Source organism: Lynx canadensis, chromosome F2, assembly GCF_007474595.2.
Source record: "Lynx canadensis isolate LIC74 chromosome F2, mLynCan4.pri.v2, whole genome shotgun sequence".
Classification (NCBI taxonomy): domain Eukaryota; kingdom Metazoa; phylum Chordata; class Mammalia; order Carnivora; family Felidae; genus Lynx; species Lynx canadensis.
Window position 1 is genome coordinate 4,696,475 of NC_044320.2, and position 576,716 is coordinate 5,273,190.

At 47.0% G+C, this 576,716-nt stretch overlaps 1 protein-coding gene across 1 annotated transcript; it reads left to right on the plus strand.

The window, feature by feature from the left end:
• Positions 1–27,611: 27,611 nt before the first annotated feature.
• Positions 27,612–310,264, plus strand: FAM135B (family with sequence similarity 135 member B). The gene is given in 23 exon segments (XM_030304415.1): positions 27,612–27,654; positions 127,293–127,388; positions 171,404–171,483; positions 211,596–211,735; positions 220,306–220,376; positions 225,115–225,288; positions 230,124–230,250; positions 267,160–267,313; positions 269,855–269,904; positions 279,637–279,792; positions 280,569–280,642; positions 287,402–287,556; positions 292,639–293,893; positions 293,895–293,987; positions 293,989–294,612; positions 296,468–296,559; positions 296,562–296,633; positions 301,002–301,093; positions 303,062–303,159; positions 304,458–304,609; positions 306,849–306,959; positions 308,375–308,488; positions 309,127–310,264. Coding segments are annotated over 22 exon segments (4,167 nt in total). The 5' UTR covers positions 27,612–27,654; positions 127,293–127,311; the 3' UTR covers positions 309,333–310,264.
• The last annotated feature ends 266,452 nt before the right edge of the window (positions 310,265–576,716 follow it).

Genomic DNA, 576,716 nt, shown 5'->3' on the forward strand with positions numbered 1-576,716 from the left:
TGCCGTCTGAACCTCCAAGCTCCTCAGACCTACAATGGTAGGAAGTGCCTGCCAACACTGGGCGAACGTAATGGCTGATAAGATGTTGTCTACAATCTAGAATCAGCTTTCATCCAGGAGAGCAAGATCTCTTCCCTGCTGAATCCCTAGTAGAGCCATGCCTCGCATATGGTACACAGTCAATATCTCCCAAATGATAGAGTAAAATGAACCAGCTTTGCAAACAACAAAATGCTGACCAAATACAAAAGACTTTCTAAAGTTTGAAAGAAAACTTTACGTGCAACAACGTTCACTCAATAAAAAGTGGAAGCGAGCTAATGGCGATAAGTAAAACAGACCCATACACTTGGGGTATTTTGCAGGCAATGATAATTGTGTTCACCAGCCCAAGAAAAGATGGAGAAAATGTTTATCTTATAAAGACAAGTGGGCAAAATATAAAATGCTCAATCTTAGATATGATATTTTCACTGCTGGGTACAAAAAATAAATTCCGCAGTTTCTTGTTAAAAACCTATAAAGAGGAAAATCAAAGCATAAAGGGAAACATATTACTCTGTTAACAGAGTATGTCTCTGGCTGGTAGGTGAGTAATTTTGTTTTCTTCTTCCTGCCTCAATATCATTTCCCGATCCTTTCAAATGAGTATATATTACTTTTGGAATGGAACAAATCATAAGCCCGTTAAAGTCCCGGCCATATTTCTTATGAGGATGTGTATAGTGAATATTCTCTTCGTGGTCACTAACTTGGTGTTCCTATGCTGGCTCATTGAGGATGGCACCTCCTCTACCAGGAAAACAAATCGGTTCTGTGTCACAGACTCATTGCTGCTCAGAACCGGGATCCTGGTCACTGCCGTCACTGCACGTTATCTTATTTGAGTCACGGTATCCCTGGGGTTAGCCTTACTTTAATACCATCATAACTACCCTATTGTGAGTCTTTCTCATGTCCCAGACCCTGGCTAAGCATTAGCAACCATGTGCATGGGGAACAGAGCCAGGGCTCACAGAAGTTAGGTGACAAAGTCACTAAGGTAATTGGAAGCTACAGAACCATGATTTGAATCCTAACTTTTGTCTTACTTTACTTATTTATCCTTCATTCATTTATTCATCTGTCATTCTCTCCTATGTAACTAATGTACTTCCCCTGTTTTAAAGGGTCGGGTGCTTAGCATATTGACAGCTGTGTGAATCGTGTGACATGCTCCAGGGCAAGTGCTCCGGGAAGTGTAAACCACTAGGGATGGGAGACTCTTGCTGGTGACACAGACCTCCAGGGACACAGGCTGTGACTCGTGACTCATGCCTTCCTTGAGTAGAAGGGCAGGGCTCTACTGAATAGCACAGTGGGAAAGCAAGTAAAGTCACTCATTCTGAAGCCCTTCCCTTCCCCCTTCCTCCCTTCCCTCCTCCCTCCCTTCCCTCCTCACTTCCTCCCTCCCTCCTTTCCTTTCTCCTTCCCTCCTTCCCTTCTACCCTCCCTTCCTTCCCTCCCTCCCTCTTTCCCTCCTCCCTTCCTCCCTCCCTTCCTGCCTCCCTCCCTCTTCCCTTCCTTCTTCCCTCCTTCCCTTCCTTTATTCCTCCCTTTCTCCCTTCCTTCCTTCCTTCCTTCTACTCTTGGACAAGTATTTATAGAACACCATAAATTGAGTGCTGCTGTAGGCATTCCAGAATAATGATGAACAAGATAGAAAAGATCCATATTCTCATGGAGCTGCCTCCCAGGAGTCCCAAGAGCTAAGTCATTTCATTTCTCTGCCCCTCATAGAGTGTTGTCTCTATTTCATTTGTTCATTCATTCATTCATGATTTTTTTTTATTTTATTTTCTCTTCTTTTTGAAAAAAAAAATTGTTTCCTGTTTTAAAATTGCTTTGCCCTCTCACCTGGGTTTGGTTCTAACTCACTGTGCTCTTCAAGGCTCATCTCTTTATCCTTCTTGGCCACACTTTCTGTACCTGTGATCTTTATAAAAAATAAACCAATGTCATTCACCTGCTTAATATCTTCCAAGGACTTCCCATCATCACAGCAGGAATAAAATCCCAAATCTCACAGCATGACCTATAAATGCAATGCAGTGTTGGGCTAGCACAGTGTCTGGTACATAATAGATGCTCACTAAATACCCTGGGGCAGGGACTGTTTGCTGCCCATTTTTGCACCCCTAGAGCCTAGCACAGTGTTGACGTTAATTCCAAAATGGCCGTGCAGGGTCACGGGGGTCAAACACTCCCTGGCTCCAAGAGCACCACTCATGATTACAGGCCACGGGAAAGGTGCCCTCGGAGCTGCGCAAGTCACAACCTCTGCCGCTGCACACGGCGTCCCGAGTCGACGGTAGGTCCCGTTGGGGTCCTATTGTTGCTATCAACTGTGGACACTGCCTCCAGTGTTGAGGCTGCTGCTAAGCTAGGACTTGGGTGTGGCTGGGGTGTCAGTGCTGATGACCTGCTCCGCTGTGACCTTGGCCAGTGTTGCCCTTTACTTAATTGGATCTGGGATAAGCGGACCTTTCCTGGCAGCATGACAGAGTGTCTCCTGCCCACCTTCATGGCCTCTTGCTAAGAGGAGTGTGTGGGCATATGTATTCGTTTCCTATTGCTGCCGTAACAAATTACCCCAAACCCAGTGGCTTAAAGCAACCCAAATAACTCCTTCTCTTGCAGTTCTGGAAGTCAAGAGTCCAAACTGGGTCAGCAGAGCGGTGCTTCCTTTAGAGTCTCCAGGGGAGAAGTTACTTCCTTGCCTTTTGCAGTTTCTAAAGACCATCTGCATTTTTTAGCTCATGATCCCACATTAGCCTGACCTCTGTTTCCATCAGGATACCTCTGCCTCTGACCGTCCTGTCCCCTTCGTATAGTAAGCCTTGTAATTACCCCGGACCCACTCAGATTGCCCAGAATGGTCTCCCCATCCTTAATTTAATCACATTTGCAATGCCCTTTTACCATATGTGGCAACCCGATCCCAGGTTCTGGGAACGAGGGTGTGGACATCTTAGGGCCGTGGGAGCGGGGGGCACTGTTTTGTCGACCACGGTGCGTGCGTCCCAAAGGAAATTCCCACTCACCCTCTGATTCAATCCAGAAGGCTCCATGTTGTCGGTTCCCTGTAGTCTATCCTCCGATTAGATCCATTGGAAGAAATGGTTCTGCAAAGGAAACAAGTAAGCTTGTTTGAAATGTCGGTTGTCCAGGCTCTGAGATGACCTTAGACCTGTAGATCTGAGGTGATGAGGAGCCCTGTTATGCTGAGACTCAAGATTCTCTCTTCCATGAAGTCTTCCATCGACTGAGCATCCCCTCGGCCCCAGGCCGCTCCCCTGGAGAATCTGACTCCGGGGTCTGGGCTGGTGCATTCTCATTCACACTTCTCACTCCTACTCAAAGGGTTTCTTAGCAGCAGAAGGGTTTGGAGAACCCCTCTCCCACACTGCGAATCCATACCCTGCCCTCTCTGATCCCCACCCTCTAGCTCAAGACCCACCCGGAAGAAGGGCAGGGATGTGAGGACGCATTTACTGGGAACCTGCTGGATGTTGGACCCTGGGCCACATGTAAACAATTTCATCTAATTTCCATGATAACCTGGAGTGTCGGCATCGTAATCTCCATTTGGCAGAGCAGGGAGAGGAGTCACAGAGACGGGTACCAGTGCCCAAGCTGGTAAGGTGTGGGGCTGGCATTACGGCTGCATTTGTTCAAACTAAGCTTCATTCTCTTTCGCTCCGCAGAAAATGTAGCAACGACTTCACCGGACTGTCTTCCTGAGCAAATAGACATTGAACCGACTCACATGTCATATACAATAAAATCTCTGACTACGGAGCCCACTAGAGAGAATCCATAAAATAAGTCATTAGGAGGAAGAGTGTGGCTAATGAAGACAGCCCATCTGTAGGGTGTCTGCTGAAGCGTGTCTTACTTTCCACTCATTTATTGTTTTCCTTTTAGCCCAAATCATTGGAATAATTGTGTCAATTTTCCACTTTACTCATTGTGTTTAAACACAGCCACGGCTTGCTTTCACTCTCACAGGAAAATCGGACAACAAACAACCCAGCAGTGACTGGACCAGTCATTATTAAGAGAAATAGAGGGGCTGGTAAATGATGTCATTTCAGCCAAACCTTGGGCCTCAATTTCCATTCATGGAGCGAAGGAGCTTAATTGAAAAGCATTATTTGCAAATGGATAAAGAGGGAGTAATATGTAGGAGCCTGATTAAAAATAATGGCTGGGAGTTGAGTTTCCTAACCACATATTCTAAATGTACTGTGTTTTCTTAGAAAGTTAAGGGAACAAATGGCAGAATAATGTACCTTTAAAGCCAACAGTTGCAACCTTGTGGATGGGTTTCACAAGAAGTCCTATGGTAATATAACCCTGTCAATTCAAGTTCATCCAAACCAGTGACTGCTGACAACACAGAGCCCACTTTGGATCCTCTGTCTCCTTCTGTCTGCCCCTACCCTGCTCGCTCTTGCTCTCTCTCTCTCAAAAAATAAATAAAACATTCATAAAAAAAAAAAAAAGAAAGAAAGAAAAAAAGAAAGAAAGCAAGCTTCTCTGGGCACCTGGGTGGCTTAGTCAGTTAAGCATCTGACTTCAGCTCAGGTCATGATCTCACAGTTCATGAGTTCAAGCCCCGCATCAGGCTCTGTGCTGACAGCTCAGAGCCTGGAGGCTGCTTCGGATTCTGTGTCTCCCTCTCTCTGACCCTCCCCTGCTCACACTGTTTGTCTGTCTATCTCTCTCTCAAAAATAAATAAATGTTAAAAAATTAAAAATAAAAGCATTCTTTGTAGTATTAGAATGAACTAGTAAAAGTAGATAAAGGCCACTAACAGATTAGTACATCTTATTCTACACTGAATAATTTTGTCTATCGTTACCTTTATTGTTCTTAGACACATCTGTTGTAACCTTATGTTTGGTTAGAAAAATATGCCCAGCACAGGAAAATAAGGCCAAGAGAGTACAGCAAATCCTTACAAAGTCATCATAGGTCATTGTTTAACCAGCGCACCCAAGGATCATTTAATTATCTAGAGGAATTTACCATCATTTCATTTTGAAACTTGACAGTCCTGTGTGGTATTTCCCGATTACTTGTCAGCTTTCTCTAGTAATGAGGCAGATAATCTCTGTCCAGTAATAAAAGATAACCTTGAAGGCTGTGGTTTTAGTACATTGTAGAACACTAGCTCGTTTTGTTGCTATTGTAGACCATTTATTTCAGGCTGGACTTCCTGGGGACTATTTTGCCCACCACATGTGGAAAGTTTCTCTGATGAATGTGGTCAAGTAGCAACAAACAGAACCAGACCAGATTTAAGTTTTATCTGCGATCCGCTTGATCATGGGCCTTCTCAGTTACCTGGGCCAATACGTTCCAATTTATTTCTTTGCATTATTATTTTAAAAATTTTCTTCCGTTATTTTACGTTGGGCGCTTACTTGCAATCATGACTTTTGACTCTTACAGAGGGCGCTAAGTATAGCAGAAAGTTTTATTGTTTTCCTTTTTTTTTTTTTTTTGTAATTTTGGAGATTGGAATTTTGTTTACGGGCAACTCTGAATTTTCCTGGATGCCCTGAGGGATGAGATTTAGGAGGAACCTATTGTTTTGCTTTTTAAGCAAGATAAGTCATCAGCTACTTCTCAACCACAGTCGGAAAAACCACCTTGAATCACATCTTCACTGATGTGCAAAGAACCACTTGAGGAGTCTCTTTTAGTCACGCAAATGCAAATGAGTGAGTGTCCTTTGGTGCCCGAGGAAGAATATGCAAAGCTGGTCACTAGAAAGGAAGCAGAAGGGTAGGATTACCTGTGGAAGAACAGGTCGATCAAGGCCCCAATCAAGGGCAATGGAGGCAAGTGAAGTAAAAATTAAAGCATCTACCAGTATTTTACTGAGGAGAGCAGCCAGAATTAGTGCTTTTCTCTTAGAAATGGATTATTAGGTTTTCCAACATGTCACCTGACCTCAGAGAATTTAGCACCTCGGAGAATTCAGACCGTCATGAGGTTGTTTAACACGCAGGTACATTGTGTATTAAATTTGTCCAAGGGGGTGCCCTCCAGACTGCTGTCTTATGACCTCAACTTACATCCCCTTGATGGGGTCTTGGAGTGGTCTTGATCATGGGGCTTGATCATGGGTCATGAGACCCCTCACATAGGGTCTGGAGCTGACGGCCAAGAAAGAATTCTTGAGACGTCTTTGGTGCAAAGAGGTGATTTTATTAAAGCATGGGGATAGGTGCACTGGGGTTGTGAGGAGGGACTAGTTTTATCCTCTGGAGTCAGGGGAGGTAGAGACAAAAGGAAGGCCTCCAGAAGGACTTTCATATGCTAAAGAGGACTCTTAAGATACCAGAGGCCTTGTTATTGTCAAGCTAAGGTTTTCCCTCTAGTAAGGCATTAACTTGGAAGAGTTGGGAGTTTCTGGAGAAATGTTACACCCTGTATTTGCCTCACATATTTGTCAATGGGCTGCAGGTTATAAATAAATTGAATTTTACCTGCCATTTCCTTCTGGCCTTTGTTCCCCACATAACTACAGAGGGGAAGTGATATTAGGGCTCTAAGAAACTGAGTCCATAGGTTTCTGGAGATTAGGCGATTGATAAAATTGCCTTTTCTTGTAATTTACTAAGATATTTGTGAACTGATGGAGACTCCTGTCCTGAATGACTGTGGGCTCTATCAGTTAACCATTGGTTTTCCTTTGTTCTTGGGCAGCCAGGAGTGCCCGAGGAATATCACACACACCACACCCGGTGGGGGGTGGGGGGGTGCGGGTAGGTGCTAGCTTGTGGTGGCCCTCCGCCCACCTCATGCTCCAACATCACCACTGCGCATCAACATTCACCCCACACGTTTCCATACTTGCATACTTTTGGTCTCATAAAAGTAGTCACTGCCGGGATCGCATAAAGCCAGGCACACACTCCACACTTAGGACGGACATTGCTGATGACATCACAAATTGCTATTTGTCAATGTACCTGTCGAGTATATATTAAGGTTAAAACAATTCATCGGTTGGGGCTCCTGGGTGGCGCAGTCGGTTAAGCGTCCAACTTCAGCCAGGTCACGATCTCGCGGTCCGTGAGTTCGAGCCCCGCGTCAGGCTCTGGGCTGATGGCTCAGAGCCTGGAGCCTGTTTCCGATTCTGTGTCTCCCTCTCTCTCTGCCCCTCCCCCGTTCATGCTCTGTCTCTCTCTGTCCCAAAAATAAATAAATGTTGAAAAAAAAAATTTTTAAAAAAAAACAATTCATCGGACCTTTAGTAACATATTACTGGTCTGTTTGTTAATAAATTACACAAAACGGTTGACTTCTGCTTACTTTATATTTGTATGAGAGCTGGGATTTTACCTTCCTAAAATAACATCCTATAAAAATATCCTTTTGCAGTTTTGAAAACCATTCGCCGAGATGCCCTATGGATCCACCTAACAAGCTGGGCAAACACTGATGATTGAGGATGGAAGGGGGATAGTGTTCCACAGGAGGGACCCTGGGCAGATTTAAATTCTAAAAGCCCTATGTCTAGCACACCTTATTCCTTCTTCAGGACGCGGGTGAATGTCCCCTTCCTTTAAGAGCTTGCTCTTTCTTCTGGGCTCCTGAAACATGACATCATTTGTTTACAACGTTGTGATTCTGAGACCATCCTCTTTCTCCACGAATGGAATTTGAGAATGGTGTCCTAGAGGGGCAACTAGCTTTGGGTGAGTGTTATTCTGTGCTTATTTAAATGAATTTAAATGAATTCTCATTTAATGAATCCTTAAACCAGCCTTGCATGGATGCACTATTATGCCCACTTTCCAGATGGGGACACCGAGCATCAGTGAAAGATCTGACAGCTTGTAAGTGGCAAAGCCAGCTTTTGAAACCCAGTGCACAAGGCTGCCTGTTGGGTACCAGAGCTGACTCATCTTCACAAGTGAAGTTCACAGTGTCTGGCACGTCCTAGGAAGTCGATAAGTATTTGTTGAATGGGAGGAAGGGAGGACAAGCGGAAGTGGGTTTTCCCTTTCCAGAGTCTTGGTGTCTGTGCCCCTTCTCTGAATACATCTCAAGCAATTACGTGGCATTTGGGTCCCTTTATTGAATCCCGCTGTTGTCTACACCTGCCTTCTTATTTACTCCTCATGGGTCCATGGCAGGCACTCAGATTCTGAGCCCTTATAGATTGGGCAAACTGGCTGTTAGGTGCTCTGTCTTGGGGTCAGTGCAGCCCCCCATGTCCCCTGATGCGGACTAAGCCAGCTGTAGGTCACGTTGGCTTGTGCTGACACAGTGCTCAGGGCCATTCTGTAGGAAAATCGACCGGGGCACTTTGAGTTTATGTCTTTCTGGGTAGAATTAACAGATGAGACGCAGGATGCCCAGCTAAATTAGAATTTCAGACACCTTTTTAGGAGAGTGTTTCCCATGCACTCTTTGAGGCATACTCATACTGAAAACGCTTTGTTGTTTACGTGAAAATCAAATTTAACTGGCATCCTTACTTTTATTTGCTGTAACTGGGCAACCTTACTCCGACAAGGAGGCAGATCCTAGCTTTTTTCAGAGTGCCTTTGACCCCTTCCTTTTCTTTAACTGTCTCCCCCCACATCCAGCCAACTGCTGAGCCCTGTAATTTTCCCTGAGATAACGGAACTCAGGCTCCTTTGTCCCTACTCTGGGTCTGGCCCTTACCAGCTTTTGTGTCCTAGAGTGACCCCACCTGCCTGGGGGCCTCCTGCCCCCAGCGTCTGCCGAGCTCCCTCTCCCCCAGAGCCAGCAGGTGTGCGAGCTCAGAGCGCCCCGCTTCGTGGTGGTGGGGAGTTTCTCCCTGAAGGTTGTAAGCTGGGCAAGTCTCTCCTTGTACACAGCAGGTGCTAAATAAGTAATAGACAATCTGAATTGGATACTTGTTTGTACCCTCAGCTGAATAGCAGGCTTCCTGCTTTCTAAAAGACGCTCTGGAACAATTGGTCACGTGGTTTTGAGTCTGTTCCGCGCACTCTAGGGGAAGCGCAGTAATGTGTCAATTAACTGGTTGATTATGCAACGAATATATAATTTTCATATTCATAAAGCAATCATCTCTTATTAAGATTTCTTCTCCATTTAAATGGAAAGGATCCTTTATGTAGGATGGTCGTACATTACTTTTATATCAGAAGACATGCTATGCGTTTTCTCTCAAACATCAAAATCTTTTTTTTTTTTTTAATTTTTTTTTTCAACGTTTATTTATTTTTGGGACAGAGAGAGACAGAGCATGAACGGGGGAGGGGCAGAGAGAGAGGGAGACACAGAATCGGAAACAGGCTCCAGGCTCTGAGCCATCAGCCCAGAGCCCGACGCGGGGCTCGAACTCACGGACCGCGAGATCGTGACCTGGCTGAAGTCGGACGCTTAACCGACTGCGCCACCCAGGCACCCCAAACATCAAAATCTTAATTGGAGCGTTTACAGGTTCCAGAGATGCACTTATGTGACGACCGAAGTTTGTGGGGTGGTTTGGGTTCCTGCAAAACGATGTGGGCAAGCATGACGCCTGCTTGCATGGTGAAAGTCACGGTCACACACATAGGAAGTGGAAGCTTGGAGTGGGCTTTCGTGTCTTAGTCCTTTTGTTCCTTGAAAGAACCCTGGAAGGAGGCGATGCTGAGGTCATTGTCCTCATAGATGTTGTGACTGAGGACAGGGTTGAGCAACTCCCTGTAGGTCACAAAGCCACTGAGTGGACCTCAGTGTCAGTGGGGTCCTAGGGAGAGAGGGGAGGATGGGGTTCCTCATAGGGCTCAGCCTCCCAGTGTCTTGGGGTGCCTGGTCACCCTGAACTTCATTTCTCCCCTCTCCCTGTGTAGACAAGAGGGTCGCACAGGACTGGCAAGCCCAGGGGTCTCTTACTTACAAAGGGCTCGACACGTTAGTTATCGCTATTGCAACCAACCCCTACCTCTGAGACCCTCGCCTAGCAAATTCAGTGTTTTCTGAATCTCAGCACAGCCTGACTCAGAAGTCACCTTTGCCCTTGACCCATGTGCACATCCTGCCTCTCCTGGTCTGCTCTTGGCTGCATCCGCCCAGCCTGCTCGGAACCGAGGAGAAGCTCCTGGTTTGTTTTGTGATGTGCACTTCGATCTCAATGTAAAGCAGAGCAAGCTATGAAGGAAGGGCCACTCCATGGTCCCATACCAACAGATTTCCACTCATCCCTCTGCCTTTGGTTATACCCCAGGGACTTGAGGGAGGGAGGCCAAAGTGTGGATGGACGGATGGACAGGTGGATGGATGTGTCAGGAGGAAAGATGGATGGATGGCTGACTATTAAAATACACAAAAGTCTGAAGTGCAAAATTTTAGGTTGTTTGAATTTCTGGGGAGCAAGAATCTCCCGTCCCCTCAAGGTCCTTCCAGCAGGACTAAGAATATAGGAGACAGACTAACAGAAGAAAATACGATTCAGTTCGCACGGTATGGGAAATCTACGCAGACATGGAAATTCCAAAGCCAGTCAGGCCAAATGAGGCATATATGTCACTCTGAACTAAGGAGAAGGGAGTAGGGGTCTGGGACTTCAAAGGGAAGGAATGCAATTCACAGGAAGATGAAACACAGTCAACGTTTGGGAAACCAATGTGCTGGGCCCCCTGGGGAGCAGCAAGACATAAGGGGCTTGATCCAACAGGCCCGTGAGTTCCTGGCCATCCTCCATACTCGGTTACTACCACAATGTAGTTCAGTGTGGTCGCTCTCTTCCTGGAGCAGGCCTTCTACCTAAATCCTTTTCGGGCTGTAGAGGGGGAGGTAAAGTGCTTTTCTTGAATCTGCTGGGTTTTGATTGCCTTTTTAAAAACACTTTTTTTAAATGTTTATTTATTTTTGAGAGAGAGAGAGAGAGAGAGAGAGAGAAAATGAGTGGGGGAGGAGCAGAGAGAGAGGGAGATACAGAATCAGAAGCAGGCTCCAGGCTCTGAGCCATCAGCACAGAGCCCGACGCGGGGCTCCAACTCACAAATGGCGAGATCATGACCTGAGCCAAAGTTGGATGCTTAACCGACGGAGCCACCCAGGCACCCCTTGATTGCCTTTTTTTTTTTTTAATGTTTATTTATTTTTGAGAGAGAGACAGAGTGCGAGCCGGGGAAGCGCAGAAAAAGAGGGAGACATAGAACCTGAAGCAGGCATCAGGCTCTGAGCTGTCAGTGCAGAGCCCGATGGCTGGATGTGAGACTTGAGCTCGAGAACTGTAAGATCATGACCTGAGCCGAAGTCAGACACTTAAGCTACTGAGCTACCCAGACGCTCCCCCCTTGATTGCCTTTTAACTACAAATCATCTTCATGGCAAAGTGCACCATATTGGGGTGGCCTGCTCTTGGCCCCTATAGGATCAAGGTGATATAAAAAATATATTAAACCACACTTATTTTTGCCTGGTGACCTAAAGAACGGTTTCGGTATGATATTTAGAAAATGCGGCAACAGTGGAGAGAATTAAAAGCATCTCCCAACTCCCAGAACCCATCTTGGTTTTGTATACTTTCAGGTGCTACTTTTTATCCATTTGTTTTATATTTTAAAAGAAAGGAATCACACCATAAATCTCTTATAAAATTGATTTCCCATTTAACAGAACATGTTCCTTTATTCTTAAATACATTGAAAGCACCCATTGATAGCTGATTAATGGCTTGCCACCTTTTATTGTATTCAACCGGTGTCCTCTCTGCGGCACAGGAAAGCATTCTCAGCAAGTCTGTGTCACTGCAGAAAATGCAAGGGTGGTCACCCTGGCATGGCAGGACAAAGGCTATCTCCAAGCCCACTGCTCTGCGCTCCACTCTGAGGATGTGCAGGTTGGGTCAGGAACGGACCTCAGCTCTTTCACACCCACTGGGTTATCAGAATCAGGGGGCGTCTTGAGAAGGAGGCTGAAGGTTGTTTCATGCATTTGGTCTTTTCTGATTTATCTTGAGATCAAACGATTTGCCCAGCAGAGAACAGCTGCCGGTGCCTCGTCTAGGTCTGTGTGTGCCCAGGTGTGTGTGTGTGTGTGTGTGTGTGTACGTGTGTGTGTACACGCATGTGTGCGGGGGATGTCATGGCAGTCTAATTCTGATAAATAAGCCAAACAGCAGGCAGGAGGGGAGCCGAGGCACCCACGCATGACAAGATGTAGGAGGTTTGAGAAAGCTCGAGCTGTGTGTCTGGAGCACCGGCTGCCTCCCAGAGGTGGCATCCCGCGAGCCAGGGTGCCAGCTGCCAGGGTTCCATCCTGCTCGGTACTTTGAGCTTTATCCTGCCTGAGAGCACGCTCCCTCCCAATAATAATTAGCATTTGTAATGCGATTCACAGTTCTTGGAGTGCTTTCTTAACTCCCCGGTTCTCCCAGCTGTGCTGAGTGATGGGCTCATCAGGGGTCCCACGGCCAAGACGTGTCCAAAGCCCTTCTTCGGAAGCCTCTTCAGTTGTCCCCACGCTGAGTGAGCTGCCCTCGGTGGGCTTCCCATCGTCTTCCGTGATCCGTTCACGGACTGGTGAGCCCTGCAGGTTGCTGAGGGCTCCCGTGCTCCCAGAGCCAACCACGGTGCAGGGGCCGTAGCGCACCCTCTGTCTGGTACAGGAAGAAACAAACACGTGGACATGGTATTTCCTTCTGCATTCTTTAGGCTGAAACCTACTCCCACCCACACGCTCACGGAAATCAACCTGTCAAATCTGTCTCCATCCATCATTCCCGGCCTCTCTTCCTGCAGGGGCAGAGATGTGAGCTGCCTTCTGAGGCTCTGGGTCTGCTGTAGTGTGAGGGGAGAAGGGAGGGCCAGGGGTGCACACACCCCCGAGGTAGGCTCCGTATATCGCATCACAGATCTTCAGAGCCAGGGAAGACCTGAATGTATATCCCATGCCATCCTCGTTCACAGGACGCCCAGTGTCACAAAGTCACTGGTCCTGGAAGGGGACCAGAGATGCTCAGGTCCTGGACAGCACTGAGTCCATTACCTGAAGACGGGACGAGAGACATGTAATTCTATCCTCCCCACCTGCCTTATAGATAAGGAGGGCGTTCTGTGGGAAGGAAGTATGGTTGGCCTTGGGAAGAACGGGGTGGGGAAAGATCTTGGAAACTGGCCGAGAGGATTAAAAGAATCCTGTGTCTAAGGATTGTGCATTATAAACTCAAGAATGGATACCTAAAGAAAGGTGTTTCAGAGTCTTTGTTCTTCACATGGAAAGGGTGTAGAAATCAAACTCAAATCTCCTTTGTTCATCCAGAATTCCTGGACACCCAACTGTATTCCTTGTATCATAGGCTGGAGGCCCACCCCACCTCACAGACAGAGGGGGTCAGTGCCCACAGTCCCATCTCTGGCTGCATATGCCCCTACACCCATGTGTAATTCACTCTGTGCTCATGGCTTGAGCCAAAGCAACTCTATGCGGAGAAAGGCACGTGGGTTCTCTTTCCCCAGAAGGTTCCTGTGGGCACAGTCTGCTCCTGGAACCGTGTGACCTCCTCTCTGGGGCACGTGCAAAGGGCCGAGTTTGAGGGGCTTCTGCTGTGGATGTTAGACATTTTCAATATGGGGATTTCATCAAACTGCAGACATAAGGCACAGTTGTAACTGTGCTGTGACAGCAAGAGTTAATATTTTCTGAGCATCCTCTCTGTGTCAGAATCTGTAGCAGGCATTGAGTATGGGTTGACCTGTGTCCCTCCAAAATCCATATGCAGGAGCTCTAACCCCAGCCACCTTGGGATGTGACTGTATTTGGAGATTATGTCTTTGAAGAGGGAATTAAGTTCAAATGAGATCACTAGCATGGGCCCTACTCCAACATGGCTGGTATTCTTACAAGAGGAGATTTGGACACCCTCACATAAGGAGGGAAGGCAGTGTGAAGGTGCAGGGGGAAGACACCATCTATAAGCGAAGCAGAGACTTCTGAAGGTCCTGCCTTCACGGTTGTCAGAAGAACCAATCTTGCTGATGCCTCGATCCAGGACTTCTGGGCTCCAGAACTGAGAGAATACACTTCTGTTGTTGAAGTTCCCAGTCTGGTCCCAGTCTTATGGTGGCCTGAGCTGACTGGAACCACACTTTACCAATATTGCCCCAACACATCCTCATAAAGAAAGAAGAATGCTGAGGTAAGCAACAACAACAAAAAACAAAACAAAACAAAACAAAACCCCCCAAAACAGAATTGTGGCTTCTGGCTCAGTGGGGGGACTTGGAAATTCTCTTGATTTCTCTTGGCCTCACTTTTTACATCTGTTTAAGTAACAATAACGATGATTACCATTATTATTATAAGTGGCAATGGCAGCATGCTTACGTGTGAGGAACACATACCACGATAACCCTGTACAGTAGGAATATCTCTATGAATGTTGGAAAATGAAGATGTGAAGGTATAGAGGGGCTCAGAGCCTCCTTAAGAGCACACTGAACAGGAACTCAACCCCAGGCAGTCCAATGCCAGGCCTGAGCTAGCCGGTCAACATCTGGGGTAAGGGGCCCAGACACTCATACCCCTGACCTGGGCCCTGACTTCTGCCAGCCCCTGTGGTATTCCCCGAGTTCTTCCTTACAGACAAGGTGGTTCAGGACACGGGGAGCCCTGGAGAATATGGAGCTTAACGAAGTCTTCAGGGAGCCCTGAGCCAAAGTGATGAAATGAGCAGGGTTGGCCTGACATTCAAGCCTGGAGATTGGTCCTTTGTCAGTGGTTCTGGAGGAAGCACCCTCAGGCAAAGGTCACAGGAGAGCAAAACTGGGGTCCCAGCTCCAGCATTTACTGGTGATGAGGCTTGAATCAAGGAGCACCACTTCTGTGCCCACAGGGTAACAGAACTTGTGTCTTCCAGGAGGCTTTGGGGAGAACATCAAGAGAAGGTCATGGCAGTTGCCCGGGATATTTGTTCCTCGCCAGATCTCTTCATCTCTGTGCTTAAGTTTTGCTTCGTGTAAGCTGGGGATGATGGTATCTAACTCACAGGTAGCCATGGGGATCAAAAAGGATGCTAACGGTAAAATCCCTCACTCAGTTTTTGCCAATATTGGATAAATATATCAAGAATCGGGAGCAGGAGGCCTGTTTTTTGGAGGGATGGAGACAAGGGACAAAGAAGGAAGGCTCCCCTTGTGCACATGCAATGTGCCAGATGAGATGACCTCTGTGACTGCAAGTGTTACAGTGTCCCTATATACCACAAACCTGCAGGAACGCCCATTTTCAAAGAATCCACCTTACATGGACCCATGAGAAGACACAGCCCCAGGAATTCTTGAATCTGCAGCATCTGTGTTTCCCATGTCCCACTTCTCCCTGTGGCACGTGCCGGCTCCAAGCTCTCTCTTCCCCAAAGTCCTGGGGTAGGGGGTGGATTCCATGTCCTGGGAGTGACTCCTCAACTTCGCGGTCTCCCTGGCAGTGCTGGGTACTGATGACATGTAATGACTTTGGGATCAGAAAGACCTAGATTGAAATCCCGCCCGAGGAACGTCCTTGCTGAACGTGGCGTTCCACCTATCCAAGCATCAGCGATTCATCTGTAAATTGGGGAGAACGTTGGGACCTGTGTCATCGTCCTGAGGTGAGGATTAAATTGCATAATGTGCGTAACACCACGTGGGACGGAAGGTTAGAGCCTCGCACCTCCGGGTCTCCTCGTGTCCTTGCCCGTGATGTTACCAGGACTGAGCCTAACCTTGACCCAGCCCCACACACCCCCACACCTGTTCTTTCTGGTCACGGGTGTGTTTTCAGCTCCCTCCCTCCCTCCCTTTCCTACAAATATTTATACTTGAGCTTCACAGATCTCTCCAGTTCCGAGCTCTGTCACTCCCTTCCAGTCTGTCATGACCTATCTCTTCATCCACCATCAGGCAATCACCCTACTTCGTAGACCCCTGAGCTTCTCCGTTCCTGCTACCTTCCCTTGGAACCCAAGCGCAGTCCAGTGACCTGCTTCTATTCCAGCACATCAAACCAGCCCTATTTTCCTTCTCCTCCTCAGATCCACGTTTTCTGTTTTCCTCAAGCCTTAATTCCAACCCTTCCTCTCCGGGCAGGCAAGCCTGCTTTCTACTTCCCAAAGAAGAGACAGCCCATCAGGAAACAGTTTCTTCTGCTTCAGCTCTCCACCATCTTTCAAGACATGCCACTGTCTCGTATTTCCATCCTGCCTCTGAAGAACAGAGCTGTCTCCACAGGTCCGTCTAGCCCCCACCAGGCAGTGGAACCTCCTCCTCTCGCCCCTGCAGGGACCTCCTCTCCTTCCCTCCCCTTCTCTCCTGTCTCTGCAGTCCCCCCTTTACGGTTCCTTCCTCTCAGTTTATAGACAAGCTCAATCTTGAAAACAATCCCTCCTCCGTCCTTGGGGCTCTGCTAGTGATTCTATGCTTTCATTTCCCAATGAACACTCTTCCCCCAATGATTTTATAGTCCAGTTAAATGTTCAAGAAACAGACTACGGTTCATATTATATAAAGTATTTCAAGGAAGTAAAGATGGGAGATGCTACACCTTACTTTTTTTGTTTATGAGGTTCCCTTTTTATTTTTATATTCTTTCATCATAAGTATACTCTCCAATCCCCATTACCTGTTTCCCTTATCCTCCCACCTCCCTTCCCCCTGGTGACCCTGTTTGTTTTCTATAATTTAGAGTCTGCTTCTTGGCTTGTCTTTCTTTTTCTTTTTTTTTTTCTACTTGCTCATTTGTTTTATTTCTTAAATTCCACATATGAGTGAGAGCATATGGTACTTGTCTTTCTCTGACTGACTTTTTTTACTTAGCATTAGACCCCAGCTCCATCCATGTGGTTGCAAACAGCAAGATTTCATTTCTTTTAATGGCGGAATAATATTCCGTGGCACAATTGACTTTAAAACGGTCGTATAACCTTGATTCTACAGCCAAACAAGGTCTACAGCCAAATAAAGGAAAATCTTATTGAAATCTTATTAATGAGCACAATGAGACAATTTAAGTAAAACATTGGCTGTCTGAAGAGGACAGTATATGCAAACAGATGGTACATTGTGACCTATTGGGGTTTATTCCAGGAATGCAAATTTACATCAATATTATGGAGCACATTAAGGCAACCTACTCTATTAACAGAAGTGAAAAGAAAAATCACATCTTTATCTTAACAGAGAAAAGAATATTTCCTAACATTTCAATTACCATTTGTTATTTTTAAAGTTGAATAATACAAGAGTAGAAGAAAACCCAGTAAACCGGTAACTTATGAGTTACACTTAAAATAATGGAAGGAAGTATGCAATACTGAATTGTTCAAAAACAGTCTCTTTAAAAAAAGGTTAAGGCAAGACTTCTCACAGTCATTCCTGTGGCCTATGTTCTGCAGGAGAGCCTTGCCAGGAAAGAGGAATAACTGTATAAAACAGGAAAAGGGGGGCGCCTGGGTGGCTCTGTCGGTTAAGCGTCCTACTTCAACTCAGGTCACGATCTCACGGTCTGTGAGTTTGAGCCCCGCACCGGGCTCTGGGCTGATGGCTCAGAGCCTGGAGCCTGTTTCGGATTCTGTGTCTCCCGCTCTCTCTGCCCCTCCCCCATTCATACACTGTCTCTCTCTGTCTCAAAAATAAATAAACGTTAAAAAAATTTAAAAAAAACAGGAAAAGGAAGAATCATAACTATAATTATTCACAGATTACATGACTTTCTTTTAAAAAATTTTTTTAATGTTTATTTATTTGACAGAGAGAGATAGAGAGAGAGAGAGGAAGAGCACTAGCAGGGGAGGGGCAGAGAGAGGGAGACACAGAATCCGAAGGCAACTCCAGGCTCTGAGCTGTCAGCACAGAACCCGATGCGGGGCTCAAACTCAAACTGTGAGATCATGACCTGAGTCGAAGTCTGATGTTTAACTGACTGAACCACCCAGGCACCCCTACACGACTTTTGACATAAGAAACTAAAAGAATATATAGACAAATTATTAGAATTAGTAAGAGAATAGAGATATCTGGCCAATAAAAAACAAGACTACAGTCAATTGCATTTCTGTCTACTGATAGTGAGAAAATGGGGTTTTTTAAAGGGATAAATTTAACTCAGAAACAGAGAGGGGCACCTGAGTGTCTTAGTCATTTGAGCATCCAATTCTTGATTTCAGCTCAGGTTATGATCCCAGAGTTGTAGGATCGAGTCCTGCATTGGGCTCTGTGCTAGACATGGACCTTGCTTAAGATTTTCTCTCTCTCACTCTCCATCCTTCCCCTGCTCTCTCTCTCTTTCTCTAAAAGAAAAATTTTAAAAAAGTAGATAAATTAGTAACAGACACACAAATGGTACCTAGGTCTAAATCTAACAAAATATTCAAGTGACTTAATAAGAAATTATAAAGTTTTATTGCAATAGAAGACTAACATAAATGTATAGTTGTTTTCATAAATACGTCGGTTACTCCAAATTGCTCTGTGGATTTAATGCAATTCCAATAAAAAAAAAAAACTAAATGGCCTCATTATGAAACTTAACAACACCTAAACTTTAAATGAAGAAAGAAATTTTGGTCCCATTTCTTCCAGACCCCTACAATCTGTGTTGTCATGAATAGTTGCTACATTCCTGAAGAAGAATCAGGCGCCCAACGTTCCTACTAGATCAAAAGTTCAGTGCAAAACTGCAGTATTATAAAGGGTTGCATAGTCTTGTTAAGAGGGAAAGAAAACTATATCAATGGCGTATATGGACTGCCCAGAGCCAATCCCCCTGCAGATGCAAGTTCATGCACCACGGAGTTGGCCTGGCAGATTACTATGGGGGTAGGGTGGGGACAGGGGCTAGATGAGGAACAGTGTTAGGTAAGTGGATGGAAAGCTTAAATGTAAAAACCAAAGACATACCATTTAAGAATTAATAGTATAGCAGAGGGTTTTAATGGCCTCAAGAGTGAAGAGTGTGCCCAGAGAGGGTCAAAAAAGAGCAAAGATAAAGAAAAAAGGGTAAATTGGGCATGAGTAACACTATGGAATGTGGATAGATAGGCAAGAACCACAGGTTGTGAGAGCTGCTGATGTCATAAGAATTCCTACAAACCCGTTAAGAAAAAGATAAATGATCCAATAATAATAATCAGCAAATTACAGGCATTTAATTAATTTATTTTTTAATTAAAATTTGTTTTAATGCTTATTTTTGAGACACGGAGAGAGAGAGATAGAGAGAGAGCACAAACGAGAGACCTGCAGAGGAGCAGAGAGAGAAGGAGAGAGAATTCCCAAGCAGGCTCCATGCTGTCAGCACAGAGTCCAATGCGGGGCTCAACTCACAAACCGTGAGGTCATGACCTAAGCTGAAATCAAGAGTCAGAGGCTTAACTGAGCCACATGGGCACCCCAAAATAACAAGCATTTTAGATAAATGGTCAGTAAGCATCTATAAAGATCTGAACATCATCAGTCATCAGAAATGCGCAAATTAAACCCAGTTCTGAAGGAGATGCCATTTCGAGATCCATCCGATTGGCAAAATCACAGCCTGACCTTACCAGGTGTTGAAAAGATGGGCCGCCGTGGGAACGAGTGTTCCCTGCTGATATAAGCGTAAAATGATGCGCTCACTTTGGAAAACAAGGTGCTACGACTCAGTTAATTGGACTCTGTAACTCAGCAACTGTCTTAAATATAGAGAAAAACTGGCAGGGGTATACCAGGAGATGCACCTGAATGTTCGTGAATATTCCTGTTTATCTGAATATTCATAACATCCTTATTGGAAAGAGTGCACACACACATACACAGGGGAAATGACCCAAGTGTCCCTCAGCAGTAGAATGTCTTCATCCCTTAGTGGAAACCTGTCCTTAAAGAAAGTCTTATGTAGCAATGAGGACATATGAATTCAGCTACCTGGGCCAATATGATTGACTCTCAGAAGCCTGTGAAGGAGGAAAAATAGGTCTCAGAATACATATAACTTCATTCCTGTAACGAAAATAACTACACCATGCCCTTTAAGAGCTATATAGGTAGTAACATGTAGAGAAAGCATGGGACTTACTACACAGAATTCAGAGTAACATCTGGTGGGGGAAAGCAAGGGCACGGGATTGGGATTGGGGTCAGGAAAGGACATACGGTATGAGTAATGTTCTTTTCCTCAACTGGATTGGCTACACCCACTTCAAATTATTATCTTTTAATGAACATGTGTGTTCCCACCTTATGTACATGCATAATATATATGTATATATTTTTATCTGCTCAATATGAAAAAAAAACCCCTTAAAACAAATAAGAACTACACTCAATCGAGGGAGAAAACACTGGGATCACATAAGAGTCATATATTGAGCTGAGCTTCATGTTGAACTTGCCCTTTTTCATCAAGGCAGCAAAGGCAAGGAGGGGATGGGATGCAGGTCTGGTGGCCCATGAACTGCCCACATCAGAGGGGGTCTTTGTGGTTTTCTTGGAAATCTTGTCCATTACAGAGAGGAGAAGACTGAGGCTCAGAGAGTCAGAGTGGTTTTCCCAAGGTCACAGAGCTACCTACTTGCAGAGTCGGTGTTAGAAGCAAGGTTTGTGGCTCCCTGACTATATTATTGTAAGCAGGTTATCACCTGGTCACTGAGCCTTTTGTAAACACCCCCTAACAGAAATGAGAAGGAAGGTGAGCCACCAGTCACTCGTGTCTAAGGAGCCAACAGAAGACTGTAGGAGTCTGGCAGGAATGGGTCTAAGGTGTACTGGGTGTCCGGTAGGGGCCGGGTCTGTGCTGGGCACGTGCGCACACTGGTTACTGAATGTCTTAGAAGATCCCACAGGGGCAGCGTTCACATCCTATTACACAGAGGAGGAAATGAGTCTCTGAGAAAAAGGGATAGAATGTGCTCAAGATAAATTCTTCTCCTTTATCATTCGCCAAGGGAAGGTCTTGCTGGAACGGGGCCTGGAGTTTCTGCAGACACGAGCGATACTGAAGTCCCAAACTCTTCGACTAAGACAAGTGAGAACACCCTGGCCAACTCCCAAGGCTGTGTCCTTTATAAAAGGGAGAATTTGTCCCCAAAGTACTAGTGTAGTCATTTAATTTAATGGCTCACCAACTTAAAATGATGGAGATTAATTTTATATATGTAGGGATATCCTTTCTTGCGACGAAGAGTGGTATCATTATTGTCCAACTTAGTAAGGGTGTCGTTAAGCTCACTCTCCACTCAATGATCCCCCCCCTTTTTTTCAAAGTTGCCGATGTTCTAGAAACACAAATGATTTATTTGTTACCAACTAACTTCTTTTCTCGGTAGTGATTCTAGCTTTTCTCAGCAGTAAAGTAATGAGCCTCATTAAGTGTGATAAGTAAACATAAATCCTGCACCCAGAACTGCATCAGCCACTCGTTAAACAGACGTTCCTTACAAGTCCTCAGAGTAGGCTGGAGGAGGTCATGGGGAGGAGGTGACCCCAGGTTGACCCGAGAGCTGGCCCCAGGCAGTCGGAGGCCTGTCCCCCTCCCCTGTGCTGAGAATGTATCTTCTACCCTGTTTCTACCGGGAAGCCGTTTTCAAGGCCTTGAGAAACAATGTGGTGTTGCCAACCTTGGAAGACGTAGTGAATGACCCTCTTAGAGCTTCTCTATAAACTCTGAAGATCCTGGTGGCTGGGGACAGAGATCCCCTGGTCTTTTGGCCAAGACAAGCCTTGCAAGTAAGTCCCCCTGTTATCCAACCTGCCACCTGCCCATCTGGCATTTAGTGGGAAGGGACAGGGATGCTGTTGAACATTCTACAAAGCATAGGGAAGCCCTCATGACGAATCATCTGGTCCCAAATGTCAATAAAGCCGAGGCTGAGAAATATCGTATTAGATGTCGATAGTGAGATCCCTATATGATGTGAAAACATAAGCCACACAGATAACAGAAGCCATGTTACTGAGCAGTAGTATTTCCTAGTGGCCAAGATCAGGGACTGACCGTTCACATCTAGGCTTGGCCCCTTATAGCTGTGTCTTTTAGTCAAGGTCTGCCACCTGGCCTCCGTCTCCTCCCAAGAGGGCTCTCGTCGGGTTGATGTAAAGAGGAAATGGGCCACTCTATGAAGTGTGAAGGAGCTATAAGAGCTCAGTTGTGCGTCTGCTGCTCTCACCGTTGCACGAGCTACAAATAAAGCAACAAGAGCAGAATGTGATAAAACAAAAATGTGAAGGACTGGGCTGATGTGCTCATGTGCTGCTAAGGTATCTCCCTCCAAGACCTATCCCAAAGGTGTAACAGAGTCAGCCTCCCCCCGACGCCCCTGCTCACCCCCGTGCCAACCAAACTGACCTCAGTTGGTCAAATTGAACGCGGTAACCAAGTACCTGTCACAAGTGCAAAGATGGTTAAAGCAAACTTCTGCTTTTTGGTGGCCAGGACAAGACAACTACACGAGAGGAAAATCACATCAAAATCTATTCAAGTGAAGTTTTAAAGTGTAGTGAGCACCATCTATATATTCCAGACAGTATGACAGGGGTTGGGTAAAGAAAGATAAAAAGACTCAGGCTCTTCTGTAAATTTCCTTCAGAGTCCTCAGTCTAGCGTGGGAAATCCATTTTTATATAAGTAATTATACGACGAGGCTCTGAGGGCATTATCCAAGTGAGCGTCAGAGGCTCAGTGGAGGAGGTATGAACGTTAAGGTAGATCTGGGAAGGTTCCATGAGGGGAGGAATACGTAGACACAGGTTTGAAGCATGAGCAGGAATTCGTGGATGTGCCAGACAGCCTGGGGCTTTCTGGAAAGTACAGGCGGTTTCGTATTGCTGGACCAAACAGAGCAGGAATCAGATGTCAGCTGGCTAGGAATGGTAGGCCACAAAGCTTAGAGCTTATTCTGAAAGTCTGGAGTCACTCCTCAACAGTCTTCAGAGTCAGTGATAGCACCAGAGTTACCTTTTTTTAAAATTTATTCATTTATTTAAGTAATCTCTACACCCAACGTGGGGCTTGAACTCACAACCCTGAGATCAAGAGTCATATGCTCTTCTGACTGAGCCAGTGGGACACCCACAAAGTTAATTTTTAAAAGATCAATAGGATGGGGGCTCCTGGGTGGCTCAGGCCGTTGAGCGCCCAACTCTTGATTTCCGTTGAGGTCAGGATCCTAGGGTCGTGGGGTTGAGCCCTGTGTCGGGCTCCACGCTGAGCATGGAGTCAGCTTAAGATTCTCTCTCTAGGGGCGCTTGGGTGGCTCAGTTGGTGGAGCATCTGACTCTGGCTCAGGTTATGATCTCACAGTTGGTGGGTTCGGGCTCTGTGCCGACCGCTCTTCGGATTCTGTGTCTCTCTCTCTCTCTCTCTCTCTCTCTCTGCCCCTCCCCTGCTCACACTCTGTCTCTCTCCCTCTCTCTCAAAACCAAATAAATGTTTAAAAAAAATTAAAAAAAAAGATTCTGTCTCCCCCCCACTCAAGCTTGCTCTCTCTCTTACTCTAAAAAGAAAAAAAACATCAGTAGGATGTGTGTGGCAGACGGGTTACTGGGGACATCGGAATTAGGGGGATCAGCTGGGAAATAACTGAGGTATTTCAGATAAGAAATTGGGTGGTCCCAGGCCAAGGTGGTGGCACAGGGGTGGACAGAAAGTGTGACGGATAATCCAGCATCTCAAGCACCTCCTCTATTTCATCAACTTGTTCCAACATTTAAAAAATAACAGCTCAGGGATATGCATACATAGCCCCTACTCCACAAGAGGTCCGATGTTAGGTTTTAATCCATTTAATCTTCATAGTAAGTCTGTGACATGTATTGTGTTATCATCCTTGTTTTCCGGAAGGGGACCTTGAGATACAATTAGCTTAAGCTGTATTGTAAAGGGTTCATAGCAAGGGAATAGCAAAGCCAGATTTCAAGGCCAGGCAAGCTGCCCCCGTCTGTGTTCTACTGGCAGGAAGCGAAGTTTCCCTCTCTTGGGGATCTCTCTCCTCTCAAGTTGTTGTAAAACAGTGGGGGCTTACACAGTCCCCGTGGGAGGTTACTCCAACATACTCCCGTCCTGTGGAGCTCCCTGAGTCTGATGAGTATTTCGTGACAGTTGCTTCTTGTTACCACAGGATGTCACCATTGAAAACCTGTCTTCTAAGACAGTGTGAGAAAATGCTGGTCCCTCTGCTGTGATTCTTTACTCATCCTGAATGGGCTCCAGCCCTTGTGAGGGAGAGCAAGCTCAATCCTATAGAATCAAACTCGGCCAGGAGGATCCCATGCTTCTTAGCTGTCTGTCTCAATGCTCAGCTCTTTCAAATGGGGTGTCACCTTCCGGCTGCACCGGAAGCCTGGGCTTACATCAGGCACTGCGTCTGTCCCAGAATCCCTGTCCTCGAGTCCGATCTGCCGCTGCTCATCTCAGAACATAAGACTAAGATTCTACCCATTTCCTTAGACACCATCACTCACAGAGTCCTGTTGAAGAAGATTAAAAAAAAAAACAAACACAAAACTGTCCCAGAGTCCTGTTATAGATGACTCTGAGAGCTATTTACGTGGCGGAATTGACAGAAGTTGGTATTTAATTAGATGTGTGGGAGATGAGGTGGGTAGAGAGAATGAGACAGGGGACCAGGGAGCCCAGGATGACGTTGAGTTTCTGGCTCGTTTCTGGCTGGTGGGTCGTTCCCTGAGAGGGAGGGGGACGGCAGTGGAGGGCTATTTCCTGGGCTCGCCATGGGGATTTCCCTTCCAAACCTCCAGTGGCCCCCTAGTTGCCGAGAGCCTCACACTGTGGGTCTGAGAATGTACCAGTTTGGAGTGAGGCACTGCACGGAGCTTGTCCATGAGGGGGGCACTGGTGAGGGACTCTCTGGGCCCAGAGGGCATCACTCCAGCTAGACAATTGATGGGTGTCATGTTGGCCACCATGGCCCATGGCCACCATCACTGTCATCGTGGGGAAGACCCTGGGGCCTGACACATAGCTAACATCCTTACAGCGCCCTAGTCCTGGCACTGGTGACCGTGGGCTTCTGGAGACCTCATATCCTGTCTCTGTGCCCTCCTCTCTCCTCACCTCCAGTCCATGAGCATAGCAGGACTGAAGAGCCAGGCGTAATGGCAATAAGTCATCATACTATTGTGCCCAATAGGAATTGGGGCAGTGGGAGGAGTGGGCCTGGGGCCACGTCCGTTTGGGACATGTTGCACACTGCATCTGAAGTCCTCTCCAGGTTCATTAAGCTTCTAGATACAGATGGTAACACATCATGCATGTGTGTAATTTATTTTTGGTTCAAAAATTTAAGTTTCATAAAAGCGCAATTGAAAGTCTTTCTCTCACCCAGACTTTGCGGGGTTCTCCACCCACCCCAGCCCCACAGCTAATAAGGTCTACTTTACACGTTTCTTACATAACCTTCTGACGTATTTTTTTTTAACGTTTATTTATTTTTGAGACAGAGAGAGACAGAGCATGAATGGGGGGAGGGTCAGAGAGAGGGAGACACAGAATCGGAAGCAGGCTCCAGGCTCTGAGCTGTCAGCACAGAGCCCGACGCGGGCTCGAACTCGTGAACCACGAGATCATGACCTGAGTTGAAGTCGGACACTTAACGGACTGAGCCACCCAGGCCCCCCCTTCTGACGTATTTTTATGCCCAAACAAGCAAATTCAAATATGCATTTGTGTCCCCCGCCCCCCCCCCCCCGCTTCTTTCCCAAGAGTTTTCTTATTCCAAACACTGTTCCACACTTTGCTTTTTCGTGTAATAATAATATATCCTGGAGATCTTTTATTGGGGCAATTGAAACACATCAGGCTACAAGCCAACCTTGTGCTGCAGGCATATCTGCGCTGCTGGGGACCAGCAAATGCAGAGCGAAACGCTGGGGACTTGTACTCACATTCAAAAATAAGGCTGCATAACAATGCAATGTTTATGGCAAAATAAATGGCACATTATTTTGATCACATTTTAAAGGCAAAAAAATCCTGAGAGAAAAGAATCCATATTCTCCTTGGAGAGAGATATATTCATTTATTTGCCATTCGGCAAACGTTTACTGAGCACATATGTTGTCCAAGGCTCGGGTGGGTGCTGCGGGACAGAAGGCGGCCTTCCTCTGAAGGCCCTCTGGCCTCTGGCCAGGGCGGCAGGGCCCTCTCGGTGATACCCACCTCACCCTCACCGCACGCTCTTCAACCAAGGGTGACTTTCCCAAATTGGGGACCCAGCCTTTCTCCTGCTTAAGCTCCTTCAATGGCTCCTTGTGGTCATCAGGGTCGAATTCCAGCCCCCTCACTTGGCTCTCAAGGCCCCCGACGTGCAGCCCTGAACCTCCCCTGGCCAGCTCTGCTCCCGCTGTCCTGGATCGCGAGTGTGGATAAAAACCGGTGCCGGCTGGCTTGCCTCCAGGCCTTCGCACGCTCGGGTCCTCTCCTCCTGGACGGAGCGTCCCCAGACTTCACTTTCCCCTGCTTCCTCTTGTCCCTTCTCGCAGGCATTTTGTCCCGTCTTGCAGGCATTACCGCCCTCCAACCCGCAACGGGAGGAGCCGCGAGTCACCGCGGCTGCTGGGTTTACAAACTGTGGTCCCTGCTGGGACATGAGCCGGCGCAGCCCACTCTGCGGGACTGCGCCGTCCCCCCGTCGGGGGCCGGTGCCTCCTGTGTACAACGCGAGGGCCACGAGGCCTTGCTAACAGGGCGGGCGAGAACTGGGGGCCTCCGGGTGTGCAGCACCTGGCGAGGGGTGCTCGGTACATGGCAGCTGGTCCAAACCTCCTCCTGCCACTCCTCCTCCTCCTCCGGCCCCGGGGGCCAAGTCTCACGGAGGTCTGAACCCCCGACGGCCAGCAGGGCGCAGGTGGGCAGCACCCCTGGGCTCGTCGGTGGGTCGATGGCCCCGCTGACCTTGGGGGGGTGGGAGGCAGAGCTCGCTCTGGGCTCTAGCCCCTCCCGGGCCGCTCCCCCGGGACCGCTCCTCCCCGTGGAACGGGCGACCCCCCCCCCCCGGGGGTTCCGGGAAGGGCCCGGCCACGCGGGAGGGCGCCTCCCGAGCGCTCACGATCATGCTCGGCCCGCGGCGGCGGGTGGTCGCCGTCGAGGTACGGGCGCCCCTCCACAGTCCGGCGGTCGGCGAGCCCCGGCGCCCGGCTCGCGCGCCGGGGGCCCGGGGCGGAGGCGCGGGGTCGGTGCGAAGTCGGGCTGGGGGCTGGGCGCGGTGTCGCTGTTGTCGAGGCGGGCGGGTGCGGGGCGGGACTGCGGCGACCGCTGAGAGCCGGAGCCGCCGGCGCCAGCTCGCCGCCCGGTCGTCCCTCCTCCGCAGTGTTGGCGGCCGGCCCGCACCCGGCCCGGTGCCGCAGCCTCGCCGCCCCGGGCCGGCTCGCGGGGTCTGCCCTAGGGCCGCGGCCGGGCACAGCTTTTTCGCCGCGAAGGGGTCATCTGTGCGGAGTTCCATACCAAGCAACCGCATCAGCACCGCGGCGGCGGCGCGGGCAGCAGCGCTCGCTCCTCCTCCAGGCAGCCTCGCCGCGGGCACCGGAGACCCAGCTCGCGGCCGCCCGGACCCCGCGGAGCGCCCACCGCCGCTGCGGAGAGCCGGCAGGGAGCGAGCCGGCGCGGCCCGGAGCCGAGGGGAGCCCTGCAGCGGGAGACAGGTAGGTGAGCGCGCTCGGGGTCGGCGGCTGCAAACTCTCTCCTCGGTGGCAGTGACGTTTCTGGAAGCGTGGTCGCTAGTTGGATGGCTTTCTGTTACTTAACAGGGATTCCGCCGCGAAATGTGGTTTGCCTCCTTCGGTCTCCCCCTCGGTCGGACCGTCCTCTGGTCTCCAGGCACATCTGGGCAGGTCTGAGAGGGCAGGAGGGGAGATGTGGGGTGACAGGCGGGGAGATCCGCTGGGTCAGTGAGGGGGTCCCCGCGGAAGTCCCACACGGAGGCTGAGGGAGCACATCCAGACCCTGGTGCAGGCAGGTCCTCTGAGCCCGTGAACCGCCCCCCCTCTACCCCCCCCCCCCCGCCCCCGGGGCAGGTTCGGGAGAAGCCCGTGTTGGGGTGAAGCGGGCAGTGGTAGCGATGCCCTGTGATCCGGGCTGACCCAGAGACCTCTTCTCCCTGTGGCTTGGCTGGGGACAGGGGTGTGGGGGGTGGGGGGGGGCACTGCAGCTCGGCTATGACATGGAAAGGGACCAGAGCGCACACCAGCTCCTGATCTGTAAAGTCGCCTTCAAGCCCAGCAACCGGAGGGGACATTTGGACAAGGGAAGTAGTAACTATTATTGTTTCGGGACCCAGGGGTGTCCCTGGAGTTCATCATGTTATTGCCTTTGACTGTTGGGGGTGGGGGGGGCTAGATAGAAAATTATAAGTGAGCAATCAAAATGCCCCCTCCCTGCCTCCTCACCTCATTTCTATCCCCCACCTCCACCCACCCCCACTATTGTCAGCAAAACAAAGCTGACATCGAGGATAATAACACTCTTTGTCCCCTTGGCCACCCAGGGCTCTAGCCATTGGCAGACCATCCCACTTGGAGACAGAGAATTTTGCTTCAGTTCTCTGTTTGAACTAGGGAAGCATTGGTTTTTCTTCAGGTTCTGATGCTCCTGCTATTAAGAGATGTGCCAGAGCTGAGAAGCACCTGTCCACATGGAGGGATGGACTGTTAACCACATGTGCGGGCTAGAGAGAGGGGCAGAGGTTTGTGCAAAGATTCCAGACCCAGTTCCGTGGGGGCCAGGACCCCAGAAGAACACAGAGAAGGGAGATAAAGTTAGGTGAATAATTTGGATCTACAGGCTCTTGCATATGGGTAAGTGGGTCTCTGGGTAATTTCCAGGATGGACAGCCACTGACTTTTGTAGGGCTTTCTCTTTTTATCCTAGCCTCAGGGGACAGTGGTAAGTCCCAGTTAAAAGGCCATGTTCTTTAATTGGGCTTTTAATTTATGCTGTAGTTATGTTGCCTGAGGGGATGTGATTTGACCAGCATTTCAGCTGGGACTCATGTCGTAATGAGGATGGGATTATTGTATTCCAGGCAGATGGTAAGGTGTAGAGAAAAGAGGACAAGATCTGGAGTCAGAAGACATGGTTTTGAGCTCTCATTCCACCATACACTCGCTGTGTGACCTTGAGGTGCTCCTCTCTCTCATCTGTAGAATGGGGATACTAAATTCTTGCACCTTGCCAGGCTCTTGTGACCATTGAGTGGGGTGATGGAAGGGATGGGTGGAGAAAGGCTTTTCGAAACCTAACATGCCATGAAAATAAAAGGATCGTCATCATCTTCTGAAGAAACTCCCTTGTTCAGATCAGCAAATCATTAAACGTGAAATGGGGGTAGAAATATTGGTCAGTGGCTCACAGTTGAAATGCTGTAGTGTGGTCCAGGATACACTCAGGGAGATACAAAGAGGGTTTTATCAGGGTCAGCACAGCATGTGATCCCTGTTTACAAATGTTGAAAGTCAAGAGCTTTGCCATCCAGTGCAGTACGCTCGTTTGGGAACACCGAGGTCTGCTCACCTCAGAGTTGGACGAAGCGTTCCCACAGTGTAAACAGGGATTTGCACATAATAGGGACTCATTTAAATGCCGGTTGGATGGATACGTTGGGCAGAGCTCCTCATGGGCAAGATCTAACCTTCACACAACTCTGCTCCATAATGGCACATATTTACCGAATGTTTGTCCAATTTGAATGCTTTCTGCTTGATGTCATTGGTGAGGGAACCATAATTTTCTGGAAGGAGCCAGGACTGCCTTCTATTCTCTGCTCTTTTAAACCCCTCCTTTTGGTCACGCTGGCCTGTCTGCCTGGAATGACCATTTCCCACTTCGTCTTCCCTCTGCGACCCAATTCCAATGCCCTTCTTGATGGGAAGCCTTCCTGCTCTCTTCTCTGCGCCCCCACGGCACTTTGGGCCTGCTCTCTGTCAGCCTGTGCTGTGTCACATGGTCATTACTTGCCCATATGTCTGCCGTCTCTAGAGTTCATGCTTCCTGAGGGTGGGGACCTTGCCTTATTCCACCATGGTTGGGGCCCCAGCACCTGGCATACAACTGCCCCGGTGAGCAGTTGAGTAAGTGAAGGAGCCTTACCTTCAACATGACCACATGCCCAGGAAGAGACTTGCACCAAGGCTGCCCCGGCCACATTCTCCCCGTCTCAGTATGTGCAGCAAGCCTGAAGGATGCTTGCTGGGTTGTTGTGCATTATTAGGGTCAGCCCACTGAAGCACAGTGAAGGAGAACAGAAACACATATTTTGCCTTAAAATGCTCATTTTTTTTTTTCAAGTGGGTACTTTAGAATAACTGTAATCTAGTGTTGAATGGCCTTCATATAACATTTGCTGAAAACATCTGATGGAATATTTTAAACTCAAAATGTATTTGTCTCCTTTCAATTTCTTTCCTTGATTTCTAGTGTTATGGAAAAGGACATAGACTGGATCAAGAAAGGCTAGATTTGAATCTGGTTGTAAGGGACCCAGACGTAGGACACTTGATCTCCTCATGCCTCAGTTTCCTCACTTGTAAAATGAGGATGATATTACCCATCTAACAGGGATGCTGAGAGTTTGGAGTGAATGGATAGGTGTGCGGTAAAAGCAGTTCACAAACTATAAAATACTATACTCAATACATTATTTATCTTCCTTAAATTTTGTTGTTGTTGTTGTTCTGGGAAATGAGCAAAATCTCTATGTCTGATTACATAGCACCAGACAAGATGGGCTGGAAATTGTGGCTCTTCCACTTGTGAGCTCTGTGTGACCTTCAGTAAGTCGTTTTGTCCCCATCAGCCCTTTGCCGTATCTGCATAGCATTATAATAACGGCTACCTTTCAAGATGGATCGGGAAGATGTACAGTAAGGGAAGTGCCATGATATCTGTAATTTTCAAATGATAGATATAATTGCCAATAATAGAAGGTTTCAGAATTTTTTGAAATGCCCCGATGCATTTCCTCCTTGTATTTTGCCTACCTTTCTTACAGAGAGAGAAAGGGAAGGAGAGAGGGAGGGAGAGAGGGAGAGGGAGAAGGAGAGAGAGAGAGAGAGAGAGAGAGAGAGAGAGAGAGAGAGAGAGAGAATACTAATATACCCAGAGCTGTGTTTTTCATGCAAGATACCATGGGGGAATAGAATAAGCTAAAGATTTAGATTTGCAGACTGAGCCCTCGTTCTAGCTCTGATACTAACGGCATATGGACCGTCGCTCTGTGCCTCACCTCAGTTTCTGGGCCTCAGTTTCTTCATCTGTAAATGGACTGGATGATTTCCATGGCTCCATCTGGCTCTGCTTTTTCAGTGTTTCCATATCCTAGTCTACGTTTCTCTTCACCAAAGCCACATCTGTGGCTCTTGGCTGTCCTTTTGGTCAAGACTCATTACCTGTCCAGACTCTACATTTTAATTCACCATAACCACCGTATTTCCCTTCTTTTAGAATTCTCCCCAGTCTAGAAGGCCAGTGTCCCTCAAGAGGACCCTGGGACTTAGGACGTGCATGCCACCCATCTTTGTCCCAGCCCAGTTCTTATCCAGCCCCAGGCAAGATGCTCTGCTTCTCAGTCCACGCTGAAAGATCACCTTCATTCAAAATACAAGAAACTGTGTGGATAAAGCCCGATCTTACTGGGTGAGCTGGAGGAGATTTGTAGACATCTCTAATATTTGCTGAGCTTCCCAGGCTCTGGGTACTTAGCAGCATGAAATGTTTGTGCTCAGACATGAATCACTTCTAGGTAGTTGCACCCACCTCAGGAGTGATTCCTGAGGGAGATTCCGGCACCACAAAGGAAACTGATGCCATGGGCCACCACCCTTTCCTGTGGCTTTCCACCTCTGGTGTGGATGGACAGGCGCTGTGGGGTGCCCAGTACAGGAGATCTGAATCAGTAGAATGCTGCGTGCCACTCGGCATGCCAGGCCCTGAGGGCCAACTGCGAACGAGCCAGGGATCTGCCCCATGTAGCCCGGGGGAGACTGGAGGGAAGGGCCATCAGAAGGAGGAAGTGACGTGGAAATCCCTGGAAGCAAGAGGTAGCAAAGGAATGAAACAGATGCGTAGGACTGGAACACAAGGAATGGAATGGTGTCCCTTGAGGCTGGGGAGGTAGTGAGGGGCTACATCTCTGAGAGTTTCAGGAGCCGCATTAAGGGGCTTGTGCTCTAAACTTAAGGTCAGCAGAGCCATGGAAAGGTTTGGAGTTGGGCAGAACGCTCTCCCTCTAGCTGCAGAGTAGAGGTTGGATTCGAGAAGATGGGTCAGCTGAGAAATATGGTGGCATCTTAGGACACTTGGCAGATAAAACATGACTGAATTCAGGCAGTGAGAGTTGGGATGACTCTTCCTGTCTGCATGATGGACAGAAAGTAGTGAAAGAAGGAACGCTGAGGAGGGAAAGAGGGAGAAGCATCAGATAAATGAACATACGTATCATTTGTCAGAGAGATATCAGTGGACCACTTTCGACCATTGGTGCAGGTCAAGGGGAGGGAGGGCTCATGGGTGACGCTAAGGGCTTTCTTTCTATCCCCACAGCAACCACTCTGGTTCCAGCCCTTTCTCTCTCACCTGGACTAATACACCAGGCTCTGAACTGACCCCCTACCCATCTACTCTGTACGTGGCAACTAGAAGGCTCTTTGTAAAATTAAAATCAGACGTGATGAGACCACTTAGCAAATTTCAAGTATACAGTACAGTACGGTTAGCTGTCGTCACCATGCCGTGCGTTGGATCTCCAAATCTTGTTTATCTTGCATAACTGACACTTTGTACGCCTCGACCAGCCCCAGCCTCTGATAACCACCGTTCTACCCTCTGCTTCTGTGAGTTTGACTGTTTTAGATTCTACACTTAAGTGAGATCAGATAGTATTTGTCTTTCTGAGCCTGTTTTATTTCACATGGCATGATGTCAGGTCTATTCATATTGTCACAAATAGCAGGACTTCCTTATTTTTTTTTTTAAGACTAATAGACCATTTTATGTATAGACCACTTATCCTTTACTTATGTAGACACCAATGGACATTTAGTTTGTTTCTGTATCTTGGCTACTCTGAATAATGCTATGGTGAGTGTAGGTATATCTTAGAGATCCTGATTGAAATTCCTTTGGGCATATAGTGAGAAGTGAGATTGCTGAGGGTGATTCCATTTTTAATCTTTTGAGAAGCCTTCATGCTGTTTTCCATAATGACTATACCAATTTACTTTCCCACCAACAGTGCTCCAAAGTTCCTGTTTCTTTACCTCTTCATCAAACTCTTACCTTAATTTTTTTTTAAATAATAGTCATTTTAACAGGTGTGAAGTGATATCTCATTATAGTTTTGACTTGCATTTCCCTGATGATGAGTGATGTTGGACACTTTTTCATGTATCCCCTGAAGACAGTCGAGAAGACATACAAATGGACCTTCTTTGAAAATACATTGATTCAAGTCCTTTGCCTATTTTTTTTAATGTTTATTTATTCTTGAGACAGAGACAGAGTGTGAACAGGGGAGGGTCAGAGAGAGAGGGAGACACAGAATCTGAAACAGGCTCCAGGTTCTGAGCTGTCAGCACAGAGCCCAACGCGGGACTCAAACCCACGAACTGTGAGATCATGACCTGAGCCAAAGTCGGATGCTTAACTGACTGAGCCACCCAGGCGTCCCTGCCTATTTTTTTTATTGGGTTCTTTGTTTTTTTAAGTTTATTTTTATTTATTTTGAGATAGAGAGAGAAAGAGAGAGAAGGACAGAGAGAGAGGGAGAAAGAGAGAATCCTCAACTGACAGCCCAGAGCCTGATGTGGGGCCAGAACTCATGAACCATGAGATCATGACCTGAGCTAAAATCAAGAGCCAGATGCTTAACTGACTGAGCCAGCCAGTGCCCCATGATTGGGTTATTTGGGTATTTTTTGCTATTGAGTTGTATGAGTCCCATATATATTTTGGATATTAGCCATCTATCAGAGCTATACCCTCCCTTTCTGTAGGTTGCCTTTCCATTCTGTGGACTGTTTCCTTTGTGATGCAGATGACTGTTAATTTGATGTAATCCCACTTGTTTATTTTTGCTTTGGTTGCCTGCACTTTTAGTATCATATCCAAAAAACTCATTGCCAAGACCGGTGTCCAGAGCTTTTTCCCTATTTATTATTTTAGGAGTTTTTCGGTTCCGGGTGTATGTGCAAGTCCAATCCATTTTGCTTTTTGTGCATAGTGTAAGATGAAGGTTCAGTTTTACTCTTTTCACGCGAATATCAAGTTTCATGAACACTATTGATTGAAGAGACTATTCTTTCCTCACTGTGCCTTCTTGACACCCTTGTGAAAGATAAGTTAAACATACATGTGTGGGTTTATTTCTGGGCTCTCTACTCTGTTCTATGGGCACGTGTGTCTGTTTTTATGTCAGTACCATATTGTTTTGATTACAACAGCTTCGTCATATAATTTGAAATCAGGAAGCGTGATGCCTCCAGCTTTGTTCAGCAGTGAAAGGATTTATCCTGGGAATCCAGGATACCATTGGACAGGTACCCATGGGCATTTTGGATTCAGGCTACAGTATAGAGAGTACATTGGAGGGGCATAAGATGGGAAGCATAGAAACTTGGTGGGAAGTGATGGCAGGAAATCCAGGGTGTATGGAAGCAATGATGGCTGCAGCCAACGTTAAGGTAATAGGAGGAAGAGAGAACAAACTGGAGAGATATTAAGGCAGTAGAATGTTAGGAAGTATGGGACCACCCGGGATATGGTGTCTAACAGTGGAGAGGCATCAGGGATGACACTCAGTCTTCTGACCTGGTCTGATGGAATGGCCTTGTTGCTGTCCGCTGGCCTGGGGACGCAGGCGAAATAACAGATCTTGAGGGGGAAATGATGAGTTCTGTTTTGAATTAATAGACTTTTAGGTCTCTGAGGACATCTATGTACATTTTCGGCAATTAGAGATATCAGGCAAGCTCAGAATAGAGTTCTTGGCTGAATATAGACTTGGGGAATCATCAGCACATGGACGCTAATTGAGAGCATGGGAGTCGAAGTGATCACCCAGGGGAGGTGTATAGAATGAGGAGATGAAGACGTCCTTTTATCACCAGCTCTGTCTCCCACTGCCCTCGCAAAAATAAAACACAAAACACAAATGCACACTCGATAGCTTCCTCGTGCCTTCAGGGCTTCTCAACTCTGTTCCCACATTGCTGGCTAGGACAGATCTCCATCTGACATTTCCATGGCTCCTTCAAACCGTCGTCTAAGACTTTCCTTTTAGGGGTCTTCCTGGACCACCACGGCCAAACAGCTGCCTCTAGTCTCCAGCCACGGAACTTGCTGTGTTTTTCTCCATAGCATTCATCCCTGCATAAGCGTTGGCGTTATTATTACAGACGTATTTGTTTGCCTTTCTTATTGACTCTCTCCTCTGTAAGATGGTGAGCTCCGCGGTTGCAGGGACTTCGCCCTGTTTACAGCTGCACCAAACACTTAGAACATTTCCTGGCACTCAGTGAGCCTGCGGCCAATATTTCTCAAAGCACATATAGAAGAAAAAAAAATACCAGGAATCTTCAATAATGGAATGACGCCTTTTCCGTTTAAAAACAAATAACCATAGCCTTGTGCAAGTCGCATTTAGAACTCCTGGTCCGATGGTGGCCTTCCAGTTCAGGGTTACCCTGACCCATCTAGTCTCCTTTTTCCTGGGACTGACTGTTCTGGTTTGAAAACTGCACATTTTGCCTGCTGGGAACGCCCACCCCCAGTCCTGGACAAACCAGCCCGGTTGGTTTCCCTGGTTCTGACATGTGTTAGCCACCTGACCCTGGACGGGTACTCAGCCTCAAGGGATAGTCCTAGCTTAGATCTTGAGATGTAGACCTACCGCCTACATCCTTAACATAGAGCCTGAAGTGCCTCCTGGACAGGTGCTTGATTGAAGGGTGCTCTCGGATGAAAGGAGAGCTGGATAGGGAAGAAGACGGGCAGAGACGTCCATGCAGTCCTATCAGCTCTCCCAGCTCACACAGGGAGCTCTGGGGCACACGTGGTCCTACAGCATTTTCCACCTGGAGGCAAGGTCATTTCCATGGATCCGATTCCGGGAAACATATCCACCAAGGTATTCCTGGGCAAAGCAGCCTGGATCAGCTGAGGAAAATTCTTGGGAGAACAGAGCAACGGTGGGTTGTTAACAGCTAACACAGCAGCTGGGGGATGGGTGTCCCAGCCTGATAGAAGGCGTCAGGTGGGGCACTGGTTACGTCCGCTACATTCTAATTGATATTTCCACTACAGCCCTCCACCCCGAGTCTTTAAGACAAAGATGCTGCTTTGGGGCTTATGACATTCAGTCATAACACTCTGTGATCCTCATAGGATGTCTGTGCCCTAAGGAAGTCATGAAAACATACTATAAAAAAAAATCTCCCTGAACTTTGTACTGCTGGGAACCCAAAGAACCCTGCTGTGGATTCCCTTCCTGATTTAGCGGTACCTTCTCCTGCTCATCTCTCTCTCTCTCTCTCTTTTTTTTTTTTTTTAACGTTTTTTCATCTTTGAGAGACAGAGAGAGATAGAGCATGAGCGGGGAAGGGGCAGAGATAGGGAGACATAGAATCCGAAGCAGGCTCCAGGCTCTGAGCCGTCAGCACAGAGCCCGACGTGGGGCTCGAACTCACAGACCATGAGATCATGACCTGAGCCAAAGTCAGATGCTTAACTGACTGAGCCACCCAGGTGCCCCTGCTGCTCATCTCTTAAAAGCATCATTGGGGGCGCCTGGGTGGCGCAGTCGGTTAAGCGTCCGACTTCAGCCAGGTCACGATCTCGCGGTCCGTGAGTTCGAGCCCCGCGTCAGGCTCTGGGCTGATGGCTCAGAGCCTGGAGCCTGTTTCCGATTCTGTGTCTCCCTCTCTCTCTGCCCCTCCCCCGTTCATGCTCTGTCTCTCTCTGTTCCAAAGATAAATAAACGTTGAAAAAAATTAAAAAAAAAAAAAAAAGCATCATTGGTCAGGGCAAATTGCTGTAGGGTCCCAGCTACACAGGTACCTACCAGCCCAACCAGTCATGCACTGGCCTTTTGCTCACACCCTGCTCTCCAGTCACTGAACATTCTGGTACCTGGACCATGGTTTTCCTCACCACCCTGAGTATCTTGAATGCCTTCCAAGTCCAGCTCAATGACTCTTGTAGCACCTTGGCCTTCACCTTCTCAGCTTAGATAGCTTTTCCTGCCCTCCACTCAGCCATACCTTCATTCATACATCACACTTGTTATATATACCAAATCATTTGTTGAACATCACCTTCTCTCTTAGCTTTGCTTGCTGAATTCTTCCACTAATGCCATTTTTTATTTCATAGAAATCTCTGGCCAGTGATCTGTCCTCTTTTAATTCATTAACCCTCTTTTTCTATAACCCCTCCTTACTCCACTTGGGGGGGTCTTTGGTGTGCAGCTTCCACAATACTCTTTCCAATAACCCGCTAATAATTCCAGCTTTTCTCTGGGATATTGTGTGCTACTTTATCTGTAGTGACCTTAGTTTCTTTAAAACAATGATAATAGGCAGCCTATAAGGATTTTTTAAATGTTTATGTATTTATTTTTGGGAGAGAGAGAGCGAGCGAGCACAATTGCACAAGCGGGAGAGGGGCAGAGAGAGAGAGAGAGAGAGAGAGAGAGAGAGAGAGAGAATCCCAAGCAGGCTCTGCACTGTCAGCCCAGAGCCCCACATGGAGCTCGATTCCACAACTCTGAGATCAGGACCTGAGATGAAATCAGGAGTTGGACGCTCACTGACTGAGCCACCCAGGCACCCACCATAAGGAATTTTTAATGAAAATTAAGTGAAAAAATAAAAATAAGTAAACTAAGCTAAATCAAATCTGTTACAGTACTTGGCACCCAGTAGGTGATTAATCAGTATTCTGATTAAAGGCTAATGTGTCTACTGCAATGTCAACTAAATGGTGGTCAGATTGACCTTCTGCTATGGAAAGTGAGGAGGCTGGATGAGACTCTTCCTTGAGTGGAACATGTCCATGGCTCCGTGGGGTTAACCATGGGGTATCCATGCTGTAACTTCAGAGATGTTCATGCTGTAGGGGTCTTCGAGGGCATCAGATGCTAAGTGATAAGCCATCACTTATGTTTTCAGAAGTGTGACAATGAGTCATCAAGGAAAAACTAAATCACAGTCTGTAAACTCTGCTGAAATAAGGCAGGGGAGTCTACTTTCTAAAATGAGTTGCATCAGAAATTGCTAAAATTAAATAGCAAAGTATTTAGTGTTAAAGGAGTTGGTATCAGTTTTCTGGAAAATTAATTTCTGGGCACATATCATCATAGCTGAGATGTTACTGTAGGAAAGGAGCAGAGAACCAAACTGGTGGTTTTTGGGAAAATTTGTTGATCTTAAATCAGAACATAAAATATGCTGAAGAATAAATTGGCTTTTTTTTTTTTTTAGTTTGTTTAAAGGAAGTGTTTAAAGATAAGATTATCCTTGGCATCTTGTGCCCAAGGTAGAATTCATCAAGCTCGGTATTTTAACATGCTGACTTGTGTTGGCCTTTTGGGAGAATAAAATGAATATTAATTTAATTGCTTCTGAATAATAGAATAGATTTCCTTGGTTTTCTTTCTTTCCCCTTCTTCCCAAGAGCATGGAGATGCCGGAGACAAAAATGATCATAAATCATCTTTAAGTGACAGGTCAGAATCAGATTACGTGGTGGTGCAGATGGGAGGGAAAGGAAGCTCATTCTAAGGACCTACAACATGCTGGTGACTGTAGTTAAGTACGTTCCCTGGTGCTACTTGTATTTGATCTCCATACAGGAGCTAGTACCAGACCTCTTTAGGGCTGAGGAGGCCCCGGCACAGAGAGGGGCAGTAACTTGCTCACAGACCCACAGCTAGCAGGAGACAAAGCCTGGAGAGGTTCTCTCAAGTCCATCTGACCCCAAGGCGTGTCCCTTTTCAGCCACCCTGCAGGTGTCCCTTGTGAAGGGCATTTAAAAGTCAGCTCTAGATCATAAAAAGCAAAACAAAGCAAAAAACGCAGAACAAAACTCAAGAACTGTTCAAAGTATTTGGCTTTTAAGCACTCAGCTGTGTGTGAATTTGGGGAAGCGGGGCAGTTTTTGTTTGACTTGGAATGTGAAGAAGGTGAGGAGGGGATTTGCTTGACGATCCCTAATATCAGGTCTGCTTCCAAAGTCGTTTGATGCTGGACTGTGCATGAAAACTGCAAGCATGTTTATTTCGAAGGGCTCTTTAGAGAATTAGGAGCCTGCTTAGGTTAAAAAAAAACAAAAAACAAAAAACAAGAAGTAATTCAGGGCTGTCTGTGTTCTCCCTAGTTGTTTAGGTAAGTGGTCAAAATTCTAGGTGTTTACCTTTTCGCGTTTATACTTTATTGACTATGTCAGACCAAAAAGAGAAAAAAAAAAAAAACATTTACTGGGATTACAGATCTGTCATTTCTCCTTTGTGTGGTTTAACTGAGTGTCTCCTGGATATTTTCATTCAGAATTCAGTGATTAATGTATGTGTCAAAACTCTTGGTCTGTTGATGTAATAGATTATATACATTAAACTTAAAATCAATATATTACATTTATTTAAAAAATTTTTTTAAATGTTTTATTTATTTTTGAGACAGAGAGAGACAGAGCTTGAGCAGGGGAGCGGCAGAGAGAGAGGGAGACACAGAATCCAAAGCAGGCTCCAGGCTCCGAGCTGTCAGCACAGAGCCCGACACAGAGCTTGAACTCACAAACCGCGAGATCATGACCTGAGCCAAAGTCGGACGCTTAACCAACTGAGTCACCCAGGCGCCCCAGTATATTACTTTTAATCAGTATTTCACCTTAAGTTAAAAGTCAGGCTGGGTTGCCTGTATTGCGAGTCACACAGGAAGGCGGTGTGCACTGGGCCAGAAGCTTCCTTTGCATGTAAACATGGGGTCCTGATTACAGCTGCCAGGGAAACGGAGAGTGAGGGGTCCTCGAACAGGGGGCTGGTTGATCTGTTTATAATTTCAGCACAATGTGTTTTTGCCCCTCACACACACACCACACACACACACACACACACAGAGGCACACACACACACACACACACACATACATGCACACCCCCACACCTTCATCTGGGCAACCTCTTTACTGATTCAGATTCAACTCGGTTGTCATCTCTTTGGAAAAGCCTTTCCCTGTTGCTCTGATGGTTGTTTCCATCCGTTCCTTCTGGCCTCCCACAGCAGCTGGGCTTAGCTTGACCACAGCATCATCCTGTGAGAGGCTGTTGGGTGTGATGGTCATTCTCTGCTCCCAGCCTGTCCCTGTTCCTATTCGCTCAGCCCCACTCCCGGCCCTGATGCACCCAGCAGCGATGTGCAAACACATTTATCTGAAGGTTACAAGGAGAGCATTTGGGTTCACAAAGTCCTGGCCGTGTTCCAACTTTGCCACCAGCTCCGACTTGGAAAATTATTGAACTTCTCTGAATCTGTTTCTTCATCTGTAAGACAAGGATAATAAGGCCACTTTTCTCCTAGGTGGCCTGGACGATGAAATGATATGCCTACTGTATGTATGCAAAATATTTAGCAAAATGCCTGATACGTGGCAAAAGACTAGAGAAAGAATGGCTAATCTGTTAGTAAAGGAAGTTTGATAAAGTACATATTATATGCCACACATCATGCTGCAGGCTGGGGTTGCTGTTGAGAACAGGACAGACTTGGTCCCTCTCTCCTGGAACTTGTGTTTTTCTAGTGGGTTGAGTTGGGAGAAGCCAGAAATAACACTCAGTCATTTCTTTTTTCTTTCTCTGCCAGACAGTGCTCTTAAACATTCATTCATTCGTGCATGCATGCATTCATTCAACAAATATGTGAACACTTTCCCTGGTTCAGACACTTAACGTGGATTTTCTCATGTAATCTTCATAGCAGATTTATGAGACAAAAAACATCCTTACCTGTCCCTTTTCAGAAATGAAGACGCTGAAGCTTGGGGAGATTGGGTGGCTTGCCAGAAATTTCATAGAAGATCAATCTCAGAGCCCAAACTCCAAATCAGAGCCATTTTTTAAAGGTTTATTTTAATTTTTTATTTTTCATTTGAATACAAGTTAACATATATGTAATAATCATTTCAAGAATAGAATTTAGTGGTTCATCATTTGTATATAACACCTAGTGCTCATCCCAACAAGTTTCCTCCTTAATACCCATCACCCATTCGGCCCATTCCTGCCCCCCTACCTCCTGCCAGCAGCCCTCGGTTTGTTCTCTGTATTTAAGAGTCTCTTACGGTTTGTCTCCCTCCCTGTTTTTATCTTATTTTTCCTTCTCTACCCCTATGTTCTTCTGTTTTGTTTCTTAAATTCCACTTATGAATGAAATCATAGAATATTTGTCTTTCTCTTGACTTATTTTGCTTAGCATAATACCCTCTAGTTCCAACCACGTTGTTGCAAATGGCAAGATTTCATTCTTTTTGATCACCGAGTAATATTCCATTGTGTGTATATGTGTGTGTGTGTGTGTGTGTGTGTGTGTGTGTGTGTGTGTGTATCACATCTTCCTTAAAAGATTTTTTTTAACGTTTATTTATTTTTGAGAGACGGAGACAGAGAATGAGGAGGGGAGGAACAGAGAGAGAGGGAGACACGGAATCCGAAGCAGGCTCCAGGCTCCGAGCTGTCAGCACAGAGCCCGACGTGGGGCTCGAGCCCTCGAACCGTGAGATCATGACCTGAGCTGAAGTCAGGTGCTTAACCAGCTGAGCCACCCAGGCGCCCCATATATCACATCTTCTTTATCCATTTGTCAGTGGATGGACATTTAGGCTCTTTCCCTAATTTGGCTATTATTGATAGCGCTGCTATAAACACTGGGGTGCATGTGTCCCTTCAAAACAGCATACCTGTATCCCTTGGGTAAATACCTAGTAGTGTAATTGCTGGGTCATAGGGTAGTTCTATTTTTAACTTTTTGAGGAACCTCCATACTGTTTTCCAGAGTGGCTGCACCAGTTTGCATTCCCACCAGCAGTGCAAGAGGGTTCCCGTTTCTCCACATCCTCGCCCATATCTGCTGTTTCCTGTCAACCCAGGGCCATTTGATTTCAAAGCTATTCTCTGAGGCTATGTTATTCAACGGAGACACTCAGAGTGCTCGGAGGGCAGTGCACACTGGTGCTGGGATGAGTGGTCCTGCTTCTTTTAGGCTCAGTTCCCCCATTTTTAAAATGAAACGGCTTGAAGAGATCATTCCTAGTGTCCTTTCTGCTGGGCTTCCTTCCACTTAGAAATCATTCCTCTTCCCTTTGAATTTGCTCCTTCTTGGAGCCCGTCTCATGCCTACGTCCCCTCATATATGCTAGCTTGCCTTCTCTCTTTTAGCAGCTGCGTACACATGCGTGCACGTGGGGTCTTCCCTAGGAGGCGGTGTGAAATTGAAGGTAGAACGTACTTCACAGTCTCTCTTTGTCTACACTGCTTTCCTACCACAGTTGTACACTAAACATTTGTGTCATTTAATTGCTCAGATGGGATTTTCCTGTACAATGTGAGCGCACCAGCCCACAGAAGTGGGGCAATCCCAGTACATCAAAGTGCAGGTGTTATGGAACCGGTGGATCAGAACAGCTGAGGCAGGCTGAGAGCTGCTCCCCATACCAGGTCCCCCTGAGCTGACAATGGCTGAGAGTGGCTGTTGCTTCACTCCAGCCTTCTCATTTCCCAGAGAGTCCCTGTGGAAGCTGCATGAGAAGATTAAATTTTCAGGAATGATAGATCCAGAGCTCAACTCCCCAGGGTCCGTGGGCGTCCAGACTCAGCCAACGTCCGCATTGTTTAGCCTTGTTTATTATTAGCCCAGTCCAGCCTGTGTGGTTGGTCCCCAGGAGAACCTCTCTGGAAAGTTCCCGCCTCAGGGTCTCACTCGCTCAGAAGGAGGCATTGAGCTTGCTAGTGGGGGTAAGCTCCAGGGAATAAACATCAGGAGTTACTTTGGTGGAAAAATTGGGTACCCAGGGATACCATTTGATTCTGTGTCTTTTTGAGCAGAGACTTCAAGGTGCTTTATAACTTAGAACCAAGACCTGGATTTTATTTCATTTATTCATCCAGGAACTGTTACTGAGCACCTGTCTTGGCCCGGGTCTAGTGCTGAGGATACAAACAAAGGTATAATCATCATCATTATCTTCCTCATCATCCCAATAGCAAAGGTTATTGAACTTATTTTAGAAAGGCATTATGTTAAGCACTTTGCATGCATTTAAGTCTTTAATCTGTAAAGTGCACAACTCCAGGAATGCAATTCACATTTTATTCTACACACACCTGAGGGTAGGGCACAATATCCCTTAGAGTTGTGTTACCTGGTGGCCCTAGGGATGTCTCTGTTTTACAGATAAATAATTTAGAAAGGTAAAGGTCACAGCTTTAGTAGGTAGAGGTCATGGATTTAGAAGTACCTTTAAACATATTTTGAGTGCCTGATAAGGCAAGAGCACCGTTCTACAGGTTTCAAGTTATGGATGAGAAGGCAGATGACGAAGACAAGGGATCTAAAAGGAATTCATTAATTGCTACAGCAAGAACAGCCATGGAGTGGTCTCTGGAAGGTCAGGGGAGAGAGAGGAACTAGAGAATCAAGGAAGGTGCTGTGGAGGAGGTGATGTCTACCTTGGTTTGGATAGGCCACTTGTACCTCTACAGGCTGGGGCTGGTGGGGAAGAGCCATTCTGAGGCAGAAGAATGCCGCCACATGGGGTTTCCAGGGGACTGGTTCTTAGACCGGCTGGAATGACGAGGGCTCCCAGAGCATGTGGTGACGAGGAAGTGGTAGGAGGTGGGGGCGATAAGGTTTGCAGGCATCGGAATGGAAAGAGGTGTCATGGCAATGGGTTGAGGTCGTGTCTTGCGGGAGAAGTGTGTGTGGTTGTGCATCACTCAGAACTGGGTTCCTCTGTAGCAACAGAAAGACCGTGGCAAATCCAAATAGAGTTGTTTTTTTCTCATGTAACAATAGGTCGGCTTGTATAGTTTCTTGTGGGAAATCATTAAGGACCCTGGCTTCCTCCTGCCATTTTTAGCATGTAGCTTTTTCAGATGCAGGCTTATGAGACCTCTTCTCTACTATCAGGCATGGTGCCCATATTCCAGATACGTAGGGGGCAGGAAAGGCCAAGAGAAGAGGCATGTGTCAGCCATGTTCATCTCTTTAGGTCAAGAAAACAATAGCTTTTTCCTAAACCCATCCAGGAGATTTTCACTAATATCTCCTTGGTCTGAACTAGGTCTCGTGGCCACCACTGACCAAAGAGACATCTGAAGAGGTGCTTATCTGGGCATGTGGTTGTGTCAGAAAAAAACAAAAAAAAAAAATCAGGGTTCTGTTTAGCGAGGATAAATATTGGATAAGAAACTGGCAGTGCCCACCATCGCGAGTGACGTGATCAGCTCAGGTTTACAAAAATGGCTTTGGGAACCACCAAGGGGCAGATCTTAACAGCCATCAAGGTGGGGGACTCATAGTGAACAAGCGGATAAATAAACAGATGATGATAATATAGGGCAGGGAAGATCAGTGGTGAAGTGGGAGCCAAGTGAAGGGGTTCTTCACCTGGTGTGGGGCATGGTGTGGATGGGAGTCCCCAGGGGAGGTAACCATGGGGCTGAGTGTAGGAAGAGTGTGGGAAGGTGACAACAAAGAAGTGAGGACACTCAGGAGGGTTTGGAGGAAAGAGATCACGTGACACTTGCTGGCAAATGTAAATAATTCATCCTACTGAGCAGGGTAGAAAGGGAGAGGGTGTGAGGATTGAAAGAGAGGCAAGGGCCAGCCGTAGGGTCTTCTTAGCCTCAAGCAGACATTCAGAGTTACGGGGCAGCCGTAGACCGCCCTTGGCACCTGCCATCTCGGGAGACACAGGTGTTCCTCTTCAGAGGAGCCTTGGCAGCAGCCATACAGCAGACAGTTGAGGTGCCAAGAGGAACAACCCACACTGGATGGTGCACGTTCCCCCCGGCTTAAAGAGCCTCATGCCTTTCAGGAGCCATTTATCTCTTGTAAAAACTCCATAGGCATCACTTGTAAAATCCCTGAAGTCACATGCTCGGCCCACACATTAACATATTTTGGGAATAGAAAGTAAGGCACCCTACCAAGTATCCATAGTTCACCCAGTCCAGATGCAAAATCTGCCCAACTGGGGTCATTTTACAGTAGGCAGTATAGTTTAGTGCTACAGTTGACATGAACTATCACTCTGTTTCTGGGAAAGCTAACCCTTTGTCCAGAACGCTTTAATTTGAAAAGTTTTGGTGTCGAGTTACCCTGATTAGGTTTTTTGCATAGGAATCATTCTTAGGCTCTGTGGCAGATTGTTAGATAGGGCCATCATAGGGCCACATAGCTAGATGGGAGGCTATTTTGTTTCTTGTTTATTTTTAAGAGACTTCACTTTTTAGAGCATTTTTACATTCACAGCAAAATTGAGCAGAAACTACAGAGAGTTTTCATGTATCCCCTGACCCCCCCCCGCCACTGCCACATGCACAACATTTTCCACCATCAACATCCTGTACCCCAGTGATACATCTGTTACAGTTGATGAACTTACACGACAACATCATTAGCACTGAAAGTCCGTAGCTTACATCAGGGTTGTCTCTTGGTGGCGTATATTCTATGGGTTTGGACAAATTTGTAATGGCCTGTATCCACCACTTTAGGACCACACAGAATAGTTTCCCTGCCCTAAAAGTTCTCCATGCTCTGCCTATTCATCTGTTTCTCCTTCATCCCCTGGCAACCACTAATTCCTTAACTATCTCCATGGTTTTGCCTTTTTCAGGATGTCGTATAGTTGGAATCATACAGTCTGTGGCCTCCTCAGGTGGGTTTCTTTCACTTAGTGATTTGCATTTAAGTTTCCAACATGCATTTTATGACTTGATAGCTCATCCCTTTTTAGTGCTGAATAATATTTCATTATCCAGACGGTCCAGTTTCTCCGTTCGCCTAGTGGAGGAATCTTGGTTGATTCCCAAGTTCTGGCAGTTATGAAGTAAGCTGCTATAAATGTCATTGTGCAGGTTTTCATGGGGACATGTTTTCAACTCATTTGGTAAATACCAAGGGGCATCGTTCTGGATCACAGGGTAAGAGTATATCTAGTCTTGTAAGGAACCTCCAATCTGTCTTCCCTAGGGACTGTGCCATTTTTCATTCCCGTCAGCAGCGAGTGAGAGTTCTGTTGCTCCACATCCTCTCCAGCATCTTGTGTTGTCAGTGTTTTGTTTTCCAGGGAAGACCTGATAGGGCCTGCAGATGGAGTGAGCAAATTCTAGAACTGTTGTGGGTTTAGGATGGACAAATCTTGGTGATGGATTCGCTTTGGGTGTTAAGGGAGCATGTTGAATCTGGATGACCCTGATTCCTTTTGGGGTGACGGGATGGATAATGATGCTACTTGCAAACACAGGGGAATAGAGGGGGGAAGGGCTAAGCTTTTAGAGCTGTAGTATGGTGTCTCTTCAGGAGACTGGGTTTTGGGAAGGGTCTGGGTTGAGGATAGAAGTACAGGTGTTATTGGCATGAAGGTTGTAGTTGAATGCATGAGATCTGATGTGACTCCTCAGTTAGAGAATGTGGATATTTTGCTGCAGAAACATAAAAGAAGAGATGAGGAGGAAGAACAGATATAAAACTCACGTAAGAAGAGGGAGCTATGACTGAGTCCCTGTTAGGCACTGTCCTCTGTACTTACCACTTGACCTTTTCTCATTTGTCCCTATAGTTGTGTGACATAGGTAGGTTTCTTATTCTCAATTTGCAGCAGAGGAACTGAGACTTAGAGAATAAATAATTTGCCTAAGGCCACACAGTTAAGGAATGACAGGCTGGCATGTTATTTGGAGTCGGTTTGGCTTCAAAGTGCTCACTCTTTGCTCAGCCATTTACACCATCCTCCACAAACGGTGCAGGCAACACTGTCCACTGTATTCCATGGGCGCATTTGAGCTCTCCATGCTGGACAGAAGGAACCAAGGGTATGTTTACTTCCTGTTGACTGGCTGACTCCGTACAATAGTTTTGCAGCCCTCAGATAGAATCACTGAATCTGTTTAAAGTTTCCCCCCCTAAAAAGTTGATAAAGTCAAATAAAACGTGAAATACTGATCTTTATGTAATGTGCATAACAAATCCATCCCAAGGCACTCTTTATAGAACTGTGATCCCCAGGGGTGGCTTGTGTTTATAGTTTATGTACAATTTACATAACGCTTGGACTGAGTTAAAACAGTAAAATTACGACTGAATAGACCATCTCTCTCTGTCTCTCTCTCTCTCTGATATTCGTAAGTAAAAAAGAAATAATCCAGAAATAACTACCGGTTGGTCAAGGACAATTCCGTTCTTGTTTGTTTTCACGATTGTTTTTTAATCGTCCTGATGATGGCTGATCTCTTGGTTGTATGCTAGTGAATTACTAGTGCATTATTCTCTTTGGCAGCAAATAGCTGCCTCCAGTATCCAGAGAGTCTTTAGGAAATTGCTTTAAAAGACATTAGGCTGAATTGGCTTGGAGCAATGGCTTTCGTTCCTTAGAGTATTGTTCCCATTCCCATTTCAAGAATGACCATCTCCTAGCAGTTAGAAAGGAAATGGTTATAAGAGTGTGGAGCTCCCTGAGGTGTGTATGTATGTGTGTGTGTATATATATATATATACATATATATATATATATATATACATATATATATATATATATTTCTAGTAGAATATAGGCTCTGTGGTGGGAAGCAGCAGGACAAAAGCCTGGGGAAGTAGCAGGGACTCTATCTTAAACTGTGTAAAGTATACTAAGGATGCTGCGCGTCATCCTGTAGGCACCCAACAAGATTTGTAAGCAAGGGAATGACATGAAAAGACCTGATATTCTTTTTATGGGAGTGTTCTGTGACCATGAGGGTGTGTGGCTATCGGTTGGGTCAAGTTGGATACAGGGCAGTACTTTTTATTCTTAACACTTAGTTTCAGATTCTCCTATTGGATCCTCCACTCATTTTCCTCAGCCAGAAGCAGAAGTCCCTCTTCTCATATATGCCTCTGTTAACCTTAAAAATAAAACTGTCAGCTGTTCTGCAAGCAAAATGGGTTTATTCAAAAATAGCAGAGGATGGCCAACTGGGGACATGCAAGCCACAGAGCAAAGGCGCAGGATGCTCTTTTATAGAGGAAAGGGGGAGTTGGGAGGGCTGTTTGTAAGCTAAAAGCCCACTGGAGTAGACTGGGAGAGTGCAGTCTAGTGGCTTCTCATTGGCTGAGCTGTGACAGTCTCTCATTGGCTGGGCTGTTGCCGGGGCAAGAGAGAGCCTGTCTCCCTCCTCCTAGGGTAGTGGAGTAGTATGGGCTTGACTTGCAAGGTAGGACTTGCAAGATGCATCTCTTCCTGTCGGGTGTAGTGGTAGAACCTGAGAGCACCCTTGCTGGCGGCCCCAGTCACCTTCCGTGAGGTTTCGCTTGATTAATTTTCACACCTCTCACTGGCCCATTTCCAGGCCATCTCTGTCCTCTGAATCTTCGTCCATTTCCGTCTTCCCCATCATGACCCTGGTGAAGCCACCATCATCTCAGCTCATTTGCAGGGATGGTCTCTTGGCTGATTTCCCCACATCCACCAGCGCCCCCCCACCTCCCCCCCGATTCTGTGGTCCTTTGCAATTTCTCAACATGCAGATCTGCTTCTGTACCTCCCACCTCTCACTTGGAATCCCTCAGAGGCTTGCAGGTGCCATGAAGAGAACTTGCTTCAGTATGACAGATTGCTCCCTCTCAGCCCCACATTCTCCCTACTCTCTGCTCTTTTGTTTCCCAAAGCAGTGGTTTCTGGAGTTAGAGGCACACATTCCGGGGATTGCTTAAGAGGGTTCTTTGGAGCCCAGACAGAAAATGCTAACAATTTTATGTACATTGGTTTTGTAATTATACAGTAAGAAATTGGGCTTTTTAATATTTAATATCTTGCACGATATTGGTACCCTCACCTGTCTACCTGTCAGGTGGTCATGTGCACTGTGACAAGTGTCCTGAAGGAAATGGGGGTATTCCTACCTAGTCAGGTTGGAGTGGTGTCCTTACTTGTCCATTCAGATTCAGTTTATTTTAACAATATGTGTCATTTCCAGGGCCCAGTTATGTACATTGTGGGTTATCACATTTCATTTTATTAAATGGCCTTTACAAAATAAACTGTAAAATGTTCCTGCAAGGAAACCACAGATTGAAGACAATGCTGATAATTAAAATATGAATGAAATCAAATAGGAGGTTCGTCTAGCTGCATTACATGTTAAAAAAACAAAGGGATCTAATTAAATAATATAATAAATTAAAAATAGTATCCAGAAGACCATTTGAAGTAGAGATTTATGCTTATCCACATTCACTCTGAGCTCTGGCTTCTAAATATACTGATACTTGAGCTATTATTTAATGTGTGAATATAAAATGAACACAGAATATGATATCTGTGTGCCTGTGTGTCTGTATGGTTTTTATTATCTGCTTGTAGTGTGTATTCCAGAACATTTAGAAAACTTACTGAAGCTAGGTGTTTTCTTCTGTCTTAGGGACTCTGCCTGAGATACAGCTGGCTTCTTCCCATATATGTCTTTCAGATTTCAGCTCAACTATTATATCATTCATAGCAGTGATCCTTATCTTTAAATTTACAATTACGTCTGCAGTTATCTTATTATCTTCCTTATTAGCCTGCGTGCTTCATGTGGGAGAGAGCGTGTCTGCTTTTGCTAACCTCTGGAGCTGCAGCCCCTGGCCTGCTGGCCACCACATTCTAGGTGCTGATTAAGAACTGGTGAATAAATGGATCAATGAATACATGTCAGGTGTTGTGCTGGTTGCATTATACCTGTTACTATGTTTTCCCAATCAACGCTGCTACTTGTAGAATATGCTTAGAGCTGTGTGTTAGGAATTGTCACCCAAGCCTGTTAAAAAATAATTAAGAAACAAAACAGATGAACATAGAGGAAGGGAAGGAAAAATAAGGTAAAAACCGAGGAGGAGGCAAACCATATTAAGTACAGAGAACAAACGGAGGGTTGCTGGAGGGGAGGTGGTTGGTGGGGGGGATGGGCTAAATGGGTGACAGACATTAAGGAGGACACTTGTTGGGATGAGCACTGGGTGTCATATGTAAGAGATGAATCACTGGGTTCTACTCCAGAAACTAATACCACGCTGTATGTTAACTAACTTGAATTTAAGTAAATAAGTTAAAAAAACAACAACAGTGGTTGAAACTGCCACCCCTACTTCCCTTGGTGATATTAGGTAGCGTTAGCATGAAGATTCAGAGAGGTTATATCTGCTCGTTCTCACCCTGTGTTCGTTCTGCCATGCCACGTTGCTTCAAGGCAATTTAGGTTAATGATTAATCGAGGAATCTCTGACACCTGGATTTCAAGGGCAGAGGGCTTTCCATCCATCTCTTGGTATCGTATGTCCATTGTCTGTTTGTAATGGGTGGGCTTAATGCTCTGGTTTCCCTGGCCCGTCTCTCCCTACTTGCTTTCTCTAGTCCTCAAATGTGCAGGGTTATGTTCACACAGATGCACGTTCCCTTCTCAGACTCCCCGATTAGCTTTTTGTGTTACATTAGCTGCCACCTAAGCTACTTGGGACTGTACAGAGAAGTGCCTGGTTACCGACTGCCTTATAAAAAGTCCCACTTCCCCTTTCCTTGGCCAGACCACGCCCGCTCCTTTTAAACCCTTTATCCTCGAATGCATTCATTCCAGGAGCTGGATTACTTTTGTTTTCCTCTGCTCTTCCCACCATGGGGAAACTCTTCTAATTTTCAATTATTTTCTTACAATTTTTTTTTTATTTCAAATTTTGGAGTTTAAGAGGATGCTTTCTTGTCTGAGCTGGCTGAATCAAAAGTGAGTTGTGATGGGTGCAGGCGGAACAAAGTGCCTGGTATTTAATGGGTACGCTTATATTGCATGTAAATTTCAGCACGCTTTCAAACAGAGGAAGGAAGACTAGACAGAGGAGAATAAAGGAAGCAGTTGAAGTGGGATCATGATAGAATTGATTGGTTGGGGACTGGGAAGAGTATATGAAAATTTCATGTTAGTGAAACGCACAGGCTTTCTTCTGTCCATGGATAATGAGTCATGAAAAGTGAAAAGCTGATGAGTCAGAAGGCACAATAAAGTTATTCTCTCATTTGATCTCCTTGACACACGTAAATAAAATCGTGTTCGAGGAATGGAAGTGTTCCATTATGAGGTAAGAAAAGCAAAAAGGACTTTCAAATACAAACTGCCTTAGAGTTTTGACACATGTCAGGTTCTGTAAATTCCTTAGGGAGGTGGTTTCACAAAAATTTTATTACTAAAATTTGCTGTCACACAGAAAAGTTGAAGAAAGGAGCAGTGAATACCCACAATTCCTATACCTGGATTTAACAGTTGTTAATGTTTTGGAATATTTGCTCTATCTGCATATGAATATATGCATATTTTCCTAGATCGTTTGAAAATAAGTTGTAGGTTCCAAGACCATACAACCCAAGTACTTCAGCATGCTTTACAAAAAGATATTCTTTATTCCGACTCCAGTGACATTATCACACTGAAGAAAACTGACGATTTCAAAATACCATTCAGTGTATATTCTACATTCATATTTCCCCAGTTCCAGAAAGTTGCCTGTAGCTATTTTTTTTAAAGCAGAATCCAATCAAAGTATATGTATTTGTTTCTTTTTAAATGTTTTATTTTTTGCTTTTATTTTATTTTAAAAATTAATTTATTTATTTTGAGAGAGAGGCAGAGAGAAAGAGAGAGAGAGAGAGAATCCCAAGCAGGCTCTGCACTGTCAGCGTGGAGCCTGACATGAGGCTCGAACTCACAAACCTTGAGATCATGACCTGAGCTGAAATCAAGAGTCGGATGCTCAACCTACTGAGCCACCCAGGCACCCCTAAAAAATGCTTTTAATAGACTTTTTTTTTATGCTGTTTTAGGTTCACGTCAAAATTAAGAGAAGATGCAGAGATTTCTTATATACCTTCTGCCTCTGACATGCTTAGCCTCTTGTATTATCAATATCCTCCACCAGACTGGTATGTTTGTTACAATTGATGAACCTCCATTGACATGTCATAATCACCTGCAGTCCATCGTTTACATTAAGGTTCACTTTTGTTGCTGACATACTGTGCATTTGCACAAATTTATAATGACATGTATCTACCGTTATAGTATTGCACAGAATATTCTTCCTGCCCTGAAAATCCCTGTACCTATTCATCCCTTCCTTTCATCTAACCCCTGCCAACCACTGATCTTTTTACTGGTTCCATAGGTTTGCCCCTTTCAGAACGTCATGCAGTTGAAATTATACAGCATGATTGACTTACTTCACTTAGTAGTATGTATTTAAGGTTCTTCTATGTCATATCAGGGTTTGATAGCTCAGTTTTCTTTAGCATTGAATAGTATTACGTCGGCTATACCACATTTTATTCACCCATTAACCTATTGAGGGACATCTTGGTTGCTTCTAAGTTTTGGAAATAATGAGCAAAGCTGCTGTAAACATCCATGTACAGGTTTTCATGGGACCATAAGTGTTTGGCTTCTTTGGGCAAATGCCAGGGAGGACGATTGTGGGATCATATGAGCATGTTTAGCTTCAGGAGAAACCACCCAACTGTCTAACAAAATGGCTGTGCCTTTTTGCATTCCTGCCAGCCACGAGTGAGAGTTCCTGTTGCTCCATATCGTCACCAGAATTTGGTGTTGTCAGGGTTCTGGTGTTACACGTGTACGGTGGTATTGCATAGTTGTTTTATTTATTTAATTTTTGTTAATGTTTGTTCATTTTTTGGGAGACAGAGAGAGACAGACATGAGTGGGGGAGGGGCAGAAAGAGGGAGACACAGAATCTGAAGCAGGCTCCAGGCTCTGAGCTGTCAGCACAGAGCCCGATGCAGGGCTCGAACTCACAAACCACGACGAGATCATTAACTGAGCCGAAGTTGGCTACTTAACTGACTGAGCCACCCAGGCACCCTGCATAGTTGTTTTAATTTGTATTTTCCTGACAACCTATGATGTGGTTTCATATTATAATTTGCCATCTGTATATTTTCTTTGGTTAGGTCTTTGACCCATTTTTTAATTGGGTTGTCTTCTTATTGTTGAGTTTTGGGAGATCTTTGTATATTTTGGATAGCTATCTTTTATCAGGTATGTCTTTTGCAAATATTTTTCCTGGTCTGTGGCTGTCTTTTCATTCTCTTGACAATGTCTTTTGCAGAGCCAAATATTTTAATTTTAACGAAGTCCAACTTACCAATTCTTTCTTTCATGGATCATATCTTCAAGGTGTGATCTAAAAAGGCATCACAAAATCCATGACCATCTTGATTTTTTTCCTGTGTTATCTTCTAGGAGTTTTACCATTTTCATTTGCTGAGTTTTTATCGGGAATGGTGTTAGATTTTGTCAATGCTTTTTCTGCATCTATAGATATATTCATGTGATTTTTCTTCTTTAACGTGGTGATATGAGGGATTACATTTTTGAATGTTGAACCAATCTGGCATACTTGGGATAAATCCCAGTTGGTTGTGGTGTATAATACTGTTTATACATTGTTGGATTCACTTTGCTAATGTCTTGTTGAGGATTTTTACATCTATATTTATGAAAGGTATTGGTCTGTAGTTTCTTGTTATGTCTTTTTCTGTTTTGGTTTTAGGGTAATGCAGGCTTCATTGACTCAATTAGGAAGTAGTCCCTCTGTTTCTATCTTCTGAAAGATAGTGTAGGAAATTGGTAAAATTTCTTCATTAAATACTTGTTAGAATTGGCCATTGAACCTATCTGGGCCCAGTGCTTTTTATTTTGGAAGGTTATTGATTATTGATTCAATTTATTCATAGATATAGGCCTATTCAAATTGTTTTATTTTGTGTGAGTTTTGGCACATGGTATCTTTCAAGGAATTGGTCTGTTTCATCTAGGTTATCAAATTTGTGGGCATGGAATTATACATAGAAATCCTATATTATCCTTTAATGTCCATGGGATCTGTAGTGATGTCTTCTCTTTCATTTCTCATATTGGTAATTTGTGTCCTCTGTTTTTTTTCTTAGTTAGCCTGGCTAGATGCTTATTGACTGTATTGATCTTTTCAAACAACCGGCTTTGATTTCATTGATTTACTCTACTGATTTCCTGTTTCCAATGTTACTGATTTCTGTTCCTTACATATTGTGTTTTTCGGTTGACAGGAGTAAGGCTCAGTCTGGTCTTCTAATTTTCTTGACTAAGAATCTGGAGAAAACAGTCTATGAGATGATCTGTATATAAGCTTACGAAATTCTCTAGGGGATCAACAGAATATTTTATTGATACAGACTCTGAATCTGTAACTTTCTACAATATCGCCATTTCCTCTATTTTAACTCTTTACCTATTAGTTATATAATCTGCAACAATAAATTACCAGTACGTCATAGATTTTTAAATTATTTTCTTTGACCTCAGAATTATGCATATAATCAATTCACTTACTTCCAATATGCATCCAAACCAGGCTGAAGAGATCTGGTTTACTTCATGTTCTCTCCATGTTTGTCTTAATTGCATTATAGCTGATAATGAGAATATTTTTTTCTCCATTTTCCCTCTATTTTATGCAGTGCAGGAAAATGAGATGAAGCACTCAAATGGACCTCCAAACAAATACCATTATGATACAAAGATCGTTGTTTTATGGAAAGTGAACAAATTGACTAGTAGGTGGAAATGAATGGCAATGCTTGGTATTTAGTTGCTGGATACAAGTCTAAATTTGAAATAAGAAGAGTGGTTTAAGTGTAGCAGAGTAAAAGTTGAGGTCCCACAAGACAACAGATGTGTGCTAGAAATAGCCTGCCTGGCTGTTTTGGTTAGAGAATAAAGTCTTAAGTAGCCTGGCTGTTGAAAAAAGAAAAACTACACACACATGCACATACACCAGTTAGTGGAGCTTATTCTGAGCTCACAGAGTGCCACGTCTTGCTGGATATTGGCAAGCTACCCCACATTGTTTGATTCTGAATTTTGCACAGCTACATGACATGGTCCAGCACGATCCTTCAACTTTCTCTTCCCAGCCCTCCACTCATAACATTAACAGTTGGAGAGTGTTGGCCAGTTGTCTTATAAAAATTCCCACATGATGGAGTTGTCGGTTTGTTTTCTTATAATGTCATTTATCTTGTTCTCTGTCCCCAGTATTTCAGAAACAATAAAACTTCGGTCTAAGGCAATACTGTCCAATATAACTTTCTGTGATGATGGAAATGTTCTATATACATTGTCCAGTAGGGTAACCATTAGCCACATGTGACGATTGAGCACTTGAAATGTGGTTAGTACAAGCAAGGGAATGGGTTTTTTGTTTTACTTAATTAATTTACGTTCCGCTATATTGGATAGCACAGATCTAGAGGCTTGAGAACATTCAGGTTCAGTATTTCAGCAAGAATGCTGTTTTTAAGAAGATGTTTTTAATTTGTTTTGCATTTCTAGAGAAAGGTTTTAGTTCTTTTCACCCTGAAGTGAACACTAGGGTTAAATTGGTCAACCATGAATAAAAAGTAGCATGTAGTGAACCACAGACTATGGTTTTCGATTTATAGCATAGGTTTATAGCATCGGCCAGGCACAATCTTCTGATCAATATTTGGGGAAGACAAATATTACACAGAACTTTTGACTCACTCGGAGTTTGCCTTTTGAGTGAAGAGGTGAGTTCCTGGAATACAACCAGGAAGCATACGTTTCACCATCTTTGGTTCTGGGAGCTGCTTTCATTCTTCCCACTCTGTCACGCCTCCTTAATACACATTTCCATGTGGTAATAGGCAGCATTTCACTGATGACACAGTTGCCTGATCCTGAATCATCAAAGCAAGGCTTATATAAATTCGCCACACCACATTTATTAAGGAAAGGAAAACACTTTAACAACAGAAATTGATGCAAACATGACACTCTCCCATCTCCTGAACTACACCAAGTAAATTAAACAGAACATCCCCATACTCTTTATAGTTAACCAGGAGCTTGGAAGGTGGAGAGGCTTCTGATAACATATTCGAGTTGCACTGGCATGGATGTATCATCTCGCATTACCTCTCATCCCGTAAGATACATCATTCATGTTTCAGTGTTTTTAATTCACTTGTTCCATCATTCATTCCTTGAGCAAACGGGAGTGAACGACTTCTAGTGCCAGACATCGGCTCTTCCATTGGGCATCGTCCAGTGGGCACTCTGGTGGCTGCCCCCCCCTTGATTCTTTTTAAAAGATTTTTTATTTGTTTCTTGATTTATCTTGAGACGGAAAGAGAGAGCACAAGCAGGGGAGGGGCAGAGAGAGCTGTGGGGCTCAATCTCACGAACTCTTGAGATCATGACCTGAGCTGAAAGCAAGAGTTGGATGCTTAACCCAGGCGTCCCCCCACCCTCCACTCCTTGATTCTTGTACAAACCCTAGATGTTCCTGCCCACTTGATCACTTCGCCTCTTCTTACGCCCTGGTTCCTGTTCTCACCTCCTCACACAGCTTTTCCAGGCTTATCTGCGGGCTTCCTTCCCTCTCAGCCTGACACTGACCTATTTCCTACTTCTGAGTGAGATTCTGACCCACTCTCTTTAACTGGGTCGCAGTGCAGCTGTCTTGCTCACATTGACCTGTCGGTAGTTGCTTTGCTAACAAAGAGGTGTGTCAAGAGCAGTGGCTGCTTTTCTCCATGACTTGTAGGGGCCTTGCTTTCCACCAACCAGGTGAACAGAAGGGCTGTGCGGGCAGCGAGGTGCAAGGCAGACTGACAGGACAGCAGAGAGGTGTTGGCTGTTTGCAGTGCTGGGCTCCTGGAGCTTTCACTGACTGCACGTGGCTTCCAGAAGTGAAGAATGCATTGGGGGGAGACGGGGGGCTTGAGTGACGGCACCCAGAGGGGCCTCAGAATGGAGATGGCATTTGTTGGCAGGAAGAATGGACCCGCATGCACGAAAGAGGATTCCAGAGAGGGAGCTCGACACCAATTAAGAACAAGGTCTCAGAATGAAGAGAAGAAGGCATCTGGAACTCGGACAGTCCTGAGTGCCTGTAAGGAAGCCGGCCCGTTACTTACCTTGTGATCTGAAGACAAAGTCATTGGCCTTCGTAGCCCCCAGCACGTCAGCTGTGATTTGGGGGATATGACTTTCCCCTCCCAGGAAGGTGGAGATTACTTGAGATGATGTGTCTGAGAGGGCTTTGTGCAGGTCACTTCCTATGCACCCACCGGGAAAGGATCCAAGAAGGGTGATGGAGCCATGTCAGCTGGGGCGTGAAGTCCAGCAAGTGAACTTGGGTAAATGCGGCTCGTTCCTTTCCCTCACTCAGGACCACCCACATTGTGTCCCAATATTTAATTGGAAGCCACGAGAGCCCGGCTCAGTTTGTGTATCCTTTTCTCTTCCTGCTTTCAACTTGACAGTTTGTCTCCTGTAGCTGCAGCCTTTAATTTTCTTAATTGCAAAATTGCCCTCAAGCCGATGATTCCGGCTGGCTGCTGTTTCCTCATTAATTGTTCTTTAAACAATGAGTACAGCCCATAGTTTGTCCCAGCCTCGAATGCATTCTTCTGCCCTTGCTGAAGCATGATCGTAAGGCAGGTACATTCTACATGCCAGGGTACAGAAGGACATGGCTTCTGTCACTGTAACTGCCCCATTCCAGGGCCCTGGGTGGGCTGTCCTGTGTTCTAGGCACCTGATGCAGTGTTCCAGAATGTGCGGATGCCTTTTCCACGAGAATAGGCTCTGGCTTGTTTTTCTAGCGATCCGGGCAGCAGGCCCACTGCCTTCCAGCCCCAAGGATCTCTGTTGGGATGATGGCAGAGAATCCTGAAACCCTTCCATCCTGGTTTTTTCCATCTCAGAATCACACTGCAGCAAACCTCCTGTCTGCCTTGCCTCCTTACTCAGAACATTCTCTTCATCCTGAATTCTAAGGCTAAAGAAGACAGTGAAAGAGACCCCAATCTGTGAGTGTCCCTCAGGCTAAGGGGCTCAGAGGTGCACACGGCACTCTTGCTCCCAGGGCATACGTGTTATGTTCTCTGCTGGTGTCGCGCACCCCATGGGGAAGACTTTGAGAAGTCCTTCTCTGGAGGTCTGGAGGTCCCCCTCTGAGAGGGGGATTATTGGTTGAGACCCAGCTTGAACTGAACATGGCAGACCAAGGACATGCCTCTTTCCATCTCTGGAGGTAGTGAAGAACCCATCCTGGGCATCAGGTCCACCTCCCAATATCTGCTTGGTTGACCTTTGCTTACTGACGTCTTAGCCATTTGACTGTCCTTCATGCTAGACCACAGCCTTCTTGAAGTCAAGGAGGGTGCCCACCTTACGCCTCCATTTTTATTATCTACTGGTGGCTGGCCCACGGTTTTGACAGTCAAATAATATCTGATGCAGAATGAGTGCTCTCTGAGCCTGTCTTCTTGCCTGAAAAATAGGTGGCAGGTACTTACCTCATAAAATTGTAGAGCAAATTAAGTTAGATAGTACAGTTTAAGCATGTAGTACAAAACTTGCTGTATTTAAATGCCCAGTAAATGTTGGATCTTGTTGTTATTATTACTATTATCTGCTGTTATTATCAAGATTACGACTATTTTCTGTCTTAATCTAGACCCTCTTCCAGACCTTGAACCGCCTTGCTTCTTTGTATCTCAGGCTGGTCCTTGATAGATGGATAACTCCTCAGCATTTTCTTTACCTTTTCTTATAAAAAGGCACCAACTCCGTGTTTTCAAATTAAATCGAACAAAAACTCCCTATATTGAAAGACAGAAAGAAACACCACTTGGATTGAATCATGGGTTGGGGGTGGTTCCAGAGCCTCACTCCTTGCCGTGGCTTTCACCCAGTCCACCTCTCCCCTGTGCCCTGGGGCACCCATTCTAGCCCAAGGGCTCTCAGGAGGACGGTTAGGGACCCTCAGCTCTATAGTTCTTTCCTGACTCATTGCAAATATGTGCTCAGCAGTAAGACTGCCTCTCTTGGAGATGACTTAGTTTATGGCAGAACACTGGGGCCTTAATCCCCACCCTCTTGAATCCTTGAAAGAACTTGGATGTGACTTGCTCTACCAAATAGGAAAGCATTCTGCAGAGCTCCAGGAACAAAAATAAATGCAAAGAGCCATGGAACAAAATGTGCTGTCCCCAAACGACCTTCAGGATGTGATAAAGTGGAGATCAGCGGAGGGGAAAGAAGAGAATTAAAGTATATGTACATTTGTTCCTTGAAGTAGTTGCATTGGATGGGTGGAGATATTTAGTAATCATTATTGTTATTTTTTGTACCTATCAAGCCAACCATGAAGTTGACTCACGTTTCTGAGATGAGACCCGCAGCTTGATAATGGTATCAGTGTCATTTGAGAAGAATGGTGGCCACGTGAGTCACGCTGCTCTAGGTGGGTGGCTATGAGCGACTTTTTCCCCCACACTGGTGGGTTGAATACAATGGAGGAAGAACATCATTTTTGAGTATGTGCTAGTTTTGAGAAGAATCAGGGGACAGGGTCACTGTGACCATGGCCATAGAGGGAGTTTAGATCCCAACATAGTTGCAGTGGGCTGTGAGGCCCTGGAGTGACTTAGACATTTGAGAACTGAGCTTTATCTTTTGTTCAGTAGAGTAATCCTACTAATTCCATAGGGTTATCATCAGGAAGAACTGAGGTATGTGCTAGAAACCTTGTAAGGATCTCAAATACTGTAACCTGGTAGAAATGGGATACTTGTTAACGCTTCATTTGTATGCCTTAAGTTGAATTCTGAAACCAAGAGTGAGTCACATGTCAGTCCTGAGGCCATCTTTAACTGTTTTTTTTTTTTTTTCTGGTAATTTCTTATGTGCATACTCTGCCTTTATCATGTCACACTACTACTCAAATCCTTTTCAGTAGTTCCTTCTTACCAAAGGGCATGAAATTTCCAGACTGAAACAGACCTTTTTGGACTTCTGGTTTTATTTCCTTTTTTACGAACGAGACCTGATATCCCAAAGGGTGAGTGTGTCCTTGAGGAGCAACGACCTGTTCCCTGCACCTGGACCACTTCCTGGTTCATGGTAAATACTTAATACCCCTGTAGCTCTGAGCTGCCTTGGAGTGTCAGCCAAGATGACTGTCATCTCTAAGTACAAGTTTTGACTCATGGTGGCTTCAACTGTTATTTATTTAACAAGCCTGGAGGTGATCAGTTCCTGACCTTTTTTTCCAATACTTGTAAAAAAGGATCCACTCTGTTTTCCAAATTAAGTTCTTCTTTACAATCCTTAGCTATTTGACTTGTTGCCTCTTAGTTACGATATGATGACCACAGCTCCAAACATCACATCTCCATTCAAGGAAGAAGGAGAGGGGGTTGCAGCCACAGGCATTCTCTTCCCTGTGTGTCTCTTTTTAACAATGACCAAAAAATCTTGCCAGAAGCCTCCCAGAATATTTCTCCTTTTATTTCATGAGCCAAAGCAGGATTATGTGGCTATTTTAACAAGAGGGAATGTCTTCTCTTCCCCTACCCTTTATAGTCAGAGACCAGCAAGAGAGGAGGAGACCGGAATGAGTAGCTCTTGGTTTGGACAGCCCATAGCATCTGCCGTGTTGGTGTAATGGGCTAATACTCTGTTGGGATAATACCCTGTTGGTGTGAACAGCTCCAGGACTTTAGCTATGTTTTTTGCTCTCCTCCACATCCAGGGGGCTGTGTTTTACCTTCTAGACTTTGTATTTCAGGCTTGGAAGGAAGGTTTCAGCTCCTGGGACTGTGGATGTCTTGGGGATATCAATATGGCACTGGGTTATCAAACGCATGGGCTTCAAAGCCAGACAGTCCACGGAATCTCCTATTCCTGGCTCCACTGCTTACTAGTTGCGTGCCTCTGAACAAGTCATGTCCCTTATCTGCACCTCAGTGTCCTCACCTGAGAAATGTAGGGGGCGCCTCTGCGTCAGAGAGTGCTGTCAGCAGTGTGTGTAATAATACAGGAGAGGGCTTAGCACACTGCCCCACTCGTGGTGGGCTTTGCCTACAGGTGAAGCGATACTTACTCATAGGGCGCTTACTCTGAGCCCAGCTCATTCAAAGTGTTTTTGCATCTATTAAATCAGTAAATCCTCATAACAAACTCAGGAGGGAGGTGCTGTTATTATATTCATTTTACAGCTGAAGGAACTAGCCCTGGGATATGAAGTAACTCCCTTAGGTCACCTGGGATCGAATCCAAGGCGCCCTGGACCCATGCTTATATCCAGTCATGATGCTTACATGACTCTTACAGACTTTTGGGAAAGAAAGTCTGGTGATTAGTTCTCCAGTTCCCTTCGCAGTAGGCTGGGAAAGGAGACAGGAAAACCTGAACTTTGTGCATATTAGAGCTTTGGCTGGAGGATGCTGGGAGCCCCTCTGCAGGATCTGAGCCCTACTCAGTCGGGATATGAGTCCGAGTCTGTGCAGAGCTGAGGTTCAAGATGGGGTTGTCCTTGAAGAGGATGGGATAGGGTAAGCCTGGCTATATATCACTGTTTCCTACATTTGAATATTATATTAACACAGTCTGTTTTCTCAGGATCACCCCAGTCCTTAAGGAGATGGTTTATCAGGCATTAACGGTCTTCATGGTTGTTGATAATCTGAGGTTAGCACTTTCTGGCTGCAGACAGGGCAAGAAATTGGAAGATTTTCTGAAGTGCTTTTCAACTTTCTGATTTCCTGATCCTGCAGTCTTGGAGGTTTACAACTGTCCCCATCCTTGTGCCTCCCTTCTTGCCAGCTCCCCACTGCTGTTTCTACCTTGTTTATCTGGCTTTTTCCCCTTACAGCATTTTGGCAGTTGTGAGAAGTAGCTCTGGAACAAAACCAACAAATTCCCTTAATGCCCCGAAATGAGTACTTTTGGATCCTGCTGATGTTGATGGCAAAAAGCTCGAGAGCTGTAAGGTCTTCCTGTGTTTGTTCCATCGGCTACTCTTTCTGCCGAGTCCCTGTCATTGTTCATCACAGAACCTCAGAGCCACTGTGGCCATACCTTTCCCCATTTCCTTCTGCTCTCAGCAGATTTCTGGGGGACTGGGTAGATCAGAAGCCAAGACTTCCTTGTATTTGCCTGGGCTTATCTGTGTAAGGGATTTCTGCACTCATGTGCTTGTGACCACCAGTACGTGCTGGCAGTTTTGCAAGTCAGAAATCCCACATTTCACTTTTTCTCTCCTTAAATTAGCCATGTGCTGGCAGGAAAATCATTCGCTACTCTCTCTGAACTCCGTGTAATTCCTAAGACAGCAGCGAATTAAAAGAGCCCCTAAGTCAGGGGTCAGCAAACATTTTCTGTAAATGGCTAGACAGTAAATATTGTAGGTTTCCCAGGCCATATGGTCTCTGTTGCAACTACTCAACTCTGCTCTTGTAACGAGAAAGCGACCGTAGACAATATCTAAATGAATGGCTGTGATTGTGTTCCAATAAAGTTTTATTTACACAGATAGGAGGTAGGCCAGATTTGTATTAGGTTTGTTGCCAGGAAGGAAGCATGAAATTCTCTGGGCATGTCTACCCTCTCCCATATCCAGGAAACTTTTCCAGAGTCTTTTGATTCTCTTCCTCCCCTCCCCCACCCCCTGCCACTGACCTTGACCATTATAGTTCAGGCCATCATCCCCTCATGTGGATTATCTTATCTAAGATTCTGCTATCTTGCCTCAGATCTCCATCCTCCCTCCTCCAATCTGCCTCTCCGACTCCCGTCCCCCTGCATCCACTTGTGCATCCCTTCATGTATTCATGCAGTAAATCTTAGGTTCCTCCATGTGATAGGCTGCCACGGTGCTAACTGCCGAGTTTTCAAAGGTAAACAGAAAAAGGCATGGGCTCCACAGTCACTGAGCTTACAGTTCTGTGTGGAATCCTATAATAAGAAAGCCATAATATGCTCATGAGAATGTATAATTGGCCATTGTTGTGAACACTGTAAAGCACGATGGATGATGAAGGTCTTCATAAAAGGAGAAATGAGTATCAGATCCCTGCTTCACACTCTTTGCTGGCCCCCGGGCACTTGGGGGAAGGTCCCTGAGTTAGTTTGAGAGTCACCTGGGGCCTGGGTGGTACTAGGGCTGGTTTTGCCTTCTGCCGTGTTGACTCGAGGCCCCATGTATTAGTTTCCTAGAGAAGTCATAACAAAATCCCACACCAGGTGGTTTCAATGACAGGCATTTATTTTCTTGCAGTTCTGGAAGATAAAGTCCAAGTTCGGTTGTCAGCAGGGTTGGTTTCTTCCAAGGCTTCCTGACTTGTAGGTGGTCGCCTTCTTCCTGGGTGTTCATGTGGTCTTTCCTCTGTGTACTGTAGTCCTTGTATTTCTTTGTGCATCCACATTTCTTCTTTTTATAAGGACACCCATCAGATTGGATTAGGGCACACCCTAATGGCCTCATTTTCACTTAATCGCCTGTTTGGAGGCTCTATCTCCAATTACTTTGCAGTACTGGAGGTTAAGGCTTTAACATGAATCTAAGGGGTCTAAGTCAGAGGGGTCAAAATGCCATCAACAAGAGAAATTTATTTCTCACAGTTCTGGAGGCCGGAAGTCCAAGGTCATGGTGTCAGTGTGGTCAGGTTCTGGAGGGAGTCATCTTCTGAATTGCATGTGGCTGACTCCTCATTGTACCCTCCATGGAGAAGGAACTGTGGGTTCTTCATCCTATTAAAAGGGCATGCATCCCATCTTGGGGACTCCACCCCTATGACCTCATCCAAACCAAGGCTCTCCCAAAGGCCCCACCTGCAAATACCATCATCACATTGGGATTAAGTTTCAACATATGCATTTTGGGGGGGGGGGCGCACAAACATTCATTCCATAGCAGGGGGACACAACTCAGCCCTTAACACATTGGAAAGGGCTTAGGATCTGAATTTTCAATGACTGTCTCCGGGTGTTGCTGAGGAAGTTGGTTGATGCATCATACTTCGAGAACATCTGGCCTGGATGATGGTATGCTAAGAGCCTGGTGTGGCACGCAGTGCGGACCATCGTCTGCTTAGATGCTGTAGCCTTCTGCATCCCATGGCTGTCTTGTGCACCATGATGGACGTGCCTCTGGCTTCTCACCGTTCGCCTGCCTCCCTCCTATTTGCACACACATACCCTGTGCCTTTTCTCTTTTATCTGGCTCCTGGCCAGTCTTCCAAGATCTAGTGCGACCCTTGGTTGCAATCCCCTCTCTTTTCTGGAGACATTTTGGCTACTCTTTTATTACTCTGCATTTTACATTCTACATTAAAGTTTTCTTAGTGTTCCTTTTATTTTTCTCTTTACATCTTCTTTGTGTCCCAGTTTCATTCTCCCCAAAGTTCCCCGGAATGAGTTTCCTGGCCATTCATTTGTTTCATCTTTCCGTGTAGGCGATAAGAGAAATAGGGGATGATTTGAGGAAGGGAGTGTGGCTGGGCTACACCACTCAGCTCCCCTTCATGTCACTAAGTACTGATCTATGTGGGGCATAACCTGGGTTCTTTGCTTTTACTCTTACAACATGAACATCCTTTTCATCTTCCCTTTGATGGGGAAGAATGTGCTTCTAAAGAGCTTCAAGAGAATGTGGGGAAGCCATCTTTTGGTGTATATTCTAGTGAAGATGAAGGCTATGAAAACTTTAAAATGATTTGCCTTTTCCAACCGGGTGCCTAATTCTTACATAGGAGGTGGTGGGACTGCTCATAAGAGATCCAGATAAACCCACCTCTCAAAAGTCCCATGACCTTGAGGGCAGGCTTCCCATGGAAGCGCTGTCCAATGCCTTCTCCCTAGGCTGGGTGCAGGGGTTAAATGAAGGAATAGACACAAAGAAGCAAACACCTGTCCCAATCTCGTAGTCTCTCCATGAAAATGCTTTCTCCCAGCTCCCTTTACCCGCTTTAGAAATGGACTTGTTTTTGGCAAAGTGTAAATCTGCAGTTCAAAGACACAAAGGATTAGGAAGATTACCTGGCATGGTGGATCTCAATTAGCAGTTAGTTTATTCTGATGACTCGAATGTGAGAGAAGCCAAAGCATTTTGACTACATGTCCAATGATATGCATGAGGGTTTAAAATATAAATCTGGAGATTTTCACGGTGTTGTAGCATTTGGGGGATTTTGTAGCTCAAACCATAACATAAGGGAGACCCACAGAATCCTGGCTTTAATTCAGATCCCTATCATGTGTGGGATGCCATCATGTTGTTGACTCATCTATTTATTCTTTCAGTATACCTTTACAGAGCACCTACCACGTGCCCGCATGATATTTGATCCTTACATGCTCTTCTGAGTAGATCATTCATTCCCCCCATTTCGTAGGGGTAAGAATTGAGGCTCAGAGAAGTCACGCTAAGGGCAAACAGCCTGGAAGTTGTGGAGCCTGCATACGGATGGGTGTATCTGAATTCATAACCACTATTCTTGGCCTCGGCATCAATTCCAGCATGACTCAGCCTACACAACAGTTATCCACTCTGTGAATGATGGATCAACTTGGATACCATAGCAGTGACACTGTCTTGTTGTCTCTTGTCTCTTTCCATTCTTTTATTCACCCATCCATACATCTATCCACCCACCCACCCATCCACCCACCCATTCATCCACCCATCCACACATCTACCCATCTACCCACCCAACCATGCACCCATGTACCCACTCATCCATCCACCCATCCACTCACCCATTCATCCACCCATCCACTCACATAGCCATCTGCCTATCTACCCACCTACCCATCCATTCGCAGGGAGAATAATGCCAGTCAAGACAGAAGCAGAGTCAGAATTTAGAAGTAGTGGGTATGTCGGACTTAAATATTTCTCTCTTCCTCAGTTTCCTCATCTGTAAAATGGGGGAATTATTATAGCAATGATGACAACCTACCTTTTAGTTTTGGTGTGAGGATTAAATAAGATGATACACTTAAAGCTCTTAGAACTGTAAAGCTCTGGCACTTAGTAATCATTATTATGCCATTGTTATTTTTATTATCATTTCAACCTTATATTTTGATAATTTATTATTTCAGCTATATGTTATACTTAATTTCACATAGCTGGCTGAAACTTATTAAGAGATGCAGTCAGCTCAACTACTTGGAATTTATAGAATATGACAACCTGATTACTCTGGACATCAGTGACTTTGAAGTCTGTGATAGCCGTGTGGACTGAGGCACCATGGCTGTTTACATGTCTCCATCTGTGGTCAGAGAATTTGCTGAGCAAACAGACAGAACCAGCATAACTGCCTGGGGACAGAGTTAACCTCCATGGCACTTCAAAAGGACCTGTGTACCAACAACTGTGTTTTCTGGATTCAAAGCAATACTTCTGCATTAAAGTAGAGCCACCAAAGACTTCCTTTCTGAAGGTCACACACACTTACTCCTAGTTCCCACATTGGCACCCTGAATGGATTGGGCAAATCATTCGGTGAAGTTAGGGCTCCACTCTCTCATTTATATAACTCAGGACCCATCTGGTTCCTTAAGGTTCAAGTGAGATCATCCCTTTACTCAACATGTTGGTTGAATGCCTACCACGTGCCAAGCCCTGGGCTGAGGGCTGATAATACTAAGGTGAGGAATGGTGGACAGAGTTCTTGTTTTCAGGGAAACTTCAGTCTTGTGGAGAACACAAATATGGTGCATGTAGCTGAGTACCTCGCACACAGTAGGTCCACGCAATGAGCTTTCCCCACCCCTGCTGATCCCCAGCATCAGAGTGAGCTTAAACTAAATCTATGGCTACGAGGATCCTTCCGCCTCCCTTTTTTATTGTTAAGTGTTGACTGACGAAGGAAGAAGGCGAGTAGTCGGACCCTAGTATTTGTCTGAGTTCTGCACTATTTGCTTTGTAAATTCAAGACAGTTTTATAATATGTTTGACCTTAGTTTCTTCCTCTGTTTAATGAGGTAGTTCAGAGGGATAAACTCCCTAGTCCTGTTCAGGGGAAGATGCTAGAATTTGACCACCGTTTTGTAACCCCTGTCAGTGGCACTAAGACTATAAATCCCTAAAAAGCCACCATTCCAGGGAGGCACTGAGGACAGTTATTTTCCACGTGATGGATGAAGGGAAAGGTGGACACAGACATGGCTGTCTTCCAGTGATCCACTTGACCGTAGCTCAGCCCATTTCCTGGCTGGAAGAATGGGCCCTTGAAGAGAACCTTGCCCAACTCAGTGACTTAAACACTCAGGCCACTTGTCACAAAGGCTTTCTCAAAAGCATTATTTTCCATCTTCAAAGCTGTGGACTTAAAAGGAGCTCTCCTGCGATCACCTTCCTTTCTGTTGCCTGAGTGGACTTGTTCTCTTCCGCCACCTGTTTGGATGAGCTCAGCAGTCACCCCGGGCCATGGAGTCAGGACACAGGAGTTCCAGGCATAGCTCTGCTTTCTTACTTGCCTTAGAAAAAAACACTTGCCCTCTCAGGAATCAGATTCTTCTGTAGTGAAATGAGGAGAGTGTAAGGTTGTCAGGAGTGCAGGGAAGATCCTCGCACTTTAAGTAGATGTAAAGGATTTCCATCCGGAAGATGAGGGCTAATGTTACCTGTCTCTTGGCAGTGGTCACATTTAACCTCCCTGGTCTCTCATTCCTTCTCTGTAATCTGCAGCCTGCAGCGGTCATCTCCAGAAGTGGACTGGGCGGACGAAGTAAGAAATTGCGGGTTGTAGTACGATAGAATTCATTTTGTTTTTGTGAGTTTCATGCCTACAAAGTGATAATCTCTTTTAAAAATAGCACCACCTTTTCTGTTTAAATGCAGTTTTAATTTTTCTTATATGTTTATTTATTTTTGAGACACTGAGAGAGAGACAGAGCATGAGCAGAGAAGGGGTAGAGAGAGAGAGGGAGACACAGAATCCATCACGGCCTCCAGGCTCCGAGCTGTCAGAGCAGAGCCCGACGCGGGGCTCGAACTCACGAGCCGCGAGATCATGACCTGAGCCGAAGTCGGACGCTTAACTGACTGAGCCACCCAGGCGCCCCGTAAATGCAGTTTATATTCCAGCCTGAATCAGGTCAGCCATGGGCCCTTCCTGTCACTGGGATCACACCCACTATCCCAGCAAGGTACCCTCAGCCGCTGTGCTTGGCCTTCACCCCAGTCAGTACAGCCCAGCGCAGTGGTTTTTCCTATGAAGAGCCTGTGAATGCTTCTCACCATCAGACTGAATTTTTGTTCAGCCGAAGTCCTCAATGGTTGGCATGTAGCAGACACTCAGGTAGCAGTTTTGTCCTGTGAGTTAACTGGGGCCTCATGTGGTCTCCAATGCATTTACAGTAAACAGATTGCTTTTGGAAAGAAACAGGACGATACCAACAACAAAATGGAAGAAATTGAAATATGAGACAAGCTCTCCAAACAAAAATGGGTGTTGGGAAAAGGGTTCTCTCTGGTAGAACAGAAAGTCATCTGTAAAACCCTCATGTCTGGGGTGCCTGGGTGACTCAATCGGTTAAGCGTCCAAATCTTGATTTCGGCTCAGGTCTTGATCTTGATGAGGTTCACGCGATGGTGGGGTTCACGGGTTTTGGAGCTGACGGCCAAGAAAGAATTCTTGAAGACATCTTTGGTGCAGAAAGGTGATTTTATTAAAGCACAGGAACAGGACCCCTGGGCAGGAAGAGCTGCCCTGGGGTTGTGGAGTGTAACTGGCTATATACTGTGGACTTGGGGGAGGTAAAGTCAAAAGGGAAGTTGCCAAGGAGACTTTCATATGCTAAAGAAGACTCCCAGGATACTGAAGGCCTAGCTATTGTCAGGCTAAGGTTGTTTTTCCCTCTAGGAGGAGCATTAAGGTTAAGAGTCCAGGGAGTTCCTGGACTTTAGGCTATTGATGGCATTGCCTTTTTCTTGTAAACTGGTAGAGACTCTTCTATGTTTTTTTGTCCTTTCCTGTTTTGGGGTAGCTGGGAGTGACCAAGGAATATCATACACGTCCCACCTGGGAGGGAGTGGGTGCTAGCTTGTACTTTGCCCTCAGCTTGCCTCACGCTCCCTCATTAATCTCGTGGTTTATCAGTTGGATCCCTGCATCAGGCTCTGTGCTGACAGCTCGGAGTCTGGAGGCTGCTTCGGGTTCTGTGCCTCCCTCTCTCTCTGCCCCTCCCCTGCTCACGCCTTGTCTCTCTCCTGGAAATAAATAAATAAGATCCTCACGTTCTTGGGGCACCTGCCTGGCTCAGCCAGTAGAGCATGAGACTCTTCATCTCTGGGTTGTGAGTTCAAGCCTCACGTTGTGTTTGTGGCTTACTTAAATAAAAAGTCCTCACCTCCTCTCTCTGCCCATCTCTGGAATCCCCATGCCGACAGTATGGTCTCCTAAGCACCTTCTCTCTGAGTCCTGCTTCCTTCCCCAAACCATCCTGACACCCACCCCCAGGAGTTTTCGTCCTCTGTTCTCCTTCAGGAGTGCTGCTGTTAATTCTGTAGTTTCCCTGCTTCTGATTTCACCCTTAGATTAGCTCTACCCTGATCAGCTCAATAAAGCGGATTCTTGGAGGGGACATGATTAGCAGATAGGGGTAGGATGATGGGAGGGACACCCAGGGACCACCCTCACGTATGGTACTGAGTGCTCGCCCGTGAATACGGACACCTAGCACACTGTCCCCTTGCCCTGTGTCTTCAGGTCACCTGGATATCATGTGACAGGTGGCACATGTCCTCGTTGCTGTCCTTTGATTGCTGTTGCTGTCTCATCCCCCAACAGAGGGTTTCAGGTTATCTGTATCACTTGTGTCCAGCTTTCTGTCCTCAGTGCCTCGAGCCCTGCTTCTCCCAAAGTCAGTGCTTAGTAAATGCTTGCCGACTGAATTAATGTGATAAATGACAGTTTTGAAAATGAAGATGTCTTGCATTGACTAATTAGAAGCTTAATTTGTTTGAGTTCTGCCTTCCAGGTTCGACGTGAGATTTTAGAAGACCACACGATGTCTCTTTGTTTGCTTATTTCCTGTTTTTGTTCCTTGCAGCGAAAGGCCCAGACACTTCAGTGCACACATACAGCTGACTTAATGAAGTGAATTCACATTTCCTGGCTCGTTTTGGAGAACTTCTTTGGAACCAGTAGGACCTAGTTAAAAAACAAACAAGTTTATTAGAGTTAGATAGACTAGATTTTAAATTCGGTCAAATCACTTACTAGTTTGGGAACATTAGTTTCCTGTTCTGTTATTTGGGGTCGGAGACCCCCTTCACACAGATGCCATGAGAAATGAGCCTTTCACTACCGGCATTGAAATCGATCATGGCCCCTGTGTCCCCACCTCACACACCTCCACAAACACAGTTGTGTCTGGGGGTAGGACCTCATGGAGTTGTTACATTCGGCCTCATGCAAGCCTTAGGATGGGTCTGGCCTCATCAGAAGCTGCCATCCGGCTGCAATCCACTAACTTAATTAAAGGTAAACTGTCCTCCAGGTAAACCATGAGGTGATGCAGGCATGCTCTCCCGAGAATCATTGTCTAGTCCTTTCTGATCCGTCAGGGGCATTGCATTAAAATCGATCCATTTCCCAAACTCCATTGCTGTTCTTTTCTAATCGAGTTACAGACCCAGCTATAGAGCACCAGCCCTTCCCCCGGGAGCAGGAACTCCCCTGCACAGCAAGGCTCTTTGACACAATATGGTTTGCCTGGAATTCATCACTCAGGGGACTTGGTGAATTGAAGATCTATTACTTTTTTACATTCTGCGTTCTGTGGAGTGCCTGGCATAATGTTCTGGCCACCTTCCAGAATTATTTTCATTGCTTTTCTTCCTCCCTCTCCCTCTCCCTCTCCCTCTCCCTCTCCCTCTCTCCTTTGGCTTTGTTTTATTTTGCTTCGTGTTTGGTGGTGGAGGTTATTTGGAGATAATGTAGTAAAAAATATATCAGTTTTAGGTCTGAAAGGTAGAACCCAAGTCCCAGATACATAGAGTCATTTGACATTAAAAATAATATTTATTTAATTTCAGAGACAGAGAAAAGGAGGGGCAGAGAGAGAGGGACAGAGAGAATCCCAAGCAGGCTCCACACTGTCAACGTAGAGCCTGACATGGGGCTCCTGAGCAGAAATCAAGAGTCAGATGCTTAATCTGCTGAGCCACCCAGGCGCCCCATGGTCATTTGACATTTAAAAACCTGTTGAAAGGCGATAATAAATAGCATCTACCTGAGGGATGTTGTGTGTGCCTGGCATATAGTAAGTGCTCCACAAATATATGTTAAGCAAATTAAATCTTAAACACAGAAATACACACACGCACACACACACACACACACGCACACACACACACACACACACAGGCGTGCGGGTGCGCACACACAGTGATCTATAAAGAGATGTCAGCTGTCAACCGTTATCATAATTTCCATCTTCTTCATATTAAACTTGATTATTTTTAAAGTCGAGACTAGACTCAGATTCAGAAAACCTGAATTCTAATCTTGCTTGTGCAGTGCACCTTGGACAAGTCCTATAATATTTTGAGCCATCTACTTTCTCATCTGTAGAATGGTAGGGAGGAGACAGCTAAGCACTCTTTTCCATCCTTTGCCTACTGCATACACACTCATTTATCCAACTTCATATGCAAAATCTTCAACTAACTGTCTCCAGTCTATACCTCTGTGTATAAATATATACAATTCTTCAGCACTCTCCTTTTCTACCCTCTTACTGCCCCCTACCTCCCAGGTTTCTTGTATCTCTCTCTTTTGTTCAATAATTGTTTATTCAGTGTCTGTTCTGTGAAGACATTGGTTTAGGTAATGAATAAAGCAACAAATAGACAAAAAATCCCTTGCTCCCATGAAGTTTGTTTGCTAGTGGGGGAAAGTATAAAAAAGCAATAAGCAGGGGTCCCTGGGTGGCTCAGTTGGTTGAGCATCTGGCTTCAGCTCAGGTCAGAATCTTGTGGTTTGTGAGTTTGAGCCCCACGTCATGCTCTCTGCCGTCAGCCCGTCAGCCCAGAGCCCACTTCAGATCCTGTCCCCTCTCTCTCTCTCTCTGTCCCTCCCTCACTTGTGCTCTCCCAAGAAATAAATACATATTTTAAAAAAAAGCAATAAGCATATGGTGTGTCGGGCTGTGTTAAGTGCAATGTCTTATGTTCTTTACATAATCACAGTACCGATGGTGAAGGAGTGAAGATTCCCACTTTGGTCTGAACCCAACCTAGTGCCCCCATTCGAGGTGTCAGTGTCCCCCTCCTTCCCAGTTAATGGCCTGACCTTCACAGAAGAGACTGGGTGAGTGTGCAGCTTCAACTTCACTCGTAATTGTGCAACCTGCATAAATAAGACGGGGTTTTGATTTGTAGCCTTGTCTGTTCTGTGGCTTCTCTTAAAGCTGCCACAGAAACAGTCTTGTTCTCTGATGGGTAGAGTTGACATGGCCGATTGAAGCCCAGGTCTTGCTTTCTCCTTGTTGTCACTCCAGCGCGGTGAGAAGTGTCCATCCCACCCAGTGTCCTTAACTCTAGCCGCGTTCAGCAGCCACGTGGTCCTCAAGCCCCTTGCTGGAACAGGCGCTGCCTCCCAAGAAGGCAATAAACGAATTAATCGTCATACCACTTGGTGTGATCATTAGTGTCCCATTACCATGGGTTATTAGTGTCCCAGTTTTCACCAACATGGAGCTCAGCACTTATTCAACTCCAGAGGCACAAGCAAACCCATCTTTGCGGGTGTGTTTTCTTGGATGACTTCTACCAAGGAAAGTGGTTCTTGAGGCCGCATTAGAAAAGCAGAGTCATCAGTAGTGTTTTCAAGCAGAGCTTTTTGGCATAGGGAGTTGATTGTGTCAGCATTGGAAGGTCAGCAGAGCAAGAAGATTGGGCTGACTCCGTGATTAATCACGAATAATTACGATTATTGATGACATATTGATTAACGATGTCACAAGAGGCAATAATTGCCAAGGCGGGGGGACCCAAAGGAGGAATTGGAGCCACCAGAATTTAAGAGCTGAGACCTCCAGGGAAAGCAGCGGCCTTTAAGGAGGGCCTGCTGCAAAGCTGTAGCTCGGTCCTCTGGGGTGGGCTCACTGGAGGTGATACTTTGAGTGACAGGGAAACACAATCCACGTTGGCGGTGGCTCCGAAGGGAAGGAGTGAGGGGTGCCAGAGGAAATCGATGTCTGAGGCGGAGCCGTGCACCGTGGCTAGGGCTGCACGGACTGGAATTGAAAACATGAACGAAGGCCATCTCCCCTCTTTGCTGCTGTCCATTTGCCCTCTGGCACTTTCCTTTGGCAGCATCCGATGGGAGGTCAGCCTACGCGTGAGGCAGGGTAATGTGGTTTGCAGATTCCCAGCTCCAGCTAACGGAGCACAAAGAGGTGGGCTTGGAGCTGTGAGAGGAAAGGGACATAACCCACACCAGAGCCTGGAAAGGCCAAGCCAAAACCAGTGGGCTCTACAGCCTACCTCCTAGAGCTATTAAATTATCCAGAGTGTCTGCTGAGTCCTGGCGCTAGGTGGACCCATCCCATAGTAGTGACGATGGTCATGGTGGGGGTCAGGACTGACAGCTGCTGTTCAGGGAGGGGCCTTATGTGCAGGTGCTTAGCACGCCTGCCTCATCCACACAGGATGGCTCTTTGAATTTCGTGTCCTTCACTCCCTACCTGCAGCTAGTTTTACCAAGTCTTGCAAGGTTTTACCTCCTGCATATTAATCCATTTCTTGGTTCCCTCAAGTATGATAGTTTCAGGCTTGTACCCCTTTTTTGTTTCATTACTACAGGATTTACCTGACCTCCTTCCTTCTCTGTGTTTCCCTCTCATCCTTCCTTCGCACTGCTAGCAGATAATCTTTCTTCTAAAAAAAACAAAAAACAGAAACCAAATTGTATCGCTCCTCCAGTTAAACCATTTCAGTGGCTCACCATGGTGCACAGGATGAATCCAAACCTCCTAACGTGGGCTCAACGGGGCATTGATGATGGAGCTGAGTTTCTTCTCGTGTGTCACGTGCTCTCATGCCTCCTCGCTGCCGTCCATGTTCTGCCTCCACCTGTGATTCTGTCTGCCCCTTGTCCATCTGTGCATAGTCTCTGTGTACATCAATGCTTCCTCCCTCGTCGCCTCTTCTCTGAAGCCCTTTCTCATCTCTCACCTTTCAAACCAACGTGTACGTGTGTGTGTGTGTGTGTGTGTGTGTGTGTGTGTGTGTGATCGCAAAGCTATTTGTATCTCCATCACACTTTTTTATTATCACTGAGTTTTAGGCAGAAGTGGAAGGGAAAGAGCATAGATTTTGGAGGTAGACAGTCTTGAAGTTGAATCATAGGCCTGACACGGAAGTGCTAGGTGAATTTGTCCAAGTGACTTGCCTTCCTTGAATCTCACCTGCTGCATCTGAAAAGTGGGCTCTACGGCCCACTTTAGAGAACTGTTAAATTAATGAAACTGCATCATTAATTTCCTCCCACAATGTGTGGCAGGCAGTGGGCTTTTTATTTTTTTAAAAAAAATTTTTTTTCAACGTTTATTTTTATTTTTGGGACAGAGAGAGACAGAGCATGAACGGGGGAGGGGCAGAGAGAGAGGGAGACACAGAATCGGAAACAGGCTCCAGGCTCTGAGCCATCAGCCCAGAGCCCGACGCGGGGCTCGAACTCACGGACCGCGAGATCGTGACCTGGCTGAAGTCGGACGCTTAACCGACTGCGCCACCCAGGCGCCCCTCCAGTGGGCTTTTTAAATAACTGCTAGTTCCTTTCTTTGACCCAAGTATGGCTGGTCACCCCACTACAGTCTAAGCTGCATGAAGTCAGGATCAAGTTTCTAGTTCCGTTCCCACAGATCCTGGAACAATGTGTGGCACGTAGCAGACAATCGTGCATACAGGGTTTCCGGAGAGGTCCTGTCTCCCCTTCAGCTGGTGTGCTTGGGGGTCCATGCCATTCTTTGGGAAGCACTACGGCCGGGCACAGTAATGTGCACTTGGGCAAGGATGAAATCAGAGAGTGGCTGTGCAGTACCTGGACAGTCTCTGCACTAGAGAGCTTGAACCAAAAAACAGGTTCTCTCTCTTTTTGGCAACGTGCGTCACCCTCCTCACAGAATCTGAAGGACCTCTTGATAACCTGCAGTCAAAGGGAAGCTCGGAGTGCTCCCTCTCTCCATGTGATGCCTCCCTTTAATGGTACCTGGGTTTGTGTGCAGCATTTCCTTTAGGGCTCAAGGTGAGACTGTTGCCTGTGATGTGCTGAGGACCATGGACACCACACAGTGTAGAGGAGCGAGCATAGGCTTTGGGCTCATCCCTGATGGCATCATGTGTAATTAGTTACTTAACCCCAAAGCTTCATTTATTGCTCTGTGTGCTGTAGAGTTCCCTCATACTGACCACACGGGACCATTATGAAATGACAATTGGGCATTCACGTGGAGGAACTTTGTGACCTGGAAGAATACCGTCTTTGTGCTGGCCCTCAACAAAGATTTCCACAGATACATGCTCTGGAAACTTTGCTTGGTAAAGCTCCCTGTGGATAAATGAAGGCCTTCAAATGGGCAGGAGTAATTTAATTTCCATGAAAGTTAATTGAGATCTGTGTTTTCTGAAGGCTAATGGTCTGGTGAGAGATGTCCTGAGTCAAGATAATGTGATGACCTACTTGTTTTTTCAGGTACCGGTTATTGAACAGAAGTCACATCTGTCACTGTTAACCTGTTTGCACAGTGACCTCTCCTGTCTCACCCACCTAGTCTCCCTGGCTATTATAGGGGAAGAAGGTCATCCCACTGAAAGACATGAAATGCCAAGGAGTAAAATACAGCCCCCAGGAAGCTTGGTTTTTGTAGTTGCTACATTTCCTTAAGCAGCCAGACCAGTATTTGCATAGGGCTACTCTGTGCCAGGCACAGGCTAGACATAAGGTCCAGGAAGAAAAGCCATGACCTCAGTGCTCAGAGGCTTTCCTTTTTATTGGCGGTGGGAAGAAGATTCAAAAGAAAGTGAAAATGTCATGGAATTTTAGAGCAGCCATGATTCTATGTAAAAAATGCACAAGGTGAGGATGTTCCATCACTTAGGGCAGTTGCTGCTACTTTAGTGACTTTAATGATTCCTAACAGCCCAAGATAAAATACAAATCCCATATTGTAGAATCATAGAAGGAGATAAGAAAATCAGCCACCCCTTACCCCAGGCATTCTGTCTTCTGTTTTATTTATTATATTCAGGCCACTTACCATGATTCAGAATTTTACTATTTTTTTCTATCTCTCTGTATGCACACACGCACATATAAATCGGCACGTGCACATAGGCACACACACATGCACAGTGCACACGGGGAGGCATCCTCTGGATACTTAGATCAATGAGTGAGGGCTTCGAGGAGCAGGTAGGACGGGATGCGTGACATAAGGTTTGAAAGACCCACACGAAATAGTTTCAGTTGTCAATTATATGATGTGAACTAATTATCTCACACAAAACAATGATAATCTTGGTAAATATAGAACAGAAGTTTCAAGAAAGCTGGGAACTTGTTAGAACCCGTTCTAGAAGTATTCCTGGATGGAACCTGCATGTGTGCAGTAATTATCTGCTGAGTTAATTAATTGATGAATTAATTAGTTATTATACTGAGTCCCCAACCTCCTGCAGCTAATCTGTCTATACTTTGTTCTGAGATATTTCAAAAGCTAATATCTTTGTGAGACATAAACTGTCCAACCTTTTAGGATTCTTTACTTTTTTTTTTTCACTTCAAGTAGGGGACATGCAAGACTCATTTTCTTTTCTTTTCTTTTTTTTAGGATTTCTTTCTTTTTTTAAAATGTAATTTATTGTCAAATTGGTTTCCATACAACACCCCGTGCCCATCCCAACAGGTGCCCTCCTCAATGTCCATCACCCATTTCCCCCTCTTTCCCACCCCCCGTCAGCCCTCAATTTGTTCTCAGTATTTAAGAGTCTCTTATGGTTTGCCTCCTTCCCTCTCTGTAACTTTTTTTTCCTTCCCCTCCCCCATGGTCTTCTGTTAAGTTTCTCAAGATCCACATTATGAGTGAAACATATGGTATCTGTCTTTCTCTGTGTGACTTATTTCACTTAGCATAACACTCTCCAGTACCATCAGTGTTGCTACAAATGGCCAGATTTCATTCTTTCTCATTGCCAAGTAGTATTCATTTTCATACATAGCTAATTTTCATTGATTGCGAGCATATTTTCCTTTATGTCATTGAGTTTAGTCATAATGTTTGCTAATTCCGGTATCTGTGTCATCTTGGGGTCAGTCTCCATTGATTATCCTTTTTTTTTTTAAGAATAGGTCACATTTTCCTGTTTGTTGTCCTGTTAAACTCACTTTGGACTCTTTCCTGGATATTGTGAATGTTGTGCTGTGGAGACTCAAGATTCTATAATTTTCTTCCGATGAGTGTTGTGTTCCTGTCGTCACTTGTTGCCTTCTTTGTTGTAGTGGGCAGTTAACTTGCTTAAACTCAGATTGCAATCTCTGCCTTTTGGGCAGGAGTTCAAATCTTGGGTAGTTATTTTATCTTTAGTTAGGCTTCTTGGAGTCTGCTCTATGCAGGCGTATTTTGAGGTTCAGCCTGGGATTTGGACAGAAAATATGTACAGACTGTGTGGTTCCCTTCTCTGTTTCTTTCCCTCGTAGATTTCTGCCTCACTTCACAGACGTTGACGTTGTCCTGAATTCTGTCCTCTGGTCTTTTGGGCCAAAAGAGTATAGTCTTTTATAGGCATGGCCCCCTGCCTTCATGGTAAAAGCCATATAAATAGGAAACAGTGAGTCAATAAAAGGAGTGCAAAGTGAACTTGAACTTGACTTAGCTGATATTCGAAGGCACTCAAATTCCCTTTCTTTTTCCTGTCTTCCGCTATATTTTCCAGCTTTACTCCACATTCTTGCTAAGGAAGCAGAGGGAGTCCACAGGACCCTGGCCCTCAACTAGATGGTGTAGTGCTGTCGCCTAAGTGAGAGACTGGGAATTTTAGGAATGCCTTTTCACTTGAGAGCCCCTTGAGTAATAATCATAAAAAGATGTTATAGTAAAACTTTGCATTTAAATTGCCTCTTATTCTTAGGATGTCAAAGTGCTTAGCAAACACGAATTGCTAGAAACCTTTTAGATTAATTAAAATGAGCAGATTTCCCAGACAAAGAAGATGACTTTTTGTACTTGCGATGTTTTTCACAGGTGAGCGGACTGACACACAAATACGTTCTTTTGTCAAATCAAGAGGTTCTGAGAACAGGTGAATTCAGCCTGAGCACAGCAACCGTACTGCCCAGTTTCATTGCTTTTCAGAATAATACTGATGACAATATCAGGGATTCATGAGTACCGTGCTTGTGTGAGAGTATTTGGGCTGATAAGTCAGGCATGCTGGCTGGCACTTGGGGTGCAGGAGGGCATTGTTTCCTCCCGGTGCCCTGGGAGGCAGATCTTCCCTTCGGCTTAGGCTGCTGTGTGGTGGGTCTTATTTTTGCTTTATAGCCCAGGAAATGGAGGCAGTTCCACTTGCTGTGGGTCCTCCAGCTAGGAAGTGTCAGAGCTGGGAGTTTTAAAAAAATGTTTATTTTATTTATTTTTGAGAGAGAGAGAGAGGGAGAGAGAGATTGATTGATTGATTATGAGCTAGGGGGCAAAAAGAGAGGGAAACACAGAATCCAAAGCAGGCTCCAGGCTCTGAGCTGTCAGCCCAGAGCCTGACATGGGGCTCGAACCCACAAACCATGAGTTCATGACCTGAGCTGAAGTCAGATACTTAACTGACTCAGCCACCCAGGCGCCCGCAAGAGCTGGGATTTTGACTCAAGTTTGTCAGATTCCTATATTCTTCTCTGTATTTTCTGTATTCCTATAGATATTCTTATATTCTCTACCAATATCATTACTAAATATTACCCTTCTCCCCATTTCTAAACTCCTGGGAAACATACACATTCTCGTCAGAAGTAGCAGCTCATCACAGACCCACTGGGAATGGGGGCTCAGTATTGGCCATTAGAGGACACGAGAGCAGAGGTTAGTTGAGGTCAGATGGGAGGCCATGCAAAAGAGAGCCAAGGCACTTGGACTTTCTTCCACTCTATATCGTCCCATTTGCCAGTGCTGATATTCAGCACTCAGCTGTCCAAAGGCAAAGGGAAGGAGACTGCCATTCTCTCGAGCAGCTGCAGTGAGCAGACACCATGGCAGACATGTGGCCAAATGGTATTCTCACGAAAACCCTATGAGCAGGTTCCCATCTCTATTTCACAGAGCAAGAAACTAAGACTTGAAAGATTAAAGGAATTTTCCAAGGTTGCCTAGCCCTTAAAAATTGTCAGCAGCTTGTTTAACTTCAAGACAGTTCCCTGCCCTTCTCACAATGCTTAAAAAAGTCACATTCTATTCAGATCTGATGGCCAAATCAGTCTGAATGGAATATGCCCACCTAGGTTGACATGCTACGTAAGGATTTTCTGTTCACGGTGGACACATGGTTGCCAGGTTTCCATTTGGAGACTGCTGTGGTTTTCCAACCTGGTGGTACCAGCAAAATACAAGAGCATAGTCCCATTGTGCCCATCCCAGCCTGGGCATGCTCACCTTTACAGACGGCCTCGCCCAGAGATAAGCCCAGTGGTGTGCCTTTGCGTTCTCGTTGCCACTTTGTTCGTAGAATTGTTTATGAAGCCCAGATCCGCTCCTGTGCCTCGGTCTTTGACGCAGGGGGATGTTCTGGGAACACAGACCGAACTGCCCTGTATTTCACAGAAGGCCGGACTCAGGTGTGGTGTTCACTGGCAGAACCGGCAGGCACTTTAATCCCTGCTGTCCAGCTCAGGATACATTTCCACCAGCGTTTGTGTGGAGTGAGCCATTTCTCCACGACACGCTGCCGAGGCTCCCCTGATTTCACCCTGACCACGCGTGGCGGGAAGGACAGTGCGGGGGGGTTTTCCAGGGAAATGGCAAAAGTGCCCAGAGGTAGATACATGTTCCTGCCACATTGCGCCCCATGGACTTCTCTTCTTGTGAATCCAGGTTTTCTCATCATCAAATCACCGGGGACACTGCTTAGTTCCATGGTGACCCTCTCCAGGGCCCAACTGTCACATCTAGGATAAGCCTGGAAGTAAATGCTCCGTGTGCAAAGGTGGAGGGCTCTGGATGTACCCTTTAGTGGCACTTTAATGGTTGTTTCATAGTGGGACCACTCCAGCCCCACCCCCCGCAGGCCAGTAGGGCACATAGATTGTCACAGATGCTGTGGCCCCAAGGCCAGGGAATGCAGGATATTAGGAGGTTGAGATAGCTCTGGGCAGCATGGCAGAGCTAACGAGGTGGTTTTGAAATATCTGCTGAATCCAGAGCCCCGGCCTGCAGCTGATGACTGGAGTGGCTTACTCCAGTTCCACTGGGGATCAGATTTGAAGTCTCCCCTTGTTTTTTTTTTTTTTTTTTTAATGTTTATTTATTTTTGAGAGAGATAGAGAAAGAGAGAGCAAGCAGAGGAAGTGCAGAGAGAGAGAGGGAGACACAGAATCTGAAACAGGCTCCAGGCTCTGAGCTGTCAGCCCAGAGCCCAACGCGGGGCTCGAACTCACGGACAGTGAGATCGTGACCTGAGCCGAAGTCGGATGCTTAACCAACTGAGCCACCCAGGCGCCCCTAGAAACTTTGTTTTTAAACAAAGGAGTGACAGTGCAATTTAGAAAGATTGTTTTGAGAGCAGACCAGAGGGCAGTTGGTGGCCTTCAAATATGTGTTTTGGTTCATTTGTGGGATTTATTTATTTAATTCTCAGGGAAACTTGACACAGTATAGTTGAAAATACGTGAAAACTTCCAAAACTTTATACATGAACTATTTTTGGATATTGTTACTGTATTTTATAAATAGTATTTACTATTTGTTCTTGCATTTAATAAGTAATATAATAGTATTGTTATGGTATTTGAATATAGCGCTGACACCACGTAGTAAAACAGCACACCTCATCCAATGAAGGTAATACTCTAAGCTTGCCAAGTGGTTAAGAGGCGTCAGTGGGATGCCGAGTGTGGACCCTGGCGCCTGGCTTCAGACTGGGAAGATCAGAAGCTCCAGGGGGAAGAGCGGGATGTGCTGCCCCAGCCTTGTGGTTGGAGGCAGGCAGTGAGACTGCTTGGGGCTTGTCCTGGAGCTGAGAGGGCCCCAGTCTGGTGCCACCGTTCAGTGGTTCCAGTTTACAGGTGTAGACCCCCCACTTACTTGAACCATGCATTTCATATTACCTAAGAACCAGGTTTGGTTGGTGTCCCCAGTTCATACCGAGTTGACAGGTTCAGAGATAATTAGCCTCCTAACTGCTAAGACAGTGTCCTAAGATGATGGTAGACAGCAAATGTTATAGCCACGGTGCGGACAGTTTTGAATGTTCAAAAAGGAACCGTAACGTGGAGTCACTCTGATACCATTTTTTCATGCTTTCACCTGTAAGACAGGGAGGGAGCATCAGAAACATGAGATTTGGCATCTAACTCACCTTAATTGGAGCCCCAAGGTTCTCTTTGTTACTAGCTGTGTTATCCAGGGCCAATAGATTGCTTATGTAAGTTTCAGGTTCCTCATCCATGAAATGGGAACACTCACATCTACCTTGACTTTGAAAAGCATAGAGCAGAGTCATGGGCAGGGCAGACACTCCATATGTCGCCTCTCTTTTTTTTAAGCTTTCCTGATTATTTTTACTCCCAAAGAAAACGAAGGCTCAGAATTGAATAAATCCAAGAGCTTCAGAAACAACATTAGATTCATATTTAGACAGCAATTAATTTTTTTCCTTGGGTAAGAAAAATTGTACATTTGCTTCTAAAATATGAAGAGCGGTGATTATGATTCATGCACACATGATTCATAGTGAGAGCTGGAGCTGAAACACAGCTAAACTAATAATATTTCGTCCTTGTGACTAAAGCTTATCTAAGCTTAGAATGTGTGCCCGCAGTTAGAGCAAAGAGTCCCAAGGGCGGCTTTGCTGATACTTTGATTTGGTGACGGGGTACAAGCAGAGAAGGTATTGTCTCCTCATAGCCCACTTCCCCAAGGGGGTGCCTTTGCATCGTCTGCACCTGTTCCCCTCTCTGCACCTGCTTCGTTTCCAGGTATGGTTGATTTCTGGTAACAGTGCCTAGAGCCAGACTTCATCCTTTCTGCCATGGATTATTGCAACAGCTCATAATGGGCGTCCCAACCTAATATCTCTTCCTCTCCAGCAGACATATTCTCTCTCTTCTTGCTGAAGTGAATTCTTAAAGCACTGGTCAACTGTGTGGCTGAGAGGAAAGGTCACCCGCTTGGGCATTTGCCATTTTCTCACCATGTGACTCTCTGCCACCTCACCTTGCTGGGCATGAATTTCATCATCTATGAAATAGAGATTCCTGCTATATAACAGTCTTTTTTTGATGAGGATTAAGTGTATATGAAGTAGCTTACACAATTCCTGAAATAAAATAGGTAGACAGCAAATTGTGTTTGTTCTTCATTGGCCCTTCATCACTGGAAAAATCATACCTAATTTTATTGTGGCATATTCTGTGTGCACCCACGAAGACACATGCCCCGCGTGTGCCCTCCGCCCTTTGCTGTCCACATACAGCACACTATTTCCTGTCTCTTGCCTCACTGTTCTCACTTTGTACTTCTCCCCATCAGAGTCTCCCAGGAACTGATGCTCGGATGGATACCATTCTGTTGTTTTTCTCTTCTCTGTGCCTTTTGATAGGGTACCTGGACTGTTTCAAGGAAGTTAAGTCTTCGGGGGGCCCTTCGTCCCCAGTAGACTAAAACAAGCAGAACCACAGATCTGTCCTCGGGTGTCTGATTCAGTGGATGTTCACCAAGAATGTACTGTGCGCTCTTCCTGGGTAGTATGGGTCTGAATCGGTCACTGACCTTAAGGATTCACACCCTAAGAGGAGACGAGAAGGCAAAACGGATCCACCCCTGAGTGCATACCGAGGAGAATGAGAAAATTACCAAGATTGGCGGGGGAGAAGGGCTAAACAGGAGGTCACTCAGGTTTGTGGGATATGATCAAAGACTGAGGAAGACCATGGGATGAGAGGCTGTAACTGAAGAAAAGCAGTTTCTGCAGACAACTTGGAGCAGTGGAGACCACGCAGGCTTTGGACCTGGCTTAAGAAGGATTTTGAGAGAAGGATTTTGAATAAGGACAATTCCCTGTACCTGGAAGTTCTTTCACAAGATCTTTCCAAGCCCTGCTCCCCGTCGTGCTCAGGGCTGTGTTTGGAGGTCATGTCCTATGAGTCCTTCTCTGAATACTCTTTCTAAAGGTACCTATGACCCTTGTGCTGACCACAGTCACTCTTCACATCAGACATCACTGGTGTCTAACGTCCTCTCCCCTGCCTGTGCCCCCAGGTTTTAAGTGCGTACCCCTCCAAAAATGATTTAGGGGAGAGGAATCCCACTCCCAGCCCTAGGGATTGTTGCCATTGATGTTAGTCCAGTATATTGGTCCCCTTCCCGTTCCAGTGCCTGATTCAGAGAGGACAAGGAGACTCTGTTTTGGAAGGTGAGCCACTGAGGGACATTTTGGGGATCTCAGGGAAGGATTGCTTTTTTTCCTCCCAAGAGAGGCACTCTTAAGACTGGTGTCTTCTCTTTCTGATGTTGTGGACTATGTGGAGCCTCCCTGAAAACCTAAGGGGATCTCGTCTTGGATAAAGCTGTAACTTCGAAGCCCGAGAATGGGAAGTTGGGAGGAGCCCAAGAGCATCATGACAAAAGTGACCGGGACACATGATGCCCTCTTCCTCTGAATCTTCAGTGACAGTGAAGGGATGGTAATGCATTTCTTACATGGCTGCATTGCTTAAGCCAGAGATGGGCAAATTTTTTCTCTAAAGGTCTCGATAGGAAATATTTTATGATTTGCAGGCCATGTGACCTGTGGCCAGCGCCTCATGCTTAAAAGCAGCCATAAAAGAATATGTAAATGAACAGGTGCGGCTGTCTTTCAGTGACACATTTTTATCAGGACAGGCAGACACCAGCCCAGGCCCCTGGGTCACAGTCTGTGGACCACTGATTTCAGCCATTGAGGAAGAATTATCTGTTTCAGGTACAGCTGTGCCCACTAGTGCATTTTCTCCTCCTTTACCCTGGTTCACCTGATGAAGAGCCACATTACAGGAAACTACTTACCTGTTTGATGATGTAGTTTCTCTGTTACTGGAGTGTAAGTTTCAACATGGCAGGGACACATTTTCTCTTATTCGGCGCCTGGCATGGAGGAGCTCCCCAGATGTGTGAGGGAGCGTGTGAGTGAGTGAATGAACTTGGGGGAGCTCATTAATCTCTTCTCATTTCGGTTTGAGTTGATTTTGGCTATTTTTATTTTATTTTATTTTTTTTTAATTTTTTTTTTCAACGTTTTTATTTATTTTTGGAACAGAGAGAGACAGAACATGAACGGGGGAGGGGCAGAGAGAGAGGGAGACACAGGATCGGAAACAGGATCCAGGCTCCGAGCCATCAGCCCAGAGCCTGACGCGGGGCTCGAACTCCCGGACCGTGAGATCGTGACCTGGCTGAAGTCGGACGCTTAACCGACTGCGCCACCCAGGCGCCCCTATTTTGGCTATTTTTAAAGATTGACGGTGATAGTAGCTGGAGGTGCATATAAATCCCGTGTGTACCTGTTGTGTCCACATAATTACACAAAGCAGCCCCTCCCTCTTTCACTCTCAAAAGTGTCCTGAATTGGATGATAAATTATAAGATCACTCTAAAAACAGCAACTGTTTGTAGAGATTTGTTGTGTGGGGGACATGACGTGAAGCTCATTTTAGGCATTATTTTATTTATTCCCTTACGAAAGCTGATGAGGCAGATGCTATTATTCCCATTTTAGAGGTGAGGAATGTGAGACTCAGAGAGGTGGGCTTTGTCCATGGACGCACAGCCGATGGTGGAACCAAGATGTCTGATTGCAGAGAACACGGTTCTAACTGTTACACTCCAAAGATGCCTGTAATGATACCTCCCATCCCACACTGCCTTTTGCAAGGTGTTTCTACCAGCGGCATCTCTTTCGCGTCCCTTGGAATCTGGGCCAGCCCTCTCACTGACCTGACAAACAGGATGTGGTTGAAATGCTGCTGTTGATCTTCCAAGCCTGAAGAGATCCGCAGCTTCCATTCTCACCTTCTAGAACGTTCTCTCTTGGAGACCGGCACCAACTTGAACCCTGACCACCCAGCAGGAGAGAGACGCCATGTCCAGAGAGGCCAGGCACCATTTTGCATCTTCCAACCCCAACTGAGAACTCCCTGGCTGGGTGTGGAGTCAAAGCTGGGCTCTGCTCTAATGCCTGATCCATTGAATGGGAAGCAAATAAAATCGTCGCTTTTAAGTCAGCGGGTTCCAAGGTGATCTCGTTATGCATCAGTAGGTATCCAACACACATGCCACACGTCCTTGTGGAGTGCTTCTGAGCATTCCGGGTGGTGTGTGTGCAGGTGTCTGAGTGGGTGTGGCTTGCAGGTGATCAGCAAGTGGCGACTGCTCTTATCAGTGCCGATGGAAATGGAAACCAGGGCAGCACAGGGCAGAGGGGGCACAGCAAAGGCGCTGGAGGGACTGAATGCAGTAGTGAAAACTTTACACGAAATCTGCAGTCCATGTGAGCCTTCCTCTCTAGGAAGTGCTACTTTAGCTGGAATTGCATGCTTCCTGCGCCGCGGCTGTATAAAGTTTCAGTTACGTAAGAGGAATACATTCTGGAGATCTACTGCACGATGTTGTGCCTGTAGTTAATGATGTGTATTGTGCACTTAGACGTTTGTCAAGAGGGTTGGTCTCATGTTCAGTGTTCTTAGCCACAACTTAAAAAAAAATGTACGCAGGGGCGCCTGGGTGGCTCAGTCCGTTGATCGTCCAACTTCGGCTCAGGTCACGATCTCGCGGTCCGTGAGTTCGAGCCCCGCGTCGGGCTCTGTGCTGACGGCTCGGAGCCTGGAGCCTGCTTCCGATTCTGTGTCTCCCTCTCTCTCTGCCCCTCCCCTGCTCATGCTCTGTCTCTCTCACTCTCAAAAATGAATAAATGTTTTAAAAAATTAAAAAAAAAAATGTACGCAATAAGTCTACAAAGTACTAGGAGAAAAAAATGATGCAAGAACTGGGCATAGTGAGAGGACTGTTGCATCTAAAACCTGCAGAGCTGGGGCCCAGGAGTCAGTTTTGTCCCTTGCTTGCTCTTGGTCCTGAATTGATCTTCCCAGACCTCAATCAGTTTCTTTGTCGTTTGCGCTGATTGGAGAGGATTTCTGAAAGGAGCCTTCCAGATGTAAAATATCCATCTCTGAAAGTCGAAGTACCTACGAGCAGATTCTCTCTGGTGCCAAGATGGCATCTTTGATCTCTGCTCTGGGCTGGATGACACCTCTGCGTCCACACCCGCCTCGCAAGCTGATGTTTTAGCCAGGCTTAATGCAAACCACAATCACGGCGTGGGGCTTGTGGATAGTCATTATCAGAAAGCTGCTGCTGCTCCAAGCTTGTGAAAGAGGCTGGGGAGGAGGTACCGAGAGCAAATTAGCCTCCCGGAGAAGTGGGAGCTAGTCGGCTTTCCCGTTCCTTTGCCATCAACAAGGTGCTGTTTTCTTTCTTTAGGTGCCAAGAAGGTGCCCTTGAGTAGAGGTTATCACACGGGGCTTCCACTCACTCACACGCTCCCTGCATTTTTCTCCACTGACGGTGGTGGCCACAAGGGTAGCAGCTGTACTGCTGAGGATGACAGAGATCCCTTAGCCACCTACAATGGGCCACCCAAGGCTTCTAGGACATGGGCTTGGGGCCTGAATGAGACATGGTACTGTCCTTGCGTTACTCACAGACTATTGTGGAAACACTTAGGGGGGTTATTACAGTGCAGCCAAGTAAGTACAGGTCATACCAGAATATCAACTCTGCCTGAGGATGTCTTCCCTGACCTCCGAGACTAGATCCAGTGCCCCACAATCTGGTTTGAAAGCCCCCTGTACTTTTCGCTCATAGCACTTACTGCAGTTGGAAATTGCATTTGAGAGCCATGCGTGCGAGCCCGCCCTTAAAAACATAAGCACTGGAAGAACAGGGAGGTGGCTTTTTATGCACCATCGAAGCCTCTGTACCTTGGCTACCGACACTTACATTGTAGGCCTTTGGGGACAGTTTTTTGAAGGAAATAAGGGAGTACAAGATCTGAGAAGACTTCTGAGAGAATGAGATATTTGAATTAGGTTTTGAAGGTTAAATGGAAGCCTGTATTCGAAACAGCAGGAACAAAAGTAAACCTAAAAATATTGACAATCTAAAAGAAAAGCGTGACCCCATTAGCCCTTTGTTATGGAACTGGCAGAGATCCCTGCTAGGACTCACTGACATCTGAATCTTTAGGAAGGTGGGTTTGTGCGGGAGAGAGCCTGACATAAAATCGTTAAGGTTGATGGTTCTAAGCCCAGGTCCCACTGCTGCACAGCCACTCTGAGCCCCCGTTAACACATCTTTAAATTGAGGAGAACATTCTCTGCCCTCTTAAGATAAAGTAAGTAACACCGGTGGATTGTTTGGCTGCTACAAATGACACTGCATACGTACAACTCCAGTTTTATGATTCCTCTATCGCGTAAAGCATGATAACAAAGACCTAGGCACTGAAATAGACCTCCACCTCAGTTTCCCTGACTGTAAATGGACAAATCATGATTGGGTTATCATGAGAGACAGCCTTATGTCTGGACTCTCTATGCTGAAAATCTGTCAGTCAGTCTTCAGTGACAGGCTGAGCTAGTTTGGGATAGAACATTTGGTGTGGCAACCCACCAGACCTGGTTTGAACCCCAGCTCCTCTTGCTCCCAGTTTTGTAAGAAAGATGTATTACTTACTCACCTGGAGCCTCTGTGTCCTCATTTAAAAACTGGGATAATGATGCCTAATTTCCTTGGTCCTTGCTAATTTGTTTCATAATTTGTTTATTTTAAAACTATTCAATGATGTATCCATATTGTTTAAGGGATAGATTGGATTATAAGTTAATGTATATAAGGCATGTGTCCCAGAGCGTGACACATGATTGATACCCAATAAATGACAACTGAGGATGATAGTAATGCTGTTACTGTTTTTGGAGGAGCAAAGTATGGGAGTTAAAAAGTGGGAGAGGACTTTAAGGAGGTTGCTTGTGGTGTGTGTGTGGACATTAACGGGTTGATGAGCTGGGAATTGCAAGAAAACAGAACACCTAAGTCGAGACCAGTTGCAGCAACATAATGGGTTGAGTTTGGGATGCATAAGGGGTTTATTATAGCAAGAATGAGAAGTGCATCAAGGCAATAGAGATTGAAAGATGGGAAATTACCAGGGAATGGTATAAAACCTGTCGAAACATTCTACATTGTACAACTAGATTGGCATAGCTGTGTTACAGGATCTTCGTAAGTCCAGTTTTAGTAGATACTGCTACCTAGTTTTCTAAACTATGGAGCCCATTGAAGTAATAGCATTGATAGGATGCACTCACTCAATGCAAGCATTTCCTGTGCCTGTAACTTGTTGGTGCATGTTTCCCAATTTAATTATCATATCCCCTTTTGAAGGTAAATGTTACAATTCTTGTCTCATGGGTCAAGGCTTTGAAATGTAGTTTTTGTTTCAGGATAAAACATATGACTTTTGGAAAAATCAAGGTAAAAGACATATCTCAACACATCAGTGTCATGGAAGAAACTTAAAGAAAAATCTAATTGAAACACACATTTGTATAATCTCAATGGAGTTTCTCAAAGTCAAAAATCTAGTTTCACCAGTACCCAAATCAAGAAACAAGATCATCCACATTCCTATGAATACGCTTTGTGGCTTTTCCAATTACTACCCACCACCACTGCCAAGTATAGTTACTTGTCCTGACTTCTTGAACTTTATAGACATGGGGTCATACAGTGTATGACTCTTGTGTTTCATTTCTTTTACTCAAACATCATTATGCAACTCATCCATCTTTCTGTATGTAGCGGTATCTCATTCTTGTTACCGTACAGTGTCCAAAGTATGAATATACCACAATTCAGTCACCCATTCTACTAAGATCTGTATAATCTCCACTGTTGGAGCATTACAAGAAGTGGTACAGACATTCTTACATCTGTTTAATTAATATATATATATGTATATATATATATATATATATATATATATATATATACATACACACACACGTATATATATATATATGTGCATTTCTATTGGGTATATTATTGAGAATTCATAGCTTTGTTACAGGGTGCCTGCATATTCAGTTTTAGTAGATACTGTACATAGTTTTCCAAAGTGGTCATATCAGACTTACTGCAGTAGTATATAGCAATTTCAGTTATATTGTACCTCCCCACACACTTGGTATTGCCTGCCTTTTTCACCTTGGCCATTCTGGTGTGAAGTAGTATCATCTTATGATTTTAGTTTGCATTTATAAGATTGTAAATGAAATTGAGTAATTTTTCATATGATTATTGGTCTTTTGGCATAGTATTTTGTTGTATGATTTGAGACTTAAGTTCCTTCTTGCTGAGCTTACCATATTGTACTAAACTTATCTAGTTCCTATGAATTCTTTGATGGCATAAACTGAGCCTCATGTGTGGTTTCAGCACCTGGGACAGTGTCTCAAATAATTTGTTGGCTAAAGCTCAGGTGAAGAAAGCTCAGGGTCCACGTTGAGTGAGAAGTGAAGCCAGGATGGAAAGCCAAGCCTGGCAGATGCTAATCCTGTGTTCTGACTACTCTAAAGAGGGTGAATAAGACTTGGTTCATCTTTCCTCCTCCATTGCCTCAGAGCAATTCTAAATGGAATGTCGATGGATCCAACGAGTGGAGTCTTCATGAACAATGGAGATTCTAATATGGCCACTGTAGACAGTACACCTGCAAGGGGTGAGACTGCATTCTCTCTGAACAGTTTTGTGAATTTAAGAATGGGATCTATGCCAACTCTCTCCACAACCACATCTTATTGATGGGGCCTTGCTCAGAGTGATATTTGTCTTCTCAATGACTACATTTGATGTTTGCAAGTAAGTGCTTGTAGGTGAAATACAGTGCCTAAGAGTATGTGCTTTGGAATCTAGTTTTGCTTCTCATTTATTCTCTTTGAACTTGGGTTGAATCATTTGTCTTCTCTTGAGTCTTTTTCAAACCTAATTTTCAGGTAATCTCACCCACTTCCAAGGTCATTGTAAGGACCAACTTGTCCATGAGTGTAAACTACTCTGGAGAGCTCTTGGAAACTTAATAATCACTCACTAGCTGCTAGATCTTATTATTAATGGTAATACTTGGAGTGTTAAAAAAGATAGTGGTGACCATGTGGTCAGCCCAACATGGCTTCGGGATGCATTTGTGACAGAACTCTTTTGAATTAAGAGGCAAATCAGTGGAGTAGACTATGGCTACCTGGCATTGCAAAGGTTTCATGGTAGCAATGCATAGAAAGTATATTTTGAAAAGCCACCTGAGAAAGAATATTTATAAAATGCAATGGCTCAGAAATGTATGGCTCAGAAAATATTGTGGCCAAGGGAAGGAAGAGGTTCCCTGGAAGACTTGGGTGGGAAATGAGGCTAAGAAAGTACACTGAGGCCAAAACAGAGAGTCTTGCGTGTTGTGCCAAAAAAGGGGGACCACACGTTCCAGAACCAGTGGAGGCACTTGATAGAGTAAGTAGATGAAGCCATTGTTCAGGAGATGGACCTACGGGGAGCTGAAGGGTTAGAGTAAGTTACTGTATCACTGTCATTAATTCTTGGACTCTGGAGAGCAGTTGGATTGCCCCTGGGGCCATATCACCTTAATTAGCTTTTTGCACTAATTAACTGCCTCTTGTCCTGTCTTCAGACACTTAGATCACTTATGATCTCCTGCAAAGTCATCTTTGGCTCTGCTCTTTGGGAAGCATCATGAGAAGTGGAAGGAGGTCGGCATAAATTTGAGAGACCTGGGTCCCCAGCCCTGTCACTGATGCTACCTTGCTGTGCCCTGGCCTCCCTGGGATTTCCAAACTCTATATTGAGAGAGCTGGCCTGGAAAGTTACCCACTGTGCAAAGATTCTGTGATTAAATCCTTTGTAATCGTCACGACAGATAGCTAAATTGGGAGCCGTGGAGCATTGCGTGAAGGTCAGGGAGGGAACTGCTACTTATTGGACACCTGCTCTGGGCCAGAAACTGGGTGAGGCCCTTTCCTTATGGTGACCTAGCTCACCAATTCAGGTTTTCCAAAAAGGTAGCTGTTTTTCTGTAGTGGAACCTCATTTCTATGTTAGCTTCCTGGCCATAGATAACAACAAAATCCAGAATCTCTCTGCACTCTTCAATGAGATTGAATTTTTGGACTTGCAGAAAGCCACAGAGGTGGAGATGGGGCCTGAGGGTGGGAGACTGGGTGGTTTGCCCTTGACCATCAGCTATCCTCACCAGCATTCTTAGAGTTTATGTCTTCCCATGGGATCCTCAGTCATCAGCCTCTTGTCCCTTACCCCAGGGCTTCCACTCTTGGCTCTCTGAGCCTTTGAGGTCCTTCTGACAGGACACCAGTTGGTGCCTGAGGAACTCTGTGAACCTGCTGCATCACCAAGCTCAACCCAGGGATGAGGACATAGGTACTTTCTGCACGGAGGTTCCTCCAGGTCATCTGGAAATTCTCACTTTTTCTTTATATTAAGAGCGCTCAGCTGGGTTTGAGGGTGGAGGAGCTTGGGGACTCTTAGCAGGGAATGAACCGGGGGTGCAGTCATTTCTGCTTCCCCTTCCAGTCTCTCTCAAATTGCTCTCATCCCATCAGACTTTATCTGGTTTCTAGGTTGGGGAGAGGGAAAAATGATTACATTCTGAACTTCTTGTAATTCCTAGACTTTTGAAAGTCCAAAATCTTTTCTGCCAAATGACAGTCTTTCCCATTAAATTCAAAAGTCTGTTTCAAAACTTACAACCAGGGACTGGCTTTTCTTGTTTTATGTCTGCAGTTCCAAGGTGCCCGCCCTCTTCTGGAGGTGGGGAATGCAGAATGCCCAGGTACCCCGAGTGGAAGGTGGTGCAGGGAAAGCCGTCTATACTGGAAGAAACAATCTCTTTAGAGTCGCAGTTTTGCTCTGTCAATGTTATTTCCTGAAATCATCATTGCTGTCCATTGTGTGAGGCTGTGCAGGCCCATTATGGTTTCTATTTTATGGATGTAGAAACTGAGACTCAGTGGCTGGGTGACTTTGTCCCAGTTTACGTATCCTCGGAAAGGAAATATCACATGTCCTCTCTATTTATTACCTAGCTGGAAACTAAATGAGCTGTCTTGGGTGGTTGTGATCTTCCCATCTTTGGGGTGTGTGTGTGTGTGTGTGTGTGTGTGTGTGTGCACGCGCGCAATGGGTTTAAAGCATATTCAGTCATTAAATTATCTCAGTAGTCCCCAAGTATTTAAAAGTCCCTGATCTGTAGATACATTGCTCAGATCATAGAGCTTTGGATGTTCTATGTGCTCACTCTTGAAAATAAAGCCCTTATTGGAGGTGGGTTGTTGGGAGGTGAGGGTGGCTGGCCTAGCCAAGGAAAAGGGAGGGATGTGAAAAATGCTTGCCACCCTCTCCCCAGATTTGCTCTGCATGTTTACCTGGTGATTTCACAAGCTCTCAGATGCACAAGGAGTAGGGCCAGATTGTTGGCTTTGCTGAACTGAGCCAATGGTGTGTGTACCCAACTGTCATCTGAATATAGAAATGGTAGAAGAGTATGTGTTTTTATTCCATTTTTTCTTTTCCAACATAGGAGTGAACAGCTTTCAGATTTATGTTGAAATTGTCAGCAAAAAATGTTCAAGGGAAAATTAGTTTTTGCCATTCTTCTTCCATTATCCAACACATCCATTCATTCGATAAAAAGTGATGAAGCACCTAGGGTACTAGATGAAAGAGTGTTCATCCCAGTCATAGTTCAGTTTCCAGTGTTTTCTAAGAAAAATGAATAATGTAAGCAGACATATACTCGAAATACTTCTGAAATCTCAGAGAAGCAATGTGTAGGCCAAATGGGGTGTCTTGGGGGAAGATGTCCTAAGTTACTGGATAGAATGACCCTTAAAGTATGTTATTAAGAATACTTAAGAATTAACTGGAAGATAGGAGACTCATCAAAACAGAGAGAGCAGATGAGCAAAGGCTTGGAAATTTGAGACAGATGGTGAGGTGGAGCACATCTAAGCTGGAGAGTGTCAACAAGGCATGAAGGACAAGAAGGGGGAGGGGGAGACTTTATGGATGCTGGAGAGAGGGAGCTGGGAGGGACTCTTCCTCGGTGTAATTTAGACCCTGCTCATTGTAGGGCTTGTGTCTTCCATTTTGCTGTGTGCTCTGGTGAAGGTAAGAGGCTGTGCATACAATGGAAAAATTGTTGGAATTGTAAAACTTTCAAACTAAAAGGGAAACAGTTGGGGTCTCCCAGCCGCAGAGAGAGAAGGCTTGATCATTCCCAAGGATTGGGCATCTCTGTTGTGTTAGACACTGTTCATCCTGGCCTAGCTGAGTCAGAAAGAAGAGCTGGGGGCAAGGGTTGTGTGCACACAGTACTAGGTTGTGATCCTAGGTTGGAGGAGAGAGGGTCAGGGAAGCAAAGCATGGAAGGAGAGAGAGCCACTGGGGGCGCCAGCCAGGTGGCCATCTTTACAGTTCTGGTTTTGTATTCCCGCAGGTGCCAAGGGCAGTGCCTGAGAAGCAGTGTAAAATGTATCTCAGGCTGTCCATCCTGGCTGCCGGGAGAGAGGAAATCATGTGTTTGTTGTTCTGGACAGAAGTTTGTTCCAGATGGGGTTAATATCCCAGGGGTGCGAGAGAGTGTGTTGTGAGGCTCAGGCAAGGCGGGATCAGATTCTACTCCACTCACTGGAGGTTACTGGAGCCCCAGCAGAACCGGTCATCCCTGAGATGATTTGGATCAGAGTCAGTGAGGCCAAGATGTGAAATAGAACCTGAGAAGCTTCCAGAGGCACACTGCATGAGTTACCTATTACCCCGAAGGTCAGCAGCTTAAAACAACAACATTAATGATCTCACAGGGTTGCGAATCTGCCTGTGTGCTTAAGCTCTGGGTGATCCGGCTCAGGACTCTGCGTGGTACAATGAAGCTGTTGCCTGGGGCTACATCCTCTTAAGGGTGATCCCCTTTCAAGTTCACTGAAATGGTGGTCTGCAGGATTCAGTTCTCAGAGGGTCCTCTGTTGGCTGGGGATCCCTCAGGCCCTTGCCATGGGGCCCTCTTCCTGGGGCAGCAAGCCCTTATCAGAGAGAGCAAGAGAGGGCAGGCAGAGTGGGAGCCAGAATCTTTGTGATCTTGGGGGAGGGTGACACAAGGTCATAGATACCAGGAGATAAGGCCTAGGGGGGCCCCTTTAGAGGCTTCCTGCCACACAGAATATCGCATTTTACGTTCACAGGAGTCCCAAGGGCATGATCCTCTTATGCCACGAGGAAGTCAACTCAGAAGTTTGACATTCTCTCCTCCTGGAGCCCTTCCTGGTAATGTCAGCCCCACTGCTGGGGTGTCTGCTCTTCCTGGGTCTCCCTTGCCCACGTGCAGCACCCTGTGACGTCCCCAGTCCGACCCTGGCCTCGGTTCTCAGGTCTGTGCTGTGGCTCTGTCTCGCTCCCGCTGCCAGCACAGAATACAGGCAGTATCTTGGGACAACAGTTTCAGCTGTCGGCCCTGAAACTGGACTTTTGGGTCTAAGTCCCAGCCCTGTAGCCCTCGAACAATGAGAGTAGCCTCGCGGGCTTCCGTTCCCTCCTCTTCCACGGAATGGGAATACCACCAGGCTCACAGTCTCTTTTGAAGATCGCTTAGTTAAAGACACGAAACACACTCAGAACAGTGCAGGGTTTTTCTTGGTATTTAATGGTCTCTGTGCACCTCGTGCCTGAGATTCTCACCCTCGACAGGATTGCCGTGGGAGGGACTGTCCCGCATGTGGTAGGTCATGTGCCCACATCTCTGGTCTCCCCCCACTGACTGCCTGTGACCCTCTCCAGTTGTGAAAACCCCAAATGCCTCAGGGCCTTGCTGGCGGAACTGCCCCCCAGTTGAGAACCTCTGCCCTGTACCCATCAGAAGGTCAGGGAAACGTTCTGAATGAATGACTGGGTGGGTGCCGAGGGGGCCCTGTCTTTGTGATGAGGAGAACAAAGGCAAGGGAAATGTAGCTCAGCTTGAATCTCCTTACAGCTTGTGGCCCACTGAATAAATAAATCCCTGAGACACGCAGAGCGTTCCTCAAGGAAGTCATGGTGGCCCTAATGCTGATGCCTTGCTGGAGACTGAAAGCAACCTTCCCTTGAGAATAGCCAGACCTCCCAGGATCCTATAACTCTTCTTTCGCTTGCAGAAGTCCCTTTAGAGACTTAGCTTGTCTCTCCCCCACCCCCTCAAACTTAAAAGTATATAATTAGTCCCTCCTCACAATCACAACGCAGCCCTTTCTGCCCACGGATCCTGTCCCCGTGCTATAATAAAAGCACCCTTTTGCACCGAGGCTGTCGCAAGAATTCTTTCTCGACTGCTGCACAGCAGGGCCCCACATCATTTGGAGAGGGGACGGCGCAGACTGGAGAGCCAGAGGAGGGAAACGAAGGTGCTGAAGGGGCCGAATTTTAAGGTCACTGTGCCCTGAGCTCAAGGTCAAGGTCAAGGCCCAGCCCACTGTCCTTTGGAGCCAGGAGCCGCTTCATCTCTGTGGCATTGTTTTCTTGTCCGTAGAAGAGAGATAAAAATCCCTACTTTCAGGATTGCTATGAGAACTAAATCAAACAATGTCTGCACAACAGTGTGGGACACCTCAGCTGCCACAGCACCAGACTCCCTTTTAGCCGTGGAGCTCCATGTTACTGGGTCAACAGTTTGGTGCACTGCTTGAAAAAATCCTCCTGAGAAACCGGCCTGCAGATCACGAGTGGTTCCTGGGCCACTTTCCAAGGTGGTCGTGGTGGCTTCTGACAAGTGGGGCGTGTGAGTGGAGGGTGAGGGGCTTTGCCTGGGCATTGGAAAGGTTGAGCAGAAGGGACCCAAGAGGCTTCCTTCCAGAGAAGAGTATGTGGTTGAGGGGTTGTCTTCTGGGATCAGCACTGAGTTTTCCTGTGCAGTGAGTGGGGGCAGTATTTTCTCATTTGTCCACAAACTGCAGTTATCTATCTATCTATCTATCTATCTATCTATCTATCTATCTATCTATCTTCTCTTTCTTTTTTTGATATAATTTATCGTCAAATTGGTTTCCATACAACACCCAGTGCTCCCTCATCACATCAGGGAAATACAAATCAAAACCACACTGAGATACCACCTCACGCCGGTCAGAGTGGCTAAAATGAACAAATCAGGAGACTACAGATGCTGGCGAGGATGTGGACAAATGGGAACCTTCTTGCACTGTTGATGGGAATGCAAACTGGTGCAGTTCATTTATTGATTTTTAAGTTTATTTATTTGAGAGAGAGAGAGAGAAGGAGAAAGAGAATCCCAAGCAGGTTCTGTACCGTCATCGTGGAGCCCGATGCAGGACTCGAACTCACTAACCATGAGATCATAACATGACCCCAAATGAAGAGTTGGATGCTTATTCACCTGAACTACCCTGCCCCTCTGCAAACTTCAGTTTAATCTGCATTATTTACCTTTGCACTGGGAGCAGACACTCAAAGCTATGTGGCGTGGTGGCTGAGAGCAGCAACTCGGGAGGCAGACCAGAGTGGTGGGTCCCAGCCTTGTTCTGGCTGTTGGTCCTTGGACAGGTGACCCGCTCTTCCGTGCCCTTGTCTCCCCTTCAGGAGAGAGCACCCACCCCCTCGGGTGGAGGTGTCAGACGATCAGCATCTGGCCCATGGTGAGTGTTTTGTGCACGTGACAGAGCTGTGGGTCCCGCCTGAGGTGGGACATGGTAGAAGAGAGGCTGTCTGGTCCTCTCGGACCTGGCTCAAGAATGTCCAGGGCTGAGTACAGTGTTGGACGTGAGAGTTCTTCTCTGCTTATTTAGGCGTGTGCTTGTGTGTGTGTGTGTGTGTGTGTGTGTGTGTGTGTTAGCATTCTGACTTATTTACTTAGGAACACTGTCCCTCGTGAAGGTTTTTTTCGAGCTGTGTTATCGAAGGATGATTGACCTGGGAAAAAGCATACCTATTTAATATATTTAACTCCATGAGTTTGGGCTGATCAGTACATACCTGTGAAACCATCACCACCATCATGGCCATGCATATCCATCATCTTCTACAGTTTCCTCCTGTGCTCTTTCCTTTTCGTATTCTAATTTTATTCTTTTTTTTTTGTGGTAAGAACATTGAATATAAGATCTACCCTCTTCGCAAGTTTTAAACTTACAACATTGCATTGTTAGCCGCAGGTGCGATGCTGTGTCCTGAACGTGCTTGTCTTGCGTAGCTGAAACTCGGTGCCCTCGGACCATCATCTCCTCGTCTCCCTCACCTCCTTACCCCTGGCACAGCTACTTCTCTACTGTTTACTTCTATGAGCTTGACTTTTTACAATCCCACATATAAGTGAGACGGTACAGTATTTGTCTTTCTGTCTGTGGCTCATTTCACTTAGCCTGATTGATGCCCTCCAGGTCTATCCATGCTGTTGCAAATGGTGGGATCTTTCTTTTTTGAGGCTGAATAATAGTCCGTTGTATGTATGTACAACATGTCCTTTATCCATTCATCCATCATTGAACCATGGAGTCATTTCCATTTCTTGGCTATTGTGAATAATGCGGCAATGAAGATCCTGGTTTCAGGTTTGTTTATTAAATTTTTTTCAATGTTTTATTCATTTATTTTTGAGAGAGAGAGAGAGAGTGAGAGAGAGAGAATGAGTGGGGGAAGGGTAGAAAGAGAGGGAGACACAGAATCTGAAGCAGGCTCCAGGCTTCAAGTTGTCAGCACAGAGCCTGATGTAGGGCTCGAACTCATGGACCGTGGTGAGATCATGATGTGAGCCAAAGTCAGATGCTTAACCAACTGAGCCACCCAGGTGCCCCAAAGATCCTGGTTTCATGTCCTTTGGATAAATGCCCAGAACTGGGTCTGTTGGATTATATGTTGGTTCTGTTTTTAATTATTTGAGGAGCCTCCATACTCTTTTCCATAAAGGCTGCACCAGTTTTATATTTCTCGTCCTGTGTCTTGAAAGTGCATTCTGTTTGCCAAGCAAGTAAGAAGTCCCTTATCTGACTTTGTGGGACCTACCATAATACTAGAGATGCCCTGTGTGTGCCACACCTATGGGAGGGGTTGATGCTGTCTGGGAGAAAATCTTCTAAGCACTCCTGAATCTGCAGGTTTCTAAGACCCCAGGGAATTCAGAGTTCACCTTGCACTGCCTTTTCTTCTGGTTTGCTTTCTACGAGAGCCCTATTGTTTGGAAGGCTTCTGCAGCAATCTCTCTCTCCATCTCTCTCCCTCCCTCCCTCCCTCCCTTTCCCTCTCTCTCTCTCTCTCTCACACACACACACACACACACACACACACACACACACACACATGCACACACACACACTCATGTGCACACACACGCACACCAGGGACAGACACGTAGCAGCCACTCAGGAACTACTTGTAGCCACCTGACCAGCAAGTGAACAGTACAGCTATCCATGGAGGGCAGGACTTGTCCAGGTAAACATGCCTAAGTTCCCAGGATGTTGGTCCTTTCTATGAAGAACCACTTAAGCCAGATGGTGCTCAGAAATGATCATGTGAGTTTTCTGTCATAGCTTTACCCTGTAATGTATCACCCAGGATGATGTGACTGGTCCATCAGTCACATCCGTCACCCGGCTCTTAAGAAAGGCAACGCAATTGGTTGTTATTGCTATAGGAAAAGATTACATTAGATAGAACAACTGTCATCCTTGGCCTTCCCAGGTCCCATTGCTGTGTCAGCTGGGGTTAAGAGGCCATTTTTCTTTCTTTTTGCTGAAGCCTGGGAAAATAGATGTGAAACGTCCCTGGAACCAACATTTGGCTCAGAGCCCAGGCAGGTAACAGATGGATTCCTTCCAAGCCTGTGGCTGCCGCTCAGGGAAGAAAGACAACATGAGCTCTGTGTGTCTCCTGTGTGCTTCCTCATCATGGTTTTCCGTTGCACCACTTCTGGTTCTGTGGGATGGGGATTGCAAAAGGGGCAACCAGAGTTCAGAACGTTTCAGCAGTTTGCTCAGGTTTACAGAGCTGGGAGAGTTTCCTTGTCTTTCATAGGGGGGCATTTGGTTAGGTTACGTTTTCTGAAAGAGTATATACTATCATCTATCAGTCCAGGTGAGAACCCACAAAGTAAGAATTCCATAATCAGGGAAGGTAGAGAGATACTCTGTACTTTTTGGAGTGGCATAGAGGGAATAATTATATCAAAGGCTCTGAGAATTCCTGCAGTCTTGACATCTGCTTAACCCACTTTCTTCCAAGTTTCATTGAGCATGGAAACCACTTTTCATGTAACACCAACTGATATTTCATATAAGAGTGTCCACGTAGGGGTGCCTGGGTGGCTCTTTGGTTGAGCACCTAACTCTTGATTTCGGCTCGGATCATGATCCCAGAGTTGTTAGATAGAGCCCCACGTTGACTCTGCACTGAGTGTGGAGCCTGCTTAAGAGCCTCTCTCTTTCTCTTTTTCTCTTTCTCTTTCTCTTTCTCTTTCTTTCTCTCTTTCTCTTTCTCCCTCTCTCTCTCCCTCTCCCTCTCCCTCTCCCCCCTCTAAAATAAAAAAAAAAGAGAGTCCAGGTTCATAATTTTGTAAGTAAATGCCCAATTACAAGATCCCTAAGGGCTCTCCCTTTGGGCACCAAGCATTCTGTGAGTTTCCTGAATTTCCAAGTTGCTTGTTAAACACACTGCACAGTGAAATTCTATCAGAGGTATTGAAATGATTGCTGGTTTATTATGCAAAGTCACCAAACTTTAGACAATAGATTGCAGATAGTTAACCAGTGTTTCAACCCTTCATCTAAGACAATATTTCTCATACTTTTCAGTCCCATGTTTGGAGTACATTATAGTTTAGGATTTGGAGGGGTCACTTCCCATAGGAGTAGAGTGAGGGTCTGCATGGACCAAGGAGAAAAAAGATGTTGGCAGCCTTGGAAGGTAGTAGGTGCCCTTCTTGCATGGGTTTAAGCAAGGGCTGAGCCACAGCGTGCTAAGGAATTAGGGGGTTCCTCAGGTTGCACCAGGCATCTCCTTCCACATTTGGGGTTCTGCTGGTGAGTAGGCGTCTGACCTACTTTTCCTGACTCATCTTTTCCAGTCCTCCTCCTCCTCCTCCTCCTCCTCCTCCTCCTCCTCCTCCTCCTCCTCCTCTTCTTCCCTTCCTCCTGCTTCCATCCAAAGGTGGTGGTCGGAGGCTAAGACGAGAGAAGTCAGGGAGACACTGGGACCTTAGCTTTACAGCATGGCCAGGCTTCTGGTCTACCACCCAGTCTCTGACTGCTGGCTCTGTACCCTACCCCCCAGCCATCCAAAACCTGAGAGTTGACATGCTGCCATTCTGGACGAGGCCCTGGGTGAGTGGTGCAGTGAATTGCCTTATGTCTCCTGGTCTGGGACATTTGTATCCACCCTGAGTGAGCTGGGGTATCTGAGGAGTGCGTCTGGCTCCAGCATTAGCCAGCCTTCCTTTTGACATCGGGCAGAATCCCGGCCAAGCATTGCCATGCTTCCAAAACACCCAAAGCCCAGGTTCTAGAGAGATCCAGCACGGGAGATTCCTTGACCCTGAGCGTCCCTTCACCCATCTGATATTTATTGGATCTTTACACAGTGCCAAGTACTCACAGGAACCCTGGGGAATAGATACAAACGAGACCTAAATCCTAGGGCTTCTGGAATGAAAGGAAAGACAAGTGAATAAGAAATTGTCTATGTGCTGGGTAAGCATAATGGACGCAAAACAGGCATCAGGAGGCCATAGAGTATGCGTGCTAATTAAAGGCTGGCTTTAAGGGAAAATTCAAAGTATGTGGTTTGCTAGATAATTTCAACAGATGATGATATATATTCATGGTTTCTCTCTATAACCTTGCCAAAGGTATGCTTTTTACCTGCAAGGCCAAGTGAGCTCAAGGCTTCCTTCTGTTTTAAGACTTTTTGTTGTATTTCCATCTTGTGTCCTGTGAAGAGAGGTCAGTCATTCTGACATGAGTATTTCGGTAGTGAATTTTGCTGTGAATATAACCGGTCACTGGGAGGTCTACGTCAGTCATGTTCAAAGTAGCTGTCAGCTGGGGTGCCTGGGTGGCTCAGTCGGTTAAGCATTGGGTCTTGATTTTGGCTCAGGTCATGATCTCAGGTTCATGAGTTCGAGCCCTGCATCAGGCTCTGTGCTGATAGCGCGAAACCTGCTTGGGATTCGTTCTCTCCCTCTCTCTCTCTCTGTCTCTCTCTCTGTCTCTCTCTCTCTCAAAACTTAAAACAAAAAACAAAAAACAAAGTAGTTGTTTAGCCTGGGAAGTTATTAGGTAATGACTATACTTCATTCAGTCATTTATTTTGAAGCATTTACTGGGACCCAGCATTGTTCTAGGTACTGGTGATTCAGAAATAATCATTTGTTCAGTTTTTTCAATACTAGATCCCCCCCCCCCAATGCCGCCAAGGAACTCTTGCAGAGACCTTCCAACCCCCTTTGTAAAGTAGAAGGGGTTTGGTCTGCCCATGGTGGGGGTGGTGGGGCCCCTGAGCCCCATTCTGTCTCTAAGTTCCCTTGTGGATCCTAAGGAATGCCTCTCCCTGCTCAGGGGTTAAGGGGTACTATCCGAAAACCACTCATTTAGAGAGGAAATGTTCGGGTTGAGATTAGAGCTCAGCCTCTATTTGAGACCAAATTTGAATCCTGGTCTGCCACGTAGGTAACATAGTCTGTGCAAGCCCCCATAGCTTCACTTGCAAAGGGGCCGCAGTAAGAAGGCATACCTTAGGGTGTTGCTGTGGGTACGGTGATCATACATGGTCTCGTTCATATGCAGCCACTTCTGAGCCCTGATGGTGATGCTATTAATAAGTACTGGGACACTAGACGTTGACAGGACATTCCCGGAAAATAAGGACACACAGGTTAATTAAGATGATGCTATGAAATGACAGCCTTAATTTGGTGTTTTAAAAAAGTTATTATTTCCATTATTCTTTGATTAATGAGGAGACAGACTAAGTATCCATAACAAGGTGTTGCGGTAGAATGATCTCTGTTCCAGCGTCTGGGGGTGGGGGATATGCGGTCATGTCCTCGTAACAGGTGTTTATTATTGTCCTAGTCAGACTTCGAGAAAGCGTCTGTCAGATAATTTACTGTGTTGTGTGTTCAGGGGAGTCGAGGCTGGCGGCAGGGCCGGGCCGGGGTGGGGACTGAGCAGGCATCGAACACAAGGCATTTTGACGGCTTTCTCTTGGGCTTTGACCGCTGACATCTCAATAGTAGTTCTGGCTGCTTCCCACGGCTTTTCAGCATTTACATCCTTTTACAACCGTCGCACCGACATGCTGCGTTATGATTACTTACTGAAAGGTCTCCGCTTTGAGAGGATGTCCCCCACCCACACCCTGCTCCCTGCACCGCCTCTCCCGGCCCCAACCCCCCTGTAGGAGCTCCTGATGTCCCCTGAACAAGCCTCTCCACGCCCCGGTGGTGGGTCTGCAGGTTGGTCAGCCGGACTCCTTTCTCCACGGACTCTGAACTTGGCCGGTTTTTCTTAAAACCTGTGGCTCACTCTTCCACGTGCTGTGAGCATCTGTCCCGGGTTACCTGAGGCTAGCAGGGGCGGGGAAGGGAGGTAGGAAGGTTCTGACATGGAAGTCGGGCAGATTTAATGTGAAATCATCCATAGAAGAAATGCTATTTTTAGCAGCATCCTTTTGGCTACAGATGCATCCTCCTATCCTTGAAAAACCAGTCATTGCCTCCTTTCTCCCCTGGGCCTCTCCACCTGCACGGACCCCCTGGGAGCACCCTACCCCCAAGTGGGTATATGCCTACTCTTGGCCCCCATTGGCACTGCGTCGTGGCATTGTCCCCATTTTACAGAAGGTACGAAGCGGCTCAGCCAGTGTCACACGGGCCCTAAGAGCTGGCTGCGGAACCGTGGCCGCCCCTGAGTCTGCATAGTCTGGGGGCTGGGAGGGAGGGGCAGAACAGATTGCCTGTTGAGGTTTAAGTCCAGGGAGCTCCAACACCCAAGGGGAGGATGCGCAAGGGCACCAGAGGCCGGGGCACACTTGCTCATGTTGGGAGAATGGAGGCAGTGCCCACGGGATGGGGGCGGTCGCCCCAGCTTGGCGGGCCGTGAGCCTCCTCGCAGGCGGGCCAGGGCCGCTATGGGCAAGCGATGGCCACGCCTCTTTCGTCTCTGAGGCCGAAAGCCCCAAGTGTGTCTGGTCTTCAGAGGAAGATGTTCTGGGGACGTGAGCCCCGAGATCAAACTTCCGGAGCTCTTGTCCTGTGGGAGATGGAGATTTAGTCCGGGCACATCTTAACCAAGAAGTGGAGCCCGAGGAGGGACGGGCAGCCTTGAAGACAGAGAAGAGACAGAATGATATCATAGTTAAGTTTTTTTCAGAGTGAAAGAATTAATTTTTACCGAGCTATTGCATGCAAGAGTAGCATAATACAAGCATGTGTCGTATTGGGGATTGTATGTTTTCACTGAAGTGAGGCTGACATAACATAAAAGTTAGGATTTGAAGGGTTTATTCAGCATGTTCCCGAGCTGTGCGGCATCACCTTGGTCCAGTTGCAGAACGGTTTCATCCCCGCAGAAGGAGAGGCTGGATCCGTGTGGCAGCCGCCACTCCTGCCTCTCGCCACGTCGTGGAAACCACAAACTGCTGTCTTTAAGGATTGACCTGTTCCGAACATCTTATGGGAGTGGAATTGGATGACCCGTGACCCGTGTCTGGCTTTTCTCGTTTCGCATAATGTTTTTGAGATGCGCCCATGTTGTGGGGCTGGGCTTTGCACGCTGGCCCAGTTTTTCCAGCGCTCTTGGACACGCGTAGCAGGGCCCCGTGCAGGCTCACAGATGCTCATGGAGTCCGGTCGAACCGAAGCAGTGCTCTGATCTCGGGCAGCACAGGATCGGGACCCATCACCCGGTCAGGTGGCTAACTGCTCCGCTCTCCCACCTGGGTGACTGCACAGCCCAGCTCAGCACATGTTGGCTGGGGTCTCAGGCAGGTTGGTCAAGGAAGCCTCTTTTTCCACACCTTTAGCTTGTCTCCTGGGCCTGTCTGGCCGCGTGACTGAATGAGCCACGTGTGCCCCGTGGATAAATGTGAGGGCCACGTGTGTGCTTCGTGGCCCATGGAATGAGCCACGTGTGCCCGCGTGTGTCCTCTGCAGAGGAAGCAGGTGCTGCCTCGGGAGCAGCTCCGGGGAGAGGGCAGCCAGGGGCTCACCGCACAGTGGCAGGCAGGGACACAGGGTGAGCCGAGTAGGTGGCCCCGAGGCTCCGGACGAGGATGAGGTTTCTCCGAGCGTGGGAGGGTGGATGGTGGGGGAGCAGGTGGGGCGACACAGGCCGTGGGTCTCCACATCCCTACCACTAGGAATTGTTACACACAAAGTTGCCCTGAGCCTTAAGTAAATAAATGAATGCATCCATCCACTAATATTTACTGAACCTTCACTAACAGTGTGTAGGGGCTGGTGGTGTTGGATGCTGGGAAGACAGGACAGGCGACCAGCTCATGGTCTAGCCCCCTCTTCATCCTCCCCACCGCGTCCCTGTGTCCTGGGAACTCAGGAGATTAGGTGGCACCTGAATACAGTCAGACAATGAGTTTATACTCGGGCACCTGGCTGGCTTAGTTAGTAGAGTCTGTGACTTTGGATCATGGGGTTGTGAGCTCGAGCCCCACACTGGGCATAGAGATTACTTGATGAAACCATTTGGGGCGCCCGGGGGGCTCACTCGGTTAAGCGTCCGACTCAGTTTCAGCTCAGGTCACGATCTCACGGTCCGTGAGTTCAAGCCCTGCATCGGGCTTTGTGCTGACAGTGCAGAGCCTGCTTGGGATTCTCTCTCTCTCTCTCTCTCTCTCTCTCTCTCCTCCCTCTGCCCCTCTCGTGTGGCATGCTCTCTCTCTCTCTCTCTCTCAAACAATAAGTAAATCAACTTAAAAAAAGAGAAGAGGATGGGTTTATGCTATTTCACGTGGCCTACACAGCACAGCTGCCACTGTCCACACTCTGTCCCTTTTCTTCCTTATCCTGAGCCTCACACACTAACCCCTGTGCTTCCCTGATGGACGGCGCCCAGTCAGGGGCATGCACAGGGCTCACACTTGTTGGTGGGAGGGCACCAGCTGGAGGAGCCCTCCCGGGTTCCGCAGCCCAGGTCGCTGCGCCAGGAAGGGGCAGGGCCAACTCCTGCTGCGCATCTGGCCCCAGGGCTGCCCTTTCATTGCACGGATGGGTAGACTCAGGTCCGTAAACAGAAAGACTAAAGGACACGAACGTACAGCAGGGAAGCCGGTATTGCAGCCCTGAGGCCCCGAGTCCTGTTGTTGGGACGTCCGCAGAATAACTGTAGTGCTCTGTGGAGCCCGGGCTGGAACCCGGAGACCGTGGTGGGGATTTCGCGTGCGTTGTTTTAATCCTTCCGCACGTGAAAAGGGGATTTCTGTTCTCACCTTGCCGATAATGAGAATGAGGTGCCACTAAAGTCATCTCTTTGTTAAGTGGCAGTGTGGTTAAAATCAAGATCTTCGTGAGTCCAGAATTTCTCTGCTCTCTGCCCCCAAAGCACCGTGATCAACAGTTCTCTGTCACGTTCAAATGTCCAGTGCCGAGCACATGATTTGGCGCATAATGTGCTCAGTAAACGTTTGCTGTGTAAATGAGACCTGCTTCCAAGGACACCCACCTAGGACCCAGTAGAAAGATGAGATCCCTCCTCACACCTGCCCACACCCAAACCCTAGAATCTGGTGGGGCCGAATCTTGAGGAGGTCGGGGGTCCGCAGCAAGGTCACCCAGCTGATAAGTGGCAGGGCACGAGTGCAGAGTCAGCCGTGTCTGGCCCTCCGAGGGCCCCTTTGGTTTCCGCGGCCCTCCTCACTCGGAGCAGAGCGCATCTGCTCTGCCAAGTAGGGGCCAAGCTTCCGACGGGGAGAGGAGCACCGCCTCTCCGCCGGGCTCCTTCTGTTTCGGGGCTGGTGGTTCTGCAGGGGAATTCCTCAGAAGACCGGAGACCGTGAGGGGGGCTGGGGGGCAGAGGTAACGGCAGGGCTGTGCAGGCAAATTTATGTACAAGTGGAGACATTTAAGTGTAATTAATGTCACCGCAGCCTTATTAGATGAATGGCACTTGGGGTTGGGACGTGTTTTTCTGGAAGGCGTGGGCGGCATAGAGAAAGCAGAGGGATGAACTCCCCGCATCAGGAGCATCCCGCTGGGTCAGTGGGGGCGCTGTGCGCACGTGTGTGCACGCGTGTGTGTGCGCGTCTGGGTGCAGCAGGTGGGGAAGGGCAGAGATACAGAGGCAAACAAAAGTCTTGAGAAGCGACACGGTGACCCAGCTGTGCCCAGACCCATTGAGTGGTTTACCTTACGTGGCCGTGTGCACCCCCATCTCTCAGGAAATTAGGTGAAGCGTGTACAGGGGTAGCCTCACTCCAGCCCCGCTGTTTCCCACCGCACAGACCCGAGTTAGGATCTGTCTCCACCAGTCAGTGGCGCCAGGACCCGGGCCATCGTGGCCAGACTGAACCTCAGCGAACTCCTCAGGAAGACGGCAACACTGACCATCGCGGGGCTGCTGTGGGGTCCAGGGAGAGCCCGCACCAAGGACGGGGACCACGGACGGGTTCCGTGGGCGTCTGCCTTCCACAGAAGGAGGGCTTTCCAGGTCACCTCCTCCGACTCCATTCTCTGGTGACGGAGAAGTTCCTTGGCCTCCCTGAACCTCTACTCCCTTATCTGTGAAATGGGGATAATAGTAGCCGTGCCCAGAGTTGATGGGAGGTGGAGCGAGTGGATGTGATGGCGCTCATAGCCCGATTCTTGGCCTTTGGCTTGTTCTTATCCTGTCCCCAGCTCCTGAGCTGTGGGCCCCTGGGATGAACACGGTCCGCAGATGGGTTTTGTTTGTCCTGCAGATGGTTTTGAGAACCACTGAGTCATTTCCAACAGTTGATATCAGGAGATTGCACGCAGTAAATTCCGTGTCTGTCTTCTGTTGGAGAACAGATGTGGCAGCCCCAGGCCTTCTTTGCCAAAGGGCCACGGTCCCTGGGGCTCCGGGGCGCTGTCCTCCGGCCCATCACCTGGCCCAACTCCCCATGTCATAAAGGAGACCAAGCCTCAGAGGGTGCACGGCTGGGTCACAGGAGTGTGGTGTGCCCACGGAAGATACGGCTTCCAAACATGGGTGTTATAAATCCTTGGTTGGAACTTTGGCTCTTACGTCATTCCATCTGTCCATCTGTCCATCTGTCCGTCCACCTCTTGATCCCTCCGTCCATCCATCCAACAGTATTATGTGGGTGTTTATCTCCCAAGGACACCAGAGTCTCTAGAGACACCCAAAGAGATACCGCAGGGGAGAAAAGCGTGAGAGTGGGAGAGGGGGTGCTCAGCGGGTGCTGGAGAGTCAACTGCCCGACGGTGAAGCTGGGGACACCCACTGAGGCTCTCCTCCATGCAGAGGACCTCACACCAAAATCAAAATAATCCTTTCAGGCAAAAGGCGATTTTCTGCTAGTACCTCTGCCCCTCCAGCAGGTAAGCTAAGTTTTAGCAAGTAAGTTCATTGTTTATAGACAACCCTGTTCTTGGCACATAGCACACTCTCCAAATACTTGTTTTGGACTAAATCACCGTCAGAGAGAGTATTCCCACCTTGGAGATTGACACTAAATACTGCTATGTTACATACTGCTTCAAGTCTCTGAGAAGTCCTGCAGGGTCAGGAGTTAACCTTGTTTATTAGTCTGGTGATGAAGAAACACTTAATAAGGAATACATTCAGAGCACAGTCTGGGAGGTAGTTTCTAATTCCTTCCAAGAGGCCTGGGGAAGGGAAGAAGGGGGGTAGAGCAGTTGGCATGAGGAAGAGACTCCTCGTGGGGAGTCTCTGGGGTTGGCTCTGTGTCTTCGAGAAGGTGCGAGAGAGGGACTGGCTGATGAGGAATGTTCTGGTGAAATATCAGGCTCACGCAATGAATCTGTGTGGCTCCTGCCTTAAAATGCATTTCCCTCCCTGCTCCTGCCACCTGTTGGCTTCATTCACACGTTAGTGAGAATTACTCTAATTAGCTAATGTTTTCACACACAGCAAAGTGCTACTTAGTGTTCTGGCCTAGGGAGCTCCGTGAAGCAGGTCCTACCTAGGTCCACACCACTTGGGAGCGGGAGCTAAGTTTGGGTGCGGGGGCTCCTGGGCCAGAGGCCACATTGAAGAGTAGTTTGCAAAGACAGTTTGAAAATCAGGAAGGCAAACATTTATTCAAATGAGATGATAAAATCCCAAGCCTATTTGAATGTGTGGCAGTCGATATGCAAAGTGTTTTCCATATGTTACGTAGTTCTATCCAATTAATCAATTAATATGCAGTCCTATTCACCAGGCCCCCTGTCCCTCGTGCTCCCTCCTGGGCTAGGCGGTAGGGCTGGTGAGACAGGTGCACTTCCTCCCTCCCTGAGCCCTGCCTACTGGAGGCACAGGCTTAGCAGGGTCGCTGAGAGGAGCTGGGACCACCACCACACTGCCTCGGTTATAATCTGGGCTTTACTGCTTACTTAGCTGTGTGACCCTCAGGCAAGTTACTTAACCTGTCTGTGCCTCATGTGCAAAATAGGGATCATTATAGTAGTACTTACTGCCGGGGCTTTTTGGGAAGATTGCGTTGATTGTGGGGCCTGACACACAGGGAGACTCCGCTCAGCAGATATTAGCTAATGTGATTGTTAGTAACAACCATAGTGAGCAGGCGGTGATCCGGCTGAAGCAGGGAGGGGACTGAGGGCCTCCTAGCTAGCCTGCTTGGTTTCAGAAGCAGCTGGCAGGTGAGTCCTTCTGGAAGGAAAGCGGGAGGTTGCTGGGTTGATGAGGTTAGATCCAGGCAGAGGGATAGTCTACACAAAGCTAGGCTGGAGGAAATTATGAAACAGCTTGAATATTCTGGAAGCCAGTAGGGTCTCTGTGATGCTGGCAGGTAGAGAGGTTGACGGGGTGGAGAAGGGGGCTGGTGCTGGAGGTGGGGCTTGGGAGGGGCCAGTCTTGCATGGGGGGCGGGTGGTTCAGAGCACTAGATCCTTACCCACAAGATGGGAATAATGACAACCACAGTCCAGGAGACATTCGCTGCAAGGGATCGGGACAACCAGCATTTCCTCAAATCCTGTGGCTCCGAGACGAGAGAGAAGGAGGTCAGCTAGGCGAGAACAGGGTTGCCCGCTTGCAGGGGGTGGTGGGAGGGGCGGGGGCGGGGGGGTGGCCTTGCAGCTTGGGAACAAGTGCTCTTTGGTTTTGGAGTGGTCTTCTGCATCCCCTTTCTCCCTTGCTCATCCCATCTTCTAAAATCCTGCTGGACAGTCTGGATCCTGGGAAGGTCCCTCTTCGGGTGACTCCCCTTCTCTGCCTGCCCAGGTGGCCCCGACCCTGTCATCACTGTTCCTTCCCTGGCTTCCCCTTCCAGGTGCAGATTTCTGAAGGTTCCACATCACTTATTTGCTGTCCCCAGTGCCACACCTACTGCTGTGGGGGGGCCGGGACGGAAAGGGAAGGGGGCAGATCCAGATACGGCCACCTCGCCACCTTCCTGTCCTCATTCTGCCTTCTGTGCACCCTGGAGTATTATAGTGATCGGCACGCACATGCGCAGTGACTGAATTCCTCATTCGTGAGCACAGGGTAGCGGACTAGGAATTATGTCTTCATTCAGATTTTCACAAATATTTCCTCTTCACCGGGGTATACCTGTGAGATAGGGCTGCCAGATGAAATATAGGAAGCCCCGTTAAATCTGAATTTCAGATAAACAAAGAAATAGTCCATCTTTTTTTTTTTTTTTTTTTTTTTAGTGCAAGTACGTCCCTCATTTTGCCTTACTTGTCTTCTTAATTGCTGTGTCTGGCCGTGCCAAATGGAGAACAAGGTAGACCAGGGTTATTGCAGTGGGCGCGTGCACACGTTAAGGAAATGACTAAATAAGACGATAGAAATAGAGTGAAAGGTGCAATGTGGAGCATTACAATAGGGCATCCTTGTCTTAGCTGGCTACATTCTGGGGTCCTCTACTGGATTTGGGGCTAAATTGTTCAAGGAGAGAAGGTTCAGAAGAGAATGAAGGAGAAGGATTTGGTCCCCCCTGCCTTTTTTTTTTTTCTTTGTGGTAAAATACACAGAACGTACAATTCACCGTGTTTTTCCATCTCAAAGTATAGAATTCAGGGGCGTTCAGCACGTCCACGGTATTGTGCAGAGACTGCTACTGTCTTGTCCCAGAACATTTTATTGCCGCAAAGGGAAATCCTACACCCATTAGCGCTCCTTCCCCATTCCCCTCTCCAGTCCTTGGAGATCACTGATCTGCTCTCTGTTTCTATGGCTTTGCCTATTCTGGACGCTTCTTATAAATTATGTCTATAAAACATGGGCCTTTTGTGTTGGCTTGTTCACTTAGCATAGCATTAAAGGTTTGTTTTTCATGGCTGAGTAGTATTCCACAGTATGGAAAGACCATATTTGTTTGTCTTTTCATCAGTTGAGAGAAATTTAATTCATTTCTACCTTTTAAAAAAAATTTTAAGTTTATTTATTTATGAGAGAGCACGAGCAGGGAGGGGCAGAGAGAGAGGGAGACACAGAATCCGAAGCAGGCTCCAGGCTCTGAGCTGTCAGCTGTCAGAACCCAACGTGGGGCTTGAACTCACGAACCACGAGATCATGACCCGAGCTGAAGTCGGACGCTTAACCAACTGAGCCACCCTGGTGCCCCTCTACCTTTTGATTATTGTGAATAATTCTGCTGTGAACATTTAGGAATCAAATTTTATTTGAATGCTCATTTCAGTTTTCGGGGCTCCATAGCCAGGAGTGGAATTTTTGGGTCCGGTAGTCGTTCCGGGTCATCTCCTGAAGGAGCTGCGAGCTGTTTCCCCAGTGACTGTTGTCATTCCCACAGCGACGTGCAGGGGCTCCCGTTTGTCCACGTTATTGCCAGTACTTGTTTTCGCTTATTTGCTTGTTGTTTATAGCCAGCCTAGTGCAGGTGACCTCATTGCGATTTCAATTGGCATTTCTCTAGTGACCAGTGACGTTGACCCTCTTTTCATGTGCTTGTCGGGCATTTGTACATCTTTAGAGGGACTTGATTTTGCTGAAAGGTGAAAGGGAAACCGATGGGCTTTTACAGCAGGGGATTCTAGGAGTAGATTTTTATGTGAACAGACCTTCTGGTTTCTGGGTGGAGAATGGAGGAAGCAGACAGATCACTTGGGGAGGTATTTTAGGAGTCTGGGGGAAGAAAACGGGGGCTTGGGTGATGGTGGTTCACAAGCCGGTCGCTGACTCTGATACTGGATAAGTCACATCACCCCTGATCTTCAGTTACCCCCCCAATGGAATAGGGGTATAATAGCACTGACCTCACAGGGCATGTTAGGATTCAGTGGGGTTGTGCTGCGTAGAGCCCACTGTGGGCCTGGCTCCAAGAGGCAGAACAGCTGGGCCACCTGGGCGGCTCAGTCGGTTAGCCATCTGACTCTTGATTTCGGCTCTGGTCATGGTCTCACCGTTCGTGAGTTCAAGCCCCAAGTTGGACTCTGCTGACAGCATGGAGTCTGCTTGGGATTCTTTCTCTCCCTCTCTCTCTCTCTCTGATCCTCCCATACTCTCTCTCTCTCTCTTTCTCTCTAAAAATAAACAAACATAAAAAAAATTATCAGGAACAGCTTTCTTGGCCGCAGCTTGAGGGTGTGGCCTGGCTGAAGTCTGATGGGGACCTCGAGGACCTGGTCCCTTGGCATCCAAGGGACCGTTTCGTCTCTGCCTTGTTACTGTTGGTTTTGGGGGACAGCAGGGAAAAGGAGAAGAGAAAGGAAGGTGGGATAGAGAGGTAGATATATCTCAGACTGCATTTTCTTTTCTCTGTCTGTCACTCTCTCTCCAAAGTTCCATCTGTGGACAGACTCACTTGGCCCCGGCCCACAGAGCATAAGGAAGCCGGAGGCTCCGGGCTCTGTGCAGGGCTGGTGGCAGGGGCCACGGGAGGCTGGGCGGAGAGGAACAGAGGTACAGATCCTGTGAAGCCTGGGCCCCACCTCCCTTGGAAAGTCTGGTTCTGTTTCCACCTCTGTTGTCACTTCTGTGCTCCCCACTCAGCCTCCCCTATGATGCTCGGCTTGTCTATGCAACCGTATGTAATGTTCATGGAACTGTGTACCGTGCGTCCTTAATTCCTGAATGTCAAATAACACTTTGTATATGCCAAAATATGTCAGGTTGAGTGGGGGATGAGCACCACGGGGTGCATTTCATACTTGCTCAGCCTTTATGGGTCCTGTAAGGCAGTCTCCTCTCCCCGACTAGTCACCAGGCACAGAAGTGATTGGACCACCCCACGGCCCTGGGGCAGGCTTCCTGTGCAGTCACCTTAGAGTCCTCGCTGTAGTGTATAATGATTCCCTGGTGTCTCCTTTCCCTTCCTTCAACTCCTGCTTTGTGCATCTTTGCCTCCCTGGTGTCCAGTGACACCCTTGAGTTAATACGAATAATTGCTGAATGGTTGAATGAACCAGTGGGCTCCTCGTGACCAGGGAGGTGGCCCGAGCACCTTTTGCTGAGACATTTATAAAGGGAAGATTGTTTTTAAAATTTAAAAAGCATTAGTTCATGATTAATTCATGCCACCAAAACAGGCCGTTCATTGTCATCTTATAAAGATTAATGTCCAAGCCAGTACGAAGGTTTGTACTTGAAGTTCGTTCTGTATCACACTTGAAGGTAACTGACAAAATCCCGAACATGGCTGGGTCTTCTGCTGTCCTTTTCTTCCAGGGCCTTCTTTCCAGCCTCCCCCCACCCCTCCTCAGATGCGCCACAGGACCCTGGGTCTGTTTTCTGGGATGTTTATCATCCTTCTTGCGGCTGAAGTCCCGTAGCCCAGCCCATGCTGCTGTTGTGGGGCCGTCCTGACACTTAGTAGCTGTGGGGCCACCCCTTGGCTTCAGTTTCCTCCCACAAAACATGGGCGTTTTTACAATGATCTGTTAGATTGGGTTTTGAAGATTAAGTGGAGGGGCGCCTGGGTGGCTGAGTCCGTTGAGCGTCTGACTTCGGCTCAGGTCACGATCTCGGGTTTCGTGAGTTCGAGCCTCTCATCAGGCTCGCTGATGTCCCCCTCTCTCTGCCCCTCCCCCACTTGTGCTCTGTCAATAAATAAACATACAAAAAGGAAAATTTAAGTGGGATAAAATGATCAAGTATCCAGTCTCATAGCTTTTGCAAAAGTTCTGCTCCCCTCCCCCCAGACCTCCCCTGTCCCCTTTGCTGTAAGCGTGCCTTTTCTCGGCCCTCAGTTCCCAAATCCTGTACTTTCTTCAAGACTGCTCGATTTTGACCTTTGGTTCATTCAGTAGAGATGTATGCAGGGCTGTCTCCTGGTCAAGCCCTCTGCTGCCCCTGGGGACACAGCAGCCCCTGGGAGTCGATGAGAGCCTGCCCTCCTGGAGGGAGGGAGGGGTCCTGCGGTGAGGGGTGCTGCTTCACATACAATAAAAGACGGTGACGTGCTATCGAGGAACTGGGAGGCAGTGAAAGGCTCCTTGTGAAAATGACATTTGAGCTGAGACTAGGAGGAAGGGTGAGGGCCAGCCCCTGGCAGGCTTCAGAGAGAACCTTTGAGGCAGTCCTCACGTGGACCCCAGCTCAGTGGCTTTGCAGAACAGTGAGGGGCCTGTGTGCAAGGGCATCTTAAGGAAAGTGAATTACTCAAGGTAGAGCCAGGAGGCAGGGCGCATGGGGCGTGCTGGCCATGGCTTTGATGAGGAGCTGAGAGGCCACCGGAGGGTGACGTGAGGGGGCTGACTTCTTAGAAAGACCCCCATCCCTCATGCTGCTGAGAAGAGAAGGGACACTGGGGGCAGGGACCAAGAAGAGAAGCAGGGACACCAGTGTGGAGGCTTGTGTCCACCAGGCGAGTGTCCAGGGAGGCGATGGCGGAGGAGGGGACCAGTGGCCAGCCTCTGCACAGAAGGTGTCTTGAAATGGCAGGGCTTTCCAAAGTAAATGTTGGGGCATCCAGGACCATGGTGTTCTCGCCGCCTTCCTTCCCCCTGCCTCCGTGCTCTAATACAGCCATTCTCATGTGTTTTCAAGTAAATAATAGGGATCCCTGGGAAAATAGAAACACAGAATGCTTGACAGCCCGCCCACCCGTACATCGGCTGGCTCGAATACCTCCTGTGTGTGGATCGCACTTATGGCCCTCAGTTTCCGGTCCCCTAAGAGACACGCGTGCTTTCTGCAGATGAGGAAAACTGAGGCCCTACTACGTTCAGCCACTGGCCTTGGCTTTACAGAGAAATACACACTGGTTGGGATTTGCAAACACAGCGAGTCTGGCTTTCCAGACCCTGAGTCCAAGTAGCAGCATAGACTCTGGGTTCCTCTGGGCTTCCGGGCTCCTGGATCTGAATCATTGATACTGGAGCTGAGGGAGAGCATCAGCCTCATTGATGTTTGGATCAATAGACAACGAAGGTGCCCAAGGGGGCGTTTCTGTGGTTGGGAGGGATGAGGATACTCTTTGTGGTCGTTCAAGGTCACGAACTTTGCCGGTCCTGGGATTCCATCTGGCCCTCGAGAGTAGACACGTCCAGACTGATGCCTGCACCTGCCCTGTTCCCACACTCTCCATCCGTGGGAATCCCTCTTGGACTCCTCTCTACCGTCCTGGGACACCTTCTCTCTAGATCATGCCTGCAGGGCAAGTTTTCAAGGAAATGTTGAATATGAAGTGAAACCCCTCCATTCATTTTAAGGGAGACTGTTTCTTTTTTTTTTAATGTTTTATTTATTTTTGAGAGAGAGAGAGAGCGAGAGCGCATGAGTGGGGAGGGGCAGAGAGAGAGGGAGACACAGAATCGGAAGCAGGATCCAGGCTCTGAGCAGTCAGCACAGAGCCCGACGTGGGGCTTGAACCCACGAACCGTGAGACATGACCTGAGTCGAAGTAGGGCGCTTAATGGACTGAGCCACCCATGCACCCCGGGAAGACTATTTCTAACCTTGAACAGAAGAGTTCTTGTTTCTCTGAATTACTCTCTTTGGGGTGCTTTTTGTCGCCCTGAAAATAACGTTAAACATAGTAGCAGCTACTTTGAGTGTTTTCTGTATGCCAGGTACCGTAGTGATAAGTTCTTCACTTTCTCACACTAGCCCTGCGAGGAAAGGCTTATTAGTCCTATTCCTAGATGAGAAAATCGAGGACCAAAAAAACAAAGGGACCGGCACCAGGAGCTCATAAAGCATGGGCGTTGTGGCAGTCACAGCTCGGGCCCCGGCTTTGCTACTCCCCTGCCAAGGAGCGTCTTCTCCGTACCCTGCGTGGCCTGAGTTTTCTCTTTTGTTAAGAGGAGGAGTCGGGCTCACTGCCCCGTGAGGCTCCTCCAGCTCTGTGGGTCTGAAGCCACCAGGGGTTTTCCCCAGTGGGATCCGCGTCCCCGGCGGTACCTGCAGCCCCGCAGGGGGAGGAGGGACGAGCAGCACCTGACTGGCTCACGGAGCGCAGGGCAGACTGAGTGTCCCCTTGCTCTTGGTGCCAGGAGCCTCGGAAACACGGCTTCACACTGCTTCTCGGGCCCTCCTTCTCCTGTCCCTGCTCGGCTTCCTATTTTGGCTGGGAGGGTGGCTGGAGGAGGGCACCCACGCGTGTGTGAGAAAGTCGAGAAGGCTTGCAGATCTTGTGGGTGGTCAGTGAGAACACAGACGTGGGCTGAGTCACCACCGCACTTGGGAAGCTAAGGACGGGCACCGGCGAAGCCGGAGGCCCAAGTGCGGCGGCCGCGCCTGAAATGCCAGCCTTGACTCATTCGGCGGGGGCCCGGAGGCTTGCAGTCACCTCCTCTCCTGTTTATGCTGAGGCTTCAGGGAGGGTAAATAGAGCACTCCTCTGCAGTAGGGGTGGGGGGGGTGCGGTCTCCTCACTGCAGCCCTCCCCCCTGCAGGCTCTTCTGTGGGACCCACCCAGGCCCGATGGCCGTCCCTTCCTTTAAAGGGCTCAGAGTCTAACCTGAAGGAGAGTTGTGCCTCTAGACCATCACGGGCCGCTACGACCTGCACACAGCCAGCTGGGGCTTGTGTTGCAGGCAGTGGCGGGGGGGGGGGGGTAGTCATGGCCGTTCAGGAGGGGCTTCCTGGAGCTGCTGCTTGGACCTGTAAGCCTAGGAGCTCATCAGGTGGAGGTGACAGGTGGGCCGTCCGGGAGCACACATGCACGCACGAGTACGCACCCACTCAGGGGTCCGCGAAGGTGGAGGGAGAGGCGAGCCTCCGTCCACTGTGGCCACACACTCCGCTCCTGGGTGAGCGCCCCAGGACCTGCCCCCAAGGGCCTGGAGCTTCACACGGTTTGGGGTATTGGTCCTTCCTTATGTTTGGTGTTTGGGGGCCTCTGCCCGAGTTTGCCTGTTAGCCTTTTACGAGGTTGTGAAACCTTGTATGCCATCACGCCTGCGTTCTCAGATGCTGCTAAAGAGGGGCACAGAACCTTGAGGATAACAGGAACTCAGCATTGCGTGGGGTGTTTCTATTTGCACTGTCTTGACACATGAAAAAAATAAACACGTACGGTCCATTTTGGTTTCCACACTGAAGGGAAGAAAATGCTTTTAAACATCAGGCGGCCAGCTGGCTGGGGCTGCATTTGCTTTGATGCGTGAGTCAGAGGTGGGGCGTCTGGCCTTCCCTCTGCCTCCTGGAGGCTGGGAGACCCTGGAGAAGCTCACAGCCTTGCACTCATCAGTGCAAGGGGCTCATCCTTTCTCTCCTGCCATGTCCACGGCATTTTTAAAGGGTTTCTTCCTTATCATAATAGCTTGTACTTACTAAACATCATAGGCCAGGCTCCAAAGCAATTTCCATTTGGGGAAATTGAGGCACAGCGAGATTAAGGTCTTGCCTGAGGCTGTAAGCTGCTGAGGGTTGAGCTCTGAGTCCTTTGATCTGGCCAGGTCCAGACAGGCTGCCCGTGTGGGTCATAGACTTCTCTGTGCATCTTTACATCATGGCACTTATCCTCGTGAACCCGTTGTGACCTGGTTTTCTCCTTTCTGAGCTGTGTCTTCTGAGGGCCTAAGGGCCATGGCTCAGTTGTCTCTGTGTCCCTGGTGCCTTGAGTAGTTCTGTGTACTTGATCCCAGTGTGTTGAAAGAATGCACATCTCTCTGAGATGGTCCTCCTTTGTTCCTAAGCAACAGCTCTGAAAAGACCCTGTGGGCCCATCTTCCGGATGTGAACACTCAGGCTCAGAGATTTCACGTGACTTGTCTAAGTTCCCATGCAGAGGTAAGGCCCCGGGGTGGGGAGCTCATGCCAGTGAGATACTCTCACAGCAAGACAGAAGCCTGCCTCCTGGGTGACCCTCCCTGTTTGCCGAAGAAATGCCGATTTTCATGCTTAATGGGATCATTTTTCTGGAACATGTAGCAGGGATCATGCCAGGCTGAAAACTGGAGTTCTTACCTCAGCAGAACGTCTGCCTGGATTAAATTGCCTGGGGATGGGCATCTGGTGGGGGATGGGCATCTGGTGGGGGATGGGCATCTGGTGGGGGATGGGCGGCTACAGGTGACTCAGAAAGATTTCCACGGCACGCTCCTTGTCTCAGACCCCAGGGCAGGCCGCGCGTCTGATGGGATGCTCGCCCACTTTCTGGGTCATGCTCTGGCTATCCCTTCTCTGCCCTCACCGTTCTTTGTAGCATGAGATGCCCCCTTCCTGGACCACGCTGTAATTTACAATTATAAAAGATATAAAAAGATTCATAATCTTTGCAGCAGCATCAGCTTTTCATGCCCTTTTCATAAAGTGTGTGCTAACGCATGTGAAGATCAACGCACTTTTTTTTTCATTTAATCTTTTCAAAGGCCACACATGTGGAAGACTGACGTTTTAAAAGGAAAAAAAAAATACGTCCTAAAGGAAGATGTGTTTGTAAAAGGATTTGCCTCTAACCAGTATCTAATGAGGCCCTGAAATCCTGGTGTCTCTCCAGATCACAGTTGTATATACCCTTCTTAGCAGCGGATCTGTCCCGAGACACCCAGTGGATGCCTGAGTCCATCGGTAGCACAAACCCTGTGTGCACTGTGTTTTTCCCTGTGCGTCCGTACCGCTGATAAAATTTAATTTATAAAACAGGCACAGTGTGAGACTCACAACAATAATAACAAAATGAAACAATTATAACAATACCGTAATGAAAGTTAGGGAATGTGTTCTTTCAAAACATCCTATGGCACTCACCTTCTTGTGACGATGGGAGATGATCAAAGGCCTACGTCACGAGATGTAGCAAGGAGGCTGACACGGGCACTGTGACAGAGAGTTAGGGCTACTGCGGGGATCATGTTTCCACCCCGCGGTTGACCGCAGGTGATGGAAACCACAGAAAGCAAAACCGTGGATAACGGTCGGGGGAGGCATGGTAGTCTTAATATTTTTAACAAATTTCCTCAGAGGCAACTGAGAATGGTCTAAAACGTGTGAGGAAAAATGCGAACCACTGATGAAACATTTTAGAAATATCGCAAAGAGAAGCACAGTTACTCAATGTTAGTTGATGTGGAGGCCGGGCCTCCAGGGCCCCTGGAACTTCTAAAATAGAGGAGGGTGGCCTCATGCTTTGGGGCTGGACTCTGTGAGCGGCCTTTTGAGTTTCTGCCAGCGGCGTTGAAAGCAGAAATAAGATAAGAACTGCTGGCTGGTGACTGATTGCCAACCGCCAGGAAATGGTCAAGGTTCCTTAGTAGACACGTGACGCTCTCCGGTGCTCGGCACCTGATGCACTGGCATGCTCCCCGCGTCCCTGGAGAGACAGCGTCCTCACAGGGTCTCATGCAAGGACTCAGGCTCAGCTATGACACCAGAGGGGGAGGGGGGAATAGTCCCGGCAAGAGGGTGGTGACCAGGACAGCAGGGTGATGGCTTTGGAGATGGAGGGAAGGGGACGGATTTGAGAAGCTAACAATGGTCAGAGTTGACAACAGGTGTCTCTGGGGGTGTCTTAGACCATTCCAGTGGGCTAGAACAAAATACCAGCCTGGGTAGCTTATGAATCACAGAAGTGTGTTTCTTGGGGCTCCTGGGTGGCTCAGTTGGTTAAGTGCCTGACTCTTGGTTTTGGCTCAGGTCGCGATCTCACGGGTTCATGGGGTCAAGCCCCACATCGGGGCTTGGGATTCTCTCTCTCTCTCCCTCTCTATCTGCTCTTCCCCCGGCTTGCTCTCTTGCTCACTCTCAAAATAAATAAATAAACTTTAACAAAATTAAAAAAAGAAAGAAATACGTTTCCCATGGTTCAGGAGGCTGGAAGCCAGAGGCCAGGGGGGGAGCATGGCCTGATGAGGGCCCTGATCTCGTCGCAGAGCCCTTGTGCCCTCACGTGGCAGAAGGGGAAGGCAGCCGTCTGGGGTCACTAATATAAGGGCACTGATGTCATTCCTGGTGGCTCCACCCTCCATGACCTACTCGCCTCCCAGAGGCCCACCTTCTAACAAGTTCACTTTGGGGATTAGGTTTCAACATATGGATTTGGGGGGACACATTCATACCCGGCAGGGGGTAAGGGGAAGAGAGGACTGAAATCCAACATTGGTCAGCACCAGACAACTGGGTGGGTGGTGGGCACCCTTCTACAGCCTTGGGGTCACTCCTCACACCTCCAGCATAAGGAGTGGAGAGCCCTCTATCTCCTGGCCCTGTGACCAGGGCAGAGGGCCGCAGGCCACGGTTTTGGAAGAGAGAACCAGGAGTCTCTCCCACCCAAACCATGAGTTTTGCATGTCTTTGAATAGACCGTTCTGTGTGGTAGTGGTTTACAACTGAAGGAAAGCAAACACAGAAAGAAAAATCTCAATGAAACCTGATAATGAAAGGAAAAGCAAATTCGAAACGCAGCATTCATACAGTTATTAACAGTTATTCTTGGTGAAGTCAGCTTTAGGTGTCCCTGGAGGGCTGGGAGTCACATCTGTTTTCAACCCTCTGTGTTACCCCTGGGGGGGTAAAGCTTTATTAAATATATATATATTTATTATTTATTAATATATATACATACATATAATACATATATTTATTAAATATATATATATATATACACACTTAAAGTTTATTTATTTTTAGAGAGAGTGTGTGCAAGCGGGGAAGGGATAGAGAGAGGGGTAGAGAGAGAATCCGAATCCCAAGCAGGCTCTGCACTGTCAGTGCCGGGTTCAAACTCCCAAACTGCGAGATCGTGACCTGAGCCAAAGTCAAGAGTCGGACACTTAACTGAGCCACTCAGGTGCCCCTGGGGGGTAAAGATTTATTATCTCTGTCTCTCTCTCTCTCTCTCTCTCTCTCACGTACATACATGCACACACGCTGCCATGAAGACCTTGTTCCAGATGCCACGCAGAATTCCTGCTTTCTATGTGGCAGTTTACGTATCCAGACCACTTTCTGAAGCTTTGTAAGAAGTGGGGCTTGATTCTTGAAAGAGAAGCATCCAGTATTTGCTCCCAGAGGTGCTTTCTTGCCCTCCTTAGGTCACACGGATGGACAGCAGGTGTAGTCCTCCGGTCTCTGGTTCCGGAATTGGCTGCGTGGGTCGTTTTCCCATCAGACCTGGTGTGAGAGGCGGGTGTGTTGGGGTCCACACTTCAGCACGAGTGTTCCCACATCCCATTCTGAGCCTCGTTAGGAAGTCTGGGTGTAGGACCCAAGAATCTGCTTTTGTGTGCTTCCTACGTGTTGTGTGTTGTGTCAGCGACGCTCCTTGCCCCGAATGTTGAGGAAAGCTGGACCACCCACAGTGTGGTCCCAGCCGTGCTGTGGTTGGGGAGATTTAGGATAACGTCCTGCCCTCGTCCCCGACGTGTTCCTCCCTGCCGCTTCACGCTGCACGGGTCATGCCTCGTTCTCCGCACCTGGTGCCGTCCACAGTGCCGGACGTTTCTGGAAGGGCTCACCTGGCCGGCCTCGTTAGGTTTCTCTAACCACAAGCAACATGTTCTCTCCCCCCGTAATTGATGCCTGTGCTCACACTTGTTCGTGGTACAGGTCCTGTCCTGGGTGGCTTTGCTCTTCCTTGTTGAATTCTGCCCCCCTTCCGTGGTCACACTCTGGCTGCAGCTCTGTTTTCTGATGCTGTCCCTCTGTTCGTTAGTTCCACATGTACTTGTGAACCTCTACTGTGAACCGGCCACCGGGTGAGCTGTGGAGTCTTCAGAAAGCCGTAAATAGACAGGACTCCTATTTCCAAGGGCCCTGAGTTTCTCTACCCTCAAGGAAGAATGAGTAACGTGCTTGATTTTCCAAAATCGTGTTTCCTCATTACTTTAATAAGACCCTACTGGCAATGAAAACAGTTTAATACTTCACAAAAATCCGTTTCTTTAGTTACCATTGCACATCACTCTCTTGTTTGGCTTTTCCTTGAAGTACAGAAATCCAGGCTGTGAGAGGCAGTGTAACGTGCATTGTGGGTAACTCAGCAGCAGGTGGAGATCGTTCCAAGATGGGGCTCCCTGACACAGCAGCTCTGTTCTCTGAATCTCATAGCTTGTTCTTGTTAATCTGAGCTAAACATGGTCTGCCTGGGGATTACTGGGTCCTAGAACATTGTGGCTGAGAGGGAATTCAACTGTCGCTTAAAAACAACACAGGGGCTGGGGATCCCTGAGCAGTAGGGCCCCCTCTTTTGCCTGGACACTCTCTGTGATGGGAGGTTCATTGCTTCCCAAGGTGTGAAGGTGTGCTTCGCGAGATGGGCCCATCCCTAGCTGGGCAGATATGGGGTTCCAAGTCTCCCGGAAAGGGCAGGACTGTGGGTGATGCTCAATAAAGATCGTTCTGAATGAATGCAAACCTGAGGCAACAGTAAGTTCACCACATTCTGTTTCCACTCTCTCCCCTGGCTGTGCCTTCTGTAATAAAGTTGACAATAGGGGCGCCCTGGTGTCTCAGGTGGTTAAGCATCCGACTTCGGCTCAGGTCACGGTCTCACAGTTTGTGGGTTCGAGCCCCGCGTCAGGCTCTGTGCTGACAGCTCGGAGCCTGGAGCCTGCTTCGGATTCTGTGTCTCCCTCTGTCTCTTCCCCTTTCCCTCTTGTGCTCTGTCTCCCTCTCTCTTAAAAATAAGTAAACATTAAAAAAAATTTTTTAAGTAGCTAACAATAGCCAGCATTTATCAGGGTTCATTCTGTGCTGGGTTCTGAATGCCTTATATGTGTTAACATTTTTTAATTTAACAACCCCATGAAGAAAGTATTATTATGGCTCCCATTTTACAGAGGAGGATGGTGAGGCCCAGGTGAGCAGGACCCAGCCGGCTGCGCTCCACAGACCGACCCCGCTCTCTCCCCCACCCGCAAGGAAGGCCACTCTGAAGCGTGTGTCACATCGTCTCTGCCAGATGCAGCAGGGGTCCTTGGCCTACCCTCACCGTTCTCTCAGGTGCCCGTGCCCCAATCACGCTCGCCAGGTGCCAGCTGCCCCCACACAGGTGCCAGCCTCCCACCCACCTCCCCTCTGGAGACCATCAGGCTGTCCTTTACAGCGAAGAGTCTGGTTCTTGGTTTCTCTCTTTTTTCCCCTTTCTTTGCCTGTTGGTTTTGTTTCCTAAATTCCACGTACGAGTGGGACCATATGGTATTTGTCTTTCTCTGACCTGTTTCACTTAGTGTTGTGCTCGGTAGCTGCATCCGTGTTGTTGCAAATGACAAGGTTTCGTTCTTTTTTACGACTAATATTCCATTCTCTCTATATATATTTGTATTTATATTTTTATGTTTGTATTTATACTTACACACAGCACATCTTCTTCATCCAGTCGTCAGTCGGTAGACCCTGGGGCTGTTTCCATAACTGGGCTGTTGCAGACCATGCTGCTGCAAACATCAGGGTGCACGTATCCCTTCTCCTCACTTTGACCTCCATGACCTTGGACCAGGCACGGCCTCATCGCTCAGAAGTCTGCCTTCCCAGGGCCATCTTCCCCGAGCACCCAGGACTCCTTCTTATAGTCCTCAATCACCCTCCCTGTGACTGTCACCTGATTGCCCGTCCCAGTCTTTTTATGTTTTAATGTTTATTTATTTTTGAGAGAGAGAGAGAGCAAGAGCAAGCAGGGAAGGGGAAGAAAGAGAGGGAGACACAGAATCCCAAGCAGGCTCCAGGCTCCGAGCTGTCAGCACAGAGCCCGACGCGGGGCCCAAACTCACGAACTGTGATATCATGACCTGAGCCGAAGTCGGACGCTTAACTGACTGAGCCCCCCAGGTGCCCCTGCCCTGCCCAGGTCTTGGGCATTGTGAGGACAAGTCAGCTTTTCCACTTAGTAGGCGTAGTACCTGGATGTGCAGGAGGCCTTCAGGGAATGCACGTTGGGAGTTGAGCATCTCAGGGCCACACCAAATGTGGTCGAATGGTTGTTGCTTGCGTGGATGTGGCGGTGGTTGTGGTAGGGAGTTAGTGTGGAGATGTCTGTGGATGTGCCATCTGGTGTGTATTGTGGGTCGGGTGTGTTGGTGTGTATGTATTATGTGTGTATGGTAGGTGTGTGTGTGAGGGGCGCCTGGGTGGCTCAGTCGGTTGAGCGTCCGACTTCGGCTCAGGTCATGATCTCGTGGTCTGTGAGTTCCAGCCCCGCGTCGGGCTCTGTGCTGACAGCTCGGAGCCTGGAGCCTGCTTCCCATTCTGTGTCTCCCTCTCTTCTCTGCCCGTCCCCTGCTAGTGCTCTGTGTCTCTCTGAAAAAATAAGTAAAAATATTTTAAAAAATTAAAAACAAATCGGTGTGTGTGTGTGTGTGTGTGTGCATGCTTGTGTCTGAGTGTGTCCTGGGTGTATGGGTGTCATGTGAATGTGGGGCGTTTTGAGTGTGTGCCACATGGGTGCTGTGTGCACCTGTAAGCTCTGGCTCATTTGTTACGCAGCAGTAGCTACACCCACTAAGAATCCATACACCTTCTACTTGGAGAAGTCAGTCAGTTCTACTGTGTGGGCAATGAAGGTATTGCAGTGACCGCTCTCTGAGCCATTCGTATATTTACGAACACTGTTGTTGTTGTGGCTTATTCTCCCGTAGAGCTGGCATCTTCTTGCCCAATGTGAAATTTTTAAAATGAAATGTGACTTATATTTTATTTTTTTAAATATTTTTTCCAAGTTTTTTTATTTTTATTTTTTTTGAGAGACAGACCAAGAGAGTGAGCGAGAGAGGGGCAGAGAGGGAAGCAGAGAGGATGCTAAGCAGGCTCCTCACTGTCCGCTCGAAGCCAGACGTGGGGCTCGAACTCATGAACCGTGAGATCATGACCTGAGCTGAAACCGAGAGTCGGAAGCTTAACTGCCTGAATCACCCAGATGCCCCTAAAACTGGTCTTTTAAATGTGAGCCCACCTTCCTCATGGACTAACTGGGTATTTGGTTATAATGAATCACATGGTCTTAAAAAGGAGCACGCAGCTTTCCACCAATAAGCTGTGTTTGCATTTACTAACAAGTTCTAGCTTATTAGTCCTGACTAGTGGGACGGGAGGGTGCATCTTCCCAGGGGAAAGCAACATTTTATGTGGTATCCTCCATACATTAATTTTTTTTTTTTTGGTATAAATATCAATTCCCCAGGAAAACACTGCCCCAGCCATTCCGCCAGCAAAGGCCTGAGGTGGAAAACTACCACGTTCAGGCTCCTGGCTCAGTGCTATTCTTGTGCACGGCCGTGCCACCCCCTGGGTGCGCCGGGGCCAACGCTGCCCGCCGCAGAGACCTCTGGCGGAACGCACGATAGAAGCGTGCGGTTTGGCATGTGGCTTGAATGTTAGTCGCTGTTGCTCTCCCTCTGCTCCGTACTGTGTAGCATCCTCCCAGAGTCAGGGATCAGGGAGGGTCAGGAATTATTGACCCTGGTAACCCCAAGCAGGAGTCGGATGTCTTTGCTGGCTCTGCAGTGTTTGAAGGATTGAGAGCAGCGTAGGACGAGGAAGCGGGGATGATGGAACTGCCCCTATGTTTCGTGTGATAATGAAACCAAGTGCAGAGTGGCCTCCTTTGCTGGCCGTCTCTCCGACTCTTACTGGAAATGCCTTGACCTTAAAATTGAGTGGTGGGACGCTGACCTCGGCTAGGTCAGGTGCGCACCCCGAGGGCTCTCCCTTTAGGGAGATGGGTTTTCAGCACACTTTGTGAGCCAGGCCTTTCAAGCTGGGCTCGTCAGCTTGAAATTCCATCTTGCAGGATTTATAGAGGTTGTGTTCTCAGATCTGCCGCATTTCAATTGGGTAAGTGGAATTCTGCATCTTCAGAAACGGTTCCCTGCGTGGCACCTTTGCCAGAGCTGAGATACAGAGTTAAGAGCATGTTAGTGTCTTAGGCTCTTATTCTTGGGAGCTGGCCTGGCGTGACCCCACTGGCTACAGCGAGGTCGGGCTCCGAACCACAGCAATGGTGGTCTGGTCATTGAGGCATCTGGGGAGCTGAAGGAAGAGGGGCTTTGAAAGGAGACCTAGGTGTCAGCTAAGAGAGACCCTCTTAGCTTCTCTCCTTCCTCTCACTCACTGTCCTGTCCCCAGGATCACGTCAGCTCCCACCCAGTGACCACCTGCTGCTTCCCCCAAGAACCTGCTCTTTGCAAGTGATTACCTCCCGTCCTCTGCAGACTCCTCCAGGTAGCTCGTATCACCCCATTATGCATGGTGGCAAACTGAGGCTTGGGAAAAGTGAGGGCACCTTCTAAGGTACACACCGCTTGAGCAAAAGCTAGATGAAGAAGACGGCTCCAGATTAGAGCCTCTCGGATCCCCTTTCTTATCTGTGTTATGCGGCAAGAAGCTTGGTCACAAATTTCTTCTTGGACAAAATCAGGCAACTTACATAAAATACTCTATGCAGCAGCAAGAATATAGTGGGTGCTCCATAAAAGTCACTTCCTTTCCCTTCCTCCAAATCACTGGTATCTAGATGGTTTCATATCCTCAGAAAACTCAGCCTACCTTGAGTTGACCTTGAGTTTTCCTATGGCAAACCAAGACTTGGACTATTTTAATTTCCCACCCAACCCTCTTGTGGTTGGCCCTGCGGTCTCCTAGCTTGGAAAATTAGCATTCTGTCAAGTTGGGCTCAGCATCTGCTTGGCAACGGCACCTGCTCCCTCTGCCTACCGTGCTTGGTAGAAAACACATCTGTCCTTGCCACCCCGGGCACCTCAGCACTGTAGAGGTGGTATTTATGCTAACAACGATAACGTCGTTTTCAGTTACTGTTATTAATCATTACGCATGTCAGGACATGAGCAAAGTGCTCCGTGTGGTAGACTCATTTAATCTGTCCATTAGCTATGAGTTTTGTGCCGTTATGAGGGCTCACGTTACAGATAAGGAGACATTAAGCGACACAGGTAGAAAGCAGAAAAGCAGGGATTGTAGCCCCGTTGGCTGTGAGGCACATGCTCATCACTGGGACGCTGTTGCCTCCATGGCACCGACAGATAAGCAAGGCGGTAGACTAACCCGCCTTAGGATTAGGATAACTGGGTTCAAGTCCCGTCCTTCCGGTGTGGGCCGAGTGACATTAAGTGTGTCTTCCTCTCTGTGTGTCTTTTCCTTTAAAGGAAACTCTGAGTGATGACATCCAGTGGGCACACTGTGGTCCTCATTGGTCAGATACTTGGGTCCCCCTCGTGGAAGCCCAGGCTCTCTGTGTTTGGCTGACGTGATCTCAAGCTGTTAATTTCTCTCTTGTTTTTCAGGTAATGAACCAAAAAGATCATGTCTGAAGTACAAGGAACGGTTGAGTTTTCTGTAGAGCTACATAAATTTTATAATGTGGATCTCTTTCAGAGAGGGTAAGTATGCGTCACTGTTTCTATTTGTGTGTGTGTGTGTGTGTGTGTGTGTACATATACAGTTGACCCCTGAACCACACGTGTTTAAACTGTGCAGGTCCACAGTACATGGATTTTTAAATACAATATAGTATTGCGAATGTCACTTCTCTAACATTTTCTTAATAACATATTCTTTTCTCTAGCTTACTTTCGTGTAAGAATATAGTATGTAATATAACATACAAAATATGTGTAGTTGACTGTGTTGTCAGTTATCAGTAAGGCTTCTGGTCAACAGTAGACTGTTAGTAGTTAAGTTTTTGGAGAGGCAAAAGTCCTTCGTGATTTTTGACTGCGTGGAGGTGGGTGGGTGCCCTGGACCTCATTGTTGTTCAGGGTCATGTGTGTGTGTGTGTGTGTGTGTGTGTGTGTGTGTGTTTAATTTTTTTTAACATTTATTCATTTTTGAGAGATAAGAGAGAGAGAGAGAGAGAAAGAGCGTGATTAAGAGAGGGGCAAAGAGAGGGAGACACGGAATCCAAAGCAGGCTCCAGGCTCTGAGCTGTCAGCACAGAGCCTGACGTGGGGCTTGAACCCACGAACCATGAGATCATGACCTGAGCTGAAGTCAGACGCTTAATCTAGTGAGCCACTCAGGCGCCCCATGGGGTGTTTGTGTGTATTTTTCCTGGCAGGGAGTGGAGATGATAAGGGCAGGTTGTAGGGCATTTGGATTCATGAGGAAAGGATTTTCATTATTTTTCCTGTCAAGTGTAAAATCCAAATGTTTAGTGCAGTTGAAAATCACCCATATATTGACAGACACTTGAGAACGCGAATCTCTCCCCTCCCTCCTGCCCTTTTCGTCTATCTTCTCTCCTCCGAGTTGCTATTTCCATTGCATACAGTAGTCAGTTTGAGGGGGAAGTGAATTTGTGGGACATGAGGCTTGCTTGGGTAGCTCTGATGATAAAAGGTGTCTGCACGACCAGCATGTGTGGGGCCATCTCCCAAAGTTGCGCATCGTAAAACCTGTGCCTCCATTTCTCACAGACTGAAAATGTATGATGTCCTCTGTAAGTACAGAAGTAGAACGTAGTCGCTTGCAGTGTTTGAGGACATACTCTGATTTTGGCGTTTCACACGCATGATCGCATTAGGTCGTCACGATAGACTTACCTCTCAGGGTCACTGCAAATAATAATAAGGTGAAATGCTTACGTAAAGCATCCAGACCCGGACCAGGGCCGTGTACTCACAGTGACTGCTACTACTTTCCTTGTGTTGCAGACCAGGGGGCCTAAGTTCATAGTAACTGAGTTTGTGATGTGTTCAGGTTAACAGAGCCAAACAGGAGGCATCTATGTTGTGGAAAACCACCTCCGTGCTTCGGAGCCAAAATATAACTCGAAGACAGCGTTTGGGTTAAAGAGGAACAATAGCTTTATTGCTTTGCTGGGAAAAGGAGGCTGAAGCAGGCTATGGCCTTCAAAAACTTGCAAGTCTTCCCAGAGGACGGGGCTGGAGTGTTTTATAGGGACATACAGGATCTAGCCGCTTTCGATAGGAATGGAGTATGTGCTGCCAGCCTCCTTAGTCCTTGGTCTTTTTCAGGGATGGTACCACGTTCCTGAAACCAAAGAAGGGAGGAGGGGAGGCTTGTGGAAAAAAGGAAAAGGTTACTTTAAAAATCAAGATTTGCCCAAGCATTAGTGCAGCCGTTGTGATTTTTGTTCAACTTTATGTTTTTAAGCGGTTCCATCTAAACGTTTGTTTTTGCTCTGTAACCAACCACCTTAAACCTTAGTGGCTTAAAACAACAGCTTTCGATGTAGCTCATGTATCTCAGGGAGGGCAGGCGATGGGAGCCGGGCTCCAGTCGGGAAGGTTCTACCAAGCTGGAGCAGGTTGTAGGGTATTCTGGATTAATGAGGAAAGGATTTTCATTATTTGTCTCACCAAGTGGAAAATCCAAATGCTGGAGGCAGCAGGTGAGCCGGGCTTGTCTACCTGGCAGGTAAGTCCTCTGAGCAGGAGTGGAAAGACACACAGCCTCCTGCCAGCTGTCCTCAGGCTTGCACGGGGTGGTTTCTACCCTGCACAGGTGGCCTTCTGCTGGCCAAAGCCAAGTGCGAGAACAGTCTGGGTTCAGGGTAGAGAAACAGAGACAGTCTCTTGATGGAAGGGGACCAATCTGTGACACTTTGACAATCTTGCCACCCAAGGTTAGTCTCCAGGTTCAAAAGGAGGCTGAAATTAATGCTTCAAGTGCCTCTTATATGTTACGGCCCCTTCTTACATAAGGTAAAATTCGGTGGCCGACCCGTTTTGGTGGGCAACCTGAATCAGATGGTGAGGGGAAAAGGAAACGATCCTGGGACCAGTTCTGTTCCAGGGACAGGGGCGCCTAGGAGTTCTGGAGCTGGATTTTTGAGGGAGCAAAACTCTGCCTCCTCTGGAAACCCGTCACCGTGGGTCAAGCTCATCGCCCTCCTCACTTGGTCAGAAGTTGTATGGTGGAGTGAGAAGGGTCTGGGCTTGGGGCCGGACCTCCCGAGTCCCGGCTTGGTTACTGCTTCTTGGAGCTCCTCTGGCGTGTCCTTCCACTCTGCCTTTCAGATTCTACATTTACGAGAAGGGAAGCATTTCTGATAATGTCATGTGTCTATCATAGTGTGAGGCACTTCTATTCAATATCTCCTAAATCCTCATAACCAACCAGAGAATGAGTGATATTATCTTTATTTTGACCGACAGGTAACTGGGATCAGGGCAGTGAAATGCTACACACCTGTAACGTAGCAGAGTGGGGCTCTGGGGCTGAATTGCTCGGGGTCTGATAAATGAGCCTGGTCTCCAAAGTGGGCTGCCTTCTCCCCAGGGCTGCACAAAATATCCACCAAGATGTGGGCAGAAAATACTAACACTTCTGCTTACGATGGTTTTAATCAAAACTAAGAGAGAAATCAAGCTTCGCTAATAATTAGAATCCACACTGATCCTGGAAACCTTGTTGTGTCCACACGGCACACAGTGATGAATCCCACTTAGTAGCTCCAGCATCAAATAAAAGAGGGCTGTCCCACAGCACACATGAGCTGACGACCTCACCCTCGCAGCGCAAAATACTGCAGTTTGTGACTGGGCAGTTACCCGCACCTGTAAATTGTTTTCTACCTTTAACTGCACCAACCGTCACAGACTAGCAAGTGGCTTCAGAACAGATACCAAAAGGCCGTCATGAATTGAAGGTGGCATTAATAATTAAAGCATAGCAAACAGCAGGAATGACAGAACCACACTGGTCCTCTCTTGCACAAGCCTGGTCACACACACGCGGAGATGGAGTGACAGGCTGATCAGATGCCCAAATTAGCAGACTGAGAGATTTGAACTCATTTAAAACAACGATCTGATATGTGGCTTTGTCACCATAATTATTCATAACGCACCTTGTCCTGATTGTATTCTGGGCCTTCAGGCATTGACGAGGTCTTGTATGAGATCATATCCATTAGCAAGACATTTCTAGGGACACATCCAGAACTCAAAGAGGGCCCCGTGCCGTTGGTTAAGGGGGTTACAAGACGAGCGTGGAAACCATGACTCTCTCAGCAAGCCTAAGATCCTCTAGATCCGTGTGTTTTGGGGAGTCATTTTGCATAACCCTGCGCTCACCACCAAAGTCTGATATTTAATCAGGCTAAATTAAAATCCGAACATTGAATCACTGCACTGTGTATATTTTTAGAAAGAGCAAAAAGGTTATGTGTTCCTTTAATATAAAAGTAATTGATTTTTAAAACATGGATTATTACATTCCTTCTGTGATCTTTGCAAAGACCTTTTTCTATACTTATAATGCACATCGCATAGGAGTATACAACTGTACGTGCATGTGATTATAAATAAATGTACATATAGTGGGGTTGCACGCTTGAAGACGTTTCTACTTTATGAAATCATTGGCACTTGGTGGCCACTGGTCTAGTGGGACAAGGGATCTCACAGATTTCCTCCAGCTCCTCATGCTAGACTCTGTGGTGTTGGATGTTGATGTGGATGAGGGTATTATCTTGTGACTGAACATGCTTGAGGGTGGGCTTCATAGCAGCTATGGCCGTGGACAGGTTGGGACGTCCATGGATGGCCGTGGACAGGCTGGGACGTCATTGGGTGAAGCAGTCAGACCTCTTACAGGGATGGAGTGGGTTCTAAGATCTCTAGGGCCCCATCAGCAATAAGACCTTGACATTAAGAGCCCCCAGTCCCCTAAGCCCAGTCTGCAGGGAGTCGCGGACGGGCTAGGCATGGTGCCAGCCAGGATTCTGCATCTGCCAGAGGGGATCCTGACAGGCGCAGTCTGTGGTGCTCAATCACTAAGGATTTTCCTGCCCTGAATCCTGCAGGAGCCGTGCTCACAGTGAGATGTAGTTACCTTACCAGCAAGCACTCCATGGTGGAGTGATGACCGCCATCCAAGCCTAGTGGGCAAGTTGCTCACCGCATGAAAGAAAACGGAGGATTTCCACAGGCCGTTCAAGGAAAAGAAGGCAGCATCTGGGGAGGCTGGCCCATTTTGGGGGTGTGAGGATGTGCCTCAAGACTCTCCAGGAGGTAGAAATTAGAGTTGGGGGTTGCAGAAGAAGGAGTGTGCCCTTAGACTGAATTTGACTGTGGCCGTCCAAGTTACAACTGTTTCTCCAGTTGATGAGAAATGCCCCTTGTACCTCCATCCGACGTCCCAGAGCATCACTGCCCGTTGTGAGATGCTGGACCAGAACCACGTGGATGCAGAACTGAGCATATTGCTCGAGATTTTGCCCCGACCGGGGATTATTTGCTTCTAGCACATTTACATTTGTGGATGGTTTTTCTAGTCCCAGAATGCATGTTGCCTTTGGGTGATGTTTGCTTTGAGCAAACAGTCAACTTGCATTTATCCAAAGTCTACATTGACTGAAGACAATTCCCAAAGGAAAAGCCTCTCCTGAAACTGGTCAACAGACATTGGTGAATTGTCAACCCGTGCTCGGCAGCAAGACTCGTCCTGACAAAAAGGCAGGGAGGCCTGGGGAGCCTGGCCTGGGGGTCAGACCTGAACGTGAAGCCAGACTCTGACACTTGTAAGCTCTGAGGGCGTGAAAATATCCTTTCAGAATGCAGAGAGCCACCGTTTTGTCACCTGTGAAGTGTCTATGACACAGTCTCATGGGGTCATCAGAAGTCTTATGGTATTAGTTGCACTAATTAATACACGCAGAGCACCTAGCGTGGTGCCTGGTATCTCCCAGGTACTGTCTACGTTGTCATTCCTACTAATGAATCCTTGCCCCCTGCTTGTCCTTAATGTGATTAATGGAGTCACCATCCGAAAGGGTTGGTGTGCCGGCCGTGCCTTCCTGGGTACAGCCCTCCAGCTTGCTCGCGCTCCCACCCCTCACACCCCGAATGGTTTGACCTTAAATTTCTGTGCCTTATTGTCTGTGCTCAGGTCAGTCTTGACCCTTGTCCTTCTAATACCTACCTCGAAAATTCTACCCTACCAAGCTCCACCTTAAATATAACCTCCTGTGCAAACTATTTCTGTACATTGATATTTACCTACTGCATTCAGCCCAGTTTTTATGAACACCTCGTTCCCATATTCTTAAAGCCTGTCTGTCTTGTTTTACTCTGCCGTCCACTCACACAGTCATTGCTATAGACGCTAATGAGCATACACTATTGTAATAGGCTCTAGAAACGTGGAGATGGGAGACATGTGCCCTCAGAGTGTTTACCGGCTGACGAGGGAGGCAGACACACACATAGGAAATGGCCACGATGTGCAATAAGTTATGTGACAAAGACAGGCTTGGGGTGCTGTGCAGAGAAACAGCAGAGGAACGCCAGCCTGTGGGCAGAGTCAGAGGAGGGGCCCTGGCAGTGGATCACACAGAGCTGCCGCTTGAAAGGTGGGTGGCAGTCAGCCGTGCAGAGGACCTGGAAGGGCAGGACCACAGAATGGCCCGCTGGTGTCGGGAAGCGGAGCCTACCCAGAAGGCCACGGTGAAGTGAACAGAAAGAAAGAAAGGGGGGAGGGGGATCACAGAACTTAAGAGAGCCAGTCCCTCCTTCGACTGGCCACTATAGTGATGTTAATGTCACAGACATGCTGAGATAACAGTGGTTGTCCTTTCTGGCTTTGTTCTCTTGTCAAATGGCCTTAGGCTCCTTAAGGGTAAAGACCCAATCCTATGTGACTTTATATGGCCAGTGCCCAGCCCAGTATGGGGCCTGGTGCCTCCTAGGAGATCAATGACAGCTTGTGTTTGCCTGGGTCGAACTTTCTGCTGCTTTCAGAACTTCCTGCAACTCAGGTGGGGTCACGTGGATCTTTATTAAATGATATTAATCATGAGAAAACAGTTCCTAATTCCTAATATGCTATTTATTTTTTTTAAAGTTTTTTTATTTTTGAGAGAGAAAGAAAGAGAGTGTATGCACGTGGTGGGGAGCGGCGGAGAGATAGTTGGATGGAGGATCCGAAGCAGGCTCCGTGCCGACAGCACAGAGCCTGATGTAGGGCTCGATCCCACAAACCATGAGATCATGACCTGAACCAAAGTCGGACGCTCAACCGATTGAGCCACCCAGGCGCCTACCCCCACCCCCCAATGTACTATTTAAATCGATGCACCTCAAAGTGTGGCTAGTCACCATTCTGCTGCTGTTAGAGATGCAGAGTTTTGGTCCTGGCTCAGATATAACCAAGTCAGGATGGCTGGTTGTGAGGCTCAGAAAACCATGTTTTCACGTGTTTTCCAGGTGAGTCTGGTTGAACAGCGCAGGACGTTTCTATGACAGTGTCGGACTAGGCCATGTGCTAGAATCATCGGCAGAACCCAAAAATCTACCCTGCAGACTAATTAAATAAATAATCTCTAGGGCGGGACCCCAGGCATCAGCACTTGTCAAGTTTCCCTGTAGGAGACCAGACCTTGCCTCCCTTTGCACATACAAGCCCTTTGTTCACGAACCCATGGAGAGCCCGTGTTGGCTTTCCAGTGTGGATTCTGGAAGCCAGAGTGGAGGGTTTTATTTTATTTACAACTATTTTCTCGTAAGGAAATACGTAAGTGGACAACTAAGCGTAAACCCATTATGTGGATGTCCTAAGTCATCAATTTCTTATATCTCATTTGTGCCTATATATGAGGTTGTGAACCTTCATTCCTACTACTGTTCGCCGAAAAGGGAGCTAGCATTTGTCCTTGAAAACGTATTCATATTTGACTTTAAATCTTAAGTCAGACAAAGCTCTACATCAAACTGACTTTCTTTCAGAGTGCAGGTTTTCCCCGACGGTCAGATTCATCTCCTGGCCTTTCCTCCACACCTCCTCTTCAATATCACTTAGAAGATTTTCTGCCCCGGAGGTTGTAGATGATTACAGATAAATTCTGTCGTCCCCACACAAGAGTTGCACGAAACGGCCCGCAATCAGTATTATCAGATCTGATGTCTAAGGTCAGACACCCATGGAACTATTAGGATTGAAAACCACTTTGAACGAACTCACACGCCTTTTCTCTACCAGAGTGAACATGGTTGAGCCATAAGTCAAGGGCCTCCTGGAAGAAAATGCCATCTTGTGTTTATGCCTCGACATCCCCACCAGAGCCTAATGGCCAGCGACAGCCAGCTCCCTGTGAAATGAGTTAACCAGCCCTGATGTGCCTTAATAGACTCAGAAATACAATTATCTTTACTCGCCAGAGATCAATTAATTGATTTGTCTGGTTCTGTCAGAAACAATCCTTTCCTTCACTTCTCTTATTAAAATATGTTGCGATCCTTCCCATTCATTCCCTCACTTTTGAAAGGGAGCAGGGATTATAAACGGTTGCGAGCCCCATTGGACATGCAGCTTTGCTGGGTAGAGGAGCGCCCCAGCTATGGCCCAGGGAGTTCGGGGTGCATGTGAACCCACCGGGTGAGCGTCTCCAGGGCTTTGGCTTTGACCAGGGCACATTTGCTGCAGAGACAGGGCGAGCGCCCTGATGAGCGGTCAGTGGGTAAGAGGCCATGGGTCTAATAATACACCAGTTCAGTCCTGTGACTCTCCACATGTGCAAACCCACAGACGCCCTTTGTGTGCAAGTCAGTGTGATTTAGGATTTCTATCACTCAGAGTCAAGGGCTCCATCTAGCAGGGGGAATGTGGGTAGGCTCCAGAGTCTCTAAGAATAAAATTCCTTATTATTGTTTTAATAAGAATTTGATCTCCCTGTAAACAGTCATCGTTAGAAGTTTTCCTGTGACGGTGGCTCAAGTACTGATGTGTAAGTTGGACATTCTGGATTATTTTTCCAGAAAGTCCACATTCCTGTCAACAATTGCCCTGTCTCATTTTTCTCTTCTTTTGCCTTTGAATCTGTGACTTCCTGAGCCTGCTGCTTTAAGCCTTTTATCCTCTTAACCCCTGGCTGAGGACATGCTCAGCAGGCCTGTGAAGAAGAGACCCTTCCAGGGGGCTGAGTGTGGCCTGTAGAGGTGAACATGCCTCTGGTGAGCTGCCCACAGGCCTGTGTGCCCCCTGGGGGCATCACAGAAGAGGCAGAAGCCCCTGGGCAGTGTGGCCCTTTCTAGTTTTGAACTCAAAGTGGTTACAAGAACACAAGGCAGGCCCCTCAGGGGAGCGAAAGGCATCTGGTCCTGAAGGCGATAGAAGGAATGAGCACAGACACATCTTGATTTGGATTCTGTGTCTTCTGTTATCAGCCGGCTGCCCACAGGCAAGTTGCTAACCTCTGGTCTCTGTTCCTTCCGTGGTTTTGCAGGATCGTTGTTGGAAGCCAGCGAGGTCGTATTTGTAAAGCTCCTCGGTAGATAGAGGTCTGGGCCCTGCAGTGCTCGCCGAGATGGCCTGAAAGGGGCCGCTGATCTGGCCAGAGTCTGAACTGGGCCTTCCTTCCTATGTTTTAATTAGGTGCTTTTTTTTTTAAGTTTATTTATTTTGAGAGAGAGAGAGAGAGCATGAGAAAGGGAAGGGTAGAGACAGGGAGAGAGAGAATCCCAAGCAGGCTCTGCACTGCCAGTGTGGAGCCCACACAGGGCTTGAACCCATGAACCCTGAGATCACGACCTGAGCTGAAATCAAGAGTCAGACGCTCAACCGACGGAGCCACCCAGGCGCCCCTGAGCAGATGCTGTATAGTCACGACCACTAATCCCCCAGGAAGGGGTAAAGTCTTCTTGGTTTTACTTTTTTGTTTTTTGTTTTTAAAGTTTCCAGTGGAAAATCTAAATGGACTCCATGCTGATTCGTATGGGCCTCCGTGGGAGAGACTCTGCTTCCTGTTCTTCGCCCCATATTTGAGGTCTCCAAAGTGAAAAAGCCACATTTATTTTTGTTCCCAGCCTTAATGGGATATAACTGACCTATAATGTTAAGTAAGTTTAAGGTGTATGTGTGCTGATTCCACACGCATGTATATTGTGGAAGGTCACAGTATCTTTTAGCAACTTCCAAGTGCACAACACGTTTCTGAAGTATTGCTTTGGGAACTCCCGTAAAATGTCCGTAGAGCTCTAGTAAACCGCAGATGTTTCTTCTCTAGAAGGTTCTGTGAATGGATCTTGGGTCAGAGGAGAAGGTGTAAGGGAGTGAGGTCCTTGAGGGCTCCTGTTTGATTTTTCTTCTTGTCCAATATTGCTCAAAACGCTATTTTATATACACATGTGTTTTCCTTTACAAAATGTAATAGACCAGTTTGTTCTCTATTTTTTTCCCTTGCCCTGCTTTTTGTTTTTTAACTTGGAGACGTTTCACTCTTGATAATATGAACCATTTATCCTGAAAATGACTAAATTTGGCTGCTTCTTGTGCTTCAAAGTCACTGGTAATGTTGGTAGAGATTAATACTGTATTTGAGCAAGCACTTTTATCATCCGACACGGTGAGGAAGGACATGACGTTCAGCCCAAGAGTCCTCACTCCCAAGTCTGTATCCCACCTCCTCCTGAACCCCTGTGGGAGGCGCAGTGTGAAGCTCTGAGGATTGAGCTCTCTCTCAGGGACTCTGTGGCATCGGGCAGTGGATCTCCACCCGCTCAGTGGGAGGAGCTTTTATGAATCACAGGAGTCTGGAAATGCGTGTAGCCGAAGCTGGGACCCTCCACGGCTCCAGCGGTCCCACAAGCTGACGTTTAGGTCTCTGAAGTGACTGTTTGGGAACTTCTGGGAAAAGGGGAGTCACCAGTAGAAGGCTGAGCCTTTCCTGCTCTTCCTAAAAATAGGTGAATGTTTGTGTTCATCAACACGCTCTGTGTTTCCCCCAAAGGGTAACATTTTAGGCTTTCTTAGAACAATTCTCTGTAGTTTCATTTGATGAAACCATCTCCTGAATTCTGTCTCAACTCACTAGACTCCACCAGAATTTAACTGGGGAAGAAAATTTTAAAATTCTGGATCACTACAAAATTGATAATTTTGTAACCCCATAATTTGACAGGGAGTGTTATCCCTAAATTGCAGAGGACGCGGGGGCTAACGTGGGTTCGGTGTCTGCCCAGGTATGCATGTGTGGCCAGTGGCCAGAGGGAGAGGTTCTCGGACCCAGAGTCGGGCATTCTGTCTCTACCCTACCAGGCATGTTTGTTTCCCTTGGGTCAGGATGGATGTTCGGATGCTGTGATGTCTTTTTCATCCCTTCTGTAAACACTCTGTACTTCTGCAAACAACAAAACTACCGAGTGCCACACTCAAGGGGAAATCAGACTCAGACTTCCTTTCCTTGCTGCCCTGCACATGCCTGGATATCCTTGCATTGCGAGAGGATGACGTACGGGGAATTGAATCCTCCCAGCCGGTGACTGGCAGGCAAGGGAGGCACTTTCTCAACCAGATGTATCCACGCCTCCATGACACAAGTCCTTCCCCTAAATAGAACCCTCAACGATGAGCATTTGCTCCCCCTTTCTCTTACCCATTAGAACTTTCCTGAATGTCATCCTCCTCAAGAGGGAACATGTGGCGTCCCTCCCATAGAATTCCCATACACAGCGCCCCTGGTAAAGCAGATCAGCCTTATTTCCTGTTCCTCTGTTTATGCATTTATAAACTTGTTGATTTACTCACTTGGGGGACATTGGGCTCTGTGCTACCCTAGGATTTCTGGGCAGAACAATGAGAAAGACAGAGTCCTGAACTCAAGTCATCCACAGCCGACTGTGGGAGTCAGGGATGCAAGTCAAGAAATCGATGTCCCAAACAGGACAGCAAAGCAGGGACAAGGACTGCCCTCCCCCCGACCCCGGAGGCATTGGGACAGGTTGCCTGTGAGAGGGGGCTCTCTCATCAGATAAAGGCTGGGAGGGAGTCCCAGGCATTGAGAACCGCATGTGCAATGGCCTGGAAACGAAAAAGCATGGCCTCTCCTGGGAAGTGCCACGGTGCTCAGGTGCTCAGGACAGCTGCGTGAGGGGGGTCTTTTCCCTAGCATGGGCGGGGTGGGGCTAGCCCTGGTCATGGTGAAGGGCTGATGTGTTGTGTCCCGTGCCTGGGATGGCGCTTGTAGATAAAGAGATAAAGGAGGCCTACGGGACAGTCTAAGTAAGGGAGTTAGTGATTGCGGGCATGGTAGAAATGGCTCTTTGGAAGGATACTTAGGGTCTTAGGGTGGGGAAAACGAGGAGGGCAGTGAGGATGGCTCGGAGGGAGAAGACCTGGGAAATGCTGATGCAGAGGAATCAGAAGAACTGGTGCCTTTACGTAGTATGGGGGGAGAGAGGAGTTGCAGTCAAAATCAGCTGTTGGCTTGAAGGAGCAGATAAAGCCGAGGCAGAGGAGGACCAGGCAGCTGGGGTAGGCGATGTGTGTCCACCAGTCTGGAGGCAACACGGGAGCTGAGTCCAGAGGACAGGCAGGAATCTGGGCTGGGATTCGTCGGCTCGTGGGTGTACTTGAGCCTGGCTCAAGCCCTTCAGGGACCGGTGACCCTTTGGGAGCTCAGACTGTGTGCCAGGACCTTTGGTACGTCAGCTCACTCGGCGCTATTGACAGCCCTGTGAGCCAGGCAAACGGGCCAGCTCATCTTCCAGGTGGGTAAACTGAGGCCCGGAGATACCTGGCTGTATCTGCAGCAGAGTCAGGGTTTGAATTCATGGCTGGCGGTCCTCAAAGCCAGGACTATCGACACTGTTCTTTATTCTGTTGGCAAGACAGACCCCAAGAGAAAAATCACAATTTAAATACATTTGGAGGTGAAGAAACACACGAAAGTGTCTGAGCTAAAGCTGTTGGGGAGGTGTCAGAAGCACCAGAAGAGAGGAGAAATGGCAGAAGTGAAGAAACGCAGAAACGTGAGAGCCTGAAGGAGGGAGCATCCCCGGGGTCACATCCTGCAGAAAGATCAAAGGGTATGGGGACCCAGAGTGTCTTGAATTCGGCCTCCGGTGGTCAAGGCCAGCTTTTGTCAGAGCAGTTTGTCTGTAGATGGGAGCTTGGAGCCAGAGAGCCTGGTGTGCAGAGGCTGGAAGCTGGCCCTGCGGAGGGAAATCTCACCTGCCTCCTGAACTGAGCTGTGCTGTTCCCTGTGATCAAGCCAAGTAGAGCTGATGGGCGTGGCCATGGCCCACTTGCCGCCTCTCTGAACTGATGCTGAAGGGGTGGGAGAGGAGTCCCCAGAGGGCCCCTGGGGGAGGCAAAGTGCATACCAAGGAGTTGGAGCTCTTGCTTGAGGAGTCGGTGCAGGAGGGCTGAGTATGGGATGTTTTAAGCAGGGGGATGATCAGATTTGGACTGGAATGTCATTTAGCCGAAGCGTAGAGCAGAGATTGGAGCAGAGAGGAGCAGTGCCTGCCTGGAAGGGGATCAGCACACGTATGTTTGAATTCATATATACTGGGTGAGGGTACTCACGGGAACAGGGTAGCAATGATGCAGGAGACCTTTACTGAGCTACGTGACAAAGAGGTTTCTTACTGCGTTCCAAATCCTATTGATTAGCAATTTCTAAGCTTTGTATAAAGCACAAATCCCACCACTGATCTCTGTCTTCCCATGACTTAGTGAGCAGTGGAGCCATAAGGAACAGTGATGAAATGGAACCAGTGTGCTTTATTTATAGCTGGGAAGGTTCCTAATACTCTCCCCTCACAGGGTATTGAGAAAACAGATCGGGCAATGAGGATTAGGCATAGGCGCGAAGGCCAGACTGGGATTTCTTCCCGTCTCTCCCTACTCCCAATGGAGATAAATCTTTAGACTCAAGTGTTTAGAGGCAGCGGGGAGGGAGAGGAAGAGGAGAGACGATGAATGGATGTTTGCGTCCCAGGAGGGGCCTGGGGCCCATCGGCTGAGCCATAGTTTCTGAATACAAGGAATAGGTTGCAGGTTGAAGACCACTGCACATGGTTGTTGGGATTAAGGCAAAGTAACCTTGCCCTTTATTAAAACGCATCCATCCCGTTCAACATCACAGGCTTTAACCAATCAAATTGGCAATGTCCCTCTCTGGACATTCACTTCCTGGGTCACCCGGTCCCCTGCATTTAAATACCATTCCTGTGCCACTGGCTTCCCGGTCAATGTCATCAGCCCCTTCCCTCTTCCAGATTTCAGACTTGCCCAGCACAAGTTTGACCGATTATCATCTTGTCTACGTGACACAGAGACCAAACACCCATCTTCCACCTTCCCTCCCAAACCTCTTCCATCAGTCACCCCCCCACCCTTGGTTAATGGCAACTCCGTTCCCTGGTTGTCGAGACCGACCACTTCTTGACTTCTCTCTGTCTCCCTCCTCATGTCACTGCAGCCAGAAATCGTGTTGGCTGTCTCTTCAAAATGCATCCTGAAGATGACATTTCTCACCCCCTCCTGCTAATGCCCTGGTTCAAGCCACCATCTGTCCCATCTGGATTTATACTATCGTCTCCCCTGTCTGATCTCTCTGATGTCACCCTCGGCCATCCCTAATCCATCACAACGTAGAAGCCCGATGGTCCTTCTAAAGAGATGCTTCTGTGTTCCAGCTCTCCAAGAGTCCTTCAGTTTGCTGTGAACAAAGCCAGAGGCCCCGTGATGATGCTGTTCTTCCCTCCTTCATGTCCCTCCTGCCACAGAGGTCTCTTTAGTGCTCCTTGATTGTGCCAGACATGATCCCGCAGTAGAGCCTTTGTGCTGATCTCCCCTTGACTCTTCCAGGTCACTGCTGGAGGCCCTCTCCTGTGGTGGGTGCTGCGATGTTCTGGCCAGGGGCTCCAGCTGGGAGCGGCTGGGCTCCCACATCTGGGTCCTTCCCGGGGGGGGGGGGTGGTTTCCTAGCTAGGAGGTCTCCACCTTGCCCAAAGTTGCATGCGCCCCTTCCCTCCACTCCAGGGCTGCTGACATCCAGTGACTGGTTGATGGGTGCCACAAAAGCCTGTTCCCCTTGCCCCCATCAGGGGCATCTGTGACGGACCATCCCAGGTTCTGAGTTCCCCATGGACTGGCCGAATCTCCTGTTGCAGTTATATCTCCGTCCATCCGTCTCTCCCGCCCTCCAGTTCTCTCTCTCCCATGGCAGGTGTTCCTGAGATCACTCCCCAATACATGTTTGCACACAGATTTCCAACTCAGAGACTCTGTATCAGGAAATCCAACTTGAAACACCTGCCCTGACCAACCCTCTAAAGCTGCAGTCCCCTCACCCCCACCTACCCTGCTGGTTCTCCGGCCCCACAAACACCGGTAACCTTGCTCCATTTCCATGTTTTTGGTTGGTATCTGCCTTCCCTCACACCGACCGTAGGCTGTAAGCTCCTGGAAGAGGGGACGCCTGGTGTGTTCCCTGATGTCACTCGGATGTCTGTAACTGGGCCTGGCTCATCATAGTTGCTCATCAAGTGTTAACTGAATGGAAGGAATCGAGAGGTAAAGGTTGTGGTTGACACGCACAGGACCGGTGGCGGGCACCTTGAGTGTGATGTCCAGGAGTCTGGGGTCCCTTCCAGGACCAGCAGGAAAGCACATCAAAGGTAACTGTTGTAAGCGTCAGGACTTGGTGGTGTGTCGGTTTCCCAGGGCTGCATAATGGAGGGCCAAACACTGGGCGGCTTACCCAAGGCAGTGTCCTTGTCTCACAGGCCTGGAGTCTAAAAGTCTGAGATCAAGGTGCTGGCAGAGTCGGTCCCTTCTGAGGCTCAGCGGGAGAATCTGCTCCAGGACTCTGTCCTGGCTTCTGGTGGTCATGTGGTGGTCTCTGATGGTCTTTGCTCTGCTGACACATCCCTCCTGTCTCTGCCTCCATCTTTACGTGGTGCCCCCCGTGTGTCTTTAAACATCACCTTCCCTTGTGCGTGTCTGTCTCAGTGTCCACGTTTCCCCTTTCTCTAAGGACAGTGGTCATTGGATTAGGGCCCAGCCTAATGGCCTCATTGGAACTGAAAAACCTCTGTAAAGATCCTCTTTCCAAATCAGGTCACATTCTGAGGTACTGGGATTAGGATTTGAGCATCTCTTTTTTTTGGGGGGGGGGCACAATTCAACCCCTAACAGGTGCTATCTCCCAGTTTGTGTAGAGGGAACGGGATTTGGAAACACATGCCAAGGCCTGACCTGTAGGCGGAATGGGGATTTTGTGTAGATTCCGCCCAGATTTGCTCAGCACCGAGAGGGCTCCAGGGCTGCAGGACTTCTGGTGTTAAACCTGTGGATTCCCCGGGCCAACTGCAGTGAGCCGCCCGCCCCAGGTGAGGCAGGGCACGGGCTGAGTGATGACCCTGGGGAGGTAAGTAGGTCACATTGCAAGGACGTGGGATGTCGAGACCATGGATATTATCCCATGGAGAGTGGGCACCATAAGGTGACCAAAGTGTATGGGCCTGAGGTCCGGCAGTCCTGGAAAGAAGCTTGGGTGTCACGCAGGTCAGTTGACTGAATATGTGAATAAGAGAGCTGGGCACATTGGAGGGGACTTTGCCTGGTCAGTCCTTAGACAGCTGGGTGGTGGAAGAACCCTCTCAGAATGTCCCATTTCCTGATTCCTCATGGAGGCCTTTTCTCTCTCATAACCAGAATACCCCAAAGTGTGTTCAGGGGAACACTGATCCCACGTGGGCAGCCTGCTATAAACTTCTGGGATTTTCTCTGCCTCCTGCATCACGTTGCGTGTGCACGTGTGCGGATGCGTGCACACACGTGGGGTGGGAGGCGTGATGCTGGTGTTCCAAAGCGTATCTCTTGGAGAATGAATCACTCTTTCCCCCAAGTTGCCTCGTTCCCATCCATCGAAAGGGTGGGTCCGCAGACTTGTTCTGAGTTGGATTCGATTAGCAAGTGGGAATAGTGCAGCGCTTGGAGTTCAGGTTGTCCAGCAGCCTTCTTTTGTGTAAGGAGGATGTGGGTGAAGCAAGGGGGATGGCATTTATATTCATATTAAGTACTTCGTGTAGGATGGTTTCATTTACATCTTTGACATATCATATAATGAGGATACTTCTCAGTCAGATGAGGACCCAAGAGGCTCAGAGATTTTTCCAGTGGCCAGGATTTGGGCTTGGATGTCGGAGCACCTGGGTTTAAGTCCTGGCCCCAAGACCTCAGAATAAATGTCATCGCAGACAGGTTAGTCTATCTCCCTGCATCCAAAAAATATAGATAATGAGAGTTCCTGCCTCCTAGGGTTATTGCAAACAAAAAATTATGTGTGCTTACTGTTCCCGATAAATTTTCGCTCTGTTTATTATTAATCATCATCATCATTGTGGTTATTGCGCAGATTGCCCAAGGGATCGCTACTGCTGGTTGGTGGCACGTCCAGAATTTACACCTGCACCTGGATCAGTGCAATGCTTGTGCATTCCTGCACAGCTGACCCTTGAACAAGGCGGGTTCGGAGTGCACGTTCCACTGGTACACGGATTTTGTACAGTGCAGCACCGTGAATGTATTCCCTCTTCTTAAGGGTGTTCTTAGTACCATTTTCTTCGCTCTAGCTTGCTTTATTGTCAGAATACAGTATACAGTACATACAACGTGCAAAGTATGTGTTCATTCTTACTATCAGTAAGGCTTCCAGGTAGCAGTGGGTTCTTAGCTATTTTATAGGAAGTCAGAAGTTTCAGGAGGATTTTTGACTGCACAGGGGTCAGAGCATCCCCCCCCCCCCAATTCCCATGTTCAAGGGTCAGCTGTACATGCTGTGCATTGCTGAGTATCTTAGCACTTTGAGTATCTTGGCTTGCAGAAAGGATTGTTTGTATGGGACCACAAAATACCTCTACTGAGTTCGTCCATCCATCTATCCACAGATTTGTTCATTAATGCATTCTTTCATTCATTCGTTCTTCCTCTCATCATACATATATCAAATAGGCAATAGGAAAAGAAAATGAACCAGCTTGGGCTTAGCCCCTGCTATATCCCAGGGACTGAGCCAGGCGTTTACCTACATCATTTCACTTAATTATCCTGCAGGAGCAGATATTATCTTTCCTGTTTTACACATGAGCAAACAGTCTGCCATAAAGAATAAAGCAAAATATCGTACCCGAAGTCATGCAGGCTTCTCAGTCTCTGAGCTCTGCACCTGCCCCTCCCCTGCTTGGAGCATCCGTCCACCTGCCACATTCTCCCTGGAGCCCCTTCTCAGATTTTCTGGTCTTTTCTCAGCTGCCACCTGTCTCAGGAGGCCATTGGATGGCTTAGCCTGGGTCAGGAGCCCCTTCCATGCCGTCCTTTGTTCTTCCACTTCTGCTAACCACCTCCCTGGCTTGTACTGCACGGTCCCATCAATTCCTACTCCCCAGGCTTGCCACCCAGGGCTGGCGCAGCGTGGTTCTCAGCTAAAGTTTGTTGATAAGGAGGTGATTTGGGTTGACATATTTTGACCGTCCTCGCCGGTTTTTTGAACCACAAAGTGGTATTTATTGAGGGTCTACTGTGTAGTTGAGACAGGTCCGGATGCCACTTTCATGGGAGTGACCCAGGCCGAGCAGTCCCTGCTCTCACGGAGTGTCGGTCCGGCGGGAGAGCCAGCCATCAAACCTAAGCTCCCTTTTCTCAGCGGGTAATTCAGTTTGGAATGCACGCTGTGATATAAAGTGCAGGTGGCCGTAGAGGTATGCCAGGAGACACCTCATTTCGATTGAGGGCTCAGGAGAGGCTCTTAGAGGAAGTAGCATTTGAGAAGAGACTTGAAGGTTAATTAAAAAATAGCTGAATTTGAGCGAGAGGAAAGAGGCCACGGGAGGGACAGGCAGAAGGAGGGAGGCCCCGGGCAGGAACACCTTAGTCCAGAAAACACACTGAAGTCCCCACGGCCGCTGGAAGGTGAGCCAGGGCCAGGTTCTGTGTGGCCTCCATGCCCTAGGGAACATCTCCCCTGTGTCACCTTGAGCAGCCTGCCTTTGAGAGTTACAGGCAGCCGCACAGGACTGAACCTCAGAGCCATTCTTAACCCTTCTCCTTCTCTTGTGTCTCTCCTGATCCTTCTTATCCTTCAAAGGAAGTGCCTCATACTTACCTGCACCAGCCTCACTGCTGCCATCCCAATCCAGGCCATGTCACCTCCCACAGAGCCTGTCACTGCCTCCTCCCGGTGTCCCTGGGCCCTCCCCGCCCCCACTCTCCCTGTGTTGGCAGTACGGCAGCCAGAGGGCCCTTTTAGAAGGGGAGCCAGGGAGTGTCTCTTCTCTGCACCAAACTTCCCACGTCCCTCTGAACAGAAGCCCAAGTCCTGGCTGTGTCCTCTGAGGCCCTTCGTGACCCTCTGGCCACTCCAAGCCACGGTCCTGTTCTGCCTGCACAGACCCCTGGGGCCTATGGGACACACCTGGGACATTCTTACCAGTATGTGTGCACAGCACAGTGTCTCATCTCCCGTTAAGTCTTTGCTCACGTGACCTTCTCCCGTCACGTTTCATACCTGCAGCTTCCTGCCAACCCCCCTCCCCGCAGCAAACCACACAGGTAGCTCATCTGTGGTGTTTGTATTCGTTTGATCCTCCTGCCGAGATGAAGGCTGCCCAAGGACTGGAGTTTATCTGTTCTCCTCACTGGTGGATCTCAGCACTTAGGGTACTGTGGACAGGGAGCAAGTGAGCAGCCACTGTGTGCTTAATACATGGAAGGAATAGCATGGGGAGGGAAATGGTTCACCTGGCATTTTATTTTAAAAAATTCTGTATTTATTTTGAGAGATAGAAAGTGTGTGTGTGTGTGTGGGGGGGCAGTCATGTGCCCGAGATCAAGCAGGGGAGGGGCAGAGAGAGAGGGAGAGAAAGAATCCCAAGCAGGCTGCATGTTAGTACAGAGCCCAATGCACGGCTCGAACCCACAAACCGGGAGATCATGACCCGAGCCAAAATCAAGAGTCAGATGCTTAACTGACTGAGCCACCCAGGTGCCCTGTCATTTTATTTTTTTGAAGTTTTCTTTATTTTTTAAAAAATATGCTCTACCCCCAACACGGGGCTTGAACTCACAATCTCAAGATCAAGAGTTGCCTCCTCTTCTGACGGAACCAGCTAGGCTCCCATCTCACAGCCAGAGGGACCTCGTAAAATGCCAAACGAACCAGAAAAGAGCTCACTTGGCATTTTAGAAGGTCCCTCTGACCTCTAGATGGGACCCGTGCCACTCCCCCCAAGTGAAAACGCACCCCCTCCTTCCGCACCCAGCCTCTTTCCTTCCCTCCCTTGAGGCAGAGCAGGGGTCTGGCTTCTGTGTGAAGCCGGTGAGTAGGGATTAGAGAGTACGACCCTGTCAGTGTGGTCGCTTATTGAACGAGCGAAGGAGGCAGAGGGTTGTGGTCCGGGAAGGAATGCGGGCACTAGTGCTCTGGGTATTGAGTAGTTTATGTGATTAGAAGGACCAGAATGTGACAGAATTGTAGAGATGGGATGGACAAGAGGTGGTCTCTAGGGATAAGGAACTCAGGTCCAGGGGATCCAATAACCCAACCCGGAGCAGGAGAATGTCCGTGGACGAGAGTGACATGGGCAGGGCAGGCGCGGGGGGACGGTGAGGTCCACGGACAGCAGGGGAAGGTGGAGTGAGGAGGGATGGCTAAGTCGCACCAGCTTACCGTTCGCGCTGGACGAGGGGCTGGGGTCCCAGTGGTCTGGAAGTGGCCACGGGAGCCACTCCGCCTGTGAGTCCAGCTGAGGTTGTGAAGAAACCGACGCCTAAGGAAGAGGGCTTCAGGGAGCTGGTGCTCAGGGAACACGGTGGTTTCGGTCACGACAAGGAGACACTTGAGGACAAGGAGGGAGCGTTTGAGGGCTTTTGCTGATTATGACATGAGCGCTCCAGGGTTCACGGTGGTCAGGGTCGGGAGGCAGCAGCAAGATCAGGGCTCGGTCAAGGGCAGGGAGGAGCAGAACATTATGGGATGCTGGTGTAGTAGAAGATAACCAGGCAGGGCTGCAGTCTTACCCTTTGGACTTTGGCTGTGAAAACAGAGTCGGTCTCGTAGTGGAGGCTGGTCCTGGACTAATCTCCCCTTGGATGCTCAGGCTCAGTGTGGGAGGCGGGGACAGTTCCTCCAGTTTGGGGTCAGCCCTGGTGCCCATAAACGGAAAGCAGAGGTGGGATGAGCCCCGAGGCCCTTCTACCGTGGTTGAGGAAGGAACTCCTGCCACGTGCTCCTTCCTGCCTGTGCATCCCAAGAGGCAGAAAACCCAAAGCTTCTTGAAAACCGGTTCCCTCTGCAGGTTCCCTCTCCCTCTACTTTCCAGCCCTCCGTCCCAGGTTTCTCCTTTGAACCTTATCAGGATGCAACCTGTGCTTTATAGGACAGACTCTCAAAGGAGAAACAGGCAGGTGTACTTCAGGAGTCCAAACATTTCTACTGCGGCATGAACTTAAGGGAGAAAATGGCACAGGTCTCTGAGCGTATAGAGTTCATCGTGGTCGGTCTGAAGATCGTGCACATGTCTTTGGGCGTGTGTGGCTGTGTGTGCCCATGTGCATGTCTGTGGGCGTGCGTGGCTGTGTGCAGGCATGTTTGTGGGTGCACATGGCTGTGTGCAGGTGTGCTTGTGGGTACACACATGCATGCTTGATTAAACAAATGGCCAAACAGACCTATGTGAACCCTGTCCCCCAGAACTGGGGACTCTGGGCTTCGAGGAGGGACCCTGTTATTTTCTTGTGTTCCTTCCCCCAAGGGATTTTTTTTTTTTGTTTAATGTTTATTTATTTTTGACAGAGAGAGAGAGAGAGAGAGAGAGAGAGAGACAGAGCATGAGCAGGGGAGGGGCAGAGAGTGAGGGAGACACAGAATCGGAAGCAGGCTCCAGGCTCTGAGCTGTCAGCACGGAGCCCGACGTGGGGCTGGAACTCACAAACCGCGAGATCATGACCTGAGCCAAAGTCGGACGCTCAACCGACTGAGCCACCCAGGCGCCCCCGCCAAGTGATTCTTTGATTATTCACCTCATTGTGCTAAGAATGAAGTCTTTCTGAGTGTCATGGTCTCCTGCTCATCCAGCTGCTCAGACGCCCCCCTCTGTCCCAGGGGTCCCCAGGGGTCCACATGGCTGTGTTCTAAGAATAGTTTGAGTACCAATGTCCCTTTGGAATCACCTGGAGGGCTCTTTGTTATAAGGCCAGGTTAAAGCACCATCGCCCTTCTCGGATCTGAAAGGAGGCTGTGCCTTTTGCTACCTTGTCACCGGCCATGCTAATTTAGAGGTCAAAGCAGGGACGGATATTCCTGCTAACAATGAGCTGACGAGCTTCTGGGCAGATGCCTGGTGGTGCCCGGAGAGTCACTTCACTTCTCTGGCTCCCAATTCCCGATCTGTCACTCAAGCCTGGATCCACGTGCTCCCAGGTGCTCCGGGATTGACTGGGGCCCTGCTTCCTTGGAACCTGGGTTCCTACTGTCATCTCTCCGAGCTCAGTCCACATGTTTTCTCTGTCGCGTAACCTACCTCACCGTGTTCTTGTGGGGATCATAGGTGAGGAGATACGGAGAGCTTAGCACAGTGCCTGACACACACTAGCCAGGCAAAGTGCTTGTCACATCTGCTGGTTTGGGGACACCAAGAGCATCTGAAATAAGTGTGCGCAGCAGGAAGTTGGTAAAGGTTTGCCAGACAGAGTGAGAGGGTGTTTTCGCAGCACCCCGTCCCTGCCCTTGCTTGGAGAGCTTGATCTCCTCCCTGCAGAGAGAGGCCTTAAGTTTTTGCTTTTGGGACAGGAGGGGTTGTGATGGCAGGAGGTCATGTGTGAGGGCAGTGGAGCCATATCAGGAGAGGTTGCATTTTCTCCCATTTCAAACAAATTATGGTAAATACACGTTAAAAAAATATATATATAGGGGCACCTGGGTGGCTCAGTCGGTTGAGCCTCCAACTTCAGCTCAGCTCATGATCTCACGGTCCGTGGGTTCAAGCCCCATGCCAGGCTCTGTGCTGACAGCTCAGAGCCTGGAGCCTGCTTCCGATTCTGTGTCTCCCTCTCTCTCTGCCCCTCTCCTGCTCCCACTCTGTCTCTCTGTCTCTCTCTTAAAAATAAATAAAAACTTAAAAAAAAATTTTTAATGAAAAAAAAGAAATATATGTAAGTGAAGAATCGCTAAATTCTCCTAAAATTATTATTATACTATACATTAACTAAGCTGGATTTAAATACAATTTTAAAATTAAAATGTCAATACAATATTTATATTTAAAAACTAAAATTTATAAATATATAAAATATAATTTTTAAAAAAAATTAAAAAATAAAAAATAAAGTGTATAAAAAAAGAAATGTACCATTTTACCCCTAAGCGTGCAGTTTTGTGGCTTTATGCATATTCCCGTTGTTGTGTAACCATCCCCACCAACCATCTCCAGGACTTTCTCATCTTCCTGGCTGAAACTCCACACTCATTAAATGCAAGCTCCCCGCCCCCTCCCCCAGGCCCTCACACCACCGTCCACCTTCTGTCTCCATGAACTTGGTGCCTGAGGGACCTCATACGTGTTTGCTCTCTTGTGACTGGCTCATTTCAATCAGCACGTCCTCAGCACTCATCCATATGTTGTAGCAGGTGTCAGAATTTCCTTCCTTTTTCAGGCTGAGTGATATTCCATTGTATGAATGGATCACATTGTGTGTATCCGTCCATCCGTTGATGGATGCTTGGGTCGCTCCCACCTTTTGGCTACTGAGGCTAATGCTGCCACGGCCGTAGGGTGCCAGGATCTGTTCAAGGCCCCGCTTGCACTTTCTTTGGGCACACACAGTGCCAAGCCCCTTTTGAGTACTTTGTGCCAGGGTCTCTCCTAGCTGCCGGGAACAAAGGAGAATTTAGAATTTAGAAATTTAGTCCCTGTCCTGGGGAAGCGCTTGGGCTTGTGGGACTGTGTAGCCCAGGGGGGCAGGGCTGATACGGTGACCAAGAGATCCTAAGAGGGCATGGCCGTCAGACGGGGCCTTGAAGCCGCCTTCCAGGGTGAGTGGATGTAAAATGGTGCAGTGACGTTTGGGTAGAGCAAGCCGCCTGGGCCTGGGGCTGGAACATTCCAGGATGCGGGAGACATGGCTTGCCGAAGGTGAGGAGGGGATATGCGTGGAAGGGCCAGCTCACAAGGAACCTTGTGTGCCAGTCACAGGGCTGTGGGTGCTATCCGGTCAGGAGGCTCTCTGAAAGCAGAGAAGCATCATGGTCAGGAACTCGGTTACAGATACGAGCAGTGAGTAGGTGCATGGATCCCGGAGTCAGGCCGCCCTGGTTTGCTCGCTAGCGGTGTGACCGCACCACGTCACCCACCCTGGAGCTGTGTCAGCATCCTGTTTGCGGGTGACAAGACGGATCATAGCTTGGACACGGCGATATGGGTAACATGGAGACAGTGGTATGTACGTCGATAGGGCTCTTGTAAGATTTAGGGAGTCACCAAGATGCTCATCACAGAGCTGGAGGCAAGTGCCCCATGACTGTCACTGTCCTGTTGTCTTTCCCTTTGTTCTGGCTTCATGTCAGAAGAGGCTCCCTGGCGGTGGCAGTGTGGGGGGCTGCTGCCTGCACGGGGGTGGGGGGCAGAGGCGCTTTGCTTTGAGTGCTGGACTGTCCTTGCTGCATGAGCACCCCGTGGCCTGCTGTCCATGGGCAGATGGTCAGGGTCCCAGGGAGGGGCTGCAGGGGGTAGAAAAGGAATTCTTGCAGCTTCTTGCCCATCCCCAAATGATGAGTTGGGCCTGACTCCCAGAGATCACTGGTTAGATGTGAAGAAATTAAATCCTAGAGCAGTGCCTACAGGCAGCAGGTCAGGCTGGAAGGGGCGGGGACAAGGCCCCACCTCCTCCCTTCCCTCCTCCGGCCCCGCCGACCCCACATTCTGCTGGACTGGAAGCCAAGGACCCCTTTCCTTGGAGGCCAGCCCTGCCCAGGGCACCAGGGGGCCTAACTGAAGGATGTGGGGTGGGAGGGGTGAGTGGGGGAGGCTCTCCTGTAACACGGAGCAGAGAGGGATTGCCTTTAGATTTTCGTAGTGTTTTAACCTTGATGCGGCAGCACTTAGCTGACGGAATGCTCTCATCGCCCTCTAAACGCAGACAGGGCCCCGATTTGTCAAAGCTCACTGCACTTGCCTGGTCTCCGCAGTCCCTTCCCCTGTTTCCTGACATCCTGGAAGCATGGTGGAGACGTTAGGGGTTCCTGACTCTAGCCCACCCCTGACCTCCTGGATTCAGGGTAGCAAAGAGGTAAATGGAGGTGGTAGGGGTGGCCAGTGGTCTACATTGTTTAGCCGTAAAATATGTTTAGTTAGTTGTTAAAACATGATGCATTTGGCTTATAAAATGTGAATTAATGCCACATCGCTAGCTAGCATTCTTATGATTGTTGAGAGTTTTTAAAAATACACACAACAAACACATTGCACATTGCTTTGATTTGTATACAAAAACAGTAGGAGTTGGAATTTGGACGCTAGGGGAGAAATTTAAAATAGTAAGTGTGGCTGGAGTATTACCTAACCTCCACTGAGTTCTGGTGGCCCCTAGGTTGTCTGTCACCCTGCCCTGGGGCCCCGTGGACGCCTCACAGTGGCTCCGTGACAGGGCATTTTCACCACAAGGACCGGTCCGTAAACTGGAGCTCAGAAGACCACGCTGAGCCCCTAAGTCCCGTCTAGTGCTTTGTGGGGAACTTCCCAAGGTCCATATTACGTTGAAGACATTTATCCTGTTGCACAAAATGCATATTCATTTATGCAAAGTAGAAAGTGCCAAGTAACAAAAATCCTATTTCTCAAAACCATTGCTGAGCTTTTAGAAAGCTTATAGCCCTCTCTGCATGAATATAGATATGTGTACATACTGTCAGCATTTTAAACCAAAATAAGGATTCTATTATGTACGTCGAACACTGAATTTTTTCTAATTGTTTACCGAAAGCTGAGTGAATGAATATTTTCTAAGGAGATCTACAGCCGTTTGCTGTAGACCAAAACTCTGAGTGATGTGAAAATACACAGGTATTGCCAGAGCAATACGGCCAGAGTGAGGCGGAGGTTAGGATCAGGAAATCGGTGGTCAGATTTCGGCCACCAGAGTGGCTCAGGATTAAGTCGAGTACTCATTCCTCAAATAAACAGGTTGAGGAAGCAGTTTGTAGAAATCAGTAAGGCACACGTTCTGGCAAGGAGCTCACAGCCAGGAGCTCAGGTTGAACAGATGAAATGCACGTGTCAATCCTTTCCTGATCCCTGCGGAGGCACAGGGAGGCTGGGTGCCTGGCACCGCACTGGGAGAAACAGGAAGGGGCGTAAAGATAGGATTCTTCTGGGGACAGGCTGCTGGGGAGGTGGTGAGGCAGAGTCCCCGGCACAAAGTAGTAGCGGCCCCAGGCCCTTTGGGAGTAGAGGATGGGGGCGGGTGGTACCGAAGGCAGCTGTCAGCGAGGGAGCCTTTGAGTTGAGTCCTGGCAAGGAGGACAATTCCCAGGATGTTTGAGGCTGGCGTTCCCAAGGAGGGGGAGGCATGTGCAGAGGTGTGGCAGTGTGTGAGGGCAGGAGGCGTGTGCAAAACAGCGGCACGTTTTAGCAGGTGCAGAGGCTGCCCCCTGAGGCACCTCGTGGGTGTGGCTGCAGCTCCCAAAACAAAGCCACGTAACTGGCCAGGCTTTTCTGCACTGTTGCTGATCTCTTTACCAGGGATGGGAAGGAAATCGCTCTTTTTGTCATTGGCGCCTTTCTTTCTGAGTTCCTACTTCCCTTTACATATTTTTTTATTTTAATGTTTATTCTTTATTTTTGAGAGAGAGAGGGGGGGAGAGAGAGAACGAGTGGGGGAGGGCAGAGAGAGGGAGACACAGAATCTGAAACAGGCTCCAGGCTCCCAGCTGTCAGCACAGAGCCCGATACAGGACTCGAGCCCACGAACCGCGAGATCGTGACCTCAGCTGAAGTTGGACGCTTAGCCGACTGAACCACCAAGTGCCCCTGAACTACTTCCCTTTAAAGGTGAATTCACATATCCCTGGTTTCCTGAGAGCCAGGTTGAAGGAATGGGTTGTAGTAAATACAGTCGTGATGGTCCTTACCAGACAGAAGGGCCCATATGAGCCCCTGACTGTGGCCACATCGTTCAAAACCTGGAGGCAGGGGAGCGCTCGGGTGGCTCCCAAGTCACTGGGAGTTAGACACTCCCAGTCAGTTGAGTGTCTAACTTCGGCTCAGGTCATGATCTCATGGTTCGTGAGTTTGAGCCCCGCATCAAGCCTCTCTGCTGTCAGTGCAGAGCCCGCTTCAGATCCTCTGTCTCCCTCTCTGTGTCCCTCCCTGGCTTGTGCTGTCTCTCAAAAATAAATAAACATTTCAAATGGAAAGCTGGAAAAATAAATAAATAAAATAGAAAGCTGGAAGCAGAGAGAATTGCGGGCCATAGGAATTGGCTCACAGATGTACCTTTTCCTTGTGGACAAAAGAGGGCAATCTTGAACTAGTGGAGGGGGTCACCTGGGCTCCAGGGAGTGTGGACCACGAGCCTTGGACTATGAGCCAGGCATCCCAAGTGCAAAGCCGAGCTTGGCTACCTCCCCGTCGAGAGCATCATTAATCAGAAGGCCGGTGGACAGTCTCTTATTTGCACCTGTCCTTTTTACTTTTTCTTGCAAAGAAGCATGGAAACATGGCTGGCTGTCTCACTGGGAATTTGGAGTTTGGTTCTCCTGCGTCAGTCTCCTGGAAAGACTCCTGGGTCAACTTGGAACAGGAGTCAAGTCTGGGTTTCAGGACTTCGGAGTTCAGTCTCCTGATTTTCAACATCCAGACAGAGGGGCCTGGGGGACATTGGGGGACTTGCCAGAGACTGGAGTCGGGGGCAGCAGTGCCTCTAGGACTTGTGACTTTCCTCTCTTGAGGAATCCCGTGGCCACACAGCAGGAAAGCTATGCGTGCTGGAAACCATCTCAGAGTTCTGTGGGGCTCTGCCCAAATTCTGCTAGGTTTCTTTCAGCGCAGCTTTAACCCAGCCTACTGTGTGTGAAAGACTGGAAACCCAACCAGTAAGACAAAGAAAACCTGGGGCTGGGGTGCCCGGTGACTCAGTCGGTTAAGTGTCCGACTGGCTCAGGTCATGATCTCATGGTTCATGAGTTCGAGCCCCGCGTCGGGCTCTGTGCTGACAGCTCAGAGCCTGGAGCCGCCTTCAGATTCTATGTCTCGCTCTCTCTCTCTCTGCCCCCACACCCTACTTGTTCTCTGTCCCTGTCTCTCTGTCTCTCTGTCTCTGTCTCTGTCTCTCTCTCTCCCTCCCTCCCTCAAAAATAAGTAAACATTAAAAAAGAAAACTTGGGACTTTGGGAAAGTGACGGGTCACTTGAAAGTAAGTAGGGGCTTTTTTCAAATCTCCACTAATCTGTTATTAGTGTGAGGTTACTAAGGGCTGACTGTATTGTCCCATCTTTGGAAGAGCTTTCAAAAATCCCAGCTCCCTTGAATCTTTGCTCTGTGACCTTGGGTAAGTGAATCAATCTCTCCGAACCTCTTTTCTCATATGTATTCTGGAATAATGCCTACTTTCAGACCTACTTTTAAAAAGAAATGACACTATTTTCTATCATCCTAAAGATAGTAGAGGCATTTTATTTCTTCACAACTTACATCATAATAGCAACCATTCGGGGTTTGCACATTAGTGATTAAAATGCCCCAAAGACCCTCCGGTAGTACCTGGTATGCCTGAGTCAGGCGACAAAATATATGCCCAAGGAGGCAAAGTGTATGTCTTTCTTCAAATAATGCATTTATGATTGGAGCCTTGCATTACTCAGCAGTTTGTGTTTTGGGGTCTCTGGGTTAAGTCAGAGAACATTTCTAGCACCGACTATGCATGGCGTGCTAAGGACACAGGAGTGAAAATGACAGATTTATTGAGAGAGGCTGACAGCTCACCAAGGAGATGATTAATTGCCTGAAACTTCCAGAATATAAGTCCTGCTAAGAAAACGTGGGGTGGGGAGGCAATGAGAGGGCACAAGCTTTGAGGATGGACAGGACTGCTCTGAATGCCCCCTCTGCTAATTGTTAGCAGCCGAGCCTTGGGAAAGCCACTTCACCTCATGGACCTGTTTCTTTCATTAATAAAATGAAGGTGATTGTACTTGGGTGGTTCACTGAAGCCCACAGAAGAGGTGTCCTCCTGGCCCGAACTGTGGTATGTGGCAGGATTCAGTGCCTGGTAGCTAGTAGTTGTACTAATTTTATTTTATTTTATTTGAAAAGGGCAGTGCCCTTGACATTGCCACGGGGCAGCGAGGGTTCTCTGTGCACCTGCCGTGGGGCTGCGGGATGAGGGGTCTGCGGCTGCCCCGGGTTTGCTCTCGCAGGCTTTGCTTGGCTGTTTGCTCTGCCCCGTCCTCCAGGACAAGCAGAATACAGAGAAGTGCTGGACTGCTGTCCACCGGAGGGACGTTGCTCTGAACTGTGTAAACCAGCAGCCGGAGCTTTGAACTCATAGCACAGGGAAGGGAAAAACCTAAGAAGAGGCCACTGATGGTAAAAATGAGTAGCTGCGGAACAGCGGATGCGCTAGTTTTATAGAGATAGGTGTGTGTGTGTGTGTGTGTGTGTGTGTGTGTGTGTGTGTGTGTGTCAGAGACAGAGAACGAGAGACAGGGAGACAAAGAGGAATAGAGACAGCGAGCTTGAAGAGACTGGCTGGGGGGAGGCAGCCCATCAAAGAGCAGGCTGTGTACCAGATTCAAACTGGCTCTCCCGGGTTCAGTCCAGTAGAGCCTTGTTACTCGGTCCCTGACTCTTAAGCTTTGGGAATGTTTTCCCTCTTCCTTCTGGTCAACTCATTTCACATTTAGATAGTGCCATCGATGTATCCAGCTTCCTGACCCAGGTCTTCTCGGCATGGAATCGGGCTTTTTCAGGCATGATAATAAAGTCTGTACCGCTATCCACAGGCATGGCCAGAGCGCAGCCCATTGGCCGGCCGTGGGTGGTCCTGTGTCCTCTCTGTCTCTAGAGCTTGCAGCCATGCTGTGGGGCGCACCTGCTCCTTGCCACGTCCAGCCGAGTCCGGGGTCCCTCCCGCTACCCGGCTCCACACGTCCACCGGCCAGCAGTTCTGCAACGGCAGTATGCCTCATTCCACAAACTCTTGCTTTAAACACCGCCCCCCCCCCCACTGTAATTACAGAGCACATCTCTTAGTCAGATGGAGCTAAGGGACTTCTTTGTTGTTCTGTCTGAGCAGTTTTGCAGAAATAAATTTGACTGATGAGGATATGGGAAATTTTTACACAGGCGAGGAAATCCCTTGAAATCTCCAGCCTGGCTGCAAATCCTGGCCGTTTTCATATGAAAAGGCAATTAAGAGACAGGGAACCCAGGGAAGAAGACTAACCAGAGTTGTGACAGTTTCTTCTCCATAGAAACACATTCTGATGGAAGGGGCTGGAAATCGGTCAGGGATTTTTCCTCCGAGAGAACAGCTCTGGCAGATTTGTCTGTCTGTCTGTGCGTCTATCAGTCATCCAGCTGCTGTCATTCAGGCTTTCGTGGCCTGCTTTATCTGTCCTCACAGCCCGTACATGAAATATGGCTCCCACCGGATTGCCTGAGACAGGAGGGGAGGTAGACGGTAATCATCCACAGGGATGCTGGAAGCATCTTGCATTTCCTGAGTATAGGCATGTGCAGGCCCCTCTTGTAATGCTGTCTCACGTACTCCTTCTAGCCGACCTACCAGATGGGCATTCTTATCCCTCTTTGACACATAAAGAAACTGAGGCTCAGAGAGCTGAAATGATTTTCCTAACGTCACACACCTGGAAGGTGGCAAAGCCAGGATTCAAACCCAGGTTTCAGTCTGAAGACTGTACCTCCTTCCATGAAGACTTTCCTTATTTGAATACTAATGGTAGTAAGTACATTAATCAGCTAATGATTATTGGAGACTTACTCTGTGCTGTGCTGAACGTTTTTTTTTGTTTTTTGTTTTTTTTTTTGTCAACCTCACTCAGCCTGGTGAGTTGGGTCTGATTGTTTATCTGCATGTTACAAAGGAGGAAATGGTAGCTCAGAGAGGTTAAGTAACTTTTCTCAGGTCACACATCTGGGAGGGGAAGAGTCTGGAGCAGAACAAAATTTTGTTCGATTTCACAGTTGGTGCGTTTAACCACTGCACTTAATTCTCCGTGAAGGGTGGTGAGGCCATCTGTTTACACAGTAGCAGATATTAGGGTAAATATTTGGGAAAGAAAGATCTATGCGTAGTCCCTCATTCCCCATCCTGTACTCCAGCCAAACTCAGCTCCCCACTATCCCTATGCTCTGGGAACCACCCCTCTGTATTTTTCCAAGTTTCCCTTCCACCTCAGATGTTGTTCCTTCTTTCCCGGCATGGCCTAGACCTACCCATTCTTCAGGGGTGAGCCAAGATGGCATGTAAGCTCCATCAGTACTAATGTACATTTATGAAATGGGTCAAACCCGGGAGAAGTCAGGTGAAGTCAGGCGTAGCAATTTGTAGCATGCACAAAATTCCATTACAGAGCACCTCTGTCTCCCAGGATCTCAGTCATGGTCGGGGTCAAAGCCTGCATCTAATACTGAAGAAGGGCACTGTAGGTCTCTGGGCAGTATGGATCTGTGGAACACAGTCCCAGCCTCGTTTCCTGAGCCCAGCATCGCCCCTGCCGTGAAGGGGTGTCATCAGAGATACCGCCTTCTGCCCTAGCCACTCTGCTGTCATTACTGGCCTTGAACTCCTGGCTCACACTCCTATTTCTTGACACGAGATATCTCTCCTACACACTCTATCTTTCTGGGACCAGTTTTAGTTCATCACTGCCTCCCACTGAGTATCATCCTACTCCGAGCTAACCTTGCCCTTAATTTCATTCTCTTGGAAACTCCACGAACCTCCTTATGATTATAAAAACTGGCTGTGAAGTTAGTTTTTTCTCTGCTGGGCTGTAAGATCCTTGAGGCCAGGGTCACTCTTCCGGGTCCTCAGGCCCTGTCATGGCACCTTGTACCCACATTGGTCAGTTTATAGTTGACCACGACTAAGTAGCAAGAATATGAAGTGGACAGAAAGCTCATGGTGGCATTTTCCATCCCTGTCACTGGCATGACTTTTTAATGTTTGAACTCTCCATGCTATTATGACCCATCACTGTCCCCTGGTCACATTTGCTGGTGTCCAGTATGCATGAGTTGACCCCGATTTGAAGAATATTTTTGTTATCTTTGGGCTTTCATAGCCCCAAGCTTGCATACCACTTCGTCTTATGCTCTATAAATCTATGAGTGAGGTACGTTTTTTGAGCTTCAGATTCCACACAGGAAGAAGAGAGAAGATAATGAGCATCTTTCATGGATATTGTCTAGGTAGAATGTGACATCACATGTAAAACCTGGTGTGGTGACTCACTCAGGATTGGTTTGCAGGGATGGATGGCTTCCTTCACTCTTGCTCTGATGTTGTGGTTATTATTGTAAATATTTATGGGGTATCCAAAAGCAACAATAAGGTAATTTATTCATCTACTTGTAGAATGTCTTTTCTTATCACTTAATATCAATATATATCCTAGAATTAAATTATATCCGAATGTATTGGTATAATGGGTTGGATGATGGGCTGAAATGAGCAGTCGTGTGTTCCTTCATGGCCTCCATAAACTAGCTTGGTGGACATAGGGATCTTCTTCCCCCTTTTATGTCTACTTCCCATTAGCAACATCCGGATAGATCATAATTATAAGAATAATTACAACAATAGGGACGCCTGGGTGGCTCAGTCAGTTAAATGTCTGACTGAAGCTCAGGTCATGATCTCATGGTTCGTGAGTTTGAGCCCCACGTCAGGCTCCAGGCCGTGGAGACTGCTTTGGATTCTGTGTCTCCCTCTCTCTCTGCCCCTTCCCTGCTCGCTGTCTCTCTCTCTTTCTCTCTCTCTCTGTCTCTCTCTCTCAGAAAATGAATAAAACATTTAAAAAATTTAAAAATAATTACAACAATATTTTAGAAGGAATTGGTGCTTACAGGGTCTCATGAACTATGCCAGGCACTCTGCCTGTAGTATCCCATTTGTTCCTCACAACGACTCATTTTTAAGACGAGAAAACCCGTGTACAGAGAGGTGAATGGATTACTGAAGGTCACACGTCACTCCTAAGTGACGAATCCGGTATTTAATACCTGGTCTGTCTGAGGCGAAAGCCAGAGCCCTTGGGTTCCCCAGGGTGTCTTCATGATCCCTCTACATGAGAGACCTGTCCCCACCCTCTGCCTTCTTGGAACTGGATGTTGAATCTGGTCTTGCCAATTAGAAAAATTCTCTCTGCCGAGCCCCTGGTCACAGTGTGATATTGCACAGCAGATTTTCCGGTCTGAGGTTTTAAATTACCCATGTCGTTTCAAGCTGTGCAAGAAACTTGAAAGCGGGCTTCTACCTAACCTCATTTAATCAAGCAACACAAATGCCAAGAAAATCAAGTGTTACCTCAAATCAAAAGGGAAGAGAAGTGGCACCTGTTTGGTATGCGCTATGTTCCGGACATCTTGTGATGAAATCCCACTCCATATTGGCTCTCAGGAAGGGGTCTTCATTTTACCTGCAAATGGTTCTTTTCTGGGTGATGTGGAGACTGACACCCGCGAGTTTGCTGAGAGCAACATCGACACATGGCCACTCATGCAAATTAGAAACCCTGTCTGTGTTGACTCATTAGGTGGGAACAACAGGTTCACCAGTGAGTGTGAATGAAAACAGCAGAGGGAGATGCAGGGATGGCGAGGCGCTGTCCAGCGTTCTAGACCCTCTGAGATCCCATTTCTTACCTATGGTGTCTCCAACTAGGCTCCTGGGTTGCTGCTTTGAATTCCTTAAGAGGCTTCTTGTGAATAGGGATGGTTGTTCGCAAACAAATCAGGATATGTACAAGTAACAGTAGCAAAAAGAATACCCATCATTTCTTAAAGCCCAGTATTCCTCTACACATTGATTCTGATTTCTGTCTGTATCAACTCCAGAAGGTAACTGACCATCCCCATCTGCAAATGAACAACTGAAGCCAGGAGAATTTAAGTTGTCTTAAGCGGCACAAAAAGCATCATGATTATTGTTATGCCTACTGTGGTTTGACTTTGGTTTTATTTTTTTAATTTATTTTATTTCATTTATTTTGTTAAAATTTTTGTTTATTTTTTAGTTAGTTAATTTCAGGAGTAGAATTTAATGATTCATCACTTTTGTTTTGCTTTTACTGTAAGAAGAGGGGAAAGAGGTAGAGCTACATTGATAAGACTTTGGAATCTATACTCAGAGCGCACACCTTAAGGTTATTCTCCCCTCTGACTCATAGGAGAATTATCCCAGGAGTGAAAAGAGTGTAAACTTCATTCGATGAGGTGTCTTGGAGCAATAAATAGATTTTTCCTGAAGGCTCAATAGTTGGAGTCCCTCCTAACTGTGGCTTTCTTAGAACTGTTCCAAACTGCCCCCTTTTTAATCTGTGTGGGCTCCATGTTTCCTTTGGTTAAAAGAATAGAAGGGTGGTCCTGAGGGGGAGCTGTAGGGTGCTGAGAAATGTTAAAAAACTGGCTCAAAAAAAAACAAAACACGTTTGTCAATTTCCATGGTGTAAATACTTCTGCCATGGCCAGTGTCAAGCTACCAACTTGAGGTCAAAAAACATGAAGTTGTGCACTGTTGATAGACCAGTGCATGGTCAGGAAGCACCATGAAAAATGCAGTAACCATTTTTTTAATTTTTTAAGTTTATTTATTTTGAGAGAGAGAGAGAGAGAGAGCACAAGTAGGGTAGGTGCAGAGAGAGAGAGAGAGAGAGAGAGAGAGAGAAGAAAGAGAGAGAGAGAGAGAGAGGGAGAGAGAGAATCCCAAGTAGGCTCTGTGCTGTCAGCACAGAGCCCATTGTGGGGCTTGAACTCATGAACCATGAGATCATGACCTGAGCCGAAATCAAGAGTCAGATGCTTAACCGACTGAGCCACCCAGGAGCCTCAACTGTGTATGGGTTTTTATAGACATTTAATTCAAAAACAATTTGATTGAACAAATATTTATTAAGTGCCTGCAACTCAAAGCTGTTATTATGAGAGGCAGAGAGAGAGAGAGAGAGAGAGAGAGAGAGAGAGAGAGAGCGCTCTAGGTATGTGCAGAAGGTTAGCCTGAGGTCTCTGGCTGAGTCCTGACCTGTACATTTGTGTGAGGAAACTACACAAGACTGAGGGGATTTTGAAAAATCTTATTTCCGTACCTGTAAGTTGGAATGCAATATACAATTCTAAGAGTTTTCATGAAAAATTATTGTGGTTTCTGTCGGCATGAATGTCACATGCTGCTAGACACAAAGGAGAGGAATAAGGGCAGAGGAGGTGCCTAGTTCACAGCTGGAAAGGACACAGGAGTTGGCAATTTTAACCTTTGACCACCCACATCCCTGAAATTTTCAGGACAGACACATACATTCACAGCATATTCATACAGTTCAGCTAAAAGTGCTTTATTGTCACCTGGGGCTTTAGCCCTAAACCCTGTTGGAGAGTGCCAAGACTTAGGTCCAGCTTTATGGAGAGGACCCTTCTCCCACACTAAGGACTTTAAACTCTAGTGGACAAAAAGACCTGCTTTGTTTCTACCCCAGAATTCTAATCTAGATTCTTAGATTTTAATGCCTCTACTGCAAGGAAAAGCTCAGCTTTCCACTGTCCAGAGAAAAGACAGTAAGAGAAGTCAGATTGCCTGTGTCACGTCTTCTAAGTTTCCGCTTAGAGAAAATATGGCTCTGGTAAAGTCTGGAATCAGATTCTATCTGTAAGGATTGTGTTTGGCTTCAAATGATCAAACATGTGACTGATCCTGGCTTAAAAATTATAAGATGTCACAAGAAGTCCAGATGTGGACAGCACTACCATGTCAACAAGGATATGAAGGACTCAGACTTCTGTCTTTCTGCACACCATCCTTTCCATGTGGCTTTTATCCTCATGGCCAAAAGATGGATGTTCTAGTGCCCACTGGTATTTTCTTTCTGTATCAAGTCAGGAGACAAAGTCAGAGAAGGGACAGACAGCCCAAGGATCATGAAACCAAGACTTCTCCTTTAAAAGTGCTGTTCTCTGGGGTGCCTGGGTGGCTCAGTCGGTTAAGTGTCCGACTTTGTCTCAGGTCATGATCTCACGGTTCGTGGGTTTGAGCCCCACATTGGGCTCTCAGAGCCTGGAGCCTGCTTCGGATTCTGTGTCTCCCTCTCTCTCTGTCCCTTCCCCGCTCACACTCTGTCTCTGTCTCTCTCAAAAATAAAAAAAGAAAAAAAAACATAAAAAAATTTTTTTTTAAGTGCTTCTCTTTGCTCCATTGGGAAATGTATCCTTTTCTCTCATTAGCCGGGAGAAGATCAAAAGATCTCTCCTAGCTGCAAGGGAGTCAGGAGGGGTGAGTGTTTTTAGGTAGGCATATTTCCTTCTCTGGCAAAATCTGGTTTTTGTTTTGTAGGGAAGGAGGGGATTATGGATATTGGGCAGACAGTTCATGTGTGAGAATCACATAGACCCTTCTGGATCAGCAAGGAGATAGGAATAAGGAAAGAGAAGGGCCATCGCGGTAGACATCAGTGGAATCTGAATTACTGTAATCATTATGTTTTGGCCATATCAAAGTATCTAGGCAAAGTATCTAGGCAAGAGTGGATTTTTCTTGAAAAAGCATCTCATTATTTGCTGTTGAGGCCAATAAAATCCAGCAGAGTGGTTTGTAGTCCTGTTGTAGGTGGATACTGTCAGAACAGATGAGTCAGTCTATGAATGTACAGTAAAGGTGTATTGGTCATTTCATGGGTCTTTTTTTTTTTTTTTTTAGTTAATTTTTTTAGACTACCAAGGCCTCTCTTACTGGTCTGACTTCCCTGGCTTCCCTTTTAGGCCCAGAGAGTTTTCCCCAGGGACCTGTGGGTCTTGCACTGACCTGTTAGGTCACACAGCCAGTCGGGGCAGAGATCCAGAGTTCACACTCTTACCCACGATGCTACATAGCCTCAGAAGACTCCAAGAGGAGGACTTTTTCTTAGCCATGTGGACACAGCTGTGTCGTAGCAGAGCATCACATCTTAATGCCCACCGTTTTGTATCATCAAGTACCACATGCCACAGGTATCTCTCAACCTGTCCCACCAAGGCCATCACCTCTCCCCCTGCTTCACCCCAGCCATGAGGTTGGAGGATAGATTGGGATCACGGCTGGGGGAGGATGTGTATATAACACACGCCTCAGGTAATTGCAGCAACAATATTTTCTCTTTAATGAAATATTAAAGGTTGAGCATCACACCAAGGGCTTTACATGCACGTCCTGTTTACATCGCATGACATTTCTGTGAGGCTGTACAGATATCATCACCTGTGAGGAAAGAGTTTCAGAGAAGGAAAGTGATTATGTGAAGACTGCCTGCTTTGGGACCTACTCCAGAGTCTCGGTTTGACCCTTTTGCAAACACAGTGATTTGTACTTTGGGTCATGTTGACTGCCTCTGGGTCAGAGTGGTTATTTCATATCATCCCTGATATGAAAGTGATTGCAACAAAATGTCACAGATCTCTGTATTCCCATTATAGAATGTCATTTCTAGTTTTGCGAGTTTTATAAAAATTGCATGTGGATTCTTAGTCACTCGCAGAGTTGTATATGTTGGGAGTGGATTGTATAACCCCATGGTTTTTGAAGGAATCTGTTATTGGATTCTTTCTTCCGTTCTTCCCTTCCTTCCGTCGTTCCTTCCTTCTGTCCGTCTGTTCGTTCGTTTGTTCGTTCATTCCTCCCTCCCTCCCTCCCTCTGCCTTCCTTTCTCCTCCCCCCCCTCCCCGCCCCTCCCCCCCCCTCCCCTCCCATCTCCTCCCCTCCCCCCCTCTCCTCTCCTCCCTCTCCCTCCTTCCTCTCCTCCTCTCCTTCCTCTCCTCCTTCCACCGCCAGGCCTGTTCTTTTTCCTTCCTTCCTTCCTTCCTTCCTTCCTTCCTTCCTTCCCGCTCTCTCCCTCTGCCTTCCTTTCTTCTCTCCTCTCCTCCTTCCCTCTCCATTTCTTTCCTTTTCTTTTTCTCCTTCCTTCCTTCCTTCCTTCCTTCCTGAAGGCTCGCCTCTCTTCCTTCCTTTCCTGCTTCTCTCTTCCTTCCTTCCCTCTCCATTTCTTTCCTTTTCTTTTTTCCTTCCTTCCTTCCTTCCTTCCTTCCTTCCTTCCTTCCTTCCTTCTTTCCTTCCTTCCCCCTCTCTCCCTCTGCCTTCCTTTCTTCTCTCCTCTCCTCTCCCCTCCTCCCCTCTCCTCTCCCCTCCTCCTCTCTCCTCTCCTCCTTCCCTCTCCCTTTCTTTCCTTTTCTTTTTCTCCTTCCTTCCTTCCTTCCTTCCTTCCTTCCTTCCTTCCCTCCCACCCCATTCCTTCCTCCCTTCCTCCCCCCCTTCCTTCCTCCCTTCCTTTCTTCCTCCCTTCCTTCCTTCCCTCTGACACCGAATGCCAACTATGTGCAAGCACCATGTTAGTTGCTGGAAATACAGAGATGAATAAGAACAGCTGGTGGTTAGTGGATATTTCTATAATCAACCAAGAACAAATGTTTATTAGATGATTTTCTCTTCTTATACAGTGCTAAGAGCTCTAAGGAGGAATACAAAAGAAGCAAAAGATAGCATTCTTATTCTAAAGGTGCTTTTGGGAAAACAAAGGGAAATGCATTAGCGATCAGAGGGAGAATGTGATTGGACTCCTGGTGGTAATAGTGATGGGGAAGTTAAGGGGAGGCTAATGAAGTTTAAAGCACCTGTGTTTGCCTCCCCAGATAAGAGCTTGGTTTTAATCAAATGGCCCTATGTTTTAATCCCTAAACTTTCCATTACGTAGCCGTGCGACTAGGGGAAAATTACCTAACCTCTCTGAGTCACAGTTTGTATATTGTTAACATGGGGGTAATCATTCCTTTCCTTTCGTTTCGTCATGATGAAGAAATTTGAAAACCTATATACATTAGTTTACTACAGTTGCTGCAATAAATTGCCACAAATTAAATGGCTCAAAACAACATACATTTATAATCTGACAATTCTGGAGGTCAGAAGTTTGAAATGGATCTCACTAGGCTAAAATCTGGATGTTGGAAGGACTGTATCCATTTTGGAGGGTACTAGGGAAGAATTTGTTTCCTTGTCTTTCCCAGCTCATATAGACTGCCTGCCTTTCTTAGCTGATGGCACCTTCCACCTTGGCTGATGGCAGCAGTGGCTGGTAGGGTCTTTCTCACATTGGTTTACCCTGTCACTCTCCGTCTTCTAACTCCTTCCATTTGGGAGGACCCTTGTGGTTACCTTGGGTGTACCCAGGTAATAAAGAATAATCTAATTTCAAGGCCAGGTGGTTGGCAACCTTCCTTCCATCTGCAATCTTAACTGTCTTTTATTGGTTCTGGAGATTAGGACGTGACCGCCTTGGGAAGGGGCATTATTCTGCTACCACATTATGTAAAGGACATAGTTTATGCCACTCTTATAGATGGAAGCCAATAAAGTAAAAGATGACTAGATTTATTTATTTCCCAAAAGGAGTTCTCTACAAGTCTACACCACTGGAGCATGCTAGCATACCGTCTGGAAGTTTCTATCTCCTGGTCTTAGCTTCTTTCTTCCTTCTGACTGGAACTTGCTCTCCCATCACTTGCGTATCCTCCAAGGACTTAAACTACCTCCTCCCTCCTTCACAGTGTCTTCCTTGAACGACCCCAGCCAGAAGAAGGTGGCTCTAAGACGGTTAAGGGAAATCCATGTGGGAAATAATCAGGTCATTCCTGGAGATGTGCTAACATTACTTACTGAATGTGTGAGCTTGGACAAATCCCTTCATCTCCAGAGGGTAGTTTGCTCATCTTTAAGATGGAAATCACAGTAAGCATATCAAAGATTTCCTGCAGGGATGAAATGATATAATGTATGTCATGTTTGACACATGGTTTATGGATTTATGACCTGGCAGAAATTCGTGTCAGATTGAAGAGAATTATTAAAGGGGTTTAAGCATTCTGTTTAATCAGAGCAGAGCCCAATTGAGCCAGTCTCATTGAAACTTATTTCTTTCAATAAGTGCCTGTAAAGCATCTGAAGTTCAAAATGATGACTGATTCCTTGAAGTAAGATTCAGCAACACCAAATGATTTTAAGGAATAAGAACTCAGATAGTGCTTTGGAATTAGTTATAAAAGGTTTTAATTTATGCAGTAAAATGTGAGGGGTGGCAGGCTAAAAATAAAAAAAAAATACATTTCATCTCTGGCAAGGAATGCTGGTTGCCCTTTGCTAGCATTACTACTTTGGGTCGGTAGCTGGGTGTTTCCAGTGGCCCAGTGTCCGCTCTGGTTAGCAGCTGGGATGGTCCTTTCTCTCACAGAGGATTTGTAGAGGGCCCAACAAGATTGCGTACATCGGGGCTCCTGATGCATAACTGCTCCAAGCACAGCCTGACAGAGTCGTGATGCGTAGCCTCTGGCGATGATTGACCCATTTCTTGTTCAGAGAAGAAGACATTAGAATATCAAAACTGGAGGTAGTGCATGGGATTTGCCTCTCTTCTTTTGATGATGAAATTACGGAAATGCGTAGGTCTTTTATTAAAGAAACACTAGAAGTAACATTTTGTATTTGTGTAAATCAGAGTTTGCCGATTGGTGACGCCAGGGGAGTTAGCCTGCAAATGTGTCAACACAGCGCTTGATTGTGAACGCGGTGGCCGTGGTTGCTGCCTCCAATGGTTTCGCTCTTGCTGTTGTCACTGTCATTAATTTATGAAGCAACGGTTAACATTTGAAAGATGTTTTATCAAAAATCCCAATTTCGATCTTCCCTGGAAAACCTGAAAGATCTAACAGTACACAATCAGCATCTTTGCACAGTGGTAATTAGCAACTGCTGAGGACCAGCTGTCTGCTACCGACAGGGCAGGGACTTTCTTCTCTGGCTTAGTCTCCTTCACCCAGATGAGTGAGGTTACTTGTTATTGTGCCCCTCTGGGGATCCCACAATGGTAGTAAACTGCCTCTGTGTGATGAGCCATTGCTCCTCAAGGAAATATAGAGCTGGGTGTTGGGGGCCTCTGGTCACAACTTGTTTGTCAACTGATCAATACCTAACCTTGTTTTAGGTGTGTTTCTGTTTAAGGCAGTGTTTGCTATCTGTTTATTATCTGTCTACCATCTATCTATCTATCATCTAACTGTCCATCCATCTGTCATTTGTCTATTATCTATCAATCAATCTATCTGTCTGTCTATCCATCCATCCATCATCTACCTATCCATCCATCATCTGTCATCTACCTATCATCTATCTATCCATCATCTATCCATCCATCCATCCATCCATCCATCCATCATCTGTCTACCCATCTATCATCTATCTATCTATCTATCTATCCATCCATTATCTATCTATCTATATCTATCTATCTATCAATCATCTATCTATCTAGTTTTGATTCACTAACCTTGAACTCATGGCCAATAGCACTGTGACTAAGGCCTGAACGAAGTTCATGTAATACACTGTTGTCTCTGCAAGGCACATCACAGCCTTCTTGCAGTTAGGGACATTGGATGGCACTACAGTGTGTTAGACGAGCTTCATTCAGGCCTGAGTTACACTGCTAGGGGTCATTTTAAATAGCAGAGTCACCCACAAAAAGCACAAAAATACAAAATAAAAAGTGGCACCAAGTAGACTGTAAACAAAATTTGTTTACACCTTGAGAACTGAAAAAAGAAGGTAGTATTGCCTTAGCTCGATCTCAGGTGGAAACATGCGCGTGAGGTGAGTCAGACCTTTCTCCCCAGGAGCATGTCTGGGTGACCACAGAGGCCGTGAGTATTGAGTGCGAAGTTACAGATGAACTTTAACAAATGGCAGATCCACAGATACAGAATCCATAAGTAATGATGGCCAACGGCATGTGATTTGCAAATATTTTCTCTCACATGTAGCTTGTCATAATATAACCCTCTCAATAGCACATTTTGCGGAACAAAAGTTTTTAACTTTGATGAAGTCGAGTTTATCAATTTGTGTGTGTGTGTGTGTGTGTGTGTGTGTGTGTGTGTGTGAATCATGCTTTTGGGGTCAAGTTTAAGAACTCTTATCCCTAGATTTTATTTTTTAATTTATTAAACATTTTGTAATGTTTATTTATTTATTTATTTATTTATTTATTTATTTATTTATTTTTTAATTTTTTTTCAACGTTTTTATTTATTTTTGGGACAGAGAGAGACAGAGCATGAACGGGGGAGGGGCAGAGAGAGAGGGAGACACAGAATCGGAAACAGGCTCCAGGCTCCGAGCCATCAGCCCAGAGCCTGACGCGGGGCTCGAACTCACAGACCGTGAGATCGTGACCTGGCTGAAGTCGGACGCTTAACCGACTGCGCCACCCAGGCGCCCCATTTATTTTTTGAGACAGAGTGAGACAGCACACGAGCAGGGGAGGGGCAGAGAGAGAGGGAGACACAGAATCAGAAGCAGGCTTGAGGCTCTGAGCTGTCAGCACAGAGCCTGACGCAGGGCTCTAACTCATGAACCGTGAGATCATGACCTGAGCCGAAGTCTGATGCTTAACCCACTGACCCACCCAGGTGCCCTTGTCCCTAGGTTTTAAAGTTTTCTTTTATTTTCTTTCCTAAAGGTTTAATAGTTTTACATTTTTTCCTATAAGTGTATGATCCACTTTGAATTAATAAACTTTTGCGTAAGGTGTGAAATTTAAGTGGAGCTTTTTGTTTGGTTTTGGTTTGGTTTCTGCCTACGGATGTCCAGTTGCTTCAGGACCATTGACTGAGAAGGTCACCTTTTCTCCATTGAATTGCTTTTGAAACTTTGTCAGAAATCCTTTGAGCAAATTTGTGCCCTTGTTACTGCAGAGGGAGGAGGGTAGAAACTCAGGCCCCCCACATGGTCTGTACTTAAACCAGGGTTGTTGAGGTTCTCCTTACCATCCATTAGTAGTGAAAATCTGGCCCCCTTCTCAAAGACCTTCTCTTGCTGGGCGAGGAAGGTGCCTTGTTAAAGCTTTGGTAGGAGTGGACCTCGAGGCTCCCACTGGCCTTTGCCGGGATGGACGGAGGTGAGACCACAGTTTCTGTGTGTAGTGTGGCTGGAGTACAACTACTATTGGCTAAAAGTTTTCTGTCGTGCTCGGCTGCCCCCTTTCTGGTTTTTTGTCTAGAGGAAGCAGGCATTTTTGTTGGGGATTTTCTTTTTCTTTCTTTCTTTTTTTTTTTTTTTTGTCTGCAGCCATTAGAATCTCTGGATAGCTGGCTTCTCTCTGGGACATGTGAGGCAAAAAGAAAATGTGGAGAACTCACCACCCTGTCTCTCTTTGGTACTTGAGGTCCTTAGACTGTTTGATTCCTTCTTCTGCAAAAATCTTTTGTTCACCTATATTGTCTAGAGGTTTTAGTCGTATGTGGTGGGAAAATTATATCCACTCCATCTTTCCTGGAAGCAGATGTCATGGCAGATATTTTTTTTTTTAAGTCATCCTTTTACAGACTCAGAAACAAGTTCAGAGAAGCTGTGTGGTATCTTCGAAGTCACACAGCTCACAGGTGAGGTCACCCAAACTCCAGCTGTGACTCTGGTCCCAGTGCTCTGTGTTCCGCATCTCCTCCGCTCTCCACACACACATAAAACGAACACAAGACCATCAACAGAACCTCCTGGGGGGATATTCAGCACGCAGCATCACCCCCGGCCACAAGCTCAGTGAGCCATCAGAGATGGATGTGTTCATGGTCCATTTTACCTCTGTTTCACTTGGTTTTATGCACATTCTGTTTCACAATGAGCTTGAAATTGGTGGAAGGGGAGAACAATTATGACGCCAGAAATGTTCCTAAGAGCTTGCGAGCAAAAGGGCCATTAATTGCAAGGCACGGAATTGCAAAAGATGCTTCTGCACCTGTGGAGGCAGGGGACAGATCAGAGGCTTTGCTGATGGCGTGGGAACCCGCACGGTGTCCTGAAATGATGGGATTTGGAAATGGGAGTGACATGTTAAAAATAAGGGCACAGAAATGCACTGGGAACAGCGTTTGGCCGTACCCCCAGGATCGACAGCTCAGCTGTTGTGTTTCTAAAGGAAGTATTTGTCTGTGTTGTAACAGGATAGCAACTCAGTTTGTGTATGGATTCTGCCCCACGCATTAAAGCTTCCATTTTCCCTTAGAATGTACTTTTCTGACTAAAGAAAAACCATGCCCCTTAATGTACCTGTGCCCTATGACCAACCCACCTATTCCTTTCCATGTCCCTTCTGCCACCAACCTTGCATGTGTCTTGTACAATCTCCTGTGAACTCAACTTCCTGTTTCCATCTTGGCCCCGTCCCATCCCTCTCCCACTGTGGTGACAGAATGAATCCCTCTTTGGTGCCAAATGATCATACATGCTGCCTAGAAACTTCCACGGTTCTCTGTGGCATTTAGGACTAAGTCTAGTTACTTTTGGAAGAAGCCAACAGTAAGGGGTCTGATCTTCATCAGCCTGTCCTCTGTTCCTTCCATAGGTATTACCAGATCCGAGTGACCTTGAAGGTGTCCTCAAGGATCCCCCACAGACTGAGCGCCTCCGTCGTCGGGCAGACAGGTGAGCAGCGGGATGGGAGTGGGGTGCTTATTCTCCACCAGTAAACCGTCATTTCTCACTACATGCCAGGGCGTGGCAGGGTGCAACGACATGGTAGCATCAGTAAGTCATGTTGCGTGTCTGATGCGTGCATTTTTGAAATGGAGACCCACTGTTGGCGTGGCCATGTGTGCATGATGTTGCCAGGGGAGCCCGGCTGAAGGAGAACACCCTCTCCCAGGGATAACCTGGCTGTGAGGGGTTGGCCAGGGTCAAGTCAGGGAGAAAAAGGACGGCAACTGGCCTCCAGCAAGTGGGTAGGAAGAATCCTGTTGTCAATCCTGAGAATCAGACCGAGTAAGCTGGCAGGTTAATGGTTCTTCTCAGACACAAGGCGGGAGTCAAGATCAACACTCCAGCTTTGGGAGAGGGAGTACCAAGGACAGCCCAGTTTCTAGCTTTGAGAAGGCTGGGTATTAGGGGGCATCCGGGGCTCCCTGCTGGTGCTCAGTGTGATAGGGTATTGAGTCCAAAATATGGAGCTTCTTACACAAGAAATGAGGATCAGCGCCAAGATGAAATACGTTAGTCAATTTGGGAGGATGTGTGGATCAATCATATTTCTAGAAGGAGAAAGATGTTGGGGTGGAGTAGAGAGAAAGTAAGGAGATAGGAAGACGGAATTATGGAAAGTTGGCTGAACTTTAAAGATACAAATAAAGGTAGTAAAGATTATTGCGGACATTGGATCTGGTAGAGTCAAAAGCTCTGGTCATTGGTATCCTTCAAAAAATTCCTTTTGGAATTTCCCTGGTATTTGGGCCTCTTCATTATTGGCAATGATACTCTGGTGAATAGAATTGCATTCAGCCCGGGCGCCTGGGTGGCTCAGTCGGTTGAGGGTCCAACTTTGGCTCAGGTCATGATCTCGTGGTTTGTGAGTTCGAGCCCCGTGTCGGGCTCTGTGCTGACAGCTCGGAGCCTGGAGCCTGCTTCGGATTCTGTGTCTCCCTCTCTCTCTGCCCCTCCCCTGCTTGTTCTTCCTCTCTCTCTCTCTCTCTCTAAAAAAAAAAAAAAAAGAATCGAATGCAGTTAAATACCCACAGATTGGCGTGTACTGGGAGTGTAGACCAGCCAGCAGGGTCAGCTTAGCTCCACCCTGGGGGAGGCGGGGGAGGGGCAGGGCAGAGCAGGCTGCTCAGGCCACCCAAGAGGACATCACAGATTGCCGCTGGTTTATGGGCTGAGCCTGTGGGCTAGAAACGGAAAGATACCGGAGACCCCCTGCTCCTCCTCCGGCCCTGGGCAGAGTCCAGCATTAAGTAATAAGTCATCGCACCGCCATGGCGTTCCGTGTCTTCCACTCTGCTCCTCTCTCTGGCGAAGAAATCAGGCAGCTGAGACCAAGTCTCCCGTGCCCCGTGAGCATTCAGGAAGCCTGTGGTGCCCTGCTTGGCGAGCGCCGTCTCCATCCCAAGTTCTGCCAGACGAGGGTCACTGGAATTGGCTGAGAGAGTAGGAACCTGACGTTGCATGAACTTGTGTGTAACCCCAGGAGTTGGCAACTTGGACTTCATTTCTTTAGCTGAATAACAAGGATAGGGGTACCTGAGTGGCTTAGTTGGTTAAGCATCCGACTCTTGGTCTTGGGTTCAGATCACGGTTCATGGGTTCGAGCCCCACGTCAGGCTCTGCACTGACAGTGCAAGTCTGCTGAGATTCATTCTCTCTCTCTCTGTGTCTCTCTGTCTCTCTGTCTCTCTCTCCCCCTTCCCCATGTTCTCTCTCTCTCTCTTCCCATCAAAATAAATAAATAAACAATTAAAAGAAAAGGACGAGGATAAAAATCCATCCTCTGTAGTGTTCTTGTCTTAGAGACGATAAAGGAGGACTTTTCACATCCACAGAGATTATAAATGTCAATTGCCAGGATAGGAACTGGCACAAAGGAAGTGCCCAGTCAGTCTGACCTGTGAGTGGCTACACGATCTGGGGCATGAGGCCAGGTCTGTTCTCAGGACGAGGCTGGGACGCAGGAATCTGGTGGGGCTGGCACCCCAGCCCCCCTGCCGACAGCCATCCCCAGGTAGCCGACGAGGACGCCGTTCCTCCCCTGTGACTCTAGAGCCTGAGCTCAACTCCTTGTCACCAGTGGAGCCTTCTCTTGGGGCTGGCAGTCCCCACCAGCAGGCCGCTTGGAGAGAGGAGGACTTGAACCACAGAAACAGAGAAGAGAAAAATGAAATGCAGTTTGGGGGAGGAAAAAAAGGTTGCTGTTTCTTCTTTGGTCTTGTTGGACGCGGGGATAATTAGGGTACGCTTGCTGTGCCCTTGGGTTTTACAGGAGCATAATATTTAGATCAGACTGCTAACAGAGAGGCCAGCGACAGTCACAACAAGGATTCCTGCATGAGGAAGAGACAGCATGTGTGGTTGCTTACTCAAGGTGAATTTCCGATTGTATCATGTTTAGTTAGATATGGCAGTGGCACCAAGAACACCAAAACTTTGCGGTTTAGGATGATGATTTATTCTTGATGTTTTCAGTCGGCTGGGTTCAGCCAGGTCACACATGTGCTGCCCTGAGCTGAGATTTCTGCAGAGAGGTTGGATTGTTGACGTCTTCATTCACATGTCTGATCCCTTGGTTGGGATGCTCGACTGCCCAAGGCAACAGCTGAGGTCCCGTCTCCAGCTGAGTGGTCTATCTTCTTATACGGTAGCTCAGTTCAGAGAGAGAGAGAGAGAGAGAGAGAGAACAGAGAGAGAGAGAGAGAGAGAGAGAGAGAGAGGAGATTCTAGGTCTCTAAAGGGCTGGGCTGGTAACTGCCAAGGGGTCCCTTCCCCAAAGTGCAAGACCAGCCCACCTTCCAGGGGAGGAGGAGTATACTCCACCCCAGGTAGGGCACCCTCTGCAGGTACAACAATGAAGGAAGTTTTAACAGTGCTGTTTGCATACAATCATCCAGACCTAATTTCCATCACCTGCACGTAGTTCTAAGGAAGCAAAAAGAAAGAAAAATGTATGTTTAGACAATGAAGTAGGATATACTGAAAAAAGAATCAGAAGGAGTCAAAACACATGGGACCTAATGATGTCTTTGATTTTTACATTAGTGGAGTGGTCTTGCGGGGACAAATGATTTCATTTGGCTTTTCTGTTCCATTTATCTCTAAAACAGAAATGGAAAAAGCATGCCATGTCCAGAGAAGCAGAGCTGAGTAGTGGTGAGAGCCATAGGCTCTGAGTTTTGCAGGTTCAAATCCTACGTCCGACACCTGCCAGCTGTGTGGGTTTAGAAAAGTTGTTTAGCCAGTTTGAATTTCGGGTTCCTCACGTATAAAGTGGGGCTGGTAAGAGGTACCTACCTCTTGAGTTTGTGTTGAGGATCGAATGAATTTTGCAAAGAAATGTCTGAGAGTGGTGCCTGGAGTGCACAGCGAGCTCACGGCACCTGTTAGCTGGAGTAAGTGTCCCTTCTGTGCGGACAGTGGTCCTTTCTGAGCAGCACTGTGGCCCATGCTGGTCCCTGGGACACATTGCTGGGGATGGGCGTCTGCCTTGCTGCTGTGGGGGAGCTCAGAGTCCCCTGAGGGAGGCAGAGAAGTGTCTCCCGAGTCCAGCAGAGATGGACCTTGAGATGGGGTCCCAGGTGAGGTCTTGAATAGGAGCGGAAGCTGGCCCTGCAGACAAGGGTGGAGAAGGATGATCTGGGCGCATGCAGCAAAATGACGGGCCTGAGTGGTGCAAGGCGTGCACAGGACACTTGTGGGGTGGCGGGGGGGCCAAGGGGAGGAGAGAAAGTACTGCAGGTGGGGCTGGGGGCCACGTTGTGCCCGACCGAGCCCCCCAACTTCTTTTCATCAGGTTGGCCCCAGGAGATGCGCGCACTCAGAAGACTTATAAACCCAGGCTGTTCAAACGCAAGAGGTTGTCTCGCAGATTAAGGGGCAGAATTTTACATTTTTGTTCTCTTTTTAAACATACCCGTTCTCTGGCAGCCACAGTCTGCGGAAACGGTTTCGCAGATGATTTAGATACTGCTTCTCTGGATGTGAAACAGTTTCTCATTGAGTTTTCCAAGCTCGACGTTTATGGTTAGAGTCTGTGAATAAGAAAAAATAATAATTCCCCGCGTGAAATGCAGCCATTGCCTGTGCACTGTCCTGTTTCCTTCTTTCAATATGTGCTTAACAGGTGACTTGGGGAAGGTTTCTCTGGGAAACCGATGGTTTCTTCTCTTGGACTACACTGCGAGGGGCTCTGAGCTCCCGCCAGCCAGGAGCAACTGTGTCCCTGGGCATTCTAGAAAGATCCCAGCATTACAGAACAGACGCACGTGCCATCACCTGTGATGGATGGCGGTCTGCCCCTGGAACTGAGGGCAGGGCACAGAGGGGGCCACTTCTCTGTGGATGTGGGTGCAGTGGGGGTGGGGGGCGGTGTTTGGCCCTGGTGAATCTGAGGTCCACGGCATCTCGGTCATTACTGAAAACAGAGAAGTATCAATTATAGGTGGTCGTGTGATGATTTACTGAGGCCAGGAAGTCTCTCCGCTGTTCCAGAACTTTTCAGAAGCCTCCTACAAGCCAAAGCACTGCGACCTGAGAGAGAGACAGAGGTGAATTTTGACCACTTAACATGTGAGGCTTGAGGTGTAACAGGGAGAGAAGCCAGAAGTGAGACATTTTAAAATGCGGTTTTGGGGAGCCTGGGTGGCTCAGTCGGTTAAGTGTCCGACTTTGGCTCAGGCCGTGATCTTGCTGCTCGTGAGTTCAGGCCCTGTGTCGGGCTCTGTGCTGACAGCTTGGAGCCTGGAGCCTGCTTTGGATTCTGTGTCTCCCTCTCTCTCCCTCCCCCACTCATGCTCTGTCTCTCTCTCTCAAAAATGAATAAACTTAAAAAAAAATTTTTAATGCGGTTTGGCTCGATTCAAAGCCTTGCTTACCTTTTTTGGGTCTCATAGAATTGTTTCCTCTCTTCTCCTGGGGTCAGGGCCGTGGGTAAGTGGCAGGTTCGTACCTGTGAATAAATGTTAAGTATACTGAATTGTGACCCTTTCCTTTCACCAGAGCGGTGCTATTGAATAGATTTTGCAGTCTCTTCCTTCCCAGAGGTGTTAACAAATTTTCCCCTTGGGGGGATGGCCGCTGAGGTCAGTCTGTGGGTCTGGGAACTTCAGATCTTTGAGGCTGTGTGGGGTGATTAGGCACAAACAGGCATCTGCTAGTCATGGCTCATGAAGGCCAGAGAAAAATAGCTCGGTAAATTGTGGAAACGTGTGAAAATTACCATGATTAGTTTTAGTAATGTTTTGAGAGGTGATTTCCGTTTCCATTAAGTGGAAGCAGTTAAGAGTTTCATTGTGTAGGGGGCGGGGTGACATTTATTCTTTAAGGGAATCCATCTCATTTCTTTTCAGGGTCCATTAAAGTGCACCTAAATATCAAATACGCCTGTTTTCATGGCGAACGCTAAGCAGGTAAAACACTCGAACTCCGGGGCTCTGAGTACCCACCTGGGGCCGTCAGGAAGGGTGTCTCTGGATTAACCGAGACGTTAATGGAATTTCTCCCACCTGCTCAGTTTCTGGGCAGCAGTCAGCTCAGAAACACTGAAGCCCGGGTCCCTCATTGTCGACCCTGTGGGCAGGCCAGGAGTCTGCTTTGCCGGCTGGCCCCGTGACCCAGCTGCCACTGGGGCCGAGCCACTCGTCCCTCGCCCTTTGAGCTCGCCGTGGCATCCTTCAGCCTGCTTGACCTGCAAGTCCCTCCCGGGAAGCTCTCTCCAATCTGCTGCACCATCCTTCTTGCGTCTCTGCCTCTGCCCTTGCTGTTCCTTCCACTTTGCATGCCTGTCCCTCCCACCCGCCCCTTCGGATCCACGAGATTGGCAGAAAGAGCCGATGCCGGTTCTCTGAGGGCGACGTCCCGCCCCGGGAAAGTGGCCAGTTCCCCGTCGGAGCATCTCACAGCTACGTGCTCACAGCATGCACCCTCCCCATTTCCGCGCTTCTCCCGCACCGCGCAGCGTGCTCTCATTCACGGGCACCTGGGAGCTGGCTTTGGAGGATCACCCCAGGCTGCTGGGAACAAGCACTTTGTTCAGGATTTGAACTTGCCTGAGGCTTTGAGTCCCATCGTCCCCCGTTACCACCCCCGACCCCTGCCTCGCACCCGTGATTGTTAGTGCAGGGATGGGGAAGCCCAGCCTCTTGTCTCCGGATGGGGCAGGCTGAGATGTAACTCATGTTCCAGAGTCCCCTGTGGGATCAGGCTGGTTCCCTGAAATGCACTGTGTGTGCCTCCCCCCTTCCCCTGCCCTGGGTTCCCCAGGCTTCTCCCACTGGAGCACATCCATAAGAGGTCACCAGCACACAAGCCCTCATCTCTGGGCCCGCTGCCTTATCATCCGCCTCCAGAAACCACTAGAAGCTGTATAGCAGTTAGTTGTGTTATAGGAAGTAGAGTGTGAAGTTAGCCAGACCCGAGTTCACCCGGGTTCCTCGTGACCCTGTGCCCGGAGCCTCTGTTTAGCTCCCTCTGTAAATGGGACACCAGTGGTAGAGACAGTAGGGCTGTTTTGGGGATCAGGTAAGGTAACGTGTGTGGGTACGTTGGGAGCCCCCATACGCACACGCACAAGGTCACGGCCTCCTTGCTTCAGCGCCCGCCACGTTTGGCAGGAACAGTCTCCAAAGCCACCCCACGTTTAGTGTAGCTTCTGTGGAGGTTCTCCGCATCAAACCCCAGTTTCTGAAAGTCGGCTGTGTGTGAGGTGCAGTTGAAGCAGGGGCGCCTGGGGGACTCAGTCAGTAGGCGTCTGACTCTTGGTTTCCGCCTAGGTCATGATCTCACGGTTCGTGAGTTGGAGCCCTGCGTTGGGCTCTGCGCTGTGAGCGCAAACCTACCCGGGATCCTCTCTTTCCCTCTGTCACTGCTTGTGTTCTCTCTCTTTCTCTCTCAAAATAAATAAATAAACTTAAAAAAATTATTGAAGCAGAGCTTGATGGCAGACCCTGCTGTCTCAGAGCTCAGACACGGTGGTGGGGGCCCAAGAGGCCTAGTGACAAAGGCAAGGAGAGTGACCAGGGCCCAGGAGGGGGAAGGCCAGGTGCTCAGGGCTCGGGCAGCATCCCTGGGAGGGCCTGAGTGCTGTTTCCCCGGGTCTGACTCTGCCAGGCACACCTGACCTCCAGGTGTCCTGACTTCTGGCCTGGGGGCGTCAGGGCAAATCTCTGTCCAGAGACCAAGGAGAGCCCCCCAGCAGGTCCTCCCAGCCTCAGCCCAGCTGGCGTGGGCACATCTGACCTCAGCCTACCTGGAGCGGGCATACCTGGGGTGGGCACATTGGCAGGGTCACACCTGGCCTCAGCCTACTTGGCTTGGGCACACCTAGAGTGGACACCCTGGCCTGCTATTCCCCCCACACTGGCAAGGTTGCTCCCAGGCAGTGGCACTGCCAGCCTGCACCTGTGTGGGGGCAGCTGGCACCTGCTGAGCATGATTGAGGCACGGGCACCTGAGAGAAAGGTGAGGGTAGGCCAAGGACCCCTGCTGCATCTGGCAGAGACGATGCAATGCACGCTTCAGAGTGGCCTTCCTTGCGGGTGGGGGAGAGAGCGGGGTCTGTCTGTGGAGTGCAGCCGGCTGGGTCCCACTCCTGCTGGGTGACCCGGGACTTGCTGCTACCCTCCCCGGGCCTCATTGTCCTCCTCCCTTCTTCATGGCATCCTGAGAATTGAAAATGTTAATATTATGAAAGCACTGAGAAGGGAGATTGACATCCTAGGCCCTCAATAAACTTTGGCTATTTTTAGTTTTATGGGAGGAGCCAGAATCCGCAGACATGCATGAAATTTACATGGGCTGAACCGGTAACCCTGGTGGGTTTTGTTTATTCTGTAAATGTTTCTTGAGTGCCTCCTGTGTGGCTCGAGCTGTTTCCAGAGCTCTCTGAAGTCCTGGATGCCCTGTGGATGTTGACTTCCTGGTGAACTTTCCATTACTGGAGGTTCCTAGCAGGGGTTTCCTGAGAGACCCTGGCAATGAAAAGGACATCCTAAGTAGCCTACCTTGCTCAGAGTCCTCCTAGTCTTATTAAAATGAGGTCACTTTTTGACGGTTTGTGTGTTTGTTTGTTTGTTTGTTTGTTTTGATACTTAGGGATATAAGTAAACCCTCCATGTGGAAGATGAGACTTAAAGCCCCGGAGCCATGTTGTCATATTCAGTTCTTGCTTTGGGAGCCTGCCAAGCGCCTGGAACATAGTTGGCGTTCCCTGTATGTTTGTCCAGCGGTGAATGGAAGACCAGGGAACACAACTTGGACCAAAGAGAGAAAGAAAAGAGGCTGAGGGGCGCCCGGGTGATTCAGTCGGTTGAGCGTCCAACTCTTGATTTTGGCTCAGGTCATGATGCCAGGGGCGTGGGATTGAGCCCCAAGTTAGGCTCCATGCTGAGTGTGGAGCCTGCTTGAGATTCTCTCTCTCCCCCTCTCTTTCTCCCTCTGCCACTCTCCTCCACTCATGCTCTCTCTCTGTTCTCTCTCAAGTGAAAGAAGGAAAGGAAGGAAGGGAGGGAGGGAGGGAGAAAGAAAGAAAGAAGAAAAGAGGCAGAATTTCATGCAATTAAACAAACATAATGAGCTCTTGAGGGCTCAGCGACCCAGGGAGGAAGCATCTCAATGAGAAAGCATGCTGTTTCTGGGGCTTTCAATTAATAGTCATTAAAATGTTGTTCAAAAAAACGATTATTTAAAAAAAAAAACAACAAAGAGTCAAGACAGCCTCTTTCTGATTTGGCCAAGTGGGCTCTGAAAGTCTAAGAATGAAATAGATGCATGGAATTGGGAGTATCAGGGGGAGAGATGTCTGCCAAGGGAGGGGCCCCCTCAGGCCTCCACGTGCAGGGGTGTCAGAGGATCCCCTCCCTGTAGGGTCCCCTGTAGTGTCTAGATCCGCACTCCCACCCCTCCTAAGTCAGCTCTAGAAGTGAGATGAGAGGGTAAGCAGAGAAAATACTGAAGAGGAAACTCATGTGGGGACGCACAATGAACTTGCTGTTGAGAACCTGGAAATTATGTAATTGTCGCTAGTAAGTTGGTACTAATGGCAGATATTTGGATGGTTGCCTCTTCTCGGCTCAGTGGCTTAGTTACGTGAAGAAATTCTCGAGTCTTATCGCCGTAACATAAAGGACGGGTCCCTGAGAGTAGACGGGGCAGAGGGTCCTCATTCTTGACCTGCTCACAGGCGCATTTTCATCTGGTGCCGATGGAAAGAGTGTCACCACGAAAAGAACTATTTGTTTCCGAGCTAGAGGAGGTGGTTGAGCGCACGAAATAGTGACTGCTATAAAGGGCAGAAAGCCTGTCTCTGTGTGTCCAGTGCTGCTGGGTATGTGCCCTGGCTAGGCCAGGGGCTCTCTTTCAACCGCGAGGAGTGATAAGGTCTGTTTTGTCCAGGATTTTCCACATTTAAAATGAGGGAGTCTGCACCCCCACTGCATGTGGGGATCAGGGATGGGGAGAGGGAGGAGGAACATTCTCAAGGGCAAAATTCCTGCTGATGGAGATCCTCCCCCCGCCCCCCTGCCCGCCCCCCCCCCCCCCACCACACTGAGTCCCTAGAACTCATTCAGGACCTCCATTCGACCCCAGGCACTCCTACTTTTGATGACCCCACTCCACTTTCTAGGAGCTGTACTAAAATGTAGCAATTTCCCACATCCAATGCACATTTTTTTTTTCTGTAAAATTTTTAAAATTAATTAGCTCCAGGGGTGCCTGAGTGGCTCAGTCGGTCAAGCGTCTGACTTGAGCTCAGGTCGTGATCTTCTGGTTCATGGGTTCGAGCCCTGCGTCGGGCTCTGTGCTGACAGCTCACAGCCTAGAGCCTGCTTTGTGGATTCTGTCTCCCTGTCTCTCCTTCCCTCCCCTGCTCATACTCTGTTTCTGTCTCTCTGTCTCAAAAATAAATAAAACACTAAAAAAATTTTTTTAGTTAATTAACTCCAAATGACTCTTTATTTGTGAACAGTTGTGATTTTTCTGCATGCTTGGAAAATGTTGCAAGTGAGGCAATCTACCTATAAGATCTTTGCAAACGCAGTGTAATATTTGTAAAGACTACATGTGACCAGTATATTATTTCGAGGAGATTTAATGAAGCATTTACTAATTTGACCTTGCAGGGTTATGTTTCTCTTGAATCTCATCATTTTGTTTTCAGCTCAACCATTTAGGCCCCCGGGCAGCCTATAGACTGCAGGCATTCTGACTGTGGTGGCCAAGGGACAGAACAGTGCCTGCTGATGGCCAGTGTCCTACATATTGGGGCCCAGTCCAGAATTGCTTGACAAGTTGAGTCAGTGGCCGTTTCAATAATAAAAAAGTGAATTTTATATTTCTGCATTTATTTTAAGAACTAAGTTTCATCATAGGCAATGGGACAAATTGGGCATTGGGCCAGGGACAGAATAGTCCGGGTTCCAGAGGCTTTGAAGGCAGAGAAAGCTGGACTGTCAACGTGGCTTAGTCTCTTACAGGCTCTGTGCCTTTGGGAAAGTCACTTGGTCTTCCTGAATTTCAGGTCTTTTATCTGTACGATAAGGATCATAATTTGTATCTCACAGCGTGCTTGAGAGCTTAAATCGGCATTTCCCACGGTGTGGTGTTAACACCAATATTGGTTAATAATTATATGGGATTGTGAGTGATGCAGACATGACATAGAGGGGCTTAAGCCAGACAAAAGATGATTTTTCACCCGCCTTAAACTCCAGATGTGAGCAGACCACATTGGTGTGGTGTCCCTGTGGCCTTCAGACCCCAAGTCCCAGCCGTCTTTCTGCTCCTTCGTCCTGAAGTACAGCTTCCACTTTCAAGACCCCCTCTGGGTCCAGGCTGACTTTTGAAGCTTTGGCCACGGCCTGGATGGAGCCACAGGCTGGACGGAGAGTAAAGTAGAGCGAGGAGGAACAGTGCCTTCTTTTTTGGGGGGGGGGACGGGGAGCAGTGGCAGGTGGGCGATGCTCCTACATCTCATTTGGTGGGATTTATTTGTCTGAATGCACCTGCGAAACAGAGACGCTGAAAAGAGCAGCCTGTGAAGGGGGTACAATTCTAGGTTTGTCTCCAGGAAAGAGCCCGTGATTTGATGGTGGCCACTAGCAGCCTTCGTTCTGTGGTGGCTGGGAATAATGAAGATGCATTTGGGGGCCTATGAAATACTGCTCCGGAATAGCCATCCCAATGGAAAACTGTCTTCATTTTCAACCTTCTTTCAAGGCTTGTGTTTAATTCAAGAAAGAAATGGGGGCGCCTGGGTGGCTCAGTCGGTTAAGCGTCCGACTTCAGCTCAGGTCATGATCTCGCGGTCCGTGAGTTCGAGCCCCGCGTCGGGCTCTGGGCTGATGGCTCGGAGCCTGGAGCCTGTTTCCGATTCTGTGTCTCCCTCTCTCTCTGCCCCTCCCTCGTTCATGCTCTGTCTCTCTCTGTCTCAAAAATAAATAAAACGTTAAAAAAAAAAAAGAAAGAAATGTATTTTAGGATAATAAATTTATATAATTAACCTTTGCTAATCTCCTTTTTTTTTTTTTTTTTTTAAGCAAGGAGAACAGGGACGGGATCACCTCCATTATCTGTCAAGAGTATCTGGCTAGACTTTAATAACACTCATCTGTTTTCCCAAACAAGCGAAGTCACACTGCAAAATCAATGTATGCCTTTATTTGGGGTCTCAGGGACTGCAATCCGGGAGACACAGAGACCCCGAAATGGGGCGTGCTCCAAGCTGGAGGCAAGAGTTAGGGTTACAAAGGCAAAAGGACTTCCATAAGGCATTGGAAAGAATTATCATAGGCGCTGACAACATTTAGACGGAGCGTCTGATCCCTGATTGGCTATTTAGTTACCAGTGTTGCATCGTCTCTGTTTCAGTCCCAAGTGTGAGGATGTTTTCCAGGATGGAGCTAGGCTGTGGTTGTCCAAAATCCGAAGTCCATTTTCCACACGGTGTGGACATGTCTGGGTTCCACCCCCCTGGGGCCCCCCCACTCCCCACTGTAAACAGACTCCTGAGTCACCCTTATTCTTCTTTGAATCTTTCATACTTTCGACCAATATCTCCTACGTATGGAAAGCAACACTGGTTTAGTTTTTATAAGAGAATGATGCCAATTCCCCTTTAAATTGAATTTTGAAGCAGAACAAATTATTGCAAACAAATATTAAGCAATGCCAGTAGAGATAGTCAGGAGATACAGTAAAAATCATCCAAGTTTTATGTAAATAACTGAAGTTGGGTAAAAGGTTACATAAAATCCATTAGTAGACATAAAGCTCTCAGCTCAGTGTCTGAGCAGTTATATTATACTGCTAGCCATTTTTATTTCCTAAAATAGCGAGACTCAAAAGCCCTCTCGGTTTTATAGAGTGTCTTTGATTCATTGCCCTATTTGTGTGTGCCCAGTAAAAAAATTAGGAAAATATTACTTGGGACAATGATACAGAACAAAATTCCCCCATAGAGGCCAACAATTTGAACAAGATACATTTTAAACCAGAGCAGGGTTGTCCTGGAGAGTGGGGTTACCAGGTCAGGCTTTCCCACAAATTGGCTTTCAGTCCATCCGTCCAATGTCCCTTCTTTCCAATGACAGCCAGAGATAAGAGGACGGATTTATGTTAAAAATTTTCTCAGGCAGGAAAATTAACAGAAAATGCCCCTGTTACTTTTTTCCATATCTGTGTTGTATTTGGACAGTTGCAGAAAAGGCATTTCTCATTTTGTCTTGTTAGCTCATTGGGACTATCTCCAGGAGAGGCTGTGAGGAATGTATTATCTCTGAAGTCTGGCTTTTACTCAGAATGCTCTGGAAGGAAGAGTCTGAGAGTTTTGTTTTATTTTTCTGTATTACTTTCTCCCCCCCCCCCCACCCTTTTTTAAAATAGCATATTCGCTTTAGGTAGGCAGTAGGTTGTTTTTTTTTTTTTTTTTTTTTTTTTTTTTTTTTTTTTGTAGGCAGTAGGTTTTAAAGACTGCTTAGCTTGACCCGGCACATACATATTCTTGGGGAAATGTTGAAATCTACATGCACAGAAACATCAGCCTAAGAAGTCTGCTTCTTCCGTCTGTGTGCGACGCACTGATCTGGCGCTCTCGAGTCGGCCGACCTTTATAACCTGCTCGCAGAAGCCAGAGTGCTACTTTGTACTTGCAGATAATTCAGATTATGTTGCTTCCCAGCTCAGAATCCACAGATGATAGTGGTGATGAGGGTGGTGGTGATGGTGGTGAACAGCCGCGGCCACCAATGCTTCGTAACATTTAATCTGCCCCGGGTGCCGTTCCCACTCTTTGCAAATATTCCTCACGGCAACTCTGGAGAGTAGGTACTATTACCATCCCCATTTTACAGATGAGGATACTGGAGGACACATCTAGGAAGAGCTGGGGTCAGGATCCCATGCCAGGCAGTCTGGCTCTTAGCCACAACATTGCATCGCCTTTTGTTTACCTTGGAGCAAAACCTGAACTCCTTGGCAGGTGCTGGTTGGCCCCGTGTGATCGGATCCTGGACATCCCCCTCACACTCATCTACTGCCCCCCTACCCCCTTGCCCCTCACACTCATCCACTGCCCCCCTACCCCCTTCCCCTTCACACTCATCTACTTCCCCCCTACCCCTTTTCCCCTCACCCTCATCTGCTGCCCCCCTACCCCCTTGCCCCTCACACTCATCCACTGCCCCCCTACCCCCTTCCCCTTCACACTCATCTACTGCCCCCCCACCCCCTTCCCCTTCACACTCATCCACTGCCCCCCTACCCCCTTCCCCTTCACACTCATCTACTGCCCCCCCACCCCCTTGCCCCTCACCCTCATCTACTTCCCCCCTACCCCCTTTCCCCTCACACTCATCCGCTGCCCCCCTACCCCCTTTCCCCTCACACTCATCCACTGCCCCCCTACCCCCTTCCCCTTCACACTCATCCACTGCCCCCCTACCCCCTTCCCCTTCACACTCATCCACTGCCCCCCTACCCCCTTCCCCTTCACACTCATCCACTGCCCCCCTACCCCCTTCCCCTTCACACTCTACTGCCCCCCCACCCCCTTGCCCCTCACCCTCATCTGCTGCCCCCGCTACCCCCCTGCCCCTCACACTCATCTACTGCCCCTCCACTCACCCTCCCCTTCACACTCATCTACTGCCCCCCTACCCCCTCCCTCTTACTTTTCCTTGGATGCACCAAGCTTATTCCCAACTCAGATCTCCTGGACTTGTGGATCCCTCCACCTGGAGCCTCCACGTTCTGCCTCAGTTATTCAGGTGTCTGTTCAATGTCACCTCCTCAGAGGGGCTCCTTGCCTTACTTTTTTAAAAATAGAGTTCCCATTGTCACTCGGTTCCTGACTGTGCTCTGGTTTTCTTCAGACAACTCCAACAGGTGTTATTATATCCTCATCTATTGCCCGCACCACCTCTAAAATTTAATAATTACGCTTTCAGTGAATCATGACTGAGTGCTCTCTATGTGCTAGGAAATAGACTATTTCAAGTGTTTTGTGTATGGGAAGGTACTTAAGTCATTGCACCTTCTATAGGTGATAGGTCCCCTTTTGCAGAAGGGGAAATTTGGGCCTCTGGATGCCCACGGGCTTCCTCAAGGTCCCCCAGACACTGAGTTGTCCAGCCCGGTAAGTCTGGCTCCAGAGTCTGGCAGGTCCTGCGTGTCCCCTGCTCCACCCGCAGTGCTGAGAACGGGACCTGTGATAAGCATCCGCTGAAGGGGAGAATAAGTGACGTTGATGAATGGCCCTGCCACCCAGCTGGTCCCACAAGAGCCACCCGCACTTCACCCTGAATCCCTTCCCCGCCCTCTCTCCACACTGAGTCAATTTCCAAGTCCCATCAGTTGGGACGTTCTCCTCCTCAGCTCTCTTGGACCCCTCCATGCCTCCTGACCTGGCTATGGCTCAGCCTCGCCTCATCCTTCCCTGGGCTCAGCCTCCTCGCTGCACCTGTTCCTTGTGTGCCCCCAGTGTTTGTCAGCCATTCGCACGAACACCGTCAGTGGAGTGACAAACCAGACCGGCAGGGGCTGCGCAGCCCGTGTTCCATGGAAGGGCTTAACAGGGACTGCATGTGTCATCCCAGTTTTGCTGTTTAAATATTTAAACTCCTATGAAAGGTGCAGTGAATGAAATATTTGTATTATCTCAGTGAATGTTGACACACTGAGGACCTACTTAAGAGCTCACCTTCTGCAGCCTGCCTGGGTTCGCATCCTAGCCGCACCTCTTTGAAACAGTGAAACAAGTGCCCGGTGCCTCAGTTTCTCCGTGCAGAATCAATAGCTAGGGCAGAACCTTCCTTGCGAGGTCATGTTGAAGATTCAGTTAGGTAATGCGGGTCCCCAAGGAGTAGGACGTCAGCCTCTGTCGTCCTCCTCATCCCCATCATCAACCCAAGCTGGACTTTCTGTTCAGCTGTGCATCACTGTGGGAGAATGCGGCAGGTGTACAAGTCTGATCACATGACCTGGTGCCAGCAGCCCACCCCCCGCCCCCACTCCCGCTGTGGCTCCCACACTTGAGGGGCCCGGCTGCTGCAGCTGCTCAGCACAGATTGGCACTACGGTGTGACCATGTGACAACAGACGGCATCCCAGGTCATGATGATATTGTGTCACACGCAATGTCCGCACGTGCTCTGAGCTCCCCTCGCTTCGTATTTGACTTTAATATTCATGAGGAATAGCGTGAGCATTTGTTAGATATAATTAGAGACAGAACTTTCCAACAGAAATTGATGACAAACCTTTGTTTTCCCATCAGTTTCAGGGCTCTTGAAATATCAAGGCCAACAGTGATCTTGGGAGTTAAAATGAAAAACAGAACCAAAACCAGTGTTGGGGGGTGGGATGAGAACAATCAGGCATTTATCACACTGACGCTTATAAACAGTAGTTACTGTAAGTGTTCAATACACTGTGTTTCGTGCAGTCAGGGGGGAAAAGCAGAGCTTATCTGTGCCTCCTTAGCTGTTGACTTCAAGCTTGCCTGTCAATCAGAATGGCTTCTAGGTTTCGTTGATTTTCTTTAGCAAATGTGATACATTTGCAATATATGAACTAAATGACGTTAATAAAACCATGCTTCCACGTCTTATGGATTTGACTTCCACGTAAGACTGAGTTGGAGGGAGGAGAAGAGACTCCCCTGCTTAAAAATAATTCGGTATGACAATGTGCACAAACACCCCAGTGCAGGGAAGTCCGTGCTGGCTCCAGGGAATATCCGAGCTACAGTTAATTTGTGCAGTCACAAGCAAACACCCAGGGGCTCAAGCCCGTGGTGAAGACAAGTTTACACGTGGTTTCTGGGGCTGGTTGAACATCCAGGGGTGGGCAGATGAAAAGAAGCTCATGAAGATGCTGGAGGAGGAACTAAGAGAAACTGACCAGGGAGGGATTGGATTTCAGAGAGAAGGGCTCAGTCTCAGAGCCAGAGTCAGAGAGAGGTTCTGATATGGGGCAGAAAGCATGCATTCCCAGTGAATTCCTAAGTTGTATCTTCAAGGTCTTTGAAATAAAGCTTAACCAAGTTATCCCTTGACACGTGTCCTGGTTTGGGCCGGACCACTTCCTGTTCCCCTTGCTCTCTCCGTGGCACGCCCCTGCGTGCATATCCCTCTCTGTGTTTTCTTGGTCACGTCCTGCTGGATCATCAGATTTCCTCTTCCCACTTCCACAGAGCCTCTGGGCAGGAGTAATCTCACCTCTTAGAATCATTCCCTAATGTTTTATCTGAACGTCCTGTATGATTCCGTTCCTCACCATGTGTTTGTGTAGCGTGTGGATTAGCACTCCCTCTAATGTGGGGGTGCTAGAATGTAGGATATTTGCATATATCACCCTCTGTCTCCCCTGCCCTTTGCCCCTTTACTTGTACTCGGCCTTCAGAATTTTGCCCACTGGCCATTTGCCTCTGGAAGTCTCCCCTGGCCTGGCTGAGTGTCAGGTGCCTTCGCTCTGTGGCATTCAACACTGCCATCATGTATTTGTATGAAAATACTGGACTCTTCCATTGGCTTCTATAGCTTCAAGCTGAGTGACGGCAGGAACCATGTTGTTTTTACTCCTCTTCATTCTCAGCACGTGACCCATCGCCCCATGCTTGGTTTCCCTCAGGGCCAGCAATGGTATTCTAGAGATAAGGGGACTAGTCTCCTCTCTAAAGTTGTAGCTCCTGAGTCCATGTCAAAGCCGCCATCTGGGTTCTCAGACTAGTGCCCTTCTTAACAGGCTAGACTGTTCCTCTCACCTAGGAACATATTCTGAGAAATCCATGCCCTGAGCTGGATTATTGCACTGGCTATCAGCCCTCCTTAGGAGGGACTGTGAGGGACCAGGGCAAAGGGATTGCTAACCAAAGGAATGAAGCAGCAATGGTGGAGTTTTAGAGTTGAATCAGGAGTGTGTGAGGAACGATCATGGTCTAACTCTTCTTTCTGGTTAGTTTACATTCATGTAGAAAAGATTCTGAAGACCATGGCCTTGAAGTCTTAGACATAGGAACCAGAGGAGATAAGAAACGGGAAAATAAATGGCCATTAAATGGGAAATTCAACATAGCTTTAGGGCCAGAAGGGACTCCAAAAATTCAGTGGAAACTTTGAAGTCCCAGAGTCATTAAACGGATTGGCCAAGGTCACTAGTCAGTGGAAAAGCTGGTATTTTAAATTCAGGGACTGGAGATCTAAATGGATATTTTTGCCTTCATTAAAATTTTTGTTCCATTATGAAAAGGCCCTCCACTTGCCGTTTGAGTAGTGAGGAATTTATTTAAAGTTCCCGAGTTTTAATTTCCCCGGGGGATGAAGAGGCCTCGTTTTGTTGTGCAACCAAATGGATCAAGCATCACGAAGCTTCCAGCATAGCACATGGCACTTTCATGGCAGTTGGCCCCTTGGATTCTATGCTCCCTTTTCTACCAACAGTACCCTGCCATTGCCTAGGGAAACGTCCATCTTCCTTTTCCTCAGCCATGTGGCTTACTGATTTAATTCCCAGCTGCAGGCCTGGCTCTGATTAGCTTTTACCAATCAACATATCCTTTGGTCTTGGTCCAGGGAGGGACCTGACTTCTCTCTCTATTCTTCTGGATATTGAGGCGCTGGGATATAAGTTCTAATGCTGCTATGTCCATTTCTCTATCATAGAAAGAGCGATGGGCTGTCCATGCAGTAATCGGAGGGGGGCTAGAGAAAGGAAAAACAGAAAGGACATCAGAGTTTTGAGTTTCATCCCTAAGCCAGCGAATTAAGCCATCCTTGAAGCTTGAACTGCCTTTGGGTTATGATTGGGTTTTCTTTCTTGTTGAAGACAGTCTGAGTTGAACTTCCTGGCCCCTGAAACCGCTTTCTCATGGATACAGGGGTTTCAAAAAGACTTTTCTTAACTTCCCCTTAATTTTAAAGTAAATGTCTCGAGAGATTGAAGAATAGATAGCATGACATTTCAAGGTCCACCTTACTTTGAGAACTCTGATTTGAGTGTTACAAGGACCTGCCAGACATCCTTGAAGCCAAATTTGTTGAAGAGGACTGTGACGTTGCTGGTGTCACATTAACAGGCTTGTATCCAGCCACCCCCTTCCACCTCCCCCGGGGCCAGGTCAACGGGCTTTGTAGGAGTCCTTGGTCCACAGCTCTGTGCCTGAAATCCTCCTCCAGGGCTGAGTTATAGCTTTTCTGCATCTCTGCTCCCCTTTCTCCCATGAGGCGGGTTGATTTTTCAGACGGGTTTCTTCTCATTGCAAAATGCACGCATGTTCATTGAGAATATATTTAAAACCAAAATACAATGCAGGAATACAAATAACCCCATAATACCACCATCTCGGTCTCATATAAGCACAGCATTTGGTGAGTTATCTTCTCTTTTCAAGTTGTTTTCTCTTTCCCTGTCTTTTTTTCCCAGCCCCGTTTCCCCTTCTCTCTCTGTCTCTCTTTCTTCCCTCTTTCCATTCTAAAACACCTCTCTTTCCAGTCCCTCTCTGTGTATATGGAAACAAAACTGAGTTAGTTCCACGGCGTTTAGCTTTTACTTTTGTGTATTGCAAATGCCGTCATTTCAGGAAGTATGCCATCAGGTAAGTCTTTTTAATTTTCTCATAATTTTCCATTTATTGGGTGGAGTGTGATGTATTTAACAGCTCCGTTATGTGGTGTGATTTGATTTCAGTGTCGTTTCTTGTAAATGATGACGTGATGAGCATTTTATGCCCCAAATCTGCCAGTGTCTTTGTTGCCTTAGAACAATCTTACAGTAGCCCAGTGCCTGGTTAATGAGCATGCATACAGATGACCTCGTAAGGCCCCAGTCTTTCAGGAAGACCTGCTCGTCTCCCGGTCTAAATATAGCTACCTTGATCCAGCCACTTTTCAGCCAAATTGTTTGTTCAGATTCAGCTGGCTCTGCATGTGGCATGTTGTGAAAAGTTCCACATACCAAACAGCCAATGTTTGATATGTGTTGCAGATCACAGGAACACAGAGCAGGGAATGGGGGGTGGGCAGAGAATCCCCCCACCCCGTCCCGCCACCTGCTACAGGCAGAAGAGCAGAGCACGGCTTGCGGTTGGAGGCGGCGAAGCGAGTTTGCATCTTGGCCCAGCCTCAGGGGTTGGTTTTTTGCTCCTACAGTTTTGATGTCGGGCTCCAGAAAACCAAAGGCTGGCAGGATCGTAGGTCACTTTCCATCTGTCAGCCTTAGTTTTCTCAGCTGTACAATAGGAGAGCTTACGAGCAGTGCTCCCTGATGAAATTGAAGTAGGGTTCATGAGCAAACGGGTAAGAAAGAATTCTTGAGACGTTTTTGGGGCATCAACGTGATTTTATTATAAAATTTATTTATTTTATTGTAGCACTCTGAGGAGTGACTATGTGCTTTCTAATTAGTGGGGATCAGGGAGAGTATAAGTTTCTTGTTAATGTTTATTTATTTTTGAGAGAGAGACAGAGTGTGAGCAGGGGAAGGGCAGAGAGAGAGGGAGACACAGAATCTGAAACAGGCTACAGGCTCTGAGCTGTCAGCACAGAGCCTGATGCGGGGCTCGAACTCACGGACCGCGAGATCATGACCTGAGCTGAAGTCAGCTGCTTAACCGACTGAGCCACCCAGGCGCCCCAAATGTTTATTTATTTTTGAGAGAGAGACAGAGTGTGAGCAGGGGAGGGGCAGAGAGAGAGGGAGACACAGAATCTGAAGCAGGCTCCGGGCTCTGAGCTGTCAGCACAGGGCCCGTTGCGGGGTTTGAACCCATGAACCATGAGATCATGATCAGGATCTGAGCGAGCCATCCAGGCATCCCCGGAGAGTGTAAGTTTCTAAGGAATTTGGAAGCAAGGCTTTCAGGGCCTTGAGGGGCAAGGTGCTGTTAGGGTAAGGTTACTTTTCGTCTTTAATGGAACATAAACGTTAAGGCACTAAGGCAGCCATGAGTTCCTTGAGGAAGGTCACGCTCTGCATGCTCTGGGTGTCTATCAGTGGACTGCAAACTGTAAGGAGATTTAATTTAAGCTATATTTTCTTGCTTTGCTTCCCTCATCCCTCACGGTATCGCCCAAAGGGCTAAGTGAGTGTTGGGAAGGAAATGGGGAGCGTTAGCCTCTAAGAGAGCCCCTTCCAACAATAAATAGCACTACCCGCTTCTCTGACCGGATCTTGCTGTAAGATGTTTTTATCAGTAGCTCCTTAGCTCCGATTCAGGCACGGCGGTTGCCAAGGAGGAGAGGAGGCCGTGTGGAGCGCAGGATGCTGGTCGAGCCCTGCCCTTCCTTGTCAGGAGCTGCGTCCCTGTCCACAGCGGCCAAAGGGCAGAGACAAAAGGAGAGTAAAAGAAAGCACAATTTTGCAGTTTCGACTTTCCCAAGCGGGGGAGCCCTGCCAGCCTTGCAGGTGCCGTTTCTGTGGCAGAGCGAGGATGGAAACCCGTGCCCAGGATTGTGTTCCGCCTCCGCCCTGCGCGCCGTGACCTCGATCGTGTCACGCAGCCTCTCCCCGGCTCACTTGACGGTTCTGTATGGTGGCGCCCACGAACACACCTCACCTGGTTGTGAGGAGGACTAGGCAAAATCGCAAACACCCCAGAAAGTGCATGGTGCACACGGCACATGTTCGGTGAGTGTGAAATCCCCAGAGCAAGGCGGACGGAGCAAAGGGGAGTCTAAGCAGAGGCCCCGGGGCGGGGGGGGGGGCATTAGTTGTGCCCCAACCACATTCTCTGACACCAGAGGTACTTAGAAAGTGGAGGTCGCCAAGGGATGGCACCTTGCTCCGCAGTTAGGGCCGTTGGGCAAGAAATGTGTGTTTGCCTCCTAGACTACCTGAGCCTTGATGGTGATTAGAGCAGATGCATGGATAGACCCTGGGGCAAGGGGAGTCAAGCCAACTGTAGGGAAGGGATATCTAAGCACTTCAGACAGTAAAAATTGTAACAGAGTTGCTGCATTAAATTAAAACAACAGGGACGTCTGGGTGAGAGAGATGGGAGGAAGGAAGGAAGGAAGGAAGGAAGGAAGGAAGGAAGGAAGGACAAGGAAGGAAGGGGTTTTCATCTACAAAAAACTGGACATATGGCCAAGGAAATGAGGATTCAAATTGACAGTGAGTAATGGGAGGGATACCTGTGTTTACAGAAAAAAATCAGTGTCAGGACCTCTGTTTTAGGTAGACGTCCAGCCTGTAGAGGCAAGCCCTGAAACAGGAAGGAGACCCGTGTTTCCTGCAGACCTACTGTGTGACATTGCCTCTCCCAGGCTCCGCAGGGTCAGTAATCTTGGACACATTGTTGTAGAAAAGGTTTGAGGGAGATTTTGTCATCTGGTGATTTGCCGTGGAGGAATTTTAGGTTTTTGTTTGCTTCTGTCACAAAAGTACTTTGATTACCAACCTGGCCCCGGCCTCGAGGCTTCCTGGGTGCTGGCCCTCCCGCCTGCCTGGTATCAGCCCTTGCCACCGCCTGTTTGTCCGCCAAGTTCCAGCCCTAGCGGCTTCTTCCACCCCCCACATCCCTGGCTCTCTCTTCCCCACATCGGCCCTCTCTTCCCCGCGTGCTTTGACATGATCTTTCCCCTTGGTGTCCTGGCTTCTTCTCCCTCCGCGCTTCCCTCCGCCTACCCAACCTTCCTTCCTCCAGATCCTTCGGACGTTGTACCCACCTGCAGACTTACCTCCCGGCATCCCAGATCCCGCCAGTGTCACACCTACTACGTGCCTCTTTTCTCCCTTTCTCAACAAGGTTTGCAGCCTTGGATCGTGGAAATTGCTCTTTAAGGGAACGTCTCTTTCTCCATTAGACGATTAATAAGCTCCCCCAGGTGGGGGAATTCCATGTCCATCTTGCTCACCGTATTTTACTGGAGAACTGAGAATGAAGTAGGCACTCAGTAACAATTTATTTCATGCTTGCATGAACAGACTTGATTTGTCCCCCCACCCCGGTGTGCACAGCAATGGTAGGAGGGAGCTTAGCAGAGGAATCAGCATCCACTGGCAATTCCATTAATTTGTTGCACAAAGAATACAACTATGTTACTTCAATGTTCGCAGTATTAATTTTGTTGCATAAGTGATCTGGGACTGAAGTCTACTTTAGCACATCGTAAAAAAAAAGGCTAAAGATACCTTTGACTACTATCTAAAGGCACGACCCCACCCCTTCCCACACAATCCATTATTAACTTGTTGGTATATATTCTTTGCATTTCTTTCCACGTTCTGCGCGCCACGAGGTAATATGGCAATGTTGGGTTTTCTTGCTTTTTCAAAATCTCTTCACGTGTAGTATTGGGGGACATAGCAGCCACAGTCAGCTGACACTGGCTCATGAGAGCTGGCTTTGCTCATCTCTCCCCGGATTTAGAGACTTCTCCTTGGCAGTTTGAAATGGGCCATGGGTGGGACTGGTTGCAACAAGAAATCTGCAAATGGGACAAACCTGGTCTGTTTGGAAGGGCGGTTGTTAAACACGTTTGGGGGACTTCTGCAAATGGTGATGAGTAGTGAGCATTTCTGTGCATGCTGTGTGGGGAGCTTCTCAGGGGCGGTGACAAGAAGCTGCACTGCTAAATCCGTCATCGGGTGCGCAGATGTAATGTTTTAAAACAGCGACTGCCCAAAATGCCTTTCACAGGGCCCGTTTAAACTGCCATCGGCAGCTTGTGCAAAGACTAGTTCTCCACACAAATCTAGAGGGGTAAAATCTAGTGGCTTGGGTTAGTTTGCATTTTCCTGAGGAGGACCCACAGTTTTATGTGTGCATTAGCTATTTTTATTTCCCCTTTCGTGAATTTCCCCTGTACAACTTTTGGGTTTTTTTCTCTGGGTAATTTGCTCCTTTGTGATACAGTTTAGCTTCCTGCCTCCTGCCAAACCCGTCTTCCCCCGGGCCAGTCTTTGATCTATCAGGTGGAAAACCTCTTCTCCTGACTGGTGGCTTGCCCTTTAACTTTGCAGGTAATTTTTGTCATGAAGAACATTCAACCTTTGAAGTCTGAAGTATCAAAGAGTCTGCCTCTTTGCCTGTTCACACGGTTATGATTTCTTCTTCCCAACAGTCTGAGCTTGTAACTAACACTCGCATTTGCAGGAGGAGAAGCTGAGGCTCAGGGAGGTAGAGGGTGGGTCAGGATCTGTCCCTGGGTCTGTTTGGTCTCCTTATCGCTTTGCCTTTGGGCCATGGCTCCGCTTGGCTACCGTGGTACGCCCCCAGGGCCCCAGGAAGCCCCTTCCAGTCCCTCCTGCTGACTCCGCCTTCCCCACTTGTCCTCTCCCTGGGCTTGTTTTAGCCACAGACGTTCCCTGCTGGGGTCTTCTTGTCCTGCCAGGTGGTCCCCTTGGGTGAGCCTTGAAACAGCACCGGGCCAGCTCTCCAGTCCATGTGCCCCAGCTCTGGTGCATAAATAATGCCTCCTTTCTCTCAACAAATTCCAGATGTCTAAGCTTATCCTAATACATCAGCCTCTATCCTGCTGACCTTCACCTTCTGAGACATGACACGTGAACTGGCCCTCTGGTCCCCAGACTGTGGGGATCTGTATCAGGCTCCTAGAGTAGGCCTTCCATGCTTGGAGGAAGGGAGATGATACCTCTTTTCTCTCCTCCATTGGAGGAGGTAAAAATAGAGGCGGACTTCACAGCCACGGCTCTCTCCAAACATCTGCATACACGCTCTCTCCCAAATCCTTTCTTCCCTCTCCCTGACCTAAGGGAGGAGGGTCTGGAGCCGCGGTTCCCAACCGCTGCCTCCTGGGCTCTGCTTTTGGGTCTGGCCTCCCACATTTGTACACAGGGTTGGTTGTGGCCTCTGTTAAACTTCAATTTTAATAACCCATAAGAATGGTTGTTTTTGCATTTTAACTAACTGGAATTTAAATAAAAAAGACACAAAAAATTTTCCAAATCTAAGAAGAAAAGAAAGAAAGAAAACCCATGACATAGATTTTAATCGTTTAAATTTCTTTTAATTTTTTGTAACATTTATTTATTTTTGAGAGACAGAGACAGAGAGCGAGCAAGGGAGAAGCAGAGAGAAAGAGGGAGACACAGAATCCAAAGCAGGCTCCAGGCTCCAAGCTTTCCGCACAGAGCCCGATGCGGGGCTTGAACTCATGAACTGTGAGATTATGACCTGGGCCGAAGTTGGATGCCTAACAGACTGAGCCACCCAGGTGCCTATGAATCCTTTTAAACAGGGGCACCTGGCTGGCTCAGTTGGAAAAACATGCAACTCTTGATCTCAAGGTCACGACTTTGAGCCCCACACGAGGCATAGAGATTACTTAAATAAATGAGACTTCAAAAAAATAAATCATTTTAAACAATTCATGATAAAAATGAGGGAATTTGTTATATGTGTGAAAATTGATTGTTATGATCAAAGATCCATAATGTCAATTATATGAAGAGTTTTATTGAAAGAATTCTGTGTTGCTGTTAAGGAAAATGATTGTTTTCACCTTTAGACCATGAGCTCTCCCACTCCAAATTAAGTGTGTCATGTTTCCCTTAGTCTGTATTTTTGCAGCATTAGGACATTATAACTGAAGGATTACTAGAATTTTTTTGGTTTTTCCCTTTCAGGTAAGTCCCAGGAGGACAGACCCTCTCCCTTCCTTGCTGCCATGGCTCAAGTGCCAGGGTTATGTCCTCCTTACTTGGGGCTTCATGCTGAGTCATGGATGGATGGTGGATGGAGGGATGGGTCTGTGGATGGATGGCGGATGGAGGGATGAGTCATGGATGGATGGCGGATGGAGGGATGGGTCGGTGGATGGATGGCAGATGGAGGGGCGAGCATGAACAACAATACTTTCCCATCATTCCAAGACCTCATTGAAAGAACCCTTTCCGTCTCACCTCCCTCTGTTTCAGAGCTTCACCTGGGCACACATTCTCCAGTATTGATTGCTTTGCTTTAGAGCAGTTCAGGTCGATATTGTTAAAGTTTAAAGCACAATAAAAGTCATGACTCCTGACAATGAATGTTCTTGTTTATCTTCCTTGAAGTAAATGTACTTCATCTCGGCTTGCTGAAATATGTGTTGCTGGCCGACCCATATTTTTATGGACGGGCACCAACGACACTTAATAAATCTCTGTTGATTGTGCAACTGAATATACCAGGCACTGTGCTTGGCATTTTGTAAATATTATTTTATAAATCCTCAGAACAATCTTTGGAGTAGTTCTGTTCCTATTTTCAAAGGAGGAAACGGAATCTCAGAGTTTATAAATGAGCAGAGTCAAGGAGTTGGGTGTTTCGGAGTTATTGCTGTGGCTTGGTCGTTAATTTTATTTCCTCAGGCAGATAACTTGACTTCTATTTTTATGATCTTTTTTTGTAATGGTCAGATGATAAGGAAATGACTTTATTAAATTAAAAAGGTCACTGAGTTAATAGCTTTATACTTTTTACAAAACTAATAGTACGTATATTTTAATTCCACCTTCGACAAATATCTACCAAGCAGCTGCCGAACCTGCTCTCCAGGTTTTAGGTCTGTTTGAGCAGAAAGAACCTAGTGTGCACGGAGCACTTAGTCTAGTACAGGAGGTGGTCATTTGCACTCTAGCTAATGTCACGATGCTCAGAGAGGTACAGTGTGTAATGAGAGCCCGTAATCACACATTTGACCCTACGAGGGAGATCAGAGAACACCTCTGGGGAAAGAGACGCCTGAACTGAGGGCTGGCGAGTGAGCGGGGGTCAGCTGGGTCCTCAGAGAAGGGAGGTGCCAAGTGGGTGGAGGGTGCAGGTGATATGCTGACGAGGAGGCAACTGCCGGCCAGTGTGGCTGCAGAGAAGTGGGGCGCGGGAGCCAAGGGTGAGGAGAGGATGGACGGGTGGGAAGGTCAAATGGGCTTCGAGGACTCCATTGGAGTATTTTCCTTCATCCTAAGAGGTGTGGAAAGCTTTGGAAGCATTCTGATCAGGGGAACAGCTTTGTCCTATTTGCATGTTGGAAACATTCTTCTCTGGAGATATGGTGGGGGGGTCATTGTGCATGAGGGGCAGGTGGCACTGAATGAACCCCCTCGTGGTCCAGGTGAGGGCAGGGGTAGCAAGTGGGCGAGTCCGTTGGTGGCTGAGACGGAGCAAAGCCGGAGCGTCGGCCGGGGGCTTACATTTGGGAGGTGACGGAGGTTACGTCGAAGGTGGCTCTCCTTTTCCTGGCTTCTATGCAAGGCTGGATCATAGAACCACTTACCAAAGTAAGGAACCTTGGAAGAGAAACTAGCTTTTTAGCTTTTTTTTTTTTTTCTTTTTCTTTTCTTTCCTAGTGGTGATATGGAAAAGTTACTTTTCAACAGGTTACAAATGTGCGGTACCTTCGAAAATCCAAGCGGAAGATTTCAGTAATCAACTGGACGGACAGGTCCTGAACTGAGAGGACGAGTCTGGGGTAGGGACGTAAGTTCTGTTGAGTGGCCATGTGCTACATTCCATTTTATGTAGCAGACTCGGAATCCACAAACAGGCAGATTTATTGCTGGCATAGGGCTTACATCCTGGTTGCAAGGAAATAAGTGCTGTGGAGTAAAATAAACCACTGGAAGGGAAGCAGGAGGCACCACCGGGGTGTGGAGGGACCGTGACTTTCAGAGAGGTGACTCCCAAAGGGAGTCAGAGAAACGCTACCAGAGTCAAGAAAAAAACGAGTGGAGCCTTATTTCTCAGAGGCTGAGGGAAGAACATCTTTCCAGGAGGAGGAATTGACCGACATTGTGGGCCCCTGCTGAGAATCGAGCATGATGTGGGCGAAAACTGTCCTTAAAATCTGAGCAGTGCGTAGGGTGCTCCCTTGGTGGTGATAAGGGACCAGAAAGAAACCAGGTGGGGCTTTTTTGGGGGGAGGGGGGAGTTTTGAAGAGCGCGTGGGGCAAGGAAGAAATCGGGGCTTCGAGTTCTGAGTTTTGTATGCCCTTTATTTCTGACGAGGGAAAGTTGACTGCATTTAGAATCCATGTGGAAGGAGCTAGTTGAGGAGAAGCTGAATATGTAACATGAAGAAGAGAAAATAATCGAAACGGCCATTAAACGTTTACTTTTCCTCCAGCCCCATGCTACATGCTATGGCTGCCGAGGTGAACCGCAGCACGACTGAGTCCCAAGAAACTCACCCAGACGTGTAGACCGGCAGAGCCAAGATGTTGGGTGGCCCCGAGGAGTGTGGAGCGCGGTGTGTATGGTAGCCCCGCGTTGGGTGGGGCTGGCCGCCCCGGGGCGTCCAGCCGCCCCCGTCCCCTGACCCCGACGGCTTACCCTGGCTGACGGATGGTGGCTGTGGTGCATTAAACAGCAAGCTTTGCAGGATTGCCTCTGCGCCAGGGTGGAGCTGTGAAGACAAATGAGCATGACTTAACGGGCCATCTGGTAATTGAATCTAAAGCTGCAATAATTGATTCCGAGGACGTAGGCCTAGGCGTGCATTGATTTCGAAGCCAACTGGCTAAGCGTTGGCTGACACCCAGGCAGGTGCTGCTGTGACTTTGAGAAGCTGGTTATAGACTTTGCTGAGACACAAAGGCTTTGAGAGATGCTTGGGAAGAGTCCTTCTGGGCCCCGGCGAGCATCCAGGCAGGGCCAGGGAGGGCCAGGAGGCAGGGTCCTGGGAGAGGAGGCTGGATTCTGGAGTCTGCTGTTTATTCTACTCTTGGGCTGGATCCTCCATCTCCCAAAGCCTCCCAGTTCTTATCTGTGAAATGGGTTTATAGATGTGTGTGATTTTCTTTGTGCTGCCAGCCCCCATGTCGGATGTGTGGATTCTCAGACTTAGGACGGTGGCTCAGGGATGAAAAACGAAAAGCTGTCTTTCCTAGTGACGACTCAGCCTTCCTTTCGGGGTAACCCTACCCTTATTTTTGCTGGACTCCTGCTGAGCATTTAGTTTATTCAAGTACTCACCTCGGTCACCGGAAAGACCCAAATGACTGGCTTATCGTCTATGCCTTCACATACCGAAGCTGGGAGTATGCGGGTTGGTGGAAGGTGATGCCAAGATGAACGACTGGAAAGTGGACCATGTGGCACAACAAAAGTATAAGGACACTTATAGTGGAAGAGGTGGCATTTTTGGTAACAATGGCTATGCCAGTCATTGTCTTATCACCACAATGACCCTGTAGAAGAAGAGGGTCTCACGATTAGTTTACACATGAAGAACATTAGGCTCAGAAGGGTTAACTAACTTACAGGTGAATGGAGAGTCTGAACTTGAATACAGGTCAGATTTCAGAGCCTGTGCTGTTTGCAGCTACACTGACCGGGAACATCTCCATAAAGAGGTGACGTTTGAAAGGTCATCGAGACAGAGGCAGGATTCTGGAGTGAAGATGAGTCTATCGATTCATCAAAAAGTACTAATTGTGTGGATTTTATGCCAAGCACCTTGCTAGAAGCCAAGAGCACAGTGGTGAATGATGTACTCTGCAAGCTTAGAGCCACCTTTGGTCTGGTGACAGGCACAGTGAACTATATCGCTACACAACAGGTGTTCTTGGCAAGCAGGTGCAAAATGTTCTGGGGACAGAGGAGGGGTGATTATCCTTGCTGGGGCACTGAGGGACAAACTCCCGATGAAGGGGCAACACAAGCAGAATCTTGATGGATGAGAAGCAGAAAGCTTAGTGGGGAAAAATGTCAGAGGAAAAAGACTATTCAAAGAGTGCATACAGATTGCCCCCTTGGTGCAGGTGCTCTCTGCTAGACCCTCTGAGAATTATCAGTAAACAAACGGGGCTAATTGGAAAGAACTTGTATTTGGCATGGTGGAGGTTCCTAGAAGGTAATACCTCCTGACCAAAAAGAATAATTAAGAAAGCGATCAGAACCTTGAACAATGGTGTTCATTTATCGTGAACCGTAGACACCCATTTCTTCCATCTCCTGGCTTGATGCTCATGACAACTCTGTAATTAGAGATCATACTTCCATTTTATGGAAAGCAAATTGATTAAAAGGGCATCATGGCCTTGTACTAAGGAAAAACGTAGACCCTCACCCAAGCCTTTCAGTGCCCACACCCTGCCATGTCCCAGTGGCCTAAAGAAGCTCTGGAATGTTCCTTGCAGCTTCTTGACATATCTGTGTAATTGACCAAAGGTACTGTATTGATCACCTCTGATGGGTCAGAAGTGCAAGATTCAACAGGTGATGCTACTGAGCAAATTGTAACATTTATTCAAAGAAACACAATGAGAGTGGTCCCTTGTTAAGAACAAGGGTTATCTTGAGTCTAAGTCCTACACGGGCCCTGGATTCTGAATATTTCTGGTGCGTGGTGTGTGTGTGTGTGTGTGTGTGTGTGTGTGTGTGTGTGTGTGTGTATTGGGGGAAGTGGATAGAGGGGGTAGCATCTTCTGTGTGCTAAGTGGTGTTGAGGAGTAAATGCGTGGGGTTCCCAGGTGAGGACATTCACTCTAGGCTGCAGCAGTCAGAGAAAGCTTGCTCACAGTGAGAGCCTTAGAAATAGGCCAGTGAGATGGGGAGGAATCAGCTCCTGCACCAGGACCTCAAGCTCTAGTTCCTGAAGTGTCTGTGTCAAATAAGCAGGTGGCTGTTCTAACTCCAGCTGCACCTGAGACTGGCCCAGCTGTGGGCTGGAGCTAGGGGCCAGGTGCAGAAGTGCAGAGGAGGGAGTATCCCAGAGCTGGGTCAGGGTAGCAACCCCTTCTGTCCTGCGTTTGCTGTGGGTGGAGTTGAAGGTCAGTTTCCAGGCTCAGCCAGGGCCAGGTCTGAGTCAGGGTGACCCATCGGAATCCGGTTGCACAGGACTCTAAGGGAGAGCCTGGGGACATCGAGAGATGGAGGAGGTTTGAGTTGGAGAGGGGAGCATTGGCCCTGGAATAATTCCCAAGTTCATGTGCAGACGGACGATCCTTCTGTGGCATTTGGCACGGACGTACAGCAGCAGGAGAAGGAGCTGTTGGAGGGGAGGAGGGTGTGCAGGAGCCTCCGTGTCCCAGAGGACCAGCTGAGGCCATCCAGGCCACCCTGGGGTTTAGAAGGAGGGGCGTGGGGTGAAAGATTTGGAGCTGAGCACACGAACCCTGGCCACAAGGGCAGGTCTCAGCAAGGAAGGCTGGGCTGACCTGTGTGTGCCGTGAACATGCCTAGCTCATTGGAACCGGGGGCAGCATTCGGCCAGTGCCTCTGGTGTGTGCAGTTGTCATAGTAGCCATTGCCCTAAACTTTCTGAGTGCCCCCCCGCATTGGCTAGTTGGCCTGGCCCCTCCCCCAGATGCTCATATTCCCTGTGATCCTTAAATCAAGGAGTTATGCCTGGCACAGCGCATGGCCTGCAGGACCCTGCTCATCACTCTGCCTGGCATTATTCTGATTGGCGGGTGCCTGCACTAACCAGTTTGGGATATTCTGTCCCCTTTCCCAAGTATAGGTATGGCCCAGGTGTGTGCCCTAAGGAACAGGACGGAGGAGTCCAATAGGGGAAAGGTGAGGCATAGGAGGGCAGGGTCCAGGTGAGAATGTCCTGTGATTGAAAAGAACTTCCTGGCTTGGGGAGGGGAAGGGTTGGATGTAGCCCTTGGAGCGAGAAGAGGGCTGAGGCTGCTGGTCTTTCTGGACTGGTCAGTCCTGGCACAGCCCCGGGCAGTGGGGCTAGCCCTCCCTCCAGAGGGACATTCTGTTTCTGTGGAAGGAAAAGACAGTGACCACCTGTTCTCACCTACTGGGCACTGACTGTGGGCACTCCCTGCCATTGTAGGAGCAAGTCACGACTGTCCCCCACATCCTGTGGTTTCCCAGTCAGGCCACGGTCACCGTGGGCCGGAGAGTGGCTCTGTGTTCCTCGGAACGTATTGGGGACTGTGACTGGCCCTGGGCGTGGCCACTGCTGCTCCCACAAATATTTGATTAGCTGCAATCACTGCTTTTCTTGGTTCTCCTTGCATATGAAGCATATGGCTGAGGCAGATGGCCCTGGAAAGTCTGAACCACATAAACAGGGCTCTTCGCCTCCCGTTTTCTGTCTCCTAATGACTTACCAGCACAATAGGTTTCGGGATTAGGAGACAAAGCCTTACACCCCAGAAAACCCCATAGTGTGCCCCTTTAGGCGCATTTAGTGCCTGCTGTTTGCCGGGGAGCGTAGATCGGTGTGGGTGCTGGCCCATCGTGAGGACGTAGCAGGAGACAGAGCCAGCCTCATGAGCTAGCTCTCGAGCTGAGATCCAGCTCACTTCCTCAAATGTTTATTAAACACCGCTGCCAAATTCTCAGGGATTAGGTCACTTGGAGCTTTGGGCAGCCAGACATTCTATAAATATTTGTCCGGCCCGGACAACCGCCCAGAACACCGGCTCTGTGCTAAGCCCTCACCTTACTGCAGCGTCCACACTGATGATTTAGGCCCAGCGATAACATCGTAGAGAATTTAGATTTTATTCTAAGTGCCATCAGGGGTGATGACGTCCGGTTTATATTTCATATGAATAGATGCAAGAGTGGAAATAATAAAAGCATGTTTCAACATTGAGAGAAAATCCTGAAAGGACACGGAAAGGATTTGATTAATCAGAACCACATTTTGAATGTGAATTTGCAGGATTCGCAGATGATTGATCAGGGGGTGAGGGGGAAGAGGAATCAGAGATGGCCAGGAGGCATGGTACGACTATGGGTAAGAGACGGCAGGAGAAACACATTTGGGAAACAAAATCAGAGGTTCTGCCTTGGATGTGTGAGTTTATGGTGCGTATCCAACATCGAAGGAATAATGTCTCGGGGCTGAGGGATCGCGCGCACCCACGCGGGAGAGATGGGACTCTTGTCACACATTTGAGAGCTCTTAGCTTCTAAGTGGTGTATAAAGTGCTGGAAGTGGCTAGGGTCCCCTGCGGAGACCGTGGGAGGAGAGAAGAGCTCATAGGAGAGAAAAGACGTGGGTCGAACACCCTGATGGAAGTCTACAGTGCAGAGAGGTGGGAGGTGCAGGAGGAGACACCCCATGGGATTGAGGCAGAAGCAAGGTGGCCAGGAATAAGGAGCCATCTCGCTGCCCCCTGGAGTCATATTGTTATTGTCATTTTTGCTCAGAATTGAGGTGGAGGGAGTTAAATCTCACCCCACGTCTCCCAGCTGGAAAGCAAGGAGATTCTGCGTGCTTCTCCGTCCTTGCAGGCAGTGCCCCTGCCCTGGTCAAGACAGCTCTTGACAGCTCCCCAGAGCTGGAGGGCAGCTGAGGCTTCCCCTTGCATTTTCCCTGAGAGTTTTCTAGTAGCCAGTAGAATTCTGCTGTGAGTAATTTTTTTTAAGTTTATTTATTTATTGTGTGTGTGTGAGTGTGTGTGTGTGTGTGTGTGTGTGTGAGAGAGAGAGAGAGAGAGAGAGAGAGAGAGAGAGAGAGAGATATTGAAGCTCAGTGCAGGGCTCAAACTCATGAACTGTGAGATCATGACCTGAGCTGAAACCAAGAGTCAGATGCTTAACTGACTGAGTCAGCCCGGAGCCCCTGTTGTGAGTACTTTTTAATAGTCACATCAGCTACACACTCCTGTCCATGTGGCAGTACACGCATGGCTGTTTCTCTGAGCACCTGTTACAGGTTAGTCCCTAAAGCAGGTGCTGTCACAGGTTGTCTTGCTCCACCCTGGCAACCCTCGAACAGGAATGCTCTCTCCCATCCCCATTTCACAGGGGAGGAAACTGAGGCTCAGACCGGGGTAAGTTCCTTGTTCACAGGAACACAGTGTACAAGTGGAGAACCCAGGGCAAATCCGTGGCTTTTCACTCAAATCTGTGTCTTCTCCTTGCAAAAGCAGGAGGCCATGTACTGCACTCTGCAGTTGAAATGCAGATGGAAACACCTGAGTTGGCCGGGTGGTTAGGTCCCATCTAAAGGAGGCCAGGTGGGTGAGCCGTTGGGTCACTGGAGTCTGTTAGAGGCGACGCGCTGGCCTTTCACATTTGAGATGAGATAGCAGTGCACGTCATGGGCTGACAGAATAGGTATCCAGTGCTGGCCTGGCTGGGCCCCTCTGACAGGTGGGTTGCAGTGGTGATAATTAAGTAATTAAGCCCGCTCGGTGTAGACGGGACAGGGCTCGCTGCTAAATTGCACCTGCAGCCATGTTCCCTTTCAGTAGGTTCAATGATGGTTTTTCTGCGTGCTTTGGATTAGTTTCTGTAAGCAGGAATTTCTGCGAGGCCACGGTATCTCTGTAACTTGAGTCTTCGTGCGGAGTAGGCTGAGTGCCGGGACCGCTGGGATTCAGAAACTTGGGAGTGTCGCCTCCTTCACCCTGCACTCACTAATGATGGAGTCATGGGTTGAGTCCATGTGTACCCGAGTGACCACAGTATGCATAGCCCACGGTTACATCATTCCAGGACTTTGGCTGGTATTCTGTAAGACGCAAGTGATGGAGTAGTGTGAGTCCAGTGAGGAGAGAACAAAGTTGGGAAACGTTGGACTAAATACTGAAGACTCTTCCTTGTCGTTGTTGTGCTATCACCAGTGACTGGCATTATGTCTAACATACTGCCTGTGTGGTTGTTGGGTTCCATAACACATATGTGAGGAAACAAGCTTAGGGATGAATGGGTGCAAAAAAGTACAAGATGTGGCATCCCCGATGTACTACCTTTGACGCTGAGGACGTAACTTAACCGCTGTGGTCCTGAGCTTCTTCATGAGGATACAATGAAGACTCTCATACCCAAGGTCAAGTGAGACAAGGGATCTGAAGTACCTAGAACTCAGACCAATCCCAGGCTAGCTTCTGTAGAGCGATTTGCAGTGGGTGATCAGTTTTGCATGTAGTACACCTTACAGAGAAGAGACATTTGCAAGTCATGTGGTTAATACATAATGACGTCTAGACTGCAACCCAGGGCTTGCCACCTCAACCCAAACTGGTTAGGTGGGCCATACAAGATGATGCAAATGATGCGATGTGTCTGGAGAGATGAGAAACTCATTCAGACAAGGAGGTGTCTGTGGAGATGAGCAGCTCAGGGATTACCCATTCCCTATCCACGGACAGCTGTGTGGGACAGATACACCCCACGGGGAGCTCTGATCGTTCAGTTCCAAATTCCAGTGTCTTGCACAGGACCTGACATGTAGCAGGTGATTAACAAGGAGTTAATGAATAAATGAATATGTTTTATAGTAAAGAAAAAAGCCCACAGAAACATATTCACTTGGGATTATGGATAAGGCATAAACTCATATCCTTGTTCATTAAAGCACATTATTTTCAATATTCCAGGGACATCATATTTTAGGTAGAAAGCAAGAAAAATGTCTGTTAGGGGAGTTTAGATGGGTGGTGCAGTCGGTTAAGCATCCGACTCTGGATTCAGCTCAGGTCATGATGTCACGGTTCATGAAATCGAGCCCTGCTTTGGGCTCTGTGCTGACAGCATGGAGCCTGCTTGGGATTCTCTCTCTTTCTCTCTTTGCCCCTCCCCTGCTCTCTCTTTCTCTCTCAAATAAATAAACATGGTGTTGTAGGTAAGCGATGAATCATGGGAATCTACCCCCCAAACTAAGAGCACACTGTATATGCTGTGGTTAGCCAACCTGACAATAAATTATATTAAAAAAACAATAAAATAAAACAAAAAAATGTTTTTAGTTTTTTCAAATAGCTATACAAATGACAATATGATGTGCTTCAAAAATTGAAGGTACAAGTCCATTCACATCTCTGCAGATATCTCACCAAAGTGCTTTTTTTTATCTAAGTGCTCTGTTAGCAAAATGCTAACCTGCTTCCCTCATCTCACAGGGGCTGAGAAGACCTGGGCTTATAAAATGAAATGGGATCCTTTTTAAGAAAATTTTTTTAAATGTTTATTTATTTTTTGAGAGAGAGAGACAGACAGCAATCAGGGGAGGGGCAGAGAGAGAGGCAGACCCAGAATCCAAAGCAGGCTCCAGGCTCCAAGCTGACAACACAGAACCCAACTGTGGGGCTCAAACTCATGAGCTGTGAGATCATGACCTGAGCCGAAGTCGGACATTTAACTGACCGAGCCTCCCAGGCGCCCCAAAATGGGCTCCTTTTTTGAAAGCCAGGTTGGGAAAGAACTGGGTCTGATCCTTCTCAGGCTACTAGGGCTTTTCATGGCCACACGGATGTTCTGTTGAAGGTGGTTCTTTAGAACTCCAAGAAGCTCGTAGCCTCAACGATGAGCTTGCTTGTTCAGCCATCTGCATAGGACTTGGGGGCCCTGCCTCAGGACTTCAGGTCATTACTTTTCAGGTGACATTTATATGTTCAGTCATTGCTATTCAAAGCACAACCTTTGTGCCAGGTTAGATGGATGCACAGAACTTTCCAGCTCATGATATAACCAAACCAACCTTCTACTCGTGAACCCTGGAGCCATTGTGAACATCCAGAGCCATCATAGTGGGCTCCAGCTTTCCTCAAGCTACTTTTATTTCCAGGAAACAGTATTCCATGCTTTATCCATACAGGATGTTGACACCTCTTTGGTTGGGGCAAGTCTGTCCTAATCCGGTGGGTCTCCCCACTTCCATACTTCAGAAAAAGTCATCAACACCTTGGCTGTTTGCTCCCAGGGGATTCTTCTCTCCCTGTGTGGATTGTTTTATTTGGGGACAGAGTCTCCAAGAAAAGAAGCAGCTTTGATGGAGTCACAGAAGGTCATGTCCTACCTCTCTAACTTGGCAACGAGTGTTCCCCGGCCCTACCAGCCATAAAACACTTAGACAATATGGGACTTTGCTCTGGTCATTCTCTGGAGAAACAGTGAACACCTGCTTCAAGGTGGTTTTCTTTTCTGCCTGTTCTTTGAAACTGGTAGAAAAAAAAATAATAACGTTTGGCTTCAAGGTAACCTTCTGTCCTTCCTGTTCCTGGAAATAGCCAGAAAATCACCTGGCATAAAGATCATCATCATTATCATCTTTATCTTACTAGGGAGTCTGGCTGGGTTTGGGGAATTTTATAGTTAAACATACCCCTTTATTTCTCATCTCGTCTGAGTCTTAGATTCACTATGGAAATCAGGCAGGGCATGATTCTTGCCTTATTTGCACTCCGATTTCATGGCCCGCCCAAGACCAATGGTGAGAAAATGGTGGGGCAAGTTTAGAAAGCAAGTCGGCCTTACTGCGGATGTCCTGTTCTTTAGAACGGGATAAGAAAGCTGAGGTCTTGACTTTGAGTCGCTCTTACTCCAACTGTTAGAGGATTCTCACGTGTGAATATGGCCTGGGTTTGAAGACATTCGCTGGTAGCTTCTCAGCATCTTCATTTGCCAACAGCCCAAGCCTCCCCTGGCTGTCCTCAGGCCTGGAGGGTTGGAAGAGAATCTCCCGGAGTTTTGACCATTTAGCACACACTTGGTTCTCTGGGCGGCTCTGCTGTGCAGGCAGAACCATGGCCATGTTCTTGGAATTGGGGTGGGGTTCCTTGCACAAGTAAATGTGCCACCAGAGGGCTGCAGGCCTGGATTCTGGGGCACCGGGTACACATGCGATGAACAGCACCTACACTCTGTAATCTGCACTCACGGAGGCCCTGGGGCGGGTGGGGGCGCCCGGCAGAGGGAAGGTCATCATTCGAGCTATAGACATGTGGAGACACTGCCGAAATGCAGATTGTTGATATCACTCATTTTTGTGGGGGAAAACCCCCCCAAAAAAGTCTTTTTACTCTGGCCTTCTGGCCTGAAACTCCAGATTGAGCTGTTTGAAACTCATCCCTTGAACAGTGGGCGCCATTAAGGAGTTCCTCTGCCTCTGCGCTATTCTCTTTTCCCTGCTCTTCTCCTCTCCTTTTCCTTTCTATTCCTTTTTCTTCCTCCTCCTACCTTCTTTCCTCTGCCTATTTCCACTTCCTTATTTCCTTTTTTTTTTTTTTTTAAGCACACTCCACGCTCGGTGCAGAGAGCCTGACATGGGACTTGAACTCACGATCCTGAGATCAAGACCTGAGCTGAGATCAAGAGACGGACGCTCAATCTTCTGAGCCACCCAGGCATCTACCTTGTTTCCTCTTGAAGTTCTAACTGTCCTTTCAGATTCTTATGCATGGTACCGACCCTGCCACGCACAACAGCAGACAGATATTTGGGGAGACGCTAATCTCCGCCTTCTCACTGGGTCACTTGAGTAGAATCTGCTCACCCGACAAGTAAAAACATTCTAAAGAGAGATGTGGCTCTTTACTCCCCAGCCAGGAAAGGGCAGCCTCCCAAAGTATCCCAGGGTCTTTGAGGGTGGAGAGAACACACATTTTCTTCATCTCTGGGCGGCCAGTGCCTGGGATCTTTGGGTGCGTAGAAGGAGGGGGAGCTGGAACAAGAACCTTCCGTCTGCCCATGGGGGCTGCATAAAATAAGCTGGAGAGCCAGTCCTAGAAATTCTAGGAAGAGGCCTTGTGGAGGAGAAGAAAGTAGCATTTCCTTCAGAGTGCAGGAGGAGGGAGCCAAGATGATGGGTAAGGTGTCCAAGTGTGGGTTGTCCTTACTGAGGGGAGGAGGAAAGCACCATATCAGTGGTGCCCACAATCCCAAACGGTGTCCGTGATTGACGAGCCTTCCCTTACAAGGAGACACCTGTTGATGTCCTACTTGATAGTAACGAGAAGATGACACAGGAAGTCCCATCAGGCGTAAGAAATGCCTCATCCTGGGCTTAATGGGGCCGTTTGGGATTTGGTGATCTCTAGATACCATGGAGTCTTGTGGTCTAGATTGACAGTCTGCTCAAAAATCAGAGAAGTTTAATTTCTCATAGAAATGCGACCAGTGGAATTGTCTTCGACAGAAAGCGCCCAGACCTTTCTCTGAGCATAAAGTGTCATCTTACTGCGTATTGCACACCCAGTATGTGCCTGGTCTTAGGATCTTGATTTATTTTATGCTCTTTATGTCTATATGGATCCCAGGTCAGGGTGGATATGCCCGTTTTTCACATGGAAAGCTGCTGTTACAAGGGGTGATGTCACCTGCCCAAGAAGGCTGGGTGATTGAACTGTTTTGCTGGCTGTCCCTCCTGGTACTGGACGCCTCAGTGCTGCTCTGACCTTCAGAGTCTTTACCCCATCCATCCTCTGCCGTGCTGTCGGGCCGGCTGATAGATCAACTAGGCCTTGACAGTGATAGAGAAAGGGCTGGTGTAGCAAATAAAAACAGAAAGGCATTTGCACACAAGGATCACTTCTATTTAAAGGCCGCATCAATTTGAATCCAACGGGTCTAAATAGGGCTGCATTAGCCCAGTAATTTTATTTCCTTCATGACGAAGTGCAAATTAGAGCAGGCACATCTGAGCAGTCTTGGTAATGACCTGGGATTTTACGTGTTTTTGTTCCTTCCTCTGAAGCTACAAGACAGGTCTTGGTTTGTGTGTCACTGTGCCCTGGTGGGGGCGGGCAGTGACCCTTTGTCCCTGTTTCCAGGGGACTCTTCAGGCCATCTGAGGACAATGCACAAGGCAGTTGAGCTGTTTTTCTCTGCTGGTTGCACTGATTTTTCTTATCTTCTGGGCTCTCTTTGCAAACATGCTATTTATTTTTTTCTGTAGTGATTTATAGAGGACCTGCCTTTGGCTAGGCGACAGGTGCATTTTATTCATTCACCCGAGACTTCTTTCCTTGGTTGCTAAACAGATGGGTGTGAGGATAAATCCAAGCAATACCTCGTCACATGGCAGACACCAAGATGCCTGCCTCTTTTCCTTTGAGCCACGGTCTCTCCATCCGTAGTAAAATCTTCTCTAGCAAGTTCCTACGAGGATTAGGGAAGAGTAGCAAACGTGAAAGCTTGTTGGAAGCTATAAAGTGCCACGTGGTTGGTCATTATCATGAACAGGTAATCATTGCTTTGTTTTGTGTAAATATTAGCATTACTTATTTGAGAATATTTTGATATTGTCCCTGGTGTGCGCTTTATGTGTTAAGTGGTTCTGAGAAGTTCCCCCACTTGCTTTCCATACCTCTGGCCGGTGCGTGCAGTAAAGTCTCCTGTCATCATCAGACAGGTGAGTCTTCCTGAACTTGAGTTTGATTCACAGACAGTGCTTAGGAATTGGAGTTTCTTTGGAATGCTTTGGAAGACACAGAGTTCCTTTGAAACCTTGATGTCTAATACAATGAGGATTAGCACACGTACCTAAAACTCAAGACAGAGTGTTCTCCATATCATACATGATGTGAACAACATTTTCAGGAGGGAGATTCTAGGGGCACTGGGGAGTTCTTGGAGGAGGAAGAGGTTTCTGTCCGTATCTTCTCTGTTCTTCTCTTCTTCCCTGATTTCAGGAGAGGAGGATTACGGAAGGCTTCATAGAGGTGAGTAGGTGAGGAATTTAGCAGCCACTGATTTCCAGCCTCGGAGCACTGCACGACAAGATCATAGGGTGTGTAAGGGATTAGTAAGGTTCTTCTGAGATGCCAGCCCAGTTCACTTGACAGGAGTCCTTCTGTGATTTTAATCTTTGGACATCGCAATGCGTTTGGGGGCCATTACTTTCTTTGGGCTGGACTGACCCCTGAGGACCCTGCGGGTGTAGGACGGCACTGGAACTCACGGGCTCTTACTGGGATTTGTTTTGCAGACGGCAACAGCCTGCACTCTGCCTGCGCCCACGAGAACGCCGTGCACAGCCGGATCTTTCAGATCTTATACAGGAATGAAGAGGTGCCCATCAATGACGCCGTGATCTTCCGAGCTCATCTGCTCTTAGACGGAGAAAGGGTAAGTGGTAGAATCTGCCGCCAGCCACGAGGTGCTGTCCCCTCCTCCCGCCTTTTGTCGCCATTCCCAGGTGATGGTAAGTGATGGAGAAGCTGTGGATTTGCCCTAAAGTCTGACAGGGATTCATGGCTTTAGAGAACTCATGCATGTATTTGTTCTTTCCGGTACTCATTCTTTCACTCATGTACTTTCTCCATCCATGTCCCACACAGTTTCCACTAACTGACTTACTGAGGCTTTGATTCCTTCTTCCCTTGCCTGTTTGTTCATCTGTTTGGGCAGGCATTCTGTCACGGTCAGCATGCACCGACTGTCTGCTCCGTGCAGGGCTCTGGGCAGGGCCCTTGGATGAGGGACAAAGCTGGAGAAAGTGGCAGGAACTCTGCCCTCGAGGGCTTGGTAATCGAGTAGGAGAACAGGTATAGAAGCCAGCACCCTGGCAGGTGATGTGCACTCTGCTGGCTGTAGGCACAGATAAACGAAGGCGCCCCGAGGCTGGAGAGATGAGCTCTGTGGGAGGCATCGATGCTTCCACCAAGGGGCTGGCTTTGAGATGCACCAACTAAGAGTCCCTCAGACTAGGACAAATAGAAAGGGCACTCCGTGCAGGGGCAACAGCATGAGGTGAAGCCCACTGACCTTGGGGGGTCTCATTCCGTTTGTTGGAAGCTTGATTGTAAAATCTCTATTCCGGGACACCTGGGCAGCTCAGTCGGTTAAGCATCTGACTTTGGCTCAGGTCATGATCTTGTGATCTCACGAGATGGAGCCCCACGTCAGGCCCTGTGCTGACAGCTCAGAGCCTGGAGCCTGTTTTGGATTCTCTGTCTCCCTCTCTCTCTGCCCCTCCCCTGCTCATGCTCTGTCTCTCTCTGTCTGTCTCTCTCTCTCTCTAAAATAAATAAACCTTAAGAAAAAAAAAGAAAACTGTCTATTCCTCAGGTTAGCATGTTTCGAGGGAATATTCGGAGTCTAAGGCATTGCGCGCACTTCCCCAGTCCCGCCTCTGATTCCCATTGTCGCACTCCAGCTGCTCGTTTCCTGCTGGAATGCCTTTAACGGTATGGCAGTATATTCCCATTTTAGGAAGGTCCTTTGGCAGCAGGTCCCCCCACTCACATTCCCCACTTGGTGTGCAGAGCGCCTCCTGCTGGCCAGGTGCTCTCTTCCTCCTGTCAGGCCCTCCTTTCCGTCCAAGTCCTTATGGTCCACGCAGTGACCAGGTTCCACCGTGTGGCTACAGGTGAAAAACTGTGGCTCATGTTTCCTTCCTCCATCCATCCATCCATCCATCCATGCAAGATTTACTGAGTACCACCGATGAGCACCTACGAGGGGCTAACGATAAAATAGTGACCAAGAAAATACCCCTGGTGTCTCGGGACTTATATTTTACTGGCAGATCAATACATTTCAGTGTAGTCAAATAAATAAGTCACGGACTTCCTATCCCTGAGCTTCCCGTGGCGACATGCTCAGCCCACTTGTGGTGAGATGCACTTGCAAGGGCAGGAAGGGGGGGCCTGGCACCCTATCGGGGGTCCTGCAAAGCCATCACTGGTCCCAAAGTGGAGGAGGTCTAACTCCGGGAGACGACTTCTCTTCACGGTTGCCCAGCGCTCAGCTCCTGCACAGCCTCCACACGGGGTGGAGGTTACTCCCTGAGGACAAGGGACAGTCAGGAGAGGCCTCCCTGAAAAGCCTACACTGAGCTGGGGTCCACGTGCCCAGGAACCAGGCATGCCAGGAGCTCGGGAAGACAGCATCCCTGGAGGAGGGCACAGCAAGGGCAAAGGCCCTGAGGTAGCATGTGTCCCAGCTAATGCCATAAGGCCGAGATGTCTTGCGCAGTGAGTGGAGGGAAGGGGCAGGAGGTGAAGTTAGAGAGGTGGTGGGGGAGGGCAGCCTTAGGCTGTGGGTGACCGGAGGGAAGGGGGAGGTTATGATTGGGTGACGGCGAGCCATTGATTTCGTCAGAAGGGCGCGGTGTTTGTCTTAGATTTTGTCCCCCGTCTTCCCATCTGTGAGCTTCTCCGGGGCCAGAGTCTCCCGTCTGTCTTTGCAACACCAGCGTCTGCCATGGGACTCTGTCCGAGTTGCCCAGCAGATGCGAGCAGGTGACTTGGTTGGTGTAGTGAACAAACTGAACTTGAAATTCCTCCTTTTAGGAGGGGCCCCCTTCCTTCCAAACAGGAATGAGTATCTCTAGTGTTGCCTGTTAGCCTTCAGTGACCCTGGTCCACTTCTTCCTTATGCCCTCACAGTGCCCACGAACACTTTATCTGTCATTGAAATCAAAAAGACCAAAACCACCCTCCACGAGCTGGGCGTGTCGTTTGACTACTGGAGCGTCTGCCCTCTGCCCTCCCCACCTGCTCTGGACCCCGGGGCTGACCGCATGCACCACTCAGCCGCATCCTCCTCTTTTGGGTTCTGTTTGGGTCTAGCCTGGCAGTGATTGGAGGAAGGGAGGGGAGTGGGGCCAGAGAGTACATTCCCCAGGCTCCCATTGGGCCAGAGAGGGCTGCTTGTCCACTGGCGTGCTGGGGCTAGCTGTTATTCTGGGGCTAGCTCGTGTGCTGGGGCTAGCTTGAGTGACCCAAAGGTACACATGCTTTGCCAGCTCCCCATTCACCCACTCAGTGATGTCACATTGGTGGCCAGCAATCAGTTGTGGTGGAAAGATTTATACCAGAGAACTCGGCAATGCTGCCCATCAGGGTTTTTAGTTTTCCTTCTGAGAATTGGTTGTGAAACATTTACCCAAGGTCTCAGCTCAGGTCAGGGGGCTCGCTCCATGGAGCTTTCCCTCCAGTTCTGATAACTCGCTTGGCCCACCTCTCTTGGTCCAGGGCATCAAGGACATCCTGCAGTGACCAGTCCTGACACACTGGCCATCATCCGTGGCTTTCCATAAACCCTCCCTGCACCCTTGTGAGTCATCTCTTTGCTGAACGGCATGGATTCCTCATTTTGAGTATATCATCAGCTTCCTTCCTGGACCCAGTTTCGGAAGAGACCCCTGAGATTGTTTTGAGTTTTAAGGAACCCCAAACCAGGCTGCGTGTTCACACTTGGCTCGCCCAGGTTCTGGCAGGCGAACATTACTGTATCTCTTGTTGACCATCATCCTTTGCTGTGTTGACCTCAAAGGCCTTCTGGGCAGAAGTTGCGTTGGGAGGCTGGGTTCGGACAATGTTCAGGTGTCTCAGTCATCTTCCATCTGAATTCCACCACTTGCTCCCACCCCAGCATTTGTAGGCTTTCCCAACACCCAAGTTAAGCTCAGGTCAGGTTGTAACAAACCTCTGTTCTGAGGTTGAACAGGGAGTCTGTGTGGCTTCCTTTTTATACCAAATCATTCATTGCTACAAGCTAATAATTTGTGTTGGAGTAATCCATACAGCAGCAAAGAATGCTACAGTTAATCATTATATCCAGATCAGTGACAATTAAAATTAATTGGGTATGTCCATAAACGTTTCATATCGAGAATGGTTCCATTAGCTCTTTTCCAGTGAGTGTCTGTCTGCTTTGGACGACAAAAACACTGCTTATTGCCAGGTGTCCGGAGTTCATGTTCCGGCATGCGCACAGCCATCATTGTGAACAACAGACACTTATATGGTGGCTATACATCAAGCATACCATTGCGCATGCTATGAGAAATGCAGATGTGAAGATGCCTTCCACCCTGGGAGGGAACAGGTCAGTGCAAGACATGGCCGTGGACAGAAGCAGTCACCGCTTAAGGCATAAGATGGGATGTTTGCATGACGGTTGCAAAGAGTGAGTGTCCAAGTAGGGTGGCTGTTTAATTTATATACACTGTGTAATCCCTCAGAGGATTTGGAAAGGCTGACGAAATGCATAGAACAGTAAAAGGAAAAACAACAATAACAACAGACTGAGCCAGAGTCAAGGAAAATCACAAAAAGGGGGCGGGGAAGCCTGGAAGCCTAAATGTAAATAGGGCTAAATGTAACAGACCGAAATGCATGAACATGGCACTAGGCGTTGCTAATGGAAGCTCGCATATTCAGCACCAAGTTTCCCAGGAGCCAAAGCAAAAAGGATAGTTACTAACCACAAGATGCTTGGTGCCCTGAGGAGGATGAGGGGCAGATTACATCAAAAAGTCTTTGTCAACAAGGCTGCGTGTTTATAGGCTTAAAAAAGAAAAGCATTTCTCAAAGCGTGATTCCTTGTTGTACCCACATCACGGTCTCCTGACATTACTTGTTCAAAATGCAGATTCTTGAGCCCATCACAGACCTAGTGAGTCAGGCAGAGGGTTTTCTTTTGAGGGGGCAGGGAGTTGATTAAAAGTGTTGAATTGTTACGGAATGGGTGGAATGAATTTCTGCAGGAGGCTGTGAACAGCTCTTGAGACCAAGGGTGGAGAGGGCAGGGGAAAAGCAGTGAAGTAGACCTCCCATCTGGGGAAGAAAGCATCATTTCCAGAAGGATGGTGCAGGGGCGAGAGTGGACGGGAGAGTTGAAGACACAGCAGTTAGCACCATGAAGGCCCTGCCGGACACCGTATGTTTACCTGTTGTGAAAGCGGGGGGCGCCCTCAGGAATCAGGAGGAGGAGAGTTGGGATTTGGAAAGGTCCATCCGACAAAAGTACGGAAAGTAGGGCCCAAAGCCCCAGGACATGGAGGCAGTGCTAGAGTCCACGCGGGTGTTGGGGAGCATGACAGCAGAGGCAGCAACGGTGAGGATGTGTGGAAAGAGGGAGCTGTGTTTCAGCCCAGGGCCTGTGGACCTGGGCTCAAGTGTGGGGGGTGTAGCACATCGCATAGTCAAGAAAGTTCAGTGGGAGTTGACCGTAAGGTTTGGCCACAAAATGGGCTTGGGGTCCATTGACGGTCCAGGGTAGCTGGGAGAAGATCACTTTTGGGAAGTGATAGAAATGCAGGCTGAGTTATAGTAATAACCACAGGATCTTAACACTAATACCACCTTGTATGTATTCGACGTGTGTGGTGTGGTGGGTGTTGCACTGAGTGCTTTGCTTGGAAGGTCTCAGCAGCCCATCACTACGGTATTGTGGTATGTTTTGCAACACTTGCTTTATGGAGGAGGACACAGCGATGTAGAGAAGTGATTTGTCCAAAGTCACCTACCAAAGTGGTAGAGTGGCGATTTGAACCCCGGCAGTTTGACCACAAAAGCCTGGGTTTCTGACCAGTATGTGGACCCACCATGTGGAGTTGGTGTAGGAAGGGTCCTCTGGTGGCCAGGTCCATAGGAATTTGGAAATAACAATAATAACTAATATTTATAAGAATGGTCTTTGGAGACGCCCAAGTGGCTCAGTTGGTTGGTTTCGGCTCAAGTCATGGTCTCATGGTTCGTGGGATTGAGTCAGTTGCACTACAACATGGAGCTTGCTTGGGATTCTCTCTCTTCCTCTCTCTCTGCCCCCCCCCCCCCCACACACACACTGTCTCTCTCTCTCTCTCCCTCTCTTTCTCTCCCTCAAAAAATAATAATAAAAAAGAATGGTCTTGGCTCACATGTTGTGTTAAGCCCTTTGGGTGTATTTTCTTAGTCACACAATAGCAGTGCTCTCTAAGGAGGAAGTAATATTTAACCTCATCTACAGCTGAGAAAACCAGTTTAGAGGGGCTGATTGGTGCAGGCTACAGCCAAGAATTGCACACATGTAGCTCGATGTCCGAAGCTGCCTCCTCCCCCACTGGCTGTGATGCAGCTCAGGAGAGAAGCTAAGAATGGAGAAGAGTCAGCATCATGAGCGGAGTCGAAAGCAACCAGGGAGGGAAGGCATACCCACAACACAGAGGGGATCACACACCAAGGCCAAAGAAGCTTTGGACCCTTGACTGGATCTGGGCTGTGGGACTCACCCGCCAGCTGACCTTGGGGAGGTTGAACTGGGAATTCACTCCTACATGGAGCCTCAATGTTCTCATTTGTGAATGAGGGACAATAGTCTTGAATTCTCCGTTTTATCCACATTGGAGAAGACAGAATGGGCAGTCAGCTGCTGCATAGGAACTCTTCTGCGGATACTAGGCTACTGGTTTTATGTTCAGTGTTACACCACGCTGCTTCCTGCTGCTCAACAATGACTCTCTCTTTTCTTTCATGTTTATTTATTTTTAAGAGAGAGAGAGAGAGAGAGAGAGAGCGAGCAGGGGTGGGGCAGAGAGAGGGAGACACAGAATCCGAAGCAGGCTCCAGGCTCTGAGCTGGCAGCACCGAGCCCAGCGAGGGGCTGGAACTCATGAGCCCTGAGATCATGACCTGAGCCGAAGTCAGACGCTTAACCGACTGAGCCACCCAGGCGCCCCTAAACAATGACTCTTAAAGGGAGGTGATGTCTTAAACCAAGTGATATGCATCAGTGGCTGGGCGTGCACGTGTGCACATACAGACGTGCACAGGTGTGTGCACCTTTCCACACGTGCCCATGTACGAGGGTGTGTATTTTGAGGGAGGGGAAGGCAGCCAACTGCCAATGATTAATTGAATGGTTAGAGAAGCCAGTGACTTTATCCTGGAGCATCTTGGAATTCAAGATTTATTGAGACATCAGTAAACCCATAGCCAGGCTCAACCCTGGCCCGGGATTCCACTCCTAGTTCCAAAGGAATTGCAGCAAGTTTAAAACTGGGGCTTACAGTGAGTTTTTCTCGCCAGCACGCTCGGGAGGAGGTTAGGCGGGTTTCCTTTGCCAGTCCCACTTCCGAGGAACGGGCGGCAGGAGGCTCAGCTGCCTGGGTTGTGTGTACGAAGCAAGGTTTGTGATTATGCAAAACAAAGCTAGCAGAGGAAGTTATTCATAGCACTTGGATCCAGCAAAATGTTAACTTTTAAATGCTTTTTTTTTTCTCCAACACATTTTAAAACCCTGGGGACCTAAAGATAAATTCCATCCATATGTCTGTGCCTGAGTTCTGCTTAACCAGGAACGTGTTTCCAAAGATGCCTTTGGGTAAGAGATTTCCATCCCTGAAGGATGAGGACATTTTGCAAAGAAACAAAAACCAACAGGAGAGGGGGTGGAGAAGAGCTTTATTTATTCCTCAGGACACATGAATACTTTCTATGTGGCAGGCTCTATTCCTAGAGCTGGGGATCCAGAATGAATTGAGACTACTCTCTCCCTTAATGATGACTGATTGCTGTGGACACTGTGGCGGGGCGGGGGGGGGGGGGTGGGATTTAGCCACAGGCCAGATGGGGATTGTCAGTGAACAGCGTGAGCCTGATCCAAGTGAAGTTTGCAAATGCCAGGCCTGCATTGCAGGGTCCAGGGATTTTTTTTTTTTTAACAGAAGCTGGAAACTTGCAATAGAAATGTGAGGTTGCCTGATTTTTGAATGTTTGCGATTTGTAAGGTGCAACTTGCAGCTTGGCGAGGACTAGACAGAAACAATTTGGGTCCCGGGCTTCCCGGTTATGAACCGGAAACAATTACAATAGGAAGCATTGAATGCCAAGATAGAAATTAGATACCAGGGTTTTGTGGGTTACAGGGTAGAAGGGCTCCGTCCAGCCTGGGTGTGGGGAGGAACTCATGCCCTGCCCCAAGTGTGCAGTGCTCACCTAGGTTTCCCCGCTGAGCAGCGGCAGCGGAAGGATCTGGTGTTGAGCAGGCATCCTTCCTGAAGGTGGGATGGTGTTGGGAGTGGGAAAAGAGGAGCAGAGGGTACCATCTTTTAGATGTAGGTGAGAAGCCAGCAGGTAGAACAAATAGATTCCTTTGATAATTGAGGAAAATAGGAAAGTGAAGAATGAAAGCAGCTGTGGATAGGACAGGAAATGCCAACGTGTCTCAAAGTGTGAACGGTTGAATGAAATGGACCTCAAGCCAAAAATGAAAGATCTGGGGGCGGCCAGGTGGGTCAGTCAGTTAAGTATCTGACTCTGGTCTTTGGCTCCATGAGTTCGAGCCCCACATCTGTCAGTGCGGAGCCTGCTTGGGATCCTCTCTGTCTCTCTCCCGAATAAGCTTAAGAAAAAAAAGAAAGATCTGCTTTCTTATGAAGCTGAGCCCTCTTGGGGGATGACCCCCACTTTCCTGGGTGTCAGCATCCCCCGCTTACACATGGACAGCAGTGCCCACCTGGCGAGGGTGCCCGAGGGCAGAGATGATGTCACCTCCAGCATTTTCCCATCGCTAGCCAAAGGGGGCTTCTTCCGGGCAAGTTCACAGCCCCCTTTCCCAGAGCGGGTGCTACAGAACACTTCCCTCCTGCCGAAAAGGATTCCAGATCAAATCTGTTTGGGAAGTAAGGGGCTCAAAAGGCCTGCGCTATAGAAAACTTGCCTAACATTTTTTTTTTTTTTTTTGCAAATTGGCTTTTTCCCCCATTTGACTCCATAAATCCCTTCCTTCTGATTTCCTCATAATGCTCACAGATCTCCCCTCCAACCAGAGTTCTATGGACTCTGCATGGGAATTCTGCTTTATGAGTAAATGACATTAACGTTGCAGTGAGGTTCTTTTCCTAAACTTTGGGAATTAGGCCAGCTACATTTTTCATCTGGGCCAGGTATGACTGCTAAATCCCTTCCACTTTGTTTCTCTTGCAGGTGGAAGAGGCACTAAGTGAAGTCGATTTTCAGCTCAAGGTGGATCTCCACTTTACAGACAGTGAACAGCAGTGAGTGTCCCTGAAGTCTCCAAATCCTAGTTTCCTTCCTCCAACCCTTCCTCGTCCCTGGGGCACCTCCTGGCCTTGAACCTCAGAACATTTCCCAGATGCCTGGCTCCCAGCAGCGAGGCTGGGAGCGTCTGCACGGTCACTGTAGACTGCGTGCCTTTCTGGTAGATAGCTCAAGTGCTGGGTGCACAGACAACTCCTGACTGCTTGCCTTTAGTATCTGGCACCTTCTCATACCTGACACCTCCATTCGTTTCCGGTGCGGTATTAATTAGGTCTTCAGATTGATGACCCTATGAGGCTGCAATCCTCAAGGCCCCTTCTGAATCAGAGGAGAGCCTGCCTGGATCCCACGTCTTTGTCCCAAGTATCTGCTCCTGTGCTTCAACTCTCTGAAAATTGAAGACCCGTTGACTTGTGACATGCCGATTCAACAGGCAGGAGACAACGCTCCTCCTTCCTATAACTGCTTCCTCTCAGCCTGATCAATGGCATCCCGCTCCTGCTACTCTGGGCAGGCTGTCAGCTGTAGATTCCGTCAGGTCATAAATAAATGGTCCCTGTTTCAGGTATCAGGAAGGCCACTCGAGGGTATTACCAAAACTCTAACCTCTCATCCAGTTTATGACCTCTTCACTGCCCCCCTCCCCTGCCTGCTTCTGCCACCCCCCCAGCTTCAGGCTTGTTGAGGTCAGGAAACTCCCAGGGCAGGAGCAGGGCGGTGGGAGGCCTCCTCTTTGTTCCTGCCTTCTTCCCTGCAGGGGCGTGTGGGTCTCACAAGGTCACGCTCAGTCAGGAGTTAAGGGATTACAGAGGAGCAGAGGTCATATAGGACAGGTTCAATTGCAGGCAAGGCTCAGTAGAGTTTGAATCACTGCGCCCTTTGCTCTTGGGGTATCCCTATGCATTCTTTGGGGATAATCCCACTAATTAGGCAAGCTTGCTCACTCCCCCACTGTAGTTCTTTGATGTAGATACCTCTTGTGCCTGGGCCATTCACTCCTTGCTGGAAGCTCTTTTGGCATATTCTTCTTGAAAAAACCCATATCTGGTCCTTGGGAAATGAACAAAGGCACTTTAATCCCTCAGGGGTGGGGAACCCTCTCCCCCTGCAATCCTGCTCACTCTTCCTTTGGCCAATCCGGCCACCCTCTCAGCCTCTCCCCTGAGGACATATGCAAGATGATTCAGGTACCAGGACCTATGTTCCCCCAATTGTAGGGGACAAAGGGCAAACACACTTGAAGATCCCTCTCACTAGGCTTACAGTTATGGGGCAGATACTCCTTTTCCCTCTGTTCTGTTAGCAGAACCGCAGAGAATTATCCTGACCACTCTTCACAAGCTAATCTGCACTTCTGGTCTCTACAACCTTTTCAGCAGAAACATCACATCCTCCTATGGAAAATAGAAAACCAGGTGGCCAATGGTCTAATGCTGTCAGAACGACCTCCCAATCCCTTCGGAGTTCAGACGCCCTTTTAGAACTTTCTCCCCCTTCTCAAGGACCGTCCCATCCCTGAGATGTGTCTGGTTATTACAGAGTTTCCATAATGTGAGGAGTTGGATCACGTGGGGTCCTCTGAGATGTCAGTGACCCGATGTGTCTGCGCATTGAGAATGGACATCTGATATGCCGATGGTCATGTGTAATGTTTGGGTTGTCAGAGGCATCTGTCCATGGTCCTGCCATGGTGTCTGGGCTCAATATCACAGATTCCTCATTCTTGTCTGGCCCCCAAGGCCCTCAGGCCACTTGCTTCCCTCATCACTGCTTCTTACCTCTTTGTGAGATGGTGGACGCTTGGGAAACCTTATTTTCCTCAGGATTTGTTCTTCCAGCACCATATTGAGCTTAGAGCCCCCGCAAGAAGCTGGCTTTCTTCCTAACCTATAAACTCAGAAGTTAAGCCTCTGCCTCTGTTCCCATATGCCCCCTCAACCATCTGCGATTCCGATCATCTGCCCGTTTCTTTAACCCACCCTGCCTTATCTTCCTGTACCTGCTTCCTCAAAGACATTCATCCATTACTCCACGATAGACATTTCCAAGCAGTCAGAGAACCCTGCAAATGATTCCATGCTCGGCCTAGAAGTCATTCTCCATCCCGCCTGCCTGGCAGTCTGAATGATAAGTCATGGCAGACCCAGGAGATGAGACCATCTTGCCATCAAGATGGGAGTTCATGGAGATGGGACCAAAGTGTAGGACATTCAGCAGCCCAGGCTGTGTGCTCAGCCGCCACGAGATGCTGGTCGAATCCCTGAATTGTTCCTACATCTCAACAGCCTCATTTTTAAAGTGGACATTATTATAGAACCCATGTCTCACAAGTCTGTTATGAAGATTAAGAGAGACAGTATCTCAAGTGTGTGGTCTGCCGAATCAATGTCTTCTTCCTCTCTGTGGCTTCCTAGATGCCTGTTGGACCGGGCTTCCACGTGTCACTTCCTGTCTGTAATACAGAGCACTTAATAACAATCAGAGCAGGGGATTTTCATGGAGTACAAGATTAGCTAAGGGGAACAGGAAGCCAGGGACTGGGGAAGAATTCAAAATACCATATTTTTTCATTTTCCTAAATTGGGTTTAAGGATGATGCAGTGTCTGTAGCACATCCTGGGGATACGCATTAGGCTTTGAAACGTGACCCAGGCAGATGGCTTCTTTAGAACCATGTAGGCCCGAGTGGAGACCAAATAGGGAAGCATGGCATTGAATATCAGGGATTTGGAAGGGCCAAAGTCAAGATCACCCTGCTCCAGTTGGCCCTCTCACACTTGCACTTGCTACTTTGCAAAGGCCCACGAGCACATGCCTGCATAGGGACGGGAAGCTCACTCCTTCCCATCAGATCCCCTTCTGTCCCTGGACAGTTCTGCCTATGAGGAAATTCTTCTTTATTTAAGGAACAAGTCCTTTTTGTGTGCCTTTCTTCGGTTGCCCTTGATTTTAATCCTTGCAACCACTTAGGAAAATTCTCAGTCTGGATGACCCTTTAAGATCAGATAAACAAGACTCTTCAATAAAGTCATCTCTTCATCTCCAATTAAATATCAGGATTCTTTCTCTGTGTTTTGTGTTTGATCTCTTTTTGGTTCCTTTATAGGAACTCAGTGCTCAGGGTGACCTTCATCGTTTCTAAATTGAGACCCCCACGAATTGAGTTTTATCTCCATCGATTGGTTCTATCCATTATTGAACACAAAGCAGCTATCACCTCCTTTAATCTGAGTTCTTTACTCCTATTGATGTGGCTTAAATTCTTTTAACATTTTTGACACCTTTGCTCCCCTGACGTGTGCTTCACCTCCTCTTGTTCTAGCCTAAGAATATGTCTGTGATTCCCACAAGCTTGTGTCTGAATGGATTCCAAGTGACGAAGTCCAGTAGCACAGAAGGGACTGTGTGGTCAGATGAACGTGGGTCTAGCATTTCAGTTTTGTCTCGTGACTTGGAACAAGTCACTTAACCCATGCTGGCTTTGATTCCTTATGTGAAAATGGAATAATACTAGTAAAGACCTCATATGACGGTCATAAGGATTAAGGGAAAAGCACTGGATTCCGTTCATTGTAAGGCCTCAGTAAATTATTGTCAGAATTAAAGTGAATGTAAATGCTAATGGCTTTCTGAGACTCGGGAGGTACCCCCTTTCCCCATCCCCATCAGGTTTCTGCCTGGTAAGAGAGGAGGCTGTTGTTTGTGGTCTGTTTACGGAGTCACCCTGGGCTGCAATGATTTACTTGCCAATTTGCACACAAGCCAAGCGACAGGATTCCAGGGGGATTCCAGCCCATTGAGCTGGGTCTTGGGAGTCCGCTCCCTTCCCTTCCTCTCCCTGTGTCTCATTTCCATCTACGGAGGAAGGAGAAGTTTGTCCTCCGAATACTCTCTGAGCTCTGGGCTCTACCCATGGAAGATGCCCCATCCATGCTTCCCAAGTGCTCTGCTTCAGAGAGACTTAGAGAGCCGGAGTGATTGGCTTCCAGAACTTGAGGTTAGCACTGGAAGAGTTTTATTTAGAGAAGAATCAGCCCCTTTTTTATAACCAACGGCTCTGTTGGGCCTTGCCTACCAGCTAGTTCATCTCTTAGGAATCAGACACACCCCAGTGACAGAATGCTAGAGCAAAGGTGCAGGAATCCTTCTCGAAACTCGTCAGACTGTTCAGCCATTATGCTTTGGGACTCATTTATTCCTTTGGTCAGCCACTTCTTCTTTTCCATAAGCAAACATTTGGCCAACGTCTACAGTTTGCCAGATACAATGGGAGGTATTGAGACAGAAGGATGAATTAGTTGAATTTCCTGGCCATAAGACGTAGGACTCTGGCAGAAAACCCAGACTCACGAGGCAGTGCTGTGCTGGACGTTGGTGGAGGGAGATGAGCAGCGTGGGCGGGAGGGAGGCCCAGGGCTTCAGGGTTGACGTGAGCCCTGAAAAGGGGTCTGAGCATCTTTCCGTCACTGGCCTGACAGGGGAGGGGGTGCTTGGTATCAGTGACAGCAAAGCACGAGCCCCGGGGCTGCTGAGAAGTAACCGTGTGATGCCTCCTGAGTTCTCTTCCTTCTCGGAGCCTCAGGGATTTCAAACCAGACAGGGTGATTGTAGGGGACGGATCAGATGATGCGTGCGTGGTGGCTGGCCCGGGGCGGGGCCATCACGCAGACCTGCCTGGGTGACAGCAGGGATAGCTTGCCATCACTCACCTGGGCTCACTCGCTTGCCTTCCAGGCTGAGGGACGTGGCGGGGGCACCCCTGATTAGCAGCCGCACGCTCGGCCTGCACTTCCACCCCCGAAGAGGCCTGCACCACCAGGTCCCCGTCATGTTCGACTATTTCCACCTGTCGGTGATCTCGGTGACCATCCACGCGGCCCTGGTGGCTCTGCAGCAGCCCCTGATCAGGTATGAAATTACGCACATGAACGCGGAGGCGTGGGGCGCTGCCCTGGATTTCTCGTCATACTCCTTCCACGGCGCAGCTGAGGGGGGCCGGGCTGGCCGGGATTGATGGGCGCAGACCAGAGGGGCTTCTCCCAGGAGGAGGGTCTAGGCTCTGGGCCTCCCTCGGGGGCAGGGGAGAGGTGGGCGGTGGGCGGCGTGGAGAGGGCATCAGGAGTCCAGGGCGCGTGGGCAGGGAGTCAAGGGGCTGAATCTGCCAACAACGGATTAGACCTGGCAAGAGTAGATTCGGACCGGACCTGGGCCCTGCACCCGGCTTTGCCTTTTCTAACCGTGCCTTATCTGAGAAGTCACCACGTGTCCCTGAGAGGCACAGTCTTCCTCTCTAAACCAGGAGCACTCGTGTCCCGTGCACAGATCTTAGTGGCTCTCAAACAAGGGTAGTGGCTAAGCGTGGGACAGGGACTCTGTTTTCTGCGCCCCTCCCCAGGTTGCCATGTGTTCAAATGCAAGGCCACCCATATGTCCCTGTGTTCACCCTGTCAGTGAAGCCCTGTGATGCACCGAGGCTTAATGCATCCTCAAGAGGGGGCTACAGAGCTGGCAACGGTGAGCATGTTCCTCGTGTGCCTGGCATGGCCTGCTTTGTGCACCAGGTCACTTCCTAACCTTGCCCGTGCACGCGGGTATGAGGTGGTCATGCGTGCAAAGGGACAGTCAGGGATAGAATCTTGTGATGTGGAGTCTCGGGAAGGAACTAACGTTCCAGTGCCCCTTTTAAGGAGAACTTCTCACTGCTGGTGGTTAATATGCATGAGACTCCAGTCCCCACTGATGGTTGGGTAAGAGCTTGGCTGCGATCACCTGCTGGGGTCAGCGACTAGGAAAGGAGCCGGGATCCTGGCCGGCTGACGGGGCCCGCAGATGCTGTTCTTGGAGGCCTTTACCCAGTCCCCGTGCCCCTCAGCCGAGCCCCACCCCAGGCTCTGCTTGCTGTGGGGGCTAATTCAGACACTGATCTGAATGGTGGACAGGATGGATATATGTCCAATCAACCATAATCCCCAAACTGAGAAGTGTCGTCCAGAGATAAAGACTAAGTGGGCTAAGGAGCATGGTGAGAAGTTTCTGAAAGAAAGGGTGCATTGCATACGCTGGGCCTTGAGCAGTGTAGGGTTTTGATGTAGGGAGAGCCCTTGGGGAGTTAGCTCAGAGCCCAAGAAAGGAGCCAAGGGCACTGAGGGTGGAGGGGGCTGGCATCATGGGCTGTGAGTGTGCCGTGCCTGGCCTACAGCGCTCCGCTGGCAATGTGGACATTCTCCTGCCCGTCTAGGGTCGAGCTCCTCCAAACTGGGCCCTGAAAAAGGAGACACCCCTGTAAGGAAGACCATGGGAATATTCATTGTTCTTTCTCAATCGCTATATCGAGGGCCTGCTGTGCCCCAGGACCAGTGTTAGGGTATGCACAGTATATCCCACTGGGGCAGCTAAGGAGATGCTGCGATAGACTTCCTTGTCTGCATTTATGGTGTTATTATACGCCAAGTGCTGCTCAGAGTTTGGCAGAAAATATTAACAGCAATCATAGGTATAATCAAAGGAAAGCAGACCTGAATTTGGGAAATTGCAGGAAAAATAGAATCCAGAAAGGGGGGGCGGGCATGAGGATCCTGCAGAGATATTCCCTGGCTGTGTGCTCGCTCTGAGACTTGGCAAAAAAGTGTCCTTGATGCAGACTTCAGGACACAGTCTGCCGTCAGTGACACGGGACTGATGGCGGGAGGTGGTGTCCTATGAGTGGCTGGCTGTCACCTGCTGGAAGTGAGGTGATAGCCACGCCCTCCCCCCTCCCCCATCCCCCGCCCCGGGCCCCCCAGCCCTGGGCCCAGGGTAGGAAAGAGGAGTGCCCTGCCGGTGGTTCTGGGGCTTGAGACTGAGCTGTTGTGCCTCAGCTGGAGTCAGGCCCGTCCTGTTGTCTGCAGCCACCAGGTAATTCCTGGGGGTCCTCGGAGTGATGTGTAACCGCTCTAGACATCTGTTTCAACATTGAAGTAAGAAGGAAGGAGAAGGAAGGGAGGGAGGGAGGGAGGGAACTTACGAAATGGGCAGTGATAGTAATCCAGCAGAGATGAACAGAGTGCAGTGAGATGAAGTTCATCGTCTATGCTGCACATGGTGACCATGTGCTTGCTTAGTGGTGGGTGGCCTAAGCTTGACCCATTTCTGGAAAGGCCAAGCCAGGAAGCTCTGGGATGAGCAGATCAGATCTGGGACCTTAAGAGGCTTAGAGTTTGGCAGGGCAGAAACATACGTAAGTAACTCTAGTTCAGCAAGCGAACCATCCTGGGAGTGGGAATGTGATGGAGGGTGGGGTTGAACTGTTGGCTTTGGGGTCAGAGGGATCTATTCTGAGCCCCCTGCTGAGTGAACGCGTTAGCTCCAGCACATGACTTAAGCTCCCCGAGTTTCTGTTGCAGTTTGTGCGGGAAGGTTATTAGAAGGAGTAAATGAGATAGCACACGTAAACCCTTGGCCATGCATTCTGTTGATTAATATTTATGCAGCGCCCGCCATGTGCACATCTCAGGGTCCGATCTCGGCCTCATGTCTAGCACAGTGAGAAATAAATTTGGAAGGATAAAGGTCTCATTTAGCAGTGTAACTAATGACACATTGAGGAATTGAAAATCCATTCATTGTTTAAGAAGGGGGCATTGAAGGACATGAGCAGAAGAATCACCCAGTAAGACCTGTGTTTTGTAAAGATCCCTCCTGTGGCCAGAGTCGGCTGGGCTGGAAGCGATATCAGGGTGGAGACGAGAGCCAGGGTCCAGCTAGGAGCTAAGTGTCCATGTTGCCCAAGATGGCTGTGAAAAGCCATCTTCCTGCTGCTGGGAGCCCTGATACCCTCTAACGAGGATTTGGGACCTGGAAACTCCTCGTAGAAAACTTAACCTTCTGATGGAAACAGCTCCTTGCAAATCGAATGGAGCACACAGAGACATTCAGCGTCAGAGCCTGGCTTCTCCAGGGATGGAAGTTAAAATAGAACTGTCTTTTGTTCTCTGGGTTTTATTAGGAAGGATTTCTGTTAGTTACCTCACAGTGGCTGGGAACAAAGGCAACCCTTTAAAATGATGGGAAACACCTGTCAAATGGGGCAAGTTCTGGTTTTTCCAGAAAAGTGAGTTTCCCAGCATTCCTCAAGTCCAATCAGGAAGAAGCAGGTGAGAAATTAAAATTTAACCTCAAAAGACCTTCCGCCTTTCCTGAAACACCCTCAAGAAGAGACTCCAGTGTTTCAGCCTTAAATGGGGCAGGTGGATTCCACTGGGGGGATTCAGATCCTCTGGAAGAGTCAGTCAAGGCCACAGTTCAGGAAAATAGCTAGTGATTCCAGTTACTAACTTGCGGTCTGCCCCCGAATGTGCCGTGAGCATCGCTGCTCATGCACATGTTCTGTGTTTTCCTGCAATGTTCCTTTGATCCAGTTGTAGCCAAACTGTACCCTTGCTTTAAATTGCAGCTCTGGCTCAGTCGGTTAAGCGTCCGACTTCGGCTCAGGTCGTGACCTCATGGTTCGTGAGTTCGAGGCCCGCGTCGGGCTCTGTGCTGACAGCTCGGAGCCTGGAACCCGTTTCGGATTCTGTGTCTCCCTCTCTCTCTGCCCCTCCCCTGCTCACACTCTGTCTCTGTTTCTCTGTCTCTCTCAAAAATAAATAAAGGTCAAAAAATTAAAAAAAAATCGCAGTAAACAAATCAGAGTAATGACTGTATTCTATTCGATTAGGTGTGTGTTATTAGCAGCGGTGGCTACATAAAGATAATAATGATCGTGTAAGGTTTTGTTGTATTTGTGGTGTCATCGACATCAGCTGGAGCCTTTATCGAATGACTGCTGTTTGTCTGACGCTGCACTTGAAGCCACGTTGGGCCAGTCTCACAGAATCCTCAGAGGCCCCAGTGAAGGTGCTGGTGTCAGCTTGCCCGGCATAAAATCTGTCCCCTCCCCATGTCGTGGAGCTTATGGGCACTGTCACCGGGCTCCCAGTCTGGACAGACCAGCCTGGATGGCGGCCCCTGACCCCTGGGCCGTGCTCTATCAGTGACCCCTCGACTATCCCTCCTCCCCCCTGGTTTGCTTTATAAACTGCTCTCCAGTGCGCCCTGTTCTGAGTTCACCTTCGTGGTATCCCCTCTACCTCCCTCTCTAGACAAAATGTCTTTACAGAGAGGGGGCTGGGCCTCCATCGTCTTACCACCTGCCACCTGACTCACTGCCAGGCCTGTGGCGCTCACCGGATACATGTTTGAATACATGAATTAAAAGTATCATATTAACTTTATTTCCCGTCAGGGTGTTAAGCAGGGATGTGGGCCGCTTGGACTGGATCCTTCCAGGGAGATTCCTTGAGCACCTGTGATGCTCACGCTCTTCTACAGGACAAATGGAGGCTCAGGGAGGGGAAGGGTTGAAGGAGCTCACCCCAGACTGTGCCCCGAAGGGAGCAGACACGGACTCAGACAGTAGCGGGTGGAGCCCCCGTCCTTCTGTCCCTCTGGTCCTGGGGCCTTGGAGCTGTGCCTCGCTGTCTTTCGGCAGGTGCACAGTTGGCCTTTCCGGGCATGTTCGTGTTCACAGAGCAGGCTGTGTGCTGTCTTCGCTTCCAGGATCGCGTGCCGGGTGCACCCCTTGTCAGGCCGGCATCCTGAGGGGCAAACTGCTCCTTCTAAGTGGCTTATCTCGCCGTGTCCCACTGACAGCCCGGAGGGGCAGAGCCAACAGCACCATCGCTTTCTTCACACTGTTTCTCCCTCTTCAATCCCCCGCCTTTCAGTTTTACCCGTCCGGGAAGAGGGTCCTGGCTTGGTAAAGGCGGCCCAGACGCGGGACCGGAGCAGTCCAGCCTCTCTCTGGAGAACCTGGTCTTCGGAGCTGGGTACTGCAAGCCGACTTCCTCGGAGGTAAGGTCCACACGGGACGTGGCCCCGGGGCCAGATGCAGCTTCGCAGGGGTGCGTGTGGGCCCCTTCCTCTCACGCGTCCGTCCGTTCCTTCCTTTCTGTGAAACATATTCCTCATGCCGGACCCTGGGGTGGATGCTGTAGGGTCCTCTTCTGGGCGGTCCCTTGCGAGGGCATGCGGTGAGCGGCTTCCCCCGGACCACATGGTAACCTGGACAGCCCGTCGGCCGTGAGCCCCTGTCAACGCCCACCTCCGTCTCCCACTTGCTCACTTCTCTGAGCCTCAGTTTCCCCCCTTGAAGAGTGAACTCACAAAGATTCGGTAATCTTCTGGGGTTGTGTGTGGAGCCATCGGTGCGATGAGTGTGAAGGTCCTAGTCCAGTGCTGGTATTCAGTAGGCGCTCAATAAATACGCACATCCTGACCGTTCCCTTCTTCCTTCTTCCCAGCCAACTCCCGTCATTACCTCTCTGTGAGGCGCAGGGCTTTGGCCACACTCAGGGTCGCTGTGCCCGGACTTCTCCTGAGCCAACACGTCATTACGTTTGTTAGGGACTTGCTCAGAAATAACCAGCCTGCATTAGAGACGGATAGATGGAGGGGCAGATGATAGTATTTCCAACTAGCGGTGACATATTTATGTAGACACGATATATATAAAGAGATCTGTTGAAAAGAATTGGCTCACGTGATGATGGAGGCTGAGGCATCCCCATGACCCATCCCTGCAAGCCGAGGACCCGGGAGAGAGCCGGTGGGGGGCTCCGGTCTGAGCTCAAGTGGGCAGGCAGGAGAACACGGGTGTCCCAGCTGGAAGGCAGGCAGGGAAAGGACATTCTCTCACTGTCCCCTTTTGTTCTGCATTTTCTTAGCCGGTCAGCTGATGCCGCCCACCTCGGGAGGGCGATCGGCATGAACTCGGTCCGCTGACTCAAGTCAGTCTCTTCCAGAAACCCTCACAGAGACAGCCGGGATAAAGTTTTACATGGTGTCTGGGCACCCGGTAGCCCGTCGGGTTGACCCAGTGAGCCGTCACACAGTCCACAGTAGAAGCGTGGAAGTCTGCCTACCCAGACACGAAAGAGGCACCCCCTTGTCCCGTGCAGCCCTGCCCCCTCCTCACATATCCGGCTCTGCTGGCTCTCCTGTGACATCACCTCTCCCTGCCTGTGGCCCAGCCAGGAGGCTTGGCCGCAAAGGTGGCTGAGCCATGCGTGTCTCCATCTGGTGCCAACCGCGGTGTCTCGTGTTCTCGCGATGCAAGGAGCTGAGGAGAGAGCTTCTGAGACCCTCCTGAGGGGCAGGGGACCCGGACCCGGGGCAGGGTTCTGTGCCCAGGAACGAGCAGCCTTTAAGGCCAGATAGAACTTCCTCGGAGGTGGGCTACAAACACTTGTAGATGCCACCGAGCCTCGAGGCACCAGTGCCCTCAGCGTTGACACTGGACCCAGCAGATAGTAGCAAGGGGGTGGGAGTTCGGGACTTCCTGCTCCCTCTGCGTATCCCCAAGGCCAGGCCCTGACCCTCCATCGTTAGTGGGCGCTGTAGACCAAGGCCTTCGTTGTGACCACGTCACAGGGCCGGGGCCGCTTCCCCCTCAGCCGACTTCTCACTCGCCCGCATGTGCCTCCCCAGAGGATCTACCTGAAAATCTCCAGCTCAGACCATTTCCCAGGTAATGTGGCGTAGGACGTTAGGGAATGTCAGAGATCGGTTCAAAACATTTTTGACACGTTCCAAGACAAGGGCCTTTTCTAGGTCCACGGGAACATGTGGGGATGATTATGCTACAGCATCTCCCAGAGGGAACTCTTATGCACATCCTCTGATGCCTCGTTCAGATGCCACCACCTCTGAGAAGCACTCTCTGATTTCCTAGGAAGAAGTTCTCTCTCCCAAATGTTCCCTCCGTGGTTGGCTCTAGGCATCTCTGTCTCTCCTCCGCCTGATTCCGAGCGGCTGCGGATAGAGGCCAACGCACTCAGCAGCACATCCCTGGGCCCAGCACCGTGTGGGGCTGCCCCTGGAGACTGTTCAGAACCCAGGAACTGGGACGGGCTGGGGCGGGGGACACGGACTCTGCCGCATCCGAGAAGCCGAGCATGACCCAGCCAGATCTCTGCCTTTGACACGGTGTGACATGGGGGAGGGAAGATTATGGTGTTAGACACCTGCCACACTCCCCAACGCCATGTGACTTGAGGGCGTTCATTCACCCTTGCAAACTCAGGTTCTCAACTTGAGAAAGGGATAATACCTGCTTTTAGAGAGGATTTCAGGAGTTAATATGTATAAAGACTACAAAAATAGACTCATAGCAGGAACATGATACAGTATAGTTTTTTCTTCCCCTTTCCGTTTCTTTTCTTGGCTATTTTTGGGGATGTGTGTCAAAGAAGACATCCCTGTCTTGTACAAGAGTCAGATAAAATAGCTTATTTGTGGGTACTCAGCAGTGAACTTGCTCATGGAGCCTAGCTCAATGGGTTATTTTCGGGACCTGATTCTTTCCCTGTGTATTTTCCATTTGGGTCCCATCCAATTATGCGGGCTCAGTGCTGCGCACCCACCCTGTGCCTTCCCACCAGGCAAGGGCTGCTGAGCAGAGAACAAAATCCACTCCCCCTGCCTCCCCTAGGAACGGTGCATCCAAATCCCCAGGAAGCCCAGTGCATTAGCAAATAACATGGGGATCCGTGCAGATTGCAGCATCAGCTGAAAGGATTAGAGACCAGGTGTTGCCTTCAAAATAAGCCTTTCTGTGCAGAGACGTTTGCAGAAGCTAGAGCGTCATAGCAGAATGAGTTGACCGCATGAAACATCATGGGTCCCTTTCCCAACAGCCGGGCCCCTCCCTCCCTCCCTCCCTGTGTGCATCCCGGCTCTTTCCTCTTTCCCAGCTCGCGGCTGGGGCTTCAGATTAGAGTTGGAGCTCCCGTCCCCTCCCCGTCAAGAGCCGGCAAGCTCTGCCCGAGGGGAATTATTTTGCCTCTCTGATTTGCGGCTTATCTGTCAAAAAGGGACACTAATGCCTGCCTTGCAGGGTTGCTGAGAAGATTAAATGAAATAAGCATGTAAGAGCCTGGAGCGTAAAGCCCAGCACAAAATGCTCAGTAAAACCCTCTGTTGGATTATTTTTCTTTTAGTTTATCCACATAATTAAATCGAACATTCCTCCAAGAGCCCCAGTGTGGTCTTGTGGGTAGGACATTGAACGAAGGGTCTTAGGTGTGGTTTTGTTCTTGGCTTTGGCACTAACCTGCTGTGTGACCTTGAGTCAGATCATTGCCCTCTCTGGGTCTCAGTTTCCTCATGTGTAAGGACAAGATGATGCTGGAGGTCCCCTTTAGTCCTTTCTCTGCTATTTTCCCTGTGATATCCCTGTCACTGCCTGGTGCAGTTGGGGACGTTTGACACATACTTGACTTATTAGTCCAGATTCTCCAGAGAAACGGAACCAGTAGGATGTGTGTATGTGTACACACACACACACACACACACACACACACACACACATGCACAGATCGATGCTAAGGGAGTGTTTCATGCTTTTCTGGAGGCTGTCAAATCTGAAATCTGCAGGTTAGTTCAGCAGTCTGGAGACACGATAGGAGTTGCAGTTTGAGCCCAAAGGCAGTCTGCTGACCAAATGACCAAATCCTTTCTTCTTGGTGGCAGGGGGTGGTCAGTCTTTCTTTTAAGACCGTCAACTGATGAGGTGAGGCCCACCCACGCCATGGAGGAAAATCTGCTTTGCTCGGAGTCTAATGACTTAAATGCTCACCTCATCTAAAACATACCTTCACAGAAACACCTAGGATAATGCTTGGCTGAGGAGCTGGGTACTGTGGCCTGGCAAGATTGGCACGTAAGATCTGCGGTCACACTTTTTTAATAAAGTGCTCAGGATCAGGAATCCAATTCTCGAAACCAGGATACTCCCTTTCTCCCGCCAGGGATGCCGCGCACTCCCAGCGTCGCTGAGATCAGTGGTGGTGTTCCACTGCCCGGGGAGAGGATGGCAGCCTGGTGGATGAGCACAGGCCGTAGGGTGTCCTGGTCCTCAGAGCTCAGCCTCCGTGGGCAGGAGCATCCGTACATCGCGTGCTCATCCATCCACGTGCTTAGTCTCGACTAGGTGCCGCCCCCCCTGGTGTGCCGCAGGGGCCCAAGTGGATGCACCTTGGCCTCTCCCTCGGTGGGTCGTGGGATCTAGTGCATGAGGCAAAGCAGTAATCGAAGCTTTAAAAATTCCGCAATAGCGTGTAAAGTATGAGGCCGATCATTTCGCATTGAGTTTTTGAACACCTGTTCCGTGAAGCCGTGGACGCCCAAGGGCTCCGTCAGTGTCACCAGCCACCGTGTGGGATTTCCTTTTGCAGGTGAAGAAGCCGAGACACAGGTTTAGTTGTGTGTCGACAGTCATAGGACTGGGCAGCCTCTTGCCACGGCCCCGCCCGGTCAGTCTGCTGCTCCTCAGGGCTGGGCGTGGTCTTTCTGTGCCCACGGCGTGTGCCTGATACAGCGCGTGTGCTCCGGAGACCTTTGTTGAACGAGCACCTGTCGGAAACCGTGGAATCCGAGAACATCTGAATGCGAGAGGACAAAAGCCTTTGCGAGTAGACGTGAGGCATTTAACTTTCCAACAGATGGGTTCCACCCGATGCTTTGAGCCTCCCTGGCCCCCGGCTCACCTGTGGAAATCACAGAAGGCGTGCTGGGGAGGGGGGGACTCGTGCTCTGCCGGAGCAGATGAACGCGTCTGAGACGAATGTGTTGGCCACCAAAGTGAAATCCCTCCGTGCTCATGTGACGTAGAACATACTTTCCAGACCCAGGAGTGTGTCATTGAGAGAATATTCCAGACTGTGGCTCTGGGGCCACTTTCCTGCTAAGTCAGGTGGCAGAGGGTTGTAAACCAGCATCTTCCTGGAAAGGAGTGATGCTCCCAAAGCACACGTATACAAAGTGCTGAGCTTTACAAAGCCTTACACGCCGAGCCTTGTGGCATGACAGCCCCTCGCTGGAGGCAGGCATGTGTCTGCAAGGGCTGGGTGGGGTGGAAACCGAGGCACAGGGCTGATCTCCAGGCAAAAGTCTCCCACCTCCTATATATGCCCTTCTTCCTACTCTTCTGCTTCCACTTTTACTGGGCGCTTTGTACTTCACCCTTGCTTTAAATTCACCCTTGTTACTGTAAACATCCTCGTATCCCTTTTGCGAGCATCTGGAGTCCCACGGCTAAGGCACGGACGTTCACTATTGCTGTTAATGCACCATCATATTGCCTGTCGACTGCGATGCGTCTCCATGAGCAGAGATGCTGCCGTCAGTCTATTCACTCATCAGATATTTATCAAGCACCTACCATGTCTCAGAGACCGGGCAAGGGGTTGGGGACACCACGCTAATGGGAATGTCAGCCTCAGCCCCCACCTGGTGGGGCATCTTCCTTTCTGTAGCCCCCGGCACCCATTCGAGGTGCTGGTCACTGCAGGTGCTCAGTTAGTGTTGGATGTAGGTGAGGTAAGCTGGTGCACCGTGAGGTTCTTGGTTGCATATGAGGGGTGACCACAGCCGACGTAGCCCTCAGACACAGTAGGTCCAGTACCCAGGACCCAGGGCCCACAATACTTTGGGGGCCAATGGAATGTTTTAATGTCTTGTAAAATCAAAACATATATATGCATACACACACATATGCATCTACCTGTGTCTACATATGTGCATGTATATATGTAATTATGTCGTTCCAAGCCTGAAAATAAAATTTTAAATATATTTGCTATTTTCTAACAGATGAAAAGTCCCAGGCCCCAGCAAAGGCATAATCTGGCGCTGGGGACAATTACTATTAGCTTAGCTTTCATTTTTACTTCCTGATTACAGACACAAGAAAGCACAGCCCGGTAAACCCAGATGTTCTCCCCGAGGTGGACAGGTGCACACTTAGCACTGACCTTTCTGTTTAGCCCCGTGCTTTGTCAAAGCTCATCACACCAGTGTGATGCCCGCCTGGGGAGTGGGCTGTACGAGCATTTGTGCGGACGAGCACAGACGACTTTGCAGTCCGTGGACGCCACGTTCTAAGGTTAACTACCTGGGGACGAATCCGACGTCATCAGGAAAACACAGTCGTTATCGAAAGAAAAACATGTTTCACAGTTTTAAAAATTGTGTTGAATGATGTCTGCCATTTCGGGAATTAAGATGCCAAGCACTGTTGTACTCGCCCTCTGTGCTAAAATTAAATAGTTTATAACGTTGCAAAACAAATAGTAAATTGCTATCTGGTGCACAGCCGTGATGGGCTTTGACTCTCTGGTGGGTTGCATTCATCTGTGTATGAATCCAGCGAAAATTCCATGGGTCATTTCCACAAAAGAATATAAATCCGTGAAAGTGGACTTTTCGTGCAAAAGTCTACACTATTGCTTATTTATGCACAACGCTTTTCATTGGCGAAAACCACCGTTTTTCCTCGTCTCCTGCCTTCGGAGGCCTTCCTCCTCTCCCAAGTCTCTAGGCACGGTGGGAGGTCACGTGGCAAGGATGAGGCAGAGCAGTGTTCTCAGCATCCAGCGTGACAGGCACCCAGTCAGCACACGCTGACTGATTACGAGGCCAGGGGGCAGCACGGCGCACAGGCGAGAACACTGGATTTGAGACGGACCCCTGGCAGGGCTAAGGTCAGGTGCATCCGTGGATTACCTGTGAGAGCTTGGCAGGTCGTTTGACCACTCTGAGCCTCTGTTTCTTCTTCTTTTCTTTTTTTTTTTTTTTTAAATTTTTTTTTTCAACGTTTATTTATTTTTGGGACAGAGAGAGACAGAGCATGAACGGGGGAGGGGCAGAGAGAGAGGGAGACACAGAATCGGAAACAGGCTCCAGGCTCCGAGCCATCAGCCCAGAGCCTGACGCGGGGCTCGAACTCACGGACCGCGAGATCGTGACCTGGCTGAAGTCGGACGCTTAACCGACTGCGCCACCCAGGCGCCCCTCTTCTTCTTTTCTTAAAGGGGAGAGTGAAATGTGTTCACCCTGTAAGGTTTGCTTGGGACTCAGGAGGGGAAAGATATTTCCCCCTTTGAGCATCCCTGTCTCCCCTCCTGTTCTTCCTCCTACCCAGGGACGGTGTCATGGTGTCACCAAACGTCACATTCACCTTCTAATGTAATTATGTCAGTGAGATGTGCTGAGCACTTACTCATGTTAGGCTCTGTGCTGAGCATTTTTACTGTGCTTCCTCGTGGCTCCTGGAATAGACTCGTATTATAGAGGTAAGGAAACTAAAGGTCTAGTAACTTCATAGTTGCCCAACACTGGGCAACTGGTCCCCGGTGGGGCCGGGATACATGCCCAGGTCCTACTGCATCCAGCTAAATTACTCCCACTTGCCGTCTCCTAGAACCCTCCCAGTAGGTGGACGGCCGTGTTCCCCACCTTCACCACCTAGTGCCGGGCAGGTGGCAACAGCTGTCTCTGTAACCAGTGCCTCTATGATGTTTCCTCCTTTTCGTGGTTGAGGATCCTGAGTCTAAGCCATGCCTTGTCTTCTCATTAAGGCAGCGGTCATGTAGGAGCACCCGGGTGGCTCAGTCGGTTAAGTGTCTGACTCTTGATCTCAGCTCAGGGCTTGATCTCAGGGTTGTGAGTTCAAGCCCTGCATTGGGCTCCATGGTGGATGTGAAGCCTACTTAGGAAAAAAAAAAAAGCGGTTATATTTAACATTGAGGTGGGCAGAGTGGAGCGATGGTCAACAAATCAGCCCCAATTCTATCCTCGTGGAATTTGCAATTTAGGCAGAAAAAGGAAGGAGATTGAAAAAGTAATCTCATAGGAGATAGACGCTAAGAAAGAATTCATCTGCAGTGCTCTAGCTGGCTGGAGCACACAAGAGAGGGGCCCACCCCCCAGGGTGATTGACAGAGGGCTTCCCAGAGAGAGGGACTTTAAGCAGGGAACAGGACGCAGGACTCTGAATCTAGATCCGTCTCTTGCCACGGACTAGTAGTTTCCTAAATCCTCTGTCTTCCGAAAGCAGACATTAGTAGGGGCCTTCCAAATCATTTGGCCCATCATTTTTTAGAGAGAGTCGTTTCCTTGAAACTTCACTTATTGCTTCATTTACCATGTGTTCGCAGGGTACTTATTTTGGTTGTGCTCATGTTGGAGTGGACGGACACGGCCCAGAGAGACATGTGGACTCTAGACAGGAGCTCCCGGTGCAGGGAATCAGGCCTCATGCTGGTTGGTCTGCTAGTGAAGCACAAAACAGGGCCGGGTGCTCGAGACTGGGACACAGTCCGGAAGCACTTCCCAGAGTGAAAGAGCTCTCGTCTGAATCAAAATGAGTGATTGTCAGCTGTGGAATGTCAAGGGGTGGGGAAAGGTGAGGAAAAGTAGCATCGAGGCCCAGGGCAGTGAGGGAAAGGGTGTGGCACATCTGGGGACTCCAGGGAGGCAGGGTGGCCAGACCTGGGGCTGGGAAGGTCACCAGTGGCCCGATCACTGGGGACTCTGTAAACCTGGTTAGTCATGACAGTACCACATGCGGGGGATCCGCATGATGGGATGAGTTGTCATTCTCACCGCTCTGGACGGGATTGATGGGAGGAGATAGGGCTGGGGCAGAATCTGCAAGAGCCTGGAGTGGAGGCCTGGACCATGTAGAGGTGAGGTGAGCAGAGTAGAGAGATGATGGATGTCATAGCTGCAACTGAGGTAGAATGGAAGGAACTTGAAGAATCGACCTATTTGGTAGCTGTGTGTCATGGGTCATAAAGGGCTCTGCTGTGAGCTAGCTTCCTAGTAAGGAGATTTGGCACACTTGATTCACGCTAAAGTGTCAGTGGCTGAAATCATCCATTGTGGGTGACCTTGATTTAGGCATTTGCATTTTTTAATTTATTTTTGAGAGACGAGAGAGAGAGAGAGCATGAGCACAAGTGAGGGAGGGGCAGAGAGAGAGAGAGAGAGGGAGACATAGAATCCAAAGTAGGCTCCAGGCTCCGACCTGGCATTGCAGAGTCAACGCAGGGCTCGAACCCATGAACTGTGAGATGATGTTGAGGCCGGATGTGTGTTCTGTATTTGAGCCTTCATTTGATAAACATCTTATTGCGTATCTAACCTGCACTTCATGCAAGACTCTGGGAGTTTAGCTAGGAGCAAGGTTTACGTGCAAGAAAACGCACCAATCTCTACTTAATCATAGTGTCTTGGATGCAAAGGAGCTGCTCTTATGGGGCCCCTGACCTGGTCTGTGATATGGGGGAGCTTCCTTGAGCAAGGGGAATTCAGGCTGTGACGTGAAGGATGAGACATAGCCGGAAGTGAGGGGGGGGGGACGTAGGGCTGCCATGTACAGTTGTGTACGTTGTATGCTCTACAAAGGCCCCTGGTGGAGGAGGTGGGTTGGGACTGAAATCCCGCCCACTTTCCACTTGCCAAGCCAAGCATCAGTAGGGCAAGGGAGCTTCCCTCCCTCCCATTGATCCACCAGCAGGGAAACTCATTCTGGTTAGCACAGAGGCAACCCATGGACAAAGAGTGGCGAGAAAGAGGAAGAACATTTGAGCTGCGTGTACTGTGGCAAAGACCCTGGGCCGGGAAAAGGTGTGATGATGCTGTTGCAGTCCCTGGGCTGGCACCCAGTGACTGAGGGGGGGATGGATATGAGTGAGGCTCCGGGGGGGGAGCTGTCACCTGCAGGAACCTGCAGCCTGTGTGCTGAGGGTAGCAGGGCTGACGTCCCAGCACGACTGTGATGAGCAAGTATGGCACGGATGTGAGGCACCCAGACGGTGTTCTGCAGCCCCCCAGCAGCCTCACCTGCAGCACCCGCTCTCTGCGCAGGGTCGCTGGGCTCCAGCCACCACCATACCATGAACGCACCTTTCCTAGGAAGGGATTGCTCCGGGAGGGAACAGAAGGAGAATCGCAAAGGCCTTGGCAGGTGTTGGATCTGACTCTTGCCCAGTGTTGTGTGTGAATTTGAAAACCAGGTCCGAACATAAACACTGCCCTCTGAATGTGTGTCCAGAATCTCTGAACCAGTTCCCGCTGAATGGCAAGAGCCCATAACTGACTGTACCTAGAATATCGGTAATTCGTTTGGTTCTTTCTTGCTGTCTAGCTGGGTGGGTATCTACCAGTGGATGTCTTGATGTCGTGGAGAATGCCTTTCCTAGTTAATGGAGTCTTGATGGAAGGGACGCTGACGTGGGAGCCAGGATTTCGAGACTCTAGGACCATTTCCCCCCAGAGTGTGCACTGTGACCCCGGCAGACACACCCCGAGCATTTGGCTTGACTCAGGAGATGCAGAGCACTGGCGTGTGGGTGGAGAGAGTGTGAAGTCATTGAGGAACCGTCCCCATGTGCCCTGAACACCCACAGTTAATTAAACTGTAAGGCTAGGCTTTGGGGCGCCTGAGTGGCTCAGTCAGTTAAGCGTCCCGCTCTTGATTGCGGCTCAGGTCATGATCTCACGGTTCATGGGATCGAACCTCACATCGGGCTCTGCACTGACAGAGCACAACCTGCTTGGGATTCTCTCCTCCTCTCTCTCCACCCCTCTCCCACTCATGCTTTTTCAAAAATAAGTGAACTTTAAGAAGGAAACCATGAGGCTCTAGTCAATGATGTAGGGATGTAGGTGATATAAGCCTCTTCTCCTTACTCTCCAAGCATCTTGCTTGATGCTCTGGGCTTCCTTTCTTCTGTGGTGACCTGGGGAGTCATGTGTTTGGGACGGCAGTGGCACAGAACAAAAGAACCAGGATAGGGAGACATCGTTTGGAGGAGAGCCACACAGGAGATCCGCTGACCTGTATCAGACTTTGGAAAGACAAACAAACAAACTTAAAAATGTTAAGTATCTGAGATTTATGGATTGCTTGTCGCAGCAGTTAGTGTTACTTAAGAAAAAATGTTTCTTTCGATGGTCTAGCCTTATCAGAAAGCTAAGAGCATGGCCTTGATCTTAGCAATCAGGGATCTGGAAATGGAGACTCAGCTATCAGAGGATGGGCACACGAGGACCTGTGTTACTCAGAGGCAGGACATTTGGTAAACTGTCACCTCTGAGGACTTGGAAGGGAGACTGAAGGCCGTCTGAGCTGTGTCTGGGGCAGGTCCTCAGCCTCGGCACTGTTGACATTTTGGGACATTTAGGGAAAGTCCATGCAGAAATTTGGGGCCCGGCAGAGTTGGAAAAGCCTATTTCTTTTGGAACAAAAACACTGAAGTTATTTTAAAAATAAAAAAACAAACACAAGAAAACTTTGACAGAGCCCAAGAAAACTTCTCTGTTGAATAAAGTGGCTTGAGGCAAACAGCAGATTAATGCATCAATTCTCCTACATATCGACCCAGAAAACTTCAAGGCAGCTTCTATTTACTTTCTATAGAGACCTGGGGGGAGAAAATAAAGAAATGCAGCTGACATAAGGGCACGGGGAAGAGACTGGAAACAAATAGATTGACAGCCTACTAAATTTTGAAGAAAATGGTGTTGTAGAAGAAACCACAGACTTAGACTGGAAGACTGATTGGCTATTTGGGGCTAATGTCAACCCGTGGGCCTCCTTCCCAGGGTGCTGGAAAGCAAGAGGTAGGCTTTGAATGCTGTCTGTCCCCCAGGGACCGTGCTCCCCTCCACCAGCCTCCCGGGAGGCGGACCCAGGGACCGCGAGCTGCATGGACCCGGGGAGATGGACCAAGGAGTTCTACCAGTAGTGAAATTTGTGCCTCATCACGAAACCTACAGACCTATGTCTGCGGTGGTTTCCCCACTCTTCTCCATCCCTAATGGGAATGTCCATGTCAGTTTCTCCTTCCCACTCCTACCGTTGCCCGTTGTGAAGGGCAGTTCATTTATATTCTTAGGTCTTTGGTTGTTAGACCAGTAAGAACCATATCAGACCCAGCGTCCACACTGCCTCCCCCCCCCCCAAAATCCGACAGCTGGAAGGCGGGGCAGTGAACCCCTGTGACCAGGGCTGCCCCCCTTGCACGAGGGTGTGGCAGGTGTAGGAAGAAGAGGGGAGCAGGGTTGGTGATCAGAATAACAGTGGTGGCCGACTGGCTGTACCTCCCCGGTCCCATTTCATTTAATATGCACGTGTGAAGATGTTTTGCCAGGCCTCCCTTGCGGTTAGTTGAGGGCCGTATGCCTGGGTTAGAGCCAGCGGAATCCCTGAGTATTTTCCCTTAAAAATATTGTGTGATGCTCGAGGCTATCCGTTCATTCTGTGGTGCCTCTGAAGAGTGTATGTCAAAGTTGGGAGTGGCACAAGATGGGAGGACCCTGGATCCCTGAGTCTCTGCTTCTAGGAACACTGCCCACAGCACTGCTAACCCACAGTGGCCTTTGTGTGAGTGATAACTCACTGAGAGCTCAGGGTTATTTGTTATTGCAGCGCTATACCAAAGACGAGAAGTCTGATGCACAGAACCTGTTTAGAGACTGTAGTGTGGTCTTGAGATCCAGGATGCTTGATGGGGTTTAGTGGAAGATGGGCCTGATCACGGGAGGTCTCCAACGTCTGGTTCAGACGTCCTCAGTGATTCCTTTAGACCCAGTTTCTAGCAGGCCCGGTGCCTAGGCTACCAAAGGAGGGACACACAGCAGGTGTAATGCAGGAAGAGAGCACACAGGATGTGAACTCAGTGACCCTCTTAAGTGATTTCCCCCAGTGATGAGAACACCCGGCAGTGGACCGACTGGCTATTCGGCGACAGCGTTGCCGAGGTCTGGGCGAGTGTGCTGTGCACGTGGATACACATGGGAGCACTTACACGGGCACAGGCAGGTATGTTTGCAGGAGAAATGAAGCAGTTTCCACAAAAGTAGCTGTGTTCTGTCTTGAACGCGGCAAGCAGAGGACCAGGATAGTGCACACCTGTTTCTCCTTCCTCGGTCTAAGCCGCTAGCTGGCCCAGGCAGGGCAGATGGGCTGCCCGATGGCCGGATGGAGTCCTGGGGACCGGGGGGTCACCAGGGCCCCTCCGTACAATGCAGGAAGCACCCGCAGGTCTAGCTACTCTCTCCCCTCCTTCCTCCTTTTCCCAGTCTCTCCCTGGACTGAAGATGAGCTTGCAGTTTTAAGAGGAGGAGAGAGAAATGGAGAGAGGCAGCCTCAAGGCTGACATGTATGTCACTCCCCTCTCCCCAGGAAGCTGGCTCAGGGGGGCGTGTTGTCCAGCTCAGCCTGTCAAACCTACCTTGTCGAACCCCGGCCTGTCCACCACCAACATGTGTCTTCAAGCTTCACAGCTTCGCTGCTCTCAGAGTACATGTCAACACAGGCATAGACTCAGAAGTCCAACACATGGACTTTTGGTAGCTCACGGGTGGTAAACAGCCTTGCACGTGGTACCAGGCTGCCTGCAGAGAGAGCCTTTCCCCGTGGCTTTCCCTGCAGTTGGGGACAGTGCACAGCAGAATCTCCTGGGGAGACTTTTAAAAATATTATGCAAATCTGAGCTCTACTCCCAGGATTCTGAATCAGCCCAGCTAGGCTGGGGTTTAGACCGCAGTGTTTTAAAAATCTCCCCAGGTGAGTCTGAGGCATCATCCAGCCGAGGTCTCCTGGAGTGGACCAACAGGTACAGACTTGGAGTTGGACATGCTTGGGTTCCAACCCAGGGTCTGTCACGCTGGTCGTCCAGCTCATCACCTCTGAGCTAGAGATGATGCACCGATTGGGTGCTCGACGTGGAGTCAGAGCTCCATAACGTCCCTGACTCAACTGGGGATTTGTGTCGTGTCTGTGAAGAAGGCACAGGAAGCTCCACCGTTTATCCTTCTGCATATTCTCCTCCGTCTTGTTGATTGCATCGTCCTTTTCTCCAAACACCTCCCAGTCCTACCCTCTCCCCTGGCCCCAGGCTGGGTTAGGAGGCCCCTCTCTGGGCCCCAAGTAACTTCTTGCCCACTCTTGCCTTTATGACCTTTGCATTTCATTGGCATTGCCTGTTTTCTAGCCAGTCCCCTGCTAGACCACACGTGTTGGGGGCAGTAACTGTTCCTCCAGAACAACAGGTGTGTCAGAGATGGACCTTCAGTGAGTAGCTATAGATGCTGTCTCTGTGCTTCATCCTTCTTAATGCCTGTGATAACCCTCTGAGCGAAACCTCACCACCTACATTTTGGACACAAGGAAACTGAGGCTCAGAGAGAGGAACTAACTTGTCTCAGGTTACACAAATAGAAGGCTGCAGAGGAGAACTCAGTGTGGCAGACTCTGTGTATCATGTGTGCGCATAACCTTTGAGTCCGCATGTGGAAGGACCTAGTCTCCAGTGTAAAGAACCTCCTCTCTCTCTTTTAATATTTTTTTCATGTTTATTTATTTATTTTGAGAAAGAGGTTGAGCACAAGCAGGGAAGAGGCAGAGAGAGAGGGAGAGGGAGAGGGAGAGACAGAGAGAGAGAGAGAGAGAGAGATTGGGAATGAGATTGAATCCCAAGCAGACTCTGGGCTGTCAGCACAGAGCCTGATGTGGGACTTGATATTGTGAACCATGAGATCATGACCTGAGCCGAAATCAAGAGCTGGACGCTTAACTGACTGAACCACTCAGATGGCCCAAGAACTTCCTCTCTTTGACAGCAGCCTCCCAGGCTGCCATGCACTGTCCCTCCATTGCCTTGCCCTCACCAACAGCTTGTACAGAATGTTTCCTTCCCCTAAATATAGCAGAAATGCTCTCTGAGCCTCTTTGTACTCACAACTGTTCCATCTGAAAAAATACAAATTATAATTGGATCATAACTATTCATTGAGGAGTTAAAGATTTGGCACGAGTTACCAAAAGGAATGATTTTATTTTCTGGCCTGTAGGAATGCCTGGACTTGGAACAAAGAACTCCATATTTAATGGGACTGCCATTACTAGCTTTTGTCCTTGAGTAAGTAACTGACCCTTCTAGACTCAGTCTCCCCTGGTCAGTAAGGTAACAGTGATACTTGCCCCCTCTCTTTGACATATTCAGCAACTTGGCCACCTCACTGTATTCTGGGGCTGTGTTCATATTTGGTAAAACTGCAGTGAGTAAGACACACGCTATCCTGGCCTCACGAACAAGCAGGGTACTGCTGGGGGCGTATATATGGCGTATATATATTAAATACGTAATTACATCAATAGGTCACAAATTATTGTGATAAAGGTTATATAGAAGTGGAGCAGGTGATGTGCTTCCCCCTTCTTTCTGTCATTACATTTGTGTCTTTTCTTATCACCTCCTGGTCCTGCCCCTAATTCTGTCCTGCCCTCTTTCCAGGCATCTCTGCCCTCCTCTATGCTCTCTTCTCTTCCCTTGTTTAGATGGCTTGCTTCTCTGACCCCCTTTCCTCTCTGCTTCTGCCTCCTTCTCAGCTCCCTCCACCCCAGTCTTTCCTCTCCTCCATGTCTCCACCTCCCATTCTCTACCTCATCCCTTTTTCTTCACTATAACTCCCTTTGCTGAGAACTTCTCTGTCATCTGTGCCATTTTTGTATCAGTTTCTACTGTTTGATTTTTCTCCTCATTATGTGTTGTCTTTTCCTGACTCTTTGTATGCCTGGTAATTTTCGATTCAATGTCAGGCATTGTGTTTACCTTTTCATTTTCAGTGCTAGATTTATGTGTATTTATTTATATATACATGAAATAAAAATATGAACATGGATTTATATTAACTAATACATCGAAAAACAAATACGTATATATCATTATATATACACAGAGAGAGAGCTTTGTTATGGGATGCGTTTAACTGATTCCAAACTGGGAATCAGTTTGATCCTTCCAGGGCTTGCTTTTAAAGGTTTGCTAGGAGAGACCAGAGAAGTCTTTTGTCTAGGGATAGTTTAGCTGCTGAGACAATGCTCCTCTGAGCTCTGCCCATTGACCCATGAATTGTGAGGTCTCCCACTCTGACTTTTGGATGCCCCCATCATTCCCTGGGAATTGTTTCCTATGCTCTCATCTCTGGTGCTCTGTCCTGTGAACTCTGGGCCCTTGGCCTCCTGAACTCTCAGCGCTGTCTCCTTGGCTCAGGGAGGCTGCCCTGGCAGCCTTAGTTCCACCTTCCTGGATCATGTCCTGGAAACTCCCTATAGGCAGTAAGTAGTAGGACTCACTTCACTTGTGGTCTATGCAGCCTGATGGCCAATGTCTGAAAACTGACGCTTCATATTTATATGTGGGTTATTTTGTTTTTTGTTTTTTTTTTCCCAGTGAGAGTGTAAACTTGATTTCTGTTACTCATTGTTGGCTCAAGCAATCACCCCTCCTTCCAACACCACTTTCGGTGGAACCTTTAAATTTAAACATCAATATACTTGCAGATGTTGTTGTTGATATTATTCTATTTCCTGCTTCCTTGTAAACCACGAGCTGAAATCCATGGTAGCTATTTGAATACAGGTCTTGCATATTAATTTTCCTAGATGTCTTTTGTGGGGTAGACGTATATACACATGGCTTGTTTTTATCCTCCTCACCACCACCGTCGTCGTCTTCATGGACGTGTCAAATACACTTCTAAGCTCTTTACATTGATTTACTCATTTAATTATAATGACAGCCTCTGAGCCAGGTTATTATTAGTGTCAACTTTTTTTTTAAGTTTGTTTGTTTATTTCTTTAGAGAGAATGCACATGGACACGGGGCAGAGAGAGAAGGAGAGAGAGAATCTTAAGCCGGCTTCATGCTCAGTGAGGAGCCTGATGTGTGGCTCAATCCCACAACCATGAGATCATGAGAGTCAATATCGAGTTGGACATTTAACTGACTGAGCCACCCAGGACCCCCTGTGTCACTTTTGAAATGAGGAGACAAATGTACAGAAAGCTCAAGGAACCAGCTAGCCAGCAGCATCTAGAATACAGATGTAGGCAGGGTAGCTCCAGCATCTCCAGCCTCCACAACTAGGCTATTTGCTTCTTATTAGCAGCTGAACACAGCAGGGCCTTTCCAGGTGCCCCGGAGGGAGGACCAGCATCGCAGCTGCTGACCCAAGTGACATTTGAACTGCCTTTGAAGGAGCTAGGGTCTGGAGGGAACAGTAGGTCGTATCTGGATTCCAGGCTAGAAGGATGATCCAGCCATGAGCCAGGAGGTTCCTGTTGGAACATCGTCATCTTTGGGCAACCCAAGCATTTAAAACCCCAGTTATATACCCGCTGGAGTGCCTGTAGTTTCCACCACGGACTCTGGATCCACATTGCTATGTTCTGTTCTCGACTCTATGGTTTCCCATGTGTGAGCATGTGTGTGAGAGTGCATGTGAGGCCGGGCAAGGTGCTTATTCTCTCTATACCTGAGGCAAACTCATCTGTGTGATACAAAAATATTACTGTGGAAAACTCCTAGGTTTGGGGTGAGAAGTCAATGAGTTAATTTATTAAAACATGTAAGATGGCACGAGGAACAGGCTGGCCTCCCATATGCTGTTACACAGATTACGGTTTCTGGTGACTGCTAGGCCCCCGCCCATGGGTGCTTCCATCTCTCACCCAGGTAGCCCCCAGAGGAAGGGAGCAGAGCTGGCTGGAGGCCCTTGCAACCATCCAGGCAAGAACCGGACCCAGGCAATGAAAGCAGGAGGTGGGGGCAGGGTAAAGAGTGGGAGGCATTTTAGTGGGAGGATACATAGGTCCAGGTGAAGGAGAAAATCCAAGGGCAACTCCTTCTGTTTTTGATGACTTGGAGAATGGCATGGGCTTTCCCACATTACCTTGAACTGCTCTTTCGACATTTTCTCAGTCTCCAGCTCACATATTTAATCAGATTTGATATTCTTTATTGATGATTGCTGAGTGGTCTCCCTGCATTGATTAGGGCTCTGGGCATTCACTGGTCCCTGGTGGGCATTTGTAAAATGACTGAAGGCAGGAAGTCCGTTCTCTGTGATGAAAGCTTCCCTCTGTAGGTTCCAGGCTTGGCGATTCTAGGAGTCACAGGAGGACCTGACATTGTGGTCTTTTCTCCCAAATATCAGCCTGTTCTCCCAATCAGTGTCATCTTCTCTTCCTGAAAATGAGTGGGACCAAAGGAATATTCCAGACCCCACACTTTGTATCTCCGATGTTATGCATAATTGAATGTGTTTGATAGTTTCTATCATCTTGAAAAATCACTCTTCAAATACTGAAATAATAAAAGATCCATCAAAGAACAGTGGTGTAATGTTACCTTCTGTTCCCATGGAGACCAAATTGCTGGTGTTCAGCTGTGGGATTATTAACGGCATTTGCCCATATAATGTGTGTTGGCTTAACCTGGTAAGCAGCCCATGATATTTATCATCACCTGCAATGTGTTCAACTAATTTCAACTTACGTTTATTGTGGGGGTTTTAGGAATGGTTTTATTTGCCATTTTGATTCAATTCAATTTTCCTGAAGGCTAGATTGCCAATGCCAGGTAAGGAGTTTCTTGGCTGTGTTGCTTAGTCTGATGGGGAACGTTCTGTTCATACGTGGTGTGTATGTGTGTTTAGGGGAGATGGGTCATTGAACAGGATCCCTGGAGTGTAGACGCAGTGGCTATAGCACACATTGGGAGGCACTATGTTATATGTTAACTGGGAGGGCTCAGTTTCTGCAAACATGATCTCTTTGGAGTCTTCTAACATCCACCAACACATCTAAGAATGAGACCCATTCTAAAGGTGAGGAAACCAAAGACCTGAGAGGCCAGGCATCTATCCTAAGGGCAGTTATTTGAGCTGAAATTCTAACCCACCTCTGTATAATTCTGAGTGATTGTGCTGTGCATTTGGTATACTAGGCTAACTTACTTAGTAGTTCTGAACAGCACATAAAGCTAGCCGCCTGGGTTGTTCTCAAGGTTAATGTATTTACAGTGATTGGCACATGGCGAATATTGAGTAAGCAGTAGCTCTTGTCTCCTGTTTTCCTTCTCTTGTTTGTATTTTTTTCTTGTTTTTGCACAGCTACAATTAGAAGTCAAAGATGTTGAATTACTACTATTTTTGCTCATGTGCACAAAAGATTTTTGGTTAACGCAAGAGCTGCATTTACATGGATTCAGTTTTTGTTTTCTGCCAAAGTGTCATTGCTCACATATTTGGAAGTAATCTGAGTTAACCGCATTTCCATAAACACTAAATTTGCACCCATTAGACTCTACTGATTATACTTGGTATGAAGGGATATAGATTAAACGTGCATCCCATTGATAGCCTCGCTGTTGCTTGGAAGAAAGAGATTGTTTTTGTTATAGAAACAAGAACTCTCTCAATTTAAAAATCTGTCCAGAAGAAACCCTTACATTTCTTGCCTTCTTCCCATGGTTATATTGTAGTGACCTTGTACATCTTATCTTGTCCCCCAGTTTGTCCCCTTCACTCTACAAGCTCTGAGGAAGGGACCATGTCTTTCTTGAACACTGCTGTAGCCAGTGCCTCGGAGATGGGAGGACTCACTCCATATTTGTGTGGAAATCACTGATGAGGGAAGAGGTGACTAACCCTGTGAGGGAAGGAAGCAGCAGGCTGATTTTTCCCATCTTCTGGAGGAGGATGTTGAGATTCCAAAATCAGTTCTTCTAACACTTAAGCTAAGAGCTCCTTCAACCCTACCCTGTTGCTGTCCAGATATGAGTATCTGGAGATCTATGGATAGTTCTAGCCAGAAGGCACGTTTTCCATTAGTTACTACTTATGTAAACATAGGTCGTGGAAACACTTTCCAGACTCGACATCAGCGGGCACGCTGGCCAGATGCTATGTGGCGATGGTGACTTTGGTGACAGTGTGAATGACAGCCAAGGTTTACATCAGTTATCTCACTGAGCCCTCACGACAACGATGAGGCTACGTTGTAGCTATGGCGTCATCAGGAAACGGGCACCGAATGGTCGTGTTACTTGTCCAAAGTCACTTAGCAGCTGCTAAGTGAAGAGGTTTCGTGGGCTGTGCAGCCGAGAGCCTGAGTGAACTCCGCAGACCACTAGCTATGTGGGCTCATACCTCGGTTTCCCCCCTTACAAAATGGGGAGCCTTGCGGCTCTCTTCCACAGACACGGTTTATGCTACGTGAATGTGCTTTATGCGGTGTCCTCCAGGACAAAGGTTGCCGTGGATAAACCAGACTTCGGGGAGAGGATTCTCACTCTCCAGTCGCCTCCGTCACCAGCTGATCAGGTGCTCCGTTTAGAGGCAGCCATGGCTTCCAAGTGCCATCTTGTTTGCAAACATAACAGAGGACTGACCGCATATATTCCCCTAATGAGTGAGAAAGGCAGCATGTGAGAGTTTTCTTTTTCTCAGATTTACCCCTGGCCCACATTTCAGCATCCAGAATGAACATTCCTTTCCCGAGGATGCTCTGCCCGACCACCCAGACTGGCTACAGACCTCATGGCTCTCACGTTGCCTGCTTGGTGCAGCGCCCACCTCACTGGAGACGGTTGTCTGTGTTCCCTACCAGACCGAAGGCCCAGGACCGAAGGCAGACCGTGGCCTCCTTCACCCACGGCCCCCCTCGGGTGGGCGAGCACCTGCACGCTGTAGATACCATATGCATGAGGGCTCGTAAAGTGTAACGAAGTCCCATCCCTGAGTAGATTTGTCCTCTTATTCAACCTCCCCCCACAATTGTTGTAAATTGTGTTGATAGTGGCTTCATAGCCAGTTTTATTGGAGTCACTTATATTTTTATTGCTGGTCAACAACCCACTGCCAGCACCCACTCAGGACCTCCTATTCCTAAGGAGGGCACAACAGTGACGCGCTCTCGGAATCCTGTCCCCAGACCATTCCGAGTACAGACAGGGCGCTGATCTGCAGGCTCCGAGCTGTGCTGACTGTCCCTTTCGCTGTGGCACCGTCTGCCGTAGTGTTTATTATTGGAAACGAATCTCATCCCTCCCTGACTTCAGCCATTCTCTCTGCTTCACTGGCCGCTTTCTCTGGGTAGCAGAGAATCCCGTTCCGTATTGATCTCATTCACTTTCCCAGGAGAACCTTGGACAAAACTGATGCTTGCTCATGGCTGCCAGAAAGGCCGCCGGTGGCCTCAGGAAATGCTCTAACCTTTGCTCAGCCTTGCCCACGGGGTCTCAGCCCTCACGGGTGGAGACATCACGGGGAGCGTGCACAGCGCCCACCGCCCCGGGTGCCTGAGCTGCACTTTCTTGGGAGTCGGTGCTGACGCATCAAGTAATGGCAACACGATCCTTGAGTTCCACTGTGCTCTCTGCCCCGAAGGCCTTTTACCTGGTTGTTTCTATCAGTATTCATCGCAGCCCTGGGACGTGCTAACCCCAGGGGTGGAAGTAACTCGCCCGGGACTGTCCACATGACCATGTCGTCAGAGCTGGATTGCAGTATCCAAATCCAAGTGTTCGGTTTGCTACACGACAGGTGTCTCCAGTGATCACAGCCATGAATTCACAGAGACATAAGGGATGTGGTTCCACGGCCAACTTCCAGACCACGCTCTGTGCTTCCAGTCAATTAATAGAATAATATTAGCCAAACTAACGCTGAGTTCTTACCCTTTTCCAGCCTGTCTTAAGCCTGTGTACATATTCCATGATTTACTCTTTACTCGAACCCAGTGAAGAAGTGATTAGTAGTTCCCCCATTTTACAGATAAGGAAACTGAGGCCCAAGGCCAGGAGGGTTGTGAGTGATGGTGCCGGGATTCCAGCCCCAGTGGTGGGACCCTGGAGATGTCGTCTTGGCCAATACATCTCCCCAGCTGGCGCTCTCCTCCTGGGACCCAGGCCCTTGCTGTGTGTGTTGCTAATTTGAGTGAGGTTCCAGGGACCTCGTTCATCCTCGGCCCCTTCCTGTCTCGTGCACTGATGCCCTCATTGCTTCCTGCCGGACAACAAACAACTTCCAGACTTGCCTCCTTTCTTCCGAATCTCTTCCCTCTGTTCCATTTCCCCTCGGCCCCTGTGAGATGGTGAACCGTGAAATTATCCTAGTGACAAGGAAGAGAGACCCTCCCGCCTCAAAACCCACACCCGTCTTCATTCAGCCTCGTCCCCGCGTGTCCACGCTGCTGACATCATCTCAGTTTTATTTTTACTTCTGCAAAAGGTTTTCCTTCACACTCGGTTTTCCTCCTCCTTGTATCTTCTGATTTCTTTTAAATTATTAGGTCATTTCTTATGTGGCATTTCCCTTACTGGCCCAAGAAGAATGCACACGCTTTATTTTGTGCTGCAGTGGCATCGTGTGGAAACTTGATCCTAGCACTCACCAACCTGTCCTGAAGCCCTTCACCTGTGTGCTGCCACACACACCAGATCACACAGGCTTTAAACCCAGTAATCCTCTTTATTCCCTAGCCAAGCCCAGAAACAACACCCACAAAATGGTCCTTGAATAGATGTGTCCAGGAGTAACTTGGGCACCGCGTAAACATGTCATATACTCTACTTAATTCTTCTTTTTTTAACATTTATTTATTTTTGAGAGTGAGAGAGAGCGTGAACGTGGGGAGGGGCAGAGAGAAGAGGAAAAAGAGAGAGAGAGAGAGAGAGTCCAAAGCAGGTTCCGCACTGTCAGCGCAGAGCCTGATGAGGGGCTCGAACCCGTGAGATCATGACCTGAGCCGAAGGCGGACACTCAGCCAACTGAGCCAGCCAGGTGCCCCAAGTATTTTATTTAATTCTAAAATATGGTTGTTTGTAATAACACTAACCATAATCAGGGTTAAAAGCATCCAAAACTCTTTTCAAAAGAGATTTCTCTGCTTCGGTGTGGAAGTCATACTAGCAGTAACATTTGAGTAGCGGAAAGGACAAGGTAGCTAACGCGCAACAGTCTCCTTTACAAGGAGAAACGGTGTGGGGCCCTGCCTGGCCGTCTGAGACACGGGTTTGGTGAGGTGAGGGCACCGAACCCGGAGGCAGGCAGCCTGGGGCGGGAGACCAGTGGCAGGGTCAGAGCAGGCTGGTGTTGGGCAGTTAAAGCCGGGCAAGGAGAAGCCACAGGCATAGGGGCCGGCTTTGGTCTCTGGAGCAGGGCCTCTGTAAGGGAGCAGGGCCACCAGTGGAGTCACCGCGTGGGGCTGAGGCCAGACGGGCGGCCGCAGTCCCCAGGGTGGATGGGGTGCTCACGTCCACTAGCCCCTGCCTTCTCTCTCCTCCTCGGCAAATCCACGGCCCCGCGGTCTTACGTGGCCTGCCACTCCTCTGCTGTTTCTTTCACGCCTCGAACCTGCCCTTCTCTTGCTTAAATCCACCAGAAGCAACTTGCCAGGGAGATAAGCATCCTCAGTATCAGATCCTCGACAAGCTAAAATCCTCTCCCCAAAGGACGTTTCTGCCGGATCAGAGAGCCAAGTGGTAAAGATTTGAAGACCTCACGTAACATAAAAGGGAATCACGCGATGTTGAAAACAATGCATGGAATGTAACCACCCTCTGCCCACCTCCTGTAACTCGTGAGCCTGGTCTGATGAGGAAACACGAAATGCCACTCTATTACACCATAATGGTATTAATAAGAATAAGAGAATTAACTATAATGCTAATAACAAGGATTATCATTTTGTTCATTAGGTCTACTCTTTGTGGAATAACCAAATAATGCACTTAATATCCACCAGGCATTTGGTTTGCTCTATAGCTAGTCCTGTCAACAATCTTATAGATGGCATCTCATCCCAAAATTGTTTTTATTTTTTATTTTTATTTTTTTAATTTTTTTAACATTTATTTATTTTTGAGACAGAGAGAGACAGAGCATGAACGGGGGAGGGGCAGAGAGAGAGAGAGACACAGAATCGGAAGCAGGCTCCAGGCTCTGAGCCGTCAGCCCAGAGCCCGACGTGGGGCTCGAACTCACGGACCGCGAGGTCGTGACCTGAGCTGAAGTCGGACGCTTAACCGACTGAGCCACCCAGGCGCCCCCCAAAATTGTTTTTAATAGACAGACTGAGCATGTGCACATGTGGAGCCTGGAGGAGGTTACAGGTTGCAAAGCCAGTGTTTGGGTTCAGATCGACTCTGATGATGGAGTGCACACTCATTTCGCAAAACACACCATCTTTCATGACTGGTGATTTCTTTTAAAATTTTTTTTTAATGTTTATTTTTGAAGGAGAGAGAGACAGAGCATGAGACGGGGAGGGGCAGAGAGAGAGGGAGACACAGACTCCAAAGCAGGCTCCAGGCTCCAGGCTCCGAGGTGTCAGCACAGAGCCTGACGTAGGGCTCAAAGTCGCAAACCTTGAGATCATGACCTGAGTCAAAGTCAGATGCTCAACTGACTGAGCACTCAGGTGCCCCGTGACTGGTGATTTTTAAGAGACACTGATACATCTAATAGAGTTGGAGAATGGTATTTTTCTTCTTTAAGTCAGAGCCCTCCTCCAGCTAGACTGTAAAAATACATTCAGCAGAAAGGTGTTTGGGGTTTTACGATGGGCTGACAGCTGAACTGCTCATTCGGTGTGAGTTGTGCGATGTTGTTCTCAATTAGATTAAATGTTAAGAATCCCATTTGCCAACTGCTAACAAAAACTGTTGAACGTCGCACACGGTTTGGGGAATTGCTTGCAGAGAAGAAAAACTGGAGATAAAGCACCAGTGAATCAAAGTGCCAAAGCCATCCGGGTTTCGACAGATAGAGGCGGTACTTTTAGACGTGTGGCATTAGGTGTTTTCGACACCGGAGTGCTGTTTTGACCGCGGTCACCTTAGTTAAAGAATTTACTGTCTGCGGAGCCCTTGTTAGTAAACACAGTGGTGAAGTGGCCTGTTCACGCCGTTCGGAGGCTCTGTGCACAATACTAAAAAGCGAAGGGCCAGAAGGTCCCCAGTGTTTGGGAGGCCGCAGGGAAGCAGGCTCCGGTCCCCTCTTTCGTCCCCTTTCTATGCTTCCATCTCCTCAGCTCCGCAGAAAGGGAGGCAGTGTTTGCACAGTGCGGATGCTGGAATCATGGCCGGCGTCCTCACTGCCTGCGGGCCTCTGGCTTGTCCTGTCTGCTCTTGGGGACTCTGTCACATCTCCTCCCAACCCTGCAGACTGGCTCGCATGCGCCTCTCTTGTGTTCCCAGAATGCAATGATCTGTTCTTTGTCAGGTGCTCATTCTTTGCCAGATACGCTTCTAAGTACCTCCTTCCACTACCTGTCTTAGTCGCTCATCACCACAGTGCTTGGAAATAATTACCTTTGTTATGGGAGAGGCAGTGAATGATCACAAATACACAACAGGCTCGGGGCGCCTTGGGGGCGGGGGCTTGGTCTGTTGAGCATCTGACGTTGGTTCAGGTCACCATCGCACGGTTCGTGGGTTCGAGCTCCGCGTCAGGCTCTGCACTGACAGTGCGGAACCTGCTTGGGATTCTCTCTCTCCCTCCCTCTGCCCCTCCTCCGCTCGCTCTGTCTGTCTGTCTCTCAAAATAAATAAATAAGCTTAAAAAGTGTTTTAAAAACGCATGGTGGGCTCAAGACCACATAGAAGGTACACACGATATTCAGCAGAGCACCACCATGTGACAAGCAGTCACTAGATGTAGACCAGCACGGGAAACAGGTCAAATGCCGTGGCCTCAATTAAGAAGGGTCGCGGTGGGGGCGCCTGGGTGGCGCAGTCGGTTAAGCGTCCGACTTCAGCCAGGTCACCATCTCGCGGTCCGTGAGTTCGAGCCCCGCGTCAGGCTCTGGGCTGATGGCTCAGAGCCTGGAGCCTGTTTCCGATTCTGTGTCTCCCTCTCTCTGCCCCTCCCCCGTTCATGCTCTCTCTCTGTCCCAAAAATAAATAAACGTTGAAAAAAAAAATTTAAAAAAAAAAAAAAAAAAAAGAAGGGTCGTAGTGCAGGGCCAGCCCTATCACTTTGGTGCCCATACGTCTAGTAGCTTCGTGTTGGACCTGAAGCAAGTGCAAGTAATAACACCGCACAGCAATATTTGATTGCAACGTGGCCCTAGATGTGATCAGAATTTTACTTAAAATGTGCTCAGGTTATTTTTGGTCTGTTAATTTTGACAATTTTTTTTTCATAAGAAACTCTCAATTCCTGACACTGTCTGACAGATCCGTCACTCTGCTTCCTCATCCATAGATGAGGCTGATGTTGACCGGTACCTTACAAGGTTGATTTAAAAGCCCTGGATACACTACGATCTATTATGCAGATACTCTTGTTTTGGTTTCTACGATTGCCATGATCGTTCCGATGAAAGCCATACAAGCTTTGAGCTGATTTCCTATAAAAGTAAACATCCTCATATGATAGCATCCATGCGGTAGCCTCCCATTTGTCTCGATGGCCTCTCAGAGCAGCCCGATCTGTTTTCAACGGGGGCCGAGAAAGGGCTCACATTCACTGAGCATCGTCTCCGAGGAGTCGGGAATTGGCAGTCGTCAGGTGTGTGGGCTCTGGGATCAGGCTCACCTCATTCAAGCGACAGCCATACCCTGTTCTGATCATCTACCTTTGGGACGGGCCGTTACCGTGGCTCTGGCCACCTTGCTCTCAGACATGAGTCTGGGTACCCCATGCATCTCAGGTAAGGAGGCTTATGAGGAGACACATGGCTGTTTGGAAGTTTGCTATCAGAATGTAGAATCCATGTTCAGTGCTGATCTGCTCTGGTCTAGTTCCCAGGTTCCCTACAGAATGAGCCATGTAGAAAGAACGCACCAGAGGTACCAGGAGGAGAGACAAGGACCGAATCTGCATGACAGACTTCATAGCTCGCAGTAGGAGAGTGATTACGGTTGCTGGGTCGATATCTGCCCCAGTGTCGGCTGAAGGAATTTAATACCTTTCATAATTAAAATCACAAAAGCATAGAATTTTACACCTTTAAGAGACCATAGTGCACATCTCGAGTTTCCAAAACAGAAACAGTTTCAACAGTCACAGTATCCCCCTGAGACTGGGGATACCTCATTCTGCAGGTACGTCAGAGTTTGTGGTCTTGGAACCAGCCTCTTGGAGATGGTCAGGTACATCAGAGTTTGTGGTCTTGGAACCAGCCTCTTGGAGATGGTCAGGTACATCAGAGTTTGTGGTCTTGGAACCAGACTCTTGGGGATGGCAGTAATAATTACTCCACACTTCACGTGCTGCGTGATTAATCCAGCACTTCTGGGTGGCCATTATCCCTGTCCTCACTGCCTTGCCCTTGTTTGGGAAGACTTTGATTCTGGTGAATTCGGAATAGTGCCCTGTGGGATGAAACAGTGTGGCTATGCAGTTTTGGAACCCTGGATTTATCCCTTAGTAGTTCTGGAACCCAGGGCCATTTGTTTTTAATGGGACCCAGGGCCATTTACTTAATCTCTCTGGGCCCGTTCCACTTTTGTAAGTTTACATTATGATTTCAACTTTCCCGGAAGGTTTGGAGGACCGAATGCAGCAACTAGTGAGAAGGCAGAGTCGGAGAACAGAGCCTCAGCACGTGCCTACCCATCTCCCCTTGCCCGGTTCACTGGCACACATTTTGTACCTGTCGTACGTGTCTCTGGGTTCCTGGGAACTGAGTTCTGATGAACACGATGTGCCTGACCCTCCACGACCACGTCCCACCTGCGTCCTGGACTCGTGCGCCTCAGTAGGGTGGCAGGGGTTGTAGTTCCCTGCATTTTATTCATTTGCTCACCCGCGTCTTTGCTTATGGCGGTTTCTGTGCTTGCTCTCATCCCTTTTCTGCCTAACCATTCGAGATTCGGCTGCAGCATCACCTTTTTCTAGGGCGCCTCCCCTGCTCGCATCCTTCCGCACACTCAGCATCGTACAGTTTCTCCTGGTGTGAGACCTTCCTGCAGTTAGGGGTCTGTGCCCCTGGTTCCTCCAGCCAGAGGGTATTTTCCTCCAGGTGGGCCTCCGGTGTATTCTCATCTCTGGAGCTTAAGTGTTTATAGCATGGCGGTGGGCACCCCAGAGGCACCAAATAGAGAATAACTGGGGTCATGATGATGCACTGACCCCATTGACTTGGTGAAGAAAAAGAGAAACCCAATGGGACTCTCTATCATAATGCTTGCCATGTGTAAGTATCCTTCTAGTCAAATAGATCAACAGTATATAGGCATTCACCCAAAATGCATCACAGCCATTAAGGTAACTTGTAAGATGGTGATGGATTATTCAGGGTCAGTATATCAAGTTATTTCATTGCTAACGAATTATTGCCTTTTGAAGTTCTAAACATGTCAACAATCTCTTGGTCAAAAGCATAAGAGACTCTTAAAAACTGAGAACAAACTGAGGGTTGATGGGGGTGGGAGGGAGGAGAAGGTGGGTGATGGGTATTGAAGAGGGCATCTTTTGGGATGAGCACTGGGTGTTGTACGGAAACCAATTTGACAATAAATTTCATATATTAAAAAAAAAGAAAAAAATCTTTTGGTCAAACAGTAATTGACCAGTTTACTAAAGAAAATGCCACTAAGTACATTAGTGGGAAGGATTTGTATGGAATTCTTACCTGTAAAATCATTAGACTAACATTGTGTGTGTGTTGTGCTCTGTGGAAGGTAAGGAACTTTCCCTTTTACCCCTAGTCTTGACCCATGAGGGCAGCTTAGTCCCTGTCTGAGGTGTTAGAGCTGGAGAGTAACAAGGGTCAGACTTGACCCCTTGACCCCAGGTCATCCTGTAATGCTAAGCCCACTGAATGTTTATGGGTCTGTGGCTTTGCCCCACAAGATACAAGTAAAAGAAAATGCATGTCACAGTGATTTGGGGGCAAGCTGAATCAAAACCGTGCCTTTCAAAAAGTGCTGTTTAAAACAGGCTTATAAACAGGAGAGAAAGCAATATTTAGGAATCAGGAATGAAAACGATGACCACTGGTCTCCTCTGGCCCTCTACCCAACACTGACCAACTGTCCCACTTGCTTCCTGTGGCCCTGAGCACCCAGGCGATTGAGGCTGCCACAGCGAGGCAGCATTAACGCAGTGACTGTCACCAGAGGAGATCAGATCCGCTGTCGGGTGTGAGGGCGACTGGGACGTAATACCTTCTTCTCTCCAACTGAGTGCTGAGCCAGTCAGAAAGACAAAGTAATAAGACACGTTGGAGATGAAACTGAAGTAGGAGATCATAGGGCCACTTGGGTGGTTCTGTCGGTTGAACCTTTGACTGTGGATGTCGGCTCAGGGCATGAGTTTCATGAATTTGAGCCCCACATCGGGCTCTGAACTGGCAGCATGGAGCCTGCTTGGGATTCTTTCTCTCCTTCTGTCTCTTTCTGCTCCTCCCCTGCTCAAACTTTCTGTGTCTCAGAATAAATAAACTAAACCAAAGTAAACTAAACTAGGAGATCATTTGGCTTCCATCATTGACCGAGGGGACTCCCGGATATTGAACTCTAGAGTGAACTGCTTCCCTGCTCAGGTGTAGCAGTGCTGGACGGATGCAGGCCCCCCGCTGAGCACATCCTCTGCCAGGCCTTCCCCGGGACCGAGGGGGATGGAGATAAGCGCCTCCAAGGGAGGACTTGCTCCCAAGAAAAAAGACCAGGAAGCTCCCAGTTTCTTGTCCCAAACTCACCATTTGCCCAATAAATGGGCAGAGAGGATCTGGGGGTGTCACGCAAAGGGGTGTCCCTCCACATACAAGACGCATCGAGAGCGGAGAAGCCATGTTCTCGCCCACAACGTGTGCCTCTAGATCCACTCCGTGGGACCTTGTGCGCGACGCCCCCCACGATGACCCTTCAGAGAGCTCAAGGCAGCTCTTCTGCTTCACCGCGGCCCCCCCTCTTTTCCAGCTCTCGCTTCGGTCAGCCAGGTGGCTGGATTGCCCACAGGGCGGCAGTAGCTGGGAGTCAACGCACACTATCCCGTCCCTGATTCCAAGAGCAGGCGTGTGTACAACAGAGGGAGAGAAACACCAAGCGAAGTTTACTTCTTTTATGGCCGGAGCCACACAGATCTCTCTGTGGTCACTCAGCGGTCGCGTGGGGGATCCTTTGGCGCTGGAGCGATGTGCGGGTGGAGGGCAGCGAGCATATACGTGTAGAATGGAGAGACGCCTAGGCGGGAATGTAACCTAGACTGGGGACTGTCAGGTGCCTCGCTGACCCCCGTGCCTGACCTGCTTTCCTCTCTCCTGCTCAAGGAGCCGTGTGGGATGTCAGTAAGAGGACACTAGGGGCAACGTAGATCAAGTCGTGCTGATGCGAAGTCATCTGTGATTTCTAGATTTCAGCCACTTGTAGTAAGAGGTTCTTATAGTCCAGCCCACAGCTGGTTCCTGCAGTCTTGTGTGTTGGGGCACAAAATTGGGGACTGCTCACCCAGATAGCGGCCGTCTGTTGCTGACCAGATGAAAGAACAGATAGACAAAGGTGTTTTCCGGGATTCTGGATAGTTGGTTGCAAAGCAAAGACTAGCCCCAAGGGGTTTTGATTCTCTTCGGAATTTACAGAGCTGGGTACCTTTTTAAACCCGGGCTCTAACGGGAATTAGAGGCTCCACTCTTCAGAGCACCAGGGTGGCTCCGTCCGTTAAGCGTCCAACTCTAGATTCTATCTCAGGTCGTGATCTCGTGGTCCGTGAGTTCGAGCCCCACATCAGGCTCCACGCTGGCAGAGCCTGCTTGGGCTTATCCCTCTCTACCTCTCTCTGCCCCTCCCCAGCACCCGATTGCTCTCTCTCTCTCAAAATAAATAAACTTAAAAAGCAAATACTGGTACATTATTAACTAAAATCCCTACTGTATTTAAAAAAAAAAAAAAAAGGAAGAGGTTTGACTCTCCTGCATCCCGAAGGTGGGGACACAGGCTGACTCTATAAACCTCCCGCATCTCAGTTCCAAGAGTAAGGTCAGCATCGCGAGGCTTTCGGCGCCGGCCCGTGTCTGAACTGCTAATCCGCCACTTCCTTGCCGTGAGGCTTGTAGACAGGCTGTTTCCACACTGGGGTTCGGTTTCCCAGTCTACAAGATGGGGGCCAATAATTGCACTAATTTTGCAGGCTTGGCACAAGAATGGAATGACTAACACACATAGAACACATAATGCGTGACGCGTACTAGGGCCAAATAATAAACGTTAGTGCACTAATGCTATCGTAGTTTGCTCCTTGGTTAAAAATAAGATAATAATGAAAAATCCCCTGAATTACCAAGAAGAGGAATCCAGGGACCGAAAACTGGTATGAGGCACACAGCAGGCATCTGATGAACAGTAGCTACTATTAATAGAATTCTAGATTGTGAGGTCTGATGGAGCTTTTGCGTTCCTGTTTCAAATAAGCATCCAGAATATTAAAACCCCATTCCGTTTATGCCTTCTCCCGCAACTGCAACACAGAAGATGTACTGATATTTCTGTACAAAAACGTGCCTCACTTTCATGGGCGTGTTTGAATTAAATGAAAAGTTATCCGTGTTTACCCCGTGCCGAAAGAATATCAGATTGTGTGTGCATCTCACGTAAAGTGTAAGTTGAGTGTGTTTCTATAGGACATAGAGATCTAGAGCATGATTTTTGCGGTAGGGTAGCAAACCCAAATTCCAGTATCAATTCCAGAATTGTGTGAAAACCTATGGTTCTATTTACTTTTAAAGAAGATGTGGTATGTTTATTTATTTTGAGAGAGAGACAGAGAGAGAGAGAGAAAGTGAGCACGGGAGGGGCAGAGAGAGACGTAGAGAGAGAGAATCCCGGGCAGGCTCTGTACCTTCAGTGCAGAGCCCGATGTGGGGGTCGAACTCAGAAACGATAAGATCATGACCTGAGCCGAAATGAAGCATCGGGCGCTTAACCAGCTGAACCACCCAGGTGCCCCAAAACCTACGGTTGTAAGGAAGGGGGAGGTGAGGGTGATTTGCACCTTCAATCCAGGGCCGTGTTGCCTTGTCAAGACCCCCAGCAGATGCAACAGCCCTTTTCTCTTTTTCTTTTCTTTTCCTTTTTGTTTTCTTTTTTCTTTTGTTTTCTTTCTTTTCTTTTTTCTTTTCTTTTTTCTTTTTTTTCTTTTCCTTTTCGTTTTCTTTTCTTGTTGCTTTTCTTTTTTCTTTTCCTTTTCTCTTTTTTCTTTGCCCCCTCTTCCTTCCTTCCTTCCTTCCTTCCTTCCTTCCTTCCTTCCTTCCTTCCTTCATCCCTCCCTCCCCCCTCTTCCTCTGCCCTCCTCCCTCCCTGTCTCTTTCCCTGTCTCTTTCTCTCTCTCTCTCTCTCTCTCTCTTTCGTCATTGAATTTCTCTCTGCTGTTTCAGGTTCAAAGACAAATGACAAACCGCTTGTACCCTCAGGGGATTCAGGTAGGGTGGTGGGGGGGATCATTGTGGTCTAAGGAGGTGTGTGCAGGACCCTGGCAGAGGAGGAGCCCGGAGAAGCTTCACAGAGAGAGGACATTTGACCCAAGTCTTGGTGGTGAGTTTCAGGCAGCCAGAGGACAGGCCCTTAAAAGGAGAAAAGCAAAGAGAGCTGTGTTGTGCAACAAGAGGCAGCAGATGAGCTGGAAATGTGGTCGGGGCTTGAAGGCTGTGAGTGCCGTAGTCAGGAATTTGAACTTGATCTTGTAGACAGTGGGTAAAGCTGTGAACGAACTCGCACACACCAGTGCCACAGGAGGAAGGTAAGACCAGAGGGGTGAGGCCCATGAGGAGGGTGGTTTAATAATTAAAGCAAGCAGCATAGACTCAAACCAGGGCTGATGTGAGAGCGTGGTAGAGACAGAACCTTCGAGACTTTCTTACAGGTTCTAAGGTGAGAAAGAGATCTGGAGTCTGGGCGAATGCAAGGCTTTTGTGAATGTTGGGCCAAATGGGTCCACTAAAGATGCCCAAAGGGAAGAGAAGGATTGAGGGGGGACAGCAGGTTGCTCCTTTTAAGCTGCCTCTTTGACAACAGGCCGCCTATCCAACCGAAGCCTGGAATGGCGATCTAGAGCCCAGGGCAGGATTAGACCTGGTCACGTAAACGGGAGAGGCGTTAATAGGAAGGTCAGAGGTGATGGCAAGCTTGGCTCTCTGTTGGGGAATGAAGGAAGTACAAAGCAAAAAAACTTCCTGACGAACACCTCTTAAGTGCTGACTGTAAATCAGGCTCTCAGGTGAGCGCCGAGGCTTTCTTACTATCCCCACCTCTCATCTGAAACGATTGCTTCAGAAGGGAGGGGGCTAGCCCGTCACGCCATTAGCGAGTGGCTGACCGACGAGCAAGGCACAGGCCCGTTGGACTCCAGATTCTGTGTTCTCATCAAACCATGGTTCAGCAGGGACTCCAGTTGAGTTAAAATCCATTTTTAGGGGGGCACCTGTGTGGCTCAGTCAGTTAGCTTCTGACTTCAGCTCAGGTCATGATCTTGCGGTTTGTGGGTTCGAGCCCCGCGTCGGGCTCAGTGCTGACAGCTCGGAGCCTGGATCCTGCTTCGGATTCTGTGTCTCCCTCTCTCTCTCTCTGCCCCTCCCCCACTTGCATTCTGTCTTTCTCTCTCTCCTAAAAATAAATAAACACTAAAAAATCCATTTTTAGGTTTCTGAGAGGATCACTGTTGATGTCTAAGCTGCATAATCCGTAGGCGTATCCCTGGGGACCACCGGTGCATCCTGAGGGAGCCGAAGGTCCTTTTCACGCCCGCTGACCTTACCCTGGGACGTGGCTCGCGTCCGGATTCTACCGCGATAGTCTTGTTTGATCCTTAACAGCCGCTCGGAGAGGCCGCGTCATGACCGTCCGCTCTTCACCTGCTTTGTGCCTGTGGTGGGGTGGACCCTGGCCCGGAGCTCTCCATCGTGAGTTCACATGCAGCCTGATGTTCGGCTGGCCCTGCGTGAGGCCTGTGTGTCTTTCCAGACTGTTGGAGAGGACGGTGCTCGAGTGTCCTTTCTTCGTGTGGGGACACTGTGCCGTTCAGCCGCGCTCCGTGCACCGTCAGTGGAGGTGCACAGGCTCTCCCGCGCCGGCTCTGCAGGCCCGGGGGGGCGGCTAGTGGGGCCTTCTGCGTCAGCCCACTCACTTTCTGAGCCTTGTGCCGTTGGCTGTTTTACAGGGGACAAGATTTGTTTTGTTCATAATCGTCTCAGGCCGTGTATTTTATTTCTCTTTGGATTACCATTTTGACTTTATATTATCTGTCATCATATTGAATCAGCCTTCTGAAGATTCCCCAAAGATTACCCAATGTGTCTTTTGAAAAATCCTCATGAGATTGGTACGTAGTTTTAAAAGTCAAAGTCAATATCGGACTTCGAAGATCCCTTGCCTTCAGTAGGTCCTGAAGCATTTTCAAAAGGAGGCATCGGTGATAAGGAAATTCGTTGGCAAACAGGTGTCAGGACCAGAAAACGGGATGCTCGGGGCTGCTGGAAGCAAGCAGACTGGGGGCTCATAGCTTCCTGGATCTGATGCCTTTGTTAATCCCCTGTCCGCTTTCATTTCTGCTTAGTCACAGCCACTGCAGGCAGGACTTAAATTAATGCCTCAGTCAAAGCAAGCAGGCCTGATGGAACATCTGTCCTCTGCGAGGCACGGTCTCCAGGACGCATGTGGCACACTGAGAAAGGACTCCCCCCACTTAGCACCTGGCCTTGAGAATCATTTCTTCTGCGGGAAGAGTGGGGTGACCTTGAACAAATCATTTGATTCTTTGACCCACAATCTTTTATCTATGAAACAGAAATTGAAGTTCCTACCACTTATTATTTGATCTAATCAGAAAGAGCTTTGAGGCACGGTAAGTGATAAAAGCAAGGAATAGAGAACCGCCCAGAGCCTTTTCCCACGTGTGAGTGTGTCTGCGTGTGCTTCCAGGACGTGCATACATAACACACATGTGCACATGTATGTACGGAAGTCTTCTAGGAAGACCCACAAGAAATTACTGGACTCTGGGGAATGAGGCACTTTAGACTGTTTCTGGAAACACTGAGATTTTTTACCATATGTATATTCTAATTTTGAAAATCAGAATTAGAGCATCTGCTTTGTATGGTGTTTGCCAAAGACCAAATGAGGTCAAGATCAGGGGAATACCTAGATGCCTTGCGAACGGCGGATTCCTTCTTGCTCCTTGGGTCTGGGGGTCCGACACGTGCACTCTGCTACCCACAGGCTCTGCTTGTCTTTCTATAACTGCCCCGACTTCTGAGCCTTACCGAATAAGGATGAGAAATGGGGATAATGTGGATTACCTGAGGGCCTAGCTGACTGAATTCTCTGCTTATGAAATGGAAGAGTCTTTTGGTTCCAAACCTCACTGAATGTGTCTCGTAAGTTCAAATCCAAAGGGACCTGGCGGCCTCGTAATGCAAAGCCAGGTTTCAGTCGAGGCCCTGGGGAGGGTTCACGGAAGGCCTCTCCAGCGGGTCCTGTGGCACGCTGCCCACATCCCTCCTCGGGCCTGAGTCACTGCTTCTTCACACTGCCAGGGATGTCGGGAGCCTCAACCAAGCCCCTCTCTGGAGGGGCCAGTTGGCCAAGCCCCTCTCTGGAGACCGCTGTGTCTGAGAGAGCTGCTGACCCAGGCCCCACCTCCTCCGCAGGGTCACCCACACTCGATAATGGTCAGTGCATGGGTGCAGTCGTGCAATGCACGGCCCCTACTCTGAGGCCGACGGCCCTGCAGCTCCAGAGCCCCCCGTGGGATGGACTGAGGTCTCCGTTGTCCTGCACGACTCTCTCTGCCCAATCCTACTCTCCCGCAGCGTTGCCCCCCGACAGCACACCCAGCACCTCCTGCAGGCACCACTCTGTCTCAGTCTTTTTGCTAGGGACCTGACTTGCAGCCATCTCAGAGCCAAGTGACAGAAGCTGACCGGACGCCTCCATCCCGGTTTCCTGATTTGTAGCACCTTGTGTGACTCACTCATCGTGATGCTGTGATTAGACCCAGTACAATACACCTGTGATCGCCTGCCTTCGTGGCACCATTGAGAGTGCAGATGAGTGCCGATGGCCACGGACCCCTATCACACCTGTCCCGTCCCCATGGACCAACTCAGTCCTCCCCGATGGCAGCAAGGAAGGAGACCAAACGAGGCAGGAGGCTGCCACATCACCCGCTCACAAGAGCCTGAAGGGTGGGATTCTACCAACTCGCCGTCTGGAGTTTCTTGCAGCAGGACGGACAGGCGGCAGGGGATCATACAGAGCCATTTGTGTCCTTTCGTGGCCCCTTGAGCAGTAGATGGACAGGAAGGTCCCACATCCATGGAACTCTCCAGCCCAGTACTCAGCGCCTTCCTCCTCTGTGGACCAAGGTCCTCCCTGGGGCTTCCTTTCTCTGTGTCCAAAGCAAATCCCTTCTGAAATTCGCCCCAAGACACCCTTCTCTCTTGAGTTTGTGCCCAAGTCAGAACTGGCCTGTGTCCTCTCTTCTGTCGTGTCTGGGTCTCCAGGTACATCGTGACTTGGCCACCTTGTCCTCATCGCACAAACCATAGTTGGGTCATTATACCCGTTTAAGGCTCCCTACGTCTGTGAGCAGATGGCAACGTACGGAGCCTCTGAGGCCGACTTAGGTTCAGTCTCTCACCAAACGCACCTGCCATGTTGTGTATCTAAACCCACAACTACACCCCATCTCACAGCAGTGCATTTTTCTCTCTCTTGGACCACTCTCCCATCCACCAGGAGGGTCTCTACAAATTCCTCATCTCCCTGCGAGAGGAGACCCTTCTGTCTGTCCCCGTCTGCTATGAAGTGCTGTGCAGTGGCCGAGGAACACAGGAACTTGTGAGTGGGTCCCATTAGGTTATCCCAAACCTTGCAGGTCAGGGCCCTCCTCCTCCTCCTCATTCGTTGTTACTATTACTATTATTATTGCCATTATTATTATTATCGTTGTTGTTTTAATATGAATGCACAAGACAGAGGCTCGGCAGCTCTCCGTGTCTTTCCTGCACAGAGAGGCAGGGACTCAAACTCTCCTTTCCCTGGAACCGTGAGCCCCTCCTCGGTCGTTCTCCGAGCCAGCCGCGTGGTGGCCCCCAGCTTCTGTGTCTGTCCCGCCCGCAGGGGAGTTTCTATGTGCCCTCGGAGAACTGCATGCAGCACGCACACAAGTGGCACCGAGAGCTGTGCTTCCTGCTCCTGCACGCCTACCGGGGGCTCCGCGCCTACTTCCTGGTCATCATGAGGGACGTCCCCGAGCTGCCGCACACGGAGCTGGGTAAGGGGCCGGGCGCGGGGCACCGCAAGCCGCGGCCGACCTGCCCCTCTTGGGCCGGGCTTGAGAGAGCGGCATGTTTTGTGAGTGTCACGGTGGCAGATATGCTCCAGGTATGTGTCGTGTATGTTACCTTGTTCTGGGAGGAGGGAGTCTGGGACATGCACCTGCAGGAAGTCGAGGCAGGAGCCCCCCTCGGTTCACCCACAGGGCACTTACTGAACACCTGCTACGTCCACCGGGCACCGCTGACACCATGTTGACTCGCTTCCTAAGGGAAAATGCCAGTTTATAGCCTTTCTTTTTTAATGAGGCTGCAGTTACAGGATTGCAACTTACAAGAGGGGAAAACAACCCCCCAAATAATACATGTATTGTTATATATTATATACATATATAAATATATACATATATATAATGTACCTATTATATTATATACATATATAAATATATTTTTATATAACATATAATTTTAATATATATTATATTATTATATACATATATTTATATACATATATTATGTACATAAACATATTTTATATATAACATAATTTTAATAATAATTTTAATGTTTTACATATATTACATAAAATGTAATACCTGTTTCATATTTTCTATTTTAATAATTTTAGTATGTTTTTATAATCATATATAAAATATATAACATATTTTATATATAATATATTTTCTATATTTTGATGTATAACAATATATTTATGTATACTTTATAATATAGATATCTAAATATTTGCATATTTGTATATAAATATATGTTATATATGTTTTTAATCTGGATGATTATGGAAACGTCTCAGTAGCCATCATCTTTGGTTTTCTGGGGATGGATTGCTCCGTGCACTTCATCAGACATCATGGACATCACTGGGCCTGAATCCCTCTTTGTTGCCAGATGGTGGAACTGAGATCAGAGAGGTGCAGTGACTGCTCAGGGTCACACACAGCAGTGCACGGCAGGACTAAGACAAGAGCTCCTGCAGTGGCTCCTGGGGCAGGGTCCCTTCTATCATCCCTCTCATTGACAGCAGGTGACACAGTGTGATTCTGCTGTCAGTCCTCTGCTGAGGACCCTTTGCTTCCAGAACAGAGGCCAGGTCTTTAGCCTGGTTCAGGGTTAAGAACAGTCCTGCTGGGATACCTCAGTTTCCCCACTTACACCCCTAGACCTACTGAGCCGGTCTTGGCTTTGGAGGTATTTATGGCCTCATACGTTGTCCATTACCGCACTGCACACACCACACGAGAGTGATAGCCTATTTGCACGTTTCTCATCCCCACCAGATGTGGGGTCTTGGAGAGCAGAGGCCCCCTCAGATGCCCCCTCTGTGCCCCCCCAGGCACAGATCCCTCGTACACAGTGCCTGGCCTGCAGGGTGAAGGAGTCGGTACAGGGCGGTTGATGAATGGTGGTGCCATGTTCCCATCCGGGCTTACCAGCTCTGACCCCCTAGACAAGTCAGGCACTACTCTGAATCATGCAGTAGCAACGTCGAATTTTTTCCGGTTCAGATGTTATACACACCATAAAAGCATGCACAGAATCAGAGACAGCTTACGTAACCCAAAGGGAAAATGGAGATTGTACACGGACAGTTGACTTGTTGTTTTAACTTTTTGCCCAGAGGAACTGGGTTTATTTGCTCACTCATTCACCATCATGTTTTTATCAAGCCTCTACTATGTGCCAGATGCCCCGGACACAGTCATGTTCAATATGACACAAGTCCGCTGTGCCTGGTGGGACTCACAGACCTGAGGAAGGTGCTGGATGGGGGCAGGGGGGTAAGGCATGTGCTTATCAGGACATCAGTGAGGATCCGGAGGTGTTGATGGATTGGTCCCACTCATCTGGGCAGCAAGGCTTTCAAGGGACCTGATGCCGTGCCCAAGTGCAAACCCCCGACCACGTGTCATAGAACTAGGGGAGAGTCCTAATACAGGCAGATGCAAGCATTAAATCACCACTGGCCGGAGGCCAGAGGTTCCTGCTGATCAGAGGTGAGATCGCCAGCTCCTCTGTGGGTGGCAGGGAAGGTCATGATGACCCTCAGTGTCAGAGTCAGTGGTCTGGGTTCAGCTCTAATGCTCCACTTCTCTGTGCTTCCCAGCATTCACCTGGCTGATGGAGATCCAAACCCAGGCCCCACATGCGTCACACACACGGATGCATGTACATCCACACCTGTAGGCACATACCTGCAGAAGTCCAGAAGAATGTGGGATCGCTCTGAACCCCACAAAGTGCTGTGTGAATGTGGGGGCCTTCTATTCCGCAGAAAGGCATCCCTGAGATGCTGTTGACCTTTATCTAGTATGAGGTCACCGGGCTCCAAATCAGGTTTCTCCTTTTTATAAGTATGACCCCGTTAGGCAATTAGAAGAGAAAGAGGGAGAGCCCTCAGGCCGTGTGTTTCTTTCTGGGACTCAAACGCCAACCTGAACGTATGCTTCTTTATTGTAGTTAGCAACTGCAACTTTTCAGCGTGTGTCCATTTTATTGTGCATCTTTTTGTTTTTTCTTCCTAGAGTCCCTTGCTGTTGAGGAAACGCTTTCTCAGTTGTGCTCCGAGCTACAGGTAATTAGAAAACTGGTCCTGTGGGTCCAAAGGGCAGTCGCGGTACAGGGCCAGCATGGGTGCTGGCTTGATGTAGAAGTCAGAGATGAAAACACGGGGCACGTATGCTCCCTCTAGACCTGCACCTCCTCTACCCCCTCACCCTTTGTTCTAAGTGTCACTAGACCTCTAGCTCTCTGCGAGAGGCTTTGGGAGAAAAGAAACCAGTTAACAGGTCTCTGTCCCTGGAGCTGACGCTACATCTATTTGTCGATTACTCATCCATTTAACGAAACGTATTAACGACCAACTGTGTGCCTCTCCCGGAGGGTGATGGAGACTTTGCGCCTGTGCCCAGATGGCCTCAGCCATGGCTGGGGGCTAGCAGCACGATGATACTGACGATGGAAACAATTGCATTTGCCAAGGGTTCATCAAGCATGCATCGAGACTATGTGCTGAATATCGGCACTTGGCTAATGGGTGCTGTTGTTACCTGCGATCCCTGGAATACTTTCACATCCCGTTGCGTTGGGTGGCCTAGGTGCATACTGCACACTGTCCTTCTAGAGCAAGAGGCAAATTAAGGTGGAACCAAGGCTGGCAGCTCGCGGTTGGTGACACTTTAGTCAGTGCTAGAAGCTGGGCTCAAAAGACCATCTCATTGCAAAGTGATGCCCCTGTCTCGTAGACCAGTGTTTTCAACCCTTGCCGCACAGTTCCACACTTGGAACTTGAAGGATGTGCCTTTGCCCGGGTCCAGCCTGAACCGGTGGAGACAGAGGATGAGGGAGTGGATCTCAGGTATTTGTATTCATTAAACGCTCCCCGGAGCAGTCAAAACCACAATGAGACATCACCTCACTCCTGTTAGAGTGGCTGTTACCCAAAAGACAAGAGCTGTCAAGTGCTGTCGAGGATGAGGAGGAAAGGGAAGCCTCGTGCACTGTTGGTGGGGATAAAAACTGGAGCAGTCACCGTGGAAAACACTGTGGAGGTTCTCCAGACGTTTAAGACGGCAGCTGTCATAGGATCCAACAGTTTCGCTACCGAGTAAACATCCAAGGATGTAATCACCATCCCGAAGAGACGTCTGCACGCCAGCATCCGCTGAAGCGTTATTCACGATAGCAAAGGCCTGGAAACAACCTGGGTGTTCATGTGCGGACGAATGGGTAAAGAAAACGTGGTCTATCTGTGCAGTGGAATACTATTCAGCCATAAGAAGCAAATCCTGCCATTTGCGACAATGTGGATGAATCTTTTTTTAAGTGTATTTATTTATTTTGAGAGAGAGAGTGGGACAGAGAGGGGGAGAGAGACAGAGCGCAGAGAGGGGAGAGAGAGAGAGACAGAGACAGAGAGAATCCCAAGCAGTCTCCACACTGACAGCACGGAGCCCGATGTGGGGCTCAAATTCATGAACCGTGAGATCGTGATCTGAACCGAAACCAAGAGTCAGCCCTGCCCGACCGACTGAGCAATTCAGGTGCTCCACAACGTGGATGGATCTCGAGGACACCATGCTAAGTGCAGTAAGTCGGGCGGAGAAAGACCGATCATGTATGATCTCACTTACCTGTGAAACGTAAAACAAAAACCCGAGTCCTAGGAACAGAGCACAGCTCGGCGGTTGCCAGAGGAAGGGGGAGACAGCGGATGGTGGTCAAGAGGTACAGACTTCCTGTTAGAAGATGAGTAGGTTCTGGGAGTGTCATACACGGTGTGGAGACTGAAGGTGACAGGAGTGTTCTGTGTGCTTGAAAGTTACTGCGAGGGTAGATCTTAAGTGCTCTCATCAAAGAGGGGAAGCGTGGTAAGCAGGTCAAGTGACGGATGTGTTAACTAACCCGATTGCAGTGATCACTTCACAGTGTATGCATTTATCGAATCGTGATGCGGTACACTTGGAATGCCCAATGTTCTATGTCAGTTATTTCCCAGTAAAACTAGAAGAAAAAAATTCGAAAGGAAGAGCTCCCCAGATGAGTCTCCTGTGCCACCAGGGTTGAGAGCCCCTGGTCTAAAGCGTGTCATAAAGTCAGCAAAACACTTCCTCCCGGTGGTAAGGCAGAGCACAGAGGTCGTGCTGCGTGCTGGGGTGTGGAAGGGTCTAGAAAGGAAGGGCCATCTGCTGGGAGCCCTGAGGAAAGGTGGGGCTTAGGTGTCACGGTCAGCAAGGAGTCACATTGCAGGCGCTACTCCTGATACAGGTGGGGACACGTGAGGGACACAGGAAGTCAGCTTAGAGAGTGTGGAAGGGAAAGATATGGCTGGCAAGGGACCTGGATGCCACCACGAGGAGCATACACCCCCTAAACGTGGAGGTGATGAAGGCGGTGCACCAGAGGGACGGCAAAGCGGTCCACCGGGCGGAAGACAGCAGGGGCCGCCGCTCTCCCCTTCCCCTGAGTGAATCCAGGGTGGCGGCACCTTGGAAAGGTCCGCAGGCTTCCAGGCCCAAGTCCAGGCTCCAGCCCTTCCTCGCGTCAGCTGTGTGATCCTGCACCTGCGATTTAAGATCTCTACGGGCCTCGGATTCCTGTGTGTGTGTCGTGCTTGTTTTGAGGGGCCCAGGAGAGAGCTCACGAGAGGACCCTGCGAGTGCCTGGCCCAGGGGTCTGCCGAGCGGAGAAAACTGGGGGTCTCAGCTCCGCCCCTTGCGGCGTCCCAAGGAGGCACAATCTGCGAATTACCGAACTCTTAGTTCTAGTTTTAGAAAACGCGGCCGTGCACGGCTGTTCGTCACCCCGCCGACCGTCTCTCCTCCCGCTGCCAGCGCGGTGTGCGGTCAGAGCTGGGGTGTTCCGTGCGTTCTCCGCTGGTGGCCGTGCCTGTGTCGCTCCGGTTCCCAGACAGCCAGCATTTCCCGAGTGTGCGCTCTGAGGCAGGTGCAGGTTAAGCGCTTGTGGTGTGCAGGCTCCCCCTGTAACCGCTGGGACTCTGCCTTCTTTTTTTTTTTTAAAAAAAGGTTTATTTATTTATTCTGAGAGAGACAGAGAGAGGGGAGAAGGGGAGGGGCAGAGAGAGAATCCCAAGCAGGCTCTGCACTGTCAGCACAGAGCCCGACACGAGGCTGGAACTCACGAACCGTGAGATCGTGACCTGAGCTGAAATCAAGAGTCAGACGCTTAACCGACGGAGCCACCCGGGCGCCCGGAGACTTTGCCTTTATAGAAGCACTCGGCCAGGGCACCCAGTAAGTGGTGGAGGGAGATGGGGTGCCCGCTCCCGGGCTGTGCAGCGCCCGGCCCTCTGCCTCAGTTTCCTGCCATGCTCCTCTCCTCAGGGTGACCTCACTAGGTGCCGGGTGGATGGGGGGCTGTGGTCGTGACCCGGAGTCATGACACGCTGCAGAAGTGGCCCTGTCCACGCCAGGGAGACCTGGCTTTGAATTCCACACCTACTAACCGTGAGACTTTAGACAAGTTGCTTACACTTTATGGGCCTTGATTTTCTCATCTGTGAAGTGGAGACACAATCACTTGGTTTTGATTAACCTCCTTTTCTCCGAGTCATAAGCTCTCACGCTGGCGGGCTGCGGGCTGCTATTCTGTGTGCGTTTCCTCAGTTAACGGACGCAGCAGTTCTCCAGCGTGGGCGATCCTGTTTTTCTCAGCGGATGAAGCATCAGGGCTCAGCTCACAGAGGACGGGTTGTTCGCCCAGAGTCACAGCACTTGGCAGAACAGGGTCAGGCGCCGGCCGCAGAGGCATGGAGCCCTCCCCCCTCCTCCACGACGCCCTCCTGGGAAGCAGAATCATCGTTTGCAATCCATGGAGGTGGAGCTCGTGGGGCATCCCCATGCGGCCCTGGCGGGCGGCAAACGCACAAAAAGCTGACCATCCTGTTTGCTACAATCATCACGCGACCTCGCTTGTCACTTCCCTGGCCATAAAGTAGGTTTTGGCACCACACGTGCCCAGCAGGGCATGTGGTTCAAAGGCCGTGCTCCACTTGTCCCCGTGACCACAGAGGGTCAGTGTTTCCGCGAACGACCCGGGAGAGTTGGCTCAGGAGTTCTGATTCGTTTCAGCAAACATTTTGTGAGTCCCCCAGGACTCGCCAGGCCCTGCACTAGGCCCTGAGGACTCAGCGGGGATCCCCTTCCCTTGGGGGACCCACAGCCTAAGGAAGTGACTTGGTCACTCTCGAACCTCCAGTGCCCGGAAGGGCTCATTTGTGGAATGAATGGGTGCACTCATGAATTGCAGGAATGCTACATGCTACCAAAGGTGACCCTGGTCACGCTGGTCCCAGCAAGTGACCCTGGAGCAGCTGTGATCACCCCAAGGCTGTTGGCTCGTCTCCAGGAGGAGGCGGGAGTCAGCACGCTCATTCACCGGCTCAGCAACCCCTGAGCGTCGCCACCAGGGAGGGCCAGTGGTCAGAGGCCACTTCTGCCGGACCGCACGGCACAGTCCTGAGGATGTGGGCTGGCTGTCCAGTTTGGCCAGGCCATGTCCCCTCTGGGTGACTGCTTTATCGCGTGTACAGGACCGTTCTCAGGGCGAAATGAGCTCACACATGCACACGGTTCCATTGCCACTTGTTGGCTCTGTCCCCATAGACCCTGCGTGCTGGTGGAGGCTGCAGATACGGACACAGACGTGTGTGTTTGTGGGACTTCATGAGGATGTGTCACTAGCTAAATTGCTGTGGGGAGACAGATACTAGTGGACCCGAGAGCGTAGGCTCTGTGGGAGAAAGCCTCCTGGTGTCCAGTAAGAGGACAGTCTGGGCAATGGAGGTGAAACGGAGAGCCTCAGAGCCAAGGCCAGGATTATGCATCAGTGAATGGGGCTCCCAGAAGGGGAGCCAGTGCGGCGACTGAGGCTCCGTCGGGGAGCCTGGGCTAACGATGAAGGAGCCTGCGTGCCCTGCATGGTGAAGAGCTTGGATTAATCCCCAGGCCACAGGGAGCTGTGCAGGAAGGTGACAAGCTCATTGGGGACCGTGTGGAGGAGGCGAGAAGGAGAGCGGGCCTTGAGGCAGGAAGGGTGGCTAATCACATTTACAGCTAAAGCCAGTGACAACACAGGCTCGTGTGGACTGGACGCTGGCTCCCACCTGTGACACACTGGGCACTCCCTCCCAGCAGCCCTGAAAATGCAGGGGGACGCACAGACATGTCCCCATTCATTTTGTCACAGCGGCACCAAAGGGTGGCCACCACCAAGGGGTGGGCTCAGCGCCTGGCCCCAAGGCGGTCTGCAACCCACTGCTATATTGACGTATCTGGTCCCTGTGATGGTTCGGGTGAGAGCCGGGCTGCCGCCGAGTCTGTCTCATGAACAGCCAGTGGGTTGCCTTCCTCCTTTGGCGCCAGACCCCTGGTTTTGAGTGATGGTGTGGCTGCGGGCTTAATTTTGTAGAGAGCAATCCAGGTAGCCCACTGATGTAAGGGTGTGGCTGGGTGAGGGGAAGGGAAGCAGGGACTGGGGGTGGGCTTCAGCTACAGAGCTGCCCTAGTGCTGGCGGCGGAAGAAACCGAGCCCCCTCCCCGACTCCCCAAAAGGGTGCTCACAGCCCAGCAAGTATTCAGAGGCAGGATGTCGCCACCTAGTGGTCAGTCACACCAAGGACTGAGGCGTCCCTCAAAGGGGATGGATGGAGGTGGGGGCTGGCGGGGCATCTTTTCCAGTGATTTACCAAAAGTTGAAAACATAGAGTTCTGTAGTCATGGAGCAGTTCACATGTATCTTTATGCCATGTGAATCGTATAACATTTATTAGGCGCCTACTGTGTGCCGGCCACTTTGCTCGTCATTGGCAATACAGTGATGGGGACACTTTCCCAGGGCTAGCAGCCTGGCCAGAAAGATTTGTTCAGAAGCTGCCAGTAAGGTCAGGGCTCCACCGGGAGGTGTAGGATGAGGGGCTCCTGGCTCTCTGAGAGGCTAACCACGAAGGAGTCCGTGTGTGTGCCCAGCAGGAACGTGTGTTCCTCCTAGCAGGAAATACTAAAAATAAGTTATCAGGTATAAATGAACAGCTACCAGTTGAGGTGGCCTGGGTTTTTCTTGTGTTGTTTACTTAATTGTGTGGATTTTTTTTTTTTTTTTTTTTTTTTTTGGCCAGTTACCTTGCCAGAGGGTTTTTTTTTTTTTTTTTTTTTTTAATTATTTCACTTAGGCCTGAGTACATCTTTGTGATGTGGGTCAAAACAATGACCCACTGATAAGGATGTTACAAGATTTCTTACTGAATCCTTGCTTTGGTCTGTAGGTTGGGCACGTAGGTTTCATTAGCCCAGTCGCCTAGCAGAGAAACGAAAGCTGTCGAGAGTGACTGTCCCCTGTGATCACGGCGACTTCTCCCGTGGCCAGCCACAGTCTCTGGCACGGTTACTTTTCAACACGAACTCTGGAGGGCACCTCACAGCTCTGATTATTTAGAGCCGGGGAGTGACAGAGCTCAGCCAGTGGAAGGTCTTTTGAGTACCATCCATTTCGGTCTCCAGTTTCAGAATTTCTCAAACTTGATATGCTTAAGAAATAGCTGGGAATCTTTTTGTTTGTTTGTTTGTTTGTTTGTTTGTTTGTTTGTTTGTTTTCTGGAAATCTTGCTAAACACAGATTCTGATTTGATCTGGGCTGAGGCAGGAGATTGTACCTTTATAAGATTTTCCAGGAGATGTCAGTGCAGGTACGACCCCCCTCTGCCATGCTGTGAGGCCGGGCACAGAGGCTGATCCCCTCAGCCTGGGCTTCCCTTCCCCAGGGAACCTCCCAAGCTGCACCCCCCCCCCCCCGCCCCGAACATCTCCACTGCGGAGTGGGGCTTTGGCAGTAATGACCAGCATGCCCTCAAGGCCCCCTCCCCTCGAATGTGGGAACTGTTCACAGACCCAGAGGGACCCGGCCACGTTGTATGATCACTCTGACGACAGGGGCCTCTTCTGTAAGTGCAAAGCTCTGGGTGTCAGAGAACCTGGTTAGTTCAGGGAAGGTACAGAGGCTTTTATTTACCTTGAGAACACAACACAGCTATCACTTCCTCCAGGAAGCCTCCCTGACCCTTCTGCAGTAGTCAGTACATAGCTCTTCCACAGCACTTAGTAGGTATATTATAACTGTCTAAATGATTGACGGTCACAGGGCCATCTGCCTCTTCCAGGACTGGCTGTATTCTTCTGTGGCTCCCCCAAGCTCCGCACACCCCTGGCACATAACAGTCACTCAATAAACCGGGGGTGTGAGAGTGAACAAAGGTGCATGGTTAGAACCCAGGTGAGCGGCAGGGGTGAGTGGTGGAGCGTTCCTCAGGCAGCTTCACCCGCAGCAGCGTGGGGCCCAGTTGCCTCCTTGTTCGCGTGAAGGGCCTCTCCTCGGTCTTGCGTGAGAAGCCCCTCCATGCCCATCATCTGTAATGACACAGGCCCAGGCGTCTGTGAGAGGGAGGAGAGTCCTCTTGTGGCCTAATCAGAAGCTTCCTTAACCTTTTCTGGAGCCCTTTCTGTAATCAACCGGGGGAAAAAATAATTCTCCCAAAGACACGTTCAATGAGTAGCTTTGCTTTTTCGCTTTTTCGCTGTGGCAGCCGAGCTCGGGGTTCACGCTGTGTTTCCTGCTTCCACTGCGGCGGGGGTGGGAGAGCCATGGCTGGGAGGTCTGGTTACCGAGGCCTGGGGTGCCTCTTACTTATGCAGAGTCACCAGATTGTTCAGTAAAGAGTGACTAGATCCCCCCTGCTCGTCCACCAGCGCGTAGTTATTGGGAATACAGAGAAGGCTGAGTCTCACGGCGCAGGCAAAGGAGGGCTGTAGGAACCACGTGTGGCCACGGGTGCCGTGAGCGTGGTCTGTGCGAGGTCAAGTAGGCTTCAGGAGAGCGAGGTTTGACTTACCCTTGAGCAGGTAGATGTCTCGAAAGAATCATCGGGAACAAGGGGGAGCGCATTGGCTCCTTGAACAGTTCTCTGGTGGGGAACAGACAAGTCCAAAGTGACGAAGGGAGGGAGAAGGGAGCTGGCTGATGAAAGGAGGTCCTCGGGGTGGATGTGCTGTCTGGTCAGAGCCTGGCACGCGGGTGTAGCTGGGTGTGTTCGGGCCACGGGAAGCGGGACAGTGTGGCCGGAGCAGGGTGTGCCCTGGGCCAGAAGGGAAGGGAGCCAGAGGTAAGGCAGGCCGTGGTGTCAGGGGTGAAATGGTGCCGAGCGCTGATGCACGTGTTTGGTGCTCATTAGCGAGGGGAAGTGGGGAAGAGGGGCCACTCCTGGTTCCACCCAAAGACCTCACATTCCAGCCTAGAGGATTCCCAGGGGCTGACCATGTCCCCCGCTCTCCCCAGCCCAGTGTTCACTTTTCCGCTTCTGAACGGTGTTGGCCACCGACGGTGGGGCTGAACCAAGAGTGGACAGTGCCCGTTTGACCCTTGCCTCCTAACAGAGCCGCTGCGGGAAGTAAGCTTCCCATCAGAAGAAAGTGGGGCCGTTCTCCCACTTGGGAGTTTTGCAGCTGGTGTATTCATCAAAAAGTGACCTTTCCTGTGGGAGGAAGCAGCTCAGAGATGGCTTCAGTTGGTTGACACCCGGTATCTAGAAGCCAGCCCTTAATTATAAACTAACGATACCTAAAGAATTAAGCTTACTGGATTCAAAACTCCTCCCTGCCTCCTTTTCTTCCTCTTAGATACATGCCTCACTCCAGCCACCTGCCTTCCTCTGGCATCAGCCTGTAGTCCAAGGAAAGCAAAAGGCACTTCACTGTTGTGAGCAAGGCTTCGAACTTACTTTTCCTATTGTTACGGCATCCACTGAGTGCTCACTTGCTTTGCACACCCATTTCACAGATGAAGAAGCTGAGGCCCAGGGCAAAGAAGGATGGCAGAGATGGGCTTGAAGTGGCTGCGGTCATGTGTCCCTGATGCATCGCCCATGATAGAGAGATCCCCAACCCTCCCCATGGTTAACTCTCCTCTGTTCAGTGGGGCTCCCTGCAAGCAGAGACCTTCTCTTGTTTGTCTTTGTGGCCCTGTTTGTTCCAAACATGTGCCTGGGACATGGAAGATGCACATCTAGTGCTTGTGGAACCCATGGTGAGGCCTAGAAGTCAGTGTCAGGCCTTGACACCTGGCTTCTGCCTCTCCTCGGAGACCTGATCTCCCCTCTCCAGAACCAAAGTGCCCCCTTCCCCTGTAGCAGGTGGCCTCCCAGTTCTACACTCAAGCTGTCCAAAGTTCCCGTAAAGGCTCTAGGCTGGCTTCTTCAAGTTGTAGTTAAGGCCACCCGTGATCCCCCATAAGGTATTTAGAGCAATGGCGGGAGGATGGTGGAGGGCTGTTGGGCACCGCCCCCCCCCCTTTTGGGAATCACCTAGACTGGTTGGTGCCCTGAGGCTACAAAGACGTAAGCACTTCTCAGGAAGCATCCTCAATGCCTCCTGTGTAAAGGCAGCTTGGTGCTATGGGTCTGTGGTTAGACAGCCGAGCCACTGATTCCCAGCTCTGTGTGACCTTGGCTGTGCTACTGTAGTCCTCTGATTCTCGTTTTCTTTTTCTGTGCGGTGACGTACAATACCAGACGGTAATGGTAGGGATGGAGTGGGGAAGTGCCTAGGGTTCTACCTGCCAAATGGTGGCCATGAAGAACTGGAGTCCGTAGAGAGTACAGAGGACGGAACTCAGGATGCAATGCGATACAGAATCCAGAGAAAGGAGCGACGCACTAAAAGCAGAGGGGTCTTCCAAGAGGAAGACTGCAGGAGCTCCATGGGGAAGAGGTTCTTTACTACCCCCTTTTTGGCCTCTCCAGGTGTTGAACAATCCAGAGAAGATCGCTGAGCAGATAAGTAAGGATCTCGCCTGGCTCACCTCCCACCTGATGGCTCTCTGGACCCAGTTCCTAGACACGGTGACTCTGCACTCCCAGGTGACCACTTACCTCACCCAGGAACATCACACCTTGAGGGTAAGGTGTCCAATGGTACACAATCTCTAATCATGCGCGCGGGGGATCCCTTGAGGAAGCTTGACGACAGTTAGTTCGTTGGGCAGGACAGGAATTGGGGTTGACTTCCATAGTCAGTGCTGGTCCTGAGTGCTGGTCCTGACCCCACCACCAGCTCGCAGGGAGGCTTTATGAACTTGTTCAGCCTCGGAAACTGTTGCCTCCACCGTTCATGAGACCCTGCCTTGGCTACCTGATGATAACAGAGCCTGCCTTGTGGGGTGTGACGAGTGCTTAGAAAAGTGTTTTCAAATGTAAGATCTTATTCTTTGCCACCAGCTCAGGTGCACACGGATAGGTCCTAATGCATAGTAGATGTTGGTTGGTCTCCTCATTTACAGCAAGAGAACCGAATATCTGGGTCCACAAAGCACTTAGTGGACACACTTCCATGACTGGCTTTGCAAATTCTGTTTCGTCTGCACTTACTTATGGTCACAGTCTTCGAGTGTCTTATATTCTAGTAGAAGAAATGCAACCTGAGTAAGAACATGACAGAAAGCAATGCAGGAACAGATTCATAAACATGCATTCAACTGTGTCCATAAGCCAGCTTTGGGCTAAGAGCCCCAAGTGAGAGAGGGTAGCTGTGGAAGTATTTGTTTCAGACCACCTGGGTGGGGGGCTCAGCTGTCCTCAGTACATGCCACTTACCTCCGTGAGCCCCAGTTCCCTCTGAAAAATCAAGGTCGTGCCCACCCAACGAGTTAAATTGTTTACATTATCTTATTCCTCAGGTCCGAAGGTTTTCTGAGGCCTTCTTTTATATGGAGCACCAAAAAGTTGCAGTCCTGACCTTTCAGGAAAATCTGTAAGTAACCAATCGCGTGCCCGCATCACACTGTAAAAGTAGCCACCCGAGACATTCTTATCCAAAGGTACTTCTTCCCTCGTCTCCGCCTGCAAAGGAGAAGTCTAGCCACCTTTGCACATTCAGGCTGCCTTTTGTCTGCAGGCAAGAGAGTCAGACAAATTGCAGAGGCGGGATCTAGCAGGTGGCAGAGAAGGTCAGTAGCCAAAGTTTTCTTTCGTTGAGTGTTATTATGGTTCTATAGACAGAATCAAGACTTCCCAGGTCCCTGAAGACATCTGTGCTGAGTCTTTGTGAAATGAATGAGAAGTAGGTGGTGTGGCCACAAGCAATGTCAGAAAAAACACAGAACTCGCTGGAGACTTCGCAGGAGCTTCTAAACGCACTTAGCATAAGAATGAAGACCAAACTGCCTCATTAGGAGGGCTGATGAATTTCTAAGTCTGCCTTCCTCCCAAATTAAAGAAAAAATGAAAACCATACAAGAAAAATCAGAGGGTTAACAAGAAATGAGGTCATTGTCTCCTAGATCTCCCTGGTGGGGAGGGACAGATGGGTTCCCCCAAGATGGGTTGGCCTTTGCCACACAGGGGGTTCTTTTTGTTTCTGAAAGATACATCCACCTCAAGGAATAAATGTGGATGGAATGATGTTTGAAATGGCACAGTAGATCCAACAGGAGAAATATTATAGGTCCGCCTCCCACGCGAGACAGATCTGAAGACCTTTTCGTCCCCCATGTTGACAACCCTCTCTCGCTTCTTTCCACACTTCATCCCGGTGGAAAGTAGACCGGCATTTACAGTTTACCTCGCGGAGCCTGAAAGCGAGGGGGCGCCAAGGGAGACACGCCTGGGGTTAAAATAGCTTGTCTAGAAACACGTACGACCTCTCGCTTGCTCACGCGTTTCTTCATCCCATCCAGCTCTTGGCCAGGACGGGCTGAAGGGCCGTTCTCAAACTAAATCAGAAGCCATTAACCTGACAAATGTAAACATAACATGGAGGGCCGCTGAGCAAAAAGGCTGCGAGTCAGGACTGTTGTAGGAATCTGCTTCCTGACTCCCGCCGCAACAGGCGAACCCTAGGTGGTTGGGCCGTGCTGTGGTCCCCGGGGGTGTAAGTCCACGTGGAAGGAACAGACACAAGGGCCATTTTGTGGAAATGCCAATTTCCACGTCCGCTGTACCAAGTACAGAGGATGTAACATTCGGCCGACCTGGGTTCAAAATCCTGTTCCTCTCTTGACCTACGGCAGGTCCTTGACAAAGTCATTTTTTTGCTGATTTTTTTTTTCTCTTACTGTCCCCTAGTCTTTGTTTCCTTGAACAGGCAGGATAATGGTGTAGAACATCCACGCCCATGGAACACACTGTTCAAGCCACAGACTCGACTCACAGAATGTTAGGTGATGACTAATACGTTACACAATCGTCTCTTGTGCCCGCGGGCACTGGGGACACCACAGGGAACAAAGTAAAGACTCTGTCCTTGGGGTCCCTCATTCTAGGGCAGAAACAGGCAAGATGTAAGTTGTGTCATTTCAGGTAGCGACAAGTAAAGAGAAACAAGTCAAGGTGAGGACACAGAACATGAGGAGAAAGGATGCGGCCAGCGTCTTCATACACGGTGAAGGACTAGCTCTCAGAGAAACAAAACCCAAAACTCGGGTCTCTAGTGTTTGCTGATTTCCACTGTGTGAACGCTGGCACTGTGGTCACTTTCAAGCTTGCCACTATGTGTTTTTTTGCTTGTTGTTTCAAATTTTTGTTTAGATTCTGATTAACAAACAGCGTAATATTGGTTTCAGGTATAGAATGTAGTGGTCTGTCACTTATGTACAACACCTAGAGCTCATCACAAGTACCCTCCTTTTTTTAGTGTTTATTTATTTATGTTGAGAGAGAGAAAGAGAGAGAGAGTGTGTGTGTACACGTGTGAACGGGGTTGGAGCAGAGAGAGAGGGAGACACCGAATCCAAAGCAGGCTCCAAGCTCTGAGCTGTCAGCACAGAGCCCGAAGTCAGGCTCAAACTCAGGCACCGTGAGATCATGACCTAGGCCGAAGTTGGATGCTTAATGGACTGAGCCACACAGGCGCCCCCAGGAGGAAGTAAACTTTTTATTAGGTCATTAAGAGTAAGACGCACAGAACAGAAAGGACATTTTATGTCGGGAACCGAGAACCTTCCTGGAGGAAAGGCACAGAATTTCCGCTCACATCGAGGCAGTGAGTGGGTGAGCAGGGTTAGCAGGTTCGCACGGGCGGGGTCCGGCCACCTGGGGCTCCGAGCTGCAGAGGGAAGGTGTGCCTAGGAGTCAGAAGCGTCCCTCCAAATCAGGATGGACAAGTGGCCAGACGAGGTGGAACCCATGTGTCCAGACCCATCTCGTTCAAGCTCAGACTAGATTGTGTCTCTCAAACAGCGGGTCACAGCCATTTAGGAAGATGTGACATCCACATAGTGGATTTGGAACAGCGCTTTTTACATGAAGTAGGATGGGATGGGCCAGAACAAGATGGAGCAGGAAGTACGAGTGAGATGTGTTTCTGAAACTTGTTTCCTTGTGTGTCTGGGAGTGTGGGATTGCACTCATTTGCCGCGTAAAATGAAGAATGTTTCTTGCCGTGGGTTGCTATGTTTTATTTTTTTAAACTTTATTTATTTATTATGAGAGAGAGAGAGCAAGGGAGGGACAGAGCGGGGCAGAGAGAGGGAAAGAGAGGGAGAGAGAGAATCCCAAGTAGGTCGGCGCAGAGCCCGATGTGGGGCTCGAACTCACAAACTATGAGATCATGACCTGAGCCAAAACCAAGAGTCCAACACTCAATCAACTGAGCCCCCAGGCGCCCCATGGGTTGCAACATTTTAAAACGCAGCGTTGCCGTCTTTAAAACGGTTGAACTGGCTGGTAGCAAGGGTCTGTTTTATTGTCTCTCTCTTCTGTCTCACCCCGTGTCTAGACTGTGCTTTTCATACAGTAAAGCGTTCAGGGAAAGTTGCTAGTGGAAATGTTATGAATGAAATGTGATGTCGGTCTGAATGGGAGTGAATGCAGGAAGACCGATACTGGTGGTCTAGCCCCTGGAACAATGACCATGGATTTATCACTCTGTCTTTATGTTTTTCTGTAGTAATATTGTAACACTCATCTTAAAAAGCATTCATTTTACAAGATGCTGTGTATATAGTGTTGAACACAAGAGGCACTTTACCTGCCTTGCTGATGCTTTTCTGTTGAGGGAACTCTGGTAAGAAGCCGTGCTGAGTGCTGTATGTTCATTGGCTCGCCTAATGTTCACAATAACACTATGAGCTACGAACCGTTTTTATCCTCACTTCACCAAAGAAGAAACTGGGGAAGGACACCTGGGGGCTCAGTCGGTTAAGCGTCTGACTTTAGCTCAGGTCATGATCTTAGGGTTTGTGGGTTTAAGCCCCGCGTCGGGCTCGGTGCTGACAGCTCGGAGCCTGGAGCCTGCTTCGGATTCTGTGTCTCCCTCTATCTCTGTCCCTCCCCTGCTCACGTTCCTCTTCTCTCTCTCTCTCTCTCTCTCTCTCAAAAATAAACATTTAAAAAAAATGTTTTAAGAAGAAACTGGGGAAACCGGGGCTCAGAGAGGCTAAGTAACTTATCTTAGACCACACAGCAAGCATGTGATATACACACGGACTGCTGGAGTCCAGATCCCACACTCCTAGCCTCCTCGTCATGGCTGTGCTGTATAGTGGTGATCCATTCTCCCAAAGAATACACGGAAGAACCGAACTGTGGGTTTCTCAAGCTCTAAAATAGAAATATCCGTATGTTGCCAGCTGTCTTGCTGGAGTCTGAGTAAATCTGAAATGGAAATAAGTAGGTGATGAACAAGGCCCTGGATGCTGCGTATAACAGATCTCCAGAACTTTCTCATCTTATTTCCTTGAAACTCTATGCCCTTTACTTAGCATCTCCCCATTTCCTCACCCCGGCCCCTGGCGGCCACCACTTTATTTTCTGACTCTGTGAATTTGACTATTTTCGACTCCTCCCGTAAGTGGAATCACACATCATTTGTCCTTCTGAGGCTGACTGATTTCACTTAGCGTCGTGTCCTCGAGGCTCGTCCATGGTGTCACGTATGACAGAATTCCCTTCTATTTTAAGGCTGAATAATATTGCATCGTTCTGCGTTTTCTTTAACCCTTTCCTGTTCATGGACACTTAGCTTGTCTCCAGAGCTGGGCTGTTGTGAATAGTGCCATGCACATGGGGGTGCACATATCTCTTAAACACCCTGGTTTCGGTTCTTCTGGTTAAGTACCCAGAAGTAGGATTGCCCGATCATATGTAGTTCTATTTTTAATTTTTCAGGGCACTTCCATACTGTTTTCGAAAGCAGCTGCGACATTCTACATCTGCATCAACAATATACAAGGGGTCCGACTTCTCCACATCCTCACCAACACTGGTTTTTTGGTTTGTTTTAACAAAAGCCATTCCCGGTGCGAGGTGATTGCTCACTGCATGTGTGCCCTGGAATTCTTAGTCATTTTTTTAAACACATGCTAAGCACTGTTTTAGGTGCTCGGTCACAGGCACAAAGTCTGTGCACATAATACACCACCTTCTAGCAGGAGGTAATTCCCTGCATAAAACAACCTAGACCTGACTCTCCTACAGCTCTCCTGCTGTGTTACAGTTACTTGATTAATCACCTGATCTATCATGGCTATTAGCTCTTTAGGTCCAGAATCAAGTTTCCATCCTGGAGGTATACACCCTAGCTTGTGGACATAGTCCTATGCACATGGGTGTCCGGTCCGTATACCTTTGTAAAAAACTAAAAACGGGACGCAAATTCCACGTTCCGATGATGGCTAAGAAGTGCATATTTGAACAAAATACCATTTAAATATTCAAAGGAAGGTGCACAATATTAGGAAGTTGCTACAGCCTTCAGGGGCGCCTGGGGGGCTCAGTCGGTTAAGTGGCTGACTTCAGCTCAGGTCATGATCTCACGGTTCGTGAGTTCGAGCCCCACATCGGGCTCTGTGCTAACAGCTTGGAGCCTGGAGCCTGCTTCAGATTCTGTGTCTTGCTCGCTCTCTACCCCTTCCCTGCTCGTGCTCTGTCTCTCTCTGTCCCAAAAATAAATAAAACATTTTTAAAAATTAAAAACAAAAAAAGGAAGTTGCTACAGCCTTCATAGCTTTGAGGAAGATAATACATTGCTTATCTTTTTTTTAAAAAGTTTATTTATTTATTTTGAGAGAGAGAGAGAGGGAGAGAGTACGCACAAGCAGAGGAAGGGCAGAGGAAGAGAGAGAGAGAGACAGGATCCCAAGTGGCTCCCTGCTGTCAGTGCAGAGCAGGATACAGAGCTCAATGTCACGAACTGTGAGATCATGACCGGAGCCGAGACCAAGAATCGGATGCTTAACTGACCAAGCCATCCAGGTGCCCTGTATCCTTTTTGACCATAGGTTAAAGTCCAATGGAGAAATGAGAAGGAAATAAAATATTCATATTTCAAATGTATATTCAAAATTCATATGTAACATATCCATATGCATATGTTTATCATGTTTGTCACCAAGAGTGCTGACTGGGAGAATTTTCCCTGGGCGCGTGTGGAGCTGTGCTGCAGGAACAGGTGACCTGCCTCCACAGCTGACAAGTGACGTGGGGGCCTCCAGAGGTCAGGCTGCTCCAAAAAGAGCGACAGTCAGGCAGAAAGTAGCTACATGTGCTTAGTTCTTCTCCCAAACTGGCCAACCCAGTAAGGCCCTCTTCTCCCCTTGTGCAAGTGTGATTGAGGCAGAATGGAGAAGATGACAGAATGCTCACACTTTTCCTTCGTGGGAGGAAATAAACTCTCTCCCTTCTGCAGGGACTTGAGGAGAAGGGAATAAACGTTTCCCACCATCCAATCCTTTGAATGAGGAATACTGGTGGTTTCCAAGTCTGAAATGAAATTCCTGCTGGTGGAAGGGTATTCAGTTCATGGAGGAAGAACATGGGGCATTTTTTTAATCCTACTTAGAAGAACAAAAAACCAGGGCTCCTGAACTAGGGGAACTTACGTGCTAATCAAGGATGCTGGTGTCCACACAGTAAGCAATAAAAAAAAAAAAAAATAGCAATTTTCGATGGTTCTTAATTCTTAACCTATAGGAGGTTAGAAATGCAGGAGTAAAGGATACATAACTTGAAGTGTTTCCTCCAAAGTACTAATTTAAGATTCCTGCCATTTAGAAACTCAGTTCCTGCCCCGCTAGAATGGTATTTGTTGCTTCCCACTGAAATGGGGTGTGATAAAGTGCCCTGGTCATACAATCGCTGACCTCTAACCTCAGTGCCCAGGCCAGTTAGGATACAAAGCAGACCATGGCATTGGGGGCTGGGTAGGTGGCTGGGAAGAAAGGAAGAGAGGACAGACAGATGGTGGATTGTCAGAGCCTGCTGAACATTTTCTGAATGTTTTCTTGGGATAAGGGGCTGGAGCAACGATTCTTAACATATTTAAAACTTCCTTGGAGAGGTGCCTGGGTGGCTCAGTTGGTTGGCTCTTGGTTTCGGCTCAGGTCATGATCTCCCGGTTTGTGAGTTCGAGCCCCACGTCAGGTTCTTTGCTGATGGTGTGGAGCCTGCTTGGGATTCTCTCTCTTCCTTTCTCTCTGCTCCTCCCCCCACTCCTACTCTAAATAAATAAACAAACAAACTTAAAAAAAAAAAAAGGCTTTCTTGGGTGCTAACCCAGTACGTGTGTCCCCAGGATACAGACCCACAGCCAGCTGTCTCTGGACATCCGGAATTCAGAGTATCTCACCACCATGCCCCCGCTGCCCGCGGAGTGTCTGGACATCGATGGTGACTGGAACACCCTGCCGGTTATCTTTGAGGACAGATACGTGGACTGCCCTGCAACAGGTTGGTCTTTGTTTTGGAGAGAACAGCGGGTCCCAGTCCTTTGCCCTATTTGTTTTCCGATAACAGTGGAACCAAATCAAGGAAGTCATTTGTCAGTTCAGGCTCCACCAGTGGGAGATGACCTTATGTCAGTGCAATTGACAGATCGATGTAACAGAAGGACAGCTGCAGTAAAGATCCCCTTCCCGACTCTTCCTGGGGTAAAATCGTACCAAGTGCCTCAGTGTTTCCACCTATAGAATGGGAACCAGATTCTCCCCTCACCAGAATACCGTGAGCATAGGATGGGCATCCTTTCTTATCCCAAATGTGCAACTCAGATATAAAATCATTTCTCTTTGAATTCTAATGGCATTCGATTCAGACTCCTATGGAGTGCTTGCTTCGTGCCATGAACCAGACAAGGTATTTGAGAAAGCAGGCTGCATCAGCGATCAGATTGGTAGATGAGCTACTCAGCTCAGGGAGAAAAGACAGCGGGTTCCTGTGTATTTGTGTGTTTGTGTCCGAATCACAGTCTGTCTTGCTGGTGTTGCACAGTTTGTTAATGAATTGATAGCTGGGCGAGGGGGCGGGGGGCCTGATGCACACCGGGCATTCGGGAGATGTTAGTCCTCTGTCCCCTCGCACAACCCTGCTCTTGGAAACCCCAAAGCTATCACAGGTGACAGAGCTGAAGTAAACCCCTAGTCCCTGAAAGAGCCAGAAAATACCCCTGGAGGTTTTACCTGTTTTATCTTTTTAATCCTATTAAAAAACAGACAACCCAACCTCCTAAGCCCTATTTCACCGAGAGAAACTGAGGCTCGGGGGTATAAATATGTATTAAAGATCATGCAGCTTATAAAAGCCAACTGACATCTAGCGTCCACATCGTGTAGGACAGCCAGAAGGTAGGGGCTCTGGAGATGGCCAGCTACCCGGTGGTCAGACAAAGCTTATTCCAAGTCTCCCTTGACGCTGCGTGTGTAGGTGTGTGTGTATATGTATATGATCATTTTCGTTATAGTTTTGTCATGTAGCTACAGGCAAGTTGAACAGTTAGAGAAGAAATTTAAAATAAGCACCCACGATCAGACCCCCTGATGGTATCATTAGGCCTCATTGCAGCCGATCTTCCAGTCTGTTTTCCTGTACATGTTAAAACAGACACCCCAGCGGATGTAAATCTCAGTCCTGCAACATCTCCGTGCAATTGTCTTGCACAGAAATCAACCTCGGGCTGCAAGTCAACCTCAGGCTTTCTGGAGTTTCCCTGCTGGCCCTCACCCACTCTCCCCCGTGTCAGTGCCCTAGACTTAGATGTGGCTGGGGGTCGTCTTTCCAGGGTCATCTGCCCATGCAGTTTCCTCTAAGCTCTACATCTATTTTAGAACCAGCAGCTTCTGTAATGTGCTTGGGACATGGGACTTGGCGGAGTCTGGGCCACCAGCACTAAGGATCCCGTCTTCCCAGAAGGACCCCAAGGCAATTGCTCTCAGAGGGTTGGCTGAGGATTGGTTGGCTGTAGGATTTCTCTCTACAGACCTCTCACCTGCTCCTTCCCCTCCCGCCCCCACCCCCATTTCCCCACTCAAAACTTTTTCTGACCTTCTTTGTTCCTTCACAGTGTGCTCTGATGATTTAATCCCAGAGCAAAACCATTAGCAAATAAAGAACTATTTCCTTTTTCCTCCAGGGGTTGGTGACCTTAATGTAATTTGCAATGAGGCCATCACATTTGCATTTCATTGTTTTAGCTAGTGAAGAAAGGGACAGAAAAGAGTCCCGTTTCCATATGAAAATAGTAATATTTATTCATGGTTTGCTGTAATCCCATGGTAGATACCTACTGGGTACCAGGCACTCTGTATTGTCAGGATCCTTTTTCCCAGGTACCCGTCACTCCTAGGTCCCAAGGCAATTGAGCCATTTGCCTAAGGGCCTTAAAGGTTGGCCCCACTGCCTGAATTTGAATCTTTTCTCCAACCGTTGGTAACCATGTGAAACTGGGCAAAAAGAATTGTAATTTATTCCGCAGGCCTACTGTGAGCAGGGGAGAGATCCAGCCACAGAACACGCAAGAGTGATCGGCACAAAGGCAGTTAGGAATGCGTGTCAACTAATACCATGAGCTAGGATCTGACTACATCCATCCTCTTTGGATTAGATGTTCTGCTACTATTTTGTCGCACAGTTGTGGCATGAAACCAGTGCTGCTAATTTTGACAGCCCACCTCCTCACTGGGCTTTCTGTGTCCTGGCATACACTGTCTGTGATCAATCAGAGGCATCTTTCATTTTTGTTCAAAGAACCCATCAATCCTCCTGTCTTCCTCTAATCTAAAGACCAGACTCCTCGGGGCGCCTGGGTGGCGCAGTCGGTTAAGCGTCCGACTTCAGCCAGGTCACGATCTCGCGGTCCGGGAGTTCGAGCCCCGCGTCGGGCTCTGGGCTGATGGCTCAGAGCCTGGAGCCTGTTTCCGATTCTGTGTCTCCCTCTCTCTCTGCCCCTCCCCCGTTCATGCTCTGTCTCTCTCTGTCCCAAAAATAAATAAACGTTGAAAAAAAAAAAAAAAAAAAAATTAAAGACCAGACTCCTCATTCATACAGGGCATTCGAGTTCATCCATATCGTGGGTTCTCTCTACCTGTCCAACCTCATGCTCGCCCCACGTCCCTGTTCAGTCTATTCCATTCACACGGCATCTAACTGATGTCTGACCAGACTGTGCACCCCAGGCTTCTGGGTCTTTGCCCTTTGCTCTTCTCTGCACCCAGCACGACTCATTATCTCCTTCTCAGAAGAACCCAATTCATATTTTCCAAGGTCACAGCCCGCGTGGTTCAGGTAGAGCCAACCGTACTGTGCTGTGCTTCCCAATGTTTTGAAGATTCCTTGGAGACAGAGAGACTAGTTCATTATTATTACTGGTCCCCACCTCCCGTCCCCCTAACCCAGGGCCTCGTACAGGACTTTGTGCAGAGGCTCTGCCAATTATTATTCATGGATTCAGTCACTGACGTTGTGGTTTTTTCAAACCAATGTAAACAGCTCACAAGAGTAATCGCCTTTTTTCTGCTACATTTCTGTTCTGTTCTCAAGTCATTTTATGAACACAGCTCAGGGACTATGTGGCGGCCATGGTATTAGCTGTGGGCGAACAAATATATATAAACAAGCCCTTCTCTGCAGTGGGGACAGGAAGTGCACAGGTGGATCCCATTATACATGGTAGTCGTGGTGGTGGTGTTACAGCACATGTGTAGAGGGGATGTTGGGAGTTTGCCCAGAGAACGTCTAACTTGTGTTGGCCTTGGAAAAGCTCCCCTAGAGGAAGAGACATTTGCTCAGCCCCTCAAGATGCAAAGAACATATCGACCTGAGGAAGAGACCCATTCTTTCCTAGTCTTTGGTCTACTCTTTGACCCAGTCATAAATTTCACTCCAAGGTGTGAGCTGTTGATATGTTGTAAGTGTCTCCGTGATTCACTTCATAACCTCCTATAGTTGTTATATTCCTTTAACTTCTATGAAAACTGTATGAAGGATTTAAATGTTTTAAGTAAAATGAAAGCCTAAACCCTGTCTTCTTTTGTTTGCTGTATATGGGAAGTGAGTAACATATCAGATGGCTTTGTCGAGAGAGTGGTGGTTCAGACAGACATAGCAGGTACTTATTTTCTTTCATTTATGCTTTATTAGAAGGGAGAGAAAGAGAGATAGGGAGGAGGAGGGCGAGGGGAGAGAAGAGGGAGGTAGAGGGGGAAGTGGGGGGGCAGGGGGGAGGGAAGAGAAGAGACTGAGAGACAGGATGAGAGAGATAATAGTTTACCCTAGAGAAAAATAAGAAAAAGAAGGTGTGACCCCCACCATCCTACCGGGAAGATCAGAGTGACCTGGGAACCTCTGTGGTCTGAATGCCACGCGGGATAATTGCCCTGGGGACAGAGCTCAAGCTTGGAGGGTTTCCCTACAGAAGGCAGAGATCTGTCTTCCCCACATGTGCCATTTCCTATCGTAACTCTCCTGTGAGCTATGTCTGTGAGGCCTGCTGGTCACTATGAATCTGCCCATCCTAGAGTTGAGGCAAGTGAGCTCAGGTGGGAAAAAAAGGCTTATTTATTCTGTCGTCGTCCAAGGCCTCACAGCTGTGCCAGAGTCAGGATGAGAAGGCGGACCTTCCTGGATGCAAAGCTGTCTTTCTACACTGTCAATACTGTACAGAAGACAGGGAAGAGCTTTAATATTTAAAAGTGGTAATTGTCAAAACTGTTTTGATAAGTAAAAGGTAAATCATGAATAATGATATCTGACAGTTTTGCATTAGTGCACGGCGATTCTTACGCTGATTACCTGGTGTTCGGTTGAGTTACGCAGGTCAAGGGCACAGCCTCTGATAAGGCTGCCCCCGGGTCAGACCCAAGCTGGAGGGTTCCTGGGCCACCCGTGTTCCTGACCAGCTGGCTACCAATTCAGGGCTTCCTACCAACCCCTCAGGTTTGACGATTTGCTAGAACAATTCACAGAATTCAGGAAAGTGCTATGCTTACGGTTACAGTTTTAACCAAATAGAGGATCCAAATATAGACCAGCCAAAGAAGAGACCCATAGGGCAAGGTCTAGAAGGGTCCCAAACGCGAAGCTCCGGGTGCCCCCAGGACTGGTCATCCTGGCAAATCAATGTGTAGTGCCACCAGGAAAGCGTATTCAAGCCCCAGTGTCCACAGTCGTTGTTGGGGTTGGTTGAATCGTTGGCCACGTGATTGAACTACTCTCCTGGGAGATTGTCCTGGTGTTATCTGGCGACCAGTGGTTGGTCTTTCTCGCATGGCCAGTCCCCATCCTGACTCATTTCCTTAGCGTAAACTATTAAAGGGCTCATCTTGAGTCACCAGGCTAGCATACGCCTTCAGGGCCTGCCAGCCACAAATAACAAAGACCTTTCCATCACTTGGGAAATTCCACGAGTTCAGGGCTTGTCCGCCAGGAACCAGGAACAAAGCTCAGCCAAGGTTTTGATTATACCATCAGGCTTCTGGATAATCTGTGGACATAGATTCATAAACGACAAACATTCTTCTTTCTTTTTTCTTTTTGTAGGGCACAGTTTGAGTGTTTCCCCTAATTTTGATGTTCAAACAAGTCCCGCAATAATGAATCTGAAAGACAGAGAAGAGAGCCCTGTTGTAAATAGAAAATCACCTTTCAGGGAAGACCTTGTCTCGCCCGCCATGAAACCACCCCAGATGGACTCTGACGAGGAAGTTCTGAGGTGTCCAGAGGCAGATGACAGTGCAACTACACCAAAACACGCGGATGTGTGCTCCGAATCTCAGGTGTATCTGACAATCGGTGAGGTCCAGAACAAGGCGGGTTTGCCTGAAGATGAATGTTGGGCTGGCCCGAGGGCCGATGTTGGAACACGTCCCCTGGCAGATGAGGACCTGCCCAGAAGGAGGCCGGGTCCAGAGGATGGCCAGCCCCCGGTACTCACCTACATTGATGTGAAATCTAGCAATAAGGACCCGTGCGGCCCTGAACCCACGGTGGTCGTTAGTGCTCAGCACGAGAGTGGGCACTCCCGAGATAACTATGAACCCGCCAGAACTGTGCCGGGCAAGGAGGTATCAGGTACAAGTCGTCCACATGCCATCTCTTCAGAGAAAACAACGCTCCGTGAGTTAAGTCCTCTAGGAAAGGTTGCAGACCGAGAGGGCAAGGTGGTGCTGCTAAGCCTGAAGCTCATCCCCTCTGAGCCCTGCGATCCACTGAACTGTGCTTTGAGGGATCCCTTGGACGTTAGGGCTTCCCCAAAGGACCCTCCCTCAGAGGAGCAGGAGGAAGTGTCGGTGCTCTCTGGGGTCATCAAGAGATCTTCTTCCGTCGTCTCCGATTCAGGCATTGAGAGTGAGCCGAGCTCTGTCGCTTGGTCCGAGGCGCGAAGCAGGGCCCCGGAGTTACCCAGCGACCGGGAAGCCTTGCACCATCTGCTTCGAAGACACGGCCTGCACAGGAACTCCTTGGAGGGCGGACACACGGAGAGCAACACGAGTTTGCCGAGCGGGATCCAGGCGTCCCTCACCTCCATTAGCTCTTTGCCTTTTGAGGAGGAGGAACGGGAGTTGGCCCTCACCAAGTTGACCAAGTCCGTATCTGCACCCCAGATCAGTAGCCCGGAGGAGTCTGCTGGAGACACAGACGCCATGCAGCAAGGTGGACCTCTTGCTGAAAGTTGCACCGTGCCCGTCGAGACCATAGACTCCCCGGGATCCAGGACGCGGGACGCTGGGGCACAGGTGGTTTCAGGTGCCGACAACCAGCAGGGCCCCGGTTACATAGACATCCCCAAAGGTAAAGAGTCAGTCTGAGCCTCAAGGACCTTGCTGTCTTGATGGCAGGACGGAGAACCCTCCAGGTGTGGAAACCAAAGATCTTCATTTAAAAATACCGTATCATAGCCCTTGAAAACCCTGGGAATGGATCTTTCCCTAGAGTACTAAAGGAGACCCCAAAGGGCATGCCTGAGGACTTGAAACTGGAGAAAGGAGCTCGTTCCCACAGCAGCATCTCAGATGATGAGACTGTTGCCCACCGTACGGTGCCTGCGTTGAACTATACCGCAGTGGCTGACGCCGTCGACCTGGGCTCAGCAGGCAAACAGAGCAGCTCACCTTGTATCATGGATGATGCAGAGTTCAGCAAGGGAGCCAATGCTGTCCTGGAGGCTGGGCGTGAAGCGGGCACTGCGTGCCCCACCGTGACCCACTCCGTTCACTCCCAGGTCTTAGGAGACCAAGAGCCAAGGGCAGGCACTTCCGTTATGGTGTCCCACCTGCCCCCGGCAGAGACCTTCACCCTGGACAGCCTGAAAGCCGTGGAGGTCGTCAACCTGTCCGTGTCTTGCACTGCCACGTGTCTCCCTTTCTCGTCTGTACCCAAGGAGACCCCTGCCAGGGCCGGATTCGCTTCCAAACAGACCCCATTGCCCATCACTCACCAACCTTTGGGTTCCTTTGGAGTCGTTTCCACTCATTCCAGCAAGTTGGAGGAAGAAGTCAGTGAGAGGATGTTCAGGTGAGCTTGCTGACGGCTTACCCACCCCAGCCCAGATTTGGGTTTGCCCACATATTTCTCAATTCCATGCATCCGTCGAGATAGGAGTTAGTTCCCGACTTAGATAACGTAATATGCTTCTATCATACAAGTCCGAGAGTACAGGACAGTGTAAGTCAACACGCTCAGTAAGCCCATCTCTCAAATACAGCCACTGTGTAAGTTCTCTACACTTTTTTTCTACGTACATCCCTATATATTCTTCTTTTGCCAAAATTGGATAGTTCTATACAAACTCTAAGGTTTTTTTTCACTTTAATATATTGGGGACTTTTCTGTATTTACAGATTTATTTTTGCATTCTTTTTTAACGTTTTAAACAATATTGTCTAGGTATAGCTCGATTTATAACAAACTCCTTTAGAGATGGGCATTTAAGGTTTTATTCTTAGTTTTTATTATGAGAAACATTCTCTTACGACTGTCACCCTACCTCTATCTTTGCACATAGAGAGGGCAGTTCCTCAAGAGGCCTTGGGGAAATTTCATCAGATTTACCTCCTAAGCCCCCTTGTACAATTCCTACATTATCATCCCTTTTGCAATGCCAAAATCCATCCCTGCATCCTCTCATTGGGTTTGTATTCATAGTGATCCTCATCTATGAACTATACATTTGATTAAGTATATCGTGGAATCATTTGATTACTCTCCTACAAAATGATGGAGAGTTACCTATTAACGGTATCCACGAAAGAGATTGCACAGGCAGGTAAACTTGGATCCCCTTACTCATAAAGAACATTAAGTACCTATTACGCTCCTGTTGTCAGTTTAGCAAATAGAGAACAAGCAGTGCCCCAAGCCTGGTCGGGTTGTCCTGGCTGGCACCGTACTTCCAGCCTAACAGGGGAGACAGAAAGACGAGAGAAGTGAGAGAGGGCAGCTGGGTAGATGGGATGGTTCCCGTGTGTGCACAGCTGAGCCAGGAGAAGGACCCAATCTGGGTAGTGAGTGTGCATAGAGACGGTGGCTAGGGGAAACTTTAGACACGACTACAGAGCAAATACGAGACACATGGTGATGATGGTGGTGGTGATGACGGTGATGATGATGATGGTGATAAGTCTGGTAATAGGTCATTGTTTTTTTACTATTGAATCAGTCTGGAGGACTGTTCTAAGCATTTGCGTATATCGCTTAACATACAGAATAGTTTTATGAGTTAGATAATCGTGTCTTCTCCTTTTACAAATGAGGAAAGGAAATGCAGAGAGGTTACGTGGGTGGCCCACAGCTAGTAAATGTCAAAGCTGAGATTCTGACCTTAGCAGTCAGACTCCCAAGTCTGTGCTCTTAACCACCACCTCGTCCAAGAATCAGGCAAACCCGGTGGGAAGGCATCTCAGACAGGCCTGAATGCACAAAGACATAGGAGTAAGGAACTTAATTCACGCAGGGAAACATGAGCAGTGTGTTCCCTTTGGAGGCTGGGAGATGCTGCTGAGAGGCAGGTGGAGTCCAAGCCCTGGTAGCCTTGTGGGCCACTTTGGGAAAACTTTCCTTCTGGGGAGATCTTTTCAAGGATCGCATGGATCCCTAGAGCTGAACAGAATCTTAAAAGTCCCATTCCATGCAGAACCACATAGAAATCTGCAGAAACCAAGCCAGTAACGCTTTTCCCGGGACGCTTTCCTGGCTCCTTGTGGAGGAAAAGCTTCCCTTACCAGCCTCTCCCCGGGGCCTCATATCCTGCCTTTGCTGCTCGCAGACACTTCTTTGTACATGTGCATCATTTCCACTCCCCAGCTCAACTCATCTCCTGCTCAACACGGCACACACAGCGTGGCTTCTGATTAATTAGTGTATTCTCCAGTTTTTATCAGGCCAAAGAAAAATTTAAAAAAGAACTGAAGATTGCTGGATTTCTGTACAGTGACTTATCTGTACTAGCTTCTGATATACCGTATTCCCACCAGAGGAAGAGGAAGAAAATTTGGAAGATGGGATTCACCTGGTAGTCTGTGTCCATGGCCTAGATGGTGAGTCCCAAAAAGGTTTCCTCCGCAGAATTCTGTGCTATAAACCATTTATGATATTTATGAGTTAATTGAGTCAGGTACTTGTTCAACTGTGTCACCAGCAACCATGGAGTGGTGGCACGTTGGTCTAGGGAAATGACATGGCCTTGTGCCCAAAGATGAGATCTCTGACACAAAAATCCTTTAAGTAATGAAATACATAAAAAAGTGCAATAATGCAGTAATGGAATAATTAATGGAATGAAGGAAGGAAGAAATGAATAAGTAATGAATGGAACTAATGAACAAAAATAAAAAAAGGATGGATGGATGGATGGATGGATGGATGATGGATGGAATGAAATATTAATGGGATGCATGAGTAGTTAGAATGTGTGGATTAATGAGACCCATGAGTTCAATAGAAGGAGGGGAGAAATTCAGTGGATTCATTTTGAGGGGCTCAGGTTAGTGGCCCAAGCTATGCTGTTGCCTACTTTTATTCATTTCTCACTTATGGGCAACACCAGACACTGTATCAAATTCTGGGATTGCAGAGACCCAACATGGTTCCTGATCTTAAAAAGTTTCTTAACTTCGTGAGATTAGCCAATGTGGTCCAAGGGAAGAGAGAAGGGAGGGGGGAAAGGCTCCTCCCTACCCTGCCCCCTAAATGACCTCATCCCCAGTGTCAGGTCTCTTTAGGGTTTCTGAGGTTCAGTCCAAAGGCGCTGTGCTGTAAGATAACAGAACTTAACCAGCTCAGCCTGGACCAAAGGCAAGAACTTGCTCCTGCCCTCCCCTCCTGAATTTCAGCTTCTCCCTAACTGGCTGAAGAAAGTGATCAGATCAACTAGAGGTACGGGGTGGTCTGAGTTCTCCTCAAGCTCAAGTTTACATCATAATTGATCTGAAAGCTGGAATGTGGAACATGATTGGACATCCACTTTGTATGGACTCCGGTGCATAACTAGCGTCAGGCAAGAGAAAAGACTTCCCTGCGGCGACATAGGTGACGAGTGGCAAAACCTGTGGTCACAGTCTTCTGCTGACAATTTATTAGGGAGTGGTGGTGTGCTTTCCTTCAAGGACACACTTTCTTTATACTCTTAATTTTCAACCTGGGGGCTAATGCGTTTTTCTTGTCTGGCCATATGCCTTGGGTACCAGGACACTCAGTCTAATGGGTCTATTTGGTGAAGTGTCCAATAATCCAGTGGTGAACAATAGATTTTAGAGGAGGAGGAGGAGAAGGAGGAAGTGGAGGAGGAGGAAGAAGAGGGGGAGGGGAGGAGGGGGGAGGAAGCGGAGGGGGGAGGAGGGAGGAAGAGGAGGAAGATGAAGGGCGGAGAGGCAGCCGTAGCATTGGTTTATCATATCGACTCATCAGGGGCCAGACATCCTTCGAGATACTTGACACATATGAATGCCATTGATCATCACAACCGCCCTGCAGAGTAGGTGTTGTTATTGTCCCCTTATCACTGGGGAAACTGGTCAGGGGGAAGCTAAGTGACGTGTGTAAGTTCCCACAGTTAATGTGGTTGAGCCAGGTGGAAACCAGTGGAGCTGTGAGGCTCCAGAGCCCATGGTTTTGTTCTGCGTTATGCCAACAAGTTCATCTCTTCCCCTTGTCCAAACGTCGGTCCCCATCGCCGTTTAAGTTATCTTTACAGAGATCTTGTCAAGGGGCACCTGAGTGGCTCAGTTGGTTAAGCGTCCAACTCTTGATTTAGGCTCAGGTCGTGATCTCATGGTCCGTGGGCTCGAGCCCTGCATCTGGCTCTGCACTGACAGCATGGATCCTGCTTGGGATTCTCTCTCTGCCCCCCGCCCCCTCTCTCTCTGCCCCTCCTCTGCTTGTGCTCTCTCTCTCAAAATAAATAAATAGGAGTTTAAAAAGGATCTGGTCATGCCAGTCCATTACTGAAAACTTTTCTTTTGTAGCTGCTAGAAGATAAAACTCCTGTCTCAGCTCCTAGCATGAAAAGCCCTGTATGTTCCTACCCTCCCCGCCATCACCTCTGCCCTCTCCCTCCTGCGGTTGCATCAACTCCCTGCCTTTCCCAGGGATGTGTGCATCCCACCCACTGTGTCGGGTCACCCACGGCTCTCCCTCCAGTGAGCTGTCCCCACTCAGCGCTGACTTCAGCACTTCCCAAATCCCAGCCGTTCACATACCCTTCCCCAGTTTTACTCCACCCAGGTACCTTGTACTATGACTCAAACTTCATATTGCAATTGGCATGTTTTTGGAATGTATTTATTTTATAAAAGAAACGTCAGATGACTACCACAAATAAAATCCTGGAATCACTTGCCACCCAGGAGAGTAATGCTAAAAGTAATCACAGTGAAACGAAGATAATCTTACTGGAGCGGCCCCACCGTCAGAAGACGGTGCTTGAGGACTCACGCATCTGTCTCATAAAGTAAGAAGCTACTGAAGACAGACTTGATTTTAAGTGGGACTTCCGATCAGAAGGGCCGCAGACACAGTGACTCTCTCGCTCATCAGCACCAAGTGACACGGGAGCTACAGTCAGCTCAGCATCTTGTGGCACCTGCCCCTCTTATCTGATAGTGAATTAAAATAGAAAGACCCTCAATCTCTTCCTTAAAATGAGGAAGCTTGTCAGGCCAGAGGCTTTTGTTCTTTGTTTTGTTTTGTTTTGTTTGTTTTTTTTCCCACCAATGCCTGTTGGAGAAGGAGCAGAGAAGCTTCACCAATGTTTTGAACGATGTCAGGAACCTTGTGGTGACAAGTACAAGTACAGGCTTATCTACTGGGCAGAAGATCTTCAGAAAGACAAGTGATATCACACACAGGTTTTTTTATTTTATTTTATTTTTTAGTTTTGCTTTTTAGAAGGAGAGAGAGGGAGAGTGGGGCAGGGAGGGGGCGGGGGGGGGGGAGAGAGAGAGAGAGAGAGGGAGAGAACCTCAAGTAGGCTCCACGCCCAGTGCAGCATCCTACACGGGGCTCAGTTCCCACAACCCTGAGATCATGACCTGAGCTGAAATCCAGAGCCGGACGCTCAACCAGCTGGGCCACCCAGGGGCCCCACACGCGGGTTTCTTTCGAAGGTCACTTCTTCAGCTCCAGGTACATAGGTCCAGACTCTACAGGGTTGTACAGGACCCACTTGTTCAAATTCCACTTCCCGGGATATGTTTATATCAACAGAGAACCGAAGAAGTTGGTAAGAGTTATGAGTATTCATACAACTCTTCGTGATGTTCCCCAAAGCCCAAGATTTCTAGGCTCGTAAACACCCTCAGTGTAACACCTTGTCCGATCATATTTTCTGAGAATGTTTTGAGCTACAGCGAGTTCTCTCTCTCTCAGTGGCTGAAGGAGAGGGGACATTATCGTCCCTTACTTAGACTCCTCATGCTGAATATAAACACTTGCTACTCTTCTCTGTGAAGGCCATGTCCTGGAATGTCAGTAGGTAGCTTCAAATAAGAACAATGACGGGACCAAAGGGCCTAATTGTATTGTCAGAAATGAATAGGAAGAGGGGGACGCCTGGGTGGCTCATTAGGCTCAGATCTATCACTGATGGTTTACAAACTACTTGAAACTCTGGTTATATGGTAAAATAGGTCAGCTGTCTATCCACCGACCAGCTTCTAGCTTTCGACTCTGCAGGGACCCGTTGGAGGAATAGGTCAAAAATCCATTAAGATGAGTTGAGCGCCATAGTCTTCCTGAAATGTACGCCCAAGAATACTTGATACGAAGCTTAGTCTGTTCTATTAGATGCATTCTCCACGTGATTTTTACGTCGGGTGCTACAGATGCCCCAGATTCCAAGCTGTCATTCCCTGTCCCGGTGGTCACTGGGGACCAGACGGAGTCCACGAAGCTGGCACTTGCATGACTCCTGTTCCCAAGGACGATTGACGTTTTGTTGCAGATAGACTATGCCCCCACTGGCCGGGTCTGGGGGACTTGCTGGCTGTAAGTGGCCAGAACTAGACTTTTGTATTAAGCAGGGAACTTGAAGGAGGGACATGTAGATGTCATATCGTGTCCCATCAGCCAGCAAGTGGCACCCCTTGCCGTGAACAGAAGTGTCTGTAGAGGAGGAGGAGTGAGTGTATCTGTGGACTATTCTGTGTGGGAATGTTCATGAGTCACACGGTCATGGATCAGGGAGTAATTCCCCTGAGGTAGGACTACTAGAAAGGCTGTGACCTTGTGTTGGGGGTGGGGGGAAAGCACAGGACCTCTAGGTGGACTTGTTTTAGCTGTTTTTATTATCTGCTTCATGAACAAACGGGACCTGGGGGGATCGGAGAAGAGGGGGAGCTGAATCCCTTGTGTGTCAGTTTTGATATGAGTAACCGTGGGTCTGGGGTGGGGGTGTCTCTCGTTTTTAGGGAACAGTGCCGACCTCCGCCTGGTGAAGACTTTCATAGAGCTGGGACTTCCAGAAGGAAAGCTGGACTTCCTAATGTCTGAGAAGAATCAGGTATGACCAAAACAATAAAAAACAAAAACAAAACAAAACAAAAAAAACCCACATCAGAACTAAAAGAATCCCTCAATCATGTCCTATATGAAACCCCTAAAGTCACCCTGGTTGTTCAAGGACGCTCAGCTAGAAGGGGGGCCTGCCAGAGAGCACCGGTCAGCACTCAGATGGGTTGGGAAGAAATGAGTCATTGTTTCCTTTTGGAGGGTGCAGAAATAGTACGGAGTGAAAAGATGTCCGTCAGGTGCCTGGGGCCTTTGGCCTCTGAGCTGTCACCCACGGAGCATAAATGATGGGAGTGTCCCTGCGTCTCTACCGGGTGAAAGGGGCTGTCACAGGCGTAATTCAGCCCCTGTGATGCAGCCCTCATGGCAGAGGGTTTTAACCAGGGTACCCTGGGGACCATTGGACTGGATCTAACAGAAGTCATGAATTGGTGTGTGTCGGGGTGGGGGGTGGTCACTCAGGAATGATTATATTCCGTGACCTGTTGTCATTATTTCTTGAAAGTTTAAACGTCATGAGCAAGTGGATTTCCAGTACATCCCTTTAAAAGCACCCTGGTCAAGGGTGCTTGGGCGGCTCAGTCGGTTAAGCCTCCGACTCTTGATTTCGTCTCAGGCCATGATCTCACGGTTCGTGAGTTCGAGCCCCGTGTCGGGCTCTGCACTGACAGTGTGGAGCCTGCTTGGGGTTCTTTCTCTCTCTCCCTCTCTCCCTGCCCCTCCCCTTCTCTCTGTCTCTCTCAAAATAAAGTTAAAAAAAAAAGCTTAAAAAATAAGCGAATGAAAGCACTCTAGTTGCTATCAGTTTTTAAACCTACTCTGTCCTCCAGAACATTTCTCATCAAAGTCTGCTCCGCCCTTGTAATTGCTACCATGTATTCAATAACCCCTGTTAACAGTACACAGCTGAGGAAACAGGGCCTGGAAGGCTGGGGGGTCTCGAACATAGCGGCCTCTGTCTTAACTGTGATGCGAATAGTTTACCGAATCCTTACGCTGCGGCTAAGGAGCAGGCTTCATGGTCCGCCTTCAGGACTTGGAGGAGACAGGTTTGCACTGGGGAAGAACCGTCCCGGGCACAGGTCCTGTAAGCAGGAGAGCTGGCCTGCAGACGTGGTTCTGTCCCCCTGTGACACTGAGACATTGACCAGAGCGTTTCATCCCTCCAGAGCCTCAAGGACCATTGAATGGCAGGTGGCAGTGAGCCAAAGGCCTTCTCTCCACTCCTCTTCTTCCCCACCCTGGTGAATACTCGTAAGACCTGTTGTTCACCTCTGGAGCTGGTGCCCCGTGCAGGTGCAGGGAGCCCATGACACTGGCCGACAGTTCCACTAGTGAGAAATGGTTTTCATGTTGGCCCCGTATCTCCCTCCCCGGGGTTCCCATCTGTTTCTGAAAGTTCACCTTTGAAGTTAATAAACCAACCTAGCCTGTCTTCCCCATGCCCGCCCTTGAAGGTTTTCAAAGACACAGATGACGTTTCTCCTCTTCCTTTGATGCCCGTGTCCTCTGACAATCCGTGTGGAGTCACTGATGGCTTTGGATCCTTCCCTGGACGTGGCCTGGGAGTGCGGTCTCGAGGCTGAGCTGGGGAGAGGGCAGGGTTTTGGGGCCAGGCAGGCTTGGGTGCGAGTCCTGGTGGCACGGGGCTCACCCTCGGAGCCCGTCTCCTCGCGGTGCAGTGGGGCCAGCAGTCAGTGGGCACGTGCAGTGCCTGGCACGCGACGTGGCGGTAGGAGCTGCCTGGTCCATCCATCCTGCTTCTCCCGTTCGTTTCCAGCCACCCTCCTGACTGAGGGTTCTCCAGCGTCCGAGTGTCCTCCTTAGAGCCCCGGGCTGTGAGCCCCTTTCCTTGGTGCTGAACCCCCCGCCCCCTGTGATCCCAGCACAGTTCCCAGAACGTGCCGCCGTGCCCCAGGGAAGACCCCGCCCGACAGCCGTCCCCTCTCTCCTCTTCCAGGTGGACACGTTTGCAGACTTTGATACCATGACAGATCGCTTGTTGGATGAGATCATTCAGCACATCCAGCTGTACAACCTCTCCATATCCCGAATTAGGTAAAAGGAAGCCACAGGGAGTTAATGCCGGGGGAAGAGGGGTGACCTTCCTGGATGTTGGCCGCATACAGCTTCAGCGTACTGCCTTCCGTCCGCCACCGTGACAGGCTAACTTGTGACTTACTGGGTAGACGACTCCCAGAGCGGAAGCGAGTGGGGGAGGAGGAACGTTGGGTAGCTCAGTAGGAAGGGACTGGGCTCCAACAAAAATCCCTCGGTTTGAACCGGTATTCTTCTAACACTCACACGTCCGAGTACCGACTGGGCCATGCAGACTCTTGCAAGCTTCCCAAATCTCGGAGCCTCTGGTTCCCCACCCGCCAGGCGGGACCAGCCCCGGCGTCCTGTGGCACCTAGCGGAACACATCACTGCCTGGTGAGAGGTTTCCGTCTGCACTCGTTCCCTCCTTCCGCTGTGGCAGTTAGCTTGGCTGAAATGTTTCGCGATTCAAGTGGCAGTAAATGGCTTGTGTCTTTGTGCGTTTGCCATTTGTGGACACGGTGGGCTGTCCTTCCACGGGCATTAGCCCGCTGAGGCCTCAGAGACAAAGTGTCCCTTCTATATCTCACCATGAGGAGTCAGAGGCCCGTAGAGATGAGGTGAAAGTCACAGGCCACCAGCGAGGGAAAGCAATCTCGTAGACTCCCATACATTTCCGTATGTGGCCTGTTTTACACTCATCATGAGCAGAAGTGGGGCTGCATACCTCTCGTGTGCTAGGGTTTCGATCGACCGGCCCTCAATTGGATGATGACGGTGTGTTGGGTCCACAGATGTGTGAGTGGCCGTGTGACTGGAGCCGAGCGTGTAGGAGGGTCTCAGACGGCATGAGCCGACAGCGGGCGACTCAATAAGTGTGAAATGACAGTGAGAAATGAGTACATTGCAGAGGCCGTCGGAAGTCAGGTCGTGAAGGGCCCCATAAGCCAGGCCAAGGAAATGGGGTTTCGCCCTGTGAACGAGCAGGATGGTTCAGTGCCCAGTGTGTATTTCAGAAAGCACCCCCGGGTGGCTGGGGAGGAGACACAGGGGGGCACACAGGGATGCTGCAATAACGTAGAGCCCGGCCACACGCCCGCACTTCCGGCCACACTGGGCAACAGCGGCCTCGCTCCCAAGGCCTCCGTCTCAGGCGAACTGTGGCCAGAATCTGGAAACCCCGAGGATGGGCTAGCAGCCCCATTCTCTTTGCCCGTTCCCCGAATCGGGGTGGGGGAGGGAGGCGGACCCCGTGGTGCCGCCTGCCCAGCCGCTGGCCTCCTGAGGCCACGCTCACGCGCCATTTCTGTCCTAACAGCTTCATTGGCCACTCCCTTGGCAACATCATCATCCGGTCGGTCCTAACGCGGCCCCGGTTCCGGTATTACCTCAACAAACTGCACACATTCCTGTCGCTGTCCGGGCCTCACCTGGGGACCCTGTACAACAACAGCACGCTGGTTAGTACAGGTAAGACTCGCCCAAGCCCCGTCACCCCCCCCCCCGCTATCCATTCGGAGCAGTGGGAAGATGAAAACAGAAGCCGATGTTCTCCTCGATGGAATCTGGTGGCTTCGGAGCCTCTTCAGACACGGGATGCCGAGCAAAGGCTTTGGCCTCGGACAGAGGGCCTCTCGTTTGTGAGTCGCGTGAGCTCAGACTAGATGTGCCCCAGGATCTCATCTGTGAACAGAAGCGTGATGCCCCTGGGTCGTGGCTGGAAGAGACTGAGGCACAGAAGTGTGGAGGGGGCAGGGGGCCTGGGGCTGCTCGGGCTGTGGTGACACATCCTCACAGACCAGGTGGCTTGTAAACGACAGATGTATGCCTCACAGTCTGGAGGCTGCAAGTCCAAAACCAAGAAGCAGGCAGATTCAGGGCCCAGGGAGGCCCCACTTCCTGCCTCACAGGTGGCACCTTCTTTCAGCCTTCAGCGTGACGACTCTGGCCAAGACATTTTCATCTCTCTGCTACTCAGTTTCCTTCCTTTTTTTTTTTAATGTTTATTTATTTTTGAGAGAGGGAGAAAGAGAAAGAAAGTGCACGTGAACGGTGGAGAGGCAGAGAGAGAGGGGGACACAGAATCCAGAGCAGACTCCAGGCTCTGAGCTGTCAGCACAGAGCCCGACACGGGGCTCGAACTCACAAGCTGTGAGATCGTGACCTGAGCCGAAGTCGGACACTTCGCCGACTGAGCCACCCAGGTGCCCCATCCTTACTTTTTAAAATGGGGCTGTGTATGTGTGTCTGTTGTGTGTCTGTATGGATGCATTTGAGACATGGATACGTTTATGATGTGACTGTGTATGTTGTGTACCTTTGCATGTCTGTAAACATGTGTATCATCTCTCTTTGTGCAGTGGTGTGTGTGTGTGCGCGTGCGCGCGCGTGAGAATTGTTGAGGATTAAGCAGAAGGAAAGAAGAAGCTTGCTGACACACACACGCATCACCCGTAGCCAGATTCTCTTCTTCTCGCTGGCACGGCCCGCAGCTTTGAGGCTCCCACAATTTCCTCTGTCCTGTCGGGTTGGGGACACCACGGAGGGTAAAGAAGCAAGGTTCAATGAATCTTGGACAATGAGCAGACTTTCCAAGGTAGTGAGCGGTGGGACACGTTTTCTGGTGCAGAAGAAATAGTGTGTGTAATAGCATAGAAGCATGGTGTAATCAGCAAACAACAGAAACGCAGGGTGACCGAGAGGGGCAGAAGATGACAGTGGTGCTCTCAGCAAAAGCCCAAAAGGGCCCCGAGGGATGTGATGGGGGTGGACTGCCCAGCAGATCGCACGGATGCTCCCCAGGGGCCGGTGACTGTTGGAGCCCAAGGAAGGCATCGGGTCTCGCTTAGCAGCTAGTTTATTAAATCACGCTCTTGACAAAGACTTCAGTGGTCCCCGATCGCCCCAATCCATTAGGTGGCACCTTGGGCCACCCCGAGGTTCTTTGCGCCCTGCCCAGCCCCCAGCCCCCTGCCACTGCTCCCCTGACCTTGCCTGACCCTCAGGGCAGACTGGGCTGCTGACCTTCCTCACCGATGGGGCAGATCGGTTGTCTGCCTTTCCGTTATTTTAAGGGCATTGCTGGAAATGATCATGACAAATGGAAGACGGCTCCTTGGCCGTTCTCTCTGTCCTCACAAACGGGGAAGCCATCTTTGGGTAGAAACAAGTGGTTTGAACCACATTTCACTTTTTTCACAATTATAATCTTGCAGTGTTCCAAAAAGAACCGCATTGTATTCATTCCCTTGCGTTTGTATGAAACTCACTTTTGTCGTGGTGATGTCATAGTCCCCATCAGCGTTGGTGCCCCCATCACCAAGGTCAGGGATAGACTCTGACATGGAAGCCTGCTTTCAGTTTGTCTGTGTGCTACGTGGATCTGTAAGGACCATTCCTACCTACAGCTCTGCGTTTGGGATTATTTCCTTTGGCTAGATTTATGGGAGGAGGTCAAATGGGCCGAAGGGTATGGAAGTGTCAGGACTCCTAACGCCGATCGCCGTATCATTTGATTTTATAACCCCGCCATGGGTACCTGAGAAAAATTTACCCCAACTTCCCAAGAATTTGCCAAAGTGCTCCTTCCCTCTTATTTTAAAATTCACTAAAAACCACAGTTTCACGTTAACCCCTCCCCAATTATTATTATTTGCTCTCTTTATGTTCTTTCTTTCGTTTTTCTTTTCTTGCGTTTTTGTCTTTCTAGGCTTGTGGCTCATGCAGAAATTAAAGAAATCCGGGTCCCTTCTGCAGCTGACCTTCAGGGATAATGCTGATCTACGCAAATGTTTCCTCTACCAACTCAGCCAGAAAACAGGTGAGGGCCTTCCTCCACAGCACGTGGCTGTGGTCGCGAGTGGGAGCTGGGGGTCCAGCCGTGAGACCCCAGATCACTTCACCACGGCGCCAGCATGCTCAGGGAAGGGTGCAGCCAGGAGGCCCAGCACACACAGCCTCTTCAGCTCACGGGGAGCCCGACAGCGACTCACAAACCCAGCTGCCCCCGAGGAAGGGCACCAAAGACCAGCCGAGGTGTGCGTAGGGGTCCTCTCGGCACACAGAAGCTGTGGCTGCTACTTCCTGCCAAGCCGTCTGTGCCCCAGTCACAAGCCCTGGGTCTGCTCCTTCCCAGGTCGGGATCCCCCCCACGGAAAGGGCACATAAGCACTGTCCGTTCGGGTGGGCGGTGCAGGGGAGACAGGAGTCTGTCCCAGGCGGGGCTGAAGTCACACCTTCGCCCCCAGTGGACTAGGAGATGCACAGAGGTGTTGAAGTCCCCGTCTGTGCTGTGGGGAATGAGCGGAGAGCAGCAGTGGTCTGTGTGTCCAGGGAGGGAGCAGAGAGGTGACCGGGTGGCCTGCTCAGTCCTGCCGGGCAGGCCAGCCTGGCGCGGCCTCGGTCCCGTGTCCCCCTCCCCGTGGCCCCTGCTGACGTGTCTGCACCTGTCTGAATGTGAGTCCGGCGTGGCTGCCGCCTGGTGTGGGTCCCCGGGCAAGTCCTGTCCACCGCGTGTCTGTGCCGCGCCGAGCCTTCCGGACTCCCCCCGGCCCTGGGGGGCAAGGAGGGCAGAGGGGAAGCTGGACGACGGTGTGGTCGGCACAGAGAGCTCGGGAGCTGGGCTGACCCTGCAGAGCTGTCCTGAGGTGGGGCACGCGGCCGGTCCTTACGGTCCTGCCCTGTATCCGCCAGCCACTGAGGCAGGCTGGCCCCCAGAGGGTGGTCTTGGGATGTGACCTGGGATGAGAGGTCCCACCGTGCTGGAGGGGCACTGGGCTGAGGGCCTGGGGGGCACACCGCGGTGTCTGCTGGCCCGTGCTGGGGTCTGAGGACGAAGGGACACGCTGTGCCGTTCGGCCCCCCTGTCCCAGCGCCGGAGACCGGCTGCAGGCAGGGAGGCGCGTTCAGAGGCCGTCTTCCTCCTGCGGGTGACGGGATGAGCCCCGCAGGTTGGGGCTGTCCCCGTTGAGAAGGTGGAGTCGACACTGGCTTTCTTCCTCACGCACTCAGTGCCGCTGCCCAGAGAGGTTCCCTTGTCACCTGCCTGCAGCTCCCCTTCCCCCCCTTGAGAGCAGCTCTCTCCGTGCGTCCCTTCAGCATCTGCTAATGGGACAGCAGTGCCACAGCCAGCTGCTCTTCCCTCTTCCCCTCTCCCGGGGCAAGTTCACAGAGTGTGTGCGAACCAGGAGGGCAGGGGGAGCCGCCTGGTGAAAGGCACCCTCCCGGCTCCTTCAGGTCTGCAGTATTTTAAAAATGTCGTGCTGGTAGCTTCTCCCCAAGATCGCTACGTGCCGTTTCATTCAGCCCGGATCGAGATGTGCAAAACTGCCCTCAAAGACAGACACACGGGTAAGCCACATGTAATGTTTTTTTTAACCAACTTTCTGATTGATTGTTTTTTTTTATATGGATTTTGTTTTTTCTTTTTTTTAATTTTTTTTTTCAATGTTTATTTATTTTTGGGACAGGGAGAGACAGAGCATGAACGGGGGAGGGGCAGAGAGAGAGGGAGACACAGAATCGGAAGCAGGCTCCAGGCTCTGAGCCATCAGCCCAGAGCCCGACGCGGGGCTCGAACTCACGGACCGTGAGATCGTGACCTGGCTGAAGTCGGACGCTTAACCGACTGCGCCACCCAGGCGCCCCATGGATTTTGTTTTTTCTAAAAGAGAGAGGGCACAAGTTAGTGAGGGGCAGAGACAGAGAGAGAGAGAGAGAGAAGAGAGAGAGAAGTGGGTCTCGAACTCACAAACCGTGAGATCATGACCTGAGCTGCAGTCAGATGCTGAACTGACTGAGCCACCCAGGCGCCCCCCTCCCCCGGCTTTCTGATGTAAAAAGCCCAAGTAAATTCGTGAAATCGACAGCGCCTTTGGGCACTGGGATGTCCCCCCTCCTGGGATGGGGACCCAGCAGGCCCAGTGTTTTTCTCCAGATCCCGCTGGCCGGTTCTGCCCTGACTTCACCTCCTTCTCCCCTCCTCCCAGGGCCCGTGTACGCGGAGATGATCAATAACCTTCTGCGCCCTCTGGTTGAGGCCAAGGACTGCACTTTGATCCGACACAACGTGTTCCACGCCTTGCCCAACACTGCCAACGCCCTGATTGGCCGCGCCGCCCACATCGCCGTGCTGGACTCAGAGCTCTTCCTGGAGAAGTTCTTCCTGGTGGCAGGGCTCAAATACTTCAAGTAGTAGGGGGCGGGGGCCTTGCCGGAAGCCTGGCGATCCGCGAGAGCTTTAGCTGAGACGTCCTTGTACAGCCCGCTGCCACTCCAGGAAGAGCTCGGAGAGGAAGGCACCGAGGCAAGGAGGGTGGGGTGGGACCGGCCATTCGAGGTGCTTCCATTTTGGAGATGTGGGAAAGCTGAACCAGTACAGTAACGCAGAAGACAAGACTTTGCCCGAACCTGTCTAGCCACCTGGAGTCTCCTTCAAGATATGGAGGGAAACTATGACAAAATAAAGCAACAGAATACTTGGGAGTTGGCGAGCCCACCTTTTTATCCACCACCGGCTCCCAGAGAGATCGTTCTTGATTTACTAGGTTTGTCCGGTATGTTTCTAGCTCATAGCTTTATCATTCTGATTCAATTAAGTGCATACAAGCATTTCAGAACTCAGGTTAATCTCTGTGCAGAAGTGGAACATATTTGTGTACATATAATCCTCGATAGATTCACATGTGCCACTCGTTCGAGACAGTGCGATGCCCACGCGATCATTCTCTCCTCATGTTTTCTCAACAAGGGGCAAAGGAATGCTTTATAAACTCCAATTCTGTTTCGTTAGCAGCAGTGGGTTGGGTGATGCAAGGTATGGGCGGGGGTAACGGTGATGCTCTGATGCAGGTTTGTTACGAAGAGAAGTAACTAGAGGCGACGAGGTGAACTCATTGCTTCACCTGCTTCTCCAGACTGTCTATGCAGAGCCCTGGCCCACAGGTTACTTCTGTGATTGCTTAAATCTCTGTCTGTAGTCAGGAAAATGGACTTAGGGTAAATCTAAGGGGTAAAGCGGAAGGGGGAGCTGGGATTAATGCACATGTGTCAGGCTTCTGCTGATACGCCTCCAAAGAAATGCTATGTTAGCATTTGATGCAACTGCAAAAAAAAAAAAAAAAAAAATACAAATAAAACCATTACCATGGCCAGCCGCTGCTTCTCTCCGTGGAAGGAGAAACATCTAAACGGAGGAGTGCTGGATTACAAACCTCAGGGGAGCTCTAAGAAGGTGCTGGTTATCTTTCCATAGAAATGTCTTCTTGCCTTAGGAAAATAAAGGGCTAGGAGAGGTCACCATTGATAAAAACCAGTGGACGACAGGGACAACAGTGAGATCAGAGAGGAGGACAACAGCCAGATTGCGGACCCAGCTTAAATAGTTAGTGGCAAATGACTTAAGGGAAGTTTTGAAAATCACCGGGATGTTTGATATGGTCTCATAGACTGTGTAGACTCTTGGCCTAAGGAAGGCCAGGGAATCACCTAGTTGTACTAAAGGAGCACGGGGACCAGGACAGTAGGGATGATTAACACAGAGACCCATCTTCAGGAGACAGAGGCTCCTGTTTCTGCAAAATCCCCTTCTAAAGTGCGGAAAATCACCTGCGACCAGATTCCCGGTCCCAGCACCTGGACCGTGACCTTAGGTCACCAGTGCCATGGTCATAAAACCAAGCAAATCTTGGCTCATCTGAGAATTTTAGTCCTCACATATTAACAGTGCGACTTTACAAAACAAATGCAGACCAACGAGAAACCAATGCAGGTGGGCAACTTTGCAGGATCGTAGACTCCTGGGTTCCTTGTAAAAGGAGAAGGCGGGTGGGGGGGTGGAGTTGAATGAGCCACAAAGGCAGACTTTCACACAACGGAGTTAGGGCTTCTCTGTGGGTCTTCTGCGAACTTTCTCTGTGTCCTAGGCTTAACCCGTATGGGATCAGTAAGTCCTGAGGGTCATTTTCCAAGTTCCCGATGTACATAGCCCCTGATTACTCACGAATGGCGCCGACCCGGTGTATAACCCAGGAGGAATCCGTTCCCGCAGTGGAGCCCACGATGTGGTGTTTTCTGGTCTAGACGAGTGTTCCTGGTCAGTGCAGGACTGTATGTTTGTAGCAACTTCCCCTTTTTGGCCAAATGCAGAGCCCCTCCGATGAGAGCATTTCATTTTGTGTTTCCGACACCCATCAGCAAAGCTTGTCACTCCCTGGTCATTTGCAGACCGTGTAGCCAGTGGTTATGGAGCCAGGGGGAATCTGATGACCATCGTCTTTTCCAATAACCAGATGCCATTTTTAACTTCAATATGCTGTCTGGACACGGTAAGAACTAATGGCAATAAACGTCCAGCTGCATGGTGCACCCCTCTTTTACAGGGGTGATCTCCTGTCTTTGTAAACCCTCTCTGGCCTCTGAGCATCTATTATATTGTGTAGAAATCACATCTCTATATTGTAAATAAGAGCGTCCAGTGTTGTGCGTCATGCCTCATTTGAAAGGCTTTTTATGTCTCTTTCTATTGAAGTATAGATATCTAATATACATATATATACACATATAATATATATATATATATAAAATGTAAAACAGGGACATTATATTATTTATTATAAAAATTATAAACAAAATGCCTGCCAAGATAATGGTCTAGTATGTTTTCATTCTCAGCGTATATTTTTTTGTTTTTACGATTTGTTAAGTCTCTCAGAAGTAGTTAGAAATAAACATCGCTACTATTGAGATCAACTGGAATTGGTTGTTCACAAGCCAAATACACCCGAGAAGCAGGCGTGAACCTAGCGTCACCCGGGGGCAGGACTAATGCCTCAATGGCAGGTTGAAAGCTCTGGAGAAGGTGAGCCCCAGGGAGAAGAGGGGGAGAGGATGGGCTCCTGCTGGTGACCGCGCTCCGCAGGTGGGTGCAGGGGGACTTCCGGCCAAGGCAGATTCGAGCAGAGATAGAAGGCACAGTCCCCGCCCTCCAAGAACACAGCCTTGTTATGAAAACCGGATAGCTTGAAGGTGAGGCACGGGCAGATGCAAGGCAGTGCTGGAGGGCCGGTCTTCGTGGCCTGGAAAAGGCTGTGAGTGAGATATATGCTCGGCACAGCTGGTCACCGCCAAGGGCACTCATTCACCAATTCATTCATTCATTCATTCATTCACTCATTCATCATTTCATTCATCATTCATTCATTCATTCATTCAGCAAGTGTGTCTTGAGGGCCTGCTGTGCTAGGAGGTCCAGGTAAGACTGAGCAGCTCGTAGTCTGCTCAGATGGGAAGGTGACGTAGGTCGGCACCCCCCGGGGGTAGGGATCAGAATGTGCTCAGAGGAGAGATACGCAGCCCACACTGGGGGTGCGTGGGGTCAGGAACAGCCTCGTGCAAGGTAGGATTTCGAAGGCCAGACACAGGGCTGAGTAAGGCTTGGCCTGGGGAAGGTGGGTTGCAGGGAACCCCCCGCGCAGGGAACGGAATGACCGAAAGGCTCGAGGAGAGAGGGCCAGGACCTTCGGCACACTGGACGGGCTTATGGAGACTGTGTCCAGGTCCCAGAGTGACAGAGCAGGGGCGTGAGAGGTCAGCCACCACGCCAGGCTCTTCTTCAGGAGGAAATTTTTGCTGTTGACACTAGTAGGAGAGTTTCAGAGGCGGGGCCTCTGTCAACCCTGTGTTCATGTCCTTCCCCTGGGTTAACTCCTAGGACAGACCCAACCCTCTGTCTTACGGGACACCCAGGGCCACGTCTGCTCCCCCCAGCTCACTTCCGAAGACAGTGGACGTGTCTTCCCGGCTTCTCGTGGAGAGAAAGCTGGAGGGAATGGCAGTTTGGTTAAACTATTGCAGTTATCATTATTGTTACTATTTTCTGCTTTTCTGTTTTTCTTTTCGTGCATGGAAACAATCAGGTGAGATTCCTGCACTGGTATTTGGGGTGACCACACTGATCACTCTTGATCATTTGATGTTTATTTTTTAAGTCTATTTATTTATTTTGAGAGAGACAGAGACAGCACAAGCGGGGCGGTGGGGGGCAGGGAGAGAGGGAAAGAGAGAATCTCAAGCAGGCTCTGTGCTCTCAGCACAGAGCCCAACAGGGGCTTGAACTCCTGCAACCTCGAGATCATGATCTAAGCCCAAACCAAGAGTCAGATGCTCAACCGACTGAGCCACCGGGCGCCCCGATCATATGATGTTTATGTGGGCGGGGAGCGTACGGAGCCCTTCGTTGACAACTGCACAATCTGCAGCCCCACCAGGTTGAGGTAACTTGCCCAGAGCTACAGCCCCTCATTCGGTCGTGGATTTCCTAACAGCTGCCCACGAACCAGGCATGGGTCACAAAGCACAAGGAAACAAAAGCGAAGCAGCCCCTCCTGATGGAGTGTGCGTGAGGGGGAGGGTGGAATGCAGAAAGCCACAGGCATGGTGAGGTGGCAAAGGCCAGTTCGGAAGGAGCCCATGGGGCTGGGGGTGGTGGTGGTGGTGCGCCAACACAGTATGTGAAAGGGAAGGAACAAACTAGAAAATAGCGTGTGATCCAGGTTTTTCCGTGAAGACCGAAAACATTGAAAAGGGCTAGGACGTGACCAAGTATCAGTGAGCCCTCACTTATGCGAGATGATGGCATCCCTCCAAGTCATGCCCATTGAACTGAAAGTCTGCTCTTGGGACGCCGTTTGTTTGGGTTTCATAGAGTATATTTCTGAGCATCGGCGATAACCGGGGCTGCTGTGTACCGTTGCACAGGTTGTGTAAAAACACATGGCAATGACACAGAGAGGGAGAGTTGTGCTTTCTTGTGTCGTTCTTGCGAGGTATCCATTCCAACACCCTTAGGGAGGACGTGTCCGTCTTTAACTGATGGAGCAAAGCAGCATATGCTAACACCTGCATCCGTGTTGTTGTTTTTTTTTTCATTTGCTTCCTCTTCCCGTGCCTTATTGCGTATTTTGTGCTGGGTACCGAATTGCAGCTATTAGCGTAAATCATCCTAAATAAACACTAAAAGGGTCTGGGGGGGATAATAAAATTTACTGTTTTATTTTTCACTGTTAGTTTTGAAATTAACGCCATGGGACCTCCACGTTGGAGGAGGAACAATGACTTTTTCCTCCAGGCTCTGTCTGATGGTTAGCATCCTCAGCTTTGCCCTTCCGGAATCCTCCGGATTGTGCACACAGGTCTCCATCCCCGTGTCACAAAGCAGGGATGGACTTCAGTGACGTTACAAGTCTTTCTGTGTCCCTTCCTCCTTTCCTTTTTCTTTGTTCTGTTACATTTTCGTTCCCTTTTTTGGGGGGGTGGGGGAGGGCTTTGTCCGTGGTACCTCAGCGTGATGCATAATGCTAGAGATGTCTCCAGAAAGCGCTATTAAAAAGCTAGCACAGCAAAGCCATTCCCTTCCCGCGTCTTTTCAGGTGAATGGGAATAATATGCTTTGCTTCACGGTGGGCTGAACTCTCTACACCAATTTTCATTTTAGGGAAAAGGGCCCCGGTGCCTTCTGTCCCACAAAGGACTGTCCCCGGTCTAGAGCTGGACTTCTGGACCAAATGTCAGTGTGTGGATGCTGCTGAGTGATGCTTCGTTAATGTCTGAAACAGGCTGTTTCCCATTTGTGATCTCTTCACAGCCACGGTGTGAGGTGCAGAATGTGTGTGCTTTCATTCCATAGATGTGGTTGTGATTATATGGCTTTAAAATCGTCCCCAGACTCAAGCCTTCATGCTTCATCACAGACTCAGAGCTTCTGGAGCTAAACCGAACCTCAGCTCTGATTTGCTCCTTTTTACCCAATGAAGGAGCAAAGGAACGGGAACAGCGTGCAGGGCTCCACGTTTGTCGGCGAGGACTTTCACGCAGAGGATTTCGTTTCACAGCCCACAACATACAAACGATGCTGGTTACACTTTACTTAACAAGGGTCTCACGGCTCAGGAGAGGTGGACTCAAGGTTTGGTCCCCGAGCCTCTGTGTCGTCTGTGAGGCCGTGATTCCTCCAACCCAGAGAAGTTCGTAAATCACAAAAGCCACCCACCCATCTTGTGAAAATCCATGCCCGGGCTCAGTCTGCATTGTCTAAACCACACTCTTGCGAGCTTTCCACTACAACGTAATGCTTCAGAGCCAGCGGACTACATGGCAGACAGCGTGGTTCTGTGACAGAGGTGGGCTTAGAAAGCGTGGTCAGTAAGCACGGTCTGGCGGTCGGCTGGCCTTCCGTGTCCCTCCGCCACCGTCTGAAGGCTCTCAGTCCCGCTAGCCCAAATCCACTCTCCCAAATCGTAATGCCTCTCCTTCCACTGTTGTGCTAGACTGCCCTCTTCCATTTACACCTGCTATTCCCACACTGGAATATTCACCCGGGGATCAATTCCTGTGCTGTGGGCTTCAAGCATGCACCAGATGCTTCGCGGCCTGTTCATCCCTGCTTCCGGATGAATCTGGGCTCCTTGTCCTACCGTCAGAGATACGTTTTCTTAGGATTCCAGGAACCGCTCCTTTCTCATTCATTGTCACGATGTCATCTGTATCCTTGTAGGTCTCCCGCACGTGTACATGCTTTTTGAGAGCAGGAACCATGCATAGACAGTGCGTTCCTGCTGCCCTCACCATTGCCTGGCACGGAGTTGGGGTTCAGTAAGTATTTTCTGGAAGGGCTCGTTCCTCTTCGAAAGCTCACGTTTTCTTCTCTAACCCCTTCGCCGATCCATAGCAGCTGATTCTGATGCAGGGAGGGGTTGACATTGGTCCACGTTTCCCCTGTAACCTTCCGAATCTGCAAGAGCAAAGTAGTTTCATGAGCTCAGACAGCACACTGGAAGTTTTATTTAAATGGGAAGAGCCGTTATGTCTCCGGGCATGCTTTTAAGCCAGTGGGGACGGGGTCAAGTTTCCTTAGCTATAAAATAGATCTGAAAGTACTTCAAGAGATAGTTGAGGGGCAGAGGAGAAAGGGAAAACAGAGTCTGAAACAGTGGCTGTGTCGAGTGGGTGTTTTAAAATTTGGGGGCGGGTAGCTTAGGAATGTTTTATGGCAAAAATTTGGCTAGAGGGAATTTTCTCTGTAATACACTGAGAAACTTTCTACACGGCCGGCCTCAAAGTGATTCGTACATGATGCCTTGCGGTGGGGGGATCGCCTATGAAGCGTCAGGCTTAAGCTTCTAGCATTCAGAACGTTCCATTGTGATTCCAGGGGCCTCCAAGGCGGAGTTTTCCAGCTCAGTTCAGTACCTAATTAGATGATCTATGGAGTAAAGCTGTTTTCTTGCTCAGGGTAGCGTTGTTGAGCGGTAAGAAAAGGCAAGGACTTGGCACACAGCTGAGAACAATATTACATTAATGTAAGACTCTGGGAAGTTTGAATTCTGTAAATGTCACTCAGAATGTTTTAATTGCATCGAACTGAGAAGACATCTTGAAATGTCTTTTAGCCCAAGGTTAAATTTACCGCGTTTGGGAAAATACCCTGTTTTATGCTTCTTGTTCTGGAAAGTTTAATAATAATCCAGGTACGTCCGGTAACCGGCACATGTCTTTGTTTGTTTGTTTGTTTTCCTTTAAAGAGAGCACTTCATTTTGTCCCACCTACTGTCTTGTCTGAATGTAACCTCATATGAAAGTCTGTGATTTTAGCTTCATTCACCGTTTTCCTGTAACTTACTCTCGAATGCATTCCTTTTCCAACACTGTTTAGTCTCTGCCTGGTTCTATACTAAGCACCAGTGACTACAGAAATTTTTCAGACAGGACCCTGCCCTTAAAGAATTTATAATCTAGTAGGGGGAGCAGACACCCACATAAATGGAAGAATGTTCGTGTAGATAGAGTAATGAGTCAAGAGAACACGTAGGAAACATTGAGAATACCATCAACCCAGTGCCCATTAAGACAGATCCCTCCTGGCATGGGAGTCTGGGCACCTCTACAGGCTCTGGAACAGAATCCAGCCCCAGTGAGATGCTGTGGTGATCTCTGCCATGCCAGTCAGGTAGAATCTCATAGCTTCGTTGGGGCCACCAATCCCCAGGCCAGCGTCAAGTTAGGAAAGTCACAAAGGAGAAGCTGGATGGTGCGTGTGGACAGCCCAACCTGTCAAGAAACACCACCACTTGAGCGGCATTGTCCCCACCCGTCTGTTGTCCAAAGTCACTGGACACTCCTGTGACTAGTCTCACCTAGTCTTACTACTTCTTTCCAATGAATAGACCAACATCCGCTTATCAAATAGACAAAAGGCACAGCAGTAGTGTCTGTGAGCAACGCCACACTCAGATCTGACTCCCAGAGCGAGCCTGTTGCTTGTGTCTGTTGATCAGCCCGCACAGGATATCTGGAGTTTATTTTACTTTAGTCCAGGTTTCTTTAGTTTTCCAATGCGACCTTCTACATTGCAGAAGGCAAAGAGAGGCAGGGTCTTTTGCATGGTCCCTTTCTCTGAAAAAGAACTTGAATGTACAGCTTGATGTCACTGTGAACTCCTAAAGCGTATCTATTCTGGTGACGATGTCTGTATTCAACGATCATCGTCTCCCACGCACAACCCTCGCACACTGTCTGCAAAAAACGATAGTGAAATAACAAAGTCCATAGTGCCAATATATCCCACTATTTTTCTACATTTGCTCTTTGGTTGGCATTTGTGCAGCTCGTGATGTGTATCGATGATAACAATAATAAAATCTTGGCTTTCTTTTGCCAGGACTGTGTGTTTATGGGACGCACCGTAGCCACCACCCTCTAGGCATGTAGGTTAGGGCTGAAGGAATTATTTCTATGTGTGTGGAGAGGACGTTTGGGGCATGGGTGTTATTTCTAGGATGCACACTGTAGGAAGGGCCTCGGGTTTCCCGGGGTGGCCGATCCGAGCAGGGAGGGACTCCAAAACGGGATCCCTCGGAGGAGTCAAGGCGTTATTCGGTGAACGTGACACCTGGGTCTTTGTCCCGGCAGTCAAGGCACCCAGATACTTGGGCTTTTGAACAACCAGACCGCTCTTTCAAAATGCTCTTGGAGGCGATGCATTCTTGGTCTCTGGATGCAGCTTGGTTGAGCGTGTCTGGAGGGCCACGTGGGCGGGAGGGTCCTGTCTCCCGCTTTGCTGAGAGGTGGGCCAGGATGAGGGGTCAGGACTACAGCCCTGAGCCGAAAAGGAGCCCCTGGGCAGTTCTGTGTGTTGGTGTCCGCACCCCGGCGGCCACAGCCCAGCGGGACCGAGGATGCAACAACGGAGCCCAAGGACAGACCTTCTGTAGACGGGCAGACGGGCAGAAACGGGGGTGGGGGAAAATTAGCCAAACCACCAAGGAGCTCTCTGGACTCTAAGCTGGAGAATGTAGCGAGCCTCCGGCGTTAGCAGTCCCAGGAGGGGAAAGTCAGAGAGCCAGCCCCAGCAAGCGTCGCGTCACACCGCAAAGCAGGCAGTGGTGGGAGGGGGCTCACCACGGAGGGGGCAGCAAGCTGACCAGCCCCTGGACCTGCCTTGGATGGGTCCCTGATTCCAGTCTCTGTGGGATCAGGAGAAGCCACAGTCCTGGGATCCCGCGCGGTGCTGAGGACTCTGCATCTAAGCCAAGGTCAGGACCCCCGAACGAGGGGAGTTCAGAAACATGTGACTTGGGGTAAAAGGGGTTCGTTTAGACGATCACAGCTTAAAGACACTCTTCCCAAGTTATATTCTATGTGTTTTAAAAAGGTTCTTTATATTCATTGTTCAGACAAGCCCGTGGAATAGGGGGAGCGGATGGGATTGTCCCCAATTTTGTCCCCACAGAAAGAAACTTGAGTCTGGGAGGCTTAAGGCATTAATCCCCTGTTTCCACGATAATCCTTGGGGATGGCAAGACTTACATCCGGCTCTAATTTTAGGCAAACGTTTTAAGAGTCTCTGGAACCTGAAACCGATGCTTGAAAGTGTCAGGAAAGGTGCACTGCAGTTACCACAGACTACAAGGGTGCCCTCGCCCATCAACCTGGGGGACCCTCACCAGTGCCCGTGCCCATCAACCTGGGGACCCTCACCAGTGCCCGTGCCCATCAACCTGGGGGACCCTCACCAGGCTCTCCGGAAGGCAGGACCAGGAGGGGAATAAATGCAACGAACAGCACTGCGTTCCCCGGGTCCCCTCCTGGGTCTACTGGTACTTTCCATCAGTGCAGATGCAGATGAAGAAATTTTTGGAGCGGTGGCTAAGAACAGCAGCCGGGGGGCAGGCAGTAAGGACGCAGGAGGGCACCTTGGCGCAGAAGGAATGGGAGGCAGGACAGGAGGACAGTCTGAACCAATACACCAGGTGCCTCAGGCTTCCGGTTCGGAGACCCTAAGTCAGTGTGCAGATGTGACACGTAGGGGAGCGTGCGTGGGCACGTCCTTGACCCTGGCCCGAGAGCATCCACTGGACACCCCTTTGGTGTCGGACAGCTGGCCAGGCACTTCCTTAATCCCCCCGAACCAGTGCTCCTGTCCGTGTCTCAGGGCTGAGAACACTGGTTAAGCAACGTGCCTGGGTTCACACTGGAGCTTGGAATTGGTCTCTGAGGGCACTTCATCTCCTCCTTAGAGTAACCTATAAGACCCTGCTTCATCTGGCCCCTTGTCCCTCTCCCACCTAATCTGCTTCCCTCCCCTGCACACCTCCTCCCCCGGCCTTGGCATCTCTCCTGTCCCACACATGGGCCCCCACCAGCACACCGTTGCATTCGCTGCTCACTCCTTCCAAGTTCGCTCCTGCCCTTCCCTCCGGCCTTTCCTGCAGAGTCGACCCATTAGCGAGGCTTCCCAGTTCTCCTGATCTGGAGCCTCCCGGCTCCCCACTGGACCCCAGGGACACTCCGTCGCCCCCTTCCTGCGCCACTTTTCTCCCCGTGGGCACTCAGCACCCTCGAGTGTGCTGTCTCACTTATTATGTTGTTTGTTGTCTTTCCTCACTAGAGCGCCAGCTCCACGAAGGAGGGATTTGTTTTGTGTTTTGCTCTGCTTTCAACTTCTGAATTCCCGTGCCCTGGCACATAGTACGGCTTTAAGCAGAACTTGATGCGTGAGTGAATGAACGCATGGATTTTGGCTCACGGTAGGGTGCTAACGCTCCCGGGCTAACCAATGCGGCAGAAAGGGCTGCAGCTGCCCGCCTCCCCGGGCGTCTCTAACCAGCCCTGTCTCAGCACCCGGGTCCTCTCCAGCATTCTCCTATTACCCTCTCCTCCACGGGGGGGGGGTGGGGGGGGTGGGGGGTGGGGGGAACAGCCCTGAGGCTGCAGGGATACAGCTGTGGGGAGCCCCCACCCGCCGCCTGGGTCAAGCACCCTAGCGGTGCCGGCAGCACCGGCAGAGACAGCTGGGCACGGCCTGCAGGGGGCGCCCGAAGACTAGCGAATAGGGCACCCGCGGCGGCCGGAGGTTCAGCTCCCCGGCTGTGCCCGCCCACTTGGAATCTGAGCGGAAAGAGGAACGATGGAAGTTATTTGGGGGAGCGAGAGAGGAGCGTGGAAGTCAGGAAGCTAGAATCGGGGAGGGGCAGCAGACCTTTTCGGATTTTTATCCAGAACTAACAGGGTGAAGGAATTTATCGCGATGGAGGCGCGGGGGGTGCAGTCCCTGCCTCCGTCCGTGTAAGGAGAGGATGGTCTCCCAACGGGCCCAGCTTGCTACGCAGGGAGCTAGAAGCTTGCCTTCTCAGACGGGGCGCCCGACTCCCCTCTAAAATAGGTGTCTGCTCCTCTCATCTCCACGGAACCCCCTGCTGCCTGTGGGGCAAAGGGAATCCTTAGGAGACGGGCAGGAGGACCCAGTGATTGTCTGGTTTCACAATATTATGGAAAACCAACCACTTTCCAGGTTCCGTTTTAGGCACTTTACAGAATCACTTGCCAACGTCAGCAAGAGGCCCGCCTTAATGAAGCCTGTCTCCTATCGCGGGAGCTTACGGTGACAACGGCCCTGATAAATGACCAAAGGTGATGTTTTTATATTACTGCCTGCTTCAGAACTTTTCCCTGCTGCCTCGCGTCGCAATGATCTTTCCTCTCTTTTCCTTAGACTATTGTTTGGTCTCTGAGTGCACATCATGTTACATGGTAACAGTATTGATCGCTTATAACTATTATTGCTAGTAATAATTAATAATATTACTAATGCCTGTTTGTATTATTAAGAGTTTGGCTTTTTCTCCCCATCAGATTGGAAGCTTCTAGAAGGAATGATCGTTGGACTGTTAATGAGAAGCAAAGCTTGGATTGACCTTTTTAGGTTGGTTTCTAGCTCCTCATCTGTAACGCAGCAGTGATAACCTACTTAAGCTACATACGCCCAAAGGTTGTGGGGGAGATCAGTTCCCCACCTCTTGGTCCTATGACCTTGTCCCTGTCCTTCAGTTTTCTCTCTAGGGCCCCTGCTGATCTGACCCCCATGAGAGCCCAGATAAGCAGTGGAGGCTGCCCAGTCCTGCTGTTCCCAAGGTGCCAGAGCACGTCTGGGACACAGGGACAGCCTTCTCCCCAGGCTCCCAGCCTGGCTCAGGGGACAAATGTCCTGCCTGAAGCAGCCCCCTCCTGTCTCCTTCTTGGACCTCAGCTCCTACAAGCAACGTGCACCATTTTCTTTTCCACTGAAACAAGCTTTTAAGTTAAGGCAAGTTCATCCCCCTAAATGTAACCCTTTCACACCTCTATTTTCTCCCCTGTTAAAAATACTAAACAAAATGTCATTTAAATCTCAGGGACAGTTCTAGATGGACCTAGCCAAACAGCAGCTGAGCGAGATCTCTTGGCCCAACATCCTCTTTCTGCAGAGGCCCAACAAGCACCAGCTCTATGCTCGTACGAGACGTTGTAAAAGAAAGACATAATGTAACGCTTTCCCTGACCCTGGCCCCCTGGTCCCCCTGGCCCCCTGTGTCCCACCCCAGAAGAAATCAGGCTCCATATGCATAGTTAGAACTGCAGTGCTTTGCAAAGACACTTTCTAAACTCCCTCCACTTCCTTTCCCGGCTCACGCACATTTCTTGAGTCTTTGCACGTGTAAGGTATGGCTGACATTTTGCCTCTTGAGGAATCTGTAAATATTAGTGCTTCCTCCTTACTGTCCCGTCATTCATACAGAAGGATAAACTTGGACCCAAAGGTAATCTAAGGTGATTTGATGTGCAAAGTGCTCTAGGGACACTGAGGCATAGAACATCAACGATGCCGAGGGTAGATGCGGGGCGGGGCGGGGGGGGCGTGCAGAGGAGGTTTACAACGAGGGTGAGGTATGTCTCAGACGTGAACGAAGACACAGAATTTTGCAGATGGGGGCTGTGGAGGATGGGGCGCAGTCACCGGAAATAGTCTGCGAAGGCACAGGAGGGTGGGATCTGTCCGGAGATCCGTGAGGACCGCCGTGAGATGAGAATTTGGGAGGGTGTGGGGTGGGAGCTGGCTGGAGGTGAGACCCCAGCGGGGCACAGTGTTCTGTCTGGAATGGGGGAAACAGCGTGCATACAGCGGGCAACAGAGGAACCGAGCTGGGGCCAAAAAAGACGGCTTAATATTCAATTAATGCTCTGAGTAGCACAGCAAAGAGAAGCAGAGAGTCTAAGACAAGCTGCAGGCTATGGCCCGGTGCTCACCAGACAGAGCACAGACAGGGCAGACAGGTGCTGGATCGATGCTGCCCCTGGAGCAGGTGGGTTGCCAGGAAACTTGGCATGTCTCTAAGAACAACCATAGTCTACTTTCTGGTTTTCTTACCTGTGTGTTTTTCAGTGATATGAATTGTACTGACGGATATCGTCATGTGCCGAGAATTCTGCCAAATACCTTGCGTGGGATCCAGCTGGCTCACTGAACATCTGGGTGGCCGACAGTGGCCTTAGGCTGGCTGACCAGGCAAAGGCAGTCGGATGCCATAGTCCCAAGAGGGAGGCTTGGTGCACGCCAGCGCTGGCCCTGTGCCTGCCTGCCCCTCGGCCCGCATGTTGTTTTGAAGGCTGAGACTCAGGTCTCAGGTCTGCTGAGACTCAGCAGCACTAAGGGATTCTGCTTACCTCGAGTGGACACCCATGGGGTGCGGGGTGGTTGGTCTTATTTATTTACTTAATGTTTATTTATTTTTGAGAGAGAGAGAGACAGAGTGTGGGGGAGGGCCAGAGAGAGGGCGAGACACAGAATTCAAAGCAGGCTCCAGGCTCTGAGCCGTCAGCACAGGGCCCGGCGTGGGGCTCAGACTCATGAACCGTGAGATTCTGACCTGAGCCGAAGGCGGAACGTAACCGGCAGAGCCCCTGGGGTGGTTGGTTTTAAAGGACGCATACTCCACCTTTCCCCCACACCAGAGAACATCACTTCTGCGCTGGGCCGGCCCCCGTGGACAGCAGGACTTCCTGTGACACCTGCTTTTCACTCTCTTAGTCTTTTGTTTGGGCGTTAAGTAAACACAGGCGTTACGCCGTATCCTCAAAACTCCATGAAATGTGAGTGGACATCATTCCCCAAACTGAAACTCAAAGTCTAATTTGCGGGCCACACAGAGCTGGACGGGGTGGGGCGGGGGGGGGGGCAGGAATCTGCCTCAGGGCATCTGGGTTCAGAGTCTGTGCTCTTAGAAACCACACTGCTGGAATCGTTTCCACTTTCTCTTTCCTTATCCATCTTTATTTACTTTTACATTAAAACGAATAGGCTTATTCCAGTTTGTTTAAAGGTTCTGACGTGTCAGGTAGCAGGTGCGGGGGATAACGGACTGGCCACTCTGAAGCATCTTGTGGGCCAGGGTTTCCAGAACTGAGAAGGATCAGCCAAGGCTCTCCCGGGCTCTCGAGCCCTTGGCCACGCTGAGACCAGTTCCTTTTTCCTTATGATACAGACTCATCGGTGCCTTCGGACCAAGAGTTTCCCTTAAAGCATCTGTTCAGCTACCTTATCTCGAGAAAATTGAGGTGCAGAACATCTTGGTGGCCCCAGGCCACACAGAGCGGCCTCTTGGCCTGGGAACGGGCGGCCAGGAGACACGTCCCCAGCCCCGTGCCGGCCCCGTGGCCACCACGGTCCCCGTGTGTCTGGGTGAGGTGTGTGCTGTCCCTGGCAAGCCCGAGGGCACAGTCACCCCAGTGTTTCTCCGTCGGTGGGCAGGGGGCGCGTTTGCAAGCCTCCTGTCCCAAATTTCCGTGCCTCTACCTGTCCCTCAAAAAAATGTACATACGCCTGAAAACCAAAGAGGGGCTTTCACTCCTATTTCGATCACGAGGGTCGTCTGAACCCCTTTAATGTGAGACCGTTGTCCTGACGAGTTCTCATTAAGTCCTGGCTTGTAGGTTGAACGTCAATATTTGCTTTCTGGTTTCATATTATCTTAAATCCTTCCAATAATATATTTCCCAATGAATTAATTGGTATTTTCCAATAAATTAAATGGAAAAGGCTCTGGGCCGTGTTCTCTTCTTCATGCCCATGTCCAGTCACTCGTGCCAACGGGGCCCCCAGTGGCCTGTCCTCCCGAAGGGAGGGACGATAATTAGAAAGGAGTCAGAGTAATTGAAAGTGCCTATTGGGCTCAGAGCCCATAGGGAAAAAAAATCAGCCCTTGCATTGTAGAAAGCTCATTTCACAGATTCAGCTTTTAAAAATACAGATGTGGGGGCACCTGGGTGGCTCAGACAGTTAAGCGTCCGACTCTTGATTCCGGCTCAGGTCACGAGCTCACAGTTCGTGGGTTTGAGCCTCGAGCTGGGCTCCGCACTGACAGTGTGGAGCCTGCTTGGGATCTCTCTCTGCCCCTCCCCTGCTGACACTTTCTCTTTCTCTCTTAAAAAAAAAAAAATAGGGGCGCCTGGGTGGCTCAGTCGGTTGAGCGACCGACTTCGGCTCAGGTCATGATCTCATCATGGTTTGTGAGTTCGAGCCCCGCGTCGGGCTCTGTGCTGACAGCTCGGAGCCTGGAGCCTGCTTCTGATTCTCTCTCTCCCTCTCATCTCTGCCCCTCCCCCACTCATGCTCTGTCTCTGTCTCAGACATAAATAAACATAAAAAAATAGACTTAAAAATAAAATAAAAATACAAATGTGATATGTTGCCTCTGGTCTCATACCCTTCCATGGTTCCTTACCACTTTTAGGGCAAAAGCTACACTTCTTACAAAGACCTGACCTGACGCAGCCAGCTCTGAACTCTGCCCCTTTTGCTCATCGTTAAGTCTCTAGAACCGGGCTCAGGGCCTGGACCGTGGACCTTCATAACTGTTCCCTATTCTGCACTCACCCACCCTGTGCCAGGAGTCTGCTTTGGGGGACGGGCATCAAGGGCGTAGAGGGGGCATACGACCCTGGGACTTGCCTCAGTCTAGTGTACAGATCGTGCCTAAGGGGCCAGGATGCGCAGAAGAGTCTCAGGGGACAGTCTCCCCAGCACAACACTTCTGTAACAGGTAAACATCAGACAGAGCACAAGCATTCAAAGTGTCAAAGCAAAAACTGCCCTGGGCAAGTTGAACAGGCAAGTTAGCCTTCCTTCCAGGGTACTGCAAAGGGGAGAGAGCCCAGAGCCCAGATGAAGGGACACTAGGACAGAGGACGGTGGGGCCTCTGCGTTTACTCACTGGCTTTGTCCAAAGGAAAGTAAGGTCTCCCCTGTGTTAGGATCCGAGGTAGTTGTACCGCTTGGAGTGAGCTGTCCACAGAGGCTCCTAAACTCTGCTGTCTTTTCCGATGATTGAATCTTAAAGGGAAGTTCCCAGGTCCCGAGAGAGACTTTCCTGGACTGCGAAGCTGGCAAAAGGTTTTTAAGAAGACACACATCTCAAAGGAGCAGAGACGGAATTGATAATTGCAGGTTTTTCAAAGAAAGTGACTTAAGAAAAGGGAGGTCCGAGACCCAGAGTCGGGAAGTCTGCCTCAAGTTCATCTAAACTCAGGGGAATGTAAAGGGCTTCTGGGTCAAAAGTTCTGGAAATTGTCCTAAGGGAGTAGAGAAATGGAGAAGAACCCCTTCAGGAAAATGTGCTAAACCTCAGTAAGAACAGTGTCGTCTGTGGCATTTGAGACACAGTCTAATTTGCTGCCTCCACCCAGCTCCTTGTTACAGAAGCTCTTTCCTGGGCATGTGCAGCCATGAATACGGGGCTCCCCCGTCCCCAGAAACCAGTGGCTGAGCTGGGAGGGCAGGCTGCCGGCATTTTTGTTTTTGTTTTTTGTCTCTATCCCCTCAGGTTCATGACGCAGAAACTCTATTCCAGGAGGTGCGGCTGGGTGGACCGGGTCCTTCTTGTCCCGCCCAGCCCCCACTGGCAGAGTGGCAGCTCCAGGCTTGGATGCCCGAGGATGCTGAGGCCACCTTGCTCCATCCCAGCTCGCTCGTAGTGTGAAGGCCGCATGCCAGAAAGGACAAGACAGGAAGCCCAGGGGCTGCCCCGATGCCCCTACCTCCGCTCACACGCACACACTGCCCACTCATACAGCAGGGTTGTCCCTCGGGAAAAACATGTCCTCGTCCCCACCTCTGGTGCTCTGGGGCAGGGGATCTTCCCAGGAGGAAGCAGGTCAGAAGGAAAAGGGCCCTGCGGGTCCGTCTGAAGGACCGGCTTTATCTGGAACACACAGTGGAGCTCTCCATATCCAAGGATGTTGTTGAAAATGAGGGAGGTCTTGGGATCCCTGCAGGAGCTGAGAGCGGTCCCTGGCTGACGACCATCAGGAAAACAGGGACCTCGGTCCTGCGGCCACGTGAACTTGGAAGAGGGTTATGGGCTCCAAAGGAGAACACGGTCCCCCAACAGCATGATTGCAGAGATGCGTGTGAGTCCACGCCCACAACCCTTATCCATGGAAACCATGAGAAAAGAAGCGTGTGTCATTTTAAGTCCCTACGTTTCTGGGATTTGTTATAGAGCATAGGAGACTACTACCCACCCAGAATGAACACCGCGGGTACTCCGCCACGTGCTATCCCACGTTCTGTCTTATGTCCATTTATAGATCAAGGATCTGCAAAGCGGAGAGGCAACTCGCCAAAAGCCACGCGGCTCAGGAGGGCCACCAAGATGGGCGAGTGAGTGTTCTTTCTCCTCCGGTGTCGGGATTTCCTGGTGGACGGGGCCTGCCTCAGGGCTGAGTGCTTCTTCCCCTTCTTGTAGAAACATCACATTATGGCTGCTCCCGTTTTGTAGTTGGAGGAAATAAGACCCCAGAGGCTTGGGGACTTGTTTAAGGCGACGTAGGTAGGTCTGATATCATTACCCACTGGTGTTTTCCCTGCCACGATTCTTTGGTTGGGGTTTGCGAGGCAAGGCCTGATGGAGCAGTAAAAAAAAAAAAAGAAAAAAAAAAAAGCAGTCTTGGGAATCTAAAACAACCTGCCGCTCTTGAAGCAACGAGCATCGCCACCGTGGATGACGAGGGCCTAAACCCAGTCTGGGATAGGAGGGCGAGAGATTTCTGCATCCGAAACATTAACGAAAAAGTCCTCCCTCGTCTCTTACACAGATTCTACCAGTGCCTCCTTTGTTACCACTTAAAACAGAAGCTGAAGAAGGAAAACCAAAGCTTACCCTAACACACGTTCTTAATTTTTTTTTTTTTTCATTTTGGGGACAGAGAGAGACAGAGCATGAACGGGGAGGGGCAGAGAGAGAGGGAGACACAGAATAGGAAACAGGCTCCAGGCTCCGAGCCATCAGCCCAGAGCCCGACGCGGGGCTCGAACTCACGGACCGCGAGATCGTGACCTGGCCGAAGTCGGACGCCCAACCGACTGCGCCACCCAGCGCCCCCACACGTTCTTAATTTTCTGAGCTGGCGGTTTGCCCTGCTTCTAGCCTAGAAACCGCTCGGCGTTCTGCTGTTCCTGCCAGCGCACGTGGCAAAACGAATTTAAAAAGACGTGAGAGATCTCGCGTCTAACTGAATGGACGCACCTGCAGGTTGATGCTGGTTGAGCCCCAGAGACAGGAAGCATGAGGCCCTGCGTAAGCTCTGCGTGTCCCTTCTCCGATTCCCGCCTCTGCCCGGGGAGAGGAAGGGTCCAGCTCCCTAAGAAGACAGACCTGCCGAGAACAACATCCCCTGGCCTGTCGTCGGCAGGAAGCGGCCTTGGTTAGAAAATGAGGCCAATATGAATGACTGCAGACAGGTGGACGCGTTCTCCTGAGATGCGGGCTGCTCAGAACACGTTATTTAGCTGAACCGTAAGTAGTAAACGTTTAGTACAACAGTGATCCTCGTCCGTATTCATTTTGCTTCTACTCTACATTCTTCCGTCAGAATTTGGGTCTCCGTCCTCAGCGTGGCCCCCCTCCCCCGTGCGGGGCTCACCGATGAGGTACATGGAACCACCACGGGCTGCATGCTCGAGTCTAAAGTCAGGCGTCGCCCTCCGTACCTTCTCCTTCCTCACCGGCCCGCGCTCACCCCTTCCCTAAGTCCCGCCGATGCTTCCTTCCATCGATCGCCACGCGCCCCACACGGGACCGCTTCTCACGGTTCGTGGCCCCACTCCCATTCGAGCGCCCACCATCGTGGGATCGCTGCAAGTTCCCCTTCTCTCTCCGCCTTTCCCCGCCTACCGCCTGCTCTCCCAAAGCAACGTCAAGGCTCGGCAGGCTACCCTGCAGTGCCGCCTGACAGCTGGGGTGCCTTTCCTGTAACGCAGGTGCCTGCTTTAAGCATGATTTCCCGGCAGCCACTCCAGTGCTGTCCGTCTCCAATGGCCACGTTGCCGGCCGCGAGACCAGGTGAAGGCGCCAACCCTCCCCCTCCCTGTTTTAGGTGTCTTGGTCGATTTCCGGACCTGACCACTTTGGGCCGCCTGCTTTTTTCTCTCTCTCCCTTTGTTCTAAATTCTCACCCTTAGGTTTTCAATTCATCAACAAGGAGGGAGCCCTTGAAACCCTAAGTGCTCACCCTTGGCCCCAATAGAAGCAGAACCCCTTGGCCCCCAGCTCGTGCTTTCTCTCTGCCTGCGAGTGTACCCTGTGCACTCCAGGACCTGTGAGTAGTAAACTTCTTCTCTTTTCCCCCCAAAGTTTCGGATGATTGCTGCAGAGAGCTGCTTGCAATCATAATATGAACCACAAGGGCCGGTCCAGCCACAACACTGGTTATGGATAAGCTGAGACCGGCACGTGATATGCCTTCCTCCTTAAGATCCTAAAATGCTCTACAGTTTAGCTGGACTAAATATCCTGGCATTGTGGGTCCTTGCTCAGCGCTGTGGCTCCTGCCCCCTTCCCTTCCCTTCCTCTCCGTGATACAGCCTCACTGAACACACCCAAACCATCCCGACCTCAGGGCCTTTGCCCAGAAGGCAGGGCCTCCGTGTGGGTCTCCTCTGCCATTTCGGATTCTAGCTGGCTTCACCTTTCTGCGAAGCCCCTTGACCACCATCAGGTCATCCCTGTCCCCTGGGGTATTCGCTGCCAGCACTGACCATCATACGGATTCTTCAGCTTTATGAGGTGTAAATGACAAAATTATAAGCTACTTAGGGGCACCTGGGTGGACTCAATCAGTTGAACGTCTGACCTCAGCTCGGGGCATGATCTCAGGTTCCTAAGTTTGAGCCCCACATTGGGCTCGCTGCCGTCAGCCCAGAGCCCTCTTCAGATCCTCTGTCCCCCTCTCTCTTTGCCCCTCCCCTGCTTGCTCTCAAAATAAATAAAACACTGCAAAAAGGTTAGAAGCTATTTAAAGTGTACAACATGATGATCTGATGTGCAGATACAATGTGAAAAACTTTCCCCCATCATTTAATGATCACTTCCATCGCCTCACATATTTATGTATTTTGGGGGGTGAAAACTTCTAACTGCAACTTTGTATTCTCTTACCGATCTCCCTATTTCCCCCAACCCCTAGCCCCTGGCAACCACTTTTCTGGCCCATGTTTCTACGAGTTTGATTTTTTTTTTTTTTTTTTTTAGATTCTACATATAAGTGATACCATGCTGTACTTATCTTTCCTGTTTGACTTATTCTACTTTGCATAACACCCCCCCGTTCTATTCGTGTTTTGCAAATGATGGACCTCCTTTTTGAAGGCTGAACAATATTCCTTGATATGTATATACACCACAGTTTCTTTATCCGTTCCTCCACTGATGGACACTTCGGTTGCTTCCGTATCTTGGCTGCTGTAAACAATGCTGCAATGAACATGGGCGTCGGATCTCTCAGAGAGTGATTTTGTTTCCTTTGGATATATACCCAGCAGTGGGGGTTGCTGGGTCGTATGATCGTTCTCGTTTCAATTTCTTGGGGGAACTTCCACACTCTTTTCCACAGTGGCTGCACCGATTTCATTCCCACCAACAGTGCAGGGGGATTTCCTTTTCTCCACACCCTCATCAGCACTTGTTAGCGTTTGTCTTTTTGGAAATAGCCGGCCTGACAGGTGTGGGGTTGATACCTCACTGTGGCTTGATTTGCATTTCCCTGAGGCTCAGTGATGCGGAGCACGTTTTCAGGCGCCTGTTGGACCATCTGTATGTCTTCTTTGGAAAAAATGTCATTCAAGGCCTTCGCCCATTTATAAATATAGATTTTTTAAAAAAAATGTCCACTCTCTCCTCCAACGAGAATATAAATTTCATGAAAACCAAGGTCTTCTCCATCTTTATGATCTCTATCCAAGGCATCTAGGACAGGACACAGCATGGAGAAGACCCACAATGGGTCCCCCAGGACGTGTTGAGGGGAAACTAAGCCCCTTGCTCGCTTTCTCCTCAAAAGCGGTGGCTCTGAAAGGAAACTCATCGCTAAGATTTGTGGAATGAACGTGAGTCCCTGCAATGAGACTTTTCTCCACGAGAGGGCAGAGTTTCACCGCGTTTAAAAAATGTGTCCTTCAAAGAGAGGGCCCGCCCTACAGCTGGAAACCCTTTCCCCCGTGGCTTGGTCTAAAAGCGCTAGTAGTCCCTAAGGGGCTCCAATATCCGCAGAGCCTACTGTTTAATATAATTTGGTGTCTTTCCTGCCATAGTTTGAAATTAAAACGATTCAAAACGAAAGGCAAAACGAAAACTCACGCTTTCTCCTAAATGATTTTTCTTCTCACTGAATGCTATCACAGCAATAAAAAGTTCAAACCAAATAAACACATTATCATGCCTACATTTTGCATTAATTGCAAATGAGTCACTCCAGACCCCGATTAAATAAATGTTAAACGAATACTTAGAGACTGTCAGTTTGAAGGGCATTGCGTTCCTGGCTTCTCTGGGGGCATCTCCCAGTGCTCCAGCCGGCTGATGGCCTCCTGCCTATTGCTAGGTGACGCCATGGGGCCTTACCTTCCCTACCCTGCTGGCAGAACCAGGCCGGGTGCTCTTCCCAGGCCTAAGCCTAGTCCTCGGGAAGGAGACGCTTAACCAAACTGCTTCACCTTTTCTGCAGAGGTGCCCAGACTCCCTGGAAGGTGAGTCACCAGCCTGATATAGACACCTTCTTGGCCTCCATGAATATCCATCGGGAGCCCATAGCTTCCCCCCACTCATCAAGCAATTAGGCCCAATGAAGAATGTCCTTTTCCCCAACTAAGTGGTTCTTAACGTGATAGTACATTAGCCTCATCTGGAAGCTTTTAAAAATCCTAATACCCGCTCCTCCCCAGTTCAGTCTTGAGTCTCTGGTGGCGAGCCTATGGATGTATGTTTTTAAATATCATGTGACAGGGAGACTTCCAAACCTTCCGTGGATCCCTTTGAGCAGGCTAACATTCATGCCATGACTCCCACATTTGCCACAGCAAAAATACCAGCGTCTCCCAGGCCTATGTCTTCAGGGGTAGTATTTGCTTTTTCTTTGAAAGTAATACCATCAGCCGAGAGACGACAAAGACCTGTGTCCTCTGCACCACGTAAGGACAAAAGACACAATTCGGGGCCCCATGCCAGAGAGCAGAGTTCCTTGTGGCCTTTTGGATGGCATTTCACTGGTGAAGCAGAAAATTTGAGAGAAAAATGGAAAGCAGAGGCACTTTGCAGACTCGTTCATGGGATTTCAAACCCTAGCCTCCATCATGATGCTTTCAAAGGTCTATAAAAGCTACAGTGATCACTCATCACTAGGGCTTTCTGTTCACAAAAGGGCAACATATAACATCTGTCTGAAGGGCTAAAAGCAGATGTTTAAAATGGTTCAAAATGGCCCATGGCTTTCAAGTTCTCTTCATGGTAGAATAGGTGATTGCTGAGACGTTCCTCAGGCCTTTCTCTCTCTTTCTCTCTGATGTCAGCGAATACCAATCAGCCTAATTGTTCCATTGAACATCCTGTAATTCTTTGTTGGTAGCCACCTAGGATACGCGTCCTTAATAAACTGGGCAGATGAATCCAGCTGGGAAATAGGCAACTCAAGCTGGCCCAGCCTTGGATTACCACCAAAAGACTTCACTTACACCAGCCGAAAGCTCCTTCCCTCCTTGGGAACTCACTAGTCATTGTTGAGAAGGATGGATAGGAAGCCGCTCTGGTAAAGAAGGGGTGGGGTGACACGTAGCCTCTGATTAAGTCTCAGATGACAGATTCAGACAGAGCATCTTGACCTCAGCACTCTGAGCAACTTGACATGCTGGGCTAGATCCTGGGCTAGATCCTTCTTTCTGTGTGGGAATGTCCTACATTACAGAGGATGTCAGCAGGAGCACTGGCCTTGACCTGCAAGACAGCATGCCCCAGTCGTGGCAACCAAAAATGTCTCCAGATATCGCTAGATGGCCCGGGAGCAGGGTGGGGCATCACCCCAGCCTGAGAACCACCGGGCTCAGGTGAAGTTAATTCTAACCGGGATAAAAAGCTTGTCCTAGAAAGCAGTGTTTTGTCCCCGTGGACACATCTGGAAGGAAAGAGCACGTGGGGTCTGTGCGCGGGGTTGTTTGTTGAGCAAAGATCTGAAGGGCAACCGCTGGGGAGTTTATTTGGGGAAGTATCTTGGGGTCTGGTACGGCTGGACAGGGGTGAGGCTCTGGCTGAGGAAATCCCTGGGGTCCAAACGTGAGGAAGGAGAAATGCAAAGCTGATGATGATGGCTCCAGGTTTCATCTAACCCTCAAAGCTGGCCAGAGAGCAGTTTTTATTTTCCTATTTTCCAGAAGAGCAAACCAAGGTACGTAGCGGCCGCAACCAAGTCCATGCGGGCAGCACTGGGATTCCCTTACGTCTCTTCTGTCTGGGAATAAAGTGGTCCCCTCCAGGTGGAGCATTTGTGGGTCACCCAGATGCCCGGTCAGTTTACGAAAAAGCGAGCAGATGCCATGAGAGCTAAGGGATTTAGGGTGGGATAAAACAGCAAACACCTCTAGTGGTGTTTGCTCACACATAACCTGAGGGAAAGAAATCATGTGGGATGGCGCCGATGTGGGATGGCTCTGTCCCAAAGCACTCTTTGGTGTCCCCCCCCAATCTGCAGAACAGACACTTGCGGAGTGGGAGAGCTGGGGAGAGAGAAGGAGGACCTCTCTACAAAGCTTATTTTGCAAATGTCTCCATAGGATGCACACGTTGCTAACTGTCTAATGAGGCACAGATTGAAAATGGCTAAAGACTCTTGTAGTGAAACCAGGGTGATGGCACCCAGAGGCACTGTGAGGAAATTCCTCTAATTGCAACTCTTAGTTATTACCAACACGGTCCCCATACTTCAGGGATAACTGCCAGAGAGCTGTTCTCACGTTTCCTATACAATCTCGGGGAGAACCCGGAGATCTGGCACAATTACCCGCTTCAGGACCAAGGAGAAGCCAGCCTGCTTGCCTTTGGAATTTTCATGTCACTCTTGAATATTCGTGCAGAAACCCTTTAAAGGGTAAATAATATGTGATAGGCATTGGGCTAAAATGGTGTCTATGTCAGTTTTGTTAATATTAATGTAATGATGGCTGTTACCATTGAGTGCTTACCACATGTCAGATGCTGTCATAACGAGTTAACAGGCGTTGACAATTACATTGAACGTTTGGGGGGTATATTTGGTGTCAGGCACTGTGTTAAATACTATGCACATAAAATATATTACTTGATCTAATCCTGATAATGTTTCTATGATATGAGTATTATTGTCAGACCCTCTGTACTGATGAGATACGGGTTTGGAGACTAAATAAATGACTTGCCCAAAGTCACAACATTGAAGACAAAGGGTAAAAATTCAAAGTTCGGCCCTTTCGGCTCCAAATTCTGTGTTGCTCACCCTGGAAAGCTGCTTGAGGGTCACTAAAGTGTTTTCAAGTAGTATCGGACGTACAAAACGGTACACAAGTCACGAGTGAGTGGTTCAATAAATTTTACAGTTGTTTTGTGGTTTTTGTGTTTTGTTTTGTTTTTACAATTTGTACAGCCATAGACTAAACCCAGATCTTGAAACACAATAGACACTCTTGCCCCTTTTTGTAACTATGCCCTCCCAGGGCAGTCACTGTTCTGAAGTCTGCCACCATGAATTAGCTTTGCTTGATACGATACTTCACATAAATGGAAGTGGACTTTATTTCTCCTTTGTGTCTGGCTTCCTTAATTCAGCATTGTGTTTGTGAATTTCATCTTCATTTTGTATTTTTTTGGAAAAAGCAGTCATTGTCACTCTATTCTACCACATGATTATATGGCAATTTTACTTAGCCATTTAATGTCTTACTTTATTTTTTTCTTTTGTGAATATAAGTTATTGTCAAATTGGTTTCCATACAACAGCCAGCGCTCATCCCAACAGGTGCCCTCCTCCATGCCCGTCACCCATTACCCCCTCTCCCCCACCCCCCCCCATTCCACCCTCAGTTTGTTCTCTGTATTTAAGTCTCTTGTGGTTTGCCTCCCTCCTTCTCTGTTTGTAGCTATTTTTCCCCCTTCCCTTCCCCCACGGTCTTCTGTTAAGTTTCTCAAGATCCACATATAAGTGAAAACATATGATATTTGTCCTTCTCTGACTTACTTCACTCAGCATAATACCTTGCAGTTCCATCCACGTTAGCCATTTAATTTTAGATTGATGTTGAGATTTTTCCCACTTTTGAACATCAAAAATATTGGTGAATATTAAGAATGTAATATTTTGAATATTAAGACTGTACACCCTTTATGTATTTTGGCTCACATATGTGTACATTTCTGTAGGTACATGCGAGGGGTGGAGTGGCTGGGGAAAGGTAGGCGTGTGTTCAGGTTTGGGAGATACTGTCAATGGTTTTCCAAGGTGGTTGTACTAATTTCACTCTTTCTACTGGTATTTATAGAGCCCAGTTACTCCATTGCTTCACCAATGCTTGATATTGTCATTAGTTTCCAATTGTAGACATTAGGTGACTGGGAAATGAAATCTCATCATGGTTTGAATTTTCATTTCTCAGATGGCCAATGGTGTTCAGCATCTTTCCGCGTACGTATAGGTGACTTTTATGTTCTCACTTGTGTTTTGTGCCTCCAATACTTGTGTTGACATTTTTTTTTTTCTCATTGACTTCATGGAGCATTCTATTTGCTGCATACGCTTTTGGTAGGATAGTTTATACCCATCCCAAGGTTTGTCTTTTCATCCTCTTAGTGTCTTTTGATTAAGGATGTTTTGTTAAACTTCTGTTTAATGGCTTTCTTTCATTGTGTCCTATGTGAGAACTCTATCCTAGCCCAGCATCGTGAACATAATTTATGGTCTCTTTCCAACAGCGTGGCTGCTTCTGGTCTCACAGAGAACTTTTTAATTTTCTTAAATAGATTTATACTGGTCATGAGGAGGAAATCAGAATTCATTTTTTTGTGTGTGTATCCATCGACAGCACATTTAATGAAAAATCCATCCTTTCCCCATTGTCTGGGGAGTGTTATCTTTTTCATGAATTAAGGAATCATACATATGTAACTCAGTTTCTGTCCCTGTTCTGCTCTGTGGTTTACACGTATACCAATTCCACAATGTTATAGGTATTGTAGCTCTATAATAAGTCTTATTATTGGGGCGCCTGGGTGGTTCAGTCGGTTAAGCGTCTGACTTTGGCTCATGTCGTGATCTCACGGTTTGTGAGTTCGAGCCCCGCGTGGAGCTCTGTGCTGAGAGCCCAGGGCCTGGAGCCTGCTTTGGATTCTGTGTCTCCCTCCCTCTCTGCCCCTCCCCCACTCGTGCTCTGTCTCTCTCTCAAAAATAAATAAACATTAAAAAAAAATAAGTCTTATTATCTGCCAGTGCCATCCAGTCCTGTCCTTGTCTAAGTTAGCCTTGGCTTTTGTTGGCATTCTGTAACGCCATATATATTTCAATCAGTTTCTCAATTCCTGTTTTAAAAACCTTTGGTATTTGATTAGAATAACCATAAATCTATGGTTCAGTTTGGATAAAATTGAACTACTTACGATAGTGATTCTTTCAATCTTTTGGGATGCATCTCCCCTCTCATCTAGGGTTTATTTAATTTTTCTCATTGTGTTTTGTAGTATTGTGAATATAGGTCTTGGATGTCTTTTATTAGATTACTCTTATATGTGTGACATTCTCATGCTATTTTAAATGGCATTTAAAAATACATGATGGAATACAGAAATGGCAAACGAGTTTTGTATTTTGTCTGCATCCAACGATGTTCTAACTTCATTTATTAATCCTAAAAGATGACTGGTCAACTTTGTTATGTTTTCTACTTTTGCAATGATAGCATCTGTAAATACTAATACTTGGTTTCTTTCATTTCAATCCATATATCTTCTTCTTAAATATTGGGTTTTATTGTACTGGCTACAGTAGTGTCTATAGGGATATACCTATTAAGGAAGTTTGCTTCTATTCTTTGCGAAGAGTTTTTCTTCTACATCATGAAGTGATATTGACATTAATAAGATGACATCTTTCCATCTACTGTGATAATCATATGATGGAGCTCCATTATTCCGTTAATATTGTAGGTTATATTGGTCAAGTTGCAATTATGAAGCCACTTTTACATTTTTATTTTTTATCTAAAAGATTTTAATGTTTATTTATTTTTGAGAGAGAGGGCACGAGCGGGGGGGTGGGGGGACAGAGAGAGGGAGACACAGAATCCGAAGCAGGCTCCAGGTTCTGAGCTGTCAGCACAGAGCCTATGCAGGGCTTGAATGCACGAACCGTGAGATCATGACCTGAGCCAAAGTCTGATGCTTAACCGACTGAGCCACCCAGGTGTCCCCACTTGTACACTTATAAAATAAGCTCAACTTGATTGAAAAGTATTTTATGTGCATTTTATTTTATATCCATTACCTATCCATTATAGATTAACATTTTAAGATTTTTGCATTTGCGTCTGTGAGGGAGATTAGTCAATAGTTTTCAATTTTATTACTTCCTTCTTAAGTTTCCATATCAAAATTATGTTGTGGGGGCGCCTGGGTGGCGCAGTCGGTTAAGCGTCCGACTTCAGCCAGGTCACGATCTCGCGGTCCGTGAGTTCGAGCCCCGCGTCGGGCTCTGGGCTGATGGCTCAGAGCCTGGAGCCTGTTTCCGATTCTGTGTCTCCCTCTCTCTCTGCCCCTCCCCCGTTCATGCGCCGTCTCTCTCTGTCCCAAAAATAAATAAAAAACGTTGAAAAAAAAATTATGTTGTGGCTTCATCAAGCAAGCCAGAGAATTTTCATTACTTTCCTATTTTCTGAGGAGGAAGAAAGAAGCACGTCACTCGTGTCGTTTCTTCTTTCAAATGCGTGGAAAGATTTACAGTCTGGCCATCTGTTCCTGAAGATACTTACGTGTACATATTTGTTGTTTTTAACATATATGATTACATTTTCAAATGCAGATGTTAATTATTTATTATGTATTTTTAATGGCTATAGGACTTAGAATGCTGTCTTGTTTTATCATTCTCAGTATCTCCTTGCGTTCTATCTCTTAAGTCATTCTTTCTAGGGGCATTGGGATTCTATTGGACTTTTCACAGAACCAACCCTGTGCTTTGTTGGCTTTTATCTATGGGAAATTTGTTTTCTGTCTCATGAATTGTATTCTTACATTGATCATTTCCTTTTGCCCATTCTCTTTGTGTTTAATCTGCCATTCTTCTTCTAAATTCTGCAAACATGTATTTGGATTATTGATTTTGAATAGTTCTTTAAATTGTATAGACACCGTTAACTGTAAATTCAATTATTTTAACAGATAAAGGGCTATTCAGTAACCTGGTTTTTTTTCGATTGACCTTTTGTAGTTTATGTCTTTTAAGGACTTTGTCTATTTCACCTAGATTTTTGAACATATGATATAACTTTGTGCATATTTCTTATTACCCTGGCAATGTCTAGAGAATCTATAGAGCTGTGCCCTCTTTCATTCCTGATATTGGCAACTTGTGTCTTCTCTCCTCCATCGTTATTCGGTCTGGCTAGTGGTTTATCATTTTTATTGATCTTTTCCAGGAACCATTTTTTCCCATTGATTTTCTATTTTCTTCTTTTTACAATTTCATTGATTTCTGCTCTTTTTCCTTTCTTTTGCTTGATGTGGTTTCAATTGCTTTTTTTTCATTTCTTAATGTGGAAGCTTGGATCACTGATCTGAGAACTTTGTTCCTTTCTAATATCAACGTTTAATGCTACACATGTCTCTTTAAACCCTGCACAGCTGTATCCACGTTTTACTATGTCACATTTTCATTTCCACTCGATTTAAACTGTTTTTTATTATTTGCAAGTGTGTTGTTCAATTTCCAAATCTTTGAGGGTTTTACTCCCAAATACCTGTCAGTTTCTTGTTTAAGTCCATGTGGCCAGAGAACATACAATTTATCCCTCACAATCTTACCCTGACAATTCCCCGTCCCCCCTCCAGAATATGGTCTATCTTGCAGAATGATTCTTGTGCACTAGGAAGAAAAAAACTGGGTTTGTTGCTGGATGTTCTATGAATCTCAAATAGATCAAGCTGGTTGACAATGTGTTCAGTTCTTTTATGTGCTTATTGAATTTCTCAGTTTTGTTCTTCTGATTAATTGAGAGACGAGTATTGAAATCTCTAATGATAATTGTGGATTTGTCTATTTTTTTTTAATTTTACGGCTATTGGTTTTGCGTCATGTATTTTGAAGCCGTGTCAGTAGATGGATATAAAATTAGGTGTATTATGTCTTCTTGGAAAACAACTCTTTTATCATCTTGTAGTGTCCCTCTTTATTCTTAGCACAATTCCTTGTTCTCAAGTTTTATACGTATAATATTAATGCCTCTGCAACGTCCTGCTTTAATGAGCGTTGGCGATGTAAATTTTTTTCCATGTTCTCCTGGTGACCTATGTGTATATTGATATTTAGTGTTTGCTGTTGTGTGTGTTTGTGTTGGTTTTAAAAAATAGATTATTATATAGTTTGGTCCTTCTTTTTGCTATCCAAACTGACAATATCTGCCTTTAACCTGTCGTTTTGGAGGGTTTACATTTGGTATAATTATTTATATCTTGGGGCTTAAATACATCATCTTGTTAGTTGTTTTCCATTTGTTTCATCTGTTGTTTGTTCTTTTTTATCTTTTCTGCCTGTTTTTGGATTAATTGGATGTATTTGTGATTTTATTTTATCTCTACTATCAGCACCTTCTATATCTGCTTTTCACTTTTGCGTGGTTACCTTAGGATTTCAATCTGTATCTGTAATTCGCCACAGCCTACCTTTAAACAAGGATATACCACTTCATGTAAGGTGTTATAACCTCATAGCCGTGCAACAATATCAATTCAATCTATTGCATTGTTCTATTTTTGTCATGTATTTTACTTTACATATGCTCTAAAGCCATAGTACATTGCTACTATTTTTGCTTTAGACAATTCTCTTTCAGAAGCTCTTTTTTAAAAAGAAGAAATGCATCAGGCAGAGAAAGACAAATATCATATGACTTAATTCATATGAAGAACTTAAGATACAAAACAGATGAACATAAGGGAAGGGAAACAAAAATAATATAAAAACAGGGAGGGGGACAAAACAGAAGAGACTCTTAAATATGGAGAACAAAGAGAGGGTTCCTCGAGGGTTGTGGGAGGGGGGATGGTTAAATGGGGAAGGGGCATTAAGGAATCTACTCCTGAAATCATTATTGCACTATATGCTAACTAATTTGGATGTAAGTTAAACAATAAGTAAATTTTAAAAATTAAAAAAATAACAATAAAAAAAGAAAGTTCTCTTCTATTGCTGGTATGCCAAGTGTATCTTTATTATAATGTAAATGGATGCTGTATTTTATACAGCTTTTACTGTATAAAGAAAAAAAGGCTTTTTCTACATCTCTGGAAATGATTATATAATTTTCCCTTGTTATTTTTTCTAATAAAATATATTCTGGTTTAAATTTTTTTTTATTATGTTTCTTTATTTTTGAGAGGCAGGGAGAGACAGAGCATGAGTGGGGCAGGGGCAGAGAGCGAGGGAGACACAGAATCCAAAGCAGGCTCCAGGCTCTGAGCTGTCGGCACAGAGCCCGACGTGGGGCTCGAACCCACGAACCATGAGATCATGGACCTGAGCAGAAGTCGGACACTCAACCGAATGAGCCACCCAGGTGCCCCTAAAATACATTCTGTTAACTGACTTTTTAACATTAAAAAACTCTTGAATTCTGAAAATAAAATCAACTTTGTTATAATCTAAGAAAAAAAGGAGAAATGCATTTATGTATTTATATTTGTCTTTTTTGCCAGAGCCTTTAAATTTCTTTGTGCAAATCCAAATTTTGTATCCTGTTATTTTGCTTGACAGAAACAACTGGTATTAGGGCAGAGAAGTCTAGCCAAACAAAAGGAATCAGATGTTTCAATTGCTTAACATAGTACTCTTCCCCATGTAACAGTTCTGGACGAGGGTTTATATTGGCAAGGTCCTCCTGTATCGGCATCCGGCACCTGGGATAACGGCCTCTCTCCCGTCTTCAGTGTTTGACTGTGAGGAAGGCGTGGAAATAACTCTCCTGCTTCTGCAAATACTCCAACAGCTAGAACTCAGACTCATGGCGATATCTAACTACAGGGGAGGCTGAGAAATGAAATAGAGCTTTATGTCCAGAAAGAGAAGGAAATGGCTTGGATGAGAGCTAAGAATCATCTTAAAGAGAGATAGTCTAGGCACGTGTTACATGTTACCTCACATTCCCCTCCAGCAACCCCGCAAGAAATGTTATCGTGCAGATGGAGATAAATTTTCAGGATTCAGAGAAGCCAAACGGTTACTTGTCTTATGGACAAATCTGTCCTTGGAACTGGGGGCTAAGAATCATTTCAGAGACCAGGGAGCACTGGAGGAAGAGGATGAAGAACAGAATAAAGCTGGAAAGTACACTGCTTGGACGGGCTGAAATTCTTTCTCCTGGGTGGGGGAGGGAGGATTAAGAGGAATGTGATTGTGTGCTTTAGGAAAACTCACAAGACTCCGTTTTGAGAAAAAAAACTAGACGTGGAAAGCATCTAGAGAGTAGAAAAGTGGAGACATTTCTAGATAGGCCATCACTTAGGAAGCTCTTAAAGAAATTGTAAAAGTTTTAGGAAAAAGAAGCAAATTTTAATGATGAAATGGACCATCTTCAGTTTTTTGAACAGCTTTCATGTGCATGAGTGTTCTGATTTGATCTTACTGGAAAATTCCCCAGGAGGAATTTCTCCTAATGCACATTACTCTGTTTGCTGGAAGATTGATGCGCAGCATGGAGCCCCCTAGAGGCTGCTGAGCTCTCCCCACCTCCTGTCTTGGGGCTGGGCCTGCACCTGCTTCAGCTGCTTTTAGGGCACTGCCTCTGGAACTACATCCTCTCCCCACGAAAATGGTGCTATGGTCTCAATGTTTGTATCCATTTCCACCAAATCCATGTACCGAAAGCCTAAAGCTTATAATTAGGAGGTGAGAACTTTGCAGGGTGATGAGGTGAGGAGAATGGAGCCCTTGCAAATGGGATTAGAGCCCTGATAAAATGTGAGGAAGAAGTCCATCAACCCAATCAAAGGAGGGATGTAGAGACTCAGAGCACAGGGAAGGGAGGCTTTAACCAACGTTCTTGCAAGAGCGAGTGGGTGTCTGACCGACAGGCTTACCCAGGGAAGTTACAGCAGACAATTTATCTCCAAGCATTCAAGTCCTGGTTTCATTCGATGCCTGGTTTCTCATTGGCTGAGTACTACAGAGGCAAGTCCCTCCCCTCGTTCCTCATTGGCTAAGTACTAGAGATTACAGCCTTAGCCAGACATCGCCTTTGCCCATGTAAGGCAAAAAGTAGTCTGACTGGAATGAATGTACATTCCCTGAGATGATGCAGAGACTTTCAGTCCCTCCTCCCTTTGTTCTTTGGCACCTGCTCTTTGCAAAGCCTGCAAAAAAAAAGCCTGTGAAACGGAGAGGGGAAGAAGAACCAGGAAGTGAAGTGTCTAAGGGTTTAGGTCCATTGTGTGTGTGTGGTGGAAGGGAGGTTCATATGTATTTCCAATCCATTGTATATCTACTGTTAATTGGACAGCACAGCTTTTATTTGGGATTTCTGAAAATGAATCATCTTCCTTATTTCTCACATAAAAGAGACCCTAGGGGGCTCTCCCACCCCTTCTACCACTGCAAGAGGTCTGCAGCCTGGAAGAGGCCTCTCATCCGACGATGTTGCCCCCTGATCTCAGACTTCCAGCGTCCAGAATCATGAGAAATAGGTTTCTGTTGTTCATAAGCCCTCCAGTGTGTGCTATTTGTTACGGCAGCTGGGATGAGCTTAGACAAACGGATAAAGCCCCAACAAGTCAGCAGCAGCCTTGGAGACAGGCTGCAGCAGCTTCCAGTTATATCTGCATGTCCTCGAAGCCTTATCCTTTTTGTTTCGATATTTATACCACTATAGCTCTTCTTATTTCCATCATAATTATTATAAAAGCATTTCCTAGGGCATATGGAAGTCGCCTTTGCCGTTTTATCGTCACTAAGACCATGTACCTAGCTCATGTCAATATTGATATCCCCTTTGCATAATTTTGACCTCCAAACTTGCCTGCATTAAACTATATGACTCATTTTCAAAACCTCTACATAACCTTACTACCATATTATTAATCCTTAGCCATGTGCACAAGTAGCAGAGTTGAGATTTGAGTCCAGATGTTTATAACTTTAAGGTCCTTCAAAAAATTATATGATCCTATGTCTTTAAATTTTTCCATTATGTAAAGTGTTTTACTTTTTCCTTGGAGTCAATAAAACCTGAGTTTGGGCATTGGCTTAACCATAAGCACCAATCACAATTCCTTTTGCAGATAACAGAATCCCCTCCAGATGATTGGGAAGAAATTTAATAGGTATAAGGAAGAATACCTCTGAATCGTGAGGTTGGCTGGAGAAGTAGGCTTCAGTCTGGGCATTCTGGAATGAATTCCAAAGCCTCACTACAGAAGTGGACTGCCCAGGGTCCACTTTCCCACGGTCAGAAGGTTGCCTTTCCCAAGGTCAGAAAACCTGGTGAATCGAGAAGCCCCACCTCATCTTCAAGATCTGAAATTGTGCCACATTGGTCATAATCCTTGCAGACAAAAATGGGTGCCTTGAGATCCCACCTCTTTCCCTAGGAGCCAATTCCTAATCAAGCCTTACATAGGTGTCAAAGCCTCTGATTGGTGGATTCTAAATCTCAGCCTGATTGCCAGCTGCAAGGGCATCTGGGAAATGTAGTTTTAGCTTTCCATGAACTAAGGAAACCAAGGAGAAAAACTGCTTGGGGCCAGCAAGCACTGTAGCACTGTGGCAAGGAATGATTAAATAGATAGAGAAAGCATAATTTGCAATATCAGCACCCAAATGTATTGGTTAGATGAGATTCAAAGTGTGCTAATTAAAAATTTTTTTAAAGGAGCACAGTTCATTATCTGAACTACCCCTTCTCCCTCCCAGAATGGAAACAAGAATAAGGAAGGATGGAATTGGTCCAACACAAATTGCCTTGGATCCTTGGTCCTAACTCAGCTGTTTTATTAATTGGCTATTTCAGAAGGATGGGGTGACCAAGTGGCCAGTGGCTGTCTTTATACTGACCTGTGTTTTGATTTACCATCACCACTTACTAGTTTGAGACATGGTAATTTTATTAGACTTTTGGGGCCCCAGTTTCCTTTATATTTAAAACATGGATCACAATTCCAATCTCCAAGGTTTGGTGAAAACCGAATGAGACAATAATTATGGAGTGTTTGGCACAATGCTTGACATACATTAAATGTTCGCAGGTGGCCATTCTCCCACACTCCCCCCTTTCCCTATAACTAAAGTGCAGAATGTTCTCCCGAAATGTGGCTGGGAATCACGCGGTCAGGATGTTATAGATTTGGAATGGACAGCACAGAAATTACCCCCTTTCACAGCCAGGGGAGGTAGAGGGTAACGTTAGCACAGGTGCCCGGCTATGACCAGAATGGCAGACACAATGTATGGATGTGATGCCATCAGAGATCAGATGATATCCATAAAAAGAAGCAAAGAAAATCCTGCACAAGTACCCTGTTACCTATTTAGTGATTGTTTTGATGGGAAATACTTGGATTCTGAGACATCTCTTTCAAAACAGAAAGGACTGGGGGTAGGGAGCTGCTGGCAGGTGGCGGGGCCCATGAACTAAAGCTATAATCCAGGGGCTAGATTCCAGGGGCTAAACAGGAGAAGAAATGTGGAATGAGTTCTAGAGAGATATGTTTGTCAGACATACTATCCAGATGGATACTTTTGCTGTAACTGGAGTCGGGGAACGGAAATCCAACATTAGGAGTTCACTTAGAACAGGAGCACAAGCCTAGACCTGGGCCAACAGTCAAGGGGACAGGAGACCGAATCCCAGAAAAAACCGGCGAAAGCTCTCCTCGTGTAAGTTCAGTGGATCCAAGCGCTGGGGGCCATGAGCTGGGTATTGGGTTTGAAACAAGAAGCCTCTGTTAATTCAGTATAAATAAAAGGCAGGGGGGTGGCTGCTTTTATGGAATGTGTAAAGTGTTTCTCAATTGGCTTAAAGTTACACCTGGATTAAAAAGATCTAGCTTATACTCCGGATCCCTCTATTTTTAAGCAACCATCCAACGTGTAAAGCATTCCGTGCGAATCCTAATTACTGGGTTGGGGAAACCCAGCGTCACAATGGCTATGAAGAGATGGGCCCATCGTTATCTTCTGGCTCTCCACCTGCACCGTCCAACAGAGTGGCAACATGGACTTTTGAGCCCCACATCTGGCTCTGGGCTGACAGCTCAGAGTCTGGAGCCTGCTTCCGATTCTGTGTCTCCCTCTCTCTGCCCCTCCCCCCCGCCTCAAATAAGTAATCATTGAAAAAAAGTAAAAAGAAAATGGTATTACTTGGGGCACATCAGGTTAAGTAATATATATTATCGAAATTAATTTTACTTGTTTATTCCTACCTATTCAATGAAACCGCTACAAAATTTTAAATTACTCATGTGACTCTCATTGTATTCCCTTTGGACATGCTGCTTTGAACCATCATTCTCGATCTTCAGGCGGTATCACGGATTGGGCTAGCCGTATGGGCACGTGACTAACTACACTGCATCACTGAGAAATGAGCCTTGGTGTAATCGAACCCACCAGGTAGGGTACAGCGACAACGGCGGTGTGCGATCTACTCTCTGTGCAATTTGACTTTGACAACATACTGTCTAAACTTCTAGAGGCTGTAAGACAGATCCTAAGAATGAAACCAAGGAAGCAGATCCACAAGCTAGATCCAGATAAATCCTCAAAGCGGATCACCTCTGCAGCCAGAGCTGTGCCTTGGGCCTTTCAGTTCCATGAGCCAAAACACCTTCTTGGTCAAACTATATTAATTTTTTTTTCATTTCTGGCATAAAGAATGCCAGCTCTTCCCAAGCACTTTTCAACTATAGAGGGCTGTCTACATACACACTGCCTGCTCTGGTCACGTCTGCTGGGGACAATGAAGCCCGAGAATGGTGACTGGCTCCAAGCCACGGTGTAAAAACGAACAGAGTCTGACGTGGCACAGCAGGCTCCTGACCGCCAGAGGTACGCTAGCTGTGCACCACACCCGGTGTAGGCGTGGAAATAACAAGTGACACAAAACAGCACAACGTCTGGTTGTCCGAGCCCTGCTGTCCCCCCTGCCCTCTGCACCCTGTTCAGTGTAGGGCTGGCCAATACCCAGTCCCGAGCCAATCCTGCTGCGGGTTCAGAGTGCATTCGAACCTTTCAGACTGCCATCTTGAAATAGTCCTATTGTCCCAAACCTAAGACTGGTTGTCTGTTGAGTAAGGCCTGGACACCTGCTTAACCGCTGTGCACAGCCTTCTCTCAGGCCTTACACTGTGGCCTATAGGTTGCATTTCCCTTGCCCTGGTCACTGGCATCACCAATGACTGGCACCCACAATTGCCAACCTTGCAGTGATTCTAGGAGAGGTGAGTGGGGACCATCAGGAGAGGGATGTGATCCTGAGACCCGTTGTGTGGAATCATGAGGAGGGGAATAATGGCTTCCCAGCTAACCAGAAGATGGTAGGAGAAGAAATAACCCAGCTGTTCAGGGAGCAGGTTTCTTCCGACGTGCTCACACCTACCAGTTTAGTCACTGGGCTAGCTTCAACACCAAGGTCACTATTCCCTCCTTGGACTCTGGCGGCCTTTTCTAAATTATGCCCTAGAACAATGTACTGGTTCTTTCTTTCTTTCTTTCAAGAGACAGAAGGAGTGGAGTAGAGGCAGAGAGAGAGGGAGATAGAGAATCCCAAGCAGGTTCCATGCTGCCAGCGCAGAACTGGACACAGAACTCGATCTCACGAAACTGTGAGATCATGACCTGAGCAGAAACCAAGAGGCTGATGTTCAAGTATTGAGCCACACAGTCTCCCCATGGTTGATTTGCTTTTCTCTTTTCTTTTCATCTATTCTCTTCTCTGTTTAATATTTATTTATTTTTAGACAGTGAGACAGAGCATGAGCAGGGGAGGGGCAGAGCGAGAGGGAGACATAGAATCCGAAGCAGGCTTCAGGCTCTGAACTTTCAGCACAGAGCCCAACATGGGGCTGGAACTCACAGACCGCGAGATCAGGACCTGAGCTGAAGTCGGATGCTTAGCCAACTGAGCCACCCAGGAGCCCCGCCATGGTTGATTTTCTTCACATTTTTCTGTATCCCCGAATTTTCTCATCTCCCTGAATGAGGATCCCTTGAAGGAGCCCAGAGGAGTCCAGCTCTTCCTTACTTTTGTATGAGCCACTTAACGCTTCAGGCACAGGGGAGCATGATGGTGCCCGTGAGAAGCACAGGGGAAAGAGGATCACCGAGTGCATAGATGCTGTTGGTACATTTCTCCAAAACTAGTCGCGCTACAAGATACTGGCCAGTCTGAGCCCGCCCTTTCTAAACGGTAATTAACGATCAGGCACAATGACCGTCTTGGAGCCCACTGAACGCGACGCGGGGGCTGCAAATGCTGGAGAACACCTGCTTCCAACGTCAGCCTCCCGGTTTCTTCTCACCTAGCATCTGGCAAGCGGCGTGATCAAGGCCACTCGCGAGGTGGGGAGAGGGGTGGCCTGTGGGTTACCTTTCCCGGAGCTCTGGTGCCTCCCTGCAGCGGCCACCTTCTCACTGGGCATGCGCACACCATTGCTGGTGCCCTTTTCCCAGATTCTCGTACAGGAGTCCCTTGGTAGATAGAGGAGTTTCTCATTTCCTTGTTATGTATACATCATCGCAGGTTTTCGATGCTGAATAATGAAAATTTAAAAGGAAAAAGGGAGAAAAGTAAACGATGGATTCTCAAGTCTTTTTTATGTAACGTGAGAGCTTTTGAGGCAAAACCAAAAGCTGCTTGTCACGGATCCCGCGGCTTGGGCAGGTGATATGCATTCCAACCTCCAGCTTGTGTGCAGCTGGGTCTTACCTGGGTCGGAAACCTGAGTATTTGCCAACTTTCTTCATCTTTGCTTGTTTCTAGCGTTCCGGATGTGACTTAGGGCATTTCAATTAAATGCATCCACCTGGACTCCTAACAGAGCTAACGGGGAAAGCGTCTACTTAGCGGATGCTCGTCACGACCTGCTTCTGGATCCCATGGTCGGAAGTGGCTTCCCCAACTGGCAGGCAACGTTCTTCTTTCAAAGCCTTCCGTCCTTGGAGGCTCAGTATCACCTTCACCTGCAGTGAGGGCTGGAGCACCGTCCTGGAGGCCAGGCTAGTCCTCTGCTTCTCCCCAACGACCCTATGACCTGCTTAATACACTCTAATCAGCCCCCTGAAAGTAGATAGACAGGCTTCTGTTCTCTGCCAATGAGCCCTGAGAACATACCTTTCCATTTATACGCTTAAACATAGAGACGCTGGCTTCAACACAGAACACAGGAGTCCAACTGGGGGAGGATTGACATTATCAGTACCACCGCTTTGGTCTAGACATTATATTCTTATAAATGCCACCAGAACTTGTGTGTGTGTGTGTGTGTGTGTGTGTGTGTGTGTGTGTGTGTATGCAGCCATACTATACTGCTGACTCTTACTGAAGCTGGTATGAAAGAAAAAAAAGCCCCTGAAACTTCTAAAGCACTTGCTTTGTCCCCACGGCCCTCTCCTAAGTGACTCTTAGCGGCTGTGGATCCCTAGGAATGAGCTACCTCTCAGGTGCTTTAAGGAGGGCTAGGCAGGCAGGGGGGAAAAGGCTTTCTGCATTATTTATCAAATCAAAGAGAAAGTGCAATGTTTTCTTTTTTGAGAGAGAGAGAGCAGGGGAGGGGAGGGGGGCCAGAGAATGATAGCATCATGTTTTGTCTTCAGAGAGAGCAGGGGGGAGGATGAGTATTAAAAAGTCACGCCTGTGATGGGAGCCCCTCGGTGCAGCTGTGGGTCGTGATGATGAGTGACCACACGGTTCCCAGGATCCGAAACCCACTCCTGAGACACCCTGTCAGCCAGGCTATGCTGTAAACACTCCCCTGTTCCCAGCTGCTGAGAAAGAAAGCAGCTTTGAAGATCAGATGCCCCGTGGAGAACCCCACGGGCGGTCTGTGGGCAGGAAACCCCAGGACTAATGCTTGGCTCATTTCCTTAAACACTAGTGAGCTTCAGAGACAAAAAAAGTTTCGATTCAATCTGGTTGTGTTTGGTTGCTGTTTTAACTTTTAATATGTCCCGAGATGTCCACTCAACCTCCCCCCCCCCCCCAGACAGACACGGGGCTGCCTCGGGGGACAGTGCACAGCACCAGACTTGCACACACCCTCGTCTGTTAATTGTGGATCCATGCAACTCTCCCCCACCAATGGGCATCTTCCGTGGGTGTGGGATGTGGCAGGTGCTGAGAGCCTGGGTTTTAAAACCAGACCGAAGCAGATTGAAATCCGTCCTTAACCACTTTTTACTTTATCCAGGGGTTTTATATTCTCTTTGTCACAGTTGCTTCACCAGTGAAATGGGCACAATGATGCCTCACAACCCAGGCAGCCAGGAGGAGAAGAAGCGTGCACGGCGCTTTGCAGAGTCCGGTTTGGGGAAAGCAGTGTAGACCATCAGCCAACACGCTCTGTTTTTACTTTCAGGACAGAGTCCTGGAGTGGCCAGGGAGAACTACAATGTGACACATGCTAATGACATTGGAGCACACACGGGGAGGGACCTCCAAGAACTCAGTTCCGTTCAGCGGTTTACCAAGCACTGGCTCAGTGGCCTTGGACACCATGAAGGAGCTCTCTGCACCATAGCCTCCACCCCTGTTTGTGGCGCGTAAGGACAGCTCCTTCACGGGGCCGCTATGGGAGCAAATGGGAGCGCGCAGGTGCAAGGGCTTTGCGCGTCTATAGAGGGGGGCTCTGTGAATGCCACCGAGAATTACCCTGGTCACCGCCCACTTCCTCATCTGCTGGCTCAGCCCCAGAAACTTTCCCAAAGGCCAATGCACTTCATCCTGTCAGTGCGCTTTCCACGTAGATGGGCAACCGAGCACGACGTGCTCCCATGACAGACGGAAGGCCACCCTGCAAGTTGTGGGGCAGGACGAGGGTCTCCTGTGAAAGGGAGTCTGTAGGTGTCCCCGTGTGTCCCCGTAGTGATGCTGCTAGGGGGCTGTATGTCAAGTGTGACCCACAGATAGGTGACATCTGCCCTCTGCCTTGTCTCAGGTCAGAGCCACACCCTCACCTGTTTGACCTTGTGTCTCACAGGCTGGTTCTGGGTGGCCCAGGGACAGGCAGTGCAGGCTGGAAGGCTAAACTATCTTCCAGCTGCATGTTATTTGAAGCTCCCAGGAGATATTCCAGTAGAAACAAGGTAACAAAATGGGCCCCTCCAGGGCTAGCCCACAGATGCCATTTTAATTAATGGTATATAGCTGAAGTCTGTTCAGTTGTAACCTATGATCTGAGTCCTAGGGTCCTTGAAAAAGGAGAAGCAAAGAGAATATACGTGTGTGTGTGTGTGTGTGTGTGTGTGTGTGTGTGTGTGTGTGTGTAGGAAGTTCTCACACACTTTCTGGGTATAAATTCAGCTTGAGGGAACTTTCAAAAGTGGACAAAACTGGCATTTGGGATCTAACCACCCAATAGATGCCAATCTAGAAACAGTATGATGTTTGGCAGACTCTTTAAATTTAACTGATGCAACCCCACTCGCATTTGGCCCCCAGAAGTAGGTATGACCCTACCATAAATATCAAATATAGGGACTCAGTGACCTGGACTGGGCCATCCCTTTGATTAATATGCAAGCCCTCCTTTGACTGGAGACCTGTTGAGCGCCACGGTGCATGTGCTTCCCATTATCCAAATCTTTCTTCTTTCCCCAGGCAGCAAACCCTTTCCCAGCACCCAGAAGGACAGGCGGTGGGTAGGACAGAACACGTTTCTTTTTTCCTGCAGTTCTCTATCAAAATGTACCCTTTCTCCAGTAAGGATGCAGAGAAAAGCCACGTGGTCATGTACAGTCTCCTTTGAACCACCTTTTAATCCTAAAGAATAAGCCTGTTATAACAAACCAGCCTCTAGCGTAGGAGACACAGTTTCTGTCTTCAAGCGCCTTGAGGGCTATCACATGGAAAAGGGCAAAGGGAAAAGGTGCATTCTGCATGGCCTCATGGGACAGAGATCGTATGGATGGATGGAGTGAGGTGTGTGTGTTTTCTGACTTCCTTACAGACAGCAGGACGCACGTGTGGATTGGGACTCTGGTGGGGACCGTGGCATGCTGGTGGCAGGGTGCCTGCCACAAGACGAAGGGGCTGGGGACCTCAGGCATCTGCAGACGGGGACTCCTCTGTGGTCCCTGCAATTCTCCTTATTCTTTTTCAGAGAAGAGAGGGGGATGACCCAGGGGCAACTGGCAACAAAGATTTCCCAGGAGAAAAGAAATCTGAAAGACTAGCTGAGATTCTGTGCTTGCTTAGCTCAAATGAGCCGGTCAAAGTTGCAGGAAGGACAGATTTCAGATTGTCCCCAATCCAGGCAGCCCACGTAGACATACTGGCCCGGTAAAGTGAGGTTCACACCCTGCAGGTGGTCTGACACCTGCTGCTGCACCCAAGCTCCCACCTCCCCCTCCAGGTCTCCTCCTTAATGCTTCCCGGGGTGGCAGCTCTCAGGTGGGACTCCTTACCCGGCTCTGCAGGTGTTGGCAAGCCTGGGGGGTGTGACATATGGCTCACTTAATTGACAGGGATACAGGAGACAGCAAGCAGACCCGGGCCAGCTTCAGGGACAAGCGATCTGGAGAACGTGGTTCCCTGTCAGGGACCCCAGGGGCTCACCAACACTGTGAGCCACCACACCCCTGCACTGCTCCTCACCACCCCTGCTGCTGAGGGAGGTCATGGGGAGGCGGTGACCTCAGGTTGACCCTTGAACTGGCCTCCAGCAATGGGCGGCTCCTCCCCCCTCCCTCCCTTTTGGAACATGCGCTCTCGCCCCATGATGCTCCCGCAGTGGGAGCATTTCCAAGGGTGCAGCCCTGAGAGGCAGTGATCTCACGCGCTAAGGCCTCTCTGGAAACTCTGAAGATCCTTCGGGCAGGTGGGAGACTCCGGGTCCTGCGGCCGAGACAAGCCTGAGTAAGTCTAGCTGTTTCTCTAAACTTCCGCCGGCTTCTGGAATGCCTGCCGCCTGCCCTTCCTCCCTCTCTCCTTGTCCTCTCTGCACCTGCCAACAATGGGGCAGTCAGCCAGGCGGCCGGGTCCTGGGTCCTGGGACAGGGGCATCCTGAAGACCATGGCTTTTTGCCATGGTCGCCAGCTCTTTGCGCGGAGTGGTGGCCAGTGGGTCTGGCGCTCAGGGACTGGGAACACGCCAGGGCCTAGCGGACGGCATAGCAGGGGTGCAGGGTGGGTGCTGCCTGTAGGGCGGGCACATGGGCCGCTAGTGCCCAAGCAGCAGCGGGGGCAGGGATGAGGGCCAGAGGGGGCGCTGGGGCTGGAGGGGTAGGAGGGGGGCGGGGGCCGGGGGAGGGGGCCAGTGGGGGGCGCTGGAGCCAGGGGGGGACTGGGGGCTGGGACAGGAGGAGGGGCCTGGGGTGCTGGGGCCGGGGGTCGGGGGTGGAGAGCAGGGGCCAGGGGAAGTGCTGGGGCCAGGGGCGGGGGGCAGGGACCGGGGGAGGGGTCATGTGCAGGAAGAGCCACCGCGCTGCTGCCTCCGGGGGTTGGCGGACCAGGAGGGAGACCAGGATAGGCCAGTGGGGGACCTTGGCTGTCCTTGGGCGAAGCCAGGAGCTTGCAGGCTGCCGGAACTAAGTCGTGGCCCTGTAACAGAGCCTGATGGGGACACGAAGGAGTGGAATCCCTGGGAAAGCGAGAGAGGAGGAGGGTGTAGTGGTGACAGGGAGTGAAGGGGAGGAAGCCCCCTGCCTTCTGACCCCGGATTCGTTTTACATCCTAATTAGCCTGGACTTCTGATAACAGCGAATGCACCCGAAAACCCCTCCTGGAAAACTTGCATTCTTTCCCAGTTTCTTGAAAATGCACAGCTTACCATGTCTTTGACGTGTGCACATCAGTGACACCAAACTCTGTCTTGATCGACCGACAGTGAAGAGGAAAGGGTAGGGGGTAGTTTATTCAAACCTAGACTGCCAGAGAAGCTTCCGTCCCAAAGCTAGTCCACAGCCAGCCTGAGGCATGGGGTTGTTACCTCTCTGTGGGGCACGCTTTACCTGAGGCCGCCGAGCAGCGTCACTAGGAAGGACAGTCCCCGAGGAGCGTGGAGACCCTCGTCCTGCCCCACAACTTGCAGGGTGGCCTTCCGTCTGTCGTGGGAGCACGTCGTGCTCGGTTGCCCATCTACGTGGAAAGCGCACTGACAGGATGAAGTGCATTGGCCTTTGGGGAAGTTTCTGGGGCTGAGCCAGCAGATGAGGAAGTGGGCGGTGACCAGGGTAATTCTCGGTGGCATTCACGGAGCCCCCCTCTATAGACGCGCAAAGCCCTTGTACCTGCGCGCTCCCATTTGCTCCCATAGCGGCCCCGTGAAGGAGCTGTCCTTACGCGCCACAAACAGGGGTGGAGGCTATGGTGCAGAGAGCTCCTTCATGGTGTCCAAGGCCACTGAGCCAGTGCTTGGTAAACCGCTGAACGGAACTGAGTTCTTGGAGGTCCCTCCCCGTGTGTGCTCCAATGTCATTAGCATGTGTCACGTTGTAGTTCTCCCTGGCCACTCCAGGACTCTGTCCTGAAAGTAAAAACAGAGCGTGTTGGCTGATGGTCTACACTGCTTTCCCCAAACCGGACTCTGCAAAGCGCCGTGCACGCTTCTTCTCCTCCTGGCTGCCTGGGTTGTGAGGCATCATTGTGCCCATTTCACTGGTGAAGCAACTGTGACAAAGAGAATATAAAACCCCTGGATAAAGTAGTATTAAGAATTGGTTCAGGAGGGATTTGATATCATTTCTTCCTCAAACGTTTGGTAGAACTGACCAGTGAACCATCTGGTCTGGGGTCTTTAATAAATGCACCCCTACTCAGATCATTTCTCTCTTTTTGTGTGGGTTTAGAAGATTTTGTCTCACAAGGAATCGGTTTACTTCATTTAGGTTATCAAGTTTATGGGCATAAAGTTGTCCGTAGAATCCTTTCATTCTTTCTTTGTTGTCCAGGGGGCATGCAGTGATGTCCCCTCTGTCATTTCTGATATTAGTGATTTGTGTCCTCTGTCTCTCTCTTTTGTAATTAGCCTGTCTAGAGACTCATGAGTTTTGTTGATTTTTTTCAATGAACCGGCTTTGCGTTCATTGATTTTCTGTATCGATTTCATTCAGTATACATTTCATTGATTTCTGCTCTCATTTTGTTATTTCTTCTGCTTACTTTGGATTTCATCTGCCCTTTCTTTTTACTTTCCTGTGTAAAGTTCTAGAGGGTTCATTTGAGAGTTTTCTTGATTTGTAATGTATACATTCAATGCTATACATTTCCCTCCAAGCACTGCTTTCGCTGCATCCCAGAAAGTTTGAAAAATTAGGCTTTGGTTTTCATTTAGTTTAAAATATTTTAAAATTTCTCTTGGGATTTCTTCTGTGACACACGTGGTATTTAGAAGTGTGCTGGTTAGGGGCGCCTGGGTGGCTCACTCGGTTAAGTGTCTGACCTCAGCTCAGGTCATGATCTCACTCATTGTGAGTTGGAGCCCCAAGTCAGGCTCTGTGCTGACAGCTCAGAGCTTAGAGCCAGCTTCACATTCTGTGTCTCCCTCTCTCTCTGCCCCTCCCTGCTCAGAGGCTCTGTCTCTTTCTCTCTCTCAAAAATAAATAAACATTAGGAAAAAAAAAAAGAGAAGTGTGCTGTTTATTCTCCAGGAATTGGGGAATTTCCCAGTTATCTTTGTGTTGTTAATTTCTAGTTTAACGCCAGGGCTAAGAGCAGACATTGTGTGATTTCTAATCTTTTAAATGTGTGCTTACGGCCCAGAACGTGTCCTATTTTACTGAATGCTCCATGTGAGCTGGAGAAGATGTTGTTGTTAAATTAAGTAGCCCTCAGATGTCCATTACCTCCAGTTGATAGTTGCTGTTGTTGATTTCAACCATGTCCTCACTGCTTTCTGCTGCTGGATGTGTCAGTTTCTGATGGGGGGTGAGGAGCCTCAACCATAATAGTGGGTGCACCTTTCTCCTTGTGGCTCCATTAGTTTGGGCCTCCCAAATTTGACACTCTGTTGTCAGGCACATACATGTTGAGGACTGGTACATCTTCTTGGAGAACATACATTGCTTTCTGTTGTTGCTGACAACTTTATTTGCTTTGAAGCCGAGCTGTCTGAAATTAACGTAACTAGTCTACTTTCTTTTTTTTTGATTAGCCTAAACGTGTGTTTTCCTCCACTGACCTTTAATCGCAATGTCTTTACATTTTAAGTGGGTTTCTTACAGCCAACATATGGTTGGATCTTGTCTTTTAAATCTACTGAAAATATCTTTTAATTGTTGCATTTAGCCCACTGGTGTTCAAAGTGATTATGGATATAGCTGGGTTAATATCTACCATATTTGTAACTATTTTCTCTTCATTGCCCTTGTTCTTTGCTCCTGTTTTTGTCGTCCACTCTTTTTCTTCCTTTTGTGGCTTTAACTGAGCATTTAATGATTCAGTTTTCTCAACTTTCTTAGCATATCACTGATATTTATTTTTTAACCCTTTTTAGTTGTTGTCCTAGGGTTTGTAATATACATTTATGACTAATCCAAGTCGACTTTCAAATAACGCTTCACCATTTCACGAGTAGTGTGAGTGCCTTATTATAAGAAAATAATCCTAATTCCCCCTTCCCATTCCCAGTGGTCTTGCTCTATTTCATTGCACTTAGGGGTAAGCAAATGCAAGTAGGTGTGTGCGTGTGTGTGCACACTCACAAAATCAATACATTGTTGCTATTATTACTTGGAACAAGAACAAAGTTTTGTCTGTTAGCTCAATTAAAAAGAAGAATTTAGTTTACTTTCACCCTTTCTCCTTTGATGTAGATCTGAGTTTCTGATCTATATTATGGTCCATCTCTGGGAAGAACTTCTTTTAATATTTCTTATAAGGCACGTCTACTGAAAATAGCTTCCCTCAATTTTTGGTTGTCAGAGAAAATCTTTATTCTTTACTTCTTGAAGGATGATTTTGCGGGGCACTGAATTCTAGGTTGGCATTTCCTTCCTTTTCCAACACTGAATATTTCACTCCCCTCCCTTCTTGCTTTCTTGGTTTTTGAGGGGAAAATCAATGACTCTTTGCTCCTCTGCAGATAGGTGGCCCCCAGCTGCTTTTTGGTATGTATATGGCTTAATGTTCTGTGGGATTCCTGTATCCGTGGTATGCATCTGAAATTAATTCAGGGGAAGTCTCAGTCATTACTCTTTCAAATATTTGTTCTGTTCCTTTATATCTCTTCCGAGACTCCCATTATGAGTGTGTTATACTTCTTGTTTATGTTTATTTTTGAGAGAGAGAGAGAAGGAGAGAGAGAGAAGACAGAGGATCTGAAGCACGCTCTGTGCTGACAGCAGAGAGCCTGTTGCGGGGCACGAACCCGCGAACCGTGAGATGATGACCTAAGAGCCACCCACGTGCCCTGTTGTGCCTCTTGTAGTTGTCCCACACGCCTCGGATACTCTGTTCTGTTTTGGTCATTGTTCTCTTTGCTTTCCAGTTTTAGAGGTTTCTGTGGGTATATCCTCAAACTCGGCGATCCCCTCCGGTCTACTATTATGCTCATGGATGGCTTCCTTCGTGTCTGTTGCAGTGGCTTTAATCTCTAGCTTTTTTGGGTTGCTGTTGTTGGTTCTTTCTTAGAATTTCCATCTCTGCTTCCACTGCCCATCTCCTCTTGCATACGGTCAGCTTCTTCCAGGAGAGCCCTTAGCCTGTGTACATCAGGGTTGTTTTAGATTCTTGGTCTGATGGTGGCAACATCCCTGCATGTCTGGTTCTGATGATTGCTCTGTCTCTTCAAATAGTGGTGTGTGTTTGGTTTTCGTTTTTGTTTTTTTGCTTTTAGCACAGCTTGTAATTTTTTCTCGATAGCTGGACATACTGTACTGGGTAAAAGAAACTGCTATAAATAGGCCTTTAGTTCTGTGGTGGGGTGGGGGGGGCAGAAGTGCTCTATATCCTACGATTAGGTGTCAGTCTTTTAGGGGAGTCCGTGCCTCTGGTCATGAACTTCTCCAGTGTTTCTTGTCATTTTTCTTCTAGAATGATCTGGAGTTGGGTATTTCCCTTCTGCCAGGTCAATCAGGCTCTATAGTACCCAAGGCAGCTAGGCTCTGTTTAGCTAGTTTCTTCTGAGGGCAGGCCTTGTGAAGAAGAACGCTGTGCCCTGGTATGTTTGAAGATGGTTCTCCCCACCCCCTGACAGAAGCACTGGGGTATTTTTCTCTGATTTGAACTGTGGGAACCTGGCCAAACTCCTGGAGGTAAGTCTCACAATACTGCCCCTCCTCCCACAAATGATGGGGTCCTCTTGGAGATTGTAACTCTCAGAGTTGTCCCCACTGAGTCTCCAGCAATTTGTAATTTTGTTAAAGTTTATTTATTTATTTGGAGAGAGAGAGAGAGAGAGAGAGAGAGAGAGAGAGGGAGAGGGAGCACGAGCGGGGGAGGGGCAGAGAGAAGGAGAGACAGAATCCCAAGCACGTTCCACACCGTGAGCACAGAGCCCAGTGTGGGGCTCGCACTCACGAACTGTGAGATCATGACCTGAGCTGAAATCAAGAATCGGACACTTAACCCACTGAGCCATGCAGGCGCTCCCAGCAATTTGTCATTCATAATTCAGGTTCCCTGGCCCCAGACCCGGTTCCCACTGTGGTTTCCAGTGACGAGTATCTGCTCTGTGTCCTCCTGGTATCTGTCTGTTCTTGGAGGGAGCTGGTTGTCCAGTGTCCTCCCCTCGCTTCAGGATCCAAGAAGAGTTGTGGATTTTTCGATGTCTTCAGCTTTTTATGTGTTGTTAGGACAGAGTGGTGGCCTCCAGGCTGTATATAAATGTATATACCTGTTTCGTTTTTGCCAGAACAATTGTAAATCTTATCATGTGTCTTAACTTTGCTTTCCATATTTGCTTTACTAGCATAAAGATATTAAATTGATTTTTATATGTTGATTTTGTGTCCTCCGACCTTGTTGAACTCATCTGTAAACGAGGACAGTTTTTATTTCTTCCTTTCCCATCTGTGTTTTTTCTTTCCTTTTTTATAAAAATTTATTTATTTAGTTTTGAGAGAGAGAGAGAAAGAGAATCCCAAGCAGGCTCCTCACTGTCAGCGTGGAGCCTGACACAGGGCTTGAAGACATGAACCATGAGATGGTGACCTGAGCTGAAATCAAGAGTCAGACGCTTGACTGACTGAGCCACCCGGGCAACCCTGATTTTCTTTCCTTATTCGTCCTTTTCTCAGTGGCTAGAGCTTCCAGTCATGTTGAGTATAAGTTGTGGGAATGGATGACCTTGCTTTGTTTGGAATATTAGTGGAACCGATTCAATCTTTTACTGTTAAGAATCACGCCAGATGTACATTTTTGCATATTCTCTGTATTGAGTTCAGGCGATCCACCTCTGTTCCTAACTTGCTGATGGATTTTATCATAAAGAGGTGTTGGATCTTGTCCGATGCCTTTCTGTGTCAATTTGAATCATCATGACATTTTTTTCCTTTAGCCCGTTGATATGGTGGGTCATGCCGAGTTTTGAATGTGAGACCACTCTTACATATCTGGAGTGAATCCCACGGAGGCATCTTATAGGATTCTTTTTGTATATTGTTAGATTAATTAACACCCAATTGGTTTAATTGTGGTGGGACTATTAAGATTATATATTTCATCTCGGTTGAATTTTTGTTTGTGGTTTATGAGAAATTATCCCATTTCTTCTAAGTGTCAAAGGTGAAAGCGTAAACTTGTTCATAATTATATTCGTTTCCCAGATCTGATGTAAGAAATGACCACAAACGCGATGACTTAAAACAACAGAAATTGATTCTCTAATAGTTCTGGGGGCCAGAAACCCAAAGCCGGGGTGTCAGAAAGGTTGGTTCCTTTGGAGGCTTGAGGAAATGTGTGTTCCATCCTCTTTCCTAAAATCAGGGCCACAGGCAATGTTGGCGCTTATCGGTGTGTGGTTGTGTAACTGCAGTCCTTGCCTTCGTCAGCATGTGGCTTACCTCCTGCACTTCTCTGTGTCTCAGATCCCACCCCCTGTTCTCTTACGAGCACGCCAGTATTCGGCTTTAGGACCCACCCCAAATGCAGGGTGAACTCATTTGGAGATCCTTAACTTAATTACACCTGCAAAGATCCTATTTCCAACGAAGGTTGTACAGTAAAACCTTGGGTGGAGAGCAACTTGTTCTGCAAATGTTCTGCAAGACGTGCAGACGTTTCTAATAAATTTTAACTTCATAAACGAGCGATGTCTTGCAATACGAGCAATACATGATGCTGAATATCACATGATCGCAAATGAGCCAATGGTTCTTCTCTCCCCCCCCCCCTTTCTCCCTGTGGGATCTTGGGTGATCATTTCCCATGCTTGAATGCTCAGTCCCAGGTCACAGCATTTGACAAAAGTCAGTGATTTTCTGGAACGTTGGAAGGTGCCCACAACTGGAACCAGTGTATTTTTTTTTTTTTTTTTTGCCACTTCAGAGAACCTCTGGACAGTCCTTTGCTTTTCTGTACAAGAGTGAGCTTAGGAATGCTTTGCTTCCTTCTAGGTCAGGCTGCCTGCAGATGTAGACCCTTTCCTCTGTTGTCTTATTGCCAGTTACATTAAGTACGGTATATGACCAGAGTTTATTAACATGGTACTGTAGTCAAGATCCATACGAGTGGATACAATGGCCCCCATGCAGAAAAAGGTTGAAAAGAAAGGCGGTAAGAAGGAGATGATTACGGTGGAAGTCAAGAAAGAAATCATCGAGAAGTACGAACAAGGTATGCAAGTAGCCGAAATCACAAGATTTTCTGAGAAGTCTGTGTCTGCATCTCGTCTGCAGAGGAGGAGGAGAAAAAGGCAGTGGAATCCCTCGCTTCAGATGAGGTTAGGGAGATGTGTCAAATGTGGGAAACGGTGCAAAATTTTGTAGTAAAGCACCATCCGAATAAGGCGATAGCAGTGTGACTGATGAATCTGGTTAATGACAATGCAGTGTCACGTTTCTATGAAATCCTCAAAAGGAGGCAAAAGCATCATTGGATAGGTTTCTTGTTAAAGTTGCACCGGAAAAAAAAAAAAAAGAGTCCATTGAGCCAATAGACGGCAGTGATTCTCTTAGCGATGGCGAAAGTGGTCCTACACAGTAACCCTCCTCTCTCTTGTCTCCCTCACACCAGCCGTGGAAGTTTTCAAAGATAAGTGCAGGTTAATTTGTTAATTTTTCTTTCTATTTTGTATTGTCTTTATTATTTTGTATTATCTTCCAGCATTGTAATCTTTTTTATAGAAGTAATTTGGGGTTGTGGAACACATCCTCTGAGGTTCATTATTTCTTATGAGGCAGTTCGCTTTGATATACAAGTGCTTTGGATTACAAGCATGTTTCCGGAAATGAACTATGCTCACAAACCAATATTTTACTGTATTTATAAGACCGCGGGGTTAGGACTTGGACATATACCTTCTGGGGGACGCTAGTCAACCCACTACCACAGTATTCCATTATCTCCTGCGAGCTGAGAATGGGAAGTGCTGTGCCCGGTTTCATTGGCGATATGTGTCTTTTCCCTTTATTTTTGTCAATCTTAACTGAGGTCTATCAACCGTGTGTGATTTTTGGAAGAGCTGGCTTTCTGTTTCATTGTCTTTTTGGAGTCTTACACTGGTTCGTCTCCCGCTTGCCACCTTCCATGATTGTCCCTTGGTTGCCTCTTACATGAAGTCCAGGGGCTGTAGTCGTGATAAGCAGGGGGACCAGGGAACATGGTGTCTATGCTACCCTTGTCGGTCTGGAGAGAAAGTAGTTCTCATTTTAAGGATGAAAAACTGGGTTCGGTGCATTAACCCCCTTCTCCCCAGATGTTAAGTGGAGGATGAGACTTGGTCGGGTTCTTCTGTCTCTGAGACTTCTTCCTCTTCTCCGTTGCTGCACACATTCTCCCCGCGGCCACACAGGAACACGCCCTCCTCACCCCAACCTGTAGTGTTCACACTCAGCGTTTCCAAAGCTTCCCAGGAAGGAGGCAGACCAGCTGGAGAGACAGCCAGCGTTATCGCCGGGACCTGGATATGGGCGACCTCACATAAGACCCTGGTTTCCCAAGGGTGAGCACTGGCAGCTCCAATGGTGTCTGAGAAGTGCCTTTCTTAAAGACTCGTAGGGGGAGGACCCACTGCCCTTGTTAGCAGTGAAAGTAGTGCCGTGATTAGCATCACTTTTTAAGTTTATTTATTTTGAGAGAGACAGAGACAGCGCAAGTTGGGGAGGGGCAGAGAGAGAGAGAATCCCAAGCAGGCTCTGCACTGTCAGCGCAAAGCCCGACGTGGGGCCCGGACCCACAAAGCTGTGAGATCGTGACCTGAGACAAAACCAAGAGTCGGATGTTTAGTTGACTGAGCCACCCAGGTTACCCCATCAGCATCATTTCAGTGAAATGCAGTGGTTGTATAAGCGACCCCGTGCTGCTTGGTCTCTGGCGTCCCAGTCCCTTCAGTGTAGACTTCCCCCTGGTGGTTCTGGAACTGTCTGCTGCTCTGTCCTCTCCTTCCGCCACATTAGCCATGACCTAACACAGCTCTGTTTTCGCCACTGGAAATTTGTTTCGTTTGGTTGGTTATTATTTTTCCTATTCACTATACAATAATTTGACCTCTGGAAATACATTCAAGGGAATGTATTGTTAATGAAACAGGAAGAAAGATGGCAAGATGTTCCTGAGCGTGGAGGCTGTGCAGATGGAGAGACCTGACTTCACCTCCTGTCCCTGCGTCCTCCTGCTGTGGGGTACCCTGAGAGGAACCACACCTCTGAGCCCAGTTTCCCTCTGAGCCCACACCTGTTTCCCAGTTTCATGAAATGGGGATAATCAGCAGATTCTTCTTCTCATGGGTCGTCTTTTCTAAAAATGTTTTAAATGTTTTATTTATTTTTGAGAGAGAGAGAGACAGAGTAGATGTGGGGGGAGGGGCAGAGAGAGGGAGACACAAAACCCGAAGCAGGCTCCAGGCTCCGAGCTGTCCGCGCAGAGCCCGACGCGGGCCCGAACCCAAGAACTGCGAGATCATGACCTGAGCCAGAGTCAGACGCTTAACTGACTGAGCCACCCAGGTGCCCCTCTTTATGGGTCTTCTCAAAGATTGTTTGAGAGTCCGTTACGACCACAGTGGTGGTTTTACAGGAAACTGAGCCTCGGTGATAAGAAGTGGTTCTTTATAGTCTGTCTTCTGTCTTCTTGTGTCCTTTCCTGGATAGAATTCACTCCTCCTTCCCCTTTCTCGTCTCCCTTAGCTTCTGCCTTGCTGTCACTGCACAACTGGCTCAGGCTTCTTCCTGTTTGCTTTCTCTGCTACCCATTCCTCCTCCCTCCTCCCCCTCCTCCCCTTTCCTCTCTCTCCATCCCCTTCTCTCCTCCCCCCTTCCTCCCTCCCTTCTTCTTTCTCCTCCTTCTCCTTTACTTCCTCCTCCTCCCTGCTTCTCTCCCTTTCCTCCTGCTTCTCCAACTCCTCTGACTCCCCAGCCTCTAACACCATTGAATGTTTACTGTGACCATGTCCGTAACCTGAGCTGGAACAGAAGTCCCAGCGTGAACTCACTGCCAGGTGCCTTCTTTTGTGCTGAAGATAGCCTGGTGATCTAAAGTATCTCCGGGGAAGAAAGAAGGTACATCAACACCCTTCTTCCAGATTTATTTTCATCACTTTCTTAGGGCCGTCAAACACGAATTTCCCTCAAGGTCCTTGGCAAGATTCTGTGCTTTACTGGGTGACGACATCGACTGAAAGGTGTGGTGTTAGTCGATGCGGGACAGATGAAGTCACAGGTCAGCCCCCCTGCAGAGCCCCCATCCTGCACTTCAGTCTGAAATACAGGCTGTGGACTTGGTAGGGGTAACAAAGGAGCAGAGCGCTGCTCCTGGGGAACAGAACAAAACAAAACTTTCACATTTGTTGAGAAAATGCTATATTAAATCATCTGAATGGTCATATTCACTCATCTTTCAGCACTTATCCACTGAATGCCGGTTGTCTGCTGGATATACCTGTAGGCGCAGAGATTGTGGCTGTTAGTAAAATTAAGATTCCTGCCCGTGTAGGGCTCACATTCTAGTTGAGAAGACATGGCAAAGAAAAAGTGGACAGAGACGCAAGAAATCAGGATATGAGGGAGTGCTAAGTGCCAGGAGAAGAAAAAGCCAACGAAAGGGGTGAAGAGTACACCTAGATGCCCTTCAAGGCGGGGTGGGTGGTGGTACAGCTGGAGTATGGGCGAGTCCCGGGATGATGTCGGGAGGGAGGCACAAAAGCATCAGGAAGAAGAGTATTATGGGCTCAGGATAAAGCGGACGCAGACTCCAGTGGCCGAGAGGGACAGGAAAGGAGGAATGGCTGAGGGGGAAATTAGTAGGAAGTGAAGTGAGAAATTAAGTAGCAAGGGTCCAGATGACGTTGGTTCTTGAGGTCTGTGGGAAGGATTTTGAATTTTAATCCAATTAGGAAAAGAAATCAATGGCAGATTTCAATCAGAGAAGGAGGGGTGGGGGGGGGACTGACTTACATTATTATTGGATCCACTCTGAGTCCCTAGTGGGGCTCAGACAGACAGACAGATGTGTATCAAGGCGGTGGGGGGGGCACTTTACAAGTTCCTATAATGCTGGCTGGGAACAATGGTGATTTGGAGCGTTCATCTGGGGTGGATTTGGGATTTATTTTGAACGTACGAAATGGCAGGATTTGATGGTTGCTTTTGTTTAAAAAATTTTTTTAATGTTTATTTATTTTTGAGAGAGAGCACGTGGGCATGTGCAAGCAAGGGAGGGGAAGACAGGAAACGGAATCCCAAGTAGGCTCTGTTTTGACAGCAGAGAGCCTGATGCGGGGCTTGAACTCACGAACTGTGAGATCGTGACCCGAGCTGAAGTTGAATGTTTAACCAACTGAGCCACCCAGGCACCCCGGTTGCTTTAGTTTTATATCTCAGAAAGAAGTCAGTCAGAGATTAAACTAAATGTTTTGACCCGAGTCCCTGGAAAATGGTGTTAGCACTCGTGAAGAATTCGAGGAGTGAATCACAAATATCAGGGAAGGAAGATTCAGAGAGATGTTTGGTCCAGGTCGGAGCTGAGAGGCTCATGAAATATTCGGACAGACTTCCAATTAGATGTCGTATGAAGAATTTAGGGAAAAGATCATACCTATAAATTTATATGTAGCTATCGCAAGCAGTAAGAAATCCTTCAGTAAAACAAACCCCTTTATCCAGTTTTAGCCCAGCGTTTTCCAAAGCAATTTGACTAAGAAACCTTTTTTTTCCTTCAGACACTTATATGTGTTCTGGGAAGGAAGTGTCGCACAGAACACGTTTTGAGACAACGCTGGTGTGTGAAGCCCAGCCTGAGACCTCATAATTATATGTCTTGAAAGTTCACTGCTGAATTAAAAAGAAGAAGAAGAAAATTGTCCTTGTTCATGCATGGAGGTAGCTTTGTAGAATCACTGTTTATGCAGCGTGTCTCCTCATTGCGATCCTCACGCTGAAATTAGTGGAAAATCTTTGTTGGAGGGAAAAGATGCTTAAATCCATTGGAGGCTGGGTAGCAGTTTTCTCCTGCCACCTTATAAATATGTCAAAACTCTCAAGGTCTGAAGCAATTTATTCTGAAAGTAGGAGGGGAATAGCAGGAGAACACTTGGCAGGTTGATTGCAATCTGTCACGGTGAAGGAGGTTCATAAAGCATGTGGGCATTGCGTTTAGGGCGAGTTTTCAAACTATGAATAAAAAGTCATTAGTGTTTAGTATATAGTGAAATGTATTTAGGTTTGAAACACTGTTTTTAATTCAACATACTAGAATGCTCTGACGTGGAAAGAAATGGAATGGAATGGATTAAAATATGAAGAAGCAATATCAGAGCGCATCCCAGGGAGAGGATGAAATATTATTTCCTCTATCTTTGTTTCAAATCTGTGTGTGTGTGTGTGTGTGTGTGTGTGCGTGTGTGTGCACATGTGTGTAAGCTCACATAGCGTGGACTGGATTGGGCTGGTGCACAATATATTCTTCAAGAGGGCGGTGATAAATCAGTTGGAAGGCTAAGACGATAGATGGATGACTTCATCCATGACTTAACAGATAGAGAAGAAGATTCAAGAAAGCCTAATTCGAGAGTCTGTCAGTAGTGTTTATATCAGGAGCTCACACTGGATGACTAGTCAATTTCTGCCCACTGTCCATTTGAGTGTCCTTTGAATCGTGTCCCTTGCCTGTCACCCTGCAGCCTCCCCTGGTCCCAGAGACCTCCTGTTCTGAGCCTCACACTTGCTTGAAACAAACTATCATGACAGTCACCTGGCTGGCCTTCCATTCTTGCATCCTCCAATTCGTTCTCCACGTAGCTCTGAAAATATAAATACGATCAAGTCTCTCTCTCACCCCTGGACTGGCTTGTCGTCCCCTTTACGATAGGATTCAAAATACATAATCTAATATAAAGATGCCTGGGTTCTGCCTCATATTTGGGTTCGTTTAGGTTCAGTGTCAACTATGTCAATCCTGCACATCTCACAATCCATCTGTGTCTTCCCTGCCTCTAACTAAGCTTTATTGTTCCTTGTATTTCTGTCAATCTGTGTCTTTTAATCTTCTGATCTCTTAGTGCTAAGGTGATTATTGACATGGAGGGTTGGAATCTGCCATTTTATTATTTGTTTCTGTCTTCTGTCTCCCTCATTCCTCTGTTGTCCCTTCTTGCCTTTCCATGGGTTACCCAAACAACTTTTTTACATCTTGACTTCCTGGTAGTATTTTTTTGGATGTATCACTTGGTATAGTTTCTTCGTGTGTATTCCTCACAGACTGCTGGTATGTTGGTGTTTTACCACTTTGGGTGTAGAACTTCCTTCCTTCCTTCCTTCCTTCCTTCCTTCCTTCCTTCCTTCCTTCCTTTTCTGTCTTCTTTCTCTCTTTCTTTTTTTAAGAACCCACTTTCATCTGGGACCTTTTATACTCCCAATCATTACAGTATGACCATGTTAAGTATTTTCCCTCTATGTGTCATGCACCATATTGAACGATGGTGTAAGTTTAGCTTCAACCCCAGATATGATTTAAGAACCTCATGAGGGCAGTGATGGTCAATTATATTTATATGTATTTTTACTCATTCCGAAGTTCTTTCTTTAGTTCCAACCTTCTTCTCTGAACAAGTCCTTTATGTTTAGGGAACTTGTCCTAGAATTAGAAGCTGTTGAGGTTGGCACAACGCTGTGGATATACTAAAAACCATTGGGTTATAATCTTTAAACTGGTGAGCTATATGGCTAATGGATTGTACTCAGTAATCCTGTTTGAGAGTAATATGTGTGGCACCCCTTGAGGGCTATGCTGATTGTGGTTTTGTTCAGTCTTTCTATATCCTTGCCAGTTTTCTGTCTACTAAATTTTCGATTACTCAGATAAGAGGGATTAAATCTCCAACTATAATTTTATATATTTTTTGTTTCCCTTTCAGTTTGCGTGATTTGCTTAATGTATTTGAAGCCCTGTCCTTAAGTTTATACACCTTAGATTGTTGTGTCTTCATTGTGTCTTGACCAGGTAATCATTTGGTGATGTCCCTTACTGTCCCTAATAATCTGTTTTGCTATGCAGTCTCCTTTTACCTCAGGTTAATATAACCACTCCAGGGTTTTTTTTTTTGTTTTTTTTTTTACTACTGTCTTCATGGCATATCTTTTTCTATATTTTAAATTTTATTTATTTAAAAATCTTTTTGTAGTGTTTTTATTTTATTTTTGAGACAGAGAAATAGAGCATGAGCAGGGGAGAGGCAGAGAGAGAGAGGGAGACACAGAATCTGAAGTAGACTCCGGGCTCTGAGCTGTCAGCACAGAGCCTAATGCAGGGCTCAAACTCATGAACCATGAGATCATGACCTGAGCCAAAGTCGGACGCTTAACCGAGTGAGCCGCCCAGGCACCCCTTTCCTGCCGTTCTTTAGGGTACTTTACTTAAGAAAAAAAAAAGGATTCTGTTTTGGTTTCTCCAAAATGTTTTTGAGTATATATCTATATTTGTATCTATCTATTGGTTGTTGCTCTAGGGATGACATACACATATTTACAGTTATTTACAATTAAATTACAATTTTATCACAGTCTGCTCATATCAACATTTTACCACTTTAAGTAGGGTGTAGAGATCTTACCACAATTTAAGTCACTTTATCCACCCGCCCATGTGCTATATGACCTTACATATCACGTCTGTTATTAATATGATATTAACATAGTATTTGTTAGTTGCTTATTGTGAGTCAGCTGTTGCTGAATGTTTTACCCAAATATTTTTATATCCATTCCATGAAATACTTATTAATATTGTTATGCTCTTTTTATAGATAGTCAATAACACTTTTTTTAGCATTGTCCTGCAGAAACTCTGATTTAGAGACGTTAAGTTACTCCACTGAGGGGCTGGGTCAAGATGCTGCTCAGGTTCTACACGGGTGTATCCTCTTCATTCTGGATTATCGCCTGTTTCAGGATGAAATTGCTCACGGATGCTACCAAGCTGGGAAGTGGGGTGATAGGAAATCCTCGGGGGCCAGGAGGTCCATCCTGGCTCTGCCACAAACAGCTCCGAATTTGGGCAGGTCCTTGAACCACTCGGCCGCTCGTTCCTCCTCCGCAAAAGCAAATGTTTACATTCGACAGCCTCTCGCATCTGTGCCGCTCAGGCCCTCTGAGCTAGAGATTGGCCAGCACATTTGGTTATGAGTGCTTTAGTTTTAATATTACGTAGAGGCATTTGTGTTACGGATGAAACCTAGCCTTTTACCTTAGTTCAGGGCTAAGTGTGACTCCAGCTCGCTCTAGAAAATATTAACCCAACAAGATGCTTTGAACAGGATCGGAGGTTCTGATGTCAGTGTGTTTGGGAGGGCAACTTCCTTTATCCTCCTTTGGGGATTCATAATGTGCTTTCACCCCCAGCATCCTGGAACTCATGATCCGCTTCAATTTCTGTTAATCCAGCATTTTTCAAGCTGGACTCCACTTCACAACATACCCTTTTAACCGTTGTTGAGAAAACTTGGATTTCTCTGGCTTGAGTGCAGGCTGAGACCTGACTTCTCAAACCACCCCTCTCGGAAGGTTCCGCAAGGTAGACCTAAACGGAACGGTTGTTGGATGGCTATTTTATTTTTTCCCTATTCGTTTGACAGGCGTAGAGAGTCTTTGATTTGTATAACGGATGATCATCAATTAGGGACTCTTTCTGACTCTTCATCATTTTATTTTGACAACTGACAAATGAGAACCCACTCTGTACGCCTACTGTGTGTGGGGCTTATGTGTTAATGCAAGAGTGAGAGAGAAAACAGTAAACGTGTGAATTAATCAAATCGTCGCAGTCAGACTGGCCTTCTTTCCACCCTCAGAACCCAAGCTTTTGTCAGCCGGGTTCCAGGAACTAATTAGGAGCGGGCACACTTACACAAGTGTGATGCATTCACTGAAACTAATAGCTGCCGTCTGCAGCTCTGAGTCACTGATGGGATTCGTAAGGACACGGCTATCTTGGCCTCGTACACATCTCTGCAAACCTCCGCTCGTTTGTGAAAAATAACGTCTCATTTCCAATGACCTCAGTTTCATACTTTAAGATGCTTGGAAATGATATCTAAAGTGTAGACAAGTGGTTTTAGGAATTTCTTCAATTTTCTGTCAACAGGGCCGTGGGTAGGATATGTGGCCAAGACAGAGAGACTCATCATTCTGTCCCTGGCAGTGGCGACATGACTGTGTGCCTGTGAGCTTGCTGGCCTGAGGCATCCTGGGAGAGACCCGCGGCAGGGGACTTGCTCAGTGTGTCCCACGTTCCATGGTTCCGTGTGTGCCACACGACCAGCCTAGCACCCCTCCTTGCTACTGACAAAGACATCAACCCTGCCCTTTGTTCCAAACCTTGCTCGGCTACCTCCTCTTCTCCAGAGCATCCCAGATCGCTGCAGGCTATGTGACTCATCTTCCTCATTCTCCCAGAGCGCAGGATCTGAACCTCATTTATGTCGGCAGCACTTTCTTTCCAGGTTGCATTCTGCTCTTTAAGGAGCACGCCTCCTTTCCCCTCCTAGACCCTGAGGCCACCGTGACCTGGCCCCGCAGGGAGGACCCTCGAAGCTTCTCATCATGAACCCACATGCGGCTGCCAGTGACAGAGCTGTGTGCACCTGTAGGGCTGGCGCCTCGGAGGGACCAGAGCAGGCAGCGGCGACGGCTCTTTGAGGGCTTTCCCAGGGGAGAGACCCTTGAGGCCGAGTCATGGCTGGGAGTGTGCCAGGCCAGTGATGACGGAAAGGCATTGTAGGGTGACAAAGGGTGATATAGAAAGGGCCCCTTAGAAGTCAGGGTGTGGAATAGGGTTGCAAAGGACAAGTGCTGGTAAGCGAAGGCGGAGCCAGATGCCAAACCACTCAGAACCGTCCTACAGCCCACGGCCACGTGCGTGGCAAACGCTTACTAAGCAGTTAATACCAGGCACACGTCACTCCAGGCTTTGTGGATATGCTGGGAAGAGTGAAGTGCCTGCTCTTGGGCTTATGTTCTTGTTGGTAAGATAGGCACTTAAAATCCACGATGCAAAGTCATTTTCAGAAATGAGTGCTCTCAAGTATGCAACACGGGGTGATGTGATAGTCAAGGAAGGAAAGGAGGTAAGGGCTGCTTTAGGTTAAGTAGTGAGGGGCAGCCTTCCAGAATGGGAATCGGAACGCTAAGCCAAGCACTAAGGGGAAGATCCCCGGGGAGCACGTTCTGGAGATTGGGAAGAGCTAAGGCTCAGCAAAAGGCTCGGCAGATGAGCAATGACTCCAGCAGAATAAGGGCAGGGAGTGAGAAGGACGAGAGCAGGGACGTGGGCAGGAAGTGGCTTCAGACTCTAAGTAGGGGAGGGCCATTCTGCACTCCCCATGGCCCTGGAAGGAGAATGGGTTATAGTCAGGGGAGGTACAAGGGTTGAAGGACACATTAGTAGGAGGGAGAGGACAGTAGCTTGGAGCAGGTGATGAGGGAGGTGGGGAGAATGAACTTGACCACTCCTGACCACCGTCAGCCACATAACCGAGTCCCAGGCCCCGCTGAGCCTCACCGGGATGGCTGAGTTAGCCACTTCCCTGGCCCCTGTCTCATTTCTCTGCCATCTCCCTGTACAGGACCTCCAGGAATATTGCCTTTTAAAACTTTCATTAGCATAGAACCTATACAGAAAAGAGCACGTATATGAGCACATGGTTTGATGAACTTTTACAAACTGAATGCTCCGGATAACTGGCCATCCTCAAGCTGCCCCTGCTGCCCGCCAGTCACTGTCTACTCTCAAGCACCCTCAACCTCCGTCCTGACTGCAGAGATGGGTATGACCCACATTTCCACTTAGTACGAATGGAATATAGTGTGTGTTCTTCTGTGCCACGCTTCTCCCCTCTACACCGTGGGACTCGTGTGTATGATTATATGTGAAATAATTTTTTAAAAAGTTTTATTTATTTTGAGAGCGAGAAAGAGAGCTAGAGATCTGGGGAGGGGCAGGGGGAGAGGGGGAGAATCCTGATGTGGGGCGCAAACTCACGAACTGAGAGACCATGACCTGAGCTGAGATCAAGAGTCGGGCACTTAACCAACGGGGTGCCCCCATGTGAAATCCTTTTGAAAACCTAAGTCACAGCATGTCACTCCTCTGCCCGACCTCTGATGGCTTTCTGTCACATTCAGAATAAGACCCTTACATTGGTGCACAAGTGGCTACCTATTCTGGCTCCCCTGCCTCTCCCTGCTTCTTCTTCTGAACCCGCCCCCGCCGCTGTTCCTGGAAGCCACCAAGATATTCCCCATGTCAGAAAGCCCCTGTGTGAGGTTGGCATTATGATGCCCAGTTTATAAGGGTGACTTACCCTATGTCACAGAACTCAGACAAGGAAGAGCCTACATGCAACCTTGAATATCCTTTTCAGTGTCCAGGACTCTCTCCTCCCTGATGGCCTGACCTTCGACACAATGAACACAGGCCTCCTGCTGTCCCCCGCACCCTCCTCTTTTTTTTTTTTTTTTTTTTAAATTTTTTATTTATTTTTGGGACAGAGAGAGACAGAGCATGAACGGGGGAGGGGCAGAGAGAGAGGGAGACACAGAATCGGAAACAGGCTCCAGGCTCCGAGCGATCAGCCCAGAGCCTGACGCAGGGCTCGAACTCACGGACCGCGAGATCGTGACCTGGCTGAAGTCGGACGCTTAACCGACTGCGCCACCCAGGCGCCCCTTTTAAATCTTTTTTTTTTTTTTTTTTTTAAATTTTTTATTCCCCGCACCCTCCTCTTGGGACACAGTGACACAACCACCCTTCCTCTCAGTGGCCCTTCACTTCGGAGCCATGCACTTTCCATATTCCTTCCTCCCCCTGGAATGTTCACTCACCCTGATCCCAGCCCCACTGCCTCACCTGCTTGCTGTTACAACTTGGTTTATAAATATCCTGTCCATTGGTCGTGGCTTAGTTGAACAAAAGGCATTTTCTTGATATGGAAGCTGGGAATCTGGAGTCGGGGAATGTGGACTGCAGCCCGTCTCAGCCGCTGCCTCTCTCTGACTTAAACTGCAGGCGACTGACTGGTAGCTAGCAGTAACCAGCAGTCATCGCTGAGTAGTTAAGAACTTGGATTCAGACCTCCTGGAGTTGGAGAGCAGCTTTCCTGCGGTGCTCAGTGTTTGGGAAGGTTAAATGAGTTGGTACACGTAGAGCATCTAGAAGAGCACGCAGCCCAGGTGTGTTCAATGGATGGCACCCGTGGCTCGTTCTTCTCCTCTGAGAAGGCTCTGCCTTCTCCTCCAGGAGTCCTCTCCAGGTACTCCCTGAGGCGCCTTCTCCCTGCTCCCCGGGGAACACAGCCTGGGATCTCGCCGGGCAGGCTAAATGGGCTTCTCCTTTTCCTTTTCTTAGTTGTGGCCATGCACATGTCCTCAGCTAGGCATTTTGCTTATTTTTAAGTAAAGTCAGGAAAGGTGTTTTAGGTCTTTGTAGGCTGTGTGTCTGGCAGAGATGAGGTGTTTGCTGCATTTTCTAGTTGGGCAAAAGAAAAGCAAAGTCCACAGTTTCCCACGAGATGGCGCTGTGAGTCCACAATCACTGTGAACAGGGATTCGGGAAAGGGAGAGAAACAGACTAAGACCCTGTACAAACTGGCGTCAGGCCCATCCCTTTGGGGGCCAGGGCCACTGATCCTTGGAATTTGCACAGCACAAATACAAGCCTTTTCTTAGACAACACGTGTTTCATCAAGCTTTCTTTTCCGATGTTAGGGGAAAATCTATAAAGGGCCAGGTGAGAAACCTTTTATGGAATACTGGCTGTAGGACATTCCGTGCACATGTATAATTTCATTTCATAGTTTACTGAGTGAATAAATCCTTACAGTCACTTTGCAAAGCGTGCACTATTATCCCTGTTTCATAACGAGCAAACTGAGGATTCCACAGGTCAAGTTCCTGGCCAAGGCTCGCTTCCAGCTCTCTCCTGTGGTGCCAAGTCAAGATCCAAATACTCCTTCCAAATTTCAAGCCTCTGTTCTTTTCCGTTCCAGTGCTCTGCCTTTTCAGAGAATGATGGCATGAACTGCATGGATAACTCATCCATACGTTGGGCATAGTTTTCCTCTCCACAGAAAGGGGCTCTGTCCCCACGGGGAGTGCAGGATGAAATCACACAATGGAGGGGCCATCTGTGAGTTCATCAACAGCTTCTGCACATGGTCACTGCCTGCACCTTTTCTTGCATTAGGTTGCTGTGCTCAAAGTACTAGTTTATGCTCTAAGGAGTCTGGGCTGTGGGCCTCCCTTCTGCCTCTATAGTGGATTTTCTAGTTCTTACTGCAGGCTGATATAATGCAGATGGCAAAGGGTCAAGAATTGTGCCCCTGGTCTCTTTTTCTCCCTAGTTTACTAGATGACCCCAGGCAAATCATGCACCTTTTCAGAATTCTAATTTGTTGACTTCCGAGACCAGATAGGCTAGTGAGAAAACCTCCCTTTTTCTGCTCATCATATGATAAAGATCTAAGACTTTTATGCTCCCCTTATTGTAGGTCTCTTGTAGTGTCCAAATTGCTTTCATTCACGAAGATACATTTCTCTATGCCTATCGGCACTGAACAAGGCAGAGAGGTGGGTGAAATCCCTGCCCCATGTCCTTAATCGGATGGCCCCACCCCACGTTCAGTCTGCTGTCTGAAGAGAGAAGCATCTGGACACGGTGCAATAATTCTTAGCTTGGAATTGGTGGTCTGAGGCACACCAGGGGCTTGTCCTGAGCCTAATAGCCCAGAAAGTGCCTGCTCAAACAGGTTATTCCATCCCTTCAGCACTGAGAAGGGCTTCCTTGACTCTTTATTACTGTCCTGTATCAGTTTTCTATTTTGTGCCATAGCAAATAATTTTAAAATGACACAGACATATCACCCAGCTGCTGTTTAGAAGTCTGACATGGGTCTCACTGACCTGATGTCAGGAGGACTGCATTCCTTTCTGAAGGCTCTAGGAGAGGACACATCTTTTTGCCTTTTGGGGTTTATAGAGGCCGCCTGCATTCCTTCATACACGTCCCCCTTTTCCATCTTCAGAACCAGCCACATTGCTGTCTTCTGATCACATCCAAGAAAGGCTATTTGCTTTGAAGGAGTATTGTGACTACATCAAGCCCATCTGGATATCCCAGGATAATCTCTCCATCTCAAGGTCCTTAACTTTAATCCCATCCACAGAGTCCCTTTTGTGATGTAAGGTAACATATTCATGGGCTCTGCGGATTAGGATGTGGACATCTCTGGGGCACCATAATTCCACCTTCCCAGGGTGGGAATTGTGGGTTCATGGAGAAATCCTTCTTCTACTTACTTGTGCCTTATTTGGAATCAAAGAGCAAATTTCTTTATACAAAGAGATGTACTTCAAAGAAATTAAAAAATTAGAACAGTACTCCTTTTTCCTTCGTTCAGATATGCAGATATTTTATGGGAAAGATCCTTGTGAATTTGGTCTGCCTTGCTTGAGAATAGTGATCTTTATTAATATCCTCTCTTCCCTTAAGAAGGAGGGAAAAGCATCACATGACAGGAACCCAGGCCTTTGGGTACATTTGGAGAAAAGTCATCAAAATGGTGGTTTTCTCAGGTGGCTTCTGGCTTCCAAAGAGTATCTCTCTGTTCTTAGGACCTCAGGCACACTGTATATAGATAATAATAATAACAGTCCTAGTTAAATAGAAGGTTATAGCTGGAGATATTTGGACAGTCCCTGGGATGCTCAAGCTTTTACACATTCTTCTGTGTGGGAATTTATAGGAAATTTGAGTCTTCTGTTAGAAAAGGGAGAGAGAGAGAGAGAGAGAGAGAGAGAGAGAGAGAGACGATGAGCCTTATTTATTGTTTCTGCGTGCATCCAACAGATAGTCTTTGAATGTCTTCTCGAGACAGACAATGTGCTAGAAATGAAGGATACAGAGAAGAATACATACCATTTCTATTCTTGGAGAGCTTACAGTCTAGCACGGAAGAAGGAACACTGGAGGAGTAACCCACACTCTAGTAGAGGTTCGGTGAGGCTGTTGAGAAAGGAAGTGCAGGAAGCTATGGAGACATGACTCTTAGAGGATGAGGAAGTGGGCTGGTGCCATGGGAAGGGCACTGGAGGGCACAGGGGGCTGAGATCCGGTTCAGAACCCACCACAGATATACTGAGCCAGCCAATCATCCTACATAACTTCAATTCTAATGAACTTTAGTGGGTCCTCTCCCCCTCCTTGGGCACCTTCTCTGTTCCTGAGGGGGTCAGACAATATAACCCTGAAGTCATCCGGCCTCGGAAGTGGGGGTTCTCAAGTATGGGGAAAAGAAGGCTCTGAGATGTGGCCTGATGGCCTCAGTTGGACGAAGCTCTCTTTTGTGACAGACATCTTTTCAGCTAGTGATGGCAAACTCTACTTCCATGGCCACTTGTTGGAAATGATGAAGTCACTTCCTGTGAAGCGTACGTGATTCATTTTTCTCATCTGTACCTCATGGAATCGTAATTCATTCTGGGTTTTATGGCTGAAAGAAAGAAAGAAAAAAGAAAGGAAGGAAGGAAGGAATAAAGAAAGAAAGAAAAATAAAGAGCAACTCTGTCTCTTTCCCTCACTCACCATCCTTAACCTGGAAATGGAACCTCTAAGGCAGGGGGAAAAATGAATTTGGGGGTAAATGGATATGTCAGAAAACTAGACTTGGATAAATAAGATACTGTTAAAATAATCAGTGACGATATATTTAGGGAAAAAAAGACTACCATTCTCTCCATGAACACCTATAAAAATAACCAGAGCATCAGCATCTGAGAACATTCCACAGGAGGTATTGAGATCATGTGACAAAGATTGTTACAGAAGGTGAGGGGAACAGAAGTGGGTGGGGCATGGTCTCCGCTGTCACAGAGCTTACAATCAGGCTAGAGAAGGAGACAAGCATATGAAAAAGGTGCATAATCACTGTGGTGAGAAAAAACATGAGACTATGCAAAGTGTCATTTGAATGAGAGAAGCCAGTGAGTGCCTTGCTGCAGGCAGGTGGGGAGGTTTGGCTGATGTTGGAAATGAGTTTTGAAGGACAAGTGGGGAGACTACATGTGGAATGGAGAGAGAAGGGCAGCCCGGGCAGTGAGGACAGCGTGGGAGGACGGGAGGAGCATGAGGGAGCCAGGCGTGCTTGGGTTGGGCAGTGGTGAGCCGTGTGTGGCCGGGTTGTAGAAGCAGGTGGGGTTCAGGGACTATGGGATGTGCTCAGGGCTCACACGAGCACAAAGGACTGCCATAGCCCTAAAAGCTTGAGATCTCGCTGGGGAGAAGGCACTTGAGAGCCCCACCTGTTTAACTACTGATTCAGAGAGGCAGAGGGAGGGCTAAAGTGATGGACGATTATGCTCATGCCTTTCACCCAAAACCATTTATTTGTGTGGTGCCATCGGAGTGATAGCCCCTTTCTAGAAGCTAGGGACCCATGGGCCAAGGCGGGAGACAGAGTCCCGACATGATGGAGCTTACGTTCAGGGGAGAAATAAAAATATTAAAGAAGTTAAATAAATAAATAAGGTATCAATTAATGAGTGTTGGGCAGGAAATTAAAATAGGATATTGAATAGGAAGTAACTGGTGGCTATTTTAGATAAGAGGTCAGGGAGTGCTCCCAGAGGAGATAACATTTCAGCGCAGTTCTGGTTAACAAGTAGGAGCTGGGCACACAAAGATCAGAGGGGGAAATATTTCTGGAAGGAGGATGGCTAGGACAAATACACCAGCACATGCTGAGTAAGAGTTTTTAGCGTTTAAGCAGACAAATCACCTCTAATGTGTCTGGGTCACGGCGGAGGGTGAGCCGTTGGAGAGGAGGTCTTGGATGTATATTTGGGGAGCTCCCATCAGTTAGGGCTGGTACCTACAGAGCAAAGGCCCCCTGAAGGGCTGTGAGCCAGGAGATGATGTAATAAACCCATGTGTTTGTTGAAATCACTCTGGCTTCTCCATGGAGACTGCAGAAGTGGAAATGGTGAGGGGCTGTCGCAGTAGTCCAGGGAAGGGAATGATGGCTTGGACAAGGTTGTACAAGGGGCAACAAAGAGATACCGGACAGTACAGGATGAACTTCGGATGAGGAATGAGATGTCGTGGCGTTGCTGGTCGAACTAAGGTAAAGAAGATGGGCAGAGTTTGCCACAACGGGGAGACTGCAGAGAAGCATGTCTTCAGGAAGAAAGGAAGAGCTTCCTTTTGTCCGTATTTTGTGTCTGGGGTGTATTTCATGTAAAAATCTGTAAGTCTGGATGTTTCAGGCTGTAGTTCTACAACTGAGGGGCTGTATCAACGACAAATCGCGATTGGCTATTAGTGACAAAGATGAACGTAACAATTTAAACAAAAGGGAGGCTTACACGGTTCGCCCACATTGAAAAATGCCCAAGGGTAGGAACTTAGAGCTGGTTTAGTGGCTCAGTTCATCAAGACCCCAAACTCCTCCTTTCTTCTCCATAAATCTTATTAAGGAGTTTCAGCCACTAAGCTGGTGTTCTGTTCAGAGATGCTTTCCGGAGATCCAGCCGTCTTACTGTGTCCCAGATGGGAAGTATGCTGGGGAAGAAGGACAAGAGGGATAACGGGGGTTTTCTGGAAGCTCATGCCCATCTCCAAAGGAGGCTCAGAAACAGGTTAAAATTTGAGTATATTGCCAATCTGAATAAAATCAGGATTCCGTTGTAAATAAGAGGATGGGTTGGGTACGCAGGAGATAGCCGGCTGTTTCTATCACCCAGAAGTTTGCAAATAGATGACACGGAAAGCCAGGGGAGTCCATGGAAGAATCTCCAGAGAGCGTGTGGGCTGAGAGGACAGGGGGAACTAGGCTGAGCCTCCTGCCACCAGCATGTGACGCAGAAAAGAGACCTGGCAGTGACAGTAGAATGAACTTGACAAGGTCCTGATGGTCGGCATCACGACAGGGAAAGGTGTGTTTAGGAGAGCACAGGAGGCTTCGGAGGAGTTGCACCAGCCTCACTGTAGACTTCTGTGCCAGGACTAGTTTCTACAGGCGAACACACAACCACAGAAAAAAGTTAATGATGCTTTATTTTTATTTATTTATTTGTTTTTGAGAGAGAGAGTGTATGTGTGTGCATGTATGCATGGAGGAGGGGCAGAGGAGAGAGAGTGAGGGAGAGAGATGGCGAATCCTGAGCAGTCTCCATGCCCAGCATGGATGCCAGGCTCGATCTCATGACCGTGAGATCATGAGCTGAGCCAAAATCAAGAGTCGAACACTTAACTGACTGAGCCACCCCAGTGCCCATGGTTTTTAAATATAAGGAAAAGAAAGGAGACATTTGATAAATACCTCTTTTGAATCCAACAATTTTATGTGCATAGTTTCATGTAATATTTGTAACAGTGACATTGTCTCTGATTTTCCTCATATAGAAACTGAGGGTCATGGAAGAGAAATCACATTTTCAAAGTCACACGGCAACTGAGTGGTAGATGTGAGATCTAATTCGGGGATGTCTTGGCCCAGGGTTGGCATTCATTCAGCTGTCCGATTTGTGTTGTAGCACGACGTTCCCCAGCCTCAGTACTGTGGACATTTGGGCGGGACAAGTCTTTGTTGTGCAGCGTGGGATGTTTTGCAGCATCCTCAGCTCTACCTACTAGATGTAATAGCACTCCGTTCAGATGAAACATCTCTGGACATTGCCTGATGTCCCCTGAAGGGCAGAATTGCTCCTTGTTGAGAGCTGAGAACACTGTTCTGGAGGGAACATCGATCAATCAATCTCTATTTCTTGATACACGTACACGTGCGTGCATGTGCACACATGCAGACACACACACACACAGACACACACAGACACACACACGCTTTCCACCCATCTGCAGAACAAAACCTTTAGGTCTGAAAGTTCCCCAGGCACTCATACTCTTCCCCCTCTACACTGTCTCCTCGTGTGTAAGAGATTTTGCAAGATACCATTGCTCATCCATCACCAAAACAGAAACTTGGGAGTCATTCCAGACTCCTCCTTTATTTTTCTCTCCACAAGATGGGTCTGCTGCTTCTGAAACATCTCCCAGATTGGTCTTTCTCCCTGAAGTCCTACTGTCCCTGGCCCCCGGTCCAGGCTCATTCGTATCTTCCCTGCCCCCTGACAGTGCTTCAGCCCCTAACGGTCCTGCTGTCCTATTCCCTCTTTCCTCCATGCTGCCAGCATTGCAAACTTTCTAAACTGAAAATAAAATGCCAGGGACTGACCCTTATATCCTGATCCCTGCATGCCTTATTTTGTGCGGTGCCCCCCACCAGACAGTCCCTTTAACCACACCCCCAAAGCTCTGATTGAATTTGCTCATCTTTGTTCCTACTACTACTAATAAGCCTTTTGAGGACAGAGACGTCGGCTTCTTTATTTTTCATCCTCAATACTTATTCCAGAACCCTGCAAATAGAAAATAGTTACTGAATGTTAACTGAGTGGGTTCCAGTGGATAGTGATTTAGAGGAAAAGGGAAGGACTAGCTGCATTTTAATGCTTGTGTAATGGAAAGCTTAGTGATATATTTGATATTCTTGATGAGATGTCTTGAGGGTAATCCCATGCTCTGGCGGGGCAACTCGTTCCAGACAAATGGATTAGTTAAGATAGATTTGAGTCAGTGTATATCACTGTCACTCTAAATAAAAGACGCAGGGCGCCTGCGTGGCTCAGTCGGTTAAGCGTCCGACTTTGGCTCAGGTCATGATCTCACGATCCGTGGGTTCGAGCTCCACGTCGGGCTCTGTGCTGACAGCTCGGAGCCTGGAGCCCGTTTCAGATTCTGTGTCTCCCTCTCTCTCTGCCCCTCCCCTGCTCACGGTCTGTTTCTCTCTGTCTCAAAAATAAATAAACGTTAAAAAAAAAATTAAAAAAAAAAAGGTGCCAAGATGCCTTTCTGACATTGTTTCCTGAAGATAGACCGAAGTTAGTATGTGTTAGTAGCCGTCTTGAATCTGCTGACTCTGAGGTTAAATATGGAAATAGGGTCTGCAATGGTAACCTCATGTGGCTTTTGCTGCCTAAATTTCAGTTAGTTAAAATTTCAATTCCTCAGTTTCATCAGTCATGTTTCAAGGGCCCAGTAGCCATGAAGAGCTAGTGGTTTCTGTCCCGGGGCTGTGCGGTTAGAGCATTTCCACCATCCCAGTGTTCTACTGGACAGAGCTAGTCTAGAGCATGGGGCGTGAAGGCCCCATGATGCCTTCTACGGCATCATAAGAAATAGGAAGCAGAACAGGAGAGAAAAAGAATGTCGTGTTCCTTCCAACTGTGCTTAGTGAAATTTTATTTATACTTCAGCCACCAGTTTCCATGGGGAAGCCTTCTCTGGCCCTAAACTGGTCTAGATCGGCTCTTTTATTATGATTTATTCTAAGATAGTATCTCTTTTACAGGTGTGTGTGTGTGTGTGTGTGTGTGTTGATTTAATTAGCGTCTGTCTCTTCCTCACTTCTATGACCCAGTGAGGTCATGACCTGGGTCTGCATTTCTTTAATATTTCACATTTCCTGGCTCAAAGTATACACTTCATAAGTATTTGTTGAATAATTTAATAAAATGCTAAACATTTACAATCATAAGACACCATGGTGGACACCTTATTAAAGTTATTTTCTATTAATTAATTTTCTGTTTTCACTGCAATATTCTTTTTTATGCTTATTTATTTTTGAGAGAGAGAGAGAGAGTGAGCAGGCACAGGGTGGGGTCAGAGAGAGAGGGAGACAGAGGATCCGAAGTGGGCTGCATGCTGACAGCAGAGAGCCCGATGCGGGGTTTGAACTCACGAACTGTGAGATCATGACCTCAGCTGAAGTTGGACGCTTAACTGACTGAGCCACCCAGGCACCCCTTCACTACAATATTGAGTGACATTTGTGAGTTCATTTCAGAGATGAGGAAACTGGAATTCATGACTTGATTCCCTGTTGGTAGATGACAGAGAGCAAGATTGGGAACACACTGATGCCAAGTGAGGCGTATAGGATCCAAACAACAGACACCTGATAGACTGAAAGCGGAAGAGAGAATATACAAGAATGAAACAAAAACGTCCTCAGAGGGCTTGCGGTGGGCTGAGGTGAAAAGGAAAGCAATAAATGCTCTGCCCGGGGAAAGTGTCAAGCCATGCAACCAGCACAGTGACAGAGGAATCTAGATGGGACTGTGTGAGTAGAGTGCCTTTTTTGCCTGGGAAGTATGAGACAGGCATCTTCCCCAAGGTAATTCTTTTGTTGTTGTGAAGGATGAGCTGAGATTTGCCAGATGGATAATTGCCGTGTGAGCATCCCTGTCAAGGAATCAGCCTAGACACGTGTCAAGGGGCCTGCTGCCCTGTAGGGATGTCCTGTGTTATGTGTGATGTGTATATAAGCAACAGGATGAAGGTGAGGCTGAGAAGGTAGGCCGACCCCTGTTTAGGGGGGATCTGTAGGTCATTGATGCTGACTGTCTTGTTGGCACTGAGAAGCCACTGATATGTTTTTCAGCGCTGGGATTTGTGTATGGATGGAGGGAAGAGAATGGGTGAGTGATAGGAAGATCCTGTGGTGAATATCAGCCCAAAGTGAACCAATGTAGGGGAAGGAGAAGGGGTTTGGGTATTCAGATGTCAGGTTAAGTCTTGAACATACTAAGAATGATGTGGCCCTAGTGTATCTGCAGGGAGATGTCCAGATCTCAGTTGTATCCAAGCTTTAATGGAATCAAGTGACAGATGACAGGAAAGTGAGACCCTGACCGATCCAGTGCTCTGTGTTAGGACGAGCTCTCCTGTCTCATATTGCTCCCCTTACACCATATTAGTACAGCTATTCAATTGCTGAACTCACAAGGGGTTACTCTTCTCAAGCTGCCCTTGAGTCCCTGGAAATGCGCCCCCCCCCTCCAGTTCACCACATGGACAGTGTTTTTAATTCCAAAATTACACATGGAGAGAGGCTGTCCTTCAATTTCACTTGACTCAATCCATATTTACCAAAGGTCATCCACATTAATGCAGTCAAGATAGCAGTTTCCTCAGAGAAGAAAACTGAAATGGTTGAGGTTTCTGGCTTCCAATATTTTATCGTTAGTTGGAGCCCAAAACAGTGGAGACAATGCAGAGAATATAGTGTTTAGTAGAATGTATTGACAATCCATGAGACGTATTTAAAAGAATACCATGTTTTATTTTATGAATTCAAAACATCCCAGCAAATCTCTATCAAGTAGATCATGTTTTACTATGGGTTTCCATTATAAAATGACAGACATGTACATTTGGGGAGAGGTTCTTGTTGGACTGAGTTAGAAACTTACAGAAATATGGAAATGGAGATATTATTGTTTGCTTTGTCCTCTTGGAGACAGTCATCTTTTTCAGAAGTTTGTCCCCAGCTTCCTCCAGGGACTCTCTGGGACTCTGATGGATTTTTGCCATGTGACCTGCCTCTCTGTGGGCTACAGAAGTTTGAGATGTAGTCACAGTGATTTTGGCATGAACAAAGCTCTGAAGAATGGAGACTGTCCCATGGGCATGGGGCCAAATTAAGCATCCTTTGTCTTAGCCTGTCAGGGCATTCATGTCAAAACCAACTGATTTACATATCCAAGGTCCTAGGGTGATTTCTCTGTTTATGTTTTCCCTGGAGAGGGAAGGAGCTCTGATGTTTCCTTCTGAGGAATGTGCCTTGTCATCTAGAATACCAAAGGTCAATGTGTGAATGCCAAGTGAGACAGGCAGAACCTGGGTCAGGGGTTACCAGTGTCTGAGTTGGGGATGGGCAAAACTGACATTCCAGGGGCATCAGCAAGGAGGGCCCTATGCCCCAAAAGGCCAGATGCACTTCTCCTTCTGCTGATGAGGGATAATCTTCCACAGCAAGTAGAGTGTGGGACCATTGTAATTATTCCCGCTGTGAGTTGTTCTGCAGTGGGGCACAGCAGGGAATGGAAGGTGGTCCTCCACCCACTCCAAATGAACGAGATAGAACTGTCAGGGACAGCACATCCTCACTGCAGAGGGTAGAATGCCTTCCCGTCAAATGTCAGTACTGCATGTTTCCGATGATGACCTGTGGTTGATCACAGAGACCACAGATTGGGCAGTTGCATGGATTGACCAGGATGACTTTGTCTTATTTATTTAGCGAGTTGTGAATAGAGATGACTTCTTTGAATTGAGAAAGCACCCATTGAGTCCTTGGGCCTAAGGAGGAGACCTGCAGAGAACATGTTCCTTGTAACCATCTATGGGACTGAGACTCAGATCTTTTTTCAAAATAAAAATGAAAGAAACATAGTGTTATTATAACTGCATCAGAAACTACTTAAGGTAACTAAAATAGTTACACTTACAACTTTGCTTCAATCAAATCATGTTACTTGGGTCACATCCACTGATTCTGGGAATAAAATGAAAAGTGTATCTCTCCCAGGATCAACCTAACAGGACAGTTATTGCCTCGCCAATAAGGACCACGGACAGCGACAGATCCAGGCCTGCTTCTTCCCTCACTGTCAGATCCTATTTTCACTCTTAGGGGTTGTTCTTGTTGATTAGTTTAACATATCCTAGACTCTATCTGGCATTGCCTGCAAGCAATGCATACCTGTAGGAAGGACCAGGTATCAGCGGTAGTACACCTAATCCCTCTTTGTCTCTCTAACCTTGCCTTAGGAAAACCAGAGTCACATTGTACTTGGAAAATCCAGGTGAACTTTTCAGTTAGATGCTGGTACTCAGTAGAATGCTGGCTGAAAAGAGTATATCAACCACCACTCTATATTTGGGGAAGAAAACTCTCAGGTCTAGAAGGGTAGATGTTTTTCCCCCAGCATGATCAATTAAGAATGGAAATAAAGCCCAAATTCCGTATGATGCTATGTGAAATAGTTGATAGAATGTTCTTTCAAAAATTGTATTAAATCCCAAGCATCTGAGAATCTTTTAAAAGTGTTTGTGTGTGTGTGTGTGTGTGTGTGTGTGTGTGTGTGTAAAAAGGAGCTTTTATTGGCGATACACTAAAATATTTGGTATTTGCAAACGCATTTGCTTGAATTCACCTGGGCAAATAGGTTCCGTTGCAACGGGGGATCTCCATGTCCCCATTTTTGCAGCACTCGTTTCTATCTCCTGATTATCTGGATCAAAATTATGTTAAGTCTTTGTCTCGTTTTTTAAAAATCAGGAACTCATTTAGATTTTGAAGGAAAAAAATAGATTTGGAGGCAGGGAATGGCAAGAAATGCAGACAAATAAAACTATCAGAGATAGTAACACAATTGTGTTAGTTGTGTCCTACGTACTCCATTGGTGAGGGAGGGATCCCCATCCCAGAGATACGGGACATCTGATACTGGACAGATGAGATCAAGGGCGGCTTATTAATCACATGTACTCGCAGCCTAGGGGGGAGAATATCACATGTATGCAAGACACATCACAAACCACGAAGATTACGTTTGATAAGGGAGCAAACGACCAGGGGCTGTGCGAAGCAGCCTTTGTAATATCGAGAGGGTGAGGTGTCCCCTGGACTGTGTGGGAGGATGTCCTTGGCTTGTTTGAATCCTTTGGAAGGCTGGCAGGGAACTGGGACGTCCTACTCAGGTATAGGCAGGAGCTGCGTCTGGGCCCTTTGATAGGGAGGGTTATCCATGGAAGCAAGGCGGAGAGCAGCAGGCCATTTGAAGCTTTCTTGGTTTCACTGGGTGTCAGTGCAGTTCATAACACGGAGCCTTCATTTTAGATCATGCACGACGAGAGAGATTCTGTGTACCCACACCTTGTCGATTGTTGATATTTTTCTCCCATAACAAACGGCAGCTACTTTTTTTTTAAAATTCAAGGCTCTTTCTTTGTACCTATTTCTGACCCAAGTTTGATTTCTTACAGGGCCCTCCACATCAGTAGCTCTCATTAAATATTTTTAAGGATCAGACATCTTATCTCCTATAAAATCAGTGAGCCTAGACCCAGGATCTCCTGTCTGGCTCTAGGCAGGTACATGCTGGTTAAACTGCATATGGATGGGTAACCCCATCTACCTTCTTTAGAAAGCTCTCAAATCCCACTCACTGGACAGTGGCATTGGTATTGACATTATTAACAGATACCGTCTCTAACCATATCATGAAAGGAGAATAGTATATCAATCCATCAGGTGATGAAGGGGAATCCCAAAGAGGTCAATTAACTTGTCCAAGGCCACATTGCTGGTGATAGTGGGATGAAGGGCATGTCACATGATACTTGTAACTGAATGCAAAGTGTATCGTATTAATTGTTTACACCCTGTCTCCTTCACTTGTGGCATGCTTCCTGGTGACAGGGACTATATCGGATTCCTCTTTGTGTTTACTGCAGTAGCCTCATGGTGGTGGCAAATAAGTGTCCAATCTCCTGATCGTGGCAAAATAAATGTTCAAAAGAAATTGTTTTTTGTTGTAATAAGACTGGAAAGGGTTGCCTTTTAAGGAAGAGTGGGGAAAGAATGACTTACTGGATTGTGGAATGGTGGCATGAAGGGGATTCTGAGGTTCTCTGTAGGGTCCCTTTGGGCTGGCTAGGTGGCTTACCTATCCTCTACCACCTGTATAGAAGTTGTACGTTGGGTGATGTTCAATGACTCAGTCTCCCTTCATCCCATGAGTCTTAACCAGTTGCAGACTGACTGAAGGAATCAGATCAAAAGAGAAAGAATTACATTTATTCAGTAATAAATTGATAATTTATGTCATTAGTAATAAATTAATAAATTGGTCATTATATATAAATAATCATATGTACACACTTTAAATATAAGTAATTATACATGAACAAATTAATAAATTAACAATGTAATAAGTTACGTTTATTAATGATACGGCTGTGTTGGAGTTTGAAACAAGGCCTCCTATGACCTTCAGCGAGCCTAAACTTTGCAGAGACTTGGGTCCATAGTCAGACACTTAGCTCCTGTGGGGCAGACTGCCCCCTGCTTCACATTTGGCCACCAGAAGAACTGAGAACAAGAGAAGCAAAATCCTGGGATGCAGTGTCTTCCCAGTGCAGGGAAATGTGGAGCCACGGCCTCTCCAAGTGCCTGATGCAAACGATCCCACTAAATCCTCGTGACAGCTGCAGGAGAAAATGACTCTTCTTCTCTTCAGTTTACTTTCCACTGGTCACACGTGGATTTGGGGGCTGGAGACCTTGCCTTACTGCAAAACCTTCAATAGGGAGCCTCTGGGAACCAAATGGATGTTCATGCATTGGAAGCCTGCACACTGATGATACTCCTCTTCCGGCTCTGGGATCTTCTGTCAAGGCTGAGGCCCTCCTACCTTCCCTCACTTCCGCTTCCCAAGTCCGTGAGCACGCGGAGATGCCAAATGCTGGGTTGTCAAAGGATTGCCCACTAGAAGACATTTGTCAGGTACATCTCTCCTTCTGACAATTTAATTGGGGCAAATTTGAGGAATTTCAGAAAGATTACCGAAGAGGTTTTAAATGTCTCACAAAAAAGCCCACAATAGCTTTCCCAAATGGCAGGGAAATGAGCAAGCAAGGTGGTCTTTCCAAAGATGACACATTTGGAGCTCCTTCCTCCCTGCCACTTACCACCCTTTGCATTTTAACGGAAATGACAGACGTCAGCTTCAAAGCTAGACATTTAAACACAGCCTTCTCTAGAAAGGATGGGCCCCAAGTTCTCCCAACTGGCAGGAACTTTCCATTCTGCGCTTTAACTGCTTATATTGTTTCCTGTTTGAGGTCCACAGTTTATTTCATTGTTGAAAGTTGCATTATGCCCACAGTAAGAGACCGCTTGGCTGTGTCAGGGAAGAAGCTGACAGATGGTGGGGCGCCTGGGTGGCTGAGTTGGGTTAAGGGTCTGACTTTTGATCTCAGCTCAGGTCGTGATTTCATGGTTTGTGAGATCAAGCCCCTTGTTGGGCTCTACACTGACAGCACAGAGCCTGCTGGGGATTCTCTCTCTCCCTCTCTCTATGCTCCCCCTCCCCCACTGTTGCTCTCTCTCTCTCAAGATAAATAAACATTTTTTAAAAAAGAATAGAGTAGTTCTATGGGGAAAAAAAAGAAATGGAGTTTCTCTTTAAGCCAAACAGCAGAGGAACAAAATAGGAGCTGGAGTTGTGGACTACCTTCCTACGTCTGGAATTTCCCCCAGGGAAAAGGCACATTAATTCTCCCTCCACCCATCCCCCGGTGGGGGGTGGGGGGGTGGAAGCAAGCGTTGTTGTAAGTTTTCCCCAAATTAAGAATATCCCCTCTCTTGGAGGCTAAATCATGCTCTGATGATTTTAATTAAATGAGATGGAAGTTTCAGAACTTCCAGGGACAAAAACTGGTCAAAATGTTTTATTTTCTAGAAAACAAAATGTTCCATCGAGAGGCAAGCTACTCACACCCCACTTCCCACGTTACCCACACTCACCCTGGCTGATGGCTTTCTGCCAAAACTTGGGCTTCTCAGTCGTTCCAACAGCCCCGAGGTGCAGACGCAGCGCTTCTTTGGGGGTTGGGGGGTGGATGAGGGACAGTTTCACCCCCAGGCTTAAGGTCAAGCTTCCACAGGTGCCTTCAGGTATACGTTTCAGCAAACAGAGGGTGGTTTTGTCTCCTTTGGTTCCTTTCATAGGACAGAAACCATGGTCTGTGTTGATTTCCACTCAGAGCCCTCCTGTGTCATGTTTATGATCTATGTCTCTACCATATCAATGGGACACACATGTCTAAAAATACAGACAACTAGAATTTCATTATTTAAAAAAAATTAGTGCCTGGTTGTCGGGATGGGAAGACTGACAGTTTTAGCAGAGCATTTGGAGGTGATGTGAGCTCTTCCTTTTGCAAGGGACACAGGGGCTGTGCCCACCTAACAGGGACAGTGGGTCCAGTCTGTAAGTCCCATCTATTCTTATGAAAAAAGGAAAATATCATTTTTGGCTATACCATGTTGCACTTGGGGATTTTCCACTGGCGCTCATAACAAGAGGGGGGCTGTTTTTAAAATTAATATTTTCACATGATGGCTTCGTTTACCTCTCTTCTGAGAGATGGACAGATTATCTACAATGTCAGTGGATTCTCGTTTCTAAGACAGGGATTGCCCTCATTTGTGTCACACTTGGCTGGGGACCAGCACAAGGACAAAGGGAAATGTGGCTTGGCCACTGGATATAAAGACTCTGACAGTTGGCATCCTCATTTCTCAGTTTCTATTTTGGAATCTGCTTGGGAACCTCTGAGGACACCTATATATTAAAAATCTATTTTTAAATAAAAAAATCCTCAGTTCTCGTTCCCATTTTAAGCACAAAATTGGGATCGACCTGTACAGCTCAGGAGGTAGGCAGGGCCAAGAAACAAAACTATGGCAGTCGTAGTGGTTATGAACAGAGTCCGCTTTGGAAGGAATGAAATATTCCATCAAAGGCAGCTTGCTGTCAGTTTGAGCATCTGGTTCTTTTTTAAAAAAATTCTTTAATGGTTATTCGTTTTTGAGAGACAGAGAAAGACACAGCTTGAGTGGGAGAGGGGCAGAGAGAGAGGGAGACACAGAATCCGAAACAGGCTCCAGGCTCCGAGCTGTCAGCACAGAGCCCGACGCGGGGCTCGAACTCACGAACATCAAGATCATGACCTGAGCTGAAGTCGGATGCTTACCCAACTGAGCCCCCCCCAGGCACCGTGAGATTCTGGTTCTTTATTCTCATTTTTCCAGTATAGAACTTTAAATTTTGTAGGCTCTCGAGGGCAGCGGGACAAAGAAGAGAGAGGTGAGTACCAGATCCCCTCACTCCAATATAGACTCAATGGAGAAGTATGGTTTCTTAAGAGATTCACTCACAGGACCCTCGGTGGCGGGGCCTGGCTTCTTTCCTAGATAGTAGAGGCCGGGCTGTGCAGGAGCTGTTACTAAGTCAACCGAAAAGTTACCCTGTCCAGGAGCCCTCCGGCGAGCTTATACTTTCCATTGCTGTCAAATCACTAAGTAGTTGGTGAATGAGCAAGCCACGCTCCTTTCTCCAGGAGGGCTCCTGAGGCTGGGTCAGGGAGCTCTGCCTGTCCAGCACGTTGCGCTGCCCCCCCCCCCCAGAGCAGCCCCCTTGCTTTGTGGTGGCTTGAGTTGTAGAATTCCATCTTCTTTGCCGGTCAGTACATTTTGGCGGGGAAGGGCTGGTATCCGTATTTATAGCTTTTGCATCCTCGGTGACAGGCACCTGGCCTGACCTACAGCAAGCACGTGATACATTTGTTGAGTAGATATATCATGCTTTCCATTTTATTGATGAAGAAACTGATTGCCGGACAAGTTGAGCCTCTTGATCCCAAGCCTGTGGCTGGTAATGGACAGAGCCAGGATAGAAGACCTTTGATACTCCAGTCAAGGCCTGCACTGTCTACCCTACATCATAGCGTCCTGGTTCTGTTAAATGTACTCTGGCCTTTCTTTCTTTCTGAACATAGAACAAGCAATGGAGCAGATGCATGTTCGTGAATGAGGGTAATGGATATGTGACCATATCTACGTGTACAAATATGGGAAAGAAGCAAGGCTCTCAGGTGTGGACATCTAGTTCTTAGCCTGCCCGGCTAACTGGGAGGACACTTTTGCTGCAACAGGGACAGGGATTCTCTGGGAGTTTCACGGATGGCACAGCAGGCCTTTCTTCACAGAGGCACCACACACATTTTTGAACTCTGGGTAGTGTGGCTTTCTGTTTTTTCTAATGTCAGGTGGCATTCTGCCTGTGACAAAGGGAAAGAAGGAAAGAAGCATGCAGATGACTGTGTCCCCCACAGGCTGCGTGTCAGCCGTGGGGTCTGGCAAGCAGGAAGCCGAGACACCAAATCCTTGTGTGATGTTTGGCAAAGTCACATAACCAGTCTCGCTGGGGTTTCGGATCTGTGAAGACGAACACACTGGCTTCTGTAATTTTACGTACATGCAGAGCACAGCACTCGGAGGAGAAGTGAATTGCCTACTGGCCCCCCTCCGGAGTGACATGTGGAAACCAGCAGCATTAGCTGTCCTAAAAGACAGAAACGTGTATCGCTCGGTGGGAAAGGAATTGACTTTTCATGATATATCCTTTGAAATTGAGTTTGCTTGTAACGTTATCTGTTATGGATGAATAATATACATAAATACTAAATTCATGTAAATTGTCTCGAGAGAAGTTGGCAAATGTGTGTGAAAGTGGTGCTTGGCACTTGGGAAGTTCTCAGAATCTGTCAGCAGCCTTTGTCCAAGGTGGTGCCTGGATCCCCCAAGGACAAGGTCTCCTACGCACTTGGAGATCCGGACTCCACGGAGGAGCCTCACTGTGGGCTTTTGTTAATATGGCATTTGACACGGTACTCTGGCCGTATTGATGTGATTCTTTGGCAGTCACTTTCATACCTCTCCCTATACTCCAGTTGGCTGGTGTCGACCTCCTCTATATAAATTATCTATTGCCTTAGAAATGCTATATAACAACCTCAGATCCTCAGGTCGTACAGCAATCAGCGTTTTTTGCTCATGCCTTTGGGTCAGTTGGGTACGGCTAGGAGGTGGTGTTGATTTTGATGGGGCTTAGGTGCATGTGCAGGGTCGGTTAGCCGTGTTCTGAGTTTGGCTGCCCTTGACTGAGCCAACTGGCCCGACTCAACCAATCTGCCCCTTTCATCACTTACCCTCCATCAGGCTACCTCCAACATGTCCTCATGGCAATGACCATGACCTGACTCAGATCGCTTTGGCCAAAGCTCATCACACGGTTAAACCCAAGGGCCAGGAATTAAGCTCTGCAGAGGTTTGGCTAGGTGTCAGATACCAGAAAGGATTCACCAGACTCCACAGAGCCATCTCACGTGAGGTTTTTATTTGAAGGCAGAGGGTATGATGTAGCAAAAGGCAAAGAGCTTGCAGTCAAGCGGAGCGTGGGAGTCAGAGTCCAGCCCTGCACACTCCGTGGGTCTGGGGGGGTGAGGTATCTCTGTTCTGCGAGCCCACAGGTTATTCCCGTGCTGCCAGTACACAGAGCTGTGGGCTGCAGGCTAACTGATCGATCACTGAACTAGGGAAGTCAGTTCCAAAGGTACCCGAGGTGCATGATGAGGACCCAGGCTGGGGCAGAGTGAGAACACCACAAAGGTCCCTAGTGCCCGATTACTAAGGATGACAGTGTTTCTTCACTCTTTGGGAACACGGGCTTCTTTAAGAAATTTATGAAATCTTTGAACTCCCCCCCCCATAAAAATGTAGGTATTCACGCAAACACAGAATTTTGAATACAGCTTTTAAATTTTCTGGCATCTTGATATGCCAATCCATAGACTCCCTGTGGAACCCCCACATCTCAGATTCGGGAAGGGGCTGCAGTTCGGAGAACGGGGGACGGGGGAGACATTGCCTTGGATAGGAAGTCTGGAAGTCGACTGGAGGCCGTTTTCTTTAGGTTAGAATCAAGACACATGCCTTTCTTCCTTCTCCAGATGCTGCAAGCCACACTGGAAAACCTTGGGTATAGCATCAGAGGGTTCCAACCATAGGTTTATTTATTTTTTTCTCACCCAGGCATCAGAATCGCTTCTATTCATGCACAAATTTATCCCTGCTGTTCTCCCCTTCTATCTCTTACAAGAGGAAGAATGAGTTTTGTTTTCATTTTACATCTGATTTGTAAGAAAAAAAAATCCCTTTCTCACCTCACAGTGTGAGCTCCAAATTGGTTATGATTACCAGCCCAACCCTAGAGCATCTGTGCCAAATTACACAAGGCCCCATGTACCAGCCTGGCACATCTCCTGCCACGTTCCCGTCTTACTAAAACTACTCATTTCCTTTTGTTCATCGTACCTACTGTCATATGGTACATTCCATCCTTGGTGGTCTGCAACGGTCCACGGAAATAGAACAAAAACTGCTGTATAGCTGAGGCAGGAAGGGTATCTGTGGTGCCTCATCGTGGCCAAAAAGGCAGTGTCTGTTTTCAGGAAAGAAATATGGCGGCAAACTCAATGGTGAGTCTCAGGAAATTAGTTAAGTTGCTCATAAAGTGGGTTTTGCTCCATAATGTCTGAAGATAAAAAATTTAAAAAAAAGGGGTCTCCTGGGTGGCTCAGTCGGTTAAGCGTCTGACTTGGGCTCAGGTCATAATCTCACGGTTCATGAGTTCGAGCCCCGTGTTGGGCTCTGTGCTGACAGCTGAGAGCCTGGAGCCTGCTTTGGATCCTGTGTGTGTGTCTCTCTCTGCCCCTTCCTCACTCATGCTCTGTGTCTCTCTCAAAAATAAGTCAACATTAAAAAGTTTTTAATTTTATAATGTCTGAGGATAAAGCTACTGATCTTTTATCCCCTAAAGCAGCATCACCCTGGTGATGTTCTTGAAAATTGTCCCAAAGATTCTTGTTCTTATGCCTTCCTTTTAAAGCCTTTTTTGGTTCCTGATTTTTGGCTTTTTGTCTCAGTCATGACCGTGTTCCAGCTTTTAGGTCTTACCCTTCACGCACATTATATACTTCTGTGCTTGAACCCTGCTTTCCTCCTTGAGGAATTGGGCAAAACTGAGCCATACCCTTCTCAGATGCACATAACATATGGGAGGCTGAACCCAGGCCATGCCGAATTTTGTTGACTTCCCAAAGAGAATGGACATGTGATCCCATGTGGACAAGGGTTGAATCTCAGCTTAGCCAGCCCTTTCCCATTTGCATATGGACAAATCACTCAGCCTCTCCAAACCCAGCTTTCTTGTCTGAAAAGTTGTTCTTACTAACTCTTTCTCCGACCTTGAGCAAATTGTTCAACCTCCCTGACCATCCGTTTCTTCATGTGTAGAATGGAGATGCTAACCATCTTGACTATGCCCATTTTGTAGATTTGATGTGACGATTAAATTAATTAATACATACAAAGTACTTAGGGGTCTGCCCCGGGTAAGAAGTGGTCAGCTCGGGTTAGCCATTAGCTATAATCACCTTTAAGTGCTAGACCTGAGGCTCTTTCATTCACTTCTCAAAACTGGCCGGAGATCACGTGGCACCTGACATTTAAACACTACTTTAAAAATGGCTCAGGGATTTTAAGAAGGGGAGAATTGTGTATAGAGTGTCCCAAGGGCCTAGAAAATGTAGCTTATTGAGGGTAGTTTGATCTGTGATCAAGTTGGCAGCTTGGGCTTGCAAGGACCCGGGAAGCAGAGGCCCCTGGGGTATATCTCCCCTTCCCGGCGCTCATCTCTGTTCCCTGTCGTCTCCCTAACCCACTCGCAGGGAGAGGTCCATTCTAGATCCCCAGATATCTAGGTCTGAGAAGGGAGGCCCAGAATTCATTTGCTGGATTTAATAATAGATTAGATTTAGGGGTACAGAGAGTGGGGTGGATTTAAGAAGGGTCTGTCAGATCCTGGTTTATGCTACTTGGATATCTGGTGGTTCCGGTTAGTGGATGAATGTACCAGAGGCATAGATTTGATGGGTAAGGCTGGTCCCGGGGCAGGGGCTCTCCATGGATGGCAGGGAGAAAAGATAGGAGGAAGGAACAGATCAGATGTAAGCTGGTTTATTGGGTTTGTGTCAGGAAGTTGATGCATCTTACACAGATAAAGGTGAAGGGATGCGCTCATAGTGAAGAGTGTGTAGAAGGGGTAAGAAGGATGATAAAATGCAGAAAGACAGGGCCCCATCTGGCTGCTGAAAATACCCAAGATGACGGGTGAGTCAGAGCTAGAGATCTGATCTGGGTCTCGCACCGCTGGTGGATTAGAGGGAGAGTCCCTTTACTGGGCAGGCCACTATCTCAAAGTAGCAGCGTCTTTGGGGGTGTCTGCTGGGTGGGGCCACCACCACCCACAAGTTCCTGGGACAGGCATTCTCCACTGCTGCCTCTGCGGGGGCTGCCTGGCCGACACTAGCTCCGCGGTCCCTAGCTCCACGGTCCCAAGCTCTGTGGTCCTGTTTTAAGGGTCACTAAAGTATGTCCTTATAGTTTGTGTCTGGACCTCCCAACTTCAGGTCACCTCCCTTAAACTGACCCTCTCAAAAGAAGGTGGGGGCAGGAGTTCAGAGCAGTTGCTTTGGCAAGGCTTGGGTTCTGGGGACCCAAGACAGGGGCTGGTAGCCCGAGCACTAGATGGGCTGAGAGAGAGCAGGTTGGCACCAAAGGAGAGACTGGCCTCCGCTATGAGGGCAGCGTCTGGGCAGGAACAGCCATCCTGAGGGAGGCTCCAGAAGGGGTTGGGGTTCTCATCCCAGCATTGCTGCTGTTTGTGACCCTGGGGTGAAAAGATTACCCTCCTGAGCCACATTGCTTCCAGGATCCCTCCAGTTGAAAGTTCCTCCTTTCGAGGGGAGCACTGTCATGAGAAGAGTTTCCACCTTTGAATCTGGATTCACAGTTCATCATCACCATTCATAACTTTGAGAGTTCCAGCAAGTTCCTCAACATCTCTAGGTGGGTCGCCTCATCTGTACAACAGGAGTAATCAGTCTCTCACATTTATTCAGATGATTAAACGAGTTAAAATGGGGAGATCAAGTAACTGAAATTCACAGAAAGTGCTAGATTGGCCTTCTTCGCCTTCCCGTGTGTGGCTTATGGCTATAGGTGATGGACTAATTAGGATTAAGCATACTTCGTCCCAAGAGTCTTCTTTGTTATGCATGGCCCAACCACATGTGCACCTAGACAGGGTTATTAACAGGATTATAAATTAACGTGAGTATCAGATAGCTCCAACTCCTCTGTCCCAAAATATTTCCACCAACTCCCTACACAGATGATTGAATTCCACCCTTAGGGACAGTTTTCAGGTTTGTAGCAGTCCTCTTTAATGCAGATATCCTAGTGTGGGGAACATGTTGAGCGAGACCACCATTCACCACATTTGGGATGAGTTTGTAAAGGAAGCAGCGATGGCAAGTGAGGGCCCCCTTCTTGGGGGTGATCTGGATGTCGGGGGGAAGGAGCCCTTGACTGAAGAGCCCCAGTGAAGCCATTGACTAGAACTGGTGAGTTAGGGGGCCAGTTGCTCTATAAACCCTGGTGTTGGATTAAAAGACATGATGGAAACCGTTTTAATTGGGACTTCTGTGCCATGATGGATTCTGGATAGCCTCAAGGAAACGGCAGGTCAGAACCAAGAGAGGAGGGAGGAGGAAGTCTGTCCAAGGGGAGGATATCAGAAAGCACAGGGCCACAAAGAGCATCATGGAGTAGCTCAGAGACAGTAGGATGTGAGTTTCCTCTCTTAAACAAGAGAGACAGTCAAACTGTTGTCATGGAATAAAGCAGGGGGCTTTATAATAGAAAAGGAGGGAAGGTGCAGGGGCAGTGAGTTTGTTTTCTCTCTTGGAAGGCACCAACTCACTGGCAGTGAACCAGAGGCCACTCTCTGCCCCAGGACCTGTTGAGAAAGATGGCGGTAGGTCCTCTCAGTGCCTTGGGACTTTATCTGAGTAACATCACACAGGGCAGGCCAGCTCTGGGTGATGCCTAACAATGTTTGTCCACAGTACCTTAGTTAACTTAGGGCTTCACCTGCAGTCCTGCTTCAGTATTTCTTAACAGTAATGTGATCCACCGGAAGGAGTCACTAACATGCCATCAGGAACATCAGTCATCATGCAGAGTTGAGAAAGAGAAGAAGGGGCAGGGGTCCCCTATTCCCGACCTCCTGACTGTGACTAGTGACCTCCCTTTCCCTGGCCTCGGTGTTAGGTGTCCTTCATTCCTCCTGTGCAGCAAGAAGGCTGTTTGAGTTTGGTTCAGATTTGAGACCATGGATATCTGAGCAATGGTGGATTTGCTGAAGGGGTTGGGAAGCTAAGAAATTGCAAATATACATGCTGTGGCTGGGTCCATTCCATGCAAAAGATATAGGGAACATCAGTGTCTAAAAGTTACCATAAGCAAATCAGCTGTGGCCACAATGATCCTGGATTACCTAGACCTCTGGTTGATATAGCTAACAATGACAGCTGACCCAAAGGGATAATAGTAAAGACAAAAAAGCCAGTCACAATGAACACATTTCTGGTCCATCCTGAGAATCAGGAATACCTGTCCCCAAATCCTTTCCCCAGTCTTTACCCCCTGTTGTCCATGAATATGTGTAAAAGAACCTTAATCTTTTGGTCCCTTGGGTAACCCATGTAGGATATGGAAATAATACCTAACTCAGAAGACTATCCGTAATCAATACATGAAACAATCCATCAGAACAATTGGCAACACCATTTGCTTTGGGTTCTTCTTTGTTTATTTACCAGAAAGAGAAGGAAAGTGATAATTGTAAATATAACCATTGTTTACTTTAGTAATTAAGCATGTGCTGGCCAAGAGTTACCAACTACTCACTCAAGAAAGCTGGAAATTTTTTTTTTATTCAAAGCTTACCTGAGTTGTAGTATCTAGAGGCTGCTTCCTTAGAAAGGGATGAGGAAAATGACAGAGTCTCAGGGCCAATCATTGAGCCAGACAGCCAGCAGGCTCAGGGACCAGAGCTAAGATATTCTGAGTATTACATCTTGAAATCTCTGCACACCACCATCGTAGAGCCTCATACTGGGTCAGCTGCCTTAGACAACTGGCGGGAACAATTGCAAAACCAAACCACGGAAGAAAAGAACGCAGAGGGATGGAGGGAGAGAGGGAGAAAAGAAAAACAAAACTGAAAAAAAAAATCTGTTCAAAACAAGCTTGCAAAACAGGATTCCAGGACACACAAAATCCAATGTTAAGTCAAGCTGAAATAATCAACACTCAGATCACAAATGTATTCTAGGCTGACAAAGTGTGTTTAAGATGTTCAGAAACCAATAAGGCATAGCTCCCATTAAAAAAAGAGAAAAGGCACAAAATCAGGCAAAAGTGAAATATGAGAGCATAGACATAAAAATATAATTGTAGACTAAAAAAATGAAATAAAATATGTCACAGATAAACCGTGGACTTCCAAGACAAAGCTGAAAAGTAGTGAACTGGCAAAGAGCACTGATAAAGTAATTGAGAGACAATAAGATAGAAATTTAAAATACCAGCTAAATGAATGGAAAGATAGTTTCAGAGGCTGAAATAGGCATCAGGTATTTTCCGAGGAGAACTGTAGAGAAGAGATAATGGCTGAAACATTGCCAGAAACTAACACGGAAAGGAAGCCATTGGACATGAGAAGTGAGGCCCATGGACATTGATAAATGATCAGGAAAACAAACCCAGTATTGAATTAAGGACACAAGACAACTACAAGTGTGTATGTCATGACCAAACAGGACACATCCCAGCAAGGCCAGGAGAGATCAACATTATAGAAGGGCGTTAATGTAGCTCACCATATCAAATTTAAAATTATATATTATCTCAACAGATTTTAGAGAAATAATTTGAGAAAAGTTAGTTCCCATCCATCACTTAAATAATAGATGTTGGAAATTTAAAACAATTTTATTTGTAGTAAGAAACAAGAATGACCATTCTCACCATTTGTACTCCACAGTGTTGAGAAGTCTAAGCAATGAAATAAGAAACATAATTAAAAAAATTGAAAAGAGACTAAAAATTATCTTTAATGATTAATTTTTTAGCAAAAAATTTAAAAATCTAGAAATAATTACAATTCACAACAAAATTTAATAAGCCTTCTGAATACATAATTTATGTACCAAAAATCCAGCATGTTTGAACAAATTAGTTAGAAAATGCAAAGGGGTGAAATGGAGAGTGTCTGCTTACAATAGGATCAGGAATTGTAACATTGAAAGAAACCTAAGAAGAGATGCCAAGGGTGGGGGAGGGGATGACTGGGAGTAACTGCTTAACAGGGTAATGGGTATGTATATATTTTTAAGTAAATATTTTAGAACTTGTTAGAGGTGGTGTTTTGCGCAATATTGTGCATTTACTGAATATCGCTGACTTGTATGCTTTAAAAGAGTTAATTTTATGTCATGTAAATTTCATCTTAGTTAAGATGAAATAAAACTACCAATTATTTTACCAGCAAAAATGGGTTTATTCGGGAAGAACAAAGAACTGCAAGCCCTGGACGCTTGAGCCACGGCAAACTGTGGCCGGTCTGCAGAACGAAGAAGAACGGTCATTTATAGAGGAAAGGGGGAGTTGTGAGGCCTGTTGTCAACTCAAAGTCCATTGGAGTAAAGAGGGAGAATGAAGTGTAGTGGTTTCTCATTGGCTGGGTCGTGACAGTCTCTCATTGGCTGGGCTGTTGGGGCGGGAGAGACCTCCCCCTGCTGGGGTGGTAGATTACAGGCCTCTTCCCCTTGGCAATGCAATGGACGGTGGGTGATAGGGTGTGAGAGCTCCCCCTGCTGGCCCCCAAGCTCCACCCTGGTGAGGTTTCCATATATGTATAAAGAGGGTGCTGGTGTGGAGACCAAGAAGGAGATGACATAGACACGTCAAGGAAGACCTCTCTTAGGAGATGGCATTTAAACAGAGATGGGGATGATTAGAAGGGTCCAATCACTTGAAGATCTGGGGAAAGAGCTATCAAAGCAGAGGAAGTGATCATTGGTCCTTAGGGAGGAGAAGTGAAAAGCCCAGTGTGTCTGGAGCTAACTTGGTTTGCATATCAAAGGCTCTCAGAGGAGTCCTTAGCTTTGTCTAGGATTTAGCTAGCTCTGGGAGGGGCAGTCTCTCCAGGATCCAGGCCCCAAATGCCAGAGCATTTTCTTATTTTCTGTATCTTGATGCTCTGACATTTGGGGCCTTGACCATGTATTATAAGGAGAGAGTGGCCAAGTATTTTAGAAGGAAGTTGGAGACCTGGGGTTTGCAGAGACCAAGATCTCAATCCCACCACTTTGGCTTATTTTCTGTGAGACTTGAGACACTGAATTGTGTACTCCCTCCCCCCTCCCCAATTCACATTTTAAAGCCCTAATCACCAAGATGACTGTTTTTGGATAAAGGGCCTTTTAACTGCAGTTAACTGAGGTCATAAAGGTCATACCAGGCCCTGACCTGGTAAGAGAAGAAGACACAGTGGAGAGAGTGCTCTCCCTCCTTCCACACACAGAGAAAAGTCTGGCTGAGGGCATAGCAAGAAAGCGTCTGTCTGTAAGCCGGGAAGAGAGGCTTTACCATACACCAACTAGCTGGCACCGTGATCTCAGATGACTAGCCCCGAGATCCGTGAGAAGGTAATGCTAGTTGTTTAAATCCCCCAGTCTGATACTTTGTTATGGAAGCTCCGGCCAAATGACACACATCTGTGGCCCCGTTTCCTACCCCAGACATGAAAAAGCAAGAGTTACCCAAAGGTTCCTTGAGTTACCCCTTCAGAGTCTAGGGAACATTTAATTCATACTCATTAAATCCATGAGTGTATTATTGCTTAAGCTAAGTCAGTATGGTATTTTCAGTACCCTTTCCATTCTGCGTCCAAGCCAAAAGGAAAAATGGATTTACTGAACACTGAGACACGTCATGGTTCTTTTACATTTGTGGTTTTGATTCTCATCTTAACCCTGAACGTTTGGTAAAAATGATCTCCATTTTGCAAGTTTAGCTACTGAGGTTTAGAGGAGTTAAGTCACTTGCCTGGTGGTCCCTGACTCCAAGTCAAGACAGTATCTGCCCCACGCCTTCTGGAACATACTTTCTCCTGAGGGCCGGGATCACACTCAGTGTTTATCTCTCAGGCACATAATGAGGACAAATAAAGGGGGATCAATGTCCTCAATGGTTCCATGATGTCCTGCTGCTCAGTGATATTCTTGATTTCTGTCCCACCTCGCCCCACTTCTGTTCTCCCAAAAATTAATGATCTGCTCATGGAAAATTTTCAAGTAGCATTAAATTCTTAACGCTGAACTTCTGAAACATTGAACAATTACTTTTCTCATTGTAAATCCAACAACGCATAGATACGGCTCTATTAAGGACAACTCCACCCTATTGTAGAATAAGAATAACAAAGACTAAGCAAAGAATAACAAAGACTAAGCAAACCTTGCACAATGGTCTATGATACTTAATTATTAATGCATTAATAGGTATATAGTATAAATATTTATAAATATGCATAGGATACTGGTAGGATGCATGTTAAAAATGATTATAATCAGCATATTTAAGGTTTAATCCTGACTCTGCTACTAAAGAACTCTATTTGCATAAATTTATGGATGTATCTTTCTATGTCTGTGTCTATAATTCCTGACATATATTTCACTGTTAATAATGTCCGTTTGGAACCGAGTTTTTAATCTGCACCATGGGAATGGTGAGGGCTGCAAAGTTTTGAGGGATTAAAGTAAGACAACTTGTGCAACAGATAAACTGCTTCAACTCGAAGGGATGTTTATTATTGCTGTCCTGAAATAGGTTATGTAATTAAAATTAAATAGGAAGAAGTAAAACTCTCATGGAAAATTTTCCCTACCGGGTATTGGAAGACGGGGCTCCAGAACTCAAAGTTGCTGCATAAGGGACAAGACCCATTGTGAAGGGAACCTCAATGAACATTGGACTAAAAGGCGCTAACATTAGCCATGTTACCACCCATTCATATTTAGCATTCACGATTTCTTTTTTGAGGGTAAACTTTGCAGGTGTCTTTTGGGGCCACTGCCAGTTGGTTTCTGGGTGGATTGTGGAACAGCAGGTTGGTGAGCTGGGCTGGGGTCAGGCAGTGGGAGACTTTAGGTACCATGCTAAAGAGTTCTGAGGGAGGCTGTTGGTAAAGGGGGACTAATGGGAACTTGCATGCGGAGGTGCAAGAGCCTGTTTAGCTGTCTAAAAGGAAGGAGACGACTTCCCAAAAAAGTCCAAGGGCACCTGGGTGGCTCAGTCGGTAAAGCATCCGGCTCTTGACTTCGGCTCAGGTCATGATCTCATGGTTCCTGAGATTGAGCCCCGAATCGGGCTCTGTGCTGACAGCATGGAGCCTGCTTGGGATTCTCTCTCTCTCTTTCCCTCTTTCTCTCTGCCCCTCCCCCCATGCTTGCTCTCTCTCTCTCTCGAAAAAAAAAATAAATAAAAAATGAAAATGTCCACATAGCAGACTCCATTTCAAACAATGCAGAGAGTGTAAGAAGGGAGAATGCAAAATGTAAGGTGTTCTGATGAGAACCTTCTCAGTCTGATGGAGCAGACTGAGGCACCAAAGTCCTGGGGCAAGGAGAGTGGGCTCCAGAGTGAGGGGCCACTGGGAGAAGAGTGGGAAGACACTCTCTCTCCAGGAGGTGGCATCCTAAGAAGATGTGTCAACACAATATGGCTGCCTTCAATGGAATGGTTATCATGGGTCTTCTAAAGATGTTAGCTAGTACTTGAGTCATATTTGGATCAGGGCTTCTGTGGGCTCTTCAGAATCAAGTCGGGAGTCACTACAGCATTGTGAAATGTCCTTCAACGTGCAGAATGCACTTTCTTATTTTTGAGGCACTGTGAGCTGTTGCACATAATTTTGAGACACTGCGGGATGTTGCCTGCTGGTGATGTGCAAACATTTTACTTCAAGGTCACTCTCAAAATCCATCCATCTTGCATGATCCCAGGTGGCTCTGGGCAGTAGGATGGATATGCCCAGCAGTACAGAGCTAGGCTGAATGATGGGATTAATGTGATGTGACCAGCGCCAGGAGAACCAATGGGATGCATCCAGATGGACGGCGGGGGCAGCTCCACCTTGGCTCCGGCGACTGGTACAGTGTTAAGCTACAAATGGACCAGGTGTACCCAGCTCACTGAGAACATCCCTTTCAACCATTAAAGGACACCAGACAGAGGAACTCTTTGCTCCCGTCCAAATGAGCTCCACTGCCCATAGGTGGGCATCAAATGATAGTTCTTCACCAATAATTGACTGGATTTAAAAGAATATTTCACAACATGGCAGAATGCGCACATCAAGCATGAAAAAAGTAGTGTCCACCTCTTCCTGTTAATATAAAGCTTTTCGATGTCCGACGCTTTGAAAATGAACCAATGCTCTATAAAAGCCTCTGCTGAACTGCTCAGTCGTTTAAACACAAGATAGCACTGTGTCTATATACCATGAGTTGAGGTGAGTTCTGTGTAATCTATCAGTTTTAGCATATGGTTTCTGAGCATTTAGGATAAGATTTTACTCATTTTTGTGTCTCAGACTGTTTTCCTCATGGTGAGACCTCAATTCACTGATAACCAACATCTTGCCAACCATTGTTGCCCATGTCTTATCTGAACTTCCCCGTTCACATGGAGGACGAAGCCTGTACCTGTTACCCCACCTGGGTTGGAAGCAGAAGTTTTCCCAAATTGTTCTTGCTCCTTTTGGTTACAAGGGTGTGTTGTGCCTTTTCTAGTGCGGTGGTCCCCATCACCCTCCTGCCTTCTCAAGATTAATAAAATACCGTTATTCCTTGTATTTCTTCCTCTTTGTTGTGTTTGTAACTTCTCTCTTCAGTCCTTACCTCCGCACTTAAATATGCTCGGGTGTCTTTTGCTCTTAAAGGGTGGTAGGGGCTCCTCACCCATTCCAAACGATAGCTACCGTGCTCCCCCGCAAACACGCATTTACACTTATTATCTCAATTTATTATTACCTCCCACTTTCTCTTCCGTGCACTCCCTGTGGGGCTTCCAGAAAACAGCACCTCTCCCATAAAGTCAGCAATGACCTTTTCATTATTAAATCTAAACAGCCCTTTTGAATGTTCCTCTTCCTTAACCTGTCTCAGTTGATTGCTGTCTCCTATGCGAATACTTCCTCCCTTGGCTTTCATGACTCAGCCTTCTCATGCATGGTTTTCTTCCCACATCTGATCGTTCTGGTCTCCATTGTAGATTCATTCTCTTGAAGTCCAACCAAGGCTCACTGCCTCTTCCAAAGTCCCTGCTGAGGGATCCTGAGGCTGATCATGGCTTCTGCACTCTGTCTGTGCAGAGGACACTTTAACTTCTCTCTCTCGAAGAGCTATTCTCACCTAGAACCCCACATTCATCTGCCCTCCTACATCTCCACTGAGGTGTTTTCAGAGACACCTGCAATTAACCATACGGAATTAGGAACACCCAGCTCTCCTATACCAACCCGGTCTGCTTTCGGGACTTCACGTGCGGCCACCAGAGATGTATTTACCAAAGTGACCACTTTACCAAGTCTACTAATACATGTTTCATTTAACTCTATAAAATTTACAGTAAATCTATTGGATGGGCTGTTTGTAGAATAGTAAGACTTCTGCAGGTTTTATTTCGGCATCTTTTAGTTTTTTTTCTTCATAACAGTATTTTAAAGATAGACAAGGACAAAGAGCTTTTCAAAGTAAATAGAGAAGTCAGAAGTTTGATAAAAGTATTCACAGATACGTACATTTCAACCAGGCGACTGGAGGAAATCTGCAGGTGCCTTTTTGCTTGTTTGCCATTACCACCTGTAGTATTTTTTTATTTCTTCTGAATAATTGGGGCAGTTACCTGAAGTCCAGCTGTGCCGGTACTGGACAAAGCTAGCTTTTTAATTATCCGCATCTCTGTTCCTAATAATGACACTGTGCAGAAAAGGCAACGAATGTACTGAGTGGATTTAAAGCAAGAACTTAAAACCTGAGGATTTAGGACAACGTGAGCTTTTACGACAATAGTTGAGCAGTCAAAAGTCCGATGTGTCTCTGAAAAATCCTAAAGGAACCGTGAAGAATTTGAAATAATATTTCCGTATTGCATTCAAATTTAGTGGCGCTAGAATTTATTAATAGTGGTTAAAAATAGGCTTTCATAAACAACCTTAAGAGAACTAACCCATGTCTGATGCACAGTTACCATCTACACCCCTCCCAGGGCTGCTATCATGAATCACCACAAACTTAGGAGGCTTAAAACTACAGATATTTATTATCTCACAGTTTGGAGGCCAGCAGTCTGAAATCAGTTTTATTGGGCCACCATCAAAGTGTTAAGTACTAAAAGTACTTACAGGGGCGCCTGGGTGGCGCAGTCGGTTAAGCGTCCGACTTCAGCCAGGTCACGATCTCGCGGTCCGTGAGTTCGAGCCCCGCGTCGGGCTCTGGGCTGATGGCTCAGAGCCTGGAGCCTGTTTCCGATTCTGTGTCTCCCTCTCTCTCTGCCCCTCCCCCATTCATGCTCTGTCTCTCGCTGTCCCAAAAATAAATAAACGTTGAAAAAAAAAATTTTTTTAAAAAAAGTACTTACATTTGGGAAAAAATGGAAAATCATTTTTGAAAGCATGCCAAGAAATCAGAAGTATGTAAACAATTCAGTAGTGGATGAAACGCTTGAATCTGGTTCTCACAGGGATGTTGGGGTAGGACAGTTTTGTCACTGATTACAGAACAAACTATACATGTAGGGGAAAACTGTTCAAAGGGATAGAAAGACAGTGAGCAGGCCCAGAAGGGGTTACTGTAACGGGCCATGTGGTTATCAGTAATCTGATTTTAAATACATTAATCGTACATGAGCATTTGCAATAGTTCAAAAATAAGTTTAAATATAATTCATAAAAAAAGCAAAAGTGGGAAATTTAATATGCACAAGGCAGCCTAGCAACCATACAATACATTAAATGTAGAAACTAATAGACACAAATTAGTGTTGATAGGCTCTTTCAGAAATCCAAGAATCCTGGAGTGCCTGGGTGGCTCAGAGAATTAAGCATCTCACTCTAGATTTCGGCTCAGGTCAAGATCTCACAGTTAGTGGGATTGAGTCCCTCCATGGGTTCTGTGCTGCAGCGTGGAGCTTGCTTGGGATTCTTTCTCCCCTTCTCTCTCTCTCTCCTCCCCTCCCCTGCTCTCTCTTTAAATAAACAAACTTAAAAAAACAGAAAGTGGCATAACATAGGATTACAATCATCAATATAAATTAAAAGATTCCCACGTTAAAAATAGACTTACTAATTAAGTTATAGGTTTTTGAATAATAAAAATATCTATAAACAGACCAAACCAGTCATTAATCTTAGGCTCTGGCAAAGAGAATGTTCCTAGGAGTGCCATGAAGACACAATGAAAATCACTCCTTAAGATATTTGCAGAAATTTTCCAAAACTATTTAAACCATCCATTGGATACAATATTCTGTGAAATCAAGAAGAGTCTGCTAAAACGACCAGGTGTTTGGGAATTTAGCACATGTGGCCAACTGAGCCACTTACCTCTTGTAGGATTTCTCACTGTAGTAAATAACAGCACCCGGAAGTCACGATGGTCAGGCCATTTTCTGGTCTCCTGTCCCCGGAATCCCTCACCACGCCCTGTGTGCCTTACCCGCTAAACACAGCTCTTCGGTTCCTACCCTTGTCTTCCCCAGCAGTGCCCCATCTGAGTTACCACATCCTCTTGCCTCCTGGACAGACAGGTGCACACTTCCCTGCTGCTTTTCAATACATTTTCCTCCTTTGTGGGAGACATTAGGGAAGGGGGGGGGGGGACATGTACAAGTAGCAAATTAAAAATATTATCCGTGATATCAGTCCTTCTCCTTCAAAGAACTTTTCTCTGGTTACCCAGTAGGTTAAACAGAGAAGTACTATAAGCCAGTAGAGACTGTGTGGCCAACACCTGGTCTGTCCCCTCCAGCTCTTTGCTTGGATTGTGCTTCTTTTCTTTCTATTTTGCAGACTTGTACATATCTCCCAGACCTCACATGAACGATTGAAGAAACCTTCCTTTTGTAGCTTTATCAAAAGTTAAAAAATAACGGATCATGCTTTAAACTCTCCTTTCCCCCCTTCCCTTCTTCTCATGAATGTGTCTGAGGATGACTTTATTTCCAATATAGCCTCCTTGGTCACATCTCCCAGGTTCTGATGTATACGGTGCCCGCTGGTCACTCGTTTCTCATGGTTTATGATTTGTTTGGATTTCTTCTTCATTCCAAGTATATGAGCAGGTTTAAATTTGTCTGTGGATAGATACATGTTCTGAGCATTAATTTCTGGTTTTATTGCTCTGTGGTCTATCCTAGTTACTTTCTAAATGGCTTTTCCCAATTTCCATGCTATAGTAATACATGGCCGCGAGGGCCCTGTTTCTCCATCAGTGGGTAGGCAAAAGGGGGAACAAAGTGATGTCTTTGTAAAGTGGATATACTTATGAATATATTTTGAAGCTTCCACTTCTAAGGTGTGAAAACCATTTCTCAATATGCTGAGTATCCTGATTTGTGTTATTATTATTTTTTAATTTTTTAATGTTTATTTTTTGTTTTTGAGAGAGAGAGACAGAGTGTGAGTGGGGGAGGGGCAGAGAGAGAGAATGAGACACAGAACCCGAAGCAGGCTCCAGGCTCTGAACTGTCAGCACAGAGCCTGACGCAGGGCTGGAACCCATAAGCTGTGAGATCATGACCTGCGCCGAAGTCAGACGCTTAACTGACTGAGCCACCCAGGTGCCCCATGATTTATGTTATTATTAAAGTTGGCTAACATGTTTAATAAATATATATCTTCCACCTTTACAAACTTGGTATTCATGCTTTTGTCCATTTGTCCGCTGGAGACTTGGTGTCCTTTTGTATATTAATGCTTGAGCTTTTGTATAATAAAGTTCATAACCCTTGGGAAATTATTTACTGAACATACTAGGACATGTTTGCCTTTTTAATTTAGGTTGCTTTTCTATTGAAAGCAGTTTAACTTTTATATATTCAGGTTTGTTTATTTTTTCTTTGTGATTTTTTTTTTGTCTTCTAGAAATTAAACAGCCAACCTTTTTCCAACCTTTTCCCCAGAGATTAGGTAGAATTTAAGTTTTATTTTCTTTGTTTTCCTGTGAATACCATTTAAAATTTTACCTCCGATTGTTAAGGGATTGGCTGTGATGCATGTTGGGAGGTGAAACTCCAGAGTAATTATGCTTCCTGTAAATAGCTAATTATTTTTTCCAATCACTTCCTTGGAATTATTTCTTGCTTTGTCACATCAAATTCTTCTCTGTGGCAGAGTCATTGCCTAGTTTATTTCCTGATTCTACCTCTTATTTTAATGGGATTTCCTTCTCCTTTATAATTTCATTTTCTTTTTTGAAAAATGTTTATTTATTTGAAAGAAAAGGAGAGAGAGGGAGGGGGAGAGAGAGAGAGAGAGAGCAAGGGAGGGGCAGAGAAAGAGAGAGAGAGAGAATCCCAAGTAGGCTCCATGCTGTCAGCACAGAGCTCAATCTCATGACCTCGAGATCATGACCTAAGCTGATATCAAGAGTTGGATGCTTAACTGGCTGAGCCACCCAGGTGCACCTACAACTTAATTTGCTAAAAGATCTCAGAACTCACCAGAAAATGCAAAACTGTCATCAGTTTCCTGGGAGACCCTCCACAGTTTAAGGTTTACAAAATGCACTCCTGTAATATGTCTAATCAGGCTGCAATTAGTAAGCCTTAAACACTGATGACCCAGATCACCAATGCGTGATCTGTCCCTCTATAAGCAAAGCGATTTTACAATGAAGGCGAAATGTCAGTGTTTAAGGTGCTTAAAGATAGGTCTGGGCTGAACCAACTTGCCTTCTGGAGGAATCTCAGATCTTTCACTGGTTACTGTGTGACTTCGATAAATCACTTTAACTTCCTTGTGGTTTGGTTTTTGCCATCTGTAAAATGAGTATCACAAGAAGTAGTTATCTCACTGGATGGGGTTAAGGATTCCGTGAATGGCCAAATTAAAACGGGTAAAGGCTCTGAGCCCTCTGAGATAGCAGCATTTAAACTCAAATGTAATTGTCAAGGTTTAAAATCAAACCAAATATTGTAGCTACAGGGGATCCAATGAAATCGGATTGGTTGAATGCAGACGGGTCAGAGGAGATGGTTCAAGACCACGATTTGGTCAAAATGAAAAACTATCAAGCATTCTCAAACACTGTTTACAAATGGGGGTGATTCTGACGTGCCATAGCTAGGGCCGAAACCTGTGAGGGACACTTACGTGTCTGCTCACCATTTAGAGTCCCTCCCTCCCCACCTTTCCAGGATTATCTCCACTTTCCACTTTCTATTTATGCAAATTTCGCTACCCGACTTCAGGTGAATTACCCACCTTTTCCACACACTAGCCATAGTTACCTTTTGAAGGTAGGTGAAATCTGAGTACCCAAAGCTTTGGGGAAGGGGCCGGGGTGGGGGGGTTGGGCATCTGCTGGAATGTGACCAACTCGTTCTGGCTTATCTCTACTGTCCCTGTTGTATCACTGACCAGTGGCTTGCCTGAGTGGCTTGCCACTCAGTCCCAGGCAGTCCGGCCGGCCGGCCATGCTGGCACCTGGGTTCTTCCCCTTCACCCACACGTATCCCGGTGTAAACTGGGTCAAGATGGGACAACCAGAGCTCCGGAAATTTACACATCAGAACCAAAGTGCGCACACAGGCCCCTTTATGCGCCGTCCTCCATCTGTGCCTGCAGACTGAGAGCTTCCTGCAGGGAATCCCCGCCAGCCTCCTCTATCCCATGCTAGAGTTTTCCACAGGCTCCAGGGTCATCTGTGCTCCTGCCCCAGGTGAGGGCCTGCACTGAAGACCCTCCCCACCTGCTCTCCTCTGTCAGCCCAGGAACTGTAGGCACCCAGCTTCCCACCCGCCCCCCCCCAGAGAAGCTTCCTGGGGTCTGAGTCCCCAAACCAGATGTTCTGCCACCTTCTCTAAACTCAGGGAGCTTCCCAGAGAGACAGACCCTTTGGAGCATCTGCAGCTCCCCTAAGGAGTGTGTACCGTCCTAACCTTCCGGCCAGGAAATGTCTGCAAACCCACATCTCACTGGGTGATGACAAAAGTCCCCTCCAACTGATGCCTCATTGGCTCAAGCCCAAGTTGCCCTGCCAGATTTTGTTTAAAGAAGCTTCACTGAGGTATAATTTATGTAGAAAAAAAAATCACCTATTTAAGGTGTACGGTTAGATGAATTTTAGTGAATGCAACCATCAACACAATCACATTTTAGGACATTTCCTTCACCCCGAAATGTTCTCTCATGTACACTTTGTACTCAATTCCCATCCCATGCTTAGCATTACACAGACCTGCTGGCTTTCGTTCTGGTTGTGCCTTAGGCTCCGTTTGAACCCAGTTCCTAGAGGAACTTTCTGGTTGGCTGATTTTCCTTCCCCTCCCCTCCCCTCTCCTTCCTTTTCCTTCTCTTCCTTCTCTTTCCATTTTTCCTTCTTTTGCTCCAAGCTGAGGAGAAACCTGACTGCTTCTGGCCCCTGGACTTGTTGAAGAGACTCAAGCCCGAAAGCTTCGGGAAGTTTTCTGGCTTGTAAATTTGATCGCAGTCTCTGGTGTCTTAGGTGTTATAGTTATGGGGAGATAGAGGCAGCTAGCTATCCAACATCTGTCTCTCTGTCTATGTACCTATTTGTGGGGAATTTTTGAAGCATAGGTATTGGTATTTCCAATCATAGGGAAGCCTATCATAGGGAAGATGGTACTTAGAAACCAGAAATTGGCGGCAGGGGGTGGGGAGTGCCAGGTTTGTGTGTACCCCTGGTCTGTGCTCCAAATTCTAAAAAAGGCTTTCAGATTTTCCAAGCCTTTCATTACAACAATAAATTGCTTGGGTTATAGAGAGTGGGAAGTAGGCTGGGAGCTGAAAACGAATCATGGGAAAGTTCCTAAGAACTTTTCCCATTCCTTTGGAATTGGAAGACTGTCTCCTTAGGATGTGGGGTGCTAGAAGTACCTGCTCCCACAACTCATGTCAGCAGAGCAGTTATTTTGGTAAATGTACACCTATATTGGGTCAGGCCCAGTGCCAAATGTTGTCAGTAGTATGTGCTTAGTTATTCCCCATGTTAGCCTTTTCTGGGATTAGCTCAGTTTATGGCTCAGAATTGTCACCTATGAATAGACTTGCCCAAGTTCACACGCTATCAGGTCCTAGGGCTGAAATTGGAACCCAATTTCTGCACTCAACCTGCTGTCATGTTCTCCTGCCTCTGACACAATAAATCTGGGGCCCCCACTCCAGAACCCCAAGAACTAGAGCTTTCCATGATGCCTGCCTATATGTGTTCCTTTGCCTAGTTCTCTTTTGGTTTTCAGGTGATGCTTGTTACTTAAAAAAAAAAAAAAAATCCAGTGTCTCTTAGCCGTACCAAGGAGAACCAAGGGAAGGGAATTTTTGTTCAGCCAAAGCCCCAAGGGCATTCTGTCACAAATACAAAATCCTGTAACTCTGCTTTGGGTGTGAAGCGAAGGCTAACTAATGTTACGGAATATGTGTAGGAAAACCAGTCCTCTGCCAGAGAGATCAAAGGACTTTCATCTTTTATAACAGAACTGCCAGAAAGCTAGAGTTCCTGAAGCCCTGTTTTAACTGTCAGACACTACAGTAGTCAAGAAAAGGACCCAGGAAGTTCATGGTAGAAGGAATTAAATATTTCCTGGAGGCAGAGAAAGTACAAAATCAAGCAACATTCATGCTGGATCGTAAAGGTGGAGTGGGGATTTTAGGACAGGGATAGGGAAAGATTTTTCATTTTTAAAAATTTCATTTCATAGAGAGAGAACAAGCCAGGGAGAGGGGTACAGGGAGAGAGAGAGAGGATCTCAAGCAAGGTCCGTACTCAGGGCGGAGCCCAGTGTGGGGCTCGATCCTACAATCCTGGCATCATGACCTGACCTGAAATTAAGAGCCAGATGCTCAACCAACTGAGCCATCCAGGCACCCCAGGACAGGGAAAGATTTTTGAGGTGCAGAAAAATGAGTCCAAAAACATCAGATGAGAATGGGGATGGCGTGTTTATAGAGTATTAAGAAATCCAGTGTGGTTACGCTCATGACACATGAGGTCTCAAGCCCGAGAGCCTGGAGTTTGCCACTTAGTTGTAGAAAACTAACCACGGCTTTTATATCAGGCTCTAGAGCCCGTTATATTTATTAAATGTTTTACTTTGCACCCAGGCGCTATTTTAAGCAATCTACATATATTAATCCATTTGATTCTCAGGACAATCGTGTGGGATAGATGCCACTATTATCTGCATTTCCTTATAGTTGAAGAAACTAATGCACAGAGCAATTCAATAACCCGCCTCCTGTAAAGCTTCACAGTGCGAAGTAGAAGATACAGGATTTGGACCCCAAGAATGGCTGGAGAGTCACTTCCGCTTTGTGACTGTGTCCTTCTTCCTCACTGGCGTCAGTGGCCCTCATGCTTTAGCTGGTTTAGGGAACAGGAGGATGTGTGGTGGGGGCGGCAGAAAGGATCACGTTGTAGCAGCCACAGTGGCTCCAAACTGGTCTGAGTTGCGGTGACGGAGAATGTAGCCTGCGTCCACTCAGGCTCCAGAGCACGTCAGTCAGGCGACCCGGGACAGGTACAGTTGGCCAAAAGCTCATTTCTTCCAGATAGTTCGTTTTCCTTCCCCATCTTTCCTACAAGTCCTCCTGGTGTGCTTTGGGAAACTGCTCATCCAATGGTAAATAGCGTTTGTCTAAGAGAGTTGGGTATGTCCTGTCTGTCACCTGAGATTGCTGTCACACCCAGGGTTACAGTGATCCAGAAAGACAGGCCAAGTTTGGCAATGGTAACTCCGGCCTGCTGTTTTGGCCAATTTGTGGAAAATTGCCAGGCAGAGAGGCTCTGGAGGGCTGGGAGGAGTAATGCACAGTGCAACCCAGACAAGAACATCTGCTCTGCAGATGGAGTGTTGGTGGTGTTCTTCCAGTTTCCCGTCCGTGTCTATCTAGATCAGCACTTCACAGTCTCTCACGGTCTACTGCTTCTGCCGTTTTCTTAGGTTCTGGAAATCACAAAGAACTTTCTGTGTATCTTTGCAGAATCATATCCCTGTTTTCTGCTTCTCACTAGACGTTGTTGTGCCCATGGCTTGTTATCTGTGGGTTTTTATGTCCCGTGAAGACAGAGCCCGAGTTGAAACCCGGAGATGGCAAACCCTTGAGGAAAATCTTCTGGCTTCTATGGTCCATGATGTACGAATGGTTTTCACACTTTCATTAATTTTATTTTATTTTTAAAAATGTTTATTCATCTATTTGGAGGGAGTGGGGGAGAGACGGCAGGAAGAGAAAGAGTGGGGGGGGGCAAAGAGAGAGAGAGAGAGAGAAAGAGAGAGAGAGAGAGAGAGAGAGAGAGAATCCCAAGAAGCCTCTGCACCACCATCACAGAGCCCGACACGGGGCTCAAACTCACAAACCGTGAGATCATGACCTGAGCCAAAATCATGAGTCAGATGCCCAACCGACTGAGCCACCCATGCGCCCCGACACTTTTTAAATGATCGGAAGAAAATCAAAAGCATGCGATTTTAGGATATGGGAAAACTATGTAACATTCAAATTTCAGTGTCAAGAAATAAAGTTTTATTGTGCGGCGACATGCTTTCATTTATGTATTGTTTATGCCTGCCTTCCTGATGCAGGGGTGGAGCTGAGTAGTTGACAGAGACCATATAGCTCACGATGCCTCAGATATTGCTATCTGATGCTTTACGGGAAAAAAGTATACCCACCTTGGCCCAAGTCACTATTTTGCCTTTTAAGACTCCCAGTGCCAAATGGCAGAAGAAGGTGTGGTGCCCAGTCTCTTTTTGTTGAGCCTTGGTTCACAGGCTTAGATGCCCCTTCTCCGTGCCCAGGACTTGCCCCTTAGTCCTTACAGAATAGCCCCGGGCTCACTGTCCTTATCTCACAATGGAGTTCACGTCCATGTAGATAGATGGCCCCTCTGACCCTGTGGCTCAGGCACTTGCTGTCTCTGGTCACCTGCCTCATGCCAGCCAGCCACTCTCGTCGCCCAGCTTCACAGAGACTGGAAGGAAGGTCCCAGGAGGGACGGGGCGCCCTGCTTCCTGTCTGTTTTCTGCTTGCTTTTGCTTACCGTCCCAGCGACACACCCCTGGCTGTGCTTGTTCAGACAGCGGTGGCTCCAGACCGCACAGGCAGACCCAGCTGTTGGCTCGGTCGTGTCTCCTCAGAGACGCCGGCCCCAGCTGGTCACTGTCCCATCTTTGGAATCCAGAACCCAGCTCCGTGGAGCCCCTCCTTTGAGGGTGGAGATACCTCCACCGGCCCCGTAGTGTCCCCTCCCAGCATGCCTGAGTTTCAGTGCCCTGGGTCTCCTCCAACAAACATCTACGTTGATTAATTCCTGGCTCTCTGGGCTGGCAGCAGCTTCCTGAAGTTCTGACTTTCCAGACACCTTAGTTTTTCCCTTTTTAGTCTTCAGTTCTGAAATCTCATTAATGATTCTCTTTTTAAAGTTTTCTTTATTTGAGAGAGAGAGAGAGAGCGAGAGCGCAAGCAGGAGTGGGGAAGGGGCAGAGTGAGAGGGAGAGAGAGAATCTCAAGCAGTCTCCACACTGTCAGCACAGAGCCTGATGTGGGGCTCCAACTTGTGAACTGTGAGATCATGACCTGAGCCTAGACCAACAGTTGGATGCTTAACCAACTGAGCCACCCAGGTGCCCTCATTAATGACTATTTCATATCAGATTTTCCCTGATTATTTTTATTTTTTAAAAAATATTTTAATGTTTATTTTTGAGAGAGACAGGGAGAGAGAGAGCGAGCGAGAGAGAGAGAGAGAGAGAGAGAGAGAGAGAGAGACTGACCATGGGCAGGGGAGGGGTAGAGAGGGAGACAGAGAATCCGAAGCAGGCTCCAGGCTCTGAGCTGTCAGTGCAGAGCCCGAACTCATGATCCGTGAGATCATGACCTGAGGTGAAATTGGACACTTAACTGAATGAGCCACCCAGGTGCCCCTTCCCTGTTTAAATAATTAGTGGACTGTCTGTCTTGTCCCTGGATCATGAATGATACCATCACTGGGCAATATAATTAGTCCTTCTATGCCAGAGGCTATCAGCTTGGTGTCCACGGCACCACAGGGCTATTCCATGTCTATTTTATCTTAGTCTTTTTTTCCGGAACCTCCTTGTCCCCCTCAGCCACTAAGCCTTTGTGTGTCACAGAACTCACATCTCCATTTATTTCTCTTTTCCTTCTCCTTCACCCGTTGGTGACTTCATTCAATGTCATGGCTTTAAATACCAGCTAGAGGCTTATCAGCCAACACTGCTGTCTCTCTCAGACTGGACCTCACCTCCGAGTTCCACACTCACATCTAACTGCCTACTTGGATGTATGGGTGTTTGATAGAAATATCGAACTTCACATGTCCAATTAGTCTCCTGAGAGTTCCTCCCAAACCCGTCCCTCCTGTGCCCTCATATCGGTGCCCTCATGGCTGCAACATTCTCCTTGTGATGACCTGGTAGGGTGAGATCCACTGGGTACAGGGTGCGTGCGTCCTGGGAGACTTCCTTTGCTGCAGGTTACACTCGAGGCCAATATCACTCTTGTCTTTCCTTTGCCCTCCTCGCTCTGTGCCTCTTTTGGGGGATGGTCAGGACTGAGAGGGGCTGCTATTTGAGTGAGGACCCTGGAGACAGAGGCCAAGCAGATTACCCTACATAAAGCCAGAGTCAGGGGGATCCTGCATAGTAGAAATGTGCATAGCAGTAAAGTGAGTGATGTAGTTTTCCCCGGTCCTAGACAGGGCAGCTGGTTTGCACAGTTATTGCCACTGGTTACCGCGGGGTTTCCCTTTGCTTATCTGGTCTTTTAAGATTGTGTTTATTTTTTATTTTTACTTGTTTGTTTTTTTAAGTAGGCTCCATGCCCAGTGTGGGGCTCAAACTCATGACCCCGAGACCGAGAATCACACACATTACCAACTGAGCCAGCCAGGTACGCTGCTTCTCTGGTTTCTTTACACGTATTTAACAAATTTCCAATAGAAAATGACGTCTACTAAAATTGCTAATGTGATTTCAGTTTGCTTGCCTGCGCTGATGATTCAGCTGGGTGTAGGACTCAGGTCTTTTGAACCTGATCATTCAGGAATGTTCTTCCTGTGTGTCCTCCACCTGCTACAGTGCGATTTCCCTGAAGGCTGACACCAAATTTACGTTTTTGCCCTGTGTCTCACAGTGTCACTCAAGTACTGTTTGACTGACTTAATGTGAAGGAAATGTGATACGGCTCAAAAAAATGTGTTATGTTAATGAACTGCTGTAACCAAGTGCCAGGTCTCTTCAAGTGCCGGTGCATGTGTGGTTGTGTGTGTGTGTGTATGTGTGTGAAGTGTGTGTCTTGTATGTGTGTGTGTGTATGTGCTGCCTGTTATGTGTGTATATGAGTTGTGTGTGCGTGTGTGTATGTGTGTGTACTTGCACATGTGTGCATATGTGATGGGTGCGTGTGTGTGATGTGTGTGTGGGGGGTGTGACCATACCGGCACCGAGGTAGGCACCAAAGAGTAGAGGACAGAAGCCGCTTTGACGTGGCCCTGAAATTTCAGCTTTCGTTACTCGCTCTCTCCAGGTTTGCAGTAAAATATGGGCTGGGCTGGGCGGTAGGAATTGAGATACTATTTCTAAATGCGTAACCGAAGTGAAGCATATTGTTTACTGAGACTAATGGGGTACCGGGGTGGCTCAGAGCAGGGTGTGATTGTGGCGTGTGCAGGGGGAGGGGAGCCGGCAAGCGGAAAACGAAGGAGAGCGGGGATGGTGGCAGGTGCAGCCAATGTAGGGTGAATAATGAAACAATAGACCATATAATTGGATGATGTGCTGCTCTCGCTGCTGTGGGTTATTGCTGCCGGCCCGACACTGCACTGAGCTGAGCCTGCCTGCTGAGTAAGGAGAACAGGCAGCCCGCAGCGTGGGGTGCTTTTAGGGATACTGAGAAGGCCTTTCCCTTCTCTCCAAATGTATCTGATGCCGTCTTACTGCTCTTGCCGGTAATGGGTTTCTTATAATCTTGCTGACATTTTTAAAAAAGATTGTGAAAGGGAGAGGCATTCTTGATTTGAAAGTACTCTTAGGGGTGGATGAGTCTATTGGTTACAACTTGTAGTTTTGAGCGTAGAACATAACATGAGCCAACTAACGCCAAAAAGAGACTCGTTAAAGAGTCTTCAGGGTCCGCGTGGGACCCTGGATGGGAATGCAAATGGGTTTCAGGAGTCAGCTGGAGCTGGGCCTCGAACCCCCACACACATTTGCTTTCCTCGTCTCTCCTCTTCTCCTCTCCTTACATCTTCTTGGTAGTCTCTCCCCCGAACAGCTTCCTTCAAGTTTCATATCAGTGTTGGGTAAGCATGGCCACACAATGTACCTGTGTTCTACACATTACAGGTCCAAATGCCTAGTTCACGAGTCCTGCTCAGTTTTAGTTTCAGGGTTATGAAGAAAGGAGAACTAGAAGACGCTGTTGCATCACGTACACACCCCTGGGCAAATCAAGGGTGGCCCGATTGGGCCGTGCTGAAGGACAGGAGCTTACACAGCAGCCATGTGACCAGCGGTGCGGGAGCAGTTTCAAGGAAGGTCCTAGGAAGACAGACATTAGCTGTCCATCGAAGTGACGTATCAGAATCCTTTTGTACGTTATGCTGTGAATGGCGGTTGGTAGACATCTCAGTGGGTTATCATGCTCTTGATAGTTGGTAGCAGATAATTCACTCAGTGATCAATCGTGCGACGCCTTCCCCAGGCTGATATTGCTGGCTGCTGAGGGTCTGTGGAGACTTACAAGGAGGATGCTCTCCCTCCAGGAAGCTTGTCATCGGGTGGGGAAACTGTGCCAAGCCTAACACTGCGAAACAAGAATCTCCTTCATAAGTCTGAGTTTTCTCATCTGTCGCATCGCGTGGTTCTAATGCCGTCCTCTGCCTATCTTGCAGAGTGTTTTCCATTTAATCTGTTAATACTCCTGCTTTCAAACCATAACTTATCAGAAATCAATATACTAGACCTGCGTGTGTTGTAACAGGTATTGCTAAGACGGTAGCAGTAGACTTGACATTGTCCAAACCTGGGGCAGGTGGCTGATCACATATGGACATTTCCGGGAATGAAAATGAAGTGCAAATTGAGATTAGAAAGATGGGCTTCAGGGCTATACAGGGTCAGGGAGCAGGTGGTCAAAGGGTATCAGGCAGGAAAGAATAAATCATGGCTCAGGGCAATCCAGAAGTGTGCACCAGCTAGGAGGCATGGAATCAGTGGAGAGTGGAGAGGGATGGAACCAAGAGGGCGTGCAAATGCAAGGGCCCAGAAGGTATCTGCGGGGAAAGTCAAGTGCTCCTTCAACTGTGGTTTATCTCTGCCTATTTCACGTTTGAATAACTCCAAGCTTTCTGGCCTGAGGCAAAATCCTCTGTTTGGGGACCAGCTTGTGCTTTAAAGAAGAGGTCTACAGAAGTAAAGAAATGAGTTACTAGCATGGGATATAACTGTTGGTGTTTTATCCATTCCCAGGCCAACACTTAGAGAATGCGGAAGGAAAATATTCCATAAAGGATGTAAGGTCCACAGTCCACGGCTCACATCGAGGACGGAGCACACTCACGTACTCTGTCCGTTAATTAACGAATTCATTCATCTGAGACCTCCTGTTGTGCATCTAGCACAGTTAAGGCCTTGCTAGGTTCGTGGATATATTTTCAAACTGGTCCTGGGAGGACCTGTGGATTTCAAGGCGGGCATTGAGTAAAGGATGTCGAATACCACAAAGCCATGGCTCACAAAAGCACCAGGTTTAGTAAGGCTGTGATCGGGGAGAACAGAGCAGTTCGTTTGGGTTAGAGATTTATAAAACCACTTGTCTGGCTGGGCAGATATGAAAGGGGCCCTCAGGATCCCACTTCCTGAGATTCATGCCTGTGTCTAATCCCTTCCCAGAAAGTGAGTCTGGTAACTTGCTTCTAACCAATAGGTTGTGTAAAGATGACATATGACACTGTCATGTTATGTGAAACTCTGACTGAGCAGACTCTCTGGTGTCTTCTCGCCAGCCAGCGGAAGACAGCTGTCGTGAGTCCGCCAGCTGCAGAGAAATGAATTCTGCCGATAAACTGAGCCAGCACGGAATCAGGTCGCTCCCTAGTTGAGTGTCTGGGGGACCCAGAGCAGAGGACCCGGCTAGCCCTGCCTGGACCCCGATCACGCGAGTTATTTTAAGCTGCAAAGTGGGGTGGCAATCTGTAATGCCAGGATAGAAAACAGATGCATGTAACAATGCTGGATGTCTAACTCGGTGCTAGGCACTGCCCTAGGGCCCAGGAACCAGAAGGAAAGAATCCCTGCCCCCCATAGCCCAGTCCCGCCTGCTGTAAGCCTCCACGGCCAGCCAGTGGGGGCCATTTGCCTGTCAATGCCGTGGCAAAACCTTGGGAGAAGCCGCTGTGGTTTTAAGGTAACTCAGAGAAGGAAGCTTCAAGCCTGCTTTAGAGACTTTGGGTGGGTGCCTGCTGTGGAAAACATGGGAGCTAAACCTTCCAGAGTGCGGAAATGTGGATCCCCAGAGACACCAAGACAGGGAGGGCATACCGCACAGCATGTGCAAAGGCTCGGAGTTGTTAGGGACTGGACATGTCATCAGGCCTTCTCCGCTTTTTTTTCTAAAAAAACTGTTTATGTTTAGTTTTGAAGGAGAGAGAGAGCAAGCATGAGTGGGGGAGGGGCACAGAGAGAGAGAGAGAGAGAGGCACAGAATCCGAAGCAGGCCTCAGGCTCTGAGCTGTCAGCACAGAGCCCGACGCGGGGCTCGAATTCAAAAGCCACAAGATCATGACCTGAGCCGAAGTTGGACACTTACCAGACTGAGCCACCCAGGCGCCCCCTTCTCCACCTTTTTCAAGTGAGAAGAACCCCTAGAGATGACTGAGAAGAAAGAGAAAACGCACAGCGTCTCTTGATTGAATGGCTGCGTGTATTAAAAACAAATAGACCTACTTGATTATTCGCCATTCCAGTCTCTCCCCTCCCTGAGTTACACACCTTTTGCCAATTTATGACGGCGTCGACAGAGTTATTATCTAGCTAAAATCACCACCACCTACAATGGGAATTTCTGCCGTTATAAAACAAAAGCAAATGCCAAAAGGGGGAAAAAGAGCTTGCGTGCGAGAAGGCCTTCGGAGTCTCTTTCCCTGCAATGTTCTTTTTATGCTAATATCTCCTAGTTTCCTACCTTAATGGCCCCATTAACTGCCATGAGAGTATTTGCAAGAGAAACGTGGTACCTGGAGATGAAGATCTAAAGTTACTAAGTGCGTTTTGAGGAACAGAGACAATTTCTCAGTAAAGGAGTTAATGTTCCAAAGAAAGCTTTGTTTATCCGACAGACTTTACGACCGTGCTGTTTTCTTCACTCAGCACCTTAATTCTCCACCGCCATAAGGCTGTCCAGATGTTTAAAATAAAAAGCCCATTTGGGTATTATCAGAGATTACTGGGAAGAGATCGACAGACATGATGTTTAGCTATGCAACATAAATTGCCTGAGCCTTGGGCCATCCACCACCCTCTATATTCTCGCCCTGCTGAAAGACCGAACTGGTAAATCATAAAAACGAGACACGGGGCCCGAGCACAATTTACCTCCAGCCAGCTGCCGTCGCTGGAAGGAAGGACGGAAGTGAGCGGTGCTGTCCCCCCTTCCCCGAAGGCCTGCTGAACGGGGCTCTCCCCTCTATCTCTTTGAGAATCTCCTTCCTTCCGCCTGACCTTCCTTCCGGCTTCGCACCATCCTCCTTGGATGCATATGCTGTTCCAGTCAACCTTGTCAGCTTGTCAGTACCTTGCCCGCTGCCTTTTCTTCTTCTTACGCCTTGATTGATTTCATTCCTGGCGCCCGCTGTGCCCGTGCCCGTTTACCTCTGCCGGCTACCATTCTACTTACCCTTCAGGGTCCTGCTGGAGGCTGCCCCCTTCCTGAAGCCCTCCCGCATCAGTGGGAATCTCACCCGACTTCTCTGGCTCTATGGTCTGAGTCACCTGCAAAGCGCTGCCGACACCCTGCTCCTTTGTGTGTGGGCATCACTGCTTAACTCCTCTGCAAAATTAAGTGTCTTGAGAATGAGACGCTCGTGTCTTATTCTGTGTGGTTTCCGTGAAGGTGGCACCCATCCTTTATACCTGTGCCTGGCACAGATTCTGCCCTGGAGTCCATTCACGTATTTGCCATGTGGGTGAATTTGCGGATGGTTTGTGGCACTGTCGTTATGAGGTTGGTTTTGTTTTCCAGTTAGGGGCTGAAAGCAGCACACAGGTAAGTGTTTTCCTCGAGGTCACACAGCTAGGGGACGGCAGAGCAGAGACCAAATCCAAGGCACGGCTCCATAAACATTGCCTGGTGGCACCTTCCCGGACCTCGCTCAGTGCCTGGCACGCAGCGGGTGATAAAAGGCAGTTGTGGAAATGAATGAGAGCAGTGCAGGCATGAGTGAATATGTACATGGAAACTTCATTTCCATACTTCTGGGGTGGTGCAGCTCACTGTCAGTGGTCCTGCCATCCGCTGGCTTTATCACTGCCTGGACTCCTTGTTCTTGCCGACTAGCGAGTGTCCCCACTGACCATATCCCTTGTTTGGATTCTGGTTCTATTCCCGCTTTGGGCAAGTCACCTGGACTCCTTTGGGTCTCCATTTTGCCAATCGGTAAAATTGGGGCACCCGCCTGCTTATGTGATGATGAAAGCACGTCAATACCCATGATAATGGCAGTGGCATGGAACATGACTGAACACTGTAAAGAGGGGAAAATGAAAGAGAGAGAGAGATGCTCTTGATGTTCATTGAAGAGAAGCGTTGTTTCTTGTCAGACAAGAACAGCAGGACCGATTGTCAGTTGCAGGCTGGTGTCCTCCAGAAACACACGGTGATGAGTCTAGTCTCCTTGGTCCTTGGTTGACGTGCTGGTGAAGTCGGCCGTTCAGTCACCTGTAGTCACTTCTCGAGTACGCCCGGTGGACAGAGATTGGTTTGGATACTGGGGAAGAATGGTTCTAGAAAGAAAAAGAAATTTCCAACAAATTGGGTAGTAAAAGGGGGTTCCAACCCAAGTCTAGTTCTACTAGCTCTGTGACCTCTTAATCTCGAAGCCACCACTTCTTCAAGCGGTGAGGAGTTCTCCTTCCAGCACTAATATTCCGTGTGTGCAGACACTTGCTGCAGGCATTCGTGGGGACTCTTCTCCTGCTACTTCTTTATAAACAGATGGCCAATGATGAGAATGTTCCTGTCCCTTACCTGTAATTCCTAATTATACAGCATAAATACAAATTTAGCTTTAATTCAATTAAGTGGTAATGAGGTGAGGAAGTAATACTTGAACATATTACTGCAGTTCGGTTGGTAAGCAACGGGCGATAATATTTGTGTTCCGTTAGACGCTATGTGGTGTTTTCAAAATCTTTAAAAATGCCCTCAAAACACTCTGGCTGTAATAGCCCATCAGAAGTGGAGATAAGTATTCAGAGAAAAACAAATATGTGCATCTTAGAGGGACCTAAATTTAAGTCAGTCCAACAATTTTTTGAGCCCCTATTGAGAGCAAGGGACCAAAGAATATGTTTACATATATTATACATAGGTTGTATTATCTAAAATATAAGATATGCTATATAAATATACATTTATACCTTATATATAAAATATATTTGTTGTCATATATATATATAATAAATGTTATAGTACATAAAAATATACATATAGTCCAAAATCTTCACAACACATGATTTCTGTGTGTATTTGCTTATTTATATTACAAGATATATTATTTAATATTAAGTCTCTCTCTATCTCTCTCTTTCTCTCTCTATAGATATATATATATACATCTATATATCTAGATAGATAGATAGATAGATAGATAGATATAGCCAATCAGTAAAATATGGTTATGCCCCTATTTTCACTTCTCCAAGGCTCATATTCTTTGTCTATAAAATAAATACAATAAAATCTACCTTTTGGGATATTTGTCTTTTTGTATCATGAACAAGTGTCTAACTTCATTTTCTGTGACAGGCTTTGCGTCCCGTATAAAATCCCAGGACACAGCTCTGATTGACCTAACCCTTGGTGAATGTCTACCTTTGGTCCAATGGCCGTTGTCTGAATGGAGCCATGTGGATGCTGCCCTCTCCAGGGTGTTTGTGTTGCCAACTGAGTTGAAATGAAAGTTGGATTTGTCTGGGAAACTTACCTGGCATAGTCATTACAACCTCCATTAAATACTTACTGTTTAGGTGAATGATGTGATCATGTGTAACTCACCTTTAAGTGACTGCCTGGCCAAACCCCATGCCCCATGCCTTGAACAAAGTTAAGAAAAGAGGAGGAGACAAGGAGGCTACATGTGCGTGGACAAAAGCCAGATGAGGGCGCAGTGAGAAGGTCTCAGGAGGACCAAATCGCCGACACCTTGATCTTGGACTGCTGGTCTCCATATGTATAAGAAAATAATTTCTTACTGTTGAAGCCACACAATCTGTGGTATCTTCTCACAGCAGCCCTAGCAAAGTAATATGCTGGGCAAAGGGCAGGGCTAAATATGTTGTATTAACACAGTCTGATCAGGTTAAATGAGAAGAAAAGAAAGAAGAAATATCAGCATAACATTCAAAAGCTTGCTTAATAATGGGACACTTGGGTGGCTCTGTTGGTCAAGCATCCAACTTCAGCTCAGGTCATGATCTCACAGTTCATGGGTTTGAGCCCCTCGTTGGGCTCTGTACTGACAGCTCAGAACCTGGAGCCTGCTTCCGATTCTGTGTCTCCCTCTCTCTCTCTGCTCCTCCCGCACTCACACTCTGTCTCTCAAAGGTAAATGAACGTTAAAAAAAATTTAAAAATAAATAAATGAACGTTAAAAAAAATTTTTTTAAGAAGCTTGCTCAATGACTCAATTTAAATACAGAAGCAAAAATAGGTATCTAAAATATGATAAATGTCTATATTAGTTTATCCAAGGAATCATCACTGAGCACCTATGCACAAAGTGCTAGGTAAGTAAGCCTCCCATGGAATGGTGTAGACCATAGATACAGCTGCCCAATTTTGCGACTATTCCCCACCCCCTAGTGCCTTCTAGGGGCCCCACCCTTGACTGAGGGCTCTTTTTCACATCCACACCCCACGTGGCATCAGGGCCCATGTGGGCCACACAGCCTATGTCCCCTCTTCTGATATTCTCTATCTGAATCCCCTTTTGTCTTTTATTCCTGTACTCATTCTATATTATTTATCTCTTTACCTGTTTTAATCTCCTGACCTAGGAGAATGTAAACTTGTGAAATAATAGGAAAAATGTGGTAGAATTTTGGTGCATGTTTTCTGAATAGATGAGAGAGTAAGAGAAGGGGGAGGGGAGAGGGAGTGAGAAGGAGGGAGGGAGGGAGAAAAGGAGGAAGCAACCCTCTCTCTTGTAGATGAGGATGCTTAGGGCCAGACAGATGGAATGACTTACTTCCAGGACAGAAAACAGATACATGGTTTTGCTGGTGCTTCCGCGTGACCTGGGTGTTTGAGAAAGGAGATCTTTAGACAACTTCTGTTGGCCCAATAGCTCAGGTGAGAGTATGGGAGCATCTCTGCCAGATGTGGGTTATTTCTGCAGACCCTGCCCCTTGCCCACTGCCAGTCTGGGCCAGAGCACGCACCGAGGCAAGGAAGTCACTCCTGGCTCTACCAGTGTGGGGTGTGGCTGTCCCCTAGCTCCACCTTCCTCCCCACACTGTTCACGTTGTCTGCTTTTCTGCCATCATGCTGTGAAATGTCTTGCTTCTATTCTGCCATCCACCTTTACCTGCGTGAATTACCTAAGGGCCGACTCTTTCCTTGGCAACACCATGAAAAGCCCAGGGTGGACATGTTCGTGCATTTGGCACAGAAGCCCAGCCGTGTTCTAGATGCTGAGATACAGAGTCGTCCAGACAGTGGGATCTCCAACCTCATGTTGCCTCCAGTTTCTGTCTTCTCCACCCAGGTGGAATGCCTCGGGAATGTTCTCTTTTTCTATAGCATTGGGCTTAAAACAATGAATCTAAGTAGGCAGCTCACTGCCTTACAAAGTTAGCTCCAGGAGCTATTAGTGTCGCCATATGTCAAGACAGAGGGATTGTTTGTGCAGGGTTGTCATTGAGTTTGCTGTCACTGGAATAAATCACCATTGACCTTTCCACTTTTAAGAGTTTAATGAACTTACGAATGGAAATTACTCCCAGAAGTAACAACTGTAACCATGGCTTCTATCATGAAAGCCCATTGTCATTAATGTTCACTCTTTGACATGCCAGGGGTCGCTGCTATTAATACTAATGGATCAGACCAAGGTAGAAAATCTGGTGACAGAAAATCCAACTGGCCCCAATTTGAAGTCAAACAACAGATTCTAAATGAAAATTCTTTGTAGATAGGAAATACAGAGAGACAGAATGGCATGGAATCGTATCAGACTTGTGGGTAGTGAACTAACATTTATTTACAACTGTGTTTTTTTAAGACACTGTATATACTGCATATAAACTACCTTGATCAGTTATATGTCAGTGAATGAAGTCAATATCTCTATGTCAAAGATGAGGAGACTGGCACTCAGAAGGAAAAATTAATGTGCCTAGAAAAATTTATTTATGCAACAGTACTTTCTCCTGTACTAAAGGCCTATGATATTCTAGGAGCCAAAGACACTGTGATACCCAAGACAGATTTCCTGCTTTGTCATTTTAGAGAAATAACACACAAACTGTTGATGTAAGGCTTAGACTTTGCCTAATGCATGTTCAGCTAACAAAGTCTTTATCCTTAAAACCGGAAAGCTGGGGTTTCCAAATTCTGCCACTTGGTATCTGTTACCTTGCAAGGACGTTGGTAGCTTGAGAGGTTCTGATGGAAGGAGTATTAATATGCAGTATGGTGGGCTCTTTTAGTTTCCAATGATGCCTAAGTGGCTTATGACAGACTAGGACTACCCTCCGATCCAGCAATTGCCCTACTAGGTATTTACCCAAAGGATAAAAAAAATACTGATGCAAAGAGACACATGCCCCCAAGGTTTAGAGCAGCATTATCAAAGAGCCCAAGTGTCTATTGGCTGATGAATGGGTAAAGAAGATGTGGCATATAGGCACAATGGAATATTACTCAACCATAAAAAAGAATGATATCTTGCCATTTGTAACAACACAAATGGAGCTTGAGAGTATTATGCTAATTGAAATAAGTCAGTCAGAGAAAGAAAAATGCCATATTATCTCACTTATATGTGGAATTTGAGAAACACAACAGATGAGCATAGAGGAAAAAGAGAGAGGCAAACCATAAAACAGACTCGTAACTATAGAGAACAAACAGGAGGGGAGGTGGGCAGGGGGATGGGTTAAATGGGTGATGGGGATTAAGGAAGGCACTTGTGGTGAGCACTGGGTGTTACATGTAAGTGATGAATCACTAAATTCTACTCCTGAAACCAATATTACACCATATGTTAACTAACTAAATTTAAATAAAAACTTGAAACTACAAAAAAAAAAAAACACAACAGACTAGGCAGACTGCAGAATCATTGTAAGTTTGAATAAGTCATGAAATAATACAGTAAGCTAAAATAACAAAAGTGAAACGCGGGTCATATGTGTTTGGTGTATGGACTGTTTTCTGTTTCCTATTGGAAAAGACTAAAGATCCACATATCCCTGAGAGCTGCTACCTTCAGGGTCCCAGAGAGCTGTTGGAATCTTTCACCTTACCAGAAAAAATCCCAAGAGCACCTCTTGGTGGATCAATTTGGTCACCCTAATTCAGTTTCTGTATCCAAGGTCGTTGAACATACCAATTGGTTAACCTATGTCATACGTTCTGCCCCTGGAAACAGAGATAGTAATTTTACCCAGAATTCTATGGATCCCGAAATGGAAGTCAGTGGCATTTGGGATTGAGGAAGTCAGAACTCATTCTGAAAAGACAACTAACTCATGACTACTCAAATATGAATGTTTTTTTGTAATCTACAAGTATTAGCAGTATGGTCCATTGCTGGCTTTATTTTCGTTATTATTATGAATATGATTCAGTTATAATTTTTCATCTTACAAGCTACTGAATAGATACCGAGGTAAGTTCAATGACTTACCTCTGTTTACATGGCCAGGTTTTTAAAACATATTTTTATTATTTTCTCCATTTTAATACAAATTTTTGGTGTGTGCATTAATCACATGCCAGGAATTGTGCTAGGCATTGATGTCACAGTTAACTGGACTCATTCTTTTTTTTTTTTTTTAATTAAAAACCACCAATGGTATTATTTACTTTAAAGTTTGAAAGGCAGGGCTGGGTCTAGTTTCATGAAGTCCTCTGCCAAACCTGCAAGGGCAATTATTGGATAGTATCCAGTTTTTCCTAAAAGTAAAGCACAAGGAAATAAGTAGGAACATTTAATTTGTAGGACTGTGACAGGTTGTATTTTCCTAATAATGGTTTTATTCTCTCCCATCTTGCTGGCTCTTTAGCACCATGGCCTCACTGTCTCCCTCAAAAGTGGGGGTCTCTTTACTATTGGGACAGTTGAGGTTGGAGATCTCACTGCGGTTGAGACATGAGGTCAACATGAGGTTGGAGATCTCACTGTCTCCCTCAAAAGTGGGGGTCTCTCTACTGCTAGCCTTGTAACTGGTCTGGCTGATAGAATGTTCTGGAAGGGATGCTGTGTCAGTTCTAGGGATAGTTCTTTTTTTTTAATTTTTTAAATGTTTTATTTATTTTTGAGAGAGAGAGAGTATGAGCATGGGAGAGGCAGAGAGAGCAGGAGACAGAATCCACAAAGCAGGCTCCAGGCTCCTAGCTGTCAACACAGAGCCCTACATGGGGCTCGAACCCGTGAACCATGGGATCATGACCTGAGCCGAAGTCGGATGCTTAACTGACTGAGCCACCCAGGCGCTAGTTCTAGGGACAGTTCTTGACTGAGCCTGGCAAATTCCACTTCTCACTTCTTGGAAGGCAGCCACGGTGGTGCTGATGTTACACGTGCTACGAATTTTCATGAATGAATGTGACCTGTACGCACCACTATAGTAGCCAGTGAGGGTTTTACCACCCTGAAAACTTCTGTGTTCAACTTAGTCCTCCCTTCCTACCCATAACCCATGGTAAACACTGATCCTTTTACGCCATAGTTTTGCTTTCTCCAGAATGCTATCTAGTTGGAACTGTAGCCTTTTCAGACTGGCTTCCGTCACTCAATAAGGTGCATTTGAGGTTACACCGTGTCTTTTTATGGCTTGATAACTCATTCTTTTTTAGAGGTGAATGATATTACATTGTTGGGGTGGACCACAGCTTGTTTATCCCTTCACCTACTGAAGAAAATCTTGATTGCTTCCATGTTTTGACAGTCACGAATGAAACCGCTGTCAACACCTGTGTGCAGGTTTTGGTGTGGATCTAAGTGTTCAGCTCCTTTGGGTAAATACCAAGGAGCTCACACTCTGGATTATACGGTCAGACGATGTTTCGTTTTGTAATAAATTGCCGGTCTGACTTCCAGAGCGTCTGCAGCGTTCTTCACCCCCACCAGCGCTGAGTGAGAATTCCTGTTACTCTACATTCTCACCAGCGTTTGGTGTCATGGGTGTTTGGGATTTTGGCCATTCTGGTAGGTGTCTAATGATATCTCCTTCGTGATTTAATAGTCCCCCATTCTTAAACTGGAGATAATGATTGTTCTTATCTCCATGTTTCGATAGGAGGATCCAGCGGGACAAATCACACACATCACTTAGGAGAGCACTCGACACTCCGTGACTGTTTCACGAATGTTGGCATAGATGATGTATCACATGGGAACTTCGTAACTCTCTCTGTGCCTGCAAGTCCAAATCCTTCGTGATCTGACTCTGTGCCCTTTCACCGTCACCTCCTGGCACTGTTTGCACCTGTTACCGTTATTAGCCCTCTGCTGCCTTTGCTGGAGCTCGCCCCTCTGCCTGGAATGTCCCTTCTTCTGTTTGTTTCGCTGTTTCCCTTCTTTAGGTCCCAACAGAGTATATCCTCCAGAAAGAAATCTTGACTGACTCCCACTCTCTGGGCCGTGGCAGGAGGCTGCCTCTCCCCACCACCGGCCATCTTCTTACTATTATTATCCCTATGAAATTGCACCACAGATGCCTACCCACCTGTCCTAATTTTCCCTTTATAGCGTGGGACCATCAGGAGAGGGCAGGAACTCTTGTCCTCTCTGCAGCATTTGCTAAAGATTTACAGGGTGGGTGCCAAATACTACTTGAGATATTCAGGCTCGTGTTCAGGAAGGATGAGAGGAAAGGAGGAAAGCAACCGAGAAGAGTACAGATAAAGGAGAAAAGGAACATACACAGAAGGAATTTACAAATAAGGAGATGAGAAGACACCAAAAAGAACAAATATCTTGGAGGAAAGTGGATTGTCTCACATGGCCACAGAAGCTCCCTAAGTGGAGAAGTGTCATTGTCAGGCTCTGTTATAGGTTGACGAGAAAGAGGGGTAGCCGGCCGCATGCCTATGTGTGAATGTGAGGTGTTATTGAAGGTCTTGGGGTTGTGGAGACAAGCCACACTTTCTCCCCCTTTCCTAAGAGCCCACAGACTCTGAGAAACAAAAAGAAAAGCCGTGGGTTTCATTTCATTCGGTTCAGGCTTCTAGAACAGAATATCATGGAATGACTGACTCATAACCGATAAATTTTTTTTTTCCCTCCGGAGGCTGAGAAGGTCAAGATCAGGGCATGGGCAGAACCAGTGTCTGGGGACAGCCCACTACCTGGCTGGCTATTGGCACTGTGTCCTCACAGGACAAGAGACAAGGGAGCTCTCTGGGGTCTCTTAATAGGGGTTCTAATCCCATTCGTGAAGGCTCCACTCCTGACCTCATCACTTCCAAAAGATTCCACCTCTGAATCCCATCCCCGGGGTTCAGTTTCAATCTATCAATCTGGGGGACACAAACATCCAGTCTATAGCAGCTTTGATTCAGCATTATATGCCATATGGCCAAATATCAGCATTATTGATATGTGGAGAAGGCAGCACAAAAGGGGGTTATTTCGCTGAACCCAGAGCACTAGGCGGGAGGGGTGCCTTCAGATTAGGGTTAACAACTTGGAAAGGCTGAGGAGGAGTGAATTAAGTCAAGAACCGGGTATAGTGACCTGTCAGAGAAGCGAACAGTGCAGCAAGTATGACGTCAAGTGACTTCTGGGAAAGTAGAAAAGCCTGCATGACTGAAGGGGGGTTTAGCCAGACCCCAAACGTGTCTTGCCAAGGGGGGTCTTGTCCTGAAGGGAAGGGGGAGTCACTAAATTTGAGACGGAAGGTGTCATTGTTGGGTTTATGTTTTAGAACAACCACTCCGATAATATTTCGAGGGACAGAATCAGGAGGACAGAAAATGGGAACCACTTAGGAGGCTTTAAATAATCAGATAAGGAATAGTGAGGGCCTAAGACAGTGAGGGGGGATGAATGAGACCAATGTCTGATACACAGAGAACTCAGCTTTTACTTTAGTTTCTTATTTTTTTAAATTTTATAATGTTTATTTATTTTTGAGAGAGAGCACAGGGGAGGGGCAGAGAGACAGAGAGAGACAGAGAGAGAGAGAGAGGGAGGGAGGGAGACAGTGAATCTGAAGCAGGCTTTGTGCAGATAGCACAGAGCCCGACATGGGGCTTGAGCTCACAAACCGTGAGATCATGACCTGAGCTGAAGTCAGACGCTTAACCGACTGAGCCACCCAGGCGCCCCTCCTTTAGTTTCTCTTAAACAACAAGAAACACACATTCTGGAATTGCTACCACGATCAGAAAGCAGTGAGTCCTCATACAAGGTCGCCGATCAGAATATCTCACGTAAGACATCTCGGGTAGGGAGGGCTGCCCACGGTAGATCCCATGAGCTGTCATTGACTATTCCAGTGTTTCAGAGCATGGGCTCTCCAATCAGACGTACCTGCTTCCTCCTGCTTCCACATCCTAACACCACAACCTCAAGAAAGATCCTTGGCTTCACTGGTGACAATTTTGTCACCATAGAGTGAAGATAAGAATAGCATCTACCTCATTGCACTCTGGTGGGGATTAAATAATTTACCATATGCAAGGTATTTAGCACAATGCCTAGCAGATGGTAAATATTCCATAAATTTTAGCTATTTTTATAATAAATGGATGAATTTATGAATTAATAATTCTGGCAGGAGCTGCAAACACATAGCGAAGTGTCTGTGTTACAGAGTATTTTGAGATAAATTTGAACAGTGGAGGCCAGTAGAATGAGGAAGGTCTGTATGTCCCTTGGGATAAATTGCCCAGAATGGATAGAGAGTATCTATCTGAGCAGGGATTGTTCAAGGGGTCTCAGTGATTTTGGAGACAGACATTAACACATACCCGCCCCTAGACGGTGGCTCCCTTCCAAATGCAGAGGGACGAATCACTGGTCTTTAAAGCTGAGACACTGCAGGTAAGTTGTCCATTCCTTTTGTCGATTTCTGGGATTAGATCTGTGTATCAGGTATGAAGAAACAGGCTGTGGGTGTCCAATGAGCTGAATAAGGTGAACAGAGTCCTGTTCTCCAGCAAGAGTTTGGCTCAAAGTCTGGAGCTTGGAGCAGAGGAACTGGCATTATATCATTGCAAACACAGGTACCCCACCTTGGTAATGAACGGAGGCTGAATTCTCCAGGGAATGTTTGCTCGTGACTCCCTTTCACTACTGGCAAAGCATGGTTTTACTCAACACACATTTCTGACCATCTCCTGTGGGGCCCGTAGCATGCTCCATGTTAAGTCATAATATAAATGAGCTATGTAATTTCTGCCCTTTGGGAACTCATAAGCTAGCAGTGGAGGCAAAATCAAATTCAGCTGGCTTCAAGGCTTGGGAGAAATGCCTAAAAGAAGTGTAAACATGTAATAGGGAAGAAGAAAGGAAGAAGTCTGCTGTCTGTCTGACAAAGGTGGTTTACAGGTTTTAAAACTCTGTTGCTGGGGGTCTGGGCCGTGATACATCTCATATCCTGCTGGTGGGATGGAAAATGGGCAGATTTCAGAGTGCTTTGGTAGCAAGGATCATGATATTCAAATGTACATGCGGTTTGACCCTGGCAGTTCTAAGTATTGATCCAGAATGTGCATGTGCGTGCATGCGCGCTCACACACACACACACACACACATACGTACACAGGGATATGCCAGCTATTTGTCTACAAAGAACTTCATTCCAGTAATTTTTATAATGAAAACTGCAAGACATTATATGCTCAACATCAGGTGTTTATGATTGCATTGTAGTGCAAGTCAAGATGATAGGTCATGTAGCAATTAAAAATGCTGCCATAGAGTCATTGATGACCTCAGAAATGTTTCACTTTATGGTGTTAAAGTGATAAAAGGGATATTACGAAGCAGTGGGTAACATGTGATGCCAACGTTGCAGACGTCTATATTTATATATCTATATCTGCATTTATATTTATATGTGTATCTATATCTATCTATCTGTCTATCTTCTGGAAGCAAAGATACCAAAATGTTCTTAAGGGCGGAAGGAAGGACATTGGGGACATTGTTATGCTTCACTAGGATTTTGACGAGTAGGCAGGAGCAGATAAGCTAAAATATTGGCAGAGTGGGGACGAACGGCCCTGATTTCCAACACCACATCCCAAAGTGTTTAGTTGCATTAGGGGGATGGCTTGGGAATCAGGCAAAAGTAAGCTCAAGTCCTGGCCGTGGTCTTTGATGGCTGCATCACTGGACACATGGTATTCATCTTATATACTTGGTGTGGGCATTAGATGTCAAGGGAATAGAGTACCTCGCACAATTCCTGCAGAAAAGCTGGTTAATGAACTGTGATAGTTACTACCACAGGGCGGCTGGGACTTGAATGCCTGGTTCGGTTTCTGACTTTTGCTATTTATTAACTCTGTGATCTTGGGTCAGTCACCTCGCCTGTTTCTTTGTCTGTAAAATGGGGGTAATAAATACTATCTACCTTATTTGGTTGTTCAAGGATAAAGTAAGATGATGTCTGTAAATGCCCAGAACCTACCACTAATGAATTCTCAGTCACTGTTAGCTATGGCTGTTCTCACAAGTTTCTTTTCACTGAGCTCTGACAAATAAATTGATGCATGGTTTTATGGGAATGACAAGACAGCAGAATTAGGAAAGCACTGGACCTCTGATGCGGGCAAGCTACTGGAGAATGTATCATCCATGGGGTGCGCTCTCTGCTCTCTTGCCAGGCTTTTCCATTCATCAACCACATTCACTTAGCAAACACTCACTAAGCACCTATTAATTACTGTTATGCACGGTGGTGCTGGGTGGTCCTTGGGATGCTGCGTGTTCCCCAGCTTCCTGGAGATGTTGTAGCTTCCTGGAGACAAACCCGTATCAGTAAACTCACACGAGGGTTACGTGCAAATTCTCAGGAGCCTGGTGAGGGACAATCGTTGCACCTGTAAGACTGTGGGTGGTTAATCCAGGGAAGCCTATGCACAGTCTTCATCAGGGGACTGCAGGGTCCCTGAGTGTTGAAATGATTTGCAGGAGGACTTACAGTTCCTCTGTTCAACCTCTCTCTCGGCACAGAAGCCTTCTGCAGGATTACTGATAAAGCTTTCTTCCAGGATGGGGTGATGTCCCCAGCAGCATGCCATCTACTCCTTAGTTGACTCCTTGATTGGACAGACAGTTCTGACTTTCAGAAAGTTTCCTTTAGTTTGGTCCAAAAGATGCATCCCGAGAATTATTTGTCTCTGTTTTATTTCTCGAAAGTTTATCAGAAAAAGACTTATGCCTTCTGTACAAAATCACCCTTCAACTGCAACTCCCTCTAGCCACACTCCTGCCAGCAAAATATTTTTCCTGTCGGCCAAAATTATGCATATGCCTTCATTCCGTGGAGAACGTGTTTCCTGAGCCCAGTAGAAATTGGTGGCGAAAAGAGTGGTCTCCGGAGCCCGACTACCTGTTCTCCAATCCTGGCCCTGGTCCTTCTGAGTGGTACCTGTTTCCTATGTGTACTGTGGGGATTGTAGCATCACCCAGTCTGGAGGGAGATGTGGAGGACATATTAAACGACCCACTGGAAGCCCCTGGAGTGGCTCCTGGCATACGGTGCTGGATGAATGTGGCTGTTATTTTACTGTGTGCCTACCTCTATCACATGAAGGGAGTATTTAGGCAAGTAAGACTGAGTTTCTGTTCAAGCACTCAGTTCCATGGAGTAGAAAGTGAAATGTGGGATAAGCACTGGATGGCTGAGTGTTTCAGAGCAGGGACAGGGCACCAGAATGGACAGGAAGAGGCTCATTTTCCCCACAGAGCATAAGATGTGTGGACCAATTATTGAGGATGGAACTTTCTCGTGATTGCCCGGTCGCTTTTTCAAAACATACTTTCCCCGTGTCAGGCTAGAACTGGTAATTTCTGCTACCAAATTTCCCCTCTCATGCCACATGCTTCAAATTAAGCGAGATAGTAAGGACAGGAGGGGAGAAAAGTGGGTTAGTGGCAGATAATGATAATAAATAAGATGATTGGATATATACATGGTGAAATGCTCAGAATGACACATTGTTACCTGACGTTTGCAAAAAATCTTTCCTTTCCAAGGAAAGATGTAAGATCCCAGTGGGAGGATGGTTGAGAGAGGAGAAAGGATGATGTTAGTCTCATTTTGTGCCTTAGGTACCTGTGTTCATTTCAAAGTAGGGTGATGTTGGGCAGTGATGGCTGGCTTTGAGCTGCCCTTTTCCCCACCTCCCATCGTGGTGGCGGGGGGGGGGGTGTCGAAAGACACTGGGTCCTTCAGATGGAGGTGGCTCATTATAGTTGAGGCATGGCCAGCAAAGGTGGTATTGGGGGCAGAAAAAGGACAGGGATATCAGGCCAGGACACAGGTCATGCTAACGAGGTGTTAGTACCGCAAACAGGTACCTACTGCCAGGCTCGGTGGCTTTTTATGGAATTTTGGGTGACATCCAGCTGAAAGAGATGATGCTTGCCAGAAGGCCAATGAGTTAGGTGGCTTCCAGACGGTGTGTGGAGATGTTTTCTACTCGTGAGCCCTTGCTCGGATCCCGTACAGTCCACGGGCATGTGATAGATAAGAGAGTCGACCTTTCCAGATGGCCAGCGTTTTTGCTCTAAGACACCGTCTGATCGGAAGTTAGTTTCTCAGTTGCTCATCTGTGCTGGGTCCTGATTTCGCCGCCTCCTGCAGTCAGGCTTCTGAGTGGTTTTGTTCCCCTGGTTCGGCGCATCCAAACAGAGGGTGGGGGGGTCACAGCGTAGCGATAAATTGGGCTGTCCCTGCCTAATGTTTGGACTGGGGACGCACCGTATCTCTCAGCCACTGCCATGGTCCGCAGGCCCTCTGTCTCTACCCCCCGGCTTCGGCCCTGGCTCTGTGCCTTCTGAAGGCTCCATACGCACTCAAGCCTTCGTGCCCTCCTCCGGGCTGTGTGCCCTGCGGCCTGTAACCCATTTTTCTGATTCTTTGCTAGCCATTCTGGAAAACCTAGTTCAAAGACTATTTTTTTCAGAAGCCAAAGGAAAAGTATACAGTAAGTTCAAAGAGAACTAGGCATACACACCTCCATTAAGACACTGATTACATTGAATTATACTTTTGGCCTTTCTCTGGCATTGTGATTTTAACCCACTGCTGTGAGAGACGGATTTCTCTTATACCCACGATGCTTTGCATCGTAGCTAACACACAGTACAGACTCGCCACCCTCCTTTCCTTTGATTTGATTTGACTGATAAAAAAGAGAGATGCTGTTGCTTGAATATGAATGAGAAAAGTAAACAAAAGAGGCATTCTGCATTGCTAATAATTGTGCTTTTGTTACAGCTGTGAGACAGGGGATTTTTTAGTTTTTGACTTTTTGGGTAATGTTTTGGTAACAAAAGAAATTTAAAATTTAATCAGCTATCTTGCTGATGGAACATTCTTTAACTTTTTCAAGAATCGCATTTCTATTTTAGATTATTTATCCACTTGTTCAGCAAACATTTGTTGAATGCCGTTTTACTCCCTGCTCTAGAGAATAGAGAAGACAGAATAAGGAAGTGAATACCGTCCCAGAACAACTGCCTGGCACACAGCAGGTGCCGGGGAATACTTACTGAGTGACTGATGGAGTAGAACGAAGTAATGTTGGATGCCTCCTCTTACAATGCCCAAGTTCAGCGGCATAATGACATGTCCGACGTCTGATTAATGGTTGAGCTGGGTGAGACAACACGTCTCCTAAGAATAATCTCATTTTCCTTTCCACACCATAATTCTGTGTGCTCTTCATATATAAGCAAATGGAGACTCTATAAATATTATTTGCCCGAACTGTGAAACAATTGAGGGCTTCTGTAGCAGATGGGCATCTCGGTGAAGATATTTCAAGCAGAACTCTGGTGGGGCTAGAGTCAGTGATGGTGCGCGGAGCATGGAACATGTGACATTAATCAACGACACAACTGTTACTTATTATCCAGATACCATACACTGGCTGGCCTTGCAAAAAAGAGGAGGTAAGTTTTCCAAAAGTCCCTGGTAGGAGTGGGTTCAAGTGAGCGTGGAAAGGTAGACTGGGCACCATCTGGATAGAACGTGGACACGGGGCCTGATTTGCCTGGGTCCAAATCTTGGATCTGCAACTTACTAAATAATTAAAATTTGGTCAATGTTGTTACCTTGTAGGAACCCCCGAAGTTCTTTTGTACAGAAAATCGTGTGTGTGTGTGTGTGTGTGTGTGTGTGTGTGTGTGTGTGTGTGTGTGTGACAAATTTAGGGATACCTTTTCCTTGAACTCAAGAATCTTTTTGAGTACGATTCACTCAGGACACGATTATGGACTGGAAGGCCAGGTGTGAGGGTGCAGTGTGGACAACCCTAACCTCAGTGTGGTTATGGTCTAAAGATTCTTTGTCACTGGTGTGTCCTTTCTCATAACGGCCTTTCCTGAAGTTTCGGTAAGACTCTCTCCCACAGGTCTGCCATTTCCTTGAAAGTAAAGATGATGTCTGTTTTGCTCACCTCTGTATCTCTGGACTGAGCATACTGCTTATTTCAAAGCAGATGTTCAATAAATACCTGTTCAATGAGACTTAGCCATTTATCCCCACCTCCACTCCTACCTCTAAGATGATATGCAAGTGGAGAAAGAATGGAATTTGGAGCCGGATGTCTGTTCTTGTCTCACTTGCTGATGTGACCTTACAAATGCTTCTTGGGCCTTGAAGGTTATGAGGCCTCATCCGTGATGGGAGATTCTAACTCTGCTCAGCACGGAGCGCAGCAATCCCATATAAACGGGCCCTTCTCCAGGCAAATGAGGGGCTCTCATCAGGGGGCTAATGACCTTTGTCATTAATTCTCTGTTGCCTCATTGGGTCATCCTCTGTCCTTTTCACTGTGACAGGGAAAGTCACGCTGGAGGTAGAACCATTCCAGGCAGGAGAACCATTCCATAGCGTGGGGTAAAGGTCCAATGGATTGAACAGAGTGGTTTTATGACCATTGGTGCTGGCGTTTCTGGAGCCTGAAATAGAAGCAGGGAAGAGTTTAGCCAGGAGCTATAGCCTAGACTAGGTCATATCCTATGGGGCTTCTTAGGTAGAGGAGCTTGAATTTGTCCTGCAGAAATAGGGCCATGGAAGCTGTTACCCCTCAAGAAGCTGCCCCTGGAGGGCTCACATCCAGGCTCACGGAGCGCCATCTGGTGGTCACGGTCGGCAGTGGCTTAGTTCTGGGCACTTGCCACTCCCACCTCTCCCAGCATCTGACATTTGTCACACGCTTTGCAGAATATAAAACAATCTCATGTTTGATGTTGGGGAAGTAAGCTTTTCCCATCTTGGACTTGTAGAAACTCAGGCTCGAAGAGGTGAAAGTATTGCCTAAGATTAATAGGTCCTGGGCTCAGCACTGCCACGCGAGACTTTTTTTCTGTCGTTCTCCCGGGATCCTCGCTTTGTGTGCCGCTCGGTTGGACTTGCTCCGTCTTCACAGGGCCGGCTCTGTCGTGTTTGTGTGCGCGCAGTGACTCTTGCCCACGGCGTGGTGGCGTCCGTGACTGATGCTCTTGAGCATGGTCCCTTCCAGGCTGCTGTAGACGCATAAACAGTATGTTGGAAAGCACGGCTCACGGACGAACAAAAGGCACCTTCGTCTCCTGTTCTCCCGTCCAGCTTTCTTCATCGGGGAAATTCTTCCCCTGTCCCACATGAAAACTTGGGAGGGTCCCATGGCTTTTCGGCGACATCCTATGCTATAGTTTTATGGAGCTTTGAAACCATTAACACCGTTTTAGTTCAGTGACTGCAGTTACAGTTCAGTGATTACAGTGCCAAAGCTAAAACTGCCAACTTGATTGGGCCTCAAGTTCTTTGCCCTTCAAGTCCTAGTGTTCATGCCCACCCAGCAACACTCAACTGATCCTGCTGCCAGAGCCCTTTTCTGGCCTCGAGATTCATCAGGCAGGAGTCAGACCCTTTCCACACTCAGCTTTAGACTTCTCAGGAAGGAGGCAAGCGCTGCTTATCTCTGCTTTCCAACTGCAGCGGTCATGCTCTGAGGATTCTGAGTGGTTTCCTTGAAGCATGGGTCTTTCCCTTGTCAAGGCATGGCATCGGCACCATTTTGAAGGAAGGGGCAAGGTCATATCATCACTCAGGAGGCCCAAAAGTGGGTTAAATTGTGTCTCTAAAAGTTCATAGGTTGACGTCTTAACCCCTACTCCCTCACGATGTAAACTTGTTTGAAGATGGGGTCTTTATAGAAGTGATCAAGTTAAAAAGAAGTCATCAGGGTGGACCCTCATCTGGTCTGACTGGTGTTCTTCTCGAAAGGCGGGATTTAGAGACCTACAGGAGCATGTGAGCATGTGGATATGGCCATCTACAAGCCCAGGGGAGTGGCCTGGGGCAGATCCACCTGTCACAGCCCCCAGAATGGACCAACCCTGCGGACGCCTTGATCCTGGACTTTCAGACTCTCAGGCTGCAGGACAGTGCATTCTGCTGGTTAAACCACCCTGTCTAGTCTGTGACCTCTCATTACAGTGGGCCTGGGACACTAATCCAAGCCCTAGTTTCCTGATCAAATCCCATCCACATTCACATCCCATCTTATCGTCTGCAAATGATTAAGTGGGTTTAAGAATCACGAAACAGGTTCGAGACCATTTCCGTTCACACTCAGGTTTTCTCACAGCCAAAACCTAACTCAGATAATTGCTTGTGAGGGTCCCACTCTAACCCCCGACACATGAACTTACCAGGAATCCATTCTGTTTGACCAGAAGCCCAGCACAACATCTAATTATGATGAGCAGGAATGGAAAATGAGTATGCAAACCAAGAGCGCTGACGTTCCTATGAAAAATTAGCTGAATGCTTTAGGAGGATTTGATGAAATAAATCCCACACACCCACAGCCCAATTTTATTGGACTAGATGTGGTTATAAAATATTGAGGGAAAATGATCAAAATCTAAAGAAGGATACTACCCTGAAGCTAATCCCCCAGGACCTTCAGTGTCTATTTTCCTTTCACGAACACGGATGCATCAATTAAGATGGTTCGTTTCGTGCGCTGCGCACGTGGGAAGACAACTCTGAAGGAAATCGTCAAAGCTGTTATCAAGAGAAAAGGCCTTGAATCTGTAAAAGATTGACAAATTTGCACTTACATTTTTTATGTTGAAATGGAATAAAAATGTATGATTTACCTATTTGCGTATTTATGTATGTATGTGTGTGTGTATGCATGTATTTATTTTGATGAACAAATGTCAAATACGTGTTTCCATTGAGGTGGTAAAGAGGACTTGTGCTGAATACTCAGTTCTCCTGGGAGATACTCAAGGGGTCTGTAGAATGGATTCCCAGAACCAAATCTCTGGGTCACAGGGTGCAGACCTCTTAGTTTGGTTACACACTGCCATAGATCATCGTTTAAATATTCCCACAAGACAGAACCCTTCAGGGAAAGCGTCTCCCTTCTTCTCCCTCTTTTGGAGCCTGGCCACATGCCTTATTAAGAGTAATCAGTAAATGATGGAAGGAAGGCAGTGAAGCGTGTCATGGAAGGATGTAATGAAAGGACTCTGTCCAGTGGCCAAGGGCTTGGGTGCCCTGGAACCCATTCATTACATTGCCTTGCCTTCTACCTATAGTAGCACTGCCTCCTTGTCCTTGTTTATGGAACTCCCCAAATATCCCCTGTTGAATGATTAGACACTTTAAATGATGGCAGAGATGGAATCCGGTCCATGGATGTCAGCAGATGCGAGTGGCTGTGTCCTCTCCTGCTTTGAGCCATGCCTTCCCCGGTGCGGCAGGGGCGATCCTTTTCACCTTTGCCTTTACTCATCCTAAATGGACTTAGGAAACTTGTCCACAAAATAGATCATTCCAGATGTCAGGAACTCAGCTCCACCCATTTGTTGGGAATAGGATTTTAAGGATGTCCTTTTGAACCATTCAGAGGTACCTTTGTTGGGTCCTACGTGGGGCTTCAGCCACAGCTGGAAACAGCACTCTTGCAACTCACAGCTCACAATTCTACCACCAGGAGGAGACTGAAGGTACTGTCTCAGCTCCATTTACAAGCTTCTGGGGAAGGACTCACAGTGACCTGCTTTGACTTACATGTGCCTCTAACTCCACACACCCTATTTTCCCCTCCACTGCTGGCCTCTGGGCCAATCACTTGAGCCATGGGTGGTGGCGGGAGGCTCTTGAAGGACCATCCAAGGAAGCTCTAACCAGATTACTTGGTTTAAATGAGAAGCAGCACGACCTGCTGATAAGAGGAACATTGTTCACAGAACGAGGGAGCAGGGCAGAGCTGACAATCAGAGAGGTGTCTACAGCAGCATGTCTTTGCCTTATTAACTAGCTGTTAACACATTCCAGGACCAACAACCTGCCTTCTTTCAAACTTGGGTGATGGAAAGAGACGTGGCTGTAAATTCTAGTTTCGTCATTTGTACGTGATTTGGGGCAAGTAATATAGCTTCTTTGGGCTCTACTGTCTATTAAATGAAAAGAGAAATGGCATCATAATAATTTTATTGTGACAATTCTGTTAGATAGTGTCTGTCAATGGTGAGCTTTAGGGTCAGATACAGGATCAGATGCTCGGTGCATATTAGTCTCCCTTCCTCTTTCTAGCTACCCCCTGCCCAAATGTATTATCATTTATTTCTTATAACCACCCTGTGAGGTAGGGAAAGCATTATTGTCACCATTAAACAGATTAATGGCATGCAGGCATGGAAAGGGGCTCGTTGATTTATTCATTCCGTCATTTATGTTTTCATGAAATATTAATTAAATGCTGCTGGATATACAAAGATCAATAAGACAGGGTTCTTCCCACTGAGCGATTAGTAAAAGCCAAGTCTGAACTTGAAGATAAGACAACTACTCTACCTCCCCATCCGCTTGCCCTCCTAGATGCTAGAGTTGGTGGTATTACCAAAGTAATCTGTTCCCTCATGCAGATTTGGGCAAACAGTCCAAAGAAGTAAGTGAAAGTAATATTAAAAGTATAAACAGTGAATACAACACTGAAAAGTGTTCAGAACACGTACAGAATTGTATCTCCTTAATTAAGAGTAGTCTAGGTTTTTAAAGCTTTTTAAAAATGACAAAAACCTATCATTTAGCACGATGGGACTTACTGATGCCGAGCAAAAGTTAACATAATTAAAGAATATCAAAGACCAGGAGTTTATTATATGTAGCTCCCAGTGATTTAATGTCTGCATACCTTAAATTGGTGGACATCATGGTCTGGTTCCATATCCGTTTGCACAAAGAGGGATACTTTTAGCTCAAAGTCAGTCAAATCCCGTTCATTCTATTATGCAAGAAGACATTTATGCCTCAGATTCTGAGAAATAAGTGAAGTCTCTCTCTCTTCACATCTGCTTCCTTCCCATAAATTATCCACCCTGTTTTTGGCCCCGTGCTCTTAGGTAACCAGCTGGAGTGCTCTGTAGGAACTCAGTACTGCAGCATGTTTCTGGAAACAGTGGGGTCTACATGCCCAGGAAGTTTCCTATAAGATGGAGAATGCACTTGACTGATGGAGCCATTCACTGGTTCTGGGGGCTGCGAACACAGAGAGCATCTAGCATGTGCCCCACGCTCCAGGGAGGACTAGTGAACAGCCCATCGTGAACGGCAGAACGCTGGGAGCACCAGAGGTGGATGATGCTACCACCTTCGGAGGTCCCTGTACAAGACACATTTCACCTGGGAGTCTCATTTACTCCTCACTACGGCCTTATGGTTTGGTGAGAGCGTCGCCATCGTCTCTTTAACCAGTGTTGATGGAGCAGATCTCCAAAGGCTGCAGGGGTTAACACAAGTCATGGTTCAGGATACAGATGGGGACAGTCAAACATCTGGACCCCACAGTGGACTGCTTGGGACCCTCTTCCACCGCATCGGTTCCCTTTAGTCATTGTCTCTGAGGATAGGGTGAAGACCTGGGCGGAGGTGATGCCTCTGGTCTCCTGGTCTCTCCTGTGTCAGCATCTTGCAAAATCTCTCCTTGTCCAACGCCTGAGATGTTTTCCCTCAAACCTCTGTTTTCCTCTCATCTGAGAGAGATCAGTCTAGGTCTCAGCTTTTTTGCAAGGTGCCTCACTGGGAAGCATTGAGGGTCTTGGACACCTGGGTTCTCACCCAGCTCTGCTGCTGCTGACAGTCTAGTCCGAATGGAGGTGGGCACACGGCCCCTCTGGACTTCCTGTCCTGAGTGGACCTGACACTCAGTTTTAGAATTTTATGATTATTTCCATCTCTGGATTATGCCTGTGGTCTCTTCAAGCATTGTCACGCTTTTCTTCTATCTTTTCTAGCTTTCTGTGAGCAAGGGCAGTGACTTACACATTGGGTTGAAATCAGGCCCAAACACTTTCAGTGCCTATCACATGCCAGGCGTTTGGAACTTGCCTCTTTCTGTGACTACTGTTTAGCTAGACAAAGAGAACACATTCAGAAAGTGATGGTTCAATTTTAATTTCCATTGAACAAATGCACGGAGAGCCGTCTCTCTGGCAGACCCTCTCCTGGGCTTCTTATAGGCATTATCTTTGTGCTGAGAATGGCATCAATGTTCTTTTTGCCCCGAATGTGGCTCACAGTGTCTAAGCTCTGACACTTAATTAAGTGACTTAATTAAGGCAGGTAGCAGAGCTCAGGTCCAGGTTCCACACAATTTCCCAAGTATCTCCACTTCCCTACACATTTTGTCACTTGCACAGATTCGCTCAAGCACTGTATTACTCCTTCCTCACTGTATATTGTAGCTTGATATGCATGGACTTTACAGGATCTTTAAACTTAATAAATTATGTTCACAATTCTTACCACAATAATGATAAGAAGGGATACGAGGAAACTTTTGGAATTGATGGATGTCTATTACCTTGATCGTGGTGATGGTTTCATCAAATTGCACACATTAAATATACACAGTTATCGTATATAAGCCATACTTTGTAAAATGACAAAACTAAGCCAACTTAGGAATGAGCTTAATGTCCTTTTTTCAAGGGGAAACAACCAGTGGATTGGGGTGGCATAGTGCCTAACAACAGGGGATCACTGTTTTCAAGGGATGTGGGGCGAGAGGGACTTTGAGTGCTGGAAGAGGCAACTTGGAGAACAGAGCATGATTGGCTAGGAGGTCAGGGATTTCCTTATAAGGTTGGCAAGTCCTATTTTCTAGGGTAAGACAAGCTCGCCAAGGCTGGGTTGAAAGATTCTGATAGGTATATGTTAGTTTTCCTTGATGGGTGTTTCCTGTAAGTGTAGGCTGCCTTAGGTTTAGGTATTTGATGTAGGCCAGGCTACTGGGTGGCTCCATTTTGTAGGTCCTGAAACCCATGAACTTTATCAACTGCAAAAAAAACTGTTTCTTTATTTTTCAATTTTATTTTAAGTTTATATATTAATTTTTGAGACAGAGAGAGAAAGAACGAGTGGGGGAGGGGCAGAGAGAGAGAATCCCAAGCAGACTCTGCACTGTCAGCGCAGAGCCAGACTCGGGGTTCCAACTCAAAGGACTGTGAGATCATGACCTGAGCCGAAACCAAGAGCTGGATGTTTAACCGACTGAGCCACTCTTTATTTACTTATTTTTCAAAAAATTACATGGGTGTGCATTTTCCTGGGAAAGGAATTGTACTTTTGTACTTTCTGTCAGTTTTTTAAAGGGGTCTGTGATCCAAAATCACAAACACTGCCAATGCTTCTCCATCCCAAGGGGGGGTGGGGGAGGGGAATAGAGTGATTTATAAATGGATGTGTTAGAACCGATCAAGGTACACAGCCTAGCTGCCTCTTGGGAACAGATTCTTCTACTCCTGGCTTCTCTGAGTTTTCAGTGGCTCTCGAGTGCTCTGGTTATGCATCTTTATGTGGCAGTTAAGATTTTTCTTGTCTCTAGAAATTATACTCAATCACTTTCATAATGGACCCATGAAAACAAAGATGGTGTACACGTAAGTGAGGGGGGCTTGGCAGGTGAGAGGCGAATCCGGTTCCCGTTGTTCAGGCCACAGTCTCTGTTTTTCAGGCTATTTGTAAGTCATGGGTTTCTACCTCGGGGGCTTGTCCCCACTTTGTTTAGAGAGAGTCCTCACCAGAGAACGAGTATGAGTGAGGAAGGGAAAGTGTGGTGAACAGCTAACCCCGAAATTGAATGACTCTTGGACCCACTTTTAAGGACTCTTGGAGAATCCAGAGCTTACTCATAAAACTCAAAATATCTGGTGTTATTTACAGCATCAATTGCCCATTGCACCATCTACAGCAAGATTAGGTAGTAGAGATCCCAATAAATCCATATAATTCTTTTTGGACAAAAAAATTTCTTTGACAGCACCTGTTATCTCGTCACACTCTTTCAATTTTTTTTTTTTTTTTTTAGATTGTCTGTGGAGAAAAATCTCCATTGGCTGCTGCTATTTTTTAGACCCTTTTCCTGTTAATGCGTTTTCCCCCTTACTTGTTCATTCAGTATTTATTGGTTTCTGTGTGAGGCGTTCCGTCTCTTAACTCTCCTGTATTGAAGAGGTTGAGGTCTGACCCTGGGCATCATCAGACATGAGTAAAACGCAGATGACAGAGTGAGAGCAAGGACTAGTGCACATCTGAGGCCAGGAGCCAGAGTGGGCAGCTGGGCCACACAGTGTACATTCAGAGTTAAAATCAAGATTCTTGGGATTTCTTAGTACCTCTTCCATATGGAGAAAGAATGTAGCCATTAGATGTTCATGGTGATTTTGATCCATAATGGATGAGAAATTATAATCATATCATTTTTTCTTTCTGCAACTTGACTAGCTGTCATCTCTTTAAATATGTTGGGCCTAATTTGGGGGGAAAGGAAGAAATCCAGACAGATTTCTACTCAACAGATCAACAACATGACTTCTTTTCTACACAATTTCTATCTATTTTGGTCAGTTAAACCCACCCAAGGAGTTATAAACCCCAAGGAATAACAGGTGGGCCCTCTGGCCCACTCCCTGCTTTGTCCAGGAGCCCCCAGATGAAGATTAAAAGTGCATCTTCTTTAGCCAATAAAGGTTTTTCTTTTCTCCTTTAGAAATTATACCCATGCACGTTCGTCTCCTGGGCCTGTGAAAATAAAGAGGGTGTGAGCTTGTTGAGGACAGAGGCCATCTCTGTTTTCCTCAACACAGAATTCCCAGAACCCCCAGAGCTGTCTGGCACTCGGTATGTGGTCGGTTCTTGTTGACAGACTGGCCAAATGATGGAGTCCTCTTCTTCCCCTGCTATGCTCGTTTTATGCTCCCCATTCTCTTCCACTTACTGCTCTGCTTCAGACTTCACCTCTAGCTCGTAGGTTAGCTCCCCACCAGTCCCAGCTGAGCCACACATAATTACCCAGGGTCAACTTCCCTGACTAACTCCCAGATCTACCCTTTAGATAATCACATACCCTCTTTGGTATTCAGATTTCTCATCCATCAGGAGCATTGCTCTAAATAGTTGATGAATAATATACCAGTATCTCACCTGAGAGATTTATGTTGTATCCATAACGGTCAAAACCCAAGCTGGATACACAAAGTACTGGGCTGAATAAGGCACAAGTCTTATTGTTCAGAGTCTGGTTGACTGTTGTCATTATGAGAAAACAAAATGCTGTCCCAATGAGCCTGTGCTTTTAAAAGACCCCAGGTCATAACTTCTGTGTATTTCCAATACTTCTGGTTAAGATGCAGAAGACTGAATCATAACCCAGTTCCAAGAAACAGCAGGGCTGGCTGCCATAAACGACTTCATGTGTGAAACAAGGATTGGATATTCCCTGATACTTCTCAAATGTCAAGATGTGAAAGGAAGATGGCAGCTATGAATGTGGGGGCCGATTCTGACAAATAAGATTAAAGTGACAAGTAAGACCAAAACACCTTTTCTTCCCAAGATAGAATAGACTGTGTGGCTGAGTTTGGCAGCAATGAGAAGTTATACTAATGCAGAAGGGAGGGCCCTTTCTTCTCAAACTTTCACTATACAACCCACAAAAGGATAAGCTAGAACTTTCCCCAATTTTTTGGAATTTAAATTTTATAATAATTGCTACTATTTTGAGTGCCTACACTATGCACATATGTATGCACATGACTGCTATTTTCAGGGCATTTTTCCTTGCTTAATAATAATCATTTAAAATAAGGAACTGAAGCTCAGATACTAAAAATGGAGAGTGATTGCCTTTCCTTAATTTAACATGCCTTACAATTTCTGAGCCGATTTGAATAATACACCAGAAGAGTTGCCCAAGAGCTAAGTGTGGATAATGAACCTGAGCCATGTCAAGGGAGGAAACAAGAACCACAACAGGTGCCATGTTTGTTAATTTGCATGGCGTGGGATCGGGGAGGTTGGGGAAGATGAGTGGATTCCAGAGCGAGAATAAAAATTCTTGTCTGTGGGTATTATAAGTCCACAGTTTTTGTGTGCTAGGCAGTTGGTTTACTGAAGTAGATCAGAAGGAAAAATTGATGTCCTTGGCCTTTTCCCTCCTCATTTCTCCATCAAGAATGTGAGCTCCTTGAGAGCAAAGGATCTAAGAATTGAAGGGGAGCTGAAAGCAAGAATCTGAAATGTTATACAGTGTTCCAGACTCCTGCTTATGCACTCAGCCTCCTTGCTTGACTGTCTATCTGCCTTGTGAATCTGCTGTCGTTCCCCTCATGCACACGCTGTTTCTTATCGCCATGGCTTTGCTCCTGCTGGGCCCTCCCTGGAAGGTCTTTTGGACCATGTTCATCTCACTTCAACCTAATCACCCTTTCAGACTCAGCCAGGGTCAGGTCACCCTCTTCACTACTATGGGCACATTATGGAGTTTTCACACTGCCTTAGAATTGTCTGCTAATGCCTCTGTCTCCCCTATAAGACAAAAACTTTTGGAAGTGGGGATTTTGCCCTATTCATCTCTTCATCCCCAGCATCTGGTGGAGAGCCTGTAGATGTCCTGAATGGTTGAGTGTTGGATAACCCTTTGTCCTGACGCTTTGATTCCTTTAATACCATCTCTGCTGATGGCTCTCCAGAGATACCACACACTGATGGAGAACTTGCCATTGCTGGAGCCTGTCCATCCCTACTTCCCCTTTGCTATGGTTACTTTCTGTCCCTGTTCCTGGCAGCCTGAGGACGTAGGGCATGCTCATGAAGAGTGCAGATGACTTCAAATGAGAAAATGGAAAGTCCCATTCTGTGGGCCTTCAACATAATCCTCTGTGCACAGGTATGGCTGATCTTCAGTTCTGTGACATTAAGGTCACGTCATCCACTCGTGAGTATTCTTAGGAAGACCAGATAAGAAAACAGATCTGAAAGAGCTACCTAGGCTTTAAAGTTATTTTACCGTTTTAACTGTGTTGCTCATGACATAATTTTGTTCGCTGGGATCAGGCAGGATGAAGAAGCTCCGTGTTGGGTCGATCCGTGTCTTTTCTTCCAGTCGTCTTCGGTATTGTGCCAGAAGAGTTGAAATGCGCAGCAGATGCTCCCAGTACTTTTTGACTTATGGTTTGAAAACCTAATGTCATGTAATTGGCCAATAGAATACTACCTCTAAGATGTAATGAATCTTGCTTAGGCCTTGATAGTAATGATAATGAGGGGTGGCATCTGTGAGGGCCTGGTCAGGATACAAGATAGTTCTGGATTAATTATGAAAACGGCCACCATTTTTGCGCACTTAGGAGTTTCATGCACTGCACTGGGCTGTTTATATACAGAATCTCACGCCTTCACATCTTCACAGCTACTCTCTGAAGTGTTTACCATATCTCTTCTTATGCATCAAGAGACTGAGGGTCAAAGAAGTCTGGTGCTGGACACAAACTTTGCAGGAAGTTGGTGGCAGGGGGAGAATTTGAAGCCTGTGCCTGGGTGCACTGCCTTTGTGATCCGGGGTACTCGTACCCGTAATTAACATCATTTCGTCTAACCGTGATGATGACTCTTTGTGCGAGGCTTTATCCAGCCTCTCATATAAAAGATCTAGCAAGGTTAAGAAGCTTGTTTAAGAGCCCAGAGCTAGGCAGATGAAAAATTAAAAAAAAAAAAAAAAGTGACATTAATCTCTATTCCCAAGAATCCTCAGTTGGAGCTGTTGGGAGGGCGGGGGGCAAAATTCAGCTGGAATGATAACTGTGGAGAGACACTTATTCTCTGTAACAAGACCATGGACATGGGATGGTTGTATTATCATGACATATAAGGTGGCTCCTTTAATCCCTCATTATTTTATTTTATTTTTTTTTTTTTTTAATTTTTTTTTTTCAACGCTTTTTATTTATTTTTGGGACAGAGAGAGATAGAGCATGAACGGGGGAGGGGCAGAGAGAGAGGGAGACACAGAATCGGAAACAGGCTCCAGGCTCCGAGCCATCAGCCCAGAGCCTGACGCGGGGCTCAAACTCACGGACCGCGAGATCGTGACCTGGCTGAAGTCGGACGCTTAACCGACTGCGCCACCCAGGCGCCCCAATCCCTCATTATTTTAAACGATAGAATTCCCTAGCTTCTTGCCATGAACCGCAGGGCAAAAGCAGTGGCATGCTTTTCAGGCACCCCTCGTGGCCCGCTCTCCTCTCTGAAATCCCAGTCATGCTTCATTTTCCAAAGAGCATCATACCAGGGCCCTGGGATTTTTGTCTGGAAACAATCAACTCTTTGCAAGTGCTTGTACAACCGGTCGGTGATTTGATGTCCCCTCGGGTAGTGGTGCCAAGCAGAGACCTACATGACATTTTGCAAGATGCGATGGGTCAGGCAGATCTGGCTCTCAGGTCCGGTTTCTTTGATTCACAGCCGATGACCTGTCTAAACCCCAGGCCTAGGGGGTAGAAGGGCCTATTTTACTGTCCCGGGGCCGCCGGGAAGTAACATGTTAGAGAACACAACACCCTCACATGCACATGTGAGTCCTCCTTTCCTTCGGTTTTATCCAGACTCACTTTGTAGAATGTTTTGGGCTTGTTTTTTTGTTTTTAAGAGATCCCTAAAGGCTTTGAATTTAATTCACATAAGTGTGGGCAGCTATTTCTGGTCCGGCTGACCGAAAGGTGAAGGTCACCACTGAGAGCGTGTGAGAGAAAACTCAAATCCTTGAGTAGTGTTTGCCCCACTCCCGATCCAGCTCGCCCCTCCCCAAGTCTCTGGGCAGCCGCCGCCCTCAGAGTGCCCACTCGTGCCCCTGTGCTATGTCCCGCAGGTGGATTCTTCCATAACCACCTGCGTCAGATGAAGGGGAGTAGGGCCCCCAGAATGATGCTCAGATTTCTGACTCAGCTCTGGCCGTGTACTTCTCTGAGTTAGGAACGCAGAGGAGGAACGTATTTGGGGGAAAATTTTAGGGGCTTAAGGCACACGTCCCCTTGCTAAACGGTACTGACTCTTTAAGACCCTTCAGGAGTCTCTGGGGACTCCTGGGTGGCTCAGTCCTTTAAGTGTCTGACTTCGGCTCACGTCGTGATCTCACGGTTGGTGAGTTCGACCCCTGCGCTCTGTGCTGGCAGAGCCTGGAGCCTGCTTCGGATTCTCTGCCTCAGATTCGCTGTCTCCCTCTCTTTCTGCCCCTCCCCTGCTTGTAGTCTCTCTCTCTCTCTCTCTCAAAAATAAATAAAGTTTTAAAAAAAATCTTAAGAAAAAAAAGAAGACCAGCTCTCTGGGAAAAGCCACTCTTATTCTTTGCCCGCCCTCCTACCCTCGGGCTACACAATGTGCCCTCCATCCCTAAACTGTTGTACCTCCCACAAGACACTCAGGCAGTCTGTTTGAGAATGTGCTTCCCAAGTGATTCTGGATTTTTGATCATCTCGCGGACTCGTCATGTTAATTTCTACATCCCCCAGCGCCTGCCGTCCTGCCTGGCACAGAGTAGGGGCCCGATGAAGGGGTGTTGAGTGCATGATATAACTAATGGCTTCATGGTTCATGGCCATTGCACTTTTAATTGTCCCACCGTCTCTAAATGTTCTCTTTCTGCCAGGCTCCTCCCCCCGTGATTAATTCCATAGTTAACAATCCTCTGCTCATCCCCAGAGGCGTGCATGTTTGGTGACTCAGAGGAGAGGGCATTAGCACAGCTGTGGGCTTCTCTGGCACCTTGCTTTACCAACAGCCCCCATTCATCATCTCCTCATCCACCCCCCCCCCCCATCTTCTCAGGGTGGCCAAGACAGCCAGCATCCTTTCTCCACTTCATCTTTAAAGCCAAATGGACAGCCTGAGAATCCCTGAGCTCTTGGCTGTATTTTTCCAGTTGTGTTATTCTGTCTCTATCTTCATTTTATGATTTCTCACCTTGAGGGAAAAACAGAACGAGCTATTTTTTTTCCTTCCTGCCCTGCAGGGGGTAGAGCAGATTCAGAACATGAAATGATCTTGCCAGGGGCTGAAGTCATTCTCAGGCTCCAACCATCTATCTGTGTATTCAAGGGAGTGGAGGGGTTAAGCATTTCTTTCCTGTCAACAATGTCTTATTTAGGTTCAGTGGGAGGAAAAAAAAACCAAGAAACAAAAAGTGTCAGAAATAGGGAAGGTTTATGTCCCCGGATCACTTCTCCATCCGCTCACAACCACATGTACTTTCTTGACCCACCATGTGCGTTGTTGAGGAAGAATCCCCTTGACCTCAGGCTAGTGTTTCTCTCCAACAGCCCCTTACATTTGCATAATCCGCAACAGTGCCACTGCATCCATAATCTCATTTTATCTGTAGAGAATCAGTGGGATTTGGAGGCTAAAAATTATTTCCGGAGCTGACGTCTGAGGAAACCGGAGCCAAGAGAGAGCGTACGTTCAAGGATCGGCCATGAGCTCCTTGGAGGGGTGACTCTCCTTGTGCCCAGACCCTCTCCTCTGCCCCTTCTCCCCACACCATGGGACCTTTTGAAATGCACAAGTGACACACACTTCACATATTTGAGTCATTTGACTATAATTACCAGAAAAAAAATTAAATAGCTAAATCATTTTGTTTCCTGATTTTAACATTTACTGTTTTTTGACATTTTTCTTTCCTAAATGACCACAGGTGGGATGTTTCATTCCTGAGGGGAGGTCTGAGGATTAATCTTCAAGATGAAGAACTTTGAATTGTCCCTTGTTATCTCCAGTGGGACATGCATATTGCTGTCTCTGAAGCTTGATTTTTACTGAGTGCTTTCTCATACCTTTAAAATACATTTAGAGGGGTTGCCTGGGTGGCTCAGTTGGTTGAGCGACTGACTCTTGATTTCAGCTCAGGTCATGATCCCAGGGTCGTGAGACTGAGCCCTAGATCAGGCTCTGCACTGACCTGGAGCCTACTTAAGATTCTCTCTCTCTCTCTCTCTCTCTCTCTCTCTCTCTCTCTCTCAGGGCCCTTGGTGGCTCAGTCGGTTAAGCATCTGACTTTGACTCAGGTCATGATCTCACAGTTCATGAGTTCAAGCCTGCGTCGGGCTCTGGGCTGATAGCTCGGAACCTAGAGCCTGCTTCAGATTCTGTGTCTCCCTCTCTCTCTGCCCCTCCACGGCTCATGCTCTCTCAAAAATAAGTAAATGTTAAAAAAAATTATCTCTTCTCTCGCTCTGTTTCTCTCCTCTGCTTGTGCTCTCTCTCTCTCTAAAATAAATAAACAAATAAACAAACATTTATAGCATACCTACCGTATGTTAGGTTTACATGCATAAGTCTGCATGAAAATGATGCACTATTTTTGTTAGAGATACAAATAGTGGTGACACTTAGCACTTCATTTATGTGCTGCATTCATTACACTAATAGTCTCGTAATTGCCCTATGAAGTAGGCACTACTATTACTCCCCATTTTGCAGATGGGAAGTCTGAGGCATAGAGAGGCAAGATGACTTCCCCAGTGACCTGCAGGCAGTGGCAGATGGAGGTTTCACACCCGCGTGGTCTCCACTGAAATCTGGGCTTATGCCCTACAGGACACAGCCTGTCCTAAGAATACTGTGGATGCCCTAAACATGTGCAGACATGAAGACTTGGGAAGAGTGGGTTTCTTGCAGTTAGGAAATACCTAAGTCCCGATCGTTGACTAGAAATGATGAAAACAAGTATGAGGTGGGACCCTGGGGGCAGCGGGGAACCCAGCGGGGGGAGCATAGGGGTTCTGAGCCAGCCAGGGAACGCAAGGTCGCAGTGTAGGGGCACACAGAGCACTAGGCATGGGTCATTGGCAGATGAGGCCAGGGAGTGCAGCAGGGCCAGAACACAAAGGCTTAACTGGCATGCTGTTTGGGGACTTCTCCTGAAAACATTAGACAATCAGGGAATGGTTTTAAATGAAGAAGAGAGAGGACCGGTTTTGGTTTTTCTCAGTTGGAGTAGGGAGTCCACCTGAAGGCTGCAAAACGTGTTATCATTCAATACTAGACCTCCAGGTGAACATGGTAAACACGGGCACTTGGGTGAGGGGCTGTGGGGGTGGAGAGGGGGTGCACCTGGGAAGAAGTTGAGTAATAGTCTGGATTTCTATCTTTTAAACATTTTTTAAATCTTTATTTTTCAGAGAGAGAGAGCATGAGTGGGAAGGGGCAGAGAGAGAGAGAGAGAGAGAGAGAGAGGGAGACAGAGTATCTGAAGCAGGCTCTGTGCGGGCAGCGGAGGGCCCGACGCAGGGCTCGAACCCACGAACCGTGAGATCATGACCTGAGCCCAAGTCGGACGCTTAACCCACTGAGCCACCCAGGCACCCCATGTTCTGTGGATTTCAGACATGGAATGGTTAGTAGTAGACAAGTTTTCCATTTTGATTTGTTTGGGAAAATATTGGTCAGAGAGGAAACTAGATGGGTGTGAGGAGGCAGCTTTGGTGATTCAGGAGAACAACGCTTAGACGAATCGGCGAGTCTAGGGGCCCGAGGGACGTAGATTCAAGAAGAAAGAAATAGAATGGGTAAGGTATGTATCTGCTTGCATGTGGAGGTTGACTCCCAGTCCTGCTCCCTGACTGCCAGCTTGTGAGAAGCCAGGTGGATGGTGAGCTCATTTGGATGAGCTCTCTGTGGGCAGGAAGACAGGTTGCGACGGAGGTGGGGTAAATGCGGTGTTGTAGAGCCACGTGGAGGCAGGGCTTTTCTGTGGGATGGTGGGTGCCCCTGGATTCCCAAGCCATGTGCGTTGCAGGGTGAGCAAGATTTGTAAGTCGTGAGAAACCACCCAGCCCCATCAGCAGGTCACGATCAATGCTTTGGGAGCTGAGTGGAAAGGCTGGTACTTTTGGGCAGAGAGTAGGTAGGTTACGGAATGGTGGTGGGTCAATAAATACAATGAGAGGAAGTTTCTTTTCCCTTTCTGTTTGGTGCACTCTGGAGCGAAGGATATGAGGCTGTTGGGTGGAGAGGCGAGCGGTGTTTAAATGAGGTGGGACTGCCATCGATCACCCTGCTCCCATGCCACCTGCATCTTCATGAGGCCTCCTCTGCGGCTGTCCACATTCCTCTCACGTCTCCTTTCTGCAAATTTCCAAGGTAGTCACTTTGTACCAAAATAATAGTCATTCGCTCATTTCTTCATTGACTCTGGTACACGAGGCATGGTTCTGGGGGGTAAGAAGGCAGCAATGAACCCAAATGGAAGATATCTGTTCTCTTGGAGCTGTGGTGGCCATGGGGGCTGGGGGCCCCAAATACGTGAGCATGAGATACAGTTTGCAGGTGTGGACGGTAGCTGAGGCTAACAGACAGAGCAAGATGAGGAGGGGAGGGGGACGGTGAGCCACAGTGGTGCTGCCTCGCCACCCAAAGACCCTCATGGAGAACAGAGTCCAGGGAATAAACGACGGTGCAATGGGTCCCAGGATTGCCATGGGGACGGGGGTCAATGAGGTAAAGGGCGCTCACCTTGGTAACTTCGATGGTCGCCCGGCAGACCGCGGTAGTGAGGCCCTGGCTACTGGGTGAGGGGAGGGAGAGTGGGAGTCTTGCCCCATACACGGGGAGCAGGCAATCACAGTGGACCCCTGCTCAGGCGAGCATAAGAAGCTGTGTGAACTGGCGCACAAGGGGCTAATGGTTTCTCTGAACTGATTGGAAACAGTGGCATTTTTGCAGTTCTGAGTCATTGTGAGCATCACCCTCTGCGCCATCATTTTCATTAGCGCTGTTCATGAAAAATGCACAATGCACCCGGCCCGGTCCCCTCATGTTTCAGAGTTCTTTCTTGAGAAACACGAATGTGAGGGCAGCAAGACAGGGGTGCTTTGATGCTCGCTGTTGAGATTTTGGAAGAGCAAAATCCTCAGATCGAAGAATGTCTTTCAAAATTAGAATTGGCATAAGCTGTAGAAAAGCCACACTATGAAGGTAACTGTAATCAAGCTGCTGTTTAAGGAATGGTATTTTACCTGTGTGTGTGTGTGTGTGTGTGTGTGTGTGTGAGAGAGAGAGAGAGAGAGAGAGAGAGAGAGAGAGAGAGAGAGAGAGAAGAGGACATATATGAAGAAGATAAGGATTCTCATAGATTTGTGAGAAATGGGGAAAAGCCAAAGGGGGCAAAATGGTCACTGTGGCTTCAGCACCATCCAGGGGGGCTTGCCACTCCACCAAGAAACCTGGACAGTTTCCTGGCTCCATGAAGATAACTCTTGAAACGAGCAAACTCACCCTGCTTGCTCTGAACCCATGCTCCTCGCCCAGCAACCTTGAGAAGAATAAGAATGTAGCTTCTTGTGTAGACTGTTTGACAGGGGAGGATGCACTGATCAGCCTGCTTGAGCACTCCGGTGGGCCAGCTGCCATTCTTATTGTTCAGTCTGACCGTTGCATTGGCACCTGATTTCTCCATCTGCCCTGCAGGAGTTCGATCACTGTGAGTCAGTCCCCGTGAGACCGGCCCCCTCCGCGTGTTCTTAAAATTGAGATTCCGTACCCACAGAACCAAAGGGAAAACTAGAGAATCAGCAGGATCTAGGTGACGTGGTTTTGAAGGAGAGGCTTCTCGGGAGACATTTGTAAATGTCTGTGAACATTCTGGGTTGTCACAATGGTGAAGGGGTGGGTGTGCAACCGACATCTAGTGGAGGGAGGCCAGGAATGATGCTAAACATCCTGCAGTGCCCAGGGAAGTCTCCCCCTCCCCAACCCCCACCAGAGAATCATCTGGTCTGAAATGTCAATAGCCTCAGGTGGACAAATTCTTAACTAGAGCAATGCCTTGTTTGGGGCATGGTATGAGCCACACTGGGCCATTTTTCTCTGAATTCATTTTGAAACTTTTATAAAAGTAAGAGGTCTTCCATATTCCCATTCATCAGTTTAGTTTATTCTCACTAGAATTTTGTGTCTAGAGGAACCCTGCTGGCTCCGTGTCTCAGATGTATCCACTATGGAAGAGATATCATGGTATTTACTTGTTAACACTTGCATAAATTAAAATCGTGTCATGGATTAGAACCCATTTTTTGGCTTCCCTAATCTGGTGTTTGTTTGTTTGTTTGTTTGTTGTTGTCCTCCAGCCTGGGACCTTCAGACAGCAACCCTTGACATTTTGCTCCAGAGTTACATCTAAATGAGCTCTCTGGTTTTGGTGCCTCTACCTGATTAAACAGATTCTTATTTGTAAAATGTGTCAAATGTTTACTGTCAACCCCATACATTGCAAAGAACAACAACAACAAAAGGAAACAATCCGCTTTATGCCTGAGAATCTACTGCAGTTTATGTGCTCTGAAATGCCATTTGCATATAATTTGATACGTCTCTTGTTGCGCAAAAACGTTAGTCTCCTACATCAGCAAGGATACAGCTGAGAAATCAGAGCCATCTGCCGCAAAATTCCTTTATTTTCTTTGTTTTACCTCTGATTTATTTAATGTGAAAGAGGCAGTGCTGCCATGCGGATAGAGGATGAGGGAACACCACTGGAAATGTCAGATATATAAATCAGGGCGAAGGGTAGAATGTTCTTCTCTCATGTGAATTGCAGACAGCTTATCAGCCTGCGGGTCTGGGGTCCGCAAGTGGGATGCCTAGTCTCGGCCGTGATTCTTCCCGAATGTTGACCATTCATCGAGTTGAGCTTTTGGAATCAGTTCTACGACTAACAGTTGCCAGAGTCTACCAGATTCATCTAACTATAGAGCATCAGAGGTGGGATTGTCTTTAAGGATTGTCTGATACAGGGAGGCCCCTGTGCACAAGATCCAAATTAATTTTGGCATGAGTGAATGAACGGGCACCTAGTAGAAGACATGTGAAACCAATGCCTGGATACAGGAAGGAATTATGATCCTAAAGCAATGCTCTGAGGGGGAGAAAGAAGGAAGAGTCACATCAGAGATACAGCCTCAGAGCTTGTGTGAAGATGTCCCCCGGGCTATGGTGAGGCAGGAGAAGAGCCCAGAGGGTCGAGGTCTAGTTAGGGAGAGTTTAGTGTGATAAATGTAAGGGATGTAGGAAGGGTGTAAAGAGACAAATATTTCAGAGTACCGGAAACTAGGAAAGTTGAGATGGGCTCAGACCTTGAATAATAATGCATATTTACCCGTAGGAGTACTAGATCTGAAGACAGGGGAGGCTTTCAGAATAGCAGTTCCAAAGATCTATAATGAGCCAAACAAGTAGGCAAATCTGCCATTTAACTATTACAAGTATGCTTCAATTCCTTGACAGAGGCGATAAGAACACATATTTCAGTTAGTTTTTCTTTTTATAGTTTGTGTCTTTTGGGGAGATAATAATGAGGGAGACTTCTCACCTCCATATGATTTTAGTAATGGCATGTAAATGCAGGCATTGGCGGGCATTTAGGAGGGCACTTGTGATGAGCGCTGGGTGTTGCATGTAAGTGATGAGTCACTAAATTCTACTCTTGAAACCAATACTACACTACAGGTTGGGGTGCCTGGGTGGCTCAGTGGGTTGAGCGTCTGACTTCAGCTCAGGTCATGATCTCATGGTTCATGAGTTCCAGCCCCACCACAGGCTCTGTGGTGACAGCTCAGAGCCTGGAACCTGCTTCATGTTCTGTGTCTCCCTTTCTCTCTGCCCCTTCCCCACTCATGCTCTTCCTCTCTCTCTCTCTCAAAAATAAATAAACATTAAAAAAAAAATACTACACTTCAGGTCAACTGACTTGAATTTAATTAAAATCCTGGAAAGAAAAAAGAAAAGGAGAGGTTTGATTTTTTTTAATTTAATGTTTATTTATTTTTCAGAGAGAGGGAGAGAGAGAGAGAGAGGCAGAGAGAGAGGGAGGCACAGAATCCGAAGCAGGCTTCAGGCTCTGAGCTATCAGCACAGAGCCTGACTCAGGGCTCAAACTCACGAGCCATGAGATCACGACCTGAGCTAAAGTGAGACGCTTAACCAACTGACCCCCCCCCCCCGAGATTTGATTTATAAGAGAATTATTGGATGTTATCAGAAAAATTGCAGTTAGACCCAGGTCTTCTGTGTGGCACACTGTTCCTATTAATGTCTCTAACCTCGTCGCCAGACTTTGTCCACACAGGTCTACCTGCCACGCCCTTCCCACACTTTGTCCTATCGAATCTCTCCTGCCTGATTTGGGGGATTAAATATCAATATAATCTTTCCTGATAAAAAGTTAGGTGTCTGGTTATAGTGCAGGTCACACTGTGCTTGACAAAACCTCAGTGTCTCATTCCTGGAAAATACAATACCCCTCCTGATTTATTTCACTTTTATAGTTCAGTGTGTTTTTAGATGACCTCTTCCTGTTAACTCCCTTGATAGTCATTCAAGTTCCGTGGGACAGAGTTTATTAAATTCATTTTACCAACAGGCAAGTGAGGTCACAGCACGATTCAGTGGCTTGTATGGGATTTCTCGAATGTAATTTCTGCTTGGAAAGGCAACAAAGTGGAGACCAGGGGTCCTCGTCTGCAGCCTGGAGTGTGAACCACAATCATCTGGACAGTTTGTTGTCACTCAGGTGTCTGCTTCTCCCCTTCAGAGCTTCTGAATTGGGAAGTCTGAGTTTGGGACTGAGAATTAGCTTTTGTAATAATTTCTCCGGTGGCACTGAGGCAGTAGCCTTTTAAACACACTGGGAACAGTACTGGTCCACCCTGTAATTGCCTGCGTTCCAGAAGTAGACCGCCCACGTTGAAAGCCAAGCATGACTAGTTATAGCTATGACTCTGCAAAATTTCTTAAGGAATCTTGGCCTCAATTTGCTCATCTGTAAAATTGAGAGGATAATCTGGTTGCTATAGAGATAAGTGAGGCTCTTTATAGAATGCTAAGAACGGTGACTGGCCCCTAGTAAGCACTCTATGTGTTTTTTTGTTAAATACAAAACCACTAAAATGTTCTAATAAATATAAAGCATACATTATTCTTGTCACCAAATATACTGTGCCCATGGGTCCAAGTGACCCCAGGCAATGTGGTGGCATAGCCACCATGTCTTTACATGACCTTACTTTATCCTTTTCTTTATAAGGATACTCACCACTGGATTTAGATCTTACCCTAATACAGCATAATCTCATCTGGAGAACCTTAATTAGGTCATCAAAGATCTTTATTCCATATCAGGTCACATTCTGAGGTTCTGTGGGTTGTTTGGGGTACCACAAGTCAATGCTCTAGCATGTTCCAAACACGGAAAGAATATACCAAAAGTTGAAAGCAAAAACAACCGAAAATCCAACCAAGCAGTTCCTTTGGTTTGTCTGAATATGTCTGGGGAGCAGGAACCTAGGGTTTCAGTTGGGATTCAGGGGCAGGATTGAACTGTTTATGAAGGGTTTCAGGAGAGTATGTCTGGGCCACAGTCCGAGGTTATGTACAAGGATTCAAGTGCAAAGAGTTGATTGAGCATGTGACCCTACAAAATACCTACACGTGAGTCAGAAGTAAGGCAGAGATATAAAAGAAGTGACTGAGGGTGAGTTATTGGACTACTGCCCTTGTGTGTAGCTGGAACTTAACTCCAATGGGTGAAATTTGGATCCATGGTACAGGATATGTCTCAAGGGTCGCCCTGCTCGGAGGTGAGAGAGATGGGGTATTTATACACCACCTCCTATCATCCTACTGGATGAGACCTGTTGGTTGAGAAAGCAGTGCATTAATTCTATGGCACCATTGGCTTGTCCCCCATGTGAACAAACTAGGTTCTGATAACTCGAGAAATCCCTTAGGCAAATGGATGCAGATGTTGTCAGTGAATCGGAAGTTGGGGTCGTGGTGCAATGAAGTGGTAACGACGAGAGCATATGGGTAGGCCACCAGTGGCACCTGCCGTACGGCTCCATGATACATTCACAATAGCAATTTGTTATCATTTTTATGTGTTGTTAAGAAAGTACAAGGGATAAGGGTGGGCAGGAAATATTAGGAAGAAAATATATTTGCAGATTGCATTCAACTTGGTAGGAGCTCAGTAAATGTTTTTATCCTTCCATTGTTCCCCTTTGCAATTTACATTATAATTATTTCCATACATGCCAGTTTTTCCCACTGGCTGATTCCTGAGGAATTCCTGGGGGATGATATGTGGAAGTCCTCAGAGCATGTCCATCATATAGCAGGTGCCCCATGTACTTAGTGTCTTTCCTTCCACCCTTTCTCCCTGCTGAAAGCAAAACGACATGTGAAAATGGGTGCCAAAGAAGCCCAAGGAACTAAGACTATGGCGATGGTAATCAAATGGCTTTCTTGTTATATGGTCGTTATTCAAGCCCATGGGCATCTTCTTGGGAGGCTCTGGATACAGCTTAATTTCTATTTGAGACGGTCCTAGATGAAGGCTCCCAGAGTGAAGTCCAGCCAGCAGCTGCCTCATTAGCATATCTAGCACCACATGCAAATGTCTATAGTCTCAGTGTGTTGAACTCCAAAGGGGATTTCTGTTACTCGGAAGAACTGTATCGAGGGCGACAATCTTTTTAGTGTCATTAGGGTAAACGAGGTGGTAATGGAAGTGGAGATTATAGCAACTTCAGTAATTTATTTCACACTCCCCCATCAGGGTAGCTTTTACAAACAGCCAGTGTCCTTAATTGAAATGTAAATGAATGGTAAATTATGAAATATGTATTATGAAAAGTAAAACCTGGCCCAAATAAAAGATCCCAAATGAAAGCTTTTATGAAATTGAGACAATGAGTCTGAAAGGTTAATTGCTTGGCAGGGAGCAGCTCACACCACCAGGGCACTGGGTGGGATGAAGGGAGGAAGGTCATTTCCCCCCACAGTCCCTGGGATTGTCTCCTCCGAGGGAGTGGCCTCTGCAGACTGAGCCCCGCCCACTTGCCCTCCAGGAGATGGAAGTCAAAGAAAGGAAAAGCAGGGAGAGTTCAGTAGGAGCAGTGTGTTGGAGAAGCTGGTGAGGACACAGTAGAGGCTACCAGGACAAAGTGTCCTGTTTTTAAAATCAGTCCTTTGGATGAACTGAAATAATTCAAAAGTATGCAGAGAATAGGAGCCAGCAGCATACTTGAAAATATTACTGACTCACGTTGTTCCCTGCTTGGTAGAAAAAAGGCACCTTTGCCAGACTTGAGATAGAGAAGAAAGCACGATATTTAAAAGACGAGATACGGGACAGTTACCCTCAGTCCATCCCAATCCTCTGCACCCGAGGGTCCACATAAGGGACGGGGCCGTGTTGGGTTCCGTGTTGCCTAAGGAGTTGCACCTTCTCTTTGGAATCCGTGATTGACAACTCTATCATTAGGGACAGCAGCAGGCTTTGGAGAGGCAATAGATTCGTTTCTTATTGCTGCTATAAGGGATGAGTACAGACTCAGTGGCTGAAAACAACAGAAATATACTATCCTAAACTTCTGGAGGCCATTTACCCCAAGTCAGGCTGAGCGGGCTAAAGTCAAGTTGTTGGCAGGACTGGTTCCTCTGGAGGCTCTCGGGGAGAATCTGTATCCTCACCTTGATCACCTCCACAGGGCTCCCTGCTGTGTGGCCCACTTCTGAGAATCCAACCTGCTTCCATCGTCAGATCTCCAGCCCTCTGACTCCAGCTCTCCTGCTTTTCTCTTGTAAGGACCCTTCTGACTACCTCCTGGCCACCAGGGTAATCCAGGCTAGTCTCCCATCTCAGGATCCTTAACTTAATCACATCTGCAAAGTCCCTTTTGCCATATAAAGTACATATCTACAGTTTCCACGGTGAGGGCATGACCATCACTGGGTACCTTTATTCAGCCCAACACAGGACACTATTTAAATATTATTCTTCGGCGGGACTAATTCTGGGGAGATACTGAAGCATCTGTGTTTGTCTCATCAGTTAGCCAAGGCTGAGTAAAGGGAAAGGGAATCGACTTAGGCAAATGTGTAGCCGTTCCTGACTTCTCTACCTTGGGGGGCTTGCAGAGTGACCCTGGACGAGGAGAAGATTCTGAAGTTTTTGCTTGTCTGAGTCGCTGTATCAGACATCTGCAAATGTCCTTGAGAATAGACACTAATAAATACAAAGTTGAGTCAGAATGGCCCCTACCTTCAAGAAGTTCCATGTCAGGTGAAGTTAGAGATCGAATAACTGCCTTCAGGGCTGACAAGAGAAAGTTCTATGGAGAGGAATTTGGGGCCAGTAAAAGGCGGACGATCTGTGCCTTCAGGTGGGGGCCGGTGGGGACACAGGGAAGGACTCACAGAGAAATGGGCATTTCATCTTCATGGAAATGTAACCAGTTTCCAGTCAGCAATGAATGGAACGAATGTCAAAAACTCCAGACTGTCTACCTCACAAATGTCTTTGCAAACATTTCAAAAGGTACACGTTGCTTTCGGTCTCAGTTGTACGTCCCGTCTGAGTAAGAAGCTGTTTGATATTCATTAGACAGTGTCCAAGAAGTGATCATGGTCTAAGTCTGGGGGGAGTTTATTTTTCATCCCACAGGGGCAGCACAGAGATGCCCACTCCTGCTTCACATCTCTCTGTTGCTAACTGCGGAAAGGGATGCACACGTCTTGCAGAAAGGGATATGGTACATTCTGGTCAACACGTTTTGAGGCCCCATCACTTGCTTTCTCTTGAAGTTGTTGCCGGCAGACAGGATTCTCTGGGATACAAAAAAATATGATAAGTTGGGAACCATATGACTTTCGTCAGAGTGTGGATTTTGTTACTTACTGACCATGTGATACAGTATAAATCGCCCGTGTGTGTGTGTGTGTGTGTGTGTGTGTGTGTGATTTCCCAGTTGTAAAATGGAATTATTTTGAGGAGAACATAATACTGTCAGTGGAAACACTGATTTTCACAGACAGTAAACTGCAAGGCGCTCAGCTAATGTTGGTTTATTGTTGTGGTGTTTGTTCTAGTAAGTGTGTGCTTCTGGGAACAAAGGAAAACGCATACAGTGGTGGCAGTGAGGGACACTGGAGGCTGCAAGACTCTGCCAGGACTGTGGTGTGGCCTTCTCACCAGCGAGACTGGGGACTTCCACTCCTGTGGAGGTGGAGGCAGGGCACAGCACCAGAAGCCAAAATCAAAAGGCATTTCTAGAGCCTGTGGGCCTTTCCGGCACTGGAGAGTCCTAGGAAAGAGAATTGTTCTTGACGGAACGGATTGTGGTTATTGTGTGTGTCTGTGCATGTGTGTGTGTGTGTGTGGAGGGTGAAGGTACAAGTGGGTTAGGCAGTAAGCCCTTATTCCCACAAAACATGGGAAGACCTTAGGACCTGTGGGCCAGGGCTAGTTTTTAGCATGTGCTGACCTGCTGTGGCCACCAGACCATTGACTGTTGGTCAAGTACGTCAAGAATCTTAAAGAGAATCCTCTGAAACTGGACAAAGGTGGGGATAGGTCAGAAACCAAGTGGGCTGCCCAACCCTGGAAGTTGGGCATTGCAGACAGGCGCGGGTGAAGGTGCCCATTCTCCACTCCTGTCCATCCCATCAGGCTGGGGCCACGGCCACAGGAAAGGAACCATTTGGAGAGGATGTCAGGCACCTTTGTGGCTGAGGTGCACTGTCAGGGATCAGCTCTCCCCAGCAGTCAGCCACAAATGTCCATCCTATTCTGCTTCGGTGCAGAAGTCATAGCTGGCATCTAGTCGGGCCTCAAGAATTCTTCCCCATACCTACGACATTTTTAGCAGTCAGTTTCCAATCTCGGGTAATCTGCAGATCAGAGATCCTTGGCATTCCTTGACCTGGTGAGAAATCTAGCCTCCGGTGTGACCAGGCTAGTATTTTGTCATTTCCTGAAGTCCTCTTTGATGTGCTTTACCTTGGATATTGTCATGCGTATTATTTATTTTCTGTCACTAAACCTTTACGGTCGCCACACCTAGTCAGCAACCCAGGGCCCCTGACCATCTACAGTGTGCCGGGTACTGTGCTCAACGCTGGGACTGTAGAGACGAAGAAATGGTCCCTTTCATTCATTCATTTCTGTGATATGGATGATGAACAGTACATCCAGCAAGAGAAGAGAGTGATTCCTTCACAGTAAGGACACTGACACAGTCACAGATTTTCACTTGTTGTAGTTCAGTGCTTATTTCTCCCAGTGAATTTGTAGTATCTATCACCTATTTCTCCAACAGTTAATCCACCATGCAGAGTTTCCTTAAGAAGCTGAAAGGAAATAGGCCTGCATCAGATTGACCTGGGGATGCCCCACCCTCCAGCCCCCTGTCTTACTGAGTTTCCAAGCCATGGATGGAGGAAGGCAGCCGTCAATGTCAGGACAGACTCGCTTACTGGCCTCAGTCATGCTGAAGAAATACCTCTTTCTTTTTTTTTTTTTTTTTTAAATTTTTTTTTTTTCAACGTTTATTTATTTTTGGGACAGAGAGAGACAGAGCATGAACGGGGGAGGGGCAGAGAGAGAGGGAGACACAGAATCGGAAACAGGCTCCAGGCTCCGAGCCATCAGCCCAGAGCCCGACGCGGGGCTCGAACTCACGGACCGCGAGATCGTGACCTGGCTGAAGTCGGACGCCTAACCGACTGCGCCACCCAGGCGCCCCGAAATACCTCTTTCTTTATCCAACAGGTTACCTGATGGTCCAAAGAAGATCTCCAGCTAGAAAGAAAGGAGAGTGGGTCTTGTGTCTGCTTCTCTAGCTAAGACCTGGAAAGACTGTCTTACCTAAGTCACCTGCCATTTCTGGACTGTGCAGGACAGTGATGTCAGCTTCTGAGTTCCATCTTTTTGGAGGTGAGAATTTAAGGTATCTTCCTGCAGTTGGGTTCTTACAAGCGACTCTGAGTCCACACAATTACCAACTAGTCCAACAGCTTTGGTCAAGTCAGTTACACGGCATGACCACAATCAGGATTCTTGCAAGACAAGTTGGATCACTTGTTTGAATTTCCCAATAGAAACAGGCTGTTGAGGCTATCTGAACCATGCAGATGAGAGAGAGGAAAACACCTTTCTTGGGTAACTGTTAAGTGGGATTGCAAATGATTCCACCAGTCACATTTTTTGAGGTGTTTTTCCTTGCTTGGGTTGGCTGCAAGACTTCCTTTTTCATTTTCACCTCATTGAGCTCTTCTGTTCCCCACCCATACCCCAGGTCTCGGTATATGTCCTTTGCTTTGTCTTTCATTTTGGTGGATCATAAAAAGGAGGTACTCATGACGTGCTAGATAAATCTCAGGGGAAAAAAATCGAGGAAAATTAATAAACTATTAAGTGTCTTAGAAGCATTATGGTAGTTGCTCGTTGTTCCTGTTTGTATGGCCTCCTCCCACCTGGAGTTTCAGACAATTGGACCCAACTCATTCCCATGGCATGAATGGAGCTTCGCGATCTGCTTCGTGATTTGCTTTCTATGCAGCTCTTTCCTACATACCACCTGCCATCTAGTCATGCTGATTCTTCCACACTAGGTCTGGATGGTCCATAAACACTTGGCCTGGGAAATTTCTGCTCATTGTTTGGAATACTGATAAAAGCCCCAGTAGAAGCGGCTTAAAGATATATTGTGTTTATTAAGATCTAAATCACACACCATAAAATTCGACACTTCAAAGTGTACAATTCAATGGGTTTTAGTATGGTTAAAGGTGTGCAACCATCACCACCATTTAATTCTGGAATATTTTTATCGCTCCTTATTCGTTAGCAGGCACTCCCATCCTCCCTCCTCCTAACCTTTGGCAATTACTAATCCGCTGTGTATCTCTGTGGGTTTTCCTATTCTGTACATTTCCTAGAAACGGAATCATACAAATGTGTTCTTTTTGTGTCTGACTTTTTTCACAGGACAGAATGTTTCATTCAGCTATAGCATGCCTCCACACCTCATTCATATTTATGGCTAAATAATATTCCATTATATGGATACGCCATATTTGTTATTGATTTTATTAATTGATGGATATTTGGGTTTCCAATTTTTTACTCTTATGAGTATTATTGCTATGAATGTTCATGTATATGAAAGATATATCGACATATGTTTTAAATTGTTTTGCATATATAGCCAGAAGCAGAATTTCTGGGTCATGTGATAATTTTATATTAACTTTTTGAGGAATAGAGGTCTTTGTGAATGGCCGCTTGGGGCAAGCAAGGCTTATAAATCAGGTTGATAAAAATGTCTGTGGAGGCTTCAGTTTGAGGTTCTAGAATCTCAATACAACCCATCAATAAGAGAATTTGTCTCTGGTTCTCTTTTGTTGCCATTATCCTCGGCCATAGGGATAAGATTCTTTGCGTGTGTTCATAGCAATTAGGACAGCAAATCCAGTGGAATAACTGCTGGTGTCTTTTCCAAAGATGAAACAGAGCAATGTTCCTCATTGTTAGGTCATCAAACCCTTGGAGTTTTTAGAAGAATCCTCATGGATCCGAGTCCTACATAAAGATTTTTAATGTTTTATTTTAATTGATAACCTTAAAACTCTTCTGGACCATCAAGATAACCACTTTTATCCAAGGACTACCTTGTGATTACAGAATCCAATGTGTTTAGGAGAATGATGTAGCACAGGAGAATTGCCTTTGGATCCAATTGCCATTGGATAATGAGATTGCCTACATAGACAGTTCAGTGCTGTTATGACATAATGCATGAGTACAGTTTTGGAAAATGGCGGGGAAACTCCTTTGCCCCGCAGAGTATAGGCAGCACAGACTCAAAATAGCTTCTGCCCCAAACATCTAGACTAGAGTCACACAGTATAGAGTGGTTTTGCTTCAATAAATCATCACCTGTCCCATTGCTTTTGTGTTGTTTCTTTGAGTTGTATTATTTTATACCTTTGTTTATATATAATATATAATAGCTTTGTACAAGTATAAAGAATTTGCTTAAATATTTTTTTGAAAACAACTAACATTTAAAAATAATGCAGGAGGCCTTTAAAAAAGGTCTAATTTATTAAATTTGAGAAATAATTATGAAGATTGTTACTGACCTATAATATCTGTTTCTATTAAAACTCATAAGTTAAGGAAAAAAGAAGTTGGGATTGTTATTTTCATATTCATCAATTTTTATGGGGGAATAAACTCCTAAGGTCTGGAAAATTATCCTTTATCTATTGAACACATCAGGGATTTCCCATGTGTGTCCTGAAGGGATTTCCCATGTGTGTCCTGAAGGGATTTCCCATGTGTGTCCTTATAGGTCCTATAAGTGATGAAGTTAGGTGGATATATTTCTTTGGTATTAAAAAAAACCCTCAACAGTGTTAAGTTGATGGTAAATGTACCTGCTGTCCACTTTCAGTGGTACAGAGACAGTGAAGGGTACAAGGTGCCGTGGTGAGCAGGGCATATATAGCCCATCAAAAGGAGGAAGCTACTAGCAAACATTTTCAATGGAAAAGTTGGTTCAGTGTTCCCAGATCTTAGGCAATGTTTTAAATGGAAGCTAGACAAATTGAGATTCTTTTCTGTAAAGTATATATTTTTAAATTTTATTTAAATTTTAGTTAGCTAACATCCAGTGCAATATTGGTTTCATGAGTAGAATTCAGTGATTCATCACTTACATACAACACCCAGTGCTCATCACGATGCCCTCCTTAATGCCCATCACCGGTCTAGCCCATTCCCCACCCACCTCCCTCCATCAACCCTCAGTTTGTTCTCTATTGTAAAGAATCTCTTGTGGTTTCCCTCTCTTCTCTTTGCCCCACCCTTTCCATGTATTCATCTGCTTTGTTTCTTAAATTCCACAAATGAGTGCAACATACAGTATTTGTCTTTCTCTGATTGACTTGTTTCGCTTAGCATAATACACTCTAGCTCCATCCATGTTGTTGCAAATGGCAAGATTTCTTTTTCTGATGGCTAATATTCCATTATGTATATATACCACATCTTCTTTATCCATTCATCAGTCTATGGACATTTGGGCTCTCTCCATTGTTTGGCCATTGTTGATAATGCTTTTATAAATACTGGGGTGTGTGTACCCCTTCAAATCTGTATTTTTGTAACCTTTGTATAAATACCTAATAGTTCAATTGCTGAATCATAGGGCAGTCCTATTTTTACTTTTTTGAGGAAGCTCCATACTGTTCTCCAGAGTGGCTGCACCAGTGTGCATTCCTAATAGCGCAAGAGGGTTCCCTTTTCTCTGTATCCTCACCAGCACCTATTTCTTGTGTTGTTAATTTTAGTCATTCTGGGGCGCTTGGGTGGTTCAGTTGGTTAAGTGTCTGACTTCAGCTGTGGTCATGATCTCATGGCCCGTGAGTTCCAGCCCAACATCGGGCTCTGTACTGACAGCTCAGAGCCTGGAGCCTGCTTCGGATTCTGTCTCCGTGTCTCTCTGCCCTTCCCCTGCTCATGCTCTGTCTCTGTCTCTCTCAAAAATAAATAAAAGTTAAAAAATTAATGTTAGCCATTCTGACAGGTGTGAGGTGGTATCTCATTGTAGTTTTGATTTGTATTTCCCTGATGATGACTGATTCCACCAAACTCTTAAAGAACTCTTAATAACTATTCTTCTCAAACTGTTCCAAAAAATAGAAATGGAAGGAAAACTTCCAAACTCATTCTATGAAGCCATCGGTATCTTGATTCTAAAACCAGACAAAAACCCCACTAACAAGGAGAATTACAGGCCACTATCCCTGATGAACATGGATGCACAAATTCTCAACCAGACCCTAGCAAATTGAATCCAATAGTACATTAGAAGAATTATTCACCATGATCAAGTGGGATTTATTCTCGGGCTGCAGGGCTGGTTCAATATTCACAAATCAATCAACCTGATACACCACATTAATAAAAGAAAGGATAAGAACCATATGATCCTGTCAATAGATACAGAAAAAGCATCTGACAAAATACAGCAACTGTTCTTGATAAAAACCTTCAACAAAGTGGGGATAGATGGAACATACCTCAACATCATAAAGGCCATATATGAAAGACCCACAGCTAATATCATGTTCAATGGGGAAAAAACTGAGAGCTTTCCCCTGGAGTCAGGAACAAGACAAGGATGTCCACTCTCGTGGTTACTATTTAACATAGCGCTGGAAGTCTTAGCTTCAGCAATTGGACAACAAAAAAGAAATACGTGTGTTTATTTGTCAAGCATTTTGGTTTAAGAAAATATGTATTTTTAACATTGTGGGTCTTGTGCAGAAGAGATCCACCTGGGGCTGTAACCTCCAAGTAAATGTTCATCTTCTCACGAAATTTGGGCTGTCCACAACATCACCATTTGAATGTACCAAAACTGATTTGTTAAAAAACAAAAGTGACAGAGGGAGTCAGAGGTACAAATCAGCCCTCAGGTTGCCTTCCTGAATTCCCTCAGACTAGGGCAGACGTTTTCAAATGCTTTGTAAATGATCTGTTCTACCTTTAGTACCTGTTAATACCACGTGTTGGAGTTCAAGTTTCTTTACGTGGGGCTGAATGGTACTTCGATTGTATGATTTTTTAAATTAGTAAATGTGACAGTGTGTTCAAAGGGCTCAGTCCAATGCATACCATTGCATGCCATATTGCAGGGGTCCAGTCTATCCGTTACCTATTCCAAAAGTTAGTAGCTTTAAACAACAACTGTTTTCTTTGCACATGACTGTGTGAGTCCGCAATTTGGGCTGGAATCTCCTGGATGATTCTTCTGCTCGTTATCCTGAGATCACTTCTGTGGATTCAGTCTCCTGTATCGTTTCAAATGGCCACATTTTTGATGCTGGGTATTCACTGACCTTTCTCAGATAATTAAGTTGACCAGCCCAAACTAAATGATTGAATAAAGGAAGCAAGAATGTTTGAGTGGAGTCTGGAAGGCTTATGCTTAGGGAGTCCTGTTATGCCACTTCTCCCACTTTGGCCAACAGAGCTTTTTTTATATTGTCTGGAGAAGCCAAGGGCAGTGTTCCCCAGGAGGTGATGGCTGGAATTAACTGGTGTAGATGAAGAAGAAATTAAAAATGGTTTACCTGTGTTGAGCACTCAATATGAGACACAATGACTCTGCGATTTGTGTGGATCATCTCAGTTCATTCTCAGAATAATCCTAGAAAGAAGGTATTAATTATCATTTTTTTCTAATGTAAGAGATCAAGAAACTGAGGCGCAAAGACTCCCAAAGTCACATGACCTGTAAATGAAAAAGCTAAGGTTTGATCCCAAGTAATCTGACTTGAGTCATCCCTTAATCATTTTATAATGATCCAGCGGATGGTTGGGAGATGGCAGAAGGTCACATGTGCCAGTAAGTGGGGAAAGCCTTTGCAGACTCTTGGATGTTAAGAGGCAAGGCAAGGAGAGGGGGCACTTAAGGGAGTTGGAGGTAACAGGAAATGGGTGGAGAGAGGTTTGGAACACGGATGGATCCTGGTTAGAACTGGAAGTACTCTACACACCACTCGGAGGACTTTGGTTTTCATCAAAAGTTTCTTTAAGCAGAGAAAGGGGAAGGGTTCATGCTTGGCCACAGGAATAGGGGGTTTTCCAGGGTCTGGATGTTTGCTGTTTGGTCTCGTGCTCTGGATACTGTGGTTACAGCATCTTTGGCATCAGAGGTCGACTGCACTAGATGATGTTACATAATCCCCTGGTCTTGTTTCTTTGCCTTTCAGTGCCGAGTTCCACGCCGATCAAGTCAGATTACTTAACGTGCTGCTCTGTAGCAGTAAAAATCTGACTGAAAGACTATTCATGCCTTGGTTGCTTTATCCCATTCACAAATAGCTTGTTTTTGAGTACGTTTTTCAAAGAAGGAATTGAACATTTGGAAACTTTAACATTTAGAAAATGTCATGGGTCATGAGTCGCAAATAGTATGTAAACGGCTGTTAGGAATCTGAACACATTTCTTTCTCAGGTTAAAAAGGGTAAGTGAAGAAACAACCCCAAAACTAGGGATGACGGAGGAGGCAGGGGCCCAGCCAAGACCTGAAATCTTTTAAGCATTTGTGAGTCAACAGAAGAATAGCCTCTTTGAGGGAAAGCACTCAATTTCCCAGGGAGAGGAAACAACACACAAGTATCCACCAATTAGTGCCAGGCTGTCCTACTTTGAAAATACTGAATGCTGATGTAATTGTAAATACATTCGCAGTCACGCTTTTCTTGGACCAGCAGCAGCCTGATTGTTGGAATGCCCCCCTTCTGGAATTTCCAAGCTATGGGAGCCCTGCTTCAGTTTCTGTCTGTTTTCCTACCATGTGGCTAAATTCAAAGAAGACTATGTAAAGAATTAGAGGAAGTTCTGTACCCAGTAGTGCTAAAAGTTGGCACTGTACGATGATGCGGGTCCAGGTCAGAACAACTATTCTGGACAAACTTTAGATGTTATACAAAATCCTCCTTCGAGTAAGAAAGTCATAAACCAACAATCGTCCCTGACAACGGACGGACAGAGGACAGAGGGAGAAAGAGACAGCATCTGCTAAGCCGGGGGGTTATTTAGCAACCCAGCAGACAAGCTGTGTCACCAGGGGCGCCTCAGGCTTTGGAGCTAGCAGAGGTCTAGAAAATAAAGCTCTGTCCAGCGTGCCACCTGGGTGTGTGATTTGGACATGTTGTCAAGATTATACTCCGTGGTTGGAGAAGATTCGGCCCCATCTGCTCAGCTCCAGGTAGGAGGCCTAGCCAAGCGCTGAATAATGAGTCAAGTGAGGGTGAGGCTGGGCGGTTGAGGAATGGGAGCGGATGGCATCTGCAAGGCAGAGTCAGTGCTGGAGGAGGGGGAAGGGAACACTTGTGCCAGCTGGGTGAAACCATATTCGTAGGGGGAAGGGGACACGTGTGGAGCTGGAAGAAACCACATTCATAGGGGGGAAGGGGACACGTGTGTCAGCTGGGTGAAACCATATTCGTAGGGGGAAGGGGACACGTGTGTCAGCTGGACCAAACCATATTCGTAGGGGGAAGGGGATACATGTGGAGCTGGAAGAAACCATATTTGTAGGAGGGAGGGGACATGTGTGGAACTGGAAGAAACCATATTCGTAGGGGGAAGGGGACATGTTTGCCAGCTGGGTGAAACCATATTTGTAGAGGGAAGGAGACACCTGTGGAGCTGGGAGAAACCATATTCATAGGGGGAAGGGGACACGTGTGGAGCTGGAAGAAACCATATTCATAGAAGGAAGGGGACACGTGTGGAGCTGGAGGAAACCATATTCATAGGGGGAAGGGGACACATGTGCCAGTGAGACGAAACCATATTTGTGGGCTCGGACCGCCATAAGAGCTTCAGCTGCAAACATTTTCCGGCCATTGTCTCTTTCAGTAATTTTTCCCATATCTTCACCATTCTCCCCTGTGTCGTGCCATGTGCGTTAGACATATATTGAACAACCCCACAGCTCTCCTGGTGTTTTTACTTGTCTTTCATATTTTCTATCTTATGTATCTCTATAGCTCCCTGTTATGTATATAGATACATCTATATATAGTCTATGAGACATTTATAGGTATATTGATATAGATATTTCTCATTTCTGCTGTATGTATATATACAATATTATAAGTACTAATACTATAATAACATACTAATAACATAGGGTAATACTAAATATACTAATATATATGCAGTACTATAATACTATATATATATAATACTTTCTCATGCTGTTATATACAACATTATATGTACTAATACTATAATAACATACTAATAACATACTATAACATATTATAGGATAATACTGTATATACTAATATATACTAATAATACTATATATACTAATATATATGCAATACTATCACACTATATATATATATATAATACTTTCTCTTGCTATTATATACAATATTATAGGTACTAATACTATAATAATGTACTAATAACATAGGTTGCTACTATATATATAATATGTATGCAATACTATAATACCATGTTTATACTATATATAAACTATATGTATATATTATATAGTCTATTATGTATAATAAATATATAGAAAATATATACAACAAAAATATATATGTATATGGTATTTTGTGTATATTTTATCGTCTATTATATAATAAATATAGCACTATGTATATATCTTATAGTCTATTATATATATATATATTTTAAATGACTTTTTTAAATAAATTTTTTAATGTTTATTGTTTTTGAGAGGAGAGAGACAGAGGGAACATGAGCGGGGGAGCGGCAGAGACAGAAGGAGACACAGAATGTGAAGCAGGCTCCAGGTTCTGAGCCGTCAGCACTGAGCCCAATGTGGGGCCCAAACTCATGAGCCAGGAGATCATGACCTGAAGTTGGAAACTTAACTGACTGAGCCACCCAGGTGCCCCTGTATATATTGAAAATATATGAATAATATATTCATATATATAAATAATAATATATTCATATATATACTATATATTATATACATATATAATATATTCTATTATATTTATATATTATATAAAAAATATATAAATATATACAAACATATATATATATATATATATATATATACATACATACAAACATATATATATATATAAAGTATTTGGAGGATTTTTCCAATTTTAAATTCCAATTCACTGATTCTCTCTTGAACTAAGTCTAATATGGTATTTGCTCTTACTACATATATTATTTTGCTGCCTTATTTCAGTGGCTTTACCTTTATTTTTTTTAAGTTTATTGTATTTATTTTGAGAGAGACAGAGAGAGGGCAGTGAAGGGGCAGAGAGAGAGAGAGAAAGAGAAATCCCAAGCAGGCTCCTCACTGTCAGTGCAGAGCCTGATGCGGGGCTCAAACTCACGAACCAGCATAAGATCATGACTTGAACCGCAATCGAGAGTCAGGCACTTAACCCACTGAGCCACCCTGGCTTTATCTTTCAATTCCAGCATTTTCATTTGGTTTTATTTACTTACATTTATGCCATGTTTGAAATTTACTTAACACTGTTTTCTTTGCAAAATTGCTCATCCCTTCTATTTCTGAATTCTAGGTGTACTTACCTTCAAGTCCTTTCATTTTGCTTTGTAAGTTCTCCTGGTGGCACCTGACTTGTTTCCGAGTGCGCTTTCATGGCAGTTCCTGTGCGTTGACCCTTTGTCCTTGGCGGCCTGAGTGGCGGGTGTTTTCTCTGCTTCCGGTGACTCTGCAGTTTCCCAGCTTCTTCTGCTGCCTTACTTAGTCCTGCATTTCACAGCAGAGGGTTTGTGTCTTCGGTGCGCCCTGCCGGCTTCTGTTCTGTGCTGGCACGATTCAAACGAAGTTCTTGTTTATAGGGCTGCTTCTCTTTCCTCCCTAAGACACAAAAAAGTGGCATTCGAGCTATCGGGTGAAGTTAACTCAGGTCCAGTTCTGTAACGGGAACCTGGTCCAAGAGCCTCAGTGCAGGCAGGGTTGACCCGGCTTTCTTTCCCACTTGGGTCGAATTTGGCTTCTTTTCCTTCATGGCCTCTTAAGGCTTTATTGCACAGTTGTTTCCAGTCTCTTCCGTGGGATTGCAGGGCCTCACTGGCCACCTCCACCAGCACTCGCCCCCCGCCCCCCCCCCCCCCGGGGTTACTCCCTACTGCTGGCTTTCCTTCTGGCTGTGAGAAGGGCTCCGTGTCTTTGATTCATTAGGAAGAAAACAATGGCACAATTTTGCACTGACACATGGAGACGCGGGTTAGGAATTCTGTCTGTCTTCTTTGACCAGAAGTCTTCACTCTGCTTTTATGGCTCCACAGTGAGATCTCTCACCTCCACCAGACCTCTCCAGCTTGGCCTTCCCTCTGGGTTTCAAGGTGAATTGCAGCAACTTTTCTACTTCCCAGCTTTGTGGCCGGGTGCCAGTTACTTTCTCTCTGAGATACTCTGCGCTTTTGGAGACCAGGGACTGATAATACTTTGCGTTGGTGTCAGGATTTGGAAAAATAAAAGTGTGTGAAGTGCTGATTAATATTAAGTGTTGAGTAGATGATGTTTATAATCATGATATAATTGTGTGCTGTGAGCCTGAAAGAGTTAAATGAGACCCATTGTTCATGGCTGTGGATAAATGATAAGAAGATTCTATAAGGCAAGAAAGAGCTTTGCAAGCTGGAAAGTCCCACTCCCATTTGGGGGAAGCTTTTATGGATTGAAATGTGTCCCCAAAAGATATATTGAAGTCGTAACTCCCAGCACCTCAGATTGCAACCTTATTTGGGAACGGGGTCTACACAGGGATAATTAAGTCAAATGAGGTCATGAGGGTGGACCCTAATCCAACATGACTGGTATCCTTATGAGAAGGGGAACTTTGGACACAGAGACAGACATACAGAGGGAGGACGACACACAGACACATGGGGAGAATGACAGTGGAGTCAGGACTGGGTGACACATCCACAAGCCAAGAAACACCTGAGGCACTAGAAGTGAGGACGGAGATGGGGCCAGATCCTTCCCTGGTGCCTTAGGGGGAGCCCAGCTCTGCCAGCAGACTTCTAGAACTGTGAAATAGAAATGTCTGTTGTTCCAAGTCACCCTGTCGGTGCCGCTTTGTTAGGGCAGTCATAGGAAATGAACACAGGAGGTTATGACGATAGTTGTCCTTGTTGGAACTGGATAGCCCCTGCCATTTTTGCCACATTCCCATATGCCACACACTCCAGTCATGACCCACTCCCAGGATGCTTTCTCGGGCTCCTTTCTGTGGTCCTCAAATGCCCTCCCCCTCCCCCAATCTCGTAGACTTGGCGGGATGTTCCCCATTGATTCCAGAATATTCTTCCTGGACTAATCCCTTCCCACAGGGGAAGTTAGGTGCTTTTGTCCCCACTCTGTTTCTTAGCTCTGACCACACCACACTCTGGATTTTGACATTTGTCGTCCCTCTGACGCGCTGTACTGTGAGCTCATAGAAGGCAGAGCTGTCTCATCGATCTGTTTTCCCTCATGGATGAGTAAGGAGGAAGTAAAGGTTTCTTGGATTTAAATTAATGTTACAACCTACATCCCCAGAGCGTGCCAAACGAAAGCTTGCCTTTCTCAGAATGCAAGCGCAGAATAATCTATCTGTGTGTTAAATGCCATAGCTCACCTGGAACCAGAGAAAAAGACAAATTTTGGAACACTTTTTATTGGGAGGAGATAAGTATTTGGACTGCAGCCTGATTTGTAGGGCAGGCATCCAGACAGTATTCGCTGGTGCCTCACCGTTAAAATATGGGGTAAAATATGTATATTGCTTTGGAAATAATCACTGTCTCCAGACCCTCCAAGTGACCCCTATTCCATGGTCCTATGCTGGGCCTCCCTGACTCCTCTCAGGACCATCATCCAAGCATGAACCCAGCCCAGGGGAGGGCCTTCTGCTGGCCTAAGGCCTCTGTGGTTTTGTTTGGTCTCATGCTTAAGCAATGATGACCTATGTTGAATAGAAGTCCTGTCTTTATGTCTCTTAGTTTGGTTTCCCTGATAACCTCGAGGAGTATCGCTCTCTAGGAGGGGGCTGGCTGTCATTTTCTGTGACCGTGTAGCCCACTGGAATGGTTGGATGTGACCTGCATTGGCTGCTGGTTTATCACAGGCCAGGCTCTCTTTGCTCAGAGGCGGAAGCCCATTTGATTGTGACCTGTCCCACATCTGGTTCTCACTGACCTCCCCAGACCTGACAGGTGCCCTTTGCCTTTGAGCAGGATGTCTCCCCTGACAGACGGACGGACAGACAGAGGCAGCTGTTTGTGTAAGAGAGCTTTATCAACCTTGCCCTTGGATCAGTGGTTGCCATCGGTCTGATCTCAGCTGCGTTCTCTCTCTCTCCACCTTTGCTCACGTCCCAAAGCCTCGCCTTTCAGACACAGGCCTGGAGCCCAGAGCACCCGTTTCAGCGGAGGGGGACCTGTGGGAAAAGTGAGCGCCAGCCTTCAGCAGCTGTGATCACCACTAATTAGGCTCATGCTTTGTTCTCACTTCTCGAAACAGAAAAGTCAATAAAGGTTCTGTGGCACCTGTAATAGAGATTAAATGACTACAAACAGCCTTTGCCTGATTTGGAGGCGGAGACTGTTGTGGGTGTCCGTTGCACACGCAGCTCCACGGGGCCGCACGCTCACGGTTTAGGTGTGATGGTTTTAGGTGTCCCTCTTCCCCGGAATCCTCTCTTCTGATGGGATCGTCCATGCATTGGACATTCTCCTCCATGCACTGTCATGCCTGTGCTCAGCCGCGTCCCCGTGTCATGCGGTTTGTCCCCACCTCGCGGGCCCGAATGCGCTGTCCCCTCTGCCCGGATTGCTCTTCAGTTTGCTCACTGTGCTCGTTCACTTTCTGCTCAAGGTTACCACATCGGAAAAGCCTTTCTTCATCATAGATCCTTCTCCCCAGTGCTCACCACTGTGCGTCCCCTTGATGGGGAAGCAGTTTGCTTCCTGTGCGCCCCCCCCACACACACACACACTTGGAAGATGCCAGATCTTAGGGGGTTCTCAGAGATGTTTAGTAAAGGAATGGTGCTGCACCTCCCAGGAGGTGACTCTTGCAAACATAGAAAGGGAGCTAACATGGTCAGGGGTGAGAAGAGGGTCGGCAGAGGAGAAGCTGGAGTCTGACGCCAGGATTTCTAGGGGTTGGCGAGGGGAGAGCCATCACCACCAAGACTGAGTGTTTTCCCCATCAGGGGTCTCCAGCTGAAAGACCATAAATAATAGGGAGAGGGGCTACTCCGAGTCACCCACAGTGGCCCACAGCGAGAGAGAGAGTGAGAGTGAGTGTGAGAGAGAAAGCCATGGCAAGACGGGCCAGACCCAGGCAGTGGGAAGCCAGCCGATGGTGATGCCAGTCTGGTAAGCAATGCCCCGCTCTCCTTGGTTCTTCTCCTGGCCTCTGCTCCCGCCCACAGAGGGATTTGGCAACAGTAGGAGGGGCGCCCAGGTGGCTCAGTTGGTTAAGCATCCCACTCTTGGTTTCCGCTCAGGTCATGATCTCACGGTTGGTAGGTTCGAGCCCCACATTGGGCTTTGCGACTTTGGTGTGGAACCTGCTTAGGAGTCTTCCTCTCCCTCTCCCTCTCTGCCCCTCCCCTGCACTCTTAAAAAAAAAAAAAAAGAAAGAAAGAAACAGTGGGAGGAGGTGATGGTAAGCACTAGAGAAAGAGAATTCCAACTGTGCCCTCAATCCTAGAGGGCACAGCGTCCCTGGCACAGAACCTCCCTGGGGGAGGGAAGCCACCAGTCCTGCATATTTAATTATCTAGCTACACTGTTCATAAACTCTCCACTTTTGCCTTTTTTTTTTTTTTGTGCCCCATGGTGGTTTCTTTCCCTGTAACCATACGGTTTTGACTAATGTTTCCTGTGTGCCCTCCTAAAAAATTTGTGGCTGTGTTAAAAGTGCTTGACATAATCTTTTCCATATTACAACCCCAGATGCCAGGAATGATGATTTACTCCTCGACATTAGAACTATGAAATATCTGCTCACAGGACTAGTCTCAGGGCCAGTGCGAGTTACAGGGGGAGAAATATTGCTTACCATCCGTCTCCTTTGATGAGTTGCAGCACTAATGATGCCTGGCTCTTCCTGAATGCCTCCTACCCACCAAGTAGTATGACGAGCACTTTACAAGGCTCTGTTGATACATCGTGACAGCATAAAAGGTGCGTGTTAGCATTATATTTTATTCACTATTTAAACGAGGATGGATAAGTAATTGACTAATCTATACTTTGTTTTAATTTTAGTTATTATTATTATTTTTGACTGGTCTAAGATAGCAAAGCTAGCAAGTGACAGAGATCTAATTCAAACTGAGCTAGTTTGATTCTAGAGCCCATTAAAAATATCCCAACTCCTTGGGGCGCCTGCGTGGCTCAGTCAGTTAAGCGGCTGACATAGGCTCAGGTCATGATCTCGTGATTCGTGGGTTTGAGCTCTGAGTTGGGCTCCGTGCCGCCAGCTCGGAGCCTGGAGCCTGCTTCGGATTCTGTGTCTCCCTCTCTCTGCCCCTCCCTGTTCACACTCTCTCTCTCTCTGTCAAAAATAAGTAAACATAAAAAAAAATTTTTTTAAATGTACAACACTCTTAAAAGAAGACATAAGTGAGGGGCACCTGGACGGCTCAGTCGGTTGAGCGTCCAACTTCGGCTCAGATCATGATATCGTGGTTTGTGGGTTCGAGCCCTGCATCGGGCTCTGTGCTGACAGCTCGGAGCCTGGAGCCTGCTTCAGATTCTGTGTCTCCCTCTCTCTCTGCCCCTCCCCTACTTTTGTTCTGTCTCTCTCTCTTTCTCTCTCTCTCTCAAAAATAAATAAACATTAAAAAAAAAAAAAAGTAAGTGCTTGGTAATTCAAGGATTCCTCCCATCTATTCCTGCCTCCGAACTCTGCACTCTTACCACTGTTCAGAGGAGATCCCGAGTCAACCTGCCACCAAGGGACTCGGGCTGCAAGGTGAAGGGGGAGGAGCATGGAAATTACATTTGACCACCTCCTATTTGTCCTTCAGGTGACGCTTCCGGGGAGACCAAACTAAAGCAATCGAATTTTTTTTAGCTCCCTTTTCACTTAGCCAACCATCAGTTTCTGGGTCAATTCTGACTTCTTGCATGTGTATCTTTTATCTTTGTCATTTTCCCCAGAGAAATTATTATGATTTGTCTTTTCAGAAAGAGCTATTAATGTCAGTCTGCAGCAAAAACATAATTAAATAGAAACATTTCAAGAAATGTCACAACTGATTATAGTTCTAATTGTGCTTGTTCCCAAGTTTAGCACGACACAGCACAGTCCTGGGGAGAAACAAACCGTACATTATTGTATTTACGACATGCATTACAGCACAGAATGGCATAGCGAATTCTTATGACAGGCATAAAAGAATTCTTCAGAAATACCGCTCTGTTTCGTGCCAAATTTAGTGATAATTTACAGCTGTCTGAACATCCCCACCTGCTGGGAATCCGCTCAGGTCCTCGAGGTTTTACGGATTCCCGGTGGAGGGTTTGGAAGGACAGCTTTTACCTGTGGGGAGACTGTGACTCTTCCACCGCATCCTTCATTACAGCAATGCAGAAATCTAGAAACAGCCCCCGCCAAGACTTGCCTGAGGTCACACAAAAGCCTACCCCTTTTCCCCATGTGCTGGGAGGTGGCTGAGACATCTGGTCTGACGCCCAGCTTCCTCCATCTCTCATGGGAAGGGGCAGCTCTGAGGACACCCATGTGCGGTGGGCGCGCAGGGTTCCCATCTGTGCCTGGGTTGACTTAAGATCAACATTATTGTAACCATAGGTTTAGTTACAAATAATAAAGCCAAGAAAATAATAACAATGCTATAGCCACTGTCCCACGAGTTCAGGGATTGGGGTCTTTGCTTCCTCATTTAAAATGTGACCATAGTGATGGTGATTAATAGCTCATTTTTTTCTGTGATTCCCTAAACTACCCTATCACACCTTGGTTTTCTTCTAGTACATCCAATCCCCTCGTTGCAGTTCTGTAGAGATAAAGCACCAGTTACATTTGGAGGCTCAGGAAGAGCATGAGATTTTTCCAAGGGCCCACGGCTGCTGAGAAAAGCTAAGTGTTTGATTGTGTATGACGTGCCAGGCCTGCTCTGAGCACCGTGCATCTTGGGCTCCTCTTACAGACCTCTATGGCCATTACCGTAGTCCCCCTCCTTTACGAAGGAGAATCCCGGGGCACAGGGGAGTGACGTGGTTTCTCACGAATCTCACAGAGTTGTCTCCTAAAACTGAATGTTAATTCTCAATATTTTTGCATGAATTGGATGACACAAATTTGGGAGCGCCATTTTGGGCCGCCCAGCATTCAGGCGCACGGTGCTCGATGCTGACTCTTAGTGGTGCTTTGAGAAGCCACCTCTGTCCCCCTGCCATGCGTTACCCATAGGACTGCCCCTTCCTGTTGTGCCAGCAGATGGGACTGTGGTCCATGCTGGGACACTCAGACCATCCTTGGAATTTGGGTGGCCTTTGTGCCACCCAAGGATGATTACGACAAATACACCCCAATGATGGTGATGTGAATAAAGATTTCACAACCTCTGTTGCACCACATCCCAGAAATGCCCTGGGTCCAGTCCTTTCTTCTATTCTCTTATCTCCCAATGCATCGCGGTGCTTACCGTAGGCCAGGGACTATTTGGAATGCCTCCCATATGCAACTCATTTGGCCCTAGCTCCACCTTTTCCTTTTGAAGCCTACCTTCATTTTTGAATGTATTTTTTGGATTAAATTTATTTTCGGAGAGAGAGAGTGCACAAGTGGGGGAGAGGGGCAGAGGGGAACAGAGAGACAGAGAGAGAGAAAGAGAGAGAGAGAGAATCTTAAGCAGGCTCCACGCTCAGTATGGAACCTGATGCGGGGCTTGATTCCACCACCCTGGGATCATGACCTGAGCTGCAATCAAGAGTTGGACCCTCAACCATCTGAGCCACCCAGGTGCCTGCCTTCATCTGAGACCTGAGACCTGCCTTCATCTCTGAACAGACTCTTATCTTCCCAGTGGTCCCCATGTAACTTTTTCCTTTACATTTGCCAGAGTGGATTTTTATTGCTGGCACCCAACACTTCGGCTTTAAAGCTAAATACACCACTGGCACACAGAAACTGACAAATAAATGGTAGTGCCCTTGTCCTTACCCCCGCCGTGTAAGCAACCATGAGACAGAGTCACAGAATGGGAAGGAAACGAGATCCCCTGATAGGAGAGTCGTAGATTCGTAGAGCTGACTAAGGATGTAAACACCATCTAAGCACACTCTACCTTTACCTTGGGGTCCAGGGAGGGGAAGTGAGCTCCCCGTGGCCACTGCCTTATTCCAGTGGTCCCTGTATGGGATGTGGAGTGTAGACGAGAATTTGTTTTAGTTTGCTGCTTCATCAACTCGGTTAGGCTTGAATTGGTTTGGCTAATTCTGCTTATGTGAGGTTGGGAGAAGGAACCCCGCTCAATGAAAGAAATTAATCACATGAAATTGTCATTTAAAGTTGCGCTATATAGTCGGGAGATGACTGGGCTCAGTTTGCATCTCGGTGCCCCCCACCCCCGGCCAGGACTAACTTACCAGTTGATTTGGGGTAACTAACATCCTCTCCCTGCATGGCAGTCCCTTCATCTGCAAAATGAAAGCGTTTGCTGCGACCATCTCAAAGGTCTCACCTTCTAATCTCTAATATCATGATCTTATTATTTCAATTTCAAGAAATAGGTACATTAGAGTAGCAGGGATCAATGTGATTTACCACGGATCTGGCAGACTTCAGCATCTTGCATTTCACAAATCCCTCCTACATAAACCTCATCATTAGTTCCGTATTACCCTTGTGAGAATTATCCTTTCCCTTTTAAAGGGACACGGAGTGAATTTAATCAGAGCCTACCGCGTGCTGAGTGCAGCGCTCTTAGATCAATGCAGTGAGTCAGACGCACTTAGGTTTCCATCGTAGCTCGACCAGGTAACAGCCTTGCTGTCACTGTCCCCTTGAGAGCTGCAACGAGCAGGTGATCATACACGTGCCCGAGAGCCTTTGAGAGGACACACAGGATACGTGAATCTGTCTAGCATACAATATGGTTCATTTGTTCCCTCCGTCAATAATAGTTATTATCCTCGTGCCTAAACAACTGACGATGTGATTGCAGTCTACGAAATAATAGAAACTTGTGAATCTTTAGGGCTTGTATGTTTTCTTTTAAACATACAGCATCTAAGAGAAGAGAAATCAGGAGGCCTGGGGAAGAGGAGTGTGAGCGTGTGCCTCTGTGTTTCACACCGACACACACCACGGAGCATCTGCCACAGAAGAGGCGCTAAAAAACCTAGTGGGTGGGATATGCTGGCCATGGTTGCCCTTAACGGCCCCAGTACTTCCGTAGTGGGTCAGAAACAGAGTAGCCGTGCTGTCAGGAATGAATGCAAGGAGCATTTTACCACTCCAGCAGGAGTGTCCCCTTGCAAGGGCGGATCGGGCTATACCTGCTGCTAAATTCTTTTTTTTTTTTTTTAATTTTTAATGTTTATTTAATTTTGGGGGAGAGAGAGAGGGAGAAAGAGACAGAGCGCAAGCAAGGGAGGGGCAGAGAGAGAGGGAGACATAGAATCCAAAGCAGGCTCCAGGTTCTGAGCTGTCAGCACAGAGCCAGATACGGGGTTCGAACCCACAAACCGTGAGATTATGACCTGAGCTGAAGTCGGACGCTTAACTGACTCAGCCACCCGGGTGCCCCACCTGCTGCTAAATTCTTAATCTGTCAGGATGAGAAACCAATATGGAGCCTAAGATATGGTACAATCACCACGGGAGCCCAATGAGCCACTCAGTAGCAAGCCGATTATATTCGTCTTATGGACCATTGTAAAGTTTTACTTAAAAAAAAAGTATACAGATTATGAAAAAAAAAAAAAAGTCTTATCTCTGAGAAAAAAGAAACAATTGATAAATTGGATTACACTAAAAGGAAACATTTCTGTTCTTTGAAGGATGTAAATAATTAAATAAAATGCCACATCAGGGGCCCCTGGGTGGCTCAATCAGTTAAGTGTCTGACTTCAACTCAGGTCCTGATCTCATGGTTCGTGGGTTTGAGCCCCACATTGGGCTATGTGCTGGTGGCTCGGAGCCTGGAGCCTGCTTTGGATTCTGTGTCTCCCTTTCTGTCTGCCCCTCCCCCATTCATTCATTCTCTCTCTCTCTCTCTCTCTCTCTCTCTCTCTCTCTCTCTCTCTCAAAAATAAAACATTTAAAAGAATTTAAAAATGGCAAATCAGGGACTATGATTATATATAAAAATGTATGGATTTAACAAAAGTCTTTCATTGAAATATGTATGAAGGACAATTAGAACTTAATGGTAAGAAAGCAAATAAACCATTTATTTAAAAAATAAAAAAAAAAAGGAGAACAGTTTTACTTTACATTGGGGGAGCTAGAAAGCCTGTGCAGGGTTTGAGCAGAGAAGTCTAATAATCTGACATACATTTTACAAAGATGACTTATTGATTTGTTGAATATAGATTATTGGCAATACGTTTGAATAAAGAAAAAACAGTAAAGAGGCTATCGAAACAATTTTGGTAGAGATTCAGACTAGGATAGTAGCAGAGGAAAGATGAGCAAGTGCTTATATTCTAGATATATTTTTAAGGTAAAAGAAAGGGGATTTGTTGATGGGTTAGGTCTGGTGGTTTGAGAGTAAGAGATAAATTCAGGATGATAGGGTATTTTTTGATTTGATATTCTAGAAGAGAATTTCTATCCGCTGAGGTAGGGATCTACAGAGGTAGATTTGGGGAATAAATATAGCAGTTCAATTGTGTGTCTGTTAGGTTTGTGATGACTTTTGGACATCATTGGCGATGGTGAGTGGTCAGTTGGGTATATAGTCTGGGGTTCAGGTCAAGGTCCAAGCTGAGAATATAATCTTGGGGGACATCAACATATAGAAGATATTCAAATCCATGATATTCGATGATGTCATTGGGAGCTAGAATATAATTTTTAAAATGCAAAAGGGACAAGACCAAACATCGAGACTCATGGTACTCCAGTATTTTCAGGTTATGGAATAGAGAAAACTAAGGTAGGAAAAGTAGAATTGCCAGTGGGGTGGAAGTTAAGCTGTGTGACTTTGATGGTGGGGAAGCTAAATAAAAAAAGTGTTTGACAGAAGCGAAGTCAACTCTGTCAGATGTTGCTACATGAGGATTGCATTTAGCAAAGGGAGAGGTTGGTGATATTGACAAGGGGGTTTGTAGCGAGGGGTCAACAGCTGATCAGAGTAGGATTAAAAAAGATGGAACAGAGATGGAGCTTGATATAAGGAGCAGAGATGGGAGTTAGTTGAAGGTTGATATGGACTTGAACGTTTTTACCTTACGATAGGGAAGATGAGAGCAAGCTTTTAGGTGACATAAGTGAATTGTCCGAAATGGCAAAATAAGAATGACAGAAGACAATTGCTTCCGCAAAGTCCCTGACTCGGGGAGATAATGCAAAACATTCACGTTTCCTTTTTTTATGCCTAAATTTTGAGCACAGCCCTTTATGTCATATTAGATTTTGCAACGTGATCTTCTAACAACCCAACACAAGATAAAGCCCATGACCGGGAACCCAGCAGACGTGACACTGTGCGAGGTGCAGGCATAGCGCTTACCTCGACTGATAACATCCACGTCCTGCCTCTTGGGGGCACTTGTTCTTGGAAAGTTCCAGCTCAGCACCCAGACCCCATGTTATGAGAAGCCCAAGCACTCCCAAGTACACTGTTCTGTTCAGCAGCCGTAGCTTAGGCGCCAGCTGACAGCCAGTGTCACCTGCCAGTGTGTGGGCAAACCATCGTAGAGGCACAGGACATCAGCTTTCAGAAGGCTCCCGCCACAAACTTAGCGACGCAGCACGGAGTTCCCCATTGAACAAATCTCACCAGAGCCCAGGCAGCTCATAGACTCACAAGAAAAAGAAAAAATAAATTATGATTTTAAGCCACAAGGGCTTGCAGTGTTTTGTCACACAGCAATAGATGGCCAGGACAGAAATGGGCAGCAGACTGAAGATATATGTCGCAACAAAATCCAAAACCAGTGTGTCACGGGGTCTAGGACGGGGCCGAAGACCCCAAAGAGAAGGTAGTGGAATCAGGAAGGACAATGAGCAGATCATCACAGGGGCCTAGAAAAACATGAGACAGGCTCACGGAAAACAGAAAAAACTGGTGCTAACGGTAGTGTGGAAAATAAAATGTACAAATAGTAATATTACGTGTTTGCCTGAAAAGATTACTGGGCATCCTGCTAGAAGTACTAGATTCTTTCTTTTATTAAAAAAAAAACACATTTATTTATTTTTGAGAGACAGAGAGAGACAGAGTGCGAGCAGGGGAGGGGCAGAGAGGGAGACACAGAATCGGAAGCAGGCTCCAGGCTGTCAGCAGATGTGGGGCTCAAACCCACGAACTGCAAGATCATGACCTGAGCCGAAGTCAGACGCTTAACCAACTGACCCACCCAGGTGCCCCATAGATTTCTTTTTTTTTTTAAGCCACATATGGGAAATAGAAGGAGACGAGCTTTAAAAAAATAAAAAGAATAACTGTTAACTTTTCCCACAGAATTTCGAAGAAATAGAAAGAATCCAGGACATTCTGGGTTCACAAATAAAATCGTTTCTCACAACCAGCCATGTTAGGCAAAGAAAAGCTATCAAAAAAGAAAAAGAAAAAAAGAAGAAAAAGAAATGTCCACAGGGTAGAGATCATCTCAAGTGTGCGGTGGTGAAATTCTTTGTTAAGATTTGAGAAAAAGAAATAGAGAAAATGTTCGCAGTCCCCCTCAGCTATACAAGAAAGGCTTCTTAAGAAAGTAAAGGGTAATACTCCAGAGCGCTGTGATTCTGAGCTCAAGCCAAAAGGATATCTCAAAATGAGTTGTGTGTGACTTTTTTCTACTCAACTGAAACCTCAGTAAAACTAATTATAAGCCCATAGTGTTTATAAGATAGCAATATAGTTAGTTGCCATTGTTATTATTTTTGTTATATCATCAGAAACACTGTCTGCTTAGACAAACCTCATCAGAAACAGTCCACAATGGGAAGGATCTTAAAAATGGACTTCAGGCGGGACGCCTGGGTGGCTTAGTCGGTTGAGCGTCCTACTTTGGCTCAGGTCGTGATCTCACAGCTCGTGAGTTCGAGGCCGTGTCAGGCTCTGTGCTGACGGCTCAGAGCCTGGAGACTGCTTCGGATTCTGTGCCTCCCTCTCTGCCCCAACCCACTCACATTCTGTCTCTGTCTCTCTCAAAAATAAATAAACATAAAAAAAAAATGGACTTCAGGCAGCGTAGGGGAGGGGGCAGGCTGAGGTCCACACTCAACTTCAAACACAGGCTACTTCTTGTAGAAAGTGGATGGATGACTTCGGGGAGCCAAGAGCACCAAGCCAACCAGGGAGGGAACAGGCCTGGTCTCAGATCGAAACACTGGCAACAGGTGCCCAGCTGAATTTCGGGATCACTGTGGACCAGTAATTACAATGCACCTCCTGAATTTTGTCCCTGTGGAAGGAGTATCTATTGAAGGGATTCTTCCCCCTTGTACTTTAGACGAGAATACAGTGGATGGTTTGTGCCTTTAGGACACAGTTCCTCAGACTGTGGTAAATTGTACTCAAAAGGCTAAGTCAAAGGAGGATTACCATATCTGGGTCTGCTTTAGCTGATGCAACCCTGGGCTCTGGGGTGATGCTGTAGGGGGATGATATGAGAGTCTGGAGTTCTTGGGGGGCAGTAAGCACAATTTGCCTGTGGAAAGATATGTGAATTGTAGAAGATTGTATTTTCTAAAAATGACCCAGCAGTATCTCTCACCCTTGTACTTCTCTGCCCATCCCCTTTCAAGAGGTGGGGTTTGTTTCTCTACTCTTTTGAATCTGGACTGGCAATATGGCTTCTTTGGCCAATAGAATTCAGTGGAAATGATCATTCCCAGTTTAGACATTGCCGTTAATTGGCCCGGAGCTCCTACTTCCTTTCTCATGAATACTTACTCTTGGGACACCTTCTGTCAAAACCCAGACATCATACTGTAAGAAGAGGCCATGTGTAGGCACCCTGTTGGATGGTTCCACAATAATGACATCACTTACCAGTCTAGTGAATGAGCCATGTTGGACATCAGCCTATTTTGCACCTTCCGAGGACTCTATCCGTAGTTACTATCTAGCTGCAATCCCATGACAGAATCCAAGCGAGAATCACCAGCTGAGCCCAGTCAACTCATGAAAATTGGGACCAAAAAAAAAAAAAAAAAAGTTATTTAAGCCATTGAGAGTTGAGGCCATTGTCACACAATGATAGATAAATGAACAGCCTCTGCCGATCCATCACAGTAATGGTTAATGAGCTAACGGATGCAAAACGCCTATCTTAATACTTGATACAAAGTTGGCATTTAATTAATTAATGCTCTTTCTTCCCTTTTTTCAGTTCAGATAAAGTTGAAATAAAGCTGAGTGATATTAGGAGAACCTGAAAGTATTCACATCCTCAGTTTTTAGCTGCTGTTTGTGGTCAAGTGAAGGAAATTCTATTCAAGAAACACAACCAAAAATGAGAATATAGTTCTCTACCTTTCTTCCGCATGCAATGCCACATGATTCTGTGATTCAGCTGTGGGATCACCATCGCCTGCAATGGGTTCCTTAATGAGGTTTTCAGATAAGCATGCTCGCAGGCACTTTCAGAATCCATGGCAAATGTCGTATTCAGGGGCAAAAGACACACTGAAACAAAAAGAAAAGTACTTTATAACACAAAGGAAGCATTCAGCCCTGCGATGCATTGAAATCAATTTAGAAGTTTGGATTGAGTTTTCATTTTCTTGTTATAAGTAGGGCTTATTTATAGAATGTAAAGGACTACTTAACCCTGTGTGACAATTCAACATGAATTTCAAATGGGACCTTCTGTCTCCATGTGGGCAGGTCTCATCTCACCAACATAGCAGCGGCACGTTTTTGAGATCACAGCACTCAGTACCTAATCAATTCACCGTCCATAAAATTTTCAGAGTAGGAAGATTCAGGCTCTGAAAAACATTATTCCGAAGAAGAAGAGTCCTTTCAATTTGTAGTTCTTCCTCGGGCAAGGTCAGGAAAAGGTACCCTCATTGTTGGTAACTTCTGCCTGCTAAATAAAGCCTAAGCGTATCTGGAACAGGTTCTGTGTGTGAGAGACTCCCCAACGTTTTCCCAGCCCCAATCAGGCTCCCCCACTTTCCCAGCAGTGACGTCCGCAGTTGCTCTGTTGCTAAAACCTGAGCGAAAAGGCAGAAGGATCGCCTTTGGTGGAAATGCGGGCTGCTGGAGGTGCGGCAGGGACGTGGGAGTGTTCACGCGCTCCCCGGCAGGCCGAGCCACGAGGGGGCAGCAGAGGGCCACGCTTCGGAGCCAGGGCGGCCTGGCCAGGGGTGAATCTCCACCCTCCCCTCGCTGAGCTCCTCTTGACGTCCAGCTGGAGGAATTAATTACCGACTGGTCAGATCCAGCCTGGAAAGCCCGGAAATCCTGGTTCCTATCTCTGGCTTTGTCCACTTTCACTTGATCTTGACTCATTCGTAGGTTCCAGGCCGTCCTGGGCACCGAGTCTGCCAAACACATTTCACGGAGTCCTTTCTTAGAGTCCCTACCAGCCTAGTGTTGGGGGTAGAGTGACCCGGGGGACAGGACGCGTGCAGAGGACCAAGGCCACCTGGGTCCCGCCTTGCCTTACTGTGCTATTAGCTGCACAACCTTGTGGAAACCACCCCTGAATTCTCGATGCTCCTGGAGGCGTCCCGGTTCCTGCCACCCGCCTGCCACCCCACCTGCGTTTCCTCCGATCGGAGGCGGCAAGGATGGCCACCACCAAGTTTCTGACGACTTCATGAAGAAAAGGTGGTGAGAGGCTTACCACGCCTCTACACTCAGGGCAGAAACCCAATTCATGCCTGTACCCAGCGGGCATTTAGTAGGCACCTTCTCTGTGCCTGATGCAGGCCCTGGCAATGTGTTGGTGACCAGGCAGACAGAGGACCTGCCCAGACGGTAATTATGTTCCAGAGGGAAGGGGGAACGCACACTTTGTCAGGTGGGGATACAGGTTTACGCCGCCCGTACTTTCTTCGAAAGTAGGGTGTTCCCAGACCCAAAGATATCCTCTCTCAGGCTTTTTAAGTACCTTAGGCCACAGCTTGCTAGCGGACACACAAAGTAAATGGAGATGGGGCACAGATGCGCACACAGGGCAAAGCGCTGGCGGTTTGATGGGGAGAATCTGAGATGCTGAGATGCCGAGAGGCCGAGTGTAGTTCCAGGGAAAGACGCTGGGTGGCGCCACTCTCCCCGTTCCGGAGCTGCCTCTGCAACAGCTTTGTTGCAAAACCGACGCTGAACCCTTTTCACTTTTTGCCTTTTTTTTTCTGTACAGGCAAAAAAAAAAAAAAAAAAAAAAAAATCCTCTTTGGATTCCTTTTAATTAGTGGAAACAGGGACTAACGTAGGTGTTCTGGAAAGGTAAAGTGGCATAACGCAGTTTTTTGAAAAGCGAGGGATACCTGTCCGTGCTGTGGAGAGCAAGAAAAGGTGAGCCAGAGAGAGGGGAGGGAGATCATTCCTGCCATTGTTATCCCCCTGATTGTGACTTGAGAAAGTTGTCTATGTCATCAACCGTGATCAACACGAGGGGCATAGCAGTGCATGCGGGCTTCCCTGTTAACCCTAAACTCGCAGAGTTGACGTGGAATCGCCCCCCAACGGGAGGGCAGCGTGCAGGCGGGTGGGTGATGCAGAGAGAATCTGAGCTCAATCTGGAAGCAGTGAGTGGGGATCAGCTGGGTTTGGGGGTGTGGTGACTGAGCAGACAGAGCAGCAGGGGGCTGACGGGGGTGTGGGGAAGCTTGCGTGGGGGAGGGGCTGTGAGCAGAGGCCGGGACCAGGTGAAAGGGGCTGGCAGCTGGCGCGTGGGAGAGAGCAGGGCGGGTGCCACCGTCACTGGGCTCCCAGGCAGGGCCTGCAGCCCCTGTGCTGAGGGGTTTACCCGCATTACCTCACTGAGGGTGCATCCTGGGGGAGGGGGTCGGCCTCTGTTCCCCTCGCTTTCAGGCAGGTTGACTTTCAGCCTGCACATGATACATGGAAAAGGAAGCATCATTCACAAGGCCTGCTTAACAGGAAAATGTATCCGTGTGCGCAGGTGTGTGTGCAGGTGTCCCCAGTCTGTCCGAGCGACTCACAGTGTCCGGGTCATGCCCCCTCCCGCCACCAAGTGGCCCGAATGAGAGCCCTGGCCGTTGTTTTAAAAAAGGGCTGCTTGCGGGTCCAGCGCCGATGGCCTCAGATCAGGCCGCAGTGCGTTTTTACGAACTCCCAGGCCAGCTTGGTGCCACTGCAGAGGCCTCTGTGATATCCCTCCCCTCGCTCCCTCCTTGTTGTGCCTGATCTTCAAAGCGGCCTCTGATGCCCTGACTGCAAAGAGAATTTTAAGCAAGGAACACACTCTTGTGCAGGGGCGGGGGGGGGGGCGTGGAAGATGCTTCTGTGGGAGCAGCCAGAAGCCCCCCGGCGGGGGTGGGGGGGAGAGGCGAGCGAGGAGAGCATCGCGCAGCCTGACTGCAAACAGGAAATCGTTCGGGAGAAGTCGCATTGTCTATCGATTCCTGACCCATTTGTTTACTTGTTCATTTGTGCGCTCATTTATTAGTGTCATTTCTCATGGGCCCCAGGGACACTGAGACAAAGGGACACATTTTCTGTCCGCAGGAGCTCAGAGTCTACCCGCAGGAACAGATGGGTGAACAGACCACTGTGATGTCTGCTTGATAACAAGCTTGCAAGATTTAACCTTTCTGAGAAATGTAATCATGGAATCTTGGTAAGTTTATTTAACATGTTAGTGCCTCAGTTTGCTTAAATATAAAATGGGGGGGGATCACAGTGGTATCTCAAAGGTCTGTTATGAATATTAAACAAGACAATACAAGGAAACACTGGGCTGACTTTGTGACATAGAAGTCCTCAGGGAATATTAGCTACAATAATTTTCATTAATATTATTTGTTGACACAAATATATGTGGCAAAGTATAGAGTCACAGAAGAAATTAAATATCGCGGCTTCGTAATAACCATTTTCTCTAAGGGCAGGGGGAAGGAAGATTACAAAGCAAAGCATAGCTGTCATTCTTATTTATAAAAAATTCTGGGGGCACCTGGGTGGCTTGGTCTGAGCATCTGACTGCGGCTCAGGTGGTGATCTCACAGTTGGGCTCGTGAGTTCCAGTCCTGCATCAGGCTCTCTGCTGTCAGCACGGAGCCACTTCACATCTTCTGTCTCCCTCTCTCTTTCTCCCCTTCCCCTACTCATGCTCTAAATTCTCTCTCTCTCTCTCTCAAAAATAAATAAACGTTTTAAAAAAACCTATAGGGGCACCTCGCTGGCTCATTCAGGTCAGCCTCTGACTTTGGTTCAGGTCATGATCTCAGGGTTCGTGGGTTTGAGCCCTGAGTTGGGCCCTGTGCTAACAGCTCAGGGCCTGGAGCCTGCTTCGGATTCTGTGTCTCCCCCTCTCTCTGCCCCTTCCCCACTTGTGCTCTATCAAATATAAATAAACTTTTTTTAAAAAGTCACAAAACAGTGAGGGATGTTACAAGCTGGGTGATATATAACTAAGTCGGGCTGGATAAAAGCAGGGCTTGGGTTTCTGGAGGAAATGCCCTAGGAGGCCCGCCAGGTATGCACAGAAATAGCGGATGCTGGATCTGGAAGAGGGAACGGAAAGGAGACCACAGTTTGAACACTTACTGCATCCCACGCTCTGTGCTGGATTCTTTTTTGTGTGAACCTACTTTAATGGGAAATTAGCAACCGTGCAGAAACGTGCACAGCATGAACGCGTACCTAAGCAAGGTTTGGACGGCGAACATCGTAGGAGACTCCTGGTTCTCAACCGGTGGAGATTTTGCACCTTAGGATTTGGCAAAGTCTACAGACATTTCTGCATCCGCAGTTGTCTGAACTTAATTCAGTTGTTCCCACTGACCCGCTGTGTGACCTTGGACACGTCCCTTCAGCTCTCGGTGCCTCGTTGCTGCATCTGTAAAGCGGGATCCTGACGCTACTCTAGTCACAGACTGCTGTCACAGCAGCTGGTGTAGGGACAGCAGTTGGAACCCTGGCAGGCACACCGGAGGCGTCCTGTGTGCTCACTGTTTTACTCTGTCTGGTGTTTAGAACAACAGCAGAGGACTGTAAGTCTCCCGGGGACGGGCGGGCTTGGTTGGCTGGTCAAGGTCATCAAGTGAGTCCTGAGGGTTCAGCAAGCCAAGTGGGCGTCCTCGGTGCGTGAGGCGGGCCTGGCCTCTGCAGGGCCCGCTGCACAGAGCTCTCCCTCAGCCTGCCTGTCCTTCGGGGGGAGCGCTTGGTCTCCCTGACCGGCATCATCGCTCTCTCCAGGGCTGTGACAGATGGGGCCATTTTGACTCGTTGGGATTTTTGGCAGAAAAAGAGCAGATAACAAATTGGGTTCTGTCTGCAAATGACTCCCTATCGTGTGAGAGATTCCGACTCCCCAGTGCCATTTCTGTGGCACCAGCCAGCTCCTCTTTGCCCACAGCAGCGTGACATTTTATTATTTGACTGTCTCTCCAAGGCTACAAAGACACCTGGAGCCTAGTAGACCCTCACTACTTGGATTCCTCAGTCCCTCTCATGTTACTTTTCCCCTGTGTCGGCCACTGGCAAGACACAAGACTTCCCTCAAGCCTCCCAGACCCCCAACTCCACATGGGTGAAAAATACGCTTCGTTAGAAGGGAATGGGGGTGACGGGGCCACAGCACGTGGAGCGACACCCCATCATGAAGCTCAGGGTGAATGAATGAGGGGACCTGCCTTCTCACCCTGGCTCCGCCCACCTGAGACGGTTAACCTCATCTGCCCCCACCCGCCACCCCCTCACCCAGCTAAGGGTCACTGACTATCCGAGTGTCGGTGACCTGTTCAGGCAGTGGACGAAGAACGTGAGGGACCCCTGGGTCACACTCAGCTCTGCCACTGATTATCCACAAGGTGCTCGACATCCAGATGTCTCCTTCTCTGCATTCGCTCCCAGGAGACACTGACACCTTATCGCGCCAGGTCACGCGAACGTTAAATGAAACAGAAGGGAAGAAGGTGGGACGTTGGCTGCTCCATGGCAAGTGCCGCGGAGGTGATTGCTGTCATTAGTGTCCTTGCCGTGCTGGTGCTGGTTGTGACCCCGAGGCCTGGAGTGCTGCCCTCAGGCTGGCTGTGCCCACAGGCTCTGCTGCCCAGGAGCTTCTTGGTCTCGACCACTCGTCCCATGTAGCCCGGAGCCACCTCTACCATGAAATGGGAAGAAGAATAGTGCTCCCAGAATAGAGTTGTTATGGTGACAGTTCATGGGTCTGTTTCTGGTAGGAAAAACGAAAAATGACTCAGCTAGTTGCCCAGCCAATCCCGAGCCCTCAGTGATACTGGTTAGGATTAGGAAAATAACAAAATAACCACCATACGGGAGTGGTGAGTGCGCGCGGGTCAGCGTGGAGCCCAGGTAATTCTCATAACAGCCGTGTTTAACGGTTTGTCCCAAACCTTATTTTAATGTTTGTTTATTTTTTGAGATCGAGAGAGAGAGATGGTGTGAATGGGGGAGGAGCAGAGAGAGACAGACACACACAGAGAGAATCTGAAGCAGACTCCAGGCTCTGAGCTGTCAGCACAGAGCTCGTTGAGGGGCTCGAACCTGTGAACCGTGAGATCATGACCTGAGCTGAGGTCGGACGCTTAACCGACTGAGCCAGCCAGGTGCCCCCCAAACTTTTAAGTTGCACAGATGAGATCAAACCCTAGACAGGCTTGCAGCAGCTCTATTTCCTGTGCTGTAATACCCACTTCTGCGAAGTTTCTTTCATCCATCCCCGCCCCCCTCCCTCAGCACCACCGGGTAGGGTTCCCCATCCTCCTGACGCTTCTGTAACCCCTGGGCCGCCCGCATCACAAGCCTCGTCACTCTTCATTTTCACTGGGCTTTTTACACAGTTGGGCAGGGCTCTGTCTTGTTTCCTGTTGGATCCCCAGTTCGGGGTCCAGCGCCTGGCACAGAGGAAACATTCTGCAAAATTTGTTGACTTCCTATAAATTCAATGACATTACATTTTATCACCCAAATAGAAGCGTAATTCATATCTTGTGTGCACCCCGGGGTTCTCTCTCGAGCGCGGTATTGGGCCGTCTTCCTTGTGAAAGTGTCAGTCGTGGCACCCACTCCCTGCCAGGGTTATTAGTTATGAAGGCTTCTCATACAGATGTTAAGAGGCTGGGATCGCTGTCAAGCCCCTCCCCCAAATGACATCTTTCACAGAAGTTTGTCCTTTGAACTCAGGAGACAGACTTTCTCCAGCGCTCCATCCAAAAGGGTTTCCATAGCAACCACCACCACTTCAAAGGTGCCAGAATGTCTCCCTCCTACATCTGACTTCCTCCCTCCCTGGGTGCCATTCAGGTGACACGAGGCAGTTGGAATGAGCCCCGGGTCACCTCACCAAATGTTTCACAGCTGGCAGGAGCAGGTGCACCTATTAAATAAATTACTCAAGCTACAGAGGGGCTGGTGCATCATCTTCCTGTGACTCCAGAGAGAGGCTTGCTTTCATCAGTCTACCGTCCATGAAGAAATCCCTGAGCTTAATCAAAGGCTCATTGTCCTGGGACATTGTACATAAGAGGTACTTCTTAAACGTGGGCTGATGGGGTGAGAATACATGCAGCCATAACACATATACATACGTATGTGTATATATGTACATACAATTAATGTGATTTTCTTTACTAGTTGTTTAGCTCCTGATATTCTATGCCTGATTCAATGGGGGGTATTTTAAATTTTTTATGTTTATTTATTATTTTTGAGAGAGAGTCAGAGTGCAAGCGGGGGAGGGGCAGAAAGAGCGGGAGACTCCGAATCGGAAGCAGGCTCCGGGCTCTGAGCTGTCAGCACAGAGCCTGACGCGGGGCTCGAACTCACGAACTGTGAGGTCATGACCTGAGCAGCAGTCGGACACTTAACCAACTGAGCCACCAAGGCGCCCCCAATGGGGTTATTTTAAATGCAACATGAGGTATCACTTTCCTGTATTCAAAAGATTGAGATTGTAAGGTAAAGGTCCCTCTCGTTACCATTTGGAATTGGAGGAATTAGTTAATATCTGTGTTAAATATATTTATCCTCAATTTCTACATCTAGGAATATAGTATCCCCTACACTGTTTATAATATACAACACTGAAGACGCCAAAAATAGCTGGCTTAATTACATAACAGTTTATTATTGTTTATTTATGCTCCTATGAACGGCCAGGGCAGTTCATCTGGTATTGGCTGGTCTCACTTATGCATCTGTGCCTTTTGTGGGTTAAACATGCTAACCTTGACTGGGTAGTATCATATAATTGGACATGGGCTGGGCAGTGGTCAGGGGCCAAAAGAAAGGAAGTTGATGTGTGCAGACACTTTCTTAAGCTTCTGCTTAGTTTAGTTATGCCTCAGGTCACATGACCAAGCTCAGATTCATGTGAGAGGCAGTATTCAAGGGCATGAGCACAAAGAGACCAGAGAGTTTGGGGTTACTGGTGTAGTCGTTCTGCCAGCAACGTGCTGCACTGTGGTTGGAGAACTTTGTATGATACCAGTTACTTGAAACTTGTTGAATCTTGCTTTATGGTCCAGAATGTGATGGGCTTTTGTGTTGTTTTATTTTTCATTCCATGCATACTTGAGAAGAATTTGTGATCTCAGATGGTTGGGGCAGCATTCTAAACATCCCTTAAATCAAGCTTCTTTGGTGTATGACTCACTCAAATCTTATCCATCGTCCTTGACTTTTTATATGCTTGACAGAGTAAATAATTGGGAAATCGCATTGAAATTTCCCAGTATGATGGAGATTTCTTAGTTCTGCCAATTTCTGTTCCTTGTATTACACACACACACACACACACACACACACACACACACACTTAAAAGTTTTTTTATTTTGAGAAAGAGAGCATGAGTGGGGGAGGGCAGAGAGGCAGAGTGAAGGGAGAGACAGAGGATCCCAAGCAGGCTCTCTGCTGTCAGTGCAGAGCCCAATGCGGGGCTCAAACCCGTGAACTGTGAGATCATGACCTGAGCCAAAATCAAGAGTCAGACACTTAACTGACTGAGCCACCCAGGCGCCCCTGACACATATACTTTTGATAAGAGAATTTTCGTGTATATTTTCCAGCTTTACTGAGGCACAATTGACATTAGAATTATAAGATATTTAAAGTGTGCATTGTGGAGATTTGATGATATATGCATACATTGTCACAAAATGATACCCATGTAAATTAGCACATCTGTCAGTATTTTGAGGCTACTTTATCAGGAGTTTATAGCTATAGGATTGTATTCAACCATCCATATTGATAAAAATCCTTTTGGTCTTAAAGTCAATTTTGTATGACGTTGTAGAGCTAAGGCAGCCTTATTTTGGTTGTTATTTGTGTGGTATATCTTTTTCCATATTTTTTGGTCAGTGTTTCTGAGTTGTGTCTCTTACAGATGGGACACAGTTGTGATTACATTTTAATCCTTTGCTAAAATATTTTAAATAAAGAGCTTGTTGTATTTGTATCATTTAGAGCATTTGGACTTAGGTTTTCACTTTCAATTTAGAATTTTTTCGCCTTTTTGTTAAACTTCCTCTGCCTCCTCACCTTTACTGGTCTTCTTTTCAACCAATTACTTTTGGTTTGTTTTCTCATTTCATTTATTTTATTTTATTCCAATTTTTTTTTGGTTGTTCTACTGACTTTTAAGTTAAACATTTCTTTTATGTTCTTTTGAATGTCGCCACTGGATTTTTACACTGAATAACTCATCTTATTTACTCAGTTTTCCCAACAAGAGATTTTGTTATTCACATCATGATTTACACTCGACAACTTCAAAATTTTGGTTTGGGATATTTTATAAACCGCAGATTTAGCAATATTACCATGATCATTATCATCCAATGTTTACATTTGCTCATGTTTCCGAACTCTTTTTTTATTATTTATCTATTCTTTTTGCTTCTCAGATTTTCTTTTGTAGTTATTTTTACTTTACCAAAATAAATACTTTAGAAATACTTTAGTAACAGACTCTCTGATTTTTGTTTACTTCCTTGAAATGCCTTCGTTCTCGAGATAAGAGTTTTATTTTTTATGTTTTAATTTTTTTATAACATTTATCATTTTTGAGAGAGAGATACAGAGCATGAGCAATGGAGGGGCAGAGAAAGAGGGAGACACAGAATCCGAAGCAGGCTCCAGGCTCTGAGCTATCAGCACAGAGCCTGACGCAGGACTCGAACCCATAGACTTCTAGATCATGACCTGAGCCAAAGTTAGACGCTCAACTGACTGAGGCACCCAGGCGCCCCAGAGATAGAGTTTTATTGAATAACCAATTCCAAGTTGATAATTAATTTATTTTCGTTCTTAGAAGGTGTAATTCTCATGTTTCCTGGCTTTTTTTTTTAATTGAGAACTTGCTATTAGTCTAATTATCGTCCTTTAATATGTGATCTTTCTCTCTGACTGCTTGTAAGATTGTCATTTTGTATGTGATGTTTTGCTATTCCATGACGGTGTGTACAGGATTGGATTTCTTGTTATTTATCTCCCTTGGCATACCTTGTGTTTCTTATGTTTGTGGATTCATGTTTTTCAAAGGTCCAAAAAATTCTCAGGCATGAAAACTTTAAATATGACCCATTTCCTGTTCTCTCTATTGTCTGCTTCTAGGATGCTCCTTAGAGATAAGCTTACATTAGGCATTCAGTCTCTCCTCAGTGTCTCTTGACTCTATTTCCCACCCCCCATATTGTTATTGTAGATTCTTGAGAATGTCTGGAGGTCCGTGTTCTGACGTGAATTCTAGCCTCTACTGCATACAATCTGCTCGTGAGCCTCCCTCTGCTGGAGTCTCATCGTTGGCTCATTCACCCTACATGCTGATCACCTTCTGGCTGGAAACGCTAACATAGTAAAAGACTCTATTTTAAAGAGTCAATTGAAGGGGCATCTGGGTGGCTCAGTCGATTGCACATTTGACTTCGTCTCAGGTCATGATCTCACAGTTTGTGGGTTCGAGCCCCGCGTCGGGCTCTGTGCTAACAAACAGCTCAGAGCCTAGAGCCTGCTTCGGATTCTGTGTCTCCCTTTCTCTCTGCCCCTCCCCCGCTCATGCTCTCTCTCTCTCTCTCTCTCTCTCTCTCTCTCTCTCTCTGTGAAAAATAAATAAACATTAAAAAAATTAAAAGCCTTAAAAAAAAGTAAAAAAGAAAAAAAGAAGAGTCAATTGAAGGTAAGGTCCCACGTGTTTCTGTGTGTGCTGAGAAATGACAGGAAGTGGGGCCCTGGTTGTAGCCGCTGGCTGGCAGGAACATGGAATGGGGAAAAACTGGTGACACTCCCCATCCTTCCCCAGCGTCCTGGGTGCTCAGTCAGTGGCAATGGTGGTAACGGCGGAAGCTGCTTCTTGGTTACCCTCGCATAGGACTTGGCTTATCCTTCCTTTGGCTTTCTGAAGATGAGACACATCCGTGGGGAGGACAGTGGAGTAAGGTCTTGCTCCTGGAATGGCTATCGTGGCCATATTGGTGGATCACTTCTGGTGGTTTAGGGAGTCATTTCAGGAAGCAGACTATTTGGGGAAAAAAACACTGATGTCCTGGATTCAGTCCTTTCTGTGCATATGAATGATTCGGCTTCTCTTTCACGTGCAGAACCCTGGCTGATACACAATTAGCTGCATTTTTCATTTGGACAATTCTATCCCTATTTCTAAAAGTTCTATTCATTTATTTAAAAATAAACCTTCCTGGTTTGCTTTGGATTGTGTGGTAGTTTGCTAGGGCTGCTTGTAACAAAGTACCACGGATGCGGTGGCTTAAACACAGGAGATTTATTGCCTCAGAGCTCTGGGGGCTAGGAGTCTGAGATCAAGGTGTGGGCAGGATTTTTCCCTCCAGAAGCTGTGAGGGTGAATCTATTCCATGCCTCTTTCCCTGGCTTCTAGCAGCCTGTGGGAAATCTTTGGCATTCCTGGCCTTGTAGGTGCACCAGCCCCCTCTCTGTCTTCATGTTCACGTGGCATTCTCCTGTGAGTGTGTCTGTGTACCAGTTTCTCCTTTTATAAGGACACCAGTCACATTGCAATAGGGGCCCACACACTCTATTGTGACCTCATCTTTACTTCTTGCATCTGAAATGACCCTATTTCCAAATAAGGCCACATTCTGAGGTACAGGGAGTTAGAACCTCAATGTACGAATTCAACCCAGAACAGATAGTAATTTGTCACTTGCTAGTTATTATACCATTTTTCATATCTGCTAACATCTTATAACAAGTTACTTTTAAATATTTATCTGTCACAATATCTGAATCATTGGATGGGTGGGGGATCTTAAATGGTTTTTATTTCTGTTGACCCTTTGCTTGCGTATTTGGCGATTTTTGTTTCTAAAATCATGCTTTGTTGATATGTGGGAATCTGAGGTCTTCTATGCAGAATACTGTCCTCCAGAGAGGATTTGCATTTGCTTCTGCCTGGAACTGCTTCCTGAGACCTTCCTAGGACCTCATTCATCTCACTCAGGCTTCCCTGTGCGAAGCCACAGTTGGGTGGCATAAACTTTCCTCTCTTGTTGCAGGGTCCGGGCAGGATTCCTCCTAAATTTGTGTTGGTCCCAGATTCCCAGAGATTAGGGTAGTGTCCTTGGTAAATTACTGTTTTCTTTCTCTCCCGGACTTGGTCTTTCTTTAAAGCTGCAGAAATGATGCTTCACGGAGTGTTTTCTTTGTTTTCCTTCCCAGGGTCCACATTCACCTTACAATGTTTTGCATCCTTGTTTTGGAAGCTAAGTTAGGGGGAAGGCCCTGATAATAACTTCTTTTGAGGGAACTGGCTTTCAAGTTGGGTTATCTCTTTTTTTTTCCAGGAAACCTCTTGGGCCTCCAGTTCTCATTCTTCAGATACAGAGGATGTGAGTTGCACCCTGAGCCCTCTCGCTCTCAGCTGAGTGAAGCGTGCTTCGGTAAGGCAGTTTTCTGTACACTTACTTACTCCTCACTTGATTCAACAAATATTGGTCGAGCCACATGTTGACCCAAATCCTCTTTCAATGTCAAGCAAATTGTATTTATTTGGAAATCATGCCTGACTTTTAAAATTTATAATTAGACATTTATATTATGATACATGATGCTTCTCATCTAGTTTTGTTTCCTTTTTATTTCACTGAGTCAGAGAGGGTTGGAGATGTGATTGTGTTGTGCTTGTAATATGCTGACAGAAAGCTGACAGCTGCTGAAATCACCCCAGACAGAAGCCTGTATTTTAAGAGGACTAATACCAGGGAGAGAGGGACGAAGAGGAAAATAGAAACTGAGGGTGGGGGGGGGGGGGGTAGAGGCACTTGGGTGGCTCAGTCAGTTAAGTATCTGACTTCAGCCCAGGTCATGATCTTACAGTTCATGAGTTCGAGCCCCACGTCGGGCTCTGTGCTGACAGCTCAGAGTCTGGAGTCTGCTTCAGATTCTGTGTCTCCCTCTCTTCTGCACCTCCCCAGCTCATGCTCTATTTCTCTCTCTCACTCAAAAATAAGTCGACATTAAAAAAAAAAAGGAAACTGGGAGGTAATGAGAAAGGTTTGCTGATCCTTCTGAGAAGTATAAACAGACAATTCTGTGTTTCACAAAATGTATTTGGATGAATTTAGGAGAATAGACATGTATAAATAAAAAGGGCACATACCTTCTGCATGCATAACAAGGTATGTACACTTTTTTTAAAAATTTTTATTTAATGCCAATGTATGTAGAGCTAATGAATACAATATATGATGTTTATATCACCTTAGAAGTTCTGCATTCCCAGGTGAGATTTGATCATTTGACATTGACTCCTAGTAGAATTGTAAAAATCAAATCATTGATGTCATTGGTGTCAAACTGGGTGCCTGGTTTTGAGGAGCCAGGGGTCCCATTAAAAATGCCATTAAAGGGGCGCCTGGGTGGCGCAGTCGGTTAAGCGTCCGACTTCAGCCAGGTCACGATCTCGCGGTCCGTGAGTTCGAGCCCCGCGTCAGGCTCTGGGCTGATGGCTCGGAGCCTGGAGCCTGTTTCCGATTCTGTGTCTCCCTCTCTCTCTGCCCCTCCCCCGTTCATGCTCTGCCTCTCTCTGTCCCCAAAATAAAAATAAACGTGGAAAAATGCCATTAAAAACGGCATTGCCATATTTGCATGGGTGGATTCCATTAAAATAGAAATATTTATCAAGATAATAATGTATCTCGTTTGTTACAAGTCCCAGTTTCAACTCAGATATTATATATAATGCAGAGAAACGATAAACCACACAAATGCATAGATAGTTCTCTCTTTAAAACTTCTAAGTCACCATCTACTCAACCTCCAGTTTCCTCCAAGTTAGCTCTACCCTGAATATCTTAACTTGGAGGTAGAGCATTCCAGCCCATGCAGCCTTATAAGTCAGGGGCTTGAGAAATTAGAGCAACTTTACCAGACTACTTCTCATGTGTCAAGGACAAGTCTAGATCTAGGATATACAGCAGTGTGTCCCAGGATCGACTGTGTAGGAAGGTGCTTCCTCTTCCTTTCAATAAACTTGTTTCTTCCAGTGGAAATGTGGCAGAAAGATTTGTGAGTTGGATGCTGAGAGCTTGGGTACAAAACAGCTCTGTTTTATTTGACGACCTTCCAAGCGTCTGCCCTAAATGCAGATCCCCCCCCCCAACTTCACTTTCCAGCCCTGATAGACCATTATAATTTCTCTATTCGTATAATTTTCATTTGTTAGAACAAGGTACAGCTGTTTCAGGGGAAAATGTTTTTGAGAAAGTAGCTTGCCTATAAATCCATTTGTTTCACAATAATTAATTTGAACAAACTCCAAAAATATGCTTTAATAACTTCTCAGATCCCAATCAGGGCCAAATAAATGGCTTTCATTTATGGCAGAACCGATCTGATTAGGTTTCTTGTTTGGTGCACTACAAGCATGCAAACTATCCACCCTGAGGGACATCAAGCGAAATCCAAATCTTTAGATTTATTTAACCACAAATGCATATTTATAAATTGCAACAGACTTTTCTAATTAATTTTGCATCATGCTAATGATTTTTCTTTGTAACAACTGATTATATCAGGAAGGATCACAGCCAGATCTAGAGCTATTTGCAGTCACTGCTAGTTTGGAGAGAAATGGAAGGAAGCGATGAAGAAAAACAAATTTCAGGGAGGTGGCTCCTCAGAAGTAATTACTGATTTCACCAAATGTCCACTGAAGCAATCCAATCCCTAGCCCTCATTTAGTAAGCTCCACTATCTTGTCCATTTTACAGCTAGGTTTACTTGCAACTGACATGTTTTCTGGGGAAGAAAATCGTGATGGCAAAGTCTGTGCAGAGGCACGACACTGAAGAGTCTGAAACGACACCCGATTTTGAGAAGGAAAGGTATGAGGACAGAAGGTCAGGCAAATAGAAAGGGTCATGGTTAGGGCACTGGAGACCCGAGTCTGAGCACTTCTGCCTCTTCGGAGGAGGAATTCCAAATTGGCCAACTGGAGGCATTGAAATAAGTCCCAGTAAAAATGGGGTGGGGTTGGCTTGAGAAAATAGAGTTCCTTGAACGGAAGAAGGGATGTTCTGCTTTAGCAAAACTAGAGGTGAGTAAAGAAAGTGGAGTGAAATTGTAATGGTGTTGGAGCACCTGGTTGGCTGAGTTGGTTAAACGTCCGACTGTTGGTTTCAGCTCGGGTCATGATCTTGCGGTTCGTGAGTTCAAGTCCTCCATCAGGCTCTGCACTGACAGCACAGAGCCTGCTTGGGATTCTCTCTCTCCCTCTCTCGCTGCCCTCCTCCCCCACCGCCGCTCATGCTGTCTCTCTCAAAATAAATAAATAAATAGACATTAAAAAATAATGGTATTAACCTAAAGTCCTGCTGGAGATAAGGAGTAGGGATGTGAGTGAGGAAGTTAGAGGCATTTCACAGTGTCCTACCAGAGTCTACTGAAACAGTCATACTTTTGTATTAGAAAAGGGGCTTTAAGGAACTCCCAGAAGGCTTGTTGTCTATCCTTTGAATTGTGGAGGTTAATAAGAGGTACTCAAGGCACTTCCGACTAAAAAATCTCCACACGTCTTCAGGTGTCCATCACTAAGACAACGTAAGAGTTAGGGGCTAACAGAGAGGAAGTTAAATTTTTTTAGATCACCAGGCCTCACAACTGATGGAGGGCGTTGTATTAATAAGACTTTTGCTGTTCTGTTGCTCTACAGGATGATATAGGATAGATCTCCAAATAGGAAAAAGCATCCTGGCTGGTCAGTGAAAATTAAACATTGTAGGCTCAAATTATATTTTCAAAAGCTCTTCTGACCAAATGGGAAGCAGCTGGGAAATGAGAAAGTTCATGACTGTTTCTGGAGAGGGTGTTGCACAGCAGAATTTGACTGAGAATTTAGATTCAATAAATCAGGCTGGAAAATGGATAGAAGTGGAATATATTCCCCAAACCATCTGTTTATCTGGACACGGTCTGATCAGGCGGGCTTTACACTGAGGCTGAAGGGGAAGCAGAGAACAGGGAAAGACATACAAATTTTAAGTTGGTTGACTACCCGGGTGCATGCTTTATAGTGATCTTCTTCAGTTGAAGAAAAAAAGGGGATTAATTCCATGGTTAAGGGGAATGCCTCACAGAATGGTGCAGGCAGGCCTTGGACATGGACTGAGGTAAAGGACTCATGCACTTTAGGTCCTTAGGAGTCTTTTTATTTCAGATCAGCACATCCACTGCCACTGTTGTCCAGTCAGCATGGCAGACGGTAGCTGCCAGTCAGTCATCAACTGTCATATCCATCCAACAAAGCATCCCAGTTGGTTCAAGTCTTTTGGTCCCCATCTCTGGCTGGCTGGATCAGGAGTCCATTCCTGGGTCATCGACTGTGGGGCATGGGGAGGAGGCCGGGCCATGATATGTTTCTCCTGTGGCTCTTTTCACTGCAATCGGTTGGACCAGGGGCCTGCGGAAGAGTGAGCATTTATGAGGAGGTCAGGACCACTGGTATTACAATTGGTAATTCACTGTCCATTGAGTCAACAACACTGGAAGAGGTGCTGAGTAACCAGAAAAATAGGCAGCCAGACAGTCATAACCAACACTGTTGGGAGAGAGGAGCAATCCCACAGGAAACTTGAGCCCCCTGGAGTGGTGAGCAGAGGGCTCTGAGCTTTAGTACCCAGGCGTTGCTGACTCTCCAGCATTTAACAAAATCCCAGTTGGGACTCTTAACTGAAAATGTGTGGAATGAACACATGAATTATTAGAAAGTGGAGATACCTTGAGAGGGCTTTTAAAAGAAAGAACTTTATAGAGGGGGGTGGTTAGTTTATTTGAGGAGAAGTGTTTCACTGGGGCTGAATGTGGGCGGGGCCACCGTTTGTAACACTCTTGACCTTGACAGGAAATAGGCCAGTTGTTCTAGTTGAGCAGCGGAGGATGCCTAAAGCTTGAATCAGCACCCAAACCCGCTCCAGGTGAAAAGGTTGGGTCTTTGATTGTCAAATTAGCAGACCCATGTGGTAAGGAGGTTCATTTCCTTCTCTGAGATGCATCCTCACTATTCAGTTTCTTCTTTGGCTAAATGTATTCTCCCTGAATCCGGTTTGGCTTGGTCAGATCGATGTATTTTATGTCACATCAATTGTTTGCAGTTAGAATCTGGTGATTCCTAGAATTTCTGTGGGTAAACTTGCTTGCTTTATCTATTGAAATTACTATTTACTGCTTCAGATGGCGTTGCCTTGGTGAGCATTCATGAGTATTGCGTCCTTAGGGGGGTTTTAGATTGTAACTAGGGACCATTCTGATTGCAAAATATACCACCAGATATCAAGGGCGTAGAACTAGCAGAAGGAAGACAGGGATAAGATTGTTTATGTGATACTCCCTGAGATTCCATTTTTTCCACTCACAGCTATGCTTTGATACATGGTAGAAATGGCATTTCTCTCTTGCAAACCCTTTTAAATTCTAGTTTGAGTTTTCAAGCATTTAAGAAATGTACCTAGTAGATACCAACCATCATCTATTATCCTGTGATATTCACCATGGGGGGTTGGGAAGGATTGAGAATATTATTGTCTTCTCTTGGTAGATGAGCAAGTGAAGACTTGGGGAGATTAAGTAACCTGTTCAAGACCACCAAGCTAATACGAGGAAATGGTGTTTTCTTAGTGACTACTTTCTCTATGGTCTCTGGACTACCGTTGTCACTGAGTAGGCACCTTCTACCAGCCAAATCCCAGAACCAGTCTCCTCCTAGATCTTTCTCTTTGCTGAATGGCCCCTTCCCTTTCTTCCTCAACTGTAACCTCGCTCTCCCCAGAGTTAATTTCTCTGGCATGGCTATGTCCACATGACTTCTCTTTCTCCCTAAAACAATACAGAAGCAACTAGTCAAACAAACAAAAGACACTCTTTAGAACAGATAACATCGATACATACCCATCTCGTGAATTAAATTATTAAATTAGTGTGAGTTACGTGCTTACCAGCGATTACCACAACAGAGCTATCATTAGTAGTGTTAGAATTATTATTGACCATATATCTTAAAAGTGATGTAACCTACAAGTCTGGTCATATCAAAAGAGCTGCAATCCTCTTTGGAAAATAAACAAAGCAGTTGCTTAAATGCGCATTGTACATTTGGAGTATTTCTTATTCAGGCAAGCTGGTTTTATATTCATGACAAGCATTTTCAATTTTAATATGTTTGCTTACATGAGATGCAGATTGTAATTTAATGGCAGACTGTTTAATTATGCCTTCATTTGTATAAATTGTAATGTTGCTGCTGAATAAATGAAATAAAAATCTCTTTAATTTCCTTCTCAATATTTAATTTAAATCAACGATAAACAGTGCCCGTCTCTTTGAAACAATGTTAATTAATATTCAGAAGACTAAATTTGTTTTTGGATGTATGGTATGTGTGGCCTGTTGGTTTCATAATTGAACTGGAAATAAGATTGATAGAGTTAAATAATCTCTAAAGAGAAAGAAAAAAAAAGTACTGTACAATTCTATTCAATGCATCTCTGCCAGTAGGAAAAGGCATAAGACGGGCTTTACCTTTCAAACTGTTCATATAATTGTCATCCAATGTATAACTTAGAGTTTAGCTTTTGAAATATTTTATAAATATACCATATAATTATTCAAATTGCTGAAGCATTATTTTTTTTCTAACAAGTTGGTCTGGCCCATTTGTACATCCTATTAAAAAATTAATAAGGTGAGGAGGGGAGTGAGGACAATAATTGTGCTAAGGCTCCATATCCCAGACACTACTTAAAGAGACATAAAGATGAATGAAACAAGGTGGTGGCCTTCAAGGAATTTACCATTTAATGCAAAGGTCCAGAAAGACGGACAGTTTTACTACTTACAAAGTGGAGTAGTGCCTTCATGGAGAATAATGCAGTATTCATGAGGGGGGAAGCGTGGGGCACAGTCACCTTTGCCAAAGTTAATATCATCACCTTCATTACCGATAATCATTGAGTGTTGAGTCTTTGCTGCGTGACAATGCTCTAGGTGATTTATGTTAGTTCATTTAGCCCTTATAATGCTCCTACATGGAAACTAAGGCCCAGAGATGCTCAATAATTTGTCTAAGAAGACAAAGCTAGTAAACAGCAGATACAGGAATTGGACCTAGGTAGCCTTGCCTTAAGGTCCATATGATTCATTTTCCCATTATATGGTAAACTTCACAAAATACGTGCGTGGGAATGTTCAGATATCCAGGAAATGGGAAGCTAAAGGGTTTGGGATGGGCATAGATATAGGACCCTATCACTGAGTTTCATGCTGATAAAGGCAACTGGACAGGTTAAAATATAATCCAAAGGCAGTACCTATCAGCATAGTTTAGAAATTATCTGTGCTGTGAAATTTAATTCCACAGGTAACCAAAGCGGTGAGGGAATTGAGGAAAGAGTCCACTACGAAGTGATAAAATTTGAAGACTCCAAGGGTCACTAAAGCACTGGAAGAATCTGCCTGTTTTAAGAGTAATACTCACTGGTACATCAAGAGCAGAGGAATCAGAGCCCCACGTAGGGAGGCAAGATGCACGTTGGAGTCACTGAGGCGATTTGAGCCAGCAGGGACTTAGTTAGGGAACTGGGTCAGGCCCCAATGGGGGGTCCAGGCGAATCCGGTGGGAGAGGCAGACTATGTCGGGGGCGGGGCGGGGGGGGGCAGGTGGTAGATGCATTGGAAGTGCATTCAGACATCACCCCCATGCATGAATCAGGGCCGTGTCAGCCGAGGAGAGCCAAGCCTGTGGCTGTGTTTTCCAGCCATTCTAAGCATCAGAGACTGTGGCTGGGAGGTTAGGTGTGAGAAGTCTCCATTCAGACTCTGTTAGAGGAGAGGCCAGGCTCTTGCCTGTCACTGAGTGCCAGGGCATGCCTCTCCGGGGAGCGGCTGCCAGAGAAGAGCGTCTCCAGGGGAATGGTCCTGCCGTGGTGCCCTGGCAGCCTTGCACGCAGCCACATAGGCCCTTGCAGGGGAGGGCTTGACCTGCAGCTCATCTGAGTCTTAGGTGGACACTTTATGGTCCTCCTGGGACCGGAGGGGATGAGGGCCTTGGAAGGGGCTGCCGTCCAGCCGTCTCCTGCTCACCTCCCCCTCCCCCTCGCTCCCGGGGTCTCATGGAGTATGGGGTTTTTTGTGCCATGTACTCAAAATAGAGTTTCAGGGTATAGAACTGCTCAGCCACAGCCTGGAATTGGCTCCTTAGAAATGGGGTGTGTTATCAGGGCTGCGGTAACAAATAGCAAAAACGTGGAGGTTTGAGACAGCAGGAATTTATTCATGGCTCTGGAGGGCAGAAGTCTGAAATTAAGGTGTTGGGGGAGGGGCACCTGGGTGGCTCAGTCCCTTGAGCATCGGACTCTTGATTTGGGCTCGGGTCATGATCTCATGGTCCTGGGATCAAGCCCTTCGGTGTGAAGCCTGCTTGGGATTCTCTCTCTCTCTCCCTCTCTCTCTCTCTCTCTGTCTCCCTCCCTCTCTTCCTCTCTCTCAAAATAAATAAACGTTAAAAAAAATGAAATCAAGGTGTTGGCATGGCCACACCCCCTCCAAAGTCCTCTTTCCCTGACTCTCCCAGCTTCTGGTGACTCCTGGTGTCTCTTGGCTTGTGGCCACATCACTCCAGTCTCTGCCTCCACCTTCACATGTCCTTCTGTGTGCCCGTGTCCTCTCCTCTTCTTATATGGACACTGGCCATTGGAATTAGGGCCCACCTTAAATCCACAATGATTTCATTTGGAGGTGATTAATTACATCTGCAAAGACTATTTCCAAAAAGGTTCAAATTCTCAGGTTCTTTTGGGGACACTATCTAGCACTGTCCAGGGTGTCCCCAGCTCATGTTGAAGCAATCTACACCCTTTTGTTGCAACGTGGTCTTTTTTGGCGTATCAAGCAAGGACCTCAGGGAGCTGGTGCCTTTGGTTGAACTTCCTTTCACTATGTAAGTGGTAAACTGTCTGAATCTGAAAGGAGCTGGTGTGTTTTCATCGGGGAATCCAGTCAGGTGATGGACTTGGCCTTTGTTTTGTGCGTGTGCTTCACAGTCACCCATCCAGAAATTCAAGCGCAAACTCAAAGCCAACCGACTCTCTTCGGTCTCCCTCCCGCCCTCTGCTGGCAACAGTCGCCCCTTCCTGCTAGTTCTGTGGCTTCTCCATCTGCTATATTCCTGACCCCTGCTCTTTCCTTGCCCCCCATTATTTCTTGCCTAGATTACTGCCATAGCTCCCTCGCCCTCTTGTTTTACCCCGTCTTACTACATTCAGCCCACTGCTACTAGATTGATCACTCAGAATTTCACAACTATTTTTTACTATATTTATTTATTTATTTATTTATTTATTTTGAAAGAGAAAGAGAGCATGTTCGACTGGGGGAGAAGCAGAGAGAGGGAGAGAGAGAGAATCCCAAACAGTCTCCGCACGGTCAGTGCAGAGCCTGACGCCATGCGGGGCTCAAACTCATGAACCTTGAGATCATGATCTGAGACGAAATCAAGAGTCGGACACTTATCCGGGTCACCCAGGTGCCCTGAGCACTCAGAATTTTAAAAAGCACCAGGGCACTCCCGGGTTCAAACCCTTTAATGAGTTCCCATCACCTACCGATTAAGGCCAGATTTCTTATGGCCCAATTCATAGACCCCCATATGAGCTAGTGCCTCCCTACAGACATGGCAGCGTCTCCCCCTGCCCGCACCACATACCTTCTGTCTTGAGGGTCACCTGATCCACAGAAGTGGTCCTTTGGTCTATGGAGAGTCATCTTCCATAGCCCTTTATTTTGTTGCAATCATATTCTCTTGCCCATTTTCATATCCCCCCTGAGTGCTGACAGTTACGTCCCTTACAAAATTTTCTGGGGATTAAAAGTGTTAACATGCTTGGCACACAGAAGGCACTCAACAAATTCCATTTTCTTTCATTGTATCTGACCCAGCCACGTATCTTGCTCGTAGCTGACGTTCATTATATTTGTAGATCAGTTGTTGAAACAATCAAGACCTCCATATCCTTTTGGAAGCAATCACCATAAATTAGCTTTATAATTCTCAAAATAGCTAAATGTCAACAGCAAGTTTATTCTATTTTTTTCTCCTCTAATTACCCCTTAACTTCCTCCTATTTTGAGAGCACCTTTCCCCATTTTTTCTTCTCCTTGGGATACTACATAGCCTGTTGCCTTTCCCAAAGCTGCCGCCTTGTTCTCCTGTCCCTCCTTCCTCGTTCCTCCTTCCAAATTTGAAGAGTGAGTCGCTCATGACCTTGTAGGCTGTCAGATACCACTTTGTACCCAGAGCAGAGTCTCCTCTCTTGGGCGTGATTTTGCATCCTTCTGAACACACCATTGTTTGGGTGTGGGGGGAAGGCCCTGGGCTGGGGGCTCTGCATAAAAAGATGAGTAGTAGGATTTTCTAAACCTGGATGGAAGTGCCTGCTGTCTTAAAGACGCCATGGAAGAAGCTGGGGGTATAAGGAAGAGTAAATCACAAACTAGCTTGAGTTCTCCAGGGGGCCGGCCATCACCGACACATGGGGTTAGGTTCGTAAGACAGCGAGGCCTTTCCTCTTGCCGTTTACTCCTTCATGCACGCCTTCGTGAACTACCTTCATAATTCTGGAGTCTCTCCTTGTCTCCATTCAGAATGAGCTAATCCCCTAAGGTGCAACTTAAAATGCCAGTTGTGGAATAAACCGCGCCTCCCTTGTTTCCCACTGCGTGGGTTGGACACCTGCTTTTGAGGGAGTACCCAGCAAGCTGTAGTCATGCTCACTGGGGATTCATACGCCCAGAGGCCTGTGAGCTCCTAGTGACACAGGCTCCACGTTCAAGGGTGATCTGTGGTTTCCGTCTCTCATCAGAGCAGCTTACAGAGTGTCACCTTGGACTTTGAGGGGCACCCCATTCATCTCTCTGCTGGCCTGACGATGGAAATGAGCAGGAGCCGCCAAAGTTGCTGTAAGAGCCTCAGGAGCTATGCACGTGAGAGATATTTGCCCCCGAAGGGAAATATCCGTCTGCTTCGGAACACATCGCTCCGTCCTGAGACTTACAATAAAACGCCGTGGTCTGTGCTAGAGGCATGGTGTGATGTCAGCGTCAGAAAGAAGAAAACGGACTTTGGTGGCACTTGGGCTCCCAGGCTGGAGGAAGCATGGTGCCCCTCCTGCAGGCTTTTGGAAGGCACACTGGGGATCTCTGGAGGATTTAGGCCGGTAGTATATTGGCATTTCTTTCCGTATATTCTGCACTGGGTGAATCGAATGAAATGATGTGAAAGCTATAACCAGATTCTGGTCTGCTTGGTGGGCAGGAACGGCAGCTGCCTATGGGTAATTTCTGTGCTCGTATTCTTGATCAGGAAATTAATGATGGCACAGTTCAAGGACTATCCATTCATCTCAAACAGGACCCCTGCCAAAAAGTGGGAGAACAGAGAAGACAGTCGAAATCCTGGAGGAAGGGGGAGGCAGGATCCCCGTAAGTTAGGGCTGCCTGGGTTCGCGATGCTAACTGAAAGTGCACAGCAGGACCCAGGTCTGATTAAGGGGGTCACACGTGGGGCTGCTTCTCTGAGAGCCACAGACTCCCAGGGCTACCCACCCGCCTGGGGAGGAGGCTCAGGAGAGAAGAATCCCATGCTCCAGATTCTGGTGAGAACAGCGTTCCTAATACACAGTGGCTGGATAGGGCTTCCTTCCTCCAGTTTGTTGTAGAAGGGCCTTAGTTAGAATCAGACTCCCGCTCATCTTCTCTTGCTCCTGGGGAGGAGGGACTTTCCAGATTGTTGAGCTCCAGCAGATGAGCTCAGCCACTCCCTTTCTTCTCCACTAAGCTCCCTCATTGCAGGGCGCACGTATTCTCTGAAGCTGTGCACAGTGAGTTGTTCGGTAGCAGAACCCACAGGGAGACGTGGGGGTCCCCAGAGCTCTGGAGGTAAACTCAGTCCCGGGGGCATTATTAACATGTGCCCTTGGCTGTAGTCCTGAGCCCCATCCTCCGGTAATGCTTTCATAGTAATAAAGGTGATGTTTGACCCCTTCCTGTTTGATGTTTGTCATCTTTCAGCGGGTTCTGAGAAACGAGGGCATCCGTTGCTTTTTAGGTTCCCCAAATCACATACCTAACACACTTTCCCCATGCAGTTACCAATGTCAACAGTGTTCTTCCTTTGATTGATTGACTGTTTGATTTTAATATTCTGCTCCTTAAAAAGCAGGGCTGTCTCTGAGAACAAATAGTGCTTCGGTGGGGCACCTGGATGGTTCAGTCAGTTGAGCATCTGACTTCAGTTCAGGTCATGATCTCACAGTTTGTGGGTTCGAGCCCCGTGTCGGGCTCTGTGCTGACAGCTCAGAGCCTGGAGCCTGCTTCGGATTCTGTGTGTGTGTGTGTGTGTGTGTGTGTGTGTCTGACCCTCCCCCGCTCACACTCTGTCTCTGTCTCTCTCTCAAAAATAAGTAAGCATTAAAAAACTAAAAAAAAAAAAAAAAATTGTGCTTCAGAGTTAGAAAGTCTTGAGATAAAATATCAGCTTGTCATTAACTGAATGACAATATGAAATTCACAGTTTCTCTGAGCCTCACTTTCTTAATATATTAATGGGGGGTCATAACTACCTTCTAGACAAATGTGAGGATGTGATGCAGAATTCAGAGTCTAGCACAGAGCCTGGCAGATGGTAGACATGCGGAGAATGTGAAGTTCCTTTCCTCTTTCAATTTTCCCTCTGTTCCTTGACATAGCCATGCCTGAAACAAGTATGCGTGCTTAATAATGTAAACCCCAGCACTGACTCCAATGTGAGTAGAGTCAAAAGAAAGGATTGGCAATCTTTTTTTATTTTTTTTATTTTTTTTTTATTTTTGGGACAGAGAGAGACAGAGCATGAACGGGGGAGGGGCAGAGAGAGAGGGAGACACAGAATCGGAAACAGGCTCCAGGCTCTGAGCCATCAGCCCAGAGCCTGACGCGGGGCTCGAACTCACGGACCGCGAGATCGTGACCTGGCTGAAGTCGGACGCTTAACCGACTGCGCCACCCAGGCGCCCCGGCAATCTTTTTTTAAAAGGCCATCCAAGGGGCGCCTGGGTAAGCATCCAACTTTGACTCAGGTCATGATCTCAGGGTTCATGAGTTTGAGCCCTGTGTCGGGCTCTGTGCTGACGGCCTGGAGCCTGCTTTACATTCTGTGTCTCCCCCTCTCTCTCTGCCCCTCCCCCCCTCACCATCTGTCTCTCCCTCTCTCTCAAAAATAAAATAAAACATAAAAAAAATTTTTTAAGGCCATCCAGTAATACTTTAGCCTCTGTGGGCCGCTCATCCCCTATCACGACTACTCAACTTTGCTACTTAGCACACAAGCAGCTGTGGACAATATGTAAAGGAATGCATATGGTTGTGTTCCAGTAAAACTTTATTTATAAAAACAGATGGCAGGCCATAGTTTGCTGACTCCCATTCTAAAGCACTGTTGAAATGTTAGTGATGGTTTCTCAAAAACCATGTCTGCCATGGTTCTCGATGTGGCCAATTACAGGGCAGAAGGCTAAGAATCAAGGAAGAATCAAGGACATAAATAAGTATCCAAATAAAATTGACCCTTCCCTTGCTGGGGCTCCCACAATGCAAATTTCTCTCCCCCTTGTCTATAATGTCTGAGCTGCTTCCCATGATAACACTTACACCGGGTTGTGGTTATCTGTTTACTTTCTCTTCTTCTGTGATCGAGCTCTTTGTAGGCAAGTACTGTCTGATTAATTTTATAACTCTAGTACCCAGTGCCTGCAATATAGCAAGCATGCCATAAATGCTCTTGAGGGAAATCACTTAATGAAAATTTGGGGGCATACTTTTCGCTGTAAAAAGGTTGGCTTCTCCATTCAATTTCCATGAGTGTGATTCTTAGCCAATATCGGTTACTGCAGAATGGTTGTAATTCCTGGTGTCTTTTCTCTGCTTATGGCTAGTATCATACACTTTTCCTCCCCACCCCACCCCCCTCTTTAAAGATTCTTAAATGCTGATCTCTTGACAGACTTCCATTTCTAGGCATTATTTCATCATGCTTCTCTTTCCACAGTCACATTCTCTGAAAATACATCAACACGTTAGGGTTCTATCTTAGGAGCCTAATACCATGTGACTATTACATCTGTCAATGATTGCTGCCCCCTTGGAGAACTCAGGCTAGTTTGTGATTTATTCTTCCTTGTATCCCCAGATTCTTGCATGGGGTCTATAAGACAGCAGGCACTGGATAAGGGTTCGTTGTAATGACATTGAGATAACTGTGGATGAATGCAGTCCTAGAGCCTAACTTCCAGGAGATTACAGTTCAGTAGGGGAGATGAACCATGGCCATTAAAACTCTGAGGCTTGGTAAAAAGCAGCGCTGTAGGAAAATGTAGCTGAGTGCCCCAAATGATAAGACAGTAGTTCTAGACAGTCTCTCTGCTGAGACAGTGCAGGGAGGACACATGGAACTGGAGACATATGTGTTGGGACTTAATGGATAGGATGTGGACTGACAGAGCCGGTGTGTGTTCTAAGCAGCAGAAGCACAAAGAATGGAATCGTGCCTGGAAGGACAAGGCGCTTGGGAAATGAGCTGTCAGTATCATTTATTGAGAGCCTTTGACATGCCAGGAATTTTAAGTTCATTGTCTCGTTTAACACCTACAGTCAAATCCCACAAATTAAGCTTTATCGTCTCTATTTTACAGGTGATAAAACCAAGGCTCAAAAGAGATTCAATGACTTGCCCAAGGTCACACAGCACACTAGGGTCTGTCCAACTCCAGAATCCAAGCAGTATGTACTCCAGCTGGAGGAACCAGACCTCCCAGTTAAAAGGTAGCCTTATTTTGGGAAATTTTGGGTTTTTAATACCTACTGACTTAATCTTGATTCTAAGTGTGAGGGCCAGGTCTTGCCTGAATTATGGCCTTGGGATAGAGGAATAATCTCCACATACTTCCAGCACCTTACTTCTTCCCAGTTACCCCAGAGGCCCCAGTACAAGGCCATGGCCCAGGATCAACATGTACACACAGAAACCCAACATATTTTCTGAATCTCTACCTTTGTTCTCATCAAACTGTCATTGTCTAGGACACCTGCTCTCTGAAGCCCTTCTATATCTTCCCAAACTAATGGGTTTACTTTCTTTTCTGACACCATTTGGTATCTTGTCTAATCCTGGTGTACTTTCTCGTTTGGCTCCCACAGGAGTTTCTGTAGCACAATTGTGTAAACCTTGACCATCCACCAGGGCAACCAGCCTCCTGACTCCCCCAATGCAAGGCCATTTCTCTAGATTAGGCCCTGAATTTCCCTCACTTAAATCCTTGTGCTGCTCGATATTTCCTCCTCCAGTAGCTTGGACCATTGGACTCACCTTCCAAAGCTTCTGCTGGTGAACAGATGTAATGGGTATTCCTCATGGAAGGAACCACATCATTGATCCCCCCCAACCTGGCCATTGTGCCCAGGAAAGCTTTGTTCTTCTGACTGAAGATGAATAACTTATTTTAAATTTACACCTTATCCACATCCAAAACAAGTATTAGAGACACCTAAACTCGAAAAGATATGAGATCCTTACGACAGGAATATAAAATCTAAAGTGATATCAAGAGACCGGGTAGAAGCCAAATCCCCTGGTTATGCAGTTTTATGTAGTTTCTGTCTTCCAAAGCTTTAAATTTAATTCTGAATTTTCTAAACACCAAGACAGAAAATGAGAAAATGGCAGTTCATGTAATTCACAGTGTTGGGGGTTATTGTGCTAGCATCTCATCTTGCCTTTTCTTATCTTCCCTCCTAGCATTAGATCACTGTTATTATGACAGTGACATCACATGCCTTTTCTTCCCTGTGGCCCCCAAAGGGCCAGGCCATGTCTGTCCTCTAGATCATTTGAGGATTGCAGACACAGCCTTGGCAGACTCAGAATCAATTCTGGCTACTTTTGCAGTGCATAGACCAAAGTCAACTAAAACCAGCCCTGTTCCACAAAATTCCTCCTGTTCCCTGGACGTTTGACTACTAACCTCAAAACCAGTTGTAATTCCACAGGAGTAATTTTGATAGTTACCCCACCCTGGCTTTTTAGCTGTAAATAACAAAAATCCATTTGGCTAACCTAAAGAGAAAAGAAATTCCTGGAAGTATATTATAGAGAAGCAATGGTAACTATGGAGACTAAAGCTTGTACAACGGACCAAAACTAAGTGCTGAGGAAACTGAGAATATAGCCGAGGGATAGTTTCAAAGTCTCTGGTTTGAACAGTCTGGTTAGAATCCAGTCATTGGACTTTGCCACTCTGTTGTGAGTGATCTCCTATCTCTGTCCCATTTGGCTTACTTTTTTCCAAATTAAACATGGAGGGCGGGAGCCATTTATTGACAGAAGCTTGCCAATCTACCTGAGCTTGAACTTCCAACAGACGGGGAAAAGGAAGTTGTGGTCTTCCCTGGTGGGATTCCTGTGACCCACTAGAGCTCAAACCTCTAAATAGAAAGGAGTTTCCATGGTGGGCAGAAATTGCCCGGTAGGTGATGTTTTACTTGGTTCTACTTGGTACACTTAGCCCCCCTTAGCTTCCAGCCCAACTTTGGAGGATGCAGCATGCCTCTCAGATAGATTTAAATGGGTCGGTACACACTTATCTCAGACATGTGAAGGGTTGACAGTGTTAGGGAAATTAGGCTTATTTTTCATGACCCCGAGTGTTTGAACTAAAAATCAGGTATATACATTATTGTCCATGTTTTCTCCATGAAGTAGGACTGTTAACTAGTAAGAGTTGTCCAAAGACACAGTGGGAGACTGGCATTGAATCATTCAGGCTAAGGTCCCATGATAACTCAGCAGGGAGCATCTAGACCTTCAGTGTCCAATGTGGGAGCTCAGATTTAAATTTGAATTAACCCAAATCCCAAAATCTAACTCCTCAGTTGCACTAGCCACATTTCAGTGACTCAGTAGCCACATACAGTCACAGCACAGAGAGGGAACATTCATATCATCACAACAAATTCTGTCGGGCAGGACTGTTGTAGAGAGTTTCAAAGCATCAATCATGGTTAGACTAGCTGAAATAAAAGCCTTTCAGTCCTGATGGTGTAAGATAAATCATATACCTTGGGTTAGATATTATTGGCACTTTTCATATTCAAGAGGGAGCAAAGAAAGCAAGCCTCCATGCAGGAGATAACAATGAGACTGTACCCCAAAATAAACGAAAGGGACAGATAGCAAATTGTCTAGACTTTGCTATCCCTGTGATCTGTGTTGTAACTGCTCAGTTCTGCCGTGGTAATGCAAAAGCGGCCACGGACAACACAAAAATAAATTGGTGTTGCCGTGTTCCGACATGAATTTGTTTATAGTGAAATTTGAATTTCAGATAATTTTCATGTACCGTGAAGTATTTCCTTGGGATGTTTTTCTCAACCATTCATATAGGGGATAAACATAGTTTGCAGCCCCTTCCCTAGAGGGACTCTCAGATTTGGAATGGCTAAGAGAGGTTCATCTGACCGATCCTCCCCAATTCCTGAAATTGTCAGAACATCCAGCCTAAAGCAGTGGTTTACTGCAGTAATGTTAGTAGTGATGTGAAGACAGTCCAGTGTCCTGCTCCGTTGTTCCGTTTTTGAGTGGCCTCAAAATCAATATTGCTAAGTGATTATGAGAACAGAGTAAGGAACTAGACCTACGTATTTAAAAAAAATTTTTTTTAAGTTTATTTATTTATTTAGAGAGAGCGCAAGAGCGCGTGAATGGGGTAGAGGCAGCGAGATAGGGGAGAGGGAGAGAATCTCAAGCAGGCTCCATGCAGACCCTGACGGGGCGCTCAAACTCTTGAACTGTGAGATCATGACCTGAGCTGAAATCAAGTCAGACGCTTCACCGGGTGAGCCACCTACACGCCCCAAACTAGACCTATTTATATGTGCTTCACTACTTCCTTACTATGCAATTATGAATAATTTACTGAATCATTTTATCCTTCTGTTTTGATGCTATTGTTACTGTTATCTTTAATTACAAAATATGGCAACTTCCCATGCCCCCTGTGGTTATTTTCAGGATTAAATGAGATAATGTGGGTAAAGCCTACTGGCAAAGGCATGTGAATTCAATATTATAAATGGAAGGCATTGTCATTCACACTCAGATAATAAAATAATTACATGGAAAATGATTGAATTGACACCAAAGTTTGCAAATGTAATGATGTAAGATTGGGAGAGGCTGAGCAGAAAAACATAAGTTCTATCAAAGCCAAATTAAAATTTTATTCATAATGCAAGGATCCCTTCCCAAAAGGAATAATTTTGAGGGTTATGCCAACTGGTAAATGTCACATAACACCAGGAAGCCTGACTCATAAGGGAAGAGGAATTATGTATTTGATTGGAACAGCATTTCCTCCAATTTGCAGGAAACTATGATTAGTTTCCTGTAAATGAGGCTTTAATTGGATCCACTTTGAACTGATGAGCAGATCGTGGGAATGTATCCGATGTCTCGCAGGTGGATTTGGTCACACTTGGGTAAAGAGTTTATGGCCTGGGTCCACCCAGACATCTTCCTTAAATACTGAATACTGTTGCAGAGTAGAGGGTTGGAGAGAAGGGTGTTTATCGTTTCCTAATTTAAGGGCAGAACCCCCTCGAACCATCCAAATTATAAAAGGCATGTCATTAGTTGTTCTTCACTTATTCATCCCTTTAAGGATAATATGGACTAAAAGTGTCAGTTCCCGCTTTCGATACACTAGTTTCTTTTAAGCACAGAAATAATAAGACTGAGTGACACTACAGGATTTGTCAGAATGACGTAATATGAAATTAACAAGAAACATGTTACTCTGGAGAAAATTGTTCAGTTCAGCAAACATTCAATGAGCCTAAATGCCAGGCATTGTGATATATACTTAACCCTTGAATAATACGGGTGTGAGCTGCTTGGGGCCACCTACACGTGGGTTTTTCCGATAATGACAGCACAGCGCTATACATGTGTCTTCTCTTCCTTATGATTTTCTTAAGAACATTTTCCTTTATCTTATTTTATTCTAAGAGTACAGTATATGGTACATAGAACACACAAAATATGTGTTAGTTGACTGTATTATTGGTATGGCTTCATTTCAACACTAGGCTATTAATAGTTAAGTTTTTAGGGAGTCCGACATTATACACAGATTTGTGACTACGTGGAGGGGTGGCACCCCGGTGCCAAGGGTCAATGGTAGATACATAATCTTAAGAACCAATAAGATAGCCCTACTCTGAAGAAGTTCAGTCTAGTTTAAAAGAATGATATGAACAAAATGTCTTTTTTACAGGAAACTCACTTTACTTTTTCTGTTCAAGTATAATTAACCTACAGGGTTATATTAATTTCGGTTGTACAATATAATGATTTGACAATTCTGTACATAATTCAGTCCTCCTCACAGTAAGTGGACTCTCTTTTTTTTAATTTTTTTTTTAACATTTGTTTATTTTTGAGAGACAGAGAGAGACAGAGCATGAGGGAGGGAGGGGCAGAGAGAGAATGAGACACAGAATCGGAAGCAGGCTGCAGGCTCCAGGCTCTGAGCTGTTGGCACAGAGCCCGACGCGGGGCTCGAACTCACAAACCGCGAGATCATGACCTGAGCCGTAGTCGGACGCTTAACCGACTGATCCACCCAGGCGCCCCACAGTAAGTGTACTCTTTATTTTTTTTTTTTCAACGTTTATTTATTTTTGGGACAGAGAGAGACAGAGCATGAACGGGGGAGGGGCAGAGAGAGAGGGAGACACAGAATCGGAAACAGGCTCCAGGCTCCGAGCCGTCAGCCCAGAGCCTGACGCGGGGCTCGAACTCCCGGACCGCGAGATCGTGACCTGGCTGAAGTCGGACGCTCAACCGACTGCGCCACCCAGGCGCCCCAGTAAGTGTACTCTTAATCCCCATCACCCATTTCAGTCATACACGCCCCCCCCCACCTCACCTCTGGTAAGCACCAATTTGTTCTCTATAGTTAAGTCTGTTCTCTTGTCTCCTTTTCTCTTTTGAACAAAATAAGTTTTTAGTGTTTATTTAGTTTTGAGAGAGAGAGAGAGCACATGCACAAGAGGGAGAGGGGCAGAGAGAGGGGGACAGAGGATCCTAAGCAGGCGCTGATGAAATTCACAAACTGCTAGATCATGACCCGAGCTGAAGTCAGACACTCAATTGACTGAGCCACCCAGGTGCCCCAAAATGATTTTTAAAAGTAGAGAAAGGGGCGCCTGGGTGGCTCAGTCGGTTGTCTGACTTCGGCTCAGGTCATGATCTCACAGTTCCTGGGTTTGAGCCCTGCGTCCGGCTCTGTGCTGACAGCTCCGAGCCTGGAGCCTGCTTCCGATTCTGTGTCTCCCTCTCTCTCTGCCCCTCCCCTGCTCGCACTCTGTCTGTCTCTCTCTAAAAAGTAAATAAACATTAAAAACAAATTTTAAAGTAGAGAAAATATGGTGCCAAGTACAAAGCCTCAGTAGTGTCTAAGAAATGTCTGGCCACTCAGAGCCATGTACGGGTTGTTTCCTGATTAAGGAGACCCAGGACGTGGCTTGACGGTAGGGTACCATCCAGTCCCAGCTACAGAGGTTGAAGCCGTGGGTCCTGGCAACAGTTCCAGTTACATCCACCAGCAAGGAGGGGCACATATTTCTATTCTCACAAAGGCTCTGTATGTTTATCTGGCCTTTATCTCATTGTGGAGAAAAGAAGGAGGAGCAGGAGGAAGAAGGGAGAAAGGAAGGCAACGAAAAACGGAGGCGCTCAGTGGGCAGGAGGTAGAAGTGGGTGATAAAGACAGGAAGAAAGAAAGAAGAGAAAGAATTCTCTCCCAAGTTGGAGCTGGAGGGGACATTAGCAATCACTGAGGCCACGATTGGCAGGCTTTTTCTGCAAAGGACTAGATAGTAAATATTTCTGATGTTGAGGCACTCCCCCTCCCAGTCTCTAAAGCAAGCGCACAATGCTGCCGTTGCAATAGACATTAGGTAAACCAGTGGGCGTAACTGCGTCCCAATTAAATTTTATTTACAAAAGCAGGCAGCTGGTGTGCAGGCTGGAGTTTGTTGACCCCTAAGTTCTAACCCATAGTTATCAGCCATGCAGCTGTTGTCAGCCAGGTTCTTAGTAATTTCACATGCCCTGTCTCATTTAATTCCCTGGCCAGCCCTGTGAAGGAGGGCCTGTTTTTCTAATTTTACCAATGAAGAACTTGAGATTGAGACAAGTGCCCACTGTGAGGGTGCCTGAGTCTTAGGGATGCGTTTTTCCATTTTCAGCCCCCGCAATGTTTCTCAGCTCTGGAGTACGTACCAGGCGCTCAATTCTGCACGTAGGGAACGGAATACCTGGGGAAGTAACGTGGCTCACTCGGGGGCTGTCAGTAAATGGTGCCAGGTGGGGACCAGAACACGCGGGTCTCCAATCCTATCCCCTTTGTCCACAGCACAGACAGGCCCATGTCGCTCAAGCTGTGACACGTGCCTGGGTGTGTCCACGTGAGGCACCTTTCCCAGACTTCCTGGCTTATTGAATTTGGCTGGTCCTGGTATTATTTCAAATGTGAAGTTTTAATTCAATCTTTTTGAAACTAAGAAAAGCATATTTTGTCTAAGCTATTTCTCTGAGCCTTGGATAGTGTGAGAAGCTGGCTGAGTGCCAGAGAGAACAATGTAATTCTAATTTGGTGAGTTTTCAAGGTTTTTTTTTTTTTTTTTTTGTATAGATCACTGGAGGTGGGCTGGGGGTGGAATGCTATATTTTTCTTTTCTTCAAGTATGAATGGCATATTGGCAACACGAGATGACAGTTTTAGCAATTTGAGGTGAGTCCATCTTCAAATAAACCTAATTTTCAGCACCATCCAGAAGTCACAATCCGTTCTTTGTGACCATTAAAACAAATGCCAAGGAACGTGGAACCCTCGGTATGATCAGTACGGGGCGCTCTGCCCAGCAACTGGTCCCCTTCCTTCCCTCTGTGAGGTTCTGGAGGCACAGCAGGGGGATCAGACAGGAAACAAGGACTCACCACAGGACTCTCAGATCCCGCTGAGAAACAGAGGTGGTCCTCAGAGCAGTCTTATTTTCCACCCCACCCCATCCTTCAGTTCCGTTCAGCCTTGTTTGGGGGTAGGTATGGTGAAGAGAAGCGGAAAACAAACAAACAAACAAACAAAAAACAGCAGGAGGAGACATTTGCTCTCATGTCAGACCTGGATCTGTTCCCAGGTTTGCAACATATAGTGTGCAACCCTAAGACCTTTATTTAATCCCTCTGAACATTTCATCTGTGAAATGGGAAAAAAATGGTCCCTGAAACCATGAAGCAGAGTTCAGAGCAGGTGATAGATGTATAAAATGGCTGACTCATTGCCAATGTTACAAAATGTTACTTCACCCCTCCACTCACGCTCTTGAAGAAATAGACTATGGGTGAGACACCCTCGCAGATTTAAATAATGGGGAAAAAAGAGACTAGATTAGTGTTCAATCCAAGGAAACCTGTGGGAGTGGCTTTCACGCAGAGAAAAGCATCCCAACTGGGAAAAGCAAGGCAGGGGTAGGACCCGAAAGGTTAAGGAACATGGAGGGACATTTGAGGAGGCAGAAGATTCCATGGCAGTGACTGACTGCAGGAGCATAAGAGAGATTTGCTCTTTAAAATCCATCCAGTATAGGGATGCCTGGGTGGCTCAGTCAGTTGCGTATTTGGCTCTTGATTTTGGCTCAGGTCATGATTTCTCAGTTCATGAGATCAAGCCCTGTATTGGGCTCTGTGACCACAGCGCGGAGCCTGCTTGGGATTCTCTGTCTCCCTTTCTCTCTGCTCCTCCCCTGTTTGTGCTCTCTCTCTCTCAAAATAAATAAACATGGAAAAATAAAATAAAATCCATCCAGCATACATAAATTGTATCCTATGCCCTGGTCTGGGTGCTAGTGGTGAGTAAGACAGGCAAGGCCCCTCCTTCACGGAGTCAAAGTGTTGTCAGAACAATCGACAGTAAGCAGATGAATAAATGAAGAAGACTATTTCAGGTAGCAATAAATGGCCTGGAGACGGCAGGTAGCATGGGTATGGGTGAAATGGGCTGCTTGTTTAGATCAGGGAGACGGGGGGGAGGGGACTCAGGGGGAGGAGTCTTTTGAACTGAGACCCAAGTGTTGTGAAGGAAGCAGATGAGGACCTGGGGTGAGTGATCCTGGTAGAGTGTAAAGGCGTTTATGCCCAGACAGGCTGTGAGTGATGGAAGATAGGAAAGACACCCAATGCGCTTGGGAGGCTGGGGACTAGGACCCAAGACAGAGTTGTGGTGCCTGAGAGCTGGGTCTCGTGGGGCCATTTAAGGCCACAGCAGGGGTTTGGGTTTCACTTTTAGCATAATGGAGACTTTTAAGGAGGCCAGTTCTAGGGCAAATGGACCCTAGAGGGGCAAAAGTGACAACAGGGCAGGGTGTCATCAAGGCCAGTGAGACATCCAGTTGTAGGAGATGGTGGCTTGGACTCGGGTGGTAGCGGCCACCACAGAAGGCCTTTGGAATGTATTTTTAAATAGAGCTCACATGATTTGCTGAAGTAGTGAATGGTCGTCGGGTTGAGGTTTAGAAAAGAAGAATTGAGGATTGTGTTACAGAGGGTGACAAAGGTGTGGAGGGCCCAGGATGTGATGCTGCCTGAGTATATCTGATAAGTGGGATGATCCTAAATTTACTGATACTACATGACTTACTCCCTGCATTCGCCAGGGTCTTTATGATACATGAAACATTCCCATATTCATTTTCATACATAGGTCAGTCAACCGCGTGTGAGATGAATTGCACCCATTCTATAGATAAGAAAACTGAGTCCCAAAGAGGACAGATAGACTGGCCCACGGTCATTGTTAGGAAGTGGAAGGGCCCAGGGCTTTACTTAAGGCAAGTCTGATGTTGGCTCCTACGGCACATCGTGCTTCCACACCGTGCCGATTCATTTCCTGGAAACTCGGAGAACCTGAAATCCATTCCCTAAAATGTATCAATTCCAAAAATAGGGTAGAGTAATGCAAAGAACCAGGACTTTAAGTTAGTGAAACCTGTGTTCAAAGTCCAGATCTATCACATACTGATCCTGCGATCTTAAGGAAAATTTTAGCTGCTGCTTCAATTTTCTGTGTAGAGTGCAGTTTATGTACTCAAATTGGAAGTCCGCTATGATGCAATGGGTTTATATAAACTACCTGGTGAAGTATCTGATGCTTACTATATCACCTTCCCTTCATTTTCTAGGAACCAATAAAACAGGAAGATTTGCAGCTTAATAGTATTATGCCTTTCTATGGCTGATGTCAGCATAGTCAACCTTCTTACCTCTGTTAATATGACTAATGACCTACTATAACAGCAATAATGATAATGTTAATGATAAGGCTGATAAAAAGCACAGTGAAAAAATTTAATCAAAGAAGGCCTATTTCCCTATGGAATTACAAATATTTCCATTGGCTATGATTCAACATTTCTTTGAAAGTCAATCTGTAGAAAACAATTGTCACTAATAGTTACCAGGATTATGTATTTGCCTACGAAATAACATGAACAGAAGTCTGTGAATTAGGCTCCATGATTTTCCTCATTTTACGGATGATGAAGTAGAGACACAGAGAAGGTAGATGGCTTGTCCAAAGCCACAGACACTTCAGCTGTCAGAGCCAGTGGCAAAGTCTACTCTCAGGCATCCACAGTACTTTGTAAAGAGAAGGATGGACGAGCCTTTGTTTTGTGTCCTATGTGTGCATACAGTCAGTCTTCAGTTAAAAGGTCTGCTTGAAGATAAAGCTGAGAGCCCTTGTTGCAATATAAATATTATTTAATTTATTTAACAGATGTTTGGTAAGTAGGTAGGAAATGCAGACAGTAGGGTCCAACTCAACCACCAGTTTGGGGGACCTTCTATCTGTCAAAGGGTGCTGGGTACGAATGATCTGGAGATTGTATTCAAACTTTTAGTGATTTGTCAATGGGATGTTTACAATGACTAAAATACTTTCTGCTGTGATTTTTTGCCATGAGCCTCACCCAGATCAAAGTATCAGAGATCATTACCTATCGGATGTCTCTATTACAAAATTGGTCCCCCTGTATCCAAATGCTGGTGCTTAGACCCTATTAACCCAATCCTTACGTTTTATATGGTGGAGTGTTCCAACACAGTTCTTTTTCCAGTCACCAGTTGCATTTCTCATTTTCCCCAATGGCTATATCCTCATCTTAGAATGTTACTCTTTTTGGGGTTCATGGACTCATCTCCTCTGTGTGTGTGGATGTGTGTGTAGACCTCCCATACCGACAAGCAGTTCTCAGGCTCTAGCAGGCTGTCCAAGAATTCAGCTCAATTCTGAAACTACCTACCTGGAGATACCATCAGATGCCACAAGTTAAGGATTTAGTCCTAGAAGACTGCTGCCGTCCCCCTGCCAGCACACGCACACTTCAGATGCTAGTTGCAAGTCCTGATTGTTACCTGTGCTTCTGACCATCTGGCTAGAAGCTAGAGGTTTCCATGACCTTGTCTGGGGGGGGGGTGGTTTGATTAATTTGCTAGGGTGGCTCATAGAACTTGGAGAAACCTTTTAATTACTAGATCACCAGTTTACTCAGGAATAGCCAGATGGGAGAGATGCCCAGGGGAGGGTGTGGGGAAGGGGCGTGGAGCTTCCACACCTCTCCAGGTGAGCCACTCTCCCAGTGCCCCCAGCAGTTCACCAGCGTGGGAACTCCCATTACCCTGTCCTCTTGGGATTTTATGAAAGCTTCCTTACCTAGGGATGATTGATTAGATCATTGACCAATAGGGATTGATTCCAACTTCAGCCCCTCTCCCTTCCCTGAGGTCAAGGGGGTGGGTCTGAAAGTTCCAACCTTCTAATCACATGGTTGTCCTCCTGGCCACCAGTCCCCATCCTTAAGTGAGTCACCAAGTCACCTCATTAACATAACAAAAGACACCTTTACCTCTCAGACCTTTCAAAGGTTTTAGGGCATGTGCCAGAAAATGCAAAGGAAACCACATATGCATTTCTTATTGTAAATCACACTATCCCAGTTTCCTTTCCCTAATAGCCTCTGTTGGACTTGGTGATAACAACAATACTCACCATTTTGTGATGATCTTGTTTAATCTCTGAAGCTACCCTTAGCTGATTTTATTAGTTTCAGTAGATCAAAACAAGTGCACCAGCAAGTAAGTATAGGAGGCCCCCAAATATTAGAGAACTTCCCAATGGTCACAAGTCCTTAAGACTCACAGATGAAGTTCTGGGGACACAGGTTGGCCTGACTTTCTTACCAGCAAGCCAGTCTGTGCTGCTTATGGTTCAAATGGTCTTAGAAAGCATATCCTCAGTGTAGATAATAATAGTGTCAGTATTCTTTATGGACAGAAACTAAGGAGACTTTGTAAATCAACTGTCTTCTCTAAAGCTGAAAGAGTGAGGAGTTCATGGATTTCAGAGTCAGAGTTGTGTACAAACGTTTACTCAAGGGGCGCCTGAGTGGCTCAGTCAGTTGAGCATCCAACTTCAGCTCAGGTCATAATTTCGTCGTAAGTTCAAGCATCGGCCTTGATACTATGGGCACAGAGCCCACTTCAGATCCTCTGGCCCCCTCTTCTTCTGCCCCTCCTCCACTCATGGTCTCTCTCTCAAAGAATAAATACATAAACATTCAAATGCTCACTCTATCTTTTAGCTATAGGATCCTACGCAAGATTCTTAGCTTTTTGGACTCAGTTTTTAATCTGTAAAATAAAGTTAATAGTGCCTATTTGGGGGACTTTAAAGGAAGGAATAAGCCAACCTATGTAAAGTTCTCAGTCAGGTGCCAGGGACAGATTCTCAGTTCCCTGAACCTGGCTGTTCAAGGACCCATTCAAGTTCTCTTTCTTAATGATGAGGGAGCCAAAGGCAAGCTGAGGGCAAAGTACAAGCGGATACCAGCACCCACCCCCCACCAGGTGGGATACCTGTGACATTGTCAGGCACTCCTGGCTGCCCAAGAACAAAGGAGAAAAACAAAAAGTTAACTGATAGAGATCACAGTCACGCAGGACATGAGTCTCCCTCAGTTCGCAACTGTCTTAATGATTTCCAAGGAAAAAAAGCAATTTTATCAATAGCCAAACTTCTAGAAACCTGTAGACTCAATTTCCCGGAACCCTAATATCACCCTCCCCTCCATAGTGATAGGGTTTTGGGGTGATGGTGGGATTCGGAGCTGACAGACAAGAAAGAATTCTTGAAGATGTTTTTGGTGCAAGATGGTGATTTTATTAAAGCATGGAGATAAGACCCATGGACAGAAAGAGCTGCCCTGGGGTTGTGAGGAGGGACTTGTTAGTGATATACTGTGGGGCGGGCTGGGGGAGGTAAAGTCAAGAGGAAGTTTCTTAAAGGGATTTTCCATAGGCTCAAGACACAAATTACTGGAGGCCTAGCAGTTGTCAGGCTAAGGTTGTTTTTCCCTCTAGTAAAGCATTAACATAAGACAGGAGGGAGTTCCTGGGGAAATGTTTTACTCTGCCTGCCTCCAGTAGTTGTCCACGGGCTGCAGATTGTAAGGAAATTGAATTCTATCTGCCATTTCTTTCTTGCCTTTGTTCCCCCTGGCACTATGGAGGGGAGGGTGATGTTGGGGATCAGGAAACTGAGTCTATAGGTTTCTCTGCAGATGAGGCTATTGATAAGATTGCCTTTTTCTTGTAATTTACGAAGATATTTGTAAACTGATGGAGACTCATGTCCTGCAGGACTGTGACCTGTATCACAGTTAACCATTTGCTTTCTTTCCTTTCCTTTGTTCTTGGGCAACCAAGAGTGCCTGAGGAATGTCACACACATCCCATCTGGTGGATAGGATGGGGGAAGGGGTGGAAATGCTAGCTTGTGCTTGCAAACTCTCAGCCTACCTTCTCATCAATAGGATAAAAACTCTTATTTAATCAGTCCCTCCTCAACCCAGTGCAGCTCTTTCTGCCCATGGGTCCTGTCCCTGTGCTTTACCAAAACCACCTTTTTTGCACCAAAGACATCTCAAGAATTCTTTCTTGGCCATCACCTCCAAACCTCAACATTTCCACATCATCTCTCCACAGAAAAAGTCTCCAATGTGAATGAGATTTGGTTTTCTTTCTGTCCTCTAACCGTGTAAGCCCAATGGTTTGAACTATGCCTTTGTAACACATCTTAAAATTATTTTGAATTTAACTGTTCATGCAGCAAGGAGCGAAGCAGCCAGACTAGAAGATGTGCCAGCCTGAGCCACAGTATCTGGAGCTAAGTACTAGTTTGGGGGGGGGGGGGCTGTTTGTTACGTGGTGAAAGTTCACCCATCACACCGAACACCGCATGTTAACGAGGAGAACAGCGCGCCTATTGCAACCTTGAGGGGTGTTCCAGAAAGCCGTCAAGGACCAAAAGCTCATCAAGAAGCTGCATGTTGAACGATATTTAAACAGAGAGCTCCACGGCCACATTTTCTCTTTGTAGTAAGCTCACTCCTTCGCCCATATTAATGCCAGAATGCAAGGAGCCAAGTTCCTTGTGAGGGAGCACAGCCCTGGCAGAGGTCCAGGGCAAACATGAGAACTTGAAGTAGTTCAATGCAGTGGGGAGAAAGAAGGCACGTCTCTGAGGTGCTGGGGATACAGAATTATCTCTCCTGAGAAATTTCTCCTGTTTTTGTCACCTGCTTCAAGCTCAAACCATTTCCTCTAATATTTCTAGAGCACTTTATTCTCTTACGGCAGGAACTGTTGGTACCTCTGGGCAGGCCAGGCCCCCTGATGAGAGAGCATAGGGCTGGCTGAGGGCAAAGTGCAGGCTACCAGCATCCCACCCCCAGCTGGGACACGTATGATATTCCTTGGACACTCCCAGCTCCCCCAAAACGGGAAATGGTCAGACTGATAAGAATCTCCTCCAGTTTACCAGAAATCAATAGGCCAAAGTCCAGGAACTCCCTACTGTCTTAGTGTTGAAGCCTTTGCTGGAGGAACAAACAACTAGAGATTCACAATAGCTAGGCCTCCGGGTAAGTCTTTATTTATTTGTTTTATTATTATTATTTTTTTATTTAGTATTTTTTATTCTTGAGAGAGAGACAGAGTGTGAGTGGGGGAGGGGCAGAGAGAGAGGGAGACACAGAATCCGAAGCAGGCTCCAGGCTCCGAGCTGTGGGGCTCGAACTCACCGACCTTGAGATCATGACATGAGCCGAAGTCAACGCTGAACTGACTGAGCCACCCAGGTGCCCCTAGGCTTCCAGTAAGTCTTCAGCATGTGAAAGTCTCTTTGGAAATTCCCTCTTGACTTCATCTCCCCCTGACTTCATGAGAGTGTCACCCCCCACACTCACCGTTCAGGTCTTTCTGCCCTTGGTCCCTGTCCCCATGCTTTCATAAAATCACCCTTTCGCAACAAAGACTTCTTCAAGAATTCCTTCTTGGCTGTCAGTTCCAGACCCCACCAACCCCCCCCCCCCCATTGATGAGGCTTTGGGCGGGGGGTGTTTCGTGGGGTCCGGAGCTGACGGCCAAGAAAGAATTCTTGACGACTTCTTTGGTGCGAAAGAGGTGATTTTAGGAAGGCATGGGGCCACGACCCGTGGGCAGGAAGAGCTGCCCCGGGACCATGAGGAGAGACAGGTTTTATACCATGGACTTGGGGGAGGTAAAGTCCGGGGGAAGTTTCCAGTGAGATTTTCACATGCTAGAGAAGATTCCCAGGATACTGGAGGCCTAGCTATTATCAAGCTAAGGTTGTTTTTCCCTCTAGCAAAACATTAGCAGTGAGACAGTAGGGAGTTCCTGGAGAAACGTTTTATTTACTCTGCCGGGCCTCAAGTGTTTGTCGCTGGGCTGCGGGTTATAAGCAGATTTAGTTTTATCTGCCATTTCCTTCTGCCTTTGTTTCCCACACCACCCATCACCCCAAAACTTCATCACCCCCACTGCAGGGACAGTGGGAGATGTAGCTCCTTTCAGATCCTGCCACCCCTGACTAGCCTCTTCCGCCAAGGGGCTTCCTGAATTTCATACAGGTGAGTCAAAATGACTTTAAAATAAGTTACACCATCTTCGATTATTTTTTCGTCTTTTGTCTCTTCTGGGAAATAAAGCATCTCCTAACCTAAGCTCAGAACATGGGTGCTCCCCGCATGGTCTTTGATTTTGGTGCTTAAACATCTCAGTTTTGTGGAAAAGATGCCACACAGCCATTTCCCCCTCTTTTTTTTTTTTTTTTTTTCCTTCTCATCTTCAAATTTAAGTGTCAGCATCTGTGGTATTTGAAGTCACGCAATTCAGGTTCTGAAGACAGCCGGCTCTGATCTATTTGGTCAGGGAGACATAAGCACTTTCAATCCCGAGACTCACCACTCCAGAAAATTAGACATAACTCAATACACAGAAATAACTCTGCAAGGAAAAGGGTTCTATGACTCCATCTCTGGACAGAGTGGGGCCCCCAGCCCCCATGAAGGGTTTTTGTTTTTGATTTTCCTTTGACAGATTGAATCATGGTAAAGATGGCCACATCTCTCACTCGCCCAAACTGCCATTTTCAATCAAGGGCGAGAGCTAGTCATGAAATCGAGAAATGCTAAGGACGGCCGAGGGCTGGAGGGAAGAAGGGGGTAATCCCAGCATTAACTGGCTGGGATGAACTCTGTTGAAGCTAATCGTTTATTGGAATCATTGCCTAAAAATGGGCAAGGCAGCCTGCCTTTAATCCCTCATGAGATGTGTCTGTGCGTCCTGTGTCTACATGTCTGTGGCAGGAAAAAGAGGATGAGGAAGAGGAAAGGCAGGAAGAGGAGGAGAGGAGAGAGAGAATATGGAATGAGGTGTTGGCAGGGAGGTTTTCCTCTTAGGCAAAGAAGTTTTTCTATCCATTGCGAACTCTTCCACCTCATGGCATTTCCCAGCTAGGTGACCATATGCCAAGTTGACCTTTGAGGTTCTCAGTGAAATGTGTGCTAAGTGGGATAATTTCTGCAAGTTCTCTTTGCCCTACTGAGTGATTAATGCCCCTGCCCCAAGCGAATAGCTTGCCCTCTGTTTATGTCAGGGATATTTCAGGTTCTCGATGCATTTCTGTTGAGTGAATGATTGAAACAATGCAAAATTTAAAGGGATTGAGCTAGGTGGAAATCCTTGGACTTTTGTTAAAATCACATGCTCAAATGTTGAGGTGTTGTTTGATTTTTTGCACCATTTGTTGGGGGTTGGGGTGGGGCATTGGGCTGTGACTCCATTGTTCGCTGGATGAAAATGTATACACACCATTAATATGCCCTGGCAAGACAGACAGCACTCTTTAGAAATAGGTTCCAGATGGTTACCCTGCATAGCCTGGGTATTGTTCTGCCAAGAAAGCAGGTGACAATCAACAGTTACTCAAGCACTGTTTATTTTATGAAATCATACTATACTGTATTGAATGTATTGCATATAAGATCATTTTATGTGGTAGTTAATATAAGTGAACATTTATGCCCTTTAATTATTCTGTGCATGGCGTAGGTTTTACCCTGTGGTATAAAGAATTCCCAGGTCACATTTGATAAGTTCACTATATTGAGAAAGTCAATCCTCTTTTTTTTTTTTCAATTAAAATTTACTTTTTTACTCTATTGCACATCTGAAACTAAGTAGTGAAATTAAAATAAAAACTTAAAAAAATTTTTTTAATGTTTATTTATTTTTGAGACAGACAGAGACAGAATGCGAGTAGGTTAGGGGCAGAGAGAGAGGGAGACACAGAGTCCAAAGCAGGCTCCAGGCTCTGAGCTGTCAGCACAGAGCCTGACGTGGGGCTCGAACCCATGAACCATGAGATCATGACCTGAGCCGAAGTCAGACGCTCAACCGACTGAGCCACCCAGATGCCCCTAAAATAAAAACTTTTAAAAAATTTACTTTTTAATTTACTTTTATAGGTAACAGGTAATATATTTACCTGGTTTAAAATATCAAGATATCCACAAAGATATGAACACAGAAGTCTAGTTTACACACTGCCCCCAACACCTGGCCCATTCTGTTTTTTGAAGCTTTATGGAGTTATAATTGATATATTAGAACTGAACATATTTAATGTATACATTTTGATGAGTTTGGACATATGCAAACACCCACGACACCATCACCACAATCAAGGTCCTACACATATCCATCACCTCCCCGAATTCCCTTTTGTTCTTTTGTGTACCTGTGTTTGTGTGTGTGCTTATGGTAAGAATGTTTAACATGGGGTTTATCCACTTCGCATAAATATTTTATAAGATTTTATTTTGGGGCGTCTGGGTGGCTCAGTTGGTTGAGTGTCTGACTCTTGATTTTGGCTCAGGCCATGATCTCAGGGTTCATGAGATCGAGCCCCACATCAGACTCTGTGCTGACAGTGTGGAGTCTGCTTGGGATTCTCTCTCTCCCTCTCCCTCCCTTCATCTCTCTCTCTCTCTCTCTCTCTCTCTCTCTCTCTCTCTCCCCGAAAATAAACAAATGTTAAAAATTAAAAAAAAAAAAAACAACAGATTTTGTTTTCTAAAAAATAACCTCTACAACCAACATGGGGCTCAAATTCACAACACAAGATCAAGAATCACATGCTCCACTGACTGAACCAGTTAGGCACCCCTCTGCTAAACACATTTTATTTTATTTTTGATTTATTTATATTTAATGTTTTATGTATTTATTTTAAGAGAGAGAGAGCCCCACACAGGCTGCATGCTGTCAGCACGGAGTCCGACGTGAGGCTGGATCTCATGAACTGTGAGATCATGACCTGAGCCGAAATCAAGAGTCAGATGCTTCAATGACTGAGCCACCCGGGCGCCCCAACTTAACATATTTTAAAGTGAACGATGCCATGTTGTTAAGGACAGGCACCATGTTGTATGGCGGATCTCTACAACGGTTTTATTTTGCTTAACTGAAACTTTATGCCTGCTGATTTGGAACTCCCCATTTTGCCCTCCTCGTGGCCCCTGGCAACCACCCTTCTATTCTCTGCTTCTATGAGCTTGGCTAATGTAGATTCGTCCTGTAAGTGGAATCATGTGACGTTCGTCCTGTGTGACTGACTTCTTCCACTGTAGCGTGACGTCTGCTAGGATCATCCATATTGTCACACACTGGAGGATGGAGGTTGTTTCAAACCTATGTATTGTGAACAGTGTTGCCGTGAACATGGGGGTGCAGGTGTGTCTTAGAAAGTCAGTCTTCTGTGGGCCTCTTAGACTCTTCCAAGTGCTCTGGGTGTGCCACGGCCGGGGGCTCGAATGCATTTGACTCAGGCCATTACTCGATGTTGTTTTCACAGCTGGTAACCTTGAGAGATAAGGTAACATTTCCTCCTGGACAAATAGCAGGCTAGTTTACACCCTGCTATAAAAGTAATAGAATTCCTGGGGCGCCTGGGTGGCTCAGCCGGTTAAGCGTCCGACTTCGGCTCAGGTCATGATCTCGCAGTCCGTGAGTTTGAGCCCCGCATCGGGCTCTGTGCTGACAGCTCAGAGCCTGGAGCCCATTTCAGATTCTGTGTCGCCCTCTCTCTCTGACCCTCCCCCGTTCATGCTCTGTCTCTCTCTGTCTCAAAAATAAATAAACGTTAAAAAAAAATTAAAAAAAAAAAAAGTAATAGAATTCCAAACTAAGTACTCCTTAGATGTGAAACAAACCCGCTGCATGTGTAGCATTAATCTGGGCCATATTATGCTCATCTCCCCATGGGACTTGGGGGCAAGAGGAACCAAGTCTAATGTACTGATGATACGCTGCTTGCTTTCCCATGGGTAATAAAGTCCTTCGCCTCCAACTCAGGCGTCTCATATCATCTGCCAACATTCATCAAATAGTAACAGGCACAGGCCTGGGTGGCCCAGTCGGTTGAGCAGCCAACTTCGGCTCAGGTCATGATCTCGCAGTCTGTGAGTTCGAGCCCCGCGTCGGGCTCTGTGCTGACAGCTCGGAGCCTGGAGCCTGCTTCGGATTGTGTGTCTCCCTCTCTCTCTGCCCCTCCCCCGCTCCTGCTCTGTCTCTCTCTCTCTCTCTGTCAAAAATAAATAAACATAAAAAAAAAAGTAACAGGCCAACTCTCTGCTTGTAAAGAGGGTGAAATATAATCTCAAGACCAGTATTCTGTTGGTATGAAGTGATACAAGGGAACTCTCTGCAGTCTGGTTCTAAAGGGTATAGTTCACCTTGCCCAGGGCCTTGGCGTGAACCAGGACAAAATTAGCATGCAAATTGTCAGACGTGGCTCAACCAAAATGGCTACACCATTGTGAAGAGCTAAAGAGAGAGCTTGAGACTAATTGATGTCAAGTGCCTAGTAGTTCTGGCCACGTAGACCATGATCTTTAAATATTTTTATGACTCTATTCTAATTTATTCTATCATTGTCAACCAAAGGTAGCGACTGTAAGAACTAGGTATACTAGGAGAAGCAGTTTAATCTTTATCATGCAGGAGGCCTGGATGTTTTGGGAGGGGGCCGACCAGATGAGCAGAGAAGGAAGGAAAGATGTCTATAGAGACATGCGTTCTACTTCCTCTTCTGTCTTGGGGTGATTGATTTGACCTGGGGACAGTTCAGATTAGCCCCTTGCCCCTCAACAGGACAAACTCACTGGATGCAGTAGTCTGGAGTGGGGGCTTTAGCTTCCTCTGTTATTTTCTCTGCGGGTCAAACATTTTTATGGTAAAAGACGTTAAGGGATGTAGTGACAGAAATCTTGATTTTGACTTCATATTGTCACTTGCTAGGTATTGACGCTAAGAAGCCACCTCACTAGATAAGCCTCTATTTTCTTAACTGTAAATGAGGAAAACCATATTCACCCATAGAATGGTTAGGATGCATGAGAAATCCTAACGCTGACACTTTCCCAGCAGACGATACATTTGTGTGGTTGTTTTCATGAGCTCTTGTCCCACATGCCATCCTTGCCCTTCCCTCACCTCCCAAGTCCTACCACACCAGGTGCTCTCGTGGACTTCCAAATATCAGTAACTGAATGTCTTGGTTGAGGGATTTCTCCAGAAGGGATCAAGCCAGTTGCGTGACAGACCCCTAGCTGCCCTCAAGTGAGGGTGAGGAGAGTCAGTGTATATAACATCCAGTTGCTTGGCCCTGAGGTAGGATAACCCCCAGGCATTTCATAGGGTTTCCTCGTGGGATTCCCCGCGTCCATCCAGTCGCCCACATCGACTTGAGAAATCATCTTTACTAGCTGACTCTTCTTGTCCTAACCGTCCTGTGTCCTTGTTTGCCACTTCTTCCAAATAAGCTACTTGCCCTTGAGTCCTTGCTTTGAGGTTTACTCCCGGTAGGGCCCAAGCCCTTTGGAATCATGCCTGTTATAAACATCTGTTATATTAAAGAGCAAAGGGTAGCTTCTAAACATGGGAACTGAGAGGGGCCACTGGGTGGCTCAGTCGGTGAAGCATCCAACTCCTACTTCAGCCCAGGTCATGATCTTGCGTTTCGTGAGTTCGAGCCCCGCATCCGGCTCTGTGCTGACAGCTCCGGGCCTGGATCCTGCTTCGGATTCTGTGTCTCCCTCTCTTTCTCTCTTTCCTTCCCCTACTCATGCACTCTCTCTGTCTCTCAAAAATGAATAAATGTTAAATATTAAAAAAATGATAACAAACATGGGAAGTAAGATCCGGGAGAGAATGTATGGCTCAGAATTCAAGTCTTTAATCTACTTTCCATGGTGTTTCTTAAGTCAAGATGTTCCCTTGATGCAAGAAGCCAATGTCATTACTAAAAAGTTTCAATCAGCTGTCTCTCCTGTTTTTATCATCCCTTTCCTTTTTGGTTTCGGCGTCAGAAAATGGAAAAAGTGTGTTCCAAACGAAAGATAGGGTTCAAGTAATCATGCAGAGGTGGAGGATCCTGGTGATTTGGGAGCCTCTAAGGCTTGGAGTAGCGGAAACCAAAACAAGAATTGCTGGTGAATGTGAGTTTGGAGAATTATATTTTAAAGATTTAAAACCATCAAGAAAGCCTGTTTCCAATTAGAAATATATTAAATTGGGATGTTGTTAATGGAGCCCAAATTGTATTTCCAGTCTGCTGAATAATTCTCAAGTTAGTTATATTATTCAAGTCCATTCCTTTGTTTATAATTTTTTTTTAGAGGGGAGGAGGGTGTTGTAAATGAAAGGCTGATTCAGTTCTATCATACTTTTCCAGAGTTTTTTTTTTTTTTTTTTTTTTTTTACAGATACTTCACACCTTGAACAAGACCTGGGAAACAGCAGCTTTTGAGTGACTCCATATGTTCTCTCTTCCCTGGCATGCTATCAACTTCTCACAAACTACAGCAAAGATGTTTCAAAGAAATAACCAGACTTCCAGTACAATTTATGATTTTTTCTTTTTCTTCCTTCCTCCATTCCTCCCTTTCTTTCTCTCTCTCTCTCTTTCTCTCTTTCTTTCTTTCTTTCTTTCTTTCTTTCTTTCTTTCTCTTTTGTTCTTTTTCTTTTCTTTTCTTCTCTTTCTTTTTCTTTGTCTTGTTTCAATTTTACTTTCTGGTCTTTGGTATAATCTTTCCTCTTCCTTCCACCCTGCCTCCCTACCTCCCTGCTTTCCTTCTTCCTTCTGCATAAATTCAATCATTTTTAGGGCTTTTGTATTTTAAGTATTTTGTTTTATTATCTTTCCTTTTCCATAATTCATGTTGCTAGGTTTCTGTTTATGATTCTGAAATTAGGGTTCTTTATCCTTTCCTCTGTCATCACCTTCCTCCACAGGGAGTCCCTATATCTCTGGTCTTGTGCAAAGTGTGAAGCACCTGTCAGTTTGGGCTTAAACAACATTATGTCACCCATGAGAAAGTTCACCTGCAAGAAGGACTCCAGGCAAATTATGTTCAGGCACCAAAAACATATTCCATCTGTGAGCTCAAGAACTTCAGCACGAGGTGAGTCTCCCTGTGGTCACCATGAAAGGGGCACACCTCCTTGTTCATGGCCAGAGGAAGAGACCAAGTCCACACCTCCGTTTCCTTGTTCATTAACTTCTTGGCTTTCTTTATCTCATTTTCTACTCTCCATGTAATTTTGACTTTCCTCACTGTCTTTATTTTATTTACATCCTATTTCACTTTTCCTATTTCCATTATGTTCCTATGGCTTTTTTCTTTCATGTTGTTTATTTTACTTTTGCTTTTATGACTTTCGATCACTGTGCTTTTGTTTCTTTGCTCATTTTTTAAAATATTTTTCCCTTTCCTCCCTTCCTTCATTATTTTCTATTTGTATTGTTTTGTTTTTTGAATTTTGTTTTCTCAATGCATTTTCTTTCCTTTTGATTTTGGGGACTTCCTTTCTCATCCTCTCTCCCTCATTTCCACTGTCTCCGTCTTCCCTCATTTTTGCCTTTACTCACCAACCCTGATCCCTACTTTCTTTTCTTTTTTCCCTCTTCCTATTATTTGTTAGTTCAAATTGTCTAGTCTTAACTTTCTTCCTACCCTACTTTTCCTTTATCTCCTATTTTGGATTAGTTTCTGTAGGTTCCTCTTTTCCTTTAATTATCATTGATTAGTTTACCATTTTTAATTTTTCTGTATTGATATTTTTTAACATTACTTTTCCAACTTAAAAACAATCTGTATTTCCTACCTTTGTACATTCTTATTTTTTTTACTCTATATAATATAGTTATTTATCTTCTATTATCTTATTCTTTATTCTCGTTCACTATTTTTACCAATTTTGCATTTTAATGTACTCATTGTGGAGAACAAGGGGTCATCTGCAGACACCCAGACCACAGACTACACGGGCTGGAACAGGAGGTCTGCCTCTCTTGGGCACAAAGGTGCCCCAGGGGAAGAAGAGGAACAGGTACCCACTGGCCATCCTCTCTCCTTAGTCAAGAGGGGGCCAGGGCAAGACAGTTCCTTGGCCCCCGGACTCGGGTTCTTCCCACTTAGCACACCGACCTCTATGTGAATGTTTATAGGAAAGAAGGCATTTCGCCTGTGCTAAATAAACGTATCCAATTTACTGCTGCTGCTAAAAACAGACAGAAAACAAAAGGAAGAAAGTCCTATATCAGAAGATAGAGTGTTTTACTTCGCACTGAACCTGAGTTGCCTCAGGCATTTATCCCTGGGACAGGCCTACGTGCACACCAAGGGTGCATGAATGATTCCCATTTGCGAGAGCTGGCCGTCTGGGGTGAAGGACAGAAAGCTTAAAAGTCTGACACTGAAAAACAGAGAAAACCTCCGGAGAAGCCAAAGACAGAACACAGGAGCTGAAGACCATCCCCTGCCCTGTCTCAAGGGTGTGAGATGCAGGCTGGTTCCTTCTTAGTCATGCCTGCTTTCATGTAGGATGGCTTAAGAGTTTACATAAAACATCAAAACACTTTATATTCCATTTACGAACGTAGCTTAGCACCCCTGTCTACTTTAACAAATATTTCTCGAGGTCAGACTATGCAGAATACAGTAGCAATAAAGGGGAACAAAGACAATCAAACAAACAGACACACAGAAAAGTCCCTGTCTTCATAGAGTTATATTCTAGTTTGGGGATGACAGAACATAAACAAATAATTGTACACTATATATAGTCACAGGGTAAACTTACATAAAATTGTAATTTTGTAATTGTAAGTGTAATTTCATAATTACTTACTTAATATTTCTTTTTGAGAGAGAGAGAGGAGGGGAGGGGCAAAGAGAGAGGGAAAGGAGACAATCCCAAGCAGGCTCTGCACTGTCAGCACAGACCCTGATGCAGGGCTTGAACTCACAAACCGTGGGATCATGACCTGAGTGGACATCAAGAGTCAAACACTCAACTGACTGAGCCACCCAGGCTCCCTGTAATTTTGTAACTGAGCACTGTGCTGTCACGATGACAATGAGGTGGAGGGAGAGAGCAGACAGTAGCGTGCACTGGTAAGGTGCAGTTTTATAGGCTGGGCAGGTGTCCATCTTGCAGGATGGCTGGAGAAGCCTTCTGATAAGGTGACATTTGAGCACAGACTTGAAGGGACAGAGAGAATGATCCATGCAAATGTCCGAGGGTGGAGGGGGAGGGGGATTGTGGAGCTCTCCAAGGACTGAGGATCAAAGGAGGGGCCGTGCTTCTGGAGTGAGGACACGGGGATGTCTAACAAGAGGCGGGAGCGGGTGTGGCGCTGAGAGGGAGGTGGGCACATTGGACAACTGCAAACTGCTTGTGTCTGAAGCATCTGGAACAGAAAGGTGTCCATCAGAGGTCAGGTACGGAGGGGTGAGTCTAAAGCTGACGAAGCAGTGAAAGGGTAGCGCCCAGCACACAGGCGCGGGTGGCCCAGGCAGGCGTGAGGGGCAGGACGGTCAGCGGGAGGGAACGGAGGGCTGTGTGCAGAGGAGCAGACACAGCCCAGACCTGGCTGTGGAGCGCGGTTTATATTGGACGAAGCTTTTGAAGCCCATCCGAGTATTTCTTCCGCCCACAAGCATGCCTCCTTGGGGCCAGGTGGTCGATGTGAGCCTTTGGCCTCCTCCCTAGGGATTGGCAGAAATTGAGACGGTAAGGTGACCTCTGCTGTCATGGGCTCCAGACCAGAACTAACGGTTTTAACAAGATGCAGAGCAGGTGGCCTCTGGCGATTCGGCCCCAGTCCTGCCTTTTAGTTGGGAACTTGGAAATTCCAGTCATATTTCCTGCAGCTTTCTGATCTTGTTTTGGTCTGACTTGAATTCTAAGTTTGGAAACAGCCATGCCCCCACAATCTGAAGGAGGATCTATAGGATCTATTTCAGTCCTACACCCGGACGGAAGCATTGGAAATATTGCATTGCTTTTAGTCATTTCATGTTGTCCTTTGAGCAAGGGGCAGGGAAAGGGACAGTGACAAGGACTGAAAACTTAACACGAGGCAGGAAGAGGCTGTTACCCGGAGGATGACGGCTGTGGTTCTGGCTGGGACTCTGCTGTGCCGTGTGGTCTCGGGCGTACCTTCAAGTCCTGGCTGGATCCAAGTTTCCGGAACATGAAACGTGGTTCTGGAACAGATGCTCCCCGAGCTCCTTTCCGGCTCAGATATTCTAGGATTCCAAGTAGAAATGCCCAGATGCTACTGGAAAATGTGAACATATGGATGCATTTCTGACCCGCTGGCACATGAGCCACCTCCTTAGTTACCAGGTGGACTGAGCTCGTTACCCAGGATTGCAGATGTCTCAGGTCTTCAGGAGGCAAAATGTTTGGATCACAATTTCCTAAAAGCATTTCAAAATATTTTGTTTTGTCTGTCCTTTGATTCCTGTGCCTTTCAATTTTCAGTGGTGAAAGGGGGAAATGGAGAGGAAAGAAAGAAAGAAAGAAAGAAAGAAAGAAAGAAAGAAAGAAAGAAAGAAAGGAAAAGAAATCACCACCACTATTTTTTGTTATTTTTTTAAATGTTTGCTTATTTTTGAGAGAAAGAGAGAGAGAGAGAGAGAGAGCACAAGCAGGGGAGGGGCAGAGAGAGAGGGAGACACAGAATCCAAAGCAGGCTCCAGGCTCTGAGCTGTCAGCACAGAGCCCGATGCGGGGCTTGGACTCACAGACCACGAAATTATGACTTGAGTCGAAGTCGGACCCTTAACCGACTGAGCCACCCAGGTGGCCCAGATCACCACTGCTTTTTAAGAAAACCATACTGCCTTACAAATTATGCTCCAGAAAGTCTTGTGAAGGTGTTAACTTCAGGCAAAGAAACATTTAGAGTTGTCTATTAAGTGATCTGCTCCATGCCAGGAGCTGGGGTGACCAAGGTTACTAACATATAAGTTCCGTCCTCCAGGAGCTTGGGATTTGCTATGGAAGAGGGGGCCCTGACAGACAGCTGTTAAAAGAAAGGAAAACAAGGGGCGCCTGGGTGGCTCAGTCGGTTGAGCATCCAACCTCGGCACAGGTCATGATCTCACGGTCTGTGAGTTCGAGCCCCACATTGGGCTCTGTGCTGACACCTCAGAGCCTGGAGCCTGCTTCAGATTCTGTGTCTCCCTCTCTCTGACCCACCCCCATTTATGCTCTGTCTCTCTCTGTCTCAAAAATAAACATTTTTTTAAAAACCTTTTTTTTTTTTTTAAAAGAAAGGAAAACAAAATTCTGTGGGAACTCCAAATGACCCTTAACCTGACTGGGGAGTTAAAATGTCACCCCAAGAATCTCCCTCGTTTGCTTTGTGGATGTAATGAGGTCATAGGCAAAGAAGTGCAATTCAAATGTGTGATGACGAACACGTCTTAATTGTTACAATACCGTTTTCCAAATTCTCTCAAAACATGAGCCATGTGTACACCTTGTTAAGATTCTTCCAAAGCCTTACATAAAGTTGAAGTTTTATTAACTTCCCAATAACTTACCCAAGACTGGCTACATAATTTATAGGACCTGGAGCAGAATGAAAATGTGGTGGTAGTGACAGCCTGTTGTAACGTGCAATAGCCAAAGGGTACAAAGTCACCCGTAGGGGGCGCCTGGGTGGCTCAGTCAGTTAAGCGTCCGAGTTCAGCTCAGCTCATGATCTCGTGGTCAGTGAGTTCAAGCCCCGCGTCGGGCTCTGTGCTGAAAGCTCAGAGCCTGGAGCCTGCTTTCTATTCTGTGTCTCCTTCTCTCTCTGCCCCTCCCCCACTCATGGTCACTCGCGCTCTCTCTCTCTCTCTCTCTCTCTCTCAAAATAATACATAAACATTAAAAATTTTAGAAAAAGAAAACCGAAACAAGAACAACAAAAGCAACAAACGAAAAAACAAAAAGTCACCCGGGTCTCATTCTTTCCACAAACCATTTGATGTGTTGAGTACCAAAGAGTAATTTTAAGATTGACAGTTCTTTTTTAAATTTTATTTATTTTATTTTTAAAAATTGAAATCCCAGTTAGTTAACTTGTAGTATAATAATGATTTCAGGAGTACAACTTAGTGATTTGTAACACCTACATGTATTACCCAGCGCTCCCTCTAGCAAGTGCCCTCCTTAATGCCCATCACCCATTTAGTCCACCCCCCCACCCACCTGCTCTCCAGCAGCCCTCAGTTCGTCCTTTGTATTCAAGAGTCTCTTATGGTTTGTCTCCCTTTCTGTTTTTATATTATTTTGGCTTCCCTTATCCTATGTTCATCTGTTTTTTTAAATGTTTATTTATTTTCAGAGAGAGAGGGAGAGACAGAGTGCAAGTGAGGGAGGGGCAGGGAGCAAGGGAAACGCAGAATCTGAAGCAGGCTCCAGGCTCCGAGTCGTTAGCACAGAGCTGACAGGGGGCTTAAACTCGTGAACCGAGAGATTTGAGCCAAAGTCAGACATTTAACCAACCGAGTCTCCCAGGCACCCTATCTGTTTTGTTTCTTAAATTCCACATGTTAGTGAAATCATGATATTTGTCTTTCTCTGACTGACTTATTTTGCTTAGCATAATACACTCTAGTTCCATCCATGTTGTTGCAAATGGCAAGATTTCATTCTTTTCAATTGCAAAGTAATATTCTATGTTATATATATATGTATATATATATATATATTCTCACATCTTCTTTATCCATTCATCCATTCATTAGTTGATGGACATTTGGGCTCTTTCCATATTTAGATATTATTAATGCACTTCTATAAATATTGGGGTACATGTGCCACATTGAATCAGCATTTTTTGTATCCTTTGGATAAATACCTAGTAGTACAATTGGGTCATAGGGAAGTTCTATTTTTAATTTTTTGAGGAACCTCCATACTGTTTTCCAGAGTGGCTGTACCAGTTTGCATTCCCACCAGCAGTGCAAAAGTGTTTCCTTTTCTCTGCATCCTCACCAACATCTGTTGTTGCCTGAGTTGTTAATGTGAGCCATTCTGACAGGTGTCAGGTGGTATCTCATTGTGGTTTTGATTTGTATTTCCCTGATGATGAGTGATGTTGAGCATTTTTTCACGGGTCTGCCAGCCATCTGGATGTCTTCTTTGGAAAAATGTCTATTCATGTCTTTTGTCCATTTCCTTACTGGATTATTTGTATTTTGGGTGTTGAGTTTGATAAGTTCTTTATAGATTTTGGATACTAACCCTTTATTGGGTAGGTCATTTGGAAATATCTTCTCCCATCCCATCGGTTGCCTTTTATTTTAGTTTTGCTGATTGTTTCCTTTGCTGTCAAGAAGCTTTTTATCTTGATAAGGTTCCAATAGTTCGTCTTTGTTTTTGTTTCCCTTGCCTCCGGAGACAGGTCGAGTAAGAAATTGCTGCATCTGAGGTCAAAGAGGTTGTTGCCTGTTTTCTCCTCTAGGATTTTGATGGCTTCCTGTGTATGTCTTTCATCCATTTTGAGCTTATTTATTTTTTTGTATGGTGTAAGAAAGTGGTCCAGTTTCATTCTTCTGCATGTTGCTGTCCAGTTTTCCCAACATCATTTGTTGAAGAGACGGTCTTTTTTCCATTGGGTATTCTTTCCTGCTTTGTCAAAGATTGGTTGGCCATATGTTTGTGGGTCCATTTCTGGGTTCTCTATTCTGTTCATTGATCTATGTGTCTGTTTTTGTGCCAGTACCATATTGTCTTAATGATTACAGCTTTGTAATACAGCTTGAAGTCCAGAATTGTGATGCCTTCAGCTTTGGTTTTCTTCTTCAACATTACTTTGGCTATTTGAGATCTTTTGTGGTTCCATACAAATTTTAGAATTGTTTGTTCTAGCTCTGTGAAGAATGCTGTTGTTACTTTGGTAGGGATTGAACTGAATATGTAGATTGCTTTGGGTGGTATCGATGTTTTAACAATATTTCTTCTTCCAATCCATGAGCATGGAATGTTTCTCCATATCTTTGTGTCTTCTTCAATTTCTTTCATAAGCTTTCTATAGTTTTCAGTGTATGGATCTTTTACTTCTTTGGTGAGATTCATGCCTAAGTATTTTATGTTTTTTGGTGCAGTTGTAAATGGGATCGATTCCTTGATTACTCTTTCTGCTGCTTCATTATTGGTGTGTAGAAATGCAACCAATTTCTGTGCATTGATTTTATATCCTGTGACTTTGCTGAATTCATGTATCAGTTCTAGCAGTTTTTGGTGGAATCTTTTGGGTTTTCCACGTAGAGTGTCATGTCATCTGCTGAAATACCTCCTGATTCTCTCCTGATTAGAGTATAACTTTGGTCAGATAGATGGATGTCAGTCAATCCAGTTTTGGAAAGCTGATAAAAGCAAAACCTGGGGCAATGCAGCAGCACCAAGGATCAGGTCAGAGATCACATATGTCCCTGTGGATGAGCAAAGAGTCCTGCTGACTGACTGCCACTTATGAGGTATGTAGTAATACAGACTTTGATTTGAATGCAAGTTCAATGAAGTTTGTGCTGTGGAATATTTTCTAAATACTCTATGTATAAGTTTCAAATTCTTTATCTGTAAATCTAAAACAACCATATTGGCTTAGCCTGGGTTTTCCAGAAATAGAACCTGAAAAAAAAGGCTAAAGTATACTTTATTTTGAAAGCAGGGTAAGTACAGGAGCAAATATCTGAAATAGAAAAAGCCAAAGAAGAGATGCATTATGGGGTTGAATGACTGGTCTGTTGTAACCACTTTAAGAACTTTTTTAATACTTTTTAAGAAACATTTATTTATTTTTGAGAGACAGAGAGAGGCAGAGCATGAGCAGGGGAGGGGAAGAGAGAGGGAGACACAGAATCCGAAGCAGGCTCCAGGCTCTGGGCTGTTTGTTAGCACAGAGCCTGATGCGGGGCTCGAACTCATGAACTGCGAGACCATAACCTAAGCCGAAGTCGGACATGCTATGGACTGAGCCACCCAGGCGCCCCCACTTTAAGAGCTTTAAGGAAAGCATCTCAGGACCTCCATTCAAGAGAAGAAATGGGAAAACATGTATCTATTAATTACTGTATTAGTTTATTCAGGCTGCTATAATAAGATACCATCCATTGGGTGGCTTAAAGAGCAGGTATTTATTTCTCAGAGTTCTAGAGGCTGGGGAATTCAAGATCAAGGTGCTAGCTGAATTTGGTTCCTGGCAAGGGCCCTCGTCCTGCAGATGGCCTTCTTGCCAAGTTTTCACGTGGCAGAGAGGTATCTAGATCTCTTGCTTCTTTTTTTTAAGGGCACTAATATAATCATAAGGACGTCACACTCATGAGTTCATACAAAGTTAACTACGTCCAAAGGCCTCACTCTTAAAAATCATCACTTTGGGGGTTAGGGCTTCAACCAATGAATTTTGAAGGATGCCAACATTTAGCTTCTAACCGCTCCCATTCATCCTTCCTCAAAGTCTCACTCCTTGGGATATTAACTATCCTGCATTTCCAATTTGCATGCAATAGTCTCTCAGTGGATCCTTGAGATGTTTCTTGCACTGATAGCAACAGAGAAGCCCCCCGGGATAAGTAAGACTGACAATGATCTGAGGGGGGCACTGGCAGGGTGCACCTTGCAATACAGGTCACTGCAGTGGTGGTTAGAATAGTGAGTAGACAATGTTGGGGGGATATGAAATGTTAAATACAATGCAATACATTCAATATACTGCAGATATGTTCTGAGTTTTAATGTTCAAAAACAAAGCTATAAAAGAATCACCCAGGGCTGAATAATTGTGAACTCCCCTGTCTCCTCTTTTCTGTACAGACATTTCTTATTTCTTATAAGTAAGTAAGGTCAAATGCCATTAAAAGAGCAGCACTTAGAATCAATCTTGAACTATTTACAGATTAGGGAGCCAAAGAGTTCAATGTAATGACAAGAACTATGCAGTCCATCTTTCTGTAAAATGAGTTCTTAATAATTGAAACATTTGTTGAGTCTTAATAATTTTCCAATAATTGTCACCCCAGGAGCCTTATGAAAGCCATATCACAGTGGCCTCATCCCATGAATGCTCTCTATCTCAGTGAAAATGCCTTCAGTCCAATTAGTCTGTGCAACTTAATTTGTTCAATGCAAATCACTGGGGCTTAATTGAATTCAATTAGAAACAAATCAATAGAAATCAATTCCAAATGGCTAGCATCCACATTCATCAATACAATTAAATTTAAATGAATCTAGAGATGGGGCGCCTGGGTGGCTCAGTTGGTTGAGCATCCAACTTCAGCTCAGGTCATGATCTCACAGTCTGTGAGTTCGAGCCCCTCATCGGGCTCTGTGCTGACAGCTCAGAGCCTGGAGCCTGCTTCTGATTCTGTGTCTCCCTCTCTCTCTGCCCCTCCCCTGCTCATGCTCTGTCTCTCTCTGTCTCAAAAAAGAAAATTAAAAAAATGAATCTAGAGAAGATTTACCTAAATGGCTGACATGTTTCTAAAATTTACTGCAAATAACTATGGTATCTGGTTGTTGGTGGGAGTTTGGAGGTTATATACTGACTCCTAATGCACTGATGCCACTGTTTTAGCTGGGCGAGTACATATTAAAACATAAATATGTTTTAACATATTAAAACATAAATATGTATTTTTGTATTTTAGAGAGCTTCCCAAACAGAAGGTTCATCTTCCCAACACCCAAAAAAAGTAGACCAGACTCAGTTTATCTTCAACAATAAACCTAACTGTTCCATTGGGTGTGAATTGCCTGTAGACCCTCAGAAGGCCAGGGTGTAGATGCCAATCTGTTGATGTATGGATGTCTCTACTTCCTGTGAACCCTCCTCTCCCACATGCAGCAATGGAAACATTTGCATCCAGTCTCCCTGATTCTGCTTTTGCTCTGCAGCTATCTGTTCATGACAGACTGTCCAGAGTGGTCTTTTTTTTTTTATGACATGATCACAACAGCTAATTGTACGGATTATACACAGTATGCCAGTGTGATTCTGATGGCCATCAGATCTCATGTCAAGAAATGCTGCTTGGATCAATCTCCTACCCACTGTGGAAATTCCCTCTACATAATTTTTGTTGGAGTATATAGTAACTCGGCTTCTCCCAGTCATGTCAAGTTCACTATGTTATGCCATTGGCATTTCCAGTTTTACATTTTGGGTGAACTCTAAAATTCCACGTGTACTTTGAGTCAAGTATCCTGCTAACTTGAAGCTGAAAGCATTCCTAACCAAGTTATTTCTGAGGTCTACTGGGGACATAATGGGGGGTTAAAATAGAAAATGGGCAATCATGGGTACAGAGCAATGGATTGATACATGGGTCGTGAAAAACTGTTTCATGTAAGGGTTTGAGAGTTAGGTGTTAGGATCATGCTTATAAAGCCATAAATTTGCAGGTTGGAAAGTTATGACTTTGAACATATCTTCCTCATTAATTCATAAGTTCATTCATCAGAAGGACTCAGGATACAATGAAATATTAGACTTAACCTTGGCAAGGTAGAGTAGACTGAAATCACTTTCTCTCTAACAAGCATCTGCTATCCTAATTTAGCTTCTGGAGCTACACAAAATACATAGAATTTTCAGAAATTTTTCAACACTTGAAGGCAAATGCCATTCCCTCTCTTACAGATAAAATACTTAATGACATTGTATTATTCCTTATATGACAGTTTTTCTACTCCTTAACAAATCATCACTCTCCTCAGATTTGCACTTAGCCCCAGACTAAACCCCAAACCTAAGTAGAACATGAGCAAAGGGGAATCACAGTGCATTGCTGGGGACACTATTTACATTTATGAGATTACCTCCAAACATTAACCAAGGGATTATAGTTTAGAACAGAGAAGACAGTTGGGATGCTAATAATTTTAAAATAACAATTTTTAAAATAATTTTTAAATATTGGCAGGACTGCCATAGTGAGATAGATAAAATATGTAACCAGAAATTAGAAAAAAAAATTGTTCAAGTGACAGCTTTGGCTTTATTCTAAAATGTGTCCTTGGGAAAGACGCATAATCATCTAGGTCTCTGTACATTAGAGATACTAATAATATATGTTTCCCAGTTTCAGGTGAGAATTGAGATAGACATTTTGTGATTTGTAAACAGAAATGGGCTAGATGCATGTGAACTGGTTTTTAAAATTATTATTTTCTTGTTTTTGAGGCTCCAGAGTACTACAAAGGAAGATACTATTGGGGAGTAGTTGTGAGGTCAACGTAACATTGAATTTTCTACCATCGGCCCCTGTCCACTAAGTGGCTAGACTATTCTAATAAGAAGTGAACCTGTCCCCATAGTAAATGTAGAAACAGAGCCGAGACAAATTTGTCCAGTACCACATATTGTAGTTGTCATTTTATATTGGTCAAAGTTTTACAATATATTCTGTCATGTTGGTTTCATACTATGTGATACACTTTAAAAAAAGTGGACAATAATTGGGGTACCTGGGTGGCTCAGTCAGTTAAGTGCCTGCCTCTTGATTTCAGCTCAGGTCATGATCTTACGGTTTGTGAGTTTGAGCCCCACATTGGACTCTGCGCTGACACTGGAGAGCCTGCTTGAGATTCTCTCTCACTCCCTCTCCCTCTTCCCCTTCCCTGTGTATGTGCTTTCTCTCTCTCTCTCTCTCAAAATAAATAGGCTTTTTTTTTAATGGACAATAATTAAGTAGAGAACTTGGTTTTCAAAACATCTTCAGTTTGATATGTTGGGGTGGTAAGGTAGGGATTTTTAAGATGTGTTAAACTCAAAATGTTGATATCAATAAAATGAGGATTTCTGGTCAAGGACTGCTTAATAGGATTGATATTCTGTATTTGAAGGGAAGGTGGGGGGAGTGCTGGGCAGGATTGGCAAGGATGGCTTTAGTTCGGAGAGATAGACATCTTGGTTGATTAGAATAGGACGACAGCAGCTGGAATACCCCAGAAATTATCTGCACAGTTCAGAATGGGGGGGGCATCAATAGCAAACATATGCGTGTCCAGGCTCCTGCTCTCCATTCCTACATGTAGCATAGATGGACAGCACATGAGCATAGGTAATATGCTGGGTAAATGGATATTATAGAATGTGCTTCCTGCTGTGGTTACAGGGGAATGGCTGGAAAAGGGGTAAGTCAGCAAAGAGGGCAGAGGATGGTTTGTGGGACCTATTAAGTGTGTATGGATCCTAAGAATTTGGGGCATCCTATGTTGTACATTATAACCTCTCTTAGTGATGCAAGGTCAAAGCAACTGTAGTAGATCCAGGACACCTACGCTGAGAGAGGGAGGCAGTTCTGGCTCATTGCAATTGACTTGCCAAGTTAACCCTTGTTACTTTGCATGACATGTGGTGTCCAAGCGCATGGATTCATCTTCTAGGGCGTTATTTATCACATGCTTATTGCAGTGGGAAAGTTGAGTGGTCTGAAAACTTCAGTTTCTTCGATGAAATTAGAATCCATTAGCACTTACTTGACTATATTTGATGTGGTTTAAAGAGATTATAAAGTATGTCGCTCAGTGTTTGGCCCATGGTAAGCACTCAAACAATGTTAGCTAAATAAATAACAACAACATCAACAAGAAAAGCACAAACACTAATAAAACTGGATAATAGGCAGTGTAATCAACCCTCTGGGTTTTATCGGAACAACCATGTTTCCCCTCTATTTCTATAAATGTGTATAACAGCAAACAATGATCACTTACAGATGGTTTTAGAATCTATAGAGACTTTTGGATATGGTTTGCGTATAAGAGCAACTGTGTTGGATGTTATTAATTCCCTCATTTTAGGAATGAAATAACTAAGGCCAAGAGAAAGGAAATGACTTTTCGAGAATACATAGATAACACATTACACTAAACTAAGAATTCTTTTTTTTTTTTCAAAATAATTTTTTAATGTTTATTTATTTTTGAGAGAAAGACTGCGTGTGAATCGGGGTGGGAAGAGAGACAGAGAGACACAGAATCCGAAGCAGGCTCCAGGCTCTGAGCTGTCAGCACAGAGCTTGATGCGGAGCTCAAACTCACAAACTGTGAGATCGTGACCTGAGCTGAAGTCGGATGCTTAACCAACTGAGCCATCCAGGTGCTCCTAAACTAAGAATTCTTAGTATGAAATGGTATTTAATACACCATTTTCTGATATCAATAAGGATATTGATATAGATGATAGACATGGAATATAGATACATGTACAGATACAGTACTGGCTATCCCTGTTTTCCAACGTGGATATCTTCCCACATTCAGATATCCAGTGCCCACATGCTTTCTCCTTGGATTTCTGCCTGAACATAATCATAGAGCATGGAAAGTGAGTTCTACAAGAGACTTTAAATAATATTTAATACAATCCATTTATAGGTAAAAAAAAAATTAAAGACTTTCTCAAGGTCACTTACAAAATACTGGCTTCTTTCTAAGAGGCAACCGTTTTAACTCATATTTTTGTCACTATCACATGCTTCTTCCATTAGAAATGATGTGTCCTGGCTTTAACTGTATCCTATCCCAGCTCTTAGAGAGTAACCTAATATGTATTTCTGTCTGCCCACTAAGCAAGCCTGGACATCACCATGCTGTCCCTGTAACTGAGCCACCCTAATATCCTATATTTCACAGGATTGAACTCATAAATATTAACCACTATAATGCCATCTCCTATCTCTGTTCATAAGCTAATGGGAACAGAAGGCGATTTGAAGGTAGCGTAGCATAATATTTCATTGTACTCCCATTTGTTTGTTTATTCATTTTATAAACATTTATTGAGTGCCTACTCTGTACTCAGGGTCCTTCTTAGCAATGTGAGTACAGTAGTAAACAAGTCAGCCAGGAATGCTGTTCTCATCAATCTTACATATGTGGGAGGAGCAGACATTAAATAAACAGTAATTTTAAGCCACACTAAATTTTAAGAGGGAAATAGATGTGAATGTGCATGTGTGTGTGTGTGTGACTCTACAGAAAGAAAGAAACTGTCTAAGGGTAAAATTTGGGTTGATATTTGAAAAATGAGTGCCATCTGAAGAGCTGGAACAAAAGGAAGTAACCATCACAGTGTTTCTAATACAGGAATTACCTTGGTATGTTCAAGGAGTAAAAAGGAAGTGAGGGTGTTGGGATCACAGTGGGAAAGTGGGAGAAAACTTAAGAGCTGAGGTCGGGAGCATAGGCAGGGCTAGATCGTGTGGGGCTTTGTAGACAAGGCAAGGAGTTTGGATTTTACTGGAAGCATGAAAGATGGCCATGGAAGAGTGTCAAACGAAAAAAAAAGTACCAAAATACAAAGTTTGTTTATGGACTGTCACTCTGGGGGGTAAGACATTGGGGGTGTTAGGATAGGAAGAGGAAATGTTGGCTAGGAGATCATTGTGTCTTCCATGTGCAGATGATGATCATTTGGACCACAGTAGCAGAGTGGTAGAAGGAGGGAACACAATCAGTGTGTAGTTATGTCTATAGCCTTTAGGACATCCCAATGGAATGGATACTGGGGGAGAGAGAAAGATGGGAGTAAAGGGTGAGTCTTAGGTTTCCTGTTTACACAACTGGCAGAAAAATGGGGCCCTTTATTATGATCAGAAAGACATGGGGGTAGAGTAGGTAGCAAGAGTAGGATGGATAGAGCACTGGGAGGGAGTCTAGTGGACCAGAGGGAATTACAGCAGAGTGGCTGCATTGTGCACAGGTATGTAAGATTGACCATAGACAACCTTCTAACAAACATTGCTGTGTTACTGATACTATTCCAGCATGAGTTAGAAGTTGATAGAGCTGGAGAAAGAGAATGGTTACTAGAGGGAAGCCCTTGAGTAAGTAATTGGGGATAGAATACAAGGTGCTCAAACTCAAGTTGGCTGAGTAGCCTTGGGTAAAATTCAACACCTTTTTCATTTTCCATTTTAATAGTGGAGAAGATGGGTCCAAATGCAAAAAAAAAAAAAAAAAAAAAAAAAAGAAAGTTGTTGATTTACTAGAGGGAGGATGAGTGAGCCCTTCTTGGTGACTGCTCTTTTTCAGATAATGAGTTGGGGAAAGTTATTTTCAGATAATGAGTTGGGGAAAGTAATGAGTTGGGGAAAGTTCTTTTTCAGATAATGAGTTGGGGAAAGTTATTGGCTGGCTGGATTGGAGTAGGACAGAATGCCAGAGGTTTGAGTAGAGACCGCAATATATATAATGTCCTCAGGCTGAAAAATAAACTTCCAGGAAATATTTGGTAGATGATATTAAATAGGTATTGGAGTTATGGAGACATCGATTTAAAGTACAACCAGTTGGGGCGCCTGGGTGGCTCAGTGGTTGAGCGTCCAACTTCGGCTCAGGTCATGATTTCACGGTTTGTGAGTTCAAGCCCTACGTCTGGCTCTGTGCTGACAGCTTGGAGCCTGAAGCCTGCTTCAGATTCTGTGTCTTCCTCTCTCTCTGCCCTTCCTCTGCTCATGCTCTGTCTCCCTCTGTCTCAAAAATAAATAAAACACTTAAAAAATTAAAAAAAAAAAGTACAACCAGTTAACAGAGCTCTGCACATTCTCCAACAGACACAAGGCAAACAATTGGTCTGGAGTTTCAGACTGGGAGAAGGGCAAGTGAATGGATAATTTGGGAAGGGATTGCTGAAAATAATGGATTTCCATATATGTAGATGGAGGGAGTAGGGACAGCATGAATTGAGAGACAGTGGAAAAGTGATGGTGTTGGCAAATGGAAAGTCTCATGTGATCCAAATATTGTTGTCTTTGGTTTCCAAGACATAGTCATCTTGAGAATTGGGAGATAGTGGTCAGAAAATGGGATATTAAAGATAAGATGGTCTAGGAGTTGTCGATGCTATGATGGTGTGATGTAGGGTTGGCTCACAGGGTGAACTGTTCAAGTTGGGTGGAACATAGGGTCATTCCAATGGAGGGTGTCTAGGACTGGAGAATTCAGTTCCTGGGAGCACCCTGATCTATTTAGGGGATGATGGCAAATTATGGCTTTCAAAATATACATTCAAATATTGTTTCCCATTCTCTTTTCCTCCCTTTCTGGGATTCTAAATCCACATATTCTGGGATTCTAAATCAATCAATCTATCTATCTATCTATCTATCTATCTATCTATCTATCTAAACTTCAGTTATTATATTATTACTTGCATTAATTTGCTTCATTTAATTTATATTTGTTTTGAGATTTTTCATTTGTTTATTCATCATAACTATATTTGACATTATGTCCTTAAACATGTTTCTTACCAAGGTTTTATTAGCCTTGTCTGATCATCCCAATATCTGTGGGTTTTTATTGACCAATGTCCAGACTATGTAAATAGTTTCTACGTTACCAGGAAAAGCAACTTAACAAAATAATTGCAAATGAGAGGAACAGGTAATTTATAGGAGTATAAATGGTAGACACTGGACATAATGAAAAATGCACTAGAAACCAAGGATATACAATTTAAAGGACTTTCAGATGTAATTTTCAACTTTAGATAGGGGATTTAACAATACATGAAAAAATTAAAGCGATCACTTTTGGTGGGAACTATGTTCACTAATGCATGAAGATAGGAATATAAATTTTAGAAGTGCTTTTGGAAAACAACACAGCATCATCTTGTGAATTCAAAAATGCTTACCTTTTGATCTAGAAATTACCTTTCATAATAGATACGCTTCTCAAACATGCAGACATTTCTCTCCCACCCTCTACTTCCTCTGCCCTTACTCTCACTGGGAGAAGAGAGAGAAGAAAAAGAAGTTCAAAAGTGTTGCTAGTTTTCTTTGAAGGGAAAAAATCATCCCTGTGAAAACGATCGTTACGATGCACAAATTGTAATCTACGCTCAAAACGAAAAGGCCATGAATCAAGGTCTCTCCCAGCCTTTCATGTTTATTTCCATTTGTCTTAGGTGTGCTGAGTAGCTGGTAATAGATGGTTCCGGTTGTTCCCCTAAAGAATTTTATATGGCCCACTGCCTTCCTCCGATCTGTCGCTGGCATACATAATGCTGCCTATTAAACTCATTAGTTGTGCTCCTTTGGTATAATTAATAAGCAATAACCATACTGTTGTTTGAGGATGCTAAAATTTTAATGTCCTCTTGTTATCTGCCTCACTTGGATACTGAGGAAAGTAATGGTTTCACAGAGCCGTAAAGTAGCCAGGACCCTCTTTAGCTTTATTGTTATTGCCAACTCTACCCTATTTTTGACTGTGGTATTAAACCATTCCAGATAATTGAGATAGTTACAGACACCGGGTAAGAAATAGTTATTATGTGAATGTGAATACAAGGTAATTACATTTATTGCCTGTGTCTTCACAGTGAGGATGGGAAATTTAGGGTAAGGAATTGGTCTCAGTTCAAACTTTTCTGGCTGTTGAAAGCTAATTCACCACCCAGAAGCCTCCTCAAGTTTTGTTTTGGTATTTGTTAGTCAACAGATAAGTTTAAGGCACCTTCCAGATAGCTGGTTTCCAGTGGTGTGGGATGAAACAGTGTAATTCATGCTTTTAGTCTGTACTTTTTGGGTATCCGCTGGGCACCAGGTCTCAACACAAGAAGGCTCTACCTTCTTGTGGCTTTCAGACAGAATTGTAGCTTCTCGAAGTTGGAGCAAATAGTGAAGGTGTGTAGTTCGACCAGTCATCTGACACTTGTGTAGCAGGGCCAAGAACCTCTTTTAATGACTTTTCAGCCTGGGATCAGACATCTCAAGTGAATCACTCCTTACTGCTATGTCAGTCCATGCCATTCTTTGTACAACGTGGATCATTAAAAAAGTATTTTATGAACTATGTCATGGTTTATTTCAGCACACAGTTTGCTTTGGGGCATTATGAGAAGTCTGCCCACTCTTCCGCAGGGAAGCGTTCAGTCACTACTCCAACATCATTTTCCACTTGTCTGTCCCTTATTCCCTTGCTGATACAATATGATCTTGACTACTTTCAAGACTGTTACTATTTAGGTCTGTATGTTCTCCTGTGGGACTGTATGACTTCTAGTGTCCACTGACCAACATGGAATTCAATTGCCCTGTCAGGACCTTATCAATAAAGAGAGGAACTATCACCTCCCGTAGACTTTTTAAAATTAATGTTAACCAAGTTCTCGTTAGAACTAAAAGAAAGGCATTACATACATACATGACACAGAAGCTAGTCTTGCAGGGAAACTGCCTCAACAATGCCATGAGGAGATTCACATATGGTGCCACTGAGGCTGGACAAGAAGAGGGAACTTCCTGGAGATGTCAGGAACGGCTTCTCTGAAGAAGTTGGTTTTGTTGGGCCTTGACAATGGGGATAGAGGGATTATAAAGAGATATTTTAGTGAGTAGGGAACTTTTGAAAATATCCGGTACTAAAGATAATGGTGGAAAAACCCTTTGAGTTATCCAAAAATGCCAAGTAGTCAAAATCAATATATACGATCCACCTGGGGTATTGTTGGTTCAAAAATTGGCCCCGTGCATGGATGGCAGGGAGAGATGGAAGGAAGAGTCAGGCCTCTTCAGATGGATAGGTGGTAGGTTTAAGAGCAAGGAAATATCACAGGAGGCTTGTCTTGAGCACTAGGTAAGGAGATCTCTCCATCTCCCACCAGAATCTGATGAGTTTATAAGGAGGTGTGAATGGGTTTCAGTCACATACACCATCCAAATGGTCTCAGTAACACATTGCTCTCTCGGGGCTGCGTCCATAGAAATGGCTGTGGGAATTGGGGTGGGGCAGAATGCATGCTCCAAGGACAGGGGAGGGGTTGAGGAGCCTCTGATTGTCCAAGTACAGCTGGCATGTCAACCAGAAGCCATGCCTTCTCGATGACCTCCTCCAACAGAAACATAAGCCATGCTTGTCCCCCAGCAAGCTTGTAGTCCACTGGGGTGAGGACGTGTAGATACCTACTTGAAAACAGGAACCAGAACAGATGATTATCAGCCATTGCTCTCTTGGCAACACTGACTTAAGAATAAGTACCTCTCACTAGTGAGAATTGGGAATGGCTTCCCAGAAAAGGAAAACTGCCAATAAAAGAACCAGATAAAATATATTGTGCACTTGTATTTTCCTGGCACTGTGCTAAGAGCAGTGTGCTGAGTCTCATCCCCTGCACAGGCTCCAGTGGATAGGTATTTTTTACAATGCCTACCTTACAGATAAAGAGATCAGAGGTTCGGAGGGGGCACACAGTTTGCCAGGGTCCCATAACTAGCAAATGGCAAATCCAGGTAGTTTGACTCAAAAGCCTCCATCACCATAAGGTAACACTAATCCCGTGGTGTGCATGGCTAATCAATAACCAGTGGTTTATGTGATTGCCGTTAATGTTCAGTTTGTCTGAAGTTAGTTTTGACACTGAATTGTGGCTCTAGGCTTACTGGGGGGTTTCTGTCAACAGACAAGAAAATTCCTCCAGAGGTTGCTGAAGTGATTTTATGTTGACTGCATTCAAATGTGTTCTAGAGCCTTGCTGCTTAGTGTGGTCTGCATGCTAGAATTGGGAGACATGCAGGGTCTTGGACCACTGTAGATGTACTGAATCAGAATTTGCACTCTGATGAGATCCCCATGTGTTCTGTCTGTACAACAAACTTAAGAAGAGCTGCCTCTACTGATGCTGCTGGGAGACATAGCCTCTACTGATGCTGCTGATGGAAAGGGGCCAGAAGCACAGCAAAAGCATCTGCCTGAGGCTCATGTCCTGAGTAATAAGCCCGGCCACCAACAGGCATGGATTTTTGTAGAGGACAAAGTTGAACTTAGTTTGCAAAAAAAGTACAGAGTTTATTTATGATACTACCACTGGAGCTACTATTAACAACAACCACAGTCAATTTTATTGTCTGAATATTACGTACCAGCTCCACATGGTGTGCTAGGATTCTCTCTGTCATCTGGGTGTTCATGGTGGGGTGGCATCACATAGGATTACAACTCTTGTTTTGCTTACTCCTGCCAATGATACAGAATGCATGTGATGGGAACATAGAGAAGGGAGCACCCATTTCTACCCATGGGCACCAGGGATGGCTGCATAGAGGTGCCACTGGAACTTGATGTTGGAAGTTGAATGAATCGGTGATGGTTCTTCCTACATGCCAGTGAATTCATAGCTTTTCCTGACATCATGAGCTTCTCCATTTCCTGCTCCTTTCCCTCCTTTCCTCCTTCCTTCGTCCCACCCTCCTTCTCTTCCTTCCTTCCTCCCTCCTTCCATCCTTTCCTTAGGCTTTCCCTTCCCTCCCACTCCTCCCTTCCTCCCTTCCTTCCTTCCTTCCTTCCTTCCTTCCTTCCTTCCTTCCTTCCTTCCAAGCTCCCACCCATCCTTCTACAAATTTTATTAAGACCTACAACATGCATTCAATAATTACTTAGGCAAGATTCAATTGTAGACACTTGTATCCAGAGGAAGATGAAACCACATGGTCATTGCTTTTAAGCTTCCAGCCTAGTAAGGATGACAGTAATAAAGTATGAACAAAGCAATGAATAGATAATAATGCACTGCTGTCAGCGATAGGAAGAAAACAAACAGTATTACTAATAGAGAACAGTGTAGGGCACCTATTTCAACAGGGTGGTGGGAGTGAATGATACTTGACATGAGAAAAGAAGATGAATGGGGTGCAGGCGCACATAGCAGAGGGAAAAGAATACTCCAAGCAGAGAATGTTACATGCCAACACATCATGTGGGAAGAGTTCTGCAAATGGAAATAAAGACTTGGGGGCTGTTATAGGGTATGAGAGAGGTAGCACTGAGAAGTGAAGCGGTGAGTGCCAGATTATGAATTATCTCCTAGAGTCTAAAACACGAAAGCACTTTATATTTCACTCTATTTGCAAGGAGAAGCCACTGAAGAACTTTAAGAAATGAGCAAGCAATGCATTCAATCGTTTTATGTCTTGAAATGATTCCAGAGGTTGCAGTGTGGTGAATGGATAAGAGTGAGTCAGGAAGGACATCCGGAATAAGTTCAGTGTGGAGACGCTTAGGTCAGGGTGTCTGCCTTTTCTCTGCCACCAAGAACCTGCCCACTTGGCTCTGTGAAGGCATCATCATTGCTCTAGAACTGTGCTTTTACTTAGAAATATCTGTCATCAACTCGGGGTCTTGACACATGAACTCAATAGCAGTGTTCCTTGAGTCATGAGGCTGGACCTGGCTCTTCACCTCCAGCATGGAAGGAGCCTTCCTGTGTGCCCATTGATAGGGCAGAGGATGGTGGAGAGCTGCACAATGGGTGCTCTCATTGCCACACGGCACCCGCCTGCACCTACACTGTGGGGAAGTAGAATCTTTTTGCCTATGACAGCACAGCCTATGGTCCTGGGACAGCCGCTTACTTACGGGGCTGATGCCAGAGGGGCTATATACAAAATCTTTCCTACCAGCCTACAATGGGCCGGACTCCGTGAGCCCAAGGGACACTGCCGAGCACACATCAGAGAAGACTCCTGTGTTTAGGGAGATATTGTGTTTGTTATAAGCAGAGATATGACACCACCAGGCCGAGTTCTGGAAGATATGTTCGTAGGCACAGATGGGTACTAGACAGTGTCAGGAATTTCTGCTATGACAGGGAGTCCGGATCCTGGGGAAGGGAAATTGGAGTCACAGTACACTTATTTGATTTCCAAGAGAGTATTTACTCTAACTTTGCGCTAACTTCCCTGAGGCTTTGTGATGCAATAAAATTGTAAGGTTTGATAAGCCATTCTATGATCTGTGAAAGATTACATAATGCAAAAATTATCATTCATCCTGATGTTTTTCAACCACTTACCTTGCTAAGAATTTTCACAGGCATTAACTCAGCTGAAGCTCCTGTCATCCTGGGATGCACATACGGTCGACCTGACTATGCCTATTAGACTGACCAGGCCACTCATGCCAAGGGTGGAGTGTGGGAAGTCAGAGTGACTGCCCTTTATAGGGAAGACAAATAAGTAAATCTGAGGCAGCCACATGCCCTTTATCATACCTCCTCCCTGTGACCCTGGCAGACATCACTAATCAATTCATCATGGGGTTTCTCTGCAGAGCCCAGATGCAGCTTCCAAATTTTATATAGAACCTTGCAGGCAAGACCGTAACCAATAAACAAATGGAGTCAGGCGTACAAGTCAATGTATCTGCTGTCTAACCTTCATCTCTGATTGACGTTGTGCTGGATCCTTTGTAAATACCATGCTCTTTAAGCCTTTTAACAGTCAAGCAAGTGGCAAAGCCACTACTCATGTGTATCGCTCTCTGATTCTAACATTCTTTTCTGAGGAGAAGCAAGGATGGAGGACAGAATACAGGTGTCTGCTCCCCCAGAATCCTGTGTTGTCAACTATTTAATGGAATACACACTTCAGCTCTTGTGAAAAGGCATACTCACTTTTACTTTATAATTCTCACCTGGAATTCAAGAAAAATGATCAAATAGGAAGAAAATAAACATATTGAGGATCAGATGTGCCTCGTTCCTGCTTAAATTAATGCACTTTCTCAATTCAAATGATCTTTAGTAATCACATAGGACACCACAGCAGGACTTAGGTTGTCTAGTTTTGGGGCCCCATGATTCTCCAAGCCAAGGTCTAGCAGGGTTTAGATGGTGATTAGAAATCCACCATCATGTCAGCACAGCCCAGAGAGATGTGTTGTCCTGAAATATTCAGATGTGTCATCAAGGGACACATGACATCTAGCTTCTCAGCGACATATTGGAGATGTCTGCATTCAGTTTATGGAGCCTAGGCTGCACGGAGATGGGGCACTACATGTGTCCTAGTCTCTAGGGCTGCAGAGCAAGGGCAAGAACTAACACGTATTGAGCACTGACTATATACTGGCCACGGTACCACTGTTTTGGTGGGAAAAAAAACACTTGAGGTTTGACACAGGAGCAAAGGACAGACTAGTTGAAAAGAACACATAAGTAAAAATTACAGATTTCTTCGGCTTGAGTCTGCACCCCAGTGTGAGATGTCCTGTAGTAACTTACAGAGAGGAACAACAGGATATATTACATAATCATCAATGCTAACACAGGAGTCGTTTATTAAAGCAGTGTTTATTGGCTTTCTGGGAAGAGAGACTTTTGTTTCCGTTTTTGTGTGTGTTTGGCAGGTGGGTTGTGCACTGGTATCTTTTCTTTGCACACGGTATTAGAGAAACCACTCATAACTTCTACTGGCTTCGTTGCATCTATTTGCATAAGGAAAACAGAGATTCACCTCTGCCAGTCCACTATATCTCTGATCTCATGTAATGCCTTTGAAAAGAGCCCCCACTTTCCTTTCCAGCCCACCCATTTTCCATTGCCTGTTCCTTCAGAGCTCACAGCAATCATGATCACGTCAGAAAAATTCTTCCCTAATTTCTCCTGAAAAATGTCCCATTATACTTTCTAGTGACATCATGCACGCGTGCTGATTAACATTCACAGCTAATACAACTTCTCATTTATTTTTATGATTATTGATTATCTTATTACTGTCTGCCTTCTCTGCTACTATATAACTTTCATGAGAGCAGGGGATATCTATTTTCGTTCATCTTTTTGTTTTCCCTAAGCACCTAGGAATCTTGGTTTTAAGAACAAATAACTGATAAAAACAATGTACCATTTTATAGTTAGGGAAATAAGACATGATACAATTGTACAACATGCTAGTGGTCACAGACTTCACAAATAGCAGAGAAGGAATTCGAATCCATGGTTTGCGTGACTCCAAAAGCCCATGTTTAACACCCCCCCCCATATATTGTGTGTTCACTCACTGTTAAGAGAACACAACCTCCATCAGAACCTGTGTGCTTGATTAGGAAAGAAAAAGACACGCCTGGTGTTTCTAATGATGTAGACATTAGGGTCATTTTTTCTTAGTTTGTCATCTGCAGAGAATGTTTCGTTCTCGCAGTGAGGCTGACGCCATGAGACTGAGTTGGCCCCATTGGAATAGAGGTGGAAATAGGTCCTCCTCCTCCAGACCAGATCTTTCAGCATCCTTGCTAATCTCACGTTCTCCCTCCCCTGTCTATGGTGCTGAAAACACATCCCTCTTAAGATGGCAACATTCCTCCCCGTTCATCCTCTGTCTCTCTCTGTCCCAAAAATAAATAAACGTTGAAAAAAAAAATTAAAAAAGATGGCAACATTCCTGGACGCAAGGAGATCAGATTCCTTTGTCACCATCCAGAGCACAGCTTCCTCAGAGAGCATCTGACTGCAAGAGCCCATGAGAATTGGATGGTTGAATCAGTGCAGAGTCTAGCACATAGTATTTACTAAGCACTAGCAAATATTAATAAAGCCTTTGTCAGGTCTTCGTGTCCTTATTTTCAAACTGGAGATGCACAGAACTACCTCATCTAGCTGTGATGTTTGATACAATGAGGGCAAATAGGGCAAGTTGTGTGGAGCCCCAAGCAGTCTGTCATAAACCAGTGGACCAAAGACTGATGGCTGTCACTTAGGTCTTCTTGAAGACCAAGTAACAGAGCCTGGTGTGGAGGTACAGCTTTTGCTCTCTCCTCTAATTCTCTGATTGTGAATACTTAAACCATTAAATTATTTTCCCCTGAGGTCATGCCGATGGGTTGAAATTCAAGCCTGGCATGACGTTCGAAACATCCAACACTGTAAATAGTGGAACGTGTAGTGGGTGTGAAAGATAGCAGGTGTGGAAAGATCAACAATTAGCCTTCAGTGCTGTGTTGGTTATTTCCCAGAAGACACAGTAGTAAGCAGGCTGGATGGTGTTCTGTTTTTAGAAAGTTTCGTACTTGGTCCCCATTCCATTTGCCTGGAGTTACTAATTTGATGAAATGCCAATTAAGTACTTAATATTTCTGGCCATAAAAATGAAAGCAGGAACCCTAGTTTGAAAAGTTCTTTGCGTGTCTCAGGGAGCTCTAATAACATTTGTGAAAGCCCCAATCTTTCTATCATAAACCTTCCATGGTCTTTAGGAAAGGAATGTAATTAAGTATTCCTCATTGACACTGAGACACCCAAAGAAATGCTTGCAAGCAGCCAACCATGTCTTCTCAGATTTCAGAACCTTTTCCCTCAACTCACCCAAGGTTTCTTTACACTTGCTCATCTGTCTGCAGTTCAACCCAACAGATATTAATTAGGTCTCATGACTTAACAGCTTGTAGTGGAGAGAGCATGTAGTTTGAGGCCCAACAGACCTGCCATCAAACCCTTCTGTTCTCTGACTCTGTGTCCCTCTGACTCTATGACACACTGTGTTCTGACTCTGTGACCCCTTGTGCTCTGACCTTGTGACCCCCTGTGATCTGGCTCTGGGGTCCCCTGTGATCTAGCTCTGGGACCCCCCATGGGACTAGGCTCAAAGCCCATGAGGTGTGAAGGACTCCAAAAGATGGGATCCAACAGAGGAGTTGAAAACAGAGGGCCCCAACTCTATATGTGAGTACAGCACGGGGAGTGCGGGGACGAAGGGGCATGGGCATAGCCTGGAGGTGTAGAGAGGGCAAGTCTGGGGTTTCTAGCAGATGTTAGATATTCAGATGTGTTCTAAGAGTAATGGAACCCATTGACAGATGTTTGCAGGCTTTGGCCATGGTGGGCTAATGTGTGGTTGCTGGAACAGAGGAGGGTGGGGTGTGGGGCGTAGAGGGAGGTAGGAGGTGGACTTTCAGGGGATGAGGGAAGGCCTTATCAAAACAGACTCCTTGGAAATATATACAAGTTAGAATATGTAAGAATTAACAGCACTTGGTGACTGATGTGATGTAAAGGTGAAGGGAATGCACGGAGCAAATAAAGGAGAAGCTCTGGGTGTCAGGTGTGAGGAATTCACTAAACAGAGGTCCCAGGTCACGTCTGCTAAGATAAGAAACGTGGGACGGGGCGCCAGGGTGGCTCAGTGGGTTGAGTGTGCAACTCTTGGTTTCGGCTCAGGTCATGATCTCACGGTTCATGGGTTCGAGCCCTGCATCAGGCTCCGTGCTGACGGCTCAGAGCCTGCTTGGAATTCTCTCTCTCTTTTCCTCTCCCTGTGCCCCTCCCCTGCTCACACTGTCTCTGTCTCTCTCAAAATAAACAAACAAACAAACAAAAGAAACATGGGACAGGTAAACATTTGGGGAGAAGCAGGCAGATGGATTTTATTGTGTGGAGTTCGTGGCATTGAGGTCCTGAAGCCTCCAAACGATGGGTGCGATTACACAGAACTGCCATAATTCGGAAGAAAGTGCTGAATCTTAAGGGACAGAAATGTGTGGCTGAAAAACTGAGAAAAGAATAGGAGATCCTACTAACAGTCTAAGGTAGACATTCTTAGTGCCTCTGCTGTTTCCTGCATGCATGGACGACTCCTTTTTCTCATCCCGCCTCCTTAAGGTGGCATCCACGTAAACCACCCTTAGCCCCTGGCATTTGCTTGTATCTGGAAATGGTGTGCACCACCTCGAGGCTGAGGCGTCCAAGGGCTGGTGCCCTATGCTCCGTGCTCCTTTCTCTTACTGCAGCCATCAGGACAGGATGGTGGGGACAGAAGAGCAAATTCTGCAGGAAACTTGGCTGCACCTGCAACAGACATTTTGAGCCCGAGAAATCAGTTCTTGTGGTGTTAGACCATTAGGGTTTGGGGCCGTGCATTATTGTGTCACAGCCTAGCCTTGCCTGACTATATAGCTCCTTTGCGACAATTGGCGTCGGCCCTGCAGACCCCAGGGACTTCAGACATAAACACTGAGCCTCCTTGAGCTGTTAAGCGAAGGCGGTGGCCTTGGCATGAGTGCGGTTTTTGGCGGAAACCGGTGTAATAACAGGTGCTTCCGATGTGAGCAGGCGGGACAAGTGCATGTCGCTAGTTTAAGGTGACTACAATACACTGAGCACAGAGAAAGACCCCTGGGGGGTTTCCCAGAGCCTGTTGCTTTCCACAGAGGGGGCTGTTGTCAAGCAGGATTATGTCTAGAAACTGTTCTTAGGCAGCCAAATATTTGATGCGGCAGGATCCTGGAGGAATTGAATCTATCCACCAGCAGGAGGAAGAGTGACTTTTGAGTAAGAGAATGTCTTCAAAGGAAGGGATACTCCCATGAGAACATCTTAGGTAGATAATTAGTATGTGCTATATATAGCTTTGAATACTGTGATTTGAATTATGTTTTTAGAGCACATGTTAGCATTTAAAACATCTCTTTTTAAAGTTTCGTTTGCCTCAAGTGTACTTCATCATCAGATCTCATCCTGGTGATTTTGCCCTTGATTTCTTTTTGTATTCCTAAATTGATGAACTCCTTTATGCAGAAACTATGGTGACCTCTGAAGCCTTTCTTTTAAAAGCTAAGAAAAACTGAGCTCTAAGCACACGGCTTTGCCTTTCTTTCCCTTAGACCCTATTCTATTCTCCTTCTTACAGGGGCACATCTGGCTGGAGCCCTGTCTGGCAGTGAGTTTTGTCTCTGGGTTCTCAGGTAAATTACAGGTGGATTCCAAGGGCCCCAAAGAACCATTTCAAGTATCTACATTGTATTATGGGGATTAAGACTTCTTTAAAGTTCCTGTTTCTTTTCTGTCATCTGGGGCCAGTTCCATTAGCCATCAATCTAGGAGCTTAGATAAGAACCAGCCTTTGGAGATTGTTCCCCTGTCCTGCCCGGGCACATTTTCAGCTCCAGATCAGATGCCTCCTTAGTCTAGGTCATTCCCCTGAAATGTGTCCATTGAAGTGTTCCTTCCTTTCTCCTTTCTTCTTTCCCTCCCTCCTTCCTTCCACAAATATGTTTCCGAGTGGCTGTCACATACCTGTCACTATTATACACAGGAGAAGTTTGGCGGTGAGGAAATTGGATTAATTGCCATCATAGTTCATATATTCTAGTGAGGGAACCCAGGATAAGCCCATGAAGACGTTAAAGCAGAGTAAAGTCAGTTGGTCATGGAGGGTTACTTGTGAGGAGGTGACGTTGAGCCAGAACCTGGATGCTGTGAAGGACAGAACCATGCAAAGATGTGAGGAAAATCAGATTTATCTTCCTCTACAAGAGCAAAGAAACTAGGAAGGTGGAAGGAAGAGCACCTTGCTGATTCATTTTAGTCTTCTAGAAAAGATTCTATCCCCTCTAACCATTGCAGGGTTTAGAATCAAAGGAACAAGGAGTAAAAATAAGGATGTGTCCTTGATGCTTCTGTTTCTGAGGTTGTCATAGCAAAGGAAGATGTGGAATGGGAAGTCAGTGACCACCATCCATTATCCATTTGTGGGAAGGAACCTAATGATCTAGTCACACGCTTACCCAGGGGCAATGGAGCCCATTTTATTTATTTGTTTATTTTGAGAGAGAGAGAGAGAGAAAGAGCAGGGGAAGGGCAGAGAGAGGGGGAGAGAGATCATCCCAAGGCGCCTTGATTAGCCCAGAGCCCGAGATCAGGACCTGAGCCGAAATTGAGAGTCGGATGCTTAGCCCACTAAGCCACCCAGGCACTTCTGGAGCCAATTTTAAGTGTAGTATTTACCTTCAAACTAGCTGATAAGGGCAAGACCTGGTTAATTTGATATGATTTCAGTGATAAGTAATGTAATTTGCCCCAGAATTTATTTATTTGTTTATTTTTAATGTTCATTTATTTTTGAGACAAGGAGACAGAGTGCGAGCAGGGGAGGGACAGAGAGAGAAGGAGACACAATCCGAAGCAGGCTCCAGGCTCTGAGCTGTCAGCACAGAGCCCATCATGGGGCTCGGACTCATGAACCATGAGATCATGACCTGAGCCGAAGTCAGACGCTTAACTGACTGAGCCACCCAGGCGCCCCTGCCCCCAAATTTATTATTTATTTTATTTTATTTTTACATATATATAAATATATACATATATTTATTTATTTAATTAAAAAAAATTTACATCCAAATTAATTAGCATATAGTGCAACAATGATTTCAGGAGCAGATTCCTTAATGCCCCTTCCCCATTTAGCCCACCCCCCCTCCCACAACCCCTCCAGTAACCCTCTGTTTGTCCTCCATATTTAAGAGTCTCCTATGTTTTGTCCCCCTCCCTGTTTTTATATTATTTTTGCTTTCCCTTCCCTTATGTTCATCTGTTTTGTCTCTTAAAGTCCTCATATGAGTGAAGTCATGATATTTGTCTTTCTCTGACTAATTTTGCTACCTGTCCCCAAATTTATTAAATAAAATAATAATCTTTAGAAAAGTGTAAAATTGGTGATTTGGTATTCTCTCTATTCTAGAAAATTCTAGTTAATTTTCAAATTTTGTCCCTTTATGAAAAATGTTTCAGAGCAGCAGGTGTGCATTTACATAACATACGCATTTACATAACATATGCAAACAAGGTTGGCCAACAACCACAACAAAACACCTTAACAGAAATGCAATAAGGTTAAAACGTATTATAGGAAAGGGTTAAGTTATAAGTTGTACAAACAGGTTAGACCAGAAAGGAATAAATCCATCCAGGTGTCAGTGAGTACAGGAAAATGATACCTTAATTCGGAGCTTAGAATATTTTATGGAGAACTTTGGATACAGGGAGTTTAGGTAAAAATAAGACACAATCAAAAGGAAGAAAGTCTCTTTTTTAGAATCTAGTGTTGAGAGTATGCCATAGAGCTAAGAATGAAGACCTACCAATAATAATAATAATAATAATAATAATAATAATAGTGATGATGATGATAATAGCGAGTGACTCATGGGCATAGGGGTATATTCACATTTTAATATAATTCAACAAATATTTGATAGGTGAATACTAAGTTCTGAAGTCTTTTCTCCCTCCATCAGTATATGTGTATTTTTATATAGGGCATATATATTTAATTTATAACTCATTTAATCTTTACAGTGATCCAAGAGGGTTAGCACATTATCGCTACCATTTGAAGATGAAGAAGCTGAGTTAGAAGGAAGCTAATTGATCGAAAAGAAATTAGCTTTATCCTGAGAGCAAGGGTCAATAACTGTGAAAGGGAAGAGACATTAAATCAGAAGTCTCTTATGCAAGCGTTACTAGAAGGAAATAAAAGATTACATATATAATGTGTGTGGTCCTAAGAGTCCAAAGAAATGAGATACTCACTGTGGTCTAGGAAAATCAGAAAAGCTTCATGGGAGAGGTGGAAGGCAGGCTTGCTCTCCAAGGTAGAGTGGGATTTATCAGATCGGGGGAGGGGCTGTCCCAGCTGCAGTGTTCCTGGGTACAGGTGCTCCCAGAGCACTCCAAGGATCACGGTTGTAACTCAGGCCCAATGGATGGTGTATCTGGAATGAGAAGACGCACGCTAGATCTCAAGCAAACGAGCATCATGAGTTTGAGTATTTTGAGTATAGTGGGGGTTGGAGGGTGAGCATAACTGCCACCATACCCAGTGCAAATTGTGTGTGTTTGCATATGATGATATTTGTTAATATAATTGTTATTTATAACAGTTGTTCTGTGAGTGTACCACAAGACGAGCAAACATTTCTAATAAATTTTAACTCGGTAAACGTGGGATGTCTTGCAATACCAGTAGTGTGTGATGCCCAATGTCACGTGATCACAACTGAGCCAATGGTTCTTGAAATTGGCTTTGATATTCAAGTGCTCTGGATGACAAGCCTGTTTCCGGGACGAATTATGCTCACAAACCGAGGTTTTACTGTATTTTCTATAGGGAAACATCCACACTAAAATGAAATGTGCATGTGTATGTATATTTTTCCAAATGTTGATTTAGGTATAGTCAGAAGGCATGATTCATCCTGATGTAATCAAGAGAAGGGAAATTTCAGGAGAAGAAAGAATTTTGGAGAGACACATAAGCTTCCTGAAACTTGGTATCTGGGAAAGATTCCCCCTCGACACACAAGAGGCTGCGTTTGCTTCTTGAGCCAATGATAGTTTTGTTTTCATTTTTTGCTTGTTTATATTTTCGGTTTTTTTACAATGAGCATCGTGATGGGTGAAATAATAGGGAAAGAGGTTTTCGTAAGTAGTACGTTGCACGATGCCACATGGCATCGTGGTTGAGCTCCGGTGGCCGCGGAGGAGGGGGCGCATGTCAGCCTGATAGGGCGGCCGCCCCTGGGCTTGCAAAGGAGTCTGACCCAGCCCTTGTGGGTCCCTTTCAGCGAGGAGAGGATCAGTTCTGCCAGCCAGGCTGGGGTGCGTTTTCCTCCCCAGGTGATGGCACAGCTGCCCTTGCTGTGACGATCTGATAACCTCCCTTCTCTTCAAGTGCAGAGGAGCGGGGGGCATGTGCAGGATCAGATAGGAGAAAATGGATTCTGACGAGGCATTTGCAGGTTTTCAAAAGGCAGGTCTTCCTTCTGGCCTGATGTTTCATCGGGATTTATAATCTTCCCATTATGAGAAAATCAAAAGAGGTCATTTGGTGAGGTTTTATCTTCGTCTTCCTGTGGGTAGCCCTTATGAAACATTTATGAGTTTTCTGACAATATCAGACCGGGCTTTCTTTGCAGCTCTTTCTTTCCAAGCTGGGCCCTTCAGAGGTGCTGGCTTATCCCAGTTGATGGTGAGTGTGCCCGGTGCTGTCTCTTGAGGTTAACTCCTTAATGGTGATGGCTCCTCTTTTTGCAACTCTCCAGACAACTGCCACTGGAAGCTTCTGGAACAACTAGTGTTAAATTAGCAGAACAGCATGGCTCAATTTGGGATGGGGACCCTATGGCAATTACCTATTTTGAAATTATTCTAAATCTGAAATAGTAAGCAAGCATGGCGATCTGAACTGAGTTCTGAATTAAATTCTGTTTCTTCCTAGTGGCAGGCCATGGGTCGGGGGGCAGTAGGGGGGGGTGGTCAGTTCTCCTGGTCTCAGTTTCTGCATTTGTATACTCAAAGTAAAGTGAATGCTCTCTAGCCCGTGCCACAATATGGAAATAAAATGTTAGCAAGGATTTTATCCGTACTTAACAGCTACTGAAATGTGAAAAAAAGGTATTGATATTAGTAACTTAATTTTCCGAACATCAATTATTTATTGCACATCCGACCTCTTGCATCTGAAGTGCTCTGATTACAAAGACGGATATCGTCACAAACAGCTGAGATCTCAGATGGGAAATAAAAGTGTCGGGAGTTAACGCTGAACATGAGTCCGGGGTATAAATGTCAATAGAAAACCATCACCAAATTAGTGACACCAGGAAGAAAACAATTCAGAAACTAATTGAACATCTACTATGTGCCAAGAAATGAAAACTTTAGTTCATGTATTTCATACAATGCCTCAGTCCAGTGGATCTTGTTATTTCCACCTCATAGGTGAAAAAAAGGCTCACGCTTAGAAAGATTGAACAACGGGCCTGAAATACCACAACTTGTAGGAGTAGGAACAATTTAAATAAGGTGCATCCAACTCCAAACCTACTCTTTCCCCCCACCCCCCCAACCATGCTTTCTCTGTATCACTTGTTTGCATCTCCTCAGATGCTCGTCTTTTAGGTATGTTTTCCTCTATGAATTTTACGCTTTTTGTTAAAAAGAGAGAGATGTCTTTCTTTTTCTCCTTTTCATCTCATCTCTGTCACAGAGAAGGCACACAATTAATGTTTGCTTAAAAACAAAACCAAACAGGGGTGCCTGGGTGGCTCAGGCTCTTGATGTCCATGCAGGTCGCGATCTCGTGGTTGATCTGCACTGAGCATGGGGACTGGTTAGGATCCTCTCTCCTCTCTCTCTGTCCCCCTCGCCCGCTCGCACTCTCTCTCTCAAAATAAATAAATAAACATTTTTTTAATTAAAACAAAAACAAAAAGTGGTATCTTTAACAGCATTTTCCCATACTTACTCAAAGAGGAAAAGACATATAAAATTGTCCAATATTTCATACGAAATGTTTATATAGTTCTGAGAGAGTTTTCACAAAGTCAACTCAGCACAGTGCTGTCTTCAGCCTGTTATGTACAAGGCTGGCATTATATACTGCATTTCCTGTACAAGAAACAGCAATGACATGCCTTTTAAGGATACAGAACTTACTGAGGGAAATATATTTGTTAAATAATGTATGTATGTTTAGCCTTTAATTCATGCCAAGAACTGTTAGAAGGAACACGCACATATTCACATCTTCATCATTACAACAACCAAATGGGGTGATGCTCTTGTTTTAGTATTTTACTGACGAGAAAACTGAGGACCAGTGTCTTAGACAGCTAATCCCCTAAAGGTTTTAATGTTAGAAGCCAAGCAACCTGCCTTCAGACTGGAACAGGAAAAGGACATTAGGGAAAACTAAGGAAATCCTAGTAAAATATAGACTTTAGTTAATAACAGTGTACTGATGAGGGCTCATCAGTTTGACAAATGTACCCGTATGATGTTAACTGCAGAGGAAACTGATTATGAAGTGAAAGAGGACTTTCTGTTATCTTTGAAATGTGTTCTGTAAATCTAACACTCTTGTTAAATAAAAAAGTTTGCTTAAATAAAAAGGGGGAACAGAATAATGAGAAGAATAACTTACGTAATATAACTTATGTGGTAAATGCTATTTGTACCTCTAATATATTTAGTATACAGATGCATAGAAAACAGCCCACAAGTATACATACCTCAGAGACTTTAAGTCTTAAGGAAGGAATGCATGGATTCCTATAGCGTTTACATTTTTTTTTACAATAAGAATATTTTCTTGCCTGTCACATTTTTTTCAGCTATTGAAAGTAAAGTAATATAAAAAGGTCATATTCAGAGATGTGCAGGGAGGAGTAAGGGAATGTTCCAAACAGAACATTGTAAGCAAGAAGGTCAAAGCTTGTAATGTAACTTCTCTCCTGTCTCCTCTCGGGAAGCAGAGAGGTACAATGGAAAATACATAAATGTACAAATTACTCATATTCTACCAATGGATTCCCATCCAGCTTCTACCCCCATCAGCTTTTACCATAAGTCCAGGTGGCCTCACATCGCGTCTACTTATATCAGGGATGCACCTGTTCTGCTGAAATGCTGGCGGGTGGGGGGGCGGGGAATGAAATCAGGAAGCGTCGGTTACCTTGGCCAATGGCAAGCAAGCAGTCTTGGATATGGAGCAAACGGAAAAGCCTGTTCTGACAGTTGCCTTTTCCAGAGTCTTCAATTATATCTGAGATGCTGCTGTAAAAAACAAACAAACAAAAAAAACCCCTAGCATTCGAGCAATAAGAAGTCATTGCGATTCTCTCTTTGGGATTGGGGATTCATGAATTATGCATGTCTATGCAGATTTTTCACCTGTGACAGGTGTAGTATGGGCAATTTCCCTAACATATTAAGAAAACCAGCCATAATACCAGTAATGGATATAAATGAGATGTTCTCATCAGGTTATTTAACTGTTTCACGCCACTGTGTGGCAGGCGGACGCAGGGCGTGGAACTCTGTCCTTAGCGGGACCCCTAGAGGAAGCAGCACTTCCTGCTGGGTTCTTGGTGGAAAGATGGACAGGTTGTGGCTTGTTTCCTGCCTTACTTATTCATTCTTTTCCGCTGAACGGTACCACCTGAGTCGTGGAACATCCCATCTGAAAAACCAGCTGGTAAGCTCTGCAGAGCATTTCCCTGAGAGATGAGACAGATGTCAAAAAGGGGAGAAAAAATTATGTGTACCTGGTACTCCCTCTGGATGCAGCTGCAAGGTGTTATAGCTTGAAATGTTTGGCTTTCAGGCATCTGGGTATCATAATTCTCCGCTCCAAGGCCTCACATTCTCTGTAATCACTTTGACCTGGCAAAGTCCCAAGTGCATTAGAACTAAGGAAATTACATACTGCTTTTGGTACCCCAGGTGAACCACGCATGCTAAAGAGTAAGAAGACACTTTCGTAGTGAATCACGTCCAGCTCAGTGGGAGCCCTGGACGGGGAGACTCGGGTCTTGCCGTGATGGTTCTCAGGAAGCAGCTTGAATTTTTCGGGTCCTTCTTGTCTTTTCTAAATGTCAAGCAATAGGACTTAATGATGCTAAGATACATTCCAGGAATACAATACCCTACCTTGAGTCTTTGCTTTGACCCTCTAGTCTGGAAAGGTAGACTTTCCAGGGATACACATGCATCCCTGAGACTGGGAAGGAATTTGAGATGGAATGTGTTTAAGCATTGGGTCTATTTCACTCGGTTGTTTCACTTCCTTTCAAATACCAACGTTCTGTAATCTACAGGGGTACTAACAAGGCTTCATTGCCGTGGTCTGTATTGTTTCTTCCCACTCAGGATTGTTCGCCTAGCATTTTGTGTGCAAACCTGGGGGAGTGGCCAGTGTCCTCGCCATTTCCACAAATAATCCACACGCAGGAGGGACCACAGCACATGCTGCTGTGCAGCTTGTCTCCTACGCAGTCTCCCCCTCTCTCCTTACTCTGTTTTCATTGTGCATTGCTTTCACACTCCCCAAACCCCCAGGGTGTGCCATTTGACCACCTAGCTGCACAGTGCGGTTTATGCCTCCCACCCCAGCTCAGGCTCAGACTGCCCCTGCTATGGGGAGATAAGCCTTCCTTCTGCCTTCCTGGCCCTCTGTAATTGTGACCCAAAACAGCAAGGACAAAACAAACAACAGCAACAGAGGTCCTCTGTCTTGGTGTAGTAGGGGCGTACAGATGGTCAGATAAGGTGGCCAGTTATTTCCCCTGCTTACATTAAAAAGCAAAGTGAGAGGTGCCTGTGTGGCTCAATCGGTTAAGTGTCCAACTTCGGCGCAGGTCATGATCTCACAGTTCGTGGGTTCGAGCACTGCATCATGCTCTGTGCTGACAGCTCAGAGCCTGGCACCTGCTTTGGCTTCTGTGTCTCCCTCTCTTCTCTCTCCCTCCCCCGCTTGCCTTCTGTCTCTCCCTCTCTCTCTGCCCCTCCCCTGTTTGCAGTCTGTCTCTCTATGTCTCAAAAATAAGTAAGCATTAAAATATTAAAAAGCAAAGTGAGTTGGAGAGACTTTTAAACAAATCACAATGGGGGCACCTGGGTGGCTCAGTTAGTTGGGCATCCTACTTCGGCTCAGGTCACGATCTCATGGTTTGTGAGTTCAAGCCCCACGTCGGGCTCTGTGCTGACAGCTCAGAGCCTGGAGCCTGCTTCGGATTCTGTGTCTCCCTCTCTCTCTGCTTCTCCCCTGCTCATGCTCTGTCTCTCTCTGTCTCTCTCTGTCTCAAAAATAAACAAAAACATTAAAAAATTTTTAAACAAATCACAATGTGAAGGGTACCAGAATTGCCGCCAGCATTCAGGGTTTAGGAAAAAAGCAAAAACAAAACAAAAACCTTATTTTTCTTGAAAGGCTCATGAAGGTGAACTGCAGATGATGGTGATAGTTGGGTTGAACCTTTGAGGGACAAAACAGACCAAGGTTCTTAGCTACTATATCAGTGCACATTTCACACTGATTTTTCATTGTTAACGTCTCTGTCAGAATCCCCAACTGGTTTTTGTACATCTTAAGGGCAAGGATCGCGTTAAGTGTCTACCAAAACATATTTGTTGAATGAGTGAAAATCTTTGCCTGAGATCCATCAATTTTTTTCAGCAATTTTTACAGGTGATCAGAGCCCCCGAGGCCTCTGGTTAGGCTAACAGGAAGACACCTCACTTTCCTAGGTGAGAAAACGAATGGTGAGAGGGACTGTGTAACTTGCTCAGGGTCGTGCAGCTGACACGTGGCAGACATACGTTTCGTTATCGCTGCCCGCTCGACAGCCATCCCTTCTTTCACAGACAAGCATCACAGCTGCCTGTGCACGACTCTGAGACATATACTAACGTGGCCGTGGGGAAGGATTCAAACTGAAAATTAACAAACTGCATTAAGCAACGTGGCCAGTGAGCACGCATGAGATGCTATTTAATAAGACACACGCCAGCCATCCTGCTTGTGATGAACTGCAGTTTTTCTAAATCCCCTTGAGACAGTATTTTCAGGAGGTCCAGGAGACTGCCCAGCACAGCTGAAAGGATACCAGAGATTGTCCTCAGAAACCTGTCTGAATTCCTGGCATGGCCCTTTACTACTCCTGTTACCTGGGCAAGTCACATGACCTCTCCCTTGACAAACTCCTCACCTTTGATTGAAGGAAAGAGATAATTGGCATTTGATGAGTCAGGTACAGAGAAGACGAGCTTACAGGTCAGCCTCAGGTGAGATAATGAAATAAAACGTGTATAGTGTTTTTATGCGTCAGGTGCCATTCCCAGGACTTTATGCATGTTAACACATGTAATCCTCTTAACTCCATAAACGGATAACAGAATCCCCATCTTTCTCCTGCGGAACTTTGAGGATCATAGAGAAGTGATTGGCTCTAGTTTAAAAGGCTGGTAAGTGGCAAAGCCCAGATCTGATCGCACAGCAGATAGAGCTGACTCTGAAACACACAAACAGGAAAACATCCTGAGGCTTTCAACTGTATTCCTACTCTCTGAAATTGGATGAAAGGGATAGACAAGGTCATTGCTGGAGTCTGCCATGTCCTGTGAGAGAGCTCCTTTGGATGGAGGTAAATCTCTGAGCTCTGTTGTAACTCATGGGGAGAGGGTAAGGCACGGCGCGCCTTGGGACATCTCGACGTCTCTCCTGTAGGAATTTCATTAAGCCTTGTGTCTTTAATTGCCCCAGTAGAACATGCCCCGCACCCGGTAGGTGCTGAGGCAGGGAAAGCAGGTGTAGATGGCAGCCAAGAACATGGACTCTGGCTGCATCCAGTCCCATCCTTCTCTTGCTACGTATACGATCACGCAAGCCAACTAACTTCCCTCCAGTTCAGCTTCCTCATCTTCAAATGGTGGTGATAATGTACCGACCCTTTTAAATCATTGTAAAGATTTATTTTTTTAAAAAAAAGAAAAAAATACATATATACACGCACAGCAGTCCTGCAGGTATCTGAGTACATCTCCTGTGTCCCCCCTGTGCCTTCTCTTTTCCAAGTTGAATATCCCCAGATCCATCAGGTGGCACTCTTTCTAGATTGTTCAGCATACTGGTGGATCTCCTCTGGAGTGGTCCCGATAGCCAATGGCTCTCTTAACGTTTAGCAACCAGAGTTGAGAAATTTTTTTTTTTTAAATGTTTATTTTTGAGGGAGAGAGACACACAGAGTAAGAGTGGGGGAGGGGCAGAGAGAGGGAGACAGAGAATCTGAAGCAGGCTCCAGGCTCTGAGCTGTCAGTACAGAGCCCGATGCAGGGCTCAAACCCATGAGCAGTGAGATCATGACCTGAGCCGAAGTTGGAGGATTAACCGACTGACCACACAGGTGCTCAATGGTCACCTTGCATTTTCTCAGAGTGTAGGTACCTCCGGTGGACTTTGACCCCGCGGATTGGAAAGAAGCAATATTGGTCTTATTCCTTACACAGAAGGTAGGGTGAATCTAGGAAAAGGAGGCATGGAAAATGGGATTTGAGACTTTCCACTCACCAGACCAGCTAACGGGTGATCTAGTCTAGCTCCGGGGGTGGGTGGGCTTATTGAGGGTGGGACCAAAACCCTGGTGAGTAATCCTGGGTTGTGCTGAGTTTACCCTCTCCGTGCAAAATTCTAGGCCCTGGGTTGGGTAAATAACTGGTAGGGAAGGATTCCCTGACCTGGGAGTGGGGACCAAACGAGGCGGATGACCTCAGTTTCCAGACTGGGAAACGGAGCAGATGGTAAAATAATGAATCAGTCTAAAGGAGTAGAAAGACTATTTTGAGTGATAAGAAAGAATTTTTGAGACTATCGAGACTGAGGTTTCTAATATCCATCCCAGTTAGGACTGTCAGGTAAAATACAGGGCGTCTCATAAAATTTGAATTTGAGATGAATTTGATGAATGTATTTGGGTAAGTATTTCCCAAATATTGAATGGGAAATAGAAAGAAAGAAAGAAAGAAAGAAAGAAAGAAAGAAAGAAAGAAAGAAAGAAAGAAAAGAAAAGAAAAGAAAAGAAAAGAAAAGAAAAGAAAAGAAAAGAAAAGAAAAAAGACATTGTTTACATGAAATTCAAATTTAACTGGGTAGCATATATTTTTATCTGCCACATGTGGCAACCTTAATTTCAGTGCAAGGACACAATGTATTAGACATCATGGATCTGGGCTCACAAGAATGGTTAAACATCAAGTAACTGTCTTTTCTATAAAATTGAGAGTTAAAGGGATGGAATCAGATGGGCATGAATCCGGATAATATACCTTAAGGCATGTTAACATTTAAAGCTTTGGCTACTCTACAAGTAATCTAGAAACGAGACAGATGGACAGATATACCTAAGTGGGTTTTCTGGCTTCAAATTCTCGAAAGAAATTCCTGAGATGAGGATTTGCGCTAAGTGATTTATTTGGAAGGTGATCCTGGAAACATCAGTAGGAGAGTAGGGAAGTGATAGCAGGTAGACAGAAAGCCAATGCAGGTGCTAATCAGCAGGGTCTCCTTATAGGGTGTTGGGTCCCTGTGGAGGAGATGGAAAAATACCTCCAAACCCTAGTGTCCATCCATACATGCGTGGATAAGGAAGGTACATAGTACACACACACACACACACACACACACACACACACACCACACTGGAATATTACTTAGCCATAAAAAAAGTATGAAATCTTGCCATTTGCAACAACACGGATGGATCTTGTGGTATAATGTTGAGTGAAAGAAGTGAGACAAAGACAAATACCGTATGATTTCACTCATCGGTGTAATTTAAGAAACAAAACAAATGAACAAACAAAAAGAGACAAACAAGCCAAACCAAAAAACCAAACCAAACAAAAATCAAATAAAACCTCAAAACCCAGGCTCTTAATACAGAGAAGGAACTGGTGACTGCCAGAGGGGAGGTGGAGGGGGGTGGGTGGGTGAAACAGGTACAGGGGATTAAGAGTACACTTATCCTGATGAGCACTGGGAAAGGTATGGAAGTGCTGAAGAATTATATTGTACACCTGCAACTAATATAGCACTGTATGTTAATTATTCTTCATTAAAAATAATTTAAGCCTCCAACGCATCACAGCTTGTTAGGACTGGCTGAGGGCTGTCCCGGAAGCTGCCCCTCTGGCACTTTCAGGTCACTGGTACCCAGTGAGAGAAAGCCCTAGGTGGAAGGTGATAGGTGCTTACATTAGGATGCCCTCAGAGGTCCAGACTTCTGTCTGCTGAAGAGACATCAGTTGGGCATTCTCAGAAGCTGCCACAATATGTCTGTCAATCAATATATAGAAATAGAGCTAGAACCTACTCTGAACCTACATATTCAGACGGTGTCTGAACGGATTCCAGTTGGTTGCCATCTTGGTTCATGTTTGTACTATTTTCCATCTGACCGCACTGACCACATGGGACACCCCGCACTTGTAAGCCTCCATATGTCCCTTTGTACTCATGATCTCCAAATTCTTTCCACGGTTAGTCTCGGGACCAGCAGCCACCATGCATGGCGCTGCCCACGGCACATCTGCATGCCAAGGCCAGTTCATTCTCTCCCCGCTTTCCAGTGCTTCTGTTGCATATCTGATCAGACACCCAGGAGTCCGATGGCCTCAGTCCAATGGCTTTAGTTGTTAGTGGGTCTTTCACAACAACTGTACCATAGGGAAGTCACACTCGGGGTGAAGTGGTCAACATGAGCTCACGGGAGAGACCAAAAAGGAGACTATTTTAAAATTCCAATAAGAAGTTCAAAAAATAGAAATATTAGTGATCCATCAAGAAATGGATATAATGCGAACCCTTGGGTTAATTTCTGCCACTGCACTTTTTGCGACTTCAGTAGTAATCGCATCCCTGTAATTCAGTTCTCAGAGAAAGTCTGTAATAGACTATTTATGAACGGAGCCGAGTTGTACCCAAAGGCAGCTGTGAAACCCCACAGTGTCTGTGAAGAGTTACCTTTCACAGATGTATGTGGGGCTTCAGTGGGTCACCCAGTCTATCATTAGCGTGACCAAGATAGTTTTATAGAGGTGACGTTTTTAATTTGAAAGGGAAATTTTACT